Source organism: Mastigoproctus giganteus, chromosome 7 (assembly GCF_048544385.1).
Source record: "Mastigoproctus giganteus isolate SK-2022 chromosome 7, ASM4854438v1, whole genome shotgun sequence".
NCBI classification, from domain to species: domain Eukaryota; kingdom Metazoa; phylum Arthropoda; class Arachnida; order Uropygi; family Thelyphonidae; genus Mastigoproctus; species Mastigoproctus giganteus.
The window spans coordinates 129,644,289-130,221,004 of NC_143581.1; the positions used below are offsets into that span (position 1 = coordinate 129,644,289).

The 576,716-nt window shown below is 37.8% G+C and overlaps 5 protein-coding genes across 8 annotated transcripts; 4 read left to right on the forward strand and 1 right to left on the reverse strand.

Moving 5' to 3' along the window:
• Positions 1-141,212: 141,212 nt before the first annotated feature.
• LOC150083194 (protein Gawky-like) lies at positions 141,213-436,346 on the forward strand. 4 transcript variants are annotated; one of them, XM_090377898.1, is made up of 16 exons: positions 141,213-141,306; positions 218,365-218,554; positions 229,412-230,806; positions 258,903-259,144; positions 274,158-274,587; positions 300,691-301,379; positions 306,365-306,439; positions 328,307-328,364; positions 338,268-338,494; positions 340,689-340,841; positions 355,492-355,626; positions 373,349-373,597; positions 391,874-392,754; positions 405,526-405,743; positions 417,902-417,957; positions 434,245-436,346. In XM_090377898.1, exons 2-16 carry the CDS (start codon positions 218,395-218,397, stop codon positions 434,770-434,772), a joined length of 5,496 nt encoding a protein of 1,831 aa, XP_090234024.1. In that variant the 5' UTR covers positions 141,213-141,306; positions 218,365-218,394; the 3' UTR covers positions 434,773-436,346. The 4 variants fall into 4 exon arrangements, with proteins under 4 accessions (XP_090234024.1, XP_090234027.1, XP_090234026.1 ...); XM_090377900.1 differs by lacking the exon at positions 141,213-141,306 and adding an exon at positions 177,530-177,633; XM_090377899.1 differs by lacking the exon at positions 141,213-141,306 and adding an exon at positions 177,595-177,726.
• A 19,597-nt stretch (positions 436,347-455,943) lies between these two features.
• LOC150083195 (zinc finger MYM-type protein 1-like) lies at positions 455,944-456,609 on the forward strand. The gene has a single exon (XM_090378426.1). The coding sequence runs from the start codon at positions 455,944-455,946 to the stop codon at positions 456,607-456,609; it is 666 nt and encodes a 221-aa protein (XP_090234552.1).
• Positions 456,610-457,148: 539 nt separating this feature from the next.
• Positions 457,149-457,661, forward strand: LOC150083196 (uncharacterized). The gene has a single exon (XM_090378427.1). It carries the CDS (start codon positions 457,149-457,151, stop codon positions 457,659-457,661), a length of 513 nt encoding a protein of 170 aa, XP_090234553.1.
• A 7,289-nt stretch (positions 457,662-464,950) lies between these two features.
• On the reverse strand, positions 464,951-465,553 carry LOC150083197 (uncharacterized). The gene has a single exon (XM_090378429.1). It carries the CDS (start codon positions 465,551-465,553, stop codon positions 464,951-464,953), a length of 603 nt encoding a protein of 200 aa, XP_090234555.1.
• Positions 465,554-474,378: 8,825 nt separating this feature from the next.
• mre11 (double strand break repair nuclease mre11) lies at positions 474,379-544,922 on the forward strand. Its single transcript, XM_090378430.1, has 4 exons — positions 474,379-474,430; positions 489,530-489,646; positions 498,738-499,691; positions 543,994-544,922. The coding sequence occupies exons 2-4, from the start codon at positions 489,541-489,543 to the stop codon at positions 544,920-544,922; spliced, it is 1,989 nt and encodes a 662-aa protein (XP_090234556.1). The 5' UTR covers positions 474,379-474,430; positions 489,530-489,540.
• The last annotated feature ends 31,794 nt before the right edge of the window (positions 544,923-576,716 follow it).

Sequence of the window (576,716 nt, forward strand, 5' to 3'; positions counted from 1 at the left end):
CTTTTTTTCATACAAGAAGTCACTGAATATTTTTTTGAGTATGCAAAATGAATCAGACTCAATTTGCATTTTACATAAGGTGAAGGCAGCCAAAATTATTTTTGTTGGATTGTATTCTTCCATATCTTAATCCCACCTATACTGCTTAAAAAAATTTACAGAATACTTAGATGTTGAGTAACTCGTGCAGCTTGTGATCAAGTGGGCCAAATTTGGTATAGTGGTGTACCATAGAGTAACGATGAAATGAGGAGACCACGAGAAACTTTGGATAGGTATAAGGGACATTTACAGGGTTTATATAAGAATTACCAAAAAAGTAACATTACAAGATGGTCGAGAATATTGTCATGTGACATCAGTATGGCATATGATCCCCTTAAAAGGCTAAACAAGCTTGACAGCAGTGAATCATGCTCTAAGGGTATCTGTAAGATTCTGTGGCAACAAATCCCATTCTTCCACCAGCGCAGACCTTAGCTCACCAAATGACCAGGGAGTTGGCTGCCAGTATGCAGTGATATGCCAAAGGAGATCTTACACATGTTTGATTGGATTTAAATCTGCTGATCATGCTGGCCATGGCAATCATTGGATATAATCAGTTTCATGATATTCCTGCACTACTTGAGCTCTATGTAGAGTGGTGTCATGCATGAAAAAATCTTGGGCACCTGCACCCCTAAAATGTTGCATATAGGGTGTAAGGATTTGTTCTCACTACCTCTGCACAGTTAGTATCCCTATCAAAAACATGAAGAGGGGTGTGGCCATTGATCATTATTCCATCCCTACATGAGAATACATATCACCTCCACCTTAAGTGTTCCTTTCTCTGATGTTGGAGAAATGATACTGTATTCCTTGACCTCTCCAGAGGAAATAACATAACATATAGAATCTGTTTGTAGGCTAAAATAAGGCTCATCAGAGAACAGAACTGTACCTCATTTGTGAATGCTCCAAATTGCATGTTCATGGCATTAGGTTTGACGAGCTCTGCAGTGGTTTGGGGTTAATGGGATACAAACTTGGCTTCCTTGTGTAGAGTCCACTTGAATTGAGCCTTAACAGTCTGGTTGGAAATGTTTTCACCTGTGGCTGCAGCAACATTGAGAGACAGTTGATGACAGGACAGCATAGGGTTCAGTCTTAATGTTAGAGCCAGATAGCAGTCTGCTCTGACATAGCTCTTTGGCAGCCTTGGCCAGCTCTTGCAATGGTTCCTGTCTCCTGAAACTGTTTTCATAGTGCCAAGACGAAAATGTGTGGCACATTAAGCGAACGTGCCACCTCTGCCTGTGACTGCCCGGCTTCAAGTCGTTCAATGGCCTGCCATCTCAAAGAATCATCTAAACGATGATGACTTGCCATCCTGAGTACTGGAGATGTAACTATCCCACTGAGCAAACCAAAAAATGGGGATGAAGTGATGTGGTCGCAACCAAAATTTTTATAGGTATGAATAATTTGCATAATGTGTTCTCTATAAGGTGGTACGATTTCTATTGGATACTTGGAATTTGCAATACTAGGATGGATGCCTATTAATCAGATATTTGCCTTTGGCAACACTGGTCACGATAAAATATTCATAAAAAATATTTTATTCTGTTAATTTTGTCAAGCAGTATATTTGGGGTAAGCTTTTTGAGTTCTCAGCCATTTTTTTTTATCTTGGGTCAAGTCTCCTTGAATTTCACACCCTTTGTTCTTTTTCACAACCTCAATCTGTGTCCTCTTAGGTGATCTCTGCCCTCATTTAGCCTTCACCCACAAACCCAGGATCCTGTTTACTGGTTCTTCCTAGGGAGACCATCTCAGTCTCCTCTTTTATTTTTATTCCAAACTGGTGCAATCTCTTAGCTTCTGTCCAAATTTATTTCTCAATTTATCTCTTCTGGTAACTCCACTTATCCATCTTAGCATTTGCATTTCTCCACGTCCCCTCTGTGGGCAGCTGTACGTGGTGAGGGGACCTCCCAGTGATGCTGCTGGTCTTTCAGATTAGCATCACTGGGATCTAATGCCCATACCTTGGTTCCAGGATTACATCATTGGAATTTGGCATGTGCAGCCGTGCGCCACGACCCATGGAAACTTGGATAGGGGGATCCTGGTGGTTGAGGGGCCCAGTCTTGATACACCACTTTGGCCCCTGCTTTGACAAGACGGGTGGTCCCGGACCGGCCTGACTGGGATAAATCGGCGGGTAAATCTTATTGCTAGGATCAACTGCATTGCAAAAAGTCTCCCTTCCTTTGGTCCTGGGATGGGATCAAGGCTTATTAGAAATGTGGGTATGGTGCTCTTAAGCAAACTTGCCGTTCCATTCGTGTATGCAGTACCTGCTAGTTCACGAGTGGGCGTCCCCTCATAGGGCTCCGTGGTGGGTGAGGTACTTAAGGCATCGGAAATTATCTTACTCCTATGAGTAATATAAATCCTACTTCTTCTGGGGCCCCCAACGAGGCCCTACCTAATCGATCATCAGATGATAATGACACCAATTCTGTTAAAAGAGCCAGAACTGAGGAGAAGACTTGGTCTGTGACACCTCTTTTCCTCATTCTCCATTACAACATAGACCAGCCAATTGGGAAAATGTCGCCTTTCTTTATCCAGAAAGGATTAGAAGGGATGGCAGAATCGCCTAAATCCGTAAGACGGCTGTGTTCTGGAGATATTTTAGTCGAAGCATCAAATACAATGCATGCTGAAAAAATCTTGAAAGCCACATCTATAGGGGGAATACCCATCATCATAAACCCTCACAAAACTCTGAACTTGTCACAAGGTGTCATATCAGAATGGGATCTTCATGTTTCTGAAGAAGAGATCTGCTCTGAATTAAAAGAACAAGGACTGACAGCAGTGAAGCGAATATCCATTCGAAAGGATGGGAATCTTGTCCCTACCAGAGTTCTCATCCTAATATTTAACGCCCCATGGCCTCCAAATTCCATCAAGACTGGGTACTTAAACTGCTCAGTGTGAGGATTTGCATTCCAAACCCACTGAGGTGTTTTAAATGTCAAAAGTATGGCCACTCACAAACAGCTTGTTGTGGTAACCCTGCCTGTGCTCAATGTGGTGCTACAGATCACGAGAGCAAGGAAATGTCTAGCTCCTAAGCCTAATTATACTAACTGCCAAGGAGAGCACCCTGCATACTCTTGAGCATGCAAGAGGTGAAAGGACGAAAAGGAGATTCAAAAATTAAAAATAGAGCTGAACATTTCCTACCCAGAGGTCAGAAAACGCATCCAACCAATAAATAGCGTGAAGCCTTTATATGCCAAGAAAGTTTCTGGTAAGAGTACCATCTCGATCCAAACTGATATGACTGTCCCCCCGAGGGACTATTTCACTCCCATTTCTCGCTATTTATTATGTTCACTAAAGCCCACCCAAAAATCAGTCAGCTGCCACTCCAATATTGATACTTCCCAGTGCTCCAGCATTACCAACAGAGAGCACTAAATTAACATCACAGAAAACTTAAATGCCCACTTCAGGGCAAGAAATAATGGATGTCAAAACCAAGGAGGGAGGTAAATGATGAGTCAGTCTTGGACCTCTTTGCGGAGGAAGAAATGGACAAAGGACAGCATCCATACTTCCCCAGGAAAGATAAATCCAAGACTGACAAAATTAAGCCCTCAGCACCTCGGAAGCCACCTGATGGACCCACTAAGCCTAAATAATGACTAAATTCCTACAGTGGAATTGCCGTGGATTCCAGCAAAATATTGATGACATCAAGGCACTCCTGCAAAAGCACAAACCAGCTTGCTTTTGCATACAGGAGACTTATTTAAAGGCAAATGATGACCCCCACTATGCATAACATTACCATCATTCATAAGGATAGAATTGTGGATGGTCTTGCTCATGGAGGAGTCGCAATCCTCGTCGGCAACCAGATCCCATTTCAGCCTTTGCAGTTTACAACTAGCATTGAGGCTATAGCAATTCGCCTTACAGTGGGGTTCTTTTTAACTGTCTGCTCTGTTTATTTGCCACCTGGGATTGACGTCCCCCAGAAAGACCTCGATGATCTTATCATGCAATTGCTCTCCCCTTGTTTAATTCTTAGGAATTTCAATGAACATAACACTCTGTGGGGTAGTGCTAACATCAGTGGAAGGGGACGAGTCATTGAGCATATGCTCGCTGACAATGACCTCTCTCTCCTAAATGTGGGAACAAACACCTTCTTCCACATGCCTACCCGTACATTCTCTGCCATTGATCTTTCTATCTGCTCTCCTTCCTTCATTTACTTGGGAGGTGGAAGAAAAGACATATGGAAGCAATCACTTCCCCGTGATAACCACCCTAACTACTGGTAGACTGTGTCTGCCATTTAGTTTACCGCGATGGAAGATTGATCAGGCTGACTGGAATGCCTTTCAACATCTGGCAAATCTTGATATCGCTACAGTCAGGAGCCAATTAATGATGCAATCATGTATGTCACAGAAACGATTGTCCAAGCAGCTGTAATTGCAATCCCAAAATCATCCAGCTGGTTCCCACTATTTCCCAAACCTTGCTGGAATTCAGAATGCACAGCAGCAAAAAAAAGCACAAAACAAAGCCTGGGGAATATTCTGCTGATATTCCACGACTGAAAATTTAATATCATTTAAACATGCACGTGCGAAAGCATGTTATGTACGACATCAGAGCCAAAGGAAATCTTGGATCTATTTTACATTGTCCATAACTCAGGCTGCTAGCTCAAAAGTAGTCTGGGATAAGATCCGGAAAATGAAGGGAAAATATCCACTATTCCCTTCAGTGATCCTGGAGCATAGTGGACATCCAGTTGCAGATCAAACTGCAGTTGCAAGTACTCTACGGGGAAACATTTGCAAAGATCTCTGCAATAACATCTTTCCCTGCAGAGTTTTTGGCTCTGAAAAAGAAAAATGAGAAAAACCCACTAAATTTCTATTCAAAAGGGCTTGAACCATATAACAAGTCCTTTTCACAGTAAGAGTTAAATGTAGCACTCTTTCTCATGCATGAAAGTGCTGTGGGGCCCAATGACATCCACTACAGTATGTTGAAACACCTCTCACCACAATGTAAGGATCACCTTTTAATTTTGTTTAACAGAATTTTTCTTAAACAATTTCCTGATTCCTGGTGAAAGGCTATCGTTCTTGCTTTCCCAAAACCAGGAAAGGATCCTAGAAATCCAAGTAACTATCGTCCTATCGCTCTGAAAAGTTGTTTGTGCAAAGTCCTGGAAAGAATGGTTAATGCCCGCCTTGTATGGTATTTGGAAATGGTCAGCTTTTCAGAACTCGTATGGCTTCCGAAGAAATAGATCCACTCTGGATAATTTAATCCAATTGGAAATGTGCATTTGTGATGCTTTTATTAAATCAGAGCATCTGGTAGTAGTTTTCTTGGATATTGAAAAAGCGTACGACAGCCTGGCGATTTGGAATATTACAAGACCTCTAACTGTGGTCTCAGGGGTAACCTCCCTCACTTTATTAAAAACTTTCTTTATCGCCAATTTCAAGTCTGTTTAGGATCCACCCTCTCGCGAGTCTTCTCTCAGGAAGAGGGAGTCCTGCGAGGATCCATTCTAAGTGTCACGCTTTTCGCAATCAAAATAAACTATCACAGAACGACTTCCACCCACGGTGAAAAATGCCCTCTACGTTGATGATTTTACTATATTTTGTCATTCATGCAATATGAGGGTCATTGAAAGGCAACTGCAGAAAACCATTGATCATCTTACAGCTTGATCTTTGGCTAATGGGTTCAGCTTTTAATCACAGAATACTGTTTGTGTACACTTCTGTCGCAAACGCAATCTCCATCCTGACCCAGAATAAGGCTTGGGCAAAACAGCATCCCAGTTGTAGCAGAATTCAAATTCCTTGGACTTATTTTTGACAGGAAGCTGACATTTCTACAACATATTCATCAGCTTAGGACAAGGTGTATTAAAGGGCTTATTATCCTTCGTGCCCTTTCCTCAACTTCATGGGGTGCAGATCATACCACCCTTCATCTCTACCGAGCATTTGTCCATTCCAAACTCGATTATGCGTATCAGGTTTATGGTTCTGCTAGAGATAGTGTACTTCGGTGGTTAGATCCAGTCCGCCATCTGTACAGCCACTAGAGCATTTCGCACATCTCCTGTCCAAAGCCTTTATGTTGAAGCAAATGAACCATCTCTGTCTCCTCGATGTAAGCAGTTGTCCTTACAGTATGCCCTTAAATTGAAATCCCTTCCTGATCATCCCATGTGGGCATCCGATTTTGAGCCACGTTGGGAAAACCTCTACAATACTCGTTGGACTGCCAACAAACCTTTTGGTATTCGGATTCAAGGGCTGTTATATGAACTAGACATGAGAGTAGACAATGTTGCCCAGTCACCAATGCAATTTCTTCCACCCTAGCATGCCTATTTTCCAACTTCTGACTTCTCCCTTAAGATCTGGGAGAAGGCTACTACGCCTCATCCATCTACCAACAACTCTTTGCATCACACAGAGAGCAGTATTCTGGCTTCCTGCCAGTCTATACAGATGGTTCGAAATCAGAATGTCATGTGGGATCTGCTGTTGTGTTTCCTCACAAAATATTATCCAATAAGATCCCACAAGAAACTAGTATTTGTACTGGAGAGTTGCGTGCAATAGAAACAGCCCTAAATCACATTAAAAATAGTGATTACCAAAGGTATATGATTTATAGTGATTCATTGAGCATGTTACAGGCTTTAGTATTGATGAAGTATAACCCTCATCCGATCCTGTCCCGGATCCGGCAGACCCTTTTTTTTTCTCTTGTGGAATTAGAATTTGACATTCGCTTTTGCTGGATCCCAAGCGACATTGGGATCCTGGGAAATGAATTAACTGATAACTCTGCCAAATCAGCCATTTCCCTGGATAATTGTTGCCTGTCAGTCCTCTTTACAGACTACAGGCAAATAATACTCTCTAAATTACATTCCCAATGGCAAGGTTCTTGGTATGGACAGGCCACAAATAAACTACATCACATTAAGCCTGTACTTACGCAATGGCAGTCCAGTCTAGCAGGGTTCAAAGAGAGGAAGTTGTTCTTGCTCAGCTCTGCATATGTCATAGTCATCTAACACATTCCTATTTGCTAAGGGCAGATGACCCACCTATGTGTGAGATGTGTAGCGCTATTTTAACCGTCCGTCACCTTTTTATAGAATGTCCTGTTTTTATAGAAGCACGACGCTTTTAATAATCTGACTGAACCATTTACACTCAGTCAGATTATAGGTGACAGAGACATGTCTGACATTTCTAACTTTTTTTTACATTCTATTCATTTATATACAAAGATTTAAGTTTTATATTTTATATGGATTTACTTAACTTTATACCTTTTTTATGTAATAGCTTGATGTAGTAGCCTAGGTATAGTAAGGGAAAGTTGCTGCTATAGATGAAAGGATGGTTGAGTGGGAGAAGACAGAGTGATAATCAATGGACACTGCTTGTTGTGGACTAATGTTATTAGTTGAGTCTGCTAGGGTTCGGCATTAAGGACATTGTTGTTTTTTATATTTATCAATGATATTGATGATGATATTACAGGCTTAAAGTTCAATTTTACAGATGATATAAAGGTTGACAGGGTTATTGATGGCAGTATGCTGTTGCAACAGGATCTAGAAAAGTTAGGCAGATGAACTGAGAAGTGGCAATTGAAGTTTAACATTGACAAATATAAAGTGCTACATATGGGTAGCATAACCCCAGAGTAACGTACCAACTGTGCACTGCTACCCTCAGGTTAGTGGAGAATGAAAAAGACCTGTGGGTAATTGTGCCATCAGATCTGAAGTTTTCAGAGCAATGCAAACAGGCTGCTAGAGCAGCTCATGGTGTTTTGTCAATGATATGCAAGAATTATGCTATCAGAGAGAGGTGATTATCCCTTTGTATAAGGCAGTGGTCAGGCCACACGTTGAGTACTGCATACAGGTTTGGAGGCCTCATTTTAGGAAGGATGTAGAACTGATGGAATGAGTATAGAGAAGAGCAATGTGATTGGTGAGGGGAACAAAGGGGTGCTCTTAACAAGAAAGGCTTAAGTTCTGAAAATTGCAGCATCTAGAGACTTATAGACACCTTTGAGTTTGATCTGATTAAGGTGTTTAAGGCTTTGAATAGTTTGAACAGGCTTAATTCTGATGGGATTCTTCTTGCTCAGATTATGCACTTCAGGAGGCATAAATTCAAATTGAGGAAATACTTGTGCAGAAATTTTGCTTTTAAATATAAATAAATAAATAAGATCTTTATTGTAAAGTTCACCCATACACGCAGGTACCACGACCCTAAAATACCCTTCACGGCACCATGCCAGGGGTTAACAAGCAGCAGAGATAACCTCACCGGGATTATAAAGATTAATTATAGGCAGATTATAAAAAAAAAAAAAAAATACTCATAGCAGATAACATTGACTTGTAAGGAAAACTAATACAAAATAATAAAAATGATACCAATTGTAATAACAAAAGATATTTTCCTTCAGTCCAGTTTTCTGAGAGTTTCTTGCCCAACCATAACAATCTGAGATCAGTTGGTAGTTGTGGAGACCACGTACAGATCTAGGATGAGCTGTCTATACTTTTTATCATCTATGATTTTAAATAAATCAGCATCCAGGGATTGAACCAGTTGGAGCTTCTGATAAGGGAGGAACCGATCTTTCAAATGTAGCCTCGAAGGAAGAGCAGGAAGCTTGGGAGTGGAGCAGAGAGCTGGTTGGGGAATCTGCCAGCACACAGTGTCCCAAACGTTGGGTGCTGAGACTCTCCCAGCAGTCATTTTTACGGTGAAGATGAGTCTTCTCTCATGCATTAATGCTGAAAATCTAGTTAAATTCAGCGCTTTCGCCATCGGTGTTGTGCGCTGCTGTGGTGGAAGATGACACTTCCAGGTTGCCCACTTCAGGAGCCAGTATTCAGCGGATTTTAATGGTTTAATTGTGGTTTCTGCAGCTGAGCCCCACAACTCTACTCTATACAGTACAGTTCCGAAAATCATCATCCTGATATACATTTTTATCAGGTTTCTGTTGTGAATGTGTAGCAAGTGCTGCTTGGCAACCCACCATTTCTTGTTGAATTTAGCACAGAGTTCTTCTATATGATGATGGAATCGTAATTTTCTGTTGAAGATCACACCCAGATCTCTTTGCTTTTCAACGCAGGGGATCAGGACTCAGTTAATCGCAGGCTAAATTATGGTTGATATGGGTTTAAGTGAGAATACCATGATGGCAGATTTCTCAGGGTTCACTTGCAGGTCAAAATTCGTGAGGTACTGCTGTACTTCGGATAAGGTCTTGTTGATGGTTACTGTGGCGTTTTTTGCTTCATCGGTCGAATTTATTTTTGTGAAGATCATTAAATCATCTGCATATGATATCATATCTGTTCTATTGTGTATTAGCCGGTAGATGATAGCTGTGAAAAAAATTCCAGACAGGACTCCTTGTGGAATGCCTGCTTGTATTTGTCTAGTATACCAAATGTACATAGGAAATATACCTTTCCTATGTACATTTGGATGATTCTATTCTGAAGAAGGGATGTCAGAAACTTCAATACTGGGCCTGTGATGTGATAGTAATTTCGAAGGAGTTTGAGCAAGGCTGGGATGTGACCACTATCGAACGCAGCTTGTAGATCAAGATATGTGATTGCCATTTCTTCTTTCTCCTCAAATGTTCCAAGGATGGCATTGGTAGGCATAATCAGGTTACTAACTGTTGATCTATTTTGCAATGAATAATGAATTTGCTGAGGCCTGTGAGGGAGAATATGCATAATAAGTATTTTCAGTACTGTTTTTTCCAAGCAATTTCAATAGACACAAGGAACGAGAGCTGGGTCTAAAGTGCTTGGCTTCAGTTGGCTGGGAAACTTTTGGGAGTGGCCTAACAGAATATAAATTCCATATTGAAGGGAAAAATTCTCCTTTTAATATGCTATTAAAAATTATTAGGAGGGGATCACTTAGAAATGGGCTCAAACATTTAATGATAAATTGTGGTACTTTGTCGATTCCCGCTGTACCAGTTGCAGGCAACTTATTAATCGCAGATAAAAGGTCTTGTTTTGTTAATTCGATGGTTTCAAGTGCATCTTTGGGAACATCATCAGACATGGGAATATCACTGGCTCTTAGTGGTTTTGCTGAACTCGTGCAATAAAGTCCATCCACATTTCAGGATCAAACTGTGGAGGGAGTTCACAGCATTTCTGTGGGTATGATGGACAGCCCTTACGAAGTGTGGTTTCAATGTGATGTTTTATGGCTTGAGACTTGAGGCGGTTGAAGCTTGCTCATCCTCTGGAGTACACAATTCAGTCCGGAGCTAGTCCTGTCATTTTCCACTGTTTGTACAGTTCCTGTTTAAGCTTAAAACTGTTGCTCAGCTCAGGAGTCCACCATCCTCTCGTACGTTCAGAGATCCTTATTTTCTTTGAGGCTGCATAATTAGAAACTGTGATGAGCCAGCGAGTTAAAAGGTCTAAGGCAAGTTGATTATCATATTGCTCAAATGCATTCCAAGGAATTGCAGTGGATGCTTCTAGACACTTAATAATGTTGAGTAATTTTGGGCTCGTTATTATCTTGGTGTGGACCTGAGTCGAGACGTAATTTGGAGTCGGAAAATATAAGTTAGTTAAAATTGGCATATGATCAGATTGAAAAGTTATTTCTGTTGTAGAATCAAGTTCACAATTGCTTGATGATAGCACAAGATCAGGATGGTGGTCACCCCTGGTTGGGAGATTATTAATCAGATGGATTCCTAATGGGTGAAGGTTATTTCGCAATCTGGACCGAAGATGAACAAGTTGAGGGGAAAAGTTAGTCTCCGCAGATAACATGCCTTCCTGAGTGATGGAGCCCATGAATGAGCCAGTTAGTTATCTCGTCAACGGTTTCAGCATCGGGTCCTGGAGGGGTGTATATAACTGCAAAATCAATGCGAGCAGATTTAAATTTGCATGACACAATTAGCCCTTCGAACTTAGTTGACTGGCTTTTATAATTCTTAGTAACAAGTATGTGCGGTGTTTTGTAGAAGAGTCCCACTTCACCTCCTCTTTTGTCCTGTCGGGAGCAGAGAATCACGTTATATCCAGCCGACACTGTATATGGAAAATGCTCCTCATTTCGGCCAAGCCAGGTTTCTGTTATGCAAAGCACATAAAACTTGTGTGAAAGTAGAAGCTCTTCTACAGTATCAAGCTTGTTACCGATGCTATGGGCATTCTGATAGAATATAGAGGTGCTATTATGTCTGGGGATCTTCCTTAGTACCCTCTGCGGTCTTTTTCTCTCTTTTTTTTTTGAGGACGTTTCTTTCAGATATCCTAACAGGAATTATTGTGAATTGGCTTCCATTCATGATTTCGATAGTGAGTCAGCTAGTGGGGTTGACTGGACCCTGAATGTGACTGTGGCTTGATTGGCTGTGCCTCTGAAGTCTGGTGGGGGGGCGAGGATTGAAAGTAGGGCCTGATGAGGAGCCCTCGATGGATGGCTGACACAGGATTTTGTATTGGGCACTGTTGCAGTTTAATCTGAAAGATGAATAAGAAGGCCATTTTGTGGGTAGTTGGTATACATCAATGGATATATTCAAATTATCACTTATGCCATTTTTAACTTGCTAAGAGGTTGTGTGTGGAGCCAATCGTGAGATGAATAGGCTTTTGCGAGTGGGTTGTTGGTTGACATGTGCTACATTTCCACTAGTCTTGAGCCAAGTAGTTGGGGCTGTCCCAGTTATGTGATCTTCTTGATCTCTTGTTTCTTCATGTCTCCGGTACCGTCCTTGCCTTTTGGGTTTTGCGCTTTTCCTTCGTTGTTTCCTTTGGATACGTGACGGGACGGCCCGGCTACAACCTCAGCCCACGAGTGGGGGCCAAGGTGAGTATGACGTTGAGTTTCTGTAGGAGTTTCCTGACAGTGTCTACTAACAGAATTGGGATGAATGGTATGCATAATCATGGATCTATCTAAAGTTTGATTCGGTGTGTCAAGCTGGTGAGGTGTGCACGTTCGGCCTCCTGCTGTAAAGAGAGCTAGGGGATCTACGTTTGCAGCGTTACTTTCACCAGTTGATACCTCATAGGTTTCTTTAGCCAGCTAGTGATTGATTGATGGAATAAACTTCCATCTCTCATTGTGGAGGTTGATGGTTTAAGTAAATTCAAGGAAGAACTAGATAAACATCTGGGCAGAATTGGATTAGTGAAATGGGAAGTTTTTTTTTTTTTTTTGGGATGATGCTGTATAAGCTTGTGTTCTTGCATCATATGCCACTATTAATGCTAAAGAAGCTAGTGAAGAAGTAACTTATTTACTTATGTCAACAATCGAAGCACAGGGATGAATCGCATTGGTTTACTAGATGTGAATATTTTTAGCTATTGAAGAACCTACTCAGGTGCTAACAAATTGAATAGATATTTTGCATCTCTACATTCATACATGAGGAATTTCTTTAGGGATGGCATGTTGTGTGTTTTTTTTTTTTTTTTATGGATATCACATTCTAATGGAGATCTAAATGGTTGTCTGATAACTGAGAGGACAGTGGAAGAGAAATTGTTGAAGCTAAATTTAAATATAAGGCACCTGGAGCTGATGGGATCTATCCAATTATTAAGAAAGGCAGCAAAAAAATATAAGGAAACTTTGTCATAAAAGTAATGAGAACATCTCTGGATTTGGGGGAGATAAATTCTGTTTCATGAAAAATAATGGAGCCACTGATTAATGTAGGATCATCTAGTCATCAATGCATTTATATTACATTTGCAGCATGGATTTTTTTTTTTTTTTTTTTTAAGGGGTGATCTTGTCTGACAATCTGCTTGGCTGCTATTACGATATAGAAACAAAGGAACTAAATGAAAAAACAATTCTGACATCCCATATTTGAATTTCAATAAAGCTTTTGACACCGCCTCCGTAGCCGATTGAGCAGGAGCGGGAGTGTAGTAGTATACGCTCTTTGAGTAGACCGGGGTTCAAACCCCTGAATACGGTCGATCTGCCAACTCGCACTGGACCAGCGTGGCAGATTATGGTCCATTTCCCTCAACATGAATTGTTGAGGAGGCTTCCATCCTGCAGTGGGTTGATAACGGCTGCACGTTAAGGCTTTTGACAGAGTTCCACATGAACGATTGCTGTAGCAGTGTATCATTAGGGGCAAGTCACTGCTATGTATAGAGATATGGTTTAGTGTGTGAAGCCAAAAAGTGGTTATCATTGGGTACTGTTTTTTTTTTATTTTTCAGCCACTTCCCGATTAACGTAAGGTTTGCATTCTGCAGAACTCTACATAAGTTGGAATTTCACTCATACTTGTGCAGCACTCGTAACTGTGCTTGCTGAATTGATTGAATCAAAAAAAATGTTCGCTGAACATGTGAATAGAATTATTTATTGTATTTATTCAATTTTTAATCTTATCTGCAGGAAAAATTACAGAAGCGTGCAATTTAAAAATTTTCAAAATTATAAAATTACAAAAAAGAGAGGAGACAGGCATAATGTCAGTAAGTTTTACCTCTTGAGCATCATTGCCAGAATCGGCATCTTCAGCTGATAAGTACGCCGCTGCAGAGGTTGAGAGCTGTGGAGATTTAGAAGGGGTCAGCCGCTCAACCTTACGAAAGAACATTAAGGGATGACTGCACAGTGGCTTGTTTCTTTTCATCAGATTTCTTTGTAGCAGGCAAGCATATCATTCACCCCTCTGTTAACTTTTAAGAATTGTTCGCTGTCAGGATCCATCTTCTCAAACCTCTCCATTGCTGATGCAATTTCACGAAATGCCATTGCCATCTCTCTCTCTCTCTCTCTCTCTCTCTCTCTCTGGAGAATGAACTGTCTTGGCTCCTCATTTGGTTCACCTTGAGCTTTATCAGCATTTTCTTCTTTCTTCCTCTATCACTCACTACCTGCAAGTTAATAAGCTCTTCTTCCTCTATCGAATCCTCCATCTTTGGCATTAACCTCCAACTGAAGTAGCGCTGCAACCTTTACAGTATTATTATTATTAGCTACATGGTGCAAGGAAGCCAGAGGCTTATGCTGAGAGAGAGACAGAGAGAGACCATTTCAGGACCCTGTGTGTGCCCAGCCCATACTCCCCAGATGTGAGCCCTCCCCCCCCTTGGCGCCTCCGTAGCCAGTTGGGAAGAAGCAGCAGTGCGTAGCACACGCTTCTTGGTTAGACCGGGGTTCAAGCCCGTCACCACCAAATATGGAGGATGCGGAAAGGTCAGGGAATGACCACCGGAGCAATATGGCCTTAGTTGCTAATGCTCCTAAAAACCAAATAACTAACTAATAAGATGTGAGCCCTTGGGGTTGTCTGTAACCACTTCATATGATTCATCTTTTTCAAATCCTGCGAAGCCTTTTATGTGCCGTGGGCATGTCTTCTTCCATGTGCCATTTAAACAACTTTTAGTATTCGCCCAGGCCTTCTTAATGTTTAAGATGGTGTGGTAAATATTGCAAGATTTCCAAAAGTCTCTTAACATAATTTTTTTCTCACTGTCTACTGCAGACAATGTCCGAGCAAATGTTGTGCATAAATAGTATGCTTTTAAATTCGAAATAACACCCTGATCCATAGGTTGGATGAGTGAAGTCATGTTTGGCAGTAGAAATGACTCTTACGTTCGAATTGAAATCATCTAGATGCTTAGGATGTCTGGGAGCATTATCTAATAGAAGCAAAATCTTGAAAGGAAGATCATTGTCTTTACAATATTTTTCAACCTTGGGAATGAAGCAGCATTTAAATCAATCCTCAGAGTTGTATTGTTATCCATGTTCACTGACTTGATGGGAAATGCACAGGTAGGATGGCTTTATTGATGCCCTTAAATGCACGATGATTTCCAGAATTGTACACAAGCAGTGGTATTAATCTGTAATCTCCTGCTGCATTAGCCCCGCAAGAGCATGGCCATGTCTTCTGAAGCCTTGAAACCTGGCATTGTCTTTTCCTCTTTAGTAGTGTATGTTCGATCTGGCGTTTTTTTTTCCAATACAAAGCAGTCTCATAAACGTTAAAAATTTGCTGCATTGAATAGCTGCTTTCATCAATAATTTTTTCCAATGCATCACAATTTCTCTGCAGCTGCAGAATCGGTACCAGCGACTTCACTGCATACTTTAATGTTTTAGAAACCGGCACGATGCTTGAACCTATTAAACCACCCGTTGCTTGCCACAAACTTTGCTTGCGGTTCGCTATACTTATCCTTAACATCTTCAAAATACTTCTTGCTTTTTCTTCAATGACCATTGAACTCAGGAGCACTTGTTTCTGAATCTGAATTTTCATATTATTAATAGCTTTTCCATCTTCGATATAGCACCCGAATGCTATTTTATGATCACTGTTGATCTTAAGTGTGTTGATACTTTGACATGTTCTTTTATAAGTGCACTGCCCTTTAAAATAGTATTCACTGTTGAAGCAGTGAGACCTAATTCCCTTATAATAGATGACAAACTTTGTCCTGCTTCGTACTTAATCATTTATGTTCATTTCGGTTGGTGGAACAGACTTCCATCCCTTGTCGTGGAAGTTGATAGCCTAAATAAGTTTAAGGCTCAGCTGGACAGGTATTTTGAACGAACAGAGGGGTGAAGTGGAAGTGGTTTTTTTTTTTTTTTTGGCTGATGCTGCATAAGCTTGCTTTCTTGCATCAAATGCCTCTACTAATGGTAATGCTAATTTCTAAATCAATTTTTTTTCGTTTCCTGGCACTGCCAGCACTTGCACTTTCCGTTAGTCCCTTTTCCTTCATCATTGTAATATTTAAATAAGAATGAAGAGAAGTTTCTGAAACTTTGTTTTTTTGATTGAAGATTTCAGTGAAGGGGAACTCATTTCACCATAATACCATAACGTAAAAACCCACCGAGTTCCAGTTATTATCAAAAATACAATAAGATGGTTTACTACTCATTTATAATATATTCTAACTTTTCTAACAGAAAAGCCCAATAAACTGGAAAGTGCAAATTGTTTTGTTTTTTGGTCATGACCTCCAGAAATGTGCTTTAGAAAAGTATCACAAAGGCATTCAAAATTGATTTTTATAACAGGAACATATGATAACAATGAAAGTGTAGTGCAATTTCCATTATAAAAAGGACATTTTACCGAGATAAATAGCTTAGTAATATAGAGAAATTTTCAACTTCCAAGGACTTGGAACGAATTTAAAAAAAAAAACAGGTTATTGGGTTCACATTATGATATTTTTCACATTACTTCCATTTATCCCTACAGATGCAAAATATATTTCCATATTTTTTTCAATTTGCACCGGCCAGCAAAAACTTGCACAAAATCGAGTATTACACAAGTCAGGTAGTTCCTGTATTGCTTTTAGTGGTGTTTGCGAAGGTTCAGTGCTGAGCTCATTGTTATTTTCAATATTTATTAATATTGTCGTAGTAGTAGCATGTGATGCAAGAAAGCAAGTGTATGAGCTTATGCAGCATCAGCCAAAAAAAAAAAAATCACACCATTCCCTCCAAATGCTTGTCCAGATCCTCCTTAAATTTATTCAACCTATCAACTTCCACAACGGCAGATGGAAGTTTGTTCCAGCAATTAACCACCCGCTGGCTAAAGGAAAATTTCCGCACATCTATTCTACATCTGTCCTTTCTTAATTTGAATTTATGCCCTCTTAGGTTTGTAATCTGAACAAGTGGAAGGATCCCATCAGAATTCAGCGTGCTCAACCCATTCAAGGCCTTATACACCTCAATCAAATCACTGCGCAGGTGCCTAGTCTCCAGCCACTGCAACTTGCAGAACTTAAGCCTCTCTTGGTAAGAGAATCCCTTCATTCCCCTCACCAATCTTCCCTTCTCTGTACACGTTCAAGCAAATCTACATCCTTCCTAAAATGAGGCCTCCAGACCTGTACGCAGTACTCAAGGCGTGGCCTGACTATTGCTTTTATACAGAAGGACAATCACCTCCTTTTCCCTGTTGGCAAAATTCCTATATATCATTGACAAAACTCCATGACCTGCCCTGGCAGACTCTCTGCATTGTTCAGAAAACTTCATATCTGACTGCACAATTACTCCCAGGTCTTTTTCATTTTCTACCACCTTAAGTGTAGTACCACACAGTTGGTACGTTTCTCTGGGGTTACTTCTACCCATATGCAGTACTTTGCATTTGTCAAGGTTAAACTTCAGTTGCCACTTCTTAGCCCATCTGCCCAAATTATCTAGATCCTGTTGCAGTAGCACACTGCCATTACTGTCATTAACAACCCTGCCAACCTTTGTATCATTTGCAAACTTTGACATTAAGCCTGATATACCTTCATCAGTATCATTGATAAATATACAAAACAACAGTGGACCCAACACCAAAACCTGTGGGACTCCACTAATAATATTAGTCCACGAAGAGCAGCACCCATTAATTACCACCCTCTGTCTTCTCCCACTCAACCATCCTTTTATCCATTGTAGCAACTTACCCTTAATACCATTCTGCTCCAATTTGTACAGTAGTCTTCCATGCACAACAGTATCAAAAGCTTTCCTGAAATACAAATATATGATATCAAAATAATTTTTTGCATCCAGTTCCTTTGTAACCACATCATAATAACCTATCAAATTTGTCAGACGAGACTTTCCCTTAACAAACCATTTGCTGTGTCTGAATTATTGCTGCAGTCTTGTCTAGATGATCCTGCAATGCATCTTTAACCAGTGACTCCATTATTTTATCCAGAACAGAAGTTAAACTAACTTGTCTGTAATTACTTGTGTCACCCTTCGATCCCCCCTTTGTGAATTGGGGATACATTTGCACATCTCCAGTCCGTGGGAATCTCCACTGAGTCCAAGGATGCTCTCATAATTATGGCTAAGGGTTTGCTTAGTTGCTTTGCCGCCTCCTTTAATATAACTGGATAGATCCCATCCACGCCAGGTGCTTTTCTTATGTTTAACTTCAACAATTTCTCCTCCACTTTGCTCTCGCTTATTACAAAATCATTAAGTATCCTGCTACAATTTGATAACCTTCTGTGATTTTGAAACCTTAATAATTCCTCATGTGTGAATGTAGATGCAAAATACTCATTCAGTTTGTTTGCTTTCTGAGCAGGATCATCAACAGTCGAACCATCGATGTTAAGTGGACCAATCATATTCATCCTCTTCCTTTTAGAGTTTATATAAGTAAAGAAATCCTTGCTGTTTTTCTTAGCATCTTTTGCCAAGGATTTCTCATAATCTGCCTTCGCCTGCCGAACCTCCTTTGTGAACTGATTACAGACTAGCTTATATCTGCCATAGGCTTCTGAGTTGCTTGATAATTTATATGCATCCCATGCATTTTTCTTCTCTGTTAAGAGTCTGATTAGTTCATTTGACAACCATTTAGGCCTAAACCTTGAACAATATTTCTTAATAGGTATGAAACTTTTAGTAGCATCCACGATTAATTCCTTGAATGCTTCCCACTTAGAATTTACTGTTGGTAACATCGTCAGTTGATCCCACTGTACAGAATTTAAAAAAAAACTTTGAGGCCACTTTACTCACCTTTACAGAAGCAAAAACCCTTTCCTTTACCCCTGATGGTAATTAAATCTTTAAGTAAATCCAACATCAGTACACTGTGATCACTGCCACCTAGTGGTTCCTTTATCTGCAAATTCTTAATACACGAATGATCACTGCTCATAACCAGATCAAGAGTATTACTCTCTCTGGTTGCCTCTTGAACATGCTGATGCAGAAAACAATCATCCAATAAATCCACAAAAGTCAGACTAGTGTGTGAATGACCAACCCACAAGTTCCAGTCAATATCTGGGAAGTTAAAATCCCCCATTATAAGGCATTCTGATTTACTAGCCCACTATTTCTCTGTACAATTGTTCATTGTACTCATTTGAGTCATTAGGCCTATAACACACTCCTACTCTTATTTTTGCTTTCGCAGTGCTTATGTCACACCAAACTGACTCAACAGTGCACTGTTCATCTATATCAACTGGGTGCACTTTTGATTTTATGTTTTTCTTAATTAATAGCATAACACCACTCTTCCTATTCTGTCTATCCTTTCTGTACACATTGTACTCCCCAAATTCCAGTTCTGCATTCCTTATATCTGTGTGAAACCACGTCTCTGCTATCCCAACAATATCTGCCTTTGATGTCTTGACTAACACTTCAAATTCATTGAATTTATTTACTATACTTCTAGCATTGGTATACATGCAAGCATACATATTCCTAGTTACCCTAACACATCCCATATACCCACTTATTTCACGATGACTGCCATCCGTCCATGAAACTCCCAACATCCCTCGCTCCAGGTCGCTACTTATTCTAATAGAAGTTGTGCAAGAATCACCTTCACCTCTGCTTGCAGCTACTGTTAAACTATAGTCTTTGTATCCCCCCCAAAGCTAGCAGTTTTCCGACCCACCTAACACTGCCTCGATAGCATCAGCAAATATTTTTGCACCCTTTCTATTTAAGTGTATTCCATCCCTGTAGAAGCAATCTCTCCTGTGAACAAGTACACACCAGCCTGAAAAAAATTCTATCCTTTGAGCCTTGCACAATCTTTCCAGGGCCAAATTGATTGACAAGGCTGTCATCATATACTCCCTTCTATCGTGTCTGGGCAGAATTGCAGACACTTTCAAATTCAACCCTAATTCCCGGCTTTTTTTCAATAGTGACCTGTACTTGTTACGTAATTCTGCCGGTCTCCTAATCTTAATATCATTAATGCCAACATGTACAACAATATTATTATTATTATTAACAGCTATATGGTGCAAGGAAGCCTGAGGCTTGTGCTGCACCAGCCAAAAAAAAAAAAAAAAAAAATTCCCAAGTTACCCTAAGAAAGAGAGAGAGAGAAAGACAAGGGAATCACCAAGGAAGAGAAGAATGATGATATCCAGCTCAGGACCCTGGGTGCGCCAAGCCCATACTCACCAGATGTGAGCCCCTTGGGTTTCCGCAAGGGGCTCACATCTGATGATATCCGCTCTACGTCATCAACCTTTGCCCCTGGCAGACATACCCTGGTCCTGTTCCACCTATCCTTTTTACAAAGCATGTTCCCCATTTCCCTGACAATAGTCACCAACAACTACTAGTTCCTGTGGGACCAGCACAATCTGCCTTGGGGGTTGCTGTTGTGTTCCGTGGCGTGATGACCAAGTGCAAGCTCTGGCGTTGATGTGGGCAGCTGAGAGCTTGATGGGCCCCTCAATTTGGATCCTTCGAGGGCACCCACCCTGTCATTCAAGCTCTCATATAGGCCCATAACAACGCCGAGTTGTCGCCTGATTTCCTTACTTCTTACATCGCGCACGCACACACAAAGACATCCCTCATGGCAATATCATGTTCCGTTCCAGAGAGTTCAGCAAACATTTCACAAGTTGCACATTTTTTTTTTTTTTTAGGCTGTGATGTGTCGGGGAATCACCCCCTCCTCAGTTCTCCCCCGAGTCACAGCACTCCTGCCACTTTGTGCCTGTTGCTTTGCTGCTCTAGTTTGGGGCATGATAGTTTAAATGAATAAAATCAATAAATTTAATTAATTAAATGTTAATACTACACTAAATAATAGAAACAGTGATGCCTATTATGCTATATAATTATACGTTAGAGCTACCTAGTTACCTCAATTAAAAATTTGAATTCCCTACTACTCTATACAAAAAGAATGGCTGCAAGATTCTAACAAAATAATGGTTTTACGTATATTAAGCAGTAATCCACAAAAACTCTTTATCTAAATTAAAATAAAAATAACCAGTGTAACTATAAGACTACGTATTAAGTACAATATAAAATAATAATTATGTAAATAAAAAGGCACACTTATCGCTTTTTCGGAGCCTGTAACTCACAGCTGTAATTTTTAAAGAGAGTCAGCGCCCTCTGTAATATAATGATATTGATTAAGTTATATCAACCATAATATCTGAGTTTGCAGATGATATGAAGGTTGAAAGGGTGGTTAATGACAGTAATCTGAAATTCTATACTTTTTTGTGGTATGTTACTGCAACAAGATGTTGAAAAATTAAGATGAGCTGAGCATCTTTTGTAGTTTATCAAAGTACTTCGCATTGACAAATGCAAACTATTGCATATGTGCAGCTGTAATCCCAGAATAACATACCATCTGTGTGGTGACATACTTAAGATATTAGAGAACAAAGACTTTGGATAATTTGTAGTTAGAAATGTCTGCATAATTACCCCTCTAGCATCCCCTCTGCATAATAATGCGCAGGTGATGCTAGGATAGCTCATGAGGTTTTGTCAATGATATACAGGAATTTTACCAGCAGGGATAAAGAGGTAATTATTCCTTAGTATAAAGCAGTTGTTAGACTACATCTTGAGTAATGCATACAGGTTTGGAAGCCTTACTTTAGGAATAAGACTGCTCCATTTGAAAGGATTCAGAGAAGAGCAATGAAATTAGTGAGGAAAGGAAACAAATGGGTGCTTTTATCAAGAAAGAGTTCAGTTCTGAAAATTGCAGCATCTGGAAACTAGATACCTGGAAGGAGGTCTGATTGAAATATTTAAGAATTTGATTGGATTAAGTAATCAATGTTTATGACATCCTTTCTCTTTCTCAGATATATAAAAGTAATATAGATTTAAATTGGGAAGGACAGTTTCAGGATAGATGTGTGGAAATTGCTTTTGGCCAGAGGTTGAGATTATTCCAGTGGAATGAGTACTTTGCATCTACATTTGTGAGCATGAGGAGTTATTCAAGGAGGGGAATGCCAGAAGTTTATCAAACTCTAACAGGGAGCTAAGTGATCTTGTAATAACTGAGAGCAAAGTGGAGGAGAAATTGTTGAAGTTAAACACAAAAAAAAAAAGAGAACCTGGGACAAATGGAATCTATCCAGTTATATTGAATGAGGCAACAGGGGAATAAGCAAACCCTTAGCCATAATTTGGAGAGCATCCTTAGTCAGAGAAGATCCTCATGGAATGGAGATGTGCAAATCTATTCCCAGTTCACAAAGGGGGTGCAAAGGGTGACAAATAATTATAGACCTGTTAGTTTAACTTCTGTTCCGGGGAAAATAGTGGAGTCACTGGTTAAAGAAGTGATACAGGATCGCCTAGACAAGAATGCAGTAATAGTTCAGACACAGTATGGGTTTGTTAAGGGAAAGTCTTGTCTGACCAGTTTGGTTGGATAATTTTTATTTATGAAAACCCCAAACAAGAGAGGTATTAGAACCTATAGTACTTAGTATGGGTTTGAGGTAGGGAAGACAAAAGAAGATATTTGTTGACATTAGACTAGAATTTCTGTAGACTACAATTTTCAGGAAATATGTATGTATGAAGGAAGGTTGTTCCAGAAAACGGCAGTTGAATAAATAAATGAGGAAGATGAAAAGTTGGTTCTGTGAGTTTGAAGTTGTACAGTAAATGGATGTTGGGCGGTGGCAGCACATGTTTGGACTTTTTTGAAAGAGAAGGCAGGAATTATAGAAGCCAATTCAGAAGAACAGTATCCGTGTAAGTATCTGTAGAAAAGGCATGCAGCAGAAACAGAATGTCTATAAGACAGAGTCTCTCCGACTCTGAGATGAGTCATTAATTAGCCTAGTTGTCCTCTTCTAAATGGAATCTAGAAGCCTGGGAGAGGTTTCAGGGGCACCACCCCAAATGTGGGAATAATATTCCGTTGTAGGATGTATTTGCAATTTGTACAGAGTGAACAGCTGTTTGGAAGAAAAGTAATGCCAAGAGCGAAAGAGAAAACAGTTTTTGGATGCAGAGGAAGTAATATTTGTAATGTGCTTGTGCCAAGAGAGATTAGAAATCAAGGTAGTGCCCAAAAGAGATCATCTTGCCTAGAAATTGGAGTGTCACCAAAGATAAGAATAGGAGCAGAAGAATCCCTTTTTGCAGGATATAAGACAGGGCTGAGTTTTAGAAGGATTGAAATCACTAAGTTGTCTTTGCCCCCACTGGAGATCGGCATTAAAGGAATTGGTAGCAGGTATTCGAGAAGTTGAAGCTGATTGAGCAAGGCAAGGTTTCTCAAACTGCAAAGTGGAATGCAATGTGCTATCATCAGCAAAACTATGGATAGGGTTTCCAGCAATTGAAGAAGGTCATTAATATACAAGAGGAAAAGTGTGGGGGAAAGAACTGAACCTTGGGGGACACCAGCATTAGTGGAGAAGTTAGAAGACAGAGAGCCATCTACTATCACTCTCAGTGAGTGATCAGAGAGAAAACTAGATAACCAATTACAAAAAACAGTTTGTAAACCATAAAATGGTAGCTTGTTTAGAAGACCTTGTATGCCAAACATCATCAAAAGCCTTTGAGATGTCAAGAGCAAATGATTGTGTTTCACCAAACGTTTGATGGAAGACCACAGGAGGTATTGAATGGAGCATGTTGGGAATGGTGGGAGGTGTTGTTAGCAAGATCATTAATGCTGGAGTTGGAAGAAAAATGGGTTGGTAGTAGGTCAGCTTTATCCTTGTCTGAAGTGACAATAGAACCACCTGGTTTTGACAGGTGGGAGTAGAGATGGCAAAAGTCGCAGCCAATAGCTTTGGCAAGTGACCAGAATGCTCTGCTACCATTAGGGCAAGAAGCAAGTTTTCTACTCTTAGCCTGTTCAAAATCTAGTTTGGACTTGATTAATAACTGCTTTTCAATTGTTGCGAGCTCTGTAGCCAGAAAATGAAACTGAAGAATTGGAAGCAAGCCAATTACGATATGCCAAATTCATCTCATCGAAGAGCCTTAGCACATTTATTTGAAAACCATGGTTTAGATAAAGGATTATATTTTAAAGTTGAGTGTGGAATAAAGGATTCCATTCCTACAAGAATAATATCACTGACACGATCTGAGCAAACGTTGACATCAGAAGTTTTGAAACAGTAATGCGATCAAGGAAAAGAAAAGAAATTACGCAGGTCATCCTATTTTGCATTCTTGTAATGCCAAACAACATGGGGTTGGGAATAGCCTTGACATAAAGGTTCCATTGGTGAAGAGGCAATCGCTAAGTTGTGATCTGAGGTGCCTAAAGGACCACTCACTTCGACCGTGTACTTAGAAGGGCTGTTTGTGAGAAAAAGATCAAGTGTGTTGGCTGCATGGTTAGGATTGTCCAGTATTCTGGTAAGTAAATGAACATTCTGTGTTAGGTCATTAGTAATTGTAAAAGCCTCAGCATCTCAACCAGTTGGGGTTGGTGTGACTAGAGAACAGAAGGCAACTGGAGTTGTGAACATTAAAGTTATCAAGGAAAATTACCTCACTGTTAGGAAAGTTGAACTGGAGAAAGTAAAGTTGCAAAGAGAGGAAGTCAGTGTTTCAAGTGATTAGTGGAGTTGGGAGAATGGTAGAGACAACAGATGAATTTGACAGAATGAGGTAGAGAGATTTTAAGTCAGAAAATCAAGAAGAGGAGATTTCAAATTAAGTCTCTGATGGAATATCGGAATGGACGTATGCACAAGTACCACCTTTGAGGCGAAAGGAATCATACAGCGAATAATTTGGGCAAACTGAGATGAGCAGTGGTTGAATCAACTGATAACTGAGATTCTGTCAGAAATACATGGGGTTTGGCAGACTGTAAGTGGAAATGGACATTTTTGAGATTAGAACTGAGACCATGTATATTTGTGAAAATGAATTAGGAAGTGTTTGGGAGAGTGTTGAATTGAGATTGTTTGTACCGGGGAGGTGGGTGTGGGGGAAGAATGTAAACTTCATGTGGTACATGTAGTATATTTTTTATTATTTAATATTTGCAACATATGTTACAAACAAATCTGTATATTTATATTTATGCATAAATATAAATTTATGCAAAATATGCATATTTATGAATCTTATAATAAGAGAATATGAGAAAATAAAAGGAAATATTTATTATTTAACATCTAAATTTTAATAGTCAGTTCACAAAAACCACATTACCGAAATCTCACAGTTTAATAATATGAAAATCACAGATTAAAATTTGTAAAAAAAAAAAAAAATTATACAAATTATAATCAAACATGCAAGTACTGTTTTGTAATAATCTTATTCTTTTTTTGCTTTGCATGAGTACCAGTCACCTCATTTATTAGTTTTTCCAATAACTCATTCGGGCCCTCTAAGCTTATCTTCATGCAATCTTTCAAAATTACATACAGATGCACATGATATGTTTATAGGCTGCGACCAAACAGTCTTGTTTGCGGTGTATAAAGGAAGAATTATTAGCCTCAAGTAGACCCTTGCTTAAAAAAAATAAAGGGAATGTGAAAACCATAAACAAAACTGCTGACAATTGAATTAGTGGCAACAGTAAACTCCCCTGACAGCTGCAGGACACTATATAATTACAGTAGTATCTGTCAGGAACCAATTCAGTTGAACCTATTCATGGCCTGCGATATTGTTTACAATATACAAATAAAGAATTAGGCTCAAGTAGACTGTTTGTGTGAAACACTATCAAGAGATGGTTCCTGTGAAGATAAAGGGAACCCGAAAACAAAAATGTGGACACTTGAAATAGTGGCTTTTAGTTACAATTTGTGCAGCCAGAAATATTGCCCATTTAATTATTTTGAAAATTTTGTGAATGTATAACATTCACGAAACCTGAATTTTAGTGATTTATTTTTGCAGTGTACCATCTAACAAGTACCACATTAGTTGATGTTATTTTTTGGGTTATGTGTATTTGACATAAATTATTAGATTTCCTGTTTTATAAAATAAAAATTACTATTTTTCACTGAGGGTATATTATTCCACTGAGGTGAAACTTTCCCCCAATCACCCTCCCTGAATTCAATACTCTTTGGGAGGTTTAGATCTTTTTTTTTGCAGGTAAGTTTGCTCTGTTAGTGTGACAATTCATGGTGTATTCAATAGTAAGAAAAAGTTGGAGGGGGCAAGCTGTATGAAGCAATGAAATTTTTGGATATGGCGTATACATAGTAAGAATATACCCAGATCCTTGACGTAACAATATTATGATGTGGTCTCAAAGTAATTGAATGCAAAAAAATAATTTTGCCATCACATATTTGGATTTCAGGAAAGCTTTTGATACTGTTGCACATGGAAGACTACTCTTCAAATTGGAGAGGTGTGGCATTAAGGGAAAGTTGCTGCAATGAATAAAGGGATGGTTGAGTGAGAGATGGCAGAGAGCGGTAATAAATAGACACTGCTCTAAGTGGACTAAGGTTATTTGTGGAGTCCCCCAGGGTTCGGTGCTGGGCCCATTTTTGTTTTGAGTATTTATCAGTGATATCGATGAAGGTATATCAGGCTTAATGTTCAAGTTTGTAAATGATACAAACTTGGTTGGCAGGGTTATTAATGGCAGTAAAGACAGTGTGCTGCTGCCCCAGGATCTAGAAAAGTTAGGCAGATGGGCTGAGAAGTGGCAACTGAAATTTAACATCGACAAATGCAATGTACTGCATATGGGTAGCAGTAAACCAAGAGAAATATACCAATTGTGTGGTACTACACACAGAGAGATGGACAATGAAAAAGATCTGGGGTAATTGTGCAGTCAGATATAAAGTTCTTTGAGCAGTGCAGATTGGCTTCCAGAGCAGGTCGTGAAATTTTGTCAGTGATATATAGGAATTCTCTAGCAGAGACAAGGAGGTGATTATCCCTTTGCATAAGCCAATGGTCAGGCCACACCTCGAGTACTGCGTACAGGTCTGCAGGCTTCATTTTAGGAAGGATCTAGAGTTGCTAGAATAAGTACAGAGAAAGGCAACAAGATTGGTGAGAGGGGCAAGGGATTTTCTTACCAGGAGAGGCTTAAATTCTGTCAGTTGCAACATCTGGAGACTAGTCACCTGCGAGGTGATCTGATCGAGGTGTATGACCTTGAATGGTTTGAGTAGGCTCAATGCTGATGGGATACTTCTGCTTGCCCAGATTAAGAACCTGAGGGGCCATAAATTCAAATTGAGGAAAGACAGTTGTAGAATAGATGTGCAGAAGTTTGCCTTTAGCCAGCGTGTAGTTGATTGCTGGTTTAGACTTCATTCTGTTGTTGTTGTGGAAGTTGTTAGCTTAAATAAATTTAAGGCTGAACTAGACAAACATTTGGAGTGACTGGGTGAGTGAAATGTTTTTTTTTTTTTGGCTGATGCTGTATAAGCTTGCTTCCTTGCATCATATATCTCAGCTAATGCTAATGTTACTTGATTGTTGGAATAGACATCCATGTGGTATTAGAAATGGGTAGTGTGAATAAATTCAAGAACGAACTAGACAAACTATTAGAACAGATAGACAGGTAATGTTTGAAGTTTTTTTTTTTTTTTCGGCTGATGTATAAAGCTTGCTTCCTTGTATCGTTTGCTACTATTAAGAGGATTGGGCATTTGTTTCCATGTCATAGCCATATATCCATGATTCATTACTAGGTATAGAAGAAACAATAGCATTGGTCAGTTGATGAAGATCTGGACTAGCAGGAACTCCCCACTGTATTGTAATGATTACACACTTGGCCTAAATAAATTGTCTTCCAAATGTTGTGTTAAAATTGATTGCCATATTCCACAAGAATACCAATTTTACAAGAAACTTCACAATTGACACTGTCTCATAATGGGGGATTTTAACTTTCTAGATGTTTGCCATCATTTGTGGTTTGGTCACCCACACACTATCAAGACTTTTGTGGATTTCTTGTATGACTGTTTTCTTAGAGAGGTATCAAGAGGAAGCAGTACTCTTCATCTGGTTATCAGCAGTGATTCTTCATGCATTAAGAATGTTCAGGAAAAAGACCCACTGGGTGGCAGCAATCAGTGTACTAATGTGGAATTTAATTCGAGACATAACTACTGTTAAGGGTAAAGGGAAAGCTTTTGCTTTGGTAAGGGTGTCTAGAGTGGTCTAACACAGTTTCTAAATTCTGTTCAGTGGAACCAACTGATGATATTACCAACATCAAATTCTAAATGGGAATTATTCAGGGAAGTAATTAAAGAAGCTACTAGGCTTTTTATACCAATGAAGAAATACCGTTCAAGGTCTAGACCTAAATAGATGTCAGATGAACTGTTGAGAAATGTGGCAGAAAAGAATAGTGCATGGGACACATAAATTATCAGGTGATATTGGAGCCTATGGTAGATCTAAATTAGTCTGTAATCGATCTAAATTAGTCTGTAATCAAGTCAAAAAGGAGGTTAAGGAAGATTATGAAAAGTCTGGCAGAGAATGCAAAGAAAAACAGCAAAGACTTCTATATGCTTATATTAAGAGTAGAAGGAAGGGGTTGAATCACATTGGGTCACTCGATTACTATGGATTACCTGTTGATGACCATGCTCAGGTTGCGGACAAAATTGCATTGGTATTTTTCATCTACATTCACATGTGAGTTATTCTTTAGGGAAGGAGATGCCAGAAATTTATCAAATTCTAATGAGGAGCTAAATGACTTTGATAACTGAAAGGAAGTAGAAGAGTAATTGTTGACGATGGATTATAAAAGGGAAAAAAAAAAAAAGTCACTGGGGTAGATGGAATCTATCCAGTTATATCCAGGGAGGTAGCAAAGGTAAGCTAACCCTTAGCCATAATTATGGGGACATATTTCAATTCAGAGAATGTCCCTGTGGATTGGAGATGTGTGAATGTATTCTCAATTCAAAAACGGAGATCAAAAGGTGATATAAGTAATTACAGTCCTGTTAGCTTGATGTCTGTTACAGGGAAAATAATGAAATCACTGGTTAAAGAAGTAATGCAGGTCAATCTGGACAAGAATGCAATTTACTATAATCAGAGAATGAATTTAAGGGGTGGACTTAAATTCGATAGGTTGCTATGTAGTGACCAAGGAACCGGATGCAAAAAATAATTTTCACAACATACACTTGGATTTCAGGAAGGCTTTTGATACTGTTGCACATAAGACTGTCATACAGACTGAAGCAGTATGGCATTAAGGAAGGTTACTGCTATGGATAAGGGGATGGTTAATTGGAATAAGACAGCATTATCAATGTACATTGCTCTTTGTGGACTAATGATATTAGTCCATGAAGAGCATGATATTAGTCCATTAGATAAAAGTCATGATTTTGGTTAAATTTGAAAGTGTCTGGAGAGATTGTGCAAGGCTTTTGGGGTAGATTTTTTTTTTTCTCAGTGTAATCCCTGCTTGTTAACAGGAAAGACTGCTTTTACAGCGATGGGATACACATAAATAGAAAGGGTACAAAGAATATTTGCTGTTGCTATCGAGGCAGTGCTAGGAGAGTTGGAAAACTGCTAGATTGGGGAATTCAGAGATTAATAGATGAACAGTAGCTGCAGGCAGAGGTGAAAGCGATTCTTGCAATGCTTCTATTGGAATTCACAGTAGTGAATTCCAATTCCCAGTAACTTGGAAAGCAAGTTACTGGGAATTTCAAGAACTGCTGGGATTCATTATGGAAGAAGTAAATACATTGGCTTTGTCAGGGTAACTAAGAATAAGAACAGGTGCATGTACACCAATGCTAGCAGTATAGTAAATATGTTTGAATTTGAAGTGCTGGTCAAGAGATCAAAGGCAGATACTGTTGGGATATGAGAGATGTGGTGTCACAAATATATAAGGAATGCAGAATTAGAATTTGGTGAGTACAATATGTACAGAAAGGATAGGAAGAGAGGAAGGGTTGTGCTTTTAATTGAGAAATACAGTGGTAGTAGTGATCACAGTGTACTGATGGGGATTTACTTAAAGATGTGACTACTATCAGGTAAAGGGAAGGGATTTTGCTTTTGCAAAGTTGACTGCAGTGGTCTCATAATTTTCATATTTTCTACAATGGGATCAACTGATGATGTTACCAACAGCAAATTCCAAATGGGAGGCCTTCAGGGACTTAATCTTGGAGGCTACTAGGCTTTTCATACCAACTAAGAAACACTGTTCAAGGTTTAGGCCTAAATGGATGTCAGATGAACTAATGAGACTCGTGATTGAATAAAAATGCATGGGATGCATATAAATTATTGCACGTCACAAAGACTATGGTAAATATAAGTTACTCTGTAATAGTCATACAAGAGGTTAGTAATGGCCGCATGGTGCAAGAAAGCCTATGGCTTATGCTGCACCAGCCAAAAAAAAAAAAAAAAAAAAACCCGAATAAAACAATGATATAATAATTAATAAAAGAAAAGGAAATTAAACCTATCATCCTATGCACTTCCCTGACCAGAAGGTACTATCCAGATGACCTTTGAATTTCCCCAAACTGTCAGCCTCTACCACCCATGTAGGCAACTTATTCCAGTAATTTATAACTCGCTAGCTAAAATAAAACTTCTTGCAGTATAATCTAAACAATTCCCCCCTGTAACTTGAATTTATGTCCCCTAGTTCTAGCATCGTTTATAATCTTGAAAATTTCATCCTCATTCATTTTATTGATGCCTCTCAGAGCCTTAAACACCTCAATCAAATCTCCTCTAAGGTGTCTAGTTTCCAAACTCTACAACCCACATATTTGAAGTCTTTTTTCATAAGGAGCTGATCTCACCAGGCGAGTTACCCATATTTGCACCCTTTCAAGAAGCTCAATGTCTTTCTTTGGGTGCGGTCTCCATACTTGAACACGGTATTCCAAGTGTGGTCTAACAAAAGCCTTATATAATCAGGTACGGGACATGATATTGCCATGGGGGATGTCTTTGTGTGTGCGCGATGCAAGGAGTGTATCGAAATCAGGCAACAACTCGGCATTGTTATGGGCCTATATGAGAGTTTGAAGCACAGGGTGGATGCCCTCGAAGGAACTAAATTGAGGGGCCCATAAAGCTCTCAGCTGCCCACATCAGCGCCAGAGCTTGCACTTGGTCATCACGCAACACAGCGGCAACCCCCAAGGCAGAATGCGCTGGTCCCACGGGAACCAGCATTAGTAGAGGCATTTGATGCAAGAAAGCAAGCTTATGCAGCATCAGCCAAAAAAAAATAATAATAATAAAATTAAAAAAAAAATAAAAAAATAAAGCTCTCAGCTGCCCACATCAGCGCCAGAGCTTGCACTTGGTCATCACGCAACACAGCGGCAACCCCCAAGGCAGAATGCGCTGGTCCCACGGGAACCAGCATTAGTAGAGGCATTTGATGCAAGAAAGCAAGCTTATGCAGCATCAGCCAAAAAAAAATAATAATAATAAAATAAAAAAAAAAATAAAAAAAAAAAATAACCACTTCCACTTCACCCCTCTGTTCGTTCGAAATACCTGTCCAGCTGAGCCTTAAACTTATTTAGACTATCAACTTCCACGACAAGGGATGGACGTCTATTCCAGCAACCAACCACCCGCTGGCTAAAGGCAAATTTCCTCACGTCTATCCTACATCTGTCTTTCCTCAATTTGAATTTATGCCCTCTCAGGTGATTATTCTGAGCAAGAGGAAAAATCTCATCAGCATTGAGCATGCTCAAACCATTCAAGGCTTTATACATCTCTATCAGATCACCTCGCTGGTGCCTAGTCTCCAGACACTGTAATTTGTAAAACGTAAGCCCTTCTTCGTAAGAGCACCCCTTTGTTCCATTCACTAATCTTGTTGCCCTTCTCTGTACTCGTTCCAGCATCTCTACATCCTTCTTGAAATGAGGCCTCCAGACCTGTATACAGTACTCTAGGTGCGGTCTGACCATTGCCTTATACAAGGGAATAATCACCTCCTTATCCCTGCTAGAAAAATTCCTGTATATCATCAACAATACACCATGAGCTACTCTTGCAGCCCGTCTGCACTGCTCAGAAAACTAGTAGTTGTTGGTGACTCTATTGTCAGGGAAACGGGGAACATGCTTTGTAAAAAGGATAGGTGGAACAGGACCAAGGTATGTCTGCCAGGGGCAAAGGTTGATGATGTTGTAGAGCAGATATAATCTTTTAAGGGCACAAAATGTGATATAGTTGTACACGTTGACACTAATGATATCAAGAGTAGGAGACCAGCAGAATTACTTAACAAGTACAGGTCACTGTTGAAAACAAGCCGCAAATTTGGGGTTTAATTTGAAAGTGTCTGCAATTCTGCCCAGACACAATAGGAGGGAGTATATTAGCATTAGCATTAGTAGAGGCATTTGATGCAAGAAAGCAAGCTTATGCAGCATCAGCCAAAAAAAAAAAAAAATAATAATAATAATAAATAAATAAAAAATAACCACTTCCACTTCACCCCTCTGTTCGTTCGAAATACCTGTCCAGCTGAGCCTTAAACTTATTTAGGCTATCAACTTCCACGACAAGGGATGGAAGTCTGTTCCACCAACCAACCACCCGCTGGCTAAAGGCAAATTTCCTCACGTCTATCCTACATCTGTCTTTCCTCAGCATTGAGCATGCTCAACCCATTCAAGGCTTTATACACCTCTATCAGATCACCTCGCTGGTGCCTAGTCCCCAGACATTGTAATTTGCAAAACTTAGCCTTTCTTCGTAAGAGCACCCCTTTGTTCCATTCACTAATCTTGTTGCCCTTCTCTGTACTTGTTCCAGCATCTCTACATCCTTCTTGAAATGAGGCCTCCAGACCTGTATACAGTACTCTAGGTGTGGCCTGACCATTGCCTTATACAAGGGAATAATCATCTCCTTATCCCTGCTAGAAAAATTCCTATATATCATCGACAATACACCATGAGCCACTCTTGCAGCCCATCTGCACTGCTCAGAAAACTTCATATCTGCCTGCACAACCACCCCCAGGTCCCTTTCATTCTCTAAAACTGTCAGTGTAGTACCACAGCGTTGATACGTTGCTCTGGGGTTACTGTTTCCCATATGCAGTCATCCCTCGATTTGCGCGGTCAGGTATACTACCAAAATTTTATATTGCGCAGAGGGTTTCGCTACCTGCGCGTTATTTTATTAATTTTTTTACGAAGCTTCAAAAATAGGAATGAAGAGCAGATTTTGAAAATTTATTTTGGGGTTTTTTTTGCATGATTGAAGATTTCATTGAAGGAGAAACACATTTCACCATAATAACGTAAAATACCACGTTTCCAGCTGTCGGTATTATTGAAAATGCAATAAGATTCAGTTTATTACCCGTTTATAATCAGATTGCACTAACAGAAAAGTGCAAATTGTTTTTATTGTTTTATGGTCGTGACCTCCAGAAATAGCTTTGGAAAAATATCACAACGGCATTCAAAACTAATTCTTATAAGGATATAATCAAACAGAGCAATAAACGGTGGTGTGTTTGTCCGGTTATTTTGTAAACAACTTCCTCATTCGGGAATCCTCTTCATCAATTATCCTACGTTAGCTGTTCAGACAGAATATTTTTCCGGTTCGCGCAACTTAAAAGTGTTTTAATCGGTAAGCATTGCTTTTGCTGATTTAATAACTGGACAGTACTTATACAGGGTGATTCACCACCAGTGCGACAAACCTGCAGGGAGTGTAGGGGGCGCAAAGACGAATCGGAATCACACAGCATTGCAGGGTCCGAAATGCCGTTTCTGTTGAAGAAACCAAGTAGTAAAAGTCCTCCGGAGTGGATTATCCGCAGGCTCCAATGATTGGACGTTGCAGATGGGTATGAACTCATTTGGTTTGTTGACAGTATCCTCCATACAGTGGATTGGGAAATACCCAATCGTTGGCCTATCGCTCGAGTACTTGTACTCGGATTGCCTTCTGCAAGATGTACGACATTCTCCTCATTGTCTGGCGTCCTCGTCGTTCGCTCTCGATTCATGGTACCTCTCGTGAAACAACCAGTCTCACCTAACCTTCTGTGCACGTGCGAAAATCGTATGATGAGGAGCACGCCTGTGCGGGAAACGTTCCTGGTACAAGAGCAGAGCGGCGCGCCCGTTACAGCTCATTACGCGAGGTGCATGTCGGCCAGTTCAACGTTTGAATACTCGTCCATCCTACTGCCTCGGGAACCGGTTCGCAAATGCTGACGTCCAGCGGGATCGCTGTTCACGCGACCTCCCGTTCAACGTCCTCTACGCATGACGAAGGCATTTCGGACCCTGCAATGCTATGCGACTCCGACCCGTCCCCGCCCCCCCACACCCCCCGCAAATTTGTCGCACTGGCAGTGAATCACCCTGTATATTGATTTAATACCTTTTGATTTAAAATGAATACTACGAAAAAGAGTAAAAGGTATCATTTTAATCAAGAGTGGGGACTAGAATACTTTTTTGTAATGGTGAAAGCAAAATGTTGCTGTTTGATTTGCAATGCTTCCGTGGCTATACCCAAAAAATGAAATTTAGAAAGGTACTTCAACGCACTTCATGGTAAATACCAATCGGATTTTCCGCCGAATAGTGACCTTATAAAAAATAAATTAGCATAAATTAGCATATGATGAAAGCCTTCTCGATCAGTTCGGCCCTGGAAAGATTGTGCAAGGCTCAAGGGGTAGAATTTTTTTACAACCTGGACTGTACTTGTTAACAGAAGAGACTGCTTCTACAGGGTTGGGATACACTTAAATAGAAAGGGTGTAAGAATATTTGCTGATGCTATCGAGGCAGTGTTAGGTGGGTCGGAAAACTGCTAGCTTGGGGGGAGACAAAGACTAATATATTAACAGTAGCCACTGGCAGAGGTGAAAGAGATTCTTGCACTGCTTCTATTGGAATGAACAGAAGCCTGAAAAACAAGATGCAGAATATTTCAGAGACTGCTGGGAGTCATTGCGGTACAAGTAAACACATGGGTTGTGTTAGGGTAGGTAAGAATAGAAACAGGTGCATGTATACTTGCATGTACACCAATGCTAGAAGTTGAGTAAATAAATTTGAATTTGAGGTATTGCTCAAAACATCAAAGGCAGATATTGTTGGGATATCAGAGACGTGGTGTCACACAGATATAAGGAATGCAGAACTGGAATTTGGGGAGTACAGTGTGTACAGGAAGAATAGACAGGATAGGAAGGGAGGAGGGGGTTATGCTATTAATTAAGAAACGCATAAAATCCAAAGAAGTGCAGCCAGTCAACAAGGCTGGACAGTGCAGTGTCAAGTCGGTTTGGTGTGACATAAGCACTGGGAGATCAAAATTGAGAGTAAAGTGTGTTATAGGCCTAATGACTCTGATGAGTAAAATAAAACAACTGTACAGTGAAATAGAGTGGGCCAGTAAATCAGAGTCTTATAATGGGGGATTTTAATTTCCCTGATATTGAATGGAATTTGTGGGTTGGTCAACTCTCACACTAGCAAGGCTTTTGTGGATTTATTGGATGATTGTTTTCTACAGCAGCACGTTCAAGAGGCAACTAGAGGGAGTAATACTCTTGATCTGATTATCGGTAGTGATTCTTCATGCATTAAGAATCTGCAGATAAAGGAACAACTAGGTGGCAGTGATCAGTGTGCTGAAGTGAGATTTACTCAGAGGTAACTACCATCAGGGGTAAAGGGAAGGGTTTTGCTTTCGTAAAGGCGACTATGGAGGCCTGAGACAGTATTTAAATTCTATACGGTGGGACGAATTTATGATGTTACCAACAACAAATTGAAAATGGGAAGCATTCAAAGAAATAATCTTGGAAGCTACTAGGCTTTTCATACCAACTAAGAAATATTCAGTTTAGGCCTAAATGGATGTCACATGAACTAATGAGACATGTGGCAGAGAAGAAAAATGCATGGGATACGTATAAATTAATGGGTGGCATGGAAGCCTGTGATGTAAGCTGGTCTGTAACCAAGTCACAAAGCAGGTTAGGCAGGCAAAGACAGATTACGAGAAATCTTTGGCAAATGATGCAAAGAAAAACAGCAGAGTTCTTTACTTATTTAAACTCTAGAAGGAAGAGGATGAATCAGATTGGTCCACTGGATATCGATGGTTCAAATGATGATGATCCTGCTCAGGGAGCTAACAAACTAAATAAATAAGTATTTTGCATCCTCATTCACACAGGAGGAGTTACTCATAGTGGCCAATGCCAGAGGTCAATTAAACTCTGGCAGTGAGCTAGATGATTTTGTAATAATTGAGAACAAAATGGAGGAGAAATTGTTGAAGATAAACATAAGAAAGGCACCTGGGGTGGATGGGATCTATCCAGTTATATTAAAGTAGGCAACAAAGGAAGTAAGGAAACCCTTAGCCATAATTATGAGAGCTTCCTTGGGCTCATGGGAAGGAACCCATGGAGTGGAGTGGAGAAGTGCAAATGTGACCCCAATGCACAAAGGAGGATCCAAGGGCGACACAAGTAATTACAGACCAGTTTGTTTAATTTCTATTCCGGGGAAAATAATGGAGTCACCGGTTAAAGATGCATTGCTGGATCATTTAGACAAGACTGCAGTAATAATTCAGATACTGCATGGGTTTGTTAGTGGAAAGTCTTTTCTGAGAAATTTGATTGGATATTATGATGTGGTTAGAAAGGAACTAGATGCAAGAAATAATTGTGATATCATATACTTGGATTTCAGGAAGGTTTTGACACTGTTGCACATGGAAGACTACTGTACAAATTGAAGCGGTGTGGCATTCGAGGTAAATTGCTGCTGTGGGTAAAGGGATGATTGATTGGAAGAAGACAGAGTGGTAATGAATGGACACTGCTCTTCATGGACTAATGTTATTAGTGGAGTCCCTCAAAGATCAGTGTTGGGTCCATTGTTTTCTGTATTTATTAATGATATTGATGATGGTATATCAGAATTAATGCCCAAGATTGCAGACTATGCAAAGGTTGGCAGGATTGTTAATGACACTAATGACAGTAGGCTGCTGTAACAGGATCTAGAAAAGTTGAGTAGAGGGGCTGAGAGGTGGCATTTTGAAGTTTAACTTTGACAAATGTAAAGTACTGTATTATATGGGAAGCAGTAACCCCAGAGTAATGTATGAACTTTGTGGTACTACACTGACAATGGTAGAGAATGAAAACGATCTGGGGGGTAATTGTGCAGTCAGATATGAAGATTTCTGAGCAGTGCAGATGGTCTGCAAGAGTATCTCATTGGTGTCTTGTCAATGATATATATATATATATATATATATATATATATATATAGGAATTTTTCTATCAGGGAAAAGATGATTATCCCTTTCATCATCAGCGATTATCAATCCACTACAGGATGAAGGCCTCTTCAGCAACTTTCCAGTTTCTTCTGTTTTGTGCAATGGCCATCCATTTACTACCCACAAACTCTGAATTTCATATGTCCATTTCCATCATTGTCTTCCAGGTTTTCTTCTAGCTCCTCTTCGGTACCATTCTGTTATTCTCTTAGTCCATCTGTCATCATGTCTTCAAGCTATGTGTCCTGCCCAAGACCATTTTAGTTTAGTTTTGATGAGAATGTCCTTTACTTGAGTTTGCTGCCTAATCCATGTGTTTCTCGTTTTTTTTATCTAACAATCTGATTCCCAATATAATTCATTCCATTCTTCGCTGTGTCATGGTCAGCTTCTCTTCCATTCTTTTGGTGAGTGCCCAAGTTTCGCTTCCATAAGTCATGGTGGGTAGTATACATTGGTTCATTATTTTACGTTTCAGACAAACTGGGATATTGCTCCTCCAGTATGTGACTGCATTTCCCGAATGATATCCATCCAAAATTTATTCTTCTCTTGACTTCCATCTGTTTATCATTATTACAGCTGATGACTTGTCCCTGATAAGTATATGACTCCACCTTTTGAATTACTGCTGATTCAATCATTATATCCCTTTCTTATGGCATACTTGTTCATCGTTACTTTTGTTTTAGCCATATCCATTGTTAGTCCAAAATCCTTACTAACTCTGCATAACTGATTAAGATTTTCCTCTATTTCTTTGGGATGACCACAATGTCATCATAGATGGTTTAGGTACTCTCCATTCACATTGACTCCTTTCTGCGAACAGTCTAATCATCTGAAAGCTTCCTCAAGGGCAGCAGTAAACAGCTTCGGAGATATTGTGTCTTCTTGTCCAGTTCCTTTCTCAATTTTAAAATTGCTACTGTCTTTGTCTAGTCTAATAAAAGAGGTAGCATTCTCATATTTTCTCCGAAATCATAATATATGGGGTATCTATGCCTTGTCTTTCCAGTGCCCAAAACATTTCCTTATGCTGTATGGAGCCAAATTCCAGGCATAATAGTGTTTTGTTTTTATTCATTTGCTTTCTCCATTAGCTGTGACATCATGTGAAGGTGATCCATAGTTAAGAATCCCATCCTAAAGCCAGGATTCTCAACTTTGGTTGATTTTCATCAAGTAATGACCTTTGTGAACAACTTGTAGATATGGGATAACAAGCTAATTGGTTTATAATTTCCAATTTATGATTTATCTCCTTTCTTATGCAGCAAAACTATGGTTGCATTATTCCACTCCGTAGGCAAAACACCTTTTCTAATGTTTTGTGAAGAATCTTGCCTGTTTTTGTGCCATGTCTCTTTCTCTCAATTTTAACAACTCTACAGTAACTTAATCTTCCCTCGGGGCTTTCTGATTCTTCATTTTCTTCAACTCATGTTCTACCTCATCAGGAAGGATATAGGGTATGTCGTATGTGTTACTAATTTGCAATCCATCTTCCCCACTGCTGGCATGATTCCCTCGCTCCTTGTATAATTCTCTATAGTAGTCTTCTGCTATTTGAATTATGCATTCTCTGCTATTTATAAGTACACCATCGCTATTCTTTAGTTTCAGTATCATTTGTCTTTCTGTATTACTGCTCATGGCTGCTGATTTAAGTCCTTTGTTTTTCCTTAATGCTTGTTCTACTTTTCTTGAGTTAAATCTTCTTAAGTCCTCTCTAAGTCTCTTTCTAATGGCTTTGCATAACTCAGTATACTCAATTTTCTCCTTGTCATTGTTTATCCTGCCCTTCATTTGTCATCTTTGGTTCATCATGACCAGTGTTTCTTGGCTAATTTTTTCTTCTTTGGATTTCTTTTTACCTATAGTGTTCTTGGGCTTTACAACTTTCAGAAAGTTGTAATATTCCTCATCAATATCTTGGTCCTGAGCTGTCTGCAGAAGCTCAAACTTGCTCTTAAGTTCCAGTACATACTGCTTTTTCTCCTCTTCTGTTATCTCAAAGACCTTTGTATTATTTATTAGAGTCAGTTTTTTCCTTTCTTTTCTTACATCTACATCAAGTGTGCATCTTACCATTCTGTGATCACTTCCAAAATTTACTTTGTTCAGGAGACTAACATCATTCATGATATATCTTCTCTTAGTGAGGATGAAGTAGATTTCATTAGTTGTTAATCCATTTGGGCTTTTCCACGTCCACTTTCTGTTCACCCTTTTCTTGAAAAATGTGTTCATTACTGACAATCCCTGAGATTCTGCAAATTCCACAAGTCCTCTTATCCCCTTGTATAAGGCAATAGTCAGACCACACCTTGAATACTGTATACAGGACTCATTTTAGGAAGGATGTAGAGCAGCTGGAGTGAGTGCACTGAAGGGCAACAAGATTAGTGAATGGAACAAAGGTTGCTCTTACGAAGAAAGGCTTAGGTTTTGCAAATTCCAGTGTCTTGAGACTAGGCACTTGCAAGGTGATCTGATTGAGGTGTATAAAGCCTTGAATGGTTTGAGCATGCTCAATGCTGATAGGATTCTTCCTCTTACTCAGAATAACCACTTGAGAGGGCATAAATTTAAATTGACAAAGACAGTTTAGGATAGATGTGCTAAAGTTTGTCTTTAGCCAGCGTGTGGTTGATTTCTGGAACAGACTTCCATCCCTTTTTGTAGAAGGTGTAGTTTAAATAAGGGTGCAAGAATATTTGCTGATGCTATCGAGGCAGCGTTAGGTGGGTCGGAAAACTGCTAGCTTGGGGGGAGACAAAGACCAATAGATTGACAGTAGCCACTGGCAGAGGTGAAAGAGATTCTTGCACTGCTTCTATTAGAATGAGAAGAAGCCTGTAAAACAAGATGCATGATATTTCAGAGACTGCTGGGAGCCATTGCGGTACAAGTAAACACATGGGTTGTTTTAGGGTAGCTAAGAATAAAAACAGGTGCAGGTATACTTGCGTGTACACCAATGCTTAGAAGTTTAGTAAATAAATTTGATGAATTTGAGGTATTGCTCAAAACATCAAAGGCAGATATTGTTGGGATATCAGAGACGTGGTGTCACACAGATATAAGGGATGCAGAACTGGAATTTGGGGAGTACAACGTCTACAGAAAGGATAGACAAGATAGGAAGGGGGGGAGGGGTTATGCTATTAGTGAAGAAACACATAAAAACCAAGGAAGTGAAGCCAGTCGACATCGCTGGACAGTGCAGTGTTGAGTCAGTTTGGTGTGACATAAGCATTGGGAGATCAAAATTGAGAGTAGGAGTGTGCTATAGGCCTAATGACTCTGATGAGTATAATAAGAAACTGTACAGGGAAATAGAGTGGGCCAGTAAATCAGAGAGTCTTATAATGGGAGATTTTAATTTCCCAGATATTGACTGGAATTTGGGGGCTGGTCACTCACACACTAGCAGGGCTTTTGTGGATTTATTGGATGATTGTTTTCTACATCAGCATGTTTGGGAGGCAACTAGAGGGAGTAATTCTCTTGATTTGATTATCAGCAGTGATTCTTCATGCATTAAGAATCTGCAGATAAATGAACCACTAGGTGGCAGTGATCAGTGTGCTGAAGTGGGATTTACTCAAAGAGGTAACTACCATTAGGGGTAAAGGGAAGGGTTATTGCTTCCGTAAAGGCAACTACGCTGGACTGAGACAGTATTTAAATTTTATACAGTGGGACCAACTGATGATGTTACCAACAGCAAATTCAAAATGGGAAGCATTCAACGAGCTTATCTTGGAAGCTACTAGGCTTTACATACCAACTAAGAAATATTTTTCAAGGTTTAGGCCAAAATGGATGTCAGATGAACTAATGAGGCATATGGCAGAGAAGAAAAATGCATGGGATACTTACAAATTAACACATGACACAGAAGCCTATGATAGATACAAGTTGATATGCGACCAAGTTACAAAGGAGGTTAGGCAGGCGAAGGCAGATTACGAGAAATCCTTGGCAAGGGATGCAAAGAAAAACAGCAAAGAGTTCTTTACTTATGTAAACTCTAGAAGGAAGGGGATGAATTAGATTGGTCCACTTGATATCGATGGGTCAACTGTTGATGATCCTGCTCGGGTAGCTAACAAACTAAATGAATATTTTGCATCGACATTCACACATGAGGAGTTATTCAGCGAGGGGAATGCCAGAGGTGTATTCAACTCTAGCAGTAAGCTACAGAATTTTGAAATAACTGAGAGTAAGTTGGAGGAGAGGTTGTTGAAGATAAACACAAGAAAGGCACCCGGGGTGGATGGGATCTATCCAGTTATATTAAAGGAGGCAGCAAAGGAAGTAAGCAAACCCTTAGCCATAATTATGAGAGCTTCCTTGGACTCAGGGGAGGTACCCATAGACTGGAAATGTGCAAATGTGACCCCAATTCAAAAGGAGGATCAAAGGCTGACACAAGTAATTATAGACCTGTGAGCTTAACTTCTGTTCCCGGAAAATTAATGGAGGCACTGGTTAAAGAAGCACTGCAGGATCATTTAGACAAGACTTCAGTTATAGCTCAGACACAGCATGGTTTTGTTAAGGGGAGGTCTTGCCTGACCAATTTGATTGGATACTATGATGCAGTCACAAAAGAACTGGATGCAGGGAATAGCTTTGATATTATATATTTGGATCTTAGAAAGGCTTTTGATACTGTTGCACATGGAAGACTGCTACACAAATTGGAGCAGTGTGACATTGGAGGCAAATTGCTGCTATGGATAAAGGGGTGGTTGAGGGGGAGAAGACAGAGTGGTAATCAATGGACACTGCTCATCGTGGACTAATGTTATTAGTGGAGTCCCTCAGGGCTCAGTGTTGGGTCCATTATTGTTTTCTGTATTTATAAATGATATTGATGATGGTATATCAAGTTTAATGTCCAAGTTTGCAGACGATACAAAGGTAGGCAGGGTTGTCAATGACACTGCTGACACTATGCTGCTGCAACAGGATCTGGAAAGGTTGAGCAGATGGGCTGAGAGGTGGCAAATGAAGTTTACCATTGACAAATGTAAAGTACTGCATACGGGGAAACAGCAACCCCAGAGCAACGTATCAACTCTGTGGTACTACACTGACAGTGGTAGAGAATGAAAGGGACTTGGGGGTGGTTGTGTAGGCAGATATGAAGTTCTCTGAGCAGTGCAGACGGGCTGCAAGAGTAGGTCATGGAGTATTGTCAATGATATACAGGAATTTTTCCAGCAGGGATAAGGAGGTGATTATTCCGTTGTATAAGGCAATGGTCAGGCCACACCTAGAGTACTGTATACAGGTCTGGAGGCCTCATTTCAAGAAGGATGTAGAGCTGCTGGAACGAGTACAGAGAAGGGCAACAAGATTAGTGAATGGAACAAAGGGGTGCTCTTACAAAGAAAGGCTTAAGTTTTGCAAATTACAGCGTCTGGAGACTAGGCACCAGCGAGGTGATCTGATAGAGGTGTATAAAGCCTTGAATGGTTTGAGCATGCTCAATGCTGATGGGATTCTTCCTCTTGTCCAGAATAATCACCTGAGAGGGCATAAATTCAAATTGAGGAAAGACAGATGTAGGACAGACGTGCGGAAATTTGCCTTTAGCCAGCGGGTGGTTGGTTGGTGGAACAGACTTCCATCCCTTGTGGTGGAGGTTGATAGCCTAAATGGGTTTAAGGCTCAGCTGGACAGGTATTTTGAATGAACAGAGGGGTGAAGTGGAAGTGGGTTTTTTTTTTTTTTTTTTTTGGCTGATGCTGCCTAAGCTTGCTTTCTTGCATCAAATGCCTCTGCTAATGCTAAGATTCAAGGCAGAACTAGACAAACATTTGGAGCAAGTGGATGGGTGAAATTAGATTTGTTTTTTTTTTTTTTTTTTGGCTGATGCCATATAAGCTTGCAGCTTGTGCTAATGCTAACAACGTTTAATTACAGACCTGTTAGTTTGACTTCTGTTCTGTGGAAAATAATGGAGTCACTGGTTAAGAAGCATTGCAGAATCATCATTGACAAGACTGAAGTTATAGGTCACACACATCATGGGTTTGTTGAAGGGAAGTCTTCAGTGACTATTTGATTGGATACTAAGATGTGGTCACAAAGGAACTGGTAGCAAAAAATAATTTTGATATCATATACTTGGATTTCAGGAAAGCTTTTGATACTGTTGCACATGGAAGACTGCTGTGCAAATTAGAGCATTAAGGGCAAGTTGCTGCTATGGATAAAGGGATGATTGAGTGGGAGAAGACAGAGTGGTAATCAATGGACACTGCTCTTCATGGATTAATGTTATTAGTTTAGTCCCCCAGGGTTGGGACCATTGTGGTTTTCTATATTTGTCAGTGATAATGATGAAAGTATATCAGGCTTAATGTCCAAGTTTGCAGATGATACGAAGGTTGGCAGGGTTGTCAATGATAGTAATGACAGTATGCTACTGCAACAGGATCTAGAAAAGTTGGGCAGATTAGCTGAGAGATGGCAATTGAAATTTAACATTGGCAAATGAAAATTACTGCATATGGATAGCAGTAATGCTAAAGTAATGTACCAACTGTCTGGCACTAAACTCAGGGTAGTGGAGAATGAAAAGGTCTTGGGGATAATTGTGCAGTCAGATATGAAATTTTATGAACAGTGCAGACAAGCTGCAAGAGTTATTTCTGGAATGGTGTCTTGAATTATTTCTGGAATGGTGTCATGTCAATGATATACAGGAATTTTGCTAGCAGGGATAAGGGGGTGATTGTTTGCTTCTATAAGGCAATGTTCAGGACACACCTTGAGTATTGCATACAGGGTGGAGGCCTCATTTCAGGAAGGATGTTAAACTGCTGGAATGAGTACAGAGAAGGGCAGCAAGATTAGCGAGTGGAACAAAAGGTTGCTGTTACCAAGGAAGGCTCAAGCACTGCAAATTTCAGCGTCTCAAGACTAGTCAACTGCAAGGTGAATTAATTGAGGTATATAAGGCCTTGAATGGTCTGAGTAAGCTTAATGCCGATGAGATTCTTCCTCTTGATCAGATTACACTCCTTAGGGGACAAATTCTAATTGAGGAAAGACAATTGTAGAATAGATGTGTGGAAATTTGCATCTAGCCTGTGGGTGGTTGATAGTTCCATCTGGTGGTTCAAACTTCCATCTGTCGCAGTGGAATTCAAAAAGTTAAATAAGTTGAAGGCAGAACTAGATAAGCATTTGGAGTGAATGGATGGGTGAAATGGGAAGGTTGTGTGTGTTTTTTTTTTTTTTTTTGGCAATGCTATATAAGTATGTTTTCTTTCATCAAATGCCTCTATTAATGCGAAATTCTCAGTGAAATAGTTTTTACAAATATTACATGTTTAAAGTGCTATATTGAACTGAGTTATCAACATGCAGGCCGCACATTTAATCAAAGGAAAATGCTGAATTTTGATAATATTGTCCTAGACATTCTTAATAAAAAAAAAAAAAAAAAAAAAGTACTCATAATAAAAGAAAAGTGCTTTGTTTCAAATCTTATTATAATAAAATTTGATTTTAGTTCGATTAAGGTCATCCCTTATTTAACTGTGACTTCATGTCCTTGAAGCTTTTTAGCTTCAGCATAGAAAAGTTAAAAAAACAAAAAAAAATAAACAAAATTTTTTTTTTTTTTTTTTTTTTTTTTTAAGCATGTGTATCTGGGGACACTATGAACAAAGTAATTGATGCACCAGGAAATCCTCAGTCAACTGTGGTATTATTTGATTGATGTATGAGAGAAAAAAAAAAGTGTGGATTGCTTCCATTAAAATGTTTGGATTTTCAATATTGTCATGTTGTTATTTGGTTTTTAGGAGCATTAGCAACTAAGGCCATATTGCTATAGGGATATGCGGTGGTCATTCCCTGACCTTTCCGCATCCACTGTATTTGGTGGTCACAGGCTCGAACCCTGGTCTAATCAAGGAGCGTGTGCTTCTCACTGCTGCTCCTGGCCACCTGGCTATGGAGGTGCCAATACTATCATTATATACAGGAATTTTGCTAGTAGGGATAAGGGAGAGATTGTTCCGTTGTATAAGGCAATGGTCAGTCTACACCTTGATTACTGTATACTGGTCTGGTAGCCTCATTTTAGAAAGGATGTAGAGCTACTGGAATGAGTACAGAGGGGTAACAAGATTAGGGAATGGAACAAAGGTTGTTGCTCTTAAAAAGAAAGGCTTAAGTTCTGCAAATTGCAGCATCTGGAAACTAGGCACCTGAGTGATATGATTGGGGTGTATATGGCCTCGAATGATTTGAGAAAGCTTAATGCTGGTGGGATTCTCTCTCTTGCTCAGCTTATGAATTTGAGGGAGCATAAATTCACATTGAATTGTAAAACAGATGTGTGGAAATTTGCCTTTAGCCAGCGAGTGGTTGATTGCTGGAACAAACTTCCATTAGTCATTTTGAAGTTAATAGCTTAAATATATTCAAGGAAGGACTGGACAAACGTTTAGTGAATGGATGGGTGAAATGGTGTTTTTTTTTTTTTTTTTTTTTTTGTTTATGCTGTATAATCTTGCTTTCTTGCATCAAATGCCTATGCTAATGCTGGTGGAATTCCTACTATGGGTTCAGTGCTGGGCCCAATTGTTGTTTTTGGTATTTATCAGTGATATTGAGGGCGCCTCCGTAGCCAGGTGGGAAGGAGCAGCAGTGCGTAGCATACGCTTCTTGATTAGACCGGGGTTCAAGCCCATCACCACCAAATACGGAGGAGGCGGAAAGGTCAGGGAATGACCACTGCATATCCCAGAGCAATATGGCCTTAGTTGCTAATGCTCTAAAAAAACCAAATAACAAACAAACAAACAGTGATATTGATGAAGGCATATCTGGCTTAATGTCCAAGTTTATAAATGATACTAAGGTTGGCAGGGTGGTTATGACTCATCAGGTTTAGCTACTCTTGATGATCCTACTCAGATAGCTGTTAATCTGAATGAGTGTTTTGCTTCTACATCAATAATGAGGAGTTAAGGGAGGAAAATGGCAGAAGTTTACAAAACTATAACAGGGTGTTTAATGATTTTGTAATACCTGAGAGCAAAGTTGAGAAATTCTTGAAGTTAAACATAACAAAGGTACCTGGGGTGGATGGGACCTATCCAGTTATATTAAAGGAGGCGACAAAGGAAGTAATCAAACCCTTGGCCATAATTATGAGAGCACTCTTGTATTCGGGTGAAGTCCCCACAGACTGGAGATGTGCAAATGTATTCCCATTTCACAAGGGGGGGGGATCTAAGGGTGACATGAGTAATTACAGACCAGTTTGTTTAACTTCTGTTCCGGGGAAAATAATGGAGTCACTGGTTAAAGATGCATTGCAGGATCATCTAGACAAGACTGCAGTAATAATTCAGACACAGCATGGGTTTGTTAGTGGAAAGTCTTGTCTGACAAATTTGATTGGATACTATGATGTGGTTAGAAAGGAACTAGATGCAAGAAATAATTTTGATATCATATACTTGGATTTCAGGAAACGTTTTGACACTGTTGCACATGGAAGACTACTGTACAAATTGAAGCAGTATGGTATTAAGGTTAAGTTGCTACTATGAATAAAAAGATGGTTGAGTGGGAGAAGACGGAGGGTGGTAATCAATGGGCACTGCTCTTCATGGACTAATGTTATTAGTGGAGTCCCACAGGGTTCGGTGTTGGGTCCACTGTGTTTTATATTTATCAGTGATATTGATGAAGGTATATCAGGCTTAGTGGTGAAGTTTGCAGATGATACAAAGGTTGGCAGGATTGTTAATGGCAGTGTGCTACTGCAACAAGATCTAGAAAATGTGGGCAGCTGGGTTGAGAAATGGCAACTGAAGTTTAATATTGACAAATGCAAAGTACTGCATATAGGTAGAAGTAACCCCAGAGAAATGTACCAGCTGTGTGGTAGTACACTTAGGGTGGTAGAAAATGAAAAAGACCTGGGAGTAATTGTGCAGTCAGATATGAAGTTTTCTGAGCAATGCAGACAGGCTGCCAGAGCAGGTGTTGAGGTATTGTCAATGATATATATATATATATATATATATATATATATATACAGTCGAACTTCCCTATAACGAATTCGATAAATCCAGCGAAAAAATTCGTTTTAGAGAAATTTCGTTATACAGAGAATATCTTTTCTATTAGAAATTGTTATCTAATTAGAAAATGAAAACGAATCTACATTTATTTTTAATGTATTTTATTTCAAAAACATATTTAATTAAATTACGTTTACACAATTTTTGCCGGTATAACAAATTAAAAAAAAAATCTGTAATTTTCGTTTGCAGTACAATTAAAAAAATTGTACTGTGCGTCTGATTCTTAAAAAAACCCTCACATTTGTTCAGAGCATTAAAAACATATGAGGGACATTTTCAAAAAAACTATAGACCCATACGAACCATTTTAAAAGCGCTAATCGTTTCTTCGCGAGTTGGCTTTTCTACGGGTTGTTCTGATGCGTCTTCAGCGTCATCGTTAATTTCTTCGTGATCATGGTCGTGTCTAACACTGTTCAGCAGTATTTCATCTTCATTTGGATGTTCTGCTGTGATCTACATAAACATAACTATCCAGTGTTATTTCATTCTCGATGTTTCTGGATAATTCTTATAATTTTCAATAGTTTTTCAGTTATGAAAGGGGCAGTTCATCTTGTTCGTCCAGTCGTTGTTCGACTTCTGTATTCAATGCAAATCCCGCTTTCGAAAAACAATTTTGAATGGTGTATTCAGTGACATCGTTTGTCCAAACTTTTGCCAGTTCAGAGATGCAATCTCTAAGTTTAATTGTAACCTCCAAGTTTCTATTTTCTGATAACGCATTGACAATCTTCATTATTATTCGCTTTCGATAATGAAATTTAAAATTTTTAATAATGCCCTGGTCCATTGGCAGAGGTTTGACGTTATGTTTGGTATAAAAACAACAACTTCGCACTTTTAAGTTTGGCAGGATGTGCCGGACAGTTGTCAGTTACCAACACGATTTTCCTTTTTAATTTTTTTGTTATACGCTTGTCTAGTTTTAATATCCATTCTTCAAAAATATCACATGTCATCTATGTTTTTTTAATAAAGGTGTAGTCAACTTCCAAAGATTTTATGCCTCTAAAACATCTTCGGTTTTTTGATATTCCGATGACTAAAAGTCTTAATTTTCCACTTCCTGTCATATTTGCTCCAACTAGCACAGTTATTCTTTCTTTGCTTTGTTTTCCGCCAAAACATTTATCATCCTTAAAAGAAAGTGTTCTATTCGGTAAACATTTAAAAGAATAAACCCATTTCCGTCAGCATTAAAAACATCCTTACGCTCATATTCTACCAAAATCTTCTTTAAGGTATTGTTCCTCCAACTGTTGCAATCTTCTTCGCTTATATTAACATTTTCTCCACAAATAACCTTTTCCACAATTCTGTGGTGCTTCTTAAATTTATCTAGCCACGCAGTGCTCACATTAAATTCTGTATGTCCAAAGGACTATACAATTTAAAGCGAGCATTATTATAGAATAAAAAGCATTATTATTCATGCAAATTTCAGAGATTGTTGCTTAATTATTAGGCCTGATATTGGTATATTCTTTTCATTTGCATCCATTTTAGAACAGCTTTATCAACATCTTCATATATACACAACTTAATTCGTTTCTTGTCTGCTGCTCCTCCTTTAATTGCATTTAAAATTGATTCTCGATTTTTTAAAATCGTAGATAAACTGGTTGCAGGTATTCCATATTTCTCCGCAACATTTTTTTTTTTCTTAAATCCCCTGGTCAATATCATAATCTTTGCTTTATCATTAATACTTAAACACTTTCTTTTCGACATTGTTTCCGCAATTGTAAAAATTACTAGACTGCAGCTCTTGCCGATACGTACACCACAAACTTCGCTGCGCTGGCCATATAGAGAATTGTTACTACTGCCTACTCCATGACGTTTGCTTGCCAATTCAACAGTATCACGTGACCTTTCCTATCAATCACTTTGAAGAAATATACGACTTTTTGAATTTATTTTATTCTGCTTATATTCATATATACAAGAAAGAAAATTTTTGGTTAATGTATGCTGTATGTTACTTTTCAGAAAAAAAAAATACAAGAGCATATAGTCTGTGATTGATGACGAACGAAATTTAAAAAAAAAATTCATGAAAACGATCAATTGGGAGTCCAGTTAGATGAGAACGGACATAACCCCAGGGGCTCGCATCTGGTGAGTATGGGCTTGGTGCACCCAGGTTTCTGAGCTGGATATCATCATTCTTCTCTTTCTTGGTGATGCCCTTCTACTTTTGATCTCGATCTCTCTCTCTCTCTCTCTCTCTCTCTCTCTCTCTCAGGGTAACTCGGGAATTTTTTTTGGCTGGTGCAGCATATGTCTCAGGCTTCCTTGCACCATATAGATAATAATAATATCATATGATTGACAGGAAGGTCACGTGGTACAGTTGAGGTGAGAAGCGAATGTCACTCAGTAGGTGTTACTAAAAACCGACTATCGTAGCATTCTATGTATTGCCGCCGCAGCATGCTCAAGTTTACCGCAGCAAATTTCGTTTTCCTCTGAGCCAACATCAATTTACAAATCTACCCTATTTATTGTAAAGTTTACGACCACTTTTAAGAAAACCCATTTGGTTTAATAACTGTAACAAAAATGAAACAAAGACCCTCCTACGGGCGTCAATGGCCAAAAGTGTTCACTAAAAGGATGATTATTTAATTCCAGATGCTAATGCACAATTTTGGAAGAAAGGAGGAAGTATATTTGAGCGTCTGTTTAGCAGTAAATGCTTGAAAATCTTAAAATGCTTTTACTATTTTTTTAAAAATTCGTTATAGAGAGACTAACACTTCGCTATATGGGGTTAATTTTACATGTAATTTCGTTTCAAGGTGCAATGTTTTGCGAAAAAATTCGTAATATAGAGACATTCGTTAATTAGAAGTTCGTAATAGAGAAGTTCCACTATATATATATATATATATATATATATATATGAATTTTGCTAGTACATAGGGAAAAGGAGGTGATTATCCCTTTTTATAAAGCAATGGTCAGGTAACACCTTGAAGGATGTAGAGTTGCTTCAGCATGTACAGAGAAGGGCAACAAGATTGGTGAGGGCAATGAAGGGGGTTCTCTTACCAAGGAAGGCTTAAGTTCTGCGAATTGCAGCAGCTGGAGACCATGCACCTGCAAGGTGATCTGATTGAAGTCTATAAGGCCTCGAATGGGTTGGGCACGCTGAATTCTAATGGGATTCTTCCGCGTGCTCAGATTGCGAACCAGAGAGGGCATAAATTCAGATTGAGTTAAGACAGTTGTAGAATAGATGTGTAGAAATTTGCCTTTAGCTAGCAGGTGGTTAATTTGTGAAACAAACTTCCATATGTCATTGTGGAAGCTTAAATTCAAGGAGGAACTAGACAAACTTTTAGAGGGAATGGTTGTGTGAATTTTTTTTTTTTTGGCTAATGCTACATAAGCCTATACGCTTGCGTTCTTGCATCACATGCCTCCATTAGTATTACTACAAAAAGATCTAAATGGCAGAACATTGACTAATTCAGGGTGCAATGTACTCCAAATGATAGCAGTAACTCCAGAATAACTTATCAACTGTGTAATGGAGAATGAAAAACACCTGTGGGTAAATGTGCAGTCCGGCATGAAATTTCCATCTCAGTGCAGACATGCTGCCATGACTGCTCACAGGTTTTTGTCAGTGATATGCAGAAACTTTGCTAGCTGGGATAAGGAGGTAATTATCCCTTTGTATAAGGCCATGGTTAGGCTGCATCTTGAGTATTGTATACAGGTCAGGAGGCCTCATTTCAAGAAGGATATAGAACTGCTGAAATGGGTGCAGAGAAGAGCAGCTGGGCTGGTGAAAGGAACAAAAGGTTGCTTGTTACCTACAAAGGCTTCAGTTGTGCAAATTGCATTGTCTCAAGAATGGACTCTTGCTGGGAGATCTGATTGAGGTGTTTATAGCCCGAATGGTTTGACTAAGATGAATGTTGATGGCATTCCTCCACTTGCTGTGACTACACATGAGGGGCATAAATAAGTTGATGAAGGATGGTTGCAGGATAGATGTGCAGATGTTTGCCCTACATATGTGTAGTCTGGGTCCTTGAGGTTGTCACAGATATTCTCTCAGATATGTCAGACAAGCTGTACTTTGCTACCTGGGAGTCTAAAACGCTGATGGAACTGATATTCGGGTGACATTCAAGTCAAGTGGACCCAATTTTGGCAAAGTCCAGACGGTTTGTGACAGCCAGATCCTCTGCTTGCACCTTCACGAGAGTGGGACTGTTAGTAATCCTGGATATAACCACCATGCACAAGCACACTGTGGGTGACCACCCAGGTGTGAACCAATGTAAGCAGGGGTCGAGGGGTGGAATTCCTCCATGTGGTGTGGTCGAGGTGTGGCGCCCACACCACATGGAGGAATGCCGCCCCTCTGTGTTACCAAGCAATACTAGGTGGTAGATGATTCTCATCAACCGGTGCAGTACCACCACTTTGTTTATTGGAGACTTGAAGTGGTGGAACCCATGTTTAGTCTCCAGAACTAAGTTCCGGTCAACCCTTCCTCATCTCTTCCATCATGCAGTATGACTGACTTTTTAAGTTATGATGAACATTATGGCGAGATCCAATCTTCCTTATATTTCAAGGGTACAGCTCTAAAACAGTGTTCGCACGCCGGCTGCTAGTTAGTACACTGGACTGAACCTATTGATAATTCGTCAGGAGGTTTCCGGATCAGCTAGTGTATAATCTGGCTACCTCTACTCTGCCAGATAGTGACGGAGGCAGTCCGAGTAGTGTGTATGTGGGGGCATTGTCGAGGTCACGTTATGTCAACGATGGCACCTCTATAGCCAGGTGGACAGTAGCAGCAGTGCGTAGCACACGCTTCTTGATTGACCGGTGTTAGAGTCCGTGACCACCAAATACGGAGGATGCGGAAAGCTCAAGGAATGACCACCGCATATCCCCAGAGCAATATAGCCTTTGTTGCTAATGCTCCTAAAAAAAAAAAAAATAACGAACAATGTCAAGGATCTGGATATATTCTTACCATGTGTACACCATATCCAAAAATTTCATTGCTTCATACAGCACGTCCCCCACACTTTTTCTTACTATTGAACACACCATGAGTTTTCAAACTATTAGAATAAGCTTCTCTCTGAAAATATCTAAACCTCCCAACACTTCCTAGTTCATTTCACAAATGTGCATGGTCTCAATTCTAATCTTAATGATGTCCATTTCCACTTAGTCTGCCAAACCTCATGTACATTTTCTGACAGAATCTCAGTTATTGGTTGATTCAACTACTGCTCATCTCAGTTACTCAAATTATTCGCTAGATAATTCCTTTTGCCTGAATGGTTGTAGTTGTGCATTTGTCCTTTCCGATATTCCCTATCAGAATCTCCTCTCTTCGATCTTCTCTGTCTTAAAATCTCTCTAACTCACTGTGTCATATTCATCTGTTGTCTCTACCGTTCTCCCAACTCCACTAATCACTTGGAGCTCTTTGACTTCCTCTCTTTGCAAAAGTTGGACTTTCTCCTGTCCAACTTTCCTAACAGTGAGGTAATTTTCCTTGGTGATTTTAATGTTCACAACTCCAGCTGGCTTCCGTTTTCTAGTCGCACCGAACCAGTTGGTTGAGATGCTGAGGCTTTTGCACAGATGATCTTGCACAGATTGTAGGTAAATGAACAGTCTGTGCAAGGCCATTAGTAATTGCACAAATGAACAATCTGTGCAATTACTAATGCCCTTGCACAGATTGTTCTTTTTGCTACAAGAGTACTGGACAATCCTAACGATACAGCCAACACACTTGATATTTTTCTCACAAACAACACTTCTAAGTGTACACTGCTGAAGTGAGTTGTCCTTTAGGCACCTCAGATCACAACTCGGTGATTGTCTCTTCTTCAATGGAGCCTTTATTTCATGGCTATTCCCAACGTCGTGTTGTGTGACATTACAAGAATGCAAAATGGGATGACCTTCGAGATTCCTTTTCTTTTCCTTGGTCGGATTACTGTTTCAAAACTTCTTATGTCAATGTTTGCTCAGATTGTGTCAGTGAAATTATTCTTGTAGGGATGGAATCCTTTATTCCATACTCCACTTTAAATTCTCATCCTTTATTGAAACCTTGGTTTTCCAATAAATGTACTAAGGCTGTTCAAGAGAAGAACGTTGCATATCGTAATTGGCTTGTCTCCGATTGTTCAGATTTGTTTTATGCATACATCAAAGCTCGCAACAATTGTAAAGCAGTTATTAATCAATCCAAACTAGATTTTGAACAGGTAAGGGTAGAAAATTTACTTCTTGCCCTAATGGTAGCCGAGCATTCTGGTCTCTTGCCAAAGCTCCTGGCCGCAACTTTTTCCCATTTCTACTCTCACCTCGGTCCAAACCAGATGGTTCTGTTGTCACTTCAGCCAATGATAAAGCTGATCTGCTATCATCCCATTTTTCTTTCAAGTCATGTATTAATGATCTTGGTAAAACACTTCCCAACATTCTCCATTCAATGCCTCCTGTGGTCTTCCGTCAAAAGGATGTCAGAAGGATTTTGACGAATCTTGATGCTAAGAAAGCTCCAGGTCCTGATGGTATTTCTACCATCGAACCATTGCTACCCATCATGAAACGAACACCCACTAAAAAAAAATATCTCTTCCAATTTCCTATTAGAAATTGGAAGAGATGTTGATGATACGTTTGCCCTGGTCCAGAAGGGGAGGGACGGAGGATGATGTAGTTTGCTGGCTTAATAGCTTCTCCCAATTTATACAATCCACCTCAGAGGTGGAAATAGGCGGTACCCTGTCATTTTTGGATATATTGGTCTCTAGGATAGGTTCCAGACTTAAGATGTCAGTGTTTAAGAAACCCATGTGTAGAGGCCAATACACCCACTACAATTCAGCACAAGCTGGACAATATAAGAACAGTGTAGTAAAAGCTCTATTTGATAGAGCAGGATCACACTGCACCACCTCTGAGGATAAAGAAAAGGAAATTAATCGTGTCACGGCAGATCTTAGAAAATGCGGATACCCCAGGGGATCCGCATTTATCCTGGACAAATATAGTAGAGGAGTGTCTGAATGTAGGAAGCCGTTCATTCCGGTAGCCACCGCATACATCCCCTACTATCCAGGCCTTACTGAGCATCTAACGAGAATTTTACAGGGTTATAAGACATGCTGTGTACAGCTTCCCGGGCGGAGGCTGTGCACAGCTGTGTCCCAGGTGAAAGACCATATACCAAAAGACCTCAGTAGTGGAGTTGTATACAGAATAGAATGCCCGGATTGTGGGGGGTTGTTATGTTGGGGGAAACAAAACGACGGCGCAGAGATCGTCTGGGGGAGCATTTAAATGCTATAAGAACTGCCGATTATAAGTCTGCTGTGGCCGAACATTTTTGGGAGAAGCAGTATCAAATCTCCCCAGAGGACGCGATTATCGTGACCACGTGCATGGATACTGGGATAAGTGGCTAGAGGGTTTATGGATTGGCTCATCCAGTAAGAATACCATGAATAGAGACAGAGGTATACGCATACATCCTATTTTTGAAGCAGTTGTCCGCAGTACGGATGAACAATTTTGTTTGCCACGTACCCGAGCCACGTCCACTTCCGGTTTTGCCCATGCACCGAGGGAGTCACGTGGAGGAATACCACATGTTGAGGTACCGTGAGCTTGTTATATAAGGAGATGTTGCAGGAAGTCTTATTACTGTTGAGGAAGGGAGCTGACACTCTCGAAAGCTTCAGCTGTTTAGTGCTTTTAATCTTTATATTTTAGCATATTTTATAGTAAATATTTTATTATAGTTTTAGCATTTCGCAATATGCAGCCATCAGTTGATTGTAAATTATAGTAAATTATACATTGTTTTTTGATATTTATTTGTAAAAACTTTAGCTACAGTAAAATTCATCTAATGGTTGGTGTATGAGTTCACTTATTTTCTAGGCATTAATTTTTACGACCTCAGAGGCCTCTTTCAGGATAATAGTAATATCAAAAAATACTTTATTTCTGTCCCATACGTTGAACAGTGGCACAAACAGCTTAACAGATTCTTTTAAAGATACCGAATTTACAATTGTGGCTAGGCCAATATGGAAGTCCTTTCCTCATTCGCAATGACCGGGTATACGACATTGAGACTCGTCTTACCAGGGTTCGACGTGTTTTCCTTTGAATATTTGTGTTAATCAACATGCGGCCTCAGTTCGTGCTTCTCTTTCAGCAGCGTCAGAATTAGCCTTTCATGCTGTTAACAAAAAACATACTTTTTTATTTAACGAGGCCAAAATAATTAGTGTCCAACATAATTATACGCAACTATTAATTTCAGAAACCATAGAAATTAAATTACAATTCTGTTAATGTTTGTCGGCTCCATCTCATCTCCGATTCGTGGGCTTTTACGCGCATGCGTGAAGACAAATAATCCCTATTTAAGTTTCATACTCACTCCTATTCGGTAATTTTCATTTCTGCAATCACGACGTATGGTCAAAGCGTTGTCAGCTTTAGGAATGAAAATCAGTTTTGCAATTTTTTTCATTAAATTCTTTTAATTAATTTTCTTATTTTTAATTGCGTTAAATTGAGTTTTATTGTGTTAAATTGATTTTTAATTATGTTTTAAATTATTTGTTAGTCTAATGTTAAGTTTTTCGATTTTTTTTCATTTTAATTTCTGGAGAGTATCATATGGAAGCGTTGTACATACTATTATTTTCTCTTATTATTTTACAAGCAGTCTTTTATGTGCAACAGTATCAAACGTTTTCCTGAAATCCAAGAATATCATATCAAAGTTATTTTTTGCATCCAGTTCCTTTGTGACTGCATCAGTTTCAAATCAAATTGGTCAAACAAAATTTTCAATTACTAAACTGTCAGAATTATAACTTCAGTCCTAATCTTGATGGTCCGTCATTACTTTAACGGGTGATCCATTATTTTCTCTGGAACAGAAGTTAAGCTAACAATCTGTCTGTAATTATTCATGTCACCTATTGATCCCCATTTGTGAACTGGGGATACATTTGCACCTCTCTCGTACCTGGGGCCTTTCCCTGAATCCAGAGATGCTCTCATATTTATATCTAATGGTTTGCTTACCTTTGCCGCTTTCCTTAATATAATTGGATGTCTATCATCCACCCGGGTACTTTTCTATTGTTTAACTTCAACAGTTTCTCTTCCACTTTCCTCTCAGTTATTACAACGTGATTTAGCTCCCTGTTATGTTTCATAAACTTCTGGCATCCATTTCCCTAAAGAATTTTTCATTTGTGAATGTAGATACAGAATACTTATTGAGGTTGTCAGCCGTCGGCTTCTGTATCAACTGATTATTTATATGCATCCCATGCATTTTTCTTGTCTGCTACGTGTATCGTTAGTTCATCTGACATCCATTTAGGTTTAATTCTTGAACAGCATTTCTTAGGCAACTAGGCTTTTCATAACAACTATTTAGTTATTTCCCTGACTGCTTCTCATTTATCTTGATTAGACCGGGGTTCAAGCCTGTGACCACCAAACACGGAGGATGTGGAAAGGTCAGGGCATCTCCCCAGAGCAATATGGCCTTTGTTGCTAATGCTCCTAAAAACCAAACAACAACAACAACAACAGCTTCTCACTTAGAATGTATGCTAAAAGAGAATTAATGCAAGAAGCAGTTCCACGTCTGCTTATGGCTGTCATTAAATTATTAGTCAATGTATTCCTCCCCATCCCCAGACAGTTATCCGACTCACCTAGCACTACTGTGAGAGTATCAATAAATGTCCTTGCCCCTTTTCTGTTCAACTGTATCCCTTCTCTGTAAAAACTGTCACATCTGTAAACAGCCATGTTAAAAAAAAGAGAAAAAAAGTGGTAGAGAATGTCACGAAGGGGTGTTAGGCAAACTAAAGCAGATTACAAGAAGTCTGGAAAAGAATGCAAACAAAAGTAGCAAAGATTGTAAAATAGTAGCAAACATTGTAAAAAGTAGCAAACATTAGAAGGAAAGGGGATTGGTCCCCAATATATGAATGGTATTACTGTTGATAATCCTGCTCATATTGCTGGCAAACTGAATAGATATTTTTACCAACATTCACTAATGTGAATTTTTTGGGGTGAAATATGCCTTATTATAGGGAACTAAATGATTTTATGATAACTGAGAGGAAAGTGGAAGAGAAATTGAGGCTAAACGTAAATAAGACACCTGGGGATGATGAATCTATCTAATTATATTAAGAGAGGCAGCAAAAAAGTTCATGCTGTTTTAGCCATAATTAAGAGAGCATTGTTGGATTCAAGACAGGTCCCTATGAACTAGAGATGAGAGTAATTACACACCTGTAAACTTGATTTCTATACCAGGGGAAAATACTGGAGTTCCTGGTCAAAGAAGTAATGTTGGACCATGTAGATAGGAATGCAATTATACAACTGTCATAACATGAATTTTTTAAGCGATGTTCTTGTGTGACCAAACAGATTAGACACTATAATACAGTAACAAAGGAAATGGATTAAAAATAATTTTGAAATCATATATTTAGATTTCAGGAACACTTTTGATAAGGTTCTGCATAAAAGCCTGTTAGAGTAGTGTGGCATTAGGCACAGGTTACTGCTATGGATATAGGGATAGTTGAGTAGGAGAAGACAAAGAGTAGGTATTAGCAGTGCTCTTCTTGGACTAATGTTATTAATGGAGTGCCCCAGGGTTCACTGCTGGGCCCATTATTGTCCCCAATTATTATTGATATTGAGGTAGGCATATCAGCCTTAATGTAAGTTTGCAGACGATAAAAGATGATTAAATTATATGTAATTTAATGATATAATATTATATAGTTATATATGCAATAAAATTTTATTTAATATCTTCTCATAACCTGCCTTACTCAGCCTCCTTTGTAACCTCAATCCCATTTGTGACTTGATTGCAGACTAGTTTGTATCTACTATAGGTTTTCTGCTTCATCTGATAATTTATAAGCATTTTCAGGATCCCATGCAATTTCCTTCTCTGCCAGGAGTCTCCTGGGGTCTAACCATCAAACAGTATATCTTAGTTGATATAAAAAAACCTAGTTGCTTCTGTGTTTACTTCTGGATGTTTCTCATTTAGAATTTATTGTTGGTAACATCATCAGTTGGTCCCACTGTATAGAATTTTTAAAAATTTTTTTAGACAGTTGTTACCTTTGCAAAAGCCCCTTCCCTTTGCCATTGACAATAGCAACATTTCTGAGTAACTGCCACATCAATGCACTGTGATCACTGTCACCCTGTGATTCTTTTATCTGCAGATTCTTAATGCTTGAACTGTTGCTGCAGCTGATAATCAGATCAATGAGTATTGCTTTCTTTTGTTGCCTGTCTAACATGCTGCTTTACAAAACAGTCATCTAAATTGTGTGTGTGTGTGTGTGTGTGTGTGTGTGTGTGTGTGTGTGTGTCCAACCTACAAGTTGTAAGCCACTATCTGGAAAGCTAAAAGCCCCCATTATAAGACACTCTGATTTATTAGCCTACTTCATTTTTCTGTATATTTGTTCTTATACTTATCATAGTCATATTACACACTTTTTTTTTTTTTTTTTTTTTTTTTTAATACTCCAATGCTTACGTTGTAACAAACTCACTCAACATATCACTGGTCATCCATGTCAACTCGGCACCTCTGTAGCCAGGTGGGAAGGAGCAGCAGTGCGTAGCACAAGCTTTTTGATTAGACCTGGGTTCGAGCCCATCACCACCAAATATGGAGGATGCAGAAAGGTCAAGAAATGACCACCGCATTTCCCGGAGCAATATGGCCGTAGTTGCTAATGCTCATAAAAACCAAATAAAAAACAAACCATGTCAACTCGATGCACCACCTTCAATTTTATATTCTTCTTAACTAAGAGCATAAGTGCTTCCTGCCTTCTGTGATGTCTGTCCTTTCTGTACACATTGTACCCCCTATTCAAATTCTGCATCCATATGTCTGAATGATGTCTCTGATATCTTTACAAGTCCACAATTGATGACATAACTAGTACTTCAAATTTATTTACTGTAGCATTAGTTTACATGTAAGTGTAAATGCACCCGTTCTTACTTTTAGTTACCCTTACATAGCCCATGTATTGCTTGTTTCCAAAGGCGCCTCCGTAGCCAGGTGGGCAGGAGCAACAGTGCATAGCACACGCTTCTTGATTAGAATGGGGTTCGAGCCCATGCCCACCAAATATGGAGGATGTGGAAAGGTCAGGGAATGACCACCGCATATCCCTGGAGCAATATGGCCTTAGTTGCTAATGCTCCTAAAAACCAAGTAACAAACAAACAAACAGCTTGTTTCCAAGTTCTTCATTATCACCGTTCTCCTTACAGTCACAGTACATTACTGTTATATTTATGAAACTTCTGTTTTTAATTTAAAACTGAAGGAAAAAGCTTACTAGTGTGTGTGGATATATATATATATCTTTTTTTTTTTTTTTTTTTTTTCATTTTCTAGAGGATGCTGCGTACCACAGTCAATGGCCTTGTGTCATGTTGCTAACATAGTAAGTGTTCATATTTAAGTACAATTCATTTAAAGATTTGCATATTTTGTGAAATGATTTGTGAAGTCAAAGTCATTTTTAACTTGCCAAAATGTGCATGGGCATGATTTTTAAGTTTAGTACCATAAGAATATTTCACTAAAAAAAAAATGTTACCTTCAGTACCTTTCAGAGTCATTCCGAGGATTAAATTGGCAGCAGTAAAATCTATTTAGTGAAATATTCAGTGAGATTCTATTCTATTAAGGTAGCACATAATTATCTGTTATGTGCTACCTTATCTTCCTGTTCCCTACCCTATGGGTAAATTTGACTGTAGAGGTACTGTGAATTTTCTTATGGTTTTTCTAATGGAGCAGATTTCATCTGTTCAGCAGATGAAATCTGCTCCATTTCCCAAGTGTCTTTGATAGTCTTCCTGTTCCCTACTCTGTATTTTCCCTTGAAAATATAGGTAGGGGTGAGGGGAGGGGTGCGAGGAATGCATGTGGGTTGTCAGGTGATGCAGGGAACTATGGTGGATATGGACTGGTCTGTGGTCGGGTTGCAGGGCAAGGGTGGATTGCTGGAGGTCTTTGGTGGGAGTGAAGGGGAAATGGGTTTCTGAAATCTACCCTGTGACCTGACCACAGACCAGTCCACATAAAATCAATCGGACCAGTTTGAATGATTTTTTTTTGATGGCCGGGAGCAGGGTGGGGGAAAGATTGTTGAGGGTGAACATGGGGATACCTGGGGTGGAAGAGATCTTCCCCACCACCTCCCTTGGCCATGGTTGTAGGGGGATTCCTTGGGTTCAGGGGGTGGAGATGTGCAGGTGTGTCACCGGTGTGCAGGGAGGATTGGGGGGTGACACAAGTGATTGCAGACTTGTTAGTTTGGCTTCTGTTTTCCGGGGAGGGTGGTCGAGTCGCTGGTTGGAGGGGTATTGCGGGATTGTCTGGATGGGACCATGGTTGTAGTTCTTATGCAGTGTGGGTTTGTTGGGGGGGGGAGGTCTTGTCTCACCGGTTTGATTGGGTACTGTGATGTGGCTACAGAGGAGCTGGTTTTGGGGTCATATACTTAGATTTCAGGGGAGCTTTTGATGCTGTTGTGCAAGGATGTTGATCTGTTGGACTGGGTGCAGAAAAGAATGAGATTATTGAGGAGAAGAAAAAGGTAAATGAAAGGGAAGGCTAATTTACATTCTGCAGACTTTATTTGGCCCCTCATTGTTTACCCTGGGATGCTGTACATAAAATCAGACTGAGAATGCATTTCTACTTGACAATGGCCAACCTGAAATAATAGTTAGTCTCTCTAGATAAGATCATCTTGCCTTGTGACAACTTTTGTAACCTTGTCTGCCAGTAATGGTATTGTGTATCTGCCTGTGGTGCCAGGGGTCACCCTCAACTCAGCATGATGTCTCTAGGTGAATATACAGAGCTCTGTAAAGCCATTCTTTTGAGTGTAGTGTCTTGTGTTTAATCTAGTGTGGGTTATGTTTTTTTTTTGTGTTGCATGATTGACCACTTAGTTACTTGGTGGTTACAACTAGGGCTTGCAAACCGGTTTTGTTAAATCGGTTTTCATATTGAGTTGTTAAAACCGAAACTGAGCTTCTAAAATCGGATTCGAATATTTTCTTAGTTAGCCCTCAAGTATAGTTTTTTGTTACACACATTTTCTTTTGTTTGTTCGTTTGTCTGGATCGTTCAACTGCTTTTATGTTTTAAACATGTTTTTTATTTTATTTTATGTTTAGGTACGAATCTCATGGGCAAGTGGCCCAAATCTAGGAGGGGGATACCTTTTATCTTCCCACCTGTACATGGCACGATGCAGGTGTACTCATTTACGACTGAGTGAGTCAGAGGGATATCATAAAAGAAAATGCTGAACATTTCTCCGTTCCATCTATCTTGTTCTCCAGGCAAGTTATGGAATGTGCCTTATTGATGGTTACCCACTAGAAACAGATTCGCTGAATATTGCATCAAATTTCAATCGTAGAAAGTTTTTTGCTTCTTTATTCCTATTAAATTTGCGATCAAATGTTCTCCAAAAAGCAGCTTCACCAAATTTAGCTTTTATGTAATTTTGAAAATACCGTATTTCCCCATGTATAAGACACACCTTAATTTTGAGGCCCGAAATTTGAAAAAAAATGTATTACATAAAAGTTATTGAACGCAAGTTTTATTCATAAAATTCATGTAACTCATCACTGTCAAAACTCCTATCCATTAGCTTGTCCTCATCTGTGTCTGATGATGAATCACTGTCTTCATATATTGTCTCGTCCTCAGTTCCATCTATGGCATTTGAAATGCCACATTTCTTAAATGACTTGACAATGATCTCAATCTTGATATTATCCCGGGATCTTTTCACCCAGGTACAAACTTCTCCTATAGTTGGTTTCTTCACTATTCCTGCTGGTGTCAAATTGTCCCCAGAGGACTTCATCCACTGGTTCCATTCGTCTCTCGTGGCAGATTTGAAGGGTTTGTTAATGCTGACATCAAGTGGTTGGAGGTATGACGGCAAGTTTTGTTTTTTGCTCTGCAGCAATCTTCTTCGTATTTTTTGTTATGTGTGCCCTGAACTGATCAAGCACCAATAGGGCAGGTTTGCTTAAGAGCCCACCTGGTCTCCTGCTTGAAACTTTCTCAAGCCAGATCTTCATCCCATCCTGATCCATCAAACCCTTGTCATGAACGTGGACAATCACTCCTCGGGGGAATGTCTTCATTTGGCGTTTGAAAATCAGCATAGGAGGCAGCTTGGTTCCGTCGGCACAACAAACTAGAACAACTGTATAATGGCTCTTTTCATATCCACTTGTCTTCACAGTTACAGTTTTCACCCCCTTCTTATCAACAGTTCTGTTACTTGGGACATCAAATTGAAGGGGGACTTTGTCCATATTTGCAATCTGTCCCAACTCAAACTGATGTCTTCTGACATTGAATGACAAAACGATGAAATTCAATGACCTTCTGCTCATAGCTTTCAGGCATCTTTTGGGCAAGTTTGGTGCGTGTATGCATGCTTAGTCCATTCCGTTTCATGAATCTGAAGCCCCAATTGTGTCCTCCTTTGAAATCAGAAACTTCTTTTTCATCAGCAATTCTTCTTGCCTCATGCTGAACCATCTTTGTGGACACAGGAATTCCAATTGCCCTTTGCTCTCAATCCATATCTTCAATTCCCTTTCTAAATCAGACCATTTTGCTGCCTTACCTCTAATGGCCTTCTGCCGTGGTGTTTTCAGTAGGGTTTCTTCTACCCGTAGCCAGTCTCAGATTGTTTTCTCAGTTGGAGGAGGATCAAACTTACGTTCAGCAGCATGATTTCCATTCACTTTTGCAAACTGGATCACTTTTAACTTGAATTCAGCACTGTAAGAAAATCTTTTCTGAGCGAGCCATTTCTGGGCAGAACGTGGCAAAACATAACCTAATATACCGGTAACAAGTGCGAAACAATGAGCACAGAGACAACAAGTGCGAAAAATCGGGAAATGCAAGTAAAAAAAAATCTTCAACCACTGTATAAGATGCACCCAGTTTTTAGACCCCAAATTTTTGGAAAAAAGGTGCATCTTATACATGGGGAAATATGGTACAATAGATTTAATTGGGGAAAAAAAATTTCAAGTAAATAAATAAAAAATTTCTTTCGTGAAAATTTTGAAACTTGCCTCGTTTAGACTCGTCATTCGGTGCTTGCGGGAGTGACACATAGTATTGTGCTTTTGTTATCTTCAGTATTTTTATTTAAATTGTCGGTGATATAAATTCCTACTAATTAATATTTATTACTCTTAATATGTCTAAGATGAAATCAAATGTATGGAATTATTTTGCTTGAAAAACAAAGATGAAGCACAATGTTTGAAATGTCAGAAGATAATGAAGTCGTCTGGAGGATCTACATCATCTTTGATGTTGCATTTAAAGAAAATGCATCAGATTGACATTAAACAAGATAACAGCGAACCTCCCGTAAAAATTGTAAAAACATTAGAAAACTTTATCGTTAAAAAATCTATGGAAGAAGTGATTTCAAAATTAGCTGCTTTAGATGGATTTTTCTTTTAATTCAATTGCCAAGTGTGAGTTTATACAATCAAGTCTTCACCTTCAGAGAAATAAATATGATAAATTACCACCAGCCTCAGTGAATGGAATTAAAAATATGGTTCTGGATTATTATAAAACTAAGAAAGAAGAACTCATTCAGCATTTCAAAAATTCATTGGTTTTGGGTGCATGGTATTCATTGACTCTAGACGAATATACGTCTATACAAAATAAAAGGTATATGAATATAAATGTGCATTCAAAAGACAATCATTGGTCCTTAGGTCTTATTGAGATTAATGGTTCACTTGATAGCAGAAGAACTGAGCAAATTGTGAATGGACACTTGAAGTGATTTGGTTTGAACTTGATGAGGATATTGTTGCCTGCATCACCGATGGAGCAGCAATGATGATTAAGTTTGGCAAGCAAATTACACCTAATCATTAACAATGTATAGCCCATTGTATACATCTGTCAGTTATAGATGTACTTTATGAAATAGCAATCAGTTATGGTGCCACAGTCTCTGAGTCTCCCAAAGACAATGAAGAAAATGAAAATAATGAAGAAAGCAGTGATGATGAAGAAGTTGAAGAAAGACAGCAAGGCATGCTTTAACAAACCGACTTTACCGATGAGCTCATTTATTTCTTCAATCCAATGGCCAATATTGCACAAACTATTAACAAAGTCAGAAAAATTTGCAATTTTCTGAAAATAGCCTACCAAAAATGACATATTACAAAATTTTGTTAAAGCAAAATTTAATGGGAAAGAATATAAACTTATATTAGATTGCAAGACTAGATGGGATAGCACATTCTATATGATTGAGAGATTTTTGAAATTGAAAAATTGCATTCCAAATGCTCCATGGGCAGTACTGTCAACTGAAGCTGTGTCTGACGATGACTGGAAAACACTTGAATTGCTATGTGAAACTTTGCCACCAGTTGAAATGATTCTGAAGGCTATAACCTCAGAAGACACAGACTTACTTAAAGCAGTCTTCAATAGAATTTTTGCTTGCTAAGCTTGATACAGCAGAAAACCCATTTGCTTTAAAGTTTCACCAAAGCCTTTTGCAGCGTTACAAAGCAAGACAAAATTGCCAAACTGTGGCTTTGCTGAGCCATCTACACAACCCCAAAAAGTTTAGGAAAGAAGATTCAGGTTCAAGAACTTTTGATTTTCGGTGTAAGCAAGTTTTGAAAAAGCATGCTGAAGAGATTTATCAGAGATTATTTGCAAAACATTCTGAAGGAGTCTGAGCGTTGAATGAAGAAACTGAAAATAAATGAACTCTTCTTTTAGAAGAAAACAAAGACTTGTCTAGTTCCGATGTTGGAGATACACTCATGCGAGAGTATGATAGTGTAATAAAGAGATTAACTGAAGAGCCTTCAAAATATCCGAGTGAATTGGAAATCAGCAAAGAATTTAAACTTTGGAGGCAACTAGCAGTAGAAGTGAAAAGCTGGAGAAAGTTTATAGAGCACTGCTGACCATTAAACCAACAAGTATCCAATCTGAGAGAGTTTTCGATCACTAGTCTCTTTAACACAAAAATAAGGTCAAGTCTATCAGGAAAAATGCTTAATATGCTGTTTTTTAAAGGATCATTTTTAGAAAAAAGCTGAGCAATAAATGGTAATTTCCCCAAGCTGTTTTTTTTTTCACATTATTTTTATTTATTTATTATTATTATTATTATAGGGCTTATTATTTTTTTGTTTACTATATGAGAAGATTAGTTTTTATTCAAAGGATTTGAATACAATTTGTAATTTTGTATAATCTCAAGCTGGTTACTTTTTTGGAATATTTTAATTTTTTTATTTTTTTTTACTATAAGAGGTGATAGATTTTGTTTAAAAGGTTTGATTATGATTTGTACAATCAATATAAGCTTTTAATTATTTTCCCTAAGTCTGAGAAAATCGGTTTTAAAACCGGTTTTAAGAGTAAACTTCGGTTAAACACGGTTTTGAAATTTCTCGGTTTTATGCAAGCCCTAGTTACAACAGTCTGTCTCTGGGATGTGGAGCTATGCCTCTACTGTTCAATATCTCTCTCTTGGAGGGAGTTGCACCCTCAGCTTTCTTAGGTGAGTCTGAGGGATCCAAATAATGCAAAAAAAAAAGTTTAAGGTAAATCAAGCTAGGTTAACTTTAAGTAATTTAATACTTATAAAAATAAGCTAAATTAAATTAAATTTAAGCTAAGTTTAAGTTAAATCATATCTAAAGTCAAGATAACTAAGATTAAAAATACATTATTAAATCCACTGTTTGACTTAAGCTAAAAAAAAATAATTAAATAAAGGATGAAGTACTACGGCAAGCATAGGAGAGCAGGGAGGAACAAGTGATAGCTAAAGAGAAGAAGGATGAAAGGAGCAGGTTTCCTCCACGGTGTGTAAGAGGTATGGGAGATAGAAGGGATATGGGGTGGTTACCCTGCATGGGGTACTCAACCCACATGGTAATTGGATCCATAGGGAGAATAGAGCTTGTGGTCAAAGGGACAGTGAGAGTGAAGGAATTCTGTGGGGAGGATGCAACCCACAGTTCTAGTCCCATACTGGTAAGTGCTATAACAAGTAAATGTGTGAAGCTATACCACACAGGAGACCAAACCTCAGTGTCAGCAAACATTTTATCCCTCCAAGGTTTGCTATTTCTGTCCCTTTTGAGGAGTAAAAACTGTACAAAAAACATTATCTTTCCCCACTGAGACATAGCCATGGTTTACAAGGGATAAAATCAGTAGTGGGATTCAGCTAGTAGTGCTGTGTTCCTATGTGCTGCCAGTAAGCAAAATAAAATTTGCCATCCTAAATGTTCAATACTGATAATCGTTAACCAATCATCTCCATCTCTTCCATCATGCAGTATGACTGATGACTTTTGAGGTTATGATGAACATCATGGCGAGATCCAATCTTCCTTGCATTTCGAGGGTACAGCTCTAAAACAGCGTTCGCAGGCTGGCCACTAGTTAGTACACCGGACCAAACCTATTGGTATCTCTTTAGGAGGCTTCTGGATCAGCTAGTATATAATCTTGCTAGCTCTACTCTGCCAGATAGTGATTGGAGGGAGTCAGTAGTGTGTATGCAGGGGCATTGTCGAGGCCACGTTATGTCAAGGATCTGGGTATATTCTTACCATGTGTATTTCATATCCAAAAATTTCACTACTTCATACAGCATGTCCCCCCCCCCCCCAATTTTTCTTGCTATTGAATCTTGAGGTTGTCACAGACATTCTCTCAGATATGCCAGACAAGCTGCACTTGCTACCTGGGAGTCTAAAACGCTGATGGAACTGATATTCAGTTGATACTGAAGTCAAGTGGACCCAATTTTGGCGAAGTCTGGACGGTCTGTGACAGCCAAATCCTCTGCTTGCACCTTCATGATGGTGGGACTGTTTGTAATCCTGGGTATAACCTCTATGCACAAGTACATGGTGGGTGACCACCTAGGTGTGAACCAATGTAAGCAGGGGTCAAGGTGTGGCACCCACACCACATGGAAGAATGCCGCCCCTCTATGTTACCAGGCAGTACTAGGTGGTAGATAACTCTCATTAACTGGTGTAATACCATCACTTTGCTTATTGGAGGCTTGAAGTGGTGGAACCCATGTTTAGTCTCTAGAGCCAAGTTGTGGTCAACCCTTCCCCATCTCTTCGATCATGCAGTATGATTGATGACTTTTGAGGTTATGATGAACATCGTGGCGAGATCCAATATTCCTTCATTTCGAGGGTACAGCTCTAAAACAGCGTTCACAGGCCGGCCGCTAGTTAGTACACCATACCGAACCTATTGGTAACACTTTGGAAGGCTTCCAGATCAGCTAGAGTATAATCTTGCTACCTCTACTCTGCCAGATAGTGAGTGCAGATAGTCCGAGTAGTGTGTATCCAGGGGGCATTGTCATGGCCACGTTAGTCAAGGATCTGGGTATATTCTTACCATGTGTACGCCATATCCAAAAATTTCATTACTTCATACAGCATGTCCCACCCACTTTTTCTTACTATTGAATACACCATGAATTGTCAAACTAATAGAGCAAGCTTATCTAAACCTCCCAAACACTTCCTAATTCATTTCACAAATATATGTGGTCTCAATTCTAATCTCAATGATCAACAGCGAGTGGAGAGACTCTAACAGCGTCTCTCCGCTCGCTGTCTCATAGACATACTGTTTCTGCTGCATGCCTCTTGTACAGATACTTCAATGTGCACTGTTCTTCTGAATTGACTTCTATAATTCCCGCTCTCTCTCTCATTTACAAACTGCCATTTCCCGGAACAACCTTCCTTCATATGTATTTCCTGAAAATTACAGTCTACGGAAGTTCATATCCAATATCAACAAATATCTTCTTTCATCTTCTCAACCTCCAACCCAAGCACGGTACTAAGTATTATAGGTTCTAATACCTCTCGTGTTTGGGGTTTACATAAAAAAAAAAAAAAAAAAAAAAAAGCACCATGAATTGTCAAACTTATAAAATAAGCTTATCTGCGAAAAGATCTAAGCCTCGCAAACACTTCCTAATTCATTTCACAAATATATGTTGTCTCAATTCTAAACTCAACGATGTCCATTTCCACTTGCAATCTGCCAAACCCCATGTACTTTTTCTGACAAAATCTCAGTTATCAGTTAATTCAACTACTGCTCATCTCAGTTGCCCAAATTATACACTGTATGATTCCTTTTGCGTCAAAGCTGGTACTTATGTATATGTCCGTTCCAATATTCTGTGTCAGAGAATTGATAATTTTGAATCTCCTCTCTTCGATCTTCCCTGTTTTAAAATCTCTCTACCTTACTGTGTCAAATTCATCTGTTGTCTCTACCGTTTTCCCAACTCCACTAATCACTTGGAGCTCTTTGACTTCCTCTCTTTGCAACTTGACTTTCTCCAGTCCAACTTTCCTAACAGTGAGGTAATTTTCCTTGGTGATTTTAATGTTCACAATTCCAGCTGGCTTCTGTTTTCTAGTCACACCGACCCAGCTGATCAAGATGCTGAGGCTTTTGCAATTTCTAATGACCTTGCATAGATTGTTCATTTACCTACAAGAATACCGGACAATCCTAACCATACGGCCAACACACTTGATCTTTTTCTCACAAACAACCCTTCTAAGTACATGGTTGAAGTGAGTGGTCTTTTAGGTACCTCAGATCACAACTTGGTGATTGTCTCTTCTCCAATGGAGCCTTTATCTCATGGCTATTCCCAACCTCGTATTGTTTGGCATAAATGCAAAATGCGATGACCTGCGAGATTTCTTTTCCTTGGTGGAATTACTGTTTCAAAACTTCTGATGTCAATGTTTTGCTCAGACCGTGTCAGCAAAATTATTTTTGTAGGAATGGAATCCTTATTCCACACTCCACTCTAAAATCTCATCCTTTAAACCTTGGTTTTCCAATAAATGTGCTAAGGCTGTTCAAGAGAAGAATGTTGCATATCGTAATTGGCTTGTTTCCAATTTTTCAGTTTCATTTTCTGCCTACACCAAAGCTCGCAACAATTGTAAAGCAGTCATTAATCAGTCCAAACTAGATTTTGAACAGGCTAAGAGTAGAAAACTTGCTTCTTACCCTAATAGTAGCCGAGCATTCTGGTCCCTTGCCAAAGCTATTGGCCACAACTTTTGCCCATCTCTGCTCCCACCTCTTTCAAAACCAGGTGGTTCTGTTGTCACTTCAGCCAAGGATAAAGCTGACCTACTAGCATCCCATTTCTCTTCCAACTCATGTATTAATGATCTTGGTAAAACACCTCCCGCAATTCCCAACACGCTCCATTCAATGGAGCGTGTTGGGAATTGCTTCACAACAAATTCCTTCAAAATTTTCTTCCAAACAGCTGTTCACTCTGTGGAAATCGCAAAACCACCCTACAATGGAATATTGTTCCCAAATCCGGGGCGATGCCTCCAAAACCTCTCTCAGGCTTCTAGATTCCATTGAGAAGAGGGCAGTTAGGTTAATTAATGACTTCTCTTTAACAGTTTCTGCTGCATGCCCTTTTCTAAAGAGACTTCCATGGGCACTGTTCTTCTGAATTGGCTTCTGTAATTCCTGCTCTCTGTCTCTCCTTAAACAGTTTGGACACGTGCTGCCACCAGCCAACACGTCAAACTCACAGAACCAACTTTTCATCTTCCTTGTATATTCATTAAACTGCTGTTTTCTGGAACAACCTTCCTTCATATGTATTTCCTGAAAATTACAGTCTACAGAAGTTGAAGTGTAATGTCAACAAATATCTTCTTTCATCTTCTCAACCTCCAACCCAAGCACAGTGCTAAGTATTATAGGTTCTAATAACTTTCGTTTAAGCGATGCTTACCTAGCCTATCCTATCCCCTTGCAGCGGCCCTGGATTCAGCCAGTTCGTATGAATCAGTTTTTAAAATTTCCTGAGTTTGCTGAACAGGTCCTTAGTCCTTGCAGTTCATGTAAAATATTTTTTGTATTGAATATATATATATATTTTTTTTATAAAACAATTTTTTTTTTTTTTCTGAATGTTCAGAAGTGATGATACTCATAGCTAACATAATATTATTGACATGTCAGGGTGTGTGTGTGTGTGAAGCGTATGTATGTTTAATCCATCCGTAGACATAGTAATGGATGGTTTGCCATCAGTTTCCCCCACGTCTAACATATATATTACATGTTATTTGTTCATTTGTTTGTGCAAATAAAGTTACTTATGTGTTACACAATTATATCATTTTTTTTTTTTAATGTGAGTTTTTAATTTAGTAATTTTTTTCATTATGTTATTGCAGTATTATTAACATTATACTGTTATTACAATTGAAAATTTATCTGCACATATTTCTGCTGCAAAAATGAAGCAATATGTTTTATCTGATTTTTTTTTTTTTTTTTTTCAAGAAACCAAAAATCTGGAAATTTTAAATTAAGAATAAAACAGAAACCTAACATCAGCAGATGATAATGTTTCCACATCTAATACTATGCAAACTGGAGATGAATTTTTAGCAGCTTTACTTCCTTGAGTGCTTGAACACAAAGCAGGTCTAGGAATTCCAGGAAAAATATGATGATTTATTTGTTCTCAGTGAGAAACTGGGTTGTAATTACTGCACAAAAAAATTTGATAAAAACAAAGGGAATTCCTTTATAAATGGAATGGATTACCTGCAATATTGTGAAGCATCTGGAAAAATAAAACCATCCCGTAGGCATCTGTCAGAAAGAAAATGAAGGAACACTTCATCAAAGGCACCAGATATGTGTATAACAACTGAAAGATCGCATATTTGATGTAATTATGAAATGGGTAAATAAAATGAATTAAATTATATACCAGTGCTGCTACATGTAAAATCTTTAATACAATTTACAGTATAGCAAAAAGTAGACCATTTTCTGACATTGAAAATGAGATTGAACTACAAAGAAAAATTGGGGTTTGGACACGGGAGTGGGACTCTGTTCTCACAAAACCACCATTAAAATAGTTGATCACATTGCATGAGAAATTAAAAAAAATATTTTCTAAAATAATCAAAAAAGATTTAAAGCTTTGTATCATCATTGATGAAGCTACAACAATATTTAGTAAATCAGCGCTCAAAATGTGTATTAAAAGTCAAAGATTCTGAATGTTCTCCAACAATTTTCTTTGATTTGGTTGAGTTTGAAGCACATGATGCTGAAACTATATACACAGATTTGTTAAAGAGTTTAGACGAAGGTGGATTTAATACTGGATATCTGAAAAATTATTTCGTAGTATTTTGTTTTAATGGTGCAAGTGTGTGTCGCTTGGCTGCAAATCAGGGGTGACTGCGAGACTTTTAAAAGGTTTTCTAACAATTTTTGGTATTGTTTTGAGTCATTGCCTTCAGCTTGTTTTAGATGATTCTCTTGCTTCAATAAAACAAGTGAATCATTTAAAAATGTTCATAGATAAAATTGACACGATTTTTCATCAATCACATAAAAATCAAACAACTTTTCAATATTTTGGAAGCACATAGATTAGAAATTATAAAGATTGGTAGACTTTTGGGGTCAAGCTTCAAGATCAACACTTTATGGTGTACTTATCCAACTTTATACAAATATTTTTCATCAGACAGAATATTCAGGTATGATTGCCTGTCTTCACAACAAATTCTTCTTAGACAATTTAGCAATAATGATAGATATATTGCAAGAAATTGTTCCATTCTAATGCCCTTCAAGCCAGAAATTTAAATATAGAAGAGTTGAAAAACTAATAAAAGGGTAATTTAGGCTCTTGAAATGCTCAAAGTTGGAGAACCTTTGGAAAAAAAAAAAAAAAAATTAATGAAAGCATAAATACTGATTCCTTTTGAAGATGTTGATTTTACCAAAAATCAAGTACAGTCAGTCCTCGTATAACACGATAGTTGTGTTCCTAGAAACCCTAGTGCAATGCAAAATCGTACAATATAAACAACAGGCCCTATGGGAAAAATAGTAAAAAAAAAAAAAAGTAAAGTGCAGCTATTATCAACCCACTGCAGGATGGAAGCCTCCTCAACAATTCATGCTGAGGGAAATGGACCATAATCTGCCACGCTGGTCCAGTGCGGGTTGGCAGATCGACCGTATTCAGCAGTCAGGGGCTTGAACCCCGGTCTACTCAAAGAGCGTGTGCTACTGCACTCCCGCTCTTGCCCACTCGGCTACGGAGGCCGGTGGGAAAAATAGTGTTAGGTGCCGACCACCCAAGATTGGACACACATTTGTAACCAAAACATTACCAAACACAATAAATAATCGTAATAAAACACTTACATAGTTGTAAAATTAATAATTCAATCATTTAAATTTATATTCTTACCTTAAAAATAAATGAAGACAACTTGAGGGAAAGGGCTTGAGAAAGGGTTGAAGCATCAGAATTATGGGGGAAGTGGCAGCAGGTTGTCATCATTATCGGAACTGGGAGGTGGAGATGCCGATGAGGACTTTGGACAAAATGGGGTCACGCCAGAACTACAGGGCTGTGGCTCATTTTCTGACTCTTTCTTGGGTGTTTTCATAAAAGACATCTGGTTTCTGTTGTTTTGCAATCTTCCTTCTTTCACAAAGCAGCTGCTTATATGGCTCCAAAGCAGATAGAATTGTATGAAGTGCTCTTCTGCTTCTCTCTACATTATAATCATTATCTTCTAGCCATTGCATACTTTTCTCAAATGAATTTAAAACTGAAGATAACTCTGAAGTAGAAAGCTGTTTTATGGTGGCGTTCAGGCATTCAACTTCGTCATCTTCCACCTTTCCTCCAGCAACAAGTTGTTGCAGTTCTTCAGTTGAAAGTTCTTCACGAGACTGAAGCAGCTCTTCTAAATCACATTGTGTTGCCCTTGCAACACATTGTGTTGCAAGGCCAAAACAATGTGCTTTTAATTTAGGAAGCTCGTTTACAGGATCAAAGCCTTTAAAATTAAGAATAAAATCTGGTAAAAGAGGCTGCCAAACGCCACATAAGCAATCTTTTGTCACTTCGTTCCAAGCCTCCATAATTATGTAAATTGCATTCTTTATATTGAATCGTTTCCAGAAGTCTTAACTGTTGATGCATTTTCCCCCTCTGTTTCTGCTATCAGCATCTTAAATGTGCGTCTTGTGTAATAGTGCTTAAAAGTAGCAATTACCTTTTGGTCAAGTGGCTGGATAAGAGATGTTGTGTTCGGTGGTAAAAACAGGATTTTAATGTTTGGTGACAGTTCAGCAAGGGTTGGAGGGTGACTTGGTGCATTGTCCAAAATAATTAAAATCTTAAAATCCAAATTTTTCTTTTTTGCAGTAGCTTCAAAACACATCCTCAAACACATGTAGTAGAAGGTCAGTGAAGATCTGCCCTGTCATCCACTCTCTTCTGCTGTTCCCAAAGTAAACAGATATCATCTTTTAGGGGCACAAAAGGTGATATAGTTGTACACGTTAGCACTAATGATATTAAGAGTAGCAGACTGGCAGAATTACTTAACAAGTACAGGTCACTGTTGAAAAAAAAAGCCGTGAATTAGGGTTGAATTTGAAAGTGTGCAATTCTGCATAGACACGATAGGAGGGAGTATATGATGTGAGAGCCTTTTCGATCAATTCGGCCCTGGAAAGATTGTGCAAGGCTCAAGGGGTAGAATTTTTTTTCAGCCTAGTCTGTACTTGTTAACAGGAGAGTCCTTCTACAGGGATGGGATACACTTAAATAGAAAGGGTGCAAGAATATTTGCTGATGCTATCGAGGCAGTGTTAGGTGGGTCGGGAAAACTGCTAGCTTGGGGGGGTATACAAGAACTAATAGATTAACAGTAGCCACTGGCAGAGGTGAAAGTTATTCTTGCACTGCTTCTATTGGAATGAGCAGCAGCCTGGAAAACAAGATGCAGGATATTTCAGAGACAGCTGGGAGTCATTGCGGTACAAGTAAACACATGGGTTGTGTTAGGGTAGCTAAGAATAGGAACAGGTGCATGTATACTTGCTTGTACACCAATGCTAGGAGTTTGGTAAATAAATTTGAGGTATTGCTCAAAACATCAAAGGCAGATATTGTTGGGATATCAGGGAAGTGGTGTCACACAGATATAAGGAATGCAGAACTGGAATTTTGGGGAGTACAATGTGTACAGAAAGGATAGGAAGGGAGGAGGGGTTATGTTATTAGTTAAGAAACACAAAATTCAATGAAGTGAAGCCAGTCGACATCTTTGGACAATGCAGTGTTGAGTCAGTTTGGTGTGACATAAGCATTGGGAGATCAAAATTGAGTAGGAGTGTGCTATAGGCCTAATGACTCTGATGAGTATAATAAGAAACTGTACAGGGAAATACAGTAGGCTAGTAAATCAGAGTCTTATAATAGGGGATTTTAATTTCCCAGATATTGACTGTAATTTGTGGGTTGGTCACTTACACACTAGCAAGGCTTTTGTGGATTTATTGGATGATTGTTTTCTACATCAGCATGTTCGGGAGGCAACTAGAGGGAGTAATACTCTTGATTTGATTATCATTAGTGATTCTTAGGTTAGAGGAAATTAAATATTTAAAGGAAATTAAATAAAGAAATCAATAAAATATATTTAGTTTTTATTTTTGCCTTGAGGGGGTGGTAAGGAGAGTGGAAACCAGTTACTAAAATTTTGAATCCCACACTGAGGTAAAAGTGCATTTGGTTTTAGTGGATCCTACCCTTCAAAAAAGGCTTGGTATTGGTTCCCATACTGGTACTTTGTGTCAGTATGGGAACTGACACAACAGTGTCAGCAGTCTAGGTTGAAGTGTTTATTACATGGGGGACACCGGTCTCATGTACCCCACGTAAGAGTCCGGCATTTTCAACTGAGCATTTAAAGCCTGGTGCTGCTTTGTTCTCCGTGTTAGGGGGTTCCCATTGTGGGCAAGTTCTACCCTTCAGAAAGGTAAATATGTCAGTATCCTGTACTAGTTCAATGCCAGTATCTACAGTCAAGGGGGTGTAGAAATATGCAACCTAGATGTTGGGGTGTAGTTAGGTGCTTCCATATTTGTATAGTCCATATTGTTTGGTATACTTTATCAGCTGGTTTTACCCTACCAGGATTATGATGCCTTATGGGTGCACAGTGCTAGTGTCCATACTCAAAAAATCACAGCTTTGCAATCTATCATTTATAGCCAGGTACTTCCATGTAGTGTGCATGTCAGTGTGTTTTTCATGCCTGAACACAAAGCTCCATTGTGGGCAAACCCAACCCTTCAAAAGGGTTTCCATGTCTGTATCCTATGAGGTGTATGGCTATTAAATAATGAGTCTATTTCAATAAAATAAATATAATGAAATATTTCATACTTCACAGGTTATCCCCTTCAAAATAATTGCCTTGGGCTTCTGCACACTGTTTCATACGTTTCTTTCAAGCACAGAAACATATCTTGAAGTCTTCTGTAAGCCTTTTAATACTTTGTTTTTTTTTTTTTTTTTTTCTCTGAATGTCTTCAGTGGACTGAAATTGTTTCCCTTAAGTACACTTTTCAGTTTAGAGAACAGAAAAAAAGTCACAAGGGTCTGGTCTATTGAGTAGGGAGCATGGTCACACAGGGATTTTTTTTTTTTTTTTGCCAGAAATTGGCAAATAGAACATTTTGTGTGCTGGAGCATTGTCTTTGTAGAGTACCCAACCATTTTCCACAATTCAGGTCTCTTTTGAATTTTTTCACACAGCCTTGTCATAGCTTCAATGTATGTTTGATTGACAGTCTGATTTGGTGGGATGTATTCAGCCATAAAAGGGCTCACATCTGGTGAGTATGGGCTTGACACACCCAGGGTCCTGGGCTGGATATCATCATTCTTCTCTTTCTTGGTGATTCTTTTCTTCTCTCTCTCTCAGGGTAACTCATTTTTTTTTTTTTTGGCTGGTGCAGCATAAGCCTCGGGCTTCCTTGCACTATATGGCTAATAATAATGATTTCTTTATTGAAGAAAACAAGAAGCGTGGCTGGCTTTCATATTTGGTTTTGACACTCTTGCTGTGTTTTTTTTTTTTTTTTTTGATCTGAGGGGATTGTTTTGTCTTCATTGCATTAACCATCATTTAGTTTGATTCATACTGTAACAATCAACTTTCATTGGGGTAATTACAGTACTCAAGTAAGTCAGGCTCCTCAATTTTTTTTCAAAACATCATGGATTGTAGTCTTCTCATTCTCTGATCTTCATTTAAAACTTTTGCACCATCTTGGTGCACACTTTTCTCATTCCTAAATTTTCAGTTAAAATTTATCTGTTTCTTTATCCATATTGAGTTCTCATGCAACCATTCCGCTTAAATGAGGATCATTTCTAATCATTGTCCATAGCTGATCCACATTTTCGTCAGTTTTTATGATACTGGACGGCCTGTTCATTCATCTTCCATATTATCTCTTCCTTCTAGAAATCTTTTATGCCATTCAGACATGCGAGCTCTTGACACAGTATCTTCCCCATAAACTTGATGTAACAAGCCGTAACTTTCAGTTGGTGTTTTCTTTAGTTTGGTTAAAAATTTGAGGTTGCTCCATTGTTTAATTCTTTTGTGTGTAATCGTTCTTGGAAACCAAAAACACGAGGTAATGAAAACCTGTCTCACTGCAAAGTGAATGAGTGTGTTTGAATGTGATTTGGTAGACAACTAAGGAAAGGTTAAAGGCCAACTGCTATGCCTTTGTTTCACAGGTGGCATTTGGTGTGAGGTGGCTCTGTGTGTAGTCATTATTTTATAACCACACCTTGCATACTGGTTAAATACCAGTGTCTGCTTCCAAGGTGTAGAGTGTGGGAGTGTGCAACCTAGTTGTGTAGCTGGGTGCTTCCATATTTGTACAGTCTGTTAGGTTTTGAGACCCAGTGTCAACCTGTTTTACCCTACGAGGGTTTACAAGATCTCTTATGGGCACATGGTGCCAGTGTTGATGGTCAAAATTAGGGTTTTCAACTTGACTTTAATAGACAGAGCTTCCTTGTGGTGTCAACGTTAGGGTGGCTATTAAATGAGTCTATTTCAATAAAATAAATATAATGAAATATTTCATACCTTACAAGTTATCCCCTTCAGAATAATTGCCCTTTAATAAGACCCCCCCCCACTTTTCCCCAGGCATGGGAGCCCATGGCTGGACCAAAGGGGGTCCTATTGTGGGCAAGTACTATCCTTCAGAGAAGTTCCATATCACTATCTGATACTGGTACAATGTCAATGTGTAGCATCAGAATGTAGGATGCATGGGTTATTATACTGGTCCATTCTTATCCCAAGATTGTGAAGGTGTTTTTGCTGCGTAGTTTGTATCCCTTTGGGCTTCCTGGTGAGTGGGGAGCCTGGGCTCTGAACCACTATTAAAGTGAACCAGTGAATCCTGATAAACATTCTTTTAGGGGGACCCCAACATGGTCCCTATTTGCAAAAATAAGTGAAGAAACAGAAACCTTTATTGTGCCAAAGAGACAACAAACTGAAATACTATCAAGGCCTGTCCGAAGATTTTTAATCATTTACTCCAACAGTGAAAAGCCTATCGGAAAAATGGCACCCTTCTTTGTACAGAAGGGTTTAGAGGGGTTAGAAGCTTCTAAATCAGTTGAAGCTCCATTCTGGGGACATATTAATGGAAACAAAAAATGACAACCATTCTGAGCAGCTACTCGAAACAACATTCGGAGGAATACCGATAACCATGACACCACATAGATGACTCAATTCATCAAGACATGTTGTTTTAGAGTGGGGTCTTCTCAAGGTTACTAAGGAGGAAATCTGCTCTGAACTAAAACCACAGGGAATTATTGCAGTTAAAAGAATTTCTGCACGTAGGGGATGGGAAACTTGTTCCCACCAGAAATAGCACTTGACATTTAACTCGTCCACGTCCCCTAATCAGATTAAAGCTGGCTATATTAACTATACAGTGTATCCATATGTACCAAATCCTTTATGGCACTTTAAGTGCCAGAAATACAGACACTTGCAAATGACTTGTCGTAAAGCTTTATGCACTTGCTGTGCTACAAAGGACCATGAAGCCTCATATTCATCTTCAAAACCTTGTATTAAATGCCAAGGAGAGCACCTTGCCTGCTTCATGAGCATGCTAGAGGCAGAAAGAAGAAAAATAAATTCAGAGCTGAACATATCAGGAGGTGAGAAAAGTGGTAAAACCCTACCTACGCTCAATGTAGCAGGGAGATGTTCCATTGGAACCCAAACAGAAATGACTATACCACCAAGAGTCATTCACTCCTATTGCACGCTACCTGTTAAGTTCATAAAAACCTGCAAAGTAAGATCAATTAGCTGGAACTCCCATATTGGTACCTCCTAATGCTCCACCAGTAAAAAAAATAGAGAATAAGAATCCTTAAGTAAAAAAGAATAAGAAGACTGAGGTATCCCCTAATGTTCAAAAAAATATGGAGATTGAGGAGAAGGAAGTACTAGATGAATCAGTCCTGGAACTCTTTGCAGAGGAGGAAATGGTCACAGGATAGAGTCCATACTTCCCCAAAAGAGAAATCCAGTACTGAGAAAAGTAAGTACTTAGCACCCCAGAAGCTGCCTGATGGACCCACCAAGCTAAGATAATGGCTCAATTCCTACAATGGCATTGTGAATTCCGGAAAAATACTGATGACATCAAGGCTCTCCTGCAAACGCAAGAGCCAGTTTTCTTTTGCTTCCAGGAGACTTACCTAAAGGCAAATGATGACCCCAACTCAGTTATCGGTTGATTCAACCACTGCTCACCTCAGTTTCCCAAATTATTCGATGTATGATTCCTTTCACCTCAAAGGTGGTACTTGTGCATGTGTCTGGCAGAGACTTGGTAATTTGGAATCTCCTCTTTTCAATCTTCTCTGGCTTAAAATCTCCACCTCATTCTGTCAAATTCATCTGTTGTCTCTACCGTTCTCCCAACTTCACTAATCACTTGGAGATCTTTGACTTCCTCTTTTTGCAAATTTACTTTCTCCCAATTCCAATTCTTTTTTCCAATTCTTCAGTTTCATTTTCTGCCTACACCAAAGCTTGCAACAACTGTAAAGCAGTTCTTAATCAGCCCAAACTAGATTTTGAACAGGCTAAGAGTAGAAAACTTACTTCTTGCCATAATGGTAGCTGATCATTCTGGTCTCTTGCCAAAGCTATTGGCTACAACTTTTGCCCCTCTGCTCCCATGTCTCTCAAAATCAGATGGTTCTATTGTCACTTCAGCCAAGGATAAAGCTGACCTACTAGCATCCCATTTTTCTTCCAACTCATGTATAAAACACCTCCCACCATTCCCAACATGCTCCATTCAATGCTTGCTGTGGTCTTCCGTCAAAAGGAATTTGACGAATCTTAATGCTAAGAAAGCTCCAGGTCCTAATGGTATTTCTCCACTTGTGAACTTACTCCTGTTCTCCACCACCATTTTTCACTTTCCTATTCCAAAGGTATTTTTCCTTCTGCTTGGAAATTTGCTCATATCCAGCCAGTTCCTAAAAACGGTGACAAATCTCTCCCATCCAATTATCATCCCATTGCAATTATTTTTACTCTTTCTAAAGTAATGGAGAAATCAATTAACCGCCAAATCTTAAACTACCTATAAACCTTCTGTCTGATCAATGATCACCTTAGGGTGCCTCTGTAGCCGGGTGGGCAGGAGCAGCAGTGTGTAGCACACACTTCTTGATCAGACCAGGGTTTGAGCCCTTGACCACCAAATACGGAGGATGCAGAAAGTCAGGGTGTTTGGCATAAAGGTCTTCTAAACAGCTTCCATCTTATGGTTTGCCAACTGTTTTTAGTAATTGGTTATTCAGTTTTCTCTCTAATTGCCCACTGAGGGTGAGGGTAGATGGCTCTCTGCCTTCTAACTTCTCCATTAATGCTGGTGTCCCTCAAGGTTCAGTTCTTTCCCCCACTATTTTCCTCTTGTATATTAATGACCTTCGATTGAACGGAAATCCTGTCACAGTTTTGCTGATGATAGCACATTGCATTCCACTTCCCATTTTGAGAAACCTTGCCCTGCTCAATCAGCTTCAACTTCTCTAATATCTGCTACCAAGTCCTTAAATTCCGATCTCCAAGTAATTCTCCAGTGGGGCAAAGACAATTTAGTTTATTTCAATCCTTCTAAACTCAGTCCTGTCTTATATTTTGAAGAAAGATTCTTCTGCTCCTATGCTTATCTTTGGTGACGCTCCGATTTCCAGGCAAAATAATATATCTCTTTTGGGGATTACCCTGACTTCTAATCTCTCTTGGCACAAGCACATTATAAATATTGCTTCCTCTGCATCCAAAAAACTTGGTTTTATCTATTGCTCTTGGCATTACTTTTCTTCTTAACAGCTGTTTGCTCTGTACAAATCGCAAATCTGCCCCACCATGGAATATTGTTCCCACATCTGTGGGCAATGTCCCCAAAACCTCTCTCAGGCTCCTAGATTCCATTTAGAAGAGGGCAGTTAGGTTAATTAATGACTCCTCTCTAACAGTCTCTCCACTTGCTGTCTCTGCTGCATGCCTTTTCTACAGATACTTCCATGGGCACTGTTCTTCTGAATTGGCTTCTATAATTCCTGCTCTCTCTTTCAAAACAGTCCGAACACGTGCCACCCCCAGCCAACATCCATTTGCTGCCCAACTTCAAACACAGAACCAATTTTTCATCTTCCTCATTTATTCATTCAATTTCTGTTTTCTGGAACAACCTTCCTTCATACGTATTTCCTGAAAATTACAGTCTACAGAAGTTCAAGTCTAATGTCAACAAATATCTTTGTTTCATCTTCTCCACCTCCATACCCAAGCACAGTTCTATAGGTTCTAATACCTCTCGTGTTTGGGGTTTCCATAAAAAAAAAAAAAAAAAAAAAGCATAACATCGTAATTTTTCATAAGGATAGAATTGCAGTGGTCCTGCTCATGGAGCAGGATCACTACTTGCAACCAGCATCGAGGCTGTTGCAATTTGCCTTACAGTGGGATTTTTATTAACCATTTTCTCTTTTTATTTGCCAACTGGGACTGACATATTCTAGAAAGACCTTGATGATCGTGCAATGCAATTGCTTCCCCCTTTCTTACTACTTGGCGATTTTAATGGACATACTACAATGCAGGTAGTGCTAGCCTCAGTGGAAGGGGAAGAGTCATAGAACATATGCTCAATGATAGTGACCTCTCCCTCATAAATGTGGGAATACCTTCCACTTGCCTACCCATACATTTTCTGCCATTGATCTTTCTATCAGCTCCCCTTCTCTCCTCCCTTCATTTTATTGGGAGGTGGAAGAGAACTGTACGGAAGTGATCACTTCCCTGTGATAACCACTCTAATTAATGGGAGACCATGTTTTCCTGTTAGGTTAGCATGGTGGAAGTTTGATCAAGCTGACTGGAATGCATTTCAAAATTTGCTTTTATTATCAGGCAAATTTTGACATCACTGCAGTCAGTCAGGAGCCTATCAATGATGCTGTTACATACATTACAGAAAATATTGTCCATGCAGCTGCACTTGCAATTCCAAAAACATCCACCTAGTTTCCACCTTTTCCCAAACAGTAGTGGAATTCACAATGCACAGCAGCAACGAAGCCTGCAGATATTCTGGCAATATCCTACCACCACCAATCTAATAGCTTTTAAATGTGCACTAGCCAAAGTATGCTGCATTTGCCGTCAGAGTGAAAAGGAATCATGGATCCATTTTATGTCATCTATTACCCAGTCTACCAGTGTTAAGGTGATCTAGACAGAATCCCGAAAATGAAGGGAAAATATACATCTCACCCATCATCGATCCTAGAATATAATGAATACACTATTGGAGAGCCAACTGCAATAGCTAATGCTCTTGGGGAAACATTTTAAAACATCTGTGGGATATCTTCCTACTCTCAATAGTTATCTTTCAATAAAAAGAAACAAAAGTGAAAAATAGGCACTAAATCTTACACCAAAGGGCCTTTGTTCCTACAATGGGCCATTCACTATGCAGGAACTAAAAAGAGCTCTCACCCTTTCGAAGACAAGTGCTGTTGGACCAGATGGCATCCATTATGAAATGTTTAAGCACCTTTCAATAGCATCTATGGATCACCTGCTCCTTTTATATAACAGAATCTATATTGAAGAGTAGTTTCGGGATTCTTGGTGCATGGCAATCCTTCTTGCCTTTGTGAAGCTAGGAAAGGATACTAAAATTGCCACTAATTATTGTCCTATCGCTCTGACTATCTCTGTATAAAATCCTGGAGAGAATTGTTAGTTTTCATTTAATATGGTATTTAGAATCAAACAACCTCTCCAGCATTCAAGTGCAGCTTCCGAAGGAACTGGTCCACTCTGGACCATCTTATTAGACTGGAAACATCCATCCGGGATGCTTTCCTAAAAAACATTTGGAACTGTAGAACATTTGGTGTCTGTATTCTTTGACATGGAGAAAACACATGACAAAACTTGAAGATTTGGCATCTTAAAAGATTTGCATAGCCTTGGTTTAGAGGAAATCTCCCTGTTTTTATTAAAAACATTTTAGCCAATCGGTCTTCCAAGTTCATGTGGGATCCTCACTCCCTCATCCCTTCTGACATCCTCAGGAGTACCACAAGGATCAGTATTGTCATGTTTTTTGCCATTAAAGTAAATTCCATCACAGAACAACTTCCTCCAACTGTGAAAAGTGCACTCTATATTGATGACTTTAGCATATTTTCTCAGTTGTGCAACATGAGGGTTATTGAAAGATAACTGCAACAAGCTATTGAGTGCCTTAATTCCTGGGCACTTCCTAATGGATTCAGGTTCTCACCACAGAAGACCATTTGCATACACTTTTGTCGTAAGCGTAATCTTCATCCTGAACCTGAATTAAGGCTTGGACAAAATTCTGTTCCTGTAGTTGTCAGACAAAATTCTTGGGACTCTTATTTGATAAGAAGTTGACCTGTCTGGAACATATCCATCAGCTCTGTACAAAGTGCACAAGAGGACTAAATATTCTTTGCTCTCTCTCTGCCCCCTCTACATGTTGGGGTGTGGACTGATACACCTTATTATTCATCTACTGGGCACTTGTACAATCCAAACTAGATTATGGGTCTCAAGTATGTGCTTCAGCCAGAGACACTGTCTCAGGCTGAAGCACATACTTCAATGGCTGGACCCTGTCCATCATCAGGCTGTTCGTATTGCTGCTGGAGCATTTCAAACATCTGCTGTTCAAAGCCTATACATGAAGCAAATGAATTGCCATTCTTGTTTCGACGTAAGCAGTGAAGTAGGCTTTCAAACTGAAATCCATCCTAGACCATCCGCATGTCTATTTTTGAGCCCTTTGAAAAAATTTGTGCAATGCTTGTCAGACTGCAAATAGTCCTTTCAGTATTTGCATCCAAGAGCTACTCAGAGTTTAACATTATGGTAGAAAAGGTGGCCCAAACACCAGAGCATACCCATCCACCCTGTCATGCACATATTCCATCACTCGACTTTTCCTTTTAAGAGTTGGATGAAGTCAGACTCCATCTGTCTACCTACAGCTCTATTCAGCACACAAAGCTGAACACGCTGACTTCCTGCCAGTTTACACAGATGTATTAGCAATGGCCACATGGTGCATGGAAGCCTATGGCTTATGTTGCACCAGCCAAAAAAAAAGAATAAAATAATAGTAAGAAGAAAATTTTAAAAAATAATAAAAGAAAATGAAATAGACAAACTGTGAATTTCCCTCCTTCTGTAGGTAATTATCCAGGCAACATTTGAACTTCCCCAAACTGTCAGCCTCTACACACACATGTAGGTAACTTATTCCAGTAATTTAAAACTGGCTAAAATACAGCTTTCTGCAGTACAGTCTAAACATCTCCCTCTATAACTTGAATTTATCACCTCTAGTTCTAGAATCATTTATAACCATAAAAATTTTGTCCTGATTCATTTTACTTATGCCTCTAAGAGCCTTAAACACCTCAGTTAAGTCTCCTCTAAGGTGCCTAGTTTCCAAGCTGTGCAACACACTTATACGAAGTCTTTCCTCTTAGGGGAGCCCTTTTGCCGATCTCACCAGGCGAGTTAGCATTAGTTGAGGCATATGATGCAAGAAAGCAAATTTATAGAGCATCAACCAAAAAAATAAATAATGCCTTCCCATTTCATCCATCCGTCACTCCAAATGTTTGTCTAGTTCAGCCTTAAATTTGTTTAAGCTATCAACTTTTATAGCAACAGATGAAGTCTGTTCCAGCAATCAACTACCCGCTGGCCAAAGGAAAAAATTGCGAGCATCTATTCTGCAACTGTCTTTCCTCAATTTGAATCTATGCCCTCTCAGGTTTTTAATCTGAATAGGTCCGTGAGGTTGTCACAGACAGTCTCTCAGATATGCTAGACAAGCTGTACTTCTTACATAGGAGTCTAAAACACTGATGGAACTGATATTCGGGTGACATTCAAGTCAAGTGAACCCAATTTCGGTGAAGTCTGGACAGCCTATGACAGCAAAATCCTCTGCTTGCACCTTCATGATGGTGGGATTGTTAGTAATCCTAGGTGTAACCTCCATGCACAAGCACACTGTGGTTGACACCCAGGTGTGAACTGTTATTTCACTGTTATTTGGTTTTTAGGAGCATTAGCAACTAAAGCCATATTGCTCCGGGGAGATGCGGTGGTCATTCCCTGACCTTTCTGCATCCTCCGTATTTGGTGGTCATGGGCTCGAACCCCGGTCTAATCAAGAAGCATGTGCCACGCACTGCTGCTCCTGCCCACCTGGCCATGGAGGCGGCCCCAAGTGTGAACCAATGTAAGCAGGGGTCGAGGTGTGGTGCCCACACCACATGGAGGAATGCCGACCCTCTGTTACCAGTTAATACTAGGTGGTAGATGACTCATCAACCGGTGCAGTACCACCATTTTGCTTATTGGAGGCTTGAAGTGGTGGAACCCATGTTTAGTCTCCAGAGCTAAGTTCCGGTCAACCCTTCATCTCTTCCATAATGCAGTATGACTGAGGACTTTTGAGGTTATGAGGAACATCATGGCGAGATCTAATCTTTCTTACATTTCAGGGGTACAGCTGTAAAACAGTGTTTGCAGCTTGCCGCTAGTTAGTACACCTGACAGAACCTATTGGTAACTCTCTGGGAGGCTTCCAGATCAGCTAGTGTATAATCTTGCTACCTCTACTCTGCCAGATAGTGACTAGAGGGAGTCGGAGTAGTGTGTATGCGGGGGACATTGTTGAGGCCACGTTATGTAAAGGATCTGGGTATATTCTTACCATGTGTACGCCATGTACAAAAATATCATTACTTCATACAACACGACCCCCCCCACACACTTTTTCTTACTAATAAATACACCATAAATTGTCAAACTAATAGAGCAAGCTTATCTGCGAAAAGATCTAAACCTCCCAAACACTTCCTAATTCATTTCATAAATATACGTGGTCTCATTTCTAATCTCAACGATCAACAGCGAGTGGAGAGACTCTAACAGAGTCTCTCCACTCGCTGTCTCATAGACATACTGTTTCTGCTGCATGCCTCTTGTACAGTGTGCACTGTTCTTCTGAATTGGCGTCTATAATTCCCACTCTCTCTCTCTCTCTTTCAAAACAGTCCGAACATGTGCAGCCACCAGCCAACATCCGTTTACTGGCCAACTTCAAACTCCCAGAACCAACTTTTCGTCTTCCTTGTTTATTCATTCAACTGCCGTTTCCTGGAACAACCTTCCTTCATATGTATTTCCTGAAAATTAGTCTACGGAAGTTCAAGTCCAATATCAACAAATATCTTCTTTCATCTTCTCAACCTCCAACCCAAGCATGGTACTAAGTATTATACATTCTAATATCTCTCGTGTTTGGGGTTTACATGAAAAAAAAAAAAAAGCACCATGAATTGTCAAACTAATAAAATAAGCTTATCTGCGAAAAGATCTAAGCCTCGCAAACACTTCCTAATTCATATCACTAATATATGTTGTCTCAATTCTCATCTTAACGATGTCTATTTCCACTTGCACTCCGCCAAACCCCATGTACTTCAAATCAAATCAAATTTATCTGTTGTCTACTATTATTGCAACTCCACTAATCACTTGGAGCTCTTTGACTTCCTCTCTTTGCAACTTGACTTTCTTCAGTCCAACTTTCCTAACAGTGAGGTAATTTTCCTTGGTGATTTTAATGTTCACAACTCCAGTTGGCTTCCGTTTTCTAGTTCACAGACCCAGCTGGCCGAGATGCTGAGGCTTTTGCAATTTGTAATGACCTTGCACAGATTGTTCATTTAAATACAAGAATACTGGACAATCCTAACCATACAGCCAACACGCTTGATCTTTTTCTCACAAACAACCCTTCTAAGTACACGCTTGAAGTGTGTGGTCCTTTATGCACCTCAGATCACAACTTGATTATTGTCTCTTCTCCAATAGAGCCTTCATCTCATGGTTATTCCCAACCTCTTGTTGTTTGGCATTACAAAAATGCAAAATGGGATGACCTGCGACATTTCTTTAATTCTTTTCCTTAGTCAGATTACTGTTCCAAAACTTCTGATGTCAATGGTTTGCTCAGACCGTGTCAGTGAAATTATTCTTGTATGAATGGAATCCTTTATTCCCCACTCCACTTTAAAATCTCGTCCTTTATCTAAACCTTGGTTTTCCAATAAATGTGCTAAGGCTGTTCAAGAGAAGAATGTTGAATATTGTAATTGGCTTGTTTCCAGTTCTTCAGTTTTATTTTCTGGCTACACCAAAGCTCTCAGCAATTTTAATGCAGTTATTAACCAGTCCAAACTAGAATTTGAATAGGCTAAGAGTAGAAAACGTGCTTCTTGCCCTAATGGTAGCCGAGCATTCTGGTCTCTTACCAAAGCTATTGGCCCCACTTTTGTCCATCTCTGCTCCCACCTCTGTCAAAACCAGATGGTTCTGTTGTCACTTCTGCCAAGGATAAAGCTGACCTGCTAGCATCCCATTTTTCTTCCAATTCATGTATTAGTGATCTTGGTCAAACACCTCCCCCCCACCATTCCCACAGGAGACCACCATTCCCAATGAGCGTGTTGGGAATGGTGGTCTCCTGTGGTCTTCTGCCAAAAGGATGTCAGAAGGATTTTGGCGAATTTTGATGCTAAGAAAGCTCCAGTTCCTGATGGTATTTCTCCACTTGTTCTCAAAACCTGTGCTCCTGAACTTACTCCTGTTCTTTCCTGCCTTTTTTTCACTTTCTTATTCCAAAGGTGTTTCTGCTTCTGCTTGGAAATTTTCTCATATCCAGCCAGTTCCTAAAAAGGGTGACAAATCCCTCCCATCTAGTTTTTGTCCCATTGCAAATACTTCCACTCTTTCTAAAGTAATGGAGAAATCATTTAACCGCCAACTCTTAAACTACATAGAAACTTTCCATCTTATCAACGATCACCAGTATGGACTACTTTAGTGTCAATCCACTGGTTATTCTGGCTTATTACCATTTATGGATAAATTCAATGGAAAAGTTTGGTGAAACACAAGCAGTTACCCTTGACATCTCAAAGGCTTTTGATGATGTTTGGCATAAAGGTCGTCTAAACAAGCAACCATTTTATCGTTTACAAACGGTTTTTTGTAATTGGATATCCAGTTTCCTCTCTGATCGTTCACTGAGGGTGATAGTAGATGGCTCTGTCTTCTAACTTCTCCACTAATACTGGTGTCCCCCAAGGTTCAGTTCTTTACCCCACTATTTTCCTCTAGTATATTAATGACCCGTCTTCCATTGACTGGAAATCCTATCCATAGTTTTGCCAATGATAGCACATTACATTCCACTTTCCAGTTTGAGAAACTGTGTGTGTGTGTGTGTGTGTGTGTGTGTGTGTGTGCCAAGAAAAATTATGATATCCAGCTCAGGACCCTGGGTGTGCCAAACCCATACTCCCCAGATGTGAGCCCCTGGGGTTATATATCTCGCAAAAAAAAAGGATTCTTCTGCTCCTATGCTTATCTTTGGTGACACTCTGATTTCTAGGAAAAATGATATCTCTTTTGGGGATTATCCTGACTTCTATTCTCCTTTGGCACATTCACATTACAAATATTGCTTCCTCTGCATCTAAAAAACTTAGTTTTCTCTTTTGCTCTCTGCATTACTGCTTCCAAACAGCTGTTCACTCTGTACAAATTTCAAATCTGCCCTACCATGGAATTTTGTTCCCATATCTGGGGCGGTGCCCACAAAACTTTCTCAGGTTTCTAGATTCCATTCAGAATTAATGACTCCTCTCTAACAGTCTCTCCACTCGATATCTCATAGACGTAATGTTTCTGCGGCATGCATTTGCTACAGATACTTCAATGGGGACTGTTCTTCTGAATTGGCTTCTATAATTCCTACTCTCTCTTTCAAAACAGTCCAAACCCGTGCTGCTACCAGCCAACATCCATTTACTGTCCAACTTCAAACTCACAGAACCAACTTTTCATCTTCCTTGTTTATTCATTCAACTGCCGTTTTCTGACAACCTTCCTTCATACGTATTTCCTGAAAATTACAGTCTACAGAAGTTCAAGTCTAATGTCAACAAATATCTTCTTTCATCCTCTCAACCTCCAACCCAAGCATGGTAATAAAGGCGCCTCAGTAGCCAGGTCGGCAGGAGCAGCAGTGCGTAGCACATGCTTCTTGATTAGACCGGGGTTCGAGCCCGTGAGCCACCAAATACGGAGAATGCGGAAAGGTCAGGGAATGACCACCGCATATCCCTGGAGCAATATGGCCTTAGTTGCTAATGCTCCTAAAAAACCAAATAATAACAATAGCACGGTAATAAGTACTATAGGTTCTAATATCTCTCGTGTTTGGGGTTTTCATTAAAAAAAAAAAAAAAAAAAAAGCGGAAGTATCCCATCAGCACTGAGCCTGCTCAAACCATTCAATGCCTTGTACACCTTAATCAGATCACCTTGCAGGTTCCTAGTCTCCAGATGCTGCAACTTACAGAATTTAAACCTTTCCTGGTAAGATAACCCCTTTGTTCTTTCACCAGTCTTGTTGCCATTCTCTGTACTTGTTCTAGCAACTGTGCATCCTTCCTAAATTACACCTCCAGACTTGTATGCAGTACTCAAGGTGTGGCCTAACCATTGCCTTATACAAAGGTATAATCACCTCGTCTCTGCTAGCAAAATTCCTATATGTCATTGATAAAACTCAGTGAACTGCTCTGGCAGCCTGTCTGCACTGCTCAGAACTTCATATCCGACTGCACAATTACTCGCAGGTGTTTATATCTCCACCTCCCTGAGTGTAGTACCACACAGTTGGTACTCTTGGGTTACTGCTACCCATATGCAGTACTTTGCATTTGTCAATATTAAACTTCAGTTGCCAATTCTCAGCCCATCTACCTAACTTTTCTAGATCCTGTTGCAGTAGCATACTGTCTTTACTATCATTAATAACCCTGCCAACCTTTGTTTTATCTGTGAACTTGCACATTAAGCCTGATATACCTTCATCGATATGATTAATAAATACATAAAACAATGTTTTATGTATTTAAACATAAAAGAACATAAAATTCTGAGTACATCACTAATAACATTAGTCCACGTAGAGCAGTGTCCACTTATTAACACTCACTGGTTTCTCTTGCTCATCCATCCCTTTATCTATTGCAGCAACTTGCCCTTAATGCCATACTTCTCCAGTGTGTATAGTAGCATCATCCACATGCAACAGTAGCAAAAGCTTTCCTGAACTTCTGGTATGTGATATCAAAATTATTTTCTGCATCCAGTTCCTTTGTGACGAAATCACAGTATCAAATATTTGTCAGCTAAGACTTCTCCCTAACAAACCTCTGCTGTGTCTGAACTATTATTGCAGTCTTGTCTAGGTGAACATGCATCACTTCTTTAACCACTAACTTCATTATTTTCCCTGGAACAGAAGTTAAACTAATAGGTCTTTAATTTGTGTAACCCTTTGAACCCCCTTTGTGACTTGGGGACACATTTGCATAACTCCAGTCCACAGGGATCTCTCATGAATCTAAGGATGCACTTGCTTACTTCCCTCGCAGCCTCCTTCAATATAACTGGATAAATTCTATCTGCTCCAGGTGTCTCTTTTATGTTTAAGTTCAACAGTTTATCCTCCAGTTTGCTCTCCATTATTACAAAATCATTTAGCTTCCTGTTAGAGTTTAGGCTTCTGTGTCGCCTGATAATTTATATGCATCCCATGCATTTTTCTTCTCTGTCACGAGTCTCATTAGTTCATCTGACATCCATTTAGGCCTAAATCTTGAACAGTACTTAGTTGGTATGAAAAAGCCCTGTAGCTCCCAAGATTAATTCCTTGAAGGCCTCCCATTTAGAATTTACTGTTTATAACATCATCAGTTAATCCCACTGTGTAGATTTCAAAAATTGTCAGAGATCACTGTAGTCACCTTTACAAAAACTCTTCCCTTAAGCCTTGATGGTAGTTACATCTTTAAGTAAATTCCACATCAATAGACTGTGATCTTGTCATTCCTTTATCTGTAGATTCCTAATGTATGAATCATTGTGCTGATAATCAGATCAAGAGTTTTACCCCCTACTTTTGCCCCTCGAGCATGTTGCTGTAGAAAACAATCCTCCAATAAATCCACAAGTCATGCTAGTGTGTGCGTGAGGAACTAGTAGTTGTTGGTGACTCTATTGTCAGGGAAATGGGGAACATGCTTTGTAAAAAGGATGGGTGGAACAGGACCAGGGTATGTCTGCCAGGGGGCAAAGGTTGATGACTTTGTAGAGCAGATATCATCTTTTAAGGGCACAAAAGGTGATATAGTTGTACACGTTGACACTAATAATATTAAGATTAGGAGACCGGCAGAATTACTTAACAAGTACAGGTCACTGTTGAAAAAAAGCCGGGAATTAGGGTCAAATTTGAAAATATCTGCAATTCTGCCTAGACACGATAGAAGGGAGTGTATGATGAGAGCCTTGTCGATCGATTCAGCCCTGGAAAGATTGTGCAAGGCTCAAGGGGTAGAATTTTTTTCAGCCTGGTCTGTACTTGTTAACAGGAGAGACTGCTTCTACAGGGATGGGATACACTTAAATACAAAGGGTGCAAGAATATTTGCTGATGCTATCGAGGCAGTGTTAGGTGGGTCAGAAAACTGCTAGCTTGGGGGGATACAAGGACTAATAGTTTAACAATAGCCGCAGGCAGAGGTGAAGGTGATTCTTGCACAACTTCTATTAGAATAAGTAGCGACCTGGAGCGTGGGGTGTTGAGGGTTTCAGAGATGGATGGCAGTCATCCTGAAATAGGTGTGTATATGGGATGTATTAGGGTAACTAGCAATAGGAATAGGTGCATGTATGCTTGCATGTATACCAATGCTAGAAGTATAGTAAATAAATTTGAATTTGAAGTGTTGGTTAAGACATGAAAGGCGGATATTGTTGGGATAGCGGAGACATGGTGTCACACAGATATAAGGAATGCAGAACGGGAATTTGGGGAGTACAATATGTACAGAAAGGATAGACAGAATAGGAAGGGTGGAGGTGTTATGCTGTTAATTAAGAAAAACAAAATCAAAAGAAGTGCACCCAATTGATATAGATGAACAGTGCGCTGTTGAGTCAGTTTGGTGTGACATAAGCACTGCGAAAGCAAAAATAAGAGTTGGAGTGTGTTATAGGCCTAATGAGTACAATGAACAATTGTACAGAGAAATAGTGGGCTAGTAAATCAGAATGCCTTATAATGGGGGATTTTAACTTCCCAGATATTGACTGGAACTTGTGGGTTGGTCATTCACACACTAGTCTGACTTTTGTGGATTTATTGGATGATTGTTTTCTGCATCAGCATGTTCAAGAGGCAACCAGAGAGAGTAATACTCTTGATCTGGTTATGAGCAGTGATCATTCGTGTATTAAGAATTTGCAGATAAAGGAACCACTAGGTGGCAGTGATCACAGTGTACTGATGTTGGATTTACTTAAAGATTTAATTACCATCAGGGGTAAAGGAAAGGGTTTTTGCTTCTGTAAAGGTGAGTAAAGTGGCCTCAAAGTTTTTTTTTTAAATTCTGTACAGTGGGATCAACTGACGATGTTACCAACAGTAAATTCTAAGTGGGAAGCATTCAAGGAATTAATCGTGGATGCTACTAAAAGTTTCATACCTATTAAGAAATATTGTTCAAGGTTTAGGCCTAAATGTCAGACTCGTAACAGAGAAGAAAAATGCATGGGATGCATATAAATTATCAAGCGACTCAGAAACCTGAGGCAGATATAAGCTAGTCTGTAATCAGGTCACAAAGGAGGTTAGACAGGCGAAGGCAGATTACGAGAAATCTTTGGCAAAAGGTGCTAAGAAAAACAGCAAGGATTTCTTTACTTATACAAACTCTAAAAGGAATTGGATTGGTCCACTTGACATCGATGGTTCGACTGTTGATGATCTGCTCAGATAGCAAACAAATTGAATGAGTATTTTGCATCTACATTCACACATGAGGAATTATTAAGGTTTGAAAATCGCAGAAGGTTATCAAATTGTAGCAGGATACTTAATGATTTTGTAATAACTGAGAGCAAGGTGGAGGAGAAATTGTTGAAGTTAAACATAAGAAAAGCACCTGGGGTGGATGGGATCTATCCAGTTATATTAAAGGAGGTGGCAAAGCAACTAAGCAAACCCTTAGCCATAATTATGAGAGCATCCTTGGACTCAGGGGAGGTTCCCACAGACTGGAGATGTGCAAATTTATCCCCAATTCATGAAGGGGTATCGAAGGGTGACAAGAGTAATTACAGACCAGTTAGTTTAACTTCTGTTCCGGATAAAATAATGGAGTCACTGGTTAAAGATGCATTGCAGGATCATCTAGACAAGACTGCAGCAATAATTCAGACACAGCATGGGTTTATTAAGGGAAAGTCTTGTCTGACAAATTTGATTGGTTAATATGATGTGGTTACAAAGGAACTGGATGCAAAAAATAATTTTGATATCATATATTTGGATTTCAGGAAAGCTTTTGACACTGTTGGGCATGGAAGACTACTGTACAAATTAGAGCAGAATGGTATTAAGGGTAAGTTGCTACAATGGATAAAAGCATGGTTAAGTGGGAGAAGACAGGGTGGTAATCAATGGGCGCTGCTCTTCGTGGACTAACGTTATCAGTGGAGTCCCACAGGGTTCGGTGTTGGGTCCACTGTTGTTTTGTATATTTATCAATGATATTAATGAAGGTATATCAGGCTTAGTGTCGCAGTTTGCAGATGATACAAAGGTTGGCAGGGTTGTTAATGACAGTAATGGCAGTGTGCTACTGCAACAGGGTCTAGATAATTTGGGCAGATGGGCTAAGAAGTGGCAACTGAAGTTTAACCTTGACAAATGCAAAGTACTGCCTATGGGTAGAAGTAACCCGAGAGAAAAGTACCAACTGTGTGGTACTACACTTAAGGTGGTAGAAAATGAAATAGACCTGGGAGTAATTGTGCAGTCAGAAATGAAGTTTTCTGAGCAATGCAGACAGGCTGCCAGGGCAGGTCAAGGGGTTTTGTCAATGATATATAGGAATTTTTCTAGCAGGGAAAAGAAGGTGATTGTTCTTCTGTATAAGGCAATGGTCAGGCCACGGCTTGAGTACTGCGTACAGGTCTAGAGGCCTCATTTTAGGAAGGTTGTCAATTTGTTTGAGTGTGTACTGAGAAGGGCAACAAGATTGGTGAAGGGAATGAAGGGATCCTCTTACCAAGAGAGGCTTAACTTCTGCAAATTGCAGTGGCTGGAGACTAGGCACCTGTGCGATGATCTGATTGAGGTGTATAAGGCCTTGAATGGGTTGAGCACACTGAATTCAGATGGGATCCTTCCACTTGTGCAGATTACGAACCTAAGGGGGCATAAATTCAAATTAAGAAAGGACAGATGTAGAAGAGATGTGCAGAAACCCGCCTTTACCGGCGGGTGGTTAATTGCTGGAAAAAACTTCCATCTGTCATTGTGGAAGTTGATAGGTTGAATAAATTTAAGGAGGAACTGGACAGGTATTTGGAGGGAATAGTGTGTTGTTTTTTTTTTTGACTGATGTTGCATAAGCTCATACACTTGCTTTCTTGCATCACATGCCACTACTACTACTACCAATCCACAAGTTCCAGTATATATCTGGAAAGTTAAAATCCCACAGTATACAAGACATTCTGATTTACTGGCCCACTATTTTTCTGCACAATTGTTCGTTGTACTCATCAGTGTCATTAGACATATAACACACTCCTACTCCATTTTCCCTTTCCCAGTGTTTGTCACTCCAAACTGACTCAACATTGCCCTGTCCACCCAAGTCAACTGGATGCACCTCCTTAGAATTTTTCTTAATTATCAGTAAAACCCATCCTCCCTTCCTACCCTCTCTGACTTTTCTGTACACGTTGTACTCCCCAAATTGCAGTTCTGCACTACTTATATCTGTGTGACACCATGTCTCTGGTATCCCAAAAATCTGCATTTGATGCCTTGATCAGCACTTCAAATTCATCAAATTTATTTACTAAACTTCTAGAATTGGTGTGCATGCAAGTATACATGCACCTGTTCTTACTCTTAGTTTCACTAGCACAGCCCATGTATTTATTTGATCCACTATGACTTCTAGCAGTCCCGAAAATAGCAGCAATTTGCCTCCAATGCCACACTGCTCCAATTTGTGCAGCAGTCTTCCATGTGCAACAGTATCAAAAGCCTTTCTAAGATCCAAGTATATAATATCAGAGTTATTCCCTGCATCCAGTTCTTTTGTGACTGCATGATAGTATCCAATCAAATTGGTCAGGCAAGACTTCCCCTTAACAAAACCATGCTGTGTCTGAGCTATAACTGAAGTCTTGTCTAGATGATCCTGTAGTGTTTCTTTAACCAGTGCCTCCATTAATTTTCCTGGAACATAAGTTAAACTCACAGGTCTATAATTACTTGTGTCAGCCTTTGATCCTCCTTTGTGAATTGGGGTCACATTTGCACATCTCCAGTCTGTGGGTATCTCCCCTGAGTCCAAGGAAGCTCTCATAATTATGGCTAAGGGTTTGTTTACTTCCTTTGCTGCCTTCTTTAATATAACTGGATAGATCCCATCCACCCCAGGTGCCTTTCTTGTGTTTATCTTCAACAATTTCTCCTCCACTTTACTCTCAGTTATTACAAGATTCTCTAGCTTACTGCTAGAGTTGAATACACCTCTGACATTCCCTTCGCTGAATAACTCCTCATTCAAACTAAATTCAAACTAAATGAATATTTTGGTGTGACATGGGCTTGAAACTGGTTCAACCGCATGACTGCTAAATACGGTGCTCTATCTCGTATTCTCTGTATCTTGTGAACTCTTCTGACCGACCATGTGGTTGACCCAGAGAATAAACAGAAAATTTAGTTTAAAATTTAATTTAATAAAGGAAGGTAAATTTGAAATAAGACAAGACAGCGAAAATGAAGAGCAACACAACCATTTTTGGTAATATCAGCATGGTAACTGCTTTATGTGAGTCAATGAGATGCTCGTGTACCCAAACAAACAATTGTACACACAATGGTACTGTATTGTATAGCTAAACACGGCTAAATATGCCTTTTTGGCTTGAAAAGGCATATTTATGAATGTTTAGCATTTATTTATTGCAATTAATGTTCGTATTTTCCATTTTGTTTATACTTGATACTTGAAAAAAAAAACTCGTAAATTGGGAACTTGTAAAGTGGGAACTGCCTGTATATATTATTTCTGGTTCTTTGCCTTTTAGGTCTCAGTCTGACTTGGTTATTCTGTAGAGTATACCACCCATATAGTTTATTTATCTCTTAATGTACAGAACATGTGGCAGGAAGGTAAGTTTAGTTATCAGCCATCAACTTTAAATAACATCAGCTCTATATGCAGTGTATGCTTTGTAAACAGTTAATATACAGTAAACCCTCAATTTAACGGACTAATAGTGGAGAAGGAGTGTCCGTTAATGACGAAAGTCCGTTAAATTGAATGTAACCTGGGGGAATTTTTTATTGTTCTTAATGTAAAAAAAAAAAGCTATAATACAATATATAGTACTGTACAATATTAAATTATAATAAAGAATATGTAATATTTACTCACCTTTTTTGACAGTGTAGTTGAAGAGTATTTTGCCGTGACAATAATGGTAGTAGTACAGTAGTCGTTATTCAGTATCTGAAGGTAGAGGTGAAGCTTCAGATTCTTCTGAAATGATTTGTGAAATGTTCACAAATGGAGGTACTGGTGTCATCTGTTTGCTTGTAGACAGTTGAGATGTACAAGCAGTTGGAGGTGAAATAGGAGTGGGAGTCAGTGAACTTCACTTAAAGAAAGTGTCCAGATTCAGTTCTTTGCCACTTTGATGTTGTTTCTTAATAATGATTGCCCTGAACTGCCGAAAATGTTCATAGTAAGGGAAATTTCAGTGTCAGAAGATGTTCCTATGTAGTGGATGGCGATGTCCACAAGATTTCTCTTTGCAGACAGTGTAGGCTGAAAAGAAATTTACAGACAGAAAAATGCTGTAGCTATATAATAATATGAAATTTGTATATTGTCAGGATATATAAAGTCCCAAGTCTGGATTTTAAAAAATTTCCTGCTTTTCATAAAAATCTCATATACTTCCTCCTACTCTGCACACTTACGCCTGTGAGTCGGTCAGTAGGTTGAACCTACTGACCGACTCACAGCACAACCCCTGAACTAGTCAAACAGGTTATATATACGAAGAGCTGAATCTACGGCCAACTGTACACAAACTACAAAACTAGGAGTCAACAATATGCTGCATTCAAAATTGACTGTAGCCAACAGCAAGTAGACCTGATAGGAAGCGTTGCCATTTGGCCTGTCAGAACGAGGATCAGGCCATTTGTTCACTATCAATCAACCTCAAAACCTAAAGCAACTAATCAGATCCGACAAAAGTACTCCCACCGCAGTCACAGCTGACTTGGCAATTATAATTGCCTGCCAGAAAGGATGCCAGCACCAGAATCTTCCCACACTAACATACTGGAACAAACTCCGCCCAAAGTTGCTGATACCATCCTCTAACATGAGAGAACCCAAGGTCGCCTCATCCCTGTCCTGATCTCTCATTATCGAGAGCCTCTACTTGTTCACAGCCGAGAAGCAAGGCTCCCTCCCGTGAGGATAAGCATTACAACCTCTCCTACCATCCGTGTAATGTTCCAGAATATCAGTTCCTTAAGAAATAAACTTAATACACTGGAAGAGATTCTACTCTCAAACTCACTAGACATCTTGTGCCTTGCTGAAATGTGGTTAGAGGCGAACCAGACAGATATAAGCTGCTCCATTCCTGCAGGCTTTCATGTACTGGCTGCCACTCGCGATAACTGCAGAGGGGTGGAGTTGCTATAATTTTCAATACGATAAAGTTCTCTATTGTACACTCTGTCTCAAGTATCTCTCAAGATGTGGAAGCCTTAATGATAACTCTGGAACATCAAGGTACCACTATAGACGTTGCATCTCTGTACCTTCCTCCAACGCCAACTATGATGGCCATCGACGAAGCCACTAACTGGTTAATAAATAATCTCCACCCAGCAGCCACTCATATCGTATGTGGGGACTTCAATCTTCTGCCATCTACCCAACACCTCAAAAGTCGTCTCACAGAATCTCTCCAATCAATCCAAATATTCCAAGTTAACTACCAGCCAACAAAACCTACTGGACATAGTCTCTTCCTCAGCAATATGCCAACTCAAAGAAACCACAGCCGACATGTTTCAATCAGACCACCAACCACTCATATTTACAGCTCTTCTACCCAAAAAATATTTCAATACCCCCAAAACCAAATCTGTGAAAAAGGTCACCGCTCCAAAATTTCTGAATTCAGCACTCTGCATTGAAACTGCATCCACAGTCCCATGGAACATCTTAGATGGATGTGAACCGAGCCTCGCAATTGATTTAATGACCAAATGGATCAATACCATAGCCCTTCACACCACTACCAAGACAGTCACCATTACTCTGCACTCCAGAGCATGGACTCCCCAGCTCAACCAAAGTTTTCCACTACAAACCAATTACTACACGCCAAGTGGAAAGCTTCCGGCGATGTCCAAAACCGCATTTCATTCTCCAAAGCCAGGGCCGAATTCAATAGAAACAAATCAGCTGCAATTAAAAAGCACCTCGAAAGAACCCTAAAAAGGGGAAAACCATTCTACAGAACAAAGGCTAGTTCTTCCAGCAACATTGACCCAATTGACTGGCTCAACTAAGTTGCCAGATTTTCTAATCAGTCTCCAGCTCTATCTAATTTGCCACTCCTCAACTGCTCTCATCCCACTGATAGTCTCACTACGATCCAAATTTCCAAGCAACAACTGATGCAGGCCATTAATACTCTCCCTCTCACAGCAACCAGTGGTGACGATGGCATTCCCTAGTTCATAATCAAATGTTTAAGCATCTTCATCATCGATTCACTCCTCAACCTATACAACAGATGCCTCGAAGTTCATTTCTTTCCACCCCAGTGGAACAGGTACTCTGTTTGGCCCCTTCCTAAGCACCAACAATCGACGTTCCCAAGCCAACATAGGCCCATCGCTTGCGCCTCTGTATTGCTAAAAATTCTGGATAAAGCACTGCTACTGTCTGTCACCCATCAAATTCTCTGTGACAGTCCTCAGCAAATACACTATGGGATATCAGGAAGGTCAACTATAACTAACCTTGCAACAACCACTCTGCACATCTTAGAAGCCTTTGAACAAAGACAGGAATTGTCAGTTATATATCTTGACATCCATTCCACATTTGATGCCAGATATACACGTAATCTCCTACGTCTCTTAGAAAACTACTTCAGTTTTCGCGGCGATGTTCTCTTTTTCCTAGAATCTCTCCTATCGAAGTGGACCCTTGTTCTAAAGATCGGAACAAAGACCTTCACGTGTCACATAACTGCCGGTGTGCCTCGGGGGGGTCTGGCATTTTCTTCTCAGCAATCATGGTGCCGTTTGTGACCAACAAGTGCAATTGGATCACATATGCTGACGATGTCAAGCTCCTTACTAGGATATCGCCATCCAACTCGGCAGCCGAAACCACTCAGCAAATCACTAGCAAACTGCAGGACACGGCTGACTACCTCAATACCTTCAACCTCCAAATCAACCCCCTAAAATCGGCACAAATAATTTATTCACTAAAGGGCAGCCCAACAACGTTGGAGCCTGTGCTTTAACGGCTCCTTAATTCCAAGTGTTCAAACGCACAAAGATCTGGGGGTCGTTTTCGACTCCAAACTATCTTTCAACGATCACGTAAACCTCATACAGTCGAGGCTGAATTCACTACGCTGGGTCGCCAAACAGCAGCTGCTCCGCACCACCGACCCACAACTGGTAAAAAGATACATCGTATCAATCCTTTACCCGACAATACTGTATGCTTCAGAGATATGGGCCTCAGCTGCCGAATCCAACATTAAAAGAATATTCTCTGCCGAATTCTGTCTTCTAAAATGGGCCTACAGCAAACTCCACCTTCCCCCAGCTCTCAGATCAACACAGTTAGCAGAAGCCCTTCAACTACGCAGGCTCTGATCCTACATCGGAGAAAGAAGGCTGCTGTTCACCATCAAGATGGCCACCGGTAAAACAGAGCCGAACTTCTGGAATCACTGCTCTTGGCGCATTCCTCCCCCTTATCTCCGGTCTTCAACATAACTGCTAGCAAACCATAACCGGCTAGTACTAACTGACAGATTCCTGCCAAAGCAAATGCTGCCCTCACTGCAAGCCATCGACGGGGACCTCCAAGAAGTGGTCAATAATAAAAAATGCAGGAAGGGAATCCTCGTTGAACTGAAAATGTAAAACTGTGCTTTGTTGCCTTCCAATAATCTGATGTAACTTATATGTTTTTCTCATGTATATCTCTTTTGTAAATATGTTTTGTAAACCCCTGGCACCACCACCATGCTGTGACAGGACTAATTGTATGTCTATCATGCTGCAATTAAAGATTGTATTCTGTTCTACTTTTTCTGAATAAACTTTTTTACTTTTTCCCAGGTTATTTTTATTTTTTTGAAAAATCTTCTTTCCTCCATCTTATGGTTTTCGTTCTCCAGTTTTCAAAAGTCAAAAGTTAGCAGGTATGCTGCTATCAGAACAAAAAAGTTAAAATGCATGTTTTTATTATTTTTATATAAAAAGCTGACATTCCAATGACAGTGGATGAAATCTTCACCTGTGCATTCACATGAAGGTAATGCACATGTTGAATGGTTGATATTGAATAATTGATTTATTCAATTATTCATTATCAACCATTAATTGAACCTTCAAATTACTCTCCCTGACTTTTTACACTTATCATAATATCTGTGCCATATTTGGAAATATTTCTGGAAGTATTCCTTCCCTTCAGTAGTTCTGTCACACATTGAAAATCGTGCTAATCTTATTTTTTAGTATTAACCAATTGAATTAACTAATATAGTACTTCCAGGAAATTTCCAGCCGTGGAAATCTGTGCATGGCAAAGATGTTGAAGTGTGAAAAAGAAGTATTTTAAAGGTTTCCATGCTGACTAAAGCTTAATGATAAAGTTTTATTTTTCTCCATAGGATTAGTCTTATTAGTTTATTGTTAATCTCATATCTGCTTTTATGTAAAACAAAATATGTTATTGATAGTTGTAGTTAAAGCTTTTTATAAAGCTTTTTATGATCTTTAACAATACAGGACATGGAAGCAGGGATTGAAGGACTTTCCGAAACTTCAGAAGAGGTAAATATTTGCATACTTCACATAATTTTACTAAATATTGAATTATTATATATGATCATCATCATGAACTTGGTCTGGCTTAGGTCTTTTAAGACCTGTTTCGTTGTAGCTCTTGGAGGTGGTCTTTATCTTGCCATAGTTGTCTTGGTCGACCCACATCTCTCTTGTCTGTAGGTTTGTAGTTAAAGGCTAATTTTGGGATCCATTCTGGGTTCATTATATATGATATTTTGCTTAAATAATTTCTTATTTGTGTTTGAGTGGTGTTGAACCTGTGTGCATTATAATCAATTTGTTGCCCACTAATAGCTTATTAGTTGAAATATTTGACAAGTGAATAAAAAAAAAAATTTTAAAAAAAAAAAATTAAAAAAAAAAAAAAGTTGAAATTGGCATCCAGTGTAAGGATACTAAAAGGGAACACTAGATCAGTTGGTGTAAGGATACTAAAAGGAACACTAGATCATTTGGTAATATGTTATGCTACCAACTGATCAGCAAAAAAAAAAAATGATAATTTACAGATAAAAATGCAAATGATAAAAACTACTGGCTGAAAAAATGAAATTTATAATTTTTGTGTCAGTCCCATTTTAGCTGCTTTTTAGTAAAAAAAGGGGAAAAAAAGGGATATTTTAATGAAACAAAGCATTGGGATGTTTTGTTATATGAAGAAGACAGAGTAATAGACAAATGATACAATAAAACTAGTTTTGCTTTTTCACATTTACTTCACTTTCAGGATAAAATTTTCATTTCATTGGTTACATAAATTAGGTCCATTATATGAAATTAGTGATACATATTTGTGTTGTAGATAGAACGAAGAAAGTATGGCAGTTTTGTTGTAGAAATTTATTTTAGATGTAGTTATGGTGGAAGTATTATAGGTGTTTTAGGATCATAGATTTGATGCCAGTTTGCATAGTCAGACCCTCAATATACTAGCATAGCTGCTAACTCTCTCTAGGTTTATGACAGAGAATTCATCTTTTTGACTTGATTTTATCTGTTCTCCAACTTGCTTGTGTAACAGGTTTTTTCCTCAACATTTTCTTTTTTCAAAAAAAAAAAAAAAAATTAAAACTACCATTAAAATCAGAATTTTTCAAAAATTTTTGCAAATTCTTATTTCATTAAAAAAAATAAAAAAATAAATAAAATATGGCCATAAGGAACACCCGAGAATATTTTGCTGCAATTTTTAAGTTAGCTATTAAAAAAAAAAGCTAACTTTATTCTGCAGGGTTTTTTATTTCCAACACAATGCATATGTTGTGGCTCGGGGATGATACCTTCTCTCAATTTAGAAAGCAATAAAGATTAACAAAAGAACTTAAGTTTATTAAAACCTAATATCATTAAAGATTTATTTTCAAAGAAAATAAATATGTGATGTTAATTCCGCTAACTTGCATTGCCAATAGTCTACAAATATGAGCTGAACACTGCCCTCCCCAGTCACTGAATTAGTAAAGGCTGTCTTCCCTTGTCAAACAATTATAAAAGGCCAATGAGAAATGAGACGATATGTCAAAACAAGTCTATGGATGATGGTGAACTCTCAGTAGTACTCTACAACCTTTCTATCAAACTTCACTGCAAATAGCAATGTTTTATACATCAGTTAAAAAAAATAATAAATAAATAAGGTTAGTACAGTTCTACCAAACTTGTGTTCTTAAGGTAATTTGTGTGCTGATATGATCTGTTACAATTTTACAACTTCAGATATCAAAAAATTTAATATATTCATTGCAGAAGCTATATGACTTAATAAATAAATTTGGTAAATTGTGGACTTAGCTGTCAGTCAGCTGACTTTCTATATTAAATTCCTAAGGCTAAAGCTTGTTTCATTATAGCATTTGGAAATCTGCCAACTTCAAACAGAATTCATAGATAGCAAGTTGCCAGCTGAGTTTTTGGAACTGTTATGGTAACGCTAGGTGGAAACAATTTGGTGATGTGCAAGATAGAATTGCTTTTTCACACTCCAGAGCCAGCTTTAATAGACAAAAAGCTGCAGGCATCAAGCAGCATCTAGAAGCAGCCCTCCAGAAGGGAAAACCTATGTATAAGTCTCATGCACCAACAGCATCCCTAAAGATTGATCGCAACCAATGGATGGACCTCATAGCTAGATTCTCCAGCCAGCTGGAGGCCTCAGTCATCTACAACTTCGTAACAACATTCATCTGCTGGACCCACTAGAGACATCATGGTTAACCAAGCAACAACTAATTACTGCAATTAAAATAGTAATAGTAATTTGGCATATAGTACAAGGACGCCACAGGCTTTTGTTGCACTGGCAAAAAAAAAAACCAAATTATATGCTCTCCACCTCACACAGATAAGTATCCAGTTGACCTTTGAATTTATTCAAGCTATCAGCCTCAACTATCTGGGAGGGCAACTCGTTCCAGCTATCGACGACTTTCTGGCTAAAAAAAAAAAATTCCTACAGTCTAATCCTTGCCTTGTAATTTGAATTTAACCCCTAGTTATGGAATTCTTTAAACAGTGAGAACTCTGCCTTTGTTCATTTTGCCAATCCCTTTCAGAGCCTTAAAAACCTCAATCATGTCACCTGTGAGGTGCCTGGTTGCCAAGCTCTAGCCAATATAATCAGTCCTTCTGTCAATTTCACCATTTGAGTTGCCCATCTTTGGACCCTTTCAAGAAGCTTGATGTCTTTTTCGGATGAAGTCTCCATACTTGAACACAGTATTCCAAATGTGGTCTTACAATTAACTTATAAAATGCCCAAACCCCGACTGCTACAATGGGAGATAATGTGATTTCCCCAGTTTATGCTAAAGTGTCTTAGCCCTTATCGTGCTGATACCTTAACCATAATATGCTATGCAATAAAATCCATCCCAAAATATCAAACAGCCAATACCAATCTGTAGCCTGTTCTTCAAGTCTCTTAAAACTTTTGGGGAAAGTCTCTTGGTTTCCATCCCAACAAGATAAATTCTTCTACACTCATCTCCACAGATACATTATGCAATGTCTAGCAGATCTACCATCACTAACCCAGCTGCCACTACATCTGCCATTATTCAAGCCTTTGAGGATAATGCTGAGATGGTAATCACCAACCTTGAAGCAGCCTTCAATACCATACACATCCCAACACTCATCACCCTCTTGGAACAGTATTTTGAAAATGCATGGCGATGTGCTGTGGTTCATCAGTGCCCTTCTTTGCAACAGAACCATAATCCTCCAGGCTACCGATCACATTACTGCAGGAATACCTCAAAGGGGTGGGTACTTTCTGGAATCATATTCACAGCTGTGATTGTATTCTTCATTGAGAACAGACCCAATGTCATATGCTCTGTGGATGATTTATTAAAAATACTAACCTGAATCAGTCCAAGAGACAAGGTGACAGATAGCAACGCTAACATCTGTACAAATATCAATGACCTTGAAAACTAACTTAAATGCATTAGCATTAGTAGAGGCATTTGATGCAAGAAAGCAAGCTTATGCAGCATCAGCCAAAAAAAAAATAATAATAAATAAATAAATAAAAAAATAACCACTTCCACTTCACCCCTCTGTTCGTTCGAAATACCTGTCCAGCTGAGCCTTAAACTTATTTAAGCTATCAACTTCCACGGCTAAAGGCAAATTTCCTCACGTCTATTCTACACCTGTCCTTTCTCAATTTGAATTTATGCCCTCTCAGGTGATTATTCTGAGCAAGAGGAAGAATCCCATCAGCATTGAGCATGCTCAAACCATTCAAGGCTTTATACACCTCTATCAGATCACTTCGCTGGTGCCTAGTCCCCAGACATTGTAATTTGCAAAACTTAAGCCTTTCTTTGTAAGAGCACCCCTTTGTTCCATTCACTAATCTTGTTGCCCTTCTCTAGGCTTTCCATCAGCACATCTAAATCTTATCAATGAAAAATAATTCCACACAGATCGTAGCTATCATTGGAAGATCCCAGATCTGTGTGCTCATGCACACACACTTAGGAATAGTCTTAGACTCCAAGTTACGATTTCACAATCACATTGAAAAACACTTAAAAAAATTCTGTTGAATGCACTGGCTAGCGAAGTGTCAACTCCTCCACATTTGTGAGCCTGTGCTAGCTTATAAATATATAACCCCTTCCTCTATGCTGGAATCCTGTATGGAGCTGAAATCTGGGCATCTGGTGCCAACACTAATGTGAAATACATTTATGCCACAGAGTAGTGGTTGTTAAAATGGGCCACCCACAAATTAAATCTACCCCTCTCCAAGGGACAACAGCAATGGCACAAGAACTAGGGCTAAGGAGGATACCAAGGGTGATGACAGAAGACCTGTTTTCACTGCAAAAAATGATCACTGGCATCATATATCGGAACCAATATATGAAACGTATGTTTTTGGTGCATTCACCCTGCATGTCTAAGATGACACCGACTTTAGCTGTTCATTCCAACGGGCTTGCGTTATTGGATTGTTTCCTATCAAATCAGATGCTTGACAGAATCCAAGGACTTGATGCTGACCTCCATTGATTTGCCACAAACACAGCCTATAGACATAATGTGCTTCTCACTGCAAGCTCCCCTACTGACTCATGATCATAACTGTGTAGATAAGCCATTCAACACTTGCCACTATGCATCTAGCTTTAGCAGCTGTGGATGGACTGTCTACCTCTGTCAGTCCTCTATAGCAGTGCTTCTCAAACTATCTGTGGTGAAGGGCCAGTTTCTTTTATTTCCAGTCTGTCATGAAAAGTTTTGCACCTCCTTCTGGTATATTACAACCGTATATTTTTAGAAAAAGTTTACCCAACCTTTTTTTTTTAATTATTATTATTATTAGCCATATGGTGCAAGGAAGCCTGAGGCTTATGCTGCACTAGGCAAAACAAATTCCTGAGTCACCCTGAGAGAGAGAGAGAGAGAGAGAGAGAGAAAGAAATGATGATATCCAGCTGAGGACCCTGGTGTGCCAAGCCCATACTCACCAGATGTGAACCCTTCTTGGCATCATTCTACTGTTTTGACATTCCTGAAACCTGGAAAAGATCCAACTAACCTCCATAACTATAGACCAATATCTCTTTCAAGCTGCCTCGACAAAATCCTTCAAGTTCGATACCACTTTCCTGTGGTATCGAATGTGCCTATTCAGGAAGGTGTTCCACAGGGATCAGTGTTGAGTGCCACTATTTTTGCTCTTAGAATAGATTCGATCACTAAACAGCTTCCAAATACAGTAGAGACTTACCGTTATGCAGATGACCATTCCATCTCCTGCCATTCCCAAAATATGAGCTCTATTGAACGACAGCTGCAGATATCACTTAATAAAATACAGCAATGGACCAGCTTCAACAGCTATCGACTCTCACTCCAGAAAACAATAGCTATCCATTTTTGTAGACAATGCAAGCTTCATCTGGACTCTGAATTATAATACAGTCTGTCCTCGTATAGCGCCCCAGGGCTAATCTTGGGGACAATTCTGAACATGTTGTATTTTGGCCGACTGAAAAAGTAAAGGGTTAGTCTTAATTCTTGAAATTTCTAGTTTTGTGCTATTTTATATTTGTTCTTTGCACGAGTTGTAGAATTTAGATTAGTAGCCCTACGTCCACGTTGTCTGGGGCGGGCGGTACGGGGTGAATCCCCTGCCGGCTGAACGGGCTGAATACTGGTGCAGAGGGTTTCGGGAAAAATCTATTTTTGTATTTCCGTGCCCTTTCTCGTTGTCCTAAGTTCTGGGACCCCAGTCCGTTTAACTTGGACTGGGGATTGTTTTTAAAGTTTAAAGTTTAGAGTTGCATTTGAAATTGAATCGTTGGATTGCTGGCTCCTTGCTCTTTGATATTGTATATATTAACCACCTGTCACTGTTGACATCTGGTTTTTAAAAAAGTGTATATAGTGTTCACATTTTATTTATACAATGTCGTCAAGTAGTAGTGATTTGGATCCAATGAGCCAAGAAGTGATGTCAGCTGCTTCAGAGCTGACTGAAGAAGAGCGAGATGAAATCACACAAAGTATCTTTTCTCAGGCTCAAGATTTAGCAGAAATAGAAGTCCTTGCTGATCGCTCTCTGGCTGGAACACCAGTGAAGTGCGGATCGTTATCGGTTGCTGGAGTTTCACAGATAATGCAAACAGCATCAACCGCTTCTCAAAGTGCTCAAAAGAAAAAAAGGTCGAAAGGAAATGAGTCAGATGTTAGTGTAACAAAAAGATCCCTAAAGAAAAAGCAGAAGGATGAAAAGATAAAGTCAAACCATGAAGAATTTCAGTATGTTCATAATCAGCGAGATCGATTATATACTTTTCTCTGGGATAAATTAAGTAAGGTACTGGCTGCCTCTATAAGAATCATATTGGAAATGTGGGACCAATTAGAGACTAAAGCATATGATGTTTTCACAGAAAACATACTGCTAAAAGAACGACTAAAGAAAAAGGATGAAAGAAGTAAAAAAGACTCATATGCGAAAGTTGTAAAAAAGAACATCGACTTTCAGGAGAAACCATCAAAAAAGATTATATTGAAAGCGGTATCACAAAAATACTGAACAAGTGAGCAAGTAAAAGAAGATGTGTTGAAAGAAATCCGCCCTATTCTGACAGATGTGAAGGTTAAAAATATAAGAACAATAAGAGATAGAGGTGTTATTGTGGAAACGGCAACTGATGACGATATCGCTAAGATCAAGGGTTGCTCCAAGCTAGATACGCTGGGATTAAAAAGTATGGTTCCGAGATCTATTTTGCCAAAAGTCGTTATCTTCGACGTTGAAAAGGGAATGAAGAAAGAAGACCTTCCCAAAGAATTATGGTTAAAGAACTTCAGTGGAATGGGAATGAGTGAAAAGAAATGTTGTGAAGGAATCCAAGTACTAACAATAAATAAGACCAAAGACAAGGACACTGAGAACTGGATTGTCCAATTTAGTGCAAGTGTATGGAAAAGGGTGAAGTGCAGATCAAGGTTGTTAATTGGTTGGTCAGCTAACAGGTTTAAGGAGATCTTCCCAGTAACTCAATGCTACAAATGCATGATGTACGGCCATGTAGCAAAATATTGTAAAAAAGAAGCGAATTGTGGTCACTGCGGTGAAGTTAAGCACTCGTATAAAGAATGTCCAAATAAAAATAAACAACCAAGATGCTGTAATTGTAAAAGAAATGGAGCTGAAGCGGATCATGCCGCTATAAGTAAAAACTGCCAAGAATACAGCAAAGCTATAGAAATTTATAAAAGAAATATTAATTATGGCTAAAATAAAAATCTTACAGTTAAATGCCCAAAGAGCCAAAAGTGTTTCATTACAAGTAAATTATATTATGGAGAAAAGGGATATTGTGGTAGCAATTCTTCAGGAGCCTTATGCGGTTGCAGAGCAGGTAAGATGTTACCCGAGATCATATAGAGTCATCTCGGAGGGAGTACTACCCAATGCGACAATTGTTCGGAGCAAACATATAGTTGTTACGAAAGTGGCTACTTTATGTAACAAGAATGCAATATGTACTGAACTCATTGGGGACTTCGGTAGGCTCTATATGGTGGCTCTGTACTGCCAACCTTCTGAAAGTTTAGATACGAGTCTAACGTATTTAGAGAAGTTGCATAGACTATTAGGGTCCGAGAGGATGGTTATCGGGGTAGATACCAATTCCAATTCTCCACTCTGGGGCAGTGAAAACTCCGATGACAGAGGGGAATCTGCTGGAGGAGCATATAGCTGCAACTGGGTTGGAGGTGATTAATGGATTGGGACATCCCCCAACCTATAATACTGTACATGGCATCTTCATATATAGATGCTACTTTTGCTTCAGGTGCAATAAGAAATAGAATAAAGAACTGGAGAGTTGTTGAGAACTTGACTACGAGTGACCACAACGCGATTCTGTATGATATCGATTCCCAGGACTCGATACGGAATTGGAATAAAATAGAAAGATTTTTAATAACGGACGCTGCATGGCCAAGGTTCACTGAAAATTATAATAATTTAATGAGACGAGTTTGCTGGGATGACCTTGTAGCTGACGATCATGTTAAAGAACTGACAAATGTTATTACGCAAGCTTGCACTCGAAGTATGAAGAAACGAAATACCACTTCCAGACCAGTCTTCTGGTGGACTAACGAATTGACGACTCTAAGGAAGGAAGTCAATCAACTGAGAAGATTATGTCAGAGGCAAAGAAGGAACTGTAATATTGATTTAGTTAGAATTTATGTTGAGCAATATAAAGAGAAAAGAAGAAATTATGTTTTAGCTATTAATAAGTCTAAAATAACTCATTGGAATAAATATATTGAAGAGCAAGGATCCAAAGATCCCTGGGAAATTTTAAAAATAATTAATAATAAAAAGAGTCTTTTGGACATAACCACAACTATTGGAAACGAGAATGAGCAAACTTTGAACTGGGAACAATCTGTGAACATTATATTGGACGATCTGTTTCCGCAATTAGAAAACCAAGAACAAGCAGTTGATAGTCTATGCCAAGAATTCCAAGAAGCAGGTGAAGAAAGTGATTTTACACCGGATGAAGTACAAGCGGCAATTAACTGAGCAAAAAATAACAAGACGCCGGGCCTTGACGGAATTGAAGTAGCCGTGATGAAAAAAGCATTTGAACTGACTCCGGAGGCATTTGTGGAAATGTACAACAAATGCATAAAGGTGGGTGTCTTCCCTGGGGCCTGGAAGGATGCACACGTGAAGTTGATAATAAAAGGAACAGACAGATTATTAAACGAGACAGGAGCATACCGACCCATTGCTCTCCTTCTGGTGCTGGGAAAAGTATATGAAAGACTTTGCATAAGTCGATTAATGATTAGATATGAAAGTAAGTATGTCCTCTGAACTTCAGTTTGGATTTAAAACTGGGAAAAGTACAGAGGACGCTATTTATAGACTAGTCCGCACTGTAGAGGGAAGCAATGATAGGTATGTTCTGGCAGTTTTTATTGACTTCCGTGGTGCTTTTGACAGGCTCTGGTGGGAGAGTATACTATCTAGGATTAGAGAAACCGGCTGCTCTAGAAACTTATATCAAGTATGTGAGAACTACTTTAAAGATAGGAAAGTGATCATAAGAAATAACTATAGAGAGATCATCAGGCCTATGTACCGGGGATGACCGCAAGGCTCGGTAATCGGTCCATATGTATGGAATGTGGTGCTCGATACTTTTCTCCAAAACAGATATGAAGGGGTAAGTATGATAGCGTATGCGGACGATTTAGTGATGTTAATCAGTGCCAATTCTCACTCCCAATTGGAGACCAGAGCAGATAATGCACTGAGTTTGTTGAGCGCATGGTCTAGGCTGAACAAGTTAGAAATATCTAAGGGAAAAACTGTCCAGATACTAATGAAAGGTAAGCTAAGTATGAACAGACATCCTACCGTACAATTGGAAGGTGAGCCAATACGCTATGTCAAGACAACAAAATACTTGGGTGTGCAGTTGGAGGAACGGCTGTTCTTTACGGAGCATGTACGATATATCAAAGACAAAACAAGATTGCTGTATGCTAAGATCCGGAGGGTAGTAAGGACAGACTGGGGCATAAAAGGACACTCTTTAAACATGCTATATCAATGTTTATTTGTCCCAATACTTACTTACGCCTCCGGTGCATGGGTCCATCGAATAGACAAGACCAAGATACAAAAGCATCTTGTACAGGCACAGAGATTTGCCTTACTTGGGACAATGCGTGCATGCTGTACTGTCTCTTCTGACGCACTCCAGGTTTTGGCAGGAAGAAAACCTGCCTATTTAGAAGTATTATTGAGAGGGCTAGTATACTTCACTAAAAACAATATTAGAAGAACTATATTGGGTGTGGCCTCCTGTCCCGATGAAGATCGAGAGTACTCAAGAAATGATGTATGTGAAGAAAAGAATAAACATCGAAATTGTTGGTCTTTGGCAAGCAAGTTGGGTAAGCAGTGAAAAAGGTAGGCAAACATATGTTTTTGCCTGATGTAAGCACGGTTGATAATAGGTTAAAACCTTGGCTACAGTTTGGGCTAAGAGTGAGCTTTTTACTAACTGGACATGGCTTGAAATATAAATTGTCACAGCTTGGATTACATCACTCTGGATTATGTGTCTGTGGAGAAGATGAAACTTCAAAACATTTGATGCTTGAATGTAATGTATACTTGGACATACGCAGGAGGTTGGAGATATTTGTAGGAGAGCTACACGAGGATAGTCTGGGGGTCCTGTTCGCAGATTGTAACAATTTTGCTCTGTTTAACAAGTTTGTTAATGATATGTTTCATAAAAGAGCCCTGATAGATAGTAGCGACCCGCCTCCCCGTGGTAGGGACGGGAACTATGCTGATCAGGATACATAGAACCGGTCCAAATGTATTGCTCCTCAGAATAGGCTAAGTGGTCACAATTTTTTCTGTGTTAAAAATTGAGTTCTAATTTTAATTTTATTAACTAAATTGTTACCTAAGATTCAGATGCCAAGAAAATAAGATCCTAGCCATGGATGTGCTTCGGCACAGGTAATGGTAGGATCCGGTATTTCTAATGTAATGTCCTCGTATAGCACGATAGTTGTGTTCCTAGAAACCCTCGTGCAATGCAAAATCGTGCAATATAAACAACAGGCCCTATGGGAAAAGTGGGGTTAGGTGCCGACCACCCAAGATTGAACACACATTTGGAACCAAAACATTATCAAACACAATAAATAATTGGGTAATTTTAATCGTTATAAAATACGTAAGTATTTTATAACGATTAAAATACGCAATAAAAAATAATATTATAATATATTTTTTTTTATTATAATATAATAAATAATAAAAAATTTATTTTTTATTATTTATTTAAATAATAAAAATTTATTAATAAAATAGTAAAAATTTATTATATTAAATAAAATAGTCGTAATAAAGTACTTATGTATTTTATTACGACTATTACGTAATAAAATATTGCTAGTGCTTTTGCTTCTATCGTAAGCAAACTTGTTTTTTGTTTGATCTTCTATCCAAACAGAAGACAGCCATTCCATCTCTTCTAATTCTTTGTCTTAATCTAATGGATTTTAATTACACTTTGTGTTGTTCCTGCTATGAAAGTTGTTTTTATTTTCTCTGCATTCTTTCTAATTCTCGGCATTGCCTCATTTCGGTCTGTAGCACGTGCAATATCACATGGTCTTTCATTTTGCTCAAAGCGTTTCACAATTTCATGTTTTTTCTCTATCGACAGAGACAAACTGGCCATAAACCTTTCCCGGGAAATCCCGGTGGGCCGGAGGCCGGTGTGATTTTGGCCATAAACTGTAGTATGAGGCCACTATAAATTTTCCCGGGTAAGAATTTTTGACCCAGTCCGCCCCTGTTTATCGATATTGCTTCTTTTTTTCTCTCTCTGAATCTGCAGTGTCTTCGCCAGGACACTTCCTTTTCACACCTTTTAAGTATTTTACTAATTTTTTGGGAATAAAGCACAATTACAAAACAAGGAGGCACGCTTGATACACATAAACAAAGCTGCGCCCGTGTAGCAACTGAATAAACAACACCGTAAAGGCCGAGATACACTATTAACACCTCACATTTTATTAAAGCACATTTCTGGGGGTTACTACCATAAAACAATTTCCAGTTGCTTTTCTGCTAGGGGAATCTGTTATAAATTGGTAGTAAACTCCATCTAATTGCATTTGCGATTATATCGATAGCTGGAATTGTGTTGGTTTTTACGTTATTATGGTGAAATGTGTTTCCCCTTCACTGATATAAAAAACATAAATACATTTTCAGAATCTTCTCTTCATTCCTATCGTGTTGCGTTCGGTTGGGGGTGATTGCCATTTCTTGTAAACACAAAGGCGGATCGTGCATAAGCGAATTCGGTTCGTGTTATATAAGATATCGTTCCCCTATTTATAAATCGTGTATGATCGAATTCGTGTAATGTAAACACGTGTTATACGAGGACCGACTGTATCTCCCTCCCAGTCACTAATAACATCAGATCTCTAGGATTAATCCCTGAGAAAAGATTAAATTCCTTAGATCATATTAAAATGGTACGTACTTCCTGTCTGAAAAAGATAAACATACCCAGAGCTTTATCCGTCCAAAGATGGGGTGCAAATCATACCTCCTTGCTTCAGTTATACATGGCATTAATCGGATCTCATCTTGATTATGGAGATTCTATCTAAGATTCTGCCAGAATGAGTGCATTACACTGACTTGATCCAATTCAGCACAGTGCTTTGAGGATTGCACTTGGTGCATTCAGAACATTGCCAGCACACAATCTCTACATTGATGCTCATGAGCCTCCACTAACTTTAAGAAGGAAAACACTGTTACTGAAATATGCTTCAAGATAAAAAGTTGTGCCTTGCATCCCATTCAGCCATACCTATTCAATCTGCCATTAGAAATCCTCTACAGAAATAAACCTAGCATAGTAAAACCAGCTGGTCTTTGCTTTCTTGAACTGATGCAGGTTTGTAATGTTTCCATCCATTCTGTACAACAAGTAGCAACCTGCACTCAACCACCGTGGGTTCCTCCTCTTATACTGACCTGTAACACTTAGCTCTGCCGATGGGGAAAGAATATTTTGCAAACATCAAATGTCACACAACTTCATGCAGTTCACACTGAAAGATATATTGATTTTTTATAAATTTATACAGATGGCTCTAAATCTAAATCAAAAGTTGGAGCAGCTGCAGTGTTTCTAAATACCACTATTTCAGCATAGCATCCCTTCCATCTGAAGTCAGTATATTCTCAGCTGAATTATATGCAATTAAACTAGCTTTAGAAAATCTTTGTTCTGACTGTTCTTTAAAATCTGTTATTTATACTGATTACCTCAGCTCAGTCGTGGCATTATGTAATTCCTCAGACAAGGTTCACCCTATTCTTGATGAAATTAGAAACTTATTACTGCAAATTGAAGAATGTCATCAGTTGGATACCTTCTGTTGGATTCTGGCACATTCTGGTATTTTGGGCAATGAACTAGCCAATAAAGCTGCAAAAAATTCAACCACCTTAGATTTAATAAATATCCCTGCTCCAGAATCAGACTATACACTAATCATAAATGCTGCATACGTATCAAAATGGACAGAACTATGGCACTCTCAAACTAATAATAAAGTCTTTCAGTTTAAATGGGATCCAAAAATTGTGTGTTCCAGTGTTCACACATCAAGACAAGAACAAGTAGTCCTTGCACAGGCAAGAATAGGTCATACCCATCTGACCCACTTTCATTTACTCACAGGAAATCTTATGCCACAGTGTCTACATTGTTCTTTAAATCTGACTGTTAGACATATTCTCATTGACTGCCCCTACCATAAACAAAACAGGAATTCAACCCTGCTATCACTGGTTAATCTTTGTAAACCAATAATGCTAGAGAATCTGATTGGTGACACAGCAAATCTTTCAGAATTTTTTAAATTTCCTCAAGAAAACGAGTTTTTAAATCTGTTTTGATTATAGATTTTTCTGACCATATGAGAATATCTGATTTCTTTATATAATAAATATAATTCATTATATAGCCAAAGAAGCTTATGCACTATTAAACCCCCACAACAGCCCCCTCAGGTTCTTAATCTCAGCAAGAGAAAAAATCCCATCAGCATTCATTGTGCTCAACCCATTCAAGGCCTTGTACGCCTCAATCAGATCACCTTGCAGGTGCCTAGTCTCCAGGCACTGAAATTTGCAGAACTTAAGCCTTTCTTGGTGAGAGCACCCCCTTTGTTCTACTCACCAATCTTATTGCCCTTCTTTGTACTTGTTTTAGCAACTCTATATCCTTCCTAAGATGAGCCCTCCAGACCTGTACACAGTACTCAAGGTGTGGCCTGACCATTGCCTTGTACAACGGGATAATCACCTTGCCCCTGCTAGCAAAATTTGTATACAGGCACTCCCTGGCTTATGTAATACTTGACTTACAGAAATTAGTCTTTATGTAAGTTTTTGCTGGCTGGTGCAGACTTAAAAATATTATGGAAACGTCTTTTGCATCCCGTAGGAATAAATGGAGGTATCGTGAAAATATCGTAATGTGAACCCAAATTTCATTGTTATCATATGTTCCGTTATAACAATTAATTTTGAATGCCTTTGTGATATTTTTCTAAAACACATTCCTGGAGGACACCACCATAAAACAATATGCACTTTCCAGTTTATTGGGCTTTTCTGTTAGTGCAATCTATTATAAATGGGTAGTAAACTCAATCTTATTGCATTTGCAATAATACTGATAACTGGAATTCTGTGGGATTTTTACATTATGATATTATGGTGAAATGAGTTTCTCTTCACTGAAATCTTCACTCATATCAAAAACATATAAATAAATTTTAAGAATCTACTCTTCATTCCTATTTACTTATAGAAGGAAATGGTGAAGGAAATGGGACCAACAGAAAGTGCAAGTGCTGGCAGTGCTAGGAAACAAAAAATTGATTTAGAAATAAAGATGATTAATTAAGAAGTACGAAGCGGGACAAAGTTTGTCATCTATTGTACGGAATTAGGCCTCACTGCTTGAACAGTGAATACTGTTTTAAAGGCTGTTATAAAAGAACATGCTAAAGGATCAATGCATTTAACATCAATAATGATCACAAAACAGTGTTCAGGTGCTATAGCGAAGATAGAAAAGCTATTAATAATATGGATGGAAAATCAGATTCAGAAACAAGTGCCCTTGAGTCTAATGGCCATTCAAGCAAAAGCAAGAAGTATTTATGAAGATGTGAAGGATAAGTATGGCGAATCCCAAGCCAAGTTCATGGCAGGCAATGGTTGGTTTAATAGGTTCAAGCATTGTGTTAGTTTCCAAAACATTAAAGTATGCAATGAAGTCTCCAGTGCCGATTCTGCAGCTGCAGAGAAATTTTGTGATATGTTGGGAAAAAAACCTACTAAATCTCCACAGCCCTCAACTTCCCCAGCAGCGTGCTTATCAGCTGAAGAGTTAATTCTGGCAACAATGCTTGAAAGGTAAACCTTGCTGATGTTATGCTTGTTTTTCTCTCTCTCTCTCTCTCTTTGTAATTTTATAATTGTAAAATTTTTGCAATTTTGTACACTTTGAAAGTTTTCCTATGCATCAGATAAAAAATATTGAATAAATAATGCTATTTACATGTTTGTTGAAATTTTTTTTTTTTTGCTTCAATCAGATTCAGCACACATAGTTGCGAGTGCTGCATAAGCATTTAGGGAGATTCTGACTTGCGTAAAATTCGGCTTACATAGAGTTCCACGGAATGCAAAAAAATGCATATCATTGACAGGACACCATGACCTTCTCTTGCAGCCCGTCTGCACTGCTTATCGAACTTCATATATAACTGCACAGTTATCCCAGGTATTTTTCACTCTCCACTTCCCTAGTGTAGTACCACACAGTTGGTATGTTTCTCTTGCGTTACTGCTACCCGTATGCAGTACTTTGCATTTGTCAATGTTAAACTTCAGTTGCCACTTCTCAGCCTATTTGCCCAAATTATCTAGATCCAATTGCAGTAGCATACTGTCTTTACAGTTGTTAACAACCCTACCAACCTTTGTATCATCTGAAAACTTGGACATTAAGCCTGATATACCTTCATCAATATCATTGATGAATACACAAAACAACAATGAGCCCAGCACTGAACCCTGGAGAACTCCACTAATAACATTAGTTCACGAAGAGCAGTGTCCATTGATTAAATTTTTCTGTCATCACCTACTCATCATCCCTTTATCCATTTTAGCAACTTGCCCTTAATGCCATACCACTGCAATTTGTACAGCAGTCTTCCATATGCAACAGTATAAAAAGCTTTCCTGAAATCCAAGTACAGTGAAACTTCTCCTAACGGACATCTCTCTACAACGGACATTTTCAAATTCCCCAACTCACCTCCATTGGTTTTAACGTGTTTGCAACTTCTGTCTAGCGGACATTCTCTGTAATGGACGCGGACAGGCAGTCTGCACTATTTCGTTTAGATTAGCACTTAATTTGATCTCCCCATAACGGACAGCGGCCCTTTTTCTAGGAACTTTTCTTCCACGTATTGCCTCAATCGTGTGTTTATTTTCTATTTCCAATTCTCTGAATTTTATCAAGGTTTGTGTCGCGGTTCTAAACCCTTTTTCAAGAATTTTAAGGCACGTGTAAAACTTCTGATGAATTTGGTGTGTGCAGGGGGGGGGGAGGGGGGAATATGGTCAGCCTTTCGTCTTTCCAGTTTCAGTTTTGTTCAGTGTCGAGTGAAGTGCACAATGTCTTCTCGTAAACATTTAACTTTAAAAGAAAGTTGAACTCATTAATGCGTATGATTGGCAAAAAAATAGTGTTCGCACTCTCGCTGCAAAATTCAAAATCGGGAAGACGCAGGTAAGCGACATCCTAAATAAAAAAAAAAAAAAAAAAAATGAACTGCTCAAACAATTTTGGCAACACGGAAATGATCAGGTTCAAAAATCATTCCCGAAAACTGTTGGACTTCAAATTGACAATGTTACGTATGAGTGGTTTTGTTGCGCACGTGCTAAAAAAATTCCCATTAATGGGCCTATTATTAGGGAAAAGGCTTTGGAGGTTGCGAAATCTATGGGAGTAAATGAGTTCAAAGCTTCTGTGGGATGGCTAGACAAGTTCAAAACTCGGCATAAAATTTTTTGGAAAACTGTAAGTGGTGAAGTGGATCTGTTGATACTGGAGTTGTAACAGAGTGGACTGTCAAATTGGAAGATTTATGTCGTGATTTTGAAGCTAAGGATATTTACAACTGTGATGAAACAGGGTTGTTTTTTAAAGCTCTTCCTGAAAAAACTGAGTCTAAAAAACGAAAAGTGCCAGTGCGGAAAAATTAAGGAACGCTTGACTGTACTATTGTACAGTCAAGCGTTCCTCGTTGTTTCAAGGGCATAAAGTTGAATCTTTTGAATGTTGACTGGAAGTCTAATAAAAAAGCGTGGATGACACAAGATATCATGAGCGAATGGATAAGTCACTTTAACCAAAACATGATTCGTCAAAACAGAAAAATTATTCTTTTCATGGATAATGCTGCATCTCACCTGCACATTGAATTGTCCAACATTCAAATCGCTTTTCTGTCACCAAACACATCTGCAGAGTGTCAGCCCTTGGATCAAGGGAAAATAAAAAAATTTTAAACTTCACTACAGAAAACGTGTTTTAAGACATCTCATTGCAAACATGAACGATGTAACAAGTGCGAGTGACCTTGCAAAGAAAATCAGCATCCTAGATTGCGATTCAATGTATTTCCTCTTCAGTAAACAAAATTAGAAAACAAACTGTTGCGAACTGTTTTGTAAAGTCTGGCTTCTCAAACGCAAAAATTGAAGTTGTGAACAGCAATGTGGAGCACCAAGAAGAACAAGAATTTCAACATCTATTGATAATGTACGATACTTCAACTACAAGTGATCCTGGCTACAAAGATATAGACTCGAACCTCACTACAAAAGATGGTGCTATAGATATCAACGACATTATCATCGATACTTTTCAAGAAGTTCCTCATGAGGATGAAAAAATGGAAGGAGGTCATTCTGTCGAAGAACATATTAATGATGAACCACCGATGAAAATAGAAGAAGCGCTCATACAAATCAATCGTTTAAAAATGTTTTTCGCCGCTGAAGTATCTTACTGAAGGACTTTCGATGGTTTCTTCGCTCCAAACAAATGTTGAAAACAAAATTATCAGCCGGAAGAAGGTGCAGAAGAAAATAAGTGATTACTGTATGTATTTTTCTTAAGACAGTCATAATATGCATAGCACAATTGTATGTATATTATTTACAAAAATATTGTGAAAAATCAGTATATAATTTAATTTTACATTAAATGTTTAACGATTTTTCTTTCTTTCTGTTTTTTTTTCTCCCTCAGACTTCTTGTTAGCGGACACTTCTCTCTAACGGCAACATTTTCGTTCCCCATGGAACTTCCCCTTTAAAGGGAAGTTTCACTGTATATGATATCAAAATTATTTTTTGCATCAAGTTCCTTTGTGACCACATCATAGTATTCAATCAAATTGGTCAGACAAGACCTCCCTTTAACAAACCCATGCTGTGTCTTAACTATTACTGCAGTCTTGTCTAGATGATCCTGCAATGCTTCTTTAACCAGTGACTCCATTATTTCCCCTTAACACAAGTTAAACTAACAGGTCTATAGTTACTTGTCACCTCTTGAATTCCACTTTGTGAATTGGGATATATTTGCACACCTCCAGTTCATGAGGACCTCCCATGAGTCCAAGAAAGCTCCCATAATTATGGTTAAGGGTTTGATTACTTCCTTTGCGCCTCCTACAATATAACTGGATAGATTCCATCCACCCCAGGTGCCTTCCTTATGTTTAACTTCAACAATTTCTCCTCCATTTTGATCTCAGTTATTAAGAAATCACTTAACACCCTGTTTGATTTTGATAAACGTCTGGCATTTCCCTCCTTGAAGAACTCCATGTGTAAATGTTGATAACAAATACTCATTCAGTTTCTCAGCTACCTGAGCATGATTATCAATAGTCAAATATCTATGTTAAGTGGACAAATCTGATTCACCCTTTTCTTTCTAGAGTTTACATAAGTAAAGAATTGTTTGCTGTTTTTCTTTGCATCCTTTGCCAAAGATTTCTTGTAATATACCTTCACCTGCCTAACCTCCTTTGACTTATTTACAGAATAGCTTATATCTGCCATAGGCTTCTATATCGCCTGATATTTTATATGCATCCCATGCATTTGTCTTCTCTGCCATGAGCCTCATTAATTCATCTGACATCCATTTAGGCCTAAACCTTGAACAGTATTTCTTAGTTGGTATGGAAAAGCCTAAGTAGCCTCCATTAAGTCTCTGAAGGCTTCTCATGTAGAATTCACTGTTTTGAACATCAGTTAATCCCACTGTATAGAATTCAAAAACTGCCAGAGATCACTGTAGTCACCTTTATGAAAACAAAAACCCTTCCCTTTACCCTTGATGGTAGTTACATCTTTGAGTAAATCCCACATCAGTAGACTGATCACTGTCACCTAGTGGTTCCTTTATCTGTAAATTCCTAATGCATGAGTCATCAGTGCTGATAATCAGATGAAGAGTATTACTTCCTCTGGTTGCCTCTCGAACATGTTGTAGTAAAAAATAGTCATCCAATAAAGGGTGCAAGAATATTTGCTGATGCTATTGAGGCAGAGTTAGGTGGGTCGGAAAACTGCTAGCTTGGGAGAATACACAGATTCTTCCACTGCTTCTGTTAAAATAAAATTGAGCAGCAGCCTGAAAGCAAGGCAATGGGGATTTCCAGGACTGCTGGGAATCATTGTCGAACAAGTAAATACATGGGCTGAATTAGGGTAACTAAGAATAGAAAGAGGTGCATGTATACTTGTGTGTACACCAATGCTAGGAGTATAGTTAATAAATTTGATGAGCTTGAAGCGCTAGTCAATACATCAAAGGCAGATATTGTTGTGATATCGCACAGACATAAGCAGTGCAGAATTGGAATTTGGGGAATACAATGTGTACAGAAAGAATAGACAGGAAGGGAGGAGAGGTTATGCTGTTAGTTAAGAAACATAAAATCTAAAGAAGTGCATCCAATTATGTCACACCAAACATCCTGTTTCAGTTTGGTGTGACCTAAGCACTGGGAAAAGAAAAATGAGAGTAGGAGTGTGTTATAGGCCTAATGACTCTGATGAGTAAAATAAAACAACTGTACAGTGAAATAGTGGGCCAGTAAATCAGAGTTGTCTTATAATGGGGGATTTTCTGGAAGTCATTGCGGTACAAGTAACCACATGGGTTGTGTTAGGGTAGCTAAGAATAGAAACAGGTGCATGTATACTTGCGTGTACACTAATGCTAGGAGTTTAGTAAATAAATTTGATGAATTTGAGGTATTACTCAAAACATCAAAGGCAGATATTGTTGGGATATCAGAGACGTGGTGTCACACAGATATAAGGAATGCAGAACTGGAATTTGGGGAGTACAACGTCTACAGAAAGGATAGACAGGATAGGAAGGGAGGAGGGGTTATGCTATTAGTTAAAAAACACATAAAATCCAAGGAAGTGAAGCCAGTTGACATCGCTGGACAGTGCAGTGTTGAGTCAGTTTGGTGTGACATAAGCATAGGTAAATCAAAATTGAGAGTAGGAGTGTGCTATAGGCCTAATGACTCTGATGAGTATAATAAGACACTGTACAGGGAAATAGAATGGGCCAGTAAATCAGAGAGTCTTATAATGGGGGATTTTAATTTCCCAGATATTGACTGGAATTTGTGGGTTGGTCACTCACACACTAGCAAGGCTTTTGTGGATTTATTGGATGATTGTTTTCTACACCAGCATGTTCGTGAGGCAACAAGAGGGAGTAATACTCTTGATCTGATTATCAGTAGTGATTCTTCATGCATTAGGAATCTGCAGATAAATGAACCACTGGGTGGCAGTGATCACAGTGTGCTGAAGTGGGATTTACTCAAGGAGGTAACTACCATCAGAGGTAAAGGGAAGGGTTTTTGCTTTCGTAAAGGCGACTATGATGGTCTGAGACAGTATTTAAATTCTATACAGTGGGACCAACTGATGATGTTACCAACAGCAAATTCAAAATGGGAAGCATTCAAGGAACTAATCTTGGAAGCTACCAGGCTTTACATACCAACCAAGAAATATTGTTCAAGGTTCAGGCCTAAATGGTTGTCAGATGAACTAATGAGACATATGGCAGAGAAGAAAAATGCATGGGATACATACAAATTAATGGGTGACGTGGAAGCCTATGATAGATATAAGTTGGTCTGTAACCAAGTCACAAAGGAGATTAGGCAGGCAAAGGCAGATTATGAGAAATCCTTGGCAAAGGATGCAAAGAAGAACAGAAAAGAGTTCTTTACCTATTGAAACTCAAGAAGGAAAGGGATGAATCAGATTGGTCCACTGGATGTTGATGGTTCAACAGTTGAGGATCCAGCTCAGGTGGCTAACAATCTAAACGAGTATTTTGCATCTACATTCACACATGAGGAGTTATTCAGGAAGGGGAATGTCGTAGGTGAAGTAAACATTGGCAGTGAGCTAGATGATTTTCTAATAACTGAGAGGAAAGTGGAGGAGAAATTGTTGAGGATAAACATAAAAAAGGCACCCGGGGTGGATGGGATCTATCCAGTTATATTAAAGGAGGCAGCAAAGGAAGTAAGCAAACCCCTAGCCATAATTATGAGAGCTTCTTTGGACTCAGGGGAGGTACCCATGGACTGGAGATGTGCAAATGTAACCCCAATTCACAAAGGAGGATCAAAGGCTGACACAAGTAATTATAGACCTGTTAGTTTAACTTCGGTTCCAGGAAAATTAATGGAGGCACTGGTTAAAGAAGCACTGCAGGATCATCTGGACAAGAATTCAGTTATAGCTCAGACACAGCATGGGTTTGTTAAGGGCAGGTCTTGTCTGACCAATTTGATTGGATACTATGATCTAGTCACAAAAGAACTGGATGCAGGGAATAACTTTGATATTATATATTTGGATCTTAGAAAGGCTTTTGATACTGTTGCGCATGGAAGACTGCTGCACAAATTGGAGAAGTGTGGCATTCGAGGCAAATTGCTGCTATGGATAAAGGGATGGTTGAGTGGCAGAAGACAGAGAGTGGTAATCAATGGACACTGCTCAACGTGGACTAATGTTATTAGTGGAGTTCCTCAGGGTTCAGTGTTGGGTCCATTGTTGTTTTCTGTATTTATAAATGATATTGATGATGGTGTATCAGGCTTAATGTCCAAGTTTGCAGACGATACAAAGGTTGGCAGGGTTGTTAAGGACACTACTGATACTATGCTGCTGCAACAGGATCTGGAAAGGTTGAGCAGATGGTCTGAGAGGTGGCAAATGAAGTTTAACATTGACAAATGTAAAGTACTACATATGGGAAACAGTAACCCCAGATCAACGTATCAACTCTGTGGTACTACGCTGACAGTGGTAGAGAATGAAAAGGACCTGGGGGTAATTGTGCAGGCAGATATGAAGTTCTCTGAGCAGTGCAGACGAGCTGCAAGGGTAGCTCATGGTGTCTTGTCAATGATATACAGGAATTTTTCTAGCAGGGACAGGGATGTGATTATTCCCTTGTATAAGGCATTGGTCAGGCCACACCTTGAGTACTGTATACAGGTCTGGAGGCCTCATTTCAAGAAGGATGTAGAGCTGATGGAACGAGTACAGAGAAGGGCAACAAGATTAGTTAATGGAACAAAGGGTTGCTCTTACGAAGAAAGGCTTAAGTTTTGCAAATTACAGAGCCTGGAGACTAGGCATCGCCGAGGTGATCTGATAGAGGTGTACAAGGCTTTGAATGGCTTGAGCATGCTCAATGCCGATGGGATTCTTCCTCTTGCTCAGAATAATCACCTGAGAGGGCATAAATTCAAATTGAGGAAGGACGGATGTCGGATAGATGTGCGGAAATTCGCCTTTAGCCAGCGGGCAGTTGGTTTGTGGAATAGACTTCCATCGCTTGTTGTTGAAGTTGATAGCCTAAACAAATTTAAGGCTCAGCTGGACAGGTATTTCGAACGAATTGAGGGGTGAAATGGGAGTAGTGGTTGTTTTTTTTTTTTTTTGGCTGATGCTGAATAAGCTTGCTTTCTTGCATCATATGCCTCTACTAATGCTAATGCTAATTTTAATTTCCTTAATATTGACTGGAAATTTGGGTTGATCAACTCGTACACTAGCAAGGCTTTTGTGGATTTATTGGATAAATTGTTTTCGACAGCAGCATGTTTAGGAGGCAACTAGAGGGAGTAATACTCTTGATCTGATTATCAGCAGTGATTCTTCATGCATTAAGAATCTGCAGATAAAGGAACAACTAGGTATCAGTGATCACATTGTGCTGAAGTGAGATTTACTCAAAGAGGAAATTACCATCAGGGGTAAAGGGAAGGATTTTTTTCTTTCATAAAGGTGACAATGGGGGTCTGAGACAGTATTTTAATTCTATAAGGTGGGACCAACTGATGATGTTACCAACAGCAAATTCAAAATGGGAAGCATTCAAAGAAATAATCTTGGAAGCTACTAGGCTTTTCATACCAACTAAGAAATAATATTCAAGATTTAGGCCAAAATTGGATGTCAGATGAACTAATTAGACATGTGGCAGAAAATAAAAATTCATGGGATACATATAAATTAACAAGTGACACAGAAGCCTATAATAGATATAAGTTGGTCTGTAACCAAGCCACAACGGAGGTAAGGCAGATTACGAGAAATCTTTGGAAAAGGATGTAAAGAAAAACACCAAAGAGTTCTTTACGTACGTAAACTCTAGAAGGGAATGAATCAGATTGGTCTACTTTATATTGATAGTTCAACTGTTGATGATCCTGCTCAGGTAGCTAACAAACTAAATGAATATTTTGCATCTACGTTCACACATGAGGAGTTATTCAGGGAGTGGAATGCCAGAGGTGTATTAAATTCTGGCAGTAAGCTAGATAATCTTGTAATAACTGAGAGTAAAGTGGAGGATAAATTGTTGAAGATGAACATAAAGGCACCTGGGGTGGATAGAATCTATCCAGTTATATTAGAGGAGGCAGCAATGGAAGTAAGCAAACCCTTATCCATAATTATGACAGCTTCCTTGGATTCAATGGAAGTACCCATGGAGAGGAGATGTGCAAATATGACCCCAATTCAGAAAGGATGATCAAAGGGAGATGCAGGTAAATACAGACCTGTTAGTTTAACTTCTGTTCCAGGAAAATTAATGGAGGCACTGGTTAAAGAAGCACTGCAGGATCATCTAGACAAGACTTCAGTTATAGCTCGGACATAGCATGGTTTTGTTAAGGGATAGTCTTCCCTGACCAGTTTAGTTAGATACTATGATGTGGTCACAAAGGAACTGGATGCAAAGAATAATTTTGATATCATATATTTGGATCTTAGAAAGGTTTTTGTTTCTGTTGCACATGGAAGACTGCTGCACAAATTGGAGCAATGTGGCATTGGAGGCAAATTGCTGCTATGGATAAAGGATAGTTGAGTGGGAGAAGACAGAGTAGTAGTCAATGGACACTGCTCTTCCTGGACTAATGTAGTAGTAGTGGCATGTGATGCAAGAATGCAAGTGTATGAGCTTATGCAGCAAAGGGGTGCTCTTACGAAGAAAGGCTTACGTTTTGCAAATTACAGTGTCTGGAGACTAGGCACCGGCGAGGTGATCTGATAGAGGTGTATAAAGCCTTGAATGGTTTGAGCATGCTCAATGCTGAAGGGATTCTTCCTCTTGCCCAGAATAATCATCTGAAAGGGCATAAATTCAAATTGAGGAAAGACAGATGTAGGATAGACGTGAGGAAATTTGCCTTTAGCCAGCGGGTGGTTGGTTGGTGGAACAGACTTCCATCCCTTGTAGTGGAAGTTGATAGCCTAAATAAGTTTAAGGCTCAGCTGGACAGGTATTTCGAACGAACAGAGGGGTGAAGTGGAAGTGGTTATTTTTTATTTATTTATTATTTTTTTTTCGCTGATGCTGCATAAGCTTGCTTTCTTGCATCAAATTCCTCTACTAATGCTAATCAGCCAAAAAAAAAAAAAACCACCATTCCCTCCAAATGCCTGTCCAGTTCCTCCTTAAATTTATTCAACCTACCAACTTCACAACGGCAGATGGAAGTTTGTTCCAGCAATTAACCACCCGCTGGCTAAAGGCAAATTTCCGCACATCTATTCTACATCTGTCCTTTCTTAATTTGAATTTATGCCCCCATAGGTTCGTCATCTGAACAATTGGAAGGAACCCATCAGAATTCAGTGTGCTCAACCCATTCGAGGCCTTATACACCTCAATCAGATCACCGTGCAGGTGCCTAGTCTCCAGCCACTGCAATTTATAGAACTTAAGCCTCTCTAGGTAAGTGGATCCCTTCATTCCCCTTACCAATCTTGTTGCCCTTCTCAAGCCTTTCTCTACATCCTTCCTAAAATGAGGCCTCCAGACCTGTACGTAGTACTCAAGGCGTGGCCTGACCATTGCCTTATACAGAGGGACAATCACCTTTTCCCTGCTAGCAAAATTCCTATATATCCTTAAGTGTAGTACCACACAGTTGGTACGTTTCTCTGGAGTTGCTTCTACCCACATGCAGTACTTTGCATTTGTCAAGGTTAAACTTCAGTTGCCACTTCTTAGCCCATCTGCCCAAATTATCTAGATCCTGTTGCAGTAGCACACTGCCATTACTGTCATTAACAACCCTGCCAACTTTGTATCATCTGCAAACTTTGACATTAAGCCAGATATAGCTTCATCAATATCATTGATAAATATACAAAACAATAGTGGACCCAACACCGAACCCTGTGGGACTCCACTAATAACATTAGTCCACGAAGAGCAGCACACATTGATTAATGTTATTAGTGGAGTCCCCCAGGGTTCAGTGTTGGGTCCATTGTTGTTTTCTGTATTCATTAATAATATTGATGATGGTATATCAGGCTTAATGTCCAAGTTTGCAGAGTATTCGAAGGTCAGCAGAGTTGCTAATGACACTAATGAAACAGGATGCTGAAACAGGATCCAGAAAAGTTGAGTAGATGGGCTGAGAGGTGGCACAGAAGTTTAACATTGACAAATGTAAAGTACTGCATGTGGGAAACAGTAACCCCAGAGTAATATATCAACTCTGTGGTACTACACTGACAGAGATAGTGAAAAGGACCTGGGGTTAATTGTGCAGGCAGATATGAAGTTTTCTGAGCAGTGCAGGTGGTCTGCAAGAGCAGCTCATGGTGTCTTTTCAGTGATATAAAGGAATTTTTCCAGCAGGGATAAGGAGCTGATTATCCCCTTGTATGTCGGCCAGGGGCGAAGGTTGATGACGTTGTAGAGCGGATATCATCTTTTAAGGGCACAAAAGGTGATATAGTTGTACACGTTGGCACTAATGATATTAAGAGTAGGAGACAGGCAGAATTACTTAACAAGTACAGGTCACTGTTGAAAAAAAGCCGTGAATTAGGGTTGAATTTGAAAGTGCTGCAATTCTGCCCAGACATGATAGGAGAGAGTATATGATCAGAGCCCTGTCGATCAATTCGGCCCTGGAAAGATTGTGCAAGGCTCAAGGGGTAGAATTTTTTTTTCAGCCTGGTCTGTACTTGTTAACAGGAGAGACTGCTTCTACAGGGATGGGATACACTTGAATAGAAAGGGTGCTAGAATGTTTGCTGATGCTATCGAGTCAGTGTTAGGTGGGTCAGAAAACTACTAGATTGGGGGGATACAAGGACTAATAGATTGCCAGTAGCCACTGGCAGAGGTGAAAGTGATTCTTGCACTGCTTCTATTGGAATGAGCCGCAGCCTGGAAAATAAGATGCAGGATATTTCAGAGACTGCTGGGAATCATTGTGGTACAAGTAAACACATGGGTTGTGTTAGGGTAGCTAAGAAAAGAACAGGTGCATGTATACTTGCGTGTACACCAATGCTAGGAGTTTAGTAAATAAATTTGAGGTATTGCTCGAAACATCAAAGGCAGATATTGTGGGGATTTCAGAGACGTGGTGTCACACAGATATAAGGAATGCAGAACTGGAATTTGGGGAGTACAATGTCTACAGAAAGGATAGACAGGATAGGAAGGGAAGAGGGCTTAGGTTATTAGTTAAGAAATACATAAAATCCAAGGAAGTGAAGCCAGTCGACATTGCTGGACAGTGCAGTGTCGAGTCAGTTTGGTGTGACATAAGCATTGGGAGATCAAAATTGAGAGTAGGAGTGTGCTATAGGCCTAATGACTCTGAGATTAATAAGAAACTGTACAGTGAAATAGAGTGGGCAAGTAAATCAGAGAGTCTTATAATGGGGGATTTTAATTTCCCAGATATTGACTGGAATTTGGGGGCTGGTCACTCACACACTAGCAAGGCTTTTGTGGATTTATTGGATGATTGTTTTCTACATCAGCATGTTCGGGAGGCAACTAGAGGGAGTAATACTCTTGATTTGATTATCAGTAGTGATTCTTCTTGCATTAAGAATCTGCACCACTAGGTGGCAGTGATCAGTGTGTTGAAGTGGGATTTACTCAGAGGTAACAACCATTAGGGGTAAAGGGAAGGGTTATTGCTTTCGTAAAGGCGACTATGATGGACTGAGACAGTATTTAAATTCTATACAGTGGGACCAACTGATGATGTTACCAACAGCAAATTCAAAATGGGAAGCATTCAAAGAACTTATCTTGGAAGCTACTAGGCTTTACATACTAACTAAGAAATATTGTTTAAGGTTTAGGCCTAAATGGATGTCAGATGAACTAATGAGACATATGGCAGAGAAGAAAAATGCATGGGATACATACAAATTAATACGTGACACAGAAGCCTATGATAGATACAAGTTGATCTGTAACCAAGTTACAAAGGAGGTTAGGCAGGTGAAGGCAGATTACGAGAAATCTTTGGCAAGGGATGCAAAGAAAAACAGCAAAGAGTTCTTTACTTATGTAAACTCTAGAAGGAAGGGGATGAATCAGATTGGTCCACTTGATATCGATGGGTCAACTGTTGATGATCCTGCTCAGGTAGCTAACAAACTAAATGAATATTTTGCATCGACATTCACACATGAGGAGTTATTCAGCGAGGGGAATGCCAGAGGTGTATTCAACTCTGGCAGTAAGCTAGAGAATGTTGTAATAACTGAGAGTAAAGTGGAGGAGAATTTGTTGAAGATAAATACAAGAACGGCACCTGGGGTGGATGGGATCTATCCGGTTATATTAAAGGAGGCAGCAAAGGAAGTAAGCAAACTCATAGCCATAATTATGAGAGCTTCCTTGGACTCAGGGGAAGTACCCATGGACTGGAGATGTGCAAATGTGACCCCAATTTACAAAGGAGGATCAAAGGGTGACACAAGTAATTATAGACCTGTTAGTTTAACTTCTGTTCCCGGAAAATTAATGGAGGCACTGGTTAAAGAAGCACTGCAGAATCATCTAGACAAGACTTCAGTTATAGCTCAGACACAGCATGGTTCTGTTAAGGGGAAGTCTTTCCTGACCAATTTGATTGGATACTATGATGCAGTCACAAAAGAACTGGATGCAGGGAATAATTTGATATTATATACTTGGATCTTCGAAAGGCTTTTGATACTGTTGCACATGGAAGACTGCTGCACAAATTGGAGCAGTGTGGCATTGGAGGCAAATTGCTGCTATGGATAAAGGGGTGGTTGAGAGGGAGAAGACAGAGTGGTAATCAATGTACACTGCTCATCGTGCACTAATGTTATTAGTGGAGTCGCTCAGGGTTCGGTATTGGGTCCATTATTGTTTTCTGTATTTAGAAATGATATTGATGATGGTATATCAAGCTTAATGTCCAACTTTGCAGACAATACGAAGGTTGGCAGGGTTGTCAAGGATGCTACTGACACTATGCTACTGCAACAGGATCTGGAAAAGTTGAGCAGATGGGCTGAGAGGTGGCAAATGAAGTTTAACATTGACAAATGTAAAGTACTACATATGGGAAACAGCAACCCCAGAGCAACGTATCAACTCTGTAGTACTACACTGACAGTGGTAGAGAATGAAAGTGACCTGGAGGTGGTTGTGCAGTCAGATATGAAGTTATCTGAGTAGTACAGACAGGCTGGAAGAGTAGCTCATGGTGTATTGTCAATGATATATAGGAATTTTTCTAGTTGGGATAAGGAGGTGATTATTCCCTTGTATAAGGCAATGGTCAGGCCACACCTAGAGTACTGTATACAGGTCTGGAGGCCTCATTTCAAGAAGGATGTAGAGCTGCTGGAACGAGTACAGAGAAGGGCAACAAGATTAGTGAATGGAACAAAGGGGTGCTCTTACGAAGAAAGGCTTAAGTTTTGCAAATTACAGTGTCTGGAGACTATGCACCAGCGAGGTGATCTGATAGAGGTGTATAAAGCCTCGAATGGTTTGAGCATGCTCAATGCTGATGGGATTCTTACTCTTGCTCAGAATAATCACCTGAGAGGGCATAAATTCAAATTGAGGAAAGACAGATGTAGGATAGATGTGAGGAAATTTGCCTTTAGCCAGCGGGTGGTTGGTTGTTGGAACCGACTTCCATCCCTTGTCGTTGAAGTTGATAGCCTAAATAAGTTTAAGGCTCAGCTGGACAGATATTTTGAACGAACAGAGGGGTGAAGTGGAAGTGGTTATTATTTATTTATTTATTTTTCGGCTGATGCTGCATAAGCTTGCTTTCTTGCATCAAATGCCTCTACTAATGCTAATGCTAATAAGGCCACACCTTGAGTACTGTAAACAGGTCTGGAGGCCTCATTTTCAGAAGGATATAGAGCTGTTGGAACACCTACAGAGAAGGGCAACAAGATTAGTCAATGGAACAAAGGGTTGCTCTTACGAAGAAAGGCTTAAGTTTTGCAAATTACAGTGTCCAGAGACTAGGCACCTGCAGGGTGATCTGATTGCGGTGTATAAAGCCTCAATGCTGATGGAATTCTTCCTCTTGCTCAGAATAATCGCTTGAGAGGGCACAAATTCAAATTGTGGAAACACAGTTGTAGGATAGATGTGCGGAATTTTGCCTTTAATCAGCGGGTGGTTGCTTGCTTGCTGGAACAAACTTCCATCTGTCGTAGAAGTTTATAGCTTAAACAGATTCAAGGCAGAACTAGACAAACATTTGGAGCAGGTGGATGAGTAAAATGAGAAGGGGTGTGTGGTTTTTTTTTTTTTTTTTTTGCTGATGCTATATGAGCTTGCTTTCTTGTATCATGCACCCTTGTTAATGCTAAATGCTAATAAAGTCACAAAAGTCTTGCTAGTGACCAACCCAATAGTTCCAGTCAATATTAACTGTAGGGGCTCACATCTGGTGGCTTGGCACACCTAGGTTCTGAGCTGGATATCATCATCCTTCTCTCTCTTGGTGATTTCCTTCTCTCTCTCTCTCTCTCTCTCGGGATAATTCAAATTTTTTTTTTTTTTTTTTTTTTTGTCTGGTGCAGCATGAGCTTCACCAGACAAAGGCTTCCTTGTACCATATGGCTAAGAATATCTGGAAAGTTAAAATCCCCTATTATAAGACATCCTGATTTACTGGTCCCATTCTATTTCTGTGCACAATTGCCCATTATTCTAATCAGCCTATAAAACACACACCCCTATTCATATTCCCTTTCTCAGTGGTTATGTCACTCCAGAATAATTTTGTGTGTGCTTTAAATTTTATGTGCTTCTTAACTAAGAACATAGTCCCCCCCCCAACTTCCTCTCTTATCTGTCCTTTCTGTATTCATGGAGTTTCATAGTTTGGTTGGGCCACATATACACTAAATCAATAAATAAATAAAATAGAAAGTCATTTGTGTACACACTGTACTCCACATGTTCAAATTCTTCATCCCTTATATTTGAGTGATAGCACTTCTCTGATATCCCAACAGTATCCAATTTATTTACTATGCTTCTAGTATTGGTGTACCTACAATATACATGCACCTGTTCTCTTACTCTTAGTTACCCTAACAGCCTACGTATTTATTTGTTTCATGATGACTTCCGGCAGTCCTTGAAATCCTCAGCACCTTGCTTTCAAGGCTTTGCTCGTTCAATAGAAGCAGTGCAAGAATCACTTGCATCTCAGCCTACAGCTATTGTTAATGTATTAATCTGTGTATCCCTCCCCATTCTATTTTCTATTTAAGTGTCTCCTATCCCTGTAGAAGCAGTGTCTCCTGTTAACAAGCATATTAAGAAAAAGTCTACCACATCATCTTTTCACAACCTCTCTAGGGCCAAATTGATTGATAAGGCTTTCATATACCCTGTTCTATAGTGTCTGGGCAGAATTGCAGACACTTTCAAATTTAACCCTAACTCGCTACTTTTTTTCAATCACTCACTTGTTAAGTAAGTCTGCAAATCTCATACTCTTAATGGTACTATTGTCAATGTGTGCAACAGTATCATCTTTTGTACCCTTAAAATATATCTGTTCTACAGCATCATCATCTTTTGTCCTGGCAGACTTACCCTGGTCCTATTCCACTCATCCTTTTTGCACAATATATTTCCAATTTCCCTGACAATTGAGTCACTGACAAAAATTAGCTCCTGTGGAACCAGTGTATTCTGCTGTGGGGGTTGTTGCTGTGTTGCCTGATTATCAACTGCAAGTCCTGGCATTGATGTGGGCAGCTGAGATCTTGATGGGAGTCCCCCAATTTAAATCCTTCAAAGGGCATCCGCTCTGTTCTTCAAGCTCTCATAACCCATAAGAATGCTGTGTTGATGCCTAATATCATCACATTCCTTACATCGAGCACACAAAAAAAGACATCCCACTTGGCAATATCATGTCCTGTTCCTTGAAACCTCCAAAAACTTCAAACAAGCAGTACATTTTATAAGGCCATGATTCTGAGGACAACTGCCCCCTAAGTTCTCCCCAGAGCCAAGGCATTCCCAATAGCTTGAGCGCTTTGCTTTTCTGCTCTTGTCTGATGCATGATTTTTGTTCAAATTTAATATAATTAAAATACTGTACTACATTAAACAATTATACCTAATGCATTAATAACACTATTACTGCATTAGGTATATTTGTTATGCTATGAAGTTTACATTATTAATTATATATAATTAAAATTCAAATGTTCTTATCAATACAAAAAAATAATGGCAGAAGTCAAATGTGGTTCCTTAAACAATTATAAATGATAAGTAACAAGTTCACTAACGTAATCAGAGAATCAGAGCTAATAACTACACTTCCAATTCTAAAGGAAAGTTAAATGTAATAACAATCCTACTCTAATTCACAAGTTATGCAGCAATGATATTACCATGCTACCAAGTTTGCGTTATATGTATTAGGCCGCTATGCTTGGAAGTTAAATTAATCATAATTTATAACAAAATTATTCAACTAATGCCAACCTACATGATTTGAACTTTAGAGCTACCTATTTACCACAATTAAAAAATTGAATTCCCCTACCACTCACTCAATAATACAATACCAATTGCATGCAAGATTCCGTTTTATGTATATATTTCTTCTCTGCATCAGTAAACAGTGCTGAACATTGCTGCATTTGTTTCATTAGTTATTGTTGTCAGTTAAGCTGTGTCCTGAAGTTTTATTAAATTTTAATAAAGCATTTTCTTTTGATAAAGTTGGTGCACTAAAAAAACTTAGTGTAATTTCATCATATTTTGTATGGTCATAGAACTGAATTTTCATAACTATACTACTTCTCTAGATCAGTCCCTCTCCATGCACTTAATTTTTTTTTTTTTAACCAGTCTGTAAAAATGTGAAAGCCTCTCCACTTGGTTGCTCCTTTTACCTGTTATGGGTCACACAGTAGTTATGGTCACCATCGTCTCCACACTTTGTGGAAAAGGCCCAAGTTTGAACCCTGTCAATGATGCAAGGAAATTTTGTGGGATTTTTCTTCACTCTTTGGTTTAGTTAGTCATTTTCAGGCATGGATAGCAAGGTCCTTCCTCCTGGAAACTTGGGTCTTTTGTATAGCAAAACAGGCAAATCGACCAAAGTTCAGTCTTGGGTGGGCCTAATATGACTCTTTTTTTTTTTTAACTTAGGCAGGTACCAAAAAAAAAAAAAAAAAAAAAAACCACCTTTCTAGAAAGGCTAAAATATATAAAAAATCAGAGCATAATGTAAGAAGGCAATCAAGATACAAAAATAAAAAAAAATGGGTGGTCAAGTTAAGGAGGGATAGTCAAATAACATATGATTAATAAAATTTTTCTGGGTTCTTAAAAATATGGCCAAGTATGTCAGGTGGCCAGCTTCATATTTTTTTTTTTTTTTTACATGATGAAAAGATAAGGACATTTTTGAAAAAATATTAGTTTGTGTAGTTAACATGAGGCACATAAATAAACAGAATAGTATTAATCAAATTGTAAACATCTTATATACTAGTATTATGTAATATTGAATATCAAGTCAATGCACAGGGCTGTAGCCACCTAACTGTCACTGTGGAGTAAGCACAATAACAGTATCTCAAGCTTCAAAATACAGTGGTACCTTGGTTTGCGAGCATAATTCGTTCCGGAAACGTGCTCGTAATCCAAAGCACTCGTATATCAAAGCGAATTTCCCCATAAGAAATAATGGAAACTCAGATGATTTGTTCCAAAACTCAAAAATATTCACATACTGTAAAAATGATTAATACAAAATACATACATACCTTTTTATATTTTTAAAAGCAATCGAATTTATTAATTATTGGGTAGAACGACTTTCACTGTCACTAACGGAATCACTACTATCTGTTGACTTTTTCTTTTTGTGCGACTTTAACAAAGAACCTCTCCAATGACACTTGCTTTTGCCTCCTTTTGAGGATTTCGCGGAAATATGACATTGCATTGTCGTTAAACAGATTCATCGCTTGCACTGCCACAGCCTTATTCGGGTGGTGTTTTTCTACAAAATTTTGCACTGTTTCCCACATTTTACACACCTCCCTAATCTCATTTGAAGAGAGGGATTTCTCCATTTTTTTCTCCTCCTCCTCAGACGAGATCTCCTCCATCACCCCTTGCTGTTGCTCGCGATGCAGATCCATCAGTTCGTCGATGGTAAACTCCTGGTCATATTCCTCCACCAGCTCTTGAATGTCGTCGTTATTCACCTCCAGTCCCATGGTCGTCCCCAAGGACACAATTTCATCGACAACTGGCAGCTCCTGTTCATGAGCAAACCCCTCAACGCAATCAGACCACAGTTTTTTCCAAGCAGAATTGAGGGTTCTCTTGGTGACCCCATCCCAGGCTTTATCGATGATTTTGAGGCAGTTTACGATGTGGAAATGATTTTTCCAAAACTCTCGGAGGGTAAGGTTAGTTTCTTCGGTCACCTCGAAGCATCGCTGAAATAGTGCCTTGATGTAAAGCTTTTTAAAGTTTGAAATGACTTGCTGATCCATGGGCTGGAGTAATGGAGTGGTGTTGGGAGGAAGGAACTGGACCTTAATGAATTCGAATTCTTCCAGTAAGTCGTTCTCAAGGTCTGGAGGATGAGCAGGAGCATTATCCATAACCAGCAAGACTTTGAGTGGCAGTTTTTTTTCTAAAAGGTATTTCTTCACTGCAGGACCGAAGACCTCATTGATCCACTCAACGAACAAGATACGGGTGACCCAAGCCTTGCTGTTGGACCTCCACATAACATTTAACTGGCTCTTCTGCACCTTGCATTTCTTGAAGGCTCGTGGATTCTCAGAATGATACACGAGCAGGGGCTTGACTTTGAAATCACCGCTTGCATTAGCGCACAGCAAGAGGGTGAGACGGTCTTTCATGGGCTTGTGACCGAGCATTGCATTCTCTTCTGCTGTAATGTAGGTCCTCTTTGGCATCTTTTTCCAAAAAAGCCCCGTTTCATCGCAATTAAAAACTTGCTGCGGCAGGTAACACTCGGAAACCATGAGCTTCTGGAACTCGGCAACGAACGCCTCAGCTGCCTTAGCGTCCGAACTCGCAGCCTCTCCGTGCCTCACAACACTATGGATGCCACTTCTCCTCTTAAAGTTATCAAACCATCCCCTGCTCGCCTTGAAGCCTTCTTCGTTTTCTGAAGACGTACCTGGCTGTTTACTGACGAGGTCGGCGTACAAGGCCTTTCCCTTCTCACAGATCAAGTTCTCGGTCACAGTATCACCTGCTAGTTGCTTCTCATTTATCCACACCAAAAGCAACTTTTCAACATCTTCCAGAATACGTGGCCGTTGCTTTGATATTCTCGTGACTCCTTTTGCTACATCTAGTCCCCTTAGTTCTTCTTTCTTCTTTAATATGGTGCAAATTGTTGACGTAGACTTCTTATAAAATCTTGCGATGGCGGCCACTTTCATACCTTGTTCGTGCTTCTCGATGATTTCCTTCTTAATTTCTACCGTAATCATCTCCTTCTTCTTACCGCCTTCCTTTTCAACCCTCTTCTTCATTGGGGCCATTTTCGTAGTGTACAGTTAATAAATAACAGTCACTAAATTTGAACACAAAAAAAAAAAATTGCTTTACGCACATACACGTGGTCACAACGCTAGCACGAATGTTCACTACAATGTTGACTGTATACGAATGAGGTATGCCGACTGAGACCGAACATGCGAGACGATTAACCACAATCCCGAGCAGCACGTGATCACGTGACGCTCGGTAGGCAATTTTTAGGAAATAAAGCACAATTACAAAATGAGGAGGCACCCTTGATACACATAAACAAAGCTGCGCCCGTGTAGCAACTGAATAAACAACACCATAAAGGCAGAGATACACTATTAAACCTCACATTTTCCTAAAGCACATTTCAAGGGGTTACTACAATAAAACAATAAAAACAATTTCCAGTTGCGTTTCTGCTAGTGGAATCTGTTATAAACTGGTAGTAAACTCGGTCTAATTGCATTTGCGATTACTGTATACCGATAGCTGGAATTGTGTTGGTTTTAACGTTATTATGGTGAAATGTGTTTCCCCTTCACTGATATAAAACACATAAATACATTTTCGGAATCTTCTCTTCATTCCCATCGTGTTGCGTTCATTTGGGGTGATTCTGCGTTCGACTGCCATTTCTTGTAAACACAAAGGCGAATCGTGCATAAGCGAATTCGGTTCGTGTTATATAAGATATCGTTCCTCTATTTATAAATCGTGTATGATCGAATTCGTGTAGTGTAAACACGTGTTATACGAGGACTGACTGTACTCGTATTGCAAGACCTCGCTCGTTTATCAAGTTAAAATTTATTAAAAATTTTTGCTCGTCTTGCAAAACACTCGCAGACCAAGTTACTCGTAATCCAAGGTACCACTGTATATGAACTAATTCAGCTAGTGTTGAGAACTGTTTAGTTTTCAACTCAAAAATTTTGGTGTAACCATTGGGAGGTTGATAGAAAGATCACCAGAGAGACAAAGGGATGTCTGTTTCCTTTCTCATTCCTCATTAGATTTTTAACAGAAATTTATAAAGGCACTTATTATTTTTTATGATCCTTCTTTTTCTGTTTTACTCGGCTGTGGAGACACATGTTGACCCCTGGTGCCTCCGTAGCCAGGTGGGAAGGAGCAGCAGTGCGTAGCACACGCTTCTTGATTAGACCGGGGTTCGAGCCCGTCACCACCAAATACGGAGGATGCGGAAAGGTTAAGGAATGACCACTGCATATCCTGGAGCAATATGGCCTTAGTTGCTAATGCTCCTAAAAAAAAAAAAAAAAAAAAAAACCAAACAACAAACATGTTGACCTTTGATTTCCACATACTGTTTGCCCTTATAATGCCACCTATGTTGACTGCTAGCAGTGTGTTCACTACAGCATTGCTATTGTTTTCTCTGGTACTCATTAGAGACACTCTTACATTCCAAGTAAGTAAATGTGAGCATTAAAAATTGAAAATACAGTAAGATATAATTTTGGAGGTTGGTAAAAATTGAGTTTGCTGCTATTGGTTTAATATTAATATTTTTTAATGTTTAAACGAATACATGCACTTTAAAATGATTTGCTTCAGTGTAAAGCAACCAAACCACTTTAAAATGTGATCATGGATAATTGAAACTGATATCCAAATCACTCATTTTTTCTTACTAATGCTCTTTTCTTTTCCACAAAAAAAAAACATTTAAATGTGGGTAAGTGATATAAGCAGGAGTGTTATAACTGAAATTTACTGTATATTCTGTCAGAATTATTCTTTGTGCATCTAGTTCCTTTGTGACAGCCTCATAGTTGCTAATCAGAGTGGCTAGGCATGATCTCCATTTGATAAATTTTTAGTGCTGTTCTAATGACTCGACCTATATCAAGATGATCTTGCATTGCTGGTTTAACTATTGACTCTATTTTCACTTGTACAGAGGTTAACCTTACAGGTCTAGTTTCCCACTTTTGAGCTATCTTTGTAATACTTCTCTAGAATCCAAAGATGCTTTCTGGCCAAAGGTTTAACTATCTCCTTTGCAGCTTGTTTTAGCATAATTGGATAAATTACATTAGCCCCAGATGCTCTATTCATTTTTAGCTGCTACAATGTTCCTCTACTTTATTTTCTGTTATTATAAATTCATTTAACTTCTCATCAGTATTAGATTGATATCTGCTGACTCTGTTTCAGAAAATCCTCTCAGCAACCTGAAAAACTAACAACTGCACAGGAAGTTTGAAATATAATCGAAGTTTTGTTTTTCTAAATTAAGTTAAAAAAATTAATTTCTGGTGAAGCTTTGGAAATCTTGATGGCCAAATCAATACAGCAGAGCTTTGTTATGAACAAAATGTTGACTCTTCATTTCGGAAGAATGGATTGTCTGCAACATATCTTTCTTGAAACAATTAAAATCAATTGATGTCTAATAGAATATCCACCTGAAATCCACAGACAGAAAAATTTTAGGTAAGCCAATGTTTAAAAGCATACTGTACTGGTAAACAATCATATAGTTTTAGTATTTTAATATTAAATGTGTATTTTGCAGTGAAATTTAATGTAGTGCAAAGTGGACTTTAAAAAAGCTGCTTTTTTTTCCAAAAAACCTGTTTTCCTTCCATGCTTTGGAAAGCCTTTGCTTTCTTGCAAGAGCCTGTTTTGATTCAAAACCTCGTGTTTTCTTATCTTACAAATTCTTGATGTCCACTTATTTTAAAGTCAAAAGGCAAGTGCAAGGGTCGAAGTACAAGCATTCAAGCCACCATGGTTCGTGGCCACATGACTACTAAATATGGTGATGTTCTTGTATTCTCTTTATCATATGAAATCCTTTGACCTTATATGGTGTCCCAGAATATGAACAAAATATTTATATTTTTTGACTTTGGCATATGGTTCATTTGTGGGGGGAGGGAGAGAGGGAGGCAATAAAGTTCCTGGACTGATGCTGTTGCAGTCATGTTCAATGAGTTTGAAAATAAATGGAAGTGGTATGTTATAGTTCAAACTTCCTCCACGAGATGGTGGTGCAGAGATTGTCCAGTAGACTACAGATTGCAAGTAATAACCAGTTTCCTTAGTAGTGTTAACAATCTGTGCCAAAATTTGCAGTGGAACAATGAAAAAATATTAAATCTTGAATGGGAAAATCTGTAACAGGAACATGTGAAATGTTAGATGTTTGGTGGCGAATGGTGATGAAACATTGTCATACCAGAATTTAAATGGTATAAGTAGTTCAAAGAAGGTGATGTTTGCGATGTCTCAAGAAGTGGGAATACATCAACCTCTTGGACTTGGCACATCATAGCCTTAGTTGCCCTTGTGCCATAAAAATCATATCAAACCATCAACCTCTTGAAAGGAGGAAAGAGTGGCAAAAGTTTGGGTAATTGTTGCATAGTAAGAGGTCGTTTTGATCCTCAGAATGATGAGTTGTATATGAATAAAGAGACAGTTCATTAAATTCTGCATGAAGATTTAGTGAAAAGGAAGGTCTTCCAAAGTTTGTGCCTCATGAATGAGCAGAAGCAACTTCATGCAAAGACTTCATCCAGACTTATCAAGATCGACCGTATTGTCACTGGAGATGAGTGTTGCTGTTTTGATTCGACCCAGAAATGAAACATCAGAGTATGCAGTGGACTTCAAAATCATTACCAAGGCCCAAAAAAGTTGTTTATAGAACTCCAGAATTAAGACTATGCTGATCATGTTTTTTGGCAAACATCGTATGATTCACAAGGAATCTGTAGGGAGAGAGAGAGTCGATGCTGCATTCTAACACAGGTGCTTCAATGTCAATTGAAGTGCATTTCCCAGATGAAGCTCCTCTCTTTTGTCAGAGATGTGAAGATATCTCTGACAAAACATGACATTGTACAGATCAGCCATCCATCCTATTCTCCTGATCCAATACTAATGGACTTCCTCTTTCCCCAAGGTGAAAACTGTCCTCATAGAAAAGAGATTTCAGGATGTTGACGAAATAAAGAAAAAGTAGCCAAAACTGAACATCAACTCTTTGGACTCCTTGCTGACTCTTTTCAGAGACATTTTGAATGCTGTAATAAATGCATTCAATTCGGCGCCGATCGGGCTAGGCGGGTGGGTAAAGTGCCTGCCTGGCAACCCAAAGGTCGTGGGTTCGAATCCTGCCTCTGGCTTGGATCAGAGTAAACGCAAAAACTTTGGGAGGTGCATTATGGCCACAGAAGCCGATGTGTCAATAACTAACAAAAAAAAATTAAATTCAGTGGTCATTACTTCGGATAAAAATAAAACCTTTTTTTAAGCTCTCTTCACTTTGTGTTCTTTATATTGCACAGTCCAAGAACTTTATTGCCACAACTTGTATAATATTGAGCCATGGATCTGTTAAAGAGAAAGGTGTATTTTAATAGAGAACAAGAATGAGTAAGTGAGAATGGATATTATGCTCTTGCCAAAACAGAATTGGGTGTTATATCTTGAATGGTCATAGATTTGTGTGATTGGTTCTTTTCTTACTTTAAAACATGATGCCTGTAATGATTTTACTGCTACATTATTATTATGATATTACTTTAGATACCATCTGAAAAGTATAACTTTCAACAAGGAGGAGGAGGTGGAGGAGGAGGAGCAAAACGTGATAATCTAGAGAAGCAACAGGAGAGTGGGTAAGATGTTATATTCTAAAAGTTAAAGGGAGTTAATGAAGAAATAGATGATCAGAATTTGAGGTTTAAACTTTTAACTACCGTTTTCACTTATGTTAGAAGTTCAGAAAGTGAGTTTTACTTCTTCTGATGATGATTATTATTAGTATTCAGTACAATTTCTAAACAGTTTTTTTTAGCAGTTAAATTGTTTTTAACATTCTTTTAAAAAAGTACAAAAAAGCTCTATAAAATTCCCAAAAAACTGGTTAATTGTTATGACAACTTTTTTGTGAATGAATCCTGTTTTTGTAATGTGATTAAATTTTTTGTATTGAATGTTCAGGAGTACCCCATATATTTTGGCTATTAGAGATGGATGGGGGGGGGGGCATAATCAATCAGTAACATTTTTGCATTATAGTATAGACCTATATAAAAAATAAAATTCTTTATTCAGAAATTGAAAATAAATTTTAAAAATAAACAATTGCCAATTAACAGATGCAGTTCATGCAACAAAAGGATATAAAAACACAGTAGGTTATTTACAGATTTGACAGTTGGAGCCATCACAGGTAAAGGTCACAGTGATATTAATCTCTATATATTCAGTCTGGTGAGTTGGATCTGTTTTGTATAATTTTATTTAAGTTTACCAATTTCAGTGCTGAGAAAGGAAAGAAACTAATTTCTTAAGTCTTTTATTGAGAGACAGTGTATATGTTAAGTTGTAAGGATGTCTTATATTAGAGGCATCCTTACTCTGGCAGGATTCTAAAATATAAAAGTGTCCTAAATTGAGGCTTTGAGTTTAAAGAAGGACATGGAGATTACAGGATGTGGTACAGTAGGTCATCTGATTTCTGGACTTCAACCATTTTTGGAACTAGAATTGAGTGGCAACTATTTTTTTTTTTTTTATCCTTACCAATTTTGAGTTAAAAATATAGACCAGAGGTTCCCAAACTATGTTCTGTGGATCCCATGGGGTCTGCAAACAGTTCCCAGGGGGATCTGTGGATAATTTCTGCAATGGCTATTTTGAATTTTTCTTATTTTTTTTAAACACAACCTAGATATCATTACAGACTGTATGTTGCACCCGACATGAGAATTCAGTCTGGGAAACATTGATCTAGATCACAGCAGTATAAGTTTGAACAGAGAATACATATACAAGGTGTTACAAAATTCCAGCCTCATAGAGTTGTAACAGTTTTTTTTTTCTTTTGCAGGTCTGAACCATGTTTTTAAGATCAGTATAGTGTACTGCAACCAACATGATAATTCAGTTGTCTACAATCACTCCGAACTTTAAAGGACTTTGAGACAAAAAAACAACACCATTCTTCATATTAGTGTACTGATACTCAAAACATGGTTCATTATATAGTATCAGTATACTCACAAGACAAGGTTGAATTAGTGTTTTTACGTATAGTTGGAACGAGCCAAAGGGAGACTTGCATCAAATTTCACAGATGTCATCTAGTAAACATTAGTTGGTAAAATACTAGAGAAAAAGAGGGACTGAAAGAAACTGGTTCTGTTTGCAAATCATAAGTACAGCAGTTACCCCTCCCCCAACTAGTACAGATGACAGGCAAGGTTGAAGTACTTGCCAAGTGTAGAGCAAGATCTAGTTGTTCTTTATTAAGAGTCGCAGCAAAATCAGGTGTTAGTCATATTGCTGTGTTACAAATCTTAAATAGTATATGTTCTTCCCATGCAAAGTGTCCAGCATTCAGGAGTTACTACCAGGTGACACTGACAGTTGCCTGCAGTTCAATGAATGGATGACTGATGTAATAGATCACCATATCTTTGTAGCCTCAGTATATTTATTTCCAGTGGCCGAGACCCACTTTTGTTTTAGTGGTTTGGTGAATTATCATAATGTTTATTTTGGTTAGAGACAGATCTACATGTCATTCATTAAATGCACAAATATACAAAATGACACTCTTATTGTGGTATGGATGGGTGCTCATGGTTCATCTGGTTGGACCCTGTTTCTTTGAAGAAACTGTTCCTGGAAACATTCACCTGCAAATGCTAAAGGATACCACAAAGGTAGCCAAACCATATAATCTGCCACTTGCTACTAGATGACAGGTGAATTCAGCAAGACGGAGTGCCACCCCAGTTTTGTTGTGTCCATACCTACTTGACTTGATGAGGAATTCTAACTGATGGATGGATATCAGAAGTTCAGGGAGATGACCCCAAGAAATCCAGATCCCATGCCTCATAGATTACTCTGTGTGAGACTCCTGAAATCTGAAACCATTATGTCAAAACTAAAAATGGATTTTGTTAAACAAATCACAAATAAAAAGTTTTAAAGAACAGTGGGCAACTGAATTTGTTGACATGTATGTTACTTATGTAATAATAACACAGCACAAGATAGAAACAAAATGAAAACTGAAATGGAATATTCTGTGATTAAATTTCTCTGGCATATGGTCTGGTTGATGAAGGTTCATAAACAAGGTGAAAATCGTAGAATAGAAAATTGTATGCTAGAAGCAAGAATAGTAGTAAGAGTAGTAGTGGCATGTGATGCAAGTGCTTATGCAGCATCAGCCAAAAAAAAAAAAAATTACAAAACAATTCCCTCTAAATGGTTGTCCAGTTCCTCCTTAAATTTATTTAACCTATAAACTTCCACAACAACAGATGTAAGCCTGATATATCTTCATCAATATCATTGATAAATATACAAAACAACAATGGACCCAACACCGAACCCTGTGGGACTCCACGAAAAACAGCACCCATTGATTACCACCCTCTGTCTTCTCCCACTCAACCATCCTTTTATCCATTGTAGAAACTTACCCTTAATTACCATTCTGCTCCAATTTGTACAGTAGTCTTCCATGTGAAACAGTGTCAAAAGCTTTCCTGAAATCCAAGTATATGATATCAAAATTTTTTGCATCCAGTTCCTTTGTAACCACATAAATAATACCCATTCAAATTTGTCAGTCAAGACTTTCCCCTTAACAAACCCATGCTGTGTCTGAATTATTGCTGCAGTCTTGTCTAAATGATTCTGCAATGCATCTTTAACCAGTGACTCCATTATTTTACCCGGAACAGAAGTTAAGACCAGTTAGTTAGACCCCTTTGTAAATTGGGGGATACATTTGCACATCTCCAGTCCGTGGGGCCTCCCCTGAATCCAAGGATGCTCTCATAATTATGGCTAAGGGTTTGCTTACTTCCTTTGCCGTCTCCTTTAATATAACTGGATAGATCCCATCCACCCCAGGTGCCCTTCTTATGTTTAACCGCAACAATTTCTCTTCCACTTTGTTTTCAGTTATTACAAAATCATTAAGAACCCTTCTACAATTTGATAACCTTCTGGCATTTTTAAACCTTAATAACTCCATGTGTGAATGTAGATGCAAAATACTCATTCAGTTTATTTGCTATCTGAGCAGTCGAATCAACAGTCAAACCATTGATATCAAGTGAACCAATCAGATTCATCCCCTTCATTTTAGAGTTTATATAAGTAAAGAAATTCTTGCTGTTTTTGTTAGCATCTTTTGCCAAAGATTTCTCGTAATCTGCCTTCACCTGCCTAACCTCCTTTGTGACTTGATTACAGACTAGCTTATATCTGCCATTGGCTTCTGTGTTGCCTGATAATTTATATGCATCCCATGCATTTTCCTTCTGTCACGAGTCTCATTAGTTCATTTGACAACCATTTAGGCCTAAACCTCGAACAATATTTCTTAATAGGTATGAAACTTAGTTGCTTCCATGATTAATTCCTTGAATGCTTCCCACTTAGAATTTGCTGTTGGTAACATCATCAGTTGATTCTACTGTACAGAATTTAAAAACTGTCTGAGAATAGAAAGTAGTGACAAATGTATTGGTCATAGACCTAAATAGCAGGATAGGAAATGACAACTACATCTAGAGCAATATTTTAGGAAAACCTGGAGAGAAAGACAAAACTTTATAATAATGGTAAAAGGCTAATAATAAGTACTACAAAGTGCATAGAAATAGTGACTATTGAGTGAATTCAGTTCAGTTGGACAGGTAAGGAGCTCATTCATCACATTAGTTGAGTCCAGATATTTTCAGTTTTAATTTGCTAAACTGTAGAATTGGAATCATTGCTTGGATGGTAAATTGTAAAGCCAAACGGATTAAATTCTGTATGAACGTAAAGGGTGATGGTCAAAATAATGTCACTGCCTGTAATATGCACTATAGGTATATACTAATTTGTTGTTGGTATAAATCTTGATGATGTCTTAAGAGGAATGTTGAACCATTCTTTGTGGAGGAACGTTTCACGCTCCTTTATGAAGGTGGAGGAAATCTGCTTCTCACTCTCCTCTCTAAATATGTCCAAGTGGCTCAATAACATTTAAGTCTGGTGGTTGTGCAGGCCATGGGAGATGCTTAGCCTCAGTTGCATGTTCCTCAAACCAAGATTGAATACATCTGGCTGTGTATATTGGAGCATTATCATCTGGAAACATGGCATTGTTTGTAGGAAACGATGCTTGCACCATGGGATGAATGTGGTTAATTCAGAATATCAAGGTAACCAGTAGCAGTAATTCTCTCATTCAGGGTGATGATAGGCCCTAAAGAATACCAAGATATTGCTGCCCAAACCATTGTTGATATCCCCCCTCCCTCTATGTTTGACTCTTGGCACATGACAAGATGGTGTGCGAATTGAGGAAAGACAGTTGTAGAATAGATGTGTGAAAATTTGCCTTTAGCCAGCAGGTTGTTGATTGCTGGAACGAACTTCCATCTGTCATTGTGGAAGTTGATAGTTTAAATAAATTCAAAGAACTTAGATTTTTGGAGCGAATGGATGGGTGAAATGGGAAGGTTGTTTTTTTTTTTTTCCAATGCTATATAAGCTTGCTACTAATGCTACTGGGATTATTCTACTGAATTTGACTTTGACCCTCACTTTGAAATGGTCTGTGTACAGGCAACTTGTCTATAATATTGGATAAAGGATACTCACATGAAGGACTGAATATGCAACTACAGAGCTTAGTAACTAGGTGCCCTATAGGGATTTAATAATTCCAAAAGTGATGGCAAAATGAAAGGAGAATCATGGTATTAAATGATGCTAGGACCAGGCCATAATTTGGTTCCATAAATATGAACTAAGGGGGTAAGAATAATAAGCTGTATTGTAGGAAGTTTTCCTTTAACCAGGGAGTTGAAACTCACTGGAATAAGTTGCCTTCTCGAATAGTTGAGGCCAATGGCTTGAGGAAATTCAAATTCTAGCTTATCCATTACTTATGCAAAGAGGAAGAAATACAGGGTTGTTTATGTGTGTGCACTGTTTATTATTGTTATTATTATTTATTTATTTTTTTGGTTTGTGCAGTAAAAGCCTCTGGTTTTCTTGCATTCTGTTTCTTGCTACTATTAATACAAATGTGTATTTTCAGCTTTCTTGGCTATTGCTATTCCATAATTATTCGATAATTTGTATTCCCTAATTCCAATGTATTTGCCTTCCTTGTATCACCTGCTTATTTAGTAGAGGTTATGTATCATTTGTTTGTTATTTGGTTTTTAGGAGCATTAGCAACTAAGGCCATATTGCTCTGGGAGATGTGGTGGTCATTCCCTGACCTTTCCGCATCCTCCGTATTTAGTAGTCACGCTCGAACCCCGACTTAATCAAGAAGCAGTGTGCTATGCACTGCTGCTCCTGCCCACCCAGCTATAGAGGTGCCCATGTATCAGATGGTACACGGGCCAGTGACACCAGATGGTAGTTCATTCCAACAATCAGCTACTCTCCAACTGAAAGCAAGTTTACTCAAACCATTAAACACTTCAGTCAAGTCTTCTTGCATAATTTCCAAATACTACAACTTTCAGAACCAGTCTTTATTTTTATACAAAGACTACTCCTTTGTATTCTTGACTAATCTGATTGCCCTATAAATGAAAAAGGGCCTATGGTACTGGATTCCATGACTAAAAGAAAATAACAATATAGTATACATCCAGTGATGACAAATTTTAATGACTAAAAATGGACCTTTCAGGGTACTGAAAGCTCCATTTTTCATTCATTAAAAAAATTTGTTACTGGAGGTATACTGTTTTGTTATTTTCTGATTTCTCCTCTTTGCAGCTGGTAAGTGATCCACAGCAGACTAATGCCTTGTTACTGATCCCTTGTTAATGACAGTATTGGCAGTGTGCTACTGCAACAGAATCTAGAAAATTTGGGCAGATGGGCTGAGAAGTGGCAACTGAAGTTTAACCTTGACAAATGCAAAGTACTGCATATGGGTAGGAGTAACCCTGGGGAAGCGTACGAACTGTGTGGTTACTACACTTAAGATGGTAGAAAATGAAAAAGACCTGGGAATAATTGTGCAGTCAGATATGAAGTTTTCTGAGCAATGCAGACAGGCTGCCAGGGCAGTCATGGGGTTTCGTCAATGATATATAGGAATTTTGTTAGCAGGGAAAAGGTGATTGTCCCTCTGTATAAGGCAATGGTCAGGCCACACCTTGAGTATTGCGTACAAGTCTGGAGGCCTCATTTTAGGAAGAATGTAGATTTGCTTGAACGTGTACAGAGAAGGGCAACAAGATTGGTGAGGGGAATGAAGGGATCCTCTTACCAAGAGAGGCTTAAGTTCTGCAAATTGCAATGGTTGGAGACTAGGCACCTGTGCGGTGATCTGATTGAGGTGTATAAGGCCTTGAATGGGTTGAGCACGCTGAATTCTGATGGGATTCTTCCACTTGTTCATATTACGAACCTAAGGGGGCATAAATTCAAATTAAGGAAAGACAGATGTAGAATAGATGTGCAGAAATTTGCCTTTAGCCGGTGGGTGGTTAATTGCTGGAACAAACTTCCACCTCTCGTTGTGGAAGTTGATAGGTTAAATAAATTTAAGGAGGAACTGGACAAACATTTAGAGGGAATGGTTATGTGTTATTATTATTTTTTTATTTTTTGGCTGATGCTGCATAAGCTCATACACTGCTTTCTTGCATCACGTGTCACTACTACTTTCTGTGACTTTTAAGTAAGGGACCTATGTGATTCAATCTCTTCGTTTTTGTGTTTTCTTATGAAAATGACTGTCTTCTTTTCTAGCTCCAGCTGTTAGTGAATTCTTGTACTCAACCTTTGTCTGTCTTACTGCATCAGTGGTTTTGTTACATATATGCTTATAATACTCATAAATCAGTATCTCATAATAGTCTATAACTATCCAAGAATGAGGATTCCAGACTACTGTATGCAGTATTCAATATGCAGCCTGACCATTGCTTTATACAATAAGATAATCACATCCTTTTCCCTGTTGTTAAAGTTCTTGTAAGTTATTGACAGCACCCCATGAGCTGCTCTAGCAGCCTATCTGCACTTCTCATTAAATGTCAGACTGTACAATTACCTCTAGATCTCTTTCGTTCTCTACAACCTTTGAGAGTGGAGAATGAAAATACTTACAAAAATGTCACCTACTTGGTATGTTATTCTGGAATCACTGTTGCCCATATTTAGTACCATGCATTTACCAGTGTTAAACCTCAACTGCCACTTCCCACCCCACCTGCCTAACTTATGTGGGTCTTTCTGCAGTAGTATGCTCCCTTTTTGAATTTTAAATTTGTCGTGGCACACTGTAACTTTGTCATTTTTGCACCATAAAAAAATCAAATCAGTAATATGCCTTGATTCTGTCATTAACTACCCTGCCAACCTTTGTATTATCTTTAAACTCAGGCAATAAGCTTGACATGCCTTCATCAGTATTGTAAATAAATATTGTTAAGTTTCAGACCCAGCACTGAATTCTGAGGGATTCCACTAACATTAGTCCAAGAAGAGCAGTGTCCATAACCACCCTCTGCCTTCTGCCACTCCACCAACCCTTTGTTTATAACAGTAGCATTGTTCCTAATGTCATACTTCACTGCTCTAATTTGTATAGTAGTCTTTCATTTTACGTGGAACTATCAAAATTGTTTGCATCTATCTTTTTCTTTTGTTGTTGCATCTTAGTAGCTAATCAGATTGGTCAGACAGGATCCCTCCCTTAACAAACATGTGCTGCGATTTCCATATAATTTAATTCCTGTTAACATGATCCTGCAGTACTCCTTTAACACTGAGTGCATTATTTTCTTAGAACAGAAATCAAGCTTACAGGTCTGTTATTGCTCTTTTGCCTTTTGTGACATTTGCACAGGAATAGGAACCTCTTTTTTTTTTTTTTGCTGATAATTACTTTTTTTTTTAAGGTCCCAAGAAGGAATATAACCTTCCTTATTTGGTTTTATGGAAGGGATGATTGAGATAATTCTTTGAATCATTTGTAACTTTGGTTTTGCTTACTTCATAGAAATCATTTCCAAAATGTGTGACTTTTCTTTATATCTTACTCAAAGCTTTGAAGGTATCTATTCCATCAGCATCAAGGCTGGATTTGCTACCTGGGTGGTAGCAGATCCAGCTTAATGCTGATGGAACAGATATTCATATAAAACCCAAGTCAATTGGACTGAATTTGGTGGTCTCATAGTTCTGCTTGTCCCTTCACTATGGTGGGACTTACACTGGGTATAACCTCCATGTGCAGGTCTTTAAATATGGCACCTAGTATACTGGAGTTGACCACCCAGATGGGAACCAACGTAAGCAGAGTTGAGGTGTGACACCCATACCTCATGGAGGAATGCCACCCGTCTATGTTACCAGGAATTACTTGGTTGTAGATGACTCTCATCGACCGGTGAAATACCATCACCACTTTGCAGACTTGAAGTAGTGGAACCCATGTTTAATCTCCAGAGCAAAGCTTTGGCAAACCCCTCCCCCATGTCTTTTGTGGTTATGTTGGACATGGTGAAATCTAGTCTTCCTTGCATCTTGAGGGTACAGCTCTAAAATGGTGTTTGCAGGCTGGCTGCTGGATAGTTCACCACACCAAACTTATTGGTAACTCCCTAGGAGGCGCTTCTGGATCAGCTAGCATATATAATCTTGCTGTCTCTATTTTGACAGATAGTAACTGGAGGGAGTCCGGGTAGTGTGGGAGGTATTGTTGAGGCCACATTATGTTAAGGAGCTGGGCATATCTTGCTGTATGTACACAATATTCAAAAATTTCATTACTTTATACAACGTGTCCTTCCCACCTTTTCTTAATACTATCCACATCATGAATAGTCAAACTAATAGAACAAACTTATCTGCGAAAAGTTCTAAACCTCCCAAACACTTCCTCGTTCATTTTACAAATATATGTGCTCAGTTCCAACCTCAGTAATGTCCATTTCTACTTACAGTCTGCCAAACTTCATTTCCTTTTCTGAGAGAATCCCAGTTATTGGTTAATTCAACCACTGCTCATCTCAGTTGTCCTAATTATTCACTATATGATTCCTTTCTCTTCAAAGATAGTCCTTGTGCATATCTCCACCCTGATAGTCCCTGTCAGAGACTTAGTAATCTCTCTCTACCACATTGTGTCAAATGCTACCTCTATCACTCTCCCAATCTTCACTAATCACTTGGAACTCTGACTTCCTCTCTTTTGAAACTTTCTCCAGTCGAACTCTCCTAATAGTGAGGTAATTTTCCTTGGTGATTTTAATGTTCACAACTTCAGCTGGCTTCCATTTCCTAGTCACATGGACCCAGCTGGTCAAGATGCTGGGGCATTTGCAATTACTAAACCTCATACAGATTATCCATTTACCTATCAGAATACTAGACAATCCTAACCACACATAACAACACTCTTAACCTTTTTCTCACAAATAACTGAAAGGGCACAGTCAAGGTGAGAGAGGGCCTCTAGGTACTTCACATCACAAGCTGATAATGGTCTCATCTCTGATGGAACCTTTCTCTCATGGCCATTCGCACCCTTGTGTTTGGTTGTCTTGGCGCATTATGGCCTTAGCTGCCAATGCGCCATTAAAAACCAAACCAAACCCTTGTGTTTGATATTACAAGAATGCAAAATGTGATGATCTGCGAGATTTCTTTTCCTTTGGCAGATTACTGTTTCAAATCTTCTGATGTCAAAGTTTGCTCAGATTGTATTAGTGAAATTATTCTTGTGGGATGAAATCATTTATATCACATTCCTCCTTAATCTTTCAATCTCGTCCTCTTTCTAAACCTTGGTTTTCCAATAAATATACTCAGGCTATGCAAGCTAAGAACATTGCATGCTGCAATTGGCTTGTATCCAAATTTCCAGATTCATTTTCTGCCCACACCAAAACTTTCAACAACTGTAAAGCAGCTGTTAATCAGCCCAAAAACTAGATTTCGAACAGGCTGAGTAGAAATCTTGCTTCTTGTCCATCGAGCATCCTTTTTTCTTGCCAAAGTTATTGGCCGAAACTTTTGCTCATCTCTGTTTCTACTTCTGTTAAAAGTGGATGTGTCATTTCAGCCAAAGATAAAGCTGACCTGCTATTATCCTACTCTTTTTCAAACTTATGTATTGATGATCTTGGTAAATGATCTCCTACCATTCCCAGTACACTCCATTTATTGCCCTCTTCTGTCAAAAGGATTTCAAAAGAATTTTGAACACTTTTGAAGCTAAGAGAGGTTCTGATGTTATTTCTTTACTTGTTCCCCAAACCCGTACTCCTGTTCCATGTCACCTGTTTTTTTCACTTTCGTATTCCATAGGTATTTTGCAGCCGTTCCTAAAAAGGGTGACAAATCCCTCCCATCTACTTCTTGTCCCATTGTACTTACATCTACTCTTTCTAAAGTAATGGAGAAATCTCTGAACTTCCAACTCTTAAACCACCTAGAAACCTTCCATCTGATCAGTGATCACCAGTATGGATTCCACCACTATCATTCCACTGGTTTGCCAGTGTTTTTTGTAATTATGCTTCCTGTTTCTTCTGACAGCTCACTGCAGATGATTGTAGATCTTGGCTCCTCTGTCTTATAACTGCATCACTATTGCAGGTGATCCAAAGTTTCAGCTCTTTCTCCCACTCTTTTCCTCTTGTATATTAATGACTATCTTCAATTGACCGGAATTCCTATCCATAGTTTTGCTAATGATATTACATTGCATTCCACCTTCCAGTTTGAAAACCTTGCCCTGCACAAACAACTTAAACTTCTTGAATATCCACTATGAATTCCTCAAGTGTTGATCTTTAGGTAATTCTCCAGTAGGTCAAAGCTAACTTAGTTAATTTCAATCCTTCTGAAACTCAGTCTTGTCTTATATCTCAAAAAAAAAAAAGGATTCTTCTGTCCCTATGCTTATCTTCGATGACACTCTTGGACAAGATCACATATTTCTGTTGGGGATTAATCTGACTTCTAATTTCTCTCTTTGCATAAGCATATCACAAAGATTGCAACAAAAAAACTTTTTTTTCTCTTCTACTCTCAGCATTATTTTACTTCCAAACAGCTGTACAAATCACAAATCTGCCATACCATGGAATATTATTGTCACATCTGGAGCCAGTGCCCCCAAAATCCCTCTCCAGCTTCTAGATTCCATTCAGAAGAGGGCAGTTAGGTTTATTAATGATTCATCTCTAACAAAGTCTGTCCACTCACTGTCTCATAGACATCTGTTTCTGCTGCATGACTTTTCTATAGATACTTCCATGGCCACTGTTCTTCTGAATTGGCATCTGTAATTCCCGCTCTCGCTTTCAAACCATCGTGCAAACAAGTGCTGTAACCAATCAATATCCTTTTACTGTCCAACTTCCAACTTGAGACTCACAGAATCAACTTTTGTTCTTCCTCATTTATTTCTTCAATTTCTGTTTTCTGGAACAACCTCCCTTCATATGTATTTCCAATCTACAGAAATTCAGGTCTAATATCAACAAATATCTTCTTTAATCTTAACTCTCAACCCATGCATGGTACTAATTCCTATAGATTCTGATACCTTTCATTAAAAAAAAAAAAAAAAGTGATTTCATTTTTGAATGAATATTTTGAAAAGTCTAATTTATTCAAGCTATTTACTGAGAAGGTGTGTTGTGTTAAGAGTTAGTATATCATACATATACTTCTACAGTAATATCACGATATGTTTTTAATTTAATGTTTTTTTAAAGATTTTCCTTGTTTTTTAATTGTATGCAAAAAAATGTTTAAAAGGTGAATATCAGCTAGTACTGTTGCTTCATAAATACTTCAAAAAAAAAAAGCAAAAAAAAAAAAAAAATAGAGAAAGAGTAATCTTCCAAGGGGAGTACTACTTATAATGCTTTTCCACTCAGTACTCTTTGTAGCCATTTCACACAAGTATCATAATGGTTGTTCAACTCAATTTTAATTTTTAATTATTATTTTTGTTTATATATGTTATATTTATTGTTATTTTTTAGTTTATTTTATTATTATTATGATAGTTTTTTCTTATGGCTAGTCCAGTAAAAGCCTCTGGTTTCCTTGCACTATAAGGCTAATACTAATGACACTTCCTTTTTGACCCCTTCTGTCGTAAATGCTGCTGATACAATAGAACTAACAGAGATATGATGCCATTAAGGGATAGGGTGTGAAGAATTTCATTATGGCAAATATATGTTCAGGAAGAATATGGAGGGTTGAATGGGAAGCTCCTTATCAAAAGCGCTGTGAAAGCAATCAAATAGTACCCAGAGTCAGATCAAGTGTAGATAAATGTTGAGTCTGTGTGGTGCAAGATGATGCATGGTAAAGGGAAGATGATAGTCAGGGCAAACATTTCTCAGTAGTATGACAAAAACTTCTTGTGGTAGTCAAGTGTAATAGCCTCATGGATAACTTCAACTTGCCTCTTATAGATTGGATATGGTGGACAGGGGAAAAACAGGGGACTGGAGGTGTGCAGATGTATCCCCAATTCATAAAGGGGTTTCAAAATGTGACACAACTAACTATAGATCTGTTAGTTTAACTTGTGTTCTGAGGTAAATAATGGATTCACTTGTTAAAGAAGCATTGCTGGATCATCTAGACAAGACTGCAGTAATAGTTAAGACACAGCATGAGTTTGTTAAAGGGAGGTCTTTGACTGACCAATTTGATTGGATACTATGATGTGGTCACAAAGTAACTGATATCATATCATATTAATTTTGATATCATATACTTGGATTTTAGGAAAGCTTTTGATTCTGTTGCACATGGAAGACTACTATACAAATTGAAGCAGTAGGGCATTAACAGCAAGTTGCTACAATGGATAAAAGGGATGGTTGAGTGGGAGAAGACAAAGTGGTGATCAGTGGACACTGCTCTTTTTGAACTAATGTGGAGTCCCCGTGGTTTCGGTGTTGGGTCCATTGTTGAAATAACAAATATACACATAAAAGGATATTGATGAAGGTTTATCAGGGTTAATATCTATGTTTGCAGATGATATGAAGGTTGGCAGGGTTGTTAATGACAGTAATGATAGTACTACTGCAACAGAATCTAGAAAAGTTGAGCAGATGGGCTGAGTGGTGGCAGCTGAAGTTTAATGCTGGCAAATGCAAAGTAATGCATACGGGTAGCAGTAACCCCAGAGTAACATACTAACTCTGTGCTACTACACTCAGGGTAGTAGAGAATGAATAGGTCCTGGGGTAATTGTGCAGTCAGCTATGTAGTTTTCTGAGCAGTGCAAAAAGGCTGCAAGAGTAGCTCATGGTGTCTTGTCAGTAATAAACAGCAATTTTGCTAGCAAGGATAAGTGGGTGATTGTCCCCTTGTATAAGGCAATGGTCAGGCCACACCTTGAGTACTGCATACAGGTGTGGAGGCCTCAATTTAGGAAGGATTGGTTTAGGATTGGTTTGTGCAAGCTCAATGCTGATGGGATTCTTTCTTTTGCTCAGATTTCTTATCTAAGGGGACATAAAATCAAATTAGGCAAATACAATTGCAGAATAGATGTGCAGAAATTGCCTTAAGCCAGCAGGTGGTTGGTAGTTGGAACAAACTTCCATCTGTTGCAGTGGACGTTGACTACTTAAATAATTTCAAGGCAGAACTAGGCAAGCATTTGGAGTGAATGGATGGGTGAAATGGGAAGGACTTTTTTTTTTTTTTGGCTGATGCTATATAATCCTGCTTTCTTGTATCATATGCCTCTGCTAATGCTAGTGTGAAGAATGGCTTAGATGGTGTGGACTGCAAAGCCTGGCAACTAGACATCTGAGATGAGACCTAATAGTAATAGTATTCAACATACACTGATGAGCCAAAACATTATGATCACCTACCTAATATGATGTTGGTCCTCCACGTGCAGCCAAAACAGCTCGTACACAGTGAGGCATGGATGCTACAAGATTTTAAATGTGTCTTGAGGTATCTGGTACCAATACGTAACCAGCAGATCCTTTAACTCCTGTAAGGTCTGTGATTGAGACACCTCAGATTGGAGTTGCTGTTCCAATATGAACTGCAAATGCTCGATGGGATTGATGTCTTGGGAATTTTTAGGCCAGGACAATACCTGGAAGTCTTCCTCATGTTCCACGAACCAGTCTCGAACAATATGGGTGGTGTGGCATGGCACATTATCCTGCTGAAAGACGGCACTGCCAGAGAAGATCATTGCCATGAAAGAGTATACCAGATCATCAATGATGTTTAGGTAGGTGGTAGATGTCAGATTGTTCAGCACATGGATGGCTGGACCTAGGTATCCCAGCAGAACATCGCCCTAAGCATGACACCCCCACCTTCGGCTTGTTTTTGCTCCACTGTGCATCCAGGGATCATCACTTCCCCAGGCAAACGACGCATATGTACACAGTCATCCACATGGTGCAACTGGAAACATGATTCATTGGACCAGACAACCTTCTTCCAATCACTCAAGGTCCAGTTTCATTGCTCGTATGGCATTGTAGGCACTGTCACCGGTGAACAGTGGTTAGCATGGGCACTCAGAGCTGCCAGCAGCTACACAGCCCCATTTTGAGCAGGGTTCGATGTATTGTGTGTTGTGAAACATTACTCCCATCACGAGCATTGCAATTACTGGCAAGATGCACCAGAGTCGCCCTTCTGTTGCCACGTACCATCTGGGAGAGCCTTTGCTCACCTCGAGCATTGATGAGCCATGGTCGTCCAACACCTCACGGCGGTTTGAGTTTTCTCTCCTCTGACCACTTTCGGTAGGTACTAACCATGGCTGTCCGTGAGCACCCCAATAGTCGTGCCGTTTCGGATATGCTCTGACCTAATCATCTGGCCATTACAATTTGGCCCTTGTCAAACTTGCTTAAGTCCGCTGCCTTTCCCATCTGAAGAACAAGCGTAACATTGATTAATGGAGCTGAATACCAGGTGTTTTTTGTACAGTGTCCCCACATGCACTGTAGTTGCATAACGACTCGCTGATCATAATGTTTTACCTCATTGGTGTATAGTGGAAGGAAGCCACAGGCTTTTTTCTGCACTGGCAAAAAAAAAAAAAAAACCCACTGAACCAAGTAGATAACAAAACACAAATTATAAGTTTCCATCCTCACACAGTTAAGTATCCAGTTAAGCTTTGAATTTATTCAAACTGTGAGCCTCAACTACCTGCAAGGGCAACTTGTTCTGGCTGTAAACGATTCATTGGCTAAAAGAAAACTTCCTACAATCTAATCTAAACCTGAAGCCCTGTAATTTGAATTTATGTCCCCTAGTTCTGGAATTCTTTAGAACAGTGAGAATTCTACCTTCATTAGTTTTACTAATCCCTCTCAGAACCGTAGAAACCTCAATCAGTTCACCTCTGAGGAGCCTGGTTGCCAGGCTCTGTAGCCCACATAATCAGTCTTTCCTCGTAGGGTCATCCTTCTGCCAATTTCACAATTTGAGTTGACCATCTTTGAACACTTTCAAGATGTTCAATGTCTTTTTTTCAGATGCTGTCTCCATACTTGAACAGAGTTTTCCACACGTGTTCTTACAATTACCTTAAACAGTGGGATTATGACCTTCCTATCTCTACAGAAAACTTCATATCTGCCCGTATTTTAAAGTGATCACAGATCCCTTTCCTCCTCCTCCACTGTTTTTAATTCAACCCAACAAGTGTATAATTTATTTGTGGATTACTACTCCACAAGTGTAAGACCTTGCATTTAGCAGCATTAAAACTTCTCTGACCATCTTTGAAGTCTGTTCAAGTCATTCTGAAGGAGTGCTGCTTGGCACTGATCATTAATGACTTTGCCAATCTTTATGTCACATGCAAATTTTGACATCACACCTTCTATCCCTTCATTGATGTAATTTATGAAAATGAGAAACAACAGTGTCCAATAATCAATCCTTGAGGGACCACACTCCTGATGTTACACCAATATGAAGCCATTAATCACAACCATCTGCCTCCTGCCCTGCGGCCAACTAGCGATCCATCTTAGAATCTTACCAGTAATCCTGACCGGGCTAGCCGGGTGGGTAAAGTGCCTGCTTAGCAACCCAAAGGTCGCGGGTTCGAATCCCGCTTCGGGCTTGGATAAAAGTACTGCAAAAACCTTGGGAGGTTCATTATGGCCACAGAAGTCTATGCGCCAACAACTACCAAAAAAAAAAAAAAAAAAAGTAATCCTAACCTGTTTAAGCTTATACAGTAAACCTGTCATGAGGGACCAAGTCAAATGCTTTGCTAAATCCAAACTATGTTGAAATTGTTCCCTACATCTAGCTCATGAGTAAATGTGTCAAAATAGCTTACCTGGTTAGTTAAATGTCATTTTCCTCAAATACAACCATATTGTGTCCCCTTCAGAATGCCATTTTTATCTAAGTGTCTCAGGATTGTACTCTTCATCATTGCATATAAGTTTTTCCCTACTACTGAAGTTAGACTAAAATGGTCTGTAGTTACCAACTTCTCTCTTAGAACCGCCTTCATGGCGATACATTGGCATTTCTCCAGTCCAAAGGAATCTCTCCTGAGTCCAAAGATGCTCTCATAATTAAGCTCAATGGTTCAGTCCACTCTTTGGCTGCCTTCTTCTAAATTACTGGGTATATGCCATCAATTCCAGGAGTCTTACTTTTCTTTCAGCTTATGTTTTTTATAATAAATAGTCGTCTGTAATTTCAAAATCACTAATTTCATGTCTGAGCCTCACTCGCACAATCTCTCCTCAGCATAAAGGGTCTTTTATCAGTAAAGTCTGATGCAAAATACTTATTCATTTCATCAAACCAAATCAGCCGAGTTATCTAATACTTTCCCACACCCAGTGCACAAAGGTCTGATCTGATTCATTTTCTTCTTTTTATTCATCTACAGGAAAAACTCCTTGTTCCCTTTCTTTTCTCTCTTAGCCAGTGTTTTTTCATGCTCAGCCTTGACTTCCCTAACCTTATCTGTGGTACTATTACAAATCAATTTGTAGATGTTATAGGCTTCAATACTTTTCATTACTCTAACTTTCTCATGCTGACTTTTCCTTCTCTATTAGGTTGACCAGGTCCATATTCATCCTTCCCAGCATATATTTTCTTAATGGTATATATGCATTCATGGTTTCTGTGATTATTGCTTTTAAGGTATTACATGATTTTAACGTAATTACCCTCTCTCTGCAGTCCACCCATAGATGCCATTTTTAACTACTTCAACATCTTTCTTCAGCTTCTTACTAATGACTTGTGATTACTACCTGCCAATGGTTCCTGTACTTTAGGCCCTGTGATGTTATCTGATTCAGGAGTAATGGTGAGGTCTAGAATATTCTTAACCCTTGTATTTTCTCTAACATGCTGGTACAAATAGTAATCATCTATACGCTGGCTGGATCCTATTCAACACAATACACTGCAGATTGCAGTTGGTGTATATAGGACATCTCCAACTCAGTCTATACATTGAAGCTCATGAGCCCCCTCTGCATCTCCACAGAAAAATGCTATTACTTAAATATGCAGTCAAAATACAGTTTCTCTTTGCATCCTATTCAGCCATACCTTTTTAATCAACCACTACTGAATCTCTACAGAAATAAACTAAGTAAAATACGTCCAGCTGGCCTACGGCTCCTTGAAATATCACAGAATTGGAATGTTCCTCTCCACACTAGGCAAAAGATAAAGAATTACTCTCATCCACCATGGACCCTGTTTCCTCAACTGACCTGTGATACTTATTTTCTTCAATGGGGAAAGAATCGTCTATCAGCACTGACTGTGCAAAAACTCCATGCTAGCCATATTCAAAGCTGTGCTGACTTCTTACCGATATATATGGATGGTTACAAATCTCTTTCAACTATTGGAGCAGCAGCAGCAGCGTTTCCCTCTACTATCATATCAGCTTCTCTTCCACCTGAATATAGCAACTTTTCAGCGGAACTAGATGCCATACAATTAGCCCTAGAAAATTTAACTCTTCACCCATCTGCAAAATATTTAGTTTATACCGACTCTCTCAGCTCAATTAGAGCAATGCAGAACCCCTCTCATAAGGATAACCCTATTTTAAATGATATCAAGAATTTGCTGTTGAAAATTAAAGGTCGCCAACAACTAGTAAACTTTTGCTGGATTCCAGCAGATTCAGGTATTAAAGGAAATGAACTGGCTGATATTTCTGCTAAAAATCCATCAACTTTAGATGTAACCTCTGTCTTTATTCCAGCCTCTGATTATAATATCATAATTCAAGCAGCATACCATGCACAGTGGACAGAGCTCTGGCATAACCAAGCAAGTAATAAACTTTTCCAATTGAAGCAAGACCCAAAATTTTGGCATTCAGACAATTCGGTGAGAAGAAGTTGTACTCGCACAGATTAGAATAGGCCATACTCATCTGACTCACTTTCATCTGCTCACAGGCGATGATCCTCAGTGTCCACATTGCTCAGAACATCTAACAGTGAAACATATTTTGATTGACTGTCCACACTACCAACAACTTCGAACTTTAATATTTAACTCTCTGGCTAACATACAAGAACCAATGAGGTTAAATCATATCATTGGAGAGGAGGCAAATATTAATGAACTTTTCTGTTTTTTGAAACAAATTAGAATTTATGAACAAATAATTAGTTTGAGCTGAAATGAAATTGAATTGGCTTCATAATAATTTTTTTAACATTCCTGTGAATAGGCACACTATAGCCACAGCTTGTGCACCCTTAACTCCCATACCACACAAACACACACACAGTAATCATCTAATTTATTTAAAAATTTTATTCCCCATAGCTAGGTTTCCCTCTAACTTACTCCGATCGATTAGGAGCAGATTGAAGTCACCCATAATAAAACATTCATATTTTCTTGCCCATTCCATCTGTATATGATTCTCGTCATACTCATCACAATCTTCTGGTGTCTAGATTACACCCACTCTCATTATGCCTTGCTTCCAACTAACTCACTCCACAGAAAAGTTACATAACAAGGCTCTTTCATAAAAATTATGGAGTAAAACTGCAAATTAGATGAACATTTTTGGATAAGTGGAATTTATTAAAAAAAAAATTATGTACAAATGATGCACATGTTTACAACTTGCGTATATTGTTATTTGTATATGTACAAAAGTAAAGGAATTTGCTATGAACATTCAGTGTGAGGAAGCTTTGCTTTTGGTAGCAATTTTAGTGATCGACCTTCAAGGGATTGGTAAAAAAAATTATGCAATGAATGTATCTCTGAAGATCTGCCTTCTTACCTGCTGAAACAGCGAAACAGCTGTGTACTTGGGGACATTCACTAGGTGGGGAAATGTCCTTGATCCATGGTTAAAATAGCAATTGCGTGCAGTGCTCCCACCTCAGTTTTGTTCGATGAGAATTTGTCTGAAATTGCTTGCAGGATAATCTTAGCCTAATGTGTTGCTGCCACTCTAGCTTATCAAAATATCTTTTGTACTTTCTTCCTTTTTATTATATTAATTTATATTAATTTGTATTTATATATATATATATATATATATATATATATATATAGTAGTGATATATAACAGTTAATAAGCAGAAAAAGGAAAATAACAAAGTTAGTATGTCTAATGCTCGAAAACGTGCAGTGTAGCAGTAGAGGACGCAAAATGATATAAATAATGTGTGGTTTGTAGAATAAATAGTGTCATATAGTTTGTGGTTTGTAGAATAAATAGTGTCTTATTTCATTTTTTTGTTTTTTAAACTAAAAACATTAATAGTAGTGCCGGTAACTGCAAACAAAATAGTAATATACAGGGCTGCTGCAAGTGGGTAGGTGAGGTAAGCGATGCTTAGGGACACTGTTCAAGAGGGTGAAAATTTTTTCGATATTGTTTTCTGATTGGTTAATGCTCATCGTATTTAATATTTAGGGCAGCAAATTTTATTTTGCTTTCTGGCGGCACATAGGAATGCAGCTCTACTGAATATAGCACAGAGGTAAAGATAACTTGTGGTCAAGGCTACTGTATGCAGCTGCTGAAAATTTATGCATAAGTTACAACTTAATATTTGCAGAGCCTTTCTTATTGGTAATTTTGGCATAACCATTGTATCTCATAACCAGTAAACTGTAGTGATTTAAATTGAAGTAAATCATGTAGATTAGCTTAGTTTTGTATTTACCTAGCAACAAACTCTCTTTTGTATTTACCTAGCAACGAACTCTCTTTTGTATTTACCTAGCAACGATGGATTCTATATTGAATGTTTTCAATATAGAATCCATCTTTTATTACTCTATTTGACTCTTCTCAGTCTGTAATATAGGTGGTGACAAATTTTTTTTTTTTTTTTTTTTTTTTTTTTTTTTTTTATGAAAACTCTTTCCAATCACAAAGAAATAATAACACTACATTAAAGTTAAACTTTATTTTTATTATTATTTTTAAAATTTTGTAAATTTCTGCTTATTTTCATTAACAAATTTGCTGTCAGTGTGTAGGGGTAGTACAAACACGAAATAATAGCATTGTTCTTTGTTACGTGGAGTCATTTCTAGTATTTGTGAAGTGTGAAACTAATCTAATTTCAGTAAAATGCTAAACTAATTTGACGTAATTTCGGAAGACATATGTGTAAGATTTTCCATTCATTATAAATTCCAAAAATTGTAATGCAATTTGCCATGTGTACTGCATGCAGATGTGATTTTTCTATTTCAAGCAGCATAAAACTGAGGAGAATCAGATATTTGTAAACAAAGAAGCATGATGACAGCATGCACTACATAGAAAGAAATGCAAAAATAGATGTACCTAATATTTATTTGCGACATTTGTCGTAGAACATAATCTTCATTTGAGTTATGCTGATTATGCAGGTGCAATTCAGAAATATGGTTTCCTGATAGTGAAATAGCAACAACAACAAAAGGGAAAAAAAAAAAAAAAAAAAGTGAAAGAACAAAACCAAGAGGCATTGTTAGTAAAATTGCATGGATAGAGAGAGAAATAACAGGTAGTGATGGCCATTAAAAAGGACCATTTTCAGTTGATACAGTTATCAGTAATCCATGTGATTCCAAGTTAAACTTGGCTACCATTAATATCCAGACAACTGCATATATGTAAATAATTTACAGGAAAACTAACACTGAGTACGGAAACCTATAACCTCTGTGAGAGTATCTAGTCTCCATAGAACATTCTGCCATTTTGTTTGTAAATGAGTGTTTTTTCCCATTCAGCATTCAAAGTGGTAAGCAGTTCAGCTCTGTTTTTTGGGAAATTTTGAGATATGGGCACCACATTTTTGGTGCTCATATCCTCAAACCTGTCCAACACAATGTGAGCAGTATGATATGGAGTGTTGTCTTGCTATAACAGGTATGGGCCAATAGCTAATGTGCTGCCACAATATAGGTAACACATTATTGCTAAGGATATCTAGATAGACCTAAGCATTCAGTAGTTTTGTTCAAAACAACCAATGGTCTCAGGCCAAACAATGAAAAACAGTCCAGAACCATCATGCTGCCTCCACCAGACTTGATTGTCTGGATGATACAGTCCATCAGGTAGCTTTCTCTAGGCATCTGTCACACCTAGGCACAACCTTCATACCATGTACTATGACTCATCACTCCAAAACACAGCTTTCCATTGATTTGCATTCTAAGAACAGCAGGCCTTATACCAAGCTAGATGGCAAGTGGCTTGTGTACTGCAACATTGCCATGGTACCCCATATCACGTGCCATCCTGTGCACTGTACTGGTGCTGATATGTTTCCAGTCATCCCACTAAGGGCATATGTGTGCTACAACAATGTCAACCTGCATTCCTAGCAGATGATTCTTTGCAGCACTCCCCTGTTGTACTGTGTCAGCTTCAGAGGTTTCCTCTTCTTTTTTGTGATGGTTTCAGCACTAATCCTCTTACATTTCAGTTTGCATCACCACTCATTGACCTGGAGATCTTCAGTGTTGTTGAAATGTCACATACAGCCTGATCAATCATACTGCTTGCCTTTGTGGAGACTTATGAGCATATTTAGAGTTGTCTGACCCATGGTAGTCAGGTAGGACATGACCAACTATCAGTGGGGGGGGAGTCCAAATATTAATGGTAGAGCAGCATATAATATATACAGGGTGTCTCAAAAATATTGATACAAATGTTTAGGGGAGGTAGGTAACATCTAAAGGAATATGAATCGCATAGGAACCCATAACCGGAAACGTCACCATAAGTCAGTATACGGCGCTGTTCATCGGTTTGTAAGAGGGAAAATTTCTGGTTTACTCATTCAAGCATTAGTCGTCGCACGAACAGCATGCATCGATATACAAACTGTGAGCTGGCAGACATGCACCTAGTGTATGGATTAGCAGAGGACAATGGACGAGCCGCTCAAAGAATTTATGGAGAATGCTTCCCAGACAGACATGTACTGGACCACCGTTTGTTTGCACATCAAAATTTGTGCGATTATGTGTCATTTAGAGGTAACAGGAGTAGTGTGGGCAGAACACGTTCCACGCGAACTCCCACCATGAAAGAAAGTGTATTGATTGCCGTACAGAATAATCCTACTACCAGCACACGTGCCATTCCTCTGCCTTAGGAGTGTCTTGTTGCAGTGTACAGCATGTCTGGCACGACGATTCCTTACACCCCATTCATCTCCAAAGGGTTCAGTTACTGCTCCCCCAAGATCATCCTGCACATGTGGCTTTTGTGCAGTGGTTTCTCAAAGAAAGTGTTCAAGACTTGAATTTTCCAGCCTATGTTTTGGTCACGGATGAGGCTTATTCAATCAGCATAATGCTCATGTGTGGGCTCAAGACAACCCACACTGTGTGCACCCGCATGCGGCACAACATCGCTTGCAATAAATGTGTGGGCAGGTATGGTCGGTGACTGCTTAGTCGGCCCATACCTGTTACCATCCCGCATGAACTCTGCTAGATATCAGATCTTTCTTGAACAAATTCTACCAGGGTTACTTTACGATGTTCCAGCAAATGTGAGACGCAACATTTGGTTTCAACATGACGGTGCGCCTGCCCATTATGAAAGGTGTGTTTGTGACCATTTGAACAGGTGTTTTGGGCATCAATGGATTGGCCATGGTGGACCCGTTGCCTGGCCCCCATGTTCACCTGATTTATCGAGCCTTGATTTCTCTCTGTGGGGGCCCTCAAATCTATTGTGTATGAATTGCCTGTGGAGACTGAAATGGATCTCGTGGCGAGACTCGTCTGCACTGCTGCTACTGTCAAAGAAACTCCAGGTGTGTTCGACAGTGTCCGCCAATCCATTCTGCGTCGGTGTCACGCATGCATTGCATATCATGGTGGAACTTTCGAGCATCTGTCGTAATATCATGAAATGCATCCATCTTGTACTCAATTGTTAATATTATGTCAAATAAATGTTTGCCACTAATTACTGTCTTGTGTCATTTCTGCTTCTTGTGCCTCTGCTACTACTTTCCTGTGACGTTTCCTGGTTATGGGTTCCTATACGATTCACATTTCTTTAGATGTTACCTACCTCCCCTAAATGTTTGTACCAATATTTTTGAGACACCCTGTATATGAGGAGTGGAAATAAAGTTCCGGAGTGGTGGTGTTGCTGTCATTATTATTATTATTATTATTAGCCATATGGTGCAAGGAAGTCTGAGGCTTATGCTGCACCAGCCAAAAAAAAAAAAATTCCGCATTACCCTGAGAGAGAGAGAGAAATAGAAGGGAATCACCAAGAAAGCGAAGAATGATGATATCCAGCTCAGGACCCTGGGTTTGCCAAGCCCATACTCACCAGATGTGAGCCCCTGGGGTTAAACAAGTTTGAACATAAATGGAATTGGTATGTTTTAGTTCAGACTTCCTCCAACAGTTGATGGTTCAGAGATTGTTCAGTAGGCTGACAGGTTGCAAGTAAACACCAGTTTTGTTAGTAGCATTAATGTTCTGTGTCACGATTTTGCAGTGGTGTAAGGAAACAATATCAAATTATGCTTTAAACTGGGAAAATTTGCAACAGAAATGTATGATGTTAAAAACATTTTATGGTAATGAAACGTTAGGTCACATCAGTATGTTTGAATTGCACAAGTGAACCACTTATGCCAAAGATGGACGTGAGGATGTTGGCAATGAACCAAGAAGTCGGCATCTGTCAACCTCTTAAAATGAGGACAGAGTTACAAAAGATGTGGCAATTGTGGAAAGAGATAGTTATTTTACCCTCAGAATGATGGCTAAGAAGTTGGATATGAATAAGGAGCCGATTCAGCAAATTGTGCATGAAGATTTAAGGAAAAGGAAGGTCTATGCAAAATTTGTGCCTCACAGCATAACAGATGAGTGGAAGCAACGAAGAGTATCATCCTGTGAATACTTCATCCAGATTTGTCAAGACAATCCTAATTTCCTCTACTGTACTGAAACATCCTTGTCTCTGGATCATACCAAAACACCCAACACTCATCTTAATGGAAATGAGTGTTGGATGTATGACCCAGAGACAAGGCACCAAACCATGCAGTGGACTTCAAAATCATCACCAAGGCCCCCCAAAAAAGTTTTGATTTACAGAAATCCACGATCAAGACTATGCCGATCATGTTTTTTGACAAACAGGGTGTGATTGAAGGGATTTGTACCTGAATGGGAGACAGTAAATTCTATGTATTTGCTTTCCTGTGTGAGGAACGAGTTGTGAGAGAAAAGGCACCTGGTCCTTTGTTGCACAGCAGTGGCCCACTCATTTCGTACCTGTTGTGAAGGCATTTATGATTAAACATGACATTGTACAGATAAACCAGCCACCATACTATCCTTGATATAGCACCAGTGGACATCTTCCTCTTTCCCAAGGTGAAAACTGCCCTCAAAAGAAAGATTTCAGAATGTTGAGGACATAAAGACAAATGTAACTGCTGAACTGAATATCAATTCTGTGGATGCCTTCATTACTCCTTTGAGAAACTTTTAGAACAGTGCATTCAGTTAGATGGTGATTACTTTGAATAAAATAAAACCACATTTCAGCTCCTTCACTTTTTGTCAGGTCAGAGAATGACTGCCACTTATCCCCAGAGCAATATTGCCTTAGTTGCTAATGCGCCTAAAAACCAAATAACAAACAAACAAACCAACCTTAACTTTTTGTCCTTTTTATTGCACCAGCCCAGGAACTTTATTGCCACACCTTTTATATTTAAAATAATTTTAATACTACAGTACTTTAGAAAATTTTAATTTGGTCTATTTTTATGTGGCGGTTGCGTATATTCATGTGTGTATAATTAGTCATTATACACACATGAAACTTAATATTAAGTGTAGTTATATAATAGATTAATGCATATTATGGAGAATTTTGTAAGATTACGTGAACCTTTCAAATATGTTCCAATTTAGTTGCAACATATTTGCTTATGTTTAAACTAAAACTAAGTTAATACTAATATTATAATATTGATAATGATAGATAAACATCCCCCCCGAAACTCCTGAGAAGATTTGAGTAGAGAAATAACCAAATGATATGAATGGCACATGCATATCCATATTTGTTGTCCCAATAACAGTTTTACTAATTACAATAGATTTTAGTGCTTTATTAGTAAGACCAATTTTTTTTGTAATTATTATCTGAAATTGGCATTGGAAATTAATATAAATTAAATTTATTGGTTAAAGGAAATAATAACAGCAGACTGGGAGTTGAACCCAAAGCCACCAGCTTACTTATATTTAATAAGCCAAGACTTAAGATATGCATGAGAGAGATGGCAAAGTGGATAAATGTAACTTTTCTATTTCCTCCCTAACCTTTTCCTTTACAAATTCCTCTTTTATTTTATTGTTTTTTCAGCATGGTTCTTTAGTTTAAGATAAATACTAAATTTGGATTTTGTATTAACTAGTAAAATTAAGATTTCACATTAATATTCTTATTCTTGGTGATTCCCCTCCCTTCTACTTCTGACTTACCCCAGGGGCTCACATCTGGTGAATATGGGCTTGGCACACCCACGGTTCTGAGCTGGATATTAGTATTACCTTTAGTAGAGGCATATGATACAAGAAAGCAAGCTTATGCAGCATCAGCCAAAAAAAAAAAAAAAAAAAAAACACTTCCATTTCACCCCTCCGTTCTTTCGAAATACCTGTCCAGCTGAGAATTAAATTTATTTAGGCTATCAACTTCCACAACAAGGGATGGAAGTCTGTTCCACCAACCAACTCCCCCCCCCCCCCGGCTAAAGGCAAATTTCCGCATATCTATCCTACATCCGTCTTTCCTCAATCTGAATTTATTCCCTCTCAGGTGATTATTCTGAGCAAGAGGAAGAATCCCATCGTCATTGAGCATGCTGAAACCATTCAAGGCTTTATACACCTCTATCAGATCACCTCACCGGTGCCTAGTCTCCAGACACTGTAATTTGCAAAATATAAGCCTTTCTTCGTAAGAGCAACCCTTTGTTCCATTCACTAATCTTGTTGCCCTTCTCTGTACTCGTTCCAGCAGCTCTACATCCTTCTTGAAATGAGGCCTTCAGACCTGTATACAGTACTCAAGGTATGGCCTGACCATTGCCTTATACAACGGAATAATCACCGCCTTTGTATATCATTGACAAGACACCATGAGCTACTCTTGCAGCCTGTCTACACTGCTCAGAGAACTTCATATATGCCTGCACAATTACCCCCAGGTCCTTTTCATTCTCTACCACTGTCAGTGTATTACCAAAGAGTTGATACGTTGTCTGGGGTTGCTGTTTCCCATATGTAGTCCTTTAAATTTGTCAATGTTAAACTTCATTTGCCACCTTTCAGCCCATCTGCTCAACCTTTCCAGATCCTGTTGCAGCAGCATAGCATCAGTATTGTCCTTAACAACCCTGCCAACCTTTGTATCATCTGCAAAATTGGACATTAAGCTTGATTTTTGGTTTTTAGGATCATTAGCAACTAAGGCCATATTGCTCCGGGATATGCAGTGGTCATTCCCTGACCTTTTCGCATCTTCCGTGTTTGGTGGTCACGGGCTCGAACCCCGGTCTAATCAAGAAGCGTGTGCTACGCACTGCTGCTCCTTCCCACATGGCAACGGAGGAGCCCTTTAAGCTTGATATACCATCATCAGTATCATTTATAAATACATAAAACAATAATGGACCCAACACTGAACCCTGAGGGACTCCACTAATAACATTAGTCCACGATGAGCAGTGTCCATTGATTACCACTGTCTGTCTTCTCCCCCTCAACCATCCCTTTATCCATAGCAGCAATTTGCCTCCAATGCCACACTGCTCCAATTTGTGCAGCAGTCTTCCATGTGCAACAGTATCAAAAGCCTTTCTAAGATCCAAATATATAATATCAAAGTTATTCCCTGCATTCAGTTCTTTTGTGACTGCATCATAGTATCCAATCAAATTGGTCAGGCAAGACTTCCCCTTAACAAAACCATGCTGTGTCTGAGCTATAACTGAAGTCTTGTCTAGATAATCCTGCACTGCTTCTTTAACCAGTGCCTCCATTAATTTTCCTGGAACAGAAGCTAAACTCACAGGTCTATAATTACTTGTGTCAGCCTTTGATCTTCTGTGAATTGGGGTCACATTTGCACATCTCCAGTCTATGGGTACCTCCCCTGAGTCCAAAGAAGCTCTCATAATTATGGCTAAAGGTTTGCTTGCTTCCTTTGCTGCCTCCTTTAATATAACTGGATAGATCCCATCCACCCCAGGTGCCTTTTTTTTATGTTTAACCTCAACAATTTCACCTCCTCTCAGTTATTACAAAATCTTCTAGCTCACTGCCAGAGTTTACTTCACCTCTGGCATTCCCCTTCCTGAATAACTCCTCATGTGTGAATGTAGATGCAAAATACTTGTTTAGTTTGTTAGCCACCTGAGCAGGATCCTCAACTGTTGAACCACCAATATCCAATGGACCAATCTGATTCATCCCTTTCCTTCTAGAGTTTACATAGGTAAAGAACTCTTTTTTTTTTTCTGTGTTTCTTTGCATCCTTTGCCAAGGATTTCTCATAATCTGCCTTTGCCTGCCTAATCTTCTTTATGACTTGGTTACAGACCAGTTTATATCTATCATAGGCTTCCATGTCAATCATTAATTTATATGTATCCCATTGGTCCGACCTTATAGAATTAAAATACTGTCTCAGACCGTCGTAGTCACCGTTATGAAAGCAAAAACCCTTCCCTTTATCCCTGATGGTAGTTACCTCTTTGAGTAAATCTCACTTCAGCACAATGTGATCACTGCCACCTAGTGGTTCCTTTATCTGAAGATTGTTGTGCATGAAGAATCACTACTGATAATCAGATCAAGAGTATTACTCCCTCTAAGCCTTCCAAACATGCTGATATTGAAAACAATCATCCAATAAATCCACAAAAGCCTTGCTAGTGTGTGAGTTACCAACCTACAAATTCCAGTCAATATCTGGGAAATTAAAATTCCCCATTATAAGACTCTCTGATTTACTGGCGCACTCTATTCCCCCCACTCTCCCAGGGTGCTTCCGTAGCCAGGTGAGAAGGAGCAGCAGTGCGTAGCACACGCTTCTTGATTAGACTGGGGTTCGAACCCGTCACCACCAAAAACCGAGGATGCGGAAAGATCAGAAAATGACCACCGTATATTCCCGGAGCAATATGGCCTTAGTTGCTAATGCTCCTAAAAACCAAATAAGAAACAACTCTATTTTCCTGTACAGTTTCTTATTATACTCATCAGAGTCATTAGGCCTATAGCACACTCCTACTCTCAATTTTGATCTCCCAATGCTTATATCACACCAAACTGACTCGACACTGCACTGTCCAGCAATGTTGACTGGCTTCACTTCCTTGGATTTTATGTATTTCTTAACTAATAACATAACCCCTCCTCCCTTCCTATCCTTTCTGTAGACATTATACTCCCCAAATTCCAGTTCTGCATTCCTTATATCTGTGTGACACCACGTCTCTGAAATCCCCACAATATTTGCCTTTGATGTTTTGAGCAATACCTCAAATTCATCACATTTATTTACTAAACTCCTAGCATTGGTGTACACGCAAGTATACATGCACCTGTTCTTTTTCTTAGCTACCCTAACACAACCCATGTGTGTTTACTTGTACCCCAATGATTCCCAGCAGTCTCTGAAATATCCTCTGAAAAATCTGCATCTTATTTTCCAGGCTGCGGCTCATTCCAATAGAAGCAGTGCAAGAATCACTTTCACCTCTGCCAGTGGCTACTGGCAATCTATTTGTCCTTGTATCCCCCCAATCTAGCAGTTTTCCGACCCACCTAACACTGACTCGATAGCATCAGCAAACATTCTTGATTAGACTGGGGAAGACCATCCCTGTAGAAACAGTCTCTCCTGTCAACAAGTGCAGACCAGGCTGAAAAAAATTCTACCCCGTGAGCCTTGCACAATATTTCCAGGGCCAAATTGATCAACAAAGCTCTCATCATATACTCCCTCCTATCGTGTCTGGGCAGAATTACAGACACTTTCAAATTCAACCCTAATTCACAGCTTTTTTTCAACAGTAACCTGTACTTGTTCAGTAATTCTGCCTGTCTCCTACTCTTAATATCATCAGTGCCAACGTGTACAACTATATCACCTTTTGTGCCCCTAAAAGATGATATCTGCGAGTCTGCTGACAAGGCTAGTAGGGGCCAGACGTGTTCAAAGCCGCTAAGTGGATTTTTCTTATTTATTGATTTGAAATTATTGTTTTTCTAAAACTTTTGATTTAAATTTAGTAGTATAGCATTATTTTGTAATATTTCTGATTAATCTGGTGTATTTATTCTTTACTCGGCCTTGTAATTGCATAAAAGTATCGGTAAGGGTATCAAATCCACGTGTTACAAGTTACAACTCCGCTGAACGAGAAGTTTTTTTAGCCAAATTTAGCCGCTTATTGAATATTTTTTACATCAAATTATTTTTTGTAAGTAGCTTATAGACCTAGTAAGGATCGTTGGTTTATTCTGAATTGGGACAGCGAGATTTGAAAGTTAATTAATACTTAAGTGTCCATAGATTACCGTTCGTAACTTCCGCCTTTGTCTTTGTCATACGATCGTTATATATCGAACCTAGATAGCGTTAGTATAGTATACGTTATAATATTTTCAGCGATCGGTAAAATCTATTAAGCTTGTTGAACTTCGTTGGCATTTAAATTGCACTTTTAACTAAATACATATACCGACTTAGATTACAAACGTAACATAATTAATTAATACATAACTGATACGGAAGTTATATAAAGGGAACTCGGAGATAATTAATACTTGACGCTAAAAAATATATATCCCGTTATAACTGTGTTGGGAGATAAGTTAGGGTTATAAACTGAAATTGAAATTTTATTTAAATTAAAAGTAATCATGACTCAGACCAGAGCAGCAAAACAAAAGGCTCAAGCTAATGGAAGTGCTGTGACTCAGAGGAGAACTGAGGGGGACAGTTGCCTTCTGAGTCACAGCCTTCTAAAATGCACAGCTTGCATGATGTTCGTGGAGCATTCAGGTACGGGACATGATATTGCCATGGGGGATGTCTTTGTGTGTGCACGATGCAAGGAGTGTATCGAAATCAGGCAACAACTCAGCGTTCTTATGGGCCTATATGAGAGCTTGAAGGACAGGGTGGATGCCCTCGAAGGAACTAAATTGAGGGGCCCATCAAGCTCTCAGCTGCCCACATCAACGCCAGAGCTTGCACTTGGTCATCGTGAAACACAGCGGCAACCCCCAAGGCAGAATGCGCTGGTCCCAAAGGAACTAGTAGTTGTTGGTGACTCTATTGTCAGGGAAACGGGAAACATGCTTTGTAAAAAGGATAGGTGGAACAGGACCAGGGTATGTCTGCCAGGGGCAAAGGTTGATGACGTTGTAGAGCAGATATCATCTTTTAAGGGCACGAAAGGTGATATAGTTGTACATGTGGGCACTAACGATATCAAGAGTAGGAGACCGGCAGAATTGCTTAACAAGTACAGGTCACTGTTGAAAAAAAGCCGTGAAATAGGTTGAATTTGAAAGTGTCTGCAATTCTGCCCAGACACGATAGGAGGGAGTATATGATGAGAGCCTTGTCGATCAATTCAGCCCTGGAAAGATTGTGCAAGGCTCAAGGGGTAGAATTTTTTTCAGCCTGGACTATACTTGTTAACAGGAGGGATTGCTTCTACAGGGATGGGATACACTTAAATAGAAAGGGTGCAAGAATATTTGCTGATGCTATCGAGGCAGTGTTAGGTGGGTCGGAAAACTGTAAGCTTGGGGGGATACAAAGACAAATAGATTAACAGTAGCCACTGGCAGAGGTGAAAGAGATTCTTGCACTGCTTCTATTGGAATGAGCAGAAGCCTGAAAAACAAGATTCAGGATATTTCAGAGACTGCTGGGAGTCATTGCGGTACAAGTAAACACATGGGTTGTGTTAGGGTAGCTAAGAATAGAAATAGGTGCAGGTATACTTGCGTGTACACCAATGCTAGAAGTTTAGTAAATAAATTTGATGAATTTGAGGTATTACTCAAAACATCAAAGGCAGATATTGTTGGGATATCAGAGACTTGGTGTCACACAGATATAAGGAATGCAGAACTGGAATTTGGGGAGTACAATGTCTACAGAAAAGATAGACTGGATAGGAAGGGAGGAGGGGTTATGCTATTAGTTAAGAAATACATAAAATCCAAGGAAGTGAAGCCAGTGGACATCACTGGACAGTGCAGTGTTGAGTCAGTTTGGTGTGACATAAGCATTGGGAGATCAAAATTGAGAGTAGGAGTGTGCTATAGGCCTAATGACTCTGATGAATATAATAAGAAACTGTACAGGGAAATAGAGTGGGCCAGTAAATCAGAGAGTCTTATAATGGGAGATTTTAATTTCCCAGATATTGACTGGAATTTGTGGGCTGGTCACTCACACACTAGCAAGGCTTTTGTGGATTTATTGGATGATTGTTTTCTACATCAGCATGTTCGGGAGGCAACTAGAGGGAGGAATACTCTTGATTTGATTATCAGCAGTGATTCTTCATGCATTAAGAATCTGCAGATAAATGAACCACTAGGTGGCAGTGATCACAGTGTGCTGAAGTGGGATTTACTCAAAGAGGTAACTACCATTAGGGGTAAAGGGAAGGGTTATTGCTTTCGTAAAGGCGACTACGATGGACTGAGACAGTATTTAAATTCTATACAATGGGACCAACTGATGATGTTACCAACAGCAAATGCAAAATGGGAAGCATTCAAAGAACTTATCTTGGAAGCTACTAGACTTTACATACCAACTAAGAAATATTGTTCAAGGTTTAGGCCTAAATGGATGTCAGATGAACTGATGAGGCATATGGCAGAGAAGAAACATGCATGGGATACATAGAAATTAACACATGACACAGAAGCCTATGATAGATACAAGTTGATCTGTAACCAAGCTACAAAGGAGGTTAGGCAGGCGAAGGCAGATTACGAGAAATCTTTGGCAAGGGATGCAAAGAAAAACAGCAAAGAGTTCTTTACTTATGTAAACTCTAGAAGGAAGGGGATGAATCAGATTGGTCCACTTGATATCGACGGGTCAACTGTTGATGATCCTGCTCAGGTAGCTAACAAACATCATAAATGAATATTTTGCATCGACATTCACACATGAGGAGTTATTTAGCGAGGGGAAAGCCAAAGGTGTATTCAACTCTAGCAGTAAGCTAGAGAATCTTGTAATAACTGAGAGTAAAGTGGAGGAGAAATTGTTGAAGATAAACACAAGAAAGGCACCCGGGGTGGATGGGATCTATCCAGTTATATTAAAGGAGGCAGCAAAGGAAGTAAGCAAACCCTTAGCCATAATTATGAGAGCTTCCTTGGACTCAGGGGAGGTACCCACAGACTGGAGATTTTCAAATGTGACCCCAATTCACAAAACGAGGATCAAAATCTGACACAAGCAATTATAGACCTGTGAGTTTAACTTCTGTTCCAGGAAAATTAATGGAGGCACTAGTTAAAGAAGCACTGCAGGATCATTTAGACAAGACTTCAGTTATAGCTCGGACACAGCATGGTTTTGTTAAGGGGAAGTCTTGCCTGACCAATTTGATTGGATACTATGATGCAGTCACAAAGGAACTGGATGCAGGGAATAACTTTGATATTATATACTTGGATCTTAGAAAGGCTTTTGATACTGTTGCACATGAAAGACTGCTGCACAAATTGGAGCAGTGTAACATTGGAGGCAAATTGCTGCTGTGGATAAAGGGGTGGCTAAGGGGGAGAAGACAGAGAGTGGTAATCAATGGACACTGCTCGTCGTGGACTAATGTTATTAGTGGAATCCCTCAGGGCTCAGTGTTGGGTCCATTATTGTTTTCTGTATTCATAAATGATATTGATGATGGTATATCAACCTTAATGTCGAAGTTTGCAGACGATACAAAGGTAGGCAGGGTTGTCAAGGACACTACTGACACTATGCTGCTGCAACAGGATCTGGAAAGGTTGAGCAGATGGGCTGAGAGGTGGCAAATGAAGTTTAACATTGACAAATGTAAAGTACTACACATGGGAAACAGCAACCCCAGAGCAACGTATCAACTCTGTGGTACTACTCTGACAGTGGTAGAGAATGAAAGGGACCTGGGGGTGGTTGTGCAGGCAGATATGAAGTTCTCTGAGCAGTGCAGACGGGCTGCAAGAGTAGCTCACGGTGTATTGTCAATGATATATAGGAATTTTTCTAGCAGGGATAAGGAGGTGATTATTCCCTTGTATAAGGCAATGGTCAGGCCACACCTAGAGTACTGTATACAGGCCTGGAGGCCTCATTTCAAGAAGGATGTAGAGCTGCTGGAACGAGTACAGAGAAGGGCAACAAGATTAGTGAATGGAACAAAGGGGTGCTCTTACGAAGAAAGGCTTAAGATTAGCAAATTACAGTGTCTGGAGACTAGGCACCAGCGAGGTGATCTGATAGAGGTGTATAAAGCATTGAATGGTTTGAGCATGTTCAATGCTGATGGGATTCTTCCTCTCGCTCAGAATAATCACCTGAGAGGGCATAAATTCAAATTGAGGAAAGACAGATGTAGGATAGACGTGCAGAAACTTGCCTTTAGCCAGCGAGTGGTTGGTTGGTGGAACAGACTTCCATCCCTTGTCGTGGAAGTTGATAGCCTAAATAAGTTTAAGGCTCAGCTGGACTGATATTTTGAACGAACAGAGGGGTGAAGTGGGAGTGGTTTTTTTTTTTTTTTTTTTTTTTTGGCTGATGCTGCATAAGCTTGCTTTCTTGCATCAAATGCCTCTACTAATGCTAATGCTAAAAGCCGCTCTACAAAGTCATCAACATTTGCCCCTGGCAGACATACCCTGGTTCTATATCATCATTCTTCTCTTTCTTGGTGATTCGCTTCTCACTTTCCCTCCCCCCCTCTCTCTCTCTCTTAGGGTAACTCAGAGATTTCCTTTTTTTTTTTTTTGCCTGGTGCAGCAAAAGTCTCAGGCTTCCTAGCACCATATGGTTGATAATTCAGACTTTTTTTTTTTTTGGCTGGTGCCGCATAAGCCACAGGCTTCCTTACACCATATGGCTAATAATATATATATATATATATATATATATATATAATTTTGATTATTATTTCTCTCTGTCGCGGATTACGATTGTGAATTGGAAGCTCCGAATTTGCAAATTTTATATATATTTTAGCACGATAAGAAAAACTCCAGAATCACGAAAAACGTTTTTGGGGATTGAAATAATTATCTATTTCAGAGTTTTGCTAGCTCCAAAATATTAAGAATAAACAGTGTTCAAGCAATTGTTTTAAATAATATTAATTTCTTATGTGATTCCCTGGTTACGGTTTCAAGTGGAACAGTGTTCATTTCTCTCCGTCTAAGAATGACCTCGAGGTTGCTGCTCCACTTGTGTGATCATTTGATGAGTGAATTATAAGAGTGGTTTATTGTAATTTTTTAAAAAAAATAAAATATGCTCCACTGTGATCCCAATAGGTCAGAAAAATTTCCAGCTTGATCGTACTGCTTTGTTTTAGCCGATAAACCCGAGCAACAGTTAACGGTAGGACGTGCATTTTGTGCGACGTGTGGGATCGATCATACAGTAACTGTTAAACCAGATGCTGACTTTTACTGATTTGCCTTTATTGTTTAAATGAATATATCAGAAGTAATGCAAATGTGGGAGCCAAAACTTTGGTTTGCGCTAAACAAATGCGCCACTGCGTAGTCAAATGTTTGATTTTCACATTGCAAACATTTTGGGAGTTATGAGGAATGCTGCTAGGTAATGCTTTTTTATAAATATATAATTTTGACCGCAGCAATTCCTAGTTTTTAGATTGCGTATGGTGAAGAAAGTGTAGTTGTATGTAACTTAACTAGAACGTATCTCACATTAAGTGGGATTTCATATCAACTCAGTCTGCGCCCGTGAAAGCAGGTCGTCGATTCTTTGGCTTGTCACGTGATGTAAACGTCAGAACTGCGAGGCTTGCTGAGCAGCGACACGAAGCATTGAGAGGCGTTTATGTTCGCGCAGTGTATCGAGCGGAGAGGTAAGATGCGTTGGCTCTGTGCAGGTTGTGAACTGCACGGAAACTGTTGCAGCATGAGAATATAAAGGAAAATGTAATTTTATGTATTGCCGACTGCTCTTTGTTTTGTGTGTTTTTTTTTTTTTAATGCCTTGGTTACTTTCACTGAAGGATTGCTAAAAACATGACACGTAGGTTCTCTCGAATTAGAAAGCAGTATCATCCAATGGCAGTCACTGTGGCAACTGTAGATTCTTCCTTCGACCGCAAGCCTGTTTGCAGGTTAGTCCATTTTACACTCGGTCAAGGGGTGGAGGATCTTCAAAATAATGGATATTAGTGCTTACCCTCCTTGCAGCACGATATGAATTTAAAGTATGTTTAAAGATTTTTCCAGTTTTTGTTAATTATGTATTATGTTTGGCTGTTTTTATATTCCACTATTCAAAACTAGGTTAAAGGAATAATTTTATGCACTGTAGCTGTGCTGTTACATGTTTGTAGCAGTTTCGTTAACTCATTGAGTTGATATATTCGTTATAGTAATTACCCTGAAATTGAGGTGATTGGTTGGGGTAACTTTTTTTTTTTTATGTCAGGAATTTTTTGCTTATTTATTTATTTATAAAAATAACAATCACAATATTGTTATTTTTATAAATATTTTAATTTAATCAAAATGATAGATTCATATTAATTTTTTTCAGCAGGTCTAGTTGAGATACTTAAAATAACAGGAATTATTGCTAGCAAACGGACTCTGTATAGAGATCCATATAGTACACTGATTGTTGATGTTCTGACGCTGAGGTAATCGATGCTTATTTCTGATTGGGTGCAGATTCATGTTTCATTCTCCTCTAAGCCTTAATTTGTAATCTGTATAACTTCTATTATTTAGCCCCAACCCCCTCTGCATGTGATGCCATCCCCTAAAGTTTTTTGTATATGGAATTCTAAGCACTATTACCGGAACGAGTAGACTGCTGAGAAAGGCATTGTGCTTGTACAATCTACTTAAAGTGACTGTACAGAAGTGGCCGCTTTCGGCAGGTGGTTACAGTATGCAGAACTTTCAGTTTTCATATGTAAAGTGATTTTTTTTTTTTTTTTTTTTTTTTTTTTAAATCTATTATATGGCCAAGAAAGGTATAGAACATGTAACAAAACTTTTCCATTTACATAACATAAAAGCATGCAATAATAATGAATTATGTAATTCAAATAAGTATATATTTAGGCCTGACGTAGCCGAGTGGTCAGGGGCGAGGGTGCATAGCACGCGTTCCTTGAGTGGACCGGGGTTCAAGTCCCTGACTACTAAATACTGTACTATAAATATTTGTATTGACGATTTATTATAAACTCTACTGACTTGGTTGTCGTGCCGGAGTATAAACAAAAAAAATTTATAAAAAATAATATTTAGAAGTAAAACATATCCTCAAAGTGTACATGCTATACGTGTTTATACAAGAATAATAAAACTTACTGTAGCTTGTTTAGATGTCCTTTGTTTGTTAGAAATATGTTCATTTTGTTAGTTGAATTTTTGCCTTCTGCAGTTTATATTAGTATGCATTTTACTTTGTAAGTTTACAATACTGTTTCTTGGCACTTTGAATGGCTGTGGCATGTTTGCCACATAAAAAAAAAAATAACATTAATAAAAAAAATAAAATTGTCAGTTGTCCAATATATATATAATAAAATTTGTTCCACAGTATTTTTGGAATCAAAAAGAACACTATTTGCCCAGAAACCCAGATTTGCTATAAAATTTAAGTGTTTAAGTATATGTGAAATTTTATTATCTGTAAAACGCTTTCTAATACATTCTATTCTAGCAAAGGTCAGTGTTTAAAAATATTTGCATACGATACTTTAACAATTGGGTATTAGTAGTAAATCTTCATTCCTTTGTATAAAACAAAGAATACTTTTCAATGTAGTCTTTGTTTTATCTATTAAAAAAAAAAGATTTTGATAGCTTGGCCCCAAAGGTGTTTCACTTTATTATTATTATTAACCATATAGGGCAAGGAAGCTTGAGATTCATGCTGCACCAGCCAAAAAAAATTTCTGAGTTACCCTGAGTGGGGGGGGGGGAAATCACCAAGAAAGGGAAGAATGATGATAACCAGCTCAAGACTCTGGGTGTGCCAAGCCCATACTCACCAGATGTGCCCCTGGGGTGACTTTAGTAATGGAAAGCAAAACCTCACATGGTCAGATTATTGGATAGTTATGAACATGTATTAAAACTTGCTCTTTTTCTTTCATATGTTAATAATGACAGCCTCCGTAGCCGAGTGGTCAGGAATGGGAGTGCAGTAGCACCCACTCTCTGAGTAGAGTGGGGTTCAAGCCCCTGACTGCTAAATACAGTCGATTTGCCAACCCACACTGGACCAGCTTGGCAGATTATGGTCCATTTCCCTCAGCATGAATTGTTGAGGAGGCTTCCATCCTGCAGTGGGTTGATAATGGCTGCAGTTTGCTTTTTTTTTTTTTTATTATTTAATGTTAATAATGTCTTGCAGCCATTTTCAGCAAACAAATTAGTAATATATCTATCGTTAAATAGAGGTCATCCATGCATTTTTGCTTTCTGTGGTAGTTTCTCTATTTGGAAGTGTTTGAAGCATCAGAAGTTTGGGGATTGTGACCAATGAGCAGTTAGTTTTTACCTTTTGCACTGCCTGCAAGTAAAACTGCAGTGCTCCTTTATTATCTTTCCAGTTCTGGAAAATGAGTGCAGAAATCTTCAGTGATAGCTAGGTTGCCAATTGTTATTATCTGATAGTATTTTTTGATCAAATATTCTGATTTTGTTAATTTTAAGTTAACTGGGTGATGCTGTAAGAAGCATTAAATTTAATCTTTCAGTGAATTTCAGCTTGATTTCCTAAAAAGAATTCCAAAATGCCATTTTTATTCAAATCGAATATTTTTGATCCAAAAATAAACAGCCTCACTTATAGTAATTTTCACAAGCTTATCTGTATAGGTACACCATTCCTGCATTCTGAAGTACCGAAAATGGAAGCACTTTCAGAAAAAATACTGAGATTTTTAAAAATACATAATTCACTCAATAAGCTCATTATATATAATCAAAGCACTAAAATTTTAGAATAACAATCAAAATATATTTCTATGAACCAGAAATTGTTACATTTAGTAATTGTTTGAAACCAGATAATTGTTAATAAATTGACAATTATCTAGTTTCAAAAATATATTTCCGATTACTCATTTTTAAAACCATTCTAGTATCTTTTTTTTTTTTTTTTTTTCCTTTTCCTGATTGACTTTTACTCCCCACTTCTAATTCAAAACCAAACCGAATTCTAATGATTAATATTAATAGGCAAAAGCTTATTATTGCTTCTTCATGAATATTTTTTGATTAATATGATTTTAATGGTGTTAACAGTTTACTTATTTGGAAATGCTGTGCTGTCATTCTCCAATGACTTTCTGTAAATCAAATTTCTTTTTATGATTAACCCTATAGTAGGTTGCCCTATTTTGAAACAGTGTCATCCACAGGTCTGACAGACCCAAATGTAAAAGTTGAACATGAGAAATACAAAAGATGATTGAAAAATCTGTTGCATTTGTATGCTAATTTATTAGAAGACTAAATGCACAAGACATAATTTCTTATGGGTTTAGGTAATTAACTATATAATACCGGTGTAGATACACTATGGTTACACCCATAAATTTGAACTACATATGTAGTGTAAAGGCATTGTTTTAATTGTATCAGATATTATGGGTGCCTTGACAATGAGATAGCTGGTATTGCACTACTTCAAATAAATAACGCTTCTCTAGTAGAGAAGACTACTGTTATTTATTTTCAGTGGGTACCACCACCCAGATGATCGTTTCGAAGCTAGTGGGCTTCATCAGTGGGTGGGCAGGTACCCTGATAATGCAACATGCCATCACAGTTGCAAAGTTATTTCCACAATATGAGAGATGCCAAATGTTGTTCGTAATAATGTATTAGAAGATGAAATGCACAATATATAGTTTCTTATGGGTTTAGGTAATCAACTATATAATATTGGTGTAGATACACCATAGTTTACCCATAAATTTGAACTACATATGTAGTGTAAAAGCATTCAAAGCTGGTGGGCAGGTACCCTGGTAAAAGATGCCTTTACACTACATACGTAATTCAAATTTATGGGGAAAACTATGGTGTATTTATACCGATATTATATAGTTAATTACCTAAACCCATAAGAAATTATGCCTTGTGCATTTCGTCTTCTAATACATTGTTACTAACACCATCTTGGCATCTCTCATATTGTGGAAATAACTTCAACTGTTGATGGCATGTTGCATTACCAGGGTACCTGCCCACCCACTGATGATGAAGCCCACTAGCTTCGAAACAATCGTTTGGATGGTGGTACCCACTGAAAACAAATAACAGTAGTCTTTTCTACTAGAGAAGCGTTATTTATTTGAAGTAGTGCAATACCAGCTATCTCATTGTCAAGGCACCCACAATATGAGATACAATTAAAATGATGCCTTTACGCTACATACATATTTCAAATTTATGGGTAAACTATAGTGTATCTGCACAGATATTATATAATTTGTATGCTAATGTAGGCATCATAGTAAAACAATGCCAGAAAGTCTGTTCCTGTAATATTTTTCATAAATTATGAATGCAATTGAACAACAATATAAAAAAAATTCAGAAGATGGAGCTAAACAGAAATCATTTTATTTAAAATGAATTTTAAACAAAACTAAGCCAGCAGTATTAACCAAGCACCAATAAATTCCAATATGCCATTTTTATTCAAATTTAATATTTTTGTTCCAAAAATAAATAGCCTCCCTTATAGTGATTTTTACAAGTGTATCTGTATATAGGTACACCATTCCTGCATTCTGAAGTACAGAAAATGGAAGCACTTTCACCAAAAATACTGAGATTTTTAAAAATAATTCACTCAATGTAAATACACAAGCACTAAAATTTTAGAATAACAATCAAAATATTTCCATAAATCGAAATATAAGCTTATTGTCTTCATCTTTTGTCCATAACTACTCTACTTTCAGTGAGCAGACTTTCAGGAAATTTTATATTTGCCTCTTAAAAATATTTGTCCAGCTATTCCAAATTGCATTAAAATCAGACCAACAGAAGAAAAAAAAGTAAATTGCAGCCATTATCAACCCACTGCAGGATGGAAGCCTCCTCAAGTGGGACCTACTTATGATGTTACCAACAGGAATTTTTAAATGGGAAGCATAGAAGGAATTAATCTTGGAAGCTACTAGGCTTTTCATACCAACTAAGAAATACTTTTTAAAGTTTAGGCCTAACTTTATGTCAGGTGGACTAATGAGCTCATGGCAGAGAAGAAAAGGGCATGGGATGCATATAAATTATCAGGAGGCACAGAAGCCTATACTAGATACAAGCTAGTCTGTAATCAAGTTGCAGAGGTCAGGCATGTGAAGGCAGATTACGAGAAATCTTCAGCAAAGACTTCTTTACTTAACTAAACTCTAGAAGGAAGGGGATGAATCAGATTGGTCCACTTTATATTGATGGTTTCTGTTGATGATCTTGCTCAAGTAGCTGAGAAACTGAGTTAGTATTTGGCACCTACATTTACACACGAGGAGTTAAAGTAAATGAATGCCACAAGCTTATCAGATTGTAACAGGGAGCTAAAGGATTTTGTAATTGAGAGAAAATGGAGGAGAGACTCCTGAAGTTAAACATAAGAATCTAGGGTGGATGGTATATCCAGTTATATTAAAGGAGACAGCAAAGGAAGTAAGTAAACCCTTAGCCATGGTTATGAGAGCATCCTTGTACTCATGGAAAGTCCCCATGGACTGGAGATGTGCTAATGTATTGCCATTTCACAAAGGGTGACACAAGTAATAACAGAAATGTTAGTTTAACTTCTGTTCTAGGGAAAATAATGGAGTTATTGGTTAAAGAAGCATTGCAGGGTCATCTTGACAAGACTGCAGTTATAGGCCACACAGTGCAGGTTTGACCTATTAGATTGAACACTATGATGTGGACACAATGGAACTGGAATGCAAGAAATAATTTTGATATCATATACTTGGATTTTAGAAAAGCTTTTGATACCGCTGCCCACGGAAGACTACTGTATAAATTGGAGCAGTATGGCATTAAGGGCAAGTTGCTGCTGTGGATAAAGGGATGGTTCAGTGGGAGAAGACAGTGATAAACACTGCTCTTCGTGGAATAATGTTACTAGTGAAGTCCCCAAGGTTCGGTGTTGGACCCATTGTTTACTGTTTTTATCAAGAATATTGAAGGTATATCAGTGTTAATGTCCAATTTTGCAGACAGTGCAAAGGTTGGCAGGTTTGTTTATGATGGCAGTGACATTATGCTACTGCAACAGGATCTAGAAAAGTTGAGCAGAGGTAGCAACTGAAGTTTAAAATTGACAAATGCAAAGTACTGCATATGGGTAGCAGTAACCCCAGAATAACTTGCCAACTTTGTAGTACTACACTCAGGGAAGTGGAGAATGAAAAAGACCGGGATGTTATTATGCAGTCAGATATGAAGTTTTCTTAGCAGTGCAGACAGGCTGCAACATTAGTTAATGGGGTCTTGTCAATGATATACAGGAATTTTGCTTGTAGCAATAAGGAAGTGATTAACCCCTTGTATAAAGCAGTGGTCAGGTCACACCTTGAGTACTGCATACAAGTCTGGAGGCCTCATTTTAGCAAGTATGTAATGCTGCTGGAATGAGTAAAGAGGAGGTCAACAATATTGGTGAACGGAACAAAGGGTTTCTCTTACTAGGAAAGGCTTAAGTTCTGCAAATTGCAGCATCTGGAGACTAGGCACCTGTGAGGTGATCTGATTAAAGTGTATAAAGCTTTGAATGGTTTGAGCTAGCTCAGTGCTGATGGGATTCTTCCTGTTGTTCAGATTGTGCACCAGAGGGGTCAAATTCAAATTGAGGAATACAGATGTGTGGAAATTTGCCTTTAGCCAGAGGGTAGTTGATTGTTTGGAAGAAGCTCCCATCTGTCATTGTGGAAGTTGACAGCTTAAATAAATTCAAGGCAGTACTAGACAAGCTTTTGGAGTGAATGGGTGGATGAAATGGGAAGGTGTTGTTTTTTTTTTTTTTTTTTTTTTTGTCTGAGCTATATAAGTTTGCTTTCTTGCATCATATGTTTCTGCTGATGCTGCTTTGTTCTGGGTTTTTATATTAAAAAAATTGGAATGCAGTTAACCAGCGTCAGGTGGATGGAGATGACATGAAAAACTTAATGTTGATAATGTCTCTCCTATGGTAGGCCATAAAACTTGGATAGGCAAGGGTATTAAAGGAGATTGACAACTTGGCGTTGCTGTCCTTATGATTGTTTTTTTTTCCTGTAAAGATAGCTGCATGCATTTCTGTGAAAAAGGATGAATGTGTGAGTGAGCTTATTACTATTCAGAAAGAAATGGTAATAGATTTAAAGCTTAAATTAATGTAGAAAATAAAAAGATTTTGAAGCATATGTGTACAACTGTCTTTGGATAAATGTTTAACTGGACTGGTAGAAGCGTGGCACCCTCTGAACAGTATTTAAAGAAGAGGCTAGAAGTGGTGAGAACAGTCTTATGAGCACTTATTCGAGTTATCAAATTGAAGAGTACAACAAGAAGTTGTTAGGATTTGGATATGGTTCAAAAGAAGTTTTGAAAGAAGACAAATTAACCAACTTCTAGTGAAAACAATCCTAAACAGGCAAGCAAGCTGTTTATTATAAGCATGTTATTCTTATTAATGTAGAAATATCTGTTCATGTTCTTCTCTTCTGTTTTGAAGAAATGCAATTTGCTTGTTTCTTATAAATATTATGCCAATATTTTAAAATCCAAACACAGCTTTTCAATCTAGTCATATCCATGTACTAAGGTCATTATTCCTGAACACATTGAAGAATTTTAAGTGCAGATTTATTTTACTAACAGTTTCAAATCTTCCATTTTGAGAGCTGACTACCATTGCAGACTGACCTGAAGAATGATTATGATTAATCATAGGCATTTCTACTTCCAAGTTTGTAGAGCCTAAAACAAGAGGACTATTCTTTTGTTCATTGAGGAAGTACTTTATTACTACATGTGATTACATGATGCACAAGTTCCCATTTAAAAAAAAAAAAAAAAAAAATCTTATAAATGAAATAGCACGAAATTTTATCAATTGACAGTGCATAGTTTTCAAATTTGAAATGTTTTTATGGACAGGTTTCCAGTACTTCTGAATATTGTTAAAGAAATGAAACAGATGTTTTTCAGTAACAGTTCCATCAATTTCAGTTTGAGAACCTAACAGATGCTGAAAAAAGGACTTCTGTACTTGTACAGTGGTCCTTGGTTGGTGGACTGAGAAATGCACTAGGGAACTTCATATATAAGTTTATTCCAAGTCATGTGGTAGTAGACAAATCCTTGTAGCATTGCTGAGTGAGAGAGGATCTTCAGCCAGGTGAGAAGAACAAAAATTGACTTCAGATTTTCTCCCTCATGAAACTTTGGAAATATGGAAATACTCTTGAGAGTCAAGTCTTAGATCACCACCCATATATACTGGGTGGTGATCACTGAGGTCCAGCACTGTATATGTTTTGTTCTAATGCTGAAAAAAGGTCGGGTGGCAAAATTGTAGAACTACAGCCCCTGATCAACTGATGTCAAACAGAAACTAATGAAAGAAAAATTCTAGGTAAACTATTGTTTGAAAGCATACTGTACTCATAAACAATCCTGCTTTATTTTAATATAAAATGCATATGTTGTGAGTAAAATTTAATTTAAAACCCAAAAATCAAACTTTAGAAAAAAATCTGCTTCTTTCTGAAAATTTGCTGCTTTCTCATGTTCTGAAAAAGCTCCTATGTTCCTTCTGTTTTTCTCAAAAAATCTGACTGCTTCCCACTTACAGTTACTTGATCTGAAGCTTTTTGAAACTCAAAATCGGGAGCTATCCATTATTCTACTCATCCTCCATTATAGGCAGTAACAATTAGCATTGGAGTATATGTAATAAAATCCATGCCTGGTGGGTATGCCATCTTGGTGACCTTCATTGATCTGCTTTATGAAAATTCTATCAGAATTGGCTGATGAGCAAATTGATCCTTAAATTACGCAAATATTACTACGAGCAGATATATAAAATGTGTTTCTTAATGTATGAGAATGTTTCAGTTACCCATCTGATTTGCTGCACAGTGTGTTTTGTGGTATTTTACTTCTGTTTCAGATGATTGGCTATTCTTAGTTGTTAACATTGTGGATTTCAGGATAGGACAACAAAATCACATCGATTGATAATGATGGATGGGCATATTTCCTCATTTTCAACATTCAACATCTCACATTCAACTGGTATGTACATATTGTACATACCAGGAACTAATGTGGCTATTGAACACTTTTTTTTTTTTTTTTTTTCTGTGGTGAATTAAAACTGTTGAAATCTTGCAGTTAAAAGTAGAAATGGTAAAAAGCTATAACTTTCTGCTTTTTGTACAGGTGTTCAAACTTCATATTAACAAAAGCAGAACACCTTGTATTAATGTAGCTGTATTATAACAAGGTATCATGCGATCCTGGAAACTATTTATCACATTGTTTCTATGGAAAAAAAAATTCCAAACAACTAACTTAAGAACTTCTGAAACACCACAATGATCTGTCACTTTCTGGAACACCATAATAATTGAACATGGTGCTTAACACGCTCCACAATACTTGTTACAGGATGTGTAACAAGTGTTGTGGGGTGTTCAAGTTTTGTGCCAGTTCTCCAGATTTATGATAGAGAATCTGTTTTTTTTCTCTCAATATGGCCTCTCCTCCATCTTGCCATCGACTAGATTTGGTATCATAGAATTTGTCTATTTTTTAAAAAATTTCTTTCTCAGTCTTTTTTCTTTCTGCAAAAAATAGTAAAATTACAATTTTTTAAAAAAATATGAATTATTTCTTCTTTCATTAAAGAATATGGCCCTGATAAACATCTGAGAGTAGTTTGCTGTAATTGTTCAGTTAGCTATATATACACAAAGGTGTTCAGTGAAAGTGCATCACCTAGGAATTTCACATTTCTAACCCTTTTTTCGCAATGGTATGTTATATTAATGACTAGCATCACAAATAGAAATATAAACAAAAGATATTTATTAATAGTTAAGGCAAAGATAAATAATATTTGACAGGTGCTCTCAAAATATTCCAAAATGAGCATTTGCAGCCTTTATACAACAGTTTTGGTAAACACTACAATTATGGCTGAAATGTTATCAGAAGCCCTCAGTTCATCATTTTAAATGGAAAACAAAATGAAAAGTTCACCAGGTGCAAACTGATATTTAGTTGAACCGCCTCTGGCCCTTATGACAGCAGCACATGTCGAGGCATTGACAAGATCAATTTCTGAAGATAATTTGTGGTTCTAAACACTAATTATGAAGCTCATGAAGGGTCTTCTGATTTCTTTCTGGCAACTGTAGATTCCACACGATGCCAACAGTTCTCTATAGCAGGGGTGGTCGAGTCGATTGCGATCTTCCAGTTGATCGCGGATTTAATTTCTGTCGATCACAACGAATTTTAAACATACAGTCATCGCTCGATTTGTGCACCTTGTGCAATGTAATTTTTGAGATGGTAGATCGCGGCACATTTTGAAGGAAAAAAGTAGATCGCATCACAAATTAAGTAGGCCATTCCTGATCTATAGGATTCAGGTCCAGGCTGTTTCCTGTCCAGCTAACAGTTGTAATGGACCATTCTTCCATTTTTTTCACCTGTAACAAATGTAAACACATTACTGTCAAACCTCTAATGCAGAAATGAAGCTAAAGTAACTACAAAAGTGCCTACTTATACTTTTTGCCCAATAACAAGGCACAGAGTCACCCTGAAGGATGCAGTTACTTTGCAGGTTGAAATGGTCTCTAATGGTTGGCAGCAGTTTGCCTTCCAGTATAGCCAGGTATCCATTGGCATTTATGGAACCTTTTATAAACTGCAGGTGACCTACTCTGCAATACGAAATGCACCCCCATGGTGCATTTCGTATTGCAGAGTAGGTCAGATGCACCCCCATGGTGCATTTCGTATTCCAGAGCAGGTGACCTACTCTGCAATGCAATACGAAATGCACCTCCACAATACTTGTTACAGGATGTGTAACAAGTGTTGTGGGGTGTTCAAGTTTTGTGCCAGTTCTCCAGATTTATGATAGAGAATCTGTTTTTTTTCTCTCAATATGGCCTCTCCTCCATCTTGCCATCGACTAGATTTGGTATCATAGAATTTGTCTATTTTTTAAAAAATTTCTTTCTCAGTCTTTTTTCTTTCTGCAAAAAATAGTAAATTTTTTGTAGTAAATTTGTATTCCAGAGCAGGTGACCTACTCTGCAATGCAATACGAAATGCACCTCCACAATACTTGTTACAGGATGTGTAACAAGTGTTGTGGGGTGTTCAAGTTTTGCACAGGCTGGTGGGGAATTTCAGAGTAGGTCACCTGTAGTCTGGATGGCATTCTTCACCACGTCTACGGCGAATCGTTTGTCTGCCATCAGAGCCATGCAGGTTGAATTTCTTCTCATCCAAGAAAATAACTGACTTCCACTGCTTGGGGTTTCATTTGACACGTGCTCTTTACACCAAATTAATCTGGCCTTTTTCATTTTTGGTGTGAGGAGGGGCTTCTTCTTAGGATGACTGGCTACAAGTCCATTTTTGAAAGGGCATCTTCTGATTGTTACTTCACTTCACTTCTACCACTCATGTATGTTCTTACCATTCTCTTTTCAGCTCAGATGAAGAAGTTTTACAGTTTTTAAGACTTCTTTTGTTCCTTTTTTCTTAATAGCAGAACCAGTATTCTTGAGTTTGGAAAGAAATCTACTTACTGTCCACTGATTACATGACACTCTATAAGCAATATGATGGGAAGAACATCCTCATGTAAAGCAACAATAGCACTCTTTGTGGCATCAACTGCACGTAACTCGCCATCCTGACGCAAGCAAGGAATGACTGCAACTCTTGCAGAGCAATAGCTGAAAGTAACAGCTGATGCAATATTACATCACCTATGCTTGCCAATCTTATCTGATGCAATCTGTATTAAATATTGCCATATACTTACGTTATTCGGACGACAATTACAGTTTTAAGGGGTGATGCACTTTTTTTTAACGTGCTCGCACGTGTGTTTGTGTGTTGATATTTATTGAGAGAAGTTTATTAAAATACAAGAAGAAAATTCCACACTCAGTTTGAAGTAGGAGCAACTGATTTTGAGTTAAGGTGATAAACAGATCACTGACATCATTTCTCTTCTGTCAGTGGTTCAAAGAGAACATCTTTGGACTAGAGGTTCCTTTGGATTGGAGAAGTGCCATCATATAGCCAGTACATAAAGGTGGTTCTAAACATAAAGTCTGTAACTATAGACTGGTTAATCTGCAGACTTCAATAGTAGGAAAAATCTTAGAGGCAGTGATTGAGGGTAATGTAGGGACATTTAGATAGAAATGGCATTCTGAAGAACACATGGTTTTTTAGTAAACATGTTTAACTAACCTGGTAAATTATTGTGACACAGTTACTCATCATGAGCTGGATGTAAAGAACAATTTTGGCATAGTTTATTTGGATTTTAGCAAGGCATTTGTCATAGTCCTTCATGAGAGCATGCGGAAAAACCAAAAACATATTGGGATTCTAAGATGGATTGCAGGTTGATTAATGGATATTCTTCAGAGTTGTATAACGTCAGGTGGTGTCTCCAAGGATCTGTTCTTTGACCACTGTTGTTTCTTATTTTCATAAATAATATTGACAGAGGAATAAAGGGAGTGATGTCAAAATTTGTAGATTATGTAGAGTAGGAAAGTCATTAATGAGCAGTGCCAAGCAGCACCCCTTCTGAATGATTGAATAGGCCTTAAGAATGGTCAGATAAGTGGGAACCATATTTTTAATATGGTCAAATGCAAGATGATTTGGCAAAAAGCAATCCTAAAATAACTTGCCCACTTGGTGGGGTTGAATTAAAAACAGTAGACGAAGAATGGGATCTGGGAGTTAAGAGATGGAGAGATATGATGTTCTCTGAGTAGTGTAAACATGTGGCTAGGAATGCCTGTGGTGTCTTATTGATGATTAATCAAATATTGTGTACGGATAGGGAGGGATTATTATTATAATAATAATCCTACTGTCTTAAGGCAATTGTAATATCAGATTTGAAATATTGTGTCAAAGTATGAAGACCTCATCTGAAGAAAGAGCTTCTTGAAAGGGTCCAAAGACTGTTTGGATACTGCCAAGGGGGATGTCTTTGTGTGTGCGCGATGCAAGGAGTGTATCGATATCAAGCAACAACTCGGCGTTCTTGTGGGCCTATATGAGAGCTTGAAGGACAGGGTGGATGCCCTCGAAGAAACTAAATTGAGGGGCCCATCAAGCTCTCAGCTGCCCACATCAACGCCAGAGCTTGCACTTGGGCATCGCGTGACACAGAGACAACCCCCAAGGCAGAATGCGCTGGTCCCGAAGGAACTAGTAGTTGTTGGTGACTCTATTGTCAGGGAAACGGGGAACATGCTTTGTAAAAAGATAGGTGGAACAGGACCAGGGTATGTCTGCCAGGGGCAAAGGTTGATGACGTTGTAGAGCGAATATCATCTTTTAAGGGCACAAAAGGTGATATAGTTGTACACGTTGGCACTGATGATATTAAGAGTAGGAGACAGGCAGAATTACTGAACAAGTACAGGTCACTGTTGAACAAAAGCCGAGAATTAGAGTTGAATTTGAAAGTGTCTGCAATTCTGCCCAGACAAGATAGGAGGGAGTATATGATCAGAGCCTTGTCGATCAATTCGGCCCTGGAAAGATTGTGCAAGGCTCAAGGGGTAGAATTTTTTTCAGCCTGGACTGTACTTGTTAACAGGAGAGATTGCTTCTACAGGGATGGGATACACTTAAATAGAAAGGGTGCAAGAATATTTGCTGATGCTATCCAGGCAGTGTTAGGTGGGTCGGAAAACTGCTAGCTTGGGGGGAGACAAAGACCAATAGATTGACAGTAGCCACTGGCAGAGGTGAAAGAGATTCTTGCACTGCTTCTATTAGAATGAGCAGAAGCCTGAAAAACAAGATGCATGATATTTAAGAGACTGCTGGGAGCCATTGTGGTACAAGTAAACACATGGGTTGCATTAGGGTAGCTAAGAATAGAAACAGGTGCAGGTATACTTGCATGTACACCAATGCTATGAGTTTAGTAAACAAATTTGATGAATTTGAGGTATTGCTCAAAACATCAAAGGCAGATATTGTTGGGATATCAGAGACGTGGTGTCACACAGATATAAGGGATGCAGAACTGGAATTTGGGGAGTACAACGTCTACAGAAAGGATAGACAGGATAGGAAGGGGAGGAGGGGTTATGCTATTAGTTAAGAAACACATAAAAACCAAGGAAGTGAAGCCAGTCGACATTGCCGGACAGTGCAGTGTTGAGTCAGTTTGGTGTGACATAAGCATTGGGAGATCAAAATTGAGAGTAGGAGTTTGCTATAGGCCTAATGACTCTGATGAGTATAATAAGGAACTGTACAGGGAAATAGAGTGGGCCAGTAAATCAGAGTGTCTTATAATGGGAGATTTTAATTTCCCAGATATTGACTGGAATTTGGGGGCTGGTTACTCACACACTAGCAGGGCTTTTGTGGATTTATTGGATGATTGTTTTCTACATCAGCATGTTCGGGAGGCAACTAGAGGGAGTAATACTCTTGATTTGATTATCAGCAGTGATTCTTCATGCATTAAGAATCTGCAGATAAATGAACCACTAGGTGGCAGTGATCACAGTGTGCTGAAGTGGGATTTACTCAAAGAGGTAACTACCATTAGGGGTAAAGGGAAGGGTTATTGCTTCCGTAAAGGAGACTACGATGGACTGAGACAGTATTTAAATTCTATACAGTGGGACCAACTGATGATGTTACCAACAGCAAATTCAAAATGGGAAGCATTCAAAGAACTTATCTTGGAAGCTACTAGGCTTTACATACCAACTAAGAAATATTGTTCAAGGTTTAGGCCAAAATGGATGTCAGATGAACTAATGAGGCATATGGCAGAGAAAAAAAATGCATGGGATACTTACAAATTAACACATGACACAGAAGCCTATGATAGATACAAGTTGATCTGTAACCAAGCTACAAAGGAGGTTAGGCAGGCGAAGGCAGATTACGAGAAATCTTTGGCAAGGGATGCAAAGAAAAACAGCAAAGAGTTCTTTACTTATGTTAACTCTAGAAGGAAGGGGATGAATCAGATTGGTCCACTTGATATCGATGGGTCAACTGTTGATGATCCTGCTCAGGTAGCTAACAAACTAAATGAATATTTTGCATCGACATTCACACATGAGGAGTTATTCAGCGAGGGGAATGCTAGAGGTGTATTCAACTCTGGCAGTAAGCTAGAGAATGTTGTAATAACTGAGAGTAAAGTGGAGGAGAATTTGTTGAAGATAAATACAAGAAAGGCACCTGGGGTGGATGGGATCTATCCGGTTATATTAAAGGAGGCAGCAAAGGAAGTAAGCAAACTCATAGCCATAATTATGAGAGCTTCCTTGGACTCAGGGGAAGTACCCATGGACTGGAGATGTGCAAATGTGACCCCAATTCACAAAGGAGGATCTAAGGGTGACACAAGTAATTATAGACCTGTTAGTTTAACTTCTGTTCCCGGAAAATTAATGGAGGCACTGGTTAAAGAAGCACTGCAGAATCATCTAGACAAGACTTCAGTTATAGCTCAGACACAGCATGGTTCTGTTAAGGGGAAGTCTTGCCTGACCAATTTGATTGGATACTATGATGCAGTCACAAAAGAACTGGATGCAGGGAATAATTTGATATTATATACTTGGATCTTCGAAAGGCTTTTGATACTGTTGCACATGGAAGACTGCTGCACAAATTGGAGCAGTGTGGCATTGGAGGCAAATTGCTGCTATGGATAAAGGGGTGGTTGAGAGGGAGAAGACAGAGTGGTAATCAATGTACACTGCTCATCGTGCACTAATGTTATTAGTGGAGTTGCTCAGGGTTTGGTATTGGGTCCATTATTGTTTTCTGTATTTAGAAATGATATTGATGATGGTATATCAAGCTTAATGTCCAACTTTGCAGACAATACGAAGGTTGGCAGGGTTGTCAAGGATGCTACTGACACTATGCTACTGCAACAGGATCTGGAAAAGTTGAGCAGATGGGCTGAGAGGTGACAAATGAAGTTTAACATTGACAAATGTAAAGTACTACATATGGGAAACAGCAACCCCAGAGCAACGTATCAACACTGTAGTACTACACTGACAGTGGTAGAGAATGAAAGTGACCTGGAGGTGGTTGTGCAGTCAGATATGAAGTTATCTGAGTAGTGCAGACAGGCTGGAAGAGTAGCTCATGGTGTATTGTCAATGATATATAGGAATTTTTCTAGTAGGGATAAGGAGGTGATTATTCCCTTGTATAAGGCAATGGTCAGGCCACACCTAGAGTACTGTATACAGGTCTGGAGGCCTTATTTCAAGAAGGATGGTGAGATGCTGGAACGAGTACAGAGAAGGGCAACAAGATTAGTGAATGGAACAAAGGGGTGCTCTTACGAAGAAAGGCTTAAGTTTTGCAAATTACGGTGTCTGGAGACTAGGCACCAGCGAGGTGATCTGATAGAGGTGTATAAAGCCGTGAATGGTTTAAGCATGCTCAATGACTAAGGCGCATTTAGGGCTAGAGCCTCAAGCTGCGAACAAATTTAGACTATGTATATAAAGTGCTTAGCATCATAATACACAGCCATTTCTGTATAAACAGAAAATTTTTAAGGTGGCATCGTTTTAGTTTATATCTCATATTGTGAATACCTTCAACTGTTTTTGCCATCATTGCATCACTTGGGTACCTACCCACTCACTGACGAAGGGCCAAATAGCCCTGAAACAGTGCTGTCTGGGTGGTGGTACCTATCTGAGAATAAGTAACACTAGTCTTCTCCTTAGGTGAAGCGTTACTTATTCGAAGTAGTGCAATATCATGGCAACTCGTTGTGAAGGTATTCACAATATGAGATATAACCTAAAACGATGCCACCTTAAAAATTTTCTGTTTATACAGAAATGGCTGTGTATTATGATGCTAAGCACTTTATATACATGCTCAATGCTGATGGGATTCTTCCTCTAGCTCAGAAAAATCACCTGAGAGGACATAAATTCAAATTGAGGAAAGACAGATGTAGGATAGACGTGAGGAAATTTGCCTTTAGCCAGCGGGTGGTTGGTTGGTGGAACAGACTTCCATCCCTTGTGGTGGAGGTTGATAGCCTAAATAAGTTTAAGGCTCAGCTGGACAGGTATTTGGAACGAACAGAGGGGTGAAGTGGAAGTGGCTTTTTTTTTTTTTTTGACTGATGCTGCATAAGCTTGCTTTCTTGCATCAAATGCCTCTGCTAATGCTAATGACACAACACTATATGACTGGCAACACTTGCCTGGTAGAATAGTAAAATTGCAACTGTACGAGGAAAGATGTTGATTATGTGGGCTTATTGAGCTTGTCAACTAGGCATCCTAGAGGGGATCTGATTGAGGTGTGTAAGGTTCTGAGAGAAGTTATTAAAATAAATGAAGGCAGAATTCCATAAATTTGAATTGCAGGGGAAGGAAGAGGTTTAGAATTGGAAGATTTCTTTTAATCAGCATTTGTCGGAGTTATTGATTACTGAGGTAGTTGAAGCTGACATTTGGAAGAAATTCAGTCAACTAGGTAGTTACCTATATGAAAGGTGCCTCCGTAGACAGGTGGGAAGGAGCAGCAGTGCATAGCACACACTTCTGATTAGACCAGGGTTCGAGCCCGTCACCACCAAATACGGAGGATGCGGAAAGGTCAGGGAATAACCACCGCATATCCCGGAGCAATATGGCCTTAGTTGCTAATGCTCCTAAAATATAACAACACCAACACCACCTATGTGAGGTGGATTGTGTGTAATTTGTATTTTATTATATACTTTTTTTTTTGGCCACTGCAAAATCCTGTTTCTTCCTTGCAGTGTGTGGCTAGTACTAATTTCAAAAGCAATAAAAGTTCAGAACAGAATAGTAAGTTTATTAAAAATTTGTATAATTTATTTTCTTTGAAAATAAATTAGCTTTTAAACTCCTAACTCACCTTTCCTAGAAATGCAAGCCAAATCACTGTCCTTTTTCAGTAAATTAGTAAAGGCCATCTTCCTTGCCAGCCACAATTATAAAAGATCAATGAGAAACATATGAAGAGACCATATATATTGAAAATTAAAACAGGTTGATGCAGTTATTCTGCACATGTAGGTGAGGTGTTCTGCACATGTAGTAAAAAAAAAAAAAAATTTTTCAGATCATTTTGTTATTCTAAATCGGAACTTAAAAAAAAAAAAAAAAAAAAGTAAAGTGCAGCCATTATCAACACACTGCAGGATGGAAGCCTCCTCAACAATTCATGCTGAGGGAAATGGACCATAATCTGCCACGCTGGTCCAGTGCGGGTTGGCAGATCGACCGTATTCAGCAGTCAGGGGCTTGAACCCCGGTCTACTCAAAGAGCGTGTGCTACTGCACTCCCGCTCCTGCCCACTCGGCTACGGAGGCACTTATCAGACACTATTATGAAAGCAGTACATATATAAACATAATCAACTTTATGTAAGATTTGGATCTTACAAAATGTTTCCCATGCTGATATGATAAATTTTCTTACACTCAGTGAAATTGCTTCGTGGCATGTGATGCAAAAAAAAAAAAAAGAAGCTTATGCAGCATCAGCCAAAAAAAAAAAAAAACTTTCCAATAACTCTCAAAGTCTGTCCAACCCTTCCTTGAATTTATTTAAGCTATCAACTTCCAGAATGACAGGTGGAAGTTTGTACCAGCAATCGACCACTCACTGGCTAACAGCAAATTTCCACACATCCATTCTGCAACTGTTTTTTCCTCAGTTTGAATTTATAACCCCTGAAAGGCATAATATGAACAATAGGAAGAAATCCACTGAGCTTGCTCAAACCATTTAAGACCTTATAACCTCAATCAGATCACCCCACAATCTAGTCTCCAGATGCTCTAATTTGCAGAAATTAAGCTTATCCTGGTAACAGTGGCAGATTTAGCACTTGAGAGGCTCCCCCCTCTAAATATTTTCGGTACCACTAGAGTGTGCATTCTATGTGCACTTTTTTACTATAGTACGTGCTCTAGATTTGGTGTTGCGGTTTTAATCATTTTGGTTGCACAATTCTTTTATACATATTTTAACTAATGTTTAAATGAAAAAAATGGCACAACTTAGCATTAATGATAATACGTATTCTACTTCAGATTCACTTAGTTGGCATAGATATTTCATATAATATGTAGGGATATTCGCATAAGAGTTTACTAACTTCTCATATTAAATTATAGTTTTATTCAGTAATGGCAATAATGATGAGTGTAAAAATGAAACAATTTTATTTATTTTATTTTTTGAGACCTGAGATTTGAGGTCCCCTCTATTTAAGAGGCCTCAGCCGTGCGCCTGTGCGGAAATCTGCCACTGCCTGGTAAGAAACCCTTTGTTCCTATACCTCTTCCCTAAAATGATGCCTCCAGACCTGTATAAAGTACTCAAGATGTGGCCTGACCATTGCTTATACAAGAGGATAATTACCTTATCCCTGCTAGCAAAATTCCTGTATATCATTGACAAGATCCCATTAGCTCTGTTGCATCCTGTCTGCTCAGAAAACTTGATCTGACTGCACATTTACCCCCCCCCCCCAGGTCTTTTTCATTCTCTACTTCCCTGAGTGTAGTACCACACAGTTGGCACATTATTGTTGGGATTCATTATCAGCCATTTTCAATCCATTGCAGGATGAAGGCCTCTCCAGCAACTTTCCAGTTCCTTCTGTTTTGTGCAATGGCCATCCATTTACCACCCACAAACTCATGAATTTCATCTGTCCATCTTCGTTGCTGTCTTCCAGGTTTTCTTCTAGTTCCTCTTGGATACCATTCTCTTATTTTCTTAGTCAGTCTGTCATCATGTCTTTGAGCTATATGTCCTGCCCATGTTTCTCTTCTTATCTAACAGTCGTGTTTCTCCTCTTATCCAGTCTGATTCCCAATATAATCCGTTCAATTCTTTTCTGTGTTGTTCTCAGCTTCAATTCCATTTTTTTGTTGAGTGCCCACGTTTCACTTCCATAAGTCATGGTGGGAAGTATACATTGGTTTATTATTTTACGTTTCAGACAAATTGGGATATTGCTCCTCAGTATGTGACTATATTTCCTGAATGCCACCATCCAAAATTTATTCTTCTCTTGACTTCCAACTATTTATCATTATTACGGCTAGTGACTTGTCCCAGATAAGTATGACTCTACCTTTTCAATTACTGCTCCTTCAATCATTATATCCCTTTCGTTGGCATACTTGTTCATCATTACTTTTGTTTTAGCCAGATTCATCTTTAGTCCAAAATCTTTACCAACTCTGCATAACTGATTAAGGTTTTCCTCTAATTTTTGGGATCGTGGCTTATGACTACAATGTCATCTGCAAATCATAAATGGTTTAGGTACTATCCATTCACATTGACTCCTTTCTGTGACCAGTGTAATCTTCTGAAATCCTCAAGGGCAGCAGTAAACAACTTTGGAGATATTGTCTCCTTGTCGAACTCCTTTCTGAATTTTAAATTTTATACTGTCTTTGTCTAGGCTAATAAACCAGGTAGCATTCTCATATATTTTTTTTCAAAATCATAATATATTGGGTTATTAATGCCTTGTCTTTCCAGTGCCTGAAACATTGCCTTATGCTGTATAGAGTCAAATGCCTTTTCATAATCCACAAATGCCAGGCATAATGGTGTTTTATATTCATTTGCTTTCTCCATTAGCTGTGATATTACATGAAGGTGATCCATAGTTGAGAATCCTGTCCTAAAGCCAGCTTGCTCTTTTGGTTGATTCTCATCAAGTATTCTTTCCAATCTGTTAGTAATGACTCTTGTGAACAACTTGTAGATGTGGTATTATAAGTTAATTGGTCTATAATATCAGATTTATCTCCTTTTTTATGCAGCAAAGCTGATTGCATTATTCCACTCCTTAGGCGTCACACCTTTTCTAATGCATTTTGTGAAGTGTTGTCAGTTTTTGTGCCATGTCTCTTCCTCCCAATTTTAACAACTCTACAGTAACTTCATCTTTCCCCGGGGCTTTCTGATTCTTCATATTCTTCAACGCATGTTCTACCTCATCCGAAGGATATCAGGTATGTTATGTGTTTGTAATTTGCGATCCATCTTCCTCACTGCTGGCATCATTCCCTTGCTCCTTGTATAATTCTCTATAGTAGTCTTCTGCTATTTGAATTATGCCTTCTCTACTATTTATAAGTACACCATTGCTATTCTTCAGTTTCAGTATCATTTGTTTTTCTGTATTACTGCTCGTGGCTGCTGATTTAAATCCTTTGTTTTCCCTTAATGCTTGTTCTACTTTTCTTGTGTTAAATTTTCTTATGTCCTCTGAGTCTCTTTCTAATGGCTTTGGATAACTCAGTATACTCCATTTTCTCCTTATCAGTGTTTTTCTTGCTCTTCATTTGTTGTCTTCAGTTCATCATGACAAGTGTTTCTTGACTAATTTTTTCTTCTTTGGATTTCTTTTTACCTATAGGTTTCTTGGGCTTTATCACTTTCAGAAAGTTATAATATTCCTCATTGATATCTTGGTCCTGAGCAGTCTGCAGAAGCTCAAACTTGTTAAGTTCAGTGCATACTGCTTTTTCTCCTCTTCTGTCATATCAAAGACCTTTGTATTATTTACTCGAGTAAGTTTTTTTTCTTTTCTTACATCTATATCAAGTGTGCATCTTACCATTCTGTGATCACTTCCAACATTTACCTTGTTCAGGACAGTAACATCATTCAAGATATATCTTCTGTTAGTGATGATGAAGTCTATTTCATTAGTTGTTAATCCATTTGGGCTCTTCCATGTCCACTTTCTGTTCACCCTTTTGTTGAAAAAAGTGTTCATTCCTGAGATTCCTCCAGATTCTGTAACTTCCAGAAGTCTTACACCAATTCTGTGCTATTTTTCTCTTTCCAACCTTAGCATCGAAGTCCCCCCCCCTAATGATAGTGTAGTGAGTTTTCTGTTCATCTTGAAGACTCAATTTTGGTGTACATTTCTTCAACCTCTTCATCATGGCTTGATGTTGGTGCATAAATCATAACTTTTAACTTATACTTCTCAGAAATACTGAGTAGTAGTAGTCTTTGACACCCTTGGTGATGTACTTTTGAATTCCAAAATGTTTTTTTATCTTTATGGACCAGAAAGCCAACTCCACCTTTGCTCCTTTCACTGTTTCCATTGGTGTACAGCAGATCTCTACTTGATAAACTTATGATTCATTTCTTGTTTCAGCTAAACCGATGGTATTCCAATTCACATTTTCTTATTCCTTTTCTAGCTCTAATATCCTGTCTTTACCGATGAGTGACCTTATGTTGTAACAGGCCAAGTTCAGTTTCTGTGCATGGCAGTCTGGTCGTACCCAGAGATTCTTAGCACCTCTGCTTTCACCTGATCCTCTCACTGCTCTAAGAGGGGGAGTGAAAATGCTGGCGACTGAGGGCCATTTGTTTTGTTGTGCTGTCATGTGTCATGTGCTGGAGGGTTTGGTCTTTTCCTCTTCACGCTGACCAGGTGTCTTGAAGAGAACCGCTCTACACGTTCGTTGCCACCTAAGTGACGTAACAGGGCCTACCATCGGAAGATGTGCACGAGTGGATTTTAGGGAGTTATGCCCTGGGGAAAGTAATGGAGTCACTGGTTAAAATAGCAGGATCATATTAAAAATGAAACAAGACTGCAGTTACGGTTCAGATACAGCATGGGTTTGTTAAGGGAAGTCTTGTCTGACCAAGAAATTGTGGGATTACTGCTTCCACATGCAGTACTTTGCATTTGTCAACGTTAAACTTCAGTTGGCACCTCTCAGCCCGTCTGCCCAACTTTTCCAGATCCTGTTGCAGCAGTGTACTGTCATTAACAACCATGCCTACTTTTGTATCACAGCAAACTTGGTTATTAAGTCTGTTATGCCTTCATCAATATCATTGATATATATAAAAAAAACAACAATAGTCCCAACAACAAACCCCGAGGGACTCCACAACGACTCTGTCTTCTCCCACTCAACCATCACTTTATCCATAGCAGCAATATGGCCTTAATGCCATACTGCTCCAATTTGTACAGCAGTCTTCCATGTGCAACATGGAAGACTGCTGTGAAGAAAGTATCAAATGCTTTCTTGAAATCAAAGTATAACAAAATTATTTTTCGCATCTAGTTCCTTTGAGATCACATCGAGTATCCAATCAAATTGGTCAGACAAGACTTCCCCTTTACAGACCCATGGTGTATCTGAACTGTAGCTGCAGTCTTCTCTATATGATCCTGCTTCTTTAACCAGTGACTCCATTACTTTCCCTAGGACAGAAGTTAAACTAACAGGTCTGTAATTGCGCACATCAGCATTTCTCCCCCCCCCCCCCCCGAACTGGGGATACATTTGCACTTTCCAATCCGCAGGGACCTCTCCCGAATCCAAGGATGATCTTATAATTATGGTTAAGGGTTTGATTACTTCCTTTGCTGGCCCCAGATGCCAAGTGAATTAGAGGTCAAGCATTCAAAGTGCGATTATAGAGCATTTTCTCAGTGATAAAAGTTCATTTTACATTATATCGTTCTTTTTTGGCAGTTCATTTATAATCCAGTTCTACACTTGGAAAGTCACAAGTAAGAACAGAATGGAAATTCACGTTTCTCTTTCAATTCATATATTACTAACTTATATAACTGCTTGGTCTCCTTGTGGCATTGTTCCTGCCTCCCTGTGGTAGGGCCTGAACCTGTGAGGGAAAGTCAACCCTCCAGGGCAAAAATTAGCTAACCACGGACTATGACGATTACCCAGAGCTTGAGCAGCCTAGGTGCTCATCCAGTACTGTCAGCAATGCTGACCATGAAATTACCCATGATGCAGCAAAGTCTAAATGACTATGTACAGATGCAGACCAACAGGAATGCCAGACAAATCTATGTGCTCTCTCACCATTTCTTATACAGAAATGTTTTGAAAATGTGGTTGGCTTTCCCAAAATGGTGAGAAGACTCAGATCTGGAGACCTCTTGGTAGAAACAGTGAGTGGTGCACATTCTGAGAGACTGCTGAAACTAACGACATTTGGAAGACTACCCATTCAAGTCACTACACATGCAACATTAAATACTTCCAAGGAATTAATTGCAGAGTGGGATAAATGTCACAGAAGATGAACTGGTCCAAGAACTCAAACATCAAAAAGTGGTACAAACGAAACGCATCATGATCAGGACAGATGGAGATCTTATTCCTACCTGCAACATCATCCTGACATTTGGAACACCTATCTTACCATCCATTGTAAAAGCTGGCTATCTAAACTGCTGACTATGACCCTTTATTCCGAATCCTATAAGATGCTACAAGTGCCAAAAATTTAGTCAAGTGCAAATGGCTTGTTGAGGAGATCCAGTCTGTCCAAACTGTGGGTCAAAAGAATATTTGAAAACACTGTGGTGCCATAACACCACACTGTCCGAATTGCAAAGGTGCACATCCAGCCTACTCAGGATGTGTGCGATTAGAGAGAAAATGAAACTCTATCACCAACAGCCTGGGAATAAAAAATAATCATAATCATCCTCATGTTACAAAACTAAATAATGCACCAAATTGTACAGTGGAACTGTAGAGGAATTTGCAGTAACATTGATGATATCCATGAGTTAATTGATCATTACCATCCTGTAGGCATTTTCCTTACAAGAGACGGCCCCGGGTGCCAAGCGATTGTGACTGAGCGATTTCTCTGTGCTATTACTGCGATTTCTCAAAAGTGATTTATAGTTATTTTGCGTTCTTCACGTTAATAAATCTATTCATTTAAAAACAGCTCTTGTTACAAAAACACTTGTACAGAGCAAGAAAGGAAAGGCACCTTTCTTTATTTCTTCTAGTTTACTACTAACCACTTACTACTTTTCGCTTGGTCACACCAGGCACTGCTCTTGCCTCCCCGTGGCGGGGCCGGTAACCTTGGCAGAAAAGTTCATCTGCCAGGGGCTAAGAGGAGCCAACATGGAACAAAGTATGTTTCCAGCTTTAGAGCCGTCGAGCTGTCGGCCAAACACAGAAAATGACCATGATTCGTCGCAAGCAAAGAGGTTGAAAACCAATCCCTCGGCGACAGACATACCTGCATTCTTAATTATGCACTCACTATCTGACCAGCCTCTCAGTAAGCTATCCCCTTTTTTAATCCAAAAACACCTGGAAAGTATTGCAGGGTCTCCCAAGACGGTTAAGAGACTGCAATCAGGGGACTTACTTATTGAAACTATAAATGGCAGACACTCTGAAAAATTACTGAAAAAGACAACTTTCGCTGGTATTCCAGTGAAAGTAACTCCACATGCAACCCTAAATACCTCAAAGGGTGTAATATCTAGTTGGGACCTGATGAATGTGACGGAGGAAGAAATTAAAGAAGAGCTTCAGGAACAAAATGCGATTGCTGTAAAAAGAATTATGATAAAAAAAGACAATATTCTCACACCTACCAGAAATATCATTCTTACATTCAACAGTCCAAGCCTACCCTCATCAGTAAAAGCTGGATATCTACTTTGCCGCACTCGTCCGTTCATACCCAATCCGTTGAGATGTTATAAATGCCAGAAGTATGGCCACTCTCAAACAACATGCAGAAGCAATCCAGTTTGTCCCAACTGTGGTTTGTCCGATCACATTCAAAGTGATTGTACGGTGAAAGAAATGATCTGTCCCAACTGCAAAGGCAACCATCCGGCCTACTCTAAGACATGTGAGAGGTGGAAAACAGAGAAAAAAATTGTGAAATATAAAGTTGAAAACAGAGTTAGTTATCGGGAGGCTAGAAAATTAATAGCACCGAGTATACCTAACCGTACCTATGCCAATATTACAAAAAAATACCAAACCATTGCCACACAAACCGATGTTACCGTTCCTTCAAACACTTCTATCTCTGACTGGGCTCGAGCTGTTCTCTCTCAGCAACAGTCCAGTGCCGTTAAGCACACAGACCAAGCAAATAATACGCCTCTCACAATACCAGCAAAATCACAATCTCCGCCAGTGAATGCCACTACAAATAATGATAGTTCGACTTCGAAAAAGATTATCCAGGACAAATCGATGGAGGCAGAGTATCCATCCAAACAGGAAGATCCAATTCTGGAAATATTTGCTGAAGAAGAGATGGACACTGGTCGCCCTTCCTTTCCGAAAAGAGACAAACCAAAGCCAGAACGCCATAAGACAGCCACGTCAGGTACAGCTTCTTCCTCTAAATTCAAATAATGTCTAACATCTTGCAATGGAATTGCAGAGGCTTTCGTGGAAACATTGACGACATCCGTTATTTAATTAATCGCTACTCTCCAGTTGGTTTCTGCCTGCAAGAAACCTATTTAACTCCTCAAATTTCCATTTCCATCAAAAACTACTCGGTCTATAGACGAGATCGGAATACATCCGATTCTGCTCGAGGTGGTGTAGCTATTTTAATTAGTACAAGGATTCCAGCTAAGCAAATTACTCTCCAAACCCAAATCGAAGCAGTCGCTGTGCGTCTGATTACTCAGACTGCATTCACTCTAGTCTCAGTTTATCTCCCACCAAATCAAGCTTACTCTTATAATGATCTTAAAGAACTTTTATTGCAGCTACCCTCCCCTATCTGCCTGCTAGGGGATTTCAACGGCCACCACCCTTTATGGGGTTCATCTAAATTAGACAGACGCGGCAGATTGATTGAAACTTTACTGGAAAAAGAAAACCTCACTCTTCTTAACAGTGGCTCGCACACCCATATACAGTTACCCAATGGACAGACTTCTGCCATTGACCTATCGATTTGCTCCCCGATACTATTTTCAGCTATGCAATGGTCCACTCTGGATGATCCCATGGGCAGTGACCATTTTCCAATTGTTTGTAATCTGTTGACTACACAACCACCATTAGATGAACCCTGCAGGAAATGGAAATTCTCTAAAGCCAATTGGGCCAAATTTCAATCAGCAATCACTCTTGACAAAAAAACTATTCAATTACAGCCCATAGATGAAGTTACTGATTATATTACATCCCGTCTTTTAGTTGCAGCTAAGTACTCAACTCCATTATCAAATCCCCCGTCCCGACGGCATTTCAACTACTGGTGGAACGAAGAGTGCACAAAAGCAAAGAAGGAAAAAAATAAAGCATTTAATTTATTCCGTCGATCTCCAACCACAGCTAATCTAATTAGCTACAAGAAACTAAGGGCAAAGGCGCGTTACATTCAAAAGCAGGCCAAGAAACATTCTTGGACTAGGTTCGCATCAACTATCAATAGAAACACGGACTCCAGACTAATATGGAAAAAAATTAGGCAGCTGTCTGGTAAGTTTCCAACTGTTCCTTCTCCAATTCTCTCCTGCAATGGGCAAGAACTCTCTGCTCCTCTAGATATAGCCAATGCCTTGGGCAAAACCTTTGCTCAAATATCGGCTGCATCAAATTACACTCCAAAATTCCAGAAAATTAAGACTGCCACCAAACAGAGACCAATCAACTTTCGAACCTCACTATCACTTCCCTATAATCAGCCTCTGCAATATTGTGAACTTTTACAGGCCATCAGAACAACACGAAACAGTGCCCCTGGGCCAGATGGCATATATTATGTCATGCTGCAGCATCTTGATGACAAAAACTTACAACTGCTTCTAATCTTTTTTAACCGGATCTTCCTGGAAAATAATTATCCAACCTCTTGGCACCATGCTACAGTTTTGGCGTTTTTGAAACCTGGAAAAGATCCCTCCAATTCTAATAGTTACAGACCAATATCTCTGTCAAGTTGCCTTGGTAAAATTCTGGAAAAAATGATCCATAGTCGACTCACTTGGATCATTGAAACTCAACATCTACTGAGTAATTGTCAACATGGCTTTCGCAAAAACAGGTCATCCCTAGATCTGATGATCAAGGCGGAATCTGAAATTCGCAATGCCTTTGTGAAAAACGAACACCTTGTCATGGTCTCCATTGATATAGAGAAGGCATTTGATACTACCTGGCGGTATGGCATTCTCAGTGACCTATATAATCTTGGTCTACGAGGCAACCTACCCATATTTATTAGGAACTTCCTCAAGAGCCGATCTTTCCAGGTGAGATATCAAAATTCCCTTTCTGCTACATTCTCGCAGGAAGAAGGAATACCGCAAGGATCAGTTTTGAGTGCAACATTGTTTGCCCTTAGAATTGATTCCATTACAAAAGTACTCCCAAATACTGTAGAGGCTTACCTGTATGCTGATGATCTTGCTATTTCTTGCCATTCTCAGAACATGAGATCTATCGAAAGGCAATTGCAGATGTCCCTCAATAAAGTTCAAAAGTGGGCTGAGCTGAATGGATATCGTCTCTCCCAACAGAAAACAATTGCGATCCACTTTTGCTGTCAACGCAAATTGCATGCTGATCCTGAACTTCGGATTTCAAATTCCACCATTCCGACTGCCAGCAATATGAAATTTTTGGGACTAATCCTGGACAGTAAGCTCAATTTCTTTGAGCATGTTAAATCAATACGTACTGCCTGTCTTAAAAAGATCAACATACTAAGAGCTTTATCTGCCCTCTCTTGGGGAGCAGATCGTACAACTTTGCTGCTCCTATATAGAGCATTGATTAGATCCCGTTTAGATTATGGTGCTCCAGTTTATGATTCTGCCCAAAGGAGTGTGCTACGCTGGCTGGATCCTATTCAACACAATGCACTGCGGATTGCAATTGGTGCATACAGGACATCTCCAACTCAGAGCCTATACATTGAAGCTCATGAGCCCCCTTTGCATCTTCGTAGAAAAATGTTATTACTTAAATATGCAGCCAAAATACAAACTTGCTATTCACATCCTATTCAGTCATACCTTTTTGATCAACCACTGGTGAATCTCTACAGAAATAAACCAAGTAAAATCCAACCGGCTGGCCTACGGCTCCTTGAAATATCGCAGAACTGGAATGTTCGTCTCCACAATAGGGAACAGATAAAGAATTACGCTCATCCACCATGGACCACCTTTCCTCAACTGACCTCTGATACCTATTTCCTTCAATGGGGAAAGAATTGCCTACCGGCAGTGACTGTGCAACAACTCCATGCTAGCCATATTCAAACCTATGCCGACTTCTTACCGATATATACGGATGGTTCCAAATCTCTGTCAACTGTTGGAGCAGCAGCAGTGTTTCCCTCTATCATATCAGCTTCTCTTCCACCTGAATATAGCAACTTTTCAGCAGAACTGTATGCAATACAGTTAGCTCTAGAAAATTTGAATTTACATCCATCTGCAAAATATATAGTTTATACTGACTCTCTCAGCTCAATCAAAGCAATGCAGAATACATCTCAAAAGAATCACCATATTGTAATAAAAATCAGGAGTTTGTTATTGCAGATTTATGATCGTCAACAACTAGTGAAGTTTTGCTGGATTCCAGCACATTCAGGCATAAAAGGGAATGAAGTCGCTGATATATCTGCCAAAAGTCCAAATTCAGACCTAACTTCTGTCCCTATTCCAGCGCCCGATTATAATATCTTAATTCAAGCAGCATGCATTACACAGTGGACAGAATTATGGCATAACCAAACGAATAACAAACTTTTCCAGCTGAAACAAAACCCAAAGTTCTGGCATTCCAGCAATCAGACAGTGCGGCGCGAAGAAGTGGTACTCACACAAATGAGAATAGGACACACCCATCTGACTCACCTCCACCTACTAATGGGCGATGATCCTCCTCAATGTCCACACTGCTTAGAACATCTAACAGTCAAACACATTCTGATTGACTGTCCGCAGTATCAACAACATCGAGATGCAATACTTCAAAATATGGATAATCATTCAGAAACATTGACATTACATCATATTATTGGAGAGGATGCAAATGTTAACAAACTTTTCTGCTTTTTAAAACAAATCGGAGTGTATCATCTTTTATAAATAGGCTACAGAACTGAAACTAATTTAAACTGGATTATTTTTTAATATTCCTAAGAATAGGCACACTATAGCCATAGCAGCTAATGCGCCAATAAACACCCATACCACACACAAGAGACACATTTAACAGGGCATGTGTGTGTGTCTCGCTCAGTTAAGAATTCTGCACTTTTTAGGAAAGACAGAACTGCTACAAATAATGCTCATGGAGGGATAGCTACACTCCTAGACTCACTGGTATCTTGCAACTCATTCCTTTACAAACCTCCATCGAAGCTGTTGCAACGTGTATAGTGATTGGTATAACTTTGACACTTGTCTATTTACCTATCACCCAATCATTCCTATACCATCCATAAACTGGAAGATCTTATTCTGCAGTTAACAACCCCCTATCTGTTTATTGGGCAACTTGAATGGACACCATCCATTGTGGGATGTTCTCCCAATGCAGATGGACGAGGACAACTTATGGAACAGCTTGCTGACAGACCAAACCTGACTATACTAAATACTGGCTTGCCAACTTACATCCATTTCTCTACAGGTAGAACTCCTGCAATAGATCTCTCCGTCCCTCTTTCCTAGTATTGAGTGGATGGCCCTTGACAACCTGCACAAAAGTGATCACTTTCCGTTAATACATAAGATTCAAACAGCACATTCCATAATTTCCGAAAACTACGTAAAATGTAAATTTTTCAAAGCAGAATGGACAAAATTTAGTTCCTGAGTGTCCTTTGATGAACAGATCATCGAAACCTGTCCTAACGACACAGTTACCGATCACATTACAAGACAAATATTGGCTGCTGCATGCACTGCAATCCCACAATCACAGTCAACAATCCATAGAACCAAAAATCATTGATGGCACCTCCGTAGCCAGTTGTGAAGGAGCAGCAGTGTGTAGCACACGCTTCTTGATTAGACCGGGGTTTGAGCCAGTCACCACCGAATACGGAGGATGCGGAAAGGTCAGCAAATGACCACCACATATCCCCGGAGCAATATAGCCTTAGTTGCTAATGCTCCTAAAATCCAAATAACAACAACTTTTTCATTAATGAATAAAAACAAAAAAAAAAGACAAGATTGTTGACATCCCATTTGGAAGAAAATTTACAATTATATCTTCATAATGGAGAAATTAATTTCAAAGGTTTGGCATCATCTCTTCAAAGGCAAGGTTCACACTGATAAGGTAATAAATATTAGGGCCTAAAATTTTTAATTGAGAAATATAATTCTTGTATGCATAATACGGCTAAAAATTACTTAAAAAAAATGAATTTTTAGTCTTTAAGCAAAAAATTTATATGTGGTGCTTGCATGTATTGAAGCTGCAAAATTTTGCTCGCTTTAAGCAAAAGGTTAACCCCTGGTCTAGACGCATCTCTGAATGGTGCTGGTTGTGTCCATCCTTGCAGACTTCATGCACCCACATCATCATTGTGCACCCACAATGCAATGGACCCTTCTACCAGGACAATGCACTTCCCCACAGCGCCGAGGTGACTAGAACATGGTTTGAAGAGCATTCCGCAGCTTTTACCACCATGGAATGGCCTCCACGTTCAACGGACATGAACCCTGTAGAGCATCTTTGGGATGCTTTTGGATCCTTTGACAGAGTTATGGACAGTGGTGCTGCAAGCATGGATGGAAATACCTGTGGAACACTTTCGTGAACTAGTGGACTCTATCAATGCCTTCCTGTTTGATTGTTCTTATCCGGGCGAAAGGTAGGCCTAGTTGTTATTAAGTAGGTATCCAATGATTTCTGTCCGCTCAGTGTATTATTGCAAGGAATATTTTTAAACCTGTAAACTAAAGGTGTATAATTTACAACCAAAAAGTGATGATGGAAAAGTACACTGGTGAAAGAGGACATGGGATTGACATAAATTGACTGGCACAAAAACCATATATAAAAAAAGGCTCAAACAACATATCAAAAGTCACCCCTAACTTACATAGTTGTGGGGTAGCCAAAAGTTTATTTTTGAAAATCTCATTTGTTCCTAGTCTTAAAATAAGTTTTGAATGTGCGTACTTTTTTTTTTTGAAAAGCATATGTTTTTGGTTCTCTTAAGTTATGTTGTGAAACCTGCATATCCTTCGGTCCTGATTGTGTATTGCAACATCACATGTTTTTGTATATTGCATGTTTCAGTTGTATGGTGATGTAGAATCTGGACACATCATCATCATCATCAGCCATTTTCAATCCACTGCAGGATGAAGGCCTCTCCAGCAACTTTCCAGTTGCTTCTGTTTTGAGCACTGGACATCCATTTACTACCCACAAACTCATGAATTTCATCTATCCATCTCCGCCTTTGTCTTCCAGGTTTTCTTCTAGCTCCTCTTGGATACCATTCTGTTATTTTCTTAGTCCATCTGTCATCATGTCTTCGAGCTATGTGTCCTGCCCAAGACCATTTTAGTTCTTTAGTTTTGATAAGAATGTCCTTTACTTGAGTTTGTTGCCTAATCCATGTGTTTCTCTTCTTATCTAATAGTCTTATTCCCAATATGATTCGTTCCATTCTTCGCTGTGTGGTTCTCAGCTTCTCTTCCATTCTTTTGGTCAGTGCCCAAGTTTCACTTCCATAAGTCATGGTGGGGAGTATACATTGGTCCATTATTTTACGTTTCAGACAAACTGGGATATTGCTCTTCAGTATGTGACTATATTTCCTGAATGCTATCCATCCAAAATTTATTCTTCTCTTGACTTCCAGCCATTTATCATTATTACAGCTAATAACTTGTCCCAGATAAGTATATGACTCCACCTTTTCAATTACTGCTCCTTCAATCATTATGTCTCTTTCTGTGGCATACTTGTTCATCATTACTTTTGTTTTAGCCATATTCATCTTTAGTCCAAAATCCTTACTAGCTGTGCATAACTGATTAAGATTTTCCTCTAATTCTTTGGGATCATGGCTTATGACCACAATGTCATCTGCAAATCGCAAATGGTTTAGGTACTCTCCGTTCACATTGACTCCTTTCTGCGACCAGTCTAATCTTCTGAAAGCTTCCTCAAGGGCAGCAGTAAACAGCTTAGGAGATATTGTGTCTCCTTGTCGAACTCCTTTCTCAATTTTAAATTTCCTACTGTCTTTGTCTAGTCTAATAAAGGAGGTAGCACTCTCGTATATTTTCTTCAAAATCATAATATATGGGGTATCAATGCCTTGTCTTTCCAGTGCCCGAAACATTGCCTTATGCTGTATGGAGTCAAATGCCTTTTCATAATCCACAAATGCCAGGCATAATGGTGTTTTATATTCATTTGCTTTCTCCATTAGCTGTGATATTACATGAAGGTGATCCATAGTTGCGAATCCTGTCCTAAAGCCAGCTTGCTCTTTCGGTTGATTCTCATCCAGTATTCTTTCTAATCTGTTAGTAATGACCCTTGTGAACAACTTGTAGATGTGGGATAACAAGCTAATTGGTCTATAATTTCCAATTTCTGATTTATCTCCTTTCTTATGCAGCAAAACTATGATTGCATTATTCCACTGCTTAGGCGTCACACCTTTTCTAATGCACTTTGTGAAGAGCCTTGCCAGTTTTTGTGTTATGTCTCTTCCTCCCAATTTTAACAACTCTACAGTAACTTCATCTTCCCCCGGGGCTTTCTGATTCTTCATTTTCTTCAATGCATGTTCTACCTCATCAGGAAGAATATTGGGTATGTCGTATGTGTTGCTACTTTGCAATCCATCTTCCCCACTGCTGGCATCATTCCCCTGCTCCTTGTATAATTCTCTATAGTAGTCTTCTGCTATTTGAATTATGCCTTCTCTGCTGTTTATAAGTACACCATCGCTATTCTTCAGTTTCAGTATCATTTGTCTTTCTGTATTACTGCTCATGGCTGCTGATTTAAATCCTTTGTTTTCACTTAATGCTTGTTCTACTTTTCTTGTGTTAAATCTTCTTATGTCCTCTCTGAGTCTCTTTCTAATGGCTTTGCATAACTCAGTATACTCAATTTTCTCCCTGTCAGTGTTTTTCTTGCTTTTCATTTGTCGTCTTCGGTTCATCATGACAAGTGTTTCTTGACTAACTTTTTCTTCTTTGGATTTCTTTTTCCCTATAGGTTTCTTGGGCTTTATCACTTTCAAAAAGTTGTAATATTCCTCGTCGATATCTTGGTCCTCAGCAGTCTGCAGAAGCTCATACTTGTTCTTAAGTTCCAGTACATACTGCTTTTTCTCCTCTTCTGTTATCTCAAAGACCTTTGTATTATTTACTCGAGTCAGTTTTTTCCTTTCCTTTCCTACATCTATATCAAGTGTACATCTTACCATTCTGTGATCACTTCCAACATTTACCTTATTTAGGACGGTGACATCATTCACAATATATCTTCTATTAGTGAGGATGAAGTCGATTTCATTAGTAGTTAATCCATTTGGACTCTTCCATGTCCACTTTCTGTTCACCCTTTTCTTGAAAAAAGTGTTCATTACTGACAGTCCTTGAGATTCTGCAAATTCCACAAGTCTTTCGCCTCTTTCATTTCTTTCACCAATTCCAAAATTTCCTATAGTTCCCCTTTCTGTGCTGTTTTGTCTTTTTCCAACCTTAGCATTGAAGTCTCCCATAATAATAGTGTAGTGGGTTTTCTGCTCATCTAGAAGACTCTCAATTTCAGTGTACATTTCTTCAACCTCTTCATCATCATGGCTCGATGTTGGTGCATAAATCATTATAATCTTTAGCTTGTATCTCTTAGAAATCTTTAGTATTAGTCTTGACACTCTTGGTGATGTACTTTTGAATTCCAAAATGTTGTTTTTAAAATCTTTATGGACCAGAAACCCAATTCCACCTTCACTCCTTTCACTGTTTCCATTGGTGTACAGCAGATTTCCACTTGATAGACTTATAAGCGATTCATTTCTTCTTCTTGTTTCAGCCAAACCGATGATATTCCAATTCACATTTTCTAATTCCTTTTCCAGCTCTAATATCCTGTCTTCACCGATGAGGGTTCTTACGTTATAACAGGCCAAGTTCAGTTTCCGTGCATGGCAGCCTGGTCGTACCCAGAGATTCTTAGCACCCTCTGCTTCCACTCTAATCCTCTCGCTGCCGTAAGAGGGAGAGTGAAAGCTGCTGGGGACTGAGGGCCATTTGTTTCGTCGTGCTTTCATATTGCTGGAGGGGTTGGTCTTTTCCTCTTCATGCTGACCAGGCATCTTGAAGAGAACCACTCTACACGTTCGTTGCCACCTAAGTGACGTAACAGGGCTTACCATCGAGAAGGTGTGCATGAGTGGATTTTAGGGAGGCAGGCCAACCGGACTTCTCCTAAATCTTCTGTAATAGAGAGATATTGGATCCATCAGTGTTTTAGGCTGAGTGTCTGATAACACACAGGATACCTGTTCCCCTCTAAGCCCCCTGGACACAATATGCTTTAAATTTTTAAATTTCTTAATGTACATATTGAGATCATATGGGTTAATCTTAGTGGCAAAACACTGCAACGTGCAGCAATTTTCCCTGGGAGAGGAAATTTCTGGTAAAGTACAGTTTATAATTTTCTAACCTGCATGATGCCACTTTTGTTCAATTTGTATATCTTTTTCACCTTGTATTGCTCCTTGGTAACTAAATACATGGATATTGTATTGGTCACTATTGGTACTATGAAGAGACAACACAATTTTGAGTTTGCACTGACAGGAATAAAAATTGCAGTAGTGAAAACGATTATGGCTGCTGTCCAGTTCCAGTTAATTTAAATTTTATGTTAAAGTGACATGCCACTTCCAGTATTCCAGTTTAAGTTCTACCACCGTTAAAAGAGAAAGTTCATATTCAGGAAGAAAAGCAAATGATTGGGGCTAAATTTAATCTTTTAACCAAATCTTAGAATTTCCTTCAGAATTTAAATTTGTTTAGTTGAGCAGAGTAGTAAATGATGGAAATTCAGTCCCAAAATTTAAGCTGTTTCCATTATTATTCTCTGCTGAAGCTTTAAATGAAGTCTTTTGAAGAATTTCAAAAGGTTTATAAGGGGGGGGAAACCTGTAATAGTTTTTTCTTTTTTTTTTATGAAAACCCCAAACACAAGAGGTATTAGAACCTATAGTACTTAGTACTGTGCTTGGGTTGGAGGTTGAGAAGACGAAAGAAGATATTTGTTGACATTAGACTTGAACTTCTGTAGACTGAAATACATATGAAGGAAGGTTGTTCCAGAAATCGGCAGTTGAATGAATAAATGAGGAAGATGAAAAGTTGGTTCTGTGAATTTGAAGTTGGACAGTAAATGGATGTTGGCTGGTGGCGGCACGTGTTCGGACTGTTTTGAAAGAGAATTATAGAAGCCAATTCAGCAGAACAGTGCCCATGGAAGTATCTGTAGAAAAGGCATGCAGCAGAAACAGTGCGTCTATGAGACATCGAGTGGAGAGACTGTTAGAGATGAGTCATTAATTAACCTAATTACTCTCTTCTGAATGGAATCGGCGCCTCCGTAGCCAGGTGGGAAGGAGCAACAGTGCGTAGCACACGCTTCTTGATTAGACCGGGGTTCGAGCCCGTCACCACCAAATACGGATGATGCGGAAAGGTCAGGGAATGACCACCGCACATCCCGGAGCAATATGGCCTTAGTTGCTAATGCTCCTAAAAACCAAACAACAACAACAACTGAATGGAATCTAGAAGCCTGAGAGAGGTTTTGCTCTTCTGCTCCTATACTTCCCCAGATATAGGAGCAGAAGAATCCTTTTTGAAAGATATAAGACAAGACTGAGTTTTAGAGGATTGAAATCAAGTAAGTTGTCTTTGCCCCACTGGAGAATTACCTGGAGATCGACATTTAAGGAATTGGTAGCGGATATTCGAGAAGTTGAAGCTGATTTAGCAGGGCAGTGATTTTCAAAATGGAAAGTGGAATGCAATGTGCTATCATCGACAAAACTATGGATAGGATTTACAGTAAAGTCAGTTCAATGGAAGAAGGTCATTAATATACAAGAGGAAAAGAGTGGGGGAAAGAACTGTACCTTGGAAGACACCAGCATTAGTGGAGAAGTTAGAAGACAGAGAGCCATCTACCATCACCCTCAGTGAGCAATCAGAGAGGAAACTGGATAACCAATTACAAAAAACAGTTGGCAAACCGTAAGATGGAAGCTTGTTTAGAAGACCTTTATGCCAAACACAATCGAAATCCTTTGAGATGTCAAGAGCAACTGCTTGTGTTTCACCAATCTTTTCCATTGAATCTTTCCATAAATGGGTAACATAAGCCACAATATCACCAGGAGATTGACACTGACTGAATCCATACTGGCAATTGTTTATCAGATGGAAGATTTCTAGGTAGTTTAAGAGTTGGCGTTTAATTGATTTCTCCATTACTTTAGAAAGAGTAGAAGTAATTGCAATGGGACGATAATTGAATGGGAGGGACTTGTCACCCTTTTTAAGACTGGCTGGATATGAGCAAATTTCCAAGCAGAAGGAAAAACACCTTTGGAATAAGAAAGTGAAAAAAGACAGTCACGAAAAAAGCTCTAGATCCATCAGGACCTGGAGCTTTAAAAGCATCAAGATTTGTCAAAATTCTTCTGACATCCTTTTGACTGAAGACCACAGGAGGCATTGAATGGAGCATTTTGGGAATGGTAGGAGGTGTTTTACCAAGATCATTAATACATGAGTTGGAAGAGAAATTGGATGCTAGCAGGTCAAGTTTATCCTTGGCTGAAGTGACAACAGAACAATCTGGTTTTGGCAGAGATGGGCAGAAGTTGCGGCCAATAGCTTTGGCAAGAGACCAGAATGCTCGGATACCATTAGGGCAAGAAGCAAGTTTTCTACTCTTAGCCTGTTCCAAATCTAGTTTGGACTGGTTAATGACTGTTTTACAATTGTTGTGTGTAGGCAGAAAATGAAACTGAAGAATTGGAAATAAGCCAATTATGATATGTAACATTCCTCTCTTGAACAGCCTTAGCACGTTTATTGGAAAACCAAGGTTTAGATTTTAGAGGAGTGTGGAATAAAGGATTACATTCCAACAAGTATAATTTCACTGACACGATCTGAGCAAACAGTGACATCAGAAGTTTTGAAACAGTAGTCCGACCAAGGAAAAGAAGAAAAGAAATCTCGCAGGTCATCCCATTTTGCATTCTTGTAATGCCAAATGGTACGAGGTTGTGAATAGCCATGAGATAAAGGCCCCATTGGAGAAGAGACAATCACCAAGTTGTGATCTGAGGTACCTAAAGGACCACTCACTTCGACAGTGTACTTAGAAAGAAGGGTTGTTTGTGAGAAAAAGAGTAAGTGTGTTGGCTGTATGGTTAGGATCGTCCAGTATTCTTGTAGGTAAATGAACAATCTGTGCAAGGTCATTAGTAATTGCAAAAGCCTCAGCATCTCGACCACCTGGTGACTAGAAAATGGAAGCCAGCTGTAGTTGTGAACATTAAAATCACAAAGGAAAATTAACTCACTGTTAGGAAAGTTGGACTGGAGAAAGTCAAGTTGCAAAGAGAGGAAGTCAAAGAGCTCCAAGTGATTAGTGAAGTTGGGAGAACGGTAGAGACAACAGATGAATTTGACACAATGAGGTTGAGAGATTTTAAGCCAGAGAAGCTCGAAGAGAGGAGATTCCAAATTACCAAGTCTCTAACAGGGAATATCCGAACGGACATATGCACAAGTATCACTTTGGTGGTGAAAGGAATCGTATAGCAAATAGTTTGGGCTACTGAGATGAGCAGTAGTTGAATCAACTGAGATTCTGTCAGAAAAAGTACATGGGTTTGGCAGACTGCAAGTAGAAATGGACATTGTTGAAATTGGAATTGAGACCACATATATTTGTGAAACGAACCAGGAAGTGTTTGGGAAGTTTTGATCTTTTGGCAGTTAAGTTTGTTCTTAGTTTGACAATTCATGGTGTATTTAATACTAAGAAAAAGTAGATGGGTGATGTTTGAAGCAATTAAAATTTTTGGATATGGCATACACATGGTAAGAATATGCTCAGATCCCTGACATAACGTGGCCTCTACAATGCCCACTGCATACAAACATTCGGACTCCCTTCAGTCACTATCTGGCAGAGTAGAGGTAGCAAGATTATACACTAGCTGACCCGGAAGCCTTCTAGAGAGTTACCAATAGGTTTGGTTCGGTGTACTAATTAGTTGCCGGCCTGCGAACACCGTTTTAGAGCTGTATCCTCGAAATGTAAGAATACAGCTCATCATAACCTCAAAACATCATAACTTCATCACAACATAATGATGTTGTGATGAAGTCACAACATCATTATGTTGTGATGTGCCGATTTGACCATATTTATTGAATGATCTGACTCTGGCCATACATTTTTCCACATGAATTTAACGTTGACAGTTTTACTTTTTTCAGTAATAAAGCTATGATTCTGATACAGCCCACAATTGAGAAATGTTTTCATGCCTCTGTTACTTCAATAGATTCGGAATCAATTTTTTTTCCAAAATACATTGTAACGATTTTCTGATGTAATGAGTTTTAAAGGTGGATATAATCCTTGATCTAATGGCTGAATGAAAGGAGTTGTATTAACCCAGTACAACTGTAGTGGTAGGAACATAACTTCAACTTTTGGATGGCCTGATTTAGCTTTCCAAAACTTTGAAATCTATATTTTTCCACAAGTTCAATAGCACAGAACGTAACATGGATTTTCCAACAAAATAAAACACAGGGATTTCTCAATTCCCCCTTCTCCAACTAGAGAGTCAACAGTGGGGATTCAAAAAGAGTGGAAATGTTGAAAAATTATATCCAACATAATAGCAGGGTTTTCCCCTCACAAAAGCTCAAAAATACCCTGTTATTGCAAGGATTGCTGCAATTTTTCAGTGTTAGAGCGAAACCGTGTTGTAGAAGTAATGCGTTAATGGTTGACTGTATGCCATAATGCATAGTCTTTCAAAAATGCCGCATCTCCCAATTTGAACAATTATAAGAGCTGTGACTGTTTGACATGCAGATGTAGTATTTTAATAGAAGCATCATTTGGCTGATACCACTTTCCCTTTCTGCAATTACCACTGCAAAATAGTATTTTTTTTGCTAAACTCTACGCAGTTCTAATGTCTTTAGAAGACTCACTGTTATTTCATGCTCTCCAGTTCTCTTCTTGTTCTGCAATAACCAAAGGTGTGCACCAATCATCTAAATTCAACTAATTAATAATGTTAAATCTTATATGGAAAGTGTATTTTCTTAAAAAAAACTTAATACAATGCCGTTTCAAATCGGATTTGTGAAAGTCAGAATTCAATGGGAATTTAATCATGTAGAATTTGATAATCATCTCTGTTGCCCATAAAAAAAAATGATAGATATATGAATGAATTGTAAGGGTGAATATTTTCAGTTGTGGTCTGTTATTAATTCCCCTTGCATCCTTTTATTTTGTAAACTATATGAAATATAGGGTTATATTTTTAGTTATTTACTGGGTCAACTACAAAAGTTTTTTTAAAAAGACTTATAATATTAATGACCTCAAGAGAACAGTAGTTATAAATTACCAACATGGTACGTAATATTTCAACTTTTCTTTTAGGCTGCAGAAGAAGAGCCTGAGGAGCTGTCGATGAAGCAACAGGCTCATTTACAGCAGCAGGCAGCTAATAAGCGTCCACAGTCAGGCAGCAATCAGCAGCCTTCACAAGCCTCAAGATATCGTGAAGTCCCACCTAGGTTCATGCAGCAGCAGCTACAGCCTCTCAAACACAAGCAACAAAAATCAAGAGGTGATGCTTTACACTTTTATGCTCTTTCTTCCATATTAAACTGCTGAAAATTTAGATGGAAAAATGCATAAAAATCAATCAACTATTGAGCAGTGTATTGCTTAAGTATTATAAATTTGTGGTTACTAAAATGCTTCTTACATTCATCACCTGTTACAGAAGTATGACTTTTCATCATGATATAAAAGAGCAAAAAATTCTTTTGTTGTTTATATGTATTGGTTTAATATAGATGAAAAGGGCACTTAAGTTAAACCTGACATATTTGAGTGGCCACACGTGAGTGCAGTCAAGTAATGCAGGCACCTTTGAGTGGACTGTGATTCAAGTCTGCATGACTGCTAAATATGGTTAATGATTATATTGTTTCAAAATAATGAACTGTAAACTCCTTTGACCTGGTAGTTGTTCCGGATTATAAATGGATTTTTTTTTGCAAAAACATAGCTGAGTGGGCATAGTTCAGGACTGAATGACTGCTTAATGATTGTGTATTCATGGCCAAAATAATTAATTGTAAACTCGGTAAACTCCTCTGACCTAGTGGTCATGCCAGAGTAATAAACAAGATTATTTTTTATGCCTGATGTAGTCAAATGGTCAATATAAAAGTGAAGTAATGCATGCATGTTTGAGTGGACCATGGTTCAAGCTCATGTGTCTCCTAAATATGACTGATTGTATTCACTGTCAGAATAATTAATTGGAAATTTCTTTTAACTAGTGGTTGTGCTAGAATATATACAATTTTTTTCTAACTATTGAGTGATGGTATGCATTTGAAGTGAAATGGAGCCTTATTCAAACTTACAAATGTATCTCATGTATGGACTTGCTGAATGTCATACAGATGCAGAAAGGTTTTTGAATCATCTACCAAATAAGAAGACCTTTCAGAGAATAGACAAACAGTTTGAAGATATAGTGACATTCAACAAGCAAGTTTTAGATGGTGATAGACCAATCAGCATTAGGCTGGAGGAGTAAGCTCCAGCTCTATTACAGTGTCAGATGGGTGTAGAATATGCAACTATGTGGAGAAGTATTACAGAAACAATGGGCCATGTCACATTCAAAGATTTCAACACCTTGATGCAGTCAATTTTCGACCATAGAAGCTTTTTTCATTTTTAGTAGAAGAGAATCTGCATAATGTAAGGATCAGCCATCAAGTAGACACTGGCACCAATTAGCATTAATGCATGGGCAGGAATTATTGCCAGCTTGTCAGTTTTCCTGGAAGATAAACCAGAGAATCCTATCCTGATATTTTTTTTTTTTTTTTTTTTTTAGGGAATAATTTATACAACTTTCTAGTGAAGTTCCTCTTGCTCTGTGATGTGGTTTATGCATGTTGGTGTGCTGCCTCATTCTAGTCAAGTAATCAGTCTATTTAAATAAGCATTTCCTTCTAAATGGATTTGCTGTAGAGGCCTTTTTTTGCATCTCCTGCTTGCTTTCCAAAACTGAATCCACTTGATTTTTATCATTTATGTGACACACATTGATACCATTCAAAAGCTTTATCAACAGATAGACAACATAGGCTGTAACTCGGAAATAAAGCGATTTTTAGATATATTTTTATCTAAGCTTCTTTCATTGTTTTCTTATTCTGAATCAATCATGAAAGTATGACCCATGTGTTAACATGTTCACTGCACCTGACCCACATAATACTTTTCAAAGTGACTCTTGCACATACCTCAAGAGTTCTTATCTGTTACACCAATTGGACATATTATCTAGATGTTCTGGGGGCAAAAACATTTCAAGTAGTGGGTAGCTCATGCCAGGGAAGCGAGCCTAAAAAACTTCAAGGGTTGTGTTATGGTTGTTAAATAAACAAGAACAGTAAGTCTTAATTGTTTATATAGTAATGTTAGAAGTGTCGTCTATAAAATGAGTGAATTCGAACTGCTGGTTAAAACAAGTAGCGTGGACATAATAGGGCTTACGGAAACGTGGTGCCACCCGGAAATAGGGGATGACGAGTTTCAGTACGGTTTGTATAACGTATTTAGGAAGGATAGGGTAGATAGAAGGGGTGGTGGGGTAATGCTTCTTATCAGAAGCAGCATGAGTGCGACGATAGCTTTCCCGGATTCAGATGTTTCGCATTCTAGTATAGAATCTGTATGGTGTGAGATAGTTGGAAACAAAGGTATAATGCAAGTAGGAGTAATCTACAGACCAGGTGATTGTGAAGATTATGATTAAAGCCTCTACGTGCAAATGGAATGGGCAGGTAAGCGTCAATGTCTTATTATGGGTGATTTCAATTTGCCTCTAAATGATTGGAGTAAATGGGAAGGAAACTCGACATGGGGAACAAAATTTTTAAATCAACTAGATGACTGTTATTTGTATCAACATATCAGGGAAAGTACTAGAGAAAAGAATATCATAGACCTTATCATCACACATGAATCAGATGACATAACAGGGCTGACAGTAGAGGAACCAGTAGCAGGAAGTGATCACGGAGTTCTACGGTGGATGATGATGAGAGGGGTAGCAGTAGTAAAAGGCAAAGGAATGGGTTTTAATTTCAGAAAAGGAAATTACGATGCTTTAAAGTACTCAATGGCTTCTATTAACTGGGTAGATATTGCACAGAATGAATACAATTGAACTGTGGTATGCTTTTAAAACATTAATCACAGTTGCCTTGAATGCATATTTACCATTAAAAAAAAATACAAAACGAGGTTCCAAGTTGGATGAATAGTGAAGTTGCCACATTATTTGAGCAGAAAAAGGTGGCATGGAAAGGTTACAGAGCAATAAAAAGTACTGAAGCCTATAACAGCTACAAGGTGATGTGTAATAGAGCCACAGAAAAGGTTCGACAGGCAAAGGCAGTTTATGAGAAATCACTAGCAAACAGAACAAGGGGGGGGGCGGATAAGGAATTCTTCACATATATAAATGCTATGAAGAGCAGAACAAACCAGATCGGACCTTTACGTAAGGGAAAAGGGATAGTATTAAATACACCAGCTGCTGTTGCAGATGAACTCAGTTATTTTGCATCGACATTTACAAATGAAAAACCTCTTGTGGCAATGGGAAATTTTGGGAGCAAAGTTGAAAAATATGTAATTAATGATATTGAAATTTCGCAAGATTATTTAATGAAAAAACTTTGGAGCCTACAGGCCAGTAAGGCTCCTGGAGTTGATGGAATATACCCTATAATCTTAAAGGAGGCGGCAATGAGTGCATTGAACCATTGAGGCTAATTATGTGAGCATCACTAGACTCTGGGGACATTCCGTTGGATTGGAAAAGTGCCAATGTATCATTGGCACTTTTCCAAGCCAATGGAATCTCCCCAGATTAAGGGTGGCTCTAAGAGTGAAGTGGGAAATTATCCCACTTCACTCTTATATTTCAGTGGTAGGGAAAATCATGGAGGCAATGATCAAGGATGGAATTCAGGATCATTTGAATAGAATTGAAATTCTCAAGGGTACTCAGCACGGTTTTGTAAAAGGAAAATCACGTTTAACAAATCTGGTTTGCTATTTTGAAAGGGTCACTCATGAGCTGGATTTAGGGAATAATTTCAACATTGTTTATTTAGATTTCAGCAAAGCTTTTGACTCAGTCCCACATGAGCGGTTGCTTTATAAGCTGGAACGGGTTGGAATCGCTGGGAAAATCCTTAGATTGGATGGCTTCAGAGCAGGAGGCAGAGGGTTGTGATAAATAGCTATTCCTCAGATTGGGTTGATGTAAGAAGTGGAATTCCCCAAGGATCAGTATTAGGAGCACTATTGTTTTTAATTTTCATAAACGACATTGATGAAGCGATAGAGGGCGTGATGTCTAAATTTGCAGATGATGTTAAAATTGGTAGAGTAGTTAATGATCACTGTCAAGCCAAGCTTCTTCAGAGAGACCTAGATAGACTTCAGGAATGGTCAGAAAAATGGCAGCTATGCTTTAATCCAACAAAGTGTAAGGTATTACACCTGGGAAACAGTAATCCAAAAATAACTTATTCACTTGGTGGAGTTCAACTAAACCCAGTACTGGAGGAAAGGGACTTGGATGTTACAATACTGTCAGACATGAAATTCTCTGAGCTTTGTAAACAGGTTTGCTTTAATCCAACAACACCTATGCTTTAATCCAACAAAGTGTAAGGTATTACACCTGGGAAACAGTAATCCCAAAATAACTTATTCACTTGGTGGAGTTCAACTAAACCCAGTACTGGAGGAAAGGGACTTGGATGTTACAATATGGTCAGACATGAAATTCTCTGAGCATTGTAAACAGGTTGCAAAGAAGGCCCATGGTGTCCTATCGATGATCTATCGAACTTTTGAAAGTAGAGATAGGGATGTGATAATCGCATTATATAAGGCTTATGTTAGACCACACTTGGAATACTGTGTTCAGTTATGGGGATCGCACCTAAAGAAAGACATAGAGCTTCTTGAAAGGGTGCAAAGACAGGTAACTCGCCTGGTGAGATCGGCAAAAGGGCGTCCTTATGAAGAAAGACTTCGAATATGTGGGCTGTAGAGTTTGGAAACTAGACACCTTAGAGGAGATTTGATTGAGGTGTTTAAGGCTCTGAGAGGCATCAGTAAAATAAATGAGGACGAAATTTTCAAGATAAATGATGCTAGAACTAGGGGACATAAGTTATGGGGGGAAATGTTTAGTTGGACTGCAGGAAGTTTTATTTTAGCCAGCAAGTTATAAATTACTGGAATAAGTTGCCTACATGGGTGGTAGAGGCTGACAGTTAGGGGAATTTCAAAGGTCATCTGGATAGTACCTTTGGGTGAGGGGAAACGCATAGGATGATAGGTTTAATTTCGTTTTCTTTTATTAATTAATTTTTTATCATTGTTTTATCCATTTTTTTTTTTTTTTTTTTTTTTGCTGGTGCAGCATAAGCCATAGGCTTTCTTGCACCATGCAGCCATTACTAATACTAATAAGCATCAACTGGTACTACAAGTGATGTGCTGTTACACATTTAAATATTCAAAAAAAGCACCCAGGTTCTGTAATATATATAGACAGTCTACCATTCTTAAGTAGCCAATATATGAGTGACATTAAACTAAAGACACAGGAAATTAACTGTTTATAGACAACATAGGCTGTAACCTGGGAAACAAAGCGATTTTGGATATTTTTATGTAAGCTTCTTTCATTGTTTTCTGGTTCCAAATCAATCTTGCAAGTATGGCTTGCAAGATTAGTGTACCAACCATGTGTTGGTACACTTTTTTTTTTTTTTTTTTTGATTGTGTTGAAGTTAGCTTGTGTGTATATACAATACATTTTGAGATTTGTTCTGATTTACAGTTCATCCCAAAAGTAAATGTTCACTTTCAGCTACAAATTTCAGACTTACTTTCAACCATTATTTATGAATTTTTGGGATGTTGACAATTTTTTGATTTATTATTTCTTAGCATTAAATTACAGCACACTGAATGCACTCTCTCAAATACAGGTTGAAGCAAATGCATTAAACACTTAGTATAATGGGTTCCTGAAATACAGATTTGTCATTCATGATATAGTGGTCCCCTCGGTACTTATTTTCTTCACAAACTGATGTAGGTATGTTAGATTGTGAAGAAAAGTATTTTAGAGTAGAAATATATATATATATATATTACATTATTTATTAAACTGAATACCGAAGGTAACTATACAGCTGATGAAATTTAATAAGAATTTGGAATATAAGTATTAGGGGTGAAAAAAATATAACCTATGAGGCCATAGAGCCAAGTATTTTGGTAACCTAAGTTAGATTTCATTGTTGTGCATAAATTGATTTCATAAATAAACACATAGATTATAATACAATAGTAAAATTAAAATGATGTACAAATTGATTATTGGATACATTTAATGGAACATTAACTTCACCCAACAATATTCCATCAATAATTGACTGAGGCTATCTGTTTCTGTTTGCCATTTTCCAGTTTGTCTAGGTTCAAAGATATTGAGAATATATTTTCAGTAAAGTTTCTATACTCTAATATAATAATGCAATATACGTTAAATTTAGATGCAAACTGGCAGAATAGCTGCTAGCCCGACAGATAGCAGTGAAAATTAATAATAAAAATAATGGAAGTGAATCAAGAATAATAATAAAAGTGAGTACCAACTATTAATTGTGTAATTTATTTATGTAGTGAAAAGGAAAGGCTTATGCCAAAATGAAGGTGAGGAGGAATAAGGATAGCAGTAGACTTCAATCTCCCTCAAATTGCTCTAATAGATTGAGGTTTAAAAATTGAGTTAGCAAGCTGAAAGCAAAAGTATAGAAACAGCATATTATATAGATGCTTTGGATTTACCGGGAGCGCAACTGCCCAACCTTATAGTAAAGATCCTGATTTTATAATATGTAATGATATTTGAATTTAATTGAAGAAATTTTAGAATACCCAATGTACCTTTTATAAATCCAATAATGAATAGATAATTACTGGATATAATCGAAGCTTTATGAATAAGATAAAAATAATAAATATAAAATTCTTGATATAATAGAAGTTTTATGAATAAGATAAAAATAATACTGAACTTTTTTTTTTTTTTTTTGGAAATAAGAATAAATTAGCATTAACTGAAATAGCAGATCAAATAGAAAATCAAAATTAGTTTTCTGTAAAGATATGAAATAAATAGAAAATGAACAATACCTGCTTGCTGTGAACAACAGCTAAAAGGATTTATATATGATGACGAATGGCCGCAGCACCCTCTTGCTTTTGGTTATTTTGTGACGAATTAAATATTTAATTTAATTAAATTAAAAAAGGTGGAAAAATGAAATAACTAAACTATCTACGATGTTAGAAAAGGCAGAAAATAGTAGAACTAGAAATTAAAATTGAAAACCAAAATAAATAAATTGTGCAAATATAAAAAAATGCAGTAAGACAATGAAAGATAGTAGCACCCTCTTATTTTTGGTTACTTTAAGACCAAATTAAATAAATAGACAATTGCTTCCATGGAAGATAATGATAGAAAATTGCTGGAATTGGTATAAAATGAAAATAGTTATAAACTGTGTAAAAACTGAGTAATAGGTATAAAATGTGTAAAAATTGAAGCTAGTTAAATAACTGAAAGTGTTGGAAAATTACTGCGAATAGGTAGATTTCAGAAAACAGCTGTTATTTTTTTAACTCACTTTAAAAGAAATTAGTTGGTACCCTAATATGATTGAATAATGCTTAATCATTCAAACATTTAAATTAATTACTACCCCTAAAACAAATATAGGTACAACCTTTCTACAGTTTAAGCTAGAGCTTAATAATAGACACTTCCCTTGGAGCACAATATTCTCCAAGGGAAGTGTCTATTATTTACCTATGTACAAGCTCTCAGAATAACCTTGGCAAGAACAAAGAGAATAAATATGACTCATGTTTTTTTTTTTGTTTTTTTTTATGTACTTCAGCTATAACTAATTTAGGGTTAATATTTCTATGCCATTTATTAATTGCAATAATTATAGCCCTGTTAAGATATTTTGTTATGAACCTTTCTGGAAATTCATTCCTAATCAGTTTGGCTTTTAATTCTATTAGTGATTCTATAATACTTTTGATATTACTTATTTTTATTAATCTAAAACTCTGAAATAATATTACTGTGAATCCTTTTTGCGATATTGGAATGCCAGTGGTTTTCAACCGGGGTGCTGCAACAAAATTCCAGGGGTGCCACGTAATTTGGGTTTAAGTTACTTAAACTTATTGTTTTTTAATTTGTTTATTTTAATTGATGTTTACTTAGTACCTCTATATAAAGAATAAAATTATATACTGCATATATATAATTTGTATTATGAAATGTAATTTTTATAATTATATTATTTACACTGGTAATAAATATCATATAACATATTTTTTAAATGTTTTATATATATATATATATATATATATATATATATATATATATCCAATATTTTAAATTAAATAAAACATAAGCCAGTAGTATGGCAAAAACTGTAGAGCGAAAATTAACATAAAAATAACCCAAATAAACAATCAAACATAAAGAAAGAATAGATATAAATAGTAGCCCAGAAACCCTAGTATAATTTCGATCTTTAAATCCAATTAACAAAAACTATACAAAATTTAGGATAATGCCAATTAGTTATTAATTTAGCGGTACCCCCCCGAGAGGTACCAGTTCCTAAAGACGTGAAATATCACCAAAAGAGAGTTAAAGGAACTACCAAACGATAACAAAATCAAAATAAACTGAAATAAAATAAAATAGACTGACCATCATGCCCCATATCGACAGAGGACCACGAGGCCAATAATGGTCATGGAATCGCTGCATTTCAATCGTCATACAAAACATCGCAAAGGCGGAAATATCGAAGAACCAAACCACCCTTCCATTCTCCGATAGATCAACCAATGCAGAGGATTTGCATGGCGGTGGTCCTTATGCAGCGAAAATAAAATATAGAACAGACAGCACTCTAAAGCAGAGCCACACCACTGACATACTGTAAGCTGAATCAGCTTATATTGAAGAAAAAAGGGAAATAGATGGCGGCACAGGCCGCCATCTATTTCCTCGATATGCTAATTTTAAATTAGCATATCGACCCATTACTATTTTAATTTTTTAATATAATTTAACTTTCGTCAACATTTAATATAATTCAATAGTAATGGGTCGATATGCTAATTTAGCAACGCCTGTGCCGCCATCTATTTCCCTTTTTTCTTCAATATAAGCTGATTCAGCTTACAGTATGTCAGTGGTGTGGCTCTGCTTTAGAGTGCTGTCTGTTCTATATTTTATTTTCGCTGCATAAGGACCACCGCCATGCAAATCCTCTGCATTGGTTGATCTATCGGAGAATGGAAGGGTGGTTTGGTTCTTCGATATTTCCGCCTTTGCGATGTTTTGTATGACGATTGAAATGCAGCGATTCCATGACCATTATTGGCCTCGTGGTCCTCTGTCGATATGGGGCATGATGGTCAGTCTATTTTATTTTATTTCAGTTTATTTTGATTTTGTTATCGTTTGGTAGTTCCTTTAACCCTCTTTTGGTGATATTTCACGTCTTTAGGAACTGGTACCTCTCGGGGGGGTACCGCTAAATTAATAACTAATTGGCATTATCCTAAATTTTGTATAGTTTTTGTTAATTGGATTTAAAGATCGAAATTATACTAGGGTTTCTGGGCTACTATTTATATCTATTCTTTCTTTATGTTTGATTGTTTATTTGGGTTATTTTTATGTTAATTTTCGCTCTACAGTTTTTGCCATACTACTGGCTTATGTTTTATTTAATTTAAAATATTGGATGTATTTCAGCTTCATATGGAGGAATTGCATGTCGCTGCCTCTAATGAATGCTTAATTACTTATTCATTTCATTATAATTTAACTTTATTTAATAACATTTAATGATAGTATATATATATATATATATATGGAGAGAGAGAGAGAGAGAGAGAGAGAGAGAGAATTGGATCTAACAGGCAGAAAATTGAGTAGGGGTGTCGTTATTAAAAAAAAAAAAGGTTGAAAACCACTGCATTAAGCTAATAGCTTCAAAGTTGGTCTTTACGTTTATCATATACTTTGGTATACCACTTATTATCAATTTTATAAATATCTATATCTAGATATGGTGCATCTGTAGTGCTATCTTTATTAGTACTTTCCAGTTGTAACTTCTGAGGATACTTCGGTGCGATATCTTAAAGTGGGGTTCACATAATAGTGTAGGTAAAGATTTGCTACTATGCAAGAACTGCATGCCCCCATAGCTATTACTATGTGCTGTTTATATACTTTACTACCATGAAAGATGTAGCAGTTGCATAAACATAAATTTATGATGTTGTCCCAATAATACTGGTCACAAGGTAATATACTATGATATTCATTATAATAGCAGTTAAAGACATATTTCAAGTTTATATGCGATCTACTAGTAAATAAGTTTTTAAATTCAAATGTGTTTATATGGTTGATGTTTTTGGGTGTTATTTAAATAATCTATTACTGGTGTGTTCATAAGAATTTTTGATTCTTCTGCGTTTCTATTGATGATATTGAGCAGAGATTCTAGTTTTTTGTGTGGTAACTTAGCATAACTGGTTCTGCATGATGTAATGAATCTAAAACCTATGGGTGCTTTGTGGAATTTAGGTATCCAGTATACATAAGGAAATTTAGTATCAGGGTTATTTATTTTAACTTTTTGCTCATGGCAAGTAGTTTCTTTGAGATAATGCTACTATTAGATGTCTCAATATTATAGGTGGTACTATTATTCAGTTCATTTAATAAAGTGGAGGTGTAGAATTTTTTGCATATTATACTATAATTATTGGCTGCTTTATCAATGGTGGTAATTATAAACTTAGACTGTAAAATCTAGTAACTGATGCTTGATTAATCTTAAATCAAATATCCTGGCTGGTTTAATACTTTTGAACATATAGTCTATTTGCCTTTCTAAAGTTTCATAAGTAAGTGCAATCCACATTTGGAAGGCCTCCAATGGTGTATTATACTTGTATCCCAGTTTTAAACTAAATTGTATCAAGTCTGTTCTCATTTGATTTTTAATTAGATTTAAGCTATTTTTTGCATCCTAACAGAAACTATTGCTAAATCTCCAGTTATAATATGCTTATGGTGTTCATCTAAAAATGTTAATTATATATATATATATATATATATATAAAATATTTGAAGTTATTTTAATTTTATGAATGTATAGATTTATATGCCTCATTTATCTTTTTTTTTTTTCTTTTTTTTTCTTTCTTTTTTTCTCTCTTTCTCAAATAGTTGATGGTGACATCAGTATATGGGGAGAAGTTGGAGGTGCTTGGGAAAAGGTGCCTCTGGATGACCAAAAAACAGACTGTTGGCCAATTGGTGAAGGCCACGTAGATTCTACTGTGGAGGCAGAGACAGGGAGTGGTACCCCAAACTCCATTTCAGGATCTGTGATATCTAGCTCAAGCTTTTCTGGTGTGCAGGGTACAACCAATTCTGTCATTGCTTCCATAGCTGTAAGCCTCCACAATGCTCACTCAGGAGCTCCAAGCTCTAATGCAAGTCCACTTCAAGCCAGTCAGTGTTCAGGTTCTTCCATGCTGGATGGGTACACCCTGAATCAGGGTATTCCTCAGAACAGCAGCAATAGTCAAAGTGCACAATCTACCCCTACTGACGAGTTGGGGACCACATCTGGTTTCAACAGTCCTGAAATTAAGCCAATTGACTCCTGTGCTATGTGGGGTGTAGATGGTACTATTGGTGACAGACCTCAGGGTACTAATCTATCAATGAACCTAAACCCCATTGGGGCCAAAAGTGCTTCTTCAGATTTACTTGGTCTACAGCAGGCCACTCTTTTACACAATATTCACAAAAGTTCAGTAAAAGAACATCTCCCACCACATCAAGATATGCATTCTAATTTACATACTGGTGATTCTATGGATAGATTTTTAGACTCTTCAGGAACTGCTGTCCATGCCGGAAGTTTAGGAAGAAACTATACAAATTGCAGTGGAAATGGTAATTACTGTAATATTTCATGTAGCAGCGGGGGACATTCCAACAATTCTCAATTGCCACAAAGTGTTTCAGAAACAAATGGATCCCACAACCAAAACATTTCCTATGGTGCTCAGTACAATTCCTCAGACAGTAGGGCCAGTCATATTAATGGCAGTGAAAATAATTTCTGTAATAACCCTTCCTTCCCTGGATGGCAGGGACTGAACAGTTTATCTGCCACCAGTTCCTCAGGTAAGGGATGGAACATTCCAGAGAATGGATCCACAGGGAGAAATTCATATGCTAGCCACTCCTCAAATGGTATGTCTACTAATAGCAGCCTCACTGGTGAAAACATTGAGACTGTAGCACTCAGCTGTCACAACTCCAATGAAAATGATGTTTCTTATTCAGGTTTGATTGGTGCAACTGGAGGATCAGATTATCATCAAGAAGAATCAAATGGAACTAATTACCAAAGGGATGTTAACTCTGGATGGGGATTAACTCCTCCACGTTTAGGTTTATTAGGAGGAGGAGAAAGTTCATTAAACAGTAGCACAGCTGGATGGGGTGGATCACCTCCTTCTGGAGCTGGAACTTCAGGTTGGGGTGGAGGTTCCAGGCAAAATAGTGGTACTACAACAACAGACATGACAACTAGTTCTAGCACAGGTAATTTTCTAATTTTCAGCTTTTATTTATTAAATTTCTTAATGTCTTAAAATGAAGAAATTTACAAAAATGTTGCACTAATTTCTTTATACTTGTGTAATTTCTTTATACTTGTGTTTCTTTATACAATATAACATCAAAAGAAAATTATTTTTCTTTTGTAATCAAGCCAAATTGGAAGAGCAGTTTAATTTTTAATACAGAATATATGAGAGATACAGATTCTTACATTTAGTATTGGCAAATGATGCAAGGAAGTAAGTTTATACAGCATCAGCCAAAAAAATTTCAATGCATTTTTCTGGAAGCAAATTTCTATAGATGTATTCTGCAATAATCCTTCTCAATATAAATTTATCACCCATATGTGTTGCTCAGAAAGAATAAGGATGTCCTCAACAATTAGCTTACTCATCCCAAATCCACGTTTAGGTTTATTAACCTAAAATCCATCAATTAGATCTCCTTGTAGGTGCCTAGTCTTCAATGCTACAGTTTGCAGAACTGAAGCCTTTCATGGCAAGAATACCCCCCCCTTTGTTCCCATCATTAATATTGTTTCTTTTCTTTGTAAAAGTTCCAACAGATTCACATTCTTCCTAAAATGAGGCTTTCAGAATTAAAGAAGAATTCACATTCTTTCTATAATGAGGATTTCAGAATTGAAGCCTTTCATGGTAAGAATACCCAATTTTTCTCCTCATTAATATTGCTGCTTTTCTCTGTACCAGTTCCAACAGATCCTCATTCTTCCTAAAATGAGGCTGTTCAGACTTGTATATAGTTCTAAAGATGTGGCCTTAACATTGCCTTACATGGTAGAATTCCTGTATATAATTGACAAAAACCCAAAAGCTGTCCTAGGCAGCCTGTCTGCACTGCTTAGAGAACTTCATGTCTGACTGCTCAAATACATCCAGGTGTTTTTTGTTATCTATTACCATATACTCCTTTGTTATCTATTACCATATACCCATATATTGGTATGTTATTCTAGAATTATTGCTACCTGCATGTTCAGTACCTTGCTTTTGTTAATGTTATACCACAGTTGGCCCTTGTGAACTCATCTAATCATTCTAAATCTTGTTGCAGTAGTATACCCTGATTACTTATTAACCACATTGACAACTTTTCTATTACCTTCAAACTTAGACATTAAACATGCTATGCTGTCATCAGTATCATTAATAAATATTGAAGAAAACAATGGACCCATCACTGCCCTCTAGACTCTTAACTCCATAATATTAGTTTAAGAAGAGCAGTGCCTAGTGATAACCGTTGTTTTCTCCCACTCACCCATCACTTTATGCATAGTTGGTAGCTTGCCCCTAAACCACATTACCCACCAGCACCTCAGATTCATCACATTTATTAACTCTTGGCATTGAAGAAATTTACAAAAATGTGGGGGTTTGCCTTTCTGACTAACATATCCCATGTAATTGCTACCAGCAGTACTGTCTTCAGGCATTATCCTTCTAATTTTAGCTTCCTCTTCATTTAAAATATTGCTACCATCACTATATTTTTCCAATATCAGAAGATTTTCTTCCCTGGTCCACATACAAGAACTCTTAAGGTGTGCAAGTGTTACTTTGATTTTTATCTTCAGATAAATTCAGTAATATGATACCAAAGGGAAATTATCCCCCCCCCCCCACTAACTAGCAGTTTCTTAAAACCCCTACTTTAATGATATTGGCAAAGATCCTTGCATCCACCACCTTTGTTTGGATGTATTCCATCTCTACAAATCAGATTTCTTCTGCTTACTAGGCTACTAGTAAGTAGAAGAAATAGAGCCATACTGATAATTTTGACCAAAATCCTGCAAAGTCCCTCAAGTATTGAGTTAAATTACATCCTTAGCTTCATCCTCAAGTTCCTCCTGTTATGCTTGGACAGAATTGCAGACACAAATGCAGTGTGATTTATGGCATTATCCCAGACTGGCCTGTATTTATCTAACAGTACATCTCCGTAGCCAAGTGGACAGGAGCAGGAGTGCAGTAGCACATGCTCTTTGAGTAGACCGGGGTTAAAGTCTCTGACTGCTAAATACGGCCGATCTGCCAACCTTCACTGGACCAGTGTGGCAGATTATGGTCAATTTCTCTCAGCATGAATTGTTGAGGAGGCTTCCATCCTGCGGTGGGTTGATAATGGCTGCAGTTTACATTTTTCAGTTAAAGTTTACTTTGGGGAGGGGGAGAAGTCTGCAAACTTTTAGAGAAGCAGGCCACATGAATTTTTGTAATATTTGGCAGGCTGGAGAAAATTTCTAATTACTGAAAACTACGTGCTATGCATAACATTAAATTTATGCAGAGAAACAAATTTTATACCTACCTATATCTACAGATTCAAAAATAAATTGATGGATATGAATTTATAAAATATACCAGTTTGTTTATATTAAATTTTAATTATTACTTATTTATTGTACTAATCACAAAAATACAGTTTAATACAACAAAATTATAATTAAGCCGAAGAATATGGTTGTTGAGTGCAAATAAGTTTCATAATATCGAGTTTTAAAGTACTAGTTCTAATTCTTAGTCACATAAATGCGGGTCAGTTAGATGTGATCATATTTTTGATTTTACCTATTTGATTTTTGAAAACTGCTCACATATACATGTACTTCTGAAAATTGATGTAACCTTTCTTGAAAAATTAATTTTGGGTAATCTGACTCAGATAATGTTGAATAAAATTGAATTAGATTTCCATTCTTAAATATTGTCTTCAGTGCATCATTAGATTGAAGATTTACCAACTCTAATTGTAAGTTATCATTGACAGGTACATCAAACGTATTTTGAAAAAGTTCAAATACCTTTGAATTATTCTTAAAATCAGAAAATCTAGCCGCAAAATTTTCCCAGAACAAACTTAACATTTTGAACAAAATTTTCAGTGGAAAAATTACAACTAGACATATTTTTATATAAATTATTGCAACATCGAAAATGTGAAAAATTATTCCGAAGTAGTTGACTTTTAAATAACTCCAGTTTTGTTTCAAATGCTTTGACATAATACAATTCATTGACAAGTTTGTCTCGTCCTTGTAGTTTCATATTAAGAAAATTCAGGTGTTCACATGTATCTGTTAAAAAGGCTAGGGTTCCACAACCATTTGAGGTCTGATAGTTCTGGAACAGGTTTCAATTTTTCGTTCATAAATAGATCTATTTTGATCTTAAGTTCAAAAAATCGCTTCAACATGATACCGCGATTCAACCATCTTACTTCAGTATGGTACAACAAATCACCGTATTCAACCTCAATAGTTTCAAGAAAATTTTTGAATTGCTGATGATTCAGATCAGTCTTGTGATTAAAATTTACATGACTGACTCTATGTCCAAAAATTTTCCATACAAAGACTGCTGGTGAATTATACGATGAAATTGCATTGGTTTTTTAATATTTTTACTCAAGATATTTATGAAGCTGACCCATGACCCCAATTTTAGTACCGACCATATTTTTACCACCATCCATCGTAACCGCTGATAGCAAATCCCAATTCAATTCAAGGCTGTCAAATGCTTCTGACACTCAAAAATATATTTTTCACCTGTTATATCTTTCAAGCATTTTTTAATGCAACTAGCTCTTCAGTTATTGCAAAATTTTGATTTACACCTTGGATATGAATTAGTAATTGAACTGTATGGCTGGTATCTTCACTGTCATCAGTTGCTATTGAAAAATGTGTGAATTCATGAGCTTTTTCTAATAGTTGATTTTGAACGTCTGCTCCCAAATCTTCAGTTCTTCTTATTACAGTTTGATGAAGATAAACTTACAAATGCAAAATTCTTTACTTTCTCAGGACATATTTCTGCAATTGGCAAACAAATTTGTTTTACAAATTCTCCATCTGTAAAGACCCTTCCTTCTTGCAATGGTTTGGGAGGCTCGAAAACTAGCTCTAGCTGCAGATAAATTTTGATTAGTAAAAGATGATGCAATGTGACTTATGGCCTTATCCTAGACTGGCCTGTATTTATCCAACATATCACTCATTCACTGCACACGAACCCTGAACATCAGGGTTCATGTGCAGGCTGGTTCAGGATCTTGCGTGGTGCCAGGTTTTATTCTGGATCTGGGATTCTTCTATAGTGGAAGCCTAGGGTGACCTTTGCTCCCATACTCTGCCCATCAGCAGATTTTTTATATATTATCATGTTAAAATAAAATATTCTTTGCAAAATAAAAAGGTAGTAAATTTTAAAAAAGTAACCTCTCTATAGCAGACACCACTGGGGCAGAAGAAAGTGTCCACTTTGTTGAGGTCAACAAACATAGTCAGTCTCGATATTTTGGAAAAATTAAGTTCACTGTAACTAGTTACTTAACACATTTGTGTTTCGAGTAACTTTTAATAAATAATGCACAATTAATTTTTAATAAATTAACTGTGTTATTTATTATAAAACCTCATTAACTTTCAGTAAAAAAAAATTTATATAAATTGCTTTGTCTAGAGTATTTTCATTTTGGATAGTTAGATTGCCCACTAGTTTACCTTCCATATTCATTGTTTTTGCTCATAGAATTCTTTTAATGTGTTTAATTCATTGTTTTTAATTAATGTGTTTAATGTAATTCATTAACATTTTTAATTTTGGGTCATGCAGATGGTCATCCTTTTCAAGTTCATCTTCCCTCTTACTCCATAAGTTCTCTGTTGTTCATAAGTTCACTTACAGTGTCCTGTACTTCAATGTTTATGCCTTCCACCACTACATTAGTCTACAGAAACATTCATCGCCAAACCAATGGAGAATTTCCTAGTGTCCACAACAAGCCATTAAGTGCAGACACAGCAGCTGAATCTGCGAAAGTCACCATTACACTTGACTAACATTCAAACAAATCCTGCTTTGTGGTAGCAGTTTTTAATTGTAGAGGGACACACTGCAGTCCATGCTACACTAATCCAGATTATATCTTGTGGTAAATCTATACTTTTGCAAAGTTTTGAACAACTTTTTTCTTCAAGTTTTGAATTCAAGTGTTTAAGAACTGTGTCAATATTTCGCCTTAAAGTTGGCAATTATTCCTTGATCTAGTGGTTGAGAAGTGGATGTGACATCGGGAAGGAAAAACACTATTTCAACATTATTCAGTTTATTGTGTGGTTGAGATGTGGCATTGTCAAGAAATAAAATAACTTTCCTATTCTGGAAAGTCATTGTTTGATTTCTAATGTACATTGAGTTTGCTTAAATCCAAACCTTTTTAAAACAACTTGGTTTCATAGTTTGCCTATAACGAGGTATTTCACGAGTGCCTGTCATGCTTATTCACAAAGTACAGTTAGACGCTCCTTTGCCACTTGACCTCCACCACGTGTTTCCCATCCAAGGCACATTGTTTTATTTGGAACTGTGTGAAAGAAACGATCTGTTTCATCAGTATTCAGTGTTTGAATGTTGATGGCAGCCTTTTTTCCACTCAGAAATGGTTTCCAAATTAACATCAGTAGACTCTACAAATTGCTTTGAAGGAAATGTTGCAATGTTTACAGAACTTAGCTAACCAGACAGATTCTTTTAAAGTCAATGGCATCAATTCTTTAGCAATTTCTAAACCTTTGGTTTGATTTGCAGATGCAGAGATGGGAATGTTTTGAGTGCATTCGTGACTAAACCACTCAAATGTAAATTTATCTACCAAAGTGCCTTTGCCACGAGAAAATGTATGGTACTGCTTTCCATTTTTCTGCCAGTAAGTTTCTTGATTTTTAATAATTGCTGCTGCTGAAGTCTTTCCAATTATGAAATGATCAGTGAACTCCACACTTTCTTTTTCTAGAGTATTCTATCACTTCTACTTTTTCTTTCAAAGTTAACTGTTTTAGAGACATACTGCAGTACAGTACAAGTATGTAACTGTAAATTTTTACCTGGGCCTGGAAGTCTGCACAGAATTTCACAATCATCCAAAATCTGTCCACTTGAAATTTACCACAGTGCTGTAACACCCACACACTTTGAGGAAATAAAACTGACCCTTACTGGATAGATAGATGGTAGTCCCAGATATGAGTTTTTGGGGTTTTTTAATGCTTTGAACATCGACATGCTGTATGTTTAGTGGTGATAAATTATGATGTGGTTTCAATCAGTGTCCGATTAAGTCTGATCGACAGTGTAGCATGCATTTGTAGAGGACTAATGCAAATGCATTACTGTCTGTTTGTAGAGTGCTAATTTATTTTAAAGAAATTTATTGTACAGTATTACAAATATTTTTGTAATTCACACTAAATTTCTTTCACACTGCATTCACACTAAAACTCTTCCTTTTTTTCTCTCAACAACAGCATTTCGCATGTTTGCAATTTTGTCTTGCTAAGCGATCTGCATTTTTTTTTTTTTTTTTAATGAAAACCCCAAACATGAAAGGTATCAAAACCTATAGTACTCAGTACCGTGCATGGGTTGAAGGAGAAGTATGGGGGGAGGGGAATGCCTGAAAACTTTGCTCTAGAGACTAAACATGGGTTTCACCACTTCAAGCCTCCAATAAGCAAAGTGGTGGTATTTCACCGGTTGATGAAAGTCATCTACCACCTGTGCATGTCAGTGGAACAGCTTTAGACAGTCAAAAATGGAGTTTATAAATGCTGTATCAGCAGTGGTGAGTGTATTAACAACGTATTCTGCAATCTACTCCATAAGTGATACATGGCTTCAGAAGTCTAATTAGTGTCACTGTTTCTATAATAACTTTGACGTTTTACTTGCCTTTGTGGCTAAATTAAGATTTATGAAAACGTGTGTGTGTGTGTGTGCGTGTGTGTCACCAGCAGTGAAATTGTTCATCTAAAATGATACCATTGAAAAAATCTAAGTGTCCACTGCAGGGAGGTTGAAAAATCAGACAGCTATCAAAGTGTCCACTTTGGAAAGTCACTTAACATGTAATTTAAAATATTAATGGCTGGAACCCAAGTCCGAGTGACAACAAAGTGTTCGTTAAAGGTGGTTTCACGGTATAACAATTGTTTGAGCATAGCATAGTATAGTAAATAGAAAAAGAAGTAAACTTGTCTATTTTTCCTAAATGCCATAATGACAACTGCCTAGCTGTATGTAATGTATTCTCGCTAACATTTCCTGACTAGCAATATAGGACTTTGTTTGCATTTGAATATGGGTTTATTCAAAATACATCTAATGAATTCCAAGTCTGAATTGGGTCCCACAAGTTATGGATAGCTTGTTTAATTTGAAAAGATTGCTGGAGCCAACCACTGCCAAACATTACTATAATGAAATTGAATAGAGCTATAAACAAAATTTTGCTGGTGTACTATATATAGTATTCTTATACAGTACATATTCTTTAAATTTTACATTTCTAATTTTTCTCAAAAATTGTGTGCAGAGTCATGGAGAATTCCCATAACTGTAACTTGTTATGGGTACAGATGTAATACATTGTTTGTGCTGCTGAAAAAGGGACAGGAGAAACATTTACTAAAAATTAGTACAAAATGTTTTCCCAATTGCAGGTTCCTATGCATCTTTGTGTCACTTAATGTGCATGCTCAATTTGAGAGAGAAGGAAAAATACATGGAGGATATTAAAAAAAATAATTTTTCTTAAGGAATTCACAAATGAGGAATGTAAAATCATCAGTTTCTCTTGTGTAATAACAGACCGCTGTGTGTTTTTTTTTTTTTTTTTGCCTTGGTAGACATGCAGCTGGCAGTATTTGAACTGTACATTCAAACAAGTGCTGTGTTGTTTATGAGCTATGTATAATTCACACTCTTTCTAAAGAGTATCCATATTTTGGAATATTATTTGCTTTAATACTTATAATCCATAAAAAAAAAAAAAACAAAAGTTTATCCCTTCTAGCACTACCACTTAGTCTGTAAACTTCATAACATAGTTAACTACTTCGAACTACGTATACTTGAGCTGATTATAGACCACTTGAATTGGTGACCATTTTAACATTAGGTAAAAATGTACATGTGATTAGAGTTGTGAAATTTTACCTTGGGTTGCGTGGAATTAAATCTAATTTTGTGTAAATAAATGAAGTTACGTAAGGGAGGATTAACCATGATGCTGCTTCAGGAATTTTTCTCTCATTTCAATCCTGCTTTACTGAGGAAAGCTAAAAGACTAAAGATTTTAAATTTGGTGAAATTTGAATATGTGGTGCTGCTACAACATGGTGGTAAGTTAGTTTTCTGTGGTGTGTTTCATTAGCGAGAGAGAGTCAAGTGATGCTTCACCTACTTGTCTATAAGATCATTGTTGATTGACAATTTTTTTTTAGTAATTTTATAAGCTGGTATGTCAGTTCACTGAATAACATTGCCTTTTATTTACTGAAGGCATTTCTACATTCGATAAATGTGTAAATTACCAAATTTAAAACTGTATTTTATCTCTTGTCTTAGCTTGCTCTCTGTGACATTTGTTACAGGTGAATTTCCCTCACTCTTTGGCAGCAAATTATCATAGCAACTTGCAAGGCCCTGAACAAGAAGGCTTATTTATTACATTTAAGAAAAACGATTTACTGACCCTAAAAATTTCTCTGTCTCTCTTTCTGCATTTCTTAAAACTGAATTCAGTGCAGGTTGTTTCATGGCTTGCATTTGTCATTGGTATGGGTATCTGTGGAAAATTTTCTAAATTTTGGACCGTGCTTAAGGTTATGGATTTGAAGAGTCAATTCTCAAAATCCATCCATTTTTGCCATGGGTTTTGTATAGATTTCGTATTTGCATATCTTTCTAATGAAATGCTGATATGTTTCCATTCAAAACATACGTGTAATAAAGTAGAGGTCTGTTGTACAGAAAATAAGATATGGAAAATAATAAACAAAATCTGAATAGTTCTTAGATTTTAATTATACCAGACCCATGCCAATTCTGCTTCTCATAAGTGTAAATCAAAAGCAGCTGATTTGTTCTTCTGTTCAGTGAAGAAGTACTCTACTGTTGCATATGACAGCATGGTGCACAAATTCTTACAAAAAAAAAAACAAAAAAAACTCAATGCTGACATCACAAATTTTATCACTTGGCAGTGCACTTTTTTTTTTTTTTTTTCAAATTTGAAATTTGTGGTGAAGTTTCCAGTACTTTGTGATGTCATTAAAGATGAGTTTAATAGATGAAGCAATAGATACTTAGCAGCATCAGTTTTGTCAGTTTCAGTTTTAGACTCATGTTTAAAAGCTTACTATATAAACAGTACTGTGACTTTATTTTAATATAAAATGTTTGTGCTATCAATGAAATTTAATTTCTAATACAGTGTGGACTTTAAATTCTTTGAGAGAGAGAGAGAGAGAGAGAGAGAGAGAGAGAGAGAGAGAGAGAGAGAGAGAGAGAGAGAGAGAGAGAGAGAGAGAGAGAAATACTAATATAGGCTCTATCCTCTGGGGGGGGGGGGGGGTTCCTATGTGTGTGTGAGAGGGGAGGTTGTTGATTTCAATAACTTCATTTCTGGCTTTCAGTGGGAGATGTCTAAGGATAGTAATGAGCTGCCACCAATTTCCTCAACACTTGGAGAGTTATATATTGACATTATAGCTTGTTTTTGCTCTACCATTAGACTAGTCATAATTGCCATGTGTGAAAGAGGCCTAGTGTGTCAGTGCAAATGTATTACATTTAATGTGATGGATAATTATTTGTCAGCCGTGAAGGATGGTTTGAGTGATCTATAATGTAAATTAGGAGAGGTTTGACTCTCATTAGAAATAGGTTGAATAATCTTGAGCAGTGAGCTGACTTGTCAGTAGGCAAGAAAACCAAGAATATAACGGAAGTTATCTAGTTTGCATATTTCAAGACCATGAGGTAAAGATGTGTGCTGTTGTGGAATGTTCAGTTGAAAGATATGAGGAAACATCTGAAGTGCATGGAAGAATTTGCAGCATGCTGTAGGAATGAAGATGCTCACCTGTTATTCTGTTTCTTAAATATTTCATTTCACGCATGAAAAAATTTGCTTGAAAACATACGTTGATCCAAACAAGTACTCATTTTCATGGCATTTTCTTTTATTAGCATTGCAGAATTCAAGTAGTTTATTTTTGCAGCCCATATGCATATTTGGAACTGTTTTGGCTTGAAGGTCAATTTCAAGTTGCAAGCTGGGATTGTAGTTTTCACCAGTAGAAGTAAATGGATTCTCAAACAAGCTTATGTCTTTTTCTGGGATCTTATATGAGCAAATTGACTTTCAAACTCGTCAAAAAGTAATTGTAATAACGAGAGGCAAAGAGCCTCTCGTTATTACAATTACTTTTTGACAAGTTTGAAAGTCAATTCTTAGGAAATGTTTCTCTTTTAGCTCGGTACAACATTCTGTCTCGCCCAGTTTGGAATTTAAATAATAACTTATTCTGAAATGATTTGATGTCACCATACAAATCAGAAACCAATTTTCCTTTTCCTTGTAGTTTTAAATTAAGAGCAAGTGCCTCCGTAGCCAGGTGGGAAGGAGCAGCAGTGTGTAGCACACGCTTCTTGATTAGACCGGGGTTCGAGCCCGTCACCACCAAATACCGGAGGATGTGGAAAGGTCAGGGAATGACCACCGCATATCCCGGAGCAATATGGCCTTAGTTGCTAATGCTCCTAGAAACCAAACAACAACAGCTTAAATTAAGAGCATTTAAATGACTAGAAATGTCTAAGAATTGCAAGATCAAACAGCTGCTCCATATTTTATAGTTGTTTTGTCGGTTTCCCTTTTTCTGTTATAAAAATACCAATTTCATGACACAGCTTAGAGAGATGATAATACACTTTTCCACGACTAAGCCATCTCACTCTGCAATATGTAAAATTACACCTTCATATTCAGCTTCAATTTTTGAGAGAAGCTGTTGAAACATGGTAATTAAGGCCATATGATCTTATAAAATTTACAGTTGAAGTAACCACATTCATAACGTATTAGAGAACCAATACTTTCCCACAGAGCTTCTTGATGCACAATGCATTGAATTCCAATCGGAGGTTCAGCTCCAACATCTACCATTTTCTTGGTTATTCTACCCATAAGCCTAATGTTTTTACCAATCATATTTTTTTCACTGTCGGTTGTGACTCCTAAGTTTTTAATATTTAATCCTGAACTTTTGAAGATTGGCAAACATTTTCAAAGACTTTCACCTGTAGTTCTGTGCGTGCTCTGTAGATCAGCGAAATCTTCAACTGGTACAAAATTATCATTAATTCCATGTATGAAGATAAGGAGTTGAGCTGTGTCATTTACACTAGTACTGTCATCCAATGCCACGAAAACAAAAGAAATATTTTGTTTTTGTTTTCCAAAATTTGTTCGAACAAATTCTTTCCAATATCTACTTTTCGCCTAAATTTTTGTCCAGGCAAAACAGTTTTGTATCTTTTTTTTTTTTTGCTTCTCTAGACAAATTTATTTGACATTTAACAAATTCTTCATCACCGAACCATTTACTTTCAAAAGCAGTCAGATGTGGAACTTGATAACTGACACTTGCACCTTAAATTTCTTGACTGATACTTATTCAGTGTGTTTTTTTTTTTATTTGTTTTGTAACTTTGAACAATATACTTTTCTCCACACTCCTAAAGGAGATTTATTGATCATAAGATTTGTGCTTGGAATCATGGTGTTGTTTTAAATTATATTCCTTAAAATCTGACACAATCTCCTCACTGACAAAACACTGCTTTTTTGTCATACTCAATGAAGAAAGTCTTCAATCCACCTTTGATTAAAAACACGACACTTCAAATAGACTTCCCTCTTTCAGAACATTTTTAAGGATGATTTTTTAATGCAGTACAATGTAGCTGTATTTAATGTATATATGACTGCACTGGACTACATGTATACACATTTTATACAGTAGAGATTGATGCGTGTATACGCAGTGGCGCGACTCTAAAATGCTGTTTTAGTTCACTTTCTGTTTGATCGGGATACCGCCCGCTGTTTGGACACCACTGCTGTAGGATCTAATCATACTGACTTAATTGAAGACCTTATACATAGTTTTGCGAATCTGTACCAGGAATGTAGTAACAGACTTGTTACAACCAAACAGAGCTTGGGAGGAGCTTGCAAAGATCTGTGATTTATAATATCATTATTGAAAAAAATTTGATGATTTGGTTATTCCATCCTGGACAGGGATCAGAGACTACCAGGTGGGGGCCAATCTGTGAGAGCTATTTTAGGGGAACTTTTTCCCCAGAATTGTGTCAGTGATTGTGACAAATAGAGAAAGATATCATTTGATAATGACCAGTATTATTCTAAGGTACAGGAGGCACCTTTCTCTCCAGCTGAATTAAGAGAGGTACTTGATCTGGAAGGACCCTGCAGTGACTTCCTAGAGGTAGACATTTTGAACTTTTTCTTTCAGAAAGGCAGTGAAACCTCGATAACAGCCCACCATTACAGGTGCACCATCTGTGGCTACTGCTGTTATATTAGTAAATGGGATATCATTCTTATTTAAATATTCCTCCAATCACTGAAAAATTGTCAATCACTTTCAAGATATTTTACAAATAAAAATTCATCAATAATTTGATGTTTGGTTTTACTATGATATCTTACATAAGAATAGAACAACTATCGAATGTCGATTCATCAAGTTGGATGGAAAACTTACTATTTTTGAGTTCTGATACTACAGTTTTTTTCTACATCTTCAGCCACTTCACCAATACGCCTTTTCATGTTATTCGCACTCAATGGTAAGCATTTTAAAACAGGGCCAGAATCTTTTTTCATTATGGTTTCAGTTACTTCTTTGATTGCGGCTATAACAATGTCCTCTGCAATTGTATATGGTTTTCTTTTTTTGCTATATTAAAAGAAATATTGTAGGAGGCTGTTAATCCTCATTTATTGTCAGCTTCGGCATGTGCTTTCATAAATGATTTTATAGTTGGGCGATGTGTGTATTTCTCTTTCAGTTCTTTAAAAAAGTCAAGATCTTTATATTTCTTATCGGGATGGAGTCTTTGAAGATCTTTCATTTTTGCTGGTTTCATTGCATCTTTACTAAAAGTTTTTTTACAAAGAAGACATAGACCTCGTTTCGTTTGTTAATGAAGCAATAAACCCAAGTTTCAAATATTCTAAAGAATATTGTTTGCATTTCTTCTTAGAACCTGAAGCTGCCATTGTGTGGTTACTGGGGTTGTAACAAAATAATTAAAATTGAAGTCAGTAAGCAAAAGTAATAAGTCTAAATAATATACCTACTCACGTATTGCTATAGGATGTACAAAACTACCAGCCCTGCTCAACTCTTCAACATAGAGAAGTTTAGTTTCCGAATGAATAATGATTGAATTATAATATGTATGTTGATGAATTTTAGAACATTAATGCTCACTCGATGCACAAAAATGAGACTGGGATCGAATACGTGTAAGTATAGGTAAATAAGCAACTGTGCATGTGTTGCAATCTCACGCCGGCCGGTTGGGCTGGAACCTTCGGCATCTGTTTATTGGTAAATACGTTATTTTGGCCTCTGTAACTATTTTCATGATCTTGCTCCATCTTACAGGTCCTATTCATATCACTGTTCCCATGATTCACTCTGAATTGCATTGTCATTCAGGATGGAGGTAATCCAAGTTAATTGAATTAAATATTACCTGTACAATGATGTCTTATTTTTCTATCGACCACTGGTTTAGAGGTTATTTTCATCAGAGGAGCTTTGCTGTGGGATCTAGCTTTGCCCCGGAAATACTTACTATAAAGCATGGATGCTCGTGGTGTCCATCCAGGGACCTACCTATTGGAATATTCTAGATGAGCATTTAGACAATGCCAGAGGAAATTGGACAAAACTGCATATGCTGATGATCTGGTTCTAGTCATCTATGGCCAATGCAGGGCTCAGAGTACTAGAATCAGATCATCAGCATATGGTTCTAGTCATCTATGGCAAATGCAGGGCTCAGAATAACGAGTACAGGCTTGCCATGCACAACTTGTGGATTGGTCTGTGGCCATGATGTTGAAGGGCCACTTTAGCTTGATTATCTCTGACTGCACCTGGGGGTGCACTTGTCATTGTTAGAACATGCAAAGTGCCTAAGGGTAAGGTAATTTGTGTTTGCTGTGGGATAAAGGGTAGGGCATTGAAGATGCTCTATGTCTACATCTTCCAGTCGATTGTCACCTATGCAACTGAAACCTGGGGCTTTGCTGGGCCGAACTTTTATTTTCTACTCAGAGATTCTTTCCTAGGTGTGACTTGTGCTGGACTGTTTCCACTGATGCATTAACTGTGTTAGCTGGTAAGATTCCAGTAAAATTGCTTATTATACAAGTAGTCTGCTTGGCGAGGCATCTCAGTAATGAAGGGGGGTAATCTGCTAAACATCTGTGTGGAAGAGAATGGATGAGTTTGTTCCATATGGCAAGATAGCCGAACTAACTCTGAGAAGGGAAGAGTTGCGTATTTAGTTGAACAGTGTAGGCTTGATTTGATATTGATTGTGAAGAGTCAGAGACCACAAGTCACAAGATCTTGTTATATTTGGACACGCTGCCAGACTGTTTATTATCCAGGCAGTACTTTGGACATTTCAACAAGTGTGCAAAATATATTTTTCACTGACCAGCTACTGTTAGTAGAGGCTACCTCCCCATGATAGAGATGGTAACCTGTAGAGGGATGATGGTCCTCCCTACTATGGGACCAGTGGCTGACTCTCCACTGAGGTTTGATTTCAGGGGACTGGTCACTCCAACTTGAATTAACATTGTGTTTAAGTAATCTTGATGTTTATTTGATCTTTTACCAGTTAATTTACTAACAGTTTATTGATTAAAGATTTATACAGTGATATGTAGGTTGCATATATTGGCTGTTTCCCAGGTTAGTTAATACAAATTGAATTTTGTGTGTGTGTGAGCAAAGAATTGCTCTTTGTGAAAAAGCTCCAGTTTTCTGCCTCTGTTAGCTAAAAAAACTTATTTTTCTCTTACTTGCAAGTGAGAATATGACCTGATTTCCAGCTTTTGAAAGTCAAAAGTGGGCAACTATGCTTATATTACAAACGTATTCTACATTTAAAGTCATTTTTTAAGTTTTGAGTAATATTTTTAATTTCCTTACAGTTTGAGGAGATGGTATGGTCTCACACACACACACACACACACACACACACACACACACACACACACACACACACACACACACACGGTTTCCGAAAAGTAAGGTAACACATTTTTTCTCTTGATGTTTAATAATACAAAGTTGAAATTACACACCAAGAAATAAGTGAACATACACTACTTCTCCAAAAAAGTCTCCAGTTTTATTGATGTACTTGTCCCAATGATGGATCAGTTTATCAATGCCAGTACTGAAGAAGGCCATGCCCACATGCAGTAACCAACATTGCACTGCCTGATGAACTTCCTCATCCGTGGTGAAATCCTTTCCTGAAAGGAGTTTTTTCAGAGGGCCGGACAAATGGAAGTCTGAAGGCACTAAGTCTGGACTGTGGAGAAGATGTCACAGTTTCCCAATGATTATGGCGCAACCACTCATGAGTGGTGTGGGCAGTGTGCAGAGTTGCGTGTCATGCAACAAAATCACACTGCTTGTCAGGAACCCTGGTTGTGTGCGTTGAATATCTTTCAGTTTTTCCAGCATTGTACAATAAAGCTTTGCATTGATTGTTCCTCCCTTCGGCAAGAAATCCACCAACAGAATGCCTTTGCGATCCCCAAACACTGTGGCCATGACTTTTCAGACACTGGGAACAGTTTAGAATTTTTTGTGCACAGGAGATTGTGGATGTTTCCAGGTCGTGGAGTCTTGTTTGCTTTCTGGGGTAAAGTGATAAACCCACATTTATCTGCTGTGAATATGCAAGCGAGTAAATCCTCTCCTTTGTCGCTGTATCGCAACACATTCTCCAGACACATCCCCATGTGTTTTGCTTTGTCCTCCTCTGACAATTGTCACAGCACCCAATGGCAGCACACCTTTCGAAAGCCAAGGACATCGTGAACAGTCGACTTACTCACATTCACAATTTGTGCGATTTCACGCAGTTTCAATCGCCTGTTTTTAAGAACGATGCCCTTAATGCATAGAATGTTGTCTTCTGTCTTGCTCGATGAAGGCCTGTCCGTCCGATGTCAATCTTCAATGTCAGCACGGACCACTTTAAATTCATTGTACCAAAAACACACCTGGTTCCTTTGTCATCTTTTTGCCATACAAAGCAACCAGTTCATTCACGATGAATGTCACTTGAAGCCCCTTTTGCTTGCAAAAAAGTGAATAATTTCACGAACACTTGTTTTGGACCACACTCGCATGGTAGCCGCCATTTTTCAACTGGAATCTGCTGTGAGGCAACAATACTGCAACATTGCACTGGTAGTATTTTTGAACGTTATTAATGGGTCTATCTGTCCACTGCATTTCATCTCATTCCCTTCCACCATTATTAAGAAAAAAAAATGTGTTACCTTACATTTTGGAAACCCCTTGTATATACATGCGTATGCATACGTATAGCACATGTGCTATATGGCAATAAAGTTCCTAGACCAGTGCTGTTGAGATCATTTTCAATGAGTTTGAAATAATTTGAAATGGTATATGATAGTTCAAATCACCTCCAGCAGATGGTGGTACAGAGATTATAACTAGTAGGCTGAGTTGCAAGTAACAACTAGTTTTGTTACTAGTGTTAAAACATTCATGTCATAATTTGGCAATGGAGCAACGAATTAATATCAAATTTTGCTTTAAGCCAGCAACAGAAATTGAATCTGCAACAGAAATATATGAAATTTACTTTCAAAATGTTCAAGTTTATTTATGCTGATGAAATTTTAAGGCATACCAGTGTCTGTGAATGGTATATTCAGTTCAAAGACAGACACGAGGATGTTCACAATGACCCAAGAAGTGACCGTCAGTCAACCTCAAAATGAGGACCATGTTGCAAAAGTTTGGGTATCTATGGCAGGAGAGCTTCCTGTGACAGTCAGAATGATGACTGATCAGTTGGATATGAATAAGGAGATGATTCTTCAAATTCTGTATGAAGGTTTAGGGGAAAAAGGAGGTCTGCACACATTTTTGAAGCATAGCTTCACGGATGAGCAGAAGCAATGAAGGGTGTCATCATATGAATACTTCACCCAGACATGTCAAGACAATCCTAATTTCCTTCGCTGCATTGCCACTGGGATGAGTGTTGAGTGTTTCAGTATGACATAGTGATGAAGTGTCAGAGCATGCAGGACTTCAAAATCATCACATAGTCCCAGAAAGTTTATAAAAGTCCAGGAAAAAAATGATGCCGATCATGTTTTTTGACATACAGGGTGTGTAGATACCCATTCTACACTTGTTATGAAGACATTTTGATGGCATTGTTCAGATAGATTAACCATCCACCCTATTTGTTGATCTGCATCAGGAGACTTCTTTCTCTTTCCCAAGGTGAAAACTGACTTAAAAGGAAAGATTTCAGGATTTTTTTTTTTAAGGATAAAGAATAACTTAACCAACAAACTGAACACCATCTCTTTGAATGCCTTCACTGATTCTCTTTAGAACACTGTAATAAGTGCATTCAGTCAGGTGGTGATTACTTTGAACAAAGATAAAACCATTTTTGAGCTCCTTCATTTTGTGTTCTTTTTATTGTACCAGTCTGGGGACTTTACTGCCACACCTCATAAATGTCATCACCTTTCAATCCACTGCAGGATGAAGGCCTCTCCAGCAACTTTCCAGTTCCTTCTGTTTTGAATGGCGATCCATTTACTACCCACAAACTCATGAATTTCATCTGTCCATCTCCGTTGTCTTCCAGATTTTCTTCTAGCTCCTCTTGGGTACCATTCTGTTATTTTCTTAGTCCATCTGTCATGTCTTCGAGCTATGTGACCTGCCCAAGACCATTTTAGTTCTTTAGTTTTGATAAGAATGTCCTTTACTTGAGTTTGCTGCCTAATTCATGTGTTTCTCTTATCTAACAGTCTGATTCCCAATATAATTCGTTCCATTCCTTCGCTATGTAGTTCTCAGCTTCTCTTCCATTCTTTTGGTGAATGCCCAAATTTCACTTCCTGGTGGGGAGTATACATTGGTTTATTATTTTGTTTTAGACAAACTGGGATATTGTTCCTCAGTATGTGACTATATTTGCTGAATGCTATCCATCCAAAATTTTATTCTTTTCTTGAATTCCAACCATTTATCACTATTACTGCTAACAACTTGTCCTTTTTTTTTTTTAAGGATAAAGAATAACTTAACCAACAAACTGAACACCATCTCTTTGAATGCCTTCACTGATTCTCTTTAGAACACTGTAATAAGTGCATTCAATCAGGTGGTGATTACTTTGAACAAAGATAAAACCATTTTTGACTCCACCTTTTCAATTACTGCTCCTTCAACCATTATCCCTTTCTGTGGCATACTTGTTCATAATTACTTTTGTTTTAAATGTAAATGTAATTATTGCTAATTATTCCACAGTACTCTAGTTAAATACTATAGTTGTCTGGATTCTTATTACTCCTATGTCAGTTTAGTTGAAACTGAGCAAACGTTGTCATCAATCCTATTTCTCAATATCAAAAATATATAGTGAAGAAAAATGGCCAAGGTGTTGAGTTGCAGTTTAATCAATTTTAGTATAATAAAGCTAGCATTATTTATCTTGTGCATATGCTTCAAAAAAAGTGAAATCTAGGTGTGGGCTGCATTCATAGCTACCAACTCTCAAATTTACCATATATTTTTTTAATTCAGTTTTACCTATTCTCTATATCACTGTTGTAATAACAGTTCCTGTTTTTTTTGCAAAAATTTTGTTTTTATCTATATTCTTCTTTATGCAAAAACATAAAACTATTATAAAATTTCAATTTAAAAAAAGTTGCAAATTTTTGCTTATTTTTGTTAACAAATTGGCATACAGATGTGCTAATGTAAATTGAAAAATAAAAATTTTGGATGGTACTTCTCTATGACCCAAGTACAATGAAATAGTCTGTTACCATTTCATTGTATTTTGGTGGAACAAAACTATTTAACAGTATCCTCAGAACAATGCCAAAGAACTGACATAAAATAGCAGTTGACCTATGAGGTGTGATGATAAAATTTCTGGACTGGTGCAATAAAAAGAACACAAAGTGAAGGAGCTTAAAAATGTTTTACCTTTGTTAAAAGTAATCATCACCTGATTGAATTGAATGCGCTTATTACACCATTCTAAAAGTTTCTGAAAAGAGTCAGCAAAGGTGTTCAAAGAGATGACATTCAGTTCAGCACTTATGTCATTCTTTGTTCTCAACATCCTGAAATCTTTCTTTTGAGGGCATTGGGAAAGAGGAAGAAGTCCAGTGGTGCCAGATTGGGAGAGTAGGATGGATGGTTTAGTGCCATCCACCTGACACCCTGTTTAGTGCCGAATGGGTGGTGGGATTGTTGTGCAACACAAACCAGCTGCCTTTCTCTCAAAATATCAGTCTTACCTAGGAAATGTGCTTCAACAGTCTGAAGCACCTGTACATAGAATGTGGCATTGATTCTTCCCCCTCAGGTACATATTCCTGTGAATCACACCCTGTGTTTCAAACAACATGATCAGCATAGTCTTGATCCTGGATGTCTGTAAACGAAACTTTTTGGGCCTTGGATTAAATTTGATTTTGAAGTCCACTGCATGCTCCAATGCTCTGGGTCATATTGAGCACACTCAATACTTAAGCAGGAAATTAGGATTGTTTTGTAGTGTGTATGAAATATTTGCATGATGACACTTTTCATTGCATTTGTGCAGATCTTCCTTTTACCCAAGTTTTCATACAGAATTTGAAGAATCTTCTCCTTATTTATATCCATCTCATCAGGCATCATTGTTGGGTGTCAAACAATCTCTTGCTACAGATTCCTGAACTTTTGCAATACTGTCCTTATTTCGAGAGATTGATGGATGCCCACTATTCAGACACACTTAATGTGTCATCACCATAAACAGTTTTTAACATTTCATTTGTATTGCATGTTTTCCCAGCTTAAAGCAAAATTTTATATTTAGTTGCTCCATTGTGAAATTGTGACACGATACATTAACACTACTAACAAAACCAGTTGTTACTTGCAACCTAGCAGCCTACTGGATGACCTCTGTACCATGATCTGTTCGTGGAAGTTTGAACTACAACAAATGCACCACTTTCATTTATTTTCAAACTCATCGAATGTTACTGCAACAGCACCAATCCAGGAATCTCGTATATGCAGTAGTTTCCATGTATTGTGAAATATTAAAAAAGGTAGTGTTAGCAAAGCTCTAGTACTGCCCTTGTACACTCAATTGCAGAAAAAAATTTATTTTAACCATATCTATGAGAAAAATAACATAACTGTATGAATTGGGTTCTAAATTAGTAATGCATTTCTTGGAGACTGGACATTATTCAGAATTTGATAATATAGTTTTACTTACACAGGTTCCTAATTTTCAGATAAGAGTTTACCAATAATGGCACAAAAGTTTTGCCTGTTTCTGACTGTTGCGATAATATCACTAAAGTCTCACCTGATAAGATTCCCCAACAGGTCCATAATTTTATCGCAATAATGTAATCTTAAATATATTTCATAAACTTTAACACATTACTGTCCTTTCTGCAAACATGAATGCAGTATTCAGGAACTCAACTGGGAGGATGGGTCAATCATATTTCAGAGAGAAAACTTTCCAATTTTCTTGTTTGTTTTGCTTCCCCCCCCCCCATCTGAAATGTTTTCTTTTTCTCAAGCCATTAGTGAAATACAGGATCCAGGAATAGTATACTGGCCTTTTTTTTCAATTTGCCTTCATCTCTTCTCTTCTCTTCCCTTTACCTTTAAAGTAATGTAGTATGGTCCATGGTGCTCTGCTGCTTACCATTTTGAAATTGGTGTTTTAAAAGCCTTAAAAGTCTTGCTTTGGCTAAGCATCGATTAATTTGCTTGTTTATGGTTCAGTCCACACAAATGGTTTAGTTTTTTGGGTAAAAAAAAAAAAAAAAAAAAGGTAACTGCAGGATGAAAGCCTCAACACTTCATGCCGAGGGAAATGGACCATAATCTACCACACTGGTCCAGTGCATACAGAGCTTTGTGCTATTACCTAATTACCCTTTTGAGGATCTTGCTGAGGTAAGCACTGATCAGTGGCATGCCTTCATATGTGCACATCAGAAGCTTTTCACTGAAAATTTATAATGTGTTATAAATCATTGCTTAATTTAACTTAGCATTAGTAGAGACATATGAAGCTAAAAAAAAAACAAAAAAACTTCCTGTTTGTCTCATCCATTCACTCCAAAAGTTGTCTGGTTCACCCTTAAATTCATTTAAGCTGTCAACTTCCACAACAATGGATGAAGTTTGTTCCGCTGGCTGAAAGGCAAATTTCTGCACATCTATTCTACAACTGTTTTTCCTTAATTTGAATTTATGCTTCCTCAGGTGCAGAATCTAAACAAGAGGAAGAATCCCATCAGCATTGAGCTTGCTCAAACCATTCAAGGCCTTATGCATCTCAATCAGATTACCTCGCAGGTGCGTAGTCTCCAGATGCTGCAATTTGCAGAACTTAAGCTTATCTTGGTAACAGCCACCCTGTGTTCCAATCATTAATCTCGTTGCCCTTATCTGTACTTGTTTTAGTAGCTCAGTGTCCTTTCTAAAATGAGGCATCCAGACCTGTATGCAGTATTCAAGATGTGGCGTGACCATTGCCTTATACAAGGGGATAATCATCTTATCCCTGCTAGCAAAATTCCTATACAGGTAACTCTCATATAAAATGGTAGTTAGGTTCCTATAAAATCTCGTGTTGTGCAAAACCATGTTATACAGTTAAGTTCCAAAAGTTCAAAAAATACAATTTTTTATAACTGTCGGAAACTTAATTTTTATCAAAAATAGTAATAACTGAACAAACATCATACAAACTGTGATACATATGTCAGATTATGTACATTCATTTAATTTTCTTCCTCTTCGTTGCTGCTAAGCACAATCAAATGAGAACATTTTCTCTGTTGCAGAATATCTTCACCTTCTGAACTTTCTTTTGCAGCAATTAGATTTCGTGCATCTTCTGCTATCATCCTCTGAATTGATTTGCTTTACTTCCAATGCCATTTTCACCAAATCTGCTTGCCAGTCTCTTTTTCTGCCAGTAATTCATGAACATCTTCAGTAGTCATATCATCAAAAATTTCTCTTCCTACCGACTTAGCAAGTTCCACTATTGCACTGATACTGTTTTCTGCCGGTTCAACCATATATCCTGAATGAACTGTCTCTGGCCATACATTTTGCCAAGAAGCATTTAATGTTGACGGTTTTAGTTCTTTGAGCAATAGAGCTATGATTCCGATACAGTCTACAATTGAAAAATGTTTCCATGCCTCCATCACTTCAATAGATTTGGAATCTATTTTTTCTAAAAACCATTTTTCTGATGGAATGTTTTAAAGGTAGATATAGTGCACTAATCTAATGGCTGAATTAAAGAAGTTGTATTAGGTGGTATGAACGTTCAACATTTTAGATGGCTTGGTGTGTTATCCAATAGTAATAAAACTTTGATATCTACATTTTTCCGCTTTAAATAGTTTTCCACAGCTAGAACAAAACAATTTAGAAACCATTCTTAAAATAAATCGGCATTTACCCAAATTATGGTAAGTTCCTTAGGCATATTTTAGGATTGGTTTTTTAATTCACAACAAAGAAATTATTCCAATACGATTCATAAAAACAAAGATTAGTAATATACAGGTAGTTCCCAACTTAATTTCCCCCAGTTAATTCATTCCTATCACGTGCTCGTAAAGCTGGAATTTATTTCCCATAGACATAATGTTAAAAACAGGGGTTACGTTCTTAACAATAAAATTAGTTAGCTAATTAGTTTGTTTAAACAATGATTGATTTATCCAAAGAAATGAAAACAACCTGTAAAATCAAGCAAATTATAATTTAAAGAAATTATTTATGACTTATAAATTTTAAAGAATGTTTATTCTTCATCATTATCAACTAAATGAACACTCGTTATTGGGTCGGCACTCATTGTTGGTTTGTTGCACAAGGAATAGTCTTCTTCAGAATTGCTTCAAGAGGTGTTTGTTTCCAAGATAACCTCTTCTCTTTTCTTTATAAATTTCATGATAGTATGCATAAGCATTTTTTAACGGCACATACAAATTGCAACTAACACGATTTGTGCGGAGTAACAAGTTTACAAAGCTTAAAAAAAAAAAGGAATGAAGAGAATATTCTGATATTTTATTTGTTTTTTATATATTTGAAGATTTCAGTAAATTCATTTCGCTGTAATAATGTTAAAAAACCATACAATTCTAGCTATTAGTATTTTTGAAAATGCAATAACATAGTTTACAACCTGTTTATAATTCCACTAACAGAAAAGCCCAATAAACCGTAAAGTGCAAGTTGTTTTTATTGGATTTCAAAATTAATTCTTATAACGGAACATATGATAACAATGAAAGTTTAGTGTGTTTTAATGTTTTGAATTGGTAACAAATACAGTTTACCTGTACATTATAAATATGACCTTTTAGAGAGGTAAATAGCTTAGTTATATAGCGAAAATTTCAACTTCAGAGGTCTCAGAATAAATAACTAAAAACAATGTTATTGGGTTCAGATTACGATATTTTCACGATATGATGGTGTCTCTGGAACGGATTAATATTGCAAAGCAGGGTGCATCGTATGAAATAGGGTATTTTTGAATGTTTAACATTGATTTTTTACAATATTTTCAATTTTGTTGATACTTGGGGGGGGGGGGGGATCGTAAAGTGGAAACTGCCTGTAACCCGGAAAAATTTATTAATGATCAAATAATAACCTTACAAAAACCTTAAAAATCACGAACTGCATGCTTCGCAGTTGCAATTTTACTGCTATGTTATGGTATGTTACTGCTACCCATATCGTAAAGTGGAAACTGCCTGTAACCTGGAAAATTTTATTAACAATCAAATAATATAAAAATAAAAACAATTTTTTTATAACAAAACTAAAATTTATAAAAAAATTTTTATAAACAAAAAATAAAAATAAAAATATTAACAATCAAATAATACAAGAACCTTAAAAATCGCGAACTGCATGCTTCAAAGTTGCAATTTTTTATGATCTCAAACAAGTGCAATGGCACAAACCTATCACAGTGATTTCCCTGTATATATTCACTCTAATACAGTTATATATATATATATATAACTGTATTAGAGAGAAATTATGTTATGTAAGTACAGTGTTGTGCAAGGATTGCCTCAATTTAGCAATCATGTAGGAGCAAAACAGTGTTGTAGAAGCACAGTGTTATATGGGATTGCCTGCATATCATTGACAAGGCCCCGTGAGCTACTCTTGCTGCCTGTCTGCATTGCTCAGACTTCATATCTGACTGCATAATTACCCCCAGGTAGTTTTCATTCTCCACTATCCTGAATGTACTACTGCACAGTTGGTATGTTACTGCTACCCATATGCATTACTTTGCATTTGTTAATGTTAAACTTCAGTTGCCACCTCTCAGCCCATCTGCTCAACTTTTCTAGATACTGTAACATCCTTACTGTCATTAACAATCCTATGAAACTTGGACATTAAGCCTGATATACCTTCACTGGTATCATTGATAAATATAGAAAACAACAATTGCCCAAACACAGACCCCTGGGGAACTCCACTAATAACATTAGTCCATGAAGAGCAGCGTCCATTGATTACCACTCTTGTCTTTCTCCCACTCAGCCATCCTTTTATCCATTATAGCAACTTGCTTTAATGCCATACTGCTGGAACTTGTACAGTAGTCTTACATGAGCAACAGTATAAAAGCTTTCCTAAAATCCCAGTATATGATATCAAAATTATTTTTTATATCCAATTCCTTTGGGACCACATCATAATATCCAGTCAAATTGGTCAGACAAGACTTCCCCTTAACAAACTGAATCTGTGTCTGAACTATAACTGCAGTCTTGTTTAGATGATCCTGCAGTGCTTCTTTAACTAGTGACTCCATTATTTTCCCCTGGAATAGAAGTTAAACTAATACGTCTAATTATTTGTCACATTTTGAACCTCCCCCCCCCTTGTGAATTGTAGATACATTTGTACATCTCCAGTCTGTGTGGACCTCCCCTGAGTCGAAGGATGCCCTCATAATCTTGCTTATTTCCTGTGCATCCTTTAATATAACTGGATAGATTCCATCTACCCCAGGAGCTTTCCTTATGTTTAACTTCAGCAATTTCTCCTTCACTTTGCTCTGTTATTACAGAATCATTTAACTCCCTGTTAGTTTGATAAGCTTCTGGCCTACATTTCCCTACAGAATGCCTTACATATGAATGTAGATGCAAAACGCTCGTTCAGTTTGTCAGCTACCTGAACAGAATCCTCAACAATTGAACCATCTATCAAGTGGAACAATCTGATTCATCTCCTTCCTTCTAGACTTTAGTAAAGATTTCTCATAATCTGCCTTTGCTTGCCTAACATCCTTTGTCACTTGATTACAGATTATCTTATATCTATCATGGGCATCTGTCTCCTGGTAATTTGTATGCATCCCATGCGTTTTTGTTCTGTGCCACGAGCCTCATTAGTTCATATGACTTCTATTTAGGCCTAAAACTTGAACACTATTTCTTGGTATGAAAAGCCTAGTAGCTTCCAAGATGAATTCCTCGAATGCTTTCCATTTAGAATTTGCCGTTGGTAATGTCATCGGTTGGTCCCACCGTATAGAATTTAAAAATTCTGAGACCACTGTAGTCACCTTTAAAAACAAAAACCCTTCCCATTACACCTGATGGTAGTTGCATCTTGGAGTAAATCCCACATCAGTACACTGTGATCACTGTCACCTAGTGGTTCCTTTCTATGCAGATTCTTAATGCATGAATATTCACTGCTGATAATCAGATCAAGAGTTTTACTTCTTCTGGTTGACTCTTGAGCATGCTGCTGTAGAAAACAATCATCCAAGAAATCCACAAAAAGTCATGCTAGTATGTGAGTGACCAACCCACACGTTCCAGTCTATATCTGAGGAGTTAAAATCCCCCATTATAAGACATTCTGATTTACTAGCCCACTATTTCTCTGGACAGGTGTTCTTTGTACTCAGAGTTGTCAGGCGTATAACACACTCCTCTCAAATTGGTTTTCCCAGTGCTTATGTCACACCAAACTGACTCGACACTGCATTGTCCACCCATGTCAGCTGGATACACTTCTGTGGATTTTGTTTTTTAACTAACAGCATCACCCCTTCAATCCTGTCTATCCTTTCTGTACACATTTTCCTCCCCAAATTCCAATTCTGAATCCCTTATCTCAGTGCGATACCATGTCTCTGATATCCCAACATCAGCCTTTGATGTCTTCACCAGCATCTCAAATTCATCAAATTTATTTACTATACTCCTAGCCTCGGTGTACATGCAATTATACATACACCTGTTCTTACTCTTAGTTATCCTAACACAACCCATGTATTTACTTGTTCCATGATGACTCCCAGCTGTCCTTGAAATCCTCAGTACATTGCTTTCCAGACTGCTCTCATTCCAATAGAAGAGTGCAAGAATCAGTTTCACCTCTGCCCCTGTGGCTACTGTTAATCTATTAGTCTGCGAAATGCCCCCCCCCCCAAACTAACAGTTTTCTGACCCACATAACACTGCTTCGATAGCTTCAGCAAATATTCTTGCACCCTTTCTATTTAAGTGTATCCCATCCCTGTAGAAACAATCTCTCCTGTTAACAAGCATAAACTGTGCTGAGAAAAATTCCACACCATCAGCCTTGACCATTTCTCCAGGGCCAAATTGATTGACATGGTTCTCATCATATACTCCCTCCTATCGTGTCTGGGCAGAATTGTAGACATTTAAAGTTTTTTAACTTGGGACGTTTTTTTTTTTAATAATGACCTGTACTTGCTAAGTAAATCTGCTAATCTCTTACCCTTTGTGCCCTTAAAAGATGGTATCTGCTGTACAATGCCAGATGTACCCTGGTCCTGTTCCAACTATCCTTTTTTCTCCATATATTATCTGTGTCACGGACTCACATACTAGCATGACTTTTTGTGGATTTCTTGGATGATTGTTTTCTACAGCAGCATGCTCAAGAGTCAACCAGAAGAAGTAAAACTCTTGATCTGATTATCAGCAGTGAATATTCATGCATTAAGAATCTACATAGAAAGGAACCACTAGGTGACAGTGATCACAGTGTACCGACAATAACTAGCTCCTGTGGGACCAGCACATTGTGCCCTGAAGGTTGCTGCTGTGTTGCCTGATGCAACACAGTGAACTCTGGAGTTGAAATATTCAGCTGAATATTTGATGGGCCCTCCATTTCAGTTTCTTCAAGGGCATCTACCGTACTCTTCAAACTCTCGTACACGCCCATCAGAATGCTGAGTTAGCGCTTAATTTCTTTATACTGTGCACCTAGCACACACAAATACATCCTTCTTTGCCAGATCAAGTCCTGTTCCAGAAAGTCCACAGACATTTCACAAGTTGCACATTTTTTTTAGGCTTTTATGCATTGGAGATTCTCCCCCGAGCCACAGCACTCTTGCTACTTTGAGCACGTTGCTTTGCTGCTCTAGTCTGGGGCATGATTTCCACTAAATACGATGTAATTAATTAACAATGAAAATTATAAAAGTTATTAAATATAATTGGTTAATTTACTATACAAATACTATACTAAGCTAATGCAGTAATATGTATTCCGCTTATAGTTTTACTTTATACCTTAGCTATCAAGTTCGAGATATAGGCTTTCAAGTTACGCTATACCATAACAATCACAACTTGTTCTTTTGTGCACATGTTTTATTTGCTTTGCAGATAAATTTTATATATGAACTTGTTTGAATTTTAAAGTATTCATTATATATAAAATCAATTATTGCTGCTTCAGGAATGTCTCCACCTAAACCCCAAAATACTTGGGCACAGGCAGCAGGAAAAGGATTGAATCCCCCATCACCACCTCAGAATAATTCTAATGGTGGTTCTGGAAATAATTCAACAAATAATATATCACAGAATGACCAAGGAAATCACACATCAGTAGGAAATGTGGCAAACAAAATTAGAATAGAGGATCATATGACTGAATTGCGAATTGCTGCTGCTTACAGTGAAGGATGGGGAAAAACAGTAAGTCATTATAAATTTCTTCATAAATGCTCTGTATTTATGTCACAATTTATTAATTATATTGTGTGCATCAGTGTATAAAGAAAATGACTAAAATGTAAACCGTTATATTTGTTATCCGTTCATCTAATTATATGTGATATTTAAATTTTGATTTTAAACAGCCAAATGTATTTTTTGATATTATACAAAATAATTTATATCTATAGTGAATTTTTTTTTTTTTTTTTAAGATTTAATTGGTGGATTTTTACCGATTGAAAGAATTATTATAATTTAAGATTTTCTTACTTTTTTTTTTTTTTAACAAATTATTTCTGAACCGGTTGCTCTTAGATGTATTTTCTGGAATATTCCATATTTTATCTGAAACTCAGGTAAATTTTGTTTTTAGTGATCTGCTATAAGGATGAAGTTTATTTTAAAATTATTTAAAAAAACACATTAAGAAATTTAATACAGTAGAACCCAGATAAGAAATTCCCACATAAGTTTTCCCCAGTAGTAGGTTTGGTTTCTTAAGTCACAATTTCACCTGTATATATTGTGATGTATTTTTTTTCCGTGCAAAAAGTTCCCCAGGTAACAAGTTTTCTCACATAAAAAGTTTGTAATAAAGAATACACAGTGTATTATTATAATGACCTTTTCCCACTCAATATGTTCTTTAAATATAGAAATTCTTTATTTTTAATATTAAAAAATATTAAACAAATATAAACATTTGATAATCTAACAAGGTATTGCCAAGCATCACTTTAGTTCGTAGTAAACTACTGAAGTAAGTGATATGGCATCATTTTTTACATCTCATATTGTGAATGCCTTCACAACGAGTTGCCCTGATATTGCACTACCGCCAATAAGCAACGCTTCACCACTAAGAAGACTAATGTTACTTATTCTCGGCAGATAGCACCACCCAGTGGTGGTATCTCGTGAAGAGGCATTCACTATATGAGATCACAAAAACGATACCACCTACTTCGGTGACTTACTACAAACTAAAATTATGCTATTCGCTAACTTGTTAGATTAATCAATTTTCCGTAGTCTGATGCTTTCAGCCTTAAAACTCTTTTAGTATAAAAATTTGGATATAATGGAAGTGACATATTGCAATTGTTTTCATAGTTATCCATAATTGGATAGCTTCGACCACATTGAAGCACAGTGAAGCATTTGCTCTTAAGTTCTGATTTTTCTAAATCAGTTAGTGGATTGTTCTCTTTCTTATTGTAATTGTGACCTTTAAGGTATGTTGAAACTCCAGAGGAGCTCATCCTTCCAACTCTTTAATCTGTTTAATGAACAGAATGTTAAGCAATTAGAAATCCTCAGTTTAAAAATGTTTCCCATAGATAGAGTAAAATATTTAAATTCAGAAATAGTAATAAGAGAATTGCAGACGGCAGAAAGGCTGTCGGCATGTTAAACTCTGTTCTGTGGAGCAAAAATATCCTAAATAAAACAAAAACTTATATTTCAAACAATTTTACAAAGTCTTCTATTGTATGGAGTGGAAACCTGGACATTGAATAGGCGAGCGGAAAACAAATTGCTCTCCACAGAAATGGATTTTTGTAGACGCTCAGCAGGAACTTCTAGAAGAGACAGAAAACAGAATGAAGACATAAGGGAAAAAATGGAAGTGAAAAAGGCTATTATTGACACCATCAAAGAAAAGCATCTAACATGGTATGGACATGTAAAACGGATACAAGAAAACAGATATCCAAAGGCTATCCTAGAATGGATACCTCCTGGAAGGAGAAGAGGAGGACATGGATGGATGGAGTACGTGAGTGCATGACAGCCAGAGGCTTAACCAACCAAGATACCTTGAACTGCACTTTATGGCGGGAAAAAATTCCTAACAAGAAATAACTTGTAAAAGGAAGAGAAATAGTACTTAAAAATCATCATTTGTGTAGTTAATATTTCATACCCTTAGGTCATTTCCCCTTCTAAGTAGTTCTTCTGTGTAAGTTCTAAATCTCCAGTCCCTTGGAAAACTTCTTATCTAGGTTTTACAGCCGAGTGGGTAAAGTACCTGCCCGGCAACCCAAAGGTCGTGGGTTCGATTCCCGCCTCGGGCTTGGATCAAAGTACTGCAGAAACCTTGGGAGGTGCAATATGGCCACAGAAGCCGATGCGCCAACAACTACCAAATCAAAAAAAAAATCTAGGTTTTACTGTAGTTCAGAGTTGAAATCAGTTTTTGCATATACATTTTATCTTTACTTTGCATATACATTTTATCTTTACTTTGCATATACATTTTATCTTTACTTTGCATATACATTTTATCTAAGAAATTATGCAATTTATACCATTAATCCATCTCTACTAGCTAGAATATAAGCCAGTACACCCAAATTGCAGTGCTTTATGGGGTTGGTATTGCATACTTTTCTGCATAGAGGATTGTACTTGGTTGGTGGAAAAATGTGGTTTTAATTCTGTTGTTAATAAGAAAGCACTGTCTAGCATTGTACTGTTATCAAAATTTGTTTGATAACAGTACAAGAGATGTGAGTTTAAATTGTGCTGATCACTGTGAGAATTGTACTTCAGTTGTGGCTATAGTTAGCCAGTTTCACATTCAGGAAAAGGGGATTTCTGTTCAAGATTTATTCAGTTTTTTAGCCTGTACATAGTAAATTTTCCTTAGCATAGCACACACACATCACACAAACAAAATAACTCCTTTTCTGCCTACAACCATGAGAACTGGCACATTTAGAGACATTCAGTCAGTATACCAAGGAGTCACTAAAAGAGGAACTGTTTTCAAGGCTGTTTTTGATGAGTTTCTTTTTCATTAGAAAAAGAAATATCAAAAAATAACTGACTCAAAAGAGATGAATTATATGTGTAATACACCAATTAAAAGTTGTATGCATTTGAGGTACTCCTCTGCTGAAGTGGAAAAAATCAACTTGGCATCTTAGAAAGATTAAAATTTTATATGTATTTTTCCCCCTTTCCCCCAATCACCTGAACTTTAAACCAATTTGAAAAAACAGAGATATACAAATGACACAATACTGGTAATTTCTGTGGTTAAATTGAAATAATCAATTTTGAGTGGTAAAGCTATAAAACTACCCATTTTATTAAGATATGTATGTCTCAACATATCATTATTCATAATGGAAAAGGGTGAATCAAACTTCTGCATGCCAACAAAGGTTTCTCCTGAAATGGATAGTATTTTGTTTATGGTGTAGTAAAAACTGTTGGAGTGCTGTAAAAATAAATTATACCCAAGTTTCAGAACCATGTTGCTACCAAAGTTCATGAAATTTGCTCTGTACTAGGCTCTGTCCTGAAACATCAAAATGAAGAAAAAAAAAAAAGTTCTAAATTTCACAAAGGGCTTTTTTCCTTACAACAGACCATTCACTATACAGGAACTAAAAAAAAAAGCTCTCACACTTTCTAATAAGGAAAGTACTGTTGGACTGGATGGCATCCATTATGAAACAATTAAGCACCTCTCATCAAAATCTATGGTTACTTGCTCTTCTTGTATAATAGAATCTTTATTGAAGAGCAGTTCCCGGACGACTGGTGCATGGCAACCATTCTTGCTTTTGCAAAGCCACGGAAGGATCCTAAAATCCCTACTAATTATCATCCTATTGCTCTGACTAGCTGCTCATATACAAAATCCTGGAGAATGGTTAATTTCCATTTAATATGGTATTTAGAATCAAATGACCTTCTCTCCAATATGCAGTGTGGCTCCCGCAGAAACAGGTCCACTGTGGACATTTAATTAGACCGGAAACACCCATCCGGGATGCTTTCCTGAAACGAGGACATTTGGTGTCTGTATTCTTTGACATGGAGAAAGCATATAACACAACTTGGAGATTTGGCATCTTAAAAGATTTGAATAACCTTAGAGCATCTCCCTATTTTTATTAAACTTTTTAGCCAATTGGTATTTTCAAATACATGTGGGATCCTCACTCTCATTCCTTTTGCCAAGAGGAGGGGAGTACTACAAGGATCAGTATTAAGTGTCACACTTTTCGCCATCAAAGTAAATTCCATCACAGAACAGATTCCTCCAACTTTAAACAGTGCCCTCTATGTTGATGTCTTTAGCATATTTTCTCAGTCATACATGAGGATTATTGAAGGACAGCTGCAACAAGCCATTGTTCGCCTTAATTTCTGGTCACTTGCTAATGGATTCAAGTTCTTGCTGCAGATGACTGGGTGCCTCTGTAGCCAGGTGGGCAGGAGCAGCAGTGCGCAGCACATGCTTCTTGATTAGACTGGGGTTCGAGCCCGTGCCCACCAAATATGGAAGATGGGGAAAGGTCAGGGAATGACCACCACATATCCCCGGAGCAATATGGCCGTAGTTGCTAATGCTCCTAAAAATAACAAAATAACATAACATAACATAGCAGAAGACTGTTTGCATACACTTTTGTCCTAAGCATAATCTTCATCCTGAATCTGGCTTAAACAAAATGTTATTCCAGTAGTGTCAGACACAAAATTCTTGATTCTTGTTTGATAAGAAGTTGACCTTTCTAGAACATATCCATCAACTCCATACAAATTGCTAGAGGACTAAATATTCTTCATTCTCTGTCTACATGTTGGGGAGCAACTGATACATCTTACTACATATCTACTGTGCACTTGTACCATCCAAACTAGATTATGGGTCCCTGGTATATACAGCGCCTCCGTAGCCAGGTGGGAAGGAGCAGCAGTGCGCAGCACACGCTTCTTGATTAGACCGGGGTTCGAGCCCGTCACCACCAAATACGGAGGATGCAGAAAGGTCAAGGAATGACCACCGCATATCCTGGAGCATATATGGCCTTAGTTGCTAATGCTCCTAAAAACCAACCAACCAAACAACAACCATGGTATATGCTTCAGCCAGACAGCACTGTCTGGCTGAAGCATATACTTCAGTTGCTGGACCTGTTCACCATTGTGCTATCTCATATTGCTACTGGTGCATTTCGAACATCTCCTGTCCAGAGCCTATACGTTGAAGAAAATGAACCACCACTCTCACTTCAACATAAGCAGTTGTCTTTAAAGTATGCTTTAAAACTGAAATCCCTGCCAGACATCCTATGTGGGCATCTGTTTTTGAGCCATGTTTGGAAAACTTGTACGATACCTGTCAGACTGCCAACCGAACTTTTGGTATTTGTGTCTGAGAGCTACTCAGAGAATTTAACATCATGGTAGATAGGGTTGCCCAAACACCAAAGCAAACCCTTCCACCCTGGTATATGCTTCAGCCAGACAGTGTACTTCAGTTGCTGGACCCTGTCCCTGGCATGGGCATATTCCATCATGCGACTTTTCCTCTAAGAACTGGGTAAAGTCTGAGACTGTCATCTGTCTACCTGCAGCTGTATTCAGCACACAGAGCTGAACACGGAGACTTTCTGCCAGTTTACACAGATGGCCCGAAGTCTGAATCGTGGTGTATTTGCCGTTGTGTTTCCAGACACTTTTATCTCAGCAGATACTTCTTGAGTCCAGCACATACATTGCAGAGCTGCATGCTATAGAGTTAGCATTGGATCACATTAGAACTTGTCAATACCAAAGGTCTATAATATATTCTGATTCTTTGAGTGTATTACAGGCTTTATTATCATTGAGACAATTCCCATCCAGTTCTCTGTCTGGTTCAGCAGAAGACGTATTCTCTTTATGAACACCAGTTTGATATTCACTTCTGCTGGATTCTTAGTCAAATTAGGATAAGGGGAAATAATCTTTGCCTGTCAGTCCCCTATACATACTACAGACAAATAATACACAACACGATATACTCCCAGTGGCAAGAACTATGGCATAGAGAGAGAACAAATAAATTATACCAATAAAAGCCTGTAATTGAAACATGGCAGTCTAGTCTGCGCAGGAATCTTTTGAGCAAATTGTTCTTGCTAGACTCCGCACAGGACACAGTCATATAACACCTTCGTTCTTGCTGAGGGCAGATGACCCTCCTGTGTGCCAGTCTTGTGACACTGCTTTATCTATAAAGCATATTTTAATCGATTTTACCCATATTCACAATATATATTTTACTGCTTTTACTCATCTGACTGAACCATATACACTCAGTAAGATTTTATCGTACAACCATGTGTCAGTAGTCAAAGTTTTTACAAGCTGTTAATATACACAACATTTCCATGCCATTATATAAGGCTTATGTTAGACCACACTTGGAATACTGTGTTCAAGTATGGAGACCGCACCTAAAGAAAGACATTTAGCTTCTTGAAAGGGTGCAAAGACAGGTAACTCGCCTGGTGAGATCGGCAAAAGGGCGTCCTTATGAAGAAAGACTTCGAATATGTGGTTTGCAGAAAATGACACACATATATCGACATGGGGAACAAAATTTTTAAATCAACTAGATGTATCAACATGTCAGGGAAAGTACTAGAGAAAAGAATATCGTAGACCTCATCATCACACATGAATCAGATGACATAACAGGGCTGACAGTAGAGGAACCAGTAGCAGGAAGTGATCACGGAGTTCTACAGTGGATGATGATGAGAGAGGTAGCAGAAGTAAAAGGCAAAGGAATGGGTTTTAATTTCAGAAAAGGAAATTACGATGCTTTAAAGTACTCAATGGCTTCTATTAACTGGGTAGATGTTGCACAGAATGAACACAATTGAACTGTGGTATGCTTTTAAAGCATTAATCACAGTTGCCTTGAATGCATATTTACCATTAAAAAAAATACAAAACGAGGTTCCAAGTTGGATGAATAGTGAAGTTGCCACATTATTTGAGCAGAAAAAGGTGGCATGGAAAGGTTACAGAGCAATAAAAAGTACTGAAGCCTATAACAGCTACAAGGTGATGTGTAATAGAGCCACAGAAAAGGTTCGACAGGCAAAGGCAGTTTATGAGAAATCACTAGCAAACAGAGCAAAGAGGGGGGGATAAAGAATTCTTCACATATATAAATGCCAAGAAGAGCAGGACAAACCAGATCGGACCTTTGTAAGGGAAAGGGGAGAGTATTAAATACACCAGCTGCCGTTGCAGATGAACTCAACAGTTATTTTGCATCGATATTTACAAATTAAAAGCCTTTTGTGGCAATGGGAAATTGTGGGAGCGAAATTAAAAAATATGTAATTAATGATATTGAAATTTCGCAAGATTATTTAATGGAAAAACTTTCGAGCCTACAGACAAGTAAGGCTCCTGGAGTTGGAATATACCCTATAATCTTAAGGGAGGCGGCAAGTGAGTGCATTGAACCATTGAGGCTAATTATGCGAGCCTCACTAGACTCTGGGGAGATTCCCTTGGATTGGAAAAGTGCAATTGTATCTCCCATACATAAGGGTGGCTCTAAAAGTGAAGTTGGAAATTATCGACCTGTCAGTCTGACTTCAGTAGTAGAGAAAATCATGGAGGCAATGATCAAAGGTGGAATTCAGGATCATTTGGATTGAATTGAAATTCTCAAGGATACTCAGCATGGTTTTGTAAAGGGAAAATCATGTTTAACAAATCTGTTTCGCTATTTCGAAAGGATCACTCACGAACTGGATTTAGGGAATAATTTCAACATTGTTTATTTAGATTTCAGCAAAGCTTTTGACTCAGTCCCACATGAGCAGTTGCTTTATAAGCTGGAACAGGTTGGAATCACTGGGAAAATCCTTTGATGGATAGAAGGATGGCTTCAGGGCAGGAGGAAGAGGGTTGTGATAAATGGCTATTCCTCAGACTGGTTTGATTTAAGAAGTGGGGTTCCCCAAGGATCAGTATTAGGACCACTGTTGTTTTTAATTTTCATAAACGACATTGATGAAGGGATAGAGGACGTGATGTCTAAATTTGCAGATGATGTTAAAATTGGTAGAGTAGTTAACGATCACTGTCAAGCTGAGCTTCTTCAGAGAGACCTAGATAGACTTCAGGAATGGTCAGAAAAATGGCAGCTATGCTTTAATCCAACAAAGTGTAAGGTATTACACCTGGGAAACAGTAATCCCAAAATATCTTTATTCACTTGGTGGAGTTCAACTAAACCCAGTACTGGAGGAAAGGGACTTGGGTGTTACAATACGGTCAGACATGAAATTCTCTGAGCATTGTAAACAGGTTGCAAGGAAGGCCCATGGTGTCCTATCGATGATCTATCGAACTTTTGCAAGTAGAGATAGGGACGTGATAATCCCATTATATAAGACATGTTAGACCACACTTGAAATACTGTGTTCAAGTATAGAGACCACACCTAAAGAAAGACATATAGCTTCTTGAAAGGGTGCAAAGATGGATAACTCGCCTGGTGAGATCGGCAAAAGGGTGTCCTTATGAAGAAAGACTCTAAATATGTGGGTTGCAGAGTTTGGAAACTAGACACCTTAGAGGAGATTTGATTGAGCTGTTTAAGGCTGAGAGGCATCAGTAAAATGAATGAGGACGAAATTTTCAAGATTATAAATGATGCTAGAATTAGGGGACATAAATTCAAGTTATGGGGGGAAATGTTTAGATTGGACTGCAGGAAGTTTTGTTTTAGCCAGAGAGTTATAAATTACTGGAATAAGTTGCCTTCATGGGAGGTAGAGGCCGACAGTTTGAGGAAATTCAAAGGTCATCTGGATAGTACCTTCCGGTGAGGGAAGCGCATAGGATGATATGTTTAATTTCCTTTTTTTTTATTAATTTTTATTATTTATTTTTTTTGTTTTTATCATTGTTTTGTGCGGGGTTTTTTTTTTTTTTTTTTTTTTTGGCTGGTGCAGCATAATCCATAGGCTTTCTTGCAATATGCGGCCATTACTAATATAAATTAGATAATATGCTTTTAAACTTATACCGCCTTTTATTTTTATATATATAACAATTTGACGAGGTAACCTTTTTAAAGGTTACCAGAATCTCTTATCTTCTTTTGCATTTTATATTATTTTTTCCTGGCGTAGTATTAACCATAGTCATTTTTGTGCCTGTAAAATCAAATCAAGCTCTGTACTACTGGCAATGAAGCCAGTTGATTTTTTTTTTTTTAACTCAATAAAAATTAATTGCAGCTTAGACTGTTTGGACCTCTAAATAGGTCATATGCCACATTTGAGATTTTAATCACATTACACAAACTAATTATCAAATAAGTTCATCTGCTTTCACATCCTTGTATTACAAAATGGGCTCTTTTTTATTTTTTTTATTTTATGTAAAACAGCAAGACACTTAATTCTTTAATTCTTTAAGGCCCTGTTATTGAATTTTTAATTATTTGATTACATTACTAAGAAGAAAGAAATGAAATTATCACATGATATTTAGATTAGCCTAACACTTTTCCATGGCGAATCCGTAGCCAGGTGGGAAGGAGCAGCAGTGCGTAGCACACGCTTCTTGATTAGACCGGGGTTCGAGCCCGTCACCACCAAATACGGAGGATGCGGAAAGGTCAGGGAATGACCACCGCATATCCCGGAGCAATATGGCCTTAGTTGCTAATGCTCCTAAAAACCAAAAACAAACAAACTTTTCCATGTGAACATTGCTGAAACTACAGTAGGGATTTTTTGTTTCTTAGGAAACCATCTGTGCACAAAATCTGAGAAATAAATAAAAAATGAATTAATTAATAACTAAAATTAATGAAATAAAAATGAAAAGAATAGAAGAATAAGAATATCCACACTCACTGCAGAATTCCACTCTAGTGGTGCAAGTGCTGTCATTAATCCAAGCAGAAGACCATAGGACATTCCACTAAGAATGCAGATACTTCAAAAATTAATGAACTAAAAAAAAAAGTGTGCCCCCAAGGAAATCATACCTGTTGTTTCCCTTATCTTTCCTTTGTTTTTAGCTCATTCATATTTGAAGTATCTGTATTCTGAGTAGAGTGCTTCCAGTGGTGGATGAGGGTGTTTATTCTTATTCTTCTGTTCTTTTAATTTTGACTGTTAATTTTGGTTGTTAATTAATTCCTTTATTCTCTAAAATTTTTGTTTGTGCACAGGCAATAATGGTTTCCTAGCAAATGAAAAAATAGTTTCATAGTTTTAGCAATATATTCATGTTGGGGGGAAAGTTGAAATTAATCTCAATATTGTATATTTATTTTTTTTAATATTCATTGTTGTACATAGAAAGATTGCTTTAAAGTTTCATTCTTTTCTAATTACTTTTCAAATATCATATTGTTTTTTTTTTATTTTTTGCTGGTAGAAGTACAAGTGCTCAAGTTCAAAGTTTTCTTCAACTAATTTTGAACAGATTGTACTTATAGACATGAATGTTTACTTCTTCAGATAATTGTATATCATCTTCATTAATACCAAGGCAAGCTTTATGAGAATGATACGCAGTAGAAGAAGCAATACCATTGAAGAAACATTGGTAATCTATGCAAGATGATATTTTGTAAAACTTTATTCATTACCCTTAATACAACTTAATCTATTTGCCTCATCTTTCAACCCTTGCTGTCTGACCTATTTTGGTGTTTTCATTTGGCTGGGTACAAGTAAAACTTTAGTGAGAAGCCAATATAGTAACCTAAAATTACAACAATTGATGGGCTAGCTCTCTTGGGAGGGGGGGGAGGAAATGGATATAAGTGTTTATTAAATATTAAATTTATATCAAAAGTACTGAGATGAATTTTTTTTTTTTTCTATGAAACCCCCAAACACGAGAGGTATTAGAACCTATAGTACTCAGTACCGTGTTGGTACCAAGAGAAGATATTTGTTGACATTAGACATGAAATCTGTAGACTGTAATTTTCAGGAAATACATATGAAGGGAAAGTTGTTCCAGAAAACAGCAGTTGAATGAATAAATGAGGAAGATGAAAAGTTGGTTCTGTGAGTTTGAAGTTGGACAGTAAATGGACGTTGGCTGGTGGTGGTGGTGGCGGCATGTGTTATTGTTTTGAAAGAGAGAGAGTGGGACTTATAAAAGCCAATTCAGAAGAACAGTGCCAATGGAAGTATCCGTAGAAAAGGCATGCAGCAGAAACAGCATGTCTATGAGACAGCGAGTGGAAAGACTGTTAGAGAGGAGTCATTAATTAACCTAACTGCCCTTTTCTGAATGGAATCTAGGAGCCTGAGAGAGGTTTTGGGGGCACTGCCCCAGATATTTGAACAATATTCTATGGTAGGGCGGATCTGCGATTTGTACAGAGTGAACAGCTGTTTGGAAGAAAAGTAACGCGACGAGCGAAAGAGAAAACCAAGTTTTTTTTCAATGCAGAGGAAGCAATATTTGTAATGTGCTTGTGCAGAGAGAGAGAGAGAGAGAGAGAGAGAGAAAACTCAGGTTAATCCTCAAAAGAGATATATCAACTTGCCTAGATATTGGAGTGTCGCCAAAGATAAGCATAGGAGCAGAAGAATCCTTTTTGCAAGATATAAGACAAGAATGAGCTTTAAAAGGATTGAAATCAAGTAAGTTGTCTTTGCCCCACTAAAGAATTACCTGGAGATTGGCATTTAAGGAATTGGTAGTGGATATTTGAGAAGTTGAAGCTGATTGAGCAGGGTAAGGTGGAAAGTGGAATGCAATGAATATTAATACATTGCATTCCATATTAATGACCTTCTTCAATGGAAGAACAGTATAGGAAAAATGGGGAAAGAACTGAACCTTGGGGGATACCAGCATTAGTGGAGAAGTTAGAAGACAGAGAGCAATCCACCATCACCCTCGGTGAGCAATCAGAGAGAAAACTGGAAAAACAATTACAAAAAACAGTTGGCAAACCATAAGATGGAGCTTTGTTTAGAAGACCTATATTTACTTACCTATAAACATTTAGTTTATGAAAATTAGTATTACTTCATGATCTGCATGTAATTTCTAGATCATTTTAGAATCAGGTAAATGCAGTAGCCTAATCTGATACTCTGTGAAGGAAAAGATGGTCTTCCTTAATTTCCAGTTCACTGCCCCTCTGCCGCCACCATTTTCAAAACTTTTGCACACAGAAAGAAAGTCCTAGCTTGCTGATGTCCTTAGTACTTCAAGTAAAACTGTTATTTGTTTTGGTAATACTGCCATCTGTTATGTTGTGCCAAGCCAAATCATTCATTTCGTGCTTCAAGAGTGATAGTAGCACTTAATGAAATGTGTTAAAGCCAATAAACTTAAGTTTGTTAGGCTTAAGCACCTACTGATTTGAATATGATATTGATCACCTTCTAGCTAAGTTGTACCTGCTCCATTCACCACAAATCAACAAAGTGTCACTAAACATTGTTCAAGAAGAAAATGCTATTGGCTGATTTAAAAAAAAAAAAAAAAAAAAAAAAAGCCTATTTTGAGGTCTCTTCAATAGCGTTCATACTACTTCTGATCTGCCCTCAGGGTTAATCCCTATTCCCATTAGTTGCTGATCCATCCTGCAGTCATCATGTCATCTCACTTTCTTCAGCAGTTACTGCTCAGCATTTGTCAGCATTTTCTTCCAAAATGCTAGGAACCTCTGGAACATGATTCACACTGGATCTACTTGCAAATGATGACTACAGTTTTATTTTATTAAGTACAGTTTTATTAAATAAACAGTCAACTTACATACAAAGTGAAATCACATTTTAAACTATGAGTCTAAAGTTGATTGTTTATGCTTTTTTCTCTTTCATTTAACAATTGCCTATATGGAGTTATTGCATTTAGCGCTGATCACTGAACAATATCACTTCTTCCTAAATCGGGATCATTTTCACTAAAAAAAATTTAAACGTTTTCAATGTCATTTAAGTACCTTTTTAAATCTTTGGTCGTTAACACTTTTTCGGCAGGAACTTCTTTAACTTCGTCTTCATTTTCTTTGTCTTCGTTGCTAACAAGGTATTCTAAATCTTCCACCGAAAAACCATCATCTTCTGCATTCAATAAATTTTTACCATTCTCTTCATCGACATTTTCGAAACCTATTGATCGAGCCATCTGGATAACTTCATTTCTAATTTCTTGGATGTTATTTTCTTCTTCTAGTACAACTTCTGGCCATATTTTGTACCAAACTCCATTTAAGCATTTCTTAGTGACTTCTTTCCAAGAACTATCAATGTTTTCAATTGTTTTTAATGGTGTAGTTTTTCAAAAAAGTTTTAACTGTGATTTCCTCTTTATCCTCTAGTTCAATCGAATTGCTTAATGTTCGATGCAGATAATAAGCTTTAAATGATGCTATTACTCCCTGATCCAATGGCTGAATCAGGGAAGTTGTGTTTGCTGGAAGAAACACAACTTTAACAGGAATGTATGTGTCCAACGTGTTAAGATGCATGTGTCCAACGTGTTAAGTAGGATGTCCCGAAGCATTGTCTAACAACAAAAGAGCTTTTTCTTCAAAGTTGTTTTTTTTTTGACAATACCGTTTTACTTCAGAACAAAAGTGGTTGACAAACCAATCAGTAAATAACTCCTTGGTAACCCACGCTTTTCTATTTGCTTTCCATATTACAGGTAAATTCGTTTAATGTTACCTTTTAACGCCCTCGGATTTTCTGAATGGTAAACTAATAACAATTTTAATTTATAATTGCCAGAGGCGTTTTATCCAAAGAGTAATGTTAAACGGTCTTTGGCTGCTTTGAACCCAGCAGCTGATTTTTCTTCAATAGAAATGAAGCTTTTTGATGGTAGCAGTTTCCAGAAGAAACTGCTTTTGTCAACATTGAACACCAAATTTGGTGGAAAATTTTCACATTCAGTTATTTCCTTTAGTTTTTCTGGAAGCTTATTTGCAGCTTCAACATATGCACTTGCAGCTTCTGTTAATTTTACACTATGAATCCTGGCCCGTTTTTTTTTTTTTTTTTTTTTTTTTAATTTCTCGAACCAACCACAAGAAGCCTCAAAAGTTTCTGTAATTTTTTCAGTTTGTTTAGATTTCAGGTGATTAAACAAAAATAATGCCTTTTCTTGAATCACCATTTGACTTAAAGGCATATGACGTTGTGACATATCATCTACCCACAAACTTAACATTTTCTCCATTGTTTTCTAAAATTGGCTCCTTAAGTGAGTTAATTTTGCCTCTGTAACATCTGTACAATTCTGAGCAGACTGTTATTTTTTCTGATTGACTTAGTATGGTTGTTAAAGTTGATTGCGCTAATCCTAAAGAATGTGCCACATCGGATTTTCTTTCGCTGCTTTCAACACGTCGTACTATATTTAGTTTAGTTTCCAAAGAAATTGCTTTTCTTTTCTTTGATTCTGACAATTTAACTAAAAAAAAAAAAAAATATTTCTATTAAAATTTAGAAAATCTACATTATGTAATGCTATCAAAGAACCTACGACAATTATTGCAATGCACCACACTGAAACACGCCCTATGAAGTGTAAACGACTAAATTAGGCGAATGACACACCCACAGCTCGCGAGTTCGTAACGAGTCACCGTCAGTCACCAATCGAATGATTGTCGGGCGTTGGCCTTAAATTGGAATATTTCTTATGTTAAATGGGGCTTGAAATTGCAGACTTCGTTATATCGAAGCTTCGTTATCAGACTAGCAGCTCATTGATAGCATCCTCTATGCTATCAGTGAGTTGCTAATCTTATTCATGAATTGTATTTGGACAATTCTATGACCTAAAAAAATTCTCAATATCATTCAGCACAGTAGAAACTTGTTTCTCTGAGGTAAAATCTCTATCCTAGAGACAATCATCTGAAACGTTACCAGTCTGGGAACTGAATTTATCAATACTTGAGTTATTTATTAATCACTTGTTTGTTTATTTGCCCATTTTCTTAAATGCTGCTAGAAAATAGGTGATGCTGAATTTTGAAGGTTCGGCAATATTAGGTTTGTTAATTAAAAATCCTTTTTATAACTGCCTGTTTGTATTTCCGAATTCTTTTGGTCATACTGAATACATGGACCATATTTTTTTTTTATTTATTTATTTTTTAAATATTTGAGTACCTCTTAAACCCTGAATAATCAGTTAATATATCATTATTTTTATCATTTAGGCTATCAGTCAAGACAAATCATGGGATGTTCCTCTCTCTCCAAATTCATCTACAAAAGAAAATGGAAACTCTGTTTGGCGAGCACCAGCCAATACAGGAACTGACATCTGGGAAAATAATATTAGGCATCATAATAAAGGGAATACTAGCAATGTCACAAGCAGCAATAACCAGCCTTGGGGTCACACTCCTTCAACACATATAGGAGGTACTTGGGGTGAAGATGAAGACACAAGTAACATGTGGACTGGTGTTCCTCAGAATAATAGCAGTGCTTGGGGAGAAGTGAGCAGCAGCAATAATAGTAACAGCAGCAGCAGTACCACAACCACTACCACTGCTACCAACAGTAACAACAATAACAATATGTGGGGAAATGCCACTAGTGACAATAAACACTGGAATAGTCAAGGATCAGCATCATGGGGTGGTAAGAAGCTTACTGTTTTTTTTCCCCCTTTGTTTCATAAATAAATGTGACTGAGAATTGTAACATGATTCAAATCCTTCATGTAAGTAATAGCTTCCACTGTATGACCATTATCTAATAATTGCAAATTATCTGAGCAACAAATATTAAAATATTTTTATCCGTTTTATAATAAGAATATGATTTTAGTTATTTTTATTTTATTTATTAATATAATAACATTATTAATATAATCACATTTTAGAGAAACTGACAGGATTGAATTTAAATATGCAAAAAAGTGATTTAAAAGTGTTCATTGTGTTTAATTTTAAACATTTCCCGAGTGGTGAAGTTCTATATAGTGAGCCCTGCATTTAGCACTAGCTGAAGGTATCAGCAAAAAATATAGTACTTAGACTGGTTAGTGCACTGTTGCATTCTATGCAGCACTTGATTTTTTGGTTGTGATGGGAACCAAATAATTCAGAAACGTACACTACAGTTTTTTTTTATTTTGATATTGGATAATAACATTGTCTTGGAATAAAAAAAAAAAAAAAAAAACCACAATAAGAAATTGAAAGAGAAACCAAATTGTCTTAAAGTAAGATGCAAGCAGGCATGCAGAACACTTTGTACACCATCTGTGATTATTTTTGTAATTTTTACAGCTAAATTCACCAATGAAATCAATGATGCAGATCAAAAATAGACCACACCTCAAAACATTAAAAAGATGACAGATGAACTAAGACTCATGGCAGAGAAGAAAAATGCATTGGATGCACATAAATTATCAGTGACACAAGACTTCGGTAGATATAAGCTAGTCTGTAATCAAGTCACAAAGGAGGTTAGGCAAGCAAAGGCAGATTATGAGAAATCTTTGGCAAAGGATGCAAAGACTTCTTTACTTATGTAAACCCTAGAAGGAAGGGGATGAATCAGATTGGTCCACTTGATATGAATGGTTCAATAGTTGATGAACCTGCTAAGGTAGCTGACAAACTGATGAGTATTTTGCATCTACATTCACACTTGAGGAAGTCTGTGGGGAATTGAAGGATAGAAAAACTTATCAAACTCTAGCAGAGAGATACATGATTTTGTAATAACTGAGAGCAAAGGAGGAGAAATTGTTGAAATTGAACATAAGAAAGGGATCTATCCAGTTATATTAAAGGAGGTAGCAAAGGAAGTAAGCAAACCCTTAACCATAATTATGAAATATTCCTTAGACTCAGGGGATGTCCCATGGACTTAATGTGCAAATGTATCCCCAGTTCACAAAGGGCGATCAAAGGGTGACATGAGTAATTAAACACCTGTCAGTTTAACTTTTGTTCTAGGGAAAGTAGTGGAGTCACTGGTTAAAGAGGGTTCGAGCCCATCACCACCAAATATGGAGGATGCGGAAAGGTCAGGGAATGACCACCGCATATCCCGGAGCAATATGGCCTTAGTTGTTAATGCTCCTAAAAATCAAATAACAACAACTGGTTAAAGAAGCAATGCAGCAGACACCATCACATCAATCCTTCACCAGATACGAGCTAATCTTGTGAAGCTCAAAAGCAAAAGGAGGCAAGTAAATTTCTGTTGGATCTCAGGACATGCAGACATTGATGGTAATGAAAGTGCAATCAAGCAGCAAAGAATCTTACAAAAACAAACTGAAGGCTTTACAAAGTTCAACATTCCAATTACAGACCTATTATCAAACAGATTCTCAACACCCAGTGGTCACAAATCTGGCAAAATCAACCAAACAAACATTTTAAATAAAACACGAATTTCAATTGTGGAAGTCAAGTCTCCATAAGAATGGGCACGAAATCATTCTAACAAGACTACGCATTGGACATGGACATCTCCTCACACACTTTTACTTGCTCACAAAAGCAAATCCTCCAGAATGTCTCCATTGTTCTTATCAACTTACTGTGAAACATTTTCTTTATAGAATGTTCACAATACCACATGGTGCCTTCCATCTCCCCATGAATATTCAGGATTCCCTGACTTTATCACAAATTACAGAACTTCAAATTGAAAATGTAGTTATTAGTTTTAAACTAATAATAGGATATTTCAGCCAGATGTAAACAAGAAATGTCAACGTCATTGTTTACATAATACTAATAGATAGGTGCAAATGGCCAAAGTTGCTTTTTCTCCAAAAAAAAATCCAACATCCAATCAATGCAGCATAATCTAGACAAGACTGCAGTTATAGTTCAGGCACAGCATGGATTTGTTAAGGGAATGTCGTGTCTGACAAATAAAAGAAAGTTTTGATATCATATACTTCGATTTTTAGGAAATTTTTGATACTGTTGCACATGGAGGGCTACTATACAAATTGGAGTAGTTTGGCATTAAGGGCAAGTCGATACAATGGATAAAAGGATGGTTGAGTGGGAGAAAAAGTGGTAATCACGGACACTGCTGTTCATGGACTAATGTTATTAGTGGAGCCCCCCCCATGGTTCGGTGTTGGGTCCATTGTTTTCGGTATTTATCAATGATATTGATGAAGGCACAGAGAAGTAAGATACAGAGTGGACACTTTTTGTTTTTCTATTATTCTAATTATCTGCTGTCATGTACTGATTTCTGAAAGAGCATTTAAGGTAATTTATTGGAATCCATAGAATCAGAAATTTAAAAAAAAAAAAAAAATACAGAATAGCTAATTAATAACTAATTCATAACTTATTACATTAATTTATATGAATAGTGCATTGATATTAATTGAAGTAATAGTTTATGAAATAATTAAATTATTCCATAAAAAACTTCATGAAATATGTCATAGCATCTTTATTGTTCTTGAAATCAAGCCAAGTCAGCCAGTCTCACTGACAAAGTGAAAGAGTTATAATTACCCAGGTACTGTGAGGATATGGATATTTATGATGAAAATGTATTGGCATAGGTCTCATGTTACCTAGTTAGAAATATTTTAAAGAGCACTAATTGTAAAACATGTTAAGATTAGGCCCAAAAGATCTTGATATGGACCAATTGTTGTTATATTAAAGACGTTAATGTGAAAGAGAGTATGGATTAAAATGACCATCAAAGGAATTGTTGAATACAATAAGTATATCAAATATTTTGCTTTTCTGAAGCCTGTTTGGTATTTCATAAGGATAAAGTTCTACAAAAACTTTATGCTAAAACAAGTTTTAGCTATTAGTTAAGAAACACATAAAAACCAAGGAAGTGAAGCCAGTCGACATCGCTGGACAGTGCAGTGTGGAGTCAGTTTGGTGTGACATAAACATTGGGAGATCAAAATTGAGAGTAGGAGTGTGCTATAGGCCTAATGACTCTGATGAGTATAATAAGGTACTGTACAGGGAAATAGAGTGGGCCAGTAAATCAGAGTGTCTTATAATGGGAGATTTTAATTTCCCAGATATTGACTGGAATTTGGGGGCTGGATACTCACACACTAGCAGGGCTTTTGTGGATTTATTGGATGATTGTTTTCTACATCAGCATGTTCCGGAGGCAACTAGAGGGAGTAATACTCTTGATTTGATTATCAGCAGTGATTCTTCATGCATTAAGAATCTGCAGATAAATGAACCACTAGGTGGCAGTGATCACAGTGTGCTGAAGTGGGATTTACTCAAAGAGGTAACTACCATTAGGGGTAAAGGGAAGGGTTATTGCTTCCGTAAAGGCGACTACGATGGACTGAGACAGTATTTAAATTCTATACAGTGGGACCAACTGATGATGTTACCAACAGCAAATTCAAAATGGGAAGCATTCAAAGAACTTATCTTGGAAGCTACTAGGCTTTACATACCAACTAAGAAATATTGTTCAAGGTTTAGGCCAAAATGGATGTCAGATGAACTAATGAGGCATATGGCAGAGAAGAAAAATGCATGGGATACTTACAAATTAACACAGAAGCCTATGATAGATACAAGTTGATATGCAACCAAGTTACAAAGGAGGTTAGGCAGGCGAAGGCAGATTACGAGAAATCCTTGGCAAGGGATGCAAAGGAAAACAGCAAAGAGTTCTTTACTTATGTAAACTCTAGAAGGAAAGGGATGAATCAGATTGGTCCACTTGATATTGATGGGTCAAGTGTTGATGATCCTGCTCAGGTAGCTAACAAACTAAATGAATATTTTGCATCGACATTCACACATGAGGAGTTATTCAGCGAGGGGAATGCCAGAGGTGTATTCAACTCTAGCAGTAAGCTACAGAATCTTGAAATAACTGGGAGTAAAGTGGAGGAGAAACTGTTGAAGATAAACACAAGAAAGGCACCCGGTGTGGATGGGATCTATCCAGTTATATTAAAGGAGGCAGCAAAGGAAGTAAGCAAACCCTTAGCCATAATTATGAGAGCTTCCTTGGACTCAGGGGAGGTACCCATAGACTGGAAATGTGCAAATGTGACCCCAATTCACAAAGGAGGATCAAAGGCTGACACAAGTAATTATAGACCTGTGAGCTTAACTTCTGTTCCAGGAAAATTAATGGAGGCACTGGTTAAAGAAGCACTGCAGGATCATTTAGACAAGACTTCAGTTATAGCTCAGACACAGCATGGTTTTGTTAAGGGGAAGTCTTGCCTGACCAACTTGATTGGATACTATGATGCAGTCACAAAAGAACTGGATGCAGGGAATAACTTTGATATTATATACTTGGATCTTAGAAAGGCTTTTGATACTGTTGCACATGGAAGACTGCTACACAAATTGGAGCAGTGTGACATTGGAGGCAAATTGCTGCTATGGATAAAGGGGTGGTTGAGGGGGAGAAGACAGAGAGTGGTAATCAATGGACACTGCTCATCGTGGACTGATGTTATTAGTGGAGTCCCTCAGGGCTCAGTGTTGGGTCCATTATTGTTTTCTGTATTTATAAATGATATTGATGATGGTATATCGGGATTAATGTCCAAGTTTGCAGACGATACAAAGGTTGGCAGGGTTGTCAAGGACACTACTGACACTATGCTGCTGCAACAGGATCTGGAAAGGTTGAGCAGATGGGCTGAGAGGTGGCAAATGAAGTTTAACATTGATAAATGTAAAGTACTACACATGGGAAACAGCAACCCCAGAGCAACGTATCAACTCTGTGGTACAACACTGACAGTGGTAGAGAATGAAAGGGACTTGGGGGTGGTTGTGCAGGCAGATATGAAGTTCTCTGAGCAGTGCAGACGGGTGGCAAGAGTAGCTCATGGAGTATTGTCAATGATATACAGGAATTTTTCCAGCAGGGATAAGGAGGTGATTATTCCATTGTATAAGGCGATGGTCAGGCCACACCTAGAGTACTGTATACAGGTCTGGAGGCCTCATTTCAAGAAGGATGTAGAGCTGCTGGAACGAGTACAGAGAAGGGCAACAAGATTAGTGAATGGAACAAAGGGGTGCTCTTACAAAGAAAGGCTTAAGTTTTGCAAATTACAGTGTCTGGAGACTAGGCACCAGCGAGGTGATCTGATAGAGGTGTATAAAGCCTTGAATGGTTTAAGCATGCTCAATGCTGATGGGATTCTTCCTCTAGCTCAGAATAATCACCTGAGAGGGCATAAATTCAAATTGAGGAAAGACAGATGTAGGATAGACGTGCGGAAATTTGCCTTTAGCCAGCTGGTGGTTGGTTGGTGGAACAGACTTTCATCCCTTGTGGTGGAGGTTGATAGCCTAAATAAGTTTAAGGCTTAGCTGGACAGGTATTTTGAACGAACAGAGGGGTGAAGTGGAAGTGGTTTTTTTTTTTTTTTTTTTATTGACTTAGAGTGGTTTGGGAACCAGGAGTACCAAGCACCTGTGCAAAAAGTGATTATCAACTCTAGAGCCATCTTAAATTAGACACTGCTGACATAACTAAGCAATTTGATAAAGTACCTAGTGAACAACTCATTGAAAAACTAAACATTTTTGGTATCTGCGACCTTGCTCCTGTGGCTAAGGAGCTATATAATGCAACATTCCCATAGTGTCATCATCAACCAAGTGAAGTGAAGGCTGAACCTTTTATCACAATGTCATCTACCAGTGCATGTGCGTACATGTGTTTGCTGGGAGCCCTGTTGCTGTCATGTAGGGTCACATTGCTCTTGTGGCTAAGTAACTATATAATGCAAAATTACCACAGTGTTATTGTCAATCAAGTGAAGTCTGGAGACCATTTAATCAACTCAGTGCATGTTTATATAAGTTTTCTCTGGGAGACCTATTGCTGTTATCTAGGGTCACATTGCTCTTGTGTCTGAGAAGCTATATAATGCAATGTTCCCACATTGTAATTAACAATCAAGTGAAGTCTGAATTTTTTTTATCCAACTCAGTGTATATATATTTGTGTGTTCTCTAGGAGTCCTATTGCTGTTAGGTTGCGTCACATTGCTCTTGTGGCTAAGTAACTATATAATGCAACATTACCACAGTGTCATTGTCAATCAAATGAAGTCTGAACCTTTTATTCAACTCAGTGTATATGTATGTGTTCTCTGGGAGCCCTGTTACTGTCATGAAGGGTCACATTGCTGTTGTGGCTCAGGAGCCATATAATGCAACGTTACCACAGTGTCATTATCAATCAAGTGAAGTCTTAACTATTTATGTAACTCAGTGTATATGTATGTATCTGTTCTCTGCATACTTATTGCTTCTAGGCCGTTATGTCACATTGCTCTTGAGGCTGAGGCTATATAATGCAATGTTCCCACAGTGTCATCACCTACCAAGTGATTTCTAAACTTTTTATCCCACTCAGTGCAATACTTCATAAAATGTGGTGTCATCTCTACAGATTATGAAATCGATGATTGGATTACGGATTGTGACACTGCTTTATTAGTAGCAGTATTGTTGTTCTTACATTATTACTGACTGGGTGGATCCACCCCATGACGGGTATTACTACCAAGTGCACAGGGTGGTTATGTGTCGTCTTACTGTAGATCCAGGAACTCTGACTATCCTACAGGTATTCAGGATTGCAACTTTCCAGAGTTCCTTGTATATGTTCTGTGGGAGACCTAGTCCTGCTAGGGATTTTGGCACCATACAATTAACACTAGACGCATTACATTTAACACCGTACACTATGTTCGGCTATTATGTTCAGGCTTTCCAACTGGTGTGATATCTTGGTTATGGTAGTCGTAATCTTGTATATCTTTGGGATACAACTGATAGGCCTGTCTGGATTCAATTGGGTCTCTGTGGGGTTAATTATTAATTAATTCCTAGTACAATATGCCTTGTACTGGGCATATAGGTCTTTAGTCTGGCTTTTAATTTGCTGAATTAAATCAGCATGCCTGTTTTATATATATATATATATATATATATATATATATATATATATATATATATATATATATATATTACAGGACATTTCATGTGAAGATATTACTAATTCAATTTGCATTGGACTACATGTAATTCAATTATATAGTGTGATTTTTATTTATTTGTTTTTTGTTATTGTAATGCCAACTCAAATAATGATCTAATTAAGAGAATGCCAAATTCCTTTAGTTAAAGAAAATAACTACCTAAGCAAAAAAAAAAAAAAAAACAGTCAAAATTTAGTCAGAGAATTGTCTTCCAAATTTTTCATTCACTCCAGATTCTTAGTATTTCTGTGAAGTATTAAAAAAAAACAAAAACAAATATTGTATTACTGGCTGTGGTTAGCAGGTAAATGATGCAGTGTTCATAGGATCATAGGATGCCAGACATGAAACAATAAATAAAGGAAAAGAATTAATAAAAATTAGAACCAAAGTGAAAAGCAGTTCAATTCATTGAAAACTAAATTACATTGAAAATTTCATTACATTGAAAACTAAAACAATAGTTGAGATTAGTCAAAATAACAGATGTAAATTTATGGATTTAAGGTCAATTAAGTAATATTTTAAAATGTAATGGCCAGACATTGCCTAAAATGCAGTCTAGAAGGATATTAAGATGAGAGTGATGAGTGCCAGTTGCAATAAACATTAAAAAATACAGAAGGAATCATAAAGTGAATAATTTGGGCAACTGAGATGAGCAGTAGTTGAATCAGCCGATAACTGAGATTCTGTCAGAAAACTTTCATGGGATTTGGCAGACTGTAAGTGGAAATGGACATCATTGAGATTAGAACTGAAACCACATATGTGTGAAAGGTATCTGCGACATCTTGGTGTGTTCCAGTGTTTCTCAAACTTTGATGTTGCTGCATACTTAAAGACACTAAAATTTTGATGCACACTACAATCACTATTATATGTATATTTATAATACTATATACAGGATGCCTCAAAAATATTGGTACAAACGTTTAGGGGAGGTAGGTAACATCTAAAGGAATGTGAGTCGCATAGGAACCATAACCGGAAACATCACCGTAAGTCGGTACGCAGCAATATCTATCAGTTCGCAAGAGGGAAAATTTCTGGTTTACTCATTCAAGGAGTAGTAGTCGCCGCAGGAAGAGCATGCATCGATATACGAACTGTGAGTTGGCAGACATGCACCTAGTGTATGGATTAGCAGAGGGCAATGGACAAGCCGCTCAACGAATTTATGGAGAATGCTTCCCAGACAGACATGTACCGGAACACTGTTTCTTTGCGTGTATGCATCAAAATTTGTGCGATTATGGGTCATTTAGAGGTAACAGGAATAGTGCGGGCAGACCACGTTCGATGCAAACTCCCACGATGGAAGAAAGTGTGTTGAATGCCGTCCAGAATAATCCTACTACCGGCACACGTGCCATTACCCCTGCATTAGGAGTGTCTCGTTGCAGTGTAGTGTGTAGTGTGTCTGGCAGGACAATTCCTTACACCCCTTTCTTCTCCAGAGGGTTCAGTTACTGCTCCCCCGAGATCATCTTGCATATGTGGCTTTTGCGCAGTGGTTTCTCAAAGAAAGTGTTCAAGACTTAAATTTTCCAGCCTATGTTTTGTCCAGTTCACGGAAAAGGATTATATCACTCAAGAAGGCAATCAGCACAATGCTCACGTGTGGGCTCACGACAACCCACACGTGTGCGCCTCCGTGCGGCACAACAACGCTTTGCAATAAATGTGTGGGCAGGTATGGTCGGTGACTGCTTAGTTGGCCCATACCTGTTACCATCTCGCATGAACTCTGCTAAATATCGGATCTTTCTTGAACAACTTCTACCAGGGTTACTTGACGATGTTCCCTCAAATGTGAGATGCAACATTTGGTTTCAACATGACGGGGCACCTGTCCATTATGGAAGGTGTGTTCGTGACCATTTGAACAGGCGTTTTGGCCGTGGTGGACCCGTTGTCTTGTCCCTGCGTTCACCTGATTTATCGAGCCTTGATTTCTTTCTGTGGGGCCCTCAGTTCTATCGTGGATGAATCGCCTGTGGAGATGGAAATGGATCTCGTGGCAAGACTCGTCTGCACTTCTGCTACTGTCAAAAAACTTCAGGTGTGTTCAACCGTGTCCGCCAATCCATGCTGCGTCAGTGTCACACATGCATCGTGTCTCATGGTGGAACCTTCGAGCATCTGTTGTGACATCATGAAATGCATCCATCTCGTACTCCATTGTTAATATTATGTCAAATAAATGTTTGCCACTAATTACTGACTTGTGTCATTTCTGCTTCTTGTGCCTGTGCTACTACTTTCCCGTGACGTTTCCGGTTATGGGTTCGGTTCCTATGCGATTCACATTCCTTTAGATGTTACCTACCTCCCCTAAACATTTGTACTAATATTTTTGAGACACCCTGCATGTTATAAATAATATCTATGCACACACATTCACAAACTGTAAGTTATTTCTGTTTGGTATATTTGATAATACACTTATTAATTGTTTTATATGCTTTCAGTGTTCTTTTCTGAACATACATGCATTGTATAAAATTTAAAAGAAAATATGTTAAAAATATAACATTTAAATATAAAAACAAACAAATACAATTATTACACCTTAGTCAGTGAGACAGTTGGGTTTGATTGGAAGCACACAGTTTTTTAATACAGGGATTTATTGTGGATAGATTTGCTCTCAACTCTTCTACCGACTTTAGTCTCTCTCTCTCTCTCTCTCTCTCTCGTTTAAAGCGGAAACTGTTTCGCAGTAGGAAGTGGAAAAGGGCAATAAAATTCTAATTGCCTTTCCCAAAATTCTTGGATATTCATTTTTAATTTAGCAGATATTTTAATTTGCTAATATTAGCGCTATTAAAGTGAATTTCCAGCGACTGGTCACTACGGATCTCAAACAATTATTCTTCCTCTTGCAGATTAAGTTCTAACATCTGGAAGGTTTCTTGTTGCAAATGGGTCTCTTACCCACAAATATTTTTTTGGTATAAAGGGATGGAAAGTAATGCTCAATTTTTGTCTTTAATAATTCTGTTGTTTTGCTTGTTACATTAATTAATTTAGTATAATTCATTTTGTCAGTCAAAGGAAACATTTCTAAATTTCTTTTATTTACATATTTTTTCCATATACTCAACTTTTCTTTAAAGGCAAACAACTTGTCAGTAGAAGTTGAGTAAATTTTCCTATGGGCCCTGCATACTAATATTTAATTTAGTAAGCTGTGGGAATAAATCTGCTAGAAAAGCTAATTTACAGCACCAAATTTCATCACTCGAATAATCAAAAAATTTCAATTTCCCCAGTGAAAAAAAAAGCTCATTTCCTCATGCAACTTGTCCATACGCATAAATACATTTGCTTTCGATAACCATCAGACCTCAGTATACATCATTAAAGAAAAATGATGCAGACTGCAGTTCCTCGCAGAATTTTCCGGAAATGCGTATTTTTTGTGGTCTAGTTTTGATATAATTGACCATTTTAACCCTTGATCAAGTGCAAGTTTTAAATCAGGTATGGACTGTCTGCTACTAGAACTTCTCTAGTAGCAAATTCAAATATTATTACAACAGTGTGTTGTAATAATATTTAAATTGTGTCATTTTACTAAGTTTACAAATCCTTTTAGTGCTCCTGTCATCGCGAGAGCATTGTCGGTACAAATGCCAACACACGACTTCCATAATATACCACACTTTTGCAAATAATTATTCATTACTTTGAAAATATCTTGGCTGGTTGTTCTTTCATTGAGTTTGTCACAACAACATAATAATAATAGTAGTGTCATTTTCAATAAACCTGACAAATGTTTTTAATTTGGTTTTCCCACTATAATATCTGTAGAATTATCTACTTGTAATGAAAACAGTCTCCAAAATTATTAATATTTCGAACAACTTGTTCTTCAATATTATCGGACATTTCTTTTATACGTCTGCTAATTGTGCTGTTTGAAAGTGGTACAGTCATTCTTTTTTCAGCTTCTCCCAATATACTTTTCACGATTACCTGACATGCTTGTAAAATCAGACCTTCTACAATCAGGTGAGTTTTCTTTTTTTCCCACCAGTATGGTTACTAAACTGACTTCTTGTACTTTATCAGATAATTTAACCATATTATAAAATACTGTACCTTGTTTTCTAGTAGAGTCCAGCAATTTTTAAAATACTCCACAGTTTTGGATGATAAATTCTTGTGTTTCTCAGAAAAATGACCCTGCAATTTACTTGGCACCCTTTCCCAGGTGGGAAGGAGCAGCAGTGCGTAGCACACGCTTCTTGATTAGACCGGGGTTCGAGCCCGTCACCACCAAATACGGAGGATGCGGAAAGGTCAGGGAATGACCACCCCATGTCCCGGAGCAATATGGCCTTAGTTGCTAATGCTCCTAAAAACCAAATAACTAACTAACTAATTGGCACCATTGATTCGTTCAACAGTTTTAAACCACATGCCACACAAAGGTTGAGCACAATCTTGGGTACCAGCATACAAAAATCCCATCCCCAAATAATCATTATCATATTTATTATAATGTGTTTTTTTTTTTTTTTTTTTTGTTGATGGTTGCTCATTTTTGTTTTTGCCATTTTCTCCAAGCTCGTTATCAATTTGCTTCTTCTGATTTCCTTTCACTAAAATTTTATCCATCGCTAATAATTTCTAAAAAAAATTAAAGTTGCTTCTAGAATGTACTATTACAGTTAATTTAAAATACCTGTTCTATACGAATTAACTGAATATGATGTTTTAGAGATATAAAAGCACAAAAAGTACTTTTAAAACACAAAGGAAATTTCTTATACTGCTTGCAAGTTGCACTTATACAACTGCAGGTGCCTGGGAGAGACTCTCAAGTGATAAGAATGGCCAAATAAAGGTGAACAAATCTACTTTTAGGAATCAAAAGGTGAATAAAGGATTAAAGGTGACCAGATCTAGTACTGGGGATCAAAATGTGACGTCACATTGACTGCTGGAAGGGGCTAGGATCGGTGCAGTGTACATATTTAAATTTTTTATTTAAATTAATTTTTATTATAAAACTTGGATTTATTCTTTTTTTTTTATTTGCATTTTCCGCGGCACACCTGAAGCATACTCGTGGCACGTATGTTGAGAAACACTGGTGTATTCAATAGTAAGAAAAAGGGGGGGGGGGGTGACATGCTGTATGAAGTAATGGAATTTTTGGATATGGTGTACACATGGTAAGAATATACCCAGATCATTGACATAGCATGGCCTTGACAATGCATGCCCCCCCATACTTACTACTTGGATTCCCTCCAGTCACTATCTGACAGAGTAGAGGTAGCAAGATTATGTAAGGAAGTTTGAATCTTGCCATGGTGTTCATCATAACCTCAAGACTTCAATCAATTTGCATGATGGAAGAGATGGGGGATGGGTTGATCAGAACTTGGCTTTGGAGACTAAACATGGGTTGCACCAGTTCAAGCCTCCAATAAGCAAAGTGGTGGTATTACACAGTTGATGTGAGTCATCTACCACCTAGTATTGCCCGTAACACAAAGGGGCAGTGGTGGAATGCTGCCTTGACCTCTGCTTACTTTGGTTCTCACCTAGGTGGTCACGTGCTTGTGGGCATAGAGGCTATACCCAGAATTACTAACAGTCCCACCATCGTGAAGGTGCAAGCAGAGGATTTGGCTGACACAGACCATCCAGACTTCGCCGAAATTGGGTCCACTTGACTTGAGCATCACCCAAATATCAGTTCCATTAGCGTTTTAGACTCCAGGTACGAAGCAAATAATTCTCAATAAGTTTTTAACATAGATGAAGCAGGACTTTTGTGGAAACGAATGCCTAAAAGAAGTTTCATATTGAAAGAAGAAAAAACATGCCAGGTTTCAAAGCGGTGAAGGATCGGTTGAATTTATTGTTGGTTTTAACGCTGCGGGGGATTAAAATTAATACCCCTTTTAGTTTATTTGGAAGAGGGCCAAAGTTCAACTCAAAATCCACACATTTTTCATGATTAAATTCATCAATTAAATTAAATTCATTATTTTAATTGGAATTTTAAATTTACTTTTGATACGCAAGTAGTTACCACATAATTATACATATGCAATGTAGAATATTTTATATGTGCAAATATTTGAATATTACATATTTTGACCAACATTTGTGCATCTTTTCATTACTGTTTATTATTCATTAGGAAATATCCTATGGCACTGACCGCAGCTCATAAATACATATGTTACCTTATGGGAAAGCGGCGCTCGCTTAGCGCGGATTCACTTAGCGCTCTGTTTTTCCGGAACGAATGATCAGCGTTAAGCGGGGGTCACCTGTACATATTGGCACAGTATGGTTTGGGTTGCTGATTCAACTAAATGAAAGGATCACTGTTAAACCAATAACAGTGGTCCTGTTGAGAAGTTTCAATGCCACAAACAGAATAAAATTGGGTTTGAAAGAAAAATCAGCTGGAATAAATTTGAACTAATGCCCTGCTATTTCTCAAAGTGAATCAAATGTCATTAAAACAATTTTCCCTTCAGTATGTAGCTTATCTTTAATTCCGAAAGAAAATATGGAGCCTGAATTTATTTATGAAGTTTATAATGGCTGAAGCTAAACACTACCTGCTACCATATATTTACTAGCATCCAGCCTAAAGGCAAGTGAAATGAAAATAAATTATTTTCTTAACTAATAATGGTACTTTTTTCAGAACATTGTCACCACAATTTAGCCACCCGTCCATACACCAATTTTTTTTTCATGCTCTTAAGTCTTTTTGCTGCTGTTGGCACCATTTATGATTCACTTCTTCACTGAAGCAGAAGATCTGGAAGGATATTGATTTTACTTTATATAAAATCAATGTGCATCCAGATCATATTTCAGTTTCACAAAAACCATAGGCTAAAGACAGAAGCAGCAAGTCCAGGCTATACAGAATTTGCCCGGCTACTTTCCAGTGCAATTGCTCAGTGGTTATCATAGTATTTTTAGCCATTTGTGGCTGTGTATTATTATTTATATGTCAAATTGCTACGTCTTCTATTCTTTTTGTTGGCACATTGTAGGTCAACTCTAAGAATTCATACATTAATTTGTGAGTTGACTGTTTCATCTCTATAGAAGAAATGGCACAACAGCAGTCCCTGTGAGCCAAAGAATGGCATGAGCTGTAATCTTCCTAGTTATTTTTATTTGAATTTTTTTGGCACATATTTCATAGCATAGCTATGTCACTTGTCATCTGGTTCAAAGTATCTTCACCATGTGTCATCCACAGTCATTGCTTGATCTTTGAAGTTACTTCCTTCCACTTTATTATTATGTTAGGCTCTGTAGACACATCCCATTCGCATATGTTTTCCGTTTATCATTACTTGGGTACCTACTTCATTGAGACCTTCCAGGACTGACATCCAGTCTGTTTGATGATTTCTGATTTGCTCTGGTGGCATTTTTGTGATAGGTCAGTGCTTTCTTTTGTGTTCTGTGTGAACTTGTCTTGGGTGAGAGTTATACTCTGGAGTTTTTTTTTTTTTTTTTCCCTTCACCATAATGATATGTCCATTCATGCAGTGACCTGATATACAGTTGTCATTGCACACACTTTACATATGCCAGTGAACTTATGCTAGTGATACTGACTTCCTCTTTGAAACCAAATAATTTAACTTTGTTGCACTACTTGGATGTATCCATCATGTGAATGCTTTATTGTCCAGTAGAAGTACAGGTACCTTTCCCTAAATTTACACCCATTGTGGTACATCTATTTAAACTTTTAAGTTATTTAAACTTTTATATTGTCAAAATGTCAGTGACTACTACTTCATATACTCATAAATGCAAATATTAAGTTCCTAAGGTGTTGTTGACATCCGTTCAGTGATTATAGCTAAGGCTATCTGAAATGCTGATATTTACTTCCTGCTTATTAGTCAAGTGGTTTAAATTCAGCTAAGTCCTGTTATACTACTGTGGCATCAAAGACTGTATGCACAGTAGTGGAGCTGCTAGTAATCTTGGGTATAGGATCAAAAAATACTATGCCTAGTATGCTTCAGCTGTAAAAGGGGATCAGTCAGGTGTCAACCCAAAGTTTAAGTGGGTAAATGACTCATCACCTAGTGCAACATTTTCCAAATTGTGTTCCTGTGAGATGTGAACAAGTGTTTTTGTGAAAAATTATAATTAAAAATTAAAATAAATTACATGTTTGTAGCATACACCAATTTTGTATCATCATAATTTTTAGCATTATTTTTATTTTTTCAGTTATTAATATACTGGCATAGACCGCATCAAATAGACAGCAGAACACTTTATTATATGCCGACCGGGCTAGCCGGGTGGATAAAGTGCCTGCCCGGCAACCCAAAGGTCGCAGGTTCGAATCCCGCCTCGGGCTTGGATCAAAGTACTGCAAAAACCTTGGAAGGTGCATTATGGCCACAGAAGCTGATGCGCCAACAACTACCAAAAAAAGAACACTTTATTTTGGCAGGCTTTTGCATAGAGAAGTATGCGTAGAGGTAATGACATCTACAAAAAAATAGCAATGTAGTGATCTAATATGTCATTCGTATGCAATTTAGCCTGGAGTAAACAGGTTGAAGGAGAGAGGGAAGCAAACTGATATCATAAATACTCACTTTCTTGTATAAATTTTTTTTATAATTATCGGTATTTCAAAATATTATTAAAATAAATTACCATGGATTTGTGGTTGAAAAAAGAAACTTTAAAATGAGAAGCAAGTACTTCTAGTATTGCAACTGTGGTTGATGAAAACAAACACAATATCGCCTCACTTCAAAGTGAGGATGAACAATCGCAGCCTTTTGTTCCCCAAAAATCCGAAGTGAAAAAACAGGAACCAACTAATAAAAGGCCAAAATGAAAGTATCGTGACAGTTATTTGAATTTCGGCTTTACATGTATTGGAAATAAAGATGCACGGTGCGTCGTATATAATAAAATATTAGCAAACAGTTCTTTGACACTGACCTAATGGAATACTAGCAGTTTGTTTAATGGAGGTTTGTAAATTGAAGTAGTGCAATTTAGCCCTAGAGCAAAACATGGGCATCTCCCCAGCTGTTATGTCTTTTCAGAGGTATCATGGCATGCATCCTAATGGTACTTTTTTCCAACAATGTACAAGAATCACCAGGATGTAATGGAGTGAAGTACAGATGGATAGAAATTGCAGCCAATAGTTTTTTCATGAAGCCAAAATGCTTGATTGCCATTTGGACAAGAAGAAAGTTTCCTGCCCTCTGCCATTTCAAAATTGTTTCTATTTATTGATTTGCTTTCAACTGTTACAGTGGCTAGTATAAGTAGAAAATACTGAGATTTGGATATAGGCAAAGTGCAATTGCTTCCTGGTTGTCTTGAAGAGCAAATATTCATTGCATTTTGAGGATAAATGAGAATTTTGCAGATGAAGGAATTGATACAGTTAAGCCATGTTTTCCCAAAAGGGTGAAACCTAAGGTCAAAAAATCTAAAATAGTAGTTCCAAGGAAACAGTCAAAGACCCTCCAAAACTAAATGGTGAAAATGTAATCCAGTGGAACTGCACAGGATTCTGCATTAACTTAAATAACACACGATCTTAATTCACATCATACTCTTTATGTTTTGATTATGGGGAACTTATCCCAGATCTGAAGGCTCACTTTTGGTAAGGAATTATAATACATACTGTAAAGACAGAGTAATAGACAGCATGACCTGTGTTGGTTGTAATACTGGTAAATTTTAATATTTATTCTCAGAAGATACTCCAGTTAAATGACTCTTGAAGCAGTTGCAGTATTCACAGTTGCTGTACCCTTGAAACAGTCATATCAGTTTATATTCCACCAAGTCAAGAATTAATACAACAAGATTAGATCTATAATCCAAATCCCCCCCCCCCCAATACTGAGACACTTCACCGAAGCTATAGACTAGAGGATGACAAATTGAAAAATGAATAATCAGTGACCTAACTGCTTGTGTGTACACCATGCATCACAAAACAGCACAGCAGTTGAACTTTCTATATGCTCTCTCATTTCCAGTATTCATTTGTTAGTACAAACTGATTTCAGTAGTGATCACTATCTGATAACAATGGCATTGTCAGTCATGCAGAAATCCTGGCTTGAAAATAAATCAATCTGATTTTGAAATGTTATAATATGCTTGCAAAACTAAATGCAGAGATTACAAGCAGAAACCACTAGATGCTGCAATACAATATGTAATGAACTAATTCAAGCTGCAGAGCAGACTATATAAAAAACATTACATTTTCCAATTTACCAAAGATCATGGTGGAATGAAGAATGTTTACAGCCAAAATGAAAGACTAAACCTGCAACATTTTTCAAAAGTATCTGACTGCAGAAAATGTTGGTCAAGAAATTATAAACAATAGGTAGAAGAGCTAGCAGAAAGGCATCTTGGATAAATTTGCTTACACATTAACCAGGTCTATATTATCTCAATCTGTCTGGAATAAAAATTGGTAAAATGAATGACAGATACCAGATTAATCCAACTATAAGCCTAATCAAGACAAAATCACAAGACAAGGAACATAAGTCATAGCCAATAAACTGGGCAAAACCTTTGCCGCCCCGGGTGCCAAGCGAATTTGAGGTCAAGCGATTTTTCTGCAATCTATAGAGTGCTCATCAAAAGCGATTAAAGTTATTTCTAAGTCGTATGTTCCTCTTAGCTGTTGTTTTGGTTTTTAGGAGCATTAGCAACTAAGGCCATATTGCTCCCGGATATGCGGTGGTCATTCCCCGATCTTTCCGCATCTTCCATATTTGGGGTGACGGTCTCAAACCCCGGTCTAATCAAGAAGCATGTGATACGCACTACTGCTCCTTCCCACCTGGCTACGGAGGTGCCCCGTTCCTCTTAGCAGTCTTATTTTTAAAACCGTTCTACACTCAAAAGCCACAAGTTAGAACACAAAGGAGACTCGCCTTTCTTTCTTTATCCTTATATTTCTATTTCCACTAACTGAATAACACTTCAACCGCTTGGCCTACCTGTGGCGTGGCCGGAAATCTTGGCAGATGTTCTCCTGCCATGGGTGAAAAGGAGCAAACGTGACAAATACAAACCATGTAGACATGGAAAATGAAAATCCGAAAAGACAGAAGACTGATCGGATGGAGCAACCCAACCCATCTTTCTTAATCTTCCACTCTCTAAGTAATCAACCTATGAGTAAATTGTCTCCCTTTATGATACAGAAACATCTGGAGGGTATTGCAGGATCTCCCAAGAAGGTGAAGGGACTGCAATCAGGAGACTTACTAATAGAAACCAAGAACCAAAGACATTATGAAAAGTTCTTACAATTAACAAGCTTTGATGGCATTGCTATTAAAATATCTCCTCATGCAACCCTAAATTCATTTAAGGGTGTCACATCGAGTTGGGATTTATTAAATGTCCGCAAGGAAGAAATTTACCTAAGAACTGCAGGGACAAAATGTAATTTAAGCAAAAAGAATAATGATTAAAAAAGATAATCAACCGACACCTACCAGAAATATTATTCTTACCTTCAAATATGCCCAATTTACCCTCCGCTGTAAAAGCAGGTTATTTATTTTGCTGCACTTGCCCCTACATTCCCAACTCTTAAAGATGCTATAAATGCCAAAAGTATGGCCATTCTCAAACTGTGTAGAGGGATTCCCGTTTGTCCCAACTGTGGATCCTCAGACCACATGGTGATTGTACATCTACAAAAATGACCTGTCCAAATTGCAAGGGTGACCATCCTGCATATTCCAAGACGTGTGAAAAATGGAAAGCCAAGAAAAAAAATAGTAAAATACAAGATTGAGAACAAAGTCAGCTATCAGGAAGCCGGAAAACTAGTTGCACCAACTTTAAACCAAAATATTACCTATGTAAATGCTGTAAAAAATATCAGACAGTCTCTGTTCAAACTGATGTCACAGTCCCAACTACTAAATCAATTTCTGATTGGGCTAGAAATTTCCTCGCTGAGCGACAACCAAGTGTACGCAAGCAACAATCCAAGACTTCAGACCATGCAAATAATACTCCTTTAACAATTCCAGAAGCACCGCCTCCTCCAGTGATTGCTGCCACATCTCGTATTACAAACTCAAATGCTATGAAATATATTTAGGACACAACCATGGACAGATGGTACACCTATACAGAAAGATCCAATTTTAGAAATCCATGCCGAAGAAGAAGAAATGGACACTGGTTGGCCAGTTTTCCAAAAAAAAGAAACAAATTGGAACGTCATAAACCAGTCACCTTCAAAAAGCAGTCAGAATCAGCTCCATCAACTAAAAACAAATAATGCCTTGTATTTTACAATGAAACTGCAGAGGCTTTCGTTGCAACATAGACGATATCCAAGATCTAATTAGCCAGTATTCTCCAGTTGCCCTTTGTCTTCAGGAAATGTACGTAACCTCGCAAATTTCTCCTTCGATAAAGGACTATTGCCTTTATCAAAGAGATCGAAATACAGCTAATGCCACCCACGGTGGTGTACCAATCCTTGTAAATTCAAAGATCCCAACTAAACATCCCACTTCAAACAGAAATAGAAGCTGTTGCTTTTCGTATAACTCCTCGTATTGCAATAACACTTGTCGCCATCTACCTACCACCAAACCATACTTACTCTTGAGATCTTGAAGACCTCTTCATACAGTTACCTCCGCCTATCTGTATATTAGGGGACTTTAATGGGCACCATCCCTTATGGGGCACTACTAAATTAAATAGATGGGGTCAACTCATTGAAAGCTTTCAGAGGCACTAAATCCCACCATACTCAACACTGGTGCACCCATACACACGTACAGCTCCCAACTGGACAAATCTCAGCAATAGATCTCTAAATTTGTCCTCCAGTACTGGTCCCGACCATAGAGTGGCATGTAAAGTACGCAACTTTTTGATAGCATTGACTCCAACTCAACCCTGCAGAAAATGGAAATTTGTCTGTGCAAATTGGGCAAAATTTCGGTCATCAATCTCCCTAGATGAGGAAAAATTCCACCTCCAGCCTATTGATAATTAGACAAATTACATCACGTCGCATCTTCTAAATGTGGCTAAAGACACAATACCACTATCAAATCCCCCATGCCCAAAGCATTATAATTACTGTGGAATGAGGATTGCACCAAAGCAAAGAAAGCCAAAAATAAAGCCTGGAATTTATTTCGGTAATGTCCAACCACACACAATCTCATTAATTTTAAGAAATTAAAGGCAAAAAGCACATTTTATACAAAGGCAAGCCAAGAAAGAATCATGGACCCATTTTGCATCAAGCATTAACAAAAACAGACACCAGTAAAGTATGGAAAAAAATTAGACAGCTTTCTGGTAAGTTTCCTACTGTACCTTCTCCAATCCCGTCCTGTAATTGGCAAGATCTATTTAGTTCTTTAGATTTCCCAAATATCTTTGGGCAACACATTTGCTGAAATTTCAGGGGCAGCAGCTTATACTACATCTTTCCAGAGAATTAAAAACACTGCAGAACAGCAATCTATTAACTTCCAAACTGCCCTCCTTCTGCCATATAACAAACATCTATAATATTCAGAACTCTTTCAAGCCATTGGAACATCCCACAATGGTGCTACCGGACCAGATGGAATCTATTACGTCATGCCACAACATCTCGATGACAAAGCTTTGCTTCTCCTTCTGGTCTTTTACAACCGTATTTTTCTAGGAAATGTTTATCCAGCTTCTTGGCATCATTCTACTGTTTTGGTGTTCCTAAAACCTGGAAAAGATTCAACCAATCTCCATAGCTATAGGCCATATCCCTCTCAAGCTGCCTCAGCAAAATCCTAGAAAAATTTGTCCACTGTAGACTTGTCTGGATTATTGAGTCAGAACGGTTAATGAACAATAGTCAGTATGGCTTTTATCAAAACAGGTCATGCTTGTACCTTATGGTTAAGGCTGAATTTGCCATTCGTAATGCCTTTATTAAGCATGAACATCTAGTACTGGTTTCCATAGATATAGAGAAGGCTTTCGATACCACCTGGCGGCATGGCATACTAAGAGATCCGTAATCTCTTGGTCTGCGGGGCAACCTTCCTATATTTGTAAAGAATTTTCTACACACTAGATCGTTTCAAGTTCGATACCAACATGCCTTCTCTACAACTTTCATTCAGGAAGGTGTTGCACAGGGATCAGTACTGAGTGCCACTCTTTTTGCTCTTAGAATAGATTCTATCACTAAACTTACAGATACCATAGAAACTTACCATTATGCAGATGACCTTTCCATCTCCTTTCATTCCCAAAATATGAGATCTATTAAACGACAGCTTCAGATATCACTAAATAAAATACAGCAATGGGCCAGCCTTAATGGCTATAGGCTTTTGCAGCAGAAAACAGTTGCTATCCATTTTTGTAGACAACGCAAATTTCATCTGGATCCTGAACTTCACATTTCTGATATCTCCATACCAGTCACTAGTAACATTAGATTTATAAGATTAATCATGGACAACAAGCTAAATATCTTAGGGCACATTAAAAAAAGTATGTAATGCCTGCCTAAAAAAGATAAACATACTCAGAGCTTTATCTGCTCAAAAGTGGGGTGCAGATCGTACCTCCCTTCAATTGTACAGGGAATTAATCAGATCCCATCTTGATTATGGAGCTCCCATTTAAGACTGCCAGAAAGAGTGCATTACACCGGCTTGATCCAGTTCAACACGGTGCACTGAGGATTGCACTTGGCGCATTCAGAACAATGCCAGCACGTAGCCTTTACATTGATGCTCACTAGCCGCCACTATCTTTATGTAGGAAATAGTTATTGCTGAAGTATTCTGTCAAGATACAAAGTAGTCTTGTATCCCATTCAGTCATACCTTTCAATCCACCATTAGAAAATTTGTACAGAAATCAACCTAGCATAGTAAAACCAACTGGTCATCACCTTCTTGAACTACTGCAGGTTTGGAATGTTTCCATTCATTCCGTACAACAGAGAGCAACTTGTACACAACTACCATGGGTTTCACCTCCTATACCGACCTGTGACACTTACTTCTGTCAGTGAGGAAAGAATATTTTGCAAGCATCAAATATCAGACAAGTTCATGCAGTTCACACTCAAAGATATATTGATTTTTTACATATATACACAGATGGCTCTAAATCCAATTCAAAAGTTGGAGCAACTGCAGTGTTTCTGAGTACAATTGTATCAACAGCCCTTCCATCTGAATTCAGTATGTTTTCAGCTGAATTAAATGCAATTAAACTAGCTTTACAAAATCTCTTCTGACCAGTCTTTAAAATCAGTAATTTTCACTGATTCCCTCAGCTCAGTCAAGGCATTGTGTAATTCCTCAGATAAATTTCACCCTGTTCTAAATGAAATTAGAAAATTATTACTGAAGATTGAAGAATGCCACCAACCAGTCACTTTCTGTTGGATACCAGCACATTCTGGTATTTTAGGCAATGAACTGGCTGATAAAGCTGAAAAAAATCTAACCAGCTCAGATTTAACCAATATCCCTGTTCCAGCCTCAGACTATGCACTAATGATTCATGCTGCATGCTTATCAGAATGGACAGAACGATGGCATTCCCAAGCTAATAATAAACTCTTTCAGATTAAACAGGTTCCGAAAATCTGGCTCTCCAGTGTCTGGTCTTGATGACCAGACACTGGAGAGCCCAAAAATTTGGCCACTCTCAGAGTTGAGGGGGTGCAGTGTGCCCAAACTGTGGGTCGAAATCCTACCCATAAACGGAATGTGATGCTGAAACACAACATTGTTCAAACTGTCGAGGCCAGCACTCTGCTTATTCAAGGTTCTATGAACTATGGAAAACAGGGGAAAAGATACAAAAATGCAAAGTAGAGCTGAAAGTGACTTACCGGGAGGCAAAGAAGCAAATTATGCTTATTACACCAAAACATACCTATGCAGCAGCAGAGAAATACCAGTCAGCAGCCACTCAAACTGACATGTCAGTTCCACCAACGTTGTCTGTTGCAGATTTGGCCCGAGAAATATTCTCAACCTCGCAGAAATCTACTAAGGAACAGCATGCAATAGATCATGCCAACAACACTCCAATTACACTACCGCCAACTGCATTGCAGTCTTCGTCAGAAACCATGAAATTTTAAATTTAACAAATATGGATTCAGATGAAAACATCAACCTGGATGAGCCAATCTTAGATCTGTATGCAGAAGACCACATGGACACTGGATAACCTGTCTTCTTGGAAAAAAAATTGGAGGGACAAAAACAGCTGGATCTAAAAAGCAAACTGAATCAAACCCAACTGCTAAAAACAAATGGATTACATCATAAAGTGGAAATTTAGTGGAACTACATAGAGGCCTATGTAGCAATATCAATGATATCTATGACCTAATCAAGCAGTATAGTCCTGTAAGCATATGCTCACAAGAAAGTTATGTTATGTTATTTTGGTTTTTAGGAGCATTAGCAACTAAGGCCATATTGCTCCGGGATATGCGGTGGTCATTCCCTGAATGACCTTTCCGTATTTGGTGGTGACGGGCTCGAACCCCGGTCTAATCAAGAAGCGTATGCTACGCACTGCTGCTCCTTCCCACCTGGCTACGGAGGCGCCGCACAAGAAAGTAATCTTCCTCTACAAGTAATACCAATAATCAAGAACTATTCTGTATATCAACATAATTGAAATAACGATAATACTGTGCATGGAGGTATAGCCATTCTTGTAAACTCAATCTCTAATAAACACATTCCACTGCAGACCTTAGAAGCAGTAGCAATATGTCTCCCCTTAGGAATCATTAACAATAGTTTCAATCTGAATATCACAAAACAAAGATTATACTTGTAATGACCTAGAAGTTATTCTAGGTCATTACAAGTATAATTTACAGATTCCACCTCCCTTTTAGGGGATTTTAATACATGCCATCCACTCTGGGGCTCCCCACATACAGGCAGATGGGGAAAACTTCTGGAATCACTGCTTGACAAACATAATCTAACACCATTGTTGATCACTTTCAGACCATCTGTTGAGATCTGAGAGAGAATACTGCTACTGATATTTACATTCATTTCTCAACTATAACAACAGCTATAGACTTAATCTGCTCTCCAACATTGTATCCACTCATTCGCTGGACAATCCGCTAAACAGTGACCATTATCCGATAAACTATTATTTGCCTCAGGCAAATAATACCCACTTAAAATGAAAATTTTCCAAGGCTGATCGGAAGTTATTTGCTTCAAATATATCATTAGATGATGAAATCATCAAATACTCAACAATGATGCCACACAATACATCAAAGTGCAGATTCTAAATGCTGCAACGGAAGCCATACCCAAAATTTGTACTGGTTCTTTTAAACATGCTAATTGATGGTGGAGTGATAAGTGCTAGCTTGCCAAAAAAGAGACAAATCAGGCATGAAACCTGTCTTGTAAACACCCAATAGCTGAGAATCTTATAAATTTGAAAAAAACCTTAAAGCATCTTTTGTAAAGAAAAAGGTTAAAAAAATTCTTGGATTCGGTTTTCCTCTACTATAACAAAGAATATCAACAGCAGATTAATCTGGAATAAGATAAAAAAAAAAAAAAAAAAACGAATGGTAGATTTCTGCCATCATCCTCTCCAATACTGAGATGGACTGGGCAAGACTTATCAACTCCAGTTGAAATAGCTAATGCTCTGGCAGAAAATTTTGCACAAATCTTAGATATATCTGCATACAAACCATCTTTTCAGCAACATAAAACAAGTGCTGAGCAATCCAAATTAAATTTCAGCGCAAGACTATCACTTTGATATAATCAATCCTTTACAATTTTGGTGCAACAGGATGCTCTATACATCAACAAATGGGGCATCAGGTCCTGATGGAATTTACTACCTTGTGTTGCAATGCCAAAACATAAAGGCATTAAATTCTCTATTCCTTTTTCTGAATTGGATCTTCTCCAAAAGCTGCTATCCTTGTTCATGATGTTATTCAGCAGTTCTCGCTTTTCCAAAACCTGGAAAAGATCAGACAAATCCATGCAACTATAGACTGATAGCTCATTTCACGCTAATATTTCATTATACCTTGTTTTGATGACTGCTGCGCATCATTATGGCATTGATTGGATAAGATTGCGAGAGTATTGGGAAATGTCATGGTACCAAACATGGATTAATGTCTCCTGCAGTTCTCTGAGTGTTTTGGTTTCTTTTGCATTACTAAAATATCCATTTTTGTCCCGACAATTTTTAATTGGATTGAAGTCTGGACTGTTTCCAGGCCATGTTATTGTGCAAACTGATTTATCCTTCAATGATTTTTGAACCTGTGGACAGTAAAGACAGTGAAATAAATTACATTTACTATCATGACATTTCATAAATTTAGTATGACATTTCATAAATTTAAAATGTTTGCTAATTTTATGTATTGTTTATTTTACTGGAAGGCTGTTCATTTGTAAATTGTTTAAAGCTAATGTTTTATTTACTAACTGTGCTCATGTTTTGCACATTTTAGTTTCAACTAGCAATGTTTTTTTTTTGTTTTTTTTTTTAATTGTGCAGTTGAGTAATCCTGGTATCAGTACTGTAATTTTGATGTAAAATTATAGTGTTTTAAAAGTAAAGTAGAACTTATTTATATATTTTTTGGACAGATTCTGGCACTCCAGATAATGGAACTTCTGTGTGGACACCTCCCGTGAACAAACCACGTACTATTGGCACATGGTCACCAGTGTCTACACCCAAAAAGGATATTCAGCCTACAGGGTGGGAGGAACCATCGCCTCCTACAGCACGCCGTCCAGTACCAAATTATGATGATGGTACAGCTGTATGGGGAAATCCTATGAGGCAGGGAAAAGTATCTCACTGGAAGGATATGCCTGCTGCTAAACCAATAATTAATAGTAGTGTAAGTGGTGGAAATCCTCCTGTGGGTGTAGTAATGCCATCTGTGTCTGTAGGAAGTGGAGCCTCAGGAATGCCCCCTACTGGCCCAGGGATGATAAGATTGCCATCTGGAGCTACATCTAATAATAAACCAGACATGGGAACAACAATGTGGGGGAAGCCACCTCCTTTAAATAGAGGTACAAGTTGGACAGATATGCCACCTCATCGTGATTCTCCAGGATTAGGTAGTTGGGAAGATCCACACACTCCTACTCAGATTAAGAGTGTACCTGGCACTCCCAATACACCTGGAAGTGCCTTTAGTGGAGTTTGGGGAGAACCAACTAGTCCTATGTCTGCTTATTGGGGTGCCAAACCAAAGGGACCAAGTTCCAGCTGGGGAGATGGTCAAATTGATACAAGCACATGGGGAGGACCTACTAAGCAGGTAAGTGAAATATTCTATTTTATTTTATGTATACATCCAGACTTAATTTTCATTAAATTCTTGAAAATTAAAGATAGAAAAGCCACATGTCAGTTTATCTTAATTAGGCTCCTGATATGAAAATAAGGAATGTTGGTGGCTTATTAATTTATTCTGTATCTATAGTTGAATATAGAAATAGAGTAAAAAATAAATATAAAAAGAAAATGGTTTGTAGTAATAATAAATAATATGAACAGAAAACTACTTAAGTTCCTGACTGAACCCTCAATGCTGTGTATTGTTTACTTGAAGGTTGTACATTTGTAAATTGTTCAAAGTTAACATTTGATTTTCTGACTATTGATTTGCAAGGCCACCATTATTAATGAGTTCAAGACATGACTTGTAGTAAATAAATGTTTAGATTTGACAGTATAATGTTCATAATCACTTTTTTGGATTCTACAGCCTCTGTAGATTGATTTCTAGGTATTCATATGTTAGCTGATTTAGTTTTAACTATCAGTAATGTATATTTTATATAAGGAGTATTTCTTTCTTTTTCTTTTCTTCTCTTTTATTGTGTAAACTGAATTTTCTAAGGGGAAAAAAATAAAGAAAAACATTAGAGGTGGAAAAGTAACACAGTCATATTTTACTTACACATACGATTTGTTCACATAGCTTAATTGAATTCTTTTAAAAGAAGTATAATTTTCTTTTGTACAGAATTTTTTAAGAATTTATTCTCAACAAGCTGTTCTAATTGATGAGCTGCTCAGATAACCACCTCCAAGTAATGATGCGTCTTGCTCAATTGAATGAATATCCACACACTAGGAACTGATAAAACTTTAAATTTATTTTTGGCGTAGTCATCATCACCACTTCTGTTACCTGCAGAACTTGTAGGTCACACAATTTATACAATGTCGCTGTCCATCAGCATCTGTGCAGAGCACTTTCATCCATTGTTACATATTCATTTAATGAAGGTGAAAATGTCTGAACATTTCACCAAATGTTAGCTCCATTTTGTTTTCGTTATAAGGTTCAGACATTGGAACAGAACAAAATCCAGTTTGAAGAAAAAAAAAAAAAAATTCTCCCCTTCCATTGATAATGTTACAAGACCACAGGTAGTACACAAGTGGCAGGCATCCAGAATGTTGACTCTGAAATCTTTTTGTTTCAGTTTTATATAATGCCTTGGTTATAAAGCTGCAGGGTGCATTGTATTCATTGCAAAACAATTCAGTTTAATAGGTGTTAATTATTTCTTATGTTTTTTCCTTCCATCAAAGATTTAAGCACTTCTGAACCAGCTTTATACACTGATTTCAAAAATGTTCACTTTTTCTTTTTTTTTTTTCTTTTTTTTTCTTCTTCTAACATACATTGTAATTTTCATAATACAACTGCTGATAATTTCAATACAAGTTTATTATTGACACATCTTGGCTGTCAAAGCCTTTGGTGCCAAATTACCACCATTTCATTTCAAGTCAATTAAGACTTTCATTACAAAACACATGAGACTGGTTGTAGTTATATTTTTATCACTTTTATAGTTTGAACCCAATGCATTTACAAGTTTTTTAGGAAATTAAATTAAGAGAATTAAAGAAATTAAATTATTTATGTTGCAAGAATTTATATAGACAAAGAGCACTTCTTTTGCTGAGTTCTCCTTCCAGTGCAAAGTTTCAGAGATGAGAATGGTTTTATGTCCTGTTCCTTCTAGCTTCAGCTAGACCATTGCTATGCATACTGGTTGTCCGTGGATCACAGTTCTGTGCCACTTTATTAAAAGAAGCAGTAACCAGATCTTTAGCCATAATTATGAAAGCATCCTAGGATGCAAGGGAGGGCCATACAGATTGGAGATGTGCAAATGTCTCTCCTCTTCACAAAGAAGATGAAAGAGTAAAGTAAACAAATATAGACCTGTATATTTGACTACTCTTCCAGGAAAAATAATGGGGTCGGTGATCAGAGAAGTAATGTGTGATTATCTTGAGAGGAATATAGTTATACGGCAGTCACATCAGAGATTTGTTAAGGGGAGATCTCCTCTGACCAATCTTATTAGCTACTATAGCTTAGGAACAAAGGAACTGAATGCAAAAAATAATTTAAACATATGTATTAGATTATGGTAAAGCTTTTGACTGTTCCACATGAAAGACTGCTATACAAATTGGAGTATGGCATTAGGGACATGTTGCTGCTACAGATAAGATGTGTGACAGGAGATAGTGGTCTTAATGGCCACTTTGTGGAGTAATGTTTTTAGAGAAATTCCTTGGGGTTCAGTGCTGGGCCCATTGCTGTTTTCAGTATTTATTAACAATATTGATGAAGATATATCAAGTTTAATGTCAAAGTTTGCTGATTATACAAAGGTTGGCAGGTAGTTGATGACAGGAATCAAGGTATACCACTACTACAAGACCTAGAGGAAACTAGACTAAGTTTGAGAAGTGACAATTGCAGTTTAACATCGATAAATGCGCGATGTAGGTAGTAACCTCAGAATAATGAACTATTTCAGTAGTACTACATTCATGGTAGTTGAGAATAAAACACAGTGCTAATTACACAGTCTGACGTGAAATTCTCTAAGAATTGGTATTCTGTCAGTAACATACAGGAATTTTTCCAGCAGGAACAAGGAAGTGATTATCCTCTTGTATAAAGGCAATGATTAGACTGCATCTTGAGTACTGCATACAGATCAGGATGCCTCATTTTAGAAGGTATGTGAATCTGATGGATCAGGTGCAGAGCACTTAGAATTAGTCTGGGGCCAAAAGGTTACCTTTACCAAGAATGACTTCAGTTCTGTAAACTGTATTGTCTGGGAAATAGGACTTGCAAGGAGACATGATTAAAGTGTTTAAAGTTTTAGATAGATCGAGTAAACTAAATGCTCTTAGCATCATTACTGTTTATTGGATGCCAACATCAGAGGACATAAATTTTAATTGTAAAAGGATTGTTATAGGTGGTGTTAAAATTAGCTTTCAGCCAAATCATAAACAAATTTTTGGAACAAACTTCCAATCTGTTTGCAGTAAGAATCAGTATTTTAAATAAATTTCAGGAAGTATTAGGCAAATTATAGAGGGAATGGATAGTTGATATAGGTAGGGTTTTTTTTTTTTTTTTTTTTGCTGAAGTTGTATAAGCTTTCTCCTTGCATCATATGCTGTTGCTGCCATAGGACAATTAAATATATTGTAGCCATGAGGAATTGTATTATATGCAAAAGTACAATATAGTTCGGTAATTTATCTAGTGTCATTTGCTTGGAAAAGCCTAAAAGCCATTTATGGAAAATGACCTACTTTTATAGTGAGCTAGCACCATTTTATTTTGGTAATAATGTTTCCTTCTTGATTTTACTACTTCATGTCAGTCACATTCTTATAGCCCATCTGAATTGTTTTGGCTTATTTTTGTTTAGGAGAGTTTTACAATAGCCTCACAAAAACAGATCATATGGTGGTGTATGAAAGGGAATTGAATCATTCTCACAATTAGCCTTTTACCAACTTCTGCAATAAATCAATTACATCGTATTTTCCTTTTCTGTTAATCATATAGAGAGCATATTGGAACTCAACTTTCTCTAAAGTTGTAAATGAGAAATTGTTCCAGCATATTTATTTAAAGTTCAATATTCACTCTTATAGCATGGCAAAGCATTTAACAATACCAACAGAATGGATAACCTTAAAATACTGTTCTGTGGGTTTTTTATTTATTTATTTTATTTTTTTTATTATTATTATTATTTTTTTAAGATTTTCAATTGTAGAGTTTGCCAGGCATGTAAAAGGATTTAAAAGATTTCCAGTTTTAAGAATGTTGGTTTGAAACAGTTTGTATTTAATTTATTTCATGGAAGACTTAAAATCATTGGTGGAATAGGAATTCAAAAGAATTGTAATTGGTTCAGTAAGATTAGTCTTGCTCTAGTATTAAACTACTTGGCTCATAAAAATTGATAACAAGAATGAATAAATGCTAAATCAGTAAATAAAATGAGAAATCATTGACAGATTTTTGAGGCTTACCAACTGGCAGTGATATCTTTTAAAATAACTGAATTTCCAGTGAGTTTATTTTCTGGAGAGGAAGTGGGGAGGAGGCGTACTTTAATTTTGAAGTGCCATTCTCCTTTTTCTACAAGAACATTTTCATTCTCCAGTTATTCCCAGAGTAAAAGCAGTTAAATTGTGGTAGAATTTTATGTAAAGGTAGTTTAATTGTGAACGTAGACAGGCCTTTGCTAGTGGTAATTTCCTTGAGGGGGGGGAGTTCTAGATTTCATGTAGATTTTGTCACTCTCTAAGATGGATACTTAAGTATATACAAAAATTGAGAAAAGTCAGATTGTGACATTAAATGGAGATGAAAAGAACTTTGATTTAACACGGAGGGGGAACTTGGTGATGCAACTGCTTCAGTCTGATGGTATTTACTATTAAAGTATGCTCATAATAAATCAAATTTAACTTGCAGCTAATGATATGGCTGGCCTTGCTTTCAATTATTGATGCGGTATCTCATAATCAGATAGACAAAACGTATAAAGCATTTTTGTTTTCTTTTATGAAAGTTTGAAGCAACTTGTTGAAATACTGTACCTAATCCACAGCTCCAATTCACATGTGGTGGGAAAGTTTGGGGCAAGATTTGGCTTAGATTGCTACTTCATTCAGTATTGCCAACAAGAAGCATGATGCTGTACTTTCCATCAGGTTGTGTAGTCAGTCCATCAGTCAAAACTCTGCATCTTTTTTTTTCATAATGGCATCATAACATTCCTAGGACCTTTGGCAACTATATTTTTCTTTTGCATTTATTGGACAATCAGATTTAATAGACAGGCCTTCCCTCGTGTAGTCTGTTAAAACAAGGTTTTTCTGTAACTGAAAAACTTCCTTTGGATATAATTGGTTTTCAAATAACAATACTGCTTTCTTTTAATACAGGGAAGCAAACCATTAACAAGAGACTTAATTTGGGCAAGCAAACAGTTCAGGCTACTTGCAGATATGAGTTTCAAGGTAATTTACCATAAAAGTTTTTTTTTTATAATTTCTTGATATATTTTTTTAGAATCCTGTTTTATTCCTATAATTTTCATACATTTAGAAATTTGATTTCTACATTCTGTTCATTTCCATTTTGTCCACACGAGCTTATTATACATTTTATTTCTGTTATGAGACTTAAATCTGTTTTGTTTTTTTTAATAGAACAGTCAAATATGAAAGAAATACAGGGTCCTTTAAGTGGCATTGATCTCATGTTGCAAGGCAATTGTTAATGATTTTCTCAATCCCGTAATGCAAACAAGTAAGCACTTCCTTAGAAAGGGTTGTATAAGGCTATTTATTTCTAATGCAGTGCTATTTCCCTTCCCCTACACCACACCCATTTTGGTGTTTGTATTCACATGCAGCACATAATGCCAGAGAACCCATTGCCAATTTAACTTGCAAGATGAGATGCCAAAAGCAATGAAAATCAGTTTTTTTCAAAATTGATCTGAGAGTTCTCAATCTTGCCTGTAGTTAAACATTATTTTTGCAATATGATTTAAATCTGTATTTTATAGAACAGGCAGATGCTTTTTTTTTTTTTAAAAATATATTTTAGGTATAATTGTTCAAATATATTTTTGAGGTCTTATGCTGAATAATCCTTTACAAAATGGCATTAAATGTTTAGGTATTTTTGATAAAAATGTTGGGAATCATATAGTTATTATTGGTTCCTAACATTTTAATAACAAATTAAATGTACACTTTACTTGACTTAAGCTTCTCTTAATGTAGTCAGTATGTGTAAGTAGATTATGATTATAAGCAGAGTGGTTTTTGCATCTGCTCCAATAATAGTAAAAAGAAAAAAACTTTGCGAACATGTTTAAAAAGCTTTATTTATTAACAATTTAGTTTTATGGCTCCATTTAAAATACATTTTTATGTGTTCTGAAAGCATGGTGCATTCAATATCTATTAGCATTCTTACCAAAATTAAACAGAGTACTGTTATTGTGTTAATTTTTCACTCCAAATTTGTAATACCCAGTGGGTTTACATGTCACTGATAATACTGTGCAGTCTTTCTGGACTAACAGACTTCCATTTATTTTATTCCATACTATTCTGTTAGTTCCTTACTTCTAGCTAAAATAAGCCCTGTGTGCTTTGCCTGCCACTGGGCAAGGATACTGTGTACTTTGAATTACATTTACAATTAAAGCAAGCATAATGATATTTAGATAACACCATCAGTCTTTTGTTCTCTTTGTTTTGTTTCTTTTTCCATTCATTTTTACTTCAAATATCTGTTTAATTAATCTCTATTTTCCCCATCTATTTTACTGCCTGTTTTATCTTAAGTGTTTTTCTTAGTTTGGTGGATTACTATACTTTCTGGATAATAAGAAGCACCCAGATTTTAGAAGGTGAATTTGGGGAAAAAATATTTTATTACATATATTTGAAACAAAAATTCAAATGGTTACTAGACAAAATATCAGTGCACAATGAAGCTTTTTGTTGCAAAACCCAACACTTGTCACTACTGTTATGCTTATTACCAATATTATGGGCAGAACTTTAAAGGAAGAACAAGTTGGTATATCATATGTTAAAATGATATAAAATTAAGGTCAAATTTCATGGTACTCTACAACCTGGTTAGGTTTTACTGTACCATGGAGTTTTGTTTCAAAAAGCATGAACTGCTTTTGGTATTGTCTGAAAAAAAGTTTGATTATGGTTGCAAAATTTTATCTTGGTTATGTGTAATTAAATCTTTTGTGTGTGCGTGTGCACATGCATGCAGATTTATGTAGGTTGCTATTCATGGAGGTGCTTTTTGATTAACCATCAAAGGAAAATAGTAAATGTAACTATATACTGAAATAAATAATGCATAACAAAAAAAAAAAAAAAAAACACCTCTGCCTTTCAGGACATCAGTGCAATTTGAAAGTAAAGGGGAAAATTTCCTGTTTAGAAAGAAAAAAAAAATTTTTAACTATAACACTAGGAATTCTTTCTCTTTGTGCAAATTCTCAATGCCCAATTTAAATAGCTGCAATTAGCATGGGGAGTTTAGTGGCATGTTAAAGTTTACTGAATGAATGAGCAGTGGTGCTAGAAGAGAGCACTGTTGCATTTTTGCATATATTACATGCAAATTATTAAACTACAGATATTCCAAAATATGGTCTCTCTCTCTCTCTCTCTCTCTCTCTCTCTCTCTCTCTCTCTCTCAAAGTATGTACAATTATACATAAAGTAATAATACTGTAAATAAAAATACAGTAAGCTTTGTTAATGTGTGAAAAATTGAAGATTTTACATACCTCATGAATTCCTTAAGAAGAATAGTTGATTTCTTAAATCTTCCAGTTCAAAAATATTTTTTTTTCTCTGAAGCACATATATTCAGCAATTTGAAGATGCACAACAGCTGTTGGGATAGGATACATTTTGTATCATTAGTGATCAACTCCCCCCCTTTTCTCAACGGATTACACATACATTCATAATGCAAGTTGCAGCTACATGAATTCTCTGATTCTGCATGCAGTTCTGGGGCAAGTGAATAGAGATGTAAAATTTAAAGATGCCATAAACAGGGTGACCATAATTAAAGTATCCATATTCAGAGCTCTCTGTAGCTCTAAGTAATAAGTGGAATGCCACCAAAATTAGTGAGTAAACTATTCAAGGCATGGGTAGAATGATCCCTTGGAAAAAAAAAAAAAAATACACACACATATATATATATATATATATATATATATATATATATACACAGTACATTCCGGTTATTTGGGACACATCGGGACTAGTGCATTTTGGCCAGATTAAGTGGCTGCCCCAATTATCCGAAGTTTCACGTAAATAGTTAAAAAAAAAAATAAAAAATAAAAATAAAATACAATGTACCCCCCCCCCCCCTTACAATTGGTTCACTGTACAATCAAATCACGTTACGGCGAACTCAACATAGTAAAGTACCGTTCACTATACAATGTGCAGTAAGCGCCGGTCATTGTGATCACGTTTGTGAATTGAATTTTAATTCTAACCGATTCTTATTAGCGAAAATAGGAGGAATATTATCCACAGGCTATAAAAGCAAACATATATTAAGCACAAATTTACCCTTTATTACCTTACCAATTAAAAAATTAAATGATACGTGAAAATCAGAAGAATTACGTGATAATTGGAATAATTAATACGTACTGTAATATGTACATAGAAACTAGTCGATATTTCTGTTCACTGACATTTGTGGGTGGGGATTAAAATTTAAAACAAACAGTAAAAAGATAAGCAATCAATAACAAAGAACATGGCACACACACATTGCCAGTAACACAATACGCGCAAGTGAGAACGAAGTAACGAGTTATAAAGCTTTAAAAATAGGAATGAAGAGAAGATCTGAAAATTAATTTTTTTATATGATTGAAGATTTCATGGAAGTGTAAACACATTTCACCATAATAACCCACAGAATTCCAGCTGTTGGTATTATTGCAAATTCAGTAAGATCGAGTTTACTGTCCGTTTATGATAATTTCACTAACAGAAAAGCCCAATAAACAGGTGACTGCTAATTGTTTTATGGTTGTGACCTCCAGAATTTTGACCGAACCACGTGGTACCGTCAGGGACAATCATAGGGTAATCTCCAGTGCTGCGGCCTCCTGCCCCAATTAAACGGCATGCTGTCCCAATTAAGCGAAGTAAAACCTGGCCATTTTCTCGATTGGTTTCTGTTTTTTAAGATTTGCCCCAAATAAACGCTGCCCCGATTAACCGGTGGTCCAAATAACCGGAATCCACTCTAGTTCCAAAATCTGCCGATAGGGCAGATAATATGGCACTGTACAAGAGGAAAGACACCACAAAGTACCAACAAATAAATAACTAACACAAACATTAATGAAATTTCAAATTTTTATTTGTGCCCTTTACAAAAAAAAATGAAAAATTAAATTGCACTGAAGTTTTAAATACAAACTAAAAAATAACACACATGAGAGAGCAGAAAATTTGCATAAATCTGAGTTAATTTAATCTTCCCAGCAGCAGCAGAGCTATAAAGGCACAAGTCGAATGCTGCAAGCATATTCTCTAAGTTTACTGTTAACAATGCATCTCACTCTGCCTGATCGAGCTTTAATTGTGAAGTTTTACGTTAATGGAGGATGCAGTGCAGCAGCTGCTCTGCGTGAATTTTGACATTGTAACTTACATCAAGGTCCTTTATCAGCTGCTGCAGTTAAAGTATTATTAACAAATTTGAAGGAACTGGGTCCTTTGTTAAGCCTGGAAGAGGAAGGAAGGCTGTTTCACCTCTGGTAGCAGAGGAAGTTGCAACGGCTATCGTCAACCGATCGATGGATACAGCTGCTGGGAGTAGTGAGGCAATTTGGATGTCCCATATTCCACTGTGTGGAAAATTCTTTGGAAACTAATCCACTATTATCCATACAAGATCAGTTACCACCAGTAGCAGCTGCAAAGAGATGATCCTGAAAATTGAATGGCATTTACTCTAACGTTTTTAGCCAGAATGGAAGTGGACGATGCCTGGCCATGGAACATTTTTTTTGGGGAGATGAGGCCCATTTTTATCTCAATGTCTAATTATATACAGTTGAAGTTCTTTATAGTGACCATCTTTTTAATGTCCTAACATGTTATGATAACAACCAGTGTAGCAGGGTCCAGTAGGTCCCTTAAATCTGTTTTGCATTTGTTATAATTAACTTGAATGAACAAAGTTTCTGTAACAACCCAAAAAATCCCACTATTCTATCTTATTTTTTAATTTTTTTATTATTATAGTATTTTCATTTCAAAATGAAAGCATGCCAATTGAAGTTAATGATGAGCAGGCTGGACATGAGAAATCTTTGTTGGCATATTGAAATAACTGACTAGAAGTTTATTTCATTATGCAGTATGTATAGACGATGTTTATCGATACACCAATTGCAGTCTTGGAACTCCTTGAAGATTAAGAAATGGACACAGAACAACATCACCTCCCCCCATCCAAAGCTGAGAAAAAGAAGCCTTCAGCACTTTGGTAGCTGATTGATGGATCCAGTAAGCCCAAATAATGGCTAAATTCCTACAGTGGAATTGTCATAGATTCCACCCAAAACTCTGGCATTAAGACCCCCCCACCTCCCCTGCAAAAGCATGGGCTAGTTTGTTTTTGCTTGCAAGAGATATCTGAAGGCAAAAGAAAACCCTTACTTTTCTAATATTACTGTCTTACATAAAGACAGTAAAAGGTGGACCTGCCCATGGAGGAGTTTCTGTGATTTTTGGCAACCAGACCCCATTCCAACCTTTGCCACTTAATAATAACTTAGCAGTTTGCCTTACATTGATGATCTCATTATGCAGTTACCTTTTCTGTCTTATTTCTTAGGGTTTTCAGTAGACTGTACTGGCATTAATGGAATGGGACATGTCATAGAGTATATGCCAATAACCTCTCCTTTCTAAATGTGGGAACTGACACCCTCTTCCACATGCTTACAATATGTTTTCTGCTATTGATTTTTCTGTATGCTCCCCTTCTTCCTTCATTTATTTGGAAAGTGAAGAAGAACCCGTTATGGAAATGAACTTCCTGTGGTAACCTGCTTAATTAGTGGGTGGCTGTCTTCCTTCTAGGCTATCCCAGTGGAAGATTAATCAAGCTGACTGGAATTCCTTCCTGCATCACTGATAGGCTCCTGGTGCATCACAGATATTATCCATGCAGCTGTAATTACAATTCGGAAGAAATTACCCAGTTTCTACCATTTCCCATACCATGGTGGAATGCCCAGCAGCAAAAAAGGCTCAAAACAAAGTTTGGAGATATTCCAAAGATATTTTACTATGGTTAAATCCCTTAGCCTTTAAACATGTATTCACCACGAGAGCCAAAAGGAATAATGGATCTACTTTACATTTGCTATTACCCATTTGACTAGTACTATGGGGCAGTTGTGGACATGGTTCAGGAATTGAAAGGAAAATACACACCATGCCCTTCGCTCCTGGAGTATAACAGATTCAGTATTGAAGAAAACTACAGTAGTCAGTACTATTGGAAAAATATTTTCTACCATTTCTGCAACATCTTACTCAAAGTTCCTTCTCCTGAGAGAGAGAGGGGGGGGGCACTTAACTTCAAATATACAGATTTTCATCCTTATAAAGGGCCATTTACCATAGAAGAGCCTAAAAACAGCTCCGACTTTTACTAACAAAGTGCTAACATGCATTACAATATGATTAAACATTGGGGAGAAAGTCATTTGCCTCCAAATATCATACAGAATGGGCATTGACCATTATCTAGGATTTTGCACAAACATCTAGCCACGGCAATGGGATGATCACTTGTATCACCAAATCCACGAATTGCCTTCTCTTTCTGTGTAATAGAATCTTTCTTGAAGAGTAGTTTCCAGATTCCTGGCTTCTGGCAACCATCCTTGCTTGTCCTAAGCCAGAAAAAGATTCCAAATTCCCTACAAATTATCACTCTGACTAGTTCTTCATGTAAAATCCTGGAGAGAATGATCCATGTCCATCTTATATAGTATTTGAAGGCTAATTATCTCCTCTATATTGTGCAGTGCAGTTTCAAAAGGAACAGGTTCATTTAATTCAACTGGAAACATCTGTTCAAGATTCATTCTTAAAATGAGAACACCTGGTGTCTGCATTCTTCGACATGAAGTGTATGACACAACTTGTAGATTGTCACTTTAAACAATCTTTACAGCCTCTCTCTCTCTCTCTCTCTCTCTCTCTCTCTCTCTCTCTCTCAGAGGTCCCTCCCTGTTTTTATTAAGAACTTTTTATTCCAACAAATTTTCCAAGTTCATGTAGCATATACCCTCTCTCTTGGCCCTTTTGCAGAGAGGAGGGTGTACCCAAAGGATCAGTTTTAAGATTCTTGGGGTACTCCCTGAAATTATTCAAGTCCCTGAATGTTAACATTCTATGATCACTTTAACTCTTGGGTAGTGACTAATGGCTTCAGCTTCTTTCTACAAAATACCATTTTCATTCATTTTTGCCACAAAAAAATCCTGAACCTTGGATTGAGGTGCTTGGATAAAATTCCATCCCAGTAATAACCGAGACCAGATTTTTGGGGCTCACATTTGACAAAAATTTGATCTTTCTATGACATACCTGTCAACAACTTAAATGCATGAGAGGCTTGAATATGCTGTGAGCATTCTCCTGAAGTTATTGGGATACACTGTTGCACCTTATTATGCCTCTATTATGCACTTGGGTGATCCAAACTAAATTAATTATGTATATAATTAATCTAGTTTGTGTGGATATAGAAATGCATATACCTGGATATGCATTTCTGGCTAATGCATATCCAGGTATATGCATTAGTCAGAAATGGTATTTCAATGGCTGGATCTCATCCATCATCAGGTGATACTTGGAACATCCTGTGTCCAAAGCCTGTATGTGATAAAGATGACAAATGAGCCATCTTTATCACTTTGGCGGAAATAGCTATTTTTATGGTATGCTTTATTATTATTGACCAAATTATAACCAAATTATATTGGCATACGTTTTTGAGCCACACTGGGAAAATCAAGAACTAATCAGATTTAATTCTCATCCAGTCTTGTCACTGTCAAGGAAATTCGTTTATTAGCAACTACATAAAAATCTCATAAAATTAGCAGGTGTACTCTGTGAATGTTATGTATGCAGAAAGTATACTGTGCTTATTGATCAAATTCTAGTGTGTGTCATATTTACTTATATATATATATATATATATATATATATATATATATAATAAAATAATAAAACTAAGTATTGCCTAAGAATCGAATTCTAATAAATTTATTTTCAGTAAATATCTTAATATTTGAGTTTTTTTTTTTTCCCCCCCCTCTCCAAGCCTTTCAAAAACCAGAGGGTATATACCCTCCACTTCAGCCCCGCTGCCTACCCACATTTTAGTCTTTGTATCAAGAACTAATCAGAGATTTACATGTCATGGTAGACAAAGTTGCACCATCACCAAGGCAACACACCCCCCCCATCTTGTCAAGCTTATTTTCCAGCTTTGCCTTCTCCCTTAACTACTGGCAGAAAGTTGACACTCCATGTTCTGTATACCTGCAGTTCTACTCTTCATGCTAAGCTGAATGTTCTGACTTCTTGCCAACCTAAAGATGGTTCTAAGTCAGAACTGTCTGGGATCTTCCCAGATACTACAATCTCCAAACATATTTCAGGGTTACACACTATAGGGCAGCCTTGGATTACAACAAGCTACCACCAGAAATATATTATGTCTGTCAATTTCTCTCGGTTCATTGCAGGGCTTGTCATTGAAGAGATTTAATTCTCATCCAGTCTTGTCACTGTCAAGGAAATTCATTTATTAGCAACTACATAAGAAATCTTGTTAGTCGCATATAATAGTTTTTTTTGAAAATGATATCATCGCACCTTTATGTGTCTTTGACCTTGTAAATATCTCCAATAGCAAATCTTAACTTTCAGAAATATGTTGGGAAATTGAAACCTTAGCAACCACTTTTTTTTGCAGAGAAAGAAATATGAACACAAAAATATGAAAATATGAAAAAAATATGATTGTATAATTTTTTTTCCAAAAAAAAAAAATTCTTTGTGTACTGCATATTATAATAGAATTTCAAAAAAATTCATGATCATAGCAGCATTAGCGTTTTTGTAATGCTGTCTTGTGAACTCCTCTACCCTTATATGGTCATTGTGGAGTATATTAATTACGCAAAATTATTTTTGTGTAATTAATGCCACTAATCAATGATATTTTAGTTATTTCAAACTAAATAATCTAATTGCCCAGGAGTGGGGGGGATGTATATATACACAGTAAACACTTGCTAATCTGGATCAAAATATGAAAAATTCTGTTCACAGTTGAGTACTTTGAAAGACAGGATTTAGCAAAGCAGATGAGTCGCTCTCTCTCTCTATGCAAAGAGAGAATATATATTACATTTCCTTGCACGTTGTTTAGTATCATTGTTGACACTGAGTTGGACGGATGTTATTGTTTATATCACTTCATTTCCATACTTTTTTGTATGTACATACATATGTACATAAGTTAACATATTTTATATAATTTTGTGGTCTAAAGAATTTAAAAAGAAAATACGTTACTATCATTAACAAGCTAAAAGTGATAGAACAACTTAAAAATGGTGTTCCTGGGAGGGGGGGGGGGGGATGCTGAAGAATTTTAGTGTCGCCAACAGACTATTAAAACATTAAAAATCAAAAAGAATCTATAAAGGCATTTGTGTTAAAATTCAATGTGGAGTGATAAAAGCAGTGTATTAAATAAACAGACATTAAAAAAGCCAAAAGAAATGTTGCCGGGAGAAGCTGTATATAAGTGGTATTCACAGCAATGATCAAGTGGCATGTGATACAGTCGCCACCTAATAAATGTATAAAAAGACAAAAGACAATACATTTATCCATCTATTGATGGATAAATATATTGTCTTTTTATAGTTTTTAAATAAAGGTGGTGGTGAAACCCATGTTTAGTCTCTAGAGTAAAGTTTCCAGCATCCCCCCTCCCCCCATACTTCTCCTTCAACCCACGCACGGTACTAAGTACTATAGGTTTTGATACCTTTCGTGTTTGGGGTTTTTCATAAAAAAAAAATCAATTAAATTTTCCTAGATCATTATATTAAATTTCTAAGTTTTTTCCTTTTAGGACTATCTTTTGCTTCACTAATGTGGTTAGCGTTTAATCCGGATGGGGCAGCATTAATGCCTGAACCGCCGCATATTGTTTAAAATACAAAATAAAATAATTAATTCAATGCCAGTAGCATGGCAAACCAAATTAGCGAAAATAAAATGAACCATATATCATAAGGTAATATAAAAGGGGGGAGGGAAGGAGAAAAGGTAGTGCAGAAGGAAACGTTCCTAAAATAATTTAGAACAAGCCAAAAGTTACAATATTATGTAACAAATTATAATTTACAATCCAATTGAAGGTAATTTAATGGTGCCCCCAGAATGGCACCGTTTTCCAAATTATGTGAAATATCACTTAAAAATGAAACAAAAGCCAACTACAATACTGGACCAAATAAAATCATTAACAAAATGAAAGATTGATCATTATGCCCCATCTCGACAGAGAATTACAGGGCCAGTAATGGTCAGGGAATCGCTGCATTTTGAACATTAGACAAATCCAGGCATACACACAAGTATCTGTACACTAACCAATACACTAATTGATCTACAGATGCAATGGATTTGAATATTGGTGGTCCTTGTGCAGTGACGCCTCCGTAGCCAGGTGGGAAGGAGCAACAGTGCATAGCACACGCTTCTTGATTAGACCAGGGTTCGAGCCCGTCACCACCAAATACGGAGGATGCAGAAAGATCAAGGAATGGCCACCGCATATTCCCGGAGCAATATGGCCTTAGTTGCTAATGCTCCTAAAAACAACAAAACAACAAACAAACCTTGTGCAGTGAGAAATTATAACAGAATATAGCACTCGCATGGCAACACAGTACAACTGACAGTAACTGTTGAACCGAAATATATAACAGAAATTAGAATATAGAGGGCAATATGAGCGTGCTTTAACTAACCGACTCGCCCACTACCTTGTAAAATAAATTGACATTATAATGTTAAAAAAGTGGAGAAAATTAAAATTAATAAGAATAGCAATCATCGGAGCAGCATTAATGCCTGAACCACCGCATATTGCTTAAAATACAAAATAAATAATTCAATGCCAGTAGCATGGCCAACCAAATGAGCAAAAATAAAATAAAACCATATATCATAAGGTAATATAAGGGGGGGAGAAAAGGCAGTGCAGAAGGAAATGTTCCTAAAATAATTTAGAACAAGCCAAAAGTTACAATATTATTAACAAATTATAATTTAGAATCCAATTGAAGATAATTTTATGGTGCTCCAGAATGGCACCCTTTTCCAAACTTCCATATAGCGAATTTTTCTATGTAGCGAACGTTTTTGATCTCTTCTCTTCCATCAAATTGTAGATGAGTAATGAGTAATACACAATGCAGCAATCGGAAAACGAGACTAATTCTAGAAAAAAATAATGATCCCGTAAATCAGTGAACTAACCTTGGTTTGTTTAGAGTAACTTTCTCCCGCATCCACACACTGCATACAATGGCACCTCTGTAGCCAGGTGGGAAGGAGCAGCAGTGCGTAGCACATTCTTCTTGATTAGACCGGGGTTCGAGCCCGTCACCACCAAATACGGAGGATGCAGAAAGGTCAGGGAATGACCACCGCATATCCCGGAGCAATATGGCCTTAGTTCTAATGCTCCAAATAACAAACAAACAACTGCATGCAATGATTACAAAGCAACTGGAATGACTGGTATAATGTTCAACGTTTGTGTCACAGCTCTTTGAATGGTGTTATCATCAAAATAACAGCTTTTCAGCTGTGCCTTGAGCATCGGGAACAAAAAGAAGTTGTACGTGGCTAAGTCTGGTGAATACGGTGGGCGCAACAGTATGCAGACTCTTTTTGCTAGCCAAAAACTCTCGAAGAATGTGATAGCCTTGTGGCTTGGTGTGTTGTTGTGAAAGAGGGACCAACTGCCATTTTCTCCATACTTGAGGCTGCACACAATGGATTTTCTGCAACGAATGTTTAAAAATGTCCAGATAAGGCAGCAGTAACACTTTTGTGCCATTGGGCACAAACTCTTTGTGCACAATTCCATTATCTTTCAATCAACTGTGGTGTTCGAACCATTTTTTGCTGGGCCCAGATGTTCACTGTCTTTTGGTGATTCTTTCTCTTCCATGGGAAAAACATTTATGCCACTTGAACACACGTGCACAAAACAGACATTTCTCTCCATACACTTGCTTCATCATTTGAAACTTTTCCATGGCACTTTTTCCCAGTCAAACACAACTTGATGTTTGATCTTTCCCCCATTGCCCCTCCACAACACAGACACAAGAGAAATGTGCAGTTCATCTCACGCTACATTCTGAAATGGTGGCAGTTTCCACTGACCCTGACTGCAGTGCTTGAGGAACAATTACCCATTCACTTATCTATTTCTAGTAGATGGAAGCATCGGCACTCATTTCATAACATCAATCCCATTTTCCAGTTACCACACTATAAACTAGTATGTCACACAAGTGGCTTGACTGGTAGATTTCTTATCAGTGATCTTTCATCAGATGGAAGGTTTCATGGTAATTGGCAATTGATGAATGGCAATCTTTGGGAAGAGCAGAGATAAATGCAGTGAATTGATAATTGTACAGGCAGTATTTGTTGCCTTCTAGTAACTGGCTGGATATGAGCAAATTTCTTAGCAGAAGAGAAACATCTGCAGAATAAGAAGGTATAAAAAAGCAGAGAGAAGTGGAGAAATGCCATCAGGATCTGAGACTTTCTTTGCATCAAGATAGTTCAGAAATTCTTCTAATATTCTTCTCTCAGAAGACAAAGCTTAACACAATAAACAAATCAAGGGAACCAAAATAAAGATCACCCGAGTTGTTTATAGAACAACCTGCATATATTTTTTTCTTGAGATAAGTATAATTTCCACTTGTCTGCTGTCAGATCTATTCTTTGTTCAAACAACTTTATTCAAAATTAAGTGGTGTTCTGTTTTTTAAACAATTATTCCATGCTCCATATTCGTTATACATAAGCTGTGACAGTCAAAAAAATTATCTTATTTGTCTAACTTATGGAGAAGTTTGGTATGACTTACAGTTGAGTAATAAAGTTTTTTTTTTTTTGTCTGAAAATTTAAAGAACAGCTCTTTTGTTTCAATTCAAAGGAGAATATTTTTGTTATGAAATATCCTTGGTGCCTACAACCGAGTAAATCTGATCCGTCATGAAAATGTGCCACAGAAGTGACATCATCTATGGCTTCCACCAGAGTCCCTGCCCATGCTCCCCCACTAGGCTGTGCTAAGCTCAATAGTATGATTAGAGAGCGTGACATTTTTCGTGATCAGTATGATTTCTCGAGTTCTAGCGAACCGATTTACAAAATTCAAACACTATTCTTTCAAATTTCGTTGAACTGCATTGTAAATGAAACAAGAATAACTGAAATACCCACTGCAATACTAACTGCTACAGCTTCTAGGGTGGTCACAATAAAACAAAAAAAGCATGTGCACCTTGTAAGCACGAAAGAGGTTTTATTTTGTGTGAAAACGTACTTGGCTTGGCTTAGAGGTTAGTGAAACCCAAGCTAATAAATAGCCTAATTTAATTGCCCATCTGACAAGTGTTTGTCAACAATTTCTTTTTTTGTCCCCCCATTTTCATTACATTACATTACATTGTTAGGTGCCGCAATAGAAGTTTTCACATCAATAATTTTGGAAAAGGTGTTCAACAATACCGAAGTAAACTGCAGAGCATTCTCGAGAGTATCAAGCAAGAATGAAAGTGAAAGACCTAAGAAAATACAGATGAAGGTAGCAGTGAGTTCGTGAGAATAGAAAAGATTAGACATTGCTTAAAAAAAAACAGAAAATCGAGTGTTGGATTTAACAGTGTCTTCAACCAGTAATGCTGCCACTCCATCTAACAATGATGTACCCAGAGTGAGTATTATGTACAAGGGAACATTTCTCCAATTGCGTAATGAGTTTAATTGAACAAGCTCCTTTTCCTTAAGCCAACTACTATCTACATAAGAACATGTATCAAGAGTTTGAAAGGAGATTTATGAAAAATTATTTCTGTTCTGTATGCTACATTTATGGTTTGAAAACGACACAAAGAAACCAGCTGCTAAAAGATACACCATTGATATACACTGCATTTGCCGACGTTGACTTTGATGGGATCCTTGTGTGTTTAAAGCTGTAGAGGATCACTTAAGAACAACACCATTCCAGTGCTATTGAACAGCTTTGTCCACCCAGAAATTCCATTGCATTTACCGAAGTTGGATTTAGTGACAGAGGCTCATTTCTCTTTGCTTACCGTACATGCAGATAATGTGCATGTTTCAGTCAACACGATGGTCCATCACCGCCAAGGGAGATTGACGATCAAAGCGTGGCTTCACCATTTGCTTGACACACCTCTCTATTGATTGCATCAAATCACAGTAGATCAGTCATTCTTTGAAAGCAGTCACATGGCAATTAATTTGGCTAAAGATAACAAGCAAAGTGGTTCCAATTGAGGAAGGTCTCATTGTAGAGTGATGGTGTAAATATCTTAGAATCATCCCAGGAGAAATTAATGTACTGCACAGTACATTCTGCATGGTGTTCCTCTGCATGCTTTTGACAAGCATGCAGAGGAACTATCCTTTCCCAAAATTTATCTTGGACAGTTCATAACATTCAGAGAGAATTTATTTGTGACTCCATTCGTGATGGAAACGAGCGAGCTCACTCTCTGACTGAAGCAGTGTTACTCCATATCTCCTTTACGCATGCTTTTGACAAGCATGCAGAGGAACTATCCTTTCCCAAAATTTATCTTGGACAGTTCATAACATTCAGAGAGAATTTATTTGACTCCATTCGTGATGGAAACGAGCGAGCTCACTCTCTGACTGAAGCAGTGTTACTCCATATCTCCTTTACGTAGCAATGAAGGTAATGAGATCGAGAATGTGACTTTTTGATAAGCGGCCTTCAAATACATAGGTAAAATACTAAACTGACACGAGAGCAAGTTCAATCCAAAGAATACATTAACAGCTGCATTGAAAGCAATTTGGCCTTTCTAAGGGCAATTCCAAACTCAACATACTACTGGGCTCAACGTAAGCACGATCTATTTGCTGTGATTAGACAGCTCAGTAAATCTATACTGTTCTTGACTCTGAGTGCCAATGAAATTTGTTGGTTGCACTTTCTTCAGCTATTGCACAGGTTACAGAATAATGGGTGCGATATTAGTGTGGACGACGCAAGCAAGATGGACTTCGTGCAGAAGGCAATGCTAGTGAATGAAGAGATAGTGTTAATATACTTCAAGAAGATTGTGGATGTAATTATGAACATTTTGTAGTCAAAGTTATAACCTTTTTGGTCAACTTTTTCAAGCACAGAATTTCAACATTGCAGTAGTCCACACGCACACCTTTTACTGTGTGTACGCACAAAGAAACTGCATCACAATGATTGACAAGTTGGTATCTGTCTCCGCTAGCAAAGCTTCAAGGACCATCAAGCTTGAAACTCACAAACATGCATTCACTTGTTACAAGAAAATAACTCCTCCGGATAAATGACAGACATGTCAATTGGAAGCACCATTCATGCCTTGATGCTCGACAACTATTTAGTGCTCTATGCCTAAGACAATGGACACAAAATAAAATATGCAGCTCACTACTACAAGATATGGCAAAATCTAGAGGATTACTCTGACATGCTTTCTTCAGGGTGAACTCCTATGACTATTACCTGGATGTGTTCAGAGCTTGCATAAATTGACTCAAGGTATTTCTTAAACGTCAACCAAGTGAGAAGAGGCACAATCTGTTCAACCCGTTAGTCGGTAACATTTTGAAATCAAACACCGACAACTCATTCATCACGGAGAAATACTCTTATGCTGCATATGTCGTTAAGTACATGAACAGAGGGATCGGTAGTTTACATCAACAGATTATTAAGATCATTTACGAGCACCCAGAGTTTCACATTGTTAAAATCAGGAGAGAACATTGACATATCCATTGACATGCTCAACAGTGTCAAGATCGCAAGTCTGGAAGCTGCCTAGTGCTTGCTGTGTCAGCCCATGTCGGAGAGCTCCACGGTGGTAGTTGACATTCCCACTGTTTGGACAGAGTGAGGAAGTCCAGTGAAGAGATGAATTAGGAGAACTTTGTGGAGGATTCGTGTCACATGGAAAGAGAATTGGTTTGACAAATACGAGAAGACACCACTTGGATCATGCTTTGTCACAAATTACACATGCAGTGCTAACAGGCAAGAAATGAAGCATACATGCATAGTATGCAGTCAAAACTGATACATCTCAAGATCTCAATGAGTACAAGTGCAAGATGGTAATGCTGCATGTTCCATTTTGCAGTGAGGAAACAGATGGCAGAGGTCTGCAACCTATGGCTCGCGAGCCTCATGCGACTCTTTGAGCATGTAACTGTTGCTCTTTAACTTTTAGCTCACATTATGCAGTTTGAAATGAAGTTAGAGGTCTTAAAAATCAATTACTTGTGGAATGCAAGACTAAAATGCCTTAAAACTGAAATTGAGGATTTGGAGAGGCAAAAGGCTCGCCTTGCAATTCTACACAAATAGACTGCAGTAAATGAGTTGAAAAAGCAAGACCAAATTGTGTTCGAACACACATAAATTTGAAAATATTTGCGTTTGGACTTCTTACAGTTTTTGGTTTGAATTTCTGCGGGCAAATATTTTCGAACAGGAATCACATTAAAAATAAATCAAGAAACCATCTGAACAATGCAAGTCTTAGCATGTTTAAAGATGAAAATTACGGCATACATCGCCTGATGTTGAGTGACTTGCTCAAGAATTTCAGCACAAAGTCACATTAATTCACACCTAATTGAATGTTTGTTACATTTTTTCAGTATTAATAAATATTTCAAAATCTATATTTTTTTAATAAAACCCCTAACCATTCTATTCCATTTCTTAAACTCCCCCCCCCCACAGCTTGAGCTGAGGTGCGGCTCTTGGGATTTTCTCCTTTTTTAATTAGATCAAAAATGCTGATATGTCCAAACGAATTGTTATAACCTCCAATATCTAATGTACTCATGGCTGAAGCTGTATGACATTCTGAATAAGTTTGGTAAATTCCAGACTTAGTTTGGCAGTCTGTTGGCTCCAGGAAGAATTCATGGATAATAGTTGCCCACCTAAGTTATTGGAAACATTAAAGTTAAATATTATTTATAATTTTAACTGAAATATAATGTTATTTGGAGAACCAATTTCTCATCCAGTAATCCTGTTCATAGGAGAATAAGTTTTTGAAACAAATTGATTTTGTGGGGGGAAAGGGGGGTCCGATACTTCTCAGTATCACTGAAGGTAAAGAATGATCTCTTGATGGTCACTTTTGCCAATTTTAATGTGATAACCCACAAAATGTTATTTTGAAAGAATTGCATAGTCATCCTTAGATAGGAAACTGAGAAATATGCACAAGGAAGCATGAAATGTATACGTTATCCCAAGCTATTCTTAGTATTTTAACAACTATTAAAATTCAGGTGAAGAAACACTTAAACTACAAAATAGCTATGCCAAATTAATGCTGTTAATAGGATTTTAGATAAGGTAAAATGATATTCTACCCCTATAAACTAAATGCCTCTATTTCAAAATAAAATATCATTACAAAAACAAAATTCATTACGGTAAGTATTTTGTGGTTTAAAAGTTTCTTAATCTCTATTTTAATAGTCTAGCGATATAAATATAATAAATCATTTTCCTTCCCCCCATAGTAAACATTACCTTGCATATAGGTTGTAATACTGGATTTAATTTATTTTGCGATTTGGTTTATATAGTAAGTTGATTAAATTTAGTTATTTAAATTTCATTTTGTTTATTATGATTTAATTTCAGTTTTGATTTGCATGCTTTGTGGTTTAAGTGTTTTCTAATCTTTTAATTTCAATAGTTTAGCAATATAACTACAACCACCACCCATAGTAAATATCATTTTAATAACTTCTCATAGCAATGCTAAGTACCAGAGAATGTTCCAGGTGAAGAAAAAGAGAATTCAGATCTCTTTCTGGTGCAGTTTTGGAAATGATCGTGACAGCCAAGTCCGAATAGTAGTGCCATTGTTATAAACAAAACTTTGACTTGATGTTTCTGCAGATGGGCAATGTCTGCTACAGTATCTTTTTTGGAGAAGTAATAATTAATTAATGGCTAACAAACAATCCAAACAAAACCCCAGAGAGAAAATATTACACATGCTAATATTTAAAAGCATCTGTACTAGTAAATAATCCTTTCACTGACAAAGTAAACATTTTAATGTAAAATGTATTCTTTTAGTGAAATTTAATTACTGATGCCAGTATTCTCTACTGGCATCAGAAAATGTATAAGAATGCTTTCCAAAAGATCTGTTACCTAGTGCCCCCCCCCCCTTGTGAAAGAACTGCTTTTTGCAATAATTTCATGTCCCTTCCCACCACCACCACCACCAATCACTAATCTCCTGCTTTTTTGATGTCAGAAGTTGACTTGGATTCTATTTTGTTCTGTTTTCATTTTGAAATGGCAGGGGTGGAACTAGTTGAGTTTGTTGAAAAGTCGGAGACCATCAATGTTTTTGTTCTAAAGGGCAATGATGTTAGTGTGCTACTCCGAGGACTTTAGTTTGGGAGAATGGTTATCAAGGAAGGACATTTCAAAAGAAACAAATCTCTGCATGAAAAGGTGGAAGAGTACTAGCCATGCAGTGTCCAGTCTATGGGATTAAGCATATTTGAAGTGGCTAGTGGTTTGGAGTAACCGAAGTAAATATGGCTCTAGTGATTCTTTCAGGCTGAGTTTGTTTCTTATAGAGCAGTGGTTTCCATTCAACTTTAATGTAATATTCTCTTTTCTAATGTCAAATTTTGTGGGTCCCCACATAATAGTAGTAGTACGTATTTCAATGATTGAGAAAATACATGACAAGATATGTGAATTAATTTGTATTTTATCAATCAGAGCAGCCTGTACAAACTATTATTTGAAAAATAGTAGTACGTATATGGTCAAAATGTACTTATTCATTCTACAGAAGGCACTTTTGCTTATTTATTGTACTTAAAGAAAGAAAAAAAAGAAAATCTCAGTTTCTCTGGAAGTGTTGCTTTATCCATAAATCGGGAATTTCAAAGATGCGATTTTTCCCCGGAAATTCTCAGGAAGAAACCTTAACTTGCAGCTTTCAGACATTGGAAGGCTGGTTGTTAACGGTGACAGTTGCAACCACAAACTTTTAAACAAGAGAGAGAGATGGTTTTATTCAGCTTGTTTTGCTATATAGAATTTAGTGCAACAAACAGTAAAAATCTACTTTTGTAAACAAATATCATGGAGAAAAAGGCATCAGGAACTTCAAAGCTTTATCAAATAGTTTTTTGTAGAATGAACATCTAGCCAGAGGTCATCCAGGTGTTTCTGTTTGAAGATTAGTTCCTTACAAATTTGCAGACTCCTTACAATAACTTCACAGCATAAAGGTTGGGAATCACTATTCTAGTAGGGAGATAATTAGCATTAGCAAGGGCACACGATTCAAGAAAGCAAGCTTATATAGCATCAGCCAAAAAAAAACCAAAAAAAAAAAAAAACCACCCCTTCTCATTTTATCCATCCACTCGCTCCAAATGTTTGTCTAGTTCTGCTTTGAATCTGTTTAAGCTAACAACTTCTACAATGACAGATGGAAGTTTGTTGCAGCAATCAACCACCCACTGGCTAAAGGCAAACTTCCACACATCTGTCCTACAACTGTCTTTCCTCAATTTGAATTTATGCCCTTTCAGATTATTCGATTATTCTGAGCAAGAATCCCATCAGCATTGAGCATGCTTAAACCATTCAAGGCTTTATACACCTCAATCAGATCAACTCACAGGTGCCCAGTTTCCAGACACTGTAATTTGCAAGACTTAAACCTTTCTTCGTGAGAGCAACCCTTTGTTCCATTCACTAATCATGTTGCCCTTCTCTGTACTCATTCCAACAGCTCTACATCCTTCTTAAAATGAGGCCTCCAGACCTGTATACAGTTTGAGGTCAGGCTGCATCCTCAAGATACAGCCTGACCATTGCCTTATGCAAGGGGATAATCACCTCCTTATCCCTGCTAGAAAAATTGCTGTATATCATTGACAAGACACCATGAGCTACTCTTGCAGACCATCTGTACTTCCCAGAAAACATATCTGCCTGCACAATTACCCCCAGGTCCTTTTCGTTCTCTACCACTGTCGGTGTATTACTATAGAGTTGATACGTAACTCTAGGGTTACTGCTTCCCATATGTAGTACTTTACATTTGTCAATGTTAAACTTCAGTTGCCACCTCAGCCCATCTACTCAACTTTTCTGGATCCTTTTGCAGCAGCGTACTGTCATTAGTGTCATTAACAACCCTGCCGACCTTCGTATCATCTGCACACTTGGACATTAAGCCTGATATACCATCATCACTATCATTAATGAATACAGAAAACAACAGTGGACCCAGCACTGACCCCTGAGGGACTCCACTAATAACATTAGTCCACGAAGAGCAGTGTCCATTGATTACCACTCAACCATCCCTTTATTCCTAGCAGCAATTTGCCTTGAATAGCACACCACTCCAATTTGTGCAACAGAATCAAAAGCCTTTCTAAGATCCAAATATATATCAGTTATTCCCTGCACTCAGTTCCTTTGTGACCACATCATAGTATCCAATCAAATTGGTCAGACAAGACTTCCCCTTAACAAACCCATGCAGTGTCCGAGCTATAACTGAAGTCTTGTCTGGATGATCCTGTAATGCTTCCTTAACCAGTGCCTCCAATAATTTCCTAGCTGTTGAATATAGACCATATAATATGAGACCAGGACTTTTCACTGTCTGGATGCTGCTAATTTTGTAGATACCCCTGGGTGGTGTTTCCCCCTCCCTTCTTTTTTTTTTTTTTTTTTTTTGTGGATTTTGTGGAAGCTGCACTCTGTTTCACCCTAAGTTGACAACAAAGAAAAGGCTTTCTTAACCAGTTTGCACTTTAATGTAATACCGAAGAGTATACCCATTGGATTTATGTCATCCAGTAGGTATACTCTTCTTGAAACCATGTACATCTTATCCTGCTATAACACACTATCTTGCAATATGTATTTGAAGTTGTGCAGACAATTTTATACATTATCTGACCACACAAAAATCCAAAGTTATGTGTACAAAACTTGTGCACCGCATTATTATTTTTCATTAATGTCATTTCAGTTTATGGTTATCTGTTAGCACATGTTGCGTATTTTATTATATTTTTTTGTGTAAAATTTTACGTGCTGTTCCTACTTACTCTCTCTCTCTCTGCCCATTTTGTAAACAAATAAATACATAAAATGATAGTGTTTTAAAAATATGGAAAGCATTAAACATTAAAATAAAAATTGAAGTTTAAAAGTTTTGGTGAAAACTTTTGGAAAATCATTGCTGAACATTCAAAAGCAAAAACAGTGACCTGTTGAAAAGTTCGATTTATTTTTGAAGAGAAAATAAAAGCAAACTGGGCAACCAATGTTACATTCATTCTTTAAAAAAAACCAGCCCAATACAAGACCCAATTTAAAAAAAAAAAAATCCCCATCAGAAACGAGACAATATTGCTTATGTATGTGCTATTTCAATAAATGTTTATTTAATAACAAGAGTTTTGATATGTTATTTACCAGTTACAGGATAAGTATTTATAATTTATAACTTTTCTGAAACCTATGTTAGCACCTGCTAATTTAATGAATGCTTTAAATTTGCTGAATTTGAATTATACTTGCTTGCAGGATACACTAAATTTGTAGTATTGCTTCGTGCAAACCCAAGGAAAGTGAAGCATCGTATGTGCTAGATTAGCAGTAGTTCAAAAATTATTTGCAAACCATTTCAATGTCTGTAGTATATAATGTTTTGGAAATAATTGTCATCTTAATTTTTATTGGTAAATGTTTACACTTTTTTGTATTATAGATTAAATATTTATGAAGTAACTGTTTATTTTGAATTAAAAATCCTAACAGCTGAATATAAATCTTTCAGAAGGAAGATATTGAAAATGCTTTGAGGGCAAATAACATGAGTTTGGAGGATGCTTTAGGTGAGAATTTTTATGATGTAGTATTAATAATGGTAAAATTGTTTAAGGTAGCAAAGGCTGTCTAATGTTAATTTTGGGGAGACACTTTTCCTATAACAGTAAGCCATGCTTTTCTCATCAGATTTTTTTGTTATTTTTTTATACTATTAGTTAATTTGTAAGTGGAATAAAGTGATATTCCACTTTGATTTGTAAGTGTAATAAAGTGATGTTATCCCATGTGATTTTAAATCACTGTTTAAAATCAGTGCTACTGAATTAAGCTACTGATTTAAAATCACATGGGATAAAATGCGTATAACTCCCAGGCAGACAGTTACGATCCCTCATCTCTAAAGTGAAAACACCAGTTCCCACCTTACTACAAAGTGGTCTGGTCTACTGCAGCTCTTGCCGTGACTGCACTAGCTGCTACGTTGGGGAAACTGGGAGACGGCTTGGAAAATGTCTTTCAGAACATGAAAGAGCAATCCGCTTAGTGGATGTAGAACACTTGGCCATTGCTCAATCAGATAATATCAAAATTTTCTAAGGCAGACCGGGATAATTATTCTTCTATCTCTTTCATTGAATAGATTATCCAATTGTGCATCAGATGAAAAAACCTATGGCAGACAGCGAAATAAATGTAATTTGTTTTGCTGTCTTTACTAACCAAAGTCCAAAAATGGTTGAAGGATAAATCAACCTGGCAAAATAACAACCTGGGAACAGTTAAGATCTCAATCCAGTTGAAAATTGTTGGAACAAAATGGGTGTTTTGTTAATAGGAAAGAAACTAAGACCACTTAGAGAGAACTACAGGAGACATTAATCCATGTTTGGTACTAGTGTATATTGTAATGCATGTTATTTGTAATGAGACTCTGGGAGTTCTTCCCCCACTCCACATCAGGCAATGCAATGAATACAAAACTCTGGAAAGGCAAGATTTATATAGGTTAGTGAGTGTTTGTATAGTATTAGTGTGGTGGTTGTTGTTCATCTGGCCTCAACTTGGCTGTCTTTTCACCAAAACCCCTGGTTTACCACCACAAGGAGACAGGTCGAGCAGTAGGGAGTATGAAGCAATGGCAGGGCAAACGCTGTTGTTAGCCAAAGCTACAGACAGGGAGAGCACAGTAAAAAAAAAAAAAAAAAGTGAAGGTAAGAAGGGGATAGTGGGCAAGAAGTATTGTTCTCTATATTGATTCTAATTTGTTCCTGTTTCTTACTATGAACAAGCAGGTAACCCGTGCATCGGCTCCATAGTTTATAACAGGTAGGAACACTGAACAGTATATTATTGCCAGGGTCTTTCTTTAGAGCCTGGCAATCGTGCCTGCATAATTTCTCACTTTTTTTTACCAGATGTGCCAAATGGGGATAAAAAAGTGAATTTAGAGTTAAAAACAACCCCCAGGTATTTTAGTTCTGATACCTTTTTTACAGTTTTTCCATTAATTTTAGGAGGGGGTGTCTAACTTTCAGTATGGATTTAGTTTTTTCAAATTATCCTGAACGTGTGCATTTGTGCCCACTCCTGCAGCTGCAAGAGGTGGCATTTGATCTTTGCTCTACAACCACTTGCATGTTACCTTTTACGAGGAAAATTAAGTCATCTGAAAAAGCTAGCCTTTCCATCGGGCCCAGATCCAAGGTCAGAAACTCATCCAGAAGAAAGGGCCAAGGATTGAACCTTGTGGGCAACCTTTATTCACAGTGCGTGTCAATTCATGGAACCTTGTATGTACTGAGACACTTCTGTTTTTAGGTAACTTTTAATTTCCTTATAAAGGTTTTGTGGGGCATTTGTCTGGCGGAGTCTTCTAAGGATACTAGACCAAGAGAGTGAGTCAAATGCCCCAGCAAAGTCAATAGAAATTGCCAACATATACTTATCCTCTGTGTTTTTAACTGCTGTCAGTAGATGGTGCATAGCATCCTCCATAGAGTTGCCCTGTTTAAAACCATACTGATTATTTGAAAGTAATCCTGCTTCTATGTAGTATTGAGATAATCGGTTATATATTAATCTTTCATATATTTCCCATAGTACAGGGAGTAGGGCAGGTCTATATTGGTCTATATGATTTAGGATCAGTAGGGGGTTTCCTCAGGATTTTTAAGAATTTAGTCTTAAGACAGCTTTTTTTCTATATTTTTGGGAATATTCTGTCAGGCAGTGGTTGTATAAGTCTATTAATTTGTTAGATTTTATTTCTGCTAGTATTTTTGATTATTTCAACCTCTAACAGTCAAAACCTGGACATTTATTGTTCTTGGTTTTAGCTAATGCTCTTTCTAATTCTTCTGCAGTGAACAGAGGTGTTCTATATTGGCTTTGTTATAATCAGTATTTCCTTTCATGAAATCAATCTGGGCAAGGAAATAGTTCCGAGTAGTGTGGATAATACTAAGATGTTCACAGATTCTGCCCAATTGGGGTTCCATCTGGTTTGACAGTTGTTTCTATAACATCTCCTCATGGCAGCCTGTTGGTCACCATTCAGCCGTCATTCAACTCTCCAAGAGGGTTTTTTTTTTTTTGTGAACCCATTAGTTCCCACCAAGTGCCTCCAGGATTCTTTTTTCTTGTCTCTAATGAAGGCTGTATACTGAATACTGAGAGATTCTTATAGAATCTCTCAGGAAACCCACCTAATAATTTTGTGGCCAAGAGGTTTTGGCATGTTGAAAGTGTTTCCTTGCCCAATGCACCCTTCTCTTGAGTATAGTCATTTCAGGGGACTATCTGCTTTTTCATTTTTTTTCCTTTGGATAGACAGGTTTGATGTATTTGTTAGACTGTTTGTCATAATCAGTGCTTGCTCGTCTGGGCTACATTTGTTGTTTGATCTAGACCACTCATTTTTCTGCTTTTTTGCAGCTCAGCAGCTGTAAGTTCTGTGATCTGCCAGGTTGCCTTTTGTTTTTTAAAAAACCTTTTAATATCTATTGTAACTGTCTTAAGTTTAAAGGTGATAGCTCTATGATCTGATGTGGTCCAGGTTGGCTGGACACACCACTCAGTAATTTTATAAACTATTGAATTGGTGGCAAGAGTGACAATGTCACTCTTGCCACCAAGAATGGTATTAAGGGTAAGTTGCTACAATGGATAAAAGGATGTTTGAGTGGGAGAAGACAGAGGGTGGTAATCAATGGGTGCTGCTCTTCATGGACTAATGTTGCGAGTGGAGTCGCACAGGGTTCGGTGTTGGGTCCTCTATTGTTTTGTATATTTATCAATGATATTGATGAAGGTATATCAGGCTTAGTGTCGCAGTTTGCAGATGATACAAAGGTTGGCAGGGTTGTTAATGACAGTAATGGCTGTGTGCTACTGCAACAGGATCTAGATAATTTGGGGAGATGGGCTAAGAAGTGGCAACTGAAGTTTAACCTTGACAAATGCAAACTACTGCATATGGGTAGAAGTTTTTTTTTTTTTGATTTGGTAGTTGGCGCATCGGCTTCTGTGGCCATATTGCACCTCCCAAGGTTTTTGCAGTACTTTGATCCAAGCCCGAGGCAGGAATCGAACCCGCGACCTTTGGGTTGCCGGGCAGGTACTTTACCTACTCGGCTTGGGTAGAATTAACCCAAGAGAAAAGTACCAACTGTGTGGTACTACACTTAAGGTGGTAGAAAATGAAAAAGACCTGGGAGTAATTGTGCAGTCAGATATGAAGTTTCTGAGCAATACAGACAGACTGCCAGGGCAGGTCATGGGGTTTTGTCAGTGATATATAGGAATTTTGCTAGCAGGGAAAAGGAGGTGATTGTCCCCTGTATAAGGCATTGGTGAGGCCACGCCTTGAGTACTGCGTACTGGAGGTCTCATTTTAGTAAGGATGTAGATTTGCTTGAGCGTGTACAGAGAAGGGCAACAAGATTGGTGAGCGGAATGAAGGGATCCTCTTACCAAGAGAGGCTTAAGTTCTGCAAATTGCAGCAGCTGGAGACTAGGCAGCTGCACAGTGATCTGATTGAGGTGTATAAGGCCTTGAATGGGTTGAGCACACTGAATTCTGATGGGATCCTTCCACTTGTTCAGATTACGAACCTAAGGGGGCATAAATTCAAATTAAGAAAAAGACAGATGTAAAATAGATGTGTGGAAATTTGCATTTAGCCAGCGGGTGGTTAATTGCCGGAACAGACTTCCATCTGTTGTGGAAGTTGATAGGTTAAATGAATTTAAGGAGGAACTGGACAGGCATTTGAAGGGAATTGTGTGTATTTTTTTTTTTTTTTTTTTTTTTTGGCTGATGCTGCATAAGCTCATGCACTTGCTTTCTTGCATCACATGCTACTACTACTCTCCCACATAGCACTGCTAAAAGTTAGTAGGTTATTTGGTTGGTTTAGCACTTGAAATGGAGAGATGGCTATGTAATCTGATATTTGGTATGTGTGTGTGATTTGTCTTGTGTTCAGCTATGTGAAGGCTGACCGGCAGTTGACATCAGCACTCGCTGTGATAGTTGCAGTAGTAGCAAGTCTGTCTGCTTGTAGATATTCTATAAGTATAAGTGTATTTAGTGTCAAATGGCACCAGGGGCTCCCCCCATATCTGCATTGCTTTCATTGTAGGCATACCAGTTCACTGGTAAGGCCAGAGATTTAAAAGTATATGGATATTGTGTGAGTGTAGCGTTGTGTATCGTTGTTCTGTTCTTCTGGCCATTTAGCCCCTAGACTCCTGCTGGAGTCCAATGTTGCCCACACTTGGCCCCGTGGAGGCAGACCAGGTACACCAGTATTGAGAAATTATTTGCTCTGGCAGGCCCTGCCACCTAGTTTCCTGAGATTTCAGTGGCTATGGCCTATGGAATAAAAACAAAAAAAAATAATAATAAAAATAGGGGGTGATGGACGCTAGAAGCTAGTTAAGCCGAAAGGGGTTCACATATGCAGTGAGAATTTGGATACTTTTAAAAAATTTCCATTGTGTGGGGCATTGGCTGACGATATAGACGAGTAGGGAGGGAGACTGAAGACTGGGGGGTAGACAGAAGTATAGGGACGATAGAGAAGGCAGAACAGTGGGCATATCAGTGTCCCACCAGGAGAAGAAATAGGGGAGGAGGGAACAGGAGCAAAGGTTGCCAATAGGGCATGTGGCAGCAATTTCTGCTGTTTAGTTCGGTTATGATGTTTGGATTTCCGGTCCACTTGGTTTGCTTATATTTCGTTTACTCAAAGGTTGTTTCAGGATCAAGTCTGGTTATCTCACTTCCGATATGAGCTCGAGTCGAACCCTTGTCCCAGGGTGCAATCGGAGGGTTGAGGTTTGCACTCTGTCCAATATCATTTGGGGATACCCTCCGTTCACTCTTTGTCCTAGTGGGTTTTCACTCTCGCTCATTCTTGGTCCACTTAAGTGGGTATGTTTTCCTCATCAATTTGGTTTTCTCCTGTTCCTTTCAGTTTTGGTCAGGTAAAGTCAGTGTCCTGGTTTGCCAGTTGTTGTGGAAGGAAAGTTCAATCCTTCTTCAGCTGAAGTCTGATATACCATCACCAGTATCATTAATAAATACAGAAAACAACAATGGACCCAACACTGACCCCTGAGGGACTCCCTAATAACATTAGTCCACAAAGAGCAGGGTCCATTGATTACCACTCTGTCTTCTCCCACTCAATCATCCCTTTATTCATAGCAGCAATTTGCCTTGAATACCACACTGCTCCAATTTGTGCAGCAGTCTTCCATGTGCAACAGTATCAAAAGCCTTTCTAAGATCCAAATATATATATATCAACGTTATTCCCTGCACTCAGTTCCTTTGTGACCACATCATAGTATCCAATCAAATTGGTCAGACAAGACTTCCCCTTAACAAACCATGCTCTGTCCGAGCTATAACTGAAGTCTTGTGTAGATGATCCTGCAGTGCTTCTTTAACCAGTGCCTCCATTAATTCCCCTGGAACAGAAGATAAACTAACAAGTCTATAATTACTTGTCGCCCTTTGATCCTCCTTTGTGAATTGGGGTCACATTTGCACATCTCCAGTCCATGGGTACCTCCCCTGAGTTCAAGAAATCTCTCATAATTATGGCTAAGGGTTTGCTTACTTCCTTTGCTGCCTCCTTTAATATAACTTGATAGATCCCAGGTGCCTTTCTTATGTATATCTTCAACAATTTATTCTCCACTTTGCTCTCAGTTATTACAAAATCATTTAGCTTGCTGCCAGAGTTTTAATTCCCCTCTGGCATTACCCTCCCTGAATAACTCCTTGTGTGAATGTAGATACAAAATACTCATTTTGTTAGCTACCTGAGCAGGATTATCAACAGTTGAATCATTGATATCCAGTGGACAAATCTGACTCATCCCTTTCCTTCTAGAGTTTACATAAATAAAGAACCCTTTGCTGTTTTTCTTTGCATCCGTTGCCAGAGATTTCTCGTAATCTGCCTAACCTCCTTTGTGACTTGGTTACAGACCAGCTTATCTATCATAAGCTTTCGTGTCACCCATTAATTTTTATATATCCCATGCATTTTTCTTCTCTGCCACGTTTCATTAGTTCATCTGACATCCATTTAGGCCTAAACCTCGAACAATATTTCTTAGTTGGTATGAAAAGCCTAGTAACTTCCAAGATTAATTCTCCCATTTATTGATATTTATTAATAGTTAAGGCAAAGCTAAGTAATATTTGACAGGGTCTCTCAAAATATTCCAAAATAAGCATTTTCAACCTTTATACAACAATTTTAGTAAACACAACAATTATGTCTGAAATGTTATCAGAAGCCCCCAATTTGCTTCAGTTTATCATTTTAAATGAAAAATAAAATGAAAGTTCACCAGGTGCAAACTAATATTTAGTTGAACTGGCTCTGGCCCTGATGACAGCAACACGCCGTTGAGGCATTGACAAGATCAAAATCTGAAGATAAGCTGATAGTGTGTGGCTCCAAACACGAATTATGGCTTCTTGAAGTTCCCAAAAGGTCTTTGATTTCTTTCCAGCAACTGCAGATTCCACACGATGCCAACAGTTCTCTGTAGGATTCAGGTCTAGGCTGGTTACCTGGCTAGCTAAGAGTTGTAATGGACCGTTCTTCCAACCATTTTTTCACCTGTGACAAATGTAAACACATTGCTGTTGAACCTCTAATGCAGAAATGAAGTTAAAAGTAACTACAGATTTACACTTTTTGCCCAATGACAAGGAGCAGAGTTGTCCTGAAAAATGCAGTTACCTGTCAGGTTAAAATGGTCTCTAATGGTTGGCAGCAATTTGCCTTCCAATATAGCCAGGTATCCATTGACATTTACGAAATTTTTTATAAACTGCAGGTGACCTACTCCGTGATACGAAAGGCACCCCCATATCATGGTAGGGGATTTCTGTAGACACCACACAGTCTGGATGGTATTCTTCACGACATCTATGGCGAATCGTTTGTCTGTCATCAGAGCCATGCAGGTTGAATTTTTTCTCATCTGAAAAAATAATTGTCTTCCACTGCTCGGGGGGCCATTTGACATGCTCCTTACACCAAATTAATCGGGCCCTTTTCATATTTTTTTGTGAGGAGGGGCTTCTTAGGATGACAGGCTACAAGTCCATTTTTGAAGAGGCATCTTCTGACTGTTACTGCACTTGCTCCCACTCCTGTATGTTCTTCCCATTTTCTTTTCAGCTCAGACAAAGAAGCTTTACAGTTTTTAAGGCTTAATCACTTCAAGATGCGGTCCTGTTTTGGCATAGAGGCTTGTTTGCATCCAGTTCCTTTTTTCCTCTCAGCAGAACCAGTATTCTTGAGTTTGGAAAGAAATCTACTTACTGTTGACTGATTACAAGACACTCTATAAGCAATATGACAGGAAGAACATCCTCGCATAAAGCAACAATAGCACTCTTGCAGAGCTTGCTTATATAGCTGAAAGTAACAGCTGATGCAATATTACATCATCACCTACACATGTTAATCTTATCTGATGCAATCTGTAAGAAATATTGCTATATACTTAGGTTATTCGGATGACAATTACAGTTTTAAGGTGATGCACTTTTTTTGAACACCAGTGTTATGACTGGTCCAGCCATTATAGATTCTCTGTCGTTCCTTCAGTGCCTTCCAAATTTTTGGTGTAATTTCTAAGATTTTATTAATCTGTCCATTTCTTTTGCTTTTAGTCCATTTCTCTTTTCAGCATAAACTCATCAGCAAATTCTTCTATTGTCATTTCACTGTTAAAATTTTTGTAATAGCTATCCAAGATTAGGTCTTTTTCCAATACTGTTTGAAATATATCGAGCATTATAATATGGGGATTTTTCCCTCTTGGCTTTTCAGGTAGCAAGCCCGATTTTTCCACCTCAGGTTTTTGCATATTATTGTTCTTTGCTTCTCTCAGATATCATATAATATGATATTTGAAATTGGTTAAGATTCTAAAATTATTTAGTATATCTTTTGGTGGAGACAATTTTGGTATTTTTGGAAACAGCTGATCAATTTCCTTTCAAATCTGCAGCTCTTGCTCCAGATGTACAAAAATTTTTTTTTTTTTTTTTTTTTTTTTTTTTGTTAAACTACTGTAATTAGTGATGCCCTCAAGAAATGAGATATCAAATTAAAACTTGTTCAAAACTTGTAGTCAAAAAAATTATGAACCATTGTATTAAGATAGCAACACACAGAAGAAATGTAAATAGATGCAAAAAAATGTCACATAGGGTGATGAAATGTTGTCTTGTTGAGTATAAAGACTGCATGTAATCTGAAGCCAGAATGGGGAAAATGCATGATATATCAGACTTTGAAAAAGATCTTATCATGGATTTACTTTTATCAGGATCCATGATTCAAGAAATGAAAGACATAACTGGTTTCTCAAAAGCACCCATTTAAAAGGTTTTTAATGACTCAAAAGCAAGTGGTTCTTCCACATCTCAAATGCATTAATGTAGCAGAAAAAGAATACTTCAAAATACTTCAAAGCCATCATACTCTAAGGAGGACTGTACTGGAAAAATAGGAGATCCAATGGGCAACAAATGAATTCAGCCAAGCCCAGAACTGCCCTATTTTATCCTAAAACATTCCCCATACCATGTGCAGGGAATTTTGAAGAAATTGGGTATTGGCAGTCACCTGCCTATTCAGAAGCTACTGTTTTTTTTTAGAGAAAAAAAAAACAGAAAAATCTGCCCTCAGTGATGCAGAGAACATCGTGATTGGGCAGTGGAACAATAGAAGAAAGGCATGTAGTCAGATGAATCACTATACAAGCTGTTTTGCCAAATGGTAGGCAAAGGGTGTGGCGAGAACCTCTTGAAGCTATCGACCCCACTTGCCTTTTAAGACAACCCAAACATCTGACAGTATTATCGTCGGTATCCGTGGAAGGTTGCATGTCTTCTGGGAGTACCGGAAAGTTAAAGTGTGCGCGTGCATGTGCACATCTGAAACTTTGGGTGAGGCTAACAACAGAATGGTTTTTCTGCAATCCTTTTCTAAAGGAGTCAATTGGAACAGACAATTAGGAATTTTCTTAATTCCTATGGTAGGAATTAAGAAACTAGTAAAGTTTAAAGCCTGTTTATGTGCAAGAGAGAGAGGGAGGAAACATTTTTAAAAATTTTAGTTGTTTAATAATTTTTACTATTTCACTAAAAATAAATGGGTTCTCTGTATTTGGTCCTTTTTGCTACATCCTCTATTGCCTTAATTGATATTTTCGATTATCCCAGAAGAAATGTGAAAAAATTGAGCACTCTTAATTTTGAAATTCTTAATTCAGGAAATAACATCAAATAAATGATTCTTGTCAAAAAATTTTGCTTATCAGGGGGTATATAAAATTCTTTAATTACAAACCAGCAAAAAGATGCTTTGGTGTGATTAAATTTTACATTTATTTATTTTATTTTATTTTTTGTTTTTCAGTTGAACTGCAGTCATTGTCAGTTCGAGAAAATAGTGCAGTAGAAATGGATAGCTTTGGTGGTCGTAAACTGCGGCCAGGAAGCGTAGTAGATGAACTTGGATTAGCTGAACACAGTCTCGATCCTTCCTTTGGACAGGGTAACTTTCATGGGCCAGCAGGTTTTCAAGGACCTCAAATCCTGGCTCCAGGATTTGCTAGTGCTCAGGGTTTTAAACCTCAAGTTAAGGTTTGTATGCCATTAGTATTTACTGGATTACTATAGCTATTAAAATTTTGACCTTGGATTTTTTTTTTTTTTTTTTTTTTTTTTTTTTAAGAAATGAACTAAAAATGCTCTAAGCTTGTCTATAAATAGGTTGTTGTTTGGTTTTTAGGAGCATTAGCAACTAAGGCCATATGCTCCGGGGATATGCGGTGGTCATTCCCTGACCCCCATACTCCGTATTTGGTGGTCACTGGCTCGAACCCCGGTCTAATCAAAAAGTGTGCGCTACGCACTGCTGCTCCTGCCCGCCTGGCTATGGAGGTGCCGGTCTATAAATAGGGCAGTTTAGCAGTGGTTTGACTTAAATTCTAGGTGGTAGATGACTCTCATCAACCGGTGAAATACTACCACTTTGCTTATTGGAGGCTTGAAGTGGTGGAACCCATGTTTAGTCTCTAGAGCTAAGTTCCGGCCAACCCTTCCCTATCTCTTCCATTATGCAGTATGATTGATGATTTTTGAGGTTATGATGAATGTTGTGGCGAGATCCAATATTCCTTACATTTCGAGGGTACAGCTCTAAAACGGTGTTCACAGGCCGGCCGCTAGTTAGTACACCGGACTGAACCTATTGGTAACTCTCTAGGAAGCTTCCGGATCAGCTAGTGTATAATCTTGCTACCTCTACTCTGCCAGATAGTGACTGGAGGGAGTCCGAGTAGTGGGTATGCGGGGAGCATTGTCGAGGCCACGTTATGTCAAGGATCTGGGTATATTCTTACCACGTGTACACCATATCCAAAAATTTCATTACTTCATACAGCATGTCCCACCCACTCTTTCTTACTATTGAATACACCATGAATTGTCAAAATAATAGAGCAAGCTTATCTGCGAAAAGATCTAAACCTCCCAAGGACTTCCTAATTCATTTCACAAATATACGTGGTCTCAATTCTAATCTCAACGATGTCCATTTCCACTTGCAGTCTTCCAAACCCCATGTACTTTTTCTGACTGAATCTCAGTTATCAGTCGATTCAACTACTGCTCATCTCAGATGTCCAAATTATTTGCTGTATGATTCCTTTTGCCTCAAAGGTGGTACTTGTGCATATGTCCGTTCTGATATTCCAGTCAGAGACTTGGCAATTTGGAATCTCCTCTCTTTGATCTTCTGTGGCTTAAAATCTCTCTACCTCATTGTGTCAAATTCATCTGTTGTCTCTACCGTTCTCCCAGCTCCACTAATCACTTGGAGCTCTTTGACTTCCTCTCTTTGCAACTTGGCTTTCTCCAGTCCAACTTTCCTAACAGTGAGGTAATTTTCCTTGGTGATTTTAACTTTCACAACTCCAGCTGGCTTCCGTTTTCTAGTCACACCGACCCAGCAGGTCGAGATGCTGAGGCTTTTGCAATTACTAATGACCTGGCACAGATTGTTCATTTACCTACAAGAATACCGGACAATCCTAATCATACAGCCAATACGCTTGATCTTTTTCTCACAAACGACCCTTCTAAGTACAAGGTTGAAGTGAGAGGTCCTTTAGGCACTTCAGATCACAACTTGGTGATTGCCTCTTCTCCAATGGAATCTTTATCTCATGGCTATTCCCAACCTCGTATTGTTTGGCATTACAAGAATGCAAAATGGGATGACCTGCGAGACTTCTTTTCTTCTTTTCCTTGGTCTGATTACTGTTTCAAAACTTCTGATGTCAACGTTTGCTCAGATCGTGTCAGTGAAATTATTCTTGCAGGAATGGAATCCTTTATCCCACACTCCACTTTAAAATCTCGTCCTTTATCTAAACCTTGGTTTTCCAATAAATGTGCTAAGGCTGTCCAAGAGAAGAACGCTGCATATCGTAATTGGCTTGTTTCTAATTCTTCAGTTTCATTTTCCACAGAAGATCCATGGTCCATTGTTAACTGTCATGCTGGTATAAGCTGCAAATTATTATTAGAATATGAAAACTTTTTGTTTCCAATTTATACTCAATCAGTATTGAGCATTTAGTTTTAATGTTTACCACTAGTGAGAAATAATTTCACATGGATAAAATTGTATGAGATTGCTTTTCAATTATGTGATCATTTTCACTCAGTTTTTAATTTAATGCTGGAAGTATAGATACTATTTTTATGTATTAAAAAAATCTAATATCAGATATCGAATATCCTTAATTTTCATATTTTATTTTATTAACAGGGCTCAGCAATGAATAGCAATACTCCTAGTCTACTTAACAGTGTTACTATAGGTGGCCATGCTTCTAGTCTCAGCAGTATTAGTAGTCTGAGCCCTGCTTTGGTTCAAAAAATTCTGCAACAGCAGCAACAGCAAGCCCAGCCATTCACACCTGTAAGTAATGATTGCCCCACTCCTGCCTTCTTTAGTATTATGCATTTTTTATTTAGATGTTAAGACATGCATTGTTTTTAGATTCTCTTTGGATAGTTGAGGCTAACACTTGAGAAAGTTCATTCAAAGGTTAGCTTGATAAGGAGGGGAAACATAGTATTTTATTTTTTTGACTGATGCAGCAAAATATTGAGATTCTTTGTACCATATGGTTAATAAAAGATCCATGGTCCATTGGATCTTTTATTAACCATATGGTGCAAAATTTATTAACCATATAGTGAATTTCTATTCCTTAGAAAACTAAGCTATATTCTAAGAATAAGAAAACATGTTTTATTTTAGTTGCGTGCAGGAAAAAGAAAAAAATAATAATGAAGAGAGTGAAATATTGAGCAGTTCTGATTATCTACTTTACTTCTATTACAAGTTAAAAAATTTGTATAAACAACAAGCACTGAAATCATTTTTGCAACAAATGTCAAACTTCTTTTCATTATTACATTTTCATACTTCTGTTAATTAAAGTGTGTAGTTTAAATTTCATACAGAAAAGGGTGAGTTTGTCAGATTGCTCATTTAGAAGTGTTGGGTCACTTATTCTTAATAGTAAAAGGCATTTATTTGAGATAATATAAGTGGCTTAAAAGGGCCCAAGTAGGAGTGGGCTTACAGGTCGGTATGCAGTAACTTGAGATTTTTCACAGTATTCCTCATGGATTGAATTTTCACTTTTAATTGGTAGGAAAGAAAAAGAAATGGGTATGTGTTTAATGTAGATGACAATAGTGTGTTTTCTTATATAGTGCTGATTGATAGTGAATGAGAATAACAAGGAAATATAAAAATTTAAAACATCAAAATATTCTTTTGAATGATACACTTAAATAAAAACAACTACAGGCAACCCCTGTATAACACGATTTTTGCCCTAAAACACGATTGATAAATTGCAGCAATCCTCGCACAACATGGTACTTTTCTAGATTTCAAAGTTTTATTACTATTGGATAACACACCAGGCCATCCAAAAGATTTAAGTCATCCAAACATAGAAGTTATGTTCCTAACACGGCTAGAGAATTTTGGTAAAAATTTTAATGGCATTTTTGAGCTTTTGCACAGAGAAAACACTGTTATTATGTTGGATGTAATTTTTCAACATTTACACTCTTGAATCCTGCTGTTGACTTGCTAGTCAAAAAAATTTATTGAGAAATCCCTGTTTTTTTTTTTTTTTTTTTTTTTGTGTTGGAAAATTCCCTGTTACATTCTGTGCTGTTGAACTTGTGAAAAAAAAAATCTAATTTCAAAGTTTTATACAACTTATTTTATTCAGCCATTAGATCAAGGCATTACATCCACCTTTAAAACTCATTACAGTAAATCGTTACAATGGATTTTGGAAAAAAATTTATTCCGAATTTGTTGAAGTAATGGAGGCATGGAAACATTTCTCAGTTGTGGACTGTATCAGAATCATAGCTTTATCGCTGAAAGAAATAAAACTGTCAACAGGTGCATGTTGGAAAAATGTATAGCCAGAGTCAGTTCATTTGGGGAATGTCCAACTGGCAGAAAATGGAATCGGTGCGATAGTAAAACTTGCTACGTTTTGATAATATGACTATTGAAGCCCTTGGGGGTATTATAGTTGATAGAATTGCCTCCCCCCCTCCCCAGGCCTGGTGGACAAGACTAGTTTGAATCCCGTCTATGACGAAAGAAATTTTTATGGGTCTTTTTCACAACGTGACAGAGTTTGTTGGGCTCAGGTGAGGGTAGCATATTTTTTGATGTGAATAATGTCTATGCTGGGTACCCTACGGCGCTCAGGCTGTCACAAAAGGCGAAACGTCTAACCGCTGTTACTCCGAAACTAATACACGATAGAATAAACAATTTATACTTATTTTTCAGATATATAATGCCGTTGGCGAATATGCAAGAAAAAATTAGAAAAATTGATATTTAACTTTTTGGTTTTTCCAAAAAAAAAAGGAAAAAAAAAGTGAAATATCAATTTCTAATTTTTTCTTGCATATTTGTCGATAGCAAATGACCAAAATGTGAACCTTTTTAGTTTTTTCAAAAAAAAAAAATAAATAAATAAATAAAAAAAAATCACATTTTGGTCATTTGCCAATTGCGCCTTGGTTAATTTCACTCTCAACTTCTAAACTATGATAGACATAAACAGTAAGCAACAAAATTGTTGCTATCTGAGAGCTCTACAAGGATATATAACTAGATTTCAAATTGGGTTTTTAGTTTTTGAGAGTTGAACAACTCGCTAAAGTAACTACTTCGTTCAGTTACTAAGCATTTGTCGAGCAGTGCGTTCGGGTTTCATTTAGTTAAGTTGTGATAATGCCGAAAGTTACATCAACTAAACGTGTTCAAAGATTTCGATAAAATCACAAATCTAACATTGAAAAGCAAGCGCCAAAGTCAGTGACAGAATGCAAGAGAGAGAGTTGTAAGCATAAATGGCAGCAAGATCAATTAGAGGCAGATCTCCTGCCATCAACATCAAAAAGAACAGTGCAATCGGCGAATGAAGATCGTGAAGAATGTTTTTGAATAATTTGTTCAGATATGTCTGCAGTGTTTGTGACACTGTGGTTTCAGAATGATTTGAGATTACCAAACCATGTACAAATTCTTGAATATGAATTTCCAGAGCAGAGAACATGGCATCGTTTATGCTTTGCGATATATGCTTCACAAGCTTATTCATAGTCTTCCAAATTCTCTCTTCTCTCTAAAAAATGTTTTATGCCATTCAAACATGCAACTCTTGATATACTATCTTCCCCTTAAACTTGATGCAATAACTCAACTTTCAATGCACCTGTGGATAGCACATTTGGTAGGATCACAGTCTTCCCCACACTGGGTGGAAAAGATGCAAGTTTGAATCCCGTTGATGATGGGAGGAATTTTAAAGATATTTTTCACAACGTGGCTGAGTTAGTTGTTCTCAGACTGGGGCAGCATTGTTTGTTTTTTTTTGTCCAGCAAACAGAAAATCAACCTCAGAACACAAGCAATTTGCAAACAATATACACTGAGTGCACAGAAATCATGGGATATCTACCTAGTAGCAGGTAGGCCCACCTTTTGCCCATATAAGGACAGTCACACGAGGCTAGCTCACAAAAGCGTCCCACAGCTATTTCCATGCATGCTTTGCTGCACTGCTGTCCATAATTCTATCACTTTCCTGGTTGGAGGATCCAAAGCTTCAACTGACCTTTCGACAGCATCCCAAAGATGCTCCACAGGGTTCATATCTGTGAACAGGGAGGCCATTCCGTGGTGGTAAACTGTTAAAACATGCAGAATACTGTTAAAACATGTTCTAGTCACCATAAACTTGACATAACTCATAACTTTCAGTGCTCTTGTGGTTAGCACATTTGGTAGGATCACAGTCTTCCCCACACTGGGTGGAAAAACCGTGAGTTCGAATCCCATTTATGATGGGAGGAATTTTTACAGATATTTTTCGCAACATGTCTGAGTTAGTTGGTCTCATGTGAGGGCAGCATGGTAGGCTCTGTGGGGGAGCTGCATTGCCCTGCTGGAAGAATCCATTGACCTATGAGTACATGATGACCATGAAGGGATGCTGATAGTCTGTAAGGATGGACACATAACCTGGACTGTTCGGAGATGGTCCAGGCATACCAGAGGTCCCAACATGTGCCAGTTGAACACTCCCCAGACCATTACGGACTATCCACCTGCCTGAACAGTTCCTTGTTGACATGATAGGTGCATAGCTTTGTGCAGTTTCCTCCAGATAAGAACCCTCCTGTCCACTCGAAATAATTCAAAATGGGACTCGTCTGACCGGGAGACCCATCTCCGATCATCCAAGGTCCAGTGCAGATGTTCTTTTGCCCAGTTCACGTGTAGAGTCGTGTGTCATGGTGTTAGCAATGGGACTCTGGTGGGTCAGCGGCTCCCATAACCTGTTGCGGCTAATGATCTTGGTGAAGGTGTTTCTGGCACCTCCCTCATTGAAGTCAGTGGTGATTTTTGGCACTGTTGCTCTCTGGTTGGCCAGCGCTGTAGGTGGGAAAAGGTGGTGGAAGAATGTGGCCATTGAAGTCTGTCTCGCATTGTTTCAGCCAACCAGAGAGTGACAGTGTATATGTTTAGCAGAGATGGGGGCACCCCCCCCCCGTGCCGTTTAACACTAAACACACACTGTCGCTCTCTGGTCGGCTGAAACAATGCGAGACAGACTTCAACGACCACGTTCTTCCACCATCTTTGTCCATCCACAGCAGCAGCAGCAGGTGCCTCCATAGCCAAGTGGGCAGGAGCAGTAGTGCATAGCACACGCTTCTTGATTAGATCGGGGTTCGAGCCTGTGACCACCAAATACGGAGGATGCGGAAAGGTCAGGGAATGACCACCACATATTCCTGTAGCAATATAGCCTTAGTTGCTAATGCTCCTAAAAACCAAAAATAACAAACCGTCCGCAGCACATTGTCCACGATGAGATGTTATTCCGGAAATGGCGTATTACCGATACACTCTTGATACTATTGAACGGTGATGGTGCAATTTCTGTACCACCTCTGCAATAGTGGCCCATGCTTCGGCCACCCATCATCATCCTTCTTTCAGAGTCAATTAACTCACGATGTTTATCCATACGACATCCAATTACTGTCAACGTGAACATATCTGTGAAGCGGTGGGTTCATCCACTAGCGCCGCATTACCAGGAACCAGGTATCCCATGAATTCTGTCCTTTCAGTGTACATGGAGCAACATGGCCTTTATTTCCTATGCTCCCAAAATTGAATAACAACGTCATAACTTTCAGTTATTGTTTTCTTTAGTTGTGTTGAAATCTTACTTTATTTTGTTGGATTCTTTTATCGTGGGTTTTTTTTTTTTTTTTGAAAATTTTCTGAAACAGAAGGTAATGAAAACCTATCTCACTGCAAATTGAATGAGCATGTCAGAATGTGACTTGACAGATAAGTTTGATGTCAAACGACTACCTTTGTTTCACAGGTAGTCATTTGTATGTAGTGGCTGCAGTTCGGTCTTATTATTTAATAGCCACCCACACCTTGTATATATGTATAGAAACAGACAACAAATTCTTCATTGTGAGCTTTTTTTTTTTTTTTTTTTAAATTTCTGTGCTTCCCTCAAGAAATCTAGTTTTTCTCATCAGTTGTTCACATTCCACCTGAGGTTTGGATGGAACATTGTGATACAGAACAGATGAAAATCATTCCTGTTTGAAATCATGTTTTTAATAATCTTCAAACCATGAAGAAAATGTACAAAACAGGACAGTCATTATTTATTATTATTAATTTTTAAAATTTTATCTGCCTTATGATATATGAAAAGTAACTGGATACACGTTGGTTTCACATTGATGTCCCTTCTTTCACTACTGTGATTCTCAACTCTCCTGGATAGGCTTGTCATCAATGAAGGGTAGACTGCCACAAGTATATTCCTTTTGCAGATGCGTATTTGGGACGTCCATTGAGGTTTACATACTACCCTTTCAAGTACCCTCTGGTCATATGTGTAATTACCAGGGGCTACTTGAAACTGTTGTGGTATTCTACTCTTATGGTAACTTCACTGAATATCAAACAAAGGGTAGTTTAGGCTGTCAGCAAATCAACATTGTAAATCTAATATAATGAAAGAGGCTTACGTGCTCTGGATTCATACTACGAAAATTTTTTATTTCTCAGAGCAAACTAAACTAAAATTACAATTAATTAGCTTTCAGCTGAGTGGACAGCCTTCTTCAGATAGAAAAATACTTTGAATGGCAATTGGAATAGAGATGTGCACTGCCAGGATGGTGCGTGAGGCACGTGGCTACGTCACCACCACCATACGTCACAGCCACAAACATCAACCTCAAACAATTAGCCACGCGCCTCATGCACCACCCTGGCAGTGCACATCTTTATTCCAACTGCCATTCAAAGTATTTTTCTATCTGAAGAAGGCTGTCCACTCAGCCGAATTTTAGTTTAATTTGCTCTGAGAAATAAAAATAAAAAATTTTCGTAGTATGAATCCAGAGCACGTAGGCCTCTTTCATTATATTCGGACTATTCTTGGCCAACCAACATACGATATGGTTGTGAGACTACAGAAAGATTTCATCTTTATAGCCCGTGGCAGACAACACCTGAGCTTTGCACATAGATGCAAAGCTAACAAGATTATACCGAAAGGGTTTCGGTACAAACAACCGTTTTCTAATGAGCGTATGGGACGTGCCTGTCGGAACTTCGGCTTCAAGACTCTGCGCATATGGATCGGCTGTCTCCACCATGACATACAACGTGCTTCAGCGAGCAAAGCAGCCCTACTAGCCGACCTTAAGGCTCTGATTCCCGATCCTATTTACACCAATGTAATCAATACTTTATGTTACCAGGCCGTCAGAGAATCAGATCGTTATTGTGCCCGACAGAAACGTAAGTTCAATACTTTAATTAATGAATCCCGTCAATTTCGTCGCCAGCATAATGCCCCTACCACAACTTGCACGGATTTCGTATTGAACCCGAGCAGCAAGCAGTTATCTGCAGAACAAATAGACTTATTGACCCTTGGCATGACATTTGCTGTTCTTCCAAAGTAATCACCGACATCGCCTTGGGTGTGGAAACATGTTTATCACGCCTCCCAGAAGATGTAGCCAACACAATCCGCTTAAAGACTGCAGCAGTTCTACACCATGCTCTTGCCCCGTCTCTTCAAACCTCAGCCGTATGCAGATTTCTACCCTCAAGGCACTGAAACAGGATTCGTCCATCGTCATTCTACCCGGCGGACAAAGGCCGTCGTACGGTTGCAATGAACCACGCTGATTACACGGCGAAAGCCTTACTGCTTTTACGAGACACTTCCGTCTACAAACCCTTAACCGTTAACCCCAACAGAGTATTGGAACGATGGGCGTCAGAGGTGAATATCCTCATCAACAGTTGGCTCAAACAGGAGAAAATAACGCAGTCAACCCGTAATCACCTCCGGGTGTCAGATCCCACAGTTTTACGGCCTGCCGAAGGTACACAAAGAAGACACACCACTAAGACCAATTGTATCCTGCTGTGGATCACCGACTTAAGAGTTGTCTAAGTTTGTCTCGAGGCTTCTTTCTCCTCTAGTTGGCAAGACCACCTACACCGTCTCCAACAGTATTGAGTTCATAGAAAGGATCCACACTATATCCATCTCACAAGATCAAGTCATGGCATCGTTCGATGTAATATCACTCTTTACCTCCATCCCAGTGGAACTTGCCATCTCTTGTGCAAAACAACTCTTAGACAATGATGAAACCTTTAGCGACAGAACTAGACTGACGCCTGATGACATTTCCGCCACCCTCAGACTGTGCTTAACAGGGGGTGCAATCATGTTTAACGACTCAATCTACCAGCAGGTACATGGCACAGCCATGGGTTCCCCTGTCAGTTCGGTCACAGCAAACATCGTGATGGAGGAGTTAGAGAGACATGCGTTTGCACACGCATCACATCGCCTTTTGGTGTCGCTATGTAGACGATGTGTTCGTAGTTATCCCTAGAGACTCAGGTCAGCGACTCCTAACCCACCTCAACTCACTATCGCCCCTCATAAAATTCATGATTGAGCTGGAGTCGAACAACACTATTCCATACCTAGATACCCTCGTCCGGCACGAAGACATGCTTGAAGACGACAGTTTATCGTAAACCTATGTGTGCTGGCCAATTTACCAACTTCCGGTCAGCACACGCGCGGGGCCACCTCCTCTCCACTGCCTGAATCTTGCTAACTCGTGCCTGGACACACTCCAGCTCCGCAGATGAAAGACGCAAAGAGATCACCAGGGTCAAAGTAGACCTTACAAGGTGTGGCTATCCCATCGACATCCTTGACAGGTGTGATCTACAGGCACGCAACAACGTGACAACCAACAGCAACGCCAACAGTGAAGAGTCATCCACGAGAGCATTTATCCCATACTACCCCAACCTGTCACAACAGATTGGTAGAATCCTAAAATCACATGGGATAAAGTGCATCCAACTCCCAGGCAAGAAACTGCGTTCTCTCATTTCCAACGTAAAAACACCCGTCCCCACCCTTCTACAGAGCGATTTGGTCTATCGCATCTCTTGCCGTGACTGCACTGCCTGCTACTTTGGAGAGACTGGATGTCGACTCTAGAAACGTCTCTCAGAGCATAAAAGGGCGGTCTGTTTGGCAGATGTGGAACACTCGGCTATCGCCGAGCATGTCTGCACAACCCACCACGACATTGACTGGCCCCGGGTGCCAAGCGATTGTGACTGAGCGATTTCTCTGTGCTATTACTGCGATTTCTCAAAAGTGATTTATAGTTATTTTGAGTTCTTCACGTTAATAAATCTATTCATTTAAAAACAGCTCTTGTAACAAAAACACTTGTACAGAGCAAGAAAGGAAAGGCACCTTTCTTTATTTCTTCTAGTTTACTACTAACCACTTACTACTTTTCGCTTGGTCACACCAGGCACTGCTCCTGCCTCCCCGTGGCGGGGCCGGTAACCTTGGCAGAAAAGTTCATCTGCCAGGGGCTAAGAGGAGCCAACATGGAACAAAGTATGTTTCCAACTCTAGAGCCGTCGAGCTGTCGGCCAAACACAGAAATGAACCATGATTCGTCGCAAGCAAAGAGGTTGAAAACCAATCCCTCGGCGACAGACTTACCTGCATTCTTAATCATGCACTCGCTATCTGATCAGCCTCTCAGTAAGCTATCCCCTTTTTTAATCCAAAAACACCTGGAAAGTATTGCAGGGTCTCCCAAGACGGTTAAGAGACTGCAATCAGGGGACTTACTTATTGAAACCATAAATGGCAAACACTCTGAAAAATTACTTAAAAAGACAACTTTCGCTGGTATTCCAGTGAAAGTAACTCCACATGCAACCCTAAATACATCAAAGGGTGTAATATCTAGTTGGGACCTGATGAATGTGACGGAGGAAGAAATTAAAGAAGAGCTTCAGGAGCAAAATGTAATAGCTGTAAAAAGAATTATGATAAAAAAAGACAATATTCTCACACCTACCAGAAATATCATTCTTACATTCAACAGTCCAAACCTACCCACATCAATAAAAGCTGGATATCTACTTTGCCGCACTCGTCCTTTCATACCCAATCCGTTGAGATGTTATAAATGCCAGAAGTATGGCCACTCTCAAACAACGTGCAGAAGCAACCCAGTTTGTCCCAACTGTGGATCCTCCGATCACACTCAAAGTGATTGTTCGGTGAAAGAAATGATCTGTCCCAACTGCAAAGGCAACCATCCGGCCTACTCTAAGACATGTGAGAGGTGGAAAACAGAGAAAAAAATTGTGAAATATAAAGTTGAAAACAGAGTTAGTTATCAGGAGGCTAGAAAATTAATTGCACCGAGTATACCTAACCGTACCTATGCCAATATTACAAAAAAATATCAAACCATTGCCACACAAACCGATGTTACCGTACCTTCAAACACTTCCATCTCTGACTGGGCTCGGGCTGTTCTCTCTCAGCAACAGTCCAGTGCCGTTAAGCACTCAGACCAAGCAAATAATACGCCTCTCACAATACCAGCAAAAACTCAATCTCCGCCAGTGAATGCCACTACAAATAATAATAGTTCGTCTTCGAAAAAGATTATCCAAGACAAATCGATGGAGGCAGAGTATCCATCCAAACAGGAAGATCCAATTCTGGAAATATTTGCTGAAGAAGAGATGGACACTGGTCGCCCTTCCTTTCCGAAAAGAGAAAAACCAAAGCCAGAACGCCATAAGACAGCCACGTCAGGTACAGCTTCTTCCTCTAAATTCAAATAATGTCTAATATCTTGCAATGGAATTGCAGAGGCTTTCGTGGAAACATTGATGACATCCGTTATTTAATTAATCGCTACTCTCCAGTTGGTTTCTGCCTGCAAGAAACCTATTTAACTCCTCAAATTTCCATTTCCATCAAAAACTACTCGATCTATAGACGCGATCGGAACACATCCGATTCTGCTAGAGGTGGTGTAGCAATTTTAATTAGTACAAGGATTCCAGCTAAGCAAATTACTCTTCAAACCCAAATCGAAGCTGTCGCTGTGCGTCTGATTACCCAAACTGCATTAACTCTAGTCTCACTTTATCTCCCACCAAACCATGCTTACTCTTATAATGATCTTAAAGAACTTTTATTACAGCTACCCTCCCCTATCTGCCTGCTAGGGGACTTCAACGGCCACCACCCTTTATGGGGTTCATCTAAATTAGACAAACGCGGCCGACTGATTGAAACTTTACTGGAAAAAGAAAACCTCACTCTTCTTAACAGTGGCTCGCACACCCATATACAGTTACCCAATGGACAGACTTCTGCCATTGACCTATCGATTTGCTCCCCAATACTGTTTTCAGCTATGCAATGGTCCACCCTGGATGATCCCATGGGTAGTGATCACTTTCCAATTGTTTGTAATCTGTTGACTACCCAACCACAATTACAACATCCCTGCAGGATATGGAAATTCTCTAAAGCCAATTGGGCGAAATTTCAATCAGCAATCACTCTTGACAAAAAAACTATTCAACTACAGCCCATTGATGAAGTTACTGATTATATTACATCCCGCCTTTTAGTTGCAACTAAGTACTCAACTCCGTTATCAAATCCCCCGTCCCGACGGCATTTCAACTACTGGTGGAACGAAGAGTGCACAAGGGCAAAGAAGGAAAAAAATAAAGCATTTAATTTATTCCGTCGATCTCCAACCACAGCTAATCTAATTAGCTACAAGAAACTAAGGGCAAAAGCGCGTTACATTCAAAAGCAGGCCAAGAAAGATTCTTGGACTAGGTTCGCATCAACTATCAATAGGAACACTGACTCCAGACTAATATGGAAAAAAATTAGGCAGCTTTCTGGGAAGTTTCCAACTGTTCCTTCCCCAATTCTCTCCTGCAATGGGCAAGAACTCTCTGCTCCTATAGATATAGCCAATGCCTTGGGCAAAACTTTTGCTGAAATATCGGCTGCATCAAACTACACTCCAAAATTCCAGAAAATTAAGACTGCCAAAGAACAGAGACCTATCAACTTTCGAACCTCACTGTCACTTCCATATAATCAGCCTCTGCAATATTGTGAACTTTTACAGGCCATCAGAACAACGCGAAACAGTGCCTCTGGGCCAGATGGCATATATTATGTCATGCTGCAGCATCTCGATGAGAAAAACTTACAAATGATTCTAATCTTTTTTAACCGGATCTTCCTGGAAAATATTTATCCAACCTCTTGGCACCACGCTACAGTTTTGGCGTTTTTGAAACCTGGAAAAGATCCCGCCAGTTCTAATAGTTACAGACCAATATCTCTGTCAAGTTGCCTTGGTAAAATTCTTGAAAAAATGATCCATAGTCGACTCACTTGGATCATTGAAACTCAACATCTACTGAGTAATTGTCAACATGGCTTTCGTAAAAACAGGTCATCCCTAGATCTGATGATCAAGGCGGAATCTGAAATTCGCAATGCCTTTGTGAAAAACGAACACCTTGTCATGGTCTCCATTGATATAGAGAAGGCATTTGATACTACCTGGCGGTATGGCATTCTCAGTGACCTATATAATCTTGGTCTACGAGGCAACCTACCCATATTTATTAGGAACTTCCTCAAGAGCCGATCTTTCCAGGTGAGATATCAAAATTCCCTTTCTGCTACATTCTCGCAAGAAGAAGGAGTACCACAAGGATCAGTTTTGAGTGCAACCTTGTTTGCCCTTAAAATTGATTCCATTACAAAAGTACTCCCAAATACTGTAGAGGCTTACCTTTACGCTGACGATCTCGCTATTTCTTGCCATTCTCAGAACATGAGATCTGTCGAAAGGCAATTGCAGATGTCCCTCAATAAAGTTCAAAAGTGGGCTGAGCTCAATGGATATCGTCTTTCCCCAGAGAAAACAGTTGCGATCCACTTTTGCTGTCAACGCAAATTGCATGCAGATCCTGAACTTCGGATTTCAAATTCTACCATTCCGATTGCCAGCAATATGAAATTCTTGGGACTAATCCTGGACAGTAAGCTCAACTTCTTAGATCATGTTAAATTAATACGTACTGCCTGTCTCAAAAAGATCAACATGCTAAGAGCTTTATCTGCCCTCTCTTGGGGAGCAGATCGTACAACATTGCTGCTCTTATATAGAGCACTGATTAGATCCCGTTTAGACTATGGTGCTCCAGTTTATGATTCTGCCCGAAGGAGTGTGCTACGCTGGCTGGATCCTATTCAACATAATGCATTGCGGATTGCAACTGGTGCATACAGGACATCTCCAACTCAGAGTCTATACATTGAAGCTAATGAGCCCCCTTTGCATCTTCGTAGAAAAATGTTACTACTTAAATATGCAGCCAAAATACAGACTTGCCCTTTGCATCCTATTCAGCCATACCTTTTTAATCAACCACTAGTTAATCTCTATAGAAATAAACCAAGTAAAATCCAACCGGCTGGCCTACGGCTCCTTGAAATATCGCAGAACTGGAATGTTCCTCTCCACAATATGCAACAGATAAAGAATTACTCTCATCCACCATGGACCACCTTTCCTCAACTGACCTCTGATACCTATTTTCTTCAATGGGGAAAGAATTGCCTGCCGGCAGTGACTGTGCAACAACTCCATGCTAGCCATCTTCAAACTTATGCCGACTTCTTACCGATATATACGGATGGTTCCAAATCTCTGTCAACTGTTGGAGCAGCAGCAGTGTTTCCCTCTGCTATCATATCAGCTTCTCTTCCACCTGAGTATAGCAACTTTTCAGCAGAACTGTATGCAATACAGTTAGCTCTAGAAAATTTGAATTTACATCCATCTGCAAAATATATAGTTTATACTGACTCTCTCAGCTCAATCAAAGCAATGCAGAATACATCTCAAAAGAATCACCATATTGTAATGAAAATCAGGAGTTTGTTATTGCAGATTTATGATCGTCAACAACTAGTGAAGTTTTGCTGGATTCCAGCACATTCAGGCATAAAAGGGAATGAAGTGGCTGATACATCCGCCAAAAGTCCAAGTTCAGACCTAACTTCTGTCCCTATTCCAGCGCCCGATTATAATATCTTAATTCAAGCAGCATGCCATGCACAGTGGACAGAATTATGGCATAACCAAACGAATAACAAGCTTTTCCAGCTGAAACAAAACCCAAAGTTCTGGCATTCCAGCAATCAGACAGTGCGGCGGGAAGAAGTGGTACTCACACGAATGAGAATAGGACACACCCATCTGACTCACCTCCATCTACTAATGGGCGATGATCCTCCTCAGTGTCCATACTGCTTAGAACATCTAACAGTCAAACACATTCTGATTGACTGTCCGCAGTATCAACAACATCGAGCTGCAATACTTCAAAATCTGGCTAATCGTTCAGAAAGATTGACATTACATCATATCATTGGAGAGGACGCAAATGTTAACAAACTTTTCTGCTTTTTAAAACAAATTGGAGTGTATCATCTTTTATAAATAGGCTACAGAACTGAAACTAATTTAAACTGGATTATTTTTTTAATATTCCTACGAATAGGCGCACTATAGCCATAGCAGCTAATGCGCCAATAAACATCCATACCACACACACACGACATTGACTCACACCGCGATGTCGTGGACAGGTCCCACCATTACCTAAGGTGCACCTGGTTGGAATCGTTGCACATAATGCTCGGATACCTCTTTGAACAGGAACAGTGGTTGTCAAGCTAACCCCATCACAGAAACAGTAATTCTGTCCATAGACAAACGCTGGCCACGTCACCACCATACGTCACAGCGACAAACGTCAACCTCAAACAATTAGCCACGCGCCTCACGCACCATCCCGGCAGTGCACATCTCTATTCCAACTGCCATTCAAAGTATTTTTCTATCTGAAGAAGGCTGTCCACTCAGCCGAAAGCTAATTAATTGTAATTTTAGTTTAGTTTGCTCTGAGAAAAAAAAAATTAAAAAAAATAAAATTTCGTAGTATTGTAAATCTGCAAGCCAACAGTGTGACATCCAATAATAACACCTCTATGTGCCCTGACAAGAACAGTTTAACTTCTGTGGCTTTTATACTGGTCCGAGTGACTATTTATCTGGACATTTTTGTAGGGTAATGTATTAATACATGAATGCCTTCCTCTAAGTATATTTCAGAGTAAGTAGTAGCACACTCATTACCATGCCTGAGCATACTAGTTGTTTTCAGTAGTGATTTTTTTTGATCATTTATTGGCATTAATTCCCTCTGACATCTTAAGTAAAAATTTGATACCACAATAACAAGGGTTGTTCTAGAATGATAAGCTACCTTTAGATGGGGAGTGTGGGGGGGATTTTTAGATGTGAGCCATTTAAGTTTAAATGAAAACAGGAACTTACAAAGCCATTGACTAAATACATCTGGCTAGTTGTTTGTATCTTGCCCACCTCTGCTCTAAACAAATGTCTTAGTGTAAGGATATTTTTGTTAAAGCTGTGTAAGCTAACCATTACTTAACTTTTTTTTTTTTTAGAACAACTTGCCCCAAAATCCATTAGGCAATCAAACTGGACGAATGGGTCAGCAAAATTTTCCTTCGGCTGCACAGTTGAGACATCTCGTTCAACAAATACAGATGGCTGTACATGCTGGTCATTTAAACCCACAGGTATTTAAATTTTATATATAATTTACATACAAATTTTATTTGTTACACTCTGTGACATTGAAATTGCAGCAACCAGAATGAATGCTTGCAAGTGCAAGCAGATCAGTAGGTGTATGAGATTGCATTCAAAGCAATGCATGTGTGATGCAGTTCTGACTTTAAGGAACTGACTTCAGAGTGTAAGGAGATTGTAGTGAATAACAGGCATCATGTTCAACATCAATATCAGCAAGTGAAGAACTTCGACAAAGGGTTGATTATCAGCTTTCGAGAGTCTGGGTAGTTACTCTTGTAAAGGAGTGTGTGGGCCATTCCTTTTTTTGGAACGGTGGCTGCAGCTGCATTGAGTACCATCCAACAAACTGTAACGTCAACTAGCTGTCATCCCATCACCTGTAGAATCACTTCCCACCCATCACTGACAGGGGGGGGTACCGTGCATACCAACCATTGTGTTAATTTCCTCTGACTGCTACCTATCATGCACACACCATCTGGGAAACAGAATGGTGTCACATAGCCTCCAACAATGAATCATGATTCTGTTTTGAGGCCTTATGATCACTGCATATGTGTGTGTGTGTAGCGACGACGTGGTAAATGCTATGATCTGAGAGCTATTGTTGAAACTGTACTGCATGCCCTGCTGATGTTGTGTGGGAAACAATCAGTTTTGATAGTCAATTGTTATTGGTATTCTACAAAGGCAGTCTAACTCTTGCCACTTTCGCACTGAGATTCTGGAACAATTTGCTCTCCCCTTTCTTACTGGGGTGCCTGATACCATTTTAAGCAGAATCACTCCTGAACATGTACTGCAGGGGTTTCCTTTGAGTGTCTTTGTAGTGTGGGCATATGCTCTCGGCTAGCCAGGATCCAAATTTCTCCCCCATTGAGCACACGAGCCATGATTGGATGTCATCTATAAAGCCAGCACAGACCACTGATGTTCTGCAGGAGCAAAAGGCATGGTGGGAAATATCACAATAGGCTGTATGACTCAATGCCAAGAGACACTTAGCTCAATGTAGCTGCAGCTTTAGTGGATTTACACATCACGATCTATCAATTGTAAGCATAATTTTGTGCCATTAAATGTGTTCACACACACACACAGTTACATCTTCAACTTTTATCATGTGTCATTAACTCCTTGGCTATCATTATTCTAAGTATCCTCTATATATATATATATATATATATATATATATATATATATATATATATATATTCCTTCAGGGTGCTGAAATTTCAATGTCACAGAACTTGTTTTCTCTTTTAGTCTGTAGTTTAAAAGTGTTAGCATGAGTTTGCAGATATTTTCATATTTGCCTCAAATATGTTGCTGGGTGCTGCCGTCAGAATTCATTGTTCTGATTGTATGCCCCTTAGGTTCTGCAGTTAGTAGTTTGAATTTTCATTTTAATCCAGTTATTAATAAATATTAAATTGATTCCTAAACAGATGATTCATTTGCCACTTTATGCAGCGTGAAATTACCATTCTTTAATTCCAGTTTTCCATCAAATAAAATTGAATTTAATTCATTAGTAAGCAATGGATAAGAAGGCCCCGTAGCCAAGTGGTCAGAAGTGGGAGTGCAGTAGCACATGCTCTTTGAGTAGACCGGGGTTCAAGCCCCTGACTGCTAAATACGGTCGATCTGCCAGCCCACACTCCAGAGCGTGGCAGATTATGGTCCATTTCCCTCAGCATGAGTTGTTGGGGAGGCTTCCATCCTGCAGTGGGTTGATAATGGCTGCAGTTTACCTTTTTTCTTTTTTTTTTTTTAAGGAGCAAAATTTCTATAGGCAGACAAGACCAGACTAGTGGACATCAAGGTCATTCCAGGTGTCTCCCTGCAGGCTAGTTGTTGAAGTTTTAAGATTCCCTAAATTGAAGAGGATCAAAATAACAAGAGAGGGAAAACTGCAGATGTATAAGTTGAAAGAAGAGGAAAAAGGGGCAGTGTTCGGAGATTGTGGTGAACAGCTTGAAATCATAATGGAAAGCATTCCAAGACTGCATAGTAGGACTGACAGTGCAGGTATGTGGAAGGACACGCAGTAGAAGATGGAAAGAAACCCCATGGTGGAATGACAGGATGAGAGAGGCTGTGAAAATTAACAACAATGCATTCGGGACCTACTTCCAGAACAGAAATGATGAGAATAAAGAGAGATGAAACCGTGAAGAGAGAGAGAGAGGGGCCAAGACGATAGTTAACAAGGAGGGAAGACTGTGGTTGGAAGAATGGAGTGAAACTCTACGACAAGATATAGACGGCAATAAAAAGATGCTGTATGGTATGGTGAGGAATAGGAGAAGAGTTGATGAGCAGAGCAAACACTTGATGGATGAGAACCTAATAACCAAGGATAAAGAGATATGTGGAAGAAGTATTTTGAAAATGTGTTCAACGTGCAGGACAGCCAACAAAAGGGACAAAGGCAGGTTGATTGTAAAAGAAGGGATGAAAGAGAAGATACAGAGAGATCAGACAGACTTGACGTGGAATGATGTAGTGCAGGCATTGAAATACATCAAGACAAGAAAGTATGCTGGTATAGATGAGATAAACGGATAGATGCTGAAGGCTACAGGCCAGGCAGGAATAGCGTAGACATCTGTTCTGCAAGATCTGGGATGAGAGACAGGTGCCGAAAGACTGAAAGAAGGTTTGATAATCCCGTTGTTCAAGAGGGGGAACAGGAAGAAGTGTTGAAATTATATAGGCATCACACTGACATCACATGTGAGTAAACTGTATGAGTGAGTGTTAGAGCGGTATATAAAAGGTACAACTGAAAAAAGTATGGCCGAGGAACAGTATGGCTTTAGGCCTGGCAGATCGACAGCAGATCTAATTTTCTGCATCAGACAACTAATGGAAAAATGTTATGAACACACTAAAGAATTATGGATGGCATTTTTCAACATAAAGCGTTTGTCATGAAGAGAGAGAAAGTGTGGGAGGTTTTGAGAAACTTGGGGGTAGAGGAACATCTTGTGGACAGAATTGAGAATGTATACACCAACACACTGAGCAAAGTAAGAACAGTGATGGGGTTGACAAAGCTTCGAAATAACATCAGGTTTGAGGCAAGGAGGCATTCTGTCACCACTGTTAATAGCTGTCATGAATGATGTGCAATGTAGAGTGGCGGAACAACTTGGACAAGAACCAGATGAAAGTCTTGCTCTTCATAGATGAAGTCTGCATATATATGGGAAGCAAGCAAGGAACAAGTGCAACGGCAAGTTGATATGTGGGCTAGTATGGCCAGTGTTTTTGGACTGGTTTTCAGTCAGGAAAAGAGTGTAGTTATGTTTTAAAGAGGAGAGGGGGGACAAGCCTGACGGATACATTACAGTGGTAGGGAAAGAGCTCAAAATGGTTAACAACTTGAAGCATCTAGGAAGCACCATTACAAAGACTGGCGTGATAGAAAGAAATAAGTAGAAGGATACAAGCGGACAGGAATTTCTATAGGCAGACAAGAGATCTGATCTGGAACAGGAACATACCACTGAAGTGTAAGAAGGCTATATATCACACCTATTATGTACCAGTTGTGACTTATGCATCTGAAACTTGGACTATGAGGAAAAAGGATGAATGCAGGAGACAGAAGTGAGATTTGTGAGGAGTGTAGCGGAAAGACAAGACAGGGCAAGATCGGGAATGATGTGATTAGGGAGAGAATAGGATTGAAAGGTCCCATTTAAAATGGATTGGATATGTCAAGAGAATGAATGAGAGGCATGTGCCAAGAAGAATGTTTTGTTTGAAATTAAGGGACAAAAGACCAATTGGGGAGACCAAGAATGAGGTGGCAGGACACGATAAAGACCGATGTCACTAAGAAGGGAGGAAACCTGAGTGAAATCAACAACGGAGAGAAGTACACGGACAGGGCATGGTGGCGAGGCTTCTGCGTTGACCTGTGGAATAGCGGAAGGATGATGATGAGTAAGCGATAGAAATACAGTTCAGAAACGAAAATACCAAAATAGTTCCTGACAGTTTCTTGATTTCATTTTGGAATCCTGCTTTCGGGCCAAATGGGTTTAAAAGTAGCTAATTCTAAATGTTTTCTGTGATTGCAGTTCTGTTAACAAAGGATTATACTTTTGATGGATTACCATTAAACTAAAATTGAATCATTTAAAAAGGCATTAATTTATTAATTCATATTAAACTGTATGGTGGCATGGGACTTTACAGACCCACTACAAGAAAAGTCACTTGTATGTTAATTGCCACTTATTCCTCTACCTAGTTTCCTGAATACAGCTACTCCTCGACTTACGTAAAGGTTGCATTCCGCAGAACTCTACGTAAGTCGGAATTTCCAACTTACGTAGAGTTCCGACTTCTAAATAACTTCTAAATGCTTATGCAGCACTCGCAACTATGCACACTGAATTTGATTGAGGCAAAAAAGATATGTTCAATGAACATGTAAATAAAATTATTCAATTTTTTATCTCGTGCACAGTAAAAATTACCAAAAAAGTGTACAAAATTACAAAAATTTCAAAATTATAAAATTGCAAAAAAAGAGAGGAGACAGGCATATAAAGTCAGCAAGTTTTACCTTTTGAGCCTTGTTGCCAGAATTAACTCTCCAGCTGATAAGCATGCCACTGCGAAAGTTGAGGACTGGAAATTTAGAAGGGGTTTTTTCCAACAAGCCACAATTTCTCTGCAGCTGCAGAATCGGCGCTGGAAACTTCACTGCATACAGTCAGTCCTCGTATAACATGTGTTTACACTACACAAATTCGATCATACACGATTTATAAATAGGGGAGCGATATGTTATATAACACGAACCGAATTCGCTTATGCACGATTCGCCTTTGTGTTTACAAGAAATGGCAGTCGAACGCAGAATCACCCCAACCGAATGCAACACGATATGAATGAAGAGAAGATTCCGAAAATGTATTTGTTTTTTATATCAGTGAAGGGGAAACACATTTCACCATAATAACACAAAAACCAACACAATTCCAGCTATTGGTATAATCGAAAATGCAATTAGATCGAGTTTACTACCAGTTTATAACAGATTCCACTAGCAGGAACGCAACTGGAAATTGTTTTTATTGCTTTATGGTAGTAACCCTTAGAAATGTGCTTTAGTAAAATGTGAGGTGTTAGTGTATCTCAGCCTTTACAGTGTTGTTTATTCAGTTGCTACACACGCGCAGCTTTGTTTATGTGTATCAAGCTTGCCTCCTCGTTTTGTAATTGTGCTTTGTTCCCTAAAAATGAGCAAAACATTTAAAAGGTGTGAAAAGGAAGCGTCCTGGTGAAGATACTGCAGATTCAGAGAGAAAAAGAAAAGCAATATCGATAAAGAGCCGGACTGGGTCAAAAATTCTTACCTTGGAAAATTCATAGTGGCCTCATACTATGGTTTATGGCCAAATCCACACCGGCCTCCGGCCCACCGGGGTTTCACCGGTAAGGCTTGTGGCCAGTCTGCCTCTGTCGATAGAGGAAAAAATATGAAATTGTGAAACACTTTGAGCGAAATGAAAGACCATGTGATATTGCATGTGCCACAGGCCTAAATGAGGCAACTCCGAGAATTAGAAAGAATGCAGAGAAAATAAAAACAACTTTCATACAGGAACAACTCAAAGTATAATTAAAATCCATTAGATTAAGACACAAAGAATTGGAAGAGATGGAATGGCTGTCATCTGTTTGGATAGAAAATCAAACAAAAAACAAGTTTGCTTACGATAGAAGCAAAAGCATTAGCAATATTTTATTACGTAATAGTCGTAATAAAATGCGTAAGTATTTTATTACCATTATTTATTGTGTTTGGTAATGTTTTGGTTACAAATGTGTGTTCAGTCTTGGGTGTTCGGCACTTAACCCCATTTTTTTCCATAGGGCCTGTTGTTTATATTGCACGATTTTGCATTGCACGAGGGTTTCTAGGAACGCAACTATCGTGCTATATGAGGACTGACTGTACTTTGTTTTGGAAACCAGCACGATGTTTGAACCTGTTAAACCACCCGTTGCTTGCCACGAACTTGGCTTGGGATTCACTGTCATCATCATCATCAGTCATTTTCAATCCACTGCAGGATGAAGGCCTCTCCAGCAACTTTCCAGTTCCTTCTGTTTTGAGCACTGGCCATCCTTTTACTACCCACAAACTCATGAATTTCATCTATCCATCTCTGCCTTTGTCTTCCAGGTTTTCTTCTATCTCCTCTTGGGTACCATTCTGTTATTTTTTTAGTCCATCTGTCATCATGTCTTCGAGCTATGTGTCCTGCCCAAGACCATTTTAGTTCTTCAGTTTTGATAAGAAGGTCCTTTACTTGAGTTTGCTGCTCCATGCTGCCTCTTCTTATCTAACAGTTCAATTCCCAATGTAATTCGTTCCATTCTTCGCTGTGTTGTTCTCAGCTTTTCTTCAATTCTTTTGGTGAGTACCCAAGTTTAACTTCCATAAGCCATGGTGGGAAGTATACATTGGTTCATTATTTTACGTTTCAGACAAACTGGGATATTGCTCTTCAGTATATGGCGCCTCCGTAGCCAGGTGGGAAGGAGCAGCAGAGCATAGCACACGCTTCTTGATTAGACCGGGGTTCGAGCCCGTCACCACCAAATAGGGAGGGTGCGGAAAGGTCAAGGAATGACCACCGCATATCCCCGAGCAATATGGCCTTAGTTGCTAATGCTCCTAAAAACCAAACAACAAACAAACAACAGCTCTTCAGTATGTGACTATATTTCCTGAATACTATCCATCCAAAATTTATTCTTCTCTTGACTTCCAGCCGTTTATCATTATTACAGCTAATAACTTGTCCCAGATAAGTGACTCCACCTTTTCAATTACTGCTCCTTCAATCATTGTCCCTTTCTGTGGCATACTTGTTCATCATCACTTTTGTTTTAGCCATATTCATCTTTAGTCCAAAATCCTTAACTGTGCATAACTGATTAAGATTTTCCTGTAATTCTTTGGGATCATGGCTTATGACCACAATGTCATCTGCAAATCGCAAATGGTTTAGGTACTCTCCGTTCACATTGACTCCTTTCTGCGATGTCTAATCTTCTGAAAGCTTCCTCAAGGGCAGCAGTAAACAGCTTCGGAGATATTGTGTCTCCTTGTCGAACTCCTTTCTCTATTTTAAATTTCATACTGTCTTCGTCTAGTCTAATAAAGGAGGTAGCATTCTCATATTTTCTTCAAAATCATAATATATGGGGTATCTATGCATTGTCTTTCCAGTGCCTGAAACATTGCCTTATGCTGTTTGGAGTCAAATGCATTTTCATAATCCACAAATGCCAGGCATAATGGTGTTTTATATTCTTTTGCTTTCTCTATTAGCTGTGATATTACGTGAAGGTGATCCATAGTTGAAAATCCTGTCCTAAAGCCAGCTTGCTCTTTCGGTTGATTCTCATCAAGTATTCTTTCTAATCTGTTAGTAATGACCCTTGTGAACAACTTGTAGATGTGGGATAACAAGCTAATTGGTCTATAATTTCCAATTTCTGATTTATCTCCTTTCTTATGCAGCAAAACTATGATTGCATTATTCCACTGCTTAGGCATCACACCTTTTTTAATGCACTTTGTTGTGAAGAGCCTTGCCAGTTTTTGTGTTATGTCTCTTCCTCCCAATTTAAAAACTCTACAGTAACTTCATCTTTCCCTGGGGCTTTCTGATTCTTCATTTTCTTCAGTGCATGTTCTACCTCATCAGGAAGAATATCGGTTATGTTGTATGTGTTGCTACTTTGCAATTCATCTCCCCACTGCTGGCATCATTCCCTCGCTCCTTGTATAATTCTCTATAGTAGTCTTCTGCTTTTTGAATTATGCCTTCTCTGCTTTTTATAAGTACGCCCTCGCTATTCTTCAGTTTCAGTATAATTTGTCTTTCTGTATGGATTTAAATCAGCAGCTCATGGCTGCTGATTTAAATCCTTTGTTTTCCATTAATGCTTGTTCTACTTTTCTTGTGTTAAATCTTCTTTTGTCCTCTCTGAGTCTCTTTCTAATGGTTTTGCATAACTCAGTATACTCAATTTTTTTCCTTGTCAGTGTTTATCTTGCTCTTCATTTTTTGCCTTCGGTTCATCATAAGTGTTTCTTGACTAATTTTTTCTTCTTTGGATTTCTCTTTCCCTATAGGTTTCTTGGGCTTTATCACTTTCAGAAATTTGTAATATTCCTCGTCGATATCTTTGTCCTGAGCAGTCTGCAGAAGCTCGAACTTGTTCTTAAGTTCCAGTACACACTGCTCTTTCCCCTCTTCTGTTATCTCAAAGACCTTTGTATTATTTACTCGAGTCAGTTTTTTTCCTTTCCTACATCTATATCAAGTGTACATCTTACCATTCTGTGATCACTTCCAACATTTACCTTGTTCAGGACGGTAACATCATTCACAATATATCTTCTGTTAGTGAGGATGGAGTCGATTTCATTAGTTGTTTGGACTCTTCCATGTCCACTTTCTGTTCACCCTTTTCTTGAAAAAAGTGTTCATTACTGACAGTTCTTGAGATTCTGCAAATCCCACAAGTCTTTCACCTCTTTCGTTTCTTTCACCAATTCCAAAATTTCCTATAGTCTCCCCCCCCCCTTTCTGCGCTGTTTTGTCTTTCTCCAACCTTAGCATTGAAGTCCCCCATAATAATAGTGTAGTGGGTTTTCTGCTCATCTAGAAGACTCTCAGTTTCGGTGTACATTTCTTCAACCTCTTTATCATCATGGCTCGATGTTGGTGCATAAATCATTATAACCTTTAGCTTATACCTCTTAGAAATCTTGAGTATTAGTCTCAACACCCTTGGTGATGTACATTTTGAATTCCAAAATGTTGTTTTTAAAATCTTTATGGACCAGAAACCCAACTCCACCTTCACTCTTTTCACTGTTTCCATTGGTGTACAGCAGATTTCCACTTGATAAACTTATAAGTGATTCATTTCTTCTTCTTGTTTCAGCCAAACCGATGATATTCCAATTCACATTTTCTAATTCCTTTTCCAGCTCTAATATCCTGTCTTCACCGATGAGTGATCTTACGTTATAACAGGCCAAGTTCAGTTTCCGTGCATGGCAGCCTGGTTGTACCCAGAGATTCTTAGCACCCTCTGCTTCCACTCTGATCCTCTCGCTGTCTTAAGAGGGGGAGTGAAAGCTCCTGGGGACTGAGGGCCATTTGTTTTGTTGTGCTGTCATATGCTGGAGGGTTTGGTCTTTTCCTCTTCACGCTGACCAGGCATCTTGAAGAGAACCACTCTACATGTTCGTTGCCACCTAAGTGACGTAACAGGGCTTACCATCGAGAAGGTGTGCATGAGTGGATTTTAGGGAGGCAGGCCAACCGGACTTCTCCTAAATCTTCTGTATTAGAGAGATATTGGATCCATCAGTGTTTTAAGCTGAGTGTCTGATAACACACAGGATACCTGTTCCCCTCTAAGCCCTGGGTTCGCCGTACTTATCCTTAATATCTTCATAAATACTTCTTGCTTTTGCTTGAATAGCCATTGGACTCAGGGCCACTTGCTTCTGAATCTGATTTTTCCATCCGTATTATCAATAACTTTTCCATCTTCCATATAGCATCTGAACATTGTTTTGTGATCACTGTTGATCTTAAATGCGTTGATTCTATATGTTCTTTTATACGTTCTTTAAAATAGTATTCCCTGTTGAAGCAGTGAGACCTAATTCTGTGCAATAGATGACAAACTTTGTCCTGCTTCATACTTTTTAATTAATCATCTTCATTTCTAAATAAATTGTTTCTTTTCCTTGCACTGCCAGTACTTGCTGTTTCCATTGGTCCCCTTCCCTTCGCCATTGTAATGAATAAATAGGAATGAAGAGAAGATTATGAAAATTTGTTTTTTATACATATTTTCAGAATCTTAAAGTGTATTTAGGGTCAATCGGCACCAGGGGTTCCCCATCTCTGCGTTATTTACATTGTGATTTTTTTCAGTATGCTGTAAATGCCAGAGATTTAAAAGTGTGTGGGTCTTGGATCGTTTAGTATCGTGTATCATTGTTCTTCTGGTCATTTACGCCCTGTGGAGGCAGACCAGGAACCTAGTAGCTAGAGCTAAAAAAAAAAAAAAAAGTCACTGGGTTGGAGGCCGAAAGTCGATGGGCACAGTTCAATTTGCACAGTTAAATTTTGACATGTAGGGCATACGCTAGTTTATAGACAGTGGGGGAGGGAGACTGAAGGCTGGAGGGGGAGGAAAGTCAGAAGAATGGGTGTGATAGAGAAGATGCTCCCAGTTAGTGACAGTGGGGCAGTCCCATGCTCCACCACAAAGAGGGGAGCAGTAAATTCTCTATTGTATATATACAGTTGCTGTAAGGTATCAGCACAAAGGATCCTAAGAAAGGAAAAACACCTTTCTTTTATTTATTTTCTACTTCTACTAACTACTAATCAGCTTCCGCTTGGTCACTAGGTGACACTGCTCCTGCCTCCCCGTGGCGGGGCCAGAAACCTTGGAGGAAAAGCTCTCACTCCCAGGGCCAAAAGGAGCAAACACGAATGATCCGACTCCTCTGAGTTGGAAAAATGAGGATAATGAGATGAATGTAATCAAAAAAAAAAGCACGACATTGCTTCATGCACCCACTTTTGGTCCTTCATTCAACATCAGAACAGCCATTTGACATCCAGAAATGTCTAAAAAGTGTGGCTGGAACACCAAAAAATGTCAAGTGATTGAAATCGGGCAACATCTTAGTCGAGACAGCCAAAGCAAAACATGCAGAAAAATTGCTTCAGATGAGAACTTTTGGTGGGATCTCAGTAGCAGTCTCTCCCCATAATAGCCTAAATACATCAAAAGGAATAATTTCTGAATGGAACCTTATTAGTGTCTCAGAAGAAGAAATTAAAAATGAGCTGGAAGATCAAGGTGTCATAGCTGTGAGAAGGATTAAAGTTACTAGAGATGGTATACTTACTCCAACCAGAAATCTGATACTGACCTTTAACAGTCTCAAACCACCTACATTGGTGAAGGCTGGATATCTAAATCGTAACATCAGACCATACATTCCGAATCCTCTCCATTGCTTTAAATGCCAAAAGTAGGGTCATTTACAAATGGATGCCGTGGAGTTACTATCTGTTCCAGCTGCAACTGAAGTGTCCAAACTGTAATAGGGACCATTCTGCCTATTCTAAGAACTTGAATATTGGAAAAGAGAAAAGCAGATTCAACGATGTAAGTAGAACACATACCATGATATTAAATAGATCTTCCTATGCACAGGTCATAAAGAATCGGCGTACAATAGAGACCCAAACAGATTTCACGATTCCTCTAAAGAAGTCTATTTCAGACTGAGCACGAGCTCTACTTATCACATCCCAGCCAAAACAAAAAGAAAAAGTCACAAACACACCACTATCTGTACCTCACAATGCAAAACACTCAGAAGTGAAAGCCACAGAAAAACGTAATATCTTAAGCCAGAAGCTAACGGAACAAACGGATACCAAAGTGACCAATCAAGCAGAGGAATCAGTACTAGAGATTTTTGTGGAAGAAGATATGGGGTATGGTAAACCATATTTTCCAAAGGGAAAAACCTAACCTTAAAGCAACGTCTAAGAAACAGTCTGACAGATTCTCCAAAACCAAATAATGGGGACTATAATCCAATGGAACTGCAGAGGTTTCCGCACTGATATACATGATATATGTGACCCGATAGTGCAGCATACCCTGCTGTGTCTTTGCCTGCAAGAAACATCTCAGACCTCAAGACTCTCCCATGGTAAAGAACTACATGATATACCGTAAAGACAGAGTAACAGGTGGCACGACCCATGGTGGTGTGGCAATTTTGGTAAATTCACACATTCCTTCCCAATTTCTTCCACTGAACACAACCCTTGAAGTGGTTGCCATTAAATCACATAGCCATTAATACACAATTAATACACATAGCCATTAAATCTCTCATAACCATTATAACAATTTACGTTCCCCCAAACCAAGAATTACAACAAGAAGACTTAGAAGATATAATAACTCAATTACCTCCACCCTTCTGTATACTGGGAGACCTCAATGGATACAGCCCTTTGTCCCCACAACCATAGACCGGAGAGTGAAACAGATTGAAAAATGGATAGAACAGAACGACTTAACCCTGTTGAACGATGGCGCGCGCACACACATACATACACGCGGACCCGGGTACCAAACGAATTCGAGGTCAAGCATATCTAGTGCGAATCAAACAGTGATCTTTCTGAGAGATAAAAGTTCTTTTTAAGTTATATCATTTTCTATCAGCAGTTTATTTATCATAAATAAGTTCTACACTTGTAAAGTATCAAGTAAGGACAGAGAAAGGAAATTCACCTTTCTTTTTTGTTATATATATTATATTCTTTACTAACAACTAATCTTTCTACCCACTTGGCCTCCTTGCAGCACTGCTCCTGCCTCCCTGTGGCGGGGCCGGAAACCTTGGCAGAAAAGTCCTCTTGCCAAGGGTGAAAAGGAGCAAACATGGCAAATACAGACCATATTGACATGAGTAACGACAACCCAAAGAGATTGAAGTCTGATCGGATGGAGCAACCCTGCAAATCATTCTTAATCTTCCACTTTCTCAGTAACCAGCCTATGAGTAAATTGTCTCCCTTTGTTATACAGAAACATCTGGAGGGTATAGCAGGATCTCCCAAGACGGTGAAGAGACTGCAATCAGGAGACTTAGTTATAGAAACCATGAATCAAAGACATTCTGAAAAGCTTCTACAACTAACAAGCTTTGCTGGAATTCCTGTAAAAATATCTCCTCACGCAACCCTAAATTCATCTAAGGGTGTCATATCGAGTTGGGATTTATTAAATGTCACTGAGGAAGAAATAACCCAAGAACTGCAGGGACAGAACGTAATTGAAGCGAAAAGAATAATGATTAAAAAAGATAATTAACTGACACCTACAAGAAATATTATTCTCACCTTCAATACGCCAAATCCTCATCTGTAACCCTCATCTGTAAAAGCAGGTTATTTATTTTGTTGCATTCGCCCATGCATTCCCAACCCTTTAAGATGTTATAAATGCCAAAAGTATGGGTATTCTCAAACTGTATGTAGAGGAATTCCTGTCTGCCCCAACTGTGGGTCCTCAGACCATATACAAAATGACTGTACTGCTATAAAAATAACATGTACAAATTGCAAAGGCAACCATTCTGCATATTCCAAGACATGTGAAAAGTGGAAAACCGAGAAAAAAAATAGTAAAATACAAGGTTTAAAACAAAGTCAGTTACCAAGAAGCAAGAAAACTAGTTGCAACAACTATAAACCAGAATATTACCTATGCAAATGCTGTAAAAAAATATCAAGCAGTCTCTGTTCAAACTGATGTCACAGTCCTTACTAATAAAATCAATTTCTGATTGTGCTAGAAATGTCCGCTCTGAGATACAACCAACTGTACGCAAGCAACAATCCAAGACCACAGACCAAGCAAATAATACACTTCTGACAATACCAGTGGTAACTCCTCCACCAATGGTTGCTACCACATCTTGTATTACAAACACAAATGCTATGAAAAATATTCAGGACACAACCATGGACACAGATGGCAGATCTATACAGGAAGATCCTATTTTAGAAATCCATGCCAAAGAAGAAGAAATGGACACTAGTCGGCCAGTTTTCCAAAAAAAAAAGACAAACAGAAATTAGAACGCCATAAACCAGTCACTTTCAAAAAGCAGTCAGAATCAACTCCAGCTAAACACAAATAATGCCATTGTATTTTACAATGGAACTGCAGAGGCTTTCGTTGCAATACAGACGATATCCAAGATCTAATTAATCGATTTTCTCCAGTTGCCCTTTGTCTTCAGGAAACTTACTTAACTTTGCAAATTTCTCCTTCGATAAAGAATTATTGCCTTTATCGAAGGGACCGTAATACAACAAATGCTGCCTCATGGTGATGTAGCAATCCTGATAAATTCAAATATCCCAACTAAACATATTCCACTTCAAACTGAAATAGAAGCTATTGCTGTGCGTATAACTCTCCAACTTGAAATAACATTAGTATCAATCTATTTACAGCCAAACCGTACCTACTGTTTAAGAGATCTCGAAGACCTTATGCAGATACCTCCACCTCTCTGTTATAGGGGACTTCAATGGGCACCACCCCTTATGGGGTGATCCTAAATTAGATAGACGAGGTCAACTCATTGAGAGCCTAATAGAGGCAGTAAACCTCGCCATACTTAATACTAGCACACACACGTTCAGCTCCCAAATGGACATAGCTCAGCCATAGATCTCTCCATTTGTTTTCCCTTATTGGTGCCGACAATAGATGGTATGTTTTAAATGATCCAGTGGGTAGTGATCACTTCCCAATCATATGCAACTTATTAATAGCACAGGCTTCTCCAGCTCAACCCTGCAGAAAATGGAAATTTACCCGAGCAAACTGGGGAAAATTCCAGTCATCAATATTTTTTGATGAGGAAAAAATCCACCTCCAGCCTATCAATGATGTGACAGAATACATCACATCTCCTAAATGTGGCTAAAGACACAATACCACTATCATATCCCTCGGTTCATAAGCATTATAATTATTAGTGGAATGTGAGCAATGCACAAAAGCCAAAAAAACAAAAAATAAAGCCTGGAATTTGTTTTGGCAATACAGGGTATTTGTACAGGGCATTAATCAGATCCCATCTTGATTATGGAGCTCCCATTTAAGACTGCCAAGAAAGAGTGCATTACGCCGGCTTGATCCAGTTCAACACAGTGCACTGAGGATTGCACTTGGTGCATTCAGAACAACGCCAGCACGTAGCCTTTACATTGATGCTCACTAGCTGCCACTAGCACATAGCCTTTACATTGATGCTAACTAGCCGCCACTATCTTTATTTAGGAAATAGTTATTGCTGAAGTATTCTGTCAAGATACAAAGTTGTCTCGCATCCCATTCAGTCATACCTTTTCAATCCACCGTTACAGAAATAAACCTAGCATAGGAAAACCAACTGGTCATCACCTTCTTGAACTACTGCAGGTTTGGAATGTTTCCAACCATTCCGTACGACAGAGAGCAACTTGTACACAACTACCATGGGTTCCACCTCCTATACCGATCCGTGACACTTTCTTCTCTCAGTGAGGAAAGAATATTTTGCAAGCATCAAATATCAGACAAGTTCATGCAGTTCACACTCAAAGATATATTGATTTTTTACATATATACACAGATGGCTCTAAATCCAATTCAAAAGTTGGAGCAACTGCAGTGTTTCCGAGTACAATTGTATCAACAGCCCTTCCATCTGAATTCAGTATGTTTTCAGCTGAATTAAATGCAATTAAACTAGCTTTACAAAATCTCTTCTGACCAGTCTTTAAAATCAGTAATTTTCACTGATTCCCTCAGCTCAGTCAAGGCATTGTGTAATTCCTCAGATAAATTTCACCCTGTTCTAAATGAAATTAGAAAATTATTACTGAAGATTGAAGAATGCCACCAACCAGTCACTTTCTGTTGGATACCAGCACATTCTGGTATTTTAGGCAATGAACTGGCTGATAAAGCTGTAAAAAACCTAACCAGCTTAGATTTAACCAATATCTCTGTTCCAGCCTCAGACTATGCACTAATGATTCATGCTGCACGCCCATCAGAATGGACAGCACTATGGCATTCCCAAACTAATAATAAACTCTTTCAGATTAAACAGGTTCCGAAAATCTGGCTCTCCAGTGTCCGGACATCAAGACGAGAAGAAGTAATTCTTTCAAGAGCAAGAATAGGTCATACTTACCTGACCCACCCTCATTTACTCATAGGAGATGATCCACCACAGTGTCCACATTGCTATATAAATATTACCGTTAAACACATTCTCATTGACTGCCCCTATTATAAACAAGACAGAATTTCAACCCAACAATCACTGGTTATCCTTCAACAACCAATAACTCTAGAGAATTTGATTGGTAACAAGGCCAGTATATCTGAATTTTTCCGTTTTCTGAAGCAAACTAGAATTTTTAATCTTTTCTTATTAAGGACGTTTCAGACAGTACGATTCTTTCTATTTTCCTTTAATATAAACGAATAGGCGCATTATAGCCAAAGTAGCTTATGCACCATGAAACCCCCCACAACAACAATACATACACGCATCTTCCCTCGGGAAAGAGCACAACTATCGACCTATCAATATGCTCTCTAACATTATTTCCAATACTTGATTAATCTGTACACAGAGAACCTCTCAACAGCGATCACTATCCGATAATCATGATATTAGGAACCACATGTCAGTCATGTAGAAATCCCAGATGGAAAGTAAATGAAGCGGATTGGGAAAAGTATAAATCTATTGAAAAATTAGACACAGATATTATGAAGCAAAAACCATTAGATGCAGTAGTACAATATGTAACAAATAAACTAATCCAAGCTGCTGAGCAGACGATTCCAAAAACATATACTATGTACTTTATACGTAGTCTTATAGTTATTGTTACGCTGGTTATTTTTATTTTTAATTTAGATAGTTTTTGTAGATTACTACTTAATATACATAAAACCGTTATTTCGTTCGAATCTTGCAGCCATTGTTTTTGTATAGAGTAGTAGGGAATTCAAATTTTTAATTGTAACTAGGCAGCTCTAACGTATAATGATATAGCGTAATGGGCATCACTGCATTTAGAATTCTATTAGATAGCATAGTATTGACAATTAATTTATTAAATTTATTGATCTTATTAATTTAAAATATTATGCCCCAGAAGACAAAGAAGATTAATTTAAAATATTATGCCCCAATTGAAGATGTGGTCTGAAATGTAACAGCTTCTTGAAATAAAACAGAATGAACACAGCTATGGAGATCCAGTTCCCGATTAAACAGGCAGGAAGAGGTCGTGCTTGCAAGAGCAAGAATTGGCCATAAGCATCTAACACACCTATTTTTACTGCTAGGAGAAGATCCTCCACTTTGCCCACATTGTAGTGCCATACTTACTGTGAAGCATATTATCGTTGAGTGTGCACATTATCATTCAGCTAGAATCCACATGTTTCAGATCTCTATTTAGCTCACAAAAACCTCTGCAACTAAGCCATATACTTGGAGGTGATGCCACTTTATCAGAACTGTTCACTTATTTAAAAATGACTAATGCATACAGTCACTTCTAGACCAATCTCCTTTCATGTATTGACCAACACTCCAAAGTAACAGGCGCAGTTTGGTCATAGCAGCCCTTGTGCCAATAAATGCCACTCCAACAACAACAAAAATTGTTACCAAGAATGATTTAGGATCTATAAATTGGAGTATCTGTGTGGTGGCCTAAAAAGGGTTAAATAAGCCAAATTTAAGTGCATCTTTTTATTCTTTCTCAGATAACATGTATAAGGGGATAAATTTAAAAACAACAATCTTTGTATCCTAACGATGTGTCCCATACTTCTGGCTTATATTTGCCATTGAAATCCATTTAATGTTAGATGTGGGGATAACAGTTATAAAATGTGATTATTTGACTTGCTTTCATATATGTCATATGATTGTAAAATATTTCTTTAAATGAAATTTGTTAAATCAGTTTCTCTGAGTGAATCTTTTTATCATTACAGATCTTAAACCAGCCACTTGCTCCTCAGACACTTCAGCTGTTGTATCAACTTTTGCAACAAATAAAGATGCTACATCAGCTGCAACAACAACAGATAATCCATTCCCAGCCTTTAGGAAAGAATGGTCCTGTTGGCCCAACTACTCCCTCACCTCTACAGTTAAATGTACAGATTACTCAGACCAAGCAACGCATTGTCAATTTACAAAACCAAATTGCTGCCCAGCAAGCCTTGTTTTTGAAACAGCAGGTAAGTTTGTGGTGAAAATTTTTTTTTTTTTTTTTTTTTTTTTAATATTGAAATCATTACTGTCTAGATTCCAGCATTTTTATAAATTTTGATTTCCTTTATTTGATTTTTATTTTATTTACTTATGGTGGGTGCCACTTATTGGGATCGAGCTTGGTTTATGAAAATTTGTAACATTAAATGACTGATAAAATTAAATACAGGTGGTGTTTTTTTTATTGTGGATTATAAAAAGTTTTGTCTTACCAATCCTTATATTATCCATTACAATATATATATATATATATATATAGTACAGGTAGTTCTCGACTTTATAAACAAGTGAATTCGTTCCTAGCACGCGCTCTTAAAGCAGGAATTAAATCTCATAGACCTAAATGTTAAAAATAGGGGTTACGTTCTCAACAATGAAATTAGTTAGCTAATTAGTTTCTTTAAATAATGATTGATTTATCCAAAGAAATTAAAATGCAGCCTGTAAAATCAAGTCATAAATAATAAAGAAATTATTTATGACTTACAAATTTTAAAGAATGTATTCTTCATCATCGACTAAATGCACACTCGATGATCACTTATTATTGCCTAGCCACTCACTGATTTGTTGCACAAGGAGTTGTCGTAGTCTTCAGAAATGCTTCAAGAGGCATTTTCCAAGATAAATTTCTCTCTTCTTTATAAATTTCAATAGCATGCATAAGCATTTTTTAACGGAACACAAATTGCAAATAAGACGATTTGCGCAGAGTAATTACTACCTGTTTATAATTGCTTGCTGTAACAGAAAAGCCCAATAAACCGGAAAGTGTAAATTGTTTTTATTGTTTTACGGTCGTAACCTCCAGAAATGTTTTAGAAAAATATCACAAAGGCATTCAAAATTGGTTCTAATAACAGAATATATGATAACAATGAAAGTGTAGTGCATTTTAGTGATTTGAATTTGTAACTAATAAAATTTGCACTATAAAAATGACCTTTTAGGGAGTTATATAGCAAATTTCAACTTCCAAGGTCGTGGAAGAAATTACCAAAAAAAAGTTATTGGGTTCACATTACGACACAATGGTGTCTCTGGAATGGATTAATATTGTAAAGCTGGGTACACTGTATTGTATAGCTATGCGTGTGGTTTGAAATGCAGTATATTTATGAATGTTTAACTTTCATGTTCATATTTTCGATTTTGTTGATACTTGATACTTTGGGGGGGGAACTTGTGAAGTGAGAACTGCCTGTACAGGCAACCCCCATATAACACGGTATTTATATAACGTGGTTAGAGAATTGTGGAAAACCTCACATAACACGATATTTTTGAGCATTCGTACGTGGGGGGGGGGACCCTGCTGTTATGTTGAATGTAATTTTTCAACATTTCCATTCTTTTTTGTGAATCCCTGCTGTTGACTTTCTAGTCGTTATGCAAAAAACAAATTACTGGGAAAACTGCACATTTTATTTTGTTGGGAAATCCCTGTGCTGTTGAACTTGTGGAAAAATCTAATTTCAAAGTTTTATTACTATTGGATAATGCAGCAAGCCATCCAAAAGATTTAAGTCTTCCAAATGTTCCTACCAGGTAATACAACTTCGTTAATTTGGCCATTAGATCAAGGCATTATCTACCTTTAAAACTCATTACATCAGAAAATTGTTACAATGGATTTTGGAAAAAAATTATTCCAAATCTATTGAAGTGATGGAGCCATGGAAACATTTCTCATTTGTGGACTGCATCGGCTTTATTGCTCAAAGAAGCAAAAACCATCAAAATTAAATGCATGTTAGAAAAATTTATGGCCTGGTCAGTTCATTCAGGAAATATGGTCAAACCAGCAGAAAACGGAATCTGTGTAATTGTAGAACTTATTAAGGAGGGGAAGGTTTTGATGATATGACTACTGAAGCCCTCCTGAGTAGCACAGTTGGTAGAATCGCCTTGCCCCCCACACTGGGTGGAAAATACCTGAGTTCGAATCGAGTCATTGGTGGGAGGAATCTTTTTGATGATATGACTACTGAAGTTTTGATGATATGACTACTGAAGCCCTCCTGAGTAGCACAGTTGGTAGAATCGCCTTGCCCCCCACACTGGGTGGAAAATACCTGAGTTCGAATCGAGTCATTGGTGGGAGGAATCTTTATGGGTATTTTTCACAATGTGGCTGAGTTTGCTGATCCCAAGGTAGCACGAGTCTTTTCCCCCAGAAAACTGTATTTTCGTCCAGCACAACAGAAAATTGACCTTAGAACACAAAGCAGTTTTATAGACAACATACACAGAGCAACATGGCCTTTTGCCGGTGCTCATAATAAAAAAAAATAATAAAATAAATTTTAAAAAAAAATATGGTTACTGAAAACAAAGAATTACTGGTGGAAAAAGAGGCCGGCGAAGCGGATTTGGTGGAAATAACATTGGGGGTAAAGGTAAAATGCAGCCATTATCTGCAGGATGGAAGCATCCTCAACAATTCATGCTGAGGGAAATGGACCTTAGTCTGCCACGCTGGTCCAGTGTGGGTTGGCAGATCGACTGTATTCAGCAGTCGGGGCTTGAACCCCGGTCTACTCAAAGAGCGTGTGTTACTGCACTCCCGCTCCTGACCACTCGGCTACGGAGGCATAGCCGAGCAGTTAGAATCATTTTTTTTTACATTTGGGTACTTTTCTTCGCAAACATATTTCCAAAACTCTTTTATGATGATCTGGCTTTTAGGAAGATATTGTTTCACAATGTAATAATTTCATTTTCAAGTAATTTTCTCCATGTGAAAAATCACAAGCGTTTTTTTTTTTTTTTTTTTTTTTTTTTTCCCCTGCAATTTGTTTTGTATCTAAGTCAACATTAAATGGATAAGAAAATATATTGAACAATGTCGTCAATTGTTTTAAAATCACTGAATCTGGTTTCAAAATCATCCACCTTTCAATTTCAGAAACATTTCTCGCTATTAAATTCAAAAACAGGATATTTTTGCAAATGATCTTGCATATTGCAAAATGATGGAATTGTTTTTCTTTGAAATCCTTAGCCATTGCCAAAAATTGATATTTATATGCAGAAATGCTACTAATCATGTCACCCACATTTTTATTTTTTTCATTGTAATTCCAAATTCAGATCACTTAATTTACTGGTAAAATCTGCCTAAAAAGCCAGATCACACAACCACTCTGTATCTTGTACCTGCTGATAATCAACAAATTTTTTAATTTCATTCAGCAAATTTCGAAATCTCTGTAGAGACTTACTCAGTCTCTGCCACCTCACATCTGTGTGTAACATCAGGTTGGATTCATTTTCATCAAGTTGCCTTTTGAAAAGGCTCCTTTGAAGAGATTGTCCTCTGATGGAATTCATGATTTTGAAAGCTATATCTATAACACTTTTAGTATTTAATCTTTTGCTGGCTAACACTTGGTGGATGATACAGTGGTAACTAAGAAAAATCTGGGAATTCATAATCCTTTTGGCACAATGCGATGAATCCGTTAAGATGCCCCATCATTGCTTTAACTCCATCTGTTGTTATTGATATGAGTTTAAATACTAGTGATTTAATTTTTCAATAAAATTGAATGCATTAAATATATGAAGACTTCTAGTTCTTTCTTTTAACGAAACCATACCCAACAGTTCTTCTCTAGTAGCAGAATCATCGAAAACCATAAAAATGAGCAATTCAGCTGTATCACTGACATCTGTAGATTCATCCAGTTGTAAAAAAAAGGACACAATTAGCAATATGAGCACACAATTGTTCGCTCACATTTTACTCATTTTTTAGGCAGTTTAAAAGTGTTAGCCAGCAAAAGATGCTGGCTAACACTTTTAATTTCATTTTTGTTCTTAAAAATTTCAAAAAGAGAATCTTATTTCTAGAAATGAGTCTTTGATGAATTGCCCATCAGAAAATGGTTTGCATTTTTTGCAAGAAGATGATTCACCTTAAATGATACTACAGTTACTATTTTAGATTGTAAATTAGGTGTCACGAAGAAATTTTGTTGTGCGAATAATCTGAATTTAAGTTCTTTTAATTTAGTTTTTTCTAAGGTCACCATTAGGCGGAAAATCCGATTGGCATTTACCATGGAGTGCTTTTCTAAATTTACTTTTTTGGGTATAGCCACGGAAGCATTGCAAATCAAACAACATTTTTCTTTTATCATTACAAAAAAGTATTCTAGTTCCTGCTCTTGATGAAAATTATAAGTTTTACTTTTTTTTGTGGTATTCATTTTAAATCAAAGGATATTAAATCAACAGTATAAGTACTGTACTGTTATTAATATTAATAAGAATTCTACACATACACTATGCTCTCCACAATGTAACTGCATGAATTTTCACTAGACAAGTGTAGTAGCTGCACAGCGACAAGAATAGTCACACGGTTCAACAGATTTGTAATAAGCGTATGTGGTGGGGTGCATAATAATAATAATAATATTTAGATTTTGACTAATCTATTTTTTATATATATTTAAAATTCATCGTGACATGATCGACTGAAATTAAAGCCACAATCGACTGGTTGGCCACCCCTGGTATATATCATAGCAAACCCAACAGAGATCAAAAAGAAAAGGAATAAAAAACAAGCAAATATAATTCTGAAATAAGTAAAATGCAAAATTAAGCTAAAATTATACCAATTCCAGTTAAAGAAAAATTGAATGAATTGCAAATGGCCCTACTTGAATTTTAACGAAGAAAGTGTAATATAAAGATGAAAGGATGTGGCCAGAATATGAACTTCCTGTCGTGCTTTGTAGGAGACCATAATATGGGCTGATGGAAGCAAACACATCAAGGCTGTATCAGAGACCAAAAAAGAAGTTAGCTGTTAGTTCCCAGCAAATTTATAACTGTTAAAGTAACCCTGTGTATTTGGGGTGGGGGGGAGGTGTAAATAGGTCAAAGTAAACCTTACCCATGTGATTGGGAAGTTGGTAATTAAACAAATGATGCAAAGGTGAGAAATCAATAACTAACAAAGTAGTGTTGAAAAGACAACTTTTTTTGTAGTAGAAAAATAGTATCTTTAATATTGCTTTTGGGCAGCCTAATTGTGCATGAGATATAAGGTTTAATGTTTAAGAACAGCAAAAAGTAATTGGAAGAAGGGGAATATAGCAGTGCTTGGGCAGTCCGGGGTATTTTAGTATTTAGTATACAGGCTGTCCCCGACATACGTAAGAGATATGTTTCAGGACTTCTTATGTAAGTCGATTTTTATGTAACTCGGGAATGACTAATAAAATATTGCTACTATATCCCTGATATGCCAAAATTACAAAAACCATATAATATCCTAAGAAGGATGAAGAAAAATAGTTATATACGATAACAATTAAAAACATTATCTGGGGACAGCAGTGAAGTAGCCAGAGTGGCAATATGAAAGACAATATGAAAGGGGGGAAAAATGCGTTATTGTACTGTAGAAACAGGATATATATTTCATGTGCCTTGTAGGCTTTATAAAGGCTACTAAGGGAATCAAAACCAAAGTGAACATAATTAAGAAAATTGGTCTAAACCACACAATGAACCAAAGTCTATACTTCAGGTGATGAACTGAAGGTAACTTAAATGAAACTGAAGCATTAAGACACATTAATCACAGGATGTTGTAGGCTGGGTGAGGGTCAGGGAGGTAGTACGTGATGTGAACTCTTTGATCTTCATCTGTTTCCTATGCTTTTTTTGTCTCTTCGTAAATTTTGTGATAAGCTGATAAGCAATCTTGAACTTTTCTTTCTGTTTTCAAGAAACTTGTTTTCATCCATTGCATCAAATATAGAGAGACCTTCCTGAATTTTACAAAACGCTTCTACCATTTCCTTTAATTTGAACTGCTTCTTTTGTTGCCCTGATTCCTCAACGGATTCGGCTTTCCCTTGCTCTCTCAACTCTTTGCACGTTCAACTGGGCTAGGTCTTCTGTTGTAAAATCTTTGCCTCGTTCATCCACAGGCTCGTCTACATCTTTGTCCTCCAGGACCAGCTGCAACTCCTGGGCTAAGTTTTCAATTTCTTTGGTAACAGAAGACATCAGCTCATCTTTGTTGAAGCCTTTGTTTTTAAGTTCGGAATGTTTTAGAAGTTTTTCCTAAACTTTGCTCATACAAGTTGTCACATCATTCTAGGCCCTTGAAATGTTGCGTATTCCATCAAGGATGTTAAATGTCTTCCTCACTTGGCACAGATCTATCTTCCCTTGCTCTGTTACATTTACAGCCTCAAAAAATGTCCATATGTAATAAGTTTTGAATACCCAGAGAACGAAAGCTCCCACTTCGTGCTCAAACAAAACTGAACTGACTCTACAATCCAGGATGTAGAGACGAAGGGCTCGAGTGCAGTTCTTCAAAGAAATAGCCGATGGGACACAGTACATGTGGCTTGAATGCTGTGGGGATTTTTCTGAAGTGCTTTGGTGTAGTTCACCTGTCTCAGAAACATGTAGAATGTTTCTTCAGAACTTTTAAAGCAGAAAATCAAATGTTAACTCTAGTTATTTACCCAGATTCTAGTTACGCTGTAGGTTATTATCCCACATAGTTTTTATGGGAACAAAAATAAAAACTTATTGTTCCTTCATTCGACTTCAGTCTTAAAAATTATACATATATACGATTTTACAAAAAAAATTTACATAAGTCAGGGACTAACTGTATAATATTTTTACAAATATGAGACTAAATGTTAGAAAAGAAAATAAAGATGAAAACAAGACATAACTAACAAAATATAATACCCCCATGGTTAGCCAATCTGTGGGCACAGGCTTTCTACACCGTGAGACACGAAAGCAACTAGGGGATATTTGAATTTACAACATGTACATGCCTGAATGTAAAAAGATATTAGTCAGCAATTATGTTGTTAATATCATAATTTTTGCTTCAGGCTTTTTACTTCTTGTGAACATGGAAACGATCTGAATAGGTTCACTTAAAAGAAGTTTTCGACAATTTTAAAGTTTTTAAATTATTTGTGAATTGATGTATATTTATTTCGTGGTTTTAAGATTTTTTTGCAACAATTGTTTTTCAATTCTCATGGTAGCATGTGATATTGATTGGTTTTTGGGGGGTTGGTGGCCACTGACTTTCCATAGCTCTTCTCGTTGTGCTAAGTGAGATATGAGAATTGAATACAGGATGATTTTAATTAGTAGCTATTTTTAATTTGATTTATTTAATACTAAGCATGTGGTGTTGGTTCATAATTATAATAATACATTTATCTGCAATTGAGTGTAGAGAGAATTTCAGTCCTACTGAAAAGATATGGGTTTCCTCTTATAATTTAAGATTAATAATAGAACATATCGGGCTTCATTGCTCTTTCGAGTCTAATAAGTTTTTTATATTTCATGATATTCAGTGCTTTCGTAAAATAATGGTAAAGGAAGGCTGAAGGGAAACTATTACCAAGTAGTTTGTTATGGAGTAATTTGATATTATCTAAAAAAATGTTTGTTATTATATATGTTGGCAATTCTGATGCATTGAGAGAGTATTATATTTGAAGGCAACATTTTTTTTTAAATGTTGGAGTGCCAATGGGTGAAGCTGACTACATTAAAATTAAAAGCATCTCTTTTATTATATATGCTAATTGCAGTATGTGGGCCATTTATATTAATGTGCAAGTCTAAGTAATTAGTGGAATAGTCATTGTTATTAGTTTTCTCCAGAGTAAGTTCTGGAGGATAATATTTGACTTTTATTTTATTTATTTTAGAATTATATTTGTTTGGTTCTTTATTCCTTTTCTTTTTGGTCTCTGTCTGGTCGGCTATGATATATACGTCTGCTTGCTCTTTTCTGCTACATATATATCATAACAGAAACAGAGACTTTCTTGCTTTTTGCTATATTTCTTTTGGTTTTGGCTGCTGGACCTTGATGACATAGTTAAATCTTAGGATGTATAGCATTAAGTGCTATTTATTTTATTTAATTTTATGTAATCTTTTATTTTTCAGGCAAGTTTTATAATTTTTTCAATTGTAACTACATCTGACAGGTCAGCACCCCTACTCATCTAATTGTGTGCGTGCATACACTGGGTTTTCTGAAAAGAAAATTCAGTTTTATGTTTAAAACAACTCAACTTTACTCTTATTTTTACATAAAATATATTATAACTTTATCATTAATTTCCTATACATAGAATGAATAATTTGACCAGTTGCAGAGGATCCATTTCATGCCCCCCCCCCCCCTGAACTGGTCTACGCACTCCAGTTTGGGAAACTCTGCACTGTAGAAATAAACTCAGTTCAGCCTATTGCTATCAGATTGCAAGCATTGTCAGAAACTTTGAATATACATCTTACAAAATTCTCCAAGATCCAAACAACCTAACTTAACTCGGATCCCCAAGGGGCCTCTATTAAACCATCCTGGGACAGTTATTTCCTAAACTGGGGAAAGCACTCTGTTGCAAATGTCAACATACAACACCATAGTGCCCACACCCAAAATTATTTGTTTTATAATAACAATATATACTGATGGGTCAAAGTCTGATAATGAAGTAGGTGCTGCAGCCGTTTTCCCTCATAAAACCTTTTCCGTATCACTTCCCCCTGAATGCAGCAGCTATACAGCTGAATTAAGTGCCATCAAACTTGCACTAGAACATATTTTCCATCTATACATCCAAAAAAGCATGATATATACGGACTCCCAGAGTGCACTTATAGCATTACAGAATAATCTCCTGTCGTACCCTTTAATAAAGTTCATAAAATCCAAATTTATGCATATCTAGCAACTCCAGCAGATGGTCATCTTCTGCTGGATACATGAAATGAATGTGCAGACTATGCTGCCAAACATCCTTCACAGAATTATCACGTTATTATTTTCCAAGGTGCCTCCATAGCCAGGTGGGCAGGAGCAGTAGTGCGTAGCACACACTTCTTGATTAGACTGGGGTTCGAGCCTGTGAACACCAAATACGGAGGATGCGGAAAGATCAGGGAATGACCACTGCATATCCCCGGAGCAATATGGCCTTAGTTGCTAATGCTTCTAAAAACCAAACAACAACAATCTTGAATATTATTTTCCATATCCTGACTACAAATTTAATATAAGAAAAATATATAGGGAACAGTGGTCAGTTCAGTGGCAAGCTCAAACGCAAAATAAACTCTGATTAAAACCTCTACCGCAGTGTGAACCTCCAGCTTCCGCATAAACAGAAGTCTCATTCAGCTTTCTGCCAAACCTTAAAGAACCCCTGATGCTCGACCATATCATAAGTAACAATGCTAATCTGCTGGAGGTTTTCCACTTTATCAAACAGATAAAATTACATGATTATTTTTGACTGATGTCATAGTAATCACAATTCATGTGTATCATTCATACCACTGATAGGTGTAATATGGCCTATGTAGCCCTTTCACCAAAAAATGAATAACAACAACCACTACCAAGCACTAGCCGTCATATGCATCTATTAAGTTAATTCTTTTAGCTACTTTCTTAGCTTGGATAATGTCACTTTCTTCAATTTCTGCAATAATTTTTCATTGCATTGTACAGGTGTGCAATGTTTTGAAAATCTGACTTTTTTACAATCTGCATGTTGTATTCACTGGAAGAAATGTTGTCTTTCAACTGCACATTTAGATGAAGTATACAGTTATCTAAGGTACATCCAATTTTTTTTTTACTGACTTGCAATAATAGGCTTGCACTAGAATATATCTATCCATCCTTCCAAAAAAGCATAATACAAAGGGTACTAGGAAAGTTTTGCAATACAGCTTTGTTTATTTAATTTTTTCAAAGTAATTTCCTCTACATTCAATACACCTCTCCATCCTCCGAAACCAATCTTTAAACCAGTTCTGCCAAGTTTCACTAGGGAGTAAACCACACTTGTTGTCCCAAGCCCGGAGAAGGTCCTCATCACTGGAAAACCGCCTCCCTTTTAGCTTCATTTTCACATGCAGGAACAGTGCAAAGTCGCAGGGAGCAAGGTCTGGCCTGTAGGGAGGGTGCTCGAGAAGTTTCGGTCCTGTCGTGGTCAAATATTCGGTGCAGGCTTTGGCGCGGTGAGCTGGAGCATATCGTCATGGAGGTACCAGGTGTCCATTCTTGACTTTGGCCGCAGGTTCTTCAAAGATCCAATGACTTTAGGCAGGCATTGTTCAGTATACCACTTAGCTGTGACTGTCTTCTGCGTGTCCAAAATGACACGTTCCACGATTCCACTCGATTTGAAAAATACAGCTATCATTTTCTTCTTTATAGATCGGGATTTTCTGACAATTACGGGTGTGTCGTCATCATCAAAGACCCAAACTTTGTTTTGAGCCTTGGTCGGCAGATCGTAATAGTACAGCCAAATCTCGTCACCTGTCACGATGTTGTTCACATACCAAGATTCTCCCTTATCAAACTTTTTTAACATCTCCCAGCACCAAGTCACACGTCGTGTCATCTGCTCTTCAGTCAGTTGATGCGGCACCCAGAGAGAACAAAGTTTCTTCACGTGCAAATGATCTTGCAGAATCGAACGAATTGCTAGTGCATTTAGGCCCAAAGTATCCTCTATCTGTTGGTAGGTCACTCGCCTGTTTTCGTCAAGCATTTTCCTCACAGCAGTAACGTTTTCCTCCGTAACTGACGTTCGTGGCCTTCCCGGCCTCTCAGAATCCTCCAGAGTGAAATTTCCCCTTTGGAATTCTCTATACCACCTGAATATCGTTGTACGATGTGGACAATCATCATCTAGTGCAAGAGTCATTTCTTCTAAGCACTGGTCTATGGTTAAACCACACACGAAATTATACCGCAAAACTGTCCTTATCTCATTTCGTGACCACGATGCCATCGCAAGCACTTTACACTCTCACTACTAATGAATAACTGAGCCCATTGACTTGGCGCGGCGGCTACTATGCACGTATGAACATGTCTCAACATGCAGCAACAAGCAGCTTCCTGTGATTCATTGTTGCGTCATATTGCAAAACTTTCCTAGTACCCTTTGTATATATGGACTCCCAGAGTGCACTTATAGCATTACAGAATATCTCCTCTTGTGCACATCCTTTAATAAAGTTCATAAAATCCAAATTGATGTATATCCAGGAACTCCATAATTTTCCTTGACTTTCTGAAGGAACGTAACATTCCTTCAGAAAGTCAAGGAAAATTTGAGACATCATCAATGCATTTGTGTTGCTGTTATATTCAGCTGGTAGGTTTTTCGTTCTTTATAAATTCAGACACATGGATGCTTACTTTTCCCAATTACAAAAGGTGCTTTTTTTTATTCGTGTTATATTGCACATAAGAACAGCTATTCTTTCTGCTTTTTTCCAGCTGTAAAATGTTCATTTATGAATAATAAAGCATGCTCAGGCATTGTTCTGAAATATACAGTTTCATCAGTGTTGAAAATACAGTCAGGACTAAATTCTTCCAGTAAATTAGGTAAGACATTTTCTACCCATTTTTATGGTCAACCTGTATCCAAGTCTGATTTTACTCCATGAAGTATTCTGTACACAATGTTGCCCTCTCTCTCCTCCTCCCTTCCACCTGCTTAACCACCCATCTGTAGGCTTAAAATATTTTAATCCGTGCTCATTTGCAAATTCTTTGCCTTTTCAAATAGGATATTTCTATTGATAGGAGCATTTCTTTAATCTTGCATTTGTGAATCGTCTCATTTGTGCTTCTTTCACAAGTTCATTCTTTTTACAACTTTTTTTTCTTTTCCTGTTCAGATTGTCATTCTTGTCACTTCTATTCTTTAAAAGTTTGTACAAAAGAGGCTGTAAACACCATGTTTTGAAGTAGCTTTTCTCTGACTACACTTGCTTTAAAGCCTCATAAGCACTTAGAATTTTGTTCTTTTCACCCAAACTTAAATTTCTAATTCTAAGAAAAAATAAATCACCGTTCAATTCTCAGTGGAGGTCAGTTGCAAACTAAACTCAAGTCTATTCACACTGAAAGCAGATACAGTACCTCACATGTGCACGGTGAGGTCACATGATAATTATAAGAACTTCAGATATTGGGACAGTGTAATTAATCACCAGTAACATCGTACATATGTACAGTAGTTGTTAAAATTTACAATAGTGGGTTAAATTGCACCTTTTTCCCAACTGTATGATCTAATAGCCAAAAGCATCGTTTTCTTGGTTGTTCACTTGCTTTTGTTTACAGGCACTCTCCTGCTTTTCTTGAAGGCTACAATGCTCGTTACATGACTGTAGTCATGTAACGAGCATTAGAAGTTAAAAGATATTGCTTTCACAAAACAAGGAATGAGGTCATAAACATTATTTGGTGTGGTCAAGGTTGTAAACAATCAAGTTATTTCTGACTTATACATGATTTTAGGTGTTCTGGAAGACTTATTTCTCTTAATTGAAATGAAAAATGGTAAAAGTAACTGGAACTATGTCATAAAGCTTCAGAATATAAATACATTATAATATAAATGGTTTTGGATTTTCATTTTTGATTATAACACAAACAGCTGTTAACCAGCATTCATTGTATTTATTTTATATTTTCTGCTCCAAGAAATTAGGGTATAAACATTTTTAGCATAGGTGCCACTGAATGTAGAAAAGAAGAATGTAGTCATAATTTCAGGAAATTGTGGTTTTTAAATATTTCCTGTAGGATCCCTAAAGTGTAATATATAAAAATGTTCAGTTTGCATTACGTATTATGAACAAATTAATAAAATTATGAAAACTGGAAAACTTCTGAATAACCGTTACATACAATATGGTTATAATAGGTATACATCATATTGGCACTGTAGGTGGCAAGCCATGAATAATCTAGGGATAAAATTAGCAGTAGACATTTTCTAGTTCAGAATGATGGGTCCCAGTGGGGGATTTGTATGAGCATTTAGCTTATCACGCTAGTAAGATGGATGCTACTACAAAACAAAGCAGTTCTAATGAGATACCTGACTCAGCTAGTTTACTTTGTAAACTAGCTGAGTCAGGTAGCTCATTACAACTGCTTGTTGGAAATATATAAAATTTATTTTGTGCATGTTATTTATGTTATAAATATTATGGAAATTATTTTGGTAAAAGGATCCTCCTCTATGTTTTTAAAACAGCAGTACTCCAAGTACAGCCATGATGTCACTGCTGTTTTGGTAAATAATTTACATGTGCACACATGCTAATAGTTTGCAATATACAAATCATGAATTTATTATTTAAAATACTTTTAAATTTGTATACACAGTAAAACTTTTTTTTTTTTTTTTTTTTTTTTGCTAATATTATGTGAGAAAATACTTGCTAAAAGTGAGATTTTGGGCTCAGAAATATTGTTTGGTCTATACTGTGTGGTGGGGGGGGGAAGAACTCTTTTACCAAAAAAAACAGTAACACATTGATTGTACTTAGAAAGGGCTGCTATTTAAAGAACTTATGAAGAGGACCCTTTCCCAAAATGAGTTGCACAAAATGATGCAGTTTGGAGAAACTGGTTCTTTATCTGTAGCACTTGATGGAGGACTCAGCATAATTGCAACAGCTATAGTTGACAATCTCTGTTGTTCTGGCCACTGGACATTTGCAACCATTAGATATTCCATGAATAACAGGCTGCAAAGTACTTCAATCCTTCTAGTGTTTTCCTTTCAAGATCCATGTTGTGCCAGTTAACACAGTGTTACTTCCACCAGTGTGCCAACTTTGCTGTACTGTTTCTGGCTAGGATGGAAGTAGATGATGTGACCATAAAATATTTTGTGGACTGATGAGATTCATTTCCTGTTAAGTGTGCTGGTGTAAATGCCGATAATTAGCTCGTCTGAGTTCACTCAAACTTCATAATGGACCATTTTTCTTGAAGGAAGGTTGAGCACATGGTCCCAAAACATATACTGTTTTGAGTTTACACTACTTTGATCTTCAACACTATGATTCGTTACAAGTGACTCATCTTTGTTGGCATACTTAAAGAGCTGTTGTGACAAAGTACTTGAGTGATGAGGACCAACAAAAAGAAAATTAACACTCGCTGCTTCCTTACCCAAATATGCATTATTGGGTTTTTAATCCACTTGGAGGGAGAACTGTCCTAGTTTTTAGAACTTTTTTTTTTTAATAATTTGACAGAAATAAAATCAGACATGTTTGTCAAGCAACTCAGCAGACACTGATTAATTCAGTCCTAGTAAGAAAAAAGCCTAGAGATGCTACCCTTTCCGATCCATACTGACTCAATCCCATGGTTTTCTGGGTCAAAAAAGGTTATTGTAAAAACCAGCAGCAAACGCATCAAATGGCTTGGCTATAATCCAAAGCCAAATCAGTTCTTGTCTGATGATATCCAGACATCAGTTAAGTGATTCAGAGCATGTATTATTATAAGAGAAGCAAGACTGTTTTAAAACATAATGTGAGATTGCTTACCAAAAGATTTAACTTTTTACTGATTTTGTTTTAATCACCCTTATGATTTTCTTAAGAGCAGTAGTTTTAAAGCCACTTTAGGATCTTACCTCTATGTACTCTGAAGTGCCATTGCAGTCAGTATTGCCAAAATGGAAAGTTCTGAATGTTGAAAAAGCACGGTGCATGATAAGAGTTGGTACAGTTTTGTTCAAAACCCTGTTTTCGTACAAAACACTGGACCGACAAGGTTTTTTATAAGTAGCAAATAAATAAATAAATTTTCTGTTTATACTCTGGCACGACAACCAAAGTCAGTAGAGTTTACAATAAATCACCAATACAAATATTTATCGTATTTAGTAGTCAAGGGCTTGAACCCCGGTCCACTCAAGGAACGCGTGCTGTGCACTAGGCGACAAAGTGTGCAGTTAGGAGTTTGCACGTTGTTCCTGTGTAGTCCATGGAAATCAACCAAACAAGCGGAGAAGTGATGTTGCACATGTGATATAGTAGAGGGTGCTGTGCAAGTGATTCACTGTATTGCAATTATTAACTCTGTGCCAGGATGCTGAGAATCAATATGGGCAAAATGTTATCCACTAATATCTCAGACTAATTTCTCCAACGAGATTTTGGAATTCCAACAATTTCACTTGTATTCTTTTCGTGGATATAAAATACCTCACCAAAACTGAGTGATTAATCAAATCACTCGGGCTTGAGTGATTTGATTAATCTACCACATATTTTGCCTCAGATAAACAGATACATATTTTGCCTCACATAAATCACTCATTACTTCACAAAATGCAAATGTAGCCAGTACATTCACAACTATACTTTCATTTTGTTCTTGCACGTGTGAAACTTTTCGAGAATAAGTTTCGTATGATGGTAGATGTGCAATTACTGATCTAAGTGAATGGTTATGCTTGATACTATGGAAAGCTAGCAATCCTTGTGCAGTGAGACGTTTTCGTTCACCATTTACATCTTGTTGTTTTGTCATGAAAGAAGTTAGTTTACGGCTTGCACTTTTTTTCTGCAACTGCTTCTTTGTGCTTCTTTTTAGCAGTGTGCTGTGTAATATCTGAACGACCACCATGTTCAAAAGAAAATTCAGCTGTACAAACAGTGCATAAAACTTTACCATTAACATGTGACTTCCAGTTAGGAAAGGGAATTCTTGTTTTAACGTGTCCGTGAAACTTTCACTCGGGCATCTCACAACCTATTGTCAACAAACTGAATTTATAATTAATTACTAGACTCTTCAAATAATGTTACTGAATTTACATCACCATGCACACATCGATACTTTGAAAAACACCAGAGAAAACACTAAATTCATTCACGTGTCTGTTGCGTCAGCCATGCTACAAACAAAAGTTGACTGTCGTATTCTCAACTGTCTTGTGCATTATAATGCCACTTGTGGAATCTATGCGAAAACCATCTGAATCATATCTTACTGGATTATAGTGTCCATCTATTTGAAATAGGGTAAGCCTCTTACTAATTTGCAAAAAATTGCATAGTTAGGTTAGAGATTATAAAAAAGAGGAGAAATGGGAAGCGTTTTTTTTTTAAAAAAAAAACGATAAATTTGGCGTTCTGTTTCCATTTTCTTGGGACAATGGTATCGGTGGCTGAAAAGGGGGACAATCCTGTTAAAAACAGGATGTCTGGTCACCCTACCCTGGTCCGAACTGGGTCTACTGGTTCTAATACACTAAGTAAATTAGGGTTAATTTATGCATTTTATTTGGTTCTTGCTCATTTGGTCCTAATATCCTGTTGTTCCATTATCCGGAATACATAACTCCTTATATGGCCCTGCATAGAAAAAGCCTTTTACACCACATGGTGCTTTGTCATCTTAAAAGATTTCCATTCCCTTAACCTGAGTTTCCTTTTGCCATTTTTCATCCAAAGTTTCCTTTGACACATTATTCTGTTTGTTATTGGGAGTTTCTCTTTCGAACCTATACAGTCTCTACTCAGTGCCACTTTATTTGCAATAAGAATCCAAAATTATTCCTGTCACTCTGGATTCACACCTTTCTGCTTACTTTGCCATCAGTTTTTCTCAGAATATGAGCTTCATTAAGAGACTACTAAAGATAACAATAAATAACATGGAATTATGGATGATACAAAACAGATACATACTATCCAAGCAGAAGTTTACTCTGTTCACTTAACAAGCATAAGATGCATTGTGAATAAAAAAACTGCAGCCATTATCAACCCACTGCAGAATGGACGCCTCCTCAGCAATTCATGCTGAGCAAAATGGACCATAATCTGACACGCTGGTCCAGTGCAGATTGGCAGATCTACCGTATTTAGTTGTCAGGAGCTTGAACCCCGGGTTTACTCAAAGAGCGTGTGCTACTACACTCCCGCTCCTGACCACTCAGCTATGGAGGTGAATAGTGTATGTATTCATCTCATAGGCCTAATATTTGATAGCAAATTAAACTTCCTAGAACGTATTAAATATCCATTGTCTACTTGCCTAGAAAACACTCACTCACTCCAGGCCACATCTGCTGCAGCGTGGGGTTGCAGATCGTTACACTCTTCTCTACTTGTATATTGGTCACTCATCACATCTCATCTAGACTACAGCATAGTTGATGATTCTGATAAGAGAGAGAGAGAGAGAGAGAGAGAGAGAGAGAGAGAGAGAGAGCTTATTCAGCTCTCAGGATTGCCCTATAAGGACATTTGCTTTCAGCAATGAAGAAAATATTCTCTAGAGCAAACATCAGTAGTCCAACAACTACATATTGCTCATAATCAAAATTATTCCCACATTGCTAAAATTTATACTGATGTTTCAAAGGCTGACAGTGAAGTTGGTGCAGCTGTTATTATCTTTAACATGACTATTTCTCTATCATATAATATGGCAAATTCAATCACATAATGAGCTTCTACAATTAAAATCTGCATCACAATTGTGGCAGTTCCACTTTCATCTGAACAGACAAGAAAAAAGTTAACCTGGCCAGAGCCAGAATTTGAACATATGCAACTTACCATTTCCTGCTCACAGAAAATGATCCTACCCAGCAGTATGTACATACTGCCACATTCCCTTTTAGCCTATACTCATTGAATGTGCCTTATACGATTAACACTTAATTGTCCTCTTCAGTTTTTTTCTCTAACCTGCAACAAGCTCTATCACTCTGCCATGACATAGGAGATAATGTTATTTAAACATTTATAAAATTGTATAACTGCCTCTTAACTTATCCTTGTGATCCCTGAGCAGCAATAACCATATTGAGGAAACTATACTGTTTATTAACATGATCATGTTTCCTATAGTTTCCTAAAGTTTCATTATGAATAGCAAAAGCATGTTCATCACAACAGTGAACTAAATATCTCCATTCAGTCTGCAGTGCTTCTGTCAGTCAATGCAGCAATTTAAGTCGGTATCCAGTCAAATATCTTAAATTGCTTGATTGACTGAAAAGAGATAAACAGCAGATGAAACTCTGGTTGAAACTCTGGTTGATGAATTAGACAACTCTTATATGATCCTTTTTAAAAAATTGTATTAAGATATTTTACAGTTATTAAAGATTTTTAATAATTTATAAAACCTCCATTATTCAATTTTTAAATGAAATACATAGTCATTCGTCACCTTCTGATTGTTAATTAATTGCACATGGTGCAGCTAACACTAATTTCATTCTTGTACTGCTGGCTTTTAAAAACAGTTTGTTAATTAACTGATTTCTTATTTAGACTTATGTTTTAAAGAAATATGCATTTACGTGTTTTGTCTGTAAAAATTGTTTTTTTTATTTCAGCAACAACTACAGCATCAAGCTGTTCAGCATCCTTCCATCCATACTCTTCAGCCATCCTCTGCAGAACTTTTTAAACCTAATCTAGATACTATGTCTGGATTACATACAGACATTCGTGATTTGTCACTGAAAGAATCTCCTTCTCAAATTCATTCTCGCCTTAATCAGTGGAAATTACCCTCTTTTGAGAAAGATGATGGACCAACTGTAAATAGTTCAACTGCAAATCATAACCCTAGTAATAATGGTGTAACAACTGATTTTAGTCGTGCCCCAGGATCACTTTCTAAGCTTTCAACTTCCAATTCTCCTTCATCCATTTCAAACCCCTCCTCTAGCCTTCACCCTTTACTGAGTCAAGGTGACAGTGCTTGGTCTAGTCTGTCACGTCCTCAGGGTGATTCTGGTGGTTGGCCAGATACTCCTACTTCTGGTGTGAATGATACCTCAACAAGCAGCACTAACAGTACTGGCACTTCAAGTTCATCGGTAGCTACTCTTCCCACAACAATTGGTAATAGTGTGGTTGTGACCTCTGAAAACAAAGAATCTTCTCCCTCACCCACTACAACTGGTCCTGTAACAAGTTCTTCCCATTCTACATATAACCTCAGTGATCTGGTTCCAGAATTTGAGCCTGGAAAACCTTGGAAAGGAACGTCTCAGTTAAAAAATGTTGAAGATGATCCCCACATTACACCTGGAAGTGTTGCACGATCTCCACTTTCATTAAATACTATTAAGGATACAGACCTATTTAACTGGACTTCAAAAACTAGCCCAGCCACAACAAGCAGCAATGATAGTTTAGTGTCATCATTAGCATCTCTGACATCAAGCACGTGGGTCTTCACACCACCGACTTCAGCTGTACATAACAGGTATTTTAATTATTACTAATTTAATATACCATTGGCACTAGTAAGTTCTTTATTAGAGCTATTGTTTCATCCTTTGTTATGGATATTGTCTCGTGTAATACTTGTGTAAATAGCATGTTTGAATTTAGATATTATGATTTGCATTCAATTTAAAATTGAGTATTTTTTATGGGAAGAGCACGGCATAAGGGTTCCATAAATATCCATGTGCTTATTTTATACCCAGTGGATGTACAAGTTTCTATAATCTTTTAGAAAATGTGCATTGTTAGTTTAAGATTGTGTAATTGCTTAAAATTAATTTCTTCTACATTTAAGCAAAATAGCAAAACATCACTAAATGTTGTTCATTTTGTAAGTAAAATCCCCATAGTTAAGCATAATTGCATAGAGGCATGTGTTGCAAAAAAAAAAATAATAATAATAATAATATCATATCCATTCCCTCTAAAAGTTTGTCTGGTTCCTCCTTGAATTTACTTAAGCTATCAACTTCCACAATGACAGTTGAAAGTTTGTTCCAGCAATCAACTACCTGCTGGCAAATTCAAATTTCTGCACATCTGTTCTACACCTGTCTTTCCTAAATTTAAATTTATGCCCCCTCAGGTTAGTAATCTGAGCAAGCAGAAGAATCCATCAGAATTTTGAGCATGCTCAACCCATTCAAGGCTTTGTACACTAACCATAGTTGTTTTTAGCACCATAAAAACGGATCTCCAGCCACTGCAATTTGCAGAACTTAAGCCTTTCTTGGTAAGAGGACCCTCTTCATGGCCCTCGCCAATCTTGTTGCCCTTCTCTGTACTCGCTGAAGCAACTCTACATCCTTCCTAAAATTAGGCCTCCAGATCTGTATGCAGAACTCAAAGTGTGGCCTGACCATTGCCTTACAAAAGGATAATCACCTGCTTTTCCCTACTAGCAAAATTCCTGTGTATCATTGACAATACCCCATGACCTGCTCTGGCAGCCCATCTGCACTGCTCAGAAAATTTCATATCTGACTGCACATTTCTCCCAAGTCTTTTTCATTTTATACCAACCTTAGTCTAGTACCACACAGTTGGTATTTCTCTGGGGTTACTTCTACCCATATGCAGTACTTCATATTTGTCAATGTTAAACTTCAGTTGCCACTTCTCAGTCCATCTACCCAACTTTTCTAGATCCTGTTGCAGTAGCACACTGCCATTCCTGTCATTAACAACCCTGCCAACCTTTGTATCATCTGCATACTTGGACATTATGCCTGATATACCTTCATCAATATCATTGATAAATATGCAAAACAACAGGGGGCCCAACACTGAACCCTGGGGGACTCCACTAGTAACATTAGTCCATGAAGAGCAGTGTCCTTCATCATTTGTATAGAACTTCTCCAGCACTATGAGAGTGAAGGAGAGGTTTTTATTTCACACATAGTCACAGGGGACGAAACCTGGTCCACCATTATGACACTGAAACAAAAAAAGTTGACGGAGTGGCACCATCAAAATTCACTGTGCAAAAAAGTTCAAAAGATAGCCTTCTGTTGGTAAAGTCATGATGACAGTGTTTTGGGACAAAGATTGGGGTCTTGCTTGAGGACTTCTTGGCACTCAAGAAGTCTTGGATGCTATATAAGCTTACTTTCTTACATCGTGTGCCTTTGCTAATGCTAATTGTCATTTTCTAGTTCATCAAATCCAAGTTCTCTTCCAATATTTGTTATTTCTTCTATAACAGTTTTTTTCTTCGAAACCACTACTATTTGTAGAATGAAGCAAAATGCGCTTCCACACATGTTCTTTGCAGTTATTTGTTGTCAAGCATGCCAAATATTTTCTATTGCACGTCTGATGTTATGATTTTTCCAAAACTCTTAAGGAAATTGCATTGTCTCCTGTAGTTTTAGCAGTTGCCTGTTCACATGTTTTTCTTATGTAGTAGGCCTTAGATGTTGTAATTGTCCCTTGATCCATGGGCTGAACAGAGATGTGTTTGGTAGCAAAAAAATGATTTTTACATTTTCACATAATGACAGAGTGTAGCTGGAAGACCTGGAGCATTATCTATAATTAGTAGTACAGTAAATCCCCGCTATTCGCGGTCGCTGATTTAATATAAAATGAAACCTAAAAATGTGAATTTTAAAGTTTTGAACATTTCCAGTCATAAAAAATATGCCACCCAACACCATACCACTATTACAACCCCTAGACCAAGATGTGATTGCTGCATTTAAGTCCTGCTACGTTAGAAGAACTTTTACTGGCTTAATTGAAAAAATGGAAAGGGAGTCATCAGTTGATAAGATAAGAGCATCTACAATTAACGCATGTTGGCAAAAATTGTGGCCAGAAGTGGTTGCTAAAACAATCCCCAATGTCAATGAACTGGTTGCCGATATTGTAGCAATCACACAGGGAATAGAAGTCGGGGCTTTGAAAACATTGATGCAACAGACATTCAGGAACTTACTGTAGCTCGTGCAGATGAACTTACAATAGAAGAGTTGTATGAATTAGTGACAGGGTCAAATGAGAACGAAATATCCTGAGGAGGAAGATTTCAACATTGTTAGACCAGAATTAAAATCAGAAAAGGTGGTAGAAATGGATCCTAATTTGGAAAGAAGCATGAAGTTTAAACAAAACCTAGAATAATTACTCTTGCCTTACACAGAAATCCAAAAGGAGCTTAATTAAAAAAAAAAAAGAAGAAACAAACTTCAATTAAGAGTTATTTTTTGCCCAGCAACCCATATTCTTGATATGTTTTTGAAAGATTTGTTTGAAATTTCTAATAAATGTTCATCATCATCATCATCAGCCATTTTCAATCCACTGCAGGATGAAGGCCTCTCCAGCAACTTTCTAGTTCCTTCTGTTCTGAGCACTGGCCATCCATTTACTACCCAAAAACTCTTGAATTTCTTCTATCCATCTCCGCCTTTGTCTTCCAGCATTTCTTCTAGCTTCTCTTGGGTACCATTCTGTTATTTTCTTAGTCCATCTGTCATCATGTCTTCGAGCTATGTGTCCTGCCCAAGACCATTTTAGTTCTTTAGTTTTGATAAGAATGTCCTTTACTTGAGTTTGCTGCCTAATCCATGTGTTTCTCTTTTTATCTAACAGTCTGATTCCCAATATAATTCGTTCCATTCTTCGCTGTGTAATTCTCAGCTTCTCTTCCATTCTTTTGGTGAGTGCCCAAGTTTCACTTCCATAAGTCATGGTGGGGAGTATACATTGGTTCATTATTTTACGTTTCAGACAAAGTGGGATATTGCTCTTCAGTATGTGACTATATTTCCTGAATTTTATCCATCCAAAATTTATTCTTCTCTTGACTTCCAGCCATTTATCATTATTGCAGCTAATAACTTGTCCCAGATAAGTATATGACTTCACCTTTTCAATTACTGCTCCTTCAATCATTATTTCCCTTTCTGTGGCATACTTGTTCATCATTACTTTTGTTTTAGCCATATTCATCTTTAGTCCAAAATCCTTACTAACTGTGCATAACTGATTAAGATTTTCCTGTAATTCTTTGGGATCATGGCTTATGACCACAATGTCATCTGCAAATCGTAAATGGTTTTGGTACTCTCCATTCACATTGACTCCTTTCTGCGACCAGTCTAATCTTCTGAAAGCTTCCTCAAGGGCAGCAGTAAACAGCTTCGGAGATATTGTCTCCTTGTCGAACTCCTTTCTCGATTTTATATTTCCTACTGTCTTTGTCTAGTCTAATAAAGGAGGTAGCATTCTCATATTTTCTTCAAAATCATAATATATGCGGTATCTATGCCTTGTCTTTCCAGTGCCCGAAACATTGCCTTATGCTGTATGGAGTCAAATGCCTTTTCATAATCCACAAATGCCAGGCATAATGGTGTTTTATATTCATTTGCTTTCTCCATTAGTGTTATAAATGTTGTAATAAATGTTACATTTAATATTAAATTGTTTCTCATTTTCATTTCGGTACTTTATGCTTGTATTTCACTGTGTGCTGTCTGTTTTTCTATGTACATAGTCATATTATATAGTATGAACCAGAGCTATAATGCTCAATATGTTCTACATTGATATCAATATTTGTAAAAGAATAAGAGAAGTTTACCTCAATATGATACGTAGAACACTTCCATATGATACTCTCCAAAAATTAAAATGAAAACAATTAAAAAATCGGAAATCTTACATACTTACTGTAATGTAAGATTTCCGATTTTTTAATTGTTTTCATTTTAATTTCTGGAGAGTATCATATGGGAGTGTTCTACGTATCATCTTGAGGTAAACTTTGTAAAACCTCTTTTACAAAGTAGTCATTATGTAGGTACATATAATACATACATAGTCAAAATTTAGACTAGTTTTTCTTATATATTTCATACTTTGGAATGGAACCCTTCTATTACTATAGGTGCCTTAACTCAGTATTCGCATTTTTGGTATTTGCACCATTTCCCAGGAATGTAAACCCCTGTACAGTTAAACCCCCGCTATTCACGGGGGTTTACTGTACTTTGAATTAGATGTTACTTTCCTTGCAATATTTTTCAACAACTGGGCAAAAATAGATTGAAAACCAGTCAGTGAATACAGCTTAGGTCACCCATGTTTTCTCATTTGATCGCCAAATAACTGGAAGTGATCTATGGTTGTAGCCTTTTAAAGCATGAGGATTTGGAGACTGATAAACAAGCACCGGTTTCAATTTAAAATCACCTTGAGCATTGCCTCCCATTAAAAGTGTTAGTCGATCTTTAGGCACTTTAAATCCAGATCAAGTTTTTTCTTTCTTAGAAATGTAAGTTCTGAAAGGCATCTTTTTCCAGAAAAACCGGTTTCATCCACATTAAATATTTGTTAATCAATGTATCCACCATCTTCAATTATTTTTTTTAAAACATCAGGATATTTAGATGCTGCATCCTCATATGCACTGGCTGCCTCACCGGTAATTTTAATATTATTCAGCTGAACTCTATTTTTAAATCAATCAAACCAACCAACACTTGCACTGAGCGTTTCTTCTACTTCATTATTTTTTTCTTTCACTCTCTTAAACAAATTTAAAGCTTTTGTCTGAATGGCTGCTTTGCTAAGGGGAATGTATTTTTGATTGCAATCATCAATCCATACAGTTAAAAGAAGCTCCATTTCTATCATAGTAATACTTCTTGTAGATGTTTGTGAACCACAAAAAGCTGGTGCAACTTTACATTTTTCTTTTAATTTCCCACCCTTTTTTTATAACATTCTGTACTGTAGATTCAGGCATTCCGACATCTTGTCCTATTTTAGAGTGGCTATGACCATGTTTATGTCGTTCAATCACAAATTTTTTGCTCTAATCTAATAACTAGCCACTTCTTCTTTGCGCTCGTAGTAGTGTTTTTATCTGAAGGAATCTTCCTTTTGTCCATTTTGTTAAGGGCACTCCTTAAAATTATTAAAACAAATCACGAAAATTAAAGTATATAACGACAGGCAGTAGCACATGCACACCCGAAGATAAACAAGTGCAGACTGAAGTAGCAGCCTCACATTAACTGAATTTTGGTTCACATTAAATGTGACCTGGTATTATACAATTCACACTAAATTTAATATTGCATTAATCGCTACTTAGCTGTATACTGTATACCGTAACCCCTGTACAACACGGTAGTTAGGTTCCTATAAAATCTCGTGCAATGCGAAACAGTATTATACAGGACTAAGAACCAATGCAAAAAGAGGGTTACGTTCCAAAACCTAACAAATAGTAATAACTGAACAGACATCTTACAAACTATGATACATATGTGTAAGATAATATACATTCATTTAATTTTCTTCCTCTTTATCGCTGCTAGCAATGATCAAACGAGAGCATTTTCTCTGTTTTGGAATACAGTAGTTAATAGATTTCGCCATTACTTTTGAAAAAGTAGAAGTAAGTGCAATGGGACAATAATTGGATGGAAGGGATTTGTTACCCTTTTTAGGAATGTCTGGATATGAGCAAATTTCCAGGCAGAAGGGAAAGCACCTGTGGAATAAGAAAGTGAAAAAAGGCAACACAGAACAGGAGTGAGCACAGGTTTTGAGAGCAAGTGGAGAAATATCATCAGGACCTTCATCCACAAGGTAGAAGAAAATAGGATGCTAGCAAGTCAGCTTTATCCTTGGCTGAAATGGCAATAGAACCATTTGCTTTTGACAGAGATGGGCAAATGTTGCAACCAATAGCTTTGGGAAAAGACCAGGATGCTCAACCACCATTTGGACAAGAAGCAAGTTTTCTGCTCTTAGCCAGTTCGAAATCTAGTTTGGACTGATTAATAATTGCTTTACAATTGTTGTGAGCTTTGGTGAAGGCAGGAAATGAACCTGGCAATTTCGATACAAGCCAATTGCAGTATTAAACATTCTTATCTTGATGAACAGCCTTAGCACATTTATTGGAAAACCAAAGTTTAAATAAAGGACAAGATTTTAAGGTAGCGTAGAATAAAGGATTTCATCCATACAAGAATAATATCACTAACACGAACTGAGCAAACATTGACATCAGAAGATTTAAAACAGTAATCCAACCAAGGACAAGAAGAAAAGAAATCTCTCAGATCATCTTATATTTGCATTCTTATAATGCCAAAATTCTTGTAATGTGTTGAGATTGGCCACAAGAGAAAGGCTCCGTTCGAGAAGAGACCATTGCCAACTTGTCATCAAATGCGCATAGAGGGCCTCTCATCTTGGCTGTGTACTTAGAAGAGTTGTTTGTGAGAGAAAGATCAAGCGTGTTGCTGTGTGATTAGGATTGTTTGCCCTTCTGGTAGATAAATGAACAATTTGTGCAGGGTAATTAGTAATTGCAAAAGCTTCAGCATCTTGACCAGCTGGGTCTGTGTGACTGGAAACTGAAACCCAAGTTAAAATCACTAAGGAAAATTACCCTACTGTTTGGAAACTTGGACTGGAGAAAGTTTCAAAGAGAGGAAGAGTTCCATGTGATTAGTGAAGTTGGGAGAATGATAGACGTAGCAGATGAATTTGACAAACGGAGTGTAGAGATTGAGCCAGTGGCCAAAAAGAGGAGATTCCAAATTATCGCTTCTCTGGCAGGGAATATCAGAGCAGGCATGTGTGCAAGTACCACCTGTGAAGCTTAAAGAATCATATAGTGAATAATTAGGATAACTGAAATAAGTGGTGATTGAATCAAGTGAAAATTGGGGTTCTGTCTGAAAAAGTATGTGGAGTTTGGCAGATGGTAAGTGGGAAATGGACATCATTGAGATTGGAATTGAGACTATATAAAATGAAATGAACAAGGACGTGCAGGAACATGCAGGTTGTTTGGGTGATTTCCCATGATAATTGGTAATTTTTCATGTGTAATATGAAATTAAATTCGACTAGAATTCATTTTGTTGCACAGTATGTATAGGATGTGTGGTTATTGATATGGTTTCTACGAAGCTACTGCACCATGTAGGCACAGCAGTTTACTCTCAGGCAAAGATATCTGGATCCTGAAAGGTAATTTTGGAATGGCCAATGATTATGCATGCAGAAAAGCTTTCCTTAGATGGAAATCTTTTAAAATAAGATGGAATCATTTTACCTATCAGACTAATATTGTAGATTCTTTCAGTGGATGGTTTCAGAAATTGAAGATTTGTTGCAGGCCGTTTTTCAAAAAAAAAAAGTGTGCAGTGAAACTGTTCTATTGGAACTGAAGCTATGAAGGGATGGAAAGCGAATTGTTTAAAAAATGTTTTTTTTTTTTTTTTTTTTTGAATACGACTGGAATGACATCTTCAATACTGACAAAAGTGGACTACCACCCCCCTTTTTTTGTTAAGTTGGTACCAGATAAAATGCTTACACTTAAAGGTGAGAAATGTAGTGGTGGAAAAAATAGAAAACAGATTGCCGTTCTATTCTCCTAGCAGCAAATATCTGGCACAGAGAGGCCTCCATTCTTAATCATTTGGAAAGTCTAGCAGCCCCAATGCTTTTAAAGGATTGAAGACATAGCAACTATGTATCAAGCAAATCAAATAGTAGTAGTGGCTTGGATGTCATCAAAAATCTATATAGCGTTGATCAGGTACTTAGATGAATGGGGAGAATAGAAAAATTTTGCAATATGTGGGTAACTGCAGCCTTCGTTGCCAAATAAACGGCCTTTCTACAATTGAATAACTCCCACCTAATGTGTCATCCATTCTTCAGCCACTTGATCAAGGTGTAATACCGTGCTTTAAGAAAAATATTGAAGAATGCTATTAATAAAAATGTGTTTCAGCATGGAATGCTGTTGAAAAAGTGATCAACTGTTTCAGACATGCTGGATTTGTTGCTTTGATAATGATGCAGCAAATGAAGCTTCACATGTCTTTCAACTCGTCAAGGTGATACAGTAACTACTTTAAAATTTGCTTTTTTTCCCCCCAATTTGTGTTACTTCAATATACTGGTAATAGTTAATGTATCTTTATAATGAAATTTAAAAGCGTGAAATTTTCAGTTTCAGACATCCAATGTAGTGTGAGAATTGGTTGATTACTACTTGGGAGACCACCAAATACAGAGGATGCGGAAAGATCAGGGAATGATCACCGCATATTCCCGGAGCAATATGGCCTTAGTTGCTAATGCTCCTAAAAACCAAAATAATAACAACAATAACAGCTACTTGGGAAAGTTAGCATTATATGAATTTAGCAGTAACAAACAAAGTACACTGAAAGGACAGAATTCATTGGATACCTGGTTCCTGAGCAATGCAATGCTGGCATGTGCATTGTGGACGAACCCACCACTTGGCAGGTATATAGGTACACTGCATTCACGTAGACGGTAATTCGATGTCAGTATGGATAAACATCGTGAGTTAACAGACTTTGAAAGAAGGATGATAGTGGTTGTAAGGCGCAATGGTCACTATTGTGGAGCAGGTACAGAAATTGCACTATCCCCATTCAACAGTATCAAGAGTTTATTGGGAATATGCCATTTATAGTATAACATCTCATTGTGGACAGCGCTATGCGCAGAGAAAGGTGGTGGATGAATGTGACTGTTGACATCTATTTCCATTGTTTCAGCCAACCAGAGAGCAGTGGCACAAATCACTGCAGACTTTGAGGGAGGTGCCAGAAACGTCTCCACCGACCCATCAGAGTCCCTTTGCTAACACCACGACACAGGATCTACACTTCAACTGGGTGAAAGAACATTGGCACTAGACCTTGGTTGATTGGGCACTTGGTCTCTGATAAGTACAGTTTCCAGTTATTTCAAGCAGATGGGAGGGTGCATATCTGGCAGAAACTGCACGAAGCTGTGCACCCATCGTCAACAAGGAACTGTTGCAGACCATTTACATTCCATCATGGTCATCAACGGCTCTGTGGGAAGGACAGTGTGCCTTCCCACAGAGCTGTGGTGACTAGAACATGGTTTTAAGAGCATCCTGCAGATTTTTCTCCATGAAATGGCCTCCCTATTTACCAGACATGAACCCTGTGGAGAATCTTTGGGATGCTGTAGAATGGTCTGTTCGGGCTTTGGATCTTCCACGCAGGTATGCAACTGAATTATGGACAGCAGTGCAACAAGCATGGATGGAAATACCCATGGAATGCTTTCATCAACTAGTGGACTCAAAATGCCTCACCTTGTGACTGCCTATATCCAGGTGAAAGGTGGGACTAACCATTACTAGGTAGATATCCCATGATTTCTGTCCACTCGGTGTAAGCACTGGTATTTTCACCTCACCATGTGACTTGAGTTTGTGTAATGGCTGTTCCAAAAGACTAGTGACTAGTGTACCCCCCCCCCCCCCCAGTGACTAAATGAGAAAAAGGCCTGACGTAGCCGAGTGGTCATGGGAAAGAGTGCATAGCACACGTTCCTTGAGTGGATCAGAGTTCAAGCTCGTGACTACTAAATACAATAAATATTTGTATTGATGATTTATTGTAAACTCTACTGACTCGGTTGTTGTGCCAGAGTATAAACAGAAATTTTAACCCCTGGCTTAGTGCCGTGAAGAGTTTGTAAAGGTGGGGTACCTGCATGTAGGAACCTTACAATAAAGATTATATTAAATCTTGAACAGGTTTGTCAAGGCCTGCATATGGGATTGGCTCAGCTACAAGTGGGAAGTCTACATAGCTGTAATCATGCCGTTGCAGGTTCACAAAGCAAGATAATGTGAATGTAGCATTCCTTTTATGAATTCTATAATTCTTCATTTACAAGACAGGTGTCTTTAAATACAGTTATCAGTTAGTATGATATATATATATATATATATTCAAGTATGTAAAAAGCAAATAGGATAGTTAATTTATATCTATTTTGTAATATTATTTCTAATATATAATATTAATTAATTCGTCACAGATCCGATTAATGCCATCAAAGAATGATTAAACATTATATCCGTCTGTATATTATTTGAGTTAAGTTAATGGTGGTAAGTTATAATGTATAACACGAAATGAAAGCTAGTAAGATAGCTTCTCAAGAAAAACCAAAAAACCTATGCGGGTGCCCAACGTAACCTGGAAAATATATATACTGTGGATTCCGGTTATTTGGGCCACCGGTTAATCGGGGCAGCCGTTTATATGGGGCAAATCTTAAAAAACAAAAACCAATCGCGAAAATAGCCAGGGTTTACTTCGCTTAATTGGGACAAAATGCCGTTTAATCGGGGCAGGAGACCTCGGCACTGGAGATTACCCTACGATTGTCTCCGACCGTACCACGTAATTCGGTCGGATTTCTGGAGGTCACAATACTTTTCTGTTAGTGCAATCTATCATAAACGGACAGTAAACTCGATCTTATTGAATTTGCGGTAATACCGACAGCTGGAATTCTGTGGGTTATTATGGTAAAATGTGTTTACACTTCCATGGAATCTTCAATCATATAAAAAAAAAAATAATTTTCACAATCGTTCTCTTCATTCCTATTTTTAAAGCTTCGTAATTTGTTACTCCGTTCTCACTTGTGCGTGTTGTTACTTGCAATTTGTGTGTGCCGTGTCCTTTGTTATTGATTGCTTATCTTTTTACTGTTTTAAATTTTAACTCCCACCCACAAATGTCAGTGAACAGAATTGTCAACTAGTTAGTATGTACATATTACAGTACATATTAATTATTCCGATTATCACGTATATTCTTCCGATTTTCACGTATCATTTAATTTTTTAATTAGTAAGGTAATAAAGAGTAAATTTATGCTTAATATATCTTTACTTTTATAGCCTGTGGATAATATTCCTCCTATTTTCGCTAATTAGAATCGCTGTTTAATTGAATTAAAATTCAATTCACAAACGTGATCACAATGACCGGCGCTTACTACACATCGTATAGTGAACGGTACTTTACTGTGGTGAGTTCGTCGTAACGTGATTTGATTGTACAGTGAACTAATTGTAAAGGGGGGGAGGGATAAATTGTATTTTTAACTATTTACGTGAAACTTCGGATAATTGGGGCAGCCGCTTAATCCGGCCAAAATGCACTAGTCCCGATGTGTCCCAAATAACCGGAATCGACTGTATATGCCAAAAATAAAGCAAGTAAAATCTTGCATATCAATAACAAAATAAGCTGTAAAATGTACAATAAAAAAGTTAATTATAGGCAATCAGATACATTGAAAGGGACTTTTTCAAGGGCCAACCCTTTCAATGTATCAAGCCATAAATAATATATAAATATATTATTTAACAAAGGTATATTCGTTGATATATTCCAATTTAGCAGTAAGCTGGCAAGATGACCGTTAGCCCGACGGATAGTCAAAATTTAAATTAGAGAAGGAGATAAATCTATTTTTAGGCTTATGTGTGTAGTTTATAATATATGCAGTCTAAGCTATTGCCAAGTAACAGTAGAAGCTTGTGCTAACTAAGGCGAACGGAAAAGTAAAAGTATAGATATAGTACCTCAATCCCCCTCAAATACTCTAATAGTTCATGAGGTATGAAAAATAGAGATAAAAAAGAGAAAGTTAAAAAAGAATAGGAATAGTTAAATCATAGATTAACTTAGGATACAACCGGGAGCGTAAATTCCCGACCCATATAGTAAGGGATCCTGGTTATGGCAAGCGATGTAAAGACAATTAGAATGCATTAAAATTACGTTGAAAATATAAATGCTTACCACCATATGTCCAAAGTACTAAAAATCGCGTGAATCGGCACGTGTAGAATATATACACCTACCGACCGAAGCCCCCCCTTTTAAAGCAGTGAAGTTTTATCTCCCAGATATAAAGCTTGGTATAGTGTTGGAAACTGACATTAAAGGACTTGCATTGCCAGAAGAAGTGCTTGGAGATTTCATGTGTATGTTGAATACAGATACGTAAATATATAATGCATCCTATTTATTATCTCTCGCAAGGTAGAATTTATCACTTTCGGGTATAATTGCTAACAATTTTTGAACTAAGTTATTCTTGGCAGGTAGAATAGAAGTGGATTCATTTTATAATACTATATTCACCTGATTAAATTTCACCTTCTGAAGTATATAATGGACATTGATCACTTGAGTCCTTAGATGAATTCAAATGAACATTTTTTTTATTATAAAAGTGTATTTATTAATTAATGCACATTCAATTAAGTATGAGTATTCTTTTACAGCTCCCCTTCCTTTAAAGTTTTCTGACTTAAATTTTTGATTATGATTATTTTTATTATTATTTTTTTATAATGTTTACTTACTTTTAGCTCACTGGGAATGAAATCTGGCTCAAAGGGTGGCTGGGGACCATTAAATCAAGATTCAATTCCAAATTCAGATTTATGGGTTACTCCAGTTTCAAAGACACGTGGACCACCACCTGGCCTCTCTGGTCAAGGAAAAAATATTGGAGGTTCCTGGGGATCTGCTCAGAATGCTCGTCATAGTTGGGGAAGTGGAGACAATAGATCTGGACTCTCTTCTGGTATTGTTGACTCTGCCTTATCTGTGACTTAGTTTATTAAATTATATAGTTAAATTGAGTTAGCCTGATGTGAGGGACAAATTTTCTTTGAAATTTTCATAGTTATTTTTGAATTGTGTTGTTTGTAAAAATCTATTTTAATTCTGAATTGGTCTTTCTTGGAAATATAATAACCGGATGGCCAAAGTGCACTTTTTTTTTTTTTTTTTTTTTTTTGGGAAAAAAAAAAAAAAAAAAAAAAGACATGCAACCCTTTCATAATGAAGGAGACACATGCTAAACAGTGCAAGTATAATGTGAATCCATGTTACAAGAATTATTTGATAAATTTCTAGCCTAGTATAGACAGAGTTATCTGATTTTGACTGTTTTTCAGCGTGGTTTCCTTATAACTCAGTGTACCTTTCCAATAATACCCCAGATTCATAGTTTTGTAGTCACCTTGAAAGTATGAAAAAAGGAGTGCAACCAGTATTACCTCATCATACAAATACAAACATTTAGTCATACAAATTCGCTACAGCATTATTAACAGTATCTGACTAAAAAAAAAAAAAAAAAAATTTTCTTTCTTCTTTTTTTTTTTTTTATCTTGTATGGATACTTCAAAATCAGGTGCCTCCGTAGCCAAGTGGGAAGGAGCAGCGGTGCGTAGCATACGCTTCTTGATTAGACCGGGGTTCGAGCCTGTCACCACCAAATACGGAAGATGCGGAAAGGTCAGGAAATGACCACCGCATATCCCGGAGCAATATGGCCTTAGTTGCTAATGCTCCTAAAAACCAAATAGCAACAACAATGTCAAGAAAGGCCAGTCCACTGTGGAATTAACAGTAGTTCAGATCGCTTTGGAGTACTTCAGACCAATATCATTTGAAGAATTTGATATACACACTTAAATGTGATTCCCTGCAAACCATAAACCTCATCCAGTTCTTCAGAAATTAAGTGGATAATAACATCCCTAACAAAAGAAAAAGTTAATTTCTGTTTTGATACCAGAACATGCAAGGATAAAAAGAAATGAAGCCAATAGAACTGCAAAATTGACCACAAACCTTCCAAAAAATTACTATTCCTTTTTATTTTACATTTCTTTTCATACAACTGCCATTTTAGTTAATCTGTGTATTAGAGGTGGCATTATTAGTTTAATCCATGTCCTAAACTACTTTCTAAATAAGGTAAGTCTCATCTTGTGCGCAATATTTTGTCTTTCCCAGAATAAAAAAAACATGCAATTATTTTTGTGAAAAACATTTTGGTTGATTGATTTTTTTTTTATTATTATTATTCGGTAAGTTGGATCCTAAATTTGTTACATAAAATGGTTTTTATTTATCATTTATTTATTGTTTTTTTACCTTAAAAAATATATATCTTCCAAACAGAATGCAATGTGGAAAAAGCCAGCAAGCATTTTTTGCTGATCGAAAACCTTACAAAGCAGGAATATATGCATGTGTATAAATTTCAATTTTTGCTTGTTGAATTATTTTATCAACTCTTAAATCGAAATACCCAATACAGTGGACATCACTCATTGCAATTACTTCAGGAATTGGCTAAACTGATAACAATAACCAAAGAAATGAGAATGCTGCAATTCTGCCTTATTTATTGATGCAGAATGAAAATGCGTACATAAAATGGTAGAAGTGGGCAGAAAGAAAATTTTAAATAAACCAATTTAAAACTCTTTAATTTGACTGTCATAATGTTCTTGAAAAATTCATAAGCCATTAAAAACAAAAAATATTAAAATGTTAGAATTATTTCCGCTTCATAATCATAAACCAGAATAGTACAAAAAAAAAAAAAAAAAAAAAATACAGTACGGTACAGGATATCCAGAAGTCAGTTATCCGGAATAATTTGAGACTGATCTTTCTTTCTTTCTTTTTTTTTTATTAATGGTAGTACAGTAAGTGCTAGTCATTCTAATTTGCAAATAGAATTTTGATTCTAATAAGCAAAAGGTTGAGTTTACTATCCGTTTATAATGAATCATACAAACAAAAAACCCAATAAACCAAAAACTGCAAACGTGAATGAAAAGAAAAAAAGTGTAGTTTAGCATTGCAACAAAAAATGGAAATTATTAATAGAATTAGAAAAATTAAGTTTAGGAAATCTCTCCAAAGAGTTTAATGTGGAGAGACTTTAACAATTTACGACATAAAGAAAAATTCCAATGCTATAACAGAATTTGTATTGATTATGGATAATGAAGGAGGATCTAGCAGAAAAAAGACAATGTCGAAACCTGAAAATGCCACTTTAGAGTGCACTTTATGGTTTCTTCAGAAGCGAAGCTTAGATGAACCAGTGTCATTGAAAATTAAGATGTAATGAGGATTTTATGGCAAGCACAGGTTGGCTGAAAAACTTTAAACTGAGACACAGTATACATGAACTAGATATTCAAGGCAAGAAACTTTCTGCAGACGAATCAGCTGCAGTGTCCTTTAAAAATAGTTTGCTTAAGTTGTAGCAAATTTTAAAAGAAAAAAAAGTTTATAATGTTGATGAGACTGGCTTTTTATGGAAAGCATTACCATAGCCACTAAAAGAGAAATGCCCACCAGGTTTTAAGATGAGAAACGAGCAAGTTACAATTGCTATGTGTGCAAATGCTACTAGGATGCATAGATTGTCCATGCACATGATCGCTAAGTCGGAAAAACCTAAAGCATTTAAAAATCTTTCTAATTTTCCTGTTTTGTATAAAAATCATAAAAATGCCTGGATTGATGTTTTTGTTTTCTGAGATTGGTTTATGTATTTTTTATTTAATTAATCTTAATTATTTAATTTAATCATAAGGTAAGATTAAATTTATTTTTTTTACATTCGGTTATCCGGAAAATTTAGCTATCTGGATGAGGCTGACATCAGTTATTCCTGATAACTGATGATCTACTGTAATAACATAAACTGAAGCACTGATTACAATACAGCGGGCCCTCGTTATAACGTGGTTCGCTATAACACTGTTCTTATATTATAACTCGTATCTTACTATAACGCTCTCACAAATCACTATAACACTTTTACCGATTGCATTTTTGGCATATTTAACAAAATCATTTCGTTTGATGGAGTTGATTGCTTGAAAATGAATAGCAAAACAGCCTTAAAATGTTTCCCACGCCGACTTGAGAAATTTTCCCACACTCTCAAATTTTCTCGCACGCTAATTTAATTGCAGTACAGTGACTTGTTACGTAGTTCCGAGATCTACATTTTAAAAAATGATCAAGTATATTGCTTGCAATATTTGCATTATATGCATTTATCCGAAGTCTAGTCATCACTCAATACAGTATTAGACATTATGCGTAACAGACAGTTTACTCGAACATTGTATCATAATTAATGCAACCAACGCAGTTACATTTTCGAAGAGTTAATAATGGCAGATAAGAATGAAAAAGCAACATCTGGACGCAGTATGAAGACTATAAATGTAAAGAAAAAGACTGAATTTGAAAATTAAATTAGATATTTTGAAGTGAATCGAATTTGGTCAACGACAAGCAGAAGTGTGCCATAATTTAGAACTGGCAAGTTTAACTGTAAGAAAAATTCTAAAAAATAAAGAATTAATTTTAGCAGCGGGAAAGACAGCTGTTTCCACTACAAGCAACTAGGGCTAGGCCAGCTATTAGGATTGAAATGGTGAGACTGATTTTATTGAAGATAATATCCAATGCAGAATTCAGTTAAGTTAAATATTATATAAAAAGAGAGAGAGAGAGAGAGAGAGAGAGATTAGCCTATATAATGATCTGAAGAGAACTCGCCAAAAAAAAAAATGTTGAACCATTTAAAACTAGTAAAGGGCTGGTTGAATAGATTTAAAATCCAGGGAGAAGCCACAGGTACAGATCAAGGAGCCAAAACTTTCAAAAAAGAACTTGTTAAAATTATTGAAGAAGGGTTATTATGTGTTATACTTCTCAACAAGTTTTTAACATATATGGAGCAGGACATTTTTTGGAAATGAATGCCGAAAAGAAGTTTCATATTGAAAGAAGAAAAAAACGTGCCAGGTTTCAAAGCTTTATTGTTGGGTGGTAATGCTGCGGGGGATTTAAAATTAAAAGCCCTTTTTAGTTTACCAGGAAGAGGGCCAAAGTACAACCCAAAATCGACACACTTTTCATGATTAAATTTGTCAATTAAATTAAATCAATTTAGATCAGTTAAATTCATGATTTTAATTAGAATTTTAAGTTTAATTTTGATATGTACGTAGTTACCACATAATTATATACATATGTAATGCAGAATATTTTATGTACGTATATTTAAATATTAAATATTTTGACCAACATTTGTGCATCTTTTCACTACCGTTTATTATTGATTAGGAAATATCCTATGGCACAGACCGCAACTCACAAATACATACGTTACCTTATGGGATGCAGTGCTTGCTTAGCACAGATTCACTTAGTGCTCTGTTTTTCCGGGATGAATTATCAGCGTTACGTGGGGGGTCACCTGTAGAAATATGATTACAATTATACATAGAAAACATTTTTTTCTATATATTAGTTATACATCTGATTGAGTCTTAAAAGTGATAACATTACACGAATGATAACATTTGGATGTTATCATTAAATGAATAATAACACGATACAATGTGATATGCACTGTACTTTCATGTTTTTTATGGCTAACTTTTTTTTTTTTTTTTTCCATAATTTTAAGCAGAGTTAATAAAAGTTGCTGTGAAATGTGCATGATTAAAATTGCTCTTAACCATTTTTCTGTAATGAAAAATTGAAAAGACATTTCTTTTTTTCCCTTAAATAGAATATATATATATATATATATATATATATATTTTTTTTTTTTTTTTTATTTTTTAAGAACAATTTTTTATTAAAAAAATAAATTAATAAAAAAATAAAATAGGATATTGATTAATACTTTTAGGAGCTAGTCGTTGTAGGAATTATTTGATTTGCTTTTTTTATATAACACTTCCTTGTTCATTTCACAAATATACGTGGTTTCACTGATATCCATTTTCACTTAGTGTGCCAAGCCTCACTTACTTTTGCTGACAGAATCCCAGTTATCAGTTGCTTTAATCACTGATTATCTCAGTTATCCTAATAATTCATTGTATGATTCCTTTCACTTCACACATGGTACTTATGCATCTGTTCACTCTGATTTCTGCCAGAGACTTAGTAATTTGGAATCTCTTCTTTCAGTCTTCTCTGTCTTAAAATCTCTCCACCCAGGATGTCTTTGTGTGTGCTAGGTGCAGAGACTGTGAAGAAATTAGGCGCCAACTCAGCATTCTGATGAGCGTCTATAAGAATTCTGTCAGAATCATATGTTACCTCATATATTACCAGTTCCACTAATCACTTGGAGATTTTTCACTTCCTTTCTTTGAAACTACTTTCTTCAGCCCAACTTTCCTTACAGTGAGGTAATTTTTTTTAATTTTAGTGTTCACAATTCCAGCCGACTTCAGTTTTTATGGCGCACAGACTCAGCTGATAAAGATGCTGGACTTATGCAATTACTAATGACCTCGCACAGTGTTCATTTACATACCACAATACCAGACCATCCTAACTACACAACCAATACTCTTGATATTTTTCTCACAAAAAATCATTCCAAGTACATGGTTGAGTTGAATGGTTCTCTAGTGACATCAGATCACAACTTCGTGGTGGTCTCTTCTCTAGTGGCCATTCTAAGCCTTATGTTGTTTTTCATTACAAGAATGCAAAATAAGACAATCTTCAAGATTCTACTCTTCACCCTGATTGGATTACTGTTAAATCTTTGGACATCATTGTTTGCTGATGTCTTGTCAGTGAAACTATTCTTGTAAGTATGAAATACTTTATTTCAAACTCCACCTTAAAATCTGTCCTGTTTCTATACCTTGGTTTTCCAATAAATGTGCTAAGGCAGTTTAAAATAAGAATATTTCATACCACAACTGGCTTGCGTCCAAAACAGAGAGTTGTGATTAATAGATATTCTTCAGATTGGTATAATGTCGGGAGTGGGGTTTCCCCAAGGATCAGTTCGTGGAACACTGTTGTTTCTGGTTTTCATAAACAACATTGATGAAGGGATAGAAGGCACATTGTCAAAATTTGCAGATGATGTAAAGATTGGTAGAGTTGTTAAAGATTAGTTACAAGCAGCACTCCTCCAGTCTGACTTGAACAGACTTCAGAAATGATCAGAAAAGTGGCTGTTATGTTTTAATTCGGCAAAATGCAAGGTCTTACACTTGGGGAATAGAAACCCCAAAATAAATTATACAGTCGGTGGGGTTGAATTAAAAACAGAAGAAGAAAGGGATCTGGGAGATACAATACTGCAGATTTGAAATTTTCTGAACTGTGTAAACAGGCAGCCAGGAAAGCCCGTGATGTCCTATTGATAATTGAAAATTATCCCATAGAGATGAGGCAATTATAACATCGCATTTGGAATACTGTGTTCAAGTATGGAGACCTCATCTGAAAAAAAGACATTGAGCTACTTGAAAGGATCCAAAGACGGGCAACTTTGCATTGTGAGATTAGCAAAAGGTCAACCATACTAGGAAAGACTGATTACATGGGCTGCAGAGCTTGGCAACCAAGCACCTCAGAGGTGACCTGATTGAAGTTTATAAGACTGATGAGAGGGGTTAGTAAAATGAGTGGAAGTGGAATTTTTATTGTTATAAAGAATTCCAGAACCTGGGCCATAAATTTAAATTACAAGGGAAGAGGTTTAGACTAGATTGTAGGCAGTTTTGTTTTTGCCAGCAAGTCATTGATTGCTGGGTTGTCTTCACAGGTAGTTGAGGTTGACAGTTTGAATAGATTCAAAGGTCAACTGGATAGTTTCCTATGTGAGCAGGGAAGTGCATAATTTGTATTTACTTCTCTACTTGTGATTTTTTTTTTTTTTTTTTTTTAATCAGTGCAGCAAAAGCCTATGGCTTTCTTGCACTGTGTGTCAATTACTATTACTATCCAATGTTATTTCTGCCTACACCAAAGCTTGCAACAATTGTAAAACAGTTATTAAACAGCCCACGCTAGAATTTGGATAGACTAAGGGTAGAAAACTTGCTTCTTATCCAAATGGTAGTCAAGCATTCTGGACTATTGCCACAGCTCTTGATGACAACTTTTGCCCACTTAAACCCAAGATACAAGTTGATATGCAACCAAGTTACAAAGGAGGTTAGGCAGGTGAAGGCAGATTACGAGAAATCCTTGGCAAGGGATGCAAAGAAAAACAGCAAAGAGTTCTTTACTTATGTAAACTCTAGAAGGAAGGGGATGAATCAGATTGGTCCACTTGATATTGATGGGTCAACTGTTGATGATCCTGCTCAGGTAGCTAACAAACTAAATGAATATTTTGCATCGACATTCACACATGAGGAGTTATTCAGCAAGGGGAATGCCAGAGGTGTATTCAACTCTAGCAGTAAGCTACAGAATCTTGAAATAACTGGGAGTAAAGTGGAGGAGAAACTGTTGAAGATAAACACAAGAAAAGCACCCGGGGTGGATGGGATCTATCCAGTTATATTAAAGGAGGCAGCAAAGGAAGGAAGCAAACCCTTAGCCATAATTATGAGAGCTTCCTTGGACTCAGGGGAGGTACCCATAGACTGGAAATGTGCAAATGTGACCCCAATTCACAAAGGAGGATCAATCGCTGACACAAGTAATTATAGACCTGTGAGCTTAACTTCTGTTCCAGGAAAATTAATGGAGGCACTGGTTAAAGAAGCACTGCAGGATCATTTAGACAAGACTTCAGTTATAGCTCAGACACAGCATGGTTTTGTTAAGGGGAAGTCTTGCCTGACCAACTTGATTGGATACTACGATGCAGTCACAAAAGAACTGGATGCAGGGAATAACTTTGATATTATATACTTGGATCTTAGAAAGGCTTTTGATACTGTTGCACATGGAAGACTGCTACACAAATTGGAGCAGTGTGACATTGGAGGCAAATTGCTGCTATGGATAAAGGGGTGGTTGAGGGGGAGAAGACAGAGAGTGGTAATCAATGGACACTGCTCATCGTGGACTAATGTTATTAGTGGAGTCCCCCAGGGCTCAGTGTTGGGTCCATTATTGTTTTCTGTATTTATAAATGATATTGATGATGGTATATCAAGCTTAATGTCCAAGTTTGCAGATGATACAAAGGTTGGCAGGGTTGTCAAGGGCACTACTGACACTATGCTGCTGCAACAGGATCTGGAAAGGTTGAGCAGATGGGCTGAGAGGTGGCAAATGAAGTTTAACATAGACAAATGTAAAGTATTACACATGGGAAACAGCAACCCCAGAGCAACGTATCAACTCTGTGGTACTACACTGACAGTGGTAGAGAATGAAAGGGACTTGGGGGTGGTTGTGCAGGCAGATATGAAGTTCTCTGAGCAGTGCAGACGGGCTGCAAGAGTAGCTCATGGAGTATTGTCAATGATATACAGGAATTTTTCCAGCAGGGATAAGGAGGTGATTATTCCATTGTATAAGGCAATGGTCAGGCCACACCTAGAGTACTGTATACAGGTCTGGAGGCCTCATTTCAAGAAGGATGTAGAGCTGCTGGAACGAGTACAGAGAAGGGCAACAAGGTTAGTGAATGGAACAAAGGGGTGCTCTTACGAAGAAAGGCTTAAGTTTTGCAAATTACAGTGTCTGGAGACTAGGCACCAGCGTGGTGATCTGATAGAGGTGTATAAAGCCTTGAATGGTTTAAGCATGCTCAATGCTGATGGGATTCTTCCTCTAGCTCAGAAAAATCACCTGAGAGGGCATAAATTCAAATTGAGGAAAGACAGATGTAGGATAGACGTGCGGAAATTTGCCTTTAGCCAGCGGGTGGTTGGTTGGTGGAAAAGACTTCCATCCCTTGTGGTGGAGGTTGATAGCCTAAATAAGTTTAAGGCTCAGCTGGACAGGTATTTTGAACGAACAGAGGGGTGAAATGGAAGTGGGGTTTTTTTTTTTTTTTTTTTTTTGGCTGATGCTGCATAAGCTTGCTTTCTTGCATCAAATGCCTCTACTAATGCTAATGCTAACCCCACTTCTGTTAAAACCTGATTGTTCTGTTGCCACCTTAGTTGAAGACAAAACCAACTTCTTAGCATCCCACTTTTCTTCTAACTCTTGTATCCACGATCTTTATAAACTGCCTCTTACCTTTCCCAGTATGCAACTCACTGCCTCCTGTGGTCATTCATCAGAAGGATGCCAAAAGAATTTTGAATAATCTTGATGCCAAGATACCTCCAATTCTTGATCATATTCCTCACTTGTTCTCAAAATCTTTGCTCCTAAGCTTACTTCTGTTATTATGTTGCATTTTTACACTTGCTTATTCCACTGGTGTTTCCCTTATGTTTACCTACCAATTTGCTCATATCAAGCCATTCCTCCATTTTTTTGGCCATACATAGTTCTTTTGCTTGAACATAAGTCTGCTTAATGCAACATTGATCAACATTGATCATCAACGATGATCAATGTTGTACTATGCATTATATAAATTTTAACTTTCCTAATTTATATTATATTTTATATAATCCTAAATTCTATTATTTGTTATAAAGCCTCATAATTGATTTTTCCATAATGCATACTAGCCACAACTTCTGCAGGTTGTTGAGGTTGACAGTTTGAATAAATTCAAAGGTCTACTGGTCAGCAAATTGAACGAAGCCCAGATTTTATCCTACTTTCTTGGATATCATGCCAACAGAAGAACACTTAAAATACTTAAAGCATACTGGCCTATATGCATGTATATAATTGGTTGCTATAAGATATATGAAATAAACTACGAACTGACACAATTTGGCCTCAGTAGCCATTGTTTCATTAAACCTAATACCAATGACAGCCAAGTGGTAGATCAGTTCTTTGGCATAACATATGATCCATTCTAACGAAGTTACCTGAAGTAGAGAGTGGAAAATTCTTATTTGAAGCTAATTGTTTTCTTTCAATTATGCATAACATACTTGAAAGAAAACTGATTAGTGATGACAACATTTTCAAAAATTGTAAAATATTTGTCTTTGAAGCAAAGTAAAGAGATTTAGGCATGACATGAAGTCTTGCTGAATTCAGAAATATCACAAATTGTAATTGGTGTTGACACTATACAGGGTGTCTCAAAAATACATGGCATAACTTCAGGAATGAGTTTCTCATATGTAGACAATAAAAATATTTTATATTAACATAGTTCCGGAAATGCTTGGTTCCCGAGTTATTAACTGGAATATCTTATCTCCCGCAGATGATTTCCTTCATCACAAAGTACTGACAGAATCTGGTGGTTTTCCATTCTGACCATGTACTCAAATCAGGAGCAAGCTGATATGCACTTTATGTACGGTTTGGTGGATGGTAAAGCTCTGGAGGCTCGTCGTTTATACCACAAAAGGTTCCCAGAACGAAGATGTCCAGACAGGAAAACGTTTTGAAGGTATCCATCGCCGCCTTTGTGAACATCGGACCTTTACACCTCATGCTGCCGACAGAGGACGACCAAGATCTAAGACTCCTGAAGTAGATGAAGAGATTTTGGATGTTGTGCATGCCACTCCTGGAATCAGCACACACACACAATATCATTTAAAGTCATTGGTGTATTCGACTCCGGTAGCTGATGTGGAAACTCTCCACAATCAAATTGTGGCAGGTTGTGAGACAATACGAAACATGTCAGGAATTTGGTATTGTCTTCGCGAGTCCATGAGACGTCGATGTGAGACCTATATTCAGGTGGAAGGTGGATATTTTGAACAATTATTATAAGGTGATGTGAACAGTTAAGTGTCATAGACAGACCTTCAAAACTTGGAAACCAAGAATTTCCGGAACTATGTTAATATAAAATATTTTTATTGTCTACATATGAGGAACTCGTTCCTGAAGTTATGCCGTTTATGTTTGAGACACCCTGTATAATGAATGTTCTGTGGCTTCAATTGTGTTTCCCTATCTCAAACGCAGAGCAAACCGATGATAAAATATAAAAGATGGAAAAATATTTCAGAAAGAATTAACTTTGGGTGCACTAAAGAAAATTTTTTCTTTTGTGATGTCATTTCCAGTGAATAATGCCTATCTAGAAAAAGTATTTTGTTACTCGAATGGTGCGTGGAGCAAGGACCAGAAAAGAATGGCCCTCGACTTGGTGGAAGCTGAATTGCAAGTCAATTTGAAGATAACTGGATCTTGTGCCAATTTTGCAAATTTCCTTAATATAGACTGATATGGGAAGAAACTGGTGAAAGTAGCAAAGAGTGGGGAGAGGAATATATATATATATTATTGAGAAAACACTATCTTTGCTGCTTCGCATATTTTAATATTTCAAAGGATTTCTATAATACAAGTAATATATTCTGTAATGTCAAATGTTTTAATAATAAAGCATGACTATTTAAACTTTTTTTGCATATAATTTAATGCATCTCAGCCCAGGATATAAAGGTATGAAGGTCAGTTCTCTCTAGATGGAAATGGCATGATGATATGTATATATCTCAGATGTGGCGGAGACTGTTTTGGAATTGAACTCCGTTTGGGATAATAAGCCTGGAATTATCTCCAAAATAGTTGGCAACCCTACTCTGAAGCCCCCCCTAAAGTTCCATGACAACTAGCAAATTGTTAACAAGCATAACACAGTCTAACTAACCTAAACTTGTTGGGAAAGCAATATTTCTGTAAAATAAATAAATAAATTCTGTTTATACTCAGAGACAACCAAACGGTCAGAGGAGTTTGCATGATAGAATGAATACCAGAAACAACACCGTATTCAGCAGTCACGGGCTTGAACCCCGGGCACTCAAGGCACTTATGAACCCGCGTGCCTGACCACTGGCTACATGTCTAGCATAAGAGTAATTTAAAAATCCAAGCATTTCTTGTTACTTTTATGATTTACATTGTATATTTCCTATTCAGGAGAATAGGATAGGTGTTAATGTTGCCACATTTTCAGGCATTCAATTTTTGCAGAACTAAAAGAATTTAACTTTATTACTGTATTAATTATATGGGAATATAAAATCAGTGTTTTTGTATTTTAATTAACTGGGTAATCTTTCATTGCAGGATGGGACAGACAGATGAATTCCAGCTTTTTGGTGCTAAGGAACCTCACTCCTCAGGTTTCTGTCCTTATTTATTTTATTAATATAATAAGTTACTATATTATAATAAGTTACTATTTAGTTCTCTATTGAATAATGATTTTCTTGTTTAAAAAAGCATTTTTATTTATCTTTCTATACATAAAATAATTTTCCTCCTAGTGATATTTATTCATCCAATGGAAGAAGAGAGATGCAGGTTACATGGTAATATGTAACAAATACATAAAATATGTAACAGAAAATTGTTTTACTGTGATAAAACAAGCTTCTGTTCACGCGTGGTCACACGCTATGTTTATCTAACATGACCACAAGAATACCATGCTTGATTTCCATATATAGCGTATTTATATATTCATAGCAAAGAGACAGTGTCGAAAGCTTCTGTAAGTATTTTATTTTACTTTATCAAAAGAAATGAGTGTAGGGGGCAAAGCCCCCTAGTTTATTATTTATTTATTTATTTATTTATTATTATTTTTTTTATTATGGTGAACGCTAAACATGACACACAATACCAGTGTAAAGAGGTATGTTATTCTAGTATTGTGAGCGGGGGTTGAAAGTTGGGGGAAAAGAAGATACTCATTGACATTAGGATTTAATTTCTATAGATTGTGATTTTTAGGAAATATGTGAAAACAATATAGCAGAAGGAAAGTTTGGATTTGGACATAATGGACATTGATTAGTTGATGCATGTGTTCAAGATTGGCATGTAAGGAGCTGTGAGCTGTTGGAATAGCAGATGCTAATTTGGGTGTGGGGGGGGGTGATTATTAAAAAAAAAAAAAGGCATGCAGCAAAAATTAAATGGCATAGCCAAGTGCGAAAATGCAGTAATGCACTTGTTTGAATGATCTGCGATTCAAGATCATGTGACTTCTAAATACAGCTAATGATTATATTCATTGTCAGAGTAATTATTTTAAATTCTTCTGATTAAGTGGTTGTGCTGCAGTATAAAGAAAAACATCTCTCTCCCTCTCTCTCTCTCTTAGGGAATGAAGCAAGTTTTTAAGTGAGGGATTATTAATTAACTTGGTGTTCTCTTTTGGTTAGAATTGAAGCTTGAGAGATGTTTTTAGAGCATTATGCCACATGTGGGAACTGTTACATGATTGAAAAGATTTGTGCAGAGTCAGTGGCTGTTCAGAAGAAAATTATTATTATCCATATGGTGCAGGAAGCCCTGAGCTTTTGCTTCACTGCCCAAAAAAAAACCACCTATAGGGGGTCTCTGTGTTGTAATTATGTTCCTAAAAAGCATGAATTACAACGAAACGGCATATTTCAGACGTCAATTTCTCATTGACCTAATGTATTATGTGGTAGATAAGTTCCACACAAACTAAAAAATTCAAATTTATATGGAAGTGTATGGGCATATGAATAGGAAATACTTATTTTATTGTACACTAAACTGTATTACAGTACAATTTATTGTAATTTCTAAATAATAATAATAAAATGCACTATGGAATTATTAATAAAATTTTTTTTTATTATTCTTCCTATTACAATTTCTCCTCCTCAGCACTTGAAGTTGCTGCAACTGTAGCTGAAGTTCCTGATGCTTCTGTTACTAGCTTTAAGGTTGAGGTTCTCTGACGTTTTTTCTTGAAGGAGTCTAACTTCATCTGTTTGCCACTATGAATCTTTGTGTCATAAATCTCACGGCAAGACAAACTATCATTTGAGTCATGTTACCTTAGCAGAATGATCAGGCAGGTGATCACAACTCTGCAGAATGCCTGTTAATTCATCAGCAAGGTTTAAAAACATGCCAAATATTCTTTGTTATTAAGCTGTTTTTCTCTGTTGGGCCTGTCTTCATCTTCCATGGTCTTTTCAGCCAATTCTTCATTAGTTAAGGGCTGTGAATGTGACTCAGGAAGCTCTTTAACCTCCTCCTCATTATCAAAAACTTGCCTTGCCAAAGACACCAGTGAAGTCATGCACATCTTCAGGATAAATATTCTTCCAAATACTGTTCATACACCTGTCACTTTATTCCTCACCTCACCAATAATGTACACTGCATCCCTGATGTTAAAGCTGTTCCAAAACTCCTAAACAGTTGGTTTGCCTTCACCATCAGTCTTGTGGATTAGCTTTCTAAATGTTCTTCTTAAATAGTAAGTTTCAAAAATTTGCTATGACACCTGGTCCATAGGCTGAATGAGTGAAGTAGTTTGTGGTAGTAGAAACACAACTCTGATGTTTGGATACAAAGCTTTAAAGTCTGTCATAGGCTGGAGCATTATCAAACAACAGAAGAATCTTAAACGATAAATTTTTGCATTAGAAATAAAGTTTCAGTTCGGGAACAAGACTACAAACCAGTCATGGAAGATTTGCCTTGTAATCCAAGCCTTTCACTGGGATTTCCAGGTCACAGGGAGGGGAAATTTCACATAATTTGTCATGGCTCTAGGATTCTCACTGTGATACAAAAGTTAGTGGTTTAAGCTTCTTTCCTCCATTTACACCCTCCCCCAAGCAAAAGAGTTAAGCAGTCTTTGGAGGCCTTAAACCCTGGAGCACTTTCTTCATGGATTGAAATGTACGATTTGGATGGCCTTCTCATCCACAATTAAAAACTTGTCTAGAGTTGTAACCTTCTTCCTCTAAAATCCTAGACAGATGCCCCTTCAGTGTCTGCACTTGCTGCCTCATCTTGTAGTCTCACATTTTTAAATCTGTAATGGGACTGAAACCTATGAAACTAGCCACAACTATCACTAAAAATTTCACTTGCTGAAGCTAAACACCCTCCTCACTCTTAACAAAATCATAAAGGCTGATGGTTTTCTCCCGAATAAGAGCAAAACTTACTGGAGTACAGCCACCTCCTGGGTTGCGTAATAACCAACTTACGGAAATTCTACTTTACATACGTTTTTGCTGGCCAGTGCAAGCTTAATCGTGGAAACATATTTTGCATCTGTAGGAATAAATGGAGTTTTTACATAACTAAGCTATTTATCTCTATAAAAGGTCATTTTATATTGGAAATTGCACTACACTTTTATCATTATCATGTGTTCTGTTATTAGAATCAATTTTTGAACGCCTTTGTGATATTTTTCTAAAACACATTTCTGGAGGTCATTACCACAAAACAAAAACAATTTGCACTTTCCGGTTTATTGGGCTTTTCTGTTAGCACAATCTATTATAAACAGGTAGTAAACTCGTTCTTATTGCATTTGTGATAATACCAATGACTGGAGTTCTTTGGGTTTTTAAGTTACGGTATTATGGTGAAATGAGTTCCCTTCACTGAAATCTTCAATCATATAAAAAAAAAAAAAAAAAAAAAAAACATAAAATAAATTTTCAGAATCTTCTCTTCATTCCTATTTACTTATTACAATGGTGAAGGGAAAGAGACCAGTGGAGAGTGCAAGTGCTGGCAGTGCTAGAAAATGAAACAAAATTGATGAAGATGATTAATTAAGAAGTACAAAGCAGGACAAAGTTTGTCATCTATTGCATGGAATTAGATCTTGCTGCTTCAACAGTGAATAGTATTTTAAGGGACAGTGCACATATAAAAGAACATGTTAAAGGATCAACAGTTGATCAGAAAACAGCATTCAAGTGGTATATCAAAGATGGAAAAAATTCAGAAGCAAGTGCCCCTGAGTCCAATGGGCCATTCAAGCAAAAGCAAGAAGTATTTATGAAGATGTTAAGGATAGGTACAGCAAACCCCAATTTTGAACACCTTTCAGAACACCAGCCAAGTTCGTGGCAAGCAGTGGGTGGTTTAATAGGTTCAAGCATCACGCTGTTTTCGAAAACATTAAAGTATGTGGTGAAGTCTCCCGTGCCAAGAGACTTTCTGCAGCTGCCAAGAAACTTTGTGATGAGTTGGAAAAAACCCCTTCTAAATCTCCACAGCAGCGTGCTTATCAGCTGGAGTGTTAATTCTGGCCGCGATGCTTGAAAGATAACTTGCTGACATTATGCCTGTTCTCTCTCTTTTTGAAATTTTGTACACTTTTGTCATTTTTCTTGCGCATGACATAAAAAAATTGAATGAATAATTCTATTTACATGTGCGTCATCAGCACGCATTAGTTGCAAGTGCTGCATAAGCATTTAGGGGAAATTCAGACTTACGTAGAGTTCCACAGAACGTAACCCTTAACTCGGGAGTGGCTATATACAAAGGGTACTGGGAAAGTTTTGCAATATGACGCAACAATGAATCACAGGAAGCTGCTTGTTGCTGCATGTTGAGACATGTTCATACGTGCATAGTAGCTGCCGCGCCAAGTCGATGGGCTCAGTTATTCATTAGTAGTGAGAGTGTAAAGTGCTTGCGATGGCATCGTGGTCATGAAATAAGGACAGTTTTGCGGTATAATTTCGTGCGTGGTTTAACCATAGACCAGTGCTTAGAAGAAATGACTCTTGCACTAGATGATGATTGTCCACATCGTACAACGATATTCAGGTGGTATAGAGAATTCCAAAGGGGAAATTTCACTCTGGAGGATTCTGAGAGGCCGGGAAGGCCACGAACGTCAGTTACGGAGGAAAACGTTACTGCTGTGAGGAAAATGCTTGACGAAAACAGGCGAGTGACCTACCAACAGATAGAGGATACTTTGGGCCTAAATGCACCAGCAATTCGTTCGATTCTGCAAGATCATTTGCACGTGAAGAAACTTTGTTCTCTCTGGGTGCCGCATCAACTGACTGAAGAGCAGATGACACGACGTGTGACTTGGTGCTGGGAGATGTTAAAAAAGTTTGATAAGGGACAATCTCGGTATGTGAACAACATCGTGACAGGTGACGAGACTTGGCTGTACTATTACGATCTGCCGACCAAGGCTCAAAACAAAGTTTGGGTCTTTGATGATGACGACACACCCGTAATTGTCAGAAAATCCCGATCTATAAAGAAGAAAATGATAGCTGTATTTTTCAAATCGAGTGGAATCGTGGAACGTGTCATTTTGGACACGCAGAAGACAGTCACAGCTAAGTGGTATACTGAACAATGCCTGCCTAAAGTCATTGGATCTATGAAGAACCTGCGGCCAAAGTCAAGAATGGACACCTGGTACCTCCATCACGATAATGCTCCAGCTCACCGTGCCAAAGCCTGCACCGAATATTTGACCACGACAGGACTGAAACTTCTCGAGCACCCTCCCTACAGGCCAGACCTTGCTCCCTGCGACTTTGCACTGTTCCCGCATGTGAAAATGAAGCTAAAAGGGAGCCGGTTTTCCAGTGATGAGGACCTTCTACGGGCTTGGGACAACGAGTGTGCTTTACTCCCTAGTGAAACTTGGCAGAACTGGTTTAAAGATTGGTTTCGGAGGATGGAGAGGTGTATTGAATGTAGAGCAAATTACTTTGAAAAAATTAAATAAACAAAGCTGTATTGCAAAACTTTCCTAGTACCCTTTGTATATGTGTGTGTGTGTGTGTTTTTACATTTTATATAGTATGTAATTATGAATTTAAATACAGAAGGAGAAAGAAGAATCGAGGGAAATATACATGTATATTCCTTTTCAAACGACATAAGTGCGAATATATAGAGTTTACTATCCTTAATGAATCAATGGTGTGTAGGCGAAATGACTTGTATTGGCACGACGTATATCGAGGATCCCCCTGTACTTGATTCCCTCTTTGCATGGAGAATCACATAGATTTCTATCCAGCTGAGTTTTGAATTTCCCCTAGCTGTCAGCCTCAATTACCCATGGAAGCAACTTATTTCAATTATTAACTGCTTGCTGGCTTAAAGAAAATTGTCTGAAATTCAGTAATTTGAATTTGTGGACCCTAGTTCTGGAATCATTTCTAATGGTGAAAATTTCATCCTTTCATTTTACTTGCACCTCTGAGAGCCTCATACACCTTAAATCTCCTCTAAGGTATCTAGTTTCCAAGCTCTACAGCACACATTTGAAGTCTTTCTTCATATGGATGTCCTTTTACCAATCCTGCCAAGTGCATTGCTCATCTTTGAAATATTTCAAGCAGCTTTTTTTTTTTTTTTTAATTACAATCTCCATACCTGGGCACAGTATTCCAAGTGTAGTTCAAGTAATGTCAAGGTTAAAGACAGAATTATCCCCAGTAAAGAGATACAAAACTCATCTATAAATCATTTTTGTCAGAAATAAATGTGGGAGCAGCTTTTGCTCTTGGAATTCAGTTCATATCACCTTGCATTCCACACTGATTTCTTCCTAAACAATGATCACTGAATGGGATCTATTATTTTTATTTATTTTTTTTATTTTTTATTTTTTTTATTTTTTGAAGAAAAAAAATCCCAGGAACTACAGGATGAAATGGTAAACCAAGAATCATGATAAGAAAAGATGGCATCTCAGTTTAAACAAATAACATCTTATTAACCTTTGTTACACCAAAAGCTGGTTATTTAAATTGTCATGTTTGGTCACTCCCAGATATGCCTGTTTCTGCTGTCACAGTGGCAGAAAGAGTAAATATAGTTATACTAACACTTCACATTGTGTCCATGGATCTATCTCATCTGACTAGACAACAGGATGATCCAAACCCTTCTGTTGCCAAATGGCAAAAGGAAACAAAACTGGCCACACTTTCTCACCCTCCATCCACTGACTGAAAAGCTGATTAGTGACCTTTCTCCATTTCTAATCCAGAAATGCTTAGAAAATGCTGCTGATCCGACTTAAATCAGGGGATCTACTTGTTGAAACCACATTCTCAAAATGACCACGTTTGGAGGAACAACCATAAAACTGTCCCTTCATGCTACACTAAAAACAGGTAAAGAAGTCATAGGTGAATAGGATCTAATGAATGTCACTAACAAAGATATTGCACAGGAACTATCCAGTCCAGCTATGTCAAAAAAGATAGTTCACTTTCTGCAGTGAGAAATCTACCGTTAACTGTTAAAGCAAGATATTTAATTGTAATGTTCAACCATATATGTATCTTACCTGATCAGATGCTTTAAATCAGTGGTTCCCAACCTGTGCGCTGCAGAGCCTGAGGGCTCCACATACACTTCCCAGGGGTTCCGCAGCCACTCCATGAAAATAAAATAGCTAAAAATTGAATGAAATTAAAGAACCACGAGTCCCTCCTGCTGCATACTGAAGTAAGGTGGCTGTCTCGAGGAAAAGCATTTACACGCTTGATGGAACTGCGTGCAGAGGTAGCAGCATTTTTAATGGACCATAGTGCACTATTGGCGATGGTTTTAAATTATAAAGGCTGGGTGTTTGCAAACTGGTGTACTTTCATTATATTTTTAGTAAAATGAATGAAATGAATCTCTCATTGCAAGGAAAAACAGCCACAGTTTTTGATGCAAAACAGCCACACTTTGGCATTTGATGCAAATGCCAAAGTGTCTTAAAAAGGAAACTTATGTATTGGTTGGAGTGCGTGGAAAAGGAAGATATTGATTGCTTCCCTCTTACAAAAAGCTTCTTGGACAAAAATAATATCAAGATTCAAGAAAAAATACAGAAAAATATTCAGGTGCATCTCAAAGCATTGAAAGACTCGTTTGAACATTATTTTTCGACAGCTCAAGAGAAGGGCGCTTGATGACTTTAATTGGGTATTGAATGTGTTCTCAGCGTGAACAAAAAATCACCTAGCTTAAACCCAGCAGAATACGAGCTCCTCTTAGAGCTCGTATTCTGCTGGGTTAGAATCAGTCTACCAGAGTTTTGGTTGCATTTGCAAGATGAATTCAAAATCTTGTCTGAGAAAGCAAAATTAGTATTGCTACTTTCTCAACTACATATCTCTATGAAGTGGGATTTTCTGCCTATATGCATACCAAAACAAAATACAGAAGTCGCTTAAATGCAGAACCAGACATTCACCTACAATTATCATCAAATTAACCTGAAATAAGAAAACTGTGCAAAAGAAAAAAAAAAAAATACAACCACAGGTGTCTCATTAAATATTTATACGTTATTTTACGAGTACCATAAATTAAGCTTTTGCTATTGAAGCTTAGTCCAATCACACGGTACTTTTAAGACAGTCTGTAATTATCTAACGTTATTTTATGTTAAGTCTTAATTTAGGCTTACTGTAAAATATAATTTTATTGCATGGACATTTTACAATTGTTTAAATGTCTCTTTACTTTACACTCCCTTATTATCTATCCCCTCTTAAATACCATTAAATACCATTAGCTTGAAAACCTACTAGCTATAGGGTAAGCCTAAGGGGCTCCTCCATAGAAATTGATTATAAAAAGGGCTCCACGGGTCAAAAAGATTGGGAATCACTGCTTTAAATGAGTTCAAGACAAATGCTGAGGTGAGCGGACGCACTTCGTCAGGATTCCTCAGTTAAGTAGATTGGATTACTGTTGATTAGTGCTTTTAAATATTTGATTTATTTAGATATTGTTGGATTATTTTGTTATAGGTTTTCCTGTAACAGTTTGATTTTTATAATATTATAGATATAATTTTTTAAAGTTAATTTTCATTGATATTTAGCTAATTTTATAATGGTAGTTACGAAATCTGCCTTAAACATGTCACAGGGTATCATGACTCACACGGAAAAAGCTGATGGCGATTTACGGCTGAGTCATGATTTAATCCATTGTAGTACGTGTGGAATGTTTTCCAAGGTCGACCTGGTGACTAATCATAGAATCACCTGGGGATTCTTTTCTTTGTGATCGATGTAAGGAGTGCACTGATGGAACAATTTGAGTCACTGAAAAAATGGGTATTTGCCCTCGAGAATAATGCATCTGGGAGCTCGCCAGGGACTCAAGACTCCAGCAATCTACCAAGTAATGCACACCTGATTCAGGCCTCAAAACAGAAAAACCAAGTGCAAACTACTCTGGTTAAAAAGGACATTGTTTTATTAGGAGACTCCATTGTCAGGGAAATGGGGAATATTTTTTTGTAATAAGGATAGGTGGAGTAGAACCAAGGTATGTCTGCCGGGAGCAACTATTAATGATGTCACCAACAGATTGTCAGATTTTAAGGGAGGTAAAGAGAATATTATTATTCATGCAGGGACTAATGACATTAAACGTATACGATCTGTTGGAAAAATACAGGATCATGCTGAGGAGATGCTGCAAGCTATGCCACAATGTCTGTGTGTCTGCAACTGTGCCCAGACATGATAGGAGGGATTATATGTTAAAAGCCTTGTGGATTAACTCAAGACTTGAAGGACTCTGCAAGGTTTTAGGGGGGGGGGGGATTTCTATCAGCATGGCCCACACTTGTAGGTAGAAGGAATTTGTTTTGTAGAGATGGGATACACTTAAACAAAGGTGGTGCAAAAGTTTTTGCCAGTATTATTGAGGATACCTTAGAGGTTCAGGGAAACTGCTAGTTGGGGGGGGGGGATGTGGGTAATACTGACGTTTATCTGATAATATTGGTCAAAGTAACTCTTGCACGTACCTCAAGAGTTCTTATCTGTAACCCCAACTGGACATATTATCTAGATGTTCTGGGGGCAGAAACGTTTCAAGTGAGCGGGTAGCTAATGCCAGGGAAGAGAGCCTAAAAAACTTCAAGGGTTGTTAAATATACAAGAACAGTAAGTCTTAATTGTTTATATAGTAATGTTAGAAGTGTCGTCAGTAAAATGAGCGAATTCGAACTGCTGGTTAAAAAGTAACGCGGACATAATAGGGCTTACGGAGACGTGGTACCACCCGGAAATTGGGGGTGATGAGTTTCAGTACGGCTTGTATAATGTATTTAGGAAGGAAAGGGTAGATAGAAGGGATGGTGGGGTAATGCTTCTTATCATAAGCAGCCTGAGTGCAATGATTGCTTTCCCGGATTTAGACGTTTCACATGCTAGTATAGAATCTGTATGGTGTGAGATAGTTGGAAACAAAGGTATAATGCGAGTAGGAGTAATCTACAGACCAGGTGATTGTGAAGATTATGACGAAAGCCTCTACATGCAAATGGAATGGGCAAGTAAGTGTCAATGTCTTATTATGGGTGATTTCAATTTGCCTCTAATCAATTGGAGTAAATGGGAAGGAAACTTGACATGGGGAACAAAATTTTTAAATCAACTAGATGACTGTTATTTGTATCAGCATATCAGGGAAAGTACTAGAGAAAAGAATATCCTAGACCTCATCACCCATGAATCAGATGACATAACAGGGCTGACAGTAGAGGAACCAGTAGCAGGAAGTGATCACAGAGTTCTACGGTGGATGATGATGAGAGAGGTAGCAGTAGTAAAAGGCAAAGGAATGGGTTTTAATGGGTTTTAAATTTCAGAAAAGGAAATTACGATGCCTTAAGGTACTACATGGCTTCTATTAACTGGTTAGATATCGCACAGAGAATGAATACAGTTGAACTGCGGTATGCTTTTTAAACATTAATCACAGATGCCTTGAATGTTTATTTTTATCATTGTTTTATTTGGTTTTTTTTTTTTTTTTTTTGCCTGGTGCAACATAAGCCATAGGCTTTCTTGCACCATGTAGCCATTACTAATACTAAATGCAAAAGTTTGGATATTTGCAGACAGTATGTCAAGGGGGAAGCAGGTCCAAATGTAGGTCCCAAGGACACACCCATACCGAATTCTCTGCTCAATCTTTACAATGTCCAAACTGCAGAGGTAATTCTGCCTACTCAAAAGACTACAACATACAGAAAGGGGGGGGGGTTTCTTCAGAAATATAAAACAGAGCATAAAGTTACTTTCAAAAAAGCAAATGTCACCACTTGCAAATACACACACATGCAGAAACTAAAGACAGCTGTCTTGTGTCTGCCGTTTCAGTTTCTGCCCAGTCAAAACTTCTAATCAGGCCATCAATACTCCTATCTCATGTCCTCCAAAGCAGACCCCCCCCTACATCAAAACCAATCACAGAGGCTATAGGTTAATAAACAAAAGGCCAGAAAAAATCTAGTTGATATGGGTATAGATGAGAAAGAAAATGAAGATGAAATTCTGGAAATACATGCAGAGGACAAAATGGCTAGTTGCCCTCATTTTCTTTCTCATCCATGTCCATATGGACACATTTTGGAAAGACATGGAGCAAGACAGTCTCTTGAAAACAGACACAAACAAATAAATTCTGAAACTAAGCGATGTCACAATAGCACAATGGAACTGTAAAGGTTTCAGAGCAACATCAATGACATAACTTGATTAATAAGCATAATCCTGCAGGCATCAGTCTTCAAGAAACAAACTTCACAAGTAAATCTATCAATAAAATGCTATGGAATATATAAACAAGACCAATTCCTCTTCCTCCACTAGTGCTGACAGTGGAGTGGTCATTTTAACTCCAAAATACCCTGTAAATTAATCCACTTGCAAACACACTTAATAGCAGTAGCTGTATGAAAATCAATCATGTTAATAATACACTGGTTTCATTATCTCACTCCAAATCAGCACTACACAAATGAAGAACCTGGAAAAATTGGGCCATAATTCTCCTACGAATCACTGCCTAACAAAATATGCAACTTGTGCAATGTTTATGGATTTTTCTGAAAGAGGACATCATACAGCCAAGTCTTTGTGTGCATTTGGTGCAGAGAGAGTGTGTGAGAAGAAATTAGGTGCAAACTGAGTGTTCTGGTGGATGTTTATGAGAGTTTTAAGAGTAGGGTGGATGCCCTCGAAAGAATTAAAATGTGAGCATCTAGCTCTCAGCTGCCTAACTCATCACCACCAGAGCTCACACTTCTGCATCAAGCAGCACAACAGCAATCCCCAAGATAGAATGCACTGGTCCCACAGGTGGTAGTTATTGTCGGTGACTGTTGTCAGGGGAACAGGAAATATATGTGCAAGGATAGGTAGATTAGGACAAGGGTGTCTTCCAGTGACAAAAGTAGGTTACGTTGTAGAGAAGGTATCTTTTAACGGCACAAAAGGGATGTTGGTACTAATAATATTAAGAGTAGATCTGAGGACTTAACAAGTACAGGGCAATGTTGAGAAAAAGTTGAGTTAGGATTGAATTTGAGTGTCTGCAATTCTGCCCAGACTTCATACGAGGGAATATATGTTAAGAGCTTTGTCAGTCAGTTTGGCCCTGAGAGAATGTGCAAGGCTCATGGGTTAGAATTTTTCTCAACTTGGTCTGTGCTTGTTAACAGGAGTTGACTGTTTTTACATGGGTGGGATGATCTTAAATAGAAGGTGTGCAAAAATATTTGCTGTAGCTATAGAGGCAGTGATAGGTGGGATAGATACACAGAAGGCCGCCGTAGCCTAGTGGTCAGGCGTGCAGGTGCATAAGTACACATGCCTTGAGTGACCGGGGTTCAAGCCCATGACTGCTGAATACGGTGCTGTTTCTTGTATTCTGTCTATCTTGTAAACTCCTCTGACCGTTTGGTCGTCCCGGAGTATAAACAGAAGATTTACTTTTAGATTGATAGATTAACTAGAGAAACAGGCAGAGGTAAGTGATTATTTGAACAGCAGCAGCCTGGAAAGCAAAGTTTCAAGCCCTGCTGTGGGTTATTATAGAACAAGTAAATACATGGACTAATGTTATTGTAACTAAGAGTAAGAACATGCACTTGTATACTTGCATGTACACTAATGCTAGGAGCATTATAAATAAATTTGAAGTACTGATTAAATCATCAAATGCAGACATTGATTGTAGAGATAGCAGAGACATAGCACTCAGACATATGCAATGCCAAATTTGAATATGGGGAGCACAGTGTATACAGGAGGGACAGTGCATCCAGTTGACGTGGATGCACTGGATGCACTGTGCATCCAGTTGACGTGGTTGACCAGTCAGTGTTGGGTCAGTTTGGTGTGATATAAGCACTAGGGTGGGGGAAATTGAGTAGGTGCATGTTATAGGCTTAATGACTGTGATGAGTATACCAAACATCTATACATGGAAATAGTGGGCCAGTAAATCAGATCATCTAACAATGGGGGATTTTAAATTTCTAGATGTTGACTGGAATTTGTGGGTTGATCACTCACAAACTAGCAAGACTTTTGTAGATTTATTGGATGACTGTTTTCCGCAGCAACTTGTTAGAGAGGTAACAAGAGGAAGGAAGCTCTTGATGGTTATCAGCAGCAAATAAGCATCAATAATCTGCAGGTAAAAGACCCTCTGGGTGTCAGCAATCACATTGTGCTAATGTAGGATTTACTTAAAGACATAAACACAGTCAAGGGTAAAGGGAGGGCCTTTTTGCTTTTGTAAGGGTGGCTGCAGTGGTCTCAGACAGAGTTATTCTGCACTGTGGGATTATCTGATAATGTTTCCAACACCAAATTCTACATGGAAATCATTCACAGAAGTAATTGTAGAAGCTATTAGGCTTTTCATACCAATGAAGAAATACTATTCAACCCTTAGACCTAAATGGATGCTACCCCCCACCCACCAATTAGCCCTTTTATTACATATTGCACAGTCTTTCTTCTTATTTGGATTTTCAAAATAAGAAGTAATAAAATATCACATTGAGTGTGCGGCCATTCAATCCCACTTTCACATCTGAACCTGATAGCCTTTTTCTAAGAGGGATATCATATTTCAGACATTCATACTAGCTGAACAAAGTTTCTTTTGAAACTGCTTATGAAGAAGGGTCTTTTGACTTGGATTTGGCCTCTTCATCAAGGCGAAGCTGTTCTCATTGAAGCAAACAAACCAGAAAAACAACTTTCTCAACCATTTCATTGATTTATTTTTGAGTGAGTGAAAAACTTGCAGACTAGTGGTCAGTTGTTATATTGCACCCATTTCTCTTGTATATTCATGAATGCAAGTTTCCCCTACTTTTACTTTTCCTCTTTCACCTCAATTTAGATATAGAAAGTTGGAAGTATAAATATAGTTCTTTTGTCTTTTCATGGTAGCACTTGAACTATCCTTCTTTCAAAAAAAACTAGTGGCTGTGTTTTTTCAAGTTTCTTTGTGGTTTTCATCTTGTATGTTAATCCATTAAACCCTTCCTGTTCCCCATAACAGTTCCTGGGTGTATATTTTGTTTATAAAGTTCTTCTGTTAGTTGAATATTAGTGTAAAATCAGTCAGTGAACAAATGAAATCCAGTACCCCCAATACCTTGAAGCTGTTTCTGGATGTGAAGCACTATCCTTTAGTCTGGTCACATCAAGCTGTGAGTAGCAAGCTTTCCAAAATTTAATGCAATAGCTGAGCAATAACCTGTTTCTGAGTCAGCCAAAACAAATATACAAAAGCCCCATGTTATTTGCTTTTGAGGGTTTTAACATTTTAAAGAAATTCTACCCTTGAAACCAATAGTACTTTCATCTATTGCAGTATTTCTGCCTGGAATAAAATGTTCACAATTTTTTATCCAGATGATCAACTTTTTTATTTTTTTATTTATTTTTTTATGGATTCAATAAATGTTATAAGCTTGTTATTTTAACAATCAATAGAGAGAACTGTGTAATTGAATTTCCATTCTGAGAAAGTTGCCTGAGTTGAGAGAAAAGTACTATGGAATTCAGCTGCTTCTTTTCACTGAAGATAACTAATTCATTGGGTTAAACATTACACGAGTAGAGGAAATGTACTGTACTAAATCCGAATTCATTAATTTGGAAGTCTACATTATCCTGCCCAAATTGTCCTCTTTAAAAGTCAGCTCTGGATCAAATAATTTTATGATACGGTTAGCTGAAAAATTTTGAACTACTGCCGTAGAGTCACCTTCAAACACACTGAGCAAACTGCTTTTCTTTTTTTTCTTTTTTTTTTTTTTGTCAGTAAGATCATCACAATATGGTCTACCTTGGAATTGCTTTGATTACTGCCATCTTTAACAATCGAATATGACAATTTATCCCTCCTATCCAATTTCACTAACAATGTTTGCTGCTTTGTTCTTCCACATTCAGATTTTTTTGCTACTTCACTATCAGAAACATCTCTTGCATGATTAGCACAGTTCAAAGGAAGATTGTTCAGTGATAGAAAATGCAAAAAACACTGTTTTTATGCTTATGTGTTTGAAATTAGCTGAAATTGTCAGTCATTTAAAATTGAAAAAAATTGCATATACAGTGGATTCCGGTTATTTGGGGCAAATCTTAAAAAAAAGAGCCCAATTGAGAAAATGGCCAGGGTTTATACTTCGCTCAATTGGGACAGCATGCCGTTTAATTAGGGCAGGAGACCGCAGCGGAATTCAGGTCGAAATTCTGGAGGTCACAACCATAAAACAAAAACAATTAGCAGTCACCTGTTTATTGGGCTTTTCCGTTAGTGATATCTATCATAAATGGACATTAAACTCGATCTTATTGAATTTGCGATAATACCGACAGCTGGAATTCTATGGGTTATTATGGTGATGTGTTTACACTTCCATGAAATCTTCAATCATATAAATAAAATTAATTTTCAGACCTTTTCATTCCTATTTTTAAAGCTTTGCAACTCATTACTCCATTGTTACTTGCAATTTGTGTGTGCCGTGTTCTTTGTTATTAATTGCTTATCTTTTTACTGTTTTAAATTTTAATCCCCCACCCACAAATGTCAGTGAACAGAAATGTCAACTAGTTCGTATGTACGTATTGCAGTACATATTAATTATTTTGATTATCACGTATATTCTTCCGATTTTCACGTATAATTTAATTTTTTAATTGGTAAGGTAATAAAGGGTAAATTTGTGCTTAATATACCTTGCTTTTATAGCCTGTAGATAATATTCCTCCTATTTTTGCTAAATAGAATTGCTGTTTAATAGAATTAAAATTCAATTCACAAACGTTGATCACAATGACTGGCACTTACTGCACATTGTATAGTGAACAGTACTTTACCATGTTGACTTCGTTGTAACGTGATTTGTTGTACAGTGAACCAATTGTAAAAGGTGGGGGGTACATTGTATTTTTAACTATTTACGTGAAACTTCAGATAATTGGAGCAGCCACTTAATCGGGCCAAAATACACTAGTCCCGATGTGTCCCAAATAACCGGAATGGCAGCACAAAGCAAATGTATTACCTTTTACAGTACATAGAAATCTTGCATATATCTTCTTAAACACAATATTTCTTTGCTGTGTTACTGAAGGATGTTGTTAAATTGAATTTAGCTTTGCATCACACATACAAAAAAATTTTAACATTTACCCCTATCACTTGATGTATAAAAATCACCAGTTTTTGAGTATAATATGTTCGGCTGTTAGTTTTTTTATTACATTTTTATTTTTTTGCTGTTATAAAGTTCTTATTGCAAATATATAGCAAATTTTTAAATTTCATTTCAGATCGATGGATCTACATTGAAGACTCTGTGCATGCAGCATGGACCGTTGCAACTCTTTCATCTTTTCTTAAACCATGGCATAGCTCTTGTGCGCTATTCTACTCGAGAAGAAGCAGCAAAAGCTCAGTCTGCCCTTAATAATTGTGTTTTGGGCAATACTACTATTCTTGCTGATATACCTAGTGAAGCTGAAGTACAGCAGTATTTACAACTAGCTGGTGGCCAGCTAGGTGGAGGGTCTATTGGATGGTCCACACCACCACAAGGAAATAACTCTGTTACACCTGGTTTTCGAGGTGGAACTGCATCATTCCCATTTGGTAGTACTGGTGGCTCCGCTAATAATGGCAAGTTAGATTCTTCCGCCTGGAATGGTACAGCTTTGAATATGCCTGGTTCTCATTTGTGGTCCTTTCCTAGTACAGGAAGTAGCCTATGGGGAGGTTCGGCTGCTCTGGAACATGAGCAGAACACATCCTCATTAAATTCTTTTTTGCCTGGTGATTTGTTAGGTGGCGAGTCAATGTAAGACTGAAATATACTCAGCTATGCTTGTCCACAAAAGAAAAAAGTTCTTAATTCAGGAGGAAAATTCTCTAATTTACAGTTGTCTTATCAAGTACAAATTGTGGTGGAAATAAAAGCCTTGAGGTTATTTCTCCCTAATTTATTGATCCTACATTGAATGTGTGGGCTTCACAGAAGTCTTCTGTCAATGTGATATGAACAGTTGTTACTGTTAAAAGACTTTGTTGCTTCTTCCAGTGTGCTTCACGTACATATAGTATAGAAACAAATGTAACAGCTAGTGTGATATTTTTACAGCCTAATGTAACTCAGTGTGGCTTCTTGACAGTTGACTTGCCTCATACTCCTGTGCTCTTCAGACATGCTCAGTCATGATCATAGATTGTAATATTAGTTATAGTAGTAGAGCAAATCAAATAACTTTATAGTACTGAATGCAAGTCTCCAGTATTTTAAGTGCCAGAGGAGGGAAAAAAGCCTTAAAATTCTGCCATATCAGCATTTGTGGTAGGTACAAATGTTCTTGTAGTCACTGTAGGGCAGGAGTCAAGTCTTGAAGCCAAATGATGGAACCTCATCGCAACATAAGTGTTGCAACTTCTCATTTTTTTAATTATTATTTTAATATGAATTTTCATGAGGTTTGTCTGTTTTTCATTGCTGATAGAGAATGAGTTATGTTTGAATTATGATATAGCATTTTCTTAAAGTCATATGTAGATATTAATGATTACAGAGTTTTTAAAAGATAAATTTATTAATACCGAGTGCAAAATGACAGTGATAATGTTAATAGTAGAACAACTTAAGTTCCCTCCCCTTCCCCCATACACACACAAAATTGTTTTAGTCACAGTAATTTTTTAATGAGTTTTAAGATTTTTACATTATGTAAGTATGTTAATGCATTACTACTTACATGGTGAAATATGCTTTCTGCTAACTGCCAGACCTTGATATCCACATGTACTTAGTGTACAGAAATGGGTCATTGTTTCTTGTGAAGATATTCTTAAGAAACCAAGGGTTTGCCATGTGTGATACCCAAGTACATGTGTCTGTGGAAAAGGGCTGTTTAGCAAAGTACTCATTATCAGTTTAAAGTCAGATATTTAGGGATTTTATTCCCATTAAGTCAGCTCTAAATAATGTGATCTGTAAAACAGAAGTGCATTTCCTGTAGTTCTTAATGGTGCTGCAGAAAGCGAGTACTACAGCAAGGGTTGGGTCCCCATGCCTTCTTCCTCTTACCAATGACCCATTTCCTAACTGTAGGACCCTGCTTGTCCTGTAAGCACTTTAGCTTGCCAAAGTCTAAAAGATCAAATAAGAGAGCTTGCTGAAATTATTTTCGTCTGTTTGGAATTGTGAAATCAGCATATAATAGATTTTTTTCTAGTTTCTGAAATACTTGTGCTCCTTTTATTTTGATCCTTTGATTACTTGCGTATGTGGATGTGTGTAAATGTATCCTTTGTATGTATTATGTAAATTGTTCATGTACTATTTGTGTGAATGGCTGTGTAGAATATGACTTTCTCTTGTACTTGAATTTTGTGCCGTCTTGATCCCCTGGAAGCAGAAAAAAAATAAAATAAAATAAGCAAAAAAAAAATAAATAAATAAAATAAATAAATAAATAAAAAATAAAATAAAGAAAAAAAGAAAATTAATATAAAAAAGGAAAAAAAATCCCCGGTGACTTGTGTATACTACCCATTTTTGCTTCCATATCCAGCTAATGCAGCATAGTGATATTTTGAATTGCAGGTCAAAATATTTAGATATATATTGAGTAACGTATACTCAGATGGTGTACTTTATTGATTAGTTTTTAAAATTTGTTCTGAGTTAATGCTGTGTTACTGTCTTCACTTAACCCTGAGTGTCAAGCTTTCAGACATATCAAGTACTCTATTTCATTCTGTGCTATATGTTCAACTGCAGGTGCTAAATCTCATTACTCTGGGGTAATCATTGCCATATATGAAAGAAATACCCAAGTCAAATCCCTTTTTGCAGTGCCGAGTTGAACATGGGGAAACCTGATGTAAGTTCCCTTCTTCCCTTCCTTCTGGATGCTGTTCCTTATCTATGCATTTTTGTGCTGCAGAGCACACATTCCCCCAGGGTGTGGGCTCAAAAAGGAACAAACTTTTGCAAACAGTATCATTCTGTACTTAAAAGTGGCCTGATTAACAGCCTTTGCAATTTTCAGCTAAGCTCCTTGGTGAGTTTGCTACTGGTCATTTCAGTTTGATTCTATACTTCTGATTGTGGAAACATTTCCACTATTTCTTACATTGTCTCTTATAACACAGGCCCAAAGACAACATTGTGCCATGGTCTACACAATATATATATACTAGAGATATATTACCTAAAAAAAAATTTAGAATTCTGCACAATATCGGCTTTAATGGCCAAAATAAGCTTTTTTATAGTCAGCAGATTTGGTCAGTCACATTATACATCCATCCTTTTTCTGTTTTCATGGTAACCTCCAACTATTCTTGCCTTAAAGCTTGTCATTTAGCTCATATGTTTGGAAAGGTGGTGTAAATTTTGTTTGAAGTATTCATAGTGTTTGTAGTTATGCTCTGACCGTCCAGCCTTTTCCATATCCCACAGTTTATTCTGAAAAGAAAGTAACAAAAAGTTAATTTTTGCCAATTTATTGTGAGTACTGTTTTAGTCAGGTGTGTTATCACTCATGTCAATATCATGGTGCTAGTTTTAGAAAATTATGGTGTGGGATGAAGTTCCATTAATGTTCCTGTATATTTTGTGTTCTTAAAAAGTGGATACCTTGTCATGGAATTACTGCCGTTTTTTCAGAAAGTGCTGAAGTGCATTTGCTGTATGTGCACTTGCTAGTGTAAAATAGAGAAGCTTCTCAATCCCCCCACCCTTGTACACTATATTCTGTGTGATCTTTTCACCCGTGATACGTTGGCTCAAAGTTGATAACCATGACAACAGGGTTGCACCTCAGATTGGTTGTTGTTGTAATTTAGTCTGTTCAAATTGTGTATATGTAAACTGGTATTTGCCTCAGATAGTCTACAATATGTGATGTAGTGTATTTAGAATAGATAAATAATCTATCGTGTAGTTTAGATTCTCCAGCATTGGTGATGGTTAAGTGCAAATATTTGTCTCTAGAAGTGAATGTTACATTTTAATGTTTTTTCTTATTTTTTATTTTATTATTATTTTTTTTTTATGTTGATCATTGCCTGCAAGTGAACTTGTGACACACCCAACTTTGCATTTATGCAAAGAAGGAAAGAAAAATAAGCAGTTGTAATTATTCTGACTTAGAAATATTATTGGTTATTTTGTAAATTACGCAGCCACAAAAAAAAAAAAAAAAAAAAGTACCTGTGGACCAAAGTGATGTACCTAGCTTAGTCTTAAAGAAAACATCTTCAGAATGTTTGGGAAGTATTGTTTATGAATGGAAATGTATAACAACCCAATTCCAGAAAGGTTGTGTACAAGATCCCAGAATGCTCAGGAATAAGGTTTTTTTATTGCCAAAATGAAAAAGTACTATAGTTGTGAACTAAGATGTGTTCTTTTAAAAGTTTTTCTATGCCTTCCATGGTATCTTCCTCTTCTCTTCAATTGTCTCATTTTGACTTGGAGCTTGCCAGTTTGCCAGAGCAGCTCTCAACATGACTGCAGAAATTTGGGCTATGATTAGTGGCAGACTGAACTTCTTCCTCTTCTTCCCCAAGATGTGATATATTTTTTTCATCAACTTTCTGACCATGACTTTTGGGGATAATCTATTTCCATGCAGGCTTATCTGATATCAAATATCAGTCCTGCATTTTATAATTTCAGTAATGTGGTTGTATGCTGTGTAACAGGTTGTTGCTCATGTGGCTTCAGACTATAGCAGGATGGGACATTAATTGTTGGAATTAGTGGAGCACAATGTACAGAGTTGTATCCAAAGAAAGGATGTGGCTCAGGGTAACTTTCTTCCTTCATGTGGTACTACTTTGCCACTGCACAGTTGTTGCTTGCCTGGGATCGAAAAAAGTAAGGATTTGCACAATGAAAGTAATGTGCTAGGGTGTGTGTGTGTGTGTGTGTGTGTGTGTGTGTGTGTACACATATATATATATATAGAGTGAAAAAAATTACTTATAATCATGAATTTAATTTAAATTATAAATGTGAAATGAATTTTTCCAAACTGTTTTTCTTGACAGCTATTACCTTCTTTTTGCTGTTATTTATATTGAAACATTCTTAAATTACTGAAATGTTTGCTTTATTGAATTTTTTACCCAAAAAAAAAAAAAAATGAAAAGAAAAAATCATAATGTTCCTCGATTACATGTTCACTTGTTGTGTGCAGGTTACAACACATGCTTGAGATGTATTAAAATGTGTCAGAAAATTTTCTTTATACTAGTAAAACATCCCGTAAATGAAGAATCTGCAATCTTTTGGCAGCTGTATCGTTGCATTTGTTTGTAAATATTGTGAGTAAAGATGGCATTGTTCATTATACTTTACCTCAGGTATACCTGCTGTACTCAAAGGGACAATTTTTTTCTTCTAAGAAGTGCATAAATTGTTTCAATATTTAGTGGGTTACTTCCATCTGAGAATGACACTTCAAATCTACCCTGAAGCTTAACGCACATGTTCTTTTCCGGTGAGTGCTCACAAGTAAAGCTAGAACTGTGGAACAGGTGATAAATTGTTAACCATTCCACAGATATACTAATATAAAGTGTCCACAAGTTTTACTGGTATCCCTTGGTCAGATATTCAAGTGCAAAGAATCTTGTATATGGTGACTGTAGCATATGCCATTGAGTGAGCATTCGGCCTTTTAATCAGGAGATGATCTTCTGCTGTGATGTGAGAAAATATACTGTTCAACTTGGTTGCTGGTGCTTTTGGAAACATGATCAGATGAATAATTCCTGGCTTCTTCAAATATGTTTAGGCTTTTTTTTTTCTCTCTCTCTGTCCTTTTAACACAAATATTCTGCCTTTTGTAAGGTACAAAATACATGATGAATTCCACTTAAACAATTTACAATTTCCAGTTTTTTGTAAAATGAGGATTCAACCACTTCTGATGTGATTAGGCCTGACAATCAAGAAGTGAATCGCACTACTTTGTAGTTTTTAACCACTGCAAATGAACCAATAATAACTTGCTCATCCATTCTGCCTAGTGTTATATACTGTGTGCCAAAGTGTGGAATTTGAGAGAATAGTGGAATGCTTCATACTATTTATGATTCTTAGTATATGAATTTAACCTTCTTCTGTTCCTTAAGAGGTGTTCAAAGAAAACTGTGACGTACCGGTGTTATCACTGGACACCTTTCGAAGACTTGTTGAGTAGTGTTTACTGCTGTATGTAAAGTTGTCAGTTCATAAGCAGCATTTGGCATGTCTGTGATGGAAAAGCACGATTGTAGATTGCATTTTTGTTTGCTGTACAAAGGAAATAAATGATGGTGGTAATAATGGTTATTGTCAATTTTAGTGCAATTATGTAAAAGTCCTGCCTCAGATACGGTCTTAAACTGATTTCTCAAGGCTCTGTTAAACTTTGTGATACACGACACAACGTGTGTCAAAATATCTGCTCTATGCATTTTGAGAACCAGCCTAGTCACACTTCAAGACACTTATGAGAACTAATTTCTTTGAAATAACTATCACTAGCAATCGCCACCAAAGCCATCTGAAGCCCTCCATAAGATGTGCAGCCAGATGATATCCATTCATGTCACAGAATGTGGGTTCCATACCATGTGCCTTCGACTTCATAATTTTATCAAGGGTCACAGATCCTGACAACGAACCTGCCATTGGGCTGTCTTAAGAAACTGGGCTGTGGTACTGGACTTGCATGATTTCCTTTGTGACATCTGACTGGTTCTGTCTACAGTCCAAGAATGAGCCCTTTTTACTGGAAGAGGTTAATGCACACACAGACACACATACACACAACATTTATACACATCTCTCCATTTATCAGATTGGTTATTCAAGCCAACTCTAGAGATTTTAAGGGTGCATGAGCCATTTAATACCTCGATTAGTGACTTTTGACTGCACAGGAAATCATTAACTGAAGAGGGCAAATAGCAGTTTGCCAGTATTTTGAATGCTGTTATGGTTTTATTTCCCCCTTCCCACTATGCCTGTAGTATTGCAGTGTGATGTGTATGAATATTGTTCCTCAACTTTGCCTGCTGCTGGATGTACAGGATTATGTGTACTATCATTGTATTGATGTTATGTAAAATGTAGTGATTGTATGATTGTGGTTGTTTTGTTGCTCAGGGTCTTTGACATGTGATCTGAAATTATGTTAACCTAGGTATTCCGTTCCTTTAAATTCAGCCACTAGAAATTCGTATAGCACTAGTAGAATTGTAGAGCAGTGTTGGTTATAAGGTAGTTACTATGTAGAGGCCTGTGCAGCTGAGTTATATCCTGTCATTGGCTATCATAGCATTGCTGTGTCACGCCGCCACTGCATGGATTAAAACAGGTTGAATGCACTGCCACCTTGGACCTGGTCTATTTGTTTGGCTTTGTACAGAGTAAGCAGTTTGGTTAGAAATAGTTCTTTAAGTACAGGTACCTAAGTATAATGAAAGAAAAGTAGTGTGAAAAGGGGTAATATATTCCAGAAAAGCACTGTTTGATTTCTGAATCAAACAGATAACTGATGGTAGTCACTGTGGTATTACCTGCATAAAGTTGGCCTTTAACTTGCTCATTGTGTAAAAGGGTCATTGGAATTTAAGATTTTAATTGTATAGGTACTGAAAGGAGTATTGTTCCTCAACAGATTCCTACTTTATTAAACCAAACAGACCAAACTGGCTGCTGCCATAATTTGGAGGTATTTGACATGCTTCGGGGTTTGCTTCAATGAGATTCTAGTAACGGGTGGTCAATTTAGCCAAAGTCTGTGTTAGGCAGTGACAGAACAGGTTGCTGGCATTCTCAGGTTTCATTCCTGATCTGATTGTCCCTGTGATTGCGGACCTTGGCAACCTCCAGGGTACAAGATTCTCAGGTTCATCTATGCTAGAAGAGTTGAGGAAGAGAGGCTTCTGCATCATATACAAGACAGCAAATGTGATTATTATTATTGCTATTATTATTATACAAGTTGGTAATGTTATTCCAAAACCTGCGTGATGTGCATTCATTCCCTCTTGCCATTTTCTGAAGACAGTCAGGCAGCAATGGGGCCTTCTTGAAGAAGTCTCTCTACCTTAAGGCTGGATGTGTTTTGCTGAGAATATGTGATGTGCTGATTTTTGTACTGTACTGGGGGTAAACATTCAGGCATTAAAGGTTTGTGTAATCTGTATGTTTTTGTTTTGTTTTTGTATTTGTAAAATACATACCATATTCAAGCACCAGCGTGACACAGTAGTAACAGTGAAATATTTATTACAAATCACTTAAGAATTCAAAATACTATAGTTATAAAAGGTGGATTAGTAAAGGAAAACAGTATCTATTCAAATCAATATAAAACATTTAGCCATATAATGTCTGTTTAGTCCTTCAAACAGGCCTCTGAAGTTGGGTATATTCATATTGTAGTTTTAAATGTTTTCCACCAACCTTATGTAGAAATAAAACAACGAAAACTGGAATCTTGATAACTATGTATTTACAATAAATTATATTTGACTGTATTTACAATAAATTATATTTAACTTTACAACTAAAATATATAAAATAAAAAATATACATTAAAATATACTGGGTTAAGAACAAAACCATAAAATACATTAAAATATACTAAATTAAAAGCGATAAAACCATAGTGATTTGTATTTTATTGTTCTTAACCCAATATATTTTAATGTATATTTTATATATTTTAGTTGTAAAGTTAAATATAATATTGTAAATACAGGCAAATATAATTTATTATAAATACATAGTTATCAAGATTCCAGTTTTCGTTTTTGTTGTGTTTTATTTCTACATAAGGTTGGTGGAAAACATTTAAAACTACAATATGTCTGTTTAGTGGTTGTAATGCATAGTTCTAGAAACCAGATTCTGGTTGGCAGGCAAAAATTCATTACCAGATCTAGCTCTGTTTTAGATATATAAATTATTTTTCCAGCTGAGATAATATTGTAGTAAGCACCCAATTATCACGTATAATCTGGGTTTTTTTTTTATTCTTTCAATTTTCATTACTCGACTGAATTTATTGTCAGCACAAATAACCATTTCGATGCCATAGCAAGTTTTGTTGATCCACTATCGAGCACTGTTCCAGCATGTGTGGATCTAAGATTCAAACTTTGAGAGCAATGTTTAATAACATTGTTGATGATCCTTTGATGTAACGTTCTGACTACATTTCTCCCAGCAAATAATTTCCTGTAACTATACATTTTTTTGATCATTATTTATCTTCAGACTTGCCAGAACATGTTGAAGGTTCCTGAAAGCCTTAACAAAACACCATGAAAAATTTTAATGGCTACTTTGAATTTTACTTATTTTTTAAACAAAATCTAACTATCGTTACAGACTGGATGTCACACCTGACACGAGAATGCAGTTGTCTGAAATCACTCCTAACTGTACAGGACTTTGTGAAAAAACACCATTCTTCATGCTAAAAGCCTGAGGTACAACTGATTGTATACTCAAATAGTGACAGTTTATTATTCAGTTATTTTTTTGTCGGTCTGAAAAAGGTAGATTGTAAACATAAATCAGTTCTAAGATCAAAATTTTTAATTTTAGATACATATCGCCTGAACATCCTCTGTTTAAGCTGGCTGGGATGTTGAGGGTCTGGTTATTTTTGAAACCAAAAAGTTGTCTGAGCAAAAAACTTTGGGAAACAATTATATTATACCCACCTTTTAATGAAAAGTGGGTATAAGACTAAATTTGCTCTCTGTTCTGAAGACATTTATATTGTGGCTATATATAGTTTTGAATTCAGTGCTCAGTGGTTTTACCTAAAACAGTGCAATGAGATAAGAACCACAAGCTGACAGAGGCTTGTCAGGACCCATCAAGAGAATTTTTAACATGGTAATTTTATTTTTTAGCCCCAGATGCCAAGTGATAGTGTGCCTTAACTGAGATTCTTCAAAACAATTATAGTATTACCTTTAATTTCCCAAGTTCATTAAATCTCTTTATTTAAAAGCAACTCTTTCAAACACTGCTTGAACAGAGTAAAAGAAGAAAGCTACCTTTATTTTTTTTCTTCAATCACACTGCACCTGCTACCCTGTGGCAGGGATGGAAACCTGGGTGGAAAAGCCAATTCTCCATGGCTAAAAGAAGCCAAATGGATGTCAAATCTGTGCAGCCCAATGGCTCAGCATATTGTGACTCGGAAACCAAATCCGAGAAGAGAAATGCATAAACAAAATCGTGCACCATTTCTCATTCATTCCTTGTAAAATCAACAACCTATGAATAAACTTGCCCCATTGGATTCAAAAATGTTGCTGGTACACCCAAAGCAGTTAAGACTACAATCAGAAGACTGGAAACCCACAGAAGCACAGTGAAGCTTTGCTTAAACTCATCTTTTGATGGAGACCCCTAAAAGTAATGCCTAATACTGTTCTGAAATACTTCAAAGCAAGTCATAGCAGACATTAGATGTATCAGAATTGAAAGAACAAAGTCATGATGCAAAAAATATGGAGAATTTGTACTTATTTGCAACATTATTATACATTGAATATCCCAGTCTTACTAAAAACATTAAAACAGGTTAGCTGTTGCATTGTATTCATCCCTATAAGTGCAAAAAATTTGGTCATTCACAAACATGCTGGGAAGCCGCAATTTCCGTGGGTCCAAGGACAAGTGGACTGTAATGCCGAATTTGCCTTGCTGTACATACTGAAGGCTTTCATTCAGAAATATTCAAGATACCAATATATATATATATATATATTTTTTTTTTCACCTAATTTCCAAAGCTCAAAAGCCTGTGAGCTGTGGAAATTAGGTAAAAAAAAAAAATTGAAAAGTACAAGATAGAACATAAAATTGCATATCAGGAAACAAGAAAACAACTTGACACTAAACATAACTGCAGTGGTTGCCCAAAACATGAAACAATAGCAATGCAGAATAGCACTTGTTTGCAAAATATAACATTAAAAAAAATTATAGCATCTCTAACACAACAAATACAGGTAGTTCTCGAATTTACGAGTTAATTCGATCCTAGCGCGCGCTCGTAAAGCGTGAATTCAATCCCATAGACAATAAAAATAGGAAATTAGCTAATTAATTGTTTAAACAATGACTGATTTATCCAAAGAAATTAAAACGTAGCCTGTAAAATCAAGCAAATTATAATAAATTATTTGACTTACAAATTTTGAAGAATGTTTATTATCATCGACTAAATGCACACTCGCTGATCGCTTATTATTTGCTAGGCACTCATTGATTTGTTGCACAAGGAGTTGTCTTCAGAAATGCTTCAAGAGGCGTTTGTTTCCAAGATAAATTTCTCTTTTTGTAAATTTCAATAGCATGCATAAGCATTTTTTAACGTAACGCACAAATTGCAACTAACACGATTTGCGCGAAGTAACAAGTTTACGAAGCTTCAAAAAAAAAAAAAAAAAAGAAGATTCTGAAAATTGTTTTTTATAAGATGGAAGATTTCAGTAAAGGAGAAAACACATTTCGCCATAATAACGCAAAAAACCACACAATTTCAGCTATTGGTACTTTCGCAAATGCAATAACATTGAGTTTATTACCCGTTTATAATTGCTTGCAGTAACACAGACGTCCAATAAACCGGAAAGTGCAAATTGTTTTTATTTTATGGTCGTGACCTGAAATGTGCTTTAGAAAAATGTCAGGTGTTCAAAATTGGTTCTTATAACAGAACATGTGATAACGATGAAAGTGCATTTTATTGATTTGAATTGGTAACTAATACAATTTGCACTACAAAAAACGACCTTTTAGAGAGATATAGCGAAAATTTCAACTTCCAAGGTCGGAACGAATTGCCAAAAAAATGTGTTATTGGGTTCACATTACGATTTTTCATTTCGTAAAGCTGGGTACACTGTATTGTATAGCTACACGCGTGGTTTGAAATGTAGTATTTATGGATGTTTAACATTCATTTTTTGCAATTAATGTTCATATTTTCGATTTTGTTGATACCTGATACTTTAGGAGGGGAAAAATTGTAAACCCGGGAACTCGTAAAGCAAGGACTGCCTGTACTTTTTTTTTATGTAAAAAAGAAATGTAATGAAATTTATTTGAAAATCACACTGTTTCACCAAAATACACTGACTTTTGGGACATCCTGTGTATGCATAAAATCAAGCAGATCCACCTCAATAAGTAAATAATGGATCACATCCTGGAATATAATTGTACATGACTAGCATAGGATTAAGAGCTTATAACGAAGTAGACAGGTTTGCAAAAAAAAAAAAAAAAAACAGCTTCTGAAGTGTCCTATCCTATTAAAAATGATACTCCTTATACAAACTGAATTTTAAAAAAATGCATGTTTTTTTGCATGAAGATGATGCCATTTTGGTGTAATCAAGAGTTCCATCCGAACTCTACCACTGCTTCCTTAAGACCTGTGTATGTATTGCTCACCATTGCCATCACTCTTGTCCCCATATACCTCCTCGTTGGCCCTGAGTGCCAAGCATAGTGATTTGAGTGACTTTTCAGCAGATTATCTAGCCAATTGTGAGTTGTTGCAATTTCCTTAATTCCTATGGTATATATTAACAGCAATACAAACATGGCAAAAATACAAAAAGCTGTTATATAAGATACCTGCACTAAAAGTATCATCATTCATTCTACAGATTAGTCCACAGGAAAAGTATCCCCTTTCATTGTACAAAAATGCCTGGAAAATATAGCTGAACTCCAAAAGCAGTAGTAAAAAAGGTTAAAATTAGGCGACTTACTAATTGAGACAGCCAGTGCAACTGATGGAAACATCCATTTTGGTGGGATTGGGGTAACAGTGACACCACCCCATAATACTTTGAACACCTCGAAAGGAGTAATCTCTGAATGAGATCTCAAGGAGTAATTCATGTTAAAAGAAGAAATAATTGCCCAGACCAAAAATATCATTCCAAATCCACCACGGCACATGAAAGCAGGATACTTGCTTTGTCAAATTCGACCATATGTACCAAATTCTATCCGATGTCTTAAACGTCAAAAATATGGACATTCACAAATAACTTGCAGAAAATTGCAATAAATGCCAAATGTGGTTCCCAAGAACATACCAATCAAGAATGCACAAGTGAACACCTTAAATGCCCAAACCGTCGTGGAAACCACACTGCCTACTCGGGAATGATAAAGATGGAAGCAAGAAATGAAAATACAAAGCAAAGCACTAGGAGGCTGGAAAGACATTACAACCAGCTATCAAGGAAACCTACCTGTGCACAAATAACCCAAAACCAACAAACAGGATCACAAACTAAGTCACAATCTTACGAAATGAACGGTTGTCTGATGGTACGCAAATGGCTCACGTCTGCAAACCCCACTCTCAGTTCCACCGACAGTGATTTCCTCACTATCTGGAAAAAAAAAGAAAACTCTTCCATAACAGTACACCATGCTGCTGAACAAATGGACACACTAGGAAAAACACAAGAACCCATTCTAGAAATATTTTCCACAGAAGATATGAACACTGGAAAGCCATATTTCCCTTAAAAAAAAAAAAAAAAAAAAATCGCAGACAGAAAAATATAAAACAGTAACGAGAAAACAACTCAGTGAGTCACATCTGGTGAGTATGGGCTTGGCACACCCAGGGTCCTGAGCTGGATATCATCATTCTTCTCTTTCTTGGCGATTCCCTTCTCTCTCTCACTCAGGGTAATTCAGAAATGTTTTTTGGCTGTTGCAGCATAAGCCTTGGGCTTCCTTGCACCATATACAGGCGGGCCTCGATTAACGCGATTAATTCTTCCCGTGAGCGCATCGCGCAAAACGGAAACACGTTAATCGAATGTCATAACCAATAGGAAAAATTATAATTGGTCCTTGACCTGGAATGGCCATAAAGAATTTTAAAAATACCTTTTAAATAACTTTTTAACTGTATATAAGGTAAAAGATAATGAAAATAATTATGGAATTAAATGTTTATTGCATAAAACAGCGGTTCTTAACTGTGCGCCGCGGAATATTTTAAATTTTCGAGGGAAACAGCGATACTCGACATCTGTCGGACATCCCGCGAACTACGTAGTTCACAGTTTCAGCATTTCTTATTAAGTTGTTTGGACCTAACTACTAAACGAAACTGTTAGGTATTTCTTTTGGTCTGGGTGCGCCTTGAAAAAATTACTGAGACATTAAAGGCGCCGTGAACCGAGAAACTTTGGGAATCTCTGACATAAAATACACAATGAAGAAATTACTTTTGCGGAAATATTTGAACAGTGTTGACTTTCTCTTTTCATCAATCAATTTCCGATAGCCGACGACAATCTTTTCTGGGCCCTGGCGAAATAAATATCGCAAAGAACATCAAACCTTTTGTTTGAGGTTCTATGCGATAAGAAAGATTTTATCTAATTCTTTTACCGTTATCTCCTTCGCGGTAACATTTTCATCTGGCTCATTTAAAAATTTGAATTTTTAAATGCAAGTCTGCATTGACTTTATTAGCAGGAGACAAACACTTCTTCCGATGGTTGATGGAACACACAGAGGCAGGCAGCAGGCAAACGTTTGTTTATTGACCGTACGACTCGCGGTAAGCTTAACGCGCGATTCAAATCTTTTTCAACTATCGCATAAAAAAAAAAAAAAAAATCGCGTTAACTCGAAATTTGCATCGTGTAAAGTGAAAAGTGGTATCATTTTTCAAATAGCATTAATCGAACTCGCGTTATGCGAGGCCCTGCTGTATAAGTAAATAATAATAGTAACTCGCCCTAAAATAATTAGTACCTTTATTCAATGGAATTATCGTGGTTTCCATAATATGATGTCCAAGATTTGTTTCTGCTTACAAGAAACATATCTAAAACCTGATGATACAATCGTAATTAAAAACTACACTATACTTAGGCGAGATCGAATAAATAATTCTATAGCCCACGGAGGAGTAGCAATCCTTGTCAATTCTCACAAACCAGTTCAAACAGTCTACCTAAAATCCTTAAAGCAATAGCGGTACATATAGCAGAAAGTAGTTTAATCACAATAGTATCGATATATTTACCCCCGAAAAAATAAGTTATGAAGACTTAAAAAGAACTGATAGATCAACTACCCCTCTCTTTACTGTATAATGGGGCTCTAAACGGACATAACCCTTTATGGGAAAAAACAGATTTTAATAAAAGAGGACATCAAATAAAAAATTAAGATGCCAAAAATCTAACCCTAGTAACATGCGTATGCCCACCTTCCAACAGGAACCAGCACAGCAATTTATCTTACTTTATGCTTCCCATTGTTTTATCCTGTTTTAAAATGAACAGTTCATGAAGATCCAGCGACCACTATGCCATTGTCATTTTCACAAAAAACTTACCATGCCAGTCCAGACGAAAACCCAAATGACCCTTCACAAAGCGGACTGGGAAAAATTCAAAAATCTAGCAGTAATTAAAAAACAATGTCCGACAACTAACCATTGACCAAGCAGTACAATATGTAACCGACCAAACAGCAGAATAATGAATACCATAAACGTCCACCAAACTTCCTCTATTCCCAAAGCCTTGCTGGAATGAGAAATGTACTTGAGTGAAACGAGACAGAAACAGAGCATGGAACATTTTGCGCAAAAATCCTACCGCAGACTAATAAATTTTAATAAAAAAAATGAGATCAAGAGCAAGATATGTCAGACTGGCATGCAAGAAAGCCTCCTGGATACGTTTTGCCTCAACCATAAATAGAACTACAAATGCTAAAACAGTTTGGGATAAAATAAGAAAAATGAGCAATAGATACCAAAATTTCGTATATCGAATTATCAATTGAATCCAAAAGAAATAGCAAATGCCTTAGGTGAAACTTTTGCCAGAATATCTGCCACCACATGCTATCCATCGAAATTCCAGAAATATAAAAATCATCAAGAAAAATATAATTTTAAATTCTCTACTAAATACGTAGAAAAATATAATTACCCATAATAGAACTCATTAAGGCACTGCCACAAAAAGTGCCGAAGGTCCAAATGGCAACAAATATTTAATATATTGAAGAATCATTACAATTTCTACTTCTTTTATGCAACAGAATTTATATGGAGCACGAATTTTCTAACATATGACATCATGCGATTGTCTTCGTTTTCCCAAAACCTGGCAAAGATCCTACTAATCTGAAGAGCTAACGTCCAATAGCACCAGCTGCCTAGGAAAATTAATGGAAAAGGTTATAAATGCAAGACTCATGCGATAGCTATAAAACTATAACATTTTGTGCCCAGTGCAGTGTAGCTTCAGGGAACATAGATCAACTTGGAACTAATTAAAATAGAAAACAACATACGAAATGCTTTCATTAGAAAGAATGTTTAGTCATGATTTGCTTTGATATCGAAAAAGCATACGATACAGCCTGGCCCTATGGCATTCTCAAGGCCATATATAACTGAAAGCGGCGAGGACATCTCCCTTTTTTTCAACCAGAACTTTTTACAGCACCGAACCTTTCAAGTACGAAAACAAACCACACTCTCAAACGTTTTCCTACAAGAGGAAGGGGTATCACAGAGATCAGTCCTCGGTGCCACTCTGTTTTCAATAAAAATAAACTCTATAACTTAATATATACCATCTACCATAAATCATCTTTTTATGCAGATGATTTCAGTATCTTTTTAAAACCCAAAACATGAGAACAATAGAACGCCACTTACAAGGTGCAATAAACAAAGTTGGCAAATTGGGCTCAGGAAATGGTTTCACGATCTCCATACAAAAAACCATAGGCGCGCTGTTCTGTAGGAAATGAAACCTTCATTTAGATCCGAAACTAAAACTTAACGGACAGTTAACCCCACTCAAGGCAACCAAAGAATTTCTTGGGCTTATTCTTGATAAAAAAAAAACTGACATTTTTAGAACACACAAAACAACTAAGAACAAACTGACTCAAGAAACCAAACATTCTGAGAGTCATGGGCAACGATCCGGGGTGCAGTTACTTTATTGGGATTATACAAGCCCTTATAAGATCCCGACTAGATTATGGAGCCCCCGTGTACCACTCAGCCAAATCGAGTGCCCTGAAATCGCTTGATCCAGCGCATCATAGTGCTTTACGTACAGTATTAGGAGCATATTACACATCACCGGTCCAGCGCTTATATTCAGAGGCTCACAAACCACCACTACAACTCCGGAGACAAAACCTTCTGTTATGCTACGCTGAAAAGATAAAATCAATACCTAAGCGCCCAATATGGACAATCCTACATGAACCAAGTTTGGAAAACATATATAGACCTAATACCACACGTAATTTAAATATCAATGAGATAGCAACTTCTAAAGTTCAACATCCACCTTGGGATACCATACAAACAACTTGCTATCTCCATATGTATAATTGGAAAAAGGATTCTTTACTTAAGCAAAATTTCCAAAAATTACATGCAGCCTACGAATACCAACATTGCAATTTCACCCTGATATGCACAGATGGTTCGAAACAAACTAAGGTAGGTATAGCTGCCAAGCTCCTGAATACCATCATCTCCAAAATAATCCCAACAGAGTGCAGCATTTATCCTGCAGAATTGGAGGCTATAAAACTAGCCATGAACCATACATGGCTTACCATGCAGTATAATCTTCCAGGATTCATTCAATGTCCTGCAAGACTTAAAGAATAACACCATAAGTACCCATACGTAAAATACAAAACTAGCAAAGCAAAAGCAAAACATGAGTTTCTTCTTGGATTCTGGACATGTAGGCATAGATGGCAATGCACAGGCGGACCAAGCAGCAAAACGAGCAGAAAGCCCGGTCAACAATACCATAAAAATACCATACTGGGACTATTGAATTACAATTCCAAATAGCGATGAAAGACAGTGGCAACAAAAATTTACTGGAGCAAGCTGGTAACAAATTATAGATAAAAACCGTTGGTACAACAATGGAAAACCAGAACAGGACCCAACAGACAAAAAGTTATACTGAGCAGATTAAGAATTGGGTAACACCAATGTTACCCACTTCTATCTGCTCCAAACTGAATCTCTACCTCAGTGCTCTGACTGGCAAACAGTACAACATATTCTACTTGACTGCCCTACTTTACACGAGAACATCAGATTACCTTTAAATCCTTAAAAGGAACGGACATATTTTCATTACGAAGCAATATTGTCAGATAAATCTAATATATCCGAAGTTTTCCAGTTTCGGAAACGTATAAATTACTATAATTTAATATAAAAATCATAACAAAAGACATCAGTGAATAAATCATTAGTTTAGCGCACTATAGCCACAGAAGCTGATGCGCCAGTAAAATATCACATATACACTGAAACGGACTTAGGCAACCTCATTATTCAGATATTAACTCCATTCTGTTTACTAGATGCAATGTCCACTACCCACTTTGGAGATCACATCAAATGTACGTGCAAGGAAACATCGAAGCGATACTGGACAAGAACAGCGTCACTACATTTAACACTGGTCTCATACATATGTTTACTTTCCTACAGGATCATCCTCTGCTATTGGCCTTTCCATCTGTTTTCCTATATTATTTTCAACCATTGATTGGTGAGTGATTGGATTGATGACCTCTACAACAGCAACCATACCCAATAATCTTTTTTTAATCTTTTCCCACAGGAACTAGTAGTTGTTGGTGACTCTATTGTCAGGGAAACGGGGAACATGCTTTGTAAAAAGGATAGGTGGAACAGGACCAGGATATGTCTGCCAGGGGGTAAAGGTTGATGACGTTGTAGAGCGGATATCATCTTTTAAGGGCACAAAAGTGATATAGTTGGACACGTTGGCACTAATGATATTAAGAGTAGGAGCCCGGCAGAATTACTTAAAAAGTACAAGTCACTGTTGAAAAAAAGCCGTGAATTAGGGTTGAATTTGAAATTGTCTGCAATTCTGCCCAGACACGATAGGAGGGAGTATATGATGAGAGCCTTATCGATCAATTCGGCCCTGGAAATACTGTGCAAGGGGTAAAATATTTTTCAGCCTGGACTGTACTGGTTAACAGGAGAGACTGGTTCTACAGGGATGGGATACACTTAAATAGAAAGGGTGCAAGAATATTTGCTGATGCTATCGCGGCAGTGTTAGGTGTGTCGGAAAACTGCTAGCTTGGGGAGATACAAGGACTAATAGAATAACAGTACCCACTGGCTGAGGCGAAAGTGATTCTTGCACCGCTTCAATTGGAATGCGCAGCAGCCTGGAAAACAAGATTCAGGATATTTCAGAGACTGCTGGGAGTCATTGCGGAACAAGTAAACTCATGGGTTGTTTTAGGGTAGCTAAGAATAGGAACAGGTGCATGTATACTTCTGTGCACACCAATGCTAGGAGTTTGGTAAATAAATTTGATGAATTTGAGGTATTGCTCAGAACATCAAAGGCAGATATTTTTGGGATATCAGAGACGTGGTGTCACACAGATATAAGGAATGCAGAACTGAAATTTCGGGAGTACAATGTGTACAGAAAGGATAGGAAGGGAGGAGGGGTTATGCTATTATTTAAGAAACACATAAAATCCAAGGAAGTGAAGCCAGTCGACATCGCTGGACAGTGCAGTGTCGAGTCAGTTTGGTGTGACATAAGCATTGGGAGATCAAAATTGAGAGTAGGAGTGTGCCTAATGACTAATGGCCTAATGACTCTGATGAGTATAATAAGAAACTGTACAGAGAAATAAAGTGGGCCAGTAAATCAGAGAGTCTTATAATGGGGGATTTTAATTTCCCAGATATTGACTGGAATTTGTGGTTGGTCACTCACACACTGGCAAGGCTTTTGTGGATTTATTGGATGATTGTTTTCTACATCAGCATGTTCGGGAGGCAACTAGAGGGAGTAATACTCTTGATCTGATTATTAGCAGTGATTCTTCATGCATTAAGAATCTGCAGATAACGGAACCACTAGGTGGCAGTGATCACAGTGTGCTGAAGTAGGATTTACTTAAAGATTTGATTACCATCAGGGGTAAAGGAAAGGATTTTTGCTTTCGTAAAGGCGACTACGATGGTCTGAGACAGTATTTAAATTCTATACAGTGGGACCAACTGATGATGTTACCAACAGCAAATTAAAAATGGGAGGCATTCAAAGAATTAATGTTCCAAGCTACTAGGCTTTACATACCAACTAAGAAATATTGTTCAAGGTTTAGGCCTAAATGGATGTCAGATGAACTAATGAGGCATATGGCAGAGAAGAAAAATGCATGGGATACATACAAATTAATGGGTAACATGGAAGCCTATGATAGATATAAGCTGGTCTGCAGGGCAGTGCTGTGCTATGATACAGAGAGGCGGCACCGTAAGGGGACGGCATAAGCAGCGAAATCAAAATACAATTTGAACCATTCAATAATTAAAAATCTTTACGCAACGCTTTTCTATATTGGTGTATGTTATTCCGATATTGATGTATACGATTTATGATTTATCGCACGCCTCAGCCTAAGCGCTTTCGGTACCGTTTGATTTCGGTTTCTGGTGCAGGTGCATCGTTGGTGAGCGCTCGCCGAAAGACTTTTGATCTGACAGCGTGAGGCTATTATTTTTGTTTGTAATACACCGCGCGGACGCTCCTAAAAGCTGAAGCAGCAATTATCACAAAAGACAATTGCGCGTGTTACGTGTTGATAGTTCTGCTTTGAGCTTACAATTATTGACACTATTTGATTTTAATGTTAGTTTGTCTCGGAAAGTGGCTGTGCTGTGTTTAAATCAGATATATAATAATTTTTTGTATAATATTTTTGCATTTATACTAATTCAGTTTTTGTGTTTAAAACGTAGATCAGGTAAGAGAATTATTGTTTTTTACAACAATTGTAGTTACTTATTATCATTGAAAATGATTATGTTATGACAATAGGGACTCGAATTAAAAAGTAGCATTTGCATGGACTGGGTATATCTTAGGTGCGGAACGTGTGCCTGTGTGTGATAGATAGAGTTATTTAGGTAATATTGGGCTACTTTTGCGTTCTGTGTGTGTGATGGACAGAGAGTTGCTTTGGAAATATTTGCATTTGCCTACTTTTGCGTTCGTTATTTATTGCTCTATTTTTACCAAATTCATATACGTTGAAGTGGAGACAATACAATAACAAGTTAAAGAAAGGCGTATGGCAAAACGGCTGCTAGTTGTCAATTTGACAGATATTCGTTACCTATTTATTATGTTCTGTTACCTGCAAATCTTACTAGCTTTGCAACTCATTTCTATCGTTATTTTATCTACCCTATTTTAATAGCATGATAAGCATCATCATATTTAATCATTTTCAATGACCCCCCCTCCCCCGGTTGCATCTTTGCGAAGGACTGTGAATTTTTATTTAATATTTTTATTACAGTATGGAACAGAAAAGGAAAAAATTGTCTGGAAGTCAATATAAAAAGAAACGCTTAAAGAAAGAAGAACAAGAAAGTAAGCTAAGCTATGTTATGAAGGAATTCTTAGTACAAAAGTCCTGTTTAGATGAGCCGTCCACATACACATCAACAGCGACTGCTTTGGATTTGGCAAATAAAAACTCAGTGCCGCCCCAATCACTTCCAGAAGAAGTTGTTGAAGAGAACCAAAAAATAACACAATCAGAAGCTCATCAAGAGCCAAGTAGCAGTGGCAGCCAGCAGATATTAAACGAAATTCCTTCTGATCCTGCATTATGGAATGCTTTCTGCATGTCATCTGAAACTCGTCAAATACTGGTTGAGAGGGATCCACATCAAATTAAAGAATTCGAGTTTCCTATTAATAAAGGAAGGCGTAGATGAACTAAGCCCTCGCATTATTTGAAAGTGTTGAGCAATGGTGAAGTCGTTGAGAGAAGTTGGTTGATTTACTCTGTTACAAATGATGCCGTTTTTTGCTTTTGTTATATGTTATTTGATAATTCGTCTGCTATTAGTGACTGGCCCAAAAAAGGCTATTCTGACTGGGGAAATCTTATAAGAGCCCTCACAATGCACGAAAAGTCTGTAAATCACAGAAATGCTTTTAGAACATGGAAAGAATTGGACATTCGATTAAAGCAGAAAAAAACTATTGATGCTGAATATCAACGAATTATGGATATGGAAATTCAGCATTGGAGAGGAGTTCTAAAAAGAATTATGTTAATAATTAGACTATTAGCCTCACAATGCTTAGCTTTTCGTGGAACAACTGAACATTTGTTTCAGCCTAATAACGGAAACTTCCTAAAGTTGGTAGAATTGCTTTCTGAGTTTGATCCAGTTATGGAAGAACATATCAGGAAAGTTCACCGCGAGTCTGATAAATGGTCTGTGATTTATCCAAGCAATAATATACAAGACGAATTGATAAATTTGATGGGAAATGTAATTTTAAGCAAAATTGTCGAAATAACAAACATCGCTAAATATTTTTCGATAATCGCCGATTGTACCCCAGACGTAAGTCATATTGAACAGCTCCCATTAACAATAAGAGTTTTCGCTTTTAACTCCATTCAAAATAAATATGAAATTGAAGAATTCTTTATTGTGTTTTTGAAGCTAGTGATTCAACCGGAGAGGGTTTGACAGAACTTATACTGACACATTTGGAAAAGTTAGGTTTTCAGTTAAAGTGGCTTAGAGGACAAGGCTATGACAACGGAGCTAATATGAAAGGAGTAAGAAAGGGTGTACAAAATAGAATACTTGAAAAATATCCAAGGGCGTTTTATGATGCAGCGTCTTCTTCTACAGAAACAACTTTTTTTTTTCTATTGTACAAGAACTTGACACTTTTTTTTCTGGTTCTACAAAGCGTTGGGAAGTGCTAAAAAAACATGTTTCACAATTAACTCCAAAACCATTGAGTGCTACTAGGTGGTCAAGCAGAGTAGATCCGTTAAAACCTTTACGATTTCAACTTTGCGAAATCTATGATGCATTATTCCAAATAATAGAAGACGTCAACAGAGATGCAGAAACTAAAGTTAAAGCAAGAGGATTAGCAAAAAATATTAAAACTTACAAGTTTATATGCGGTGTAATTCTTTGGCATGATATTTGAAATAAATTCAGTCTCGAAACTATTGCAATCTGTAACTATAAATTTGTCAGATTGGGTAAGGATGTTATTAGAAACCATACAAAACGTGAAAAGTTATAGACAATCTGGATATGATCAGATGAAAATTGCTGCTAATGAGATTGTAGAGGATGTTGAATGCAGTACAGAATTTCCTGCCGAAACTGAAGTTAGAGCCAGAAGGAAAAAGCGTCAGTTTGACTATGAAGAAGCTGTCGATGAACCCTTAACAGAGGAGAATAAATTTAAAATAAACTTTTTCAATTATATTCTGAACATTACCCTTAATTCTCTGAATGAACGATTCACGCTTCTGGAAACCCATAGCAAAATTTTTCAGTTTTTATATGACATTTTAAAACTCAAGGATATAGATGACAAAACGCTAGAAAATTATTGTACCAGTCTCCAGTTAACACTTTCCGTCGAAAATGAATCAGATATAAATGCAAATGATCTTCAAGAAGAATTACGTGATGTATCCCAAATGCTACCATATTCTATGAAACCTTTGGATGTTTTAAATTATTTGTGCCAAACTAACTTAATTACTTAATATCCGAATACTGTTGTAGCTCTGAGAATTTTATTAACACTCCCTGTCTCTGTAGCTAGTGGGGAAAGAAGTTTTTCCAAATTAAAATTAATAAAACACTGCTTAAGAAGTCCAATAAGCCAAACAAAATTTAGAAATCTCTCATTAATTTCTATTGAATCTACATTGGCTGCCACTCTAGACTACACATCCCTAATTAACGAATTTGCTAAAGTTAAAGTTAGAAGGGTAAAACTGTAGTAGATTGTTGTAGTTGATATCATTATTTTAAAGTAGTTTTTAGTTTCAAAATAAAAATAGTATTCGTACATTTTGTGCAGTTTTTTTTTTTTTTAAATCACAATCGAAGGTTATTTTAAAGAAAAAACATTTAAGGGGCGGCATTTCGAAGACTTGCATTACTGAGAAAATCTGCCGCACGGCCCTACTGGTCTGTAACCAAGTTACAAAGGAGGTTAGGCAGGCGAAGGCAGATTACGAGAAATCTTTGGCAAAGAATACAAAGAGAAACAGCAGAGAGTTCTTTACTTATGTAAACTCTAGAAGGAAGGGGATGAATCAGATTGGTCCACTTGATATCGATCGTTCAACTGTTGATGATCCTGTAGCTGACAAACTAAATGAATATTTTGCATCGACATTCACACATGAGGAGTTATTCAGCGAGGGGAATGCCAGAGGTGTATTCAACTCTGGCAGTAAGCTAGATAATCTTGTAATAACTGAGAGTAAAGTGGAGGAGAAATTGTTGAAGATAAACACAAGAAAGGCACCTGGGGTGGATGGGATCTATCCAGTTATATTAAAGGAGGCAGCAAAGGAAGTAAGCAACCCCTTAGCCATAATTATAAGAGCTTCCTTGGACTGAGGGGAGGTACCCATAGACTGGAGATGTGCAAATGTGACCCCAATTCACAAAAGAGGATCAAAGGCTGACACAAGTAATTATAGACCTGTGAGTTTAACTTCTGTTCCAGGAAAATGAATGGAGGCACTCGTTAAAGAAGCACTGCAGGATCATCTAGACAAGACTTCAGTTATATCTCGGACACAGCATGGTTTTGTTAAGGGAAAGTCTTGCCTGACCAATTTGATTGGATACTATGATGTAGTCACGAAAGAACTGGATGCAGAGAATAACTTTGATATTATATACTTGGATCTTAGAAAGGCTTTTGATACTATTGCACATGGAAGACTGCTGCACAAATTGGAGTAGTGTGGCATTGGAAGCAAATTGCTGCTATGGATAAAGGGATGGTTGAGGGGGGAGAAGACAGAGAGTGGTAATCAATGGACACTGCTCATCGTGGAATAATGTTATTAGTGGAGTCCCTCTGGGTTCAGTGTTGGGTTCATTATTGTTTTCTGTGTTTATAAATGATATCGATGATGGTATATCAAGCTTAATGTCCAAGTTTGCAGACGATACAAAGGTTGGCATAACTGACGCTATGTTGGTGCAACAGGATCTGGAAATGTTGAGCAGATGGGCTGAGAGGTGGCAAACAATTGTAAAGTACTACATATGAGGAACAGCAATCGCAGAGCAACGTATCAACTCTGTGGTACTACACTGACAATGGTAGAGAATGAAAAGGACCTAGGGCTAATTGTGCAGGCAGATATTAAGTTCTCTGAGCAGTGCAGACGGGCTGCAAGAGTAGCTCATGGTGTCTTGTCAATGATATACAGGAATTTTTCTAGCAGGGATAAAGAGGTGATTATTCCCTTGTATAAGGCAATGGTCAGGCCACACCTTGAATACTGTATACAGGTCTGGAGGCCTCATTTCAAGAAGGATGTAGAGCTGCTGGAACGAGTACAGAGAAGGGCAACGAGATTATTGAATGGAACAAAGGGTTGCTCTTACGAAGAACGGCTTAATTTTTGCAAATTACAGTGTCTGAAGACAAGGCACCTGCGAGGTGATCTGATGGAGGTGTATAAAGCCTTGAACGGTTTGAGCATGCTCAATGCCGATGGGATTCTTCCTCTTGTTCAGAATAAACACCTGAGTGGGCATAAATTCAGATTGAGGAAAGACAGATGTAGAATAGATGTGCGGAAATTTGCCTTTAGCCAGCGGGTAGTTGGTTGGTGGAACAGACTTCCATCCCTTGTTGTGGAAGTTGATAGCCTAAATAAATTTTAGGCTCAGCTGGGCAGGTATTTCGAACGAACGGAGGAGTGAAATGAAAGTGTGTGTGTGTGTGTGTGTGTGTGTGTGTGTGTGTGTGTGTGTGTGTGTGTGTGTGTGTGTGTGTGTGTGTGTGTGTGTGTGTGCGTGCGTGCGTGTGTGTTTTGGCTGATGCTGCATTAGCTTGTTTTCTTGCATCATGTGCCTCTGCTATTGTGCTAATGCTAATGATAGTGCTTATCTGTCCAAGCCAAACACTAGCACTTCAGAAACTGATAGTCGAACAAAATGGAACTTTTCCAAAGCAGGCGAACAAATATTGTAGCTCATCTTGTATTTCTTATCAATCATATCGACATCAATGAACATATGGTGCAACAAATACTAGCTGCAGCCAAAATTGATTGCTGTACTGCAATCATGTAGGAAAACGAAAACATACTAATCACTAGTGGAACAAAGTGCACAATGCAGAAAAGGGAAAAATAAAGCATGGCACTTGTTCTGCAAATATCCAAACAAAAACTAATCACCTTTTAACTACAAGAGTCTGGTCCAAGGCACGTCACATAAGAAGACAGATAGATATCCAGACAAACTGAAAATATCCAACCTAGTGACGTGCCGAAGCATGAGCATCAGACAAATCTGATCGAACATGTGTAGTTCGATCAGATCAGTAGAACAAAATCTTGTGGGTCTCACTGCACGCCGAGATCCAACTTTTCGGTCACTTGGTCAGCTAAGGTCTGCGCTTGTGGAAGAAAGGGATTTGTTGCCACAAAATCTTATAGACACCCTTATAACGAGATTGTTCACTACTGTCAGGCCTGTTTAGGATAACGGAGTATCCTGAGTAAGCCTGTTTAGGCTTAAATATACTCCATACTGTTGTCGTGTTTTCGAGCATCTTGTATTTATTTCTGCGCAATGAAGAATGGAACGAATTACATTAGGAATCAGACTGTTAGATAAGAAGAGAAACACATGGATTAGGCAGCAAACTCAAGAAAAGGACATTCTTACCAACTAAAATGGTCTTGGGCAGGACACATACGTCGAAGACATGATGACAGATGGACTAAGAAAATAATAGAATGGTACCCAAGAGGAGCTAGTAGAAAACCTCCTGGAAGACAACGACGGAGATGGACAGATGAAATTCACGAGTTCGTGGGTAGTAAATGGATGGCCATTGCACAAAACAGAAGGAACTGGAAAGTTGTTGGAGAGGGCTTCATTCTGCAGTGGATTGAAAATGGCTGATGATTATGATCCAAAAATATTTGAAATATATTGCAGGATCACAAAAAATGGTGAAGATACTACTATCAGAATATCAAACATTCTGAGTGGCTATTAAAGACAACAATATTTGTTGGATTACCAGTATCTGTTACTGTCCACAATACTGTAAATTCATCTGAAGGCGTAATCAGAGCGTGGGACTTTCTTGCAGTGTCTGAGCAGGAATTAGTTCAGGAACTTAGTAATCAAAATGTAATAAGTGCAAAACTAATAATGATTAAAAAAGGTGGAAATCTTGTTCAACTTGATCAATCATTTCAACTTTCAGCACTTCTAACTTACCATCCGCAGTAAAAGCTGGCTATTTAAACTACCGAATTCGGCTGTACATCCCGAATTCTCTTCATTGTTTAAAATGCAAGAAATATGGCCATTCTTGCAGGTGTGCAGAGGTGATGCCATCTATCCTATAAGTGGCTCTAAGGATCATACACAAGCAGGTTGCTCAGCCTCAACTCCCGTGTGGCTTAACTTCAAAGTAACCTACCCTGCTTTTTTTTTATCATGTGATATGCGGAAAACCGGAAAGAAAATTCAAAGATACAAAATAGAACGTAGTAGAGTCACATATCCTGAAGCACACAGAAAAATTATGTTGACCTTGCCCAGTCTATCCTATGCGTCTCGCACGCGAAGCTATCTTTCAACTGCAGTTCAAGCAAATGTGTCAATGCCACCGAACACCTCTCTGGCCAACTGGGTTAAAGCAACCTTATCAGCCTCAAAAAAAAAGATGCACCTAATACCAAAACCAGCGAAGTATCCCAACTGATACTGTAACGGTCTCATGATAGTAAAAAATTAGAAGCTATTAATGCCATCAAGAAAACCTGATCACCAACCAATAGTATGGACCGAACCTATTGGTGCTCTGTAGGAGGCTTCCGGATCAACTAATGTATAATCTTGCTACCTCTACTCTGCCAGATAGTGACTGGAGGGAATCCGAGTACCGTGTATGCGGGGTGGGGGCATTGTCGAGGCCACGTTATGTCAAGGATTTGGGTATATTCTTACCATGTGTACGCCATATCCAAAAATTTCATTACTTCATACAACATGTTCCCCCCGACACGTTTTCTTACTATTGAATACACCATGAATTGTCAAACTAATAGAGTAAGCTTATCTGCGAAAGGATCTAAACTCCCAAACACTTCCTAGTTCATTTCACAAATATACGTGGTCTCAATTTAATCTCAACGATGTCCATTTCCACTTGCAGTCTGCGAAACCCGATGTACTTTTTTGACAGAAACTCAGTTATCCGTTGATTCAACTACTGCTCATCTCAGCTGCCCAAATTATTCGCTGGATGATTCCTTTCTCCTCAAAGGTGGTACTTGTCCATGGCGATGTTCGCTGTCAGAGACTTGGTAATTTGGAATCTCCTCTGGCTTAAAATCTCTCTACCTAATTCTGTCAAATTCATCTGTTGTCTCTACCGTACTCCCAACTCCACTAATCATTTGGAGCTCTTGGACTTCCTCTCTTTGCAACTTGACTTTCTCCAGTCCAACTTTCCTAACAGTGAAGTAATTTTCCAGCTGCCTTCCGTTTTCTAGTCACACCGACCCAGCTGGTCGAGATGCTGAGCCATTTGCAATTACTAATGACCTTGCACAGATTGTTCATTTATCTGCAAGAATACTGGACAATCCAAACCATACAGCCAACACGCTTGATCTTTTTCTCACGGTCGACGTCAGTGGTCCTTAAGGCACATCAGATCACAACTTGGTGATTGCCCCTTCTCCAATGGAGCCTTTATTTCATGACTATTCCGAACCTCTTATTGTTTGGTATTAGAAGAATGCAAAATGTGATGACCTGCGAAATTTCTTTTCTTCTTTTCCTTGGTCGGATTACTGTTTCAAAACTTCGGATGTCAGTGTTTGCTCAGGTCGTGTCACTAAATTATTCCTGTAGGAATGGAATCCATTGTTCCACACACCACTTTGAAATCTCGTCCTTTATCTAAACCTTGGTTTTCCAATAAATATGCTAAGGCTGTACAAGAGAAGAACGTTGCATATCGTAATTGGCTTGTTTCCAATTCTTCAGTTTCATTTTGTGCCTACACCAAAGCCCGCAACAATTGTAAAGCAGTTATAAAACAGTCCAAACTAGATTTCGAACAAGCTAGAGAGTAGAAAACTTGCTTCTTGCCCTAATGGTAGCCGAGCATTCTGGTCTCTTGCCAAAGCTATTGGCCGCAACTTTTGCCCATCTCTGCTCCCACCTATGTCCAAACCAGATGGTTCTGTTGTCACTTCAGCCAAGGATAAAGCTGACCTGCTAGCATCCCATTTTTCTTCCAACTCGTGTATTAATGATCTTGGTAAAGCACCTCCCACCATTCCCAACACGCTCCATTCAATGCCCCCTGTGGTCTTCTGTCAAAAGGATGTCAGAAGGATTTTGAGGAATCCTGATGCTAAGAAAGCTCCAGGTCCCGATGGTGTTTCTCCACTTGTTCTCAAAACCTGTGCTCCTGAACTTACTTCTGTTCTTTGCCACCTTTTTTCACTTTCTTATTCCAAAGGTGTTTTTCCTTCTGCTTGGAAATTTGCTCATATCCAGCCAGTTCCTAAAGAGGGTGACAATTCCTTCCCATCCAATTAGCGTCCCATTGCAATTACTTCTACTCTTTCTAAAGTAATGGAGAAATCAATTAACCGCCAACTCTTAAACTACCTAGAAACTTTTCGTCTGATCAATGATCGCCAGTATGGATTCCTTCAGTGTCGATCCACTGGTGATATTCTGGCTTGTGTTACCCATTTAGGGATAAATTCAATGGAAAAGTTGGGTGAAACACAAGCAGTTGCTCTTGATATCTCAAAGGCTTTCTACTGTGTTTTGCATAAAGGTCTTCTAAACAAGTTTCCATCTTATGGTTTTCCAACTGTTTTTTGTAATTGGTTATCCAGTTTTCTCTCTGATCGCTCACTGAGGGTGATAGTAGATGTAGTGTGCAGTGGGGTAGCTACCCTTTTTCGGGCCCAGAGGCAAAGAACGCGTTCGGGCCCCTTCTTAATTAATTGCAAAAACAGATGTAAAAAATATAAACACGAGAAGATTAAAAAAAATTGAAACCATCCATAACTCCTCCTCTGCCTCTATAGAACTAATAAATATAATGAATACATTTTTGAAGGTACTGTATAAATGATGTATTAAAAAATAAATATCGAATTTATATCAAACCCTATTTTTTATTATTGTAGAACAAAACCCAATAGCTTTAATTACAGATTAAGATCAACAGAAATACAAATTTGTATATACAAAATTATCGGTGAAAAAAATTTACTGTATATCTACGAAGTAAATAAAGCTAACTAGGTAGAAAGCACTCTTTATTCACATTAACAAAGATTCAAGCCTTAAGTAAATGAATAATATCTATAAATAATAAGATTTGAATTAAAATATGCATGAACATAAAACCACAGTAACAATAATAAATATATACATGACATATATTACGTGCAGATATAAATGACCGAAAAAAAATAAATAAAATACATAATAAAATATACACAAACATAAATAAACACCGCAGGCCAAAAATACACATACACACGTATAATAGTTTTGGAGTAATTTTAAAACAAATCAAAATCATTGTATGTAATAAGTAACCAACTGTATATGTTAAATCTAGTCTATATACACAAAAAAAGTTTTATAACAAATATTTTAAACTTTAATGAAAATTTTGTCTCCTAGCCTTTTTAGTCGAAAAAATATCTATAATTTCGTTGAAATGGACAGAATTCGCTACACCGTTTTCTATGCTTAAGACGGACAAATCGATATTGGCCTATTGTGTTCCTTATATATGTTTTAATTTTGAAAAACTCCTTTCAGCACCAGCCACAGTAACCGGCAAGATCAGGAATATAAAACATGCCATTATAACGTCTGTAACAAATGCAGATAACGACGTGTTTTTAATTAAAATAAGGTTGCACAAGTCCCGAATTGAATTAATTTTTGAAATTTCTTGTCCTAAAGATGATCTTAAATTTAATAGCTGCTGTGGAAAGTAATCAGAAATATCTTTATTGTATCGGTTTTGAAATTCTACAGCCGCTTGCTGCAGAGCTTCGTCGCTGAAAGATAAGAGTGTTTTTGGTTGCAAAATTTTGAAACTATCTACAACATTTTTTGTATTAAGAAATCTAGATTTTAATTGATGTATCACAATGTCTGTTGTTGCATAGTATATATCAACTTTAAACCGTCTTTCAGAATCTTGAAGTCGTTCGTCTTGAGCTAAATCTTCAAACATTTTTTTAACTTTCCTATTGCGTTTGTTACTAAAATTTAAATTTATTTCCCAAGATCTTGCTAAAGAAAACGCAAAACTTTTACTTTCTTCATAATTATCTCTTAGAAAAACCATAGAATTTAAAGATGTCTCTAATTGACACATTGCCTGACCGAGATCTATATTTTTTTGTTGCAGTAACTTTGAAGTTAAATTAATTGATTCCAATATTTTGTAATTTAATACCAAAAGGAAAACAAATTCTAACGTTTCCATTTTTTTTTTGCAAGCCAATTGTCTGGCATATTTCGTCTTTTTTTTTAGACACTAATATTATTTTTACTAACGTTTTTAGGACATCTGTAAATCTATAGTGCAACTCTAGTAAACAATCAAACTTTGATGACCAATGCGTTGGACACAGTTTCTTTAGAGTAATTGGTGATATAGCGCTAGCGCTATCATTTGCATCTACATTCTGTTTCTGATTCAATAGATCCCATCGTACAATACTATCCGCAAAAAATGAGTAAATACATTTTCAATTATGTCATAAAATAAAAGATACGTCAGCTACTTTTTTCAGAGCATCATTAATTACTAAGTTTAAGTTATGTGCCGCGCAATGAACATAGTAGGCATTTGGAACTTTTTGTAATATTCTCGATTGCACACCGCTATATGCCCCCCCCCCCCCCTCACTGTTGCGGCACCATCATATCCTTGACCTCGGCAGTTCTGTAAATCTAGCCCTTTGGATTAATAATGTCACTTTCAATTTTGCTAGCTGATTGGTCTTTTATATTATAAAATCCCCAAAATCGCTCATTTATAATGATTTCTGATGGGATATCATTTTCTGTTTTTACAGTAACACAACGAAATATTTGACTCATCTGATCCGTTTTTGTGACATCCAGGGTAGTGTCCGTGATTACGGAGAAACACGGGGCAGACTTTATTTCATCAATAATAACATTTTTGACTTTCTCAGATAAAAGACAAATAATTTCATTTTGAATAGTTGGACTCAAATATGTTGACCGGTAATTACGTTTTGAAATTAATTCCTTTAATATGGGATCATAGTTTGATAGAAGCTCAATTATAGACAAATAGATTCCACGTTTTATATTTTTATCATTCAGATTTTCTCGGTGACCTCTGAATGCTATGCTGCAACTGCTTAATACTAATGTAACATGAATAATGCGTTTCAAAACTTGTCTCCAGAAATTTTTTTCTTTAGTTCTACCGGTTACTATCAGCATCAATTGTTTTATTTGTGCGCCAAAGATCGCATGTTATACAAGCAGAAATGTGAACAGAGGAAGCTTCGTGTCTTTTAATTTTATTAGATAAATTTTTCCAGTCAGATATGTCGTTTATCCAAGATTTTTTTAAATCTGCATTAGAGCGATCTCCAAATAACCAACATGGTTCACAATACACAAAATCTGATTTTTTTAAAGAATAACATAGCCACGTAACTTGTACTTTAAGACCAGCTTTTGTTGTTTTACTATAATAAAATTCAGAAAATGACCTCGACCTATTATTTTGTACAGTAATCGGAAAGGGACCTTTAGATTGGCATGGACCTGAAGTTATTATTATACGTTTGTCTGCATCAGAAATATTTTCTGAAAAATTTGCACGGTCTGTTGGACACTGTTGCGAAATAACTGAGGAATCTAATCTTGAACCTTCGTAAACAAATGAGTTTGTTTCTGGACTTACTGCTTCATTTTCCATAACTTGATGGTCTTGATCGTCATTTGTTCTTGCCAGATCCAATGAAGCAGGGCAATCTTCACTCAATTCAGCTGGTACATTACGTGGATTGGCTTGCGGTTGTCGTTGGAAAAAAATTATCTATCTTCTGCATTTTGTTTAATTTTTCCGTGGTTTCCCTTACTTTTTTTCGTTTTTCTGCACCGCTAAGGTATTTATATACATGGCCAGACATCTGCAATTTATGGAGTAAAGTAAAAAAAGAACGATAACTGTAAAAGTACGCATGTTTTACCATAAAAGTTTCAGCCGTATTATTTTATTTTTAACACTAAGAATAAAACTTTATTGAAAATTCGGTAACCCCCCCCAGAACGAAACCACTACAAAAAATTATTTAACACCCCTTTAAATAAAAAAATAATTACATTTTTGTTCTATAAATAAAAATGATTTAACAACCCCCCATTAAAAAAAAACAAAAAACAAAAAACGACTGTAAATTTTTTACGATCACCCCGGCATCTCCCGGGGGAAGGGCTTACTGAAAATTCAAATAAATAAAATAGATATTGTTATTTTTGATACACATACAGTGTTACAGTGAAATTAGGGTAAATAATTACTATTTCAATAATTATATTAATAATACCTACATGGTGTATCAAATTACATTGACCAAGAGATCTTTACATTATAGGGAAAAAAATGACATTAGATTTTTTAAGTAGGTATGCGAAACTTCACGGGTAAATTGATTAAAATGGCCGATTGCACCAATGTAACTTAAATTTTAAGTGTTCCTTAAATTGACAATATCGTATCGAAACGAGATGGCAAATGAGTTATTGAGTGTTGAGTCAAAATTTTGATGTGCAGTTTTTTGACATCAAGCGCTACGCGGCAACCGAGAAGCAACTCCAGCAACTACTCCGAATCACCTAAGAATTCAGCAAGGACATCAGGATGGAATTTGGTCTAGACAATACAAGACCCGCACACTGACCAGGGAAAATTAATCGGCCGGAACTACCAGCTGCTGACTGGTAAAGAGATCGAAGCTATGACAGAAGGAGATACCGACAAATACCCAGGGATGATGCCGGCTCAGCAGCTAGAGCATAAGGAAATCAAGAAATGCCTGACCGAAAATTATCATCAGACACACAGAAATCTGCTGAAAGCAAAATTGAATAGAGGGAACACAGTTAAAGCCATAAACACTTATGCAGCTCCAGTACTAGCATACTCCTTTGGGGACTAACCCCGAGTTAGAGGATATCCTGCGAAAGACGAAGAACCGCCAACACCACCCAAAGTCAACAGTGGAGAGACTAACAATAGCTCGGAAAGAAGGAGGAAGGGCCCTGATAGACCAAAAGAAAACAGCCACAGTTAACGTGAAGGATTACTTCGAGAACACAGCACCACTCCACCAGGCCAAAAGGAAGATAGATAAGTGGTATATGCCACTCAACCTAAGTGAGAACACCCCTCCCGCCCAGACGGCACAAGAAACGAAACTAGAAAAAAATGGGCAAAGAAGAGACATTCCATGGCAGACACTACAATGACTTCCATCAAGATGACATCGATAACATTGCTTCCAATGCATGGCTCACAAGAGGGACGTTCTTCCCCGAGACTGAAGGATTCATGCTGGCCATCCAAGACCAGGTAATCAACAGAAGAAATTATAGAAAATACATCGCAAAGGAACGCGGAATGTCGATGACACGTGTCGACGATGCCACTTGGCCTCAGAAACGATCCAACACATCACAGGGGGATTCAAGGTGATCACTCAGACTGAGTACGCTCGTAGACAGGATAATACATAGAAGCTAGCGAGGAAATACCAGTTGACCAAAGAAAGTGTACCATACTACAAGTACGAACCCCAGGCAGTACTAGAGACCCCAACCCACCAGCTGTACTGGGACCGCGCTATAATAACGGAAAAGACCATCCAGCACAACAGATTGGACATAATCCTTGTGGACAAGGAGGAAAAGGCTACCTATCTGATTGACATAGTGGTACCCAAAACTAACAATATCCAGAAAAACCCACGAGGAAAAAAAATTAGGAAGTACATGAACCTGAGACATGAGGTCAAGGAAATGTGGCATATGCAAGAAGTAACCATCATCCCGATCATCGTGTCAGCCACTGGTATGATTCCAAAGACCCTACATAGAAGCCTAGCAGCAATAGATCTCCCGGAGAACACCTACAAGGAACTCCAGAAAGTGTCAATCCTGAACACCTGTAGGATAGTCAGAGAGTTCCTCGACCAACAGAAACACCAAATATTACAACGATCCTGTGTATTTGGTAGTAGTACCCGTCACGGAGAGTGGAATCCCCCAATCAGGGAGAAATAATAATAATAATAATAATAATCTGATTTACTGGCCCATTCTATTTCTCTGTACAATTCTTTGTTGAATTCATTAGAATTATTAGGTCTAAAATAAACTCCTACTCTTCAAATATGGGCTGAGAGGTAGCGACCGAAGTGTAATATTGACAAATGTGAAGTACTGCATATGGGTAGCAGTAACCTCAGAGTAACATATCAACTGTGTGGTACTGCGCTCAGGGCAGTGGAAAATGAAAGAGACCCGGATGTAATTATGCAGTGAGACATGATGTTCTTTGAGCAGTGCAGACAGGTGTCAGAGCAGGTCATGGGGTTTGTCAATGATATACACAATTTCGCTAGTAGGGATACGAAGGGGATTATCCCTTTGTATAAGGCATTGGTCAGGGCTCACACCTTGAGTACTTCATTCAGGTCTGGAGGCCACATTTTAGTAAGGATGTAGAACTGTTAGAACGAGTACAGAGCAGGGCAACGAGACTGGTGGGGGGGGGGAAGAGCGCCCTTACGATGAAAGGCTTTAGTGGTGCAAATTGCAGTCTCTAGAGAATCGGTAAAGTTTGAGCAAACTCAATGCTGATGAGATTTTTCTTCTTTCTGAGCTTATGCATTTGAGTGAGCATAAATTCAAATTGAGGAAAGACGGTTGGAAAATAAATGTGCATAAATTTGCTGTCAGCCAATGAGTGGTTGATAGCTGGTACAAACTTCCATCTGTCTTTGTGCAAGTTGTTAGCTTAAATAAATTCAAGAAAGAACTAGGCAAACGTTTAGAGGGAATGGATAGATGAAATGAAAATTGTTTTTTTTTTTTTTTGTCGCTGATGCTGGATAAGCTTGCTTTCTTGGGTGAGTATGCCACTACTAATGCTGTTGCTAATGCTATAAGCTCAATGCAGAATGAAATACACAATTTCCTTTCCATGCTGAAGCAAACCCCAGGGCTCACATTTGGTCCTGAGCTGGATAGAGCTTGGCACACCCAGGTCCTGAGCTGGATATCATCATTCTTTTCTCTCTCTCTCTCTCTCTCTCTCTCTCTCTCTCTCTCTCTCTCTCTCTCAAGGTAACTTGGGAATTTTTTTTTGGCTGGTGCAGCATAAGCCTCAGGCTTTCTTGCACCATATGGCTAATAATAATAATAAAATCAGATCTAAACTTATCTAGCTACATGACAAACAGTGGTATTCTGATGGATTTCGGTTCATTGTTAATATTTGCAAATGAAAACGCAGATCACGCATCAATATAAGGAATAAATTCAAAAGTAACTGATAGGAGGGTCCCTGTTCAAGACTACAAAACAATTTGCGCCAATAAAACCAAAACCAAAACAAAACAAAACAATTATACGAAAAGCCTACCAATCACAACGGAAAAATATATGACAAGACATAGCGACAATAAACTTAGGGAAATTAAGACCCAGCCATCCTTCTGGACTTCCAGCACCGGGAAAATAAGAAAAGAAGAAGTGGTTCTTGTAAGAACCACTTCTTCTTTTCATATTTTTTTGAGTACACCATGGAGGGCTTTCAGAAGTGAAAGCCTTCCATGGTGTACTCACTGCCGAAATGTTCTCATGGTGAAAGTAAAACATGCTTTACTTTACTGCTCCTCTTATCAGCAGGAAAGGTTAGAAATTTTCAGATGTGAATTTTTCTGACAGTGCAAAAAGGCTGCTCATGATGTCTCGTCAATGATATACAGGAATTTTGCTAGCAGGGATAAGGGGGTGATTGTCCCCTTGTGAGTGGAACAAAGGGTTGGTGTTACCAAGAAAGGAGTAATTTCTGTAAATTGCAGCGTCTTGAGACTAGACACCTGCGAGGTAATCTAATTAACCCCGGGGGCTCACATCTGGTGAGTATGGGCTTGGCAAACCCAGGGTTCTGAGCTAGATATCATCATTCTTCTCTTTCTTGGTGATGCCTTTCTACTTCTCTCTCTCTCTCTCTCTCTCTCTCTCTCTCTCTCTCTCTCACACACACAGGGGGCAATTCGGGGAATTTTTTTTTTTTTTTTTGGCTGGTGCAGCATAAGCCTCAGGCTTCCTTGTACCATATGGCTAATAATAATAATAATAATAATAATAATGTGTATAAGGCCTTGAATAGGTTGAGCAAGCTGAATGCTAATGGGATTCTTCCTCTTGTTCAGCTTACTCACCTGAGGGGGCATAAATTCAAATTGAGGAAAGACAATTGTAGAATAGATGTGCGAAAATTCGCCTTTAGCCAGCGGGTGGTTGATAGTTTGAACAAACTTCTATCTGTTGTAGTGGTCGTCAGCAACTTAAATAAGTTCAGAGCAGAACTAGGCAAACATTTGGAGTATATGGATGGGTGAAATGGGAAGGTTTTTTTTTTTTTTTGTGGCTGTTGCTATATAAGCTTGCCCTTTTTTTGCATCATATGCCTCTACTAATGCCAATGTTCTTATTTCATGGAAGTTTACAGATGCTTATAACAATGAAGCACATATTGGGAAATGACAATGATGCACACTTGGGAAATAAAGCAAACCTAAATGAATTCTTCTCTTTTCTAAAGAGCATAAGGATGTTCTCTCACCTCTAAAAACTTACAAATCGAAATTATAACTTGAAAGGCACAATAGGCCGTAGTCCTTGTACCAGATCCTTCAAATCATCAACAACTACTCCTTTCTCGAGATGTCGCGAAGTTTCCCAGTGTTTTCTTTTATTGAGATTTGTAATTGGCGAATTTTATATATAGTTGAAAGTTTTCCAATATATGACCACAGCGTTTTGAATTTTATAGAAGTTGAAAATCTTATTTTAGAGATGATATAAAATTTGATATTTGTTACGAAAGAGTTTTGTAATCAACTCAAAAATATCGCCTTTAGGCGAAATATCATACTTTCCACCTGCCAACTTTGCTTTTCATATTTCCCATTTCACAGGAAATGGGAAATATGAAAAGCAAAGTTGCATATACTGTATTACACAGAGTAGTAACATATCTTACTTCTCTGCGCTGTACAGTGTCGCCAATTTAGCGGTTTTCCCACTAGATTTAGCGGAATTGCTTCAGGTTTGGCGGATTAAAATATGTAATAGCGGATAGCGGAATGAGTTTAAATGTAAAAATTTAAATATGTTTAGCATTTTATATATTTTGGCAATGTAACATTTAAATTAAGAAATATTTATTTAACAATATAAATATTTCATAATTGAAATGTTTTATTGATATACATCGTAAACATAATAGGGATATCTTATTTAATAGTTTTTTTTTTATAAAGCGAAGGATCGGTTTTATGTTATTCAGGGATCCCCTAAGGGGAACCACAACAATTTCAATACGTAGTTACACTCGCGGTCAAACGATATGACCGTTGGTTCATAGCTTTAAATTATTGAATCAAATCTAAAAATGTGGGAAAAATTCTAATGAATTAGCCCACCCTTTTTTGAAACCGCGAAGGAATGCCATTGGATTATTTTTCTTCGTCTTAATTGACTCATCTGGAGAAACAAAATTATAGCGATGAATAACCTCGCCATGGGTATAATTAATGTCTCGGTAGAGATCTTTATATGCAGGCCATCCATCACTGGTGATTCTTGTACCTGACAATATTCTCTTTCTTACAATTGATAATAGAGTTGTTTTATCTCTATTTTCTACCGGAACTAAAAAAACATCGTTTGGTAATTCTTTCGAATGCACCAAAAACCCATTGTGTTATTAGTCGTCGTCTATTATTTTATTATTAGCTATACGGTGCAAGGAAGCCTGAGGCTTATGCTGTACCAGCCGAAAAAAAAAAAAAAAAATTCTGAATTATTGAGAGAGAGAGAGAGAGAGAGAGAGAGAGAGAGAGAGAGAGAGAGAAAGAAGTAGAAGGGAATTACCAAGAGAGAGAAGAACCATGATGATATCCAGCTCAGGACCCTGGGCATCCCAAGCCCATACTCACCAGATGTGAGTTCCTGGGGTTATTATATATTTCCTTTTGAAAAATGCTGATTCATCAATTTCAACTTCGATAGGTATCTATCGGAGTTGAAATTGATGTTAACTATCTTAATCAATTATTGATATCATACGGATCTCCCTCAGATCTTTGCATTTTCCAATAACAGTGTTTTGGTTTTTTTTTATTGATATTGATATTGATATTATTTTATTGATATGAAGAGCATTGCGATCTTGAAACCAATCTTAGGACCAGAAGTGTAGAAATAATAAATTTTGAGATAACGCTAATGTACTATCATCAAAAAATGATTTATGTCTAATACTCTTTGTTTTACGGCAAGGTTTCTTACAACCCCATCTAAACATACCAGTTTTACATTTACTTTTTGTTAGCCGCATTTCAAGTTTGCAAACTTCACCAAAAGCTGGGCCGACCGGGCTAGCCGGGTGGGTAAAGTGCCTGCCTAGCAACCCAAAGGTCGCGGGTTCGATTCCCGCTTCGGGCTTGGATCAAAGTACTGAAAAAACCTTGGGAGGTGCATTATGGCCACAGAAGCCTATGCGCCAACAACTACCAAAAAAAAAAAAAAACCAAAAGCTGTACTTTGCAAAATGTGATTTTTCGCCAACCAAGCAATCAAGTGATTAATATTGCCACTGCATAAATTCATCAACTCCGTTAAATGGTAGTTGTTATTTTTGACTTCTTCCTCAGAATAAACTGCATTTCATATGTAATTTGGAGGTTTTTGTCTGGACATAATGTAGGGTCTTTAATTTTTTTATGGCGCCCATTAATAGGATTTAACCCAAATGAAAATTTAAAAAGTTGGCGGGTTAAGTGTTAAAAATAGCGGATTTTAAGCATGCGGGAAGTATTATTAAGAGTTGGCAACACTGGTGCTGTATTAGAGAGGCAATAATGTCTGCTTCAAGCAAGAGTGTGGTAATAACTTGATTACTAAAGTTGTAAGTGCTTACCGTCTTTTTAGAAGAAAAATGTTTTTATGAGTTTTATTTAATAAAGTTGGATGAATTGAGTTGTTTATCATCTGTTCTTTCATGCAGTTGGCTTTGTGTATTGGTCTCCTATCGAATTGTTTATTGTACGATATCAATAATGTTACAAAGCCTTTAGCCCAGAAAGCTCAGCAATGCTGACTGAGAAAGTTCAGTAATGCTGGAATTGAAATTCTTGTAGCGATTTTTAAAAATTTTTTTATTAACACTCATCAGTAACGAATAACAAAAATTAAAACATAAATAAAAGGATGTGTCTGCAATTATTTTATTTATCTTTTTCGTTTATATGTGATGTAATCGCGATTTATTGGCAGTAAGCCCCTTATCAAAAAAGACTGGTATTGTAAATTGCCGCCTAGGTATCTTCGTGAAATTTGAAATGTTTCAAGTTTTAAAAGATTGGGTAAACTAAATGCTAACTAATGCCGACTTTGCTCTTTCTCGGCTGACACATACGAAAGATCATAAATATAAATTGGAGGGGAAAAAATGTGTGTGCTGAACAGATAAACAGAAATTTCAGCCAGATTGTAATTGAAGGAGTTTAATTATGCATGAGTAATGCACACGCATCATTTCTACTACTAAAGTAGTGTTAATGCATCGTTTTAATCATATCTCATATTATGAATACCTTCACAACGAGTTGGCATGGTATTGCACTACCTCGAATAAGTAACGCTCCACCTATGGAGAAGACTCGTTACTTTTTCTTGACAGATACCACCACCCAGATGGCACTGTTTTGAAGCTTATTGGCTTCTCATCAGTGGGTGACGGTACCCTGTTGTTGCAATAGTGACAACCCAGTTGTGAAGTATAACTCCACATTGAGAGATGCCTGATGATGTGTGTGGTTTAATCTAAAAGATATTTCGTGACTAAATGCCTAAGAGTATGAAGGAGTTTAATTATGTATGGGTGATGCACACACATCATTTCTACTACCAAGGTAGTTTTAATGCATCATTTTAATTATATCTCATATTGTGAATACCTTCATAATGAGAAGTAACTGTTGATCTACTTTCAACAAGTCTTGATATGCAGTGGTAGTTTTGGAGTAGAGCTGTCGGAGGACCAGCAGCAACCAAGTCGAAGGCATCAGTGATAACAAGGAAGAAGCACTGCAGATTCTCCTTTTTTTTTTGCCAAGTTGCTTAAATCATGGAAGTGAGCTGAAGTAGAAGAAGAAGAACATGCATTTCAGTTGAATGTGCTGCGATGCCATAGTGAATTGATGGTGGTCTAGAAGGAAAAATATGCCTAGAAAGTGGTTTAAAGAGAATTTTGTTAAAAAATTTTAGTAAATGAGAGTAAATAAAGATAGACTTGAAGTCCTTTTGCTTCAGTTGGTTTGCTTGCTTGGGGACAGGAGTCTCTGGAGCATTTCCACTCTGTAGCATTTCCAGACAAGCTCGAGTGAGACTTTGTAAAAAATTTCCACAATATCTAGGAAGAAAAAGCTAACAATTTTGAGGCAGCAGTAGGGGATACTATCTGCTCCAGTTTCAGAAGGCTAATTAGCCACTTTAAGTAGGAATATGAGATTAACATTTCCAATAGTATGTAACAATGTGAAGTGTCATTGAACATAAGCATTACATTGGTGGATAAGATAGAACCAAATCTGGTGACAGTGCAACAGCAACTTAGACCATATTGCTCAGCATGACCCCATGGTTAACTGTACGTTATAAGGAAATAGTCCAAGTTGATTATGTTTGCACTCTCAAATTTATGTATTGAAGTTTTATTGCAGTCATGTAGGGTTGTTCAAATGAAAGTAGTAAAAGTTAGATAAACAGAGTTTTCCATTGGAACAACCTTCCAAACCATCACCATGCATAATATTTGCCTCAGTCACTTGCCTATAGTGCATTACCTGTATGTATCGTATTTCCCCATGTATAAGATGCACCTTTTTTCGAAAAATTTGGGGTCTAAAAACTGGGTGCATCTTATACAGTGGTTGCAAATTTTTTTTACTTGCATTTCCCGCTTTTTCATGCTTGTCTTTGCGCTCGTTGTTTCGCACTTGTTACCAGTATATTAGGTTACGTTTTGCCACATTCTTCCCAGAAATGGCTCAGAAAAGATTTTCGTACAGTGCTGAATTCAAGTTAAAAGTGATCCAGTTTGCAAAAGGAATGGAAATCGTACTGCTGAATGTAAGTTTGGTCCTCCTCCAACTGAGAAAACACTCAGAGACTGGCTACAGGAAGAAGAAACCCTACTGAAAACGCCACGGCAGAAGAAGGCCATTAGAGGCAAATCAGCAAAATGGCCTGATTTAGAGAGGGAATTGAAGATATGGATTGAGGAGCAGGAGCGGATTAAGGTCGGTTGAGGCCCCGGGCGCAGAAGAAAATATTGGGCCCCTTAAAAAAAAGAGAGAGACAGGGAAAATAAAAATACATGTTAACCAATTTTTTAAATAAATAAAAAATATTATGTACTATTAATGTTTTATTTCCAATAAAATTTGAATATAATATATGTATAATATAATTAATAATAGCATAATAATAATCACAGAGTTTTGAACTAATATGTTCAACTAATTTGTTGGGGTTTTGCGTGGGCCCTTCAGAAGTCGGCGCCCAGGGCGCGCACCCGCCATTAAATCCGCCTCTGTTGAGGAGCAAAGGGCAATTGGAATTCCTGTGTCCACAAAGATGGTTCAGCATGAGGCAAGAAGAATTTCTGATGAAAAAGAAGTTACTGATTTCAAAGGAGGACACAATTGGTGCTTCAGGTTCATGAAACGGAGTGGACTAAGCATGCGTACACGCACCAGACTTGCCCAAAAGATGCCTGAAAGCTATGAGCAGAAGGTCCTTGAATTTCATCGTTTTGTCATTCAATGTCGGAAAACACATCAGTTTGAATTGGGACAGATTGCAAATATGAACAAATTTCCCCTTCAATTTGATGTCCCAAGTAACAGAACTTGATAAGAAGGGGGTGAAAACTAACTGTGAAGACAAGTGGACATGAAAAGAGCCATTATATAGTTGTTCTAGCTTGTTGTGCCGATGGAACCAAGCTGCCTCCTATGCTGATTTTCAAACGCAAAACAATGCCAAAAGAAGACATTCCCCGAGGAGTGATTGTCCACGTTCATGACAAGGGTTGTATGGATCAGGATGGGATGAAGATATGGTTTGAGAAAGTTTGGAGCAGGAGACCAGGTGGGCTCTTATGCAAACCTGTCCTATTGGTGCTTGATCAGTTCAGGGCACACATAACAAAAAATACAAAGAAGATTGCTGCAGAGCAAAAAACAAAACTTGCTGTCATACCTGGAGGCTTTACATCCCAGCTGCAACCACTTGATGTCAGCATTAACAAACCCTTCAAAGCTGCCATGAGAGACGAATGGAACCAATGGATGAAGTCTTCTGGGGACAATTTGACACCAGCAGGAAGAGTGAAGAAACCAACTATAGGAGAAGTTTGTACCTGGGTGAAAAGATCCTGAGATAATATCAAGATTGAGATCGTTGTCAAGTCATTTAAGAAGTGTGGCATTTCAAATGCCATAGATGGAGCTTAGGACGAGGCAATATATGAGGACAAGCTAATGGATGAGAATTTTGACAGTGATGAGTTGTATGAATTTTATGATGAATAAAACTTGAGTTCAATAACTTTATGTAATACATCTTTTTCCAAATTTCAGGCCCCAAAGTTAAGGTGCATCTTATACATGGGGAAATACGGTAGGTGTAGAGACTGTCATTATAACATTTATTAGACTAGTTTTCTATGCAAAATATTGGCTAGAGACAATCCAAATTCAAAAGGGTCAGATTGGTGTGGGGACAAGCAGCTATGATAAAGTTTACCTTTGATCAGTGTTCCCATATGGACATGTTTCATATGTATCAAGAGTGGACCAGCTGTGGATAAACATTCAGAGGTTCCATGTAGCTCAGTCGTGTATTGTTGAACAAAGAGGCAAGAGGAGGATCTGACATGCCATTCATGGAAAAGACTTTCCACAGTGGAGCAGGTGACCATGCAGTACAGCGTAGGGGCTGACTTGAGGCATTTAAATGCAGGCAGACTGTGTCAGAACTAGCATATTGTAGTGGTTCACTCTACGTAGTCCGCTGATGGCCTATCACAAACAGATTTAACTACAGTAGGAGCACTGGAATCGAGCCATTGGACAGTGGATGACTGGAAATAGGTTACTTTGCCCCTTGCCACACCCCTGAGTTAAAATAACTTTTTGTTTTTATTGTTCTTTGTAATAAAACATTGTGATCAACAGACAGAAAAATTTCCAACTTGCTGTCAGATAAGTTCTGTCATCTAAATCTTGACACTTTTCACACAACATAGGTGCCATTTTGAGTCACACACTGGAAACACGTGGTGCACTCAGGTACCAGCTAACATGAAATAAATTTTCGTATATTGATTTTGTGTTACATGCATAGTTGCAAATAATGACTCAATTTTGCAGTTGTCCTCATAACCATCCTCATAACTGATATAACATGGGTTCGAATCCTGCCTCGGGCTTGGATCAAAGTACTGCAAAAACCTTGGGAGGTGCATTATGGCCACAGAAGCCGGTGCGCCAACAACTACAAAAAAAAAAAAAAAAAAAAAACTGATATAAAGTACATAGTTCCAGTAATGTATTGTAAAATGTTCTCAGCATAAGATTTGCTAATTTTTTTTTTCTGTGATGGCTTTTTTTTTTAATATAATGTTAAAATAAGATTATATTTGAATATCAGATATTGTATTTCTAAGGTTTAGGCATAAATTTGTGATGTTATAATGTAAAATTCTAAAACAACTTGTTTGATATTCTAAAGAAACTGTTTACATTAAATCTTATGAAATTAGGAGGAAATATCATAAATGTGCAATTATTATCCATATTAATTTGTACTCCTTTATATGTTCATTGCCACTATTTTTTGATTGTGCACAGTATTGGCGTAACTTGTAATGTGGTAACCCTGTGGGGTTTTGGGAGATAGAAAGTTACCTAGTGCTTTTATTGCATCTGTCATGTAGAAAGATTTTGTTCTCTGAGCTGGCTGAGATCATGTCTTTATATCTTTCAAGAAAATTCTGAAATTTGAATTAGCAATGAAGTATTTTCACTGTAGTGACAGTACAACAAATGTGATAAGAAGACATCTTTTCTTTTCTGTTGGAGACCGTTTATCAGCAACCAGTGGTGTATGAAATTAACATGTCATTTAGCAAATTGTACTTGCATAGTTGTGGATTATCATAAATGATATGTTCCCGAAAAATGCAGTTAGAACAAGTGGCAGTTTTGTTTATGATATATGACAGAATCCCATCACCATATACTATGGCTTGAAATCAAAATTTTTTTGAAATAGAATACTTTCAGGATAATACATGCAAAAGGTAGTTAGCATATACAGGGTGTTTCAGTTAAACGTTTCAGAACTTCTAAGAGAGGTAGGGTACATCCTGACAACTCGAAATCATATAGCAATGTGGGGTCGGAAATGCTTTCCTGAAGCGGTGTTGTACACAGAAGCACCATAAAGAAAAGAGACTGTAAGTGAGAAATCGTTTTAATATAATACATGAAAAGAAGCAAAAGGTACAAGGATTACCGTAGGTACATGGATTATCAAGTAGATAGGTCTAACCGGACCTATCTACTTGATCTTTCTGCAGCAAGTATTGCCACAACTTTTGAGAGATGAACAGATTTCTGCATCGACGCAACAGACAATGTGGTTCCAATACGATGGAGCCCCTGCCCATTATAGCGGAGATGTTCGTAACTACCTGGATGTCACATTTGGTCAACAGTGGATCGGACGTGGTGGTCCCATGCGTTGGCCTGCTCGGTCACCCGACCTATCATGTCTTGATTTTTATTTCTGGGGTCATATGAAATCGCTAGTTTATGACACCCCTGTTGACAATGCTGAGGAGCTGGTTGCAAGAATCGCAGTAGCTGCCGAAGAAATTCGAAATTCGCCTGAAGTATTCCAGAATGTTCGGATGTCCATGCGTCGGAGATGTGAGGCGTGCATTGTAGCCCGTGGAAGAAACTTCGAACACTTACTTTAATCCATGTACCTTTTGCTTCTTTTCATGTATTATTAAAACGATTTCTCACTTACGGTCTCTTTTCTTTATGGTGCTTCTGTGTACAACACCGCTTCAGGAAAGCATTTCCGACCCCACATTGCTATATGATTTCGAGTTGTCAGGCTGTACCCTACCCCTCTTAGAAGTTCCGAAACATTTAACTGAAACACCCTGTATATGACAACCCAAACAACATTTATTTTGGTCTCAGGTTTACATAAAATTTGATTTACAGCAGTCCTTATGCTTGTGCCAAGCCAATAGTATTCAATAATCATTTAGAGAAATTTTCTCATTCGCTTGCATATTCTGTGTAATAGTTTTGTAGGAGATCACTTTGTGAGGGAGTGTTATATGAAGCCTCAAAAATAGTGGCATAGCTACCATGTAGGCAGGCAAGGCAATTACTCCCAGGCCCTTTAGGGACCCGGCACCTTTGGCTGTCTCCTGTTTTTGCAATTTTCATTAATTAAGTAGGGGCTCGAACATGTTTTTTGCTCCGGGCCCGAAAAAGGGTAGTTATACTACTGAATGATGTTATGAGAAAATTTAGAAAATAAAAGTTATCATTATATTTTATTTATTTTAAATTTATTTCTGGTTAATAGTATTACAAGAATTACAGCACTGTTAACCAGTATTTTGTATTGTTCACCAGTAAAAGTGTGGTACCACATAGTTGGTATGTTATTCTTGAATTACTAATACCCATATGTTGTACCTTGCATTTGTCAATGTTAAACTTCAATTGCCACTTCTCAGCCAATCTGCTTAATTTTTCTAGATCTTGCTGCAGTATCATACTCTGATTACTGTCATTAACCACCCAGCAAACCTTTGTCTGATATGCCTTCAGTAAAAGAAAAATAAATAACAGAAAATATTTATGAGTAGCCAAGTTTTTATAATGAAAACCATAACTATTGCTATTAGGAATATAATTCATTCTTATAGTGTTTGGTGTTGTTGACTAAGGAAAAAATAAATAAATTCAGAGAGAAATAGCTAATTGCTATTGTGTCATTAGACATCTGTACTTTGTAGTATTAAAAACTTAGGTTAAGAGTTTTTTTTATTTTATTTTAAAACTATTAAAAATATACACTGATATGAAAACTGTTTTAGATTTAAATTTATCAGTAAGATAAAAATTAAGAAATGCTCATATATAGTTACATTATGAACATTTCAGTTTTGTGTAGAAAACTATCCCACACATCTGATTATGTTTTGAAAGAATTTTTTTTCCCCAAATTCTTTTTAATTTATGGAATCTTTAATTTCATATAAGATGTATATGATTAGTCCCATCAGGGCGTGGTGGTGCCGGGGGCCGGGCTAAAGTTTTTATATATTTGCTGGATTGGAAGCTGCTTTGTTTGTTAGAATTTAAATAAGGTAGTGTCTGTTTTTCTACTTTGAACATTGAGCCTATTTAATCCATTCAATGCCTTTTAGCACCTCAGTCAATTCTCCTCTCTTCTCCAAATGCTGCAGTTTGCAGAAGTGAAGCCTTCCTTGGTAAGCACACCCTTTTGTTCTTATTAATATCACTGTCTTTCTCTGAACTTGTTCTAACAGATCCACATTGTTCCTAAAATGATGCTTCTTCCTGACCTGTGTGCAGTACTCAAGGTATGGCCAAACCATTTCTTTATACAGTGGGATAATCATGTTTTCATCCCTGCTAGAAAACTTCCTTTACATTGTTGACAAATCCTCATGAGCTGTCCTGCACAGCAAACTCATATCTGACTACACACTTACTCCCAGGCCTTTTTCATTCTCCACTACAATAAGTACAGAGTGTGGTACCACATAAGTGGTATGTTATTCTGGGATTACTACTATCCATATGTTGTACCTTGCATTTGTCAATGTTAAAACTTCAATTGCCACTTCTCAGCCAACGGGCGTCTCCGTAGCCAGGTGGGAAGGAGCAGCAGTGCATAGCACATTACGGAGGATGCGGAAAGGTCAGGGAATGACCACCGCATATTCCTGGAGCAATATGGCCTTAGTTGCTAATGCTCCAAATAACAAACATAAAAACAAACAAACAACCTTCTCAGCCAATCTGCCTGATTTTTTTTTTTTTTCTAGATCTTATTGGAGCACCATACTCTGATTACTGCCATTAACCACCCTCACTGAACTTAGACAATAAGCCTGATATGCCTTCACCAGTATCCTTAATAAATATAAAAAACAACACTGGCCCCAGCACTGAACTCTGGGGAACTTCACTAATAACAGTAGTCTAAGAAGAGCAGTGCCCATTGATAACTTTGTCTTCTCCCACTCAACTGTCCCTTTATCCATAGCAGTAATTTGCTCCAATTTGTGCAGTAGTGTTTTTTTTGGAACAGTATCCAGAGCTTTTCTGAATTCAAAGTATATGATGCTGAAATTATTTTTTGCATTGAGTTCCTTTGTTATTGCATCATAGTATCTAATCAAATCAGTCAAGACCACCCCTTAACAAAATTCATGCTCTGACTAGGTATAACTGCATTCCTCTCTAGTAGTTCTGCATTACTTTAATCACTGACTCCATTATTTTGTTTTGAAGAGAAGTCGATCTAACAGGTCTGTATAATTACTCATGCACCCTCTGATTCTTGAACACGGTAACACTTTGATCTGTCATACACCAAGAAACAAACACCCAGGCAAGAGCTCTCCATCATGTGCAACATCTCAGATGCGATAGATACCTCTAACCAAGCAAAGATAGTTGTGCACACAGTTGTCATTTATACAAGCATTCACACAATACATACACTCATGCAAAATAACAAACGACACATGCACACTATGAAACTTAAAAATTCTCATACTCCTGAATAATGAACCATTCATTCCATAAAATGTACATAATTATACATTAATAATACATATTTACAAACATTAATACAGATAACCATAGATATTACTCATGACAAATGTTAATATCAAATTTATACATTCTGACTGGATAGGAAACACTTTCTAACAGGCCAGTCTTTTTTGAGTTTGTCTATTTCAGCCAGTATCTCAATGAGGTATGCAGGCTAGTCTGAGTTGGGGTGGGGTGGATGTTACAATCTGGATACTTATAGCATGGTTGCTTCTCCTGGTCTCAAAAACATTTTGAGAGAATTCAGAGAAGGCCATGTAATGCATGTCATCAGAGATGAGTAGTTGCTCATCTCTGTGATTTTTAGTTCCAGTTTTGGAACTATAATCTACATCTGTGGGGATGGTAATTGGGACAGTCATAAAGGATATGGGCCCATTCTTCATCAGCTCCACAGGTACATTACAGGGTGCAGAGTGGGGTTATGTTCTTAGCTCACCAACACACTGGAAAGACATTTGTGGATTTATTGGATGATTGCTTTCTACAGCAGCATGTTAGATCATACTCTTGATCTGATTTATCAACAGCTTATCTTTATGCATTAAGAATCTGCAGATAAAAGAACCTCTAGGTGGCAGTGATCATGTGTATTGATATGGAATTTATTTAAACATATAACCTACCATCAAGGGTAAATCGAAGGGCTTTTGCTTTTATAAAGGTGGCTACAGCAGTCTCAGACAATTTTTAAATTCTGTGCAGTAGGGCCAACTGATGATTAGTGTCACCAACTGGTGGTTGGTGACAGTAATCAAAATATGCTATAGCAAATTCTAAATAAGAAGTATTTAGGGACATAATCATAAGGAGTGTTAGGCTTTTTATATCAACTAAGAAATACCATTCAATGCTTAGAACTAAATGGATATCAGATGAACTAATGAGACTCATGGCAGAGAAGAAAGATGCATGGGATTGCTTATAAATTGTCAGGTGATACAGATGCCTGTGGCAGATATAAACTTATCTGCAATCAAGTCACAAAGGAGGTTAGGCAAACTGAGCCAGATTATAAGAAGTCTTTGGCAAAAGATTTCAAAGGAAAAACAGCTAACACTTCTACTTAAAAATACAGGAAGTTCTCGCTTTACTTGTTTTCGCTTTATGAATCCCGGGTTTACGAGTTTTTTCCCCCGAGTATGAGGTATCAACATAATCAAAAATATGAACATTAATTGTAAAAAATGAATGTTAAACATTCATAAATACCGCATTCCAAACCACATGCATAGCTATACAGTACAGTGTACCCCACTTTACGATAGGGACACCATCGTATCGTTAAAATATCGTAATGTGAACCCAATAACACATTGTTTTTTGGTAATTCGTTTCAAGATCTCGGAAGTTGAAATTTTTGCTGTATAACTAAGCTGTTTATCTCTCTAAAATGTTCCGTTATAAGAATCAATTTTAGTTTGTGGCCATTTCGATCGAGGGAGGCTCTAGTACACCATACTGATGCTCCCTAGCAAACTATTGGGACAAATATGACATTAAAAATAAGGGCCAGGGCCTGGCACTTAAGGCCACAGTCTGCATGACTTATACGGATGATCATGGTCGAGTATTTTTTTTTTTTACACCTTTGTGATATTTTTCTGAAGCATATTTCTGGAAGTCACGACCATAAAACAATAAAAACAATTTTGAGCTTTCCGGTTTATTGGGCTTTTCTATTACTGCAAGCAATTATAAATGCTTAGTAAACTCGATTTTCTTGCATTTGCAAAAATACCGATAGCTGGAATTGTGTGGTTTTTTACGATATTATGGTGAAAATGTGTTTCCCCTTTGCTGAAATCTTCTATTATATAAAAAACATAAATAAATTTTCTGAATCTTCTCTTCATTAAGCTTCGTAAACTTATAACTCCACACGAATTGTGTTAGTTGCAATTTGTGTGTGCCGTTAAAAAATGCTTATGCATGCAATTGTGAAATTTATAAGAGAAGATTATCTGGGAAACAAACGCTTCTTGAAACATTTCTGAAGAAGACGACTCCTTGTGTAACAAACCAACTAGTTCCGAGCCAATAATGCGTGATCAACGAGTGTGCATTTAGTCAATGATGATGAAGAATAAACATTCTTTAACAATTGTAAGTCGTAAATAATTTCTCTATTATTATAATTTGTTTGATTTTACAGGCTCCGTTTTCATTTCTTTTGATAAATCAATAATCGTTTAAACATAAACTAATTAGCTAACTAATTTCATTGTTGAGAACATACCCCTATTTTTAACCATATGTCTTTGGGAAATGAATTCTCGCTTTATGAGCACGTGCTAGGAACGAATTAACTCGTAAAGTTGAGAACTACCTGTACTAGAAGGAAGGGGAATGAATCATATCAATCTGCTAGATATGAACGGCTCAACTGTTGATTTACCTGCTCGGGTTGCTTACAAACTGAATAGGTATTTTGCATCCACATTCATGCATGGGGAATTCTTTAGAGAAGGAGGTGCCTGAAGTTTATCAAACCCTAACAGGAAGCTAAATGATTTTGTGATAACTATGAGGGAAGTGGAAGAGAAATTACTGAAGCTAAACTTAAAAAAAGGCACTGGGGATGAATGGGATCTATCCAGTTCTTAAAAGGAGGGGTTATGCTGTTAATTAACCACATAATCTTGCATCTTTCAATTTTTTGATTTTGATCAAAATTCTTTGTTCTTGCAATTCTTACAGACATTTCTAGTCATTTAAGTGCTCTTAATTTAAAACTACAAGGGAAAGGAAAATTGGTTTCTGAGTTGTATGGTGACATCAAATCATTTCAGAATAAGTTATTATTTAAATCACAAATTGAGCAAGACAATTTTGTTCACTGTAACAAACTAAAAGAGAAACACATTTCCAAAGAATCATTGCCTCTCATTATTACAATTACTTTTTGATGAGTTTGAAATGAACACCAATTCACAAAGGGGGGTTCAAAAGGTGACACAGGTAACTATGGACCTGTTAGTTTAACAGGTCCATAGTTACCTGTGTAATAGTTGTTCCGGGGAAAATAATGGAATCACTGGTTAAAGAAGCATTGCAGGATTGTCTATACAAGACTGCAGTTTTAGTTCAGACACACCTTGGTTTGTTAAAGGGAGGTCTTGTCTGACCAATTTGATTGGATACTGTGATGTGGTCACAAAGGAACTGAATGCCAAAAATAATTTTGATATCATATACTTGGATTTTAGGAAAGCTTTTGATACTGCTGTACAAATTGGAGAGGTATGGCATTAAGGGTAAGTTGCTACAATGGATAAAGGGATGATTGAGTGAGAGATGACAGAGAGTGGTAATCAATGGACACTGCCCTTCATGGACAAATGTTATTAGTGGAGTTCCCCAGAGTTCAGTGTTGGGCCAATTGTTGTTTTGTATATTTATCAATGATATTGATGAAGGTATATCAGGTTTAATGTCCAAGTTTGCAGATGATACAAAGGTTGACAGGGTTGTTAACGACAGTAAAGACAGTATGCTACTCAAACTGGATCTAGATAAGTTGGGCAAATGGGCTGAAAAGTGGCAACTGAAGTTTAACATTGACAAATGCAAAGTACTGCATATGGGTAGCAATAACCGAAGATAAACATTTACCCCCGGGTCCTTTTCACTCAGGAAAGTGAAAAGGACCTGGGGGTAATTGTGTAGTCAAATGCTGAGCAGTGCAAAGGGGCTGCCAGGGCAGGTCATGTGATGGAGTCTCGTCAATGATATATAAAAATTTTGCTAGCAGGAACAGGGAGGTGATTATTCTGTTGTATAAGGCATTGGTCAGGCCACACCTAGAGTACTGTGTACAGGTCTGGAGGCTTCATTTTAGGAAGGATACAGAGTTGCTAGAATGAGTACAAAGAAGGGCAACAAGATTGGTGAGGAGAACAAAGGGGTGCTCTTACCAAGAAAGGCTTAAGTTCTGCAAATTGCAGCACGTGGAGAGTAGGCACCTGCGAGGTGATCTGATTGAGGTGTATAAGGCCTTGAATGGGTTGAGCAAGCTGAATGCTGATGGGATTCTTCCTCTTGCTCAGATTAAGAACCTGAGAGGGCACAGATTCAAATTGAGGAAAGACAGTTGTAGAATAGATGTGCAGAAATTTGCCTTTAGCCAGCGGGTAGTTGATTGGTTGAACAGACTTCCATCTTTTGTTGTGGAAGTTGATAGCCTAAATAAATTTAAGGCTGTGAGCTGGACAGGCATTTGGAACGAATGGGAGGGTTTTTTTGTTTTTTTTTTTGGCCAATGCTGCATAAGCTTGCTTTCTTGCATCGTATGCCTCTACTAATGCTAATTCGATTTGCTGATTTAAGATCCCAGGAAAAAGAAAAAAGCTTGTTGAGAATCCATTTACTTTATGGCTGAAAACTACAATCCCAGCTTGCAACTTGAAATTATTGACCTTCAAGCCAAAACATAGTACAAAAATAAAAAATGAACTGTGAAAATAAACTACTTGAATTCTACAAGACTCTCCCATCTGAAGATTTTCCACTAATGAAACAAACTGTCATGAAATGGCTAATTTGTTCGGATCAACATATGTTTTTCACACATGAAATGAAATAAATATTTAAAAAGAAACAACAGATGAACATCTTTATTCCATAATGAGAGTTGGCATCACAAATTTTCAACCAAAATTTGAACAATTATCTAATTATCCAGCCTCAATCATCTTATTAAATGTTAAATTTTGTTCAGTAAATGTTATTGTGCATTGTACTTAATAAAATTTTCGAATATTTTAAATTCTAGTTGTAGCATTATATTTATTTATTCACCTTAATATTGAATAGAAGTGATCCTTTTCAGGTTGTAAATTTTCTAAAGAGAGCATTTAAAAGCAAAAGTAAGGTATTTTTTTAAAAAAACAAAAGTAAAGTATTTTATTTTTAAAACAAAAGTAAGTCACATTTTTATAATTTTAATAAAATCTAAGAATTAAATCACTGACTTAGTGTTGGAAGTTTGCATTTTTTATATATAGCCTGAAAATAAAAAATCAGTAACATGAAAATAGAAACTTTCTTTTACATGTAATAAGATATGGAAAATGTAACACTAATTTTTCTCGAATCACTCAGTGCAGCCCGCAAAAAAAATCTAACTTTGAATATTCCCCCCCCCCCCCCGTATGTGAAAAGGTTGGACACCAATGATGTACAGGAATTTTTTGCCTAGCAGGTATAAGGAGATGATTATCCCATTGTATAAGGCAATAATTAGTGCATCTTGAATACTGTATATAGGTCTGGAGGCCTCATTTTAGGAAGAATGTGGGTCTGCTGGAATGGCTGGAGAGAAAGGGCAAGATTGGTGAAAGGAACAAAAGGTTTTAGTTCTGCAAAAAGCAGCATATTTTGACTAAGCCTGTGCAAGGTGATCAGATTGAGGTGTTTAAGGCTTTGAATGGAATGAGCAAGTTCAGTGCTGATGACTACATAAACTCATATTGAGGAAGGATGGTTGTAGGATAGATATGTGGAAATTTACCATCAGCCAGGGGATAGTTGATTGATGGAGCAAACTTCCATCTCTCCCATTTGTCTAGTTCTTCCTTGAATAAATTTTTATTCAAGGAAGAACTAGACAAACTATTAAAGAGGATGGACGTGCGTGTGTGTGCGTGCATGCATGCATGCGTGTGTGTGTGTGGGGGCTGATTCTGTATAAGCTTGCTAATGCTGATTCTGTATAAAGCTTGCCAATTCAGAAGGAGTCTCCCTTCTGAAATGTCAGTTTCTTCTAATGTACTTGCACTTGGCCAAATTACACACAGTTTAAAGATTTATTATAATGGTGTCTTATAGCATTTGTGGCTTCAGTGCTTACCTGAATTCATCCAGTCCAACAAATTGATATGAGTTACAAAAAAGCTTGGTAATGTTTATATTGTGATTTCTCCATAGAATGTAATTTATGATTTTTAAGCATTTAATATTTAATTGAAAATTTTAAAATACTCAAAGCAAGTAAATCCCATTATTATTTCCTTTTCTGTTTTCTTTTTTATTAGAACCATTAGTTATGTCTTATCAAACACCTGATCTCCTTAGAAAAGAAGAAGATACATTTAAGATTCTTGTTGCTTCAGATTGTCATTTAGGATTTGCTGAAAGAGATGCTATCAGAGGTAAGGCATGCACACACACACACACACATACATCCAAAAAGTGTTGAGTCTGACTGTATCTTGATATTGTGGTGGTGTTGCAGCAATTTGTAACCTGTTTGAAGACTCATCTAGATATAACGTGTGAATTTCTTATTTTCTGCTGTTATTCTGGTTTGGTGCACATTAAATAAAAATGATTTTTAAAATAAAAGGTGTTTAAAAGGCACATTAAATAAAAGGTGTTTTATTTGGTGCACATTGCATTTTAAAATGATTTTTCTGAGCAGCAAATTTTCATTAAATTTTATCTCATATTAGTAAAAACTGCACAGAAACTTACAATGTTAAAAACAGCTTCTGGGGAGGATGCTGTGTGTCATTCAAAGACCTAAGTGATTCATAAAGTTTGAAGAGGACAGCTTGTCTTCAGAAGATGACCCGCATTCTGGATTTTTTTTTTTTTTATGAAAACCCCAAACACGAGAGGTATTACAACCTATAGTACTTAGTACAGTGCATGGATTGAAGGGTGGGAAGATGAAAGAAGATATTTGTTGACATTAGACTTGAACTTCTGTAGACTAATTTTCAGGAAATACGTATGAATAAAGGTTGTTCCAGAAAACGGGATGTGCAAAGTGTTATACCTGTTTTAGAGCTATACCCTCAAAATTTAAGGAAGTTTGAATCTCGTCATGGTTTTCATCATGACCTCAAAAGACGTCAATCAATTTGCATGATGGAAGAGATGGGGGATGATTTTGACAGTTGAAGGAATAAACGAGGAAGGTGAAAAGTTGGTTCTCTGAGTTTGAAGTTGAACAGTAAATGGATGTTGGCTGGTGGCGGCACGTGTTCAGACTGTTTTGAAAGAGAGAGAGAGAGCAGGAATTATAGAAGCCAATTCAGAAGAACACTGCCCACGGAAATATCTGTAGAAAAGGCACGCAGCAGAAACAGAATGTCTGTGAGACAGAGTGGAGAGACTCTGTTAGAGATGAGTCATTAATTAACCTAATTGCCCTCTTCTGAATGGAATCCAGGAGCCTGAGAGACTTTTAAGGGGCACTGCCCCAGATGTGGGAACAATATTCCATGGTAGGGCAGATTTGCGATTTGTACATGGAAGAAAAGTAAAGCCGAAAGCGAAAGAGAAAACCAAGTTTTTTAGATGCAGAGGAAGCAATATTTGTAATGTGCTTGTGCAAAGAGAGATTAGAAGTCAGGATAATCCTCAAAAGAGATATATCATCTTGCCTAGAAATTAGAGTGTCACCAAAGATAAAAATAGGAGCAGAAGAATCCTTTTTGCGAGATATAAGACAGGACTGAGTTTTAAAAGGATTGAACTCAAACTGGAAAGTGGAATGCAATGTGCTATCATCAGCAAAACTATGGATAGGATTTCCGGTCAATGGATAAAGGTCATTAATATACAAGAGGAAAAGAGTGGGGGAAAGAACAAACTTGGGGGAAACCAGCATTAGTGAAGAAGTTAGAAGATAGAGAGCCATCTACCATCACCTTTAAAGCAGTCAGAGAGAAAACTGGATAACCAATTACAAAAAACAGTTGGCAAACCATAAGATGGAAGCTTGTTTAGAACACCTTTATGCCAAACACGATTGAAGGCCTTTGAGATGTCAAGAGCAACTGCTTGTGTTTCACCCAACTTTTCCATTGAATTTGGCTATAAATGTGTAACAAACCAGAATATCAACAGTGGATCGACACTGAAGGAATCCAAACTGGCGATCATTGATCAGACGGAAGGTTTCTAGGTAGTTTAAGAGTTGGTGGTTAATTGATTGCTCCATTGCTTTAGAAAGAGTAGAAGTAATTGCAATGGAACAATAATTGGATGAGAGGGATTTGTCACCCTTTTTAGGAACTGGCTGGATATGAGTAAATTTCCAAGCAGAAGAAAAAACTCCTTTTGAATAAGAAAGTGAAAAAAGGTGGCAAAAAACAGGAGTAAGTTCAGGAGCATAGGTTTTGAGAACACGTGGAGAAATACCATCAGGACCTGGAGCTTTCTTAACATCAAGATTTCTCAAAATCCTTCTGACATCCTTTTGACAGAAGACCACAAGGGCATTGAATGTAGCATGTTGGGAAGGGTGGGAGGTGCTTTACCAAGATCATTAATGCACGAGTTGGAGAGAAAATGGGATGCTAGCAGGTCAGCTTTATCCTTGGCTGAAGTAACAATAAAACCATCAGGTTTTGACAGATGGGAGCAGAGATGGGGAAAAGTTGTGGCCAATAGATCAGAATACTCAGCTACCATTAGGGCAAGAAGCAAGTTTTTTACTCGTAGCCTGTTCAAAATCTAGTTTGGACTGATTAATAACTGCTTTACAATTGTTGCAAGCTTTGGTGTAGGCAGAAAATGAAACTGAAGAATTGGAAGCAAGCCAATTACGATATGCATCATCCTTCTCTTGAACAGCCTTAGCACATTTATTGGAAAATCAAGGTTTAGTTAAAGGAGAAGATTTTAAAGTGGAGTGTGGAATAAAGGATTCCATTCCTACAAGAATAATTTCACTGACACTATCAGAGCAAACGCTGACATCAGAAGTTTTGAAACAGTAATCCGACTAAGGAAAGGAAGAAAAGAGATCTTGGAGGTCCCATTTTGAATTCTTGTAATGCCAAACGACATGAGGTTGGGAATAGCCATGAGATAAGCACGTCATTGGGGAAGAGTCACCAAGTTGTGATGTAAGGTGCCTAAAGGACCACTCACTTCGACCGTGTACTTAAAAGGGTTGTTTGTGAGAAAAAGATCAAGTGTGAAATGGACATCATTGAGATTAGAACTGGGACCACATATATTTGTGAAATAAACTAGGAAGTGTTTGAGAGGTTTAGATCTTTTCGCAGATAAGTTTGCTCTGTTATTTTGACAATAGTAAGAAAACCCGAAACCTCAATAGTAAGAAAAGTGGGGGGGGGGTCATGCTGTATGAAGTAATGAAATTTTTGCATATGGCATACACATGGTAAGAATATACCCAGATCCTTGACATAACGTGGCCTCTACAATGCACCCTGCATATACTCTACTCAGACTCCTACTCAGACTCCCTCCAGTCACTATCTGGCAGAGTAGAGGTAGCAAGATTATACACTAGCTGATCAGGAAGCCTTCTAGAGTTACCAATAGGTTCGGTCCGGTGTACTAACTAGTGCCTGGCCTGCTAATGGCCTTTATTCTGTCACTGGTGGTCACCCACAGTGTGCTTGCGCAAAGTGTTATACCTGTTTTAGAGCTATACCCTCAAAATGTAAGGAAGTTTGAATCTCGTCATGGTTTTCATCATGACCTCAAAAGACGTCAATCAATTTGCATGATGGAAGAGATGGGGGATGATTGACCGGAACTTAGCTCTGGAGACTAAACATGGGGTCCATCACTTCAAGCCTCCAGTAAGCAAAGTGGTATTGCACCAGTTGATGAGAGTCATCTACCACCCAGTACTGTCTGGTAACACAGAGGGGCAGCACTCCTCCATGTTGTGTGGGTGCCACACCTTGACCACTGCTTATGTTGGTTCACATCTGGGTGGTCACCCACAGTGTGCTTGTGCAAGGTGGTTATACCTAGGAATACTAACATTCCCACCATTGTGAAGGTGCAAGAGAGGATTTGTCTGGCTATCACAGACCATCCAGACTTCACCGAAATTGGGTCCACTTGACTTGAGTGTCAGTTCCATTAGCATTTTAGACTCTCAGGTAGCAAGCACAGCTTGTCTGGCATATCTGAGAGAATGTCTGCGACAGCCTCAAGGATTAGTTGGCTGCCTATTAACATCAAAAACCAGTGATTCAGTTATTTTGTGACCTGTTTGGGAGTAATTTACATTAACTGTCCATCGAGTTGAGGCAGGATTAGATGTGCGGAAGTTTGCCTTTAGCCAGTGAGTGGTTCAGTGCTGCAACAAACTTCCATCTGTCGTAGAAGTTGGCAGCTTAAATAAATTCAAGGCAGAACTAGACAAAACATTTGGAACTAATGTTTTGGCTGATGCTGTATAAGCTTGCTTTCTTGCATTATATGCCTCTGCTAATGCTAATGGCAATCAATTTTAACATTAGAATTGGGATTGTGAAGTTTTTCAGCCAAGTATGTGCCTTGCATCCACATGTGCACGAGCACATGGATGTGCACGAGCATTGTCGTGATTTAAGCACCACTTCTCTGTAGCCTACATTTCTGGCTGTTTTCTTCAAACAGCATCATGCAACTGACATTGAACATTGGCACAGAGCCAATGTGCTGGTGCCCAACACTTTGTTTTTTCCTTCATTACTGACGATGAATCATATTTATATGACCATGACCTGCAAATAAAGGCCCAGTCTTCTTGCTGAAAGACTCCAGTCTTTTTTTAAGCTCCAAAAGGAGCAAAGACAATCAAAAATGAAGGTCATGCCTATATTTTCTGATTCGCAGAGATTGTTCATTATAGGAATACTGCAAAAGTTCTGTTTGGAGAAAACAGCCAGAAATGTAGGCTTTAGAGAAGTGGTGCTTGAATCATGACAATGCCCGTGCACATCTAGCACTTTCTATTCAAGGATTTCTTTTGAAGTACTCCATTACAATAATTAACTCCCTTTAATTTTTGTTTCCCATGCTTAAATCTTACTTGAAAGGTCACAGATTTTAAATGAAATGCAATGCAGGAACTATTAGCAATTCTAATTGGAGTCTATTAGGAATGCTTCCAGATGTTGAAGATGTGTTGGAATTGGTGTATACAGTGTCAGAAGAGATGACATCCTTTGAAGGAGATTCATCCAATTAGCCAGTAAGTTTCATTTCCGAAATATCAGTTCAGTCTCCAAACCTTTTGATCATACCCAGCATGTGTGTGTGTGTACACATACACACACACAGAATATATATATATATATATTATATATATATACACTCAATGCAAGCCATATTCAAAAATATGCTGATTTTTTGCCAATATATACCGATGGCTCCAAATCACATTCAGCTGTTGGAGCAGCGACAGTATTTCCTTTTACAATCATTTGCCAATATATATTGGCAAATGATTGTATAATGAAATTGGCCTTAGAAAACCTGAATCACTACCCTTCTGTAAAATACATAGTATACATGGACTCGTTCAATTACTGCAGTGCAAAACTCTTCTTACAAGATTTGCCCTGTGTTAAATCAAATCAGAAGTCTCCTATTGAAAATTGAAGAAAGTCACCAATCAGTGACCTTTTGCTGAATCCCTGCACATTCGGGGATAAAGGGGAATGAACTAGCTGACAAAACTGCCAAAAATCCAAAAACTTTTGATTTAACCTCTCCCCCCCCCACAGTCCCATTCTCTGATTATAATCACATCATACAAACAACATGTCGCATACAGTGGAAAGCGCTGTGCAACATCCAAACCAATAATAAACCCTATCAATTAAAACAGTTTGCTCTAGTGTCAAAACAGTGTGAAGAGAAGAAGTGGTACTTGTGCTGGCATGAATAAGACACGCATATCTGACTCACCTCCGTCTACTGACAGGAGAGGATTCTCCTCAGTGTCCACACTGTTCAGCACTTTTGACAGTGAAACATATCCTGATTGAATGTCTGTACTATCAATTTGGCAGAACATCCATCCTGTTTTCTTTGGTATATGAGAACCGATGACACTACAACATATTATTGGCAAGGATGCAAAAGAGAGAGAGGGTCTTCTCTCTCTCTCTCACTATTTCAAACTTTGCTTCATGTGTGCTAAAAGTTAAGGTGCAGTTACATGCTCAAAGAGCTGTAGGTTGCCAATCCCTGCTATAAGAGATGGCGTACTCCCAAAATGTTGCCCAACTGTTTGTGTTTCAATTTAATTGCGACATACCAATAATATTTAATCTATCACATGATATATTGATGTGGCTCTTTATTCTTTCTGATTTTTTTTTTTTTTTTTTTGCCAACTCAGGAGTAACATTTTTATTTACACCTCTTTTTTTTCCTTCAGATTGATCTGTTTTTAGAGACTCAGTAGGAGATCAATCTTAGAAAAATAAAATTCCCTGTGACCAGGAGAAAATTTGGATTAGCAGTTTCTCAGCGTAAATTATTACTATTTTGAGCAGATATATTCAGGCCTTTATATTCTAGGCTTGTTCTATTCTATGAAAATAAGTTGCAGATTTAGTGCTATTCCTCTAACTTTCCTTAACAAAATGGTTAATAGTTGAATCTTCTCTTCTGTGAAGAAAATCTTTCAGTAAAAGAATACACAAATTCCTATGTACAAATTCATTATTTGAAAATTAGGATATGAAATATTGATTAGGTTAACATAATCCAAACACAGAAGAACAGTTCTTTGATTTTATGTCCATCATATCTTCATAATTATAAAGGCATTTTTGGACATGAGTGATACATTAACTTATTATGTATTGCCCAACATGAGGACCAAGACAGTAACAGAATTTCTCTATGTTATCTGCTGAATCTTGGTGTGACCATCTCTTGTGACATTTTCTTTCCTACTAAAATTGTGATTTCTTTCATTTACATCTAGTAAAAATTTTCAAAAAGGTTCTGTTTATCTGCATTTCTTGGTGTTTCTTTATGAATTTACCAAATTCATTTTTGCATAGCACTGATTTGCTGAGAAAAATGAAAGAAAAGTAAATATCTAATAGTACTCTATCAGATTTATTGTGTTTAACTTCTGTATAGAATAGAGTATTAATCTTTGCCACAAGTAAACAAGCTAAAAAAATTGCACATTAAAAAGAAAAAATCATCCTCAGGTTAATCAAAAAAAATTCCTTAAAATTGTATATGTGAACATCTTTATCTTTTGTGGCCATTGTGATTATCATAAATCAAGAACCAGATATGGTTGTCCATTGTAGCTTCACCTCACCTTCCCTAGTACCCTGTTTCCATTGACTCTATGTCCTGGTGGAAAAAATTACACACTAAAAAGATTACTCCTCACGTACTTCACTAAAATCACTCAGGTTCGGTCTGAAACAATCCAGGCGAGAGTACAAGTAATGGAGCTTGATGTTTTGCCTCATATTTTTCCGTAAATTTCAGTCATTTTGTCAATTAACTCTTTGTGATTTTCACTGTTAAAGTTACCCAAAATGCTCACTACAAAGTGATATGACTGTCAGACATGTTGGGTATCAGTCGTTTTGTCTCCAGTGCTTGTGAAGCCAACATCTTTCTAACTTGTGGACGTGTGTGTGTGTGAGCTTTCACTTTTGCATCAGATAATTTTGGAAACATTGTATATTCTTGAAGGTGCCACTTTGAGGATTTGACAAATTTGCTTTTTTTTTGCTTTAACAAATTGTTTGACCAGTCCCACTTGATGCGGAGTGGTGTAGGCGGTAGAGATAAATTGATTGGCACGAGGCAGGTTAGATTTCGTAACAGATTCGTGAGCCTGAAGCTCACATCTATCTAGAACATGAGGTGGATAGCCGCAGTTTGAAAGCTCCGCCCTAATTTTTGAAATCTCCAATTGCTTGTCACCAGTCGAACTAGAGTGCGTCAAAGCGCGGGAGAATAATGTACGTGCAGTGCTACGTAATCAGAATCAGGGATCATAATCTGGGCTGCTGTAATATCTCAATACCCTGTCGCCCGTCATTCAGTTTACGATTGAACTAGAGGTTGATAATACCCTTCCTTTTTTGGATGTGTTAGTCCAACGCGGTGATTTGCTTTTAGCAACTTGCGTTTTTAGGAAGCCAATGTGCGCAGGCCAATTTACCAATTATGGCTCTGCGCACGCCCCTGGTCATTTACGTAGCACTGTGCGTACATTATTCTCCCATGCTTGGACGGGATATTCCTATTGTGAAACACAGGTTTTAAACTTTTACCTGAATTGTGTATGAAAAGTTGCCACTTTTCTGAACTGTGACTAATGCCAATTTCTTTATAAACAAACCAATCAAATGAAAACAATAAATAAATTCTTTTTCTCTATATGAATATTTTTTAGCTGGTATCTAATACATTCCACTCTTTTAAAAAAATCTATCAGGAGCTCTGCATTGAATTTAGACTCAAGAACCTCACTAATTCATCCAATTCTTCATTAGATGGCACCAATCAAGAATTGTGGCACTTAACTTGAACAGGCTTCTGAAGTGGAATCCCAGTTGTCCTTTTCATCGGATTCACCATCCAGTTCTGAAAAAAATCCACCATAAAGTATAGTGGATTTTGTCTAGTAATGAGCACAGTTTTATTCAAATTAGACAATTATGAAATGTATAATAATCAAGGTAATTAATTATGTTATTGATATTTGAGGTATAGCAAAGGCATACTTACACTACTATGAAACTGTCGCTCTGATTTTCACCTGTGGCTACCACAGCAGAAATGAGTTGCCCACAGCTTGTTTTGATCACTCATAGGCTTTCCAGAATAGAGCTTTGCATATACTGAAAATTTGGTGGCACCAAGTTTGCTGTGCATATAATGCTGGCGAAACACCAATGACGTTACGTTTCACCTGCTTTGGCCCTATATCCATAAACACAGCAGAATGAGTCTGGTGATAACTTACACTTTTTTTTTTTTTTTTAAATGGAAACCCTAAACATGAGAGGTATTAGAACCTATAGTATTTAGTATCATGCATTGGTTGAAGTTGAGAAGATAATTGTTAACATTAGACTTGAATTTCTGTATATTGCCATTTTCAAGAAATACATATGAAGGAAGGTTGTTCCAGAGAACAGAAGTTGAATGAAAAAATGAGGAAGAAGAAGAAAAGTTGATTCTGTGAGTTTGACATTGGACAGTAAAAGGATCTTGACTGGTTTGTTTGGTATCCATAGAAAACTGCAAAAAAAAAACTTATTACATGACTGCTGTAGACTCTTATATATAACAGTATTGGTATGCACTTATATAATACATATAAATTTAACTGTTTCTTCTCTGTATTTTGCAAGCTTTTGTTTTTGCAACAAAAACATAAAAGCTTGCAAAATGCATAGAAGAAACAGTTAAATTTAAAATTCACCTTGTTTCATATATGCAGTAAATATTTTCTATTAATGAATGTATTTTTATTTTTAGGGGAAGATTCAATAATAACTTTTGAAGAAATTCTTATCATTGCAAAAGAACAAAATGTTGACTTCATTCTGTTTGGTGGTGATTTGTTTCATGAAAATAAGCCTTCAAGGAAAGCACTTCATGAGTGTATGAGGTTATTGAGAAACTACTGTATGGGAGATAAGCCAGTGCAGATAGAGTTCCTGAGTGATCAGTCAGAAAACTTTGAGTACAGTAGTTTTCCTATCGTGAATTACGAGGACCCTAATTTGAATATATCCATTCCTGTATTTTCTATTCATGGCAATCATGATGATCCTGCAGGTTCAGGAAATTTTTCAGCCTTGGATTTGTTGAGTGTCTGTGGACTAGTGAATTATTTTGGAAAGTACATGAACTTGAATCATGTGAAAATGTCACCCTTGTTGATGCAGAAAGGGAAAACTAAACTTGCTCTTTATGGACTTGGGTCTATACGAGATGAACGTTTGAATAGACTTTTCAAGAGTGGAAAAGTTTCAATGCTTCGCCCCAAAGAAAATGCTAATGAGTGGTTTAATCTGTTTGTTTTGCACCAAAATCGTACCAAACATGGCCCATCTAATTATATACCTGAACAGTTTTTGAGTGATTTTCTAGATCTGGTAGTGTGGGGACATGAACATGAATGCTGTATTAAACCTGAATTTGTTGTGCAGCAAAATTTTTATGTTTCCCAACCTGGTAGTTCTGTTGCCACTTCACTTTGCCATGGGGAATCTGTCCAAAAGCATGTTGGACTTTTAAAAATTCATCAGAAGAATTTCAGCATGGTTAAAATTCCCCTCGAGACAGTTAGACAATTTTACATTGAAGACATTGATTTAAGCAGAACTGGTCTTGATCCTGAAGATCCAGATTTTAGTGATAGAGTCATGGAGTATTGCAGAGAAAGAGTTGATGAATTATTAAAAACAGCAGCAGCAAATCGCTCAGGTATGGAAATGAAAACATTATCAGATTATGTAATATAAAATTACTAGTGTTAGAATAATAATATCACTTTGACACTTGGAAAATTCATATGGCTCTTATGAAAATGCCCATTTATTTTCCTACTGTTTTGGGATATGCTGAAATACACCTATTTCTTGATTAACATGAATTTAGTTTAACATGGTTATTAACCTGGCAGAACTCACTCCCTGAGTTGCAACAAAAATGCTCATGCTGTACCTGATAGGTGCTCGACTTTATTTTTTATTTCTGGAATTAGTTTTTCGAATTCTGCAGGGAGTTACCAATGTTTGACTTTTTACTAATGGATTACAGTGTTTTTATAATTGATTTTCTAATGAAAAATTTGAATATTTAAAAATGTATCATTTTGATACTTTCAGTAAAACAACTTTTATTAATTCTGTTTGGAAAAAAAAAAAGCTATAAACATGTAAAAATGAAACTTTCAGTCTATGCCATTTTTAAGTTTGCATAACTATTTATTAAACATGCACATATTTTCTGCTTATTATATATATGGATCTTAAAAAAAAAGTTAAAAAAAGAAAGAAAGAAAAGATATATACAGTGACAAACTCCACTGTCCTTTTGTCACTCATATCCACAATTTTAATAAAGAGACTTGCTTGGTGCCTGTGTGTTGCCCCTTTTTATTTTAATTATAAAAAATCAATTTTTAGATTTTTTACTGAATTGAAAATAGTGATATGTTAATTATGATTTGCATTGTATCAAAATTGATGTAACTGCATTGCAATAGTTATGATACAATGCTTGAGTAAACTCTCCATTACTGATAAGTCTAACACTGTACCGTGTGATGACTAGACTTCGGATAAATGCATATAATGCAAATATTACATGCAATGCTACATATTCCTTAACTTGATAATTTTTTTCTAATGTTGATCTAGGAACTATATAACAAGTCACTGTACTGCAATTAAATTAGCATGGGAGAGAATTTCACTGAATGTGGGAAAATTTCTGAAGTCGGCATGAGAAATGTTTTAATCTGTTTTGCTATTCATTCTCATTCTGTTGGCTACATCAGAGTAAATGTTTTTGTTAAACATGCCAAAAATTTAATCTGTAAAAGAATTCAATTCAAAAATTCAATCTGTACACTGGTAAAATGGCATTATAGTGAGTTATGACAGCGTTAGAGAGAGACGTGTTATAATATAAGAACAGCATTATAGTGAAACAGCATAAAGCAGTGTTATAACAAGAGCTTACTGTATTAGAACAATCTCAAGGGAAAGGCATTGTCATTCTGTACATAAATATGTTAAGAGAATTTGAAACACCTTCTTGATAGGTAAATCTTGTTGTTACAAAAGGGTATATTTAAGAGTTCGTTATCTGGTAAGCAAATTAAAATCCTTGAATGACAAGAAAAACAAAATAAGGAGAGTCATCTTACTTGCTTTTCTACTCCAAATACAACTTCGGTATATCAACCATCAGATCAGGGTATCATCCACAACTTCAAGGTTCACTATAGGCAACTTATTTTTACTATACATAGTAAAAACAGATTTGACAGGTTCATTGAGTGATTTATCAAAATAAATCAATGTGTTAGATGCAATTTTTTGGATATGTTTAGCTATAAAATGCACAAAAAACAAAGCCTCACAAACTATTTTATGAATGAGATTTATTTCGACCATTTCATTAATGGTCGAAACAAGGAAACTGTTTCAACAGTCAAAATTGTTGCCAACTTAATGAAGGACTATGACTCCAACATTTGCCAGAAATAAAAAATTAAGCCTAGTGGCAAAACTACTGTACTGTCAGGTCTGCCATTGCTTAGTGGGGTTTGCTATGGTTGTTAAAGATCACATTTGGCTGTTTGGCAGTCTAGTGGGGAGAAGAGGACTGAATTTATAATTTTGCCACTGAAGAGCATGGGTTTCTATCCAGCTGACCTTTGAATTTCCTCAACTACCTATGGAAGCAACTTATTCCAACAGTTAACAATTCACTGCCTAAAATTCTGAGTCTTCCCTTGTACGAATAGCCTTTTGCCAGTCTCAGTAGATGCGTTTCCTGCCTTTGGACCCTTTCAAGAATCTCTGTGTCTTTTCCCATAGTTTCCCTGCTTGAACACAGTATTTCAAATGCATTTTACAATTGCCTTATGCAGTGAATGGCCTTATTTCTCTTCAAGCAAATGTTCAATTAATCATAATTGAAGAAAATCAAAAACAAGAGTGGTCTCCAATACTGATACTTCTGAACCCCCACTTCTTATGTTAGCCCAACCTGAAGCATAACCATTAATCATTAATCACCATAAAACAAACCTCAGGGGCCCACATCTGTGAGTATGGGCTTGGCACACCCAGGATCCTCAGCTGGATATCATCATTCTTCTCTCTCTTGGTGATTCCCTCCTACTTCTCTCTCTCTCTCTCTCTCTCTCTCTCTCTCTCTCTCTCTCTCTCTCTCTCTCTCTCTCTCTCTCTCTCTCTCTCTCTCTCTGGGTAATTCAGAATTTTTTTTTGTGACTGGTGCAGTATAAGCCTCAGGCTTCCTTGCACCATATGGATAATAATAACCATTAATCACAACCCCTTTGACTCCTGCTCTGCAGCCATAATCTGATCCATCTAAAGATTTTCCTTGATTGCAAATGTTTCATCTTATACAGTCATGTGTACTTAACCACTCATGTGGGGCTGTGTTAAATGCCTTGCTCAAATCTGAGTAAACAATGTCAAAATTATTTCCCACATCCAGCTCATAAGTGTTTCTGTCAAAAATAGCTAACAAGGTTGTTTAACAACCTGGTTAGCTATTTTGACAAAAAACCATGCCATCTATTGTTCAGAATTCCATTGCTACGTAGGTGACTGCACTTTTATCATTTTCCTTGTATTGCACCCGTGATTTTCTATACCACTGAAGTCAGACATTAGCTAGAGTTCCACTTTCACTCTTAGAACCACCTTATGTATTGGTGATACATTGGCACTTCTCCAGTCCAAGAGAATATTTCCTGAGTTTAGTGGTGCTCTCATAATTAACCTTGATGGTTCACTGCACTCTCTTTCCACCTTCCTCAAAATTCAACCACTTGTGTTTCTCCTTACCATGTTGGATCTTTTGTCTGCAAATATTGATGCAAGGTACCTTTTCAATTCATCCTCAAAATCAGCCTGGTTATCTAAGACTTTCCCACAATCAGACTGAACCATTTAACCACTCCAAAATTACACAAAGGTTCAATCTAATTCATTCTTCACGTCTTTTTACTCACGTGTGAAAAACTCCTTGTCTCCATTCTTTACTCTCTTAACCAGCAGATTTTTCATCTCCCTTTGCCACCCTATCCTTTTCTGTGGTACTGTTACAGATCGGTGTGTGGCTGCTGTAGACTTTGGTACTTTCTTTTTATGGCTGTAACTTTTCCATGCCATCTTTTTATCTATCCTCTATTAAACTAATTAATTCATTTTTCATTCATCTTGGAACCATATCCTCCTCACGCTGAAAAAGAAAGTAGTGGTTGGTGAAGAAAATGAAGATAATGCAGAAAGCTTTACTTGCAAACAAAGATATCTGAATTGAACATCCAAAAGTATTCTAATGCTGTGAATTCTGTAGAACAATTAAAAAATGGATTGAATTTAACATGTTTCTTCAAATGCATTTTGAAAAAGAAGCTTGCAATTCTAAATTCTATAAGAAAAGCTCAAAGTAAATAGTATTTCTCAAAAAGCATTTAATCTTATTTAGGAAAAAAAATGACTTGGCAAGCAAAAAACAGTAAAAATAAATAAAATATTTGTATTTTTATTTCACTTCTCTCTTTGCTTCATCTACTTGGGAGCTGGAGAGCAATTCATATGGATGCAATAACTTCCCTGTGGTAACCACTCTGATTAGTGGGAGACCATGTTTTCTCTTTAGTGGAAGATGGATTAGGCTGACTGGAATGCCTTTCCACATCTGGCAGAGTTTCACATCATTACAGTCAGGAGCCTATCAATGATTCATTGATATATATCACAGAAAATATTGTTCTTGCTGTTGGTGGTTCAACTGTTCATGATCTTGCTCAGATAGCTGACAAACTGAAAGAGTGTTTTGCATCTACATTCATACACACATGAGGAATTCTGTAAGGAAGGGGAGGACAAAAGTTTAATAGACTCCAACAGGGAGCTAAATGATTTTGTAATAATGGAGAGCAAAGTGGAGGAGAAATGTTGAAGTTAAACATAAAAAAAGGCACCTGGGGCAGATGGAATCTATCCAGTTATATTGAAAGAGGCAGTGATGGAAGTTAGCAAACCCTTAGTTATAATTATGAGAAGCTCTCATAATTATGGCTTAGATTCAGGCGAGGCCCCCATGGACTTGTGATGTGCAAGTGTATCCCCAATTCACAAAGGGGGGATTCAAAGGTTGACACAAATAATTATAGACTTGTTAGTTTTAACTTCTGTTCTGGGGGAAAATAATGGAGTCACTGGTTAAAGAAGTAATGCAGGATAACCTGCATAAGACTGCAGTAATAGGGCAGACACAGCTTGGGTTTGTTAAGGGAAGTCTTGTCTGACCAATTTGATTGGGTAGTACGATATGGTTACAAAGGAACTGGATGCTCAAAAAATAATTTTGATATCATATACTTGGATTTCAGGAAAGTTTTTGATACTGTTGCATATGGAAGACTGCTTTACAAATTGGAGCAGTATGGCATTAAGAGCAAGTTGCTGCAGTGGATAAAGGGATGGTTGAGTGGGAGATGGCAGAGAGTGGTAATAAATGGACACTGCTCTACGTGAACTAATGTTATTAGTGGAGCACCCCCCAGGGTTTTTTGGCATTGATAAATACACAATTCAACAATGGGCTGGGCCCATTGTTGTTTTGTGTATATTTATCAATGATATCGATGAAGGTATATCAGGCTTATTGTCGAAGTTTGAAGATAATACAAAGGTTGGCAGGGTTGTTAATGACAGTAAAGACAGTATACTACTGAAACATGATCTAGAAAAGTTAGGCAGACAGGCTGAGAAGTGGCAACTAAAGTTTAATATTGACAAATGCAAAGTACTGCATATGAGTAGCAGTAACCCAAGAGAAATGTACCAACTGTGTGGTAATACACTCAGAGAGGTGGTGAATGAAAAAGAATTGGGAGCAATTGGGCAATCAGATATTAAGTTCTCTGAGCAGTGCAGGTCATGGAGTTTTGTCAATAATATATAGGAATTTTGCTAGCAGAGACAAGGAGGTAATTATCCCCATGTATAAGGCAATGGGCAGGCCACACCTTCAGTACTGCATACAGGTCTTGAGGCCTCATTTTAGGGAGGATGTAAAGTTGCTAGAACGAGTACAGAAAAGGGCAACAAGATTTGTGAGAGGAACAAGGGGTGCCCTTACCAAGAGAGGCTTAAGTTCTGCTAGTTGCAGCATCTAGAGACTAGGCACCTGCGAGGTGATCTGATAGGTGTATTTAAGGCCTTGAATGGTTTGAGAAGGTTTAATGCTGATGGGATACCTCCACTTGCTTAGATTAAGAACCTGAGGGGACATAGATTCAAATTGAGGAAAGACAGTTGTAGAATAGATATGCGGAAGTTTGCCTTTAGCCAGTGAGTAGTTGATTGCTGGAACAGACTTCCATCTGTTGTTGTGGAAGTCGATAGCTTAAATAAATTTAAGGCTGAACTAGACAAACATTTGGAGTGACTGGATGGGTGAAATGGGAATTTTTTTTTTTTTTTGGCTGATACTATATAAGCTTGCTTTCTTGCATCATATGCCTCAACTAATGCTAATGTGGATAACTTGTGTCAAAGGTTATATGATTTGTTTTAAAATACCTTTCAATGTTATTCTTCTTATCTACTACCACAGAATTATCACACAGTAAACAAACACACTTTCTATTACACGTGATAAAGCAGAATTGTTCTTTCCATTCACTGTTGAAATCATATGATTTTCCCATTTGTCTTTTTCCACTCATATTAAGTTACTCTTTTTGGGGTCCACCTAAAAATAAACATATAATATAAAATTATACTGAGGAATTATATACTTTTGATTTTATTTTAACATATAAATTTGTTAAATTTTCACAAAAGCGCCCAATTAAACAAAATAAATCTCTTCTACTACCCACATATACACTTGTATCCAAAAAAGGACCGAGAAACTATAAGCACTCTCACCAGTGGTCTTGTGTCAACGAAAATCTTAGTGGAATTGCCCAAAAAGGATACCTTCCTTTTCAGGCTGTTTTGAAAAATTCTTAGAAAAATGCTTCTTTGAAACACCATTGTTATTCTATAAAACTTCTACATCTGGACACTAAAAGTCATTTTGCTTCACCCTTTTGATGAAGACAAAGCAAGGACTCAACCATAATATTTTTCATTAACAGTGGGTTTCTTCTGGTCCATATCCTATTAAGTTTGGGTCACTTTCCTCTGACCGTACTGTACTAATGGTAACTCTTAAATTCAATACCCTACACTGCTTTTTTCAGTGATGCATATGAAGATTTAAATTGCCAAACTGAGATATTTAAGTCACGAAATCACTAAATTTACAGGTTCTCTCTGGACTTCCTAACTTCGGGAATGGAAATGTTAGGTTAGAAAACCCAAGGAAATCGGAATAAAGAAAACTGAAAAAGACTAAAACAATTGGAAAAGCCCCAAAGAAAACATTTTGCAACCTTTTTGCTTATTACACTTGGAAGGCCATTGCTGCAAGACATAAATATAACATCCTGTCCTAGTGTATCCCAGGTTAGCAGTGACCCGACAATCCAATGCAGTCCGGGGATCTACTGGGCGATCGCCCTGATTTTTCATGCGGGCACATGAAAACTCTTCGGCAGGCACCTTGGTGCCCACGGGCATATGGTTGCTGATCCCTGTCCTAGAGTATAATGGATGCAGTGTTTCAGAACCAACTGCAGTCACTGATGCTCTTGAGGAAGCATTTTCTAACATCTTTACAATATCATCTTATTCCTCAGAGTTCCTGGTCCTGAAACATTAAAAGGAAAAAACAGGTATTTAATTTCACATCAAAGGGTCTTTATCCTTAGAGCGAATCATTCACTATTGAGGAGGTAAAAAGAGCTCTAACCCATACTAAGGCAAGTGCTGTTGGGCCAGATGGCATTCATTATGAAATAATTATGCGCCTTTCTCAAAATTACTGCTCTTTCTGTATAACAGATTTCTTCTGATCACCTGCTCTTTCTGTATAACAGAATCTTTATCGAGGAGCAGTTTCCGGATGCCTAGCGCAAGGCAACCATTCTTGCTTTTGCTAAGCCAGTAAAGGATCCTAAAATTCCCACCAACTATCAACTTATTGTTCTGACTAGAACAATAAGTCGATAGTTGTGGGAAATTTCAGTGCTTGTTTTATATGGTATTTAGAATCAAATGACCTTCTTTCTAGTATGCAGTGTAGTTCCGAGAAAACTAGTCCACTCTGGACCATTTAATTAGACTGGAAACATCCATCTAGAATTCTTTCCTAAAATGATAACATCTGCCGTCTGTGTTCTTTGATGCAGAAAAAGTGTATGACATTACTTAAAGATTTGACATTTTAAAAGACCTATGTAGCCTTTTAGAGGTCACCCCATTTTTATTAAAAAACTTGTTATCCAGTTGTTCTATCCAAGTTCATGTAGGATCCACTCTCCTTATCCCTTTTACTAAGAGGAAGGAGTACCACAGGAATCAGTTTTAAGTGTTATGCTTTTCGTAATCAAAGTAAATTCCATTGCAGAACAACTTTCTCCAACTGTAAATAGCACCATTTTGTTGATAACTTTGGCATATTTTCTCAGTCATGCAAGATGAGGGTTATTGAAAGGCAACTGCAATAAGCCATTGATTGGCTTAACTCCTGGGCATTGGCTAATGGATTAAGGTTCTTGCCCTAGAAGACTGTGTACATTTTTGTCATAAGCATAACCTTCTTGGTGAACCTGAATTGAGGCTTGGACAAAATGCTATTCCAGTAGTGCTAGACATAAAATTCTTGGGACTTGTATTTGATAAAAAGTTGGCATTTCTTGAACAGAGCCATTAACTCCATATAAAGTGCACAAGAGGCTTAAATATTCTCTGTTCTCTCTCCTCTTCATGTTGGAGTGTGGACCGATGCACCTTACTATGCACTTGTGCAATATAAAACATCAACCAAAAACAGTGTATGTCAGTGGCTGGACCCTTTGTGTCATCAGGCCATCCATATTGCTACTGGAGCATTTCGAACATCTATCCAGAGCCTATACATGGAAACAAATGAACCACCGTTATCACTTCGACATAAGCAGTTATCTATAAAATACACTTTAAAACTGAAATCCCTGCCAGACCATCCTGCATAAGCATCCATTTTCAAGAATTCAAGGTTCCCCAATTACCAAAGCAGTCCCTTCCACCCTAGCATGCTCACTTGTGTCATCAGGCCATCCATATTGCTATTGGAGCATTTCGAACATCTATCCAGAGCCTATACATGGAAGCAAATGAACCACCGTTATCATTTCGACATAAGCAATTATCTCTAAAATACACTTTAAAACTGAAATCCCTGCCAGACCATCCTGCATAAGCATCCATTTTCAAGAATTCAAGGTTCCCTAATTAACAAAGCAGTCCCTTCCACCCTAGCATGCTCACTTTCCGGCATGCAACTTTTCCCTTAAGAACTGGGTAAAGTCTGATATTCCATCTCTCTCCCTGCAGCTCTATTTAGCACACCGAGCTGAACATGCTGACTCTTGCCACACAGACAGCTCAAAGTCTGAATCATTTTTATTTCATTCATTAGCATTAGCATTAGTAGAGGCATTTGATGCAAGAAAGCAAGCTTATGCAGCATCAGTCAAAAAAAAAAAAAAAAAAAAAAACCCACTTCCACTTCACCCCTCTGTTCGTTCAAAATACCTGTCCAGCTGAGCCTTAAACTTATTTAGGCTATCAACCTCCACCACAAGGGATGGCAGTCTGTTCCACCAACCAACCAACCACCCGCTGGCTAAAGGCAAATTTCCGCACGTCTATCCTACATCTGTCTTTCCTCAATTTGAATTTATGCCCTCTCAGGTGATTTTTCTGAGCTAGAGGAAGAATCCCATCAGCATTGAGCATGCTTAAACCATTCAAGGCTTTATACACCTCTATCAGATCACCTCGCTGGTGCCTAGTCTCCAGACACTGTAATTTGCCAAACTTAAGCCTTTCTTCGTAAGAGCACCCCTTTGTTCCATTCACTAATCTTGTTGCCCTTCTCTGTACTCGTTCCAGCAGCTCTACATCCTTCTTGAAATGAGGCCTCCAGATCTGTATACAGTACTCTAGGTGTGGCCTGACCATTGCCTTATACAATGGAATAATCACCTCCTTATCCCTGCTGGAAAAATTCCTGTATATCATTGACAATACTCCATGAGCTACTCTTGCAGCCCGTCTGCACTGCTCAGAGAACTTCATATCTGCCTGCACAATCACCCCCAAGTCCCTTTCATTCTCTACCACTGTCAGTGTAGTACCACAGAGTTGATACGTTGCTCTGGGGTTGCTGTTTCCCATGTGTAGTACTTTACATTTGTCAATGTTAAACTTCATTTGCCACCTCTCAGCCCATCTGCTCAACCTTTACAGATCCTGTTGCAGCAGCATAGTGTCAGTAGTGTCCTTGACAACCCTGCCAACCTTTGTATCATCTGCAAACTTGGACATTAAGCTTGATATACCATCATCAATATCATTTATAAATACAGAAAACAATAATGGACCCAACACTGAGCCCTGGGGGACTCCACTAATAACATTAGTCCACGATGAGTAGTGTCCATTGATTACCACTCTGTCTTCTCCCCCTCAACCACCCCTTTATCCATAGCAGCAATTTGCCTCCAATGTCACACTGCTCCAATTTGTGTAGCAGTCTTCCATGTGCAACAGTATCAAAAGCCTTTCTAAGATCCAAGTATATAATATCAAAGTTATTCCCTGCATCCAGTTCTTTTGTGACTGCATCATAGTATCCAATCAAGTTGGTCAGGCAAGACTTCCCCAACATCATGTATATGTATAGGATGAATGTATAGGATGTATAGGATGAATCTGCTGTTCTCTTTCCTGACACTACAATATCAGCAGATTTTCCCTGAATGTAGCATATTCACTGCAGAGCTGTATCCTAAAAAAATAGCTTTTGATCACATCAGAACTTGCAGATACCAACAGTTTATTATATATTCCAATTCTTTTAATGTATTACAGTCTTTATTACCTTTCAGATACAATTCTCATCCAGCCTTATCTCGTGTTCAGAATAAGATATGTTCTCTTTATGAACATAAATTTGATGTTCTTCTGCTGGATTTCTACCTACACTGGGATTAAGAGAAATAATTTGGCTGATAGTGCAGGCAAATCAGCAATTCCCAAGAATAATTGTTGCTTGTTAGTTGCCTGTAAAGACTACAGACTTAATATGCAACAAGGTATACTCTCAATGGCAAGATTCTCAATGGACAGAAACAAATAAATTATATCAGAGAAACCCATGTAACTGAAGCATGGCAGTGTAACTGTGCAGGAATTGTAAAGAGGAAGTTGTTCTTGCTGAACTGCATATAGGACACAGTCATCTTACAGACGCTTTCCTGCTGTGCGTAGCACATTCTTCTTGATTGGACTGGGGTTCGAGCCCATCACCACCAAATACGGAGGATGCGGAAAGGTCAGAGAATGACCACCGCATATTCCCGGAGCAATATGTCCTTAGTTGCTAATGCTCCTAAAAACCAAATAACAAACAAACACTTTCCTGCTTCTGGCTGATTACCTCCCGTGTGCGAGTCATGTGACACCATTTTAACTATAATAGATATTTTAATTGATTGGGATAATTTTACCGGTGCTTGAAATATATGCTTTAGCACTTTTACCCATCTGACTGGATCTTATACACTTGGTCAGATTTTATTAGACACAGACCATATGACCATATGTCAAATTTTTATTTTACAAATACAGCAGGCCCCCATTATAACGCGGTTTGCTTTACGCTGATTCCCTATAACGCTGTTCTTATATTATGATCCATATCTGACTATAATGCTGTCACAGATCACTATAACGCTTTTTTACAGATTGCATTTTTGGCATATTTGACGAAATCGTTTCATTTGATGGAGTTGATAGCTTGAAAATGAATAGCAAAATGTCATTAAAATGTTAGCATTAGCATTAGCATTAGTAGAGGCATATGATGCAAGAAAGCAAGCTTATTCAGCATCAGCCAAAAAAAAAAAACCCTCTCCCATTTCACCCCTCCGTTCATTCGTAATACCTGTCCAGTTGAGCTTTAAATTTGTTTAGGCTATCAACTTCAACAACAAGTGATGGAAGTCGGTTCCACCAACCAACCACCCGCTGGCCAAAGGCAAATTTCCGTACATCTATCCGAAATCCGTCCTGCCTCAATTTGAATTTATGCCCTCTGAGGTGATTATTCTGAGAAAGATGAAGAATCCCATTGGCATTGAGCATGCTCAAACCATTCAAAGCCTTATACACCTCTATCAGATCACCTCGCCGGTGCCTAGTCTCCAGACTCTGTAATTTCCAAAACTTAAGCCTTTCTTCGTAAGAGCAACCCTTTGTTCCATTTACTAATCTTGTTGCCCTTCTCTGTACCCGTTCCAGCAGCTCTACATCCTTCTTGAAATGAGGCCTCCAGACCTGTATACAGTACTCAAGATGTGGCCTAACCATTGCCTTATGCAAGGGAATAATCACCTCCTTATCCCTGCTAGAAAAATTCCTGTATATCATTGACAAGACACCATGAGCTACTCTTGCAGCTCGTCTGCACTGCTCAGAGAACTTCATATCTGCCTGCACAATTACCCCCAGGTCCTTTTCATTCTCCACCACTGTCAGTGTAGTACCGCAGAGTTGATACATTGCTCTGGGGTTACTGTTACCCATATGTAGTACTTTACATTTGTCAATGTTAAACTTCATTTGCCACCTCTCAGCCCATCTGTTCAACCTTTCCAGATCCTGTTGCAGCAGCATAGCGTCAGTAGTGTCCTTAACGACCCTGCCAACCTTTGTATCATCTGCAAACTTAGACATTAAACTTGATATCCCATCATCAATATCATTCATAAACACCGAAAACAACAATGGACCCAACACTGAACCTTGAGGAACTCCACTAATAACATTAGTCCACGTTGAGCAGTGTCCATTGATTACCACTCTCTGTCTTCTGCCACTCAACCATCCCCTTATCCATAGCAGCAATTTGCCTCCAATGCCACACTGCTCCAATTTGTGCAGCAGTCTTCCATGTGCAACAGTATCAAAAGCCTTTCTAAGATCCAAATATATAATATCAAAGTTATTCCCTGCATCCAGTTCTTTTGTGACTACATCATAGTATCCAATCAAATTGGTCAGGCAAGACCTGCCCTTAACAAAACCATGCTGCGTCTGAGCTATAACTGAATTCTTGTCTAGATGATCCTGCAGTGCTTCTTTAACCAGTGCCTCCATTAATTTACCTGGAACAGAAGTTAAACTAACAGGTCTATAATTACTTGTGTCAGCCTTTGATCCTCCTTTGTGAATTGGGGTTACATTTGCACATCTCCAGTCTATGGGTACCTCCCCTGAGTCCAAAGAAGCTCTCATAATTATGGCTAGGGGTTTGCATACTTCCTTTGCTGCCTCCTTTAATATAACTGGATAGATCCCATCCACCCCAGGTGCCTTTTTTATGTTTATCCTCAACAATCTCTCCTCCACTTTCCTCTCAGTTATTACAAAATCATCCAGCTCACTGCCAATGTTTACTTTACCTTCATCATTCTCCTTCCTGAATAACTCCTCATGCGTGAATGTATATGCAAAATACTCGTTTAGATTGTTAGCCACCTGAGCAGGATCCTCAACTGTTGAACCATCAATATCCAGTGGACCAATCTGATTCATCCCTTTCCTTCTCGAGTTCAAGTATGTAAAGAACTCCTTTCTGTTTTTCTTTGCATCCTTTGCCAAGGATTTTTCGTAGTCTGCCTTTGCCTGCCTAATCTCCTTTGTGACTTGGTTACAGACCAACTTATATCTATCATAGGCTTCCATGTCACCCATTAATTTGTATGTATCCCATGCATTTTTCTTCTCTGCCACATGTCTCATTAGTCCATCTGACAACCATTTAGGCCTAAACCTTGAACAATATTTCTTAGTTGGTATGTAAAGCCTGGTAGCCATCAAGATTAGTTCCTTGAATGCTTCCCATTTTGAGTTTGCTGTTGGTAACATCATCAGTTGGTCCCACTGTATAGAATTTAAATACTGTCTCAGACCATCATAGTCGCCTTTACGAAAACAAAAACCCTTCCCTTTACCTCTGATGGTAGTTACCTCCTTGAGTAAATCCCACTTCAACACACTGTGATCACTGCCACCTAGTGGTTCATTTATCTGCAGGTTCTTAATGCATGAAGAATCACTACTGATAATCAGATCAAGAGTATTGCTCCCTCTTGTTGCCTCACGAACATGCTGATGTAGAAAACAATCATCCAATAAATCCACAAAAGCCTTGCTAGTGTGCGAGTGACCAACCCACAAATTCCAGTCAATATCTGGGAAATTAAAATCCCCCATTATAAGACTCTCTGATTTACTGGCCCACTCTATTTCCCTGTACAATATATTATTATACTCATCAGAGTCATTAGGCCTATAGCACACTCCTACTCTCAATTTTGATTTCCCTATGCTTATGTCACACCAAACTGACTCGACACTGCCCTGTCCATCGATGTCAACTGGCTTCACTTCCTTTGACTTTATGTGTTTCTTAATTAATAGCATAACCCCTCCTCCCCTCCTGTCCTGTCTATCCTTTCTATATACATTGTATTCCCCAAATTCCAGTTCCGCATTACTTATATCTGTGTGACACCACGTCTCTGATATCCCAACAATATCTGCCTTTGATGTTTTGAGCAATACCTCAAATTCATCAAATTTATTTACCAAACTCCTAGCATTGGTGTACACGCAGGTATACATGCACCTGTTTCTATTCTTAGCTACCCTAACACAACCATGTGTTTACTTGTAACGCAATGACTACCAGCAGTCTCTGAAATATCCTGCATCTTGTTTTTCAGACATCTGCTCATTTGAATAGAAGCAGTGCAAGAATCACTTCCACCTCTGCCAGTGGCTACTGTTAATCTATTAGTCCTTGTATCCCCCCCCCCCCCCAACTAGCAGTTTTCCGACCCACCTAACACTGCCTCGACAGCATCAGCAAAAATTCTTGCACCCTTTCTATTTAAGTGTATCCCATCCCTGTAGAAGCAATCTCTCCTGTTAACAAGTACAGTCCAGGCTGAAAAAAATTCTACCCCTTGAGCCTTGCACAATCCCTCCAGGGCCGAATTGATCGACAAGGCTCTCATCATATACTCCCTCCTATCGTGTCTGGGCAGAATTGCAGACACTTTCAAGTTCAACCCTAATTCACGGCTTTTTTTCAACAGTGACCTGTACTTGCTAAGTAATTCCGCCGGTCTCCTACTCTTAATATCATTAGTAATCTCAAGTCAGCATGTTTCCCATGCCGACTTGAGAAATTTTCCCACACTCAGTGAAATTTTCTTGCACGCTAATTTAATTGCAGTACAGTGACTTGTTACGTAGTTCTGAGATAACATTTTAAAAAATTATTATTATTATTATTAGCCATATGGTGCAAGGAAGCCTGAGGCTTATGCTGCACCAGGCAAAAAAAAAAAAAAAAAAAAATCCTATTACCCTGAGAGAGAGAGAGAGAGAGAGAGAGAGAGAGAGAGAGAGAGAGAGAGAGAGAGAGAGAGAGAGAGAGAGAGCAGAAAGGAATCACCAAGAAAGAGAAGAATGATGATATCCAGCTCAGGACCCTGGGTGTGCCAAGCCCATACTCACCAGATGTGAGCCCCTGGGGATGATCAAGTATGTTGCTTGTAATATTTGCGTTATATGCATTTATCCGAAGTCTAGTCATCACTCAGTACCGTATTAGAAATCGTGTGTAATGGACAGTTTACTTGAACATTGTATCATAATTAATGCAACCAATGCAGTTACATTTTCGAAGAGTTAATAATGGCCGATAAGAATGAAAAAGCAACGTATGTAAGAAAAATGTAAGAAAAAGACGTTTTGAAGCAAATCGATTCCCATCAAAGACAAGAGGATGTGTGCCATAATTAGGACTTGCAAGTTTAACTGTAAGAACAATTATAAAAAAAATAAAGAATTAATTTTATCAGCGGGAAAGATAGCTGTTCCACTGCAAGCAACTAGGGCTATTGGGATTGAAATGGAAAAACTTTAACTAATTTTATTGAAGATAATATCCAATGCAGAATTCAGTTAAGTTAAATATTATAAAAAAAGAGATAGAGAGATTAGCCAATATGATGATCCAAAGAAAACTCACCTAAAAGAAAGAAAAAATATATGGAACCATTTAAAACTAGTAAGGGCTTGTTGAATAGATTTAAAATCCAGGGGTCCTTAGTGTCTTAGTAATTTTTTCACGCTGCCCCTAGACCAAAAGGAATACCTAACAGTTCCGTTTATTAAGTAGTTAGATCCAAACAACTTAATAAGTAATGTTGAAACTGTGAACTACCTCGATCTAGTAGTTTGCGTGGTGTCCGACAGATGTATAGTATTGCTGTTTCCCTTGAAAATTCGGCGCCTCCGTAGCCGGGTGGGAAGGAGCAGCAGTGCGTAGCACACGCTTCTTGATTAGACCGGGGTTCGAGCTCGTCACCACCAAATACGGAGGATGCGGAAAGGTCAAGGGAAGGACCACCGCATATTCCTGGAGCAATATGGCCTTAGTTGCCAATGCTCCTAAATAACAAACAACAACAATCCCTTGAAAATTCAAAATATCCCGCGGTGCCCCTGTGAGGTTGCTGCGCCGCCCTGGGGTGGTGCGGCACACAGTTTGGGAACTGCTGCCCTAGGCACATGTCTTGAATTTAAGTGTCACTCAACATACGATTGATGTCAAATGTTGAGATGAATTTTTAGTTTTCAGAGTTCAACTTATACACATAAATATATTGGTAGTGTAATATTGTTTTCAGTGTCAATGTTTTTTTCAGCTCCCCATCAATTAAAAAGTTGTTTACCCTGAAGATACTTCTACATGTGTCCAAATTGGAAAAGAAATCAGTTGAAGCCAAATACAGGCTATATGCAGGATGAGGCAAAACTCTTTACCCTAGGCCTGCAGTTTTCATCTGAGCGATATGAGCAGTGTGAGTGTGGCCTGGCATTATCAAGGTGTAATGTGATTTGATATCCTTTAGAGCCTTCCTTTTTTTTGCTTGTAATATTTGCGTTATATGCATTTATCCGAAGTCTAGTCATCACTCAGTACCGTATTAGAAATCGTGTGTAATGGACAGTTTACTTGAACATCTCATGTGCAGGAAAAATTACAAAAGCGTGCGGCGCCTTCGTAGCCAGGTGGACAGGAGCAGCAGTGCGTAGCACACGCTTGTGTCTAAAATTGATACACTTCTTTGAACACTCTAGTGTTTGCATCATTGTATATCTGGTTATTGTCCAATCTTTTTGAATCAATCTGTCCAAAATCTTTTAAATGTGCAAGCCATCTGTGAACATTGCTTATATCAGTAATTTTTTTTGGTTTTTAATCATATTAAAACTTATCAAGTGTTTGGTAATATCTTTCCTTATTTATAGTTTGATTTTTCTCTAAAAAATCAACCAGAATTGGGCCTCCTGACCCAAAGCACTGTAACCATAATTTTTTGTGATGATATGGCAGTTTGAGTGTTTTTCTTTACTGGAGAATGGATGTGCCCATTCTGTAGACTGGTGTTTAGAATGAGGGTCATAATGGAAGAGCCATTTCTCATCATCTGTTATTAGGCCATTAGAATAATCTTCTTGAAAGTTATTGCAATCCTGTAACAGGTCTTGGCAGATCTCTTGCTTGGAGAATTTCTTTTGTCTTGATAACAACTTGAATACCCATTTGCAGCATATTTTCCCATAATCTTATGTGTCTAAAATTGATACACTTCTTTGAACACTCTAGTGTTTGCATCATTGTATATGTGGTTATTGTCCAATCTTTTTGAATCAATCTGTCCAAAATCTTTTAAATGTGCAAGCCATCTGTGAACATTGCTTATATCAGTAACATTTTATTGATGTACTTTCCCCAATTTTTCCTGAATCCGGACAGCTAATTTCTCCTGACTTAGAAAGGAACTCTCGCACTGACAATTGACAGAAACAAACACAGTTTGACTAATTTCATAACTTCATATCTATAATAGACAGAATCTTTTATTTTAGCATGTTTTTGTTATAATATCTACTAGCAGTATATAAAACTTCACGATGCTAACTCAATTACAAAAGATTTTGTTGCCCAAGAGGCATTACTTAGGAACTGATCCTTTATAAGAAAAAAGCATAACTAAACTAAAATCATTAATTTTTTTGAAAAATAATAATTTAATATTACAAATAAAGTTATATTATTTTGTAATGATCTATTTGTTTATAATTGAATAAAATATCAGTTAGCAAAATTTGATATGCACCTTGTATTAAGCATTAGTCTTGTCTCAAGTACATTTTACTCAGTTTCCTGAGGTGATACGTAATGCAAGTTTTACTCTATTATTATTATTATTATTTTTTTTAAATTCTTAATTATTTCATCACAACACTCAGTTTTCACATTCAAAGTTTATGCTCAAATACCACAGCTTCAAATAGACATTTCTGATTAAAATTTGGTATAGTGATAAATAATACTTTGAGTAAAATATCATTTATGAGCCAGCAGTTATAAAAAATAAATTTCTCTTGAACTTACAGCATGGTTTGTATGAATATTTTACACTGATTTGTAATAGTTACAGAAGAAAAAAAACCTTTTGTAATCAATTTTTCATACCCATATTTTAAGTGCTTCCAGTAAAAATTAATCAAAATTTTATATTCTTGTCAGTAATACTATATAGAATACAAAAACAAAATGTAATATTATAATCACAAATACAGGAACTCCCTGACTTATGTAAGGGTTGCGTTCCACGGAATGTTATGGAAGTCAGAATTTCCCCTATGCTTGTGCAGCACTCGCAACGTGCTTGCTGAATTGATTGAATCAAAAAATAAATGTTCCACGAACATGTAAATAGAATTATTTATTGTATTTATTCAATTTTTTATCTCATGTGCAGGAAAAATTACAAAAGCGTGCGGCGCCTTCGTAGCCAGGTGGACAGGAGCAGCAGTGCGTATCACACGCTTCTTGATTAGACCGGGGTTCGAGCCCGTGACCACCAAATACGGAGGATGCGGAAAGGTCAGGGAATGACCACCGCATAACCCCGGAGCAATATGGCCTTAGTTGCTAATGCTCCTAAAAACCAAATAACAAACAAACAAACAAACAAACAAAAGCGTGCAATTTAAAAAAAATTCAAAATTATAAAAATACAAAAAAAAGAAGAGAGGAGACAGGCATAACGTCAATAAGTTTTATCTCTCAAGCATTGCGCAAGAATCGACGTCTTCAGCTAATAAATACGCCACTGCAGAGGTTCAGGGCTGTGGAGATTTAGACGGAGTCGGCCGCTCAACTTTACGAAAGAACATATTAATGGATGACTGGAAGGTGGCTTTTTTCTTTTCATCGTAGATTTCTTTGTAGCAAGCAAGCATATCATTCATCCCTCTGTTAACTTTTGAGAATTGTTTGCTGTCAGGATCCATTTCCTCAAACCTCGCCATTGCCATCTCTCTGGTGATGAAGCTTCTCGGCTCCTGATTTGGTTCATCTTGAGCTTCGTCAGCATTTTCTTCTTTCACTATCACTTCCTGCATGTCAGTAAGTTCTTTGTTAGATAATTCCTTCTCTTCTTCCTCTATTAACTCCTCCACGTCTTTGGCATCAACCTCCAACTGAAGTAGCTCTGCAATCTTTACAATCTTATCCGTAACTTCTTCATATGATTCGTCTTTTTCAAATCCTTCGAAGCCTTTTACGTACCGTGGGTATATTTTCTTCCATGCGCCATTTAAACAACTTTTAGTAATTTCTGCCCAGGCCTTATTAATGTTTAAGATACTGTGGTAAATATTGTAAGATTTCCAAGTCTCTCAACGTAAAATTTTTCTCATCGTCTCTGCAGACAATGCCTAAGCAGATGTTGTGCGTAAATAGTATGCTTTTAAATTCGAAATAACACCAATAGGTTGGATGAGTGAAGGCGTGTTTCACAGTAGAAATATGATTCTCCCGTTTGAATTGAAATCATCTAGATGCCTAGGATATCCAGGAGCATTATCTAATAGAAGCAAAATCTTGAAAAGAACATTGTTGTCTTTATAATATTTTTCAGCCTGAGGAATGAAGCAGCATTTAAACCAATCCTCGAAGAGAGATATTGTTATCCATGCTCTCTGGTTTTGGCACACTTTGGCCATAGTTGCGATGTGCCTAATAAATCTCTAAACCAATAACAGCTCTCTGGTTCAATCGGAAATGCATGGGTAGGGTGGCTTTATTGATGCCCTTAAATGCACGAGGATTTCCAGAATGGTACACAAGCAGTGGTTTTAATCTGCAATCTCCTGCTGCATTAGTCCCAAATGTTAAAAATTTGCTGTTAAAAATGTTAAAAAAAAAATTTGCTGCGTTGAATAGCCGCCTTCGTCAGTAATTTTTTCCAAAACATCACAAAATTTCTCGGCAGCTGCAGAATTAGCACTGGCGACTTCACCACGTACTTTAACGTTGTGGAAACCAGTGCAATGCTTGAACCTATTAATCCCCCCCCTGCTTACCATGAACCGGAGTTCGCCGTACTTATCTCTAATATCTTTATAAATACTTGTTGCTTTTTCTTGAATGGTCATTATATTCAGGAGCACTCGCTTCTGAATCTGATTTTTCATCCATATTATTAATAGCTGTTCCATCTTCGATATAGTACCTGAATGCTGTTTTGTGATCACTGTTGATCTTAAGTGCGTTGATCCTTTGACATGTTCTTTTATACATGCACTGTCCTTTAATCCCTTCATGGATTATCCCGAGATATCTCATTTTTAGTTTTAAAAGTTATTTGGAGCTACACGAAATATCTTGGGATACAATAATACCCGAAGAAAACAATAATACCTCCAAATTTAGGACTGAAACATATTTTCTTGGGCATTTATCTGGCTAATTTTGCATTAGCCAGGTAAATCCCGAGATTTCTCAGAATTTTCTTATGCCTGGCAGCAGACGACTGGCTTTAGTTTTACTTATATTGTACAGCAATGTCAGAACAGTAGCACATGTTCTGTGCCTCCAGTAAGCAAAATATAATTTGCCGTCCTGAATGCAGAATACTGAACCCATGAAAATAATTCACAAAAACAATATCGAAAAATATTTTGGTGGCCTCTTGAACTGCCGCCCGTAAGCGACGCTTACCTCGCCTGTCCACTTGCAGCAGCCATGTGTCAGATTGCAGTTAGTTCGCGATTATTGCTTTTGGTGGGCGGTTACCGCTTGTGCATTCCACTTGATTTTTTAAATTTATTTATATAATGAGTAATGAAGAGTTTTTCTGTGCCTTTCTTTTAGCTCAAGCGCTAATTTATTAAAAAAAAAAAAATCTGTATAATTTGCACACTTTTTGGCATACACGAGATAACTCAGGATAGCTCAAATGGGTTAATTTCTCCTATGTATTTTTCTACGAAAAAATTAATAAAAAACACCAAAAAACTATACAATGAGTATTCGCATGATGCATACTTTTAATCTGTAAAATAAAAAAAGTCAGTCTGTTACGGCACATTTTCCAGAAAAAAAATGTTCTGGGAAGGGGTTAAAATAGTATTCACTGTTGAAGCAGCGAGACTTAATTCTGTGCAATAGATAACAAACTTTGTCCTGCTTCATACTTAATAATTTTCATCTTCATTTCTAAATCAATTTTGTTTCATTTCCTGGCACTACCACCACTTGCCCTTTTCTTTGGTTGCTTTCCCTTAATCATTGTAATATGTAAATAGGAATGAAGAGAAGTTTCTGAAAATTTGTTTTTTATGATTGAAGATTTCAGTGAAGGTGAACACATTTCACCGTAATAGCGTAAAAACCCATACAATATTGGTATTATCGCTAATGCAATAAAATCAAGTTTATTACCTGTTTATAATTATACGCACTAACAGAAAAGCCCAATAAACCGAAAAGCGCAAATTGTTTCTATTGTTTTATGGTCGGCACCTCCAGAAACGTGCTTTAGAAAAATATCACAAAGACGTTTAAAATTGATTCTTATAACTGGAACATATGATAATGATGAAAGGGTTGTGCAGTTTCCATTATAAATATGACCTTTTAGAGAGATAAATAACTTAGTAACATAGTGAAATTTTCAACTTCCAAGGACTTGGAACGAATTAAAAAAATAAAAAAATAAAAAAAACAATGTGCTATTGGGTTCACATAACAATATTTTCACGATACCTCCATTTATTCCTACAGGATGCAAAATACATTTCCAAGATTTTTTTAAGTTTGCACCGGCCGGCAGAAAGTTATGTAAAGTCCATAAGTCAAGTATTACATAAGTCGGGGAGTTCCTGTAGTTATTTAAAAATAGCAAAATGAAAATTACATGAGCAATTGCAAAAGTTCTTTTCTACTGAAATGTTTTAGAAGCTTATCTGTATATGATTATATTTTATTATTTTCTCCCTCCTGGCCAGTGAGGCTATAGTCATTATAAATATAAAATTTTATTCATAATAGTGCGATAGTCGGTTTTGGGAAACCTCTCATACTGAGAAGTCATCCTGGCTGATCATTAAATGTGCCAACTTTTAGTTGCTTGTGTTGTGTTGCAGTTTTTCTGAAATCTGGTTTTCAAAATAAAAACATCTCTATCAAGATACCCTTACATGCACTGTAATTGTGATTTGTATCATACTGTAAACAAAGTTCTAAGTTGGTTGTGTTTATATTTGGGCAGACTGAAATAAGGCTGCCTCCATATGTATATACTGTAGAAAACCATTACCTGTGTTGTGAATTTAGTTTGGATTGGCTTGTAACTAGGAAGTGCTACTTGTAATTTGAGTGCCAGTCATCTTGTTTCAATATGATGGATTTAAAAAAAAAACATCAGAAAAGCCTAGTAACTCTGTTGCTTTTGCTGTGAGTTTAGTTGGATTAGCTTGTAAAAACAAGATTTCTAAATGGGTAGTGCTAGAGTATTTTACCTTTAAAGGCATATCCATCAGAGCAGCATAGGATATTATTATTATTATTATTAGCTACATGGTACAAGGAAGCCTGAGGCTTATGCTACACCAGCCAAAAAAAAAAAATTCCTGAGTTACCCTGAGAGAGAGAGAGAGAGAGAGAGAGAGAGAGAGTCAAAAGTAGAGAGGAATCATCAAGAAAGAGAAGAATGATGATATCCAGCTCAGGACCCTGGGTGTGCCAAGCCCATACTGACCAGATGTGAGCCCCTCCTTATATTTACCGTAAATTTAGTTTGGATTCAACTGTAAACAATAGATCTAAGTGAGTGATTGTTATAATTTGAGTGTAAGCCATCTTATTTCAAGAAATGAAAACATTCTAATCAGAGTGATCTAAATCAATTTGGATCAGCATGGATATTCTTGGGGGGGGGGTTGTTTATTTGTGTGGTCGTTTTGTTTAAAGATAGTGATTATAACCCCCCCCCTTCCTAACCCAGCATACCCTATATCATATGACCTCACATGACTGCCAAATGGTTAAAACATTCCTCGGATAATTTCATTTTCCAATGAATCTTTCCTGACATTAGCATGAAGATATTTGAAGAAACCTTACATAGATTAAAATTGCTTAAGCAATATTTTAGGTAACTAGGAAATATTACCATGGGATATTGCTACTTTCAGAAAACATCTTTTCAGAAGAGCTGAATGAATCACAAATGACTGCAGCAGGTGAGTTAAGGGATATGATATGCACTTCAAGCTAACAATTGCCAAATAGTCTCATCAGGGCTAAATATGAAAAGATTATATATATAAAATGCTACACCTGTGTTTCCCAGCCTGTGACCAGCAAAACTTATGAAAGGGTCCCGTGGGACTTGACAATAAAGGGAGCTTTTTTGTTGTTGTTGTTGGCAGATATCCAATTAACAGTGATAAAAGATATGGGTGTAACTCTAACAACATATGCTATATATGTTAAATACGAGTACATATCATCCAGCTTAAATACCTACCATATGTATGGCGTACTATGGCCATAGTTGCTGATGGCCATAGTATAACATTATAACATTAGCATTAGTAGAGGCATATAACAAAATATAACATTAGCATTAGTAGAGGCATATGATGCAAGAAGGCAAGCTTATGCAGCATCGGCCAAGAAAAAAAAAAAAAAAAAAAAAACACTCCCATTATTTTTACTATTATTATTAGCTATATGGCGCAAGAAAGCCTGAGGCTTATGCTGCACCAGCCAAAAAAAAATATTCCCTAGTTACCCTGAGAGAGAGAGAGAGAGAGAGAGAGAGAGAGAGAGAGAGTTAAAAGTAGAAGTTAAAAGTCACCAAAGAGAAGAATGATATGATTTTTCCACCCCTCCATTTGTTCCAAATGCCTGTCCAGCTCAGCCTTAAATTTATTTAGACTATGAACACAAAAGATGGAAAGATGGAATCAACTACCGCTGGCTAAAGGCAAATTTTTGCACATCTATTCTACAACTGTCTTATCCATTGTGGCAACTTACCCTTAATACCATTCTGCTCCAATTTGTACTGTAGTCTTCCATGCGCAACAGTGTCAGAAGCTTTCCAAGTATATGATATCAAACTATGATTTTTAGTGTTTTCCACCAACCATGGAATAAAACGAAAGACGAAAAAACCCAAATTTTTAAAATATTTAATATTTACAATAAATTATTAACAAACAAAATATTACTGATAGTAATTTTAAAATAAAACAACTGTGATATACAGGATAATAATAAAATACCGAATTTAAAATGCAATAAAATATACAGGTTAAAAGCGCTAAAATACTAACTGAAGCTTTCAAAGGCTTCTGCCTTCTTTCTCAACAGTGTAATTTCTGTTTTTGCGGTGCATCATTAAATACCAGCAGGTTCACGGTGCATCTCACGTGAACGCGTACTGTTCCCGTCAGAACCGGAAGTGGCTCGGGAGCGTTTCAGGCAAAAACGTTCATCCCCTCCAAGGATTACCGCCTCAAAGAGGGGATGAATACGTGTGCCCCTATCTCTATTTATATTTTTCTCAGTAGAACTAATTCGCAAGCTCTCGAGCCACTTGCGGTCCCAAAATCTATGCGCCCGATCAGTGATGACCGCTTCATCTGGGGAGATTTGATGTTGCTTCTCCCAGAAATGTTCAGCTACGGCGGATTTTCCATAGTCTGCATTTCTTATCGCATTTGTGTGCTCCCCCAGACGATCTTTGAGACGCCGTTTTGTTTCTCCCACATAACACTCCCCACATTCCGGGCATTTAAGACAGGGTCCTTCACCTGTGACACGATTGTGTGCAGCTTCCTGCCTGGGAGCTGCACACAACGTGTCTGGTAATTCCTTAATACGCGAGCTAAACGCTCGGATAAACCCGGATAGTAGGGAATGTATGCGGTGGCTATTGGCGTGAAGGACTCACTTCTACTCTGCCCTCCACTAATATATTTCTCTATGATCCTCCGGGGGTAGCCACACTTCAAAAGATCCGCCGTAACACGTTCATACTCCAAGTTTCTATCCTCTGAGGTACTACAATGGGATTTTGCCCTATCCACTAATGCTCTTACTACACTGTTCCTGTGATAATTAGTCTGCGCTGAGTTGTAGTGTGAATATTGGCCCCTGCACATAGATTTTCTAAATACTTTTGTTTTCAAATGCTGGCCTTCTCTACAAATCAGCACATCCAGGAACGGCAAAACCCCTCCTTCCTCTACCTCAGAGGTGAATTGTATGAACGGGGAGAAGCTATTAAGAAAATTCAACGTATCATCCTCACTCCCTTCCCGAATAACTGAAAACGTATCATCAACATACCTTTTCCACGGACGCATAGGGAGAACTGTAGTGTTAAATAGTCTGGACTCGAGCTCCTCCATCGCTAAATTAGCTATGATGGCACTGATGGGGGAGCCCATAGCTGCACCGTTAACCTGCTTGTACATGGTGTTATTAAACACCATGGTAGTACTCGAAAGACATAACTCTATTCCTTTACATATGTCCTCTAAGTTTAGTTGCGTCCTATTATTCAAGGTGGTGTCTCTTTCTAAAGCCATGTACGCACAATGTATCCCATGGTCGGTCAATTGGGATGCAGGTAAACAACGATGTTACATCAAAGGATATCATAACCTCGTTTTCTTCTATACGTTGTCCTCTTATGAATTGTACAAATTCTTTACTGTCTCTGACAATATGTTCAGAGAGTCCAACTAATGGTGACAGTAGTTTGGCTAGGAAACCAGATAATGCATACGTGGGGCTGCCAATAAACGAGACTATCGGTCTGAGTGGCACACCCACTTTATGTATTTTTGGCAAACCGTAAAACCTCGGTATCTGGCTTCCTGTGGCATGTAATGCCCAATACCGCTCCTTTGAAATCTTATTGGATTTCATCCAACATTGCACCATCTTATTAACTTGTCGTTCCAGATTCGACAGGGGATTCTTATGAATAATCATATAGGTTGTGCGATCATTTAACAAATCTAATGCTTTGCTTACATATGCTTCTTTATCCAAAACCACCGTTGCTCTACCTTTATCAGCTGGTAGGACCAGAACATTATCGTCCTGCTTAAGACTTTCTAGTGCTAATCTTTGCTTTGTATTAAGATTCGAGGGAACTTTCTTGAAGCTAAACATGAACAACATCTGAGGTTTGCCCACCGATGTAAGACGTATAACCTCACACCTCGTGGCTTTCAAGTTAAACCTCCTTTTGAAGACGAGCGGTTGTTTAATGTTTCTAAGTGGTACCAAAGAAAGATCCTAAGCATTTGGATTGATAAGTTACATAAGAACTTGTACCACGTTAGGAGAGATAAGAATAGGTGCTTAAACAAGATAAGTGAGAGATTAACCTCTGTACATTTGACATTAGTGATTAGTGTAGTATCAAACAAAGCAAAACGGATTTCTGACAGTTACAGACAAAGACAAATGAATAAGTTCGATAGGCTTAAAGAACAAACCATGTCCAGGAGTGGTAATAGTGGTAAAAAATAGTGGTAATAGTACCAATAGTAACTTTATTGTTAATATCTGTAGTCAACAGTTGACTGATGATCAAATAGAAGTGTTAAATCTAGGACCTAAGTTTGCTACGATTCCGCCCAAAGTGCCCATAGCAGAAATAGCTATGGGCATTGAGAGAGCGGCTAGTAAGTTACCTGTGTGCATGGCCAATGAAATCCGTGTGAAAACAGCAGCTATTTTAAGTCAAGCCAAGAAAGTTCCCTCGAATCTTAATACAAAGCAAAGATTAGCACTAGAAAGTCTTAAGCAGGACGATAATGTTGTGGTCCTACCAGCTGATAAAGGTAGAGCAACGGTGGTTTTGGATAAAGAAGCATATGTAAGCAAAGCATTAGATTTGTTAAATGATCGCACAACCTATATGATTATTCATAAGAATCCCCTGTCGAATCTGGAACGACAAGTTAATAAGATGGTGCAATGTTGGATGAAATCCAATAAGATTTCAAAGGAGCGGTATTGGGCATTACATGCCACAGGAAGCCAGATACCGAGGTTTTACGGTTTGCCAAAAATACATAAAGTGGGTGTGCCACTCAGACCGATAGTCTCGTTTATTGGCAGCCCCACGTATGCATTATCTGGTTTCCTAGCCAAACTACTGTCACCATTAGTTGGACTCTCTGAACATATTGTCAGAGACAGTAAAGAATTTGTACAATTCATAAGAGGACAACGTATAGAAGAAAACGAGGTTATGATATCCTTTGATGTAACATCGTTGTTTACCTGCATCCCAATTGACCGACCATGGGATACATTGTGCGTACATGGCTTTAGAAAGAGACACCACCTTGAATAATAGGACGCAACTAAACTTAGAGGACATATGTAAAGGAATAGAGTTATGTCTTTCGAGTACTACCATGGTGTTTAATAACACCATGTACAAGCAGGTTAACGGTGCAGCTATGGGCTCCCCCATCAGTGCCATCATAGCTAATTTAGCGATGGAGGAGCTCGAGTCCAGACTATTTAACACTACAGTTCTCCCTATGCGTCCGTGGAAAAGGTATGTTGATGATACGTTTTCAGTTATTCGGGAAGGGAGTGAGGATGATACGTTGAATTTTCTTAATAGCTTCTCCCCGTTCATACAATTCACCTCTGAGGTAGAGGAAGGAGGGGTTTTGCCGTTCCTGGATGTGCTGATTTGTAGAGAAGGCCAGCATTTGAAAACAAAAGTATTTAGAAAATCTATGTGCAGGGGCCAATATTCACACTACAACTCAGCGCAGACTAATTATCACAGGAACAGTGTAGTAAGAGCATTAGTGGATAGGGCAAAATCCCATTGTAGTACCTCAGAGGATAGAAACTTGGAGTATGAACGTGTTACGGCGGATCTTTTGAAGTGTGGCTACCCCCGGAGGATCATAGAGAAATATATTAGTGGAGGGCAGAGTAGAAGTGAGTCCTTCACGCCAATAGCCACCGCATACATTCCCTACTATCCGAGTTTATCCGAGCATTTAGCTCGCGTATTAAGGAATTACCAGACACGTTGTGTGCAGCTCCCAGGCAGGAAGCTGCACACAATCGTGTCACAGGTGAAGGACCCTGTCTTAAATGAAAATATAAGTGGAGGTCGTATACAGTATTAAATGCCCGGAATGTGGGGAGTGTTATGTGGGAGAAACAAAACGGCGTCTCAAAGATCGTCTGGGGGAGCACACAAATGCGATAAGAAATGCAGACTATGGAAAATCCGCCGTAGCTGAACATTTCTGGGAGAAGCAACATCAAATCTCCCCAGATGAAGCGGTCATCACTGATCGGGCGCATAGATTTTAGGACCGCAAGTGGCTCGAGAGCTTGTGAATTAGTTCTACTGAGAAAAATATAAATAGAGATAGGGGCACACGTAATCATCCCCTCTTTGAGGCGGTAATCCTTGGAGGGGATGAACGTTTTTGCCTGAAACGCTCCCGAGCCACTTCCGGTTCTGACGGGAACAGTACGCGTTCACGTGAGATGCACCGTGAACCTGCTGGTATTTAATGATGCACCGCAAAAACAGAAATTGCACTGTTGAGAAAGAAGGCAGAAGCCTTTGAAAGCTTCAGTTAGTATTTTAGCGCTTTTAACCTGTATATTTTATTGCATTTTAAATTCGGTATTTTATTATTATCCTGTATATATCACAGTTGTTTTATTTTAAAATTACTATCAGTAATATTTTGTTTATTAATAATTTATTGTAAATATTAAATATTTTAAAAATTTGGGTTTTTTCGTCTTTAGTTTTATTCCATGGTTGGTGGAAAACACTAAAAATCATAGTATGAGTATACCCAACCCCAGAGGCCTATTTGAAGAACTATATGATATCAGAATTATTTTTTGCATCCAGTTCCTTTGTAACCACATCATAATATACTATCAAATTTGTCAGACAAGACTTTCTCTTAACAAACCCATGCTGTGTCTGAATTATTGCTGCAGTCTTGGCTAGATGATCCTGCAATGCATCTTTAACCAGTGACCCCATTATTTTACCCAGAACAGAAGTTAAACTAACTGGTCTGTAATTACTCGTGTCGCCCTTCGATCCCCCCTTTGTGAATTGGGGATACACGGCCTCCGTAGCCGAGTGGGCAGGAGCGGGAGTGCAGTAGCACACGCTCTTTGAGTAGACCGGGGTTCAAGCCCCTGACTGCTGAATACGGTCGATCTGCCAACCCGCACTGGACCAGCGTGGCAGATTATGGTCCATTTTCCCTCAGCATGAATTGTTGAGGAGGCTTCCACCCTGCAGTGGGTTGATAATGGCTGCACTTTATTTTATTTATTTATTGCACATGTCCGGTCCGTGGGAACCTCCCTGAGTCCAAGGATGCTCTCATAATTATGGCTAAGAGTTTGCTTAGTTGCTTCCCCCCCTTTAATATAACTGGATAGATCCCATCCACTCCAGATGCTTTCCTTATGTTTAACTTTAACAATTTCTCCTCCTCTTTGTTCTCAGTTATTACAAAATCATTAAGTATCCTGCTACAATTTGATAACCTTCTGCCATTTTCAAACCTTAATAATTCCTCATGTGGAATGTAGATGCAAAATACTCATTCAGTTTGTTCGTGATTTTTTTTTTTTTTTTTTGGCTGATGCTGCATGCACTTGCTTTCTTGCATCACATGCCACTACTACTACTGCTTTCAAATTCAATCCCTAATTCGTGGCTTTTTTTTCAACAGTGACCTCTACTTGTTAAATGTATTTGTGTGCGCGCGATGTGAGGAGTGTGAGGAAATCGGGTGCCAACTCAGTATTGTTATGGGCTTATATAAGAGCTTGAAGGACAGGGTGGATGCCCTCAAAGGATTTAAATTGTGGGGCCCATCAAGCTCTCAGCTGCCTACATCATTGCCAGAGCTGGCACTTGAACATCACGCAACACAGGGGCAACCCCCAAGGCAGGATGTGCTGGTCCCAAAGGAACTAGTTGTTTAGGTGACTCTATTGTCAGGGAAATGGGGAACATATTGTGCAAAAAGGATAGATGGAACAGGACCAGGGTATATCTGCCGGGGCAAAGGTTGATGACTTTGTAGAGCAGATATCATCTTTTAAGGGCACAAAGGGTGATATTGTTGCACATGTTGGCACTAATAATATTAAGAGTAGGAGACCAGTGGAATTATTTAACAAATACAAGTCAATGCTGAAAAAAAGCCGTGAGTTACGGTTGAATTTGAAAGTGTCTGCGATTCTGCCCAGACACGATCGGAGGGAGTATATGATGAGAGCCTTGTCAATCAATTCGGCCCTGGAGAGACTGTGCGAGGCTCAAGGGGTAGAATTTTTCTCAGTCTGGTCTGTGCTTGTTAACAGGAGAGACTGCTTCTACATGGATGGGATACACTTAAATAATAAGGGTGCAAGAATATTTGCTGATGCTATCAAGGCAGAGTTTTGTGGGTTGGAAAACTGCTAGCTTGGGGGAATACATGAACTAATAGATTAACGGTAGCTGCTGCTGGCAGATGTGAAAGTGATTCTTGCACTGCTTCTATTGAAATGCAATTGAGCAGCAGCCTGGAAAGCAAGGCAATGGGGGTTTCCAAGACTGCTGGGAGTCATAGTGGAACAAGTAAATATATGGGCTGTGTTAGGGAAGCTAAGAGTAGAAACAGGTGCATGTATACTTGCATGTACACCACTGCTAGGAGTATAGTTAATAAATTCGATGAGCTTGAAGTGCTAGTGAAGATATCAAAGGCAGATATTGTTGGGATATCAGAGACGTGGTGTCACACATACATAAGCAGTGCAGAATTAGAATTTGGTGAGTACAATGTGTACAGAAAGGATCGACAGGACAGGAAGGGAGGAGGGGTTATGCTGTTAGTTAAAAAACACATAAAATCTAATGAAGTGCATCCAATTGATGTTCGGCCCTGGGTGTCAAGCGTTTCTGTGGCCAAGTGATTATTGTGCATATATCGAGTGTTTTTTTCGTCCCAGCGACTGAGTTTTCCTTTGTTTTCTCTTGCACTTATTAACATTTTCTGTTAAGTAGCTCTAATTTCTTATAAGAAATAAGAAGAGAGCCCAGAAGAAGGAAAGCACCTTTTTCTTTAATTTAGATAGACTTACTAACTGTACTAACTCTACGCTTGTGCCACAAAGCGGCACTGTACCTGCCTCCCTGTGGCTTGGCCAGTAACCTGGGTGGTAGGGAGAAACCCCCAGGGCAAAAAGGAGGCATTATGGATAAAAATAATAATCCGTTGTTAGAGCCTTCGAGGTCCAGAACAGACACCAACATTAACCATGACTCCAATCACAATTTAGGAAATGATCATCCAAAGAGACAGAAGACTATCAGATGGAGCAACCCTGCCCGTCATTTTTAATTTTCCACTCTCTTACTATTCAGCCAATGAGCAGACTGTCTCCCTTTGTAATATAAAAACATCTTGAAGGTATTGCAGGATCTCCTAAGACTGTCAAGAGATTGCAATTGGGAGACCTACTAGTGGAAACTACGAACCACAAGCATTCGTAGAAACTTTTACAGTTAACAAACGTTTCTGGCATTCCAGTAAAAATATCTCCTCATGCAACCCTAAATTCATCTAAAGGTGTCATATCCAGTTGGGACCTGTTACAGAGGAAGAAATAACCCAAGAGCTGCAGGGACAAAATGTAATTCAAGCCAAATGTATAATGACTAAAAAAGAAAATCAACTTATGCTTACCAGAAACATTATTCTCATGTTCAATACGCCAAACTTACCCTCCTCTGTAAAAGCAGGTTATTTACTTTGCTGTATCTGCCCATACATTCCCAATTCTTTAAGATTTTATAAATGTCAAAAGTATGGCCACTTACAAACTGTATGCAGAGGTGTTCCTGTCTGCCCCAACTGTGGTTCCTCAGATCACATACAAAGTGACTGTACGACTACAAAAATGACCTGTCCAAATTGCAAAGGTGATCATCCTGCCTATTCCAGAACTTGTGAAAAATGGAAAACTGAGAAAAAAAGTAGTTGAAGCAAGAAGACTAGTTGCACCTACTATGACAAAAATATTTCTTATGCTAAGCAGTTAAAAAATACCAAACAGTCTCTACTCAAACTGATGTCACAGTTCCTACTAATAAATCAATTTCTGATTGGGCTAGAACTGTCCTCTCTGAGGAACAACCAAATGTACGTAAACAACAACCCAAACTCTCAGGCCAAGCAAATAATACTCCTCTAACAGTGCCAGCGGAATCTCCTCCTTCAATGGCACCTACGTAGCCAGGTGGGAAGGAGCAGCAGTGTGTAGCACATGCTTCTTGATTAGACCGGGGTTCGAGCTCGTCACCACCAAATATGGAGGATGCGGAAAGATGAGGGAATGACCACCACATATTCCCGGAGCAATATGGCCTTAGTTGCTAATGCTCCTAAAAACCAAATAACAACAACGTCCTCCTCCAGTGAGTGCTACCGCACCACGTATTACAAATTCAAATATAATGAAAAATATTCAAGACACAACCATGGACACAGATTGCACATCTGCACAGGAAGATCCAATTTTAGAAATTCATGCCGAAGAAGAAGAAATGGACACTGGTCAGCCAGTTTTCCTAAAAAAAGACAAACAAAAATTGGAACTTCATAAGCCAGTCACCTTCAAAAAGCAGTCAGATACAGCTCCAACAATTAAACACAAATAATGGCCTTCATTGTACAATGGAACTGCAGAGGCTTTTGTTGCAACACAGATGATATCCATGATTTAATTAATCGGTATTGTCCAATTGCTCTTTGTCTTCAAGAAACTTACTTAACCTCACAAATTTCTCCTTCGATAAAGAACTATTGCCTTTATCAAAGAGATCGCAATACAGCTAATGCTGCTCACGGTGGTGTAGGAATCCTAATAAATTCAAAGATCCCAACTAAGCGTATCCCACTTCAAACTGAAATAGAAGCTGTTGCTGTTCGCATAACTCTCCATATTGCAATAACACTAGTCTCAATCTACTTACAGCCAAACCATACTTATTGTTTAAAAGAACTTGAAGACCTCTTCATACAGATACCTCCACCTTTCTGTATATTAGGGGACTTTAATGGGCAGATACACGGGGTCGACTCATTGAAAGCCTTTTAGACACACTGAACCTCGCCATACTGAATACTGGCACGCACACTCACATTCAGCTCCCAACTGAACATACTTCAGCAATAGATCTCTCCATTTGTTCTCCAGTACTGGTCTCGACCATAGAGTGGTTTGTTATAAATGACCCTATGGGCAGTGATCACTTCCCAATCATATGCAAGTTATTGATAGCACAGGCTCCTTTAACTAAACATTTAGTTAAATTTTAGTCATCAATCTCTTTTGACGAGGAAAAAATTCGTCTCCAGCCTATTGATGATGTGACAGATTACATCACATCACATCTCTTAAATGTGGCCAAAGACACAATACCATTATCAAATCCCCCGGACCGAAAGCATTATAACTACTGGTGGAATGAGGAATGCACAAAAGCAAAAAAGGCAAAAAATAAAGCCTGGAATTTGTTTCGGCAATATCCAATCACAGCCAATCTGATAAATTATAAGAAATTAAAGGCAAAAGCAAGTTTCATACAAAAACAAGCCAAAAAAAGAATCCTGGACCCGTTTTGTATCAACAGTTAACAGAAACATTGACAGCAAATTAATTTGGAAAAAAATTAGACAACTTTCTGTTAAGTTTCCGACCATACCTGCTTCAGTCCTCTCCTTGAATGGGCGAGATTTATCTAGTCTCTCAGATATAGCTAATGCTTTGGGCAAACCGTTTGCAGAAATCTCAGCAACATCAGCTTATACTACATCTTTCCAGCATTCTATGAACTTCCAAACTGCCTTCATTCTACAATATAACAAACCTCTACAATATTCTGAACTTTTGCATGCCATTAAAACAGCTCATAATGGTGCCGCCAGACCAGATGGGATCTATTATGTCATGCTGCAACATCTTGATGACAAAGTTTTGCGCCTCCTCCTGATCTTTTACAACTGTATTTTTTTATAGAAAATGTTTATCCAGCTTCTTGGCACCACTCTATTGTTTTGGCATTCCTGAAGCCTGGAAAAGATCCATCCAACCCCCATAGCTATAGACCAATATCTCTGTCAAGCTGCCTCAGCAAAATCCTTGAAAAAATTGTCCACAGTAGATTCGTCTGAATCATTGAGTCACAACATCTAATGAGCCATAGTCAACATGGCTTTCAACAAAACAGGTCACGCTTGGATCTCATGATTAAGGCTGAATTTGCCACTCGCAATGCCTTCGTGAAACACGAACATCTAGTAATGGTTTCTATAGATATAGAGGTGTTTGACACCACCCGGCAGCATGGCATACTTAAATGACCTTTATTCTCTCTGTCTATGGGGCAACCTTCCCATATTTGTTCAAAACTTTCTACACACCAGATCGTTTCAAGTAAGATATCAAAATGACCCTTCTACAACTTTCATTCAGGAAGAAGGTGTTCCACAGGGATCAGTGCTGAGTGCCACCCTTTTTGCTCTTAGAATCGATTCCATTAAACAGCTTCCAAACACAGTTGAGACGTACCTTTATGCGGATTTCCTTTCCATCTCCTGCCATTCCCAAAATATACCAAATTCAAACATGAGATCTATTGAAAGGTAGCTTCAGATATCACTGAATAAAATTCAACAATGGGCCAGCCTTCACTGCTATCGATTCTCACAACAGAAAACAGTTGCTATCCATTTTTGTAGACAACGCAAACTTCATCTGGATCCTGAACTTCAAATTTCTAATGTCTCCATCCCAGTCACTACTAACATCAGATTTCTAGGATTAATCCTTGACAACAAATTAAATTTCTTAGACCATATTAAAAATGTACATAAAGCACTGCTACTGAAGTATGTTGGCAAAATACAAAGTTGTGCCTCGCATCTAATTCAGTCATACCTATTCAATCCATTAGAAAACCTCTACAGAAATAAGCCTAATATAGTAAAACCAGCTGGTCTTCGCCTTCTTGAACTGATGCAGGCTTGGAATGTTTCCATTCATTCTGTACAACAGGTAGTAACGTGCACTCAACCACCGTGGACTTGTACTCCTCTACCCACCTGTGACACTTACCTTTGCCAGTGGGGAAAAAATATTCTTCAAGCATCAAATGTGAAGCAACTTCATGCAGTTCACACTTGCAGATATTTTAATTTTTCTCCACTTTATACAGATGGGTCTAAATCTAACTCAAATGTTGGAGCAGCAGCAGTGTTTCTAAATACCACTATTTCAGCATCCCTTCCACCTGAATACAGTATCTTTTCAGCAGAATTATATGCAACTAAACTAGCCTTAGAAAATCTCTGTTCTGACTGTTCATTAAAATTTGTTATTTACACTGATTCCCTCAGCTCAATTATGGCATTATGTAACTCCTCAGATAAAGCTCATCCTGTTCTAAATGAAATTAAAAGATTATAACTGCAAATTGAACAGTGCCACCAACTTATCACCTTCTTCTGGATTTTGGCACACTCCAGAATTTCTGGTAATGAACTGGCTGATAAAGCTGCAAAAAATCCAACTACCTTAGATTTAACCAATATCCCTGTTCCAGAATCAGACTATCCACAAATCATTCATGCTGCATGCCTAATAGAATGGACAGCACTCTGGCACTCTCAAACAAAAAAATAAATTTTTTCAATTTAAACAGGATCCTAAAATTTGGCATTCTAATGTCCGTACATCAAGACAAGAAGAAGTACTCCTTTCTAGAGCAAGAATAGGCTGTACACATTTGACTCACCTTCATTTACTCACAGGAGATGATTCACCACAGTGTCCAGATTGTTCTATCAATTGGATGGTTAAACACATTCTCATGAACTATAAACAAGACAGAAATACAACCCTACTATCATTGCTTAACCTTTGGAAACCAGTAACTCTAGAGAATGTTATTGGTGACAGTGCAAATATTCCTGAATTTTTTTTAACTTTCTGAAGAAAATTGGAGTTTTTAATCATTTCTGATTTCAGCCTTTCCTGACGTTACAAAAATTTCTCATTAGTAAATTAATAAGAGGAGTTTACCTCAATATAGTACGTGGAACACTTCCGTATGATACCCTCCAGAAATTAAAACGGAAAAAACGAAAAAATCGACAACTTACCGGTCCATTAAAGTAAAATATAAATAATTAAAGTTACACCGGTTACCACAAACACCGGTATGCTTCTACATTATAATAGCTACCACCCGTTCACCTACAAAAGATCGATTATCTTTAATCAATTTCTAAATGCCTATAAATATTCAACGACGGATTCTGCTTTGGACTCAGAAATACAAATATTAACTAGCAGATTCTTGAACAGGGGTTATCCCATTAACACAATAAATCGAATTAGGGTACAAGCTAAGGATAGGATACAAAATACTGCACCAATCAACAATAGTAATATCAAAAAATACTTTATTTCTGTCCCATACGTTGAACAGTGGCACAAACAGCTTAACAGATTCTTTAAAGATACCGAATTTAAAATTATAGCTAGGCATATACGGAAGTTACACACTATACTGAACAATCGCTCGGTTCTTTCCGCGTTCGCAACACAAATTAATGATCTAGTATACAACATTTCTTGCGGTGATTGCGACTCGTCTTATCAGGGTTCGACGCGGTTTTCTCTTAATATTCGTGTAAATCAACACGAAGCCTCAGTTCGTGCTTCTCGTTCAGCAGCGTCAGAATTAGCCTTTCATGCCATTAACGAAAAACATACTTTTTTATTTAACGAGGCCAAAATACTTAACGTTCAACGTAATTATACGCGACTATTAATTGCAGAAACCATTGAAATTAAATTACACGAGAATTCTGTTAATGTTCGGCGGCCATATTTGATCTCCGATGCGTGGACCTTTACGCGCATGCGCGAAGACACATAATCACTATTTAAGTTGCAGGTTTAGCCTGATTCGGTGATTTTCATTCCTGTGATCACGACAGTCGGTCGAAAAGCATTGTCAGCTTCAGGAAGGAAGATCGTTTTGAATATTTTCGTTATTCTTTTAATTGCGTTAATTTTAATTTTAATTGTTTTGAATTGATTTTGAATTGTGTTAAATTGATTATTTAATTATTTATATTTTACTTTAATTATTTATATTTTACTTTAATGGACCGGTAAGTTGTCGATTTTTTCGTTTTTTCCGTTTTAATTTCTGGAGGGTATCATACGGAAGTGTTCCACATACTATATTGAGGTAAACTCCTCTTATTAATTTACTAATATTATTATCAACGTAGAACATATTGAGTATTACAGCTCTGATTCATACTATCTAAAAAATTTCTCATATAATGTTAAAATAAATGAATAGGCGCATTATAGCCAAAGCAGCTTATGCGCCATCAAACCCCCACAACAACAACAACAACTAATTGATGTTGGTGGAAAATGCAATGTTGAATCTGTTTGGGGTGACATAAGCACTGGGAAAGGAAAAATGAAAATGGGTGTGTGTTAAAGGCCCAATGAATCTGTTGAGTATAATGAGCAATTGTGCAGAGAAATAGAGTGGGCCAGTAAATCAGTGTGTCTTATAATGGGGGATTTTAATTTCCCAGAGATTGACTGGAATTTGTTGGTTGTTCACTCACCCACTAGCAAGGCTTTTGTGGATTTATTGGATGATTGTTTTCTACAGCAGCATATTCGGGAGGCAACTAGAGGGAGTAATACTCTTGATCTGATTATCAGTAGTGATTCTTCATGCATTAAGAATCTGCAGATAAAGGAACCACTAGGTGGCAGTGATCACAGTGTGCTGAAGTGGGATTTACTCAAAGAGGTAACTACCATCAGTGGTAAAGGGAACGGTTTTTGCTTTCGTAAACGTGACTACGGTGGTCTGAGACAGTATTTAAATTCTATACGGTGGGACTAACTGAAGATGTTACCAACAGCAAATTCAAAATGGGAAGCATTCAAAGAATTAATCTTGGAAGCTACTAGGCTGTTCATACCAACTAAGAAATATTGTTCAAGATTTAGGCCTAAATGGATGTCACATGAATTAATTAGACATGTGACAGAGAAGAAAAATGCATGGGATACATATAAAATAACAGGTGACACAGAAGCCTATGATAGATATAAGCTAGTCTGTAACCAAGTCACAAAGGAGGATAGGCAGGCGAAGGCAGATTACGAGAAATCTTTGGCAAAGGATGCAAAGAAAAACAGCAAAGAGTTCTTTACTTATGTAAACTCTAGAAAAAATTGGATGAATGAGATTGATCCACTTGATATTGATAGTTCATCTGTTGATGATCCTGCTTACAAGATTATCTACATTCTCACGTGACGAGTTATTCAGGGAAGGGAGTGCCAGAGGTGTATTAAACTCTGGCAGTAATCTAGATAATCTTTTAATAATTAAGAGTAAAGTGGAGGAGAAATTGTTGAAAATAAATATAAGAAAGGATCCTGTGGTGGATGTAATCTATCCAGTTATATTAAAGGAGGGAGCAAAGGAAGTAAGCAAACCCTTGGCCATAATTATGAGAACTTCCCTGGACTCAGGGTTGCTACCCATGGACTAGAGATGTGCAAATGTGACTCCAATCCACAAAGGAGGATCAAAGGGAGACAGATAATTACAGACCTGTTGGTTTAACTTCTGTTCCAGGGAAATTAATGGAGGCGCTGGTTAAAGAAGCATTGCAGATCATCTAGACAAGAGTTCAGTTATAGCTCGGAAACAGCATGGGTTTGTTAAGGGGAAGTCTTGTGTGACCAATTTGATTGGATACTATGATGTTGTCACAAAGGAACTGGATGCAAAGAATAACTTTGATATCATATATTTGGATCTTAGAAAGGCCTTTGATACTGTTGCACATGGAAAACTGCTGCACAAATTGGAGCAGTGTGGCATTGGAGGCAAATTGCTGCTATGGATAAAGGAATGGTTGAGTGGGAGAAGACAGTGTGGTAATCAATGGACACCCCTCTTCATGGACTAATGTTATTAGTGGAGTCTGGGGACCTCATTTTAAGAAGGATGTAGAGCAGCTGGAACGAATACAGAGAAGGGCAACAAGATTAGTGAATAGAACAGAGGGTTGCTCTTACAAAGAAAGGCTTAAGTATTGCAAATTACAGTGTCTGGAGACTAGGCACTTGCGAGGTGATCTGATTGAGGTGTATCAAGCCTTAAATGGATTGAGCATGCTCAGTGCATAATCATCTGAGGGCATAAATTCAAATTGAGGAAAGATGGTTGTAGGATAGATGTGTGGAAGTTTGCCTTTAGCCAGAGGGTGATTGATTGCTGGAACAAACTTCCATCTGTTGTTGTAGAAGTTGATAGCTTAAATAGATTCAAGGCAGAACTTGACAAACATTTGGAGTGAGTGGATGGGTGAAATAAGGGGATTTTTTTTTTTTTTTTCTGATGCTATATTGTGAATTTGCTAACGCAAATTCTGCTGTTCTCCTACTCTTAATATCATTAATGCCAATGTGTACAACAATATTGCCTTTTTGTGCCTTTAAAAGATGATATCTGCTCTACAGCATCATCAACTTTTGTCCCTGGCAGACATATCCTGATCTTGTTCCACTCTATCCTTTTTACACAATATGTTCCCCATTTTCCTGACAATAGAGTCACCGACAACTAATAGTTCCTGTGGGGCCAGCGCATTCTGCCTTGGTGGTTGCTGCTGTGTTACGTGATGATCAAGTGCAAGCTCTGGCCTTCATGTCGGCAGCTGAGAGCTTGATGGGCCCCTCAATTTAGATCCTTCGAGGGCATTCACCCTGTCCTTCAAGCTCTCATATAGGCCCATAACATCGCTGAGTTGTCACCCGATTTCCTCACACTCCTTACATCGCGCACACACAAAAACATTCCCCTTAGCAATATCATATCCCGTACCTGATTGCTCCACAGACATTCAACAAGCAGTGCATTTTAAGAGGTTGTGATTCAGAGGGCAACTGCCCCCCCCCTCAGTTCTACCCTTATCCACAGCAGTCCCATTAGCTTGATCCTTTTGCTTTGTTGCTCTGGTCTGAGTCATGATTTCGATTCAATTTCAGTACAAAATTATAACCCTAAACTTTCCCAATGCAGTTATAACACTATATTTGCTTTCTTCTTTTAGTATCGATTATTATCTCAGAGTTTCGTTATATAACTTCCGTATCAAGTTATGTATTAATTAATAATGTTACGTTAGTAAATCTAAGTTGTTATATGTATTTAGTTAAAAAGTACAATTTAATTGACAATGAAGTTTAACAAGATTAATAAATTTTACTGATTATTCGATAATATTATACACTGTACTATACTAAGCTAACCCTATCTAGCATGGGATATAACGTATCGCATAACAATGGCGGCAAGTTACGAACTGTAAATCTACGGACACTAAGTATTAATTATCTTTCAAAATCTCGCTATCTAAATTCCGAATAAACTAAGTTAAACTAGGTCTATAAGCTATAGAAAAAAAATTAGTATAACAATTAAGTCAATAAAGCGGATAAATATAGCTAAAACCTTGTGTTCGCCGGAGCTGCAAAACTTGTAAAACATGTGGATTGGATACCCTTACGAATACTAAGTCTCTATCGAAGTTAAAAATTAATCTAAGTATCGTAACTAGGAATATAAAGCTACTCTAGAAAACAAATTAATATGCCAATTTAAGTTAATAAAACAGAAAAAATTTTAAAAAAACTTCTCTATTAGCCGGAGCCGTAAAAACTACATAAGTAAAGAACTCTTTGCTGTTTTTCTTTGCATCCTTTGCCAAGGATTTCTCATAATCTGCCTTCTCCTGCCTAACCTCCTTTGTGACTTCATTACAGACTAGTTTATATCTTCTATAGGCTTCTGTGTCACCTGATACTTTTATATGCATCCCATAAATTTTTCTTCTCTGCCATGAGCCTCATTAGTTCAGGCCTTAACCCTGAACACTAATTCTTAGTTGGAATGAAAAGCCTAGTAGCCTCCAAAATTAAGTCCCTGAAAGCTTCCCATTTAGAATTCACCATTGGTAACATCACCAGTTGATCCCACTGTATAGAATTTAAAAACTGTCTGAGACCCCTGTAGTCAACTTTACGAAAGCAATAGCCCTTCCCTTTAGCCTTGATGGTAGTTACATCTTTAAGTAATTTCCACATCAATACATTGTGATCACTGTCACCCATTAGTTCCTTTATCTGCATATTCTTAATGCATGAATAATCACTGCTGATAATCAGATCAAGAGTATTACTCCCTCTGGTAAGGTGCCTCCATAGCCAGGTGGGAAGGAGCAGCAGTGCGTAGCACACACACTTCTTGATTAGACCGGGGTTCGGGCCCGTCACCACCAAATACGGAGGATGCGGAAAGGTCAGGGAATGACCACCGCATATCCCGGAGCAATATGGCCTTAGTTGCTAATGCTCCTAAAACCAAAATAACAACAATAACAACTCCCTCTGGTTGCCTCTCAAACATGTTTCCGTAGAAAACAGTCATCCAATAAATCCACAAAAGTCTTGCTAGTGTGCGAGTGACCAACTGACAAGTTCCAGTCGATATCTGGAAGTTTAAAATCCCTCATTATAAGACTTTCTGATTTACTGGCCCACTTATTTTTCTCTGTACAACTACTCAATATACTCATCGGATTCATTAGGCCTGTAACACACACCTACTCTCATTTTTCCTTTCCCAATGCTTATGTCACACCAAACAGACTCAACATTGCATTGTCAATCGACGTCAATTGGATGCACTTTCTTAGATTTTGTGTGTCTTAACTAACAGCATAACCTCTCCTCCCTTCCTACCCTGTCTATCTTTTCTGTACACATTGTACTCCCCAAATTCCAATTCTGCACTGCTTATGTCTGTGAGACACCACATCTCTGATATCCCAATAATATCTGCCTTTTGATTGACTAGCACTTCAAGCTCATCAAATTTATTAAATATACTCCTAGCATTGGTGTACATGCAAGTATACATGCACCTGTTTCTACTCTTAGTAACCCTAATGCAGCCCATGTATTTATTTGTTCCACTATGACTCCCAGCATTCCTGGAAATCTCCATTGCCTTTCTTTCCAGACTGCTGTTCATTCTAATAGAAGCAGTGCAACAATCTCTTTTACTTCTGTCTGTGGCCACTGTTAACCTTTTAGTCTGTGTATCCCCCTGCTTCAAGCTAGCAGTTTTAATAGTTTTAATATCAGTTACAATTCTTCATGCCACACATGAACTGAACATAGGCAAGTAAAGAAATGCACATGTATCAGAAAAATATGGAGGGGCTTTTTTTTTTTTTTTTTTTTTTTAATCAAAGTTCCATATAGAATCTGAATGAACAAATTTGTTACATATTAACCTGTTGGAGGCCACAATTTTTATTATTAAAAATCTGTTAAAATGTCTGAGATTTTTAATAATAAAAATGTAGAAAAAGAATTACTTGAAAGAACAGTGTGGTTACTTTTGAATGTTAAAATGACTAACAGATTGTGTAGACCATTTTGACCCATTGGACTGTCAATGTGTTAATGAATTCGCTTTTGCTTGAAAATGAGAATATGGGGAAGAAACAGAAACACAGTACCTTGTTAAGTTAATCTAACCTTTGAAAAATAATTCATAACTTGTTTTTCATCTGCATTGCTTAACAAAATGGCTATGAGGAAAATTTTTCATTGAACCAGCTTGCAATGTTAATCCTAATTAACTATAAAGACTTTATTTACTCTATGTGAAAAATGCAGCTTTGTTTCCTTTCCAGTTTTGGTCACTGGAAAGGAAACATATGTTCTGAGCAGTGCAGACGGGCTGCAAGAGTAGCTCATGGTGTCTTGTCAATGATATACAGGAATTTTTCTAGCAGGGATAAGGAGGTGATTATTCCCTTGTATAAGGCAATGGTCAGGCCACACCTTGAGTACTGTATACAGGCCTGGAGGCCTCATTTCAAGAAGGATGTAGAACTGCTGGAACGAGTATAGAGAAGGGCAACAAGATTAGTGAATGGAACAAAGGGTTGCTCTTGCAAAGAAAGGCTTAAGTTTTGCAAATTACAGTGTCTGGAGACTAGGCACCGGCGAGGTGATCTGATTGAGGTGTATAAAGCCTTGAATGGTTTGAGCATGCTCGATGCCAATGGGATTCTTCCTCTTGCTCAGAATAATCACCTGAGTGGGCATAAATTCAAATTGAGGAAAGACAGATGTAGATAGATATGCGGAAATTTGTCTTTAGCCAGCGGGTAGTTGGTTGGTAGAACAGACTTCCATCCCTTGTTGTGGAAGTTAGCCTAAATAAATTTAAGGCTCAGCTGGAAGGTATTTCGAACAAACGGAGGGGTGAAATGGGAGTGGGGTTTTTTTTTGGCTGATGCTGCATAAGCTTGCTTTCTTGCATCAAGGCGCCTCTGTAGCCAGGTGGGAAGGAGCAGCAGTGCATAGCACCAGCTTCTTGATTACACTGGGGTTCAAGCCCATCACCACCAAATACGGAGGATGTGGAAAGGTCAGGGATTGACCACCACATATTCTCGGAGCAATATGGCCTTAGTTGCTAATGCTCCTAAAAACCAAAACAACACAGCTTTCTTGCATCATATGCTTCTACTAATGCTAATTCTAAATTCTTCCTTTTGCTCAGATTACTCACCCGAGGGAACATAAATTCAAATTGAGGAAAGAAAATTGTGGAATAGAGGTGCAGAAGTTTGCCTTTAGTCAAGTGGGTGGTTGATAGTTTTAACTTTCATCTGTCATAGCGGAGGTCAAAAACTTAAATAAGTTCAAGGCAGAACTAGACAAGCATTTGGAGTGAATGTGGGTGAAATTGTGAGTTTTTTTTTTTTTTTTTGGCTGATGCTATAGAAGCTTGCTTTCTTGCATTATATGCCTTTGCTGATGCTAATTTTTAAACCATTATAATATTCTCGCTTAATTACCTTTACCAGTATGACACGACCAGCACTACCACAGTCACAGGAGTTTACAATTAATCATTTTGACAACAAAACTACTCATCTAAATGAGCATATAAATGAAAGGGAGAAAAATGCTGTTAAACTTGTTAGATATTCAGAGGTGGGTGGTGAAATAAAAGAATGCATGCAAAAATAAAACAAGGAATTAGTTTTTTTTTTTTTATCTTTTAGTATTTTTTAAATATCACTTGTATGGATTAATGTGCTTTTGTATAACACTCTTAATATGAAATAATAATTATTGTGTATTTCTACAGGTAATCCTAAACAGCCTGACAAACCATTAATTCGCCTTCGTGTGGAGCATACAGACCAGTTTGAAACCTTTAATGTACAGAGATTTGGTCAAGATTATGTTGATAAGGTAGCAAATCCAAAAGATATTGTTATATTTCAACGAAAGAGAAAAGACATTAGTAAAAATGGTGATAATTTAGATATAGATACATTATTAAATATTCTGAAAAGTGAAGGTCCAGACAAAAGTAAAGTAGAAGATTTAGTTAAGAGGTACTTTCAGAAAGCTGAACAAGATGATCGGTTAGCTCTTCTTTCTGAAACTGGAATGGGAATAGCCATTCACGAGTTTGTGGAAAAGGAAGTAAAAGAAGCTATAAATGATTTGGTGCTTCATCAGCTTAAGAGGGTACAGGGCTATTTGAAAGGTAAAAAAGTGGAGGATGAAGAAATTGATAATGCAATTGCAAGTTTTAAAGAAGAAAGACTAAAGAAATGTTCTGAAGAAGTTTCTGAAACACTTACTGCCCTTGAGGAGTCGAAGAAAAAATCTGCACAAAATGAAAATGATAGTGATGAAATCTTTATTGATAAAATATCGAATAACAATGCATCCTCTTTGGTAACAGGTAAAAAAGGAAGAAGACAGGGTAATACCGCTAGATCACATGCATCTATTAACAGTAATGAGAATGAACATTATAGAAGAGGACGAGGAGGACGGGGTAGGGCACGAGGTAGAGGAAGTAAGAATTCTGTTTCATCTGTCAAAAGCAATCTCTTTGATAGCTTTAAAAACTCATGTAGAAAGGATGCACATAATATTGCTTCTTCAGGTGATGAAATTGAACTTAGTGATGAACCCTCTTTAAGAAAAAAATGTAAATATAGTCCGAAGGATAAAAGAGGACTCACTTTTGATTCTGATTCTGATGAGCCATTTAGTTAAAACAACTTGGTTACTTAATTATGTTGTTTAAATGAATAAATGTTAGTTTCAATAATATTTTATTATTAGGGATATTTAAATTTCACTGTTTCATTTATTGATATTTTACAGAGTAGTTTTTTTTTCCCGAAAACAAAATATCAACAAACGTATAAACATGCTTAGTACCATGGGTGGATATAGGATTACAAAGTAAAAAGTAACCCTAGTAACCTTACAAAAGACTATATATAGTCTTTGCAAAAATCTTTGGGTGGAGTAGGTTATTTTAGGGAACAAGTAGAAAAGAAAGAAAGTTACTTTGAGTTAAGTTTCTTTTTCGTGTAGACACACTGGTGAATAAAGTTTAAGTGACAAAGAAGAAAACTTAATTTTTATTGAGTCTCTAAACTCACTGAGTAGAACAAATTTGGCTGATGGCGATAATGACTTGCATTAATTACAAATCTGAGAAATCTGTTCTCCAGCATTTTCAAGTTTTTGGAGGAAGGGGTGCAATGATACATTTTCATTAGGGTGTTAGAATATAAGTACAGTATTTACTAAACGTGGAAAAAAGAGAGTAAAGGTGTGTGGGGGAAGATGACTCATAAATATAAATCATCTACTATAAGACTTATAAACGGTTTGTGTGTCAGTTATCTGTATGTAAAAATACTCATGTGTTGCTGAGTTATTTATTACTGTTATTTTCAAGGTCACAGTCATTCTACCGAGTCAGCCATTTTCATGAGATAAAAGAACTACAGCAGTGCCACCTGCTTGTTCAGTGAGATTAGAAATTCAGTATAAATTGCTTAAAATTATTAAATTGCGACATCACCATTGTATAACAGCTACTACTTCTATATAGCTGCGTAAAGTTTGGTAGATTGGCAGCTTAAATCCCTAGCCCGGATAAATGGTGAGGGTTGACGTCAGGAAGGGCATCCGGTTGTAAAAACTATTCCAAAACAAAAGTTGATTGATGGAAAGTAGATGTGTCGGGGCTACCGAACAAAGGACGGTCCATTTAAAGAAGTTAGTTCAGCTAGAGATGAAGGAGTTGAAAAGTGTTAAAATAGGAACATGGAACATTGGGATGATGAATGGAAAGAGCAGAGAGATTGTGGATTTGATGCAAAGAAGAAGAGTGAAGATCCTATGCCTACAAGAGACTAGGTGGAGGGGAAATAAAACAAAAGAATTTAATAATGCCGACCCAATATGAACGTGGGAAGAAGGCGAGGACAAAGAAGAAGTGTGTCAGTTATCTCTGTGCATTTGAGGCCAGTTATGTGTGTTTTATTATTTCTTTATCTATTTATGTTTTTTTTTTTTTTTTTGTATAGTGGTTTTCTGACAGTTGGTCCCATGTGCCAAGCATTTCCGTGGCCAAGCAATTCTTGTGAGTTTAGAGCGTTTTTTTTTCTCTCCTGTGACTGAGTGTTTATTGTTTACTCTCTTAGTTATTAAACTTTTCTGTTAAAAAGCTCTATTTTCTCAAAAGCACTAAGAAGAATTTAATTAGTCTTACTAACAATACTAAGCAGTGCTGCTTGGACACCAAGCAGCACTGCTCCTGCCTTCTTGTGGAGGGGCTGGTAACCTGGGTTGTAAAGATAAACCCCCCAAGGCCAAAGGAGCCATCATGAATGCAAACAGTTGTCAACCTTTAGAGCCTTCAAGCTCAAGATCAGAAACTTCTGACATTGACCGTGACTCCGGCCAACCTAAGAGGCTTCAAAGAGAAGCACTGAGTAATGATGACATACCATATTTCCTGGTAATACATTCTCTATCCATGCAACCTGCGGGCAAGTTATCCCCATTCTTGATTCAAAACTATTTGGACTCTATTGCTGGATCACCAAAAATGCCGAAAAGACTACAATCTGGAGACCTTTTGATTGAAACAGTCACCTAAAAACATTCTAAACAACTGTTAAAGGCAAAAGCATTTGGTGGGGCTGACATTATCAATTACTCCCCACAAAACCTTAAATTCATCAAAAGGTGCTGTCAGTGAGTGGAACCTAATTACAGTCTCCGAAGAAGAATTGCTCCAGAACTGAGCAGTCAAAAAGTAATAAATGCGAAACAGATTATGAATTAAAAAAAAAAAAAAAAATTTCACTCCAACCCGATCCATCATTTTAAAATTCAGCACTTGCCATCCTGAATCAAAGCTGGCTATTTAAACTGGATTTGACCTTACATTCCAAATTACATTTGTTGCTTTAAATGTCAGAAATATGGATGATCCCAGCAGGAATGTTGAGATCATAATATGTAGAAAAGATGAGATCAGAGTCTCCTGCCTACTGAGTTGTAGCTGTGCTTGTGAAATAAAGTATATCTTCCGGAAACATTCAGTTACAAACTAGCCAAGAAGCTGTGTCAGCATGTATATCAATGAGCTTAGCTTCAATATATATTCCACCTTCTCAACCATTTTCCAATACAGAACTTGATGTTATTATGCAACTCCCATCTCTCCAATCTGTCTTTTGGTGGCTTCAACAGTCACCATCCATTATGGGGGTTGCCGGCGATGGGCACAACACACAAATTGATCGTAACATTTATGAATAATAACAACCTAACTACTAAACTCTGGATCTCCCACCTATCTACAGGATCTACCTTTGCAATAGACTTATCAATCTCTCATCATCAATTTTTCCAATTATGACATGGTCATAATTGGAAAAATTGATGATGAGAGGATTGATAAACAATCCTTTCATCGCTATTTAGAGGATTGATAAACAATCCTCTAAATAGCGATCACTTTCCAATCATTTGTTTCTTACAAACATGGGTAACTAACTCACGAGCAACGTGAGCTGTTAGTAATCCTGTGTATAATCTCCATGCACAAGCACATGGTGGGTGACCACCCAGATGTGAACCAACATAAGCAGGGGTTGCGGTGTAGTGCCCACACCACATGGAAGAATACAACCCCTCTGTTACCAGGCAGTACTAGGTGCTAGATGATTCTCATCAACTGGTGCAATACCACCACTTTGCTTATTGGAAGCTTGAAGTAGTGGAACCCATGTTTACTCTCCAGAGCTAAGTTCCGGTCAACCCTTCCCCATCTCTTCCATCATGCAGTATGATTGATGACTTTTGAGATTATGATGACCATCGTGGTGAGATCCAATCTTCCTTACATTTTGAGGGTACAGCTCTAAAACGGTGTTCGCAGGCTGGTCGCTAGTTAGTACACCGGAACGAACCTATTGGTAACTCTCTAGGAGGCTGCCCAGATCAGCTAGTGTATAATCTTGCTACCTCTACTCTGCCAGATAGTGACTGGAGGGAGTCCGTTTAGTGTGTATGCGGGGGTCATTGTCGAGGCCATGTTATGTCAAGGATCTGGGTATATTCTTACCATGTGTATGCCATATCCAAAAATTTCATTACTTCATACAGCATATCCCACCCACTTTTTCTTACTATTCAATACACCATGAATTGTCAAACTAATAGAGTAATCTTATCTGCGAAAAGATCCAAATCTCCCAAACACTTCCAATTCATTTCACAAATATACGTGGTCTCAATTCTAATCTCAGTGATGTCCATTTCCACTTGCAGTCTGCCAGACCCCATGTACTTTTTCTGACCGAATCTCAGTAATCAGTTGATTCAACTACTGCTCATCTCAGTTGCCCAAGTTATTCGCTGTATTGCTCCTTTCCCTCAAAGGTGGTACTTGTTCATATGTCCATTCCAATATTCCCTGTCAGACACTTGGTAATTTGGAATTTCCTCTTTTCGATCTTCTCTGGCTTAAAATCTCTACCTCACTGTGTCAAATTCATCTATTGTCTCTACTGTTCTCCCAACTCCACCAATCACTTGGAGCTCTGACTTCCTCTCTTTGCAACGTGACTTTCTCCATTCCAACTTTCCTAAAAGTGAGGTAAATTTCCTTGGTGATTTTAATGTTCACAAGTACAGCTGGCTTTTGTTTTCTAGTTACATCGACCCATCTGGTTGAGATGCTGAGGCTTTTGCAATTACTAATGACCTTGCACAGATTGTTCATTTACCTACAAGAATACTGGACAATCCCAACCATACAGCCAACATGCTTGATCTTTTTCTCACAAACAATCCTAAGTACACGGTTGAAGTGAGAGGTCCTTTAGGCGTCTCAGATTACAACTTTGTGATTGTCTCTTCTCCAATGGAGCCTTTATCTCATGGCTATTCCCAACTTTGTATTGTTTGACATTACAGGAATGCAAAATGGGATGACCTGTGAGATTTCTTTTCTTTGGTCGGATTACTGTTTCAAAACTTCTGATGTCAACAGTTGCTCAGATCATGTCAGTGAAATTATTCTTGCAGGAATGGAATCCTTTATCCCACCTCCAATTTAAAATATCATCCTTTATCTAAACTTTGGTATTCCAATAAATGTGCTAGAGCTGGTCACGAGAAGAACGTTCCATATCGTAATTGGCTTGTTTCCAATTCTTCACTTTCATTTTCTGCCTCCACCAAAGCTCGCAACAATTGTAAAGCAGTTATTAATCAGTTCAAAGTAGAGTTTGAACAGGCTAAGAGTAGAAAACTTGCTCCTTGCTCTAATGGTAGCGGAGCATTCTGGTCTCTTGCCAAAGCTATTGGCTGCAACTTTTGCCCATCTCTGCTCACACCTCTGTCCAAACCAGATGGTTCTGTTGTCACTTCAGCCAAGGATAAAGTTGACCTGCTAGCATCCCATTTTTCTTCCAACTTGTGTATTAATGATTTTGGTAAAACACTTCCCACCATTCCCAACACTCCATTCAATGCCTCCTGTGGTCTTCCACAAAAGGATGTCAGAAGGATTTTGATGAATCATGATGCTAAGAAAGCTCCAGGTCCCGATGGTATTTCTACACTTGTTCTCAAGACCTATGCTCCTGAACTTACTCCTATTCTTTGCCACCTTTTTTCACTTATTCCTTTTTAAAGGTGTTTTTCCTTCTGCTTGGAAATTTTCTCATATCCAGCCAGTTCCTAAAAAGGGTGAAAAATCCCTCCTATCCAATTATCGTCCCATTGCAATTACTTCTACTCTTACTAAAGTAATGGAGAAATCAATTAACCGCCAACTCTTAAAAAACCTAGAAACCTTCCGTCTGATCAACGGTTGCCAGTATGGATTCCTCAGTGTCGATCCACTGGTGATATTCTGTCTTATGTTACCCATTTATGGACTATTTCCGTGGAAAAGTTCAGTGAAACACACGCAGTTCCTCTTGACATCTCAAAAGCTTTCGATCGTCTTTGGCATAAAGGTCTTGTATACAAGCTTCCATCTTATGGTTTGCCAACTGTTTTTTTCTAATTAGGTTATCCCGTTTTCTCTATGATCACTCACTAAGGGTGATGGTAGTTGGCCCTCTGTCTTCTAACTTCTCCACTAATGCTGGTGTCCCTCAAGGTTCAGTTTTTTCCCCCACTCTTTATCTTGTATGTTAATGACCTTCCATAGACCTGAAATCCTATCCATAGTTTTGCCGATGATAGCACATTGCATTACACTCTCCATTTTGAGAAACCTTGCCCTGCTCAATCAGCTTCAACTTTTCGAAAATCTGCTACCATTTCTTTAAATGCCGATCTCCAGGTAATTCTCCAGTGGGGCATTTCACTGCTGTTTATTCTGTACAAATTGCAATTTTGCCCTACGTGAAATATTGTTCCCACAACTGGGGTGGTGCCCCCAAAACCTCTCTCAGGCTTCTTGATTCCCTTCAGAAGAGGGCAGTTAGGTTAATTAATGATTCATCTCTAACAGAGTCTCTCCACTCGCTGTCTCATAGACGTACTGTTTCTCTGCATGCCTCTTCTACAGATATTTCCATGGGCACTGTTCTGAATTCTGAATTCCCGCTGTCTCTTTCAAAACAGTGCGAACATGTGCAGCCACCAGTCAACATCCATTTACTGTCCAACTTCAAACTCACAGAACCAACTTTTCGTCTTCCTTGTTTATTCATTCAACTGCCATTTTCTGGAACAACCTTCTTTCATACATATTTCCTGAAAATTAGTCTACAGAAGTTCAGGTCCAATGTCAACAAATATCTTCTTTTGTCTTCTCAACCTCCAACCCCAGCAAGGTACTAAGTACTATAGATTCTAATACCTCTCGTGTTTGGGGTTTACATAAAAAAAAATAATAATAACGATCCCACTGGAAGTTCAGGAAGGCAAGCTGAGACAGCTACTCCACCCAGATCCAGTAGACAGAAGTTATGTTCAATGACAACCCATTGACAATGTTGCCACTTAAATTACCAGTCAGATACTAACTGCAGCTAAAGATCCCATTCCAAAATAACCGAAGTGCTCCAACCTGGTGGAATATGGATTGCTCTGATGCGAAATGTGAGAAAAACTATGCTTGGAACAGCTTCTGCAAATTTCCTACCAGTAATCTAATCAAATATGAGAGACAAAGCCAAAGCAAAACAGGTAAAAAGCCAAACACAACCCCATAATTGCGTTTGCTTCAACTATCACCAAAGGCACTGACCCATGGTTCATCTGTAGAATACAAGTGCTAAATGGAAAATTCTTTCTACCACCCTCTCCAATACTCTGCTGGAATGGGAAAGATCTGTTTGCGCCTTAAGAAATCACTGCCTTAGCAGAATCATTCTCTACAATATCTGCTTTGACCCATTTCATCTCCTTTCAGTGCATTGAGGCAAATGAAGAATGCCACGAAATTAACTTCCCCACACATGTTACTTCCATACAACCAACTCTTTAATTTATCAGAACTTAAGGAATCTAAATAAATCTTCAAATAGTGCCGCCGGTCAAGATGTCTTGCATTATATTATGCTAAACCAATTGAAGAGACATCTACTTTATTGATCTCCAATAATCGAATCTTCTCAGAAAATGTTTATCCTCTTTCCTGGTGCCATTCTTTCATTCTTGCCATACTAAAACCAAGCAAAGACCGTTGGTTCAAAATTGTAGACCAATATCTCTCACAAGCTGCATAGGAAAAAGTTTTGGGAAAATGGTACATATGAGCTTACGTGGATCTTCGAGTCAGAGAATCTTATGAGATCGCCATTGTGGCTTTCTTAAGAACAGATATGCCCTCAACATACTCATCAAAGCTGAATCCAATATTTGCAATGCCTGCCTTTCTCATTAAACGTCTAGTCATGGTCAACTTAGATATCAAAAAGGTATTTGACACTACCTGGTAATTTGGTATTATTACGGACCTTTGCCATCTAGGGCTTAGGGATTATCTCCCTCAACTAATTCAGAATTTTATTCGCCTATTCTCCTCAGGTCTGCTGTCAAAACTACTGTCTACATCCCATATTCAAGGAGTACCACACGGATCTATACTCAGCACAACTTTATTCACAGTTCGAGTTGACAACATGACCCGAGACATCCCCAAAACTGTTGAGGCTTACATGTATGCGGATGACTTCACCATCTGCCAGTCGCAAAACATGAACATCATCGGTGGTGGTACTACAGCTATGCAATAGTCCAATATTGCTAGTAAACCATCAGATTTCTAAGCCTGATATTAGCAAGCTAAATTTCCAAACACATATCACTCATGTACAAACTAGTGTAAAAACAGTTGAACATACTTTGGTTAGTCTTGTTCATGTCATGGGGAGTTAATTGGCACTCCATACATCACCTCTACAAGTCTCTGATCCGTTCACGCTTAGATTATGGTTCTCCAGTATACAACTCACCTAGGAGAAGCACATCAGAATAACTAAATGTCATCCAGCGCAGTGTTCTGAGGGCTTTCAGGACTTCTCCAGTCTTTACGTATAAGTGTATGATCTCCCATTACACCTTCAAAGAAAAACATTCTGCAAAACATTGCTGACTCATTATGCAACTAAGATCCGGTGTCTCCCATCACATTCTTGTTTTGAGTATCTATATAATACCCATTGGGGTTCCTTTTATGATAATAAGTCGAATGGAAACTGACCTGCAGCACTCAGACTAAAATTCTGCAAACTTATAATATTGATTTAAGTAAAATTTCTCAGGATATGACTCCCTGTTTCACCCTGGTTTCATGCTCTTGCTTCTCATGATGACTATTGTCACCAGTAGGAGTAGAATGTATTATTTTCCTCCAAAATTGGACAGTTACACACAGCTGAACTCCAATGTTCTTTTGATCAGTCTTTGTATATTGTACATATACGGATCGAAAATTGAAAGTGGTAGGTGCTCCAGTGATCTTTCCTTTGTTCAACGTTACCGCACCATTACCAGCTGACTGCAGTATTTGTACTGTCAAACTATATGCTGTAAAGCTAGTACTTGACCAGATTGTTGAATTTTCCACTTCACATGCTCTAATCTATACTAACTCTCTCAATGCGACCGTAGCTGATGCCTCCGTGGCCAGGTGGGTAGGAGCAGCAGTGCTTAGCACACGCTTCTTGATTAGATCGGGGTTCGAGCCCGTGACCATCAAATACGGAGGATGTGGAAAGGTCAGGGAATGACCACCGCACATCCCTGGAGCAATATGGCCTTAGTTGCTAATGCTCCTAAAAACCAAATAACAACAACAGCGACTTTAGCTGTAAAAGAAAATTTCTCTTCTTTTCATCCAACACTCAAAACCATTCACTCCATTTACTCCCTGCAGCGAATCCAATCAATCAGTAACATTTTGTTGGATCTTGGGACATGCTGGAATTCCAGGAAATGAGAGTGCTGATGTTGCCACTAAACAACCTATTCTTACAACTTCAGGTTCCTTATATGGATTGTAACCCTATAATTCACAAGGCATGTTACCATAACTAGTAACATCTGGCAAAGTAATGCCAATAACAAACTACCAGATAAAACAAGATCTCTGGGTTCAGAAAAAACACGAGAGGAAGTGGTATTGGCAATGCTGAGAATTGGGCACACTCATTTTACACGTTTTTAACTAATGTACAAGTTAGTGCAATTGCATCATTTCAGTATATAGCCAACTACTTAAGTAGTTATAAATTGGCATCATTACACCTGTTTTTATTATTGGGAGAAAATCCACCACAGTGCACATTCTGTCACAGTCCATCACTTTCTGGTAGAGTACTTTACTCATCCATTTTCTAGCATCTTCCAGTCATTGTGCAGATTGAATGAAGTGAAAATTTTGTGTAATCTCCTCAGAAATCAAGCCAACATAAAACTTAATATACTTGAATCGTATTGATCTATATGCATCAATAAAATACACCGATGAGCCAAATCATGACCACCTACCTAATATGATGTTGGTCCTCCACATGCAGCCAAAACAGCTCGTACCCAGTGAGACATGAATGCTACAAGATTTCTAAATGTGTCTTGTGGTATCTGGTTAAAAAAAAAATCTGGTACCAACACGTAACCAGCAGATCCTTTAACTCCTGTAAGGTCCAGACACCGCAGATTGGAGTTGCTGTTCAAACACAAACCACAGATGCTCGATGGGATTGTTGTCTGGGGAATTTGGAGGCCAGGGCAATGCCTGGAAGTCTTTCTCATGTTCCGCGAACAATCCAGGCAGTGTGGCATGGCGCATTATCCTACTGAAAGACGGCACTGCCAGAGGGGAAGACTGTTTCCACGAAAGGGTGTACCTGGTCAGCAATGATGTTTAGGTAGGTAGATGTCAGAGTGCCTGACACATGGATGACTGCACCCAGGGTATCCCAGCAGAACACCCAAAGCATGACACTGCCGCCACCGGCTGGTTTCGTCCCATGGTGCATCCAGGTGCCATCACTTCCCCAGGTAAATGACACACACGTACCCGGCCAGGAAAATGTAACAGGAATTGTGATTCATCGGACTAGATGGCCTTCCAATCACAAGATCCAGTTTCGATGCTCGTCCTATTGTAAGCGCTGTCTGTGAACCGTGGTTAGCATGGGTACTCAGAGTGGCCTGTGGCTACACAGCCCCATTTTCAGCAGAGTTCAATGTACTGTGTGTTGTGACACATTACTCCCATCACCAGCATTCCAATTACCGGTGAGTTACACCACATTCGCCCTTCTGTTGCCATGTACCATCCGGGAGAGCCTTCTCTCACCTTGAGCATCAATGAGCCATGGTCATCCACACCTCGCCGGCAGTTTGTGGGTTCCCCCTCCTCGGACCACTTTTGGCAGGTACTAACCATGGCTGACTGAGCACCCCACCAGCCGTGCTGTTTCGCATATGCTCTGACCCAGTCGCCTGGCCATTACAATTTGGCCCTTGTCAAACTTGCTTAAGTCCGCTGCCTTTCCCATCTGAAGAACAAGAGTAGCACTGATTAATGGAGCTCAGTATCAGGTGTTTTTTGTACCATGTCCCTGCATGTGCCGTAGTTCACCTGCAGTTGGTTAGATTTGCATACGGACTCGCTGGTCAATGTTTTGGCTCATCGGTGTAGATATAATGTATTAAATAAACTAAAGCAGATAATTTCATCTCAGTAGTCCTTGTGTCATTAAATATAACATTTCTGACAATCACTATGGGGAAACATCACAGGCTGTGATTTCAGAAGTCAGCTTTTGTCTGTGTGAACACTACTCCAAAATCACAGTGAGTTGTTGCATGTTTTTTACTTTACTTTTGGTGCCACTTCGGAGATCAAGGAAAGAGTTTGGCTCTGCATATGCTCAATATTGTGCCACATAAACCTCATTACATGGATAAAAGGGAAGAAGAGCATGCTGCTTGCTGTTGGAATGGAATGGAAAAAAATTGGAATATACAAACATTGCCTCTGCAACGAAGCCAGTCTCATATGGAAAATGTCTTTCCATGTGGGTCTTTTTACTCCTGCACTAACTGCAATTGCAAAGAACTTGCCATTCTATCTGAAAGAGAAGATCCACGTAATCGAACAAAATGATCAAGTGCAGTATGTGATTTAAATAATAGTATTAATGTTAGTAGTGGCAAAATGTTGAAAGGAAGCAAGGTTATACTGCATTAGCTGAGAAAAAAAAATAACTCATTTGTCCTAATCTGTCTAATCCCTAATGAGGAGTTCCATCCTTTGACGGGTACTGTTACCAAGTACATGGTGATTGTTATGTCTGGTGTTACTGTTGTTCGATGAACTCTGACTATACTACGATTGTGATTATCTGGAGTTCCTTGTATGTGTTCTCTGGGAGACCTATTGCTGCTAGGCTGTCAAGTAGGGTATTTGGCAGAATACCAATGTTGACATGATGATTGGGATGGTCATTACTTGTTGCATATGCTGCATCTCTTTCATCTGTCTTAGGTCCGTGTACTTCCTGATCTTTTCCTCATGGGTTTTCTGGAGGTTGCCAGTGTTGGGCACTGCTATGTCAATCAGAAAGGTAGCCTTTCCTATCTTGACGACAAGGGTTATGTTCGGTCTGTTGTGCGAAATTGCCTTGTCCATTATTGTGGCGGTCCCAGTACAGCTTGTAGATTGGGTTCTCTAGTATGGCCTATATTTATTGTTTGAATACAGTACACTTTCTTTATCAACTGGTACTGTATTTCCTCACTAGCTTCCGATGTATTTCCTGGCTACTTGGTCATGTATACGAGTACTCCATCTGGATGATCACATTGCTCTCTGCACTGAGTTCGATCATTTCTGAAGCCAGATGGCATCGTTGACATGTGTCATCTGACATGCTGGGCTTCTTGGCGATGTATTTTCTATAGTTTCTGGTGTTGATTACCTGGTCTTGGATGGCAAGCATGAATCCTTTAGTCCCGGGGAAGAGCGTCCCACTCATGAGCCAAGCATTAGAAGACATTTTATTTATGTGGTTTTGATGGAGATCATTATAGTGTCTACCATGGAGTGTCTTCTTTTCCCATCTTCCAACATCGTTTGTTCCATCTGGGTGGTTGAGAATTCCTCGCTCAGTGGGATATGCCGCCTGTCTGTCTTCCTTATGGCCTAGTAGAGACAGACAATTGGCCTGTCTGTCTTTCTTATGGCCTGGTAGTGTGCTGCTATGTTTTTTTGAAGTAATCCTTCCTGTTCACTATTGCTGTGTTCTGTTGCTTGATTGGGTATATCAGGCTCCTTCTTTCTAAGCGCTTGTCACTCTCTTCACGACTGACTTCGGGTGGCGGCGGCTAATGGTCATTTTCCTTGTCTTTCTCATGATATCCTCCAGCTCGGTGTTAGTCCAATCTATGATCCTGAAGGTATATGTTAGCACTAGGACTGCATAGGTGTTTATAGCTTTAACTGTGTTAAAGCTATAAACACCCTCTATTCAGCTTTGCTTTGAGGAGACTACTGAGTCTGATAGTATTTTTCAGGCTGGTTGGTTGGTTGTTAGATTTTATGAACATCAACGACTAAGGCCATGTTGCTCCGTGTATATTGTCTGTAAATTGTGCATGTTCTGAGGTTGATTTTATGTTTGCTGGACGAAAAACCCGAGAGAAAAACTATGCTATCCTCGCCTGAGGCCAAGGCACGTTGTGAAAAAGACCCATAAAAATTCCTCACATCATCGATGAGATTCGAACGCAGGTCTTTCCAATCCAGTATGGGGAGGATGGCGATTCTCCCAACTGTGGGTAGCACAGACTATTGATCTGGAAAGTTATAGGCCTGATGAGTATAATAAGCAATTGTGCCGAGAAATAGAGTGGGCCAGTAAATCAGAATGTCTTACAATGGGAGGTTTTAACTTTCCAGATATCGACTGGAACTTGTGGTTTGGTCACTCGCCCACTAGTAAGACTTTTTTGGATTTATTGAATAACTGTTTTTTACAGCAGCATGTTTGAGTGCAACAAGAGGTAGAATACTCTTGATCTGATTATCAGCAGTGATTATTCATGCATTAAGAATTTGCAGATAAAGGAACCATTGGATGACTGATCACGATGTATCGTATTGATATGGGAATTACTTAAAGACTACCATCAAGGCTATAAAGGGAAGGGCTTTTGCTTTCGTAAAGGTGACTACAGATATCTCAGACAGTTTATAAATTCTGTAGAGTGGGATCAACTGATGATGTTACCAACGCTGAATTCTAAATGAGAAGCCTTCAGGGACTTAATCTTTGAGGGTACTAGGCTTTTCATTCCAACTAAGAAATGCTGTTCAAGGTTCAGGCCTAAATGGATGTCTGATGAATTAATGAGGCTCGTGGCAGAGAAGAAAAATGTATGGGATGCATATAAATTATCAGGTGACACAGAAGCTTATGGCAGATATAAGTTTTTTCTGTAATCAAGTCAAAAAGGAGGGTAGGCAGGTAAAGGCAGGTTACTAGAAATTTTTGGCAAAGAATGCGAAGAAACACAGGAAAGAGTTATTTACTTATGTGAACTCTAGAAGGAAAGGGATGAATCCGAATGGACCATTTAACAGAGATGGGTTGACTATTGATCATGCGCAGGTAGCTGATAAACTGAATGAGTATTTTGCATCTACATTCGCACACGAGGAATTAATCAATGGGGGAATGCCAGAAGTTTATCAAACTCTAACAGAGAGCTAAGTGATTTTCTAGAGGAGAAATTGTTGAAGTTAAACATAAGGAAGGCACCAGGGGTTGATGAGATCTAGTCAGTTATATTAAAGGAGGCAGCAAAAGAAGTAAGCAAACCCTTAGCCATAATTATGAGAGCTTCCTTGGACTCAGAAGCGGTCCCCGTGAACTGGAGGTGTGCAAATGTATCACCAATTCACAAAGGGGGGGGGTCAAAAGATGACTGGAGACCTGTTAGTTTAAGTTGTGTTCTGGGGAAAATAATGGAATCACTGGTTAAAGAAGCATTGCAGGATCATCTAGACAAAACCAGTAATAGTTATGCCAAAGCATGGGTTTGTTAAAGGGAGGTCAGACAAGACCAATTTGGTCTTGTCTGACCAATTTGATTGGACACTATGACGTGGTCACAAAGGAACTGAATGCCAAAAATAATTTTGATATCATATACAGTACATGGATTTCACGAAAGTTTTTGATTGTTGCACGTGGAAGACTGCTGCACAGATTTGAGAGGTATGGCATTGAGGGTAAGTTGCTACAATGGATAAAGAGATGGTTGAGTGGGAGACGACAGAGAGTGGTAATCAATGGACACTGCTCTTCGTGGACAAATGTTAGTTCAGTTCCCCAGGGTTCGGTGCTGGGCCCATTGTTGTTTTATGTATTCATCAATGATATTGATGAAGAATTAATGTCCTGGTTTGCAGATGATAGAAAGATTGGCAGGGTTGTTTAACGACAGTAAAGATAGTATGTTACTCCAACTGGATCTAGATGAGTTGGGAAATGGGCTGAGAAGTGGCAACTAAAGTTTAACATTGACAAATGCAAAGTACTGCATATGGGTAGCAATAACCCAAGGGAAACGTACTAACTGTGTGATACTACACTCAGGGAAGTGAAAAGTGAAAAAGACCTGAGGGCAGTGGTGAGCTGTAGTGGGCTCGCGAGCGCCCATTGTTGAGACGATCATTTATTTTACAAATGAAATCCTGAATGCAATTATTGAGTATCCAGAGCCGAAACTACGGTGGGGCGAGCGGGGCCCCATTCCCAGCATTTTAATGGCGCAATCGATCAGTATGGCGGTATCGATTGTAATTAAATCAAAATTAAATTAAATTAAATTAAATTAAATCGATTTAAAATCGCTTCATTTTTGATTTAATTACAGTTGGACCTGTGTTTAACGAACTTCTTTATAGCGAATTTTTTGATTCCCCTTGGTAATCACATTTAAAATAGTTTCCGTTGAACGAAGAAAATTTCCATGTAATGAACGGATTAGGAGAGACAACTTTGTATGCATTGTTCTCACCTCTGGTTTTTAGGCAGGCAATTTAGGTAATTAGAAAGTGCGAATTAAGGGTGAAAGGGACTACCGTTTGATAATGTTAGTGGTGTTCATAAAACCTATGCAGTCACATACCGAGAAGTCGCGCTAATCAATATGCTTTCCATAGCCAGTCAGTGGATCAAGAAGATTCTCGACATGGATTATAGCCTCTGATCAGTGTGTTGTGGTTCCCTTTTACTCGCGACAAACAGGCGTATGTTTTTCGGAGAATTGAGTGATCCACGCCTTCCATTAAATTTATTTTGTGTTGTTTACATGGCCACAGTAGCTGAATATCCATGTGATTTCCACATTTTACACTGTATTCAAAGAACTAATGAGAGTAGCAACATAGAGGGGAGGGGAATTGAGTCACCTAAGATAAAATATATAATTTACGCAGATGAAATGTTGGCAGATTTTGAAACTTTGTCGTGGCTTTCATTGTGTAGAAAATGTTTTGAAATATAATGGCATACAGGCAATAATTAAAAAAACAAAAAACAAACTGTATCACCAATCTCCAAAAAACCAGCGCGAATTAAGGATGATTGCTAAAGAACTTGATGTGGAAACTATAAAGATCGGTCGTGTCTTCGAGCCGCGATGAGCGGCTTGTAGCTTGCGGACGGCAATTGTGGATTGGAGGAATCATCCCGCTTTGTGCAAATTTGGAATTTCTTAACCATTTAGCACTAATGAATGACATCCTGCAAGAGCTCTCTTACCTTTCAGCAGGTTTACAGAATCACAATGGTAAAAGCATATAAATTAATTATTCGAACTATCAATGCTATTGCTAATTTGAAAAATTCTGAAGGAAATTATGAAGCTAAAATTGAGAGCATGTCGAAATGGAAAGAATTTGAAGAAATCGAAATCGAAAGTAAAAAAATTACCTCGTGACAAGTTATTAAATGCGTTGTTTTATCCTTAAAGGATATGTTATTAATGCAACAGGGTGATTTTAAATTAAATAAAGAAAATGACGATACCATCGAAAGAAATTTTAAACATATGCTATCCGAAATCGTGAAATAGTAGTAGTAGTAGTAGTGGCATGTGATGCAAGAAAGCAAACGTACGAGCTTATGCAGCATCAGCCAGAAAAAAAAAAAAAAAAAAAAAATCACACCATTCCCTCCAAATGCCTGTCCAGTTCCTCCTTAAATTTATTCAACCTATCAACTTCCACAACGACAGATGGAAGTTTGTTCCAGCAATTAACCACCCGCTGGCTAAAGGAAAATTTCCTTTAGCATCTATTCTACATCTGTCTTTCCTTAATTTGAATTTATGCCCCCTTAGATTCGTAATCTGAACAAGTGGAAGGATCCCATTAGAATTCAGCGTGCTCAACCCATTCAAGGCCTTATATACCTCAATCAGATCACCGCGCAGGTGCCTAGTCTTCAGCCACTGCAATTTGCAGAACTTAAGCCTCTCTTGGTAAGAGGATCCCTTCATTCCCCCTCACCAATCTTGTTGCCCTTCTCTGTACACGCTCAAGTAAATCTACATTCTTCCTAAAATCAGACCTCCAGACCTGTACGCAGTACTCAAGCCGTGGCCTGACCATTGCCTTATACAGAGGGATAATCACCTCCTTTTCCCTGCTAGCAAAATTCCTATATATCATTGACAAAACCCCATGACCTGCCCTGGCAGCCTGTCTGCATTGCTCAGAAAACTTCATATCTGCCTGCACAATTACTCCCAGGTCTTTTTCATTTTCTACCACCTTAAGTGTAGTACCACACAGTTGGTACGTTTCTCTGGGGTTACTTCTACCCATATGTAGTACTTTGCATTTGTCAAGGTTAAACTTCAGTTGCCACTTCTTAGCCCATCTGCCCAAATTATCTAGATCCTGTTGCAGTAGCACACTGCCATTACTGTCATTAACAACCCTACCAACCTTTGTATCATCTGCAAACTTCGACATTAAGCCTGATATACCTTCATCAATATCATTGATAAATATACAAAACAACAGTGGACCTAACACCGAACCCTGTGGGACTCCACTAATAACATTAGTCCAAGAAGAGCAGCACCCATTGATTACCACCCTCTGTCTTCTAGCACTTAACCATCCTTTTATCCATTGTAGCAACTTACCCTTAATACCATTCTGCTCCAATTTGTACAATAGTCTTCCATGCGCAACAGTGTCAAAAGCTTTCCTGAAATCCAAATATATGATATCAAAATTATTTTTCGCATCCAGTTCCTTTGTAACCACATCATAATATCCTATCAAATTTGTCAGACAAGACTTTCCCTTAACAAACCCATGCTGTGTCTGAATTATTGCTGCAGTCTTGTCTAGATGATCCTGCAATGCATCTTGAACCAGTGACTCCATTATTTTACCCGGAACAGAAGTTGAACTAACTGGTCTGTAATTACTCGTGTCACCCTTCGATCCCCCTTTGTGAATTGGGGATACATTTGCACATCTCCAGTCCGTGGGAACCTCCCCTGAGTCCAAGGATGCTCTCATAATTATGGCTAAGGGTTTGCTTAGTTGCTTTGCCGCCTCCTTTAATATAACTGGATAGATCCCATCTACCCTAGGTGCTTTTCTTACGTTAACTTCAACAATTTCTCCTCCACTTTGCTTTCAGGTATTACAAAATCATTAAGTATCCTGCTACAATTTGATAACCTTCTGCCATTTTCAAACCTTAATAATTTCTCATGTGTGAATGTAGATGTAAAATACTCATTCAGTTTGTTTGCTATCTGAGCAGGATCATCAACAGTCGAACCATCGATGTCAAGTGGACCAATTAGATTCATCCCCTTCCTTTTAGAGTTTATATAAGTAAAGAAATCCTTGCTGTTTTTCTTAGCATCTTTTGCCAAGGATTTCTCGTAATCTGCCTTCGCCTGCCGAACCTCCTTTGTGACCTGATTACAGATTAACTTATATCTGCCATAGGCTTCTGAGTCGCTTGATAATTTATATGCATCCCATGCATTTTTCTTCTCTGTTACGAGTCACATTAGTTCATTTGACAACCAATTAGGCCTAAACCTTGAACAATATTTCTTAATAGGTATGAAACTTTTAGTAGCTTCCACGATTAATTCCTTGAATGCTTCCCACTTAGAATTTACTGTTGGTAACATCGTCAGTTGATCCCACCGTACAGAATTTAAAAACTGTCGGAGACCACTGTACTCGCCTTTACGGAAGCAAAAACCCTTTCCTTTACTCTTGATAGTAGTTAAATCTTTAAGTAAATCCCACGTCAGTACACTGTGATCACTGCCACCTAGTGGCAGTGATCACAGTGTACTGACGTGAATGATCACTGCTGATAACCAGATCAAGAGTATTACTTTCTTTGATTGCCTCTCGAACATGCTGCTGCAGAAAACAACCATCCAATAAATCCACAAAAGTCTGACTAGTGTGTGAGTGCCCAACCCACAAGTTCCAGTCAATATCTGGGAAGTTAAAATCCCCCATTATAAGACATTCCGATTTACTAGCCCACTCTATTTCTCTGTACAATTGTTCATTGTACTCATTCAAGTCATTAGGCTTATAACACACTCCTACTCTTATTTTTGCTTTCGCAGTGCTTATGTCACACCAAACTGACTCAACAGTGCACTGTTCATCTATATCAACTGGATGCCCTTCTTTTGATTTTATGTTTTTCTTTATCAACAGCATAACACCTCCTCCCTTCCTATCCTGTCTATCCTTTCTGTACACATTGTACTCCCCAAATTCCAGTTCTGCATTCCTTATATCTGTGTGACACCAGGTGTCTGATATCCCAACAATATCCGCCTTTGATGTCTTGACCAACACTTCAAATTTATTTACTATACTTCTAGCATTGGTATACATGCAAGTATACATGCACCTATTCTTATTCTTAATTACTCTAACACATCCCATATACCCACCTGTTTCACGATGACTGCCATCCGTCCCTGAAACCCCCAACACCCCTCGCTCCAGGTCGCTACTTATTCTAATAGAAGTTGTGCAAGAATCACCTTCACCTCTGCCTACGGCTACTGTTAAACTATTAGTCCTTGTATCCCCCCAAGCTATCAGTTTTCCGACCCATCTAACACTGCCTCGATAGCATCAGCAAATATTCTTGCACCCTTTCTATTTAAGTGTATCCCATCCCTATAGAAGCAGTCTCTCCTGTTAACAAGTACAGTCCAGACTGAAAAAAATTCTATCCCTTGAGCCTTGCACAATCTTTCCAGGGCCGAATTGATTGACAAGGCTCTTATCATATACTCCCTCCTATCGTGTCTATGCAGAATTGCAGACACTTTCAAAATCAACCCTAATTCACGGCTTTTTTTCATCAGTGACCTGTACTTGTTAAGCAATTCTGCCGGTCTCGACAACAAATATTAAACTATATCACCTTTTGTGCCCCTAAAAGATGATATCTGCTCTACAACGTCATCAACCTTTGCCCCTGGCAGACATACCCTGGTCCTGTTCCACCTATCCTTTTTACAAAGGATGTTCCCCGTTTCCCTGACAATAGAGTCACCAACAACTACTAGTTCCTTTGGGACCAGCGCAGTCTGCCCTGGGGGTTGCCGCTGTGTTGCGTGATGACCAAGTGCAAGCTCTGGCATTGATGTGGGCAGCTGAGAGCCTGATGGGCCCCTCAATTTAGATTTTTCGAGGGCATCCACCCTGTCCTTCAAACGCTGAGTTGTTGCCTGATTTCCTTACACTCCTTACATCGCGCACACACAAAGACATCCCCCATGGCAATATCATGTTCCGTTCCAGATAGTTCGGCAAACATTTCACAAGTTGCACATTTTTTTAGGCTATGATGCGTTGGAGAATCGCCCCCCTCAGTTCTCCCACGAGTCACAGCACTCCTGCCACTTTGTGCCCGTTTCTTTGCTGCTCTAGTTTGGGGCATGATATTTTAAATTAATAAGATCAATAAATTAAATTAAATTAAATGTCAATACTACGCTATCTAATAGAAACAGTGAAGCGTATTACTGTTTCTATAATTATACGTTAGAGCTACCTAGCTACCTCAATTAAAAATTTGAATTCCCTATCACTATAAACAAAAAACAAAATCGTGGAATGTGAAAGAACTTTCGTCTCGGTCGTAAGACGGTGAAAACCGAATAAGAAATTTAAGTTTTCTGATAAAATATGCAATAAAAATTAATGATTTTAGAGATTTTGCCGAAGACAGTTTATCTTTAAAATCGAGTGAAATTCCCTTTTCAATTAAGAAAGCCAGAAAATATCTTTGAAACCATTGCGATTAGCAGTGCTGAAGCTGAGTGAGCGTTCAGCATAATGAATAATATTGTGACAATTAAACAGACGTTGCAGATTATGATGACCATACATCTAAATGGAAAACCATTGCTTCAATTTGATCGGGATCGTTATGTCAAATCATTCCTCTGTAATCATCACTCAGCTATTGAGCAAAGCAGAAGATCGACAACAAATATTAATAAAGAGGCATATTGTATATGGCAATTTTTAGAATAAATTTTTCTTGAATATTTGTGAAATAATTTATTTTCATGTAATCTGTGAATTTTTGGTGTACTTTTTCTAGAAAGTTTGTTTTGTTTTTATATTGTGGAATGTTTTGCGACAGTTTTTATGTCATTTGTGATATGGGAAATATTTCATGTTATTTTTTATTCTCAATATTAAACTTTTATCACGAAAAAAAATGTATCCATCATATTTCCCTATTTCCCTAGTTAAAAAAAAAAATCGAATAAAAAGTTGCGCGTGTGCTGAGCTCGCGCGGTAGATGGTTTATGCGAAACATCCTTCGCGTTTCTTTTAGTAATTTTGATTTGTATATATTGATTACGAAATAAAAGAGCTTTTTTATTGATCATTCACAAATTTTCATAATTTCTGGAAGACAAGATACAATGAATTTATGATAACTAAAGTAAGAGATGTATACCTGCGATTGCAACGTATCTAAATGTCCGTAAAATAACACCGATTGATATACCGATCTTGTAGTTGCAACTGTTAGGGGAACCTAACAGTGGAATGTAACGAAAATGCGCGACGAAAAAAGAAAGTGTTGACAAATATTTGTATTGTCGTATCCAGTTATCATCGTAAGGCGATGATAACTGGATACGACACTGAGGTGTATAAGATGTCCTTTGTCAACCAGATCGACAAAATCAGTACCAGATTTTCTCGTCTACGGTGGATCTCAAAGCAGCAGCTGCTACACGTCCGACATCCTAACACTGTTAAAAGGTTCATCACCTCCACCGTCTACCCCGCCATTCTGTATGGTGCAGAAATATGGGCCTCCGCTGCACATACAAACCTCAAGCGAGTGTATACCGCTGAATACTGGTTACTGAAATGGGCCAATAACAAGCTTCGGCTACCTCCCGCTACCACAACCACCATGATGGCACAAGCACTCGACATCCCGAAGATGAAGTTCCTGATCGTGGAAAAGAGGCTGGTCTTCACAGCCAAACTCATCACAGGCCAGATATCATCTCCAAATATTTGGAACGCTTGCTCTTGGAGGATTCCACAGCCAATCCTAAGGTCGGTACCAGCACTCGTGGCTCACCACAACAAGCTTGTACTCACTGAGAGATTTCTTCCCAAGCAGATAGATGCTCGCCGCCCTCAACCGTGTGGACGCCGACATCGACAGCATAATAAGTAACAAGAAGGACAGACACAAATTTATCAAAGCCCTTGAACCCTGATATGTTGCCAAGCTCTATTTATTTCTGTATTTGTGTCTAGCTCTGTGTTTTTATGCTGTATTTGTATTTCTGTTGCATTTGTGATCGGTATTCTGAAACCTTTTTGTATGTGTTCGCTGTATTTTGTATTATCTTATCTACATGTGAACCCCTGGCGCTCGTCGCCGTGATGGGATATTGTGCTGTAACTCTACTTAACAATAACTACTTACTTTCTGGTTTTTAGGAGCATTAGCAACTAAGGCCATATTGCTTCGGGATATGCGGTGGTCATTCCCTGACCTTTCCGCATCCTCCGTATTTGGTGGTGACGAGCTCGAACCTCGGTCTAATCAAGAAGCGTGTGCTACGCACTGCTGCTCCTTCCCACCTGGCTACGGAGGCGCCTTCCTTACTTAATTACTTACTTAACAATAAAGATTTATTTATTTATATATTTATAAGGCCTTGTTAAGCAAACTGAATGCTGATGGGATTCTTCTTCCTCTTGCTCAGATTAAGAACCTGAGGGGGCATAGATTCAAATTGAGGAAAGACAGTGGTAGAATAGATGTGCGGAAATTTGCCTTTAGCCAGCGAGTGGTTTATTGATGGAACGTCTGTTCCCTCAATCAGATCGCCTCGCAAGTGCCTACTTTCCAGGCTCTGCAATTTGGGAACTTTAAGCCACTCTTGATAAGAGGATCCATTCATTCCTCTTGCCAATCTTGTTGCCCTTCTCTGTACACGCTCAAGAAAATCTACGTCCTTCCTAAAATGAGGCCTCCAGACCTGTACGCAGTACTCAAGGCGTGGCCTGACCATTGCCTTGTACAACAGGACAATCACCTCCATGTCCCTGCTAGCAAAATTCCTATATATCATTGACAAGACTCCATGTACTGCCCTGGCAGCCCGTCAGCACTGCTCAGCGAACTTCATATTTGACTGCAAAATTGCCCCCCCCCCAGGTCTTTTTCACTTTCCCCTTCCCTGAGTGCAGTACCACACGGTTCACTTCCACACCATTAAACAAAAATATCATTCGTCATCCAAGTGTTAGAACTATTTTTATCGACCACAATGTATTCGGCCATATTATATAGCGCGAACTGTCGGCGTCAGCCACCCTTACCCATACATATATCTCCTACAGAATTTTGGCTTCTGAGGTGGGCAAACAATAAACACCGTCGCCCCCATCAGTTAAGGACCACGAAGCTTGCAGAACAGCTTAAACTACAACATTTACCAGGCATCATTGCCTGGAAATGATTGATTACGATAATAAAGATGATGACTGACATGATATCGTTACCATGCTTCTGTCAGCCATGTGAGTGGCACATCCCGCCGTCTGCCTTAAGAGGCACGAAATCCCCGAGGATGAAAGCCAACAGACTGAAGATGGCCGATAGGTTTATACCAGCCAGGGCGTTGGAGTCGATTCAAAGCTTCAGCACATATCGGAGTTGACTTTGAAAGGCTTATAGAAGATAATAACTATAGAAAACAAACCGCGATGTGGTTCGCTCAGGCGAACCACATCGTGTTGCCTAACTGTTGTTTGTGTATATGCGAACAATTATGTGTACTCATTTGTGTGTGCTTATGTTAACAAGTGCACATCATATATATATATATATAGTGTATTTCAGTGGTTGTGTAATTATACTGAACAGTTTGTACAACGATTGCCAGCATTCTAGAGAGAAATGTAGTGCAAATCGATTCATGACATATTTTAGCTATTCTTTTATATTTTATTATATGTAAATCCTTTGGTATTTATTGCCGTCAAGGGAATTTGTCGCTTATCAATGTATTACTATATTTATTTTTGGCAGGACAAATAAAGATTAATTTGATGAAAGAAAATGCATCATACACTGGTGTGCTAAACTTAAGGACCAATCCTATTTCTAAAAGTCACAACCACAAAATCTTTACTTTAGGTATTCTTTATTGCTTTATTCATAGCAATATTCATAGCAGCGATTCTGTTAATCTGGCGAAAGGTTAGCACACGGTAACACCCCACAAACATCACTGAAAAGGATCGATATGGCGGTCGAGGTGTTGTCGTCTGGGGAGGCGTTATCTCGGATGGATGTTTACAACTCCAGACACTGGAAGGCGGTACTGTAACGGGTGCATGCTACTGTACTGAGGTAATCCTTCCCCATGTGCGTCTGTTCCGAGGTGCCATTGGCCCTGAGTTCGTGTTTATGGATGATAACGCCACATCCCATCGCATTGATATGCTTTTGGGAGGACATTGTTTGTATGGATCGGCCTACCTGTTCCACCGATATAAATCCCATCGAACACATATGGGACACTCTATCTGGGGAGACGCCTGGCAGCACATCCACACCCACGAGAAAATGTTCACCAGCTGAAGATGGCGCTGACAGAGGAATGGACGATGTTACCGCAAGAACTTGTCAACCACATTGTTATAAGTATGGACAGGCGGTACAAAGCCTGCATCGACATTAGGGGTGGCTATACCTCCTACTGAGGACCACCTCTTCCCTTTGTTCCATCTTTGATAGTGATGCATTTGTATCATGGTAGCCAGTGCTACGTTGCGATTTTTGAATAAAGTCCCTTTGTACCGTTTTATTTCCGTTGGTGTTTCTTTCATCATTTCTGTACCTCACGAGGCTCCTTTGTTATGCTTTTCCCATATCCAGCCCACTCATATGAGAAGCTACAGGTGAAAACCTGACTGGTTCTTAAATTTTTCACACCAGTGTATTACAAGTGCGAATCCCAGGCCATACTAGAGACTCCTACTCACAGACCATACTAGGACTACACCTAGGACAGTCAGAGAGTTCCTCGACAACAGTAATGATAATAGTAACCGGACACAACCAAATACCCCATGCACTTGGTACCAGTACCCATCACGGGGTTGACAAATCTCATAAGGAGAAAAAGTCATAGTAATAATAGATGAAAGTGCACTGCATTACAAGTACAAATCCCAGGCTGTACTAGAAACCCCAACCCACAAGCTACATTGGGACTGCGCCATAATAACGGAGAGGACGATCCTACACAACAGACCAGACGGACCCTTCGTAAACAAGAAAAGCTACCTATCTGATCGACATAGCAGTGCCCATCACTGACAAGCCTACGAGAAAAGGTTCCAGGAGTACACAGACCTAAGATAGGAGATCAAAGAGATGTGGCATATGGATGAAGTAACGACCATCCCAATTACCGTGTCAACCACCGACACTGTGACAAAGAGCATCCACAAGAACATAACGGGCCTCCCAAAAGACACTTTCATGGAACTTCAGAAAGCCATGAAAACGGAAATGAAGTGATGTGGTCGCAATTCGTGTTTTTATAGGCAAAAATAATTTGCATTATGCACGGCTCTGTGTGGTAGATTGATTTCTATCGGGTACTCGGAATTTTCATGCCAGGATACCTATTGTATCAAATATTCGCCTTCGGCACAATAACATTTTGTTCTGTTCTGTTCATTTTGTGGAGCACTGTATTTATTTATTTTTTCAAAATAAGTTTCGTTAATAAGTACTCTCGTTAATAGTTTTGTCAATGTGTATTCTGTATTTTCGAAGGGCGATTCACTGAAAAACTTTCGTGTTGATATAATATTAATGTGTGTTAAGAACAAAAGTAATTAAGGCCATGAGGTGCTGGTTATTCGATGTCGGATTTAGGGGGCCGTGGCACATATATTTTTAGAATCTCTAAATATAAGGACACAGGGTTGGCGGCGGGGGGTGAGACCTTATTGAAGCACTTTATTGCATTTTACCCTGAAATCTTCTTCCCCCCCGGCACTCACGTTTGGCTTTTAAACGCCACTGCAACTTGATAAATTTGACTTTGGGGGTCATGTCTCTTCATTTGCGTATATTCTTCCAAGTTGAACGAAAATTCCGTTGAATTTCAAGTAAAAAAGGTTGTAATAGCATATCAGAGGTATTCTGCATAAAAGTGGAGAAGAAATGTTCTATGATTCATAAGAGTAGGGGGGTAGTACGAGCAGGAAAGCAAAATCTACTTCTTATCAGTTAGATGCAACTTTAAATTACGATTGTGCTAATGACTTTATTGAATTGGTATTCAGATGATTTGTTTATATCAATATAATAACTCATAAATTGCTGTAATTTATTATTACAGCAATGTATGTCATCAGGAAAGTTTGTAAAGCTGGTCCAATCAAAAGCATCTCGTATTTCACTAATATCAGAATATTTTTGATGGGAGACGATGAAATTCAATCACGCAGACCCACCCTCTTAATATAATCGGTCGCTCCATTTCACTGTAGTTTTCTGTTCAGTAATCTGAATTAACAGTTCTCAACTCAGTTAGTGATCAACTTCTGTTATTCGGGTAGACTCAAGTCAACAGGCAGGTAGAGATGTGTTTCTATCCTAAAATTGAAATGACAGTAACGTTCAGATCAGAATAAAACCAGCAATGATGGAGGACATCGAAAAACTTCAAACTTCAAGGTAAGTCGGTTTACATACTTCGATAATAATTTAAGAAAATAATCATTCAAAGGTGGTGGAGATAGTATGTCAACTAGAAAATATGAACGTTGGTGTCTTTCTGCAACAAAACAAACAAACAAAAAAAAAAAAAAAAACACGCTGAGGCGTGCATTTATTATTTTTTGTTTATTATTATTTTATTTATTTATTATTTCATGCGAAAACTATAAGTTTACTGCTTTGGAGGTACTGTACTCTAGGTTATTGTTTATGTATACACACATCTATTCTATACAGTATTTGCAAAACGTGTATACCACTGTATCTATCTTCATCGGTAGATTCTCTGAACCAACTTTTGATAACAAGAAAGTTGTAGTTTAGTCTGTTCTTCCTTCAGCGGATTGCGGACATGTTCTCCTGGCGCGATGCCAATGTTCTAGTTTTTAATAAAGGTGTTCTGCGCAGGTCAAAGAAGCTTTTAGTCACTATAGGCTTGCAGTATGACATGTGTATTGTCATCATTCTGAAACAAAAAAATAGTCCTCCCCATATTACCGCTGCTACAATGTGAGAAGAGCGGAATTGTCCAGAATGATGTCATGCGATGCACTGACATTCAGTGATTCAAGTCTAAACCACCCCACATTGTGCTTCCGCCAAAGTTTGTAGCTAACACGATACACTCTGGAGAATAACGTTCTTCAGGCATCTGCCAAGTCCAAACCGAGACGTCAGATCTGAAAATCGTATACGGTGATTTCATGGCACAGCTTTCCGACGTTTCATGGGCCAATTACGATTGGCTATGCATCCCTTGCGGGCGTAATTCTGAACCCTTGATTGATAGTATTTGATAAGGATTGATGGGATCTACGTGCCATTGTTCTAAAGGGCTTCTGGTCCCTCTCCACCAGTTTCTGCCATTGATCCGAATGTTTGCTATTGATCTACAGAAAAGTTTCTTAGACTTTGCGATTCTGCGACATCCTAAAATGATAAATGAATTTGTGATTCCCCCCTCATGAATTTGGGTAAAAGTTGATAGGAACTTTTACTTTTTAATAATTCAAGTTTAATTCTACGTATATACCAAATAAAATTATGGTAAAATCTTGCAACTGTAGAAATAAATTCATTTCATTGGAAATAAACACACACAAAAAGAAAAAAAGAAACAAAATCTGAGGAAAATTTTTAAAAAAATTCGACCCCCACTTCCTAAATTAGGTTGTTCGCAATTCACAATTTAAAATCCCTGATCTGGGATTTTTTGCAGTTTTTCTGCAATGGCACGGACTAATGTCGAATTTTATAATGACGTCCCATTTGAAGTCGATTAGCTGAACGCTTCGACTCTTCTGTATTTCGTTTACTTTATTATAATTAGCAGCCATGTGATGCAAAGAAACCTGAGACTTATGCTGCACCAGCCAAAAAAAAAAAAAAAAATTGAGTTATCCTGAGAGAGAGAGTCAGTCAGAAGTAGAAAGGAATCTTTTTTTTTTTTTTTTTTTTTTTGATTTGGTAGTTGTTGGCGCATCGGCTTCTGTGGCCATATTGCACCTCCAAAGGTTTTTGCAGTACAGTGATCCAAGCCCGAGGCGAGAATCGAACCCGCGACCTTTGGGTTGCCGGGCAGGTACTTTACCCACTCGGCTAGCCCGGTCGGCCAGAGAGAGAAAGGAATCACCAAGAAGGAGAAGAATGATAATATCCAGCTCAGGACCCGTGCCAAGCTCATACTCACCAGATGTGAGCCTCTGGGGTACTTGCTTGTTTTTAGCATGATTGCAGTCGTTTTTATACCTTTCTGACACATGGATGGCCGGTGTGGTTCTTTTTCCTAAATGCCAGGAGTGTCCAGATACTTTTATCAGTGCCGTGTATGTATATACAGGGTGTTTCAGTTAAACGTTTCAGAACTTCTAAGAGGGGTAGGGTACATCCTGACAACTCGAAATCATATAGCAATGTGGGGTCGGAAATGCTTTCTTGAAGCGGGGTTGTACACAGAAGCACCATAAAAAGAAAAGAGACCGTAAGTGAGAAATCGTTTTAATAATACATGAAAAGAAGCAAAAGGTACATGGATTAAAGTAAGTGTTCGAAGTTTCTTCAACCTCGTATTGCTTTCGCACAGTGGTACCTTGGAAAATGTGCTACAAATCCCCTTTTTCCTGCTGAAGTGTTGTTTTCCGATGAGGCATCCTTCACAAGGGAAGGAATTTTCAACACGCATAACGACCATATCTGGGCGGTCGAGAACCCGCACGCAATACGACGTCGTGCAGCACAGATTCGATTTTCGGTCAATGTATGGGCCGGTATTATGGGAGATCACCTCATCGGACCTTACCTGTTACCGTGTCGTCTAACCGGACCTATCTACTTGATCTTTCTGCAGCAAGTATTGCCACAACTTTTGAGAGATGAACAGATTTCTGCATCGACGCAACAGACAATGTAGTTCCAACACGATAGAACCCCTGCCCATTATAGCGGAGATGTTCGTAACTACCTGGATGTCACATTTGGTCAACAGTGGATCGGACGTGGTGGTCCCGTGCGTTGGCCTGCTCAGTCAGCCGACCTATCATGTCTTGATTTTTATTTCTGGGGTCATATGAAATCGCTAGTTTATGACACCCCTGTTGACAATGCTGAGGAGCTGGTTGCAAGAATCGCAGTAGCTGCCGAAGAAATTCGAAATTCGCCTGGAGTATTCCAGAATGTTCGGATGTCCATGCGTCGGAGATGTGAGGCGTGCATTGTAGCCCGTGGAAGAAACTTCGAACACTTACTTTAATCCATGTACCTTTTGCTTCTTTTCATGTATTATTAAAACGATTTCTCACTTACGGTCTCCTTTCTTTTTATGGTGCTTCTGTGTACAACACCGCTTCAGGAAAGCATTTCCGACCCCACATTGCTATATGATTTCGAGTTGTCAGGATGTACCCTACCCCTCTTAGAAGTTCTGAAACGTTTAACTGAAACACCCTGTATATAAACTTTATTGTTTATTTTGTTTCATGTAATATTAGTAATGGCCATTTGGTGCAAGGAGCCTAAGTACCTGTAATAAACTATTAATTTTCAAATTGGTGTTTTTAACCATTAGATTGAGTCTGTAAAAACGTGGCGTTAATGCTATTGTAATAATTATCAATTAAACATTATACGCGCATTGTTTTACTTAGGGCATAATTTTTTGGATCCGTTTTTGTATTTATAACTACTTGGATGGAAGGCATTAAGGCTTAATGGTGCTGACTAGCAATTTGATGTGCTGGCAGTAGCTGGTTCGCCAATACAATATGTGTGTGTATGTATACACACACACACACACACACACATATATAAGACTAAAATAAAATAAAAATTAAGCCAGGCAAACCAGTAGAGCGAAAATAGATTAAACTGAACATAAAAAAAATCAAACCAGTGGGGAGGGGGAAAAGCTAACCAAGACTAAAAATCACTCTAAAATAAATTAGAAACCTAAATGAGAAATAAATCTAAAAACCAATTAGATAAGAATTTAACGACGGCCGAGCGAGGCACCAGGTCCGAATTGCGTGAAATATCACGAATGATAGATTACGCCCCATTTCGATGGAGCACCAGAAGGCCAATAATGGTCAGGAAACCACTGCATTTCGAACGTTAGACAAATCGCGTCAAAGTCGAGCCGATCAGCCCCTCATCCGATCAATAGATCGAACCGCCAATGCAGAGGATTTGAATAACGGTGGAACGTTAGACAAATAGCCTGGATTGCAAGAAGTTGTTATTTTAGCCAGCAAGTTATAAATTACTGGAAGAAGTTCCCAAAATGGGTGCTAGAAGCTGACAATTTTGAAAAATTCAAAGATCAGCCGAATAGTTTCTTACGAGAGGAGGGGAAACTCATTGGTTGTTTATTTTCCTTTCTTTTATTATTTATTTAATTTAATCTATTATTATTATTATTATTATTATTTTACTCATTTTTTTGTTTTTTTTTTTTAGCATAAGCCTTAGGCTTTCTTGCACCATATGGCCGTTGTTAATACTACTCTGTCTTCTCCCATTCAACCATCCCTTTATCCATAGCAGCAATTTGCCCTTAATGCTATCTGCTTCAATTTGTATAAGAGTGTTTCATTTGCAACAGTATCAAAAGCTTTCCTGAAATCCGAATACTATATGATATCAAAGTTACTTTTTGCATCCAGTTCCTTTGTGACTGCATCGTATCATCCAGTCAAATTGGTCAGAGATTTCCCCTTAACAAACCCATAATGTGCCTGAATTGAACCACGCGATGTTACAACTCTCTGAATAATGGAGATCAACTGGATGTAATTTTTATGGATATTTCTTCTGCATTTGACATCAAAGCCTTCTAAAAATCCTGCATCACTATCATATGATCAGGAGGTCCCTTCTTGATACAATTCCAGTTCTTCTCACCAGTAGGCAAACAAGTTTTGCATGACAATACAGCCCTTTCATACACCCTGAATACAGGACTCCCTCAGGGTGGAGTCCTTTCTGCTTTACTTTTTGCTGCCGCCATTGACCCCTATCTGGCACGACATAACAATTTCTTACCATATGCAGACGACCTCACGATGTTCATTCCTTCCAGTGATGATCGCAGTTCACAGTTAATTGCAAATGACGCTACCAAACAACTTGAAGACTATGCCCTATTCCTAAATGACATTGGACTTTCCCTGAACCCGAAAAAGATCGCTCAGATGTTATTCACTATGAAGAGGCTGAAGAATGATATCAGTGTTTGCCTCAATGGGCATCCTGTTCAGAGAGTGCAACAATACAAAGACCTTGGTATGATATGGGATGAAAAACTCACCTTTGTCCCTCACCTCGCAGAGGCAAGAAAGAAAGCTCTTGGGGCTATGTGGTGTATTAAATAGGAACTAACAGGGATTCGAAGTTCTGATCTCATAACACGCTATATAGTGAGATGTGTGTCTCTCCCATCGCCCTTTATGCCTCCCTGTTTGGTCTTCTGCACCAGTTGAAAATCTCAGGAGGTTCCTGACTGTGGAATACTGGATCCTGAGGTAACTTAACCGCTACTTAGGAAACACGTTTACCACCTCTAGAAGTACCCTTCAAGCAAATCTAGATTGGGTACCCTGGCAACTGATTCTAATCAAAATGAACATTTCTACCCCTCTCAAAACTCATCAGCAAAAAAATAGAAATCTCTTACATAGCTGAGATTGCCTTTCACCACCCAACTTCCAGCAGATCCCGTCGACATAGCCAAACTACAATGCAGGAACAGGATAAAATCTGTTGACCGGATGTTCCCTTCCAATACCATAGGTATGTTCCTCACCCTGGACATTGACTGTGACCGATTTCATAAAGAAAAGAACTATCAGACTGAAATTGTGCATCGTGTTACACCATCCTACCCAACAACTACCAGATCGAGATTGGTAAAAGAAAGGTCCAGACCAATTAATCATACATCTCAGGAATGCCGTGTTCCGGATGTCAGCTGCTGACCTCTAGCGGTTGCCTCTCGAAAGGAAAAAGAGTCCATTGTCCAAGTGGGCCCAGATCCCGATACAGAAGCAGGCAGAATTCTGAATTTCCATTAAGAATGAAACTCGACAACCTTTCCTTCCTGAACAATATATTTCCAGCATGAGCCACGATTTAACCCCTTGGAGATGTCTAGTAAGAAAGAACCAACTGT

Excerpts from the sequence above, each read along its gene's own strand:
- LOC150083194 (XM_090377898.1), top strand. The coding sequence starts at position 218,395 with ATGAAGCAACAGGCTCATTTACAGCAGCAGGCAGCTAATAAGCGTCCA. Across the intron at positions 218,555-229,411 it reads CAAGCAACAAAAATCAAGAG|TTGATGGTGACATCAGTATA; the intron begins GTGATGCTTTAC and ends TTTCTCAAATAG. Across the intron at positions 301,380-306,364 it reads GGGGAGGACCTACTAAGCAG|GGAAGCAAACCATTAACAAG; the intron begins GTAAGTGAAATA and ends CTTTTAATACAG.
- LOC150083195 (XM_090378426.1), top strand. The coding sequence starts at position 455,944 with ATGTTATTTGATAATTCGTCTGCTATTAGTGACTGGCCCAAAAAAGGC.
- LOC150083196 (XM_090378427.1), top strand. The coding sequence starts at position 457,149 with ATGTTATTAGAAACCATACAAAACGTGAAAAGTTATAGACAATCTGGA.
- LOC150083197 (XM_090378429.1), bottom strand. The coding sequence starts at position 465,553 with ATGTGTCAATTAGAGACATCTTTAAATTCTATGGTTTTTCTAAGAGAT.
- mre11 (XM_090378430.1), top strand. The coding sequence starts at position 489,541 with ATGTCTTATCAAACACCTGATCTCCTTAGAAAAGAAGAAGATACATTT. Across the intron at positions 489,647-498,737 it reads TGAAAGAGATGCTATCAGAG|GGGAAGATTCAATAATAACT; the intron begins GTAAGGCATGCA and ends TTTTATTTTTAG. Across the intron at positions 499,692-543,993 it reads AGCAGCAGCAAATCGCTCAG|GTAATCCTAAACAGCCTGAC; the intron begins GTATGGAAATGA and ends GTATTTCTACAG.